The sequence below is a fragment of the Tauraco erythrolophus genome, chromosome 4, assembly GCF_009769465.1.
Source record: "Tauraco erythrolophus isolate bTauEry1 chromosome 4, bTauEry1.pri, whole genome shotgun sequence".
Classification (NCBI taxonomy): domain Eukaryota; kingdom Metazoa; phylum Chordata; class Aves; order Musophagiformes; family Musophagidae; genus Tauraco; species Tauraco erythrolophus.
The window spans coordinates 81637021-82213736 of NC_141468.1; the positions used below are offsets into that span (position 1 = coordinate 81637021).

Here is a 576716-nt window from a genome sequence, read left to right on the forward strand (position 1 = left end):
CGAGCTATGTGCAGAATATACCTGCACCTTCCAGGTTGCCAAGCCGGGTTTTGTGCTCCAGCTCCTCTCAGGCCAGTACCACAGTGGAGAGAGATGCATTGCAGCTTCCTCACTACCCCTCACACACAGAAGGAAGCTGTGGAGCAGCAGTGGCTGTTGCAGCTTGACGAGGAGCAGTGGAGCCAAAGAGCTCCATAAAACCAGCTTCTCAGCAAGGGAGCAAGCTGCACCTCGTCAGCCATAACAAATTCCCTCACTTGAGTAGCACTGACTCGGCAGGAGAAATGATGAGCAATGTCTTCAGGACTGTACATGTGCTAAAATGATCGTCTTTGCTTTTGATGCTTACAGTGAAAATTATAGGAAGGTGAATGTTTTCAGAGTGGATACTAAGATTCTGCTTCACTGATGTTGATATTTTTCCTGGAACACCACTCACTGGGTAAAGTCACGGTGGAGATCTCAGTCTTCCTAAAGCCTAGTCTCCTTTTCTGGCCAGAAAGTTGTTTGAATTAAATGATCACTACTGACAAAATTATCTTTCCTGCTCTTTGTCCCACAGGTACTTCTCTCCCCGTTGGCTGAGAGAGTCTCATCTTGTGGAGAAGACCTTTTCCGGAGAACCCAAAGGACAGCAACACTGAAGAAAATGGACACCGTGCCCAACACCAAAGTCAGCCCCAGGTACATGTACCTGGGAGAGAAATGATTGATCAGAGCCTATTTCAAAGGCAACATACAACTAGAAGGCATCTAGGACACATTCATGTTTTCATGCAGTAAGTCTAAGTAAGAAAGCTCTTCAGGCAAGGTGATGACCCTGGAGATGAGAGTTTGCCAGTTCACCCAAGTCAGGTATTGTGCAATCTGTGGCCAAGAAAGTGTCTCAGCCATTAACTGGCCTCCTCCACCCCAATGTGCTTTAGTAAGAATAACATTAATATTTTTTGTCTGCCTCATAAACAGTACCAGTAATACCAAGATGATTTGATATTATTTTTGCTTTACAGACATAATGACAGCAACAATAATATCATTATGCTTTATTAGTAATGAGTCGCAACTGAACTTTTTGTTCTTTTCTTCAAATTTTCAAAATAAGATGTACCCTCCCCTCTCATGTTTTCTCAGGCGGGGGGGAGGGCAACCTGTTCTCTCATTTTCCTTTTACCATTGTTATTCTGTTCTCATTTCTAGTAATGTCTTTCATGAATGCAGTTCAGATAAATACTCTTCTCTAGCAATAAATTGATAAATACAATACTGCACTTAAGACTCCAGATAAACCAAGCATGCTTTGTGGCACTCTTCTCTTCCTTTTTGTGGTCCAGCTCCAACATGGAACAATGATGAGGTTTAACAACCCTTTTACTTATTTACTTACTCACACACACTCTCACAGAAGAGTTGTTAAAAAACAGGGGAAGCTTTATCATAAAATTGAGGTTTTAACTGATCCTCTTTTCGGGGCGAAAAATCAAGCGACTTAAATATTTCCAGCTGATATTGAAATAAGATAATTCCCTCAAAAAAAGAGACTAAACTGAAAGAGAATGCCGAAACCTGAGTCTTAGTGTTAATATTGCTAGTCAGACTCTTTAATTTGGCATCAAATATTTCACTCAAATTTTCTGGCTGAAATTCTTCTACCAGTGCCACGAGTTAACACACATTAAAGAATGAACGGAGAAGAGTTGTTACCTGAGTGCACTGGAGTCATAGAGTCTGCACGCTCCTCTTCCCCCACATCTTTTGATTGCCCATTTCAGGCAAGTGGTGTCTATGGCCACTCCAAAATACACTGGGGCTGGAATTCCCGCTGGGTGTATTTAACAAATAAATAGAGGCAAGAAGATTACTTTCCAGAGTGATCGGTTCAGATCCAGAGCCTTGTTCATGTAAAACATTAAATAATACATTCCAACAGTGATGACACTTCCACACTGTTTGCTGCTTCAAGAAGTTGTTCCTTGAGTTGCCCAGGCACACACCGCCCTTTCCTCCCTGTGGGGACTCGGGGTGGGGAGGAAACGCGGCTGAACATCAAAAAGCCTGTGGAAGTCAGCGGAAGGAGTGCTGGTTGTGGCTTGGCTTCCTTACTCTGCAGGAATTTTCTGGGAGAAAAAAAAAAGGACCTACTTCTCCTTTCTTGAGAGCTATGGAGCCTGTTCAGCTTGGGATTCAGGGGTGTCTTGTGTGTTGATTGGGGAGGGGTGATAAAGGAGAGATACAATGAGGCTGGGAGCCTGCAGTGGAGCTACAAGTATTCTGCAAGTATCCTGAGATCCTGCTGTGGCAGGGGCAAACCTACTGCAGTGCATATGGGTGATGGAAAGGAAAAGGTGACGTCCTGGGCTCTGTGCAACCTGGGGAGTCAACCATGTTTGCTGGAGAAGAAAGTAAGCCTGGTGGGAAAATCCTGGCTTGTAAGTGTGTGAGAAAGCAGCCAAGAGCTTGGTTTGATGTCATCTGCCTCATCCAGCTCATCTATATCTGCTCTATTTAAATAAGTGACTTGTTTCTATGTAATTATTGCCTTTTCTATGAGGACCTAGAGGATTTTAGGGTTTCCAGTTCATTAGTGTCTCATGGTACCCTTGATTTTAGAGAACACTTATAGGTGGCTCTACCACAAGGCTGCAGTGAACCCTGCCCGCAGACACACCTGTACTTAGATTAATTTCCTAAGAGACTAATGAAAATATGCCTGAAAACTCATCACAATTCTGAGCCATAGCTGTTCTATATGCTCGTTGCTGAATAAGGAGAGACAAGAAGTAATTTTGATGTTAGCTTCATAGTCCGAAGGATCACTTGTCACCTCTATGGATGTTAGCGGTGTATATTTTTATTATACCTAAGACACAGTTATATGATTCATGAAATAAAAAGCTTCTTCCTTTTTCCAACCCTTTTCCATTTAAAAAAAAAAATCATAGAATATTAACTTGACAATTGGACATCATTCTTTCCAACAAAGTTTAATTTTAGGATAAATGGTTAGTGAGGAGTATACTAAAATACACCCAAAAGTACAACCAGACTTACCAAGTACTCTTATTGCCAGGGTATAGACACCAAGTGCAAATGATTTCAGGTGTGGTTTAATGCATCTAAAATTAAAAAAAAAGCGTTAAATAGAAATAAAGAATTGACTGTGGATAATTTGAACACAAATAGAAAGTAAGAGGAAGAAAACATGACTTTTTCCTCCTTTCTGATGCTGACTTTAACAGAATTACAGAAACATGTAAATAATGTGACAAAATCAGAACATTATCTAGGAATTTGTAACATCTATATTCAATATCACATTTCAAGAAGGTGGTGTATTTTCAGATAATACCAGTGCTTAGGAGTCATTAATGCAGGACGAGAAAATTGGTTGTGAAATCATGCATAGTCTTATTCAGTTAAACACTGTCTTAAATTGTGGATCATGACCCAGGCTAGTACAAGGTATTTAGGCACTCAATTTTCATTGCACATAGGATTTTGAGCTGGAAGAACAGTGTTCTGCCCTCCTAGCAGGTACATGTTACACAAGCAAGCCTCAACCTAGAAGTCCTTTTAACCAAATCTGAGAGCATAGAAAGCAAAATGTGAAATATAAAAAACCAATAACTGGATCGTTATTATGTGTTTTGTAGGATTTATGGCCTGCAAAAAGAATCTTCTCTTTCACATGGAAAAAAAATAACTTGCTAGAGCATTTGTACTGTCTTTGCATGGAAACACAAGTTCTTTGAGATCCTGAGTGACAGCCAAACCTCTCAGGGAGATCTGAGACTTCCTTTTCACTACCTAATCATCTGCTATTAGTAGCTTGTGCTTGAACAACAGCTCTCTGAATTGCAGGGTGTTTTCTCCAAAACTTCAGGGCTTTCCCAAGTTCCTTGGCAATTGTAATTAGTCTAATACCACTAAAAAGACATTTCAGCAAATGCCTTGGTCACTAGCTGTAAGCATATTTCAATGATTTCAGTTGTGTAAATCCTTGAAATAAATGTCACTAAATCCTACAGGCTTCTAGGGATTTTGCTGTATTTGTGCTTCATGACGGGTGCAATGATATCTGCTCATCTGAAAACATCAGCTCGTTTAAGGGCTGGAATCTTATCAGAGCTGACTGTATACTGAACAGTTTTAGAAACAGATAATTGGGAAAAATACTTAATGAAGTCTGCAACTTGACCTTGGCACTATTTGTTTTCAAAGAGCATTTGTTTTCTTTCTGCGAACAGAAGCACACTGTCAGTTCAAACAGATATTCAAGGAAAGCCAATCAGTGATGGATTTCAGAAAAGCAAGCATGACCTTAAAGTGGAATTGTGCCCACAGGTCATTTGCAGAGGAAAAAGAAAAAAAAAGATTGACCTTACTGAAACATGTTTTATTTAACTGCACATCAGATGTTGGTGTCTTCAGTCCAGCAGGAAAATGCATAACTTCTCTATTTCAATTAAATGGTTCTCAAAGTAAAATGATTTTTGTTACACGCTGATTTCATGTAACAAAATGTTTGAATATCATTATTGAAAACCTCTCTAACCTTGTCTAAATAAATCTACTAAGTGCCCTGAGAGCAAGTTCTTAGGGATGAGAAGTCCAGGCGACTCTGTGTGATTTAAGCTCGTAAGTGTTCAACTATTAACGTCTTCTCCCAGACACTTCTGAAGTGGACACAAGATGGAAAGCGGGAGGCTGAGCAATGTTTATGAGGCCCTGCATGGTACAATATCTGTACATTTTCTACTATATGTTTTACGGATAAAAAGGGCACATTATGTGGAGGGAAACTGCATCATTGCATAGTCCTATGCCGCCTTTTTTTTTAACAACAAAAAATCCCCCGTGTCAAAAACAACCACAGAGGATAATCTGGCAGAAATCCTGAAAGCTTTGCTACAAGCTCTCAATTCATGAATCATCCTCCTCTTGATTCATGGAGAGTTTCAGTGGTGCATTAGTTCCAGTAAAAATTGTCTAAAATGAAATGTAATAAGATTGTTCTTCTTGAAGTGGTTCCTTGCGAAGAGGGAGAAAGAGAGACACGGTGAGTTTTTGTGGTACTCAATAGTAACCCTACGAGGGGTGTGGGGAAAGCTATGCAGCTTATATGGTCTAAGGCATATACCTCTTTGGTAGTGTTTGGGGAGTGCAGTGAGAAGGATTCTCACTTCAACTGTTTCTGAAAGTGTCTGTGTGAATATTACCTCTGGTTCAAGGATTGTCCTGGAACCATAGCTGAAGTTACATTTATTTATTTAGGTTTTCCATATAGCCTATATTCAACCAGTATTTCCATATAGCCTATATTCACCCTAACACCAGCTTTTTTCATGTGATATGAAGACATTGGCAATGAGACAGGGCCTGTTCCAGAAAATTTCAGGCAAAAAAAAAAGAATTTGGGGGTAAGAAAACACAACAATAATAAAGATTAGTTAAACTTGTATTTACCATAGTTTTGTTTGAGAAGTAGAATGTACCCATCTGGAAATAATTTGGAAAGAGGAAATGAGAAAGAAAGCTTTCCAAGACAGAGCAGAGCAGCACTTAGAATCCAAAAATTTCAAGAAGCTGACAAAAATCCAGATTAATCGCTGGAAGTATTATATTCCTTTTGCACTTTCTAAAATTAGCTTAAAAAGCTTATACTCGGTGATGGACAAATAGTTTCAGCAGTTCAATACATATTGGAACAATCCCTTGGGACAAATATTTAATAAGCCCATGATTGTTACAACAGAAAAAAAAAAAACTCATACTAAATGTACCTTTGTTTTGAAGAGAGAAATCTAGGATAGAACAATTATATGGAATATTCAAATGAACTAGAGGAGAAGAACTGAGTGTATAGAGGGAGTTTGGGTTAGATCACCTCCAGCTGTGTATTGGTAACCATAGCAAGTGAGGAAAACTGGCTACCTATAAGCATACATGTGTATGCACTGGCATGTTCAGAGCTGATTTCCACTTGCATGGAGGCCATTTAACACCATTCTGGTAATGTAGAAGACATTAAGGGAAGTGGAATTTGGTATATATGATAAGCAGGTCTACTATATCATGTTTAAAACCAGAAAGTTATAGCAACAAGAGATAATCATAGGCAAATTGTTGCTTCAGTGCTAGAAAACGCATTGCCAAATTATGAGGATGCCTTTCATAGTAAAAATACCTTTTAAAAGCCACCTTGAATAGCCACATTTCAGGATATTAGGGAGACAGACCCAGTTACACATGTCAAAACACCTTGAAAACATTCAACAATACTAGAAGAAATAATGATTGCTTACCTCAGAAGCAGTATGTATCCTGGTGTGCCACCTACTGACAGAGTATATGAAGTGACAACAGATATTACCAGAAAATACAGAAACATTTTTGGACACTTATTTCCTTTCTGACATGGTCCCACGACAGCTGAGGACCTTCGTGAAGAAGATTCCGAAGTTCCCACGCAGCTGCAGTTAAAAAACATCTGGAAGACAGCAGGCAAAAGTGTGTAATAACTTAAAGAGCGGAGAAGTGGATGCTCAGGAATTGCACATCATGTTTTTCTGGGTAGCTGGAAGTTTAAATCGAAACTGGAAAAGTTTTTGTAAAACGGAAAAGGCCTGTTCATTGAAGGAGAAATTTGAAAAGAAAGTATCTACTGTTGATGAGGGTATTTAGTGGGTTTTTTAAACAGTTTTGGTAGCTAACAGCTAAAAATAATCTCTTTTATATTCCCTGCTAGGGTTTTCTGCTGGAAATAGCACTTGAGAAAGTTTTAAGTGTGGGTAGCAGACTGCAAGAAAACCTGAGGAGTTTAGGACTGGAGAGGATGTGCCTTACCCAGCTTTGATCCACTTGCTCTGACAGAACCGGTTGCATTAGGAAAACTACCACATCACATATGGAAACAAAAGATTCTCTTACGGTGTTTTTCCCGCTGCTGTTGGACGCCTGGCAGCCAGCGAGACACGCGGAAACATAGGTAACTCCGTTTTCCCCACAGATGGGGTCCCAGTCATCCTCGGAACACAGGCAGCCTGAGTTACACGCCGAAAACAGGGTTTGCTTGTAATCAGTAGTCCATTTGGTTCTGGGGAAAAACAGAAATGCAATGATGTTTTCCAGCAGATGTGGAAGAAATCATTACCAAATCATGGGTTGTTCTCTCTGCCAGGTGCAACTGGCCAGGCCTTGTGTCTGTAGCCCATTAAGGTGTTGTCTCTTTACATATCTGCAGCAGCACAAATTCTTTTTTCTCTGCTATCAAAATGTTTCCATGGTATCATACTACCTACTGTGAGATAGTAGCTTTAAGTAGGACAGCTAACAATTTCTATTCACGCTTTTTCTCAGATTTTCTAAGATGCCAATTTCTATTCACGCTTTTTCTCAGATTCTCATCTGAGGCTTGATGCAGTTACAATAAACACAGACAAAAAAAATCTTGATAACTCCAGTGGCAAAGAGCGGAGTGAGTTACTTATGGGAAACTGTCACTTTAGAAGTTAGTGGGGAAATGATCAGAATGAAATTAATGCAAACTGAGGGGCTGACACTTTGCACGACACTACAGCCAACTTCAGCCAGCTGCTGCTGAAGTCACCAGCGAAGCAGCTCCTGGGGCTGCTGTGTAGTGGATGCTCCCAAAAAGTGAGTTTACAGAGTAATAGCATGGGCAAAAGTGACCAAAAAGTGCTAGCCTCAGGTGTATATCATGGTTAGCATCATGGCTAACTCATGGTTAATCCATGAATCCTCAAGTTTTGAGTTCAGTGGCTATTAAGTGCCATGGGTTGCTCAGCAGCACACAAAGGCAAGGAACAAACAATTGAATCTCACCCTTCCTATTGAGCTCCTCACATTTCCAGAAATCTCTAAGCTCAGAGGATGGGTCTCATGGCAATAGCAATTAAAAAGTAATCAGAAAAATAATCTGCACTTGTGGCATAAACCCGTCTGGGCTGAAGGCAGCAATTGCGAAAGGGTTCTGACACAATGCCCGCTGGAATAGATGGAGCCTTTTCCACCACTTTAAATCAAAATTCTGGGAAGCATATTTAGGTCAGTCATTCTCTTTTCAACAATATATACTTTGTGGAATAAAACAAGGAAGGAATTCGGTTTGCAATAGGACTTTATGCTGAAGCATGCCCTTCTCAGTATACCCGTGGTATGACACAGTCAGTCCAGCCACATCCGAGTTCTCACAGCCCATCGCAAATAACGACAGGAGCAAAAGGTAACCAAAGAACGATGATCCCAGAGAGAGTTTTGCGGCCCCTAAAATATCGATTCTGAATTTTTTCATGATCAGTCCCCCTGAAAATATGCCAAAGGCCACAGCAGGAATGTTGATAAGACCTGAAATCAAACAGAAACACTTTCATTAGTGAAAACCCCAGCTCAATGGTCTATCCTTCTCAGTCACAAAAACGGCAGCAGTTGTAAGATGAAGCGACAAAATATGAAAGACCTTCAGTCAGGCATTTAATTTGTCCAGACTTGGATTGTTCCTACAAAGGTGCCGGGACTGCTTTTAAGAACTTGCTTCCAGGGAAATGTTTCTTTGCTAGTTCTTGAAACAGAGTTTATGTATAAAGTTTAGATAATGATCTTTCAATTTCTTAAGATAGGTGGTTTTCTCCACTGTTAGTTCGTCAGTGCTAATTCAAACGCTTTCACTGTCATTTCTCAGAGCTGTTCTGGGCACAGAGAAGTTACCTGGAGTATCGTGCTGCTTAGGGCAGCTGAGACAGCCAGTCTTACTGCACAGTTTGGGTGTTGTCGTTCACCCATATAGCAACAGCAGGAGCAAGCAGGGCCACTCTCCTTCCCTTTGCCACTGACAGGAGGAGCCTCAACTGCCCATTCCTAGAGGGCAAGTTCAGTTTTACCTGGAGCAAGATCTGCCTTTTCTGTTTTGATTTAGTCATGAAATCAATGATCCCCTAGAGAAGTCTCTGAGAGGGATAGAGCCAGCAATATGTCATCGCCTCCGTGCCCAGGAGAGTTAGGGAATTTCTGCAGTTTTGGTTGCTGAAATGCTCCCTTAGGTGAGTGTTGCAACAGCAGAAAGATAGGTATATCCCATGGGCTTTCTTGTATCAGGCTTCAGGCATTGAAGTGGAAGAGCATTGAAACTGGATCATCATTAATCCTTATCTTGGACATCTTTGCTCAAAGCAGTGTCCATAGTGATAGACATGGAGAAGACCGAAAAAATCCTGCTCAGTACCCACTAAAAAGATGTAGAGACCTTGGTAAAAGATACTCGGCAGTCAAGCAAGGTGCCTTTTGCTGGATTTCATTGTTACTGAAAACGATTTTCCCAGTTTCCCAGCACGCTACGTTCCTCCCTCGCACAGGGCTGTGCGTGCAGTTTGCAACTTTTAAGTCAGGCTGACACCCAGCCTTCGGAAGACGAGGAAGTATGAAAGCATATGTGCAGCCGTATGGCAGATGATGTCCCAGAAGTTTGTTCAGGGAACTGGAGGTACTATAAAATGATTTCAAATGACTTGGTATGTAACACCAGTTTACGACATTGGAGTCTAATCTGCCTGCTAGGAAGTGCATTGGGATCCCTTAAAACTTCTGCCTCAAGTCAGTGTTTGATTCACTCAAACACATACGAAAAATCAGTGCTTAGAAGAGATGCTAGTAGGTATGTTTGGTGTTAGAAAAAGCTGTATTCTACCTAGCAAAACCAGGAGTCAGTACCTTGGCTGAGTATATGAGCCCCGTTCAGTTACTGATGAGGTTCAGGAAGCTTCACTGGGACAGCATTTTTCTCTCCGCACGTACGTGAAAATTGTACTTCAGGGGATTCAGAAGCAGCATCCAAAATGTAGCATATGTAAATTAAGAGGTTTTCCTTTTCTCATTTGCTTGTAAGAGGGGACTGGGATTGGAACTGGGAACTGTGTGATGCACCAGAGAGCACCCGCACTCTGCCTGCCCATTCCTACTCACCCTTTTCGTCCATGCTTTTGTCTCATAATTCCAGACAGCTCCAGTGCTTGACACTGGCATTGGACAGGGTTGGGGAGAAAGGTTTAACATTAATAATATTTAAGGTTTAATATTATTTCCTTAAATATTTAAGGAAATACATACAAACACAGCAGGAACCACTTTACTTTCTTGCACATTCCTTGGGTTGTGACTGCTGAAAAATACCCTCTTATGACCTCCAGGTGATTTTTTTTTTTTTAGGTTACAGCGCTTCAAATTGCTCTGACAATTCTGATATCTATCAGAGAGATTGTGATGGATTTTTTTGTTTGTTTGTTTTTTAAAAAGAAGAAGTAGGAAAACAGGTAAGGAAAGGGAAATAGCCATCGTTAGTTTCTCAGCAAGGGTGGATTAGGAGAGAGTGGTGAAGGAGGAAGGTAAAACACCTTATTGCTGGTATGACCACTCAATCAGGATCCTTCCCTAGTCAAGCCATGGCCCGTTCTCTGTTGGAAATGGTCCCTATGTTTTGTGAACTCAGATGGATCTTAATCCTCACTTTGTACATAGTTGAAAGCTTAGCTCCAGAAAAACTTTAAATACAATGAAAAGTACTGTACTGAACGTAGAGATTGTTTTCTGAACTTTCTATGAGCATTGACTGTGCTGGAAGATTTCTCCTTGCTTTTAGGAGTTTCGTGCCAGGAAATTCCAGCCTCTATCTTTAAGGAATTAACATAGCACAATGGATCAATACAGCTTTTCTGCATATATATACACTTCTGTTGCTGCGCAACTAATGCTACTCTCAAACAAGGCAGTTGCCTCTGTATTGGATAGATGTAAACCTCTTTGCTGTCTAATGTTATTGAATCGCTGGACCTCAGGAACTGAACCCAAGCCTGCAGGTTCAGCAGTTGGGCAATGAAGTTCACCATCCTGAAGACATCACCAAAACCAGCCACCTTGGTACCCAAAGGCAGAAGCAACAGCTCTCTTGTGTGCTGTATGGGAGGGCTTGGTAGACTAACTTCACAACAGAGAAAGGCTTTTAGGTAAATTTGGGGCAGAAACACCTACATTTCTTTCACCAGCATTGCACTGAGATATTGTTATGTTTTTAACATGTATATTGTGTGATCACTAATACAACTTTCACTTTTATTTAACACCAGTTTCTTCAGAAAGTAAGAAATCTTTGGCAATACCACAGCTACTTTATGGTCTATCCTTTAGCACTCACTGAGTTGATCTTCATTTTGTTGAAATACATGGGAAGCCAGCAAGGGAGCAGATCTATCTGATAACAAATTTATGTAAAGTATTTTAAAATTAATTCTCAGTTATTCTCTTGTGCTGTATATACTTTATTTTCCAAATTTCCAGTAAAATAGGAAATAAGGTATCAAATCATGTAACCTTTCGCAGTAAGTGTTGCATAGATAAACTCAGAGCTAACACAGAAATGAAATAACTTACCTTCTATGAGCTACTACTTAAAGCCAGACAAGGAAGGAGAACAAATAAATGTATCCTAAAAGAATCCAATTTTCCCTATATGTATGGATATGCCACTCCTAAAATATCTGTTTGTAACATATCAAGAAGCAGGTATAGCATTACCTATAACAAAATTAGTTTTTGAAGATGTTTGCCCATACTGTTGTTCAATATACTTTGGCTTATATGTCACCATGCCAATTAAAGAATTGAACTGAATGATACTTGCACACAAATACAGAATGTAAACCGGATTCCGAAAGAGGTTCTTCAGTGATGGCAAGAAGTCTGCAAGACAAAATGGCAGAAATTATGACCAGGCCAGAGAGTTAACTACTGTATTATTCAACGCTTTGCCACATGTTTGTACCTTCCAAAGAAGGACTGCAGGACATTTCAGAAGGAAATCAAAAAGTCCCATGATGTTCCTAAGAGCTCCCCCGTTTCTGGATGGGGGAATAGTGGAACAAAATGCTAAGCATCAAATTCCCAGAAGAGATAATTTGTTTTATATATATCTTCTTTTAATCATAAACCAGGACTGATTTTGTTTCTGTGTCCTGAACAGCCACAGCGTCTTTTAGCTTAATTTGAGGGCAGAGTGCTCAGCACAGCTGACATTAAGCACAGACCCATTGAGTTACAGATTCAAGTACTGAGGAAAAATGCTTTTGGCAAAATAGGGCCAAGGAAATGCAATTGTGTGAAACAGCTTGCGTCTAAATCCAGATAGCCTCCTAAAATACTACATCTAGTCTGTGCTCATCCTTATTCTCATCAGATATTGTAGGTGTTTTTGAAACAAATTACCTTAACAAAAAAAGTTTAGCAAAACCTGAGATTTTTTTTACCTCCGCTTCTGCAACAGTCACTATCTAAGAATGAAAAATTTTTGCAGAGTTTCATGATATTAGCTGGGCCACTACCGTAATTTTACAAATCTCAGCTGGGGAAATTCTGCATGTGAAAGCAGGTCCAGGGAACAATTAAAAGACCATTTTTGTGCACACTAGTTAGGTTGAGAGTGACACTTGAGGGAAAGTAGTAGTTCTGAGGTCATGAGAATATGGACTCAAAAAGTATAAAGTTTTAAAGCTAATGAGAAAAAAGACTCACTAATCGGGAAAGAAACTCTTGTGACTTGCCTTTTGCCATCTCAGCAATCTTCACTTGTTGTTGATAAGATTTGTGTGGCTCCTTGTTATCCTCGGTGATGAACTTTGACTGCTCGGAAGAGGAACTGGAGTCCTTCCTGCCCTCTGGTTTCGGGAGGTGCTTTGGCAGGAACCAGAAGGGGATGCCAGCCAGAACGCTAATCACACCTGCTATTAAGTAACCCAGCCACCAGGCTCCCACCCACTGCACATCCTTGTGAGTTATTGTTATGCTGTCTGGAGAAAGTCAAAAAAAAAAAAAGGAGAAACAAATAAGCGCTTTACAGGAATGTTTGCTGATAACAAGGAAGGTGATTTTGCAGGGACTTTCTCCAGAGGGGTCACCACCCCCTTTGCCAGGTTTATCTGTGCTGTGTGTCTCTATCGATGTTACAGGAGCAATTATGAGGAGGTAATAAGGACTTGCTGATTCCTGTGATGCAGCAGCCGCCTTCCCCTGACACTGCAGGGTCCCCAGCTGTGCTGCTTGCACCGCTCCAGAGAGCCTGCAAGGCCCAGGACATGGGGTAGTCCAAGAGGCCACGCTTTCGCTCCCAGCTGGGCTGTTGTTCTACATGACAGTGCCAAGGAAAAACAGGCTGGAAGACATTTTCTCAGGAGGAAGGGAGTCAGGAGCCCTGGTATCCATCACAAGACTGCTTTTCTGGGCATTGACAGTGTACTACAAAATGCACGCACACAGTTCTCGGCGGGGTCCTGAGCCTCATTGCTGCCTCCTCCTGGTGCCTGCGGTCTCCCCAGAGCCTCTCCACCAGAGCATCTCCTGGAGTGCACAAGCCACAGATCTTCTGGGGCTGAGGAAGAGTCAGGCCTCCTACTTCCTCAATACCCATCCTTCTCACTAGCCTTTTCTGCGCAGAGCACTGCATTGCTGTCATTCTTTTTATTCCATGAAGTGTCTGCTCTACTCCCACTAGCCCCTTCTGCCTAGAAGATAACTGGATAGTTCTTGGCCTAAAATAGGCATTTTGAAGCTTGATGAATTTTTAAAACTTGAATTTTCTGACTTACCCAGATCTACAAAGCCAATGTCAACATAAAGTTTGGCACACAGGGATCCTAGAAGGAAGCCAAATATTGGTCCTACAATTGCAACTGTCTGTACGCAGCCTGCAAAAGAAAACAGGAGACTATTATGCCTCTGAGTTGAAGAGAGCACTGGCTCTTTCTGTACCTAACAACAAAGATGTGATAGGTAAAAAGTGATACAGTCTTAAAATACCGAGCCAATATTTGCTCCCTGGCACATTAGGTATACGTGTTAGAACATTTTCAAGAAGGGAAAAAAAAAAGCAGTAAAATTTCCCCCACTACATTGACACCTCGACTTTTTTTTTATCATTCAAGTAGAGGATGAAATTCAGCCCCAAAGAAAAACTGTCAGGAAACTTAATGGCCTAAATTCCATAGCAGCACCAATCTATAATTGCTAGAAACCCTTCAGTTGACTATAATTGGAAAGCAAATGTCAATTATTTAAGCTAACTGATCACCTTAAGTTGAGGTGGGCCTTGAACAGGTTGAAAACTTTGGTTTGGTGTCCAGAATTAACATATTTCAATAATCCTTCAGCCAAACTCTCCACGTATTTTTAATTTTTGAAATTGATCTGGAAATCTCTGGAGACTGAGTCTTTTACAGGCACAAAGTGAGTTTTTGCTTTTTGTCAGGCTAGAAGTTTGTCCAGACAAGATGCTGGTGCGGAAGGATTTCTTTAGTAATATCTCAAGTGAACATGCAGAGATCTTCACACAATGAACACAACAAGAAAACAGTGATACCAACTGTTTAGAGCCTCAGCACTGTTGCTTATAATTCTACCTGGGTCTGGGGGGAATGTTTTGAGTGCCTGCTGAAATTCTACTTTAAGTGCTTAAAATAGTACATGTTTTTTATCACTTTCCAGAGAACTGAATGTGCACAGAGGCTCAGCAGTCCCCTCCAGAAGAATTAGGAAGATTAGGATAACAGCAGGAACCTAAGGCCAAATTCTTTCCTCAAATTAAGATAATGGAACTGTGCTGGTATAATTAAAAGGAAACTTGATCCCTTGAGTGTAACATGACTGTTAAATAAACTTTACTATCGGAAATGATGCAAACAAAACAATCAGGGCAAGTTAGTAACACTCATTCCATTATTCAGAATGACTCAGTTTCCTCTGGTGAAAAAAACATTAAGAAAAAATATATTTATTTATTTTACCAATGTATAAGGCAGCATTCTCTTCAACAGCATAATCATCAATATATGTAATTCCCAGAGGCTGGATAGGAGTTTCACCTATTCCACGCAAAAGATTCCCCAGCAAAACATAGATCCACATGGAAGAGCCTGCTTCTTTTTCACATCCTGGGTACATTACAAGAGAGACAACAATAGTGTGTTTTTCATAACATTTTGCCGCTGAATGCACAGGACTTCTGAAACACTTCTAATGTGGGAAAACCAGTGTGAAAACTGTGGAAAATATTTTGTGGGGTGTGGGGATGGCCATTTTAACCCCAACAGCTTGAGGCGGACACATGTTTAGCATGAACTGCTTCAGCCAAAGATATTAGAAGTTGGCCAATTTTAGAAATTTGTTGCCGCTTTCCATTTTAGAAACCTTTTCCACTTCCTTCTAACCAAAATTGGGATCTCCTAATGGAAAGATTTAGCACACATTGACGTTAGTGAGCGCTACCAACCACATCTAATCCACAGGTATGAGGATGCAAACACACTTATATTTTGGGACAGATGAGGTTTGATTTGCACATCCACAGCTTATTCATGGCTGGGCATCAGAGAGGAAGGCTCCTTGCCCATGAGGACTTCAACACAGAAGCAGAGGGGACACAGCTTCATGGTATGCAAAATGGGGTCAGCAGGCAGGGAGAGAAACAAGAAAGGGGTCTGCAGGCTGGGAGACCCAAGCAGCTCTTTTCGCTTGGGCGAGCATCGAAAGGCACATTTTCCAGCAGAGGGAGACCATGACATTCCAAGGTCCCCATGGGAGTTTCTGCAAGCCACAAAGCTGCAGAAAGTTGCTGGAGGAGACAGCAAGGCTGGAGGAAATGCTGCAGCCTGAAAAAAATCTTGGCAGTGTGCAGTGGCAGCTATGTATCTATTTCTACATAGATACACTATGTATCTATTTCTAATAAATTTTCCTCAGCCAGTAGATCTGCTTTTCTGTGAGAAAGATTCTTCTGATTCCCACATTTTTTTTTTTTTTTTGCATTCTAATAAGCTATTGCATGAGAGTTTGGGAAATTTTTGATGCATTTTAGTGTGTTTATCACAATATTTAACAGAGATCATTCTCACCTGTGTTTATTTTTGCTTGAGATTTTTCCAAGGCTGAGAGTGGAGTTTGGCTTTTATCCTGCAGACATGGAGAGATGCTAACAGTTGAATTGATGGTGGAAGGGAATCTTTCATATTGATATCTGTTTATAAACCAAAGTTGTTTTTTACTGTCCCGACTTATAAGAAAAAGTAAACAGATCTGTTAGTATCATGGAAGACAGGCCAATAGCGCTTAAAGGCAAATTTCATCTACATCCAGTGATGCCAATGAAGATTTACAGGGGATGAACAGAACTCAGTTTACACTGCAGTAGTACATGAAAATTGTCCCTTCAGTTTTCTCTGTGTCACAGTGATGCATTTCAGTTTAAGAGGCCCTCTGCTCTGCTATGATACGTGAACCTCTACTAAGAGATTATCAGTGAGTGTATCCTCTGGCTTGTGTTTAATACTCAGATTGTCTTCCTGAGTTGAGTAATCCCTTCATCACTGAAACGTCAACAATTCTTAAACTGAATCAAAACATGGCTGATCAAGACCACAGACTAAGAAAATTATAAAGCCATTACAACTGAGGATAGCATATGCATTAAATTATTTATTTGCTCTGTTGTAATAAGTCTTTTCATAACAAACATTAAATTGAGTAACCACATCCACATGCCTCTCTCAGTGGGCCTCTTCACAATCAGTGCCTAAATATTTCAGTGAGCTAACATTCAGTGTGCATAACTCAGCTGGAAAATACTAATCACTTTGCACTTACCGTCCCATGAAGAACTGGGGCATCGCAATTAGGAATGTTCCAGCTGACATAATTAAGCAGCCTGCTCCAATTATTCTTGGCCTGTGAAGCTTCGCTCCAAAGTAGCTTACAAGAATTATGATTAGGAGGTTTCCTTTGAGAGGACAAAAGGAAAAGTGAGTTTTACAGCTTGTTGGTAAGACATCTCCTAAAATAATGATTCCTAGTGTGCGGTATAGGCAGTGATTTCAGGAGAAGAGGGCTGATTGCATGGGGTTGGTGTTTCTCCCTCTTTCCAAGCATTCTTACAGGAGCCCAATGTCTTCTGTGATAAGAAAGACATAAAATTTTGGATAAGCAGCTGGAAAAGAGGAGGACTGTGCCAGCTGAAGAGAACAAATAACCAAGAAAGCAGGAAAAGAGGGATTCAAACAAAGCTTTATACATTTAGGCTAAGATTTCATCCCCAGAATACCACAGTCCATTGACTACCCATGAGATAAACTCAGTAATTAGAAATTGTAAGAGACAATGCCACACTGGAAGAGGGAAGAGGATGGACTAGACAATGAATGTAGATTACAGTCAGTGGTTTGCACTCTTGCTGCTTAATAAATCATGAAGGGCAAACACTTGTGGGGAAGGTGGATTGTTGACAAAAAGAGAGAGAAAGTGGAAATCTGTGCAAGAAAACTGCCATTCAACAGTCAAAATTTCTACTAGTATTTTTTAGCCAGACATTAAGCTTGTCAAATTACAAAATATTTAGGACTGTGTTGAATTGCTTGTATTAGCAACCCTATCCTATCCAACATAATCATCCTGACAGTCATACTGATTTTCACTAGGTGAATCTTGCGCAGTTTTAATGGTTCAAGGAGATTCATACAATCACTTTTCCCAACAAATTCCATCACTGTTTTTTTCTGAAAACAAAAATGAGTTTCTACAGCACATACCAATTTCAAAACTGCCATCAATAACGCCAACCAAAGAGGAAGGGATATCAAATCTTCTTTCTATTTGTGTGATAGTACTTTTTAGATAACTTCCTGACAGTGCTTTAGCAAAATAAACAAAAGACAATGCACCAAGAAATATCTGTGAAAGAAATTGACAGTGATTAAAATCAGGCAGTACAGAAGGCTTTACTTCATCAATTATTTTTAAACAATTCTCACATTCCTACTTCTTCTTTTCCCAAATAACCACATCAATGTTTTTCCTACTTTTTATGAAACGACAGGTTGTCTATTTGTCCATTTCTTATGAGCAACAATGATATAAACTGAACTTGCTATCAGCCACTGCTGATTTCAGGTAGATGCCAAGTGCTGATGCTTTGAAAGATGGAGACATCTATCACCTTCCTGATCTCTCTAAGGAGAGGGTATCTTACACAATAGCAATAAGGGTAAATGTGAAGTATGGCTTGGTGAGGATGTGAGTAGTTGTTTGGGCATTTTTTAACACAGGCAATTAGTTGGATTTTAGAGCCCTGTTCCAGTAAGCTGTTCCCGCTGAAGCCCAGGGTGGGAGAAGTCTCTGCCTCTTGTTGTGTGGCTCCATGACTCGAACAATGACCTGCCAGGCAATTCTCTTCGAGGCTCATCCTTTCCCCACCAGATCTCTTGCAAGCTCTTGCATTTTCTTTTGAGTGCACACTGCATTTTGCTGGGAGACAACCTTCTCATCCTTCTGTTTTGCAAAGACAATTATTTTCTCTTAGTTATCACTATATCTCTTTTAGTGTGTTAGTCTAAATCAGGCTTTGGAAATGAAACTCCCACCCTCTTCACTGTGTTTCACTACGTACTGCAAATGTGCAGACTGAATCAATCCCTTTTACACAAAATTAGACTACAAGATGTGCTCCAGAAGGGCACTTCAACAGCTAATGGCTCTTCAGTCTCTGGGACAAGACTAGAGCTGGTCTGCAGCAGCTCCCTGCTCTGAAATGTGTACAGTGGGAGTGCAGGGTCTTTAGCACCAACTGTTTCACTCCTAGCTCTATAGCTATTGCCTAAATTTGCCTCCACTGAAGGCAGCCTCACTGAGTTTACGAGCTCCAGGGATACTCACACACTGCAATTCATCGTGGAAACCACAACATTGCTTTCTACCTTCATGCACAGGTTGTGTTGACTGAATATATAGGGATGCTCTTTGTAAAAGGTGTTAAAAAACTCTCCAAACCCTAAACAAGAAATTAAAAACACAGTAATGTTTCGTATAAAGAGAGGTCTAGACCCTTGTCCTCCTTAGGCTTGGTCTCTGAGCAATCACGCTTCCAGTAAGCAGGTGCTCTGAAGCAATGTACTCACCTCCAGTGCAACACTCCTTACAACATCTCATTTGACAAGGCACATTGGTAATAACGCTGGCATCACTGTTGTATGCAAATTCTTGTGTTAAGGTTTTAATATGTCTCTGTGACACATTCAACACACTTTATTTTATCCAGTGCTGGTTATTCCTCCTTCAGAAACACTTGTGGGTAAATAAACAGCATCTAGTTCTTATTTCCCACAGTGAGGGGTCTCAAAAAGCTCTCTAGTAAAAAGATTGCCTTAATATTTTACGTTTTCTGTGTGTTTATGCCCTTGGATTTTAAATAGCAATGTGAAAGCAAACATGGTTTTTCACAAGAAAATCATACAGGTCAAACTAGAACTTCAAACGTCTCTGTCTCTCTTTGGCGCAAGTTTTTCTACTGGGTTTGCAACTGTCCCAGGAGGGAGATGAAGATCACATGCAGCAGTGGAAAAATGCTCCCAATTTAGAGCTGGGACAGAAAGGTGCATGTGATTTCACATTCCTCTGTGGTTTGTCAATGACCGTAAGCAGATATTTCACCACATCTTTCCGGTAATAAAGGCAATTTTAACACATGGGAAGATTGATAACTGGTAAAACCAACCTGTTGAATCTGAATATTGTTTTGGTAACACGTTAGGCAAATGCAGATCTGAAGCAGACTGTTTTGTAACTTAGAAATATCTTTAATACTTCCATACTGACTCATCAAGACATAGTCAGAACTGAAAAAGGCTAAGTTCATCAAAAAAAGAGGTTTTCTAAGTCCCTGCTGGAATAGGTTAATACTGGTTTGGGTTCCACAATTTTTTTGAACAGAAAGAAACTGAGCTGATATATTATTGCTTTTCTATTTTTGGAGCTAATAAGCTGATTCCTGACTGGCTAATCTGTGACTGAAGTTTTATTCAATGAGGGAATTGGATTATTGTTGCAGCAAATGGATGGAGGAGCAATGATAGAATTATTATTATGCTACAAATTTAGTTAATACAACTCATCTGCTATTTCAAAACAAGATCCCATTTCTGGGCCTTTACAGGATCAGATAAAATCAAGGAGAATGCTCAGGAATCAAAATATTTTTATAGCAGTCATCAGACTCAATTAATTCCACAATATCTTAACTGCTTTGCATAGTTTATAGACTTCAGGTCAACTATTGCTGAAGTTAACTGTATTGGGAGCTGGATTAGTATCTGAAAGTAAATATGTGTATGTGTGAGAGAGAGAGAGAAAAACACAACAGAAATGAAGACTGCAAGATGAAAGGAACTGGGAAAGGCCAAAGACTCATTTTCCATATAGAATCATAGAATCATAGAATAGTTAGAGTTGGAAGGGACCTCAAAGATCATCTAGTTCCAATGCCCCTGCTATGGGCAGGGACACTCAAATCATCTCACCTCACTACTGTATGGTGATTTATTGAGACCTCACCCAGGAAGGTGTCATCCAGTGACATTTCCTGGCTTTAGAAAGCAAATAGAGACAGTAGGCAAAGCATCATTGAGGCTTTGAGCAACCTGATGTAGTGGAAGGTGTCCCTGCCCATGGCAAGGGAGTTGGAACTAGATGATCTTTGAGGTCCCTTCCAACCCAAACCATTCTATGATTGTATGATCATGCTGCCTCCTGTACCCCAGCATCCCAGAAAGGGAGGAATGCTCCTCCAAGGTGCAGTGGTCTTACCGTCAGGTAGGTACAGCTACATTATGAGGCTTAAAGCAGGGAGCTTCCATTACCTTGAGGAGATACTTCTTGTGGGTGAGAGAAATGCAGATACAGCGGTAATACTTCTGAAGTTTCGTTTCAAAGTCACCTCATGCAAAGTACTCTCAAATCAGGAATACTACAATAATACTTTAATAATATAGCACTTCAAACATGTGAGCCATAATACAAATATTATTTTTCAGAGCTCAGAAGACTCCCATGGCTACAATCTTATAAAAGCAGTTTGTACTAACAGCTGCCTGTGCTACCTGTCTGCTGACACTCTGTACTTAACTTCAGGAAAATAGGGTGGGCAATAAGGAGGATATAGTGACCTTTCAGGATGATCCTTGAAGATCTCACAGCATGCAAACCTCAACCAACAAGTTATATTTGAACATTGCCAAACACAGATCTGAAGCAGACTTTTTTTGTGATTTAGAAATATCTTTAATAATTTCATACTGAGTCATCAAGACATAATCAGAACTGAAAAAGGCTTAGCTCACCCCCCCAAAAAAAGAGTTTTTCTACATCCCTACTGGAATATTAAAAAACTCATACTCTACCTTTATACCTCCACAACATGACTGTTTTTCCTTGGAAGCAGAAGATTCAGATTTGAATGAAGATCGGTCAACGGGCATTGAGAAAAAATGAGTATTTTCTTTTGATGAAATCTCCATGATGATATCCCCTGCCTCTAGACCAGAAAACATGAAGAACATTTTAAAAGGGCATCCTATTAGCTCAGCCTCAAAGGTCATCACGTGACAGCAACACCCCACTGTACTGTTTTCCCTGCAACAGCAATTATCAAACTTTACAACCAAATCTGACCAGTGTACTGGATGTGTAATTCTGGAAATTTGCAATCAGCCTGCCTATAATAATGAAGATTAAATCATACTCAGCAAACAGTCTTCATCTTCATTCTCCAGCTATCCTCAATGTGATTTCATTGGACATTTGACCAAGCATTACCAGCAGATCAAATGAGGCTTGTTAACATTTTAAACAACATTTCTGGAGCCTATATGTAAGTTCACATTTATAGATGTGACCATGTCTGTAGCGATTTGTCAGAGTTGATCCCTGAATTTCCCGTATATCTGGGACATTAAGTAATTAGATCAAAGGAAATCAAGCCCTGTTAATGAGGGACTTGAATTGCTTTAGATTGAACCATTAGCTCTAATTGTCTGGTGTTAGCTAATGAGTTACACAAGAATAAAGAGGTTTAGCTCCCTTTACCATTTTAGATAGGGCCTTAGAGCTCAGTGGTCAATTGTTACAAGGAAAAATGTGAATTTGCTTCTTTGCAGGTAAATACAAAGAAGTAAAGAAAAACCTAAATACTGCACTTTGAGAACAAAAGATATCAGTAATTCTTAAATCTCTACTTACATACTGCAGTACTTTGTTCTTAAATTCAATCTCTAAATCAGATCTGAAAATATTTATGAAATCAGCTTCTGTGTTCATTTTTAAGCAGCACTATGTTTTATAGAAGTGCTGGCTGAAAATACGAATAGGAGGAGTTGCTATTCTTTTATGTTTGTCTGAAGACACAGAGCTTATATAAATAAAAAATATATATGGTTTTATATATATGAATATATACATATTTTCATGGCTTCCCAAAGGTCTGTGCAGTACATGCTTGTGCTTCCAGAAATGTAAGTGAAAGTAACAAAAGTATATCTAGACGCTGAGAGTTCCTCAAGCAAATACTTGCCTACACTCGGTTCCTATACAGACAAGGCAAAACCAATGTGGCTGTGGTATTAACATTGTCAACTGAGATCTCTCCATCATACCAGATGAAATTAAAGATACTGATTACATATAAGAGAAACACTTGCATTTGGCACTGCCTTGACAGGGACTGTAACGTATTTCCTTGTCTTCACTGACAAGTATACAGATTTTTTAAAACCAACAGTAACAAAAGAAGAATGGTTTGTGCTTACTGCAGAAAACTTATAACCTATTCCTGCTCTGCTGCTGACTTTCTTGTGACCCTGGGAAAAATCACATTGTCCCTCTATGCCCCACTTCTGAACTCGTACAACGAGGAATGACACCATATACCTCACAGCACACACATGAGGATAAATTCGTTGGAACTTGCGAGCATGGGCACGACACTCACATGAGGTACGCTGCCATGTGAGCACATGGAACAGCCTTTAGCTTAAGGTTTGAAATACTCTCTATATTACTGTTACAACAACCTAGGAAAGGAAAGAAAAAATTGACAAAACATCTGAAACACAGCTAAGTCTTTAGCTCTAAGCAAAGCAACAGCCAACATGAGAAGGTCCAGCAGAGGAGCAGGGGACCTGCTCAGTCTTCTCCAGGGCACCTCGTATGCAGGGTTGATAGAAAAATAAGTGCTGCAGAGGTGTGGGGGTGGAATATGACACAGTGATGCCTGGCAGCAACATACACGTTCATGCCACTATGAGTTGGCACAGTTCTCAAATGGACAGTGATACTTTAACAAGACATATTCAGCAGTATAAATTACAGTATAAAAAATATCTATTACAGTGTAAAAATTATTTCAGTATAAAAATTAAATATTGCAGTATAAAAATTATTACCTTTATGACCAGACTCAGTATGGCAAATGGAAATGTGCTAGGAAGGACTGATAATAAGTTTTACAGACTTTAATATATGCCCAGTTGTTCCTATGACATGGTTTTAAGGAGGTCAGTAGTTTTCTAGCCCAGAGCAATCCAGAACCATGTATTTCAGAGCAACAGTTTGGCTGCCCTGACAATGCCTCTGAGGGAAACTCAACACAAGACAGAACAGAATAGCATGTCCAGTGGTACCATGACCCACCGAAATATCAGCTTTAAGGCTTCCTCTTTCATGCAGTAAGCATAAATATGAGAGTTTCCCTGGGCTCACAAACTCACCCTATGCCATTCAAATACTTTTTGTTGCCCCTGGTGTTATACTGGGAGCATTCGTAACACACTGGCAACTGCATTGGGAGGTCAGAGGCAGCTCTGCTTTTATCCAGGCAAATACTTGGCTGATACGGTCTCATACTGACTCGGATATAGTGACAGCTTCAGGTTTTTGACATATCTTAGATACCATGTTTCTCCGGTACCATGAAATAGGAGGACAGCTAGCCCATGTCGGCTATTCCTTCCCAGGTGTGGCAAAACATAATGCTAAGTAGTGACACATTTCATGAAGGTCAGGTTATTGGATCAGTGTGGCTGATGACAACAAAGAACCAGAGCTCAGTCTGCAGCACTCTGCCTGTTTAAGAAAGGTCAGGTTTTTTCTCTATATTCTATCTTGTGCTTTAAAAAGACAAGATAAATGCCGTCACCTCATCACCCACTGGAACACTCTGGGCCAAATTCAACCCTCTTAAGGTCACAGGGCAAAATTCAAGCCTTCTGTATCTAGCAGCCTCCATGCATCTCTCCCTGTATATACATGCGTGTGTGCATGCACACAGTTGAGGTGCATTCTTTCCATGATCTAACACAGGTATGCTTGGATGCATATGCACACGCACAAACTTCTTAAAGCTAGATCTATTGGAAGACAAACTCCTAACCGAAAGGATATTGTTATATGGATAAAGTGCATTCTGTCTACTCACTGTTTAAAAATAAGACCTGAGCAACAATTGCCTTTGTGCAAGATTTAAATTTAGGTTTCTTTGTTGTTTTAAGTATCTTCACCACATAGTACTTGCAATGATCAAAACATATTCAGTGGTTTTATCAGTCATTATTACTAAACCTGCACACAATCTTCTAAAGCACAGGTTTTTGGGCAGCAAAGATATACAGCTCTTATATTGGCAAATAACCGTATAAGGAGAACAAAACCAAGTGTACAAAAGCATAAAGTTAAACATGTGTACACAGACAGTACATTTTCTCTTCCTTCAACCAAATACCATCTAAGCAGTATTTACTAATTACAGGTCACATCTTCTGAAACTTGTAGACCACTCTGAAATCTTCGAAGCTCTCTGAAGACATTTGATAAATGGAATTTCCATGGATTAGGTCTTCTAAAGTCCTTTTGTAACTTTTACCAGAGACTAAGAAAGCAAGCCATTGAAGAAAGCACTGTATAAGGCAGTTTTCTGTCCTAAAAAAGCTGCTCTGCTCCATGATAGTCAAGGAAGAGTGAAACACAAGTGAAAACAGAGTCTAATTCTGTTAATGTATTCTGCACCATCATCTCCAAAACAGATGTACAGAACAGAGGGTTTTTTGGACAGGACTAAAGCAGGAGCCATCAAAACCAGAGATGTTTCAGTCTCTATGAAGTTAAAGGAGGCAAGAACATGGTGTTTTACGACCACACTTAAATCAAACCAAGGAAGTTCCACTGTAAAATTGCCTTTTGTGGGAATACTGAAATAAATAGTGGGCAGAATTTGATCACCAGTCATTCTAACAGGAAGGAAAGACACTGAAATGGGTGCTCTGAACTGAAAGGATCCTTACAAACTTCATCATATCTATGGCAACTGAGTAAGTCCAGGAGGGTCTTACAGCTGCCGGCCATGCTCACACCTTCTCCCTGCCTCTCACTGAGGCTCACAGATGGGGCTCAGATCCCTCCTTGCGTTCCTGGCTCCAGCTGTCTGGGGTGCTGGAGACTTCTTTGGCAGCTTTGCTTTCTATCCCACCAAAAGCACAGTCGATAACTCACCTGTGACACAGCTCGGACGACAGTGACACTCACCCTCCTGAGGGCTGGCATGTGGGGCTGTGCCCCATGGTCAGGTCCGAGGCTGAGCTCGTTGCTGAGCATACACGGGGCAGGCTGAGATGTGGCCAGGCAGCTCCCAAAGAACCCCCCACTCACTCAAACTCCAGGCAATGAAAAAAAAGTCCTTTCCCCCCCCACTGAAAACTCCTCTGCTTTGCAGTAAGCCTCCTTAGACATGCCTTTATTGTGTGTCAGCCCCCAGGCACAGGAGCTGCACTTGCTAGAAGAGGTGGACTTGGGAGATTAGTACAGAAACTGTTTATCAAAGAATGCAGCTAAAGAACATCTCCTCTAAAAGGTGACTCGACAAAGAGAAGAAAAGCCAAATCTTACCTGGCAGCAGAAATCCCCAGAGATGGTGCCTACCAGGTTTCGTAGGTAAGCTCCCTCTATTGCTTATGCATACCCATACCTGCGTGCATACACCCTACTCTCAGCTTAGAAGTGGGAAAAATTGGAGGGGAAACTACCCTGTCCAGGGAAGGAATATCTTCTACTGGAGGCAGAGAAAGTAAAAAGCATAGGGGTGGGGGAACTTGTTTTGTCTCTTGTTTTGCCTCAGCATTTGGTATTTGTCTCTCCCCCCCATCGTCCACCCCACCTCCTCACTTTTTTTCTTATCTCCCTATTAACTCCAAGATACTGGGCACACAGGCACAGCAAACATATCAAGTGCCCTAGCTGGAAATCCTGAAGAGCATCTAAATCCTCCCTGGAGTATTTTTCTTTGTAACTTGCTGTGAGTTTGATAGGGCACAGATGAAGCTTTGTGGAGAAGGAAGAAAACCACCCCTGATTTTCTTAATTGTGCATTCCCAGGAAATGAAACACTTCAAGGGGGAACATACCAGAAAAAAATTTAAAACGGGGTGCGTGGGACAAGATAGGATGTAGGGTGAACAAGTGATTCACAAAGCTTTCCCAACCAGACCCTGGTCCTTCCTGCTGTGCCCAGTATGCCCTGCTCCCCAAAAGCCTCAGGGCAAAGTCCCCATCAACATGATGAAAAAAAAACAGAATGAAAATACCCATTAAAGGAGAGGGCAGAATTGCATGGGAGGGTCAGTCAAGCCCTTTGCCACAATGAAAGGAAGATTTAGCAGACTTCACTCCTGCCCTGTGTTTTTCCTGTCACAAGGTCGTGGCTTCTGAAACAGCAATGTTGATTTGCAAGTTTGTGTAATGGTGAAGAACATGACTAATTCCCAGCGCAGTTATCGAAACTGGAAGAGTTTTGATGTGTAAATCCTGTGTGTCCTGCTAACCTGTGAGATTTCATTATATGAACAGAGAAGGTTTTAACACTATAAATTATTCTTCCTTTCCCCTTCTTGTTCTCGCCCACTCTTTGCAGTGGAGTATGTTCCCACGGCAGCTAAAACCTCACTGACACTCAAAATGGTGCAATGCCAAACACAGTGACTTGGAGCAGGCTTCTGCTTTCCTTAGAGTTAATACAAATTATTATTCGTACCTTCATTATATCTCCATTTTGGGTTCTTAATGCAGCTGGAATTTTCTTACGCTGCACATAATTCACATTTTGTACTTTAATGTGTCTTATATCCTTACTCGGTGGGTTTGGAAACTTAGAAATCTCTTTTTCCCTTTCCAAAGAGATATCGGGGTGCCTAATAGTTCACAGGAATTAGTAATTAGGAGAATTAGTGATTATGAGTTCTTTCAGCCTCTTTGAGAGAACAGCTTTCAGCCTGTTTCCTTCAATTATTAGGAAAACTGAGTTTACACAATATGCGATCTGTACTAGTTTTGTCTGACCTTTAATCTTTGCTGCTGACCTTGTCTCCTTCAATGATTTCTGCCACAGACTCCAGTTTATCTGCCATTGATAGCCTTCACCACACTGTCCCTTCAAATAGATGAGGCTCATGTTCAGAATCAGATTCTTTATATAAATCCCTTTCACATAATTCTCCAAGACTCTATTATGCTAGAAATCATATTGATGAACACCAGGGCATGGTCCTCTATCCTTACAGAAAAACAGCTGAAGAATGGTTTTATGCAGTTTAAGATGAATCCATGCTTTGAAGAATGAGGCCCACAAGATTTAGTGCAATCTTCTCATCTTTCCTGAATTTTTGCTTCATTGTAAAACCTCAGCATCAGCTTTTAGAAAGCTGGGCTTTTCCTGGAATTTCTTCATAGAGTCTTTTCTGACTTCTTTATAGACATAGATAATATCATATCTGGAACTTTATCAAAACCACCCAGGGGGAGGTATATTACTTTATCGAAAGTTTTCTTACACCTTCCAAAAGAGCATCACCATTGCTTTATGAGCTAATTATAGCAGTTCCTCAGAAACAGTTGTATTTATATCCTCCACAATACTTTTCCAGATGCTCAGAGTAAACGAATACAAGATCCTCACTAAAACTCAGTGAGTTCATCTGGCAGAGAAGAAAGTCGCATCCAGGTAGGAATGTATTAGTCTCCCAGGCCTCCCACGCCATGGATGTCGCATGGGAAGGTGATGCAGTAGATCACTTACTACAATTTACTAACAAGAACCAGGACAGGGGGAACAAATCACCACCAATTCTGATACAGGACATGACACTTCTTGTGTGTCAGTTTTCAGTGCCTCCCACAGCAGAGCACTTCCCAAGCACAATGACACAAAACTCATGGGAAGCTTGCTAGACAATCAATCCAACAAGAAAGGTTCTGCTTTCCCATAGTCCTAAAAGAAATTGCTCAGTTATACATACTTATTCTATAATTGAAACAAAGTCTTTAAAGCAGGTACAGGACAAAGAACCAGACTAAAGTGTGTTCCTCAAGGTCTGTTTCTATTTTCTTTGCATTCTGACTTTGTGTTAGTTACAGGAAATTAGAAGCCAGGCCACCTTTATTTCTAAAGCACAGGGTTAAATTAATTACACGTACAAAGCCTGGTATAGCCATAGTGAATAGCTGTGACAAGAGTAATCTTGATGCATAAATGTATCAGTACACTAACGATAGACACAGCAGGTTTGTGGGTCAGTCTTTAAATCATTTAACTGGCTGCTTCTTCTTCAAGCACATTTCATGAGCAAAAGCTAACCTTGTAAAGTCTCAAATAAAACCTCAGTGTTCAGAAGCATGAAACTTTTTCCTTCGTAAGATATTTTCTAAAAACATATTTTAACAGACTTATTCAAATCAGAAGGGCTTGCCTGGAAAGATAAACTTTACACTGAAATCTGAATACAAACATAATAGCTGCAAAGAAACATTTGTTTTTATCTGAGAGAGGGAAAATATTGACTTATTTAAAAAGAAAACAAAAAATATATAAATGGAATTTTGATACAACATATTACCTTAAAATTTGAATTTATGTAATTTCTATGGTCTGTCAGAGAACACGTTCCTGAGCCTGAATTCTCCATTGCAAAGCAAAGCTACATAGAAACTCTTGGTAGAACGAGTCCTCAGCTACTCAGATTGACACTTGGCCAAATGCTCCTTTATTATTTTATTTATGCTAGCACGTAAATACTCCAACCCTGAGCCACTCTGCTGTGCCTGGAGCAACTCACAGAGAAGGAAAGTTGGTTGTGGCAGCAACTGCTTGTGGCCCAGAGTTCTCCTACTGCAATGGTCTCCTAAATCCTAGGAGAGCTCAGCGCAGGAGCTCAGATGCAGCAGAGAAAACTGAGAGATCTGGATAAATAGTAGGTAATATTTACATTTGAAGGAGAGTAATTGAAACTGTTCATATTTGCTTAAGGTCATGAAAGAACTCCATGCAGAGCTCAGGAAAAACTCAACCAGATCCAGGTCTCTTGAATACTTGTCCAGAGAGCAGGAAGCTCAAGGCATCATTCTGGAGTCTGGAAATGCAGCTGCCAGAATAAAGGCAACTTAGAAAGCATGATGCCTTAGAAGCAGCTGTTTCTTTTGAAGAAACATCTCCAAGTATTTAAGTTCTAGTACAATTTAACTTTAATAATTAATAAAAAATTGCTTTTCTGCTTGCTGTGATTCCTAGGCAAATATGTAGCTTGGAGTCAATAACAGATACAGTGAAGACGTTTACAGTTAACTAATAACGACATCCAGTTTCACTGCTTGTATAATTTTAATTGCTTTAGCTGTACTTCTCTATTGCTATGGATACATTATATCTTGATATTAATTTTCCTCTTCTTTTTGTTGCCAGTCCTGAGAAGATACTTGTTAAAAATATAGATGAGTAAGAAAACCACTGTCAGAAAAATAATTGCATCCCCATTCCAAATCAAAGAATCACAAACAATATGCTTCAGCTGTTAGAAGCACTCAAGGATTGCAATGAAAATTTCAGGCTGGAGGATAGTACTTCCTTGCCCAACTAAGGACTTCTAGATCTAGCCTCAAAGAACAGTCTTCTTATCAAAGAATAGGAAAAGCTAATTATTTTTTAAACCCATCTAATGTGTTCTTGGAATATGCTCAGGTCCTTCCAAGAAGTCTCATTAAGCTGAGGGGCTCATCAAATTACTGTTGACATTCAGATTTTTAGCCCATTTTATGAGATCTCAGGAAGAAGAACTTTCAAAAATAGCAGTTGCAGTAAATTTAGCATTTACTGCACCCTGAACATAGAACAATACCATGTATGCTCTCCATGCCTGAGTGCCTCAGGTAACATGTAGGATAATGCTCAATGGCTGTAGATTACCTTGAAAGCATCTGCAGAAGGCAACTGATGAGGTAGAAGAGCTAGGAGATTTTCCTTCTTGAATAATTAGTAAAGAAAAAATCAAGAAATTATGGACCCAGACAGGTTTTGACTAGAATTCTCAGGAGAATTAAGATGTATACTTACATGTGTGATAGTTTGATGTGTGGGGGGTGTTCTGGTGGCAGGAGAGGGGATTTGCTCCCTGTGCCACCAGATCTGAGTCCCATCCCCCTCGGGGGATTGAGTCAAATCAGCGCCTCTGTGAATTGCTCTATTTAAGGTGAGACAAAGGGACGGGAAAAGGTCTTTTGCCCAGGAACGAGGAGAGGGGAGGAGAGCGCTGCCCTCGCTTCTGGCTCCGGGCTGGGCGGCTGCCTGGGCTGGGCCGGCACCACGTGCTCAAGATGGCGCCGGTGAAGCTGCATGGGGAACTCGGGAAGCACCTCGCTCCCGGGGTGCCCACCGGGCCGAGTTCACCCAGAGAGGACTGAGATCTAAGAGAAACGGCCACATCGACACCAGGTCAGTCAAGATGGAGTGGGAGGAGGTGTGCTGGAGCTGAAGTTTCCCTTGCAATCCATGGCGAGATGGCAGGTGGCCCCCCTGCAACCAAGATAGACTCGACGGAGCAGAGACCCACTCGCGGCCCATGGAGAAGCCCACATCGGGGAAAGAGATGCCTGAGCCTAGGAGAGGTCATGGAGCAGGGGATGCACGACCAGGTACTGTTAATAATGTGGCATGGGATGCACAACAAGGTCGTGAGGCATCTAGAGCCCGTGGGACAACCCACACCGAAGTGAGTGACCGCAACTCCCTAAGAATCTGAGACTGTGGTGAAGCCCGCACTGGAGTAATCCGATGGGGAAGGATTGCGTCCTGCAGGTAGGACTCAGCCTGAGAGAAGTTTGTGGATTTTTCTCGTGAGTAGGGGATCCACTGGAGCGAGGGAAAAATGGTGTAAGGACTCCTCGTCCTTTAAGAAAGGAGCGGCGGTAACAACATGGATGAACTGACCTGCACGCCCCCATTCCCCGTCCCCCTGCGCCACCAGGGGGAGGTAGAGCCAGGAATGAAAGGAAAAAAAGGGGTGGGGAGGTGTTGTTTTAAGATCCGGCCTTGTTTTCTCTCTATCCTCTCAAGTAACTGTTTTTTGTTTCCCTTTGTCCTTGTTAAGCAACTGTTAATAAATTGGGTTTTTTTTAGAAAAGTGGAGTTTGTTTTGCCTGGGACCATGGTTGGTGAGTGCTCTCTCTGTTTTTGTCTTGACCCTCAGTCCTTTTATTATAAAACCACGACAATATGCCACCACACTTTGCAAAGATCCCAATGGGCCCTTTGAAACCCAACTCCAAGGGGCTGTAACAGGAGCAATGAGAGATCCAGTGACACAACACTGCTCTTCAGGGCAGGAAGCATTTGTACCCACTGGAGCTTTGGGTAGAATTTTAATTTAGAAGAATGTAATAAAAGAAACTGGAATTTTTCCAGCCACTAGGGATTAATACCATTAATCTTAATAAATTCCCATAGCACTTTCTGTAATGCAGATAAGTTCTTTGAACTAGGTTTAAATCCAAAGATTTTGGCTAGAAACATGGAAAGAGAAGATGTAAAGAATTTAACAGGGGAATTTATTACACAGAAGGTGTTGAATTTGTAGAATAGGATGCTTTGGCAAGCACAGTAATAAACAATTGACATGCACAAAGGATTGTGAGGGGAAGCAAATTACAAGCAAAACAACAAAACTCACTGTAAACGAATCAATCATGCAGATCAAACAGGAACCTTCTGCTCTGTATTTCCTGGCTGTAGACAAGGAGATGTGGCCGCAACCTTTTATCTGTATGAGGCTTCCAAATGATTACAACCACATCTATCCCAGGTTATTTAGCGATTATAACTAGCAGTCTGGATTGGGTGTCATGCAAGCCATCAAAACCTTCGGTAAAACTTTAAACTTGCACGTTTTCTCGCATGGCTCATGAATTAAGGCAAAGTTATTACCAACCTTTGGCTGTGAAGCTGTTCCAAGTAGCTGGTTTTGACAGTTTCCTTCTCAGCATGCCAGGTTTTTGGGATCCCAGTGTGGAGTGGTTAAAAATCTCCCTTGGATTGTGTGAGAAGGCTATCCCAGAGCTACAGACCCCGGCAGTCAGGGTAGCACCTGGAAGTCAGGCACCTGACTGTCAAAGTCATTTGCTGTTCTACACTTACATGAATTGCTGACAATATCCAGGGAGTCCATGGTGGCATGAGAGATAAAGTGGATTTCCACAGGATGTTGGTGAGATAATTGAAGAAACATTAAAAAAAGCATTGTTAAACAGAGTGCTGAGAGTTCTCTGAGATTTCTGGTTTTAGTGAAACATTTTAAGTGGTTTTAGGCAAGTGGATTTGTCTGGGCAATGTAGAGTAATTCAGACACCTGGAAAACGCAAGATCTAATTGAGCTGCTACTGACTGCATGTCATGGCCTCCTTTATGTTTTACCAGAACTCCAGGAGAGGCATGTTCATGTGTGGTCTCATTAGCAGATTGACCACTTCTGCATCGTGTTTTACTGCTCATCTCTTCCCATGGGTACCTCTTGGTGTTTGGAGAGGTCCAGAGAGAGTTCGGTGATTTTCATAAACAAATGCATTCCTTACCTTGGTAGCCTCTACATTTTGAGATGAGGAGTATTGAAGGACAGGAGCTTTTTTTTTTTTTTAACTCCAGTTATATGCTTATCTGTGGGCAGTTATGAATTTCTGGATCAAATAATTCCATGTTATGCAGTTATTAAGTGTTTGGGACAGACCACCTGCAGGCTTATGATCAGTTCCCTTAGAATAGGTATAATCGTATTTTACTTTTGTAGTGGCAATGATCCCAACTAATACCTTCCAAATCACTGCCTGGTGCAAATTTCCTTACATTTTTGCTATTCAAAACTTAAGCGAGAGGACAAAGAAACTGGTGGAGCTTCAAAACTGTCAGCCAGATATGTGGCTGAAGCTTTTCTATATTTTGAAATGTGTTAACTTTTAAATCACAGGAAAAGAGGCTCTGAATACACGGTTGATCCAGAAATTTGCATGCAGCCATTTCAAATGGCTGAAGAGATCTCCAGATCTTTCATGAAAGTAGGTAATAAAACTTCAACAGGGAAAATTTAAGACAGCTGTAAGATACTTTTTTGAAATTATAAACGGTGAACAAAGAAAGTAGCTAGATGTCAATCCTAGCCTGCATAATGGACTAGCAAAAATTTTCACTGAAGAATGACAGCATACTTACCAATGTGATTGCAAGAAAATCTATTTCACTTACTGATGTCCCACTTCAACAGACTTCTGTGATTAGTAAGGAAAACACTGTTAAGGAAACACATCTCTCGCTTTCTGGAAGCATTAGTCACTCTGCATTACTGTAGCTGAATAGTGCCGTGTAATGTAGACCACATTAAATCAGTATGGTCCATGTTAATTGGCTTGAAAAGATGTTAAAATATTGGTCATCATTAAAGAAAGATGTTTATATTGAGGCCTTTACAGATTGGTTGAGTCACACAGTATTTAACACAGGATTTATTAGTGACCCAAAATAAAGTGCAGAATTCTGCTTGTAAAAGTTGCAGGTAAACAGATACCAACAAACGCGAGCATGGGTCACGAACACATACCAAACAGGGTCAGTAGATAAAATGGTAATTCAATATATACCAACTTTACTGGATTTGAATCAGAGTTTGGAGAGGCTACAGGTCATTTGCAGCCTGGCGCTTAAACTGGAAGCTAGGCACTGAAAGTAAATTTTTTTTTCTGTGGAGATCTACTTCAGAGCAGCTAAGGCAGACTGGGGAGAGTTGCTGCAGAAAAAAAAAAGCCAAAGAAAAGCTCTTTTCTGGGGATTTTTCGAAACGTTTTCTAGCCAGGACCAGATCTGCCGCTGTTGGGGGCGGTGCAGGCGTAGGCGGGTTGCGGGGAGAGCCGGGGCGGTGCCAGCACACCCGCGGCTCACTGGGCTATAAATCGCCTCAGGGAGGGCAAGGACTGGTCGCTGCCCACCGAGAAGGAGGTGAGCAAGCCTATTGTTCCTGCCTGACGAGGGGGCAACTGCTGCTGCTTACAGCTCGTTGGACGGGATTTGAAGTGCCTCACCTTATCAGGGAGTCATGGTGGCTTCTCGGAGGAGGAGAATCGTGCTTTCTGCACCCACTTGAAGGGATGTCGGTGTTCAGGTCACAGGCTGTGAGGAAGGTCATAGCTTATCCTTGGTAGCTGGGAGCAATCCTGAGGATGGCTGTGTGAGGTGCGAGCAGGTTGATGACCTGCTAAACCGGGTGGCACAGCTCCAGGATGAAGTGCTGGAGCTCAGGGAGGAGGTGAGTAGGTTAAGAAAAATTAGGGAAAGCAAGAGGGAAATTGACAACTTCCATAATCTGGTTGTGGCAGAGCAGAAAGAAGAAGTGGAGAGGTTAGAGGGGATCAGGGAATGTGAGGAATTAGGGGACAGGGGGCAATGGCTCAATGTCCCTGCTCGGCGTGGCAAGTGCAACTGCCCGGCAATTCCCCCATCCCCCAGGTGTCCTTGCATAACAGGTACAGTGCTCTGCAAGGGGAACTGGATAACAGTGAGGATGATGGTTCTCCCTGCTTGGAGGTGTCACCAAAGCCTAGTCAGACTGCCGCCGGCATTAAAACCTCATCAGTAAGGAATAAAAGACGGGTCATTGTCATTGGTGACTCAGTGCTTGAGGGATCAGAAGGCCCGATATGCAGACTGGATCCCCTGCACAGGGAGGTCTGTTGCCTTCCAGGGGTCAGAGTTAAAGATGTCAGGAAGAAGCTTCCTTCCCTAGTACGGCCCTCAGACTATTACCCCCTTTCGTTGTTTCAGGAAGGCAGTGAGGAATTAGTAAGAACCACTCCAAGGACAATGAAGAAGGACTTCAGAGCCTTGGGGTGCCTGGTCAAGGCATCAGGAGCACAGGTTGTGTTCTCCTCTATCCCTCCAGCTGTGGGCAATGATGAGGGATTAGGCAGGAAGTACCAACAGATTAATACCTGGCTCCGAGCCTGGTGTGTCTGGCAGGGGTTTGGGTTTTTTGACAGTGGCTGGATCTGCAAGAGGCCAGGTCTGTTAGAAAGGCATGATAATAGCCTGTCCCACAGAGGGAGAAGAGTTTTGGGAAGGGAATTGGCAGGGCTCATAGACAGAGCTTTAAACTAGGTATGAAAGGGGGGTGGGGGTGAAATCAGGATCACTGGAAGGGAGCCAGAATGCAGTATGCCAGTGCTTGTGGGGGAGGAATGCACTAACAAGATCGCAGAGTCTTGTGAATTAGCAAGGGATCAAGGTGTCATGCCAGGTTGCAGACAGAGCACAGGAGTTGTTGAGGGGTTGGTTACTGTGGAAACATCGGAGCATCATCAGGGGGCTCCAGGTACTTCATCAGGGACCCAACTCAAATGCCTCTATATGAATGCCCACAGCTTGGGCAATAAACAAGAGGAGCTGGAGATGCTTGTGAGCCTGCAGCGCTATGACCTGATCGGCATCACAGAGACATGGTGGAATGACTCCTGCGATTGGTGTGTTGGACTAGAGGGGTATAAACTGTTCAGGAAGGACAGGCAGGGGAGATGAGGAGGGGGTGTTGCCCTCTATGTCAACGAACAGCTAGAATGCATGGAGCTCCACCTGGCAAGTGATGACGAAAGAACCGAGTGCCTGTGGGCCAGGGTGAAAGGAAGGGTAGGAGACTTTACAGTGGGAGTGTGCTACAGACCACTCAATCAGGAGGACCAAGTGGATGAGGCCCTACATAGGCAGATAGGAGTTGCTGCTCCTTCACAAACCCTGGTCCTCATGGGGGATTTTAACCACCATTTTATCAGTTGGAATAACAACATGGCGGGGAACAAGCAATCCAGGGGATTCCTGGAATGCATTAATGATAACTTCCTTATCCAAGTGATAGAGGAACCAATGAGGAGAGGTGCCATGTTAGACCTCGTTCTCATCAATAGGGAAGGGCTGGTAGGTAATGTTGAACTCGTGGGTAGCCTTGGCTCCAGTGACCATGAGATGGTGGAGTTTGAGATCCTAAGGGCAGCTAAGAGGGGGAAGCTCAGCAAGCTTCAAACCCTCAATTTCAGAAGAGCTGTCTTTTGCCGCTTCAGGAACCTCCTTGGTAGTGTGCCATGGGATAAAGCCCTGGAAGGACTGGGAGCCCAAGATTGCTGGTTGACTTTCAAGGATCATCTCCTCCAAGTTCAAAGGCATTGCATCCCAAAAGGAAGAAATCAGGCAAAACCACCAAGAGACCTATATGGATAACCAAAGAACTCCTGGCTAAAATCAAATACAAAAGGGGATTACACAAAGCATGGAAGCAGGGACTGGTAACCTGGGATGATTACAAGGAAGTTGCTCGTGTACTCAGAGACCAGGTTAGAAAAGCTAAGGCCCTGACAGAGTCAAATCTGGCCAGCGATATTAGAAATAACAGAAAAGGATTTTATAGGCATGTGAGAGAAAAAACAAAAATGAGAGGGAATGTGGGGCCTCTCCGGAAGGATACGAGTGACCTGGTTGCTGAGGACACGGAGAAGGCTGAAATTTTCAACAACTTTTTTGCCTCAGTCTTCACTGGCAACCACTCGAACCACATCACCCAAATCACAGAGGATGTTGGCTGCGTCTGGGAGAGTGAAGAACCACCCAGGGTAGGAGTAGATCAGGTCCGGGAACACCTAGAGAACCTGAAGGTGCACAAGTCCATGGGACCTGATGAGATACATCCACGGGTCCTGAAGGAACCGGTGGCTGAAGTTGCTAGGCCACTAGCCATCATATTTGAGAGGTCCTGGCAGTCTGGTGAGGTTCCTACAGATTGGAAAAGGGCAAATGTAACCCCCATCTTTAAAAAAGGGACAAAGGACAACCTGGGAAACTACAGACCAGTTGTGGGAAAATGACTGAAATTGGAGGGGAATGGGAGAATATTGATCCCTAGAATTCAGCTAATATTAGAGCAGCTCTGACATGAAGCACAGCTGCTGCTCCCAGAACAAACAAGGCCTCAATATCCTTGAGATGGGGAGTAGAGTGATACGAAGGTATCATGCTTATCCCTGTTATCGGGGACAAGAAACAACAAACAAGGCCCACGCAATACCCTTGAAATGGGGAGTAGAGTGGTACAGAGGTATCACGACTGGTATCACACCAGTCAGCCTTACCTCTGCGCCAGGTAAAATCACGGAACAGATTCTCCTGGTAGCTGTACTAAGGCACATAAAATATAACCAAGTGGTTGGTGACAGCCAACATGGCTTCAGTAGGGGCAAGTTGTGCCTGACTAATTTAGTGGCCTTCTACGACAAAGCTACAGCGCTGGCTGACGTGGGTAAAGCAATGGATGTCGTTTTCCTGGACTTGTTGTGCAAGGCGTTTGACACTGTCCCACATGACATCCTTGTCTCTAAAATGGACAGACATGGATTTGACAGATGGACCACTCAGTGGATAAAGAACTGGCTGGATGGTCGCACTCAAAGAGTTGTGGTCAATGGCTCAATGTCTACATGGAGACCAGTGTCAAGCGGTGTCCCTCAGGGGTCTGTTCTGGGTCCAGTGCTGTTCAACATCTTTGTCAGTGACATGGATGATGGCATTGAGTGCACCCTCAGTAGGTCTGCTGATGACATCAAGTTGTGTGGTGCAGTGGACTCACTTGAGGGAAGAGATGCCATCCAGAGGGACCTTGATAGGCTTGAGAATTGGGCCAGTGCAAACTGCATGAGCTTCAACAAGTCAAAATGCAAGGTTCTTCACCTGGGTCGGGCCAATCCTAGGCATAAATACAAACTGGGCACAGAGTGGGTTGAGAGTAGCCCTGAAGAGAAGGATTCGGTGGTGTTTATAGATGAGAAGCTCAACATGAGCCGGCAGTGCGCTCATGCGGCCCAGAAGGCCAACCGCATCCTGGGATGTATCAAGAGAAGCGTGGTCAGCAGGTCAAGAGAGGTGATTCTCCCCCTCTACTTTGCTCTTGTGAGACCCCACCTCGAATACTGCGTCCAGTTCTGGTGTCCCCACCATAAGAGAGACATAGATTTGTTAGAGCGTGTTCAGAGTAGGGCCACAGAGATGATCCAGGGGCTGGAGCACCTCTGCTATGAGGACAGGTTGTGAGAGCTGGGATTGTTCAGCCTTGAAAAGAGAAGACTTCGGGGGGACCTAATAGCTGCCTTCTGATACCTGAAGGGAACTTACAGGAAGGCTGGGGAGGGACTTTTGACAAGAGTGTCCACTGATAGGACAAGGTGAAACGGGTTTAAGTTGAAGGAGAACAGATTTAGATTAGATTTTAGGAAGAAATTCTTCAGTACGAGGGTGGTAAGACTTTGGAATAAATTGCCCAGAGAAGTTGTGGATGCTCCCTCCCTGGAGGTGTTCAAGGCCAGGTTGGATGGAGCCTTGAGTAGCCTGGTCTAGTTGAGAGGCATCCCTGACAGGGAGGTTGGATTAGATGATCTCTGAGGTCCCCTCCAGCCTATGCCATTCTATGATTCTATGATCCAGCAAGATAAAGGAAAAAGAAACACGGCAAACAAGATACCACAGAATTATATTTGTTGTACATTTGTCTTCACATTGCAACATCCACATTGTTCATTTTGTGACAAGTATTTCTAACAATTTTGAATATATATTTACTGTATAATACATTTTCTCAAGAGGCACTTCCAGTAATTCTGGCAAAAAGGAGCTTCATTATAGTGTCTAACTTACAAAACAGTAAAAATAAATAATGTTTATCTAAAAGATCTTTTTTCCTGTACAGAATCTATTTTGTACAAAATATTTATCCGCCTTTAACTAAATCACTTAACAAATACTTGTGAAGAGAATATATTGAGTATTGCTACATGTATCAAGTGCAAGATACTAGTGAAAGGAAAAGAATTATTCTGTTTATGAAAATCACCTAAAAATACAAGGCCTTGCTCCTGAAATGTTTAAAAAGGAGAAGCTTGGTTACAACCATATTGACTCATAATATATAAATATAAATTAATGCATGTAGTACTTCGTGAAAAGAACACTGTGTTAAAAACTGACGCGTACAAATCCTGAACAAGATGGCACTTTTCTGCATTGCCACTTTGGCTGGCAGTTATTTTGTAATATATTGCTTCAAAAGAATTATAAAGGTACACAAAACCCTTTTCAAACAGCCGTATAAAATTATATTTCCCTCTCTTTCTTTCACCTTTTGAAGTGAAAAAAATCAAGGAGGGATTAATTTTGAAGTACATGGGTGATCTGTAGAAACTTGCTACTAGAGCTGAGTCTGAATAAGCCTCATCAAATAATCAAAGGCTCTAGAGAGGGATCTGGGCAGGCTGGATCAATGGGCCGAAGCTACCCATATGAGGTTCAACACGGCCAAATGCCGAGTCCTGCACTTGTGTCACTACATCCCCATGGAACGCTACAGGCTTGGGGAAGAGCAGCTGGAGAGCTGCTTGGCAGAAAAGGACCTGGGGGTATTGCTGGACAACTGTCTGAATATAAGCCAGTAGTGTGCCCAGGTGGCCAAGAAGGCCAACAGCATCCTGGCTTGTATCAGAAATAGTGTGGCCAGCAAGACCGGGGCAGTGATTGTCCCCCTGTACTCAGCACTGGTGAGGCCACACCTCGAATACTGTGTTCAGCTTTGGGCCTCTCACTGCAAGAAAGACATGGAGGTGCTGGAGCGTGTCCAGAGAAGGGCAATGAAGCTGGTGAAGGGTCTTGAGCACAAGTCCTATGAGGAGCAGCTGAAGGAACTGGGATTGTTTTGCCTGGAGAAAAGGAGGCTGAGGGGAGACCTGATTGCTCTTTACAACTACCTGAAAGGAAGCTGGAGCTAGATGGGTGTCGGTCTCTTCTCCCAAGTAACAAGCAATAGGACAAGAGGAAACAGCCTCAAGCTGTGCCAGGGGAGATTTAGATTGGATATTGGGAAAAATTTCTTCACCAAAAGGGTTGTCATTGGAACAGGCTTCCCAGGGAAGTACTTCCCTGGAAGTACTTAACAGACGTGTAGATGTGGCACTTAGGGACACAGTTTAGTGGTGGACTTGGCAGTGCTAGGTTAATGGCTGGACTTGATGATATTAAAGGTCTCTTCCAACTGAAATGATTCTACGGTTCTATTCTATAATTGTGCCTGAGGCACAGTGCCCTAAGGTCCCAGGCCAGGAGCCAAACGTCATACAACAGAATGTAAGGTGACCAAATTCCTCAGTGTTTTGTGAAGTAAAAAAACTTTGGTTGGCCTTTTGTGAATTTAAAAGCACAAATTTTGTATGATTTGGCCCCCAGATTTGATGGGAGATCAAGTGCTTCAATTATATATACACACCCAAAATTTTCCTTCAGAAAGGGTTCTGACCTTGCTGGATTAATTTCTAGATTACTTTCACCAAAATGGGATTTATTTTTTTAAAATCATATCTTGTATGTGACATACAAACTTGCATATTGTTACCCAGATGGCCAAACTGTATTGGAAAACAACTATTTTTGAAAGGTACTACTTCCATTACTGAAGGCAAAGGTTATAAAATATGTTTCTGTTGGAAAATGTCCTAGATGTTCTTCTACCAAAAGCACTAAAAAGAAAAAAAACTGCCACCCATCAGTGAAAATGTTAATCTGTTAAACAAACATAACCTACAGTATGAATCACGTCTTTATAAAAAGTAAAACGTAAATTACTTTCCATCATGCAAATGTATCGATTCCTCTAGAAAAGAAGACTTAACGTTAGAAAAGTAATGACCAAATGGATGCCAACATGGTTGAAATATGAAAAATACCATCAACACCACATGGCAGTTATAAATGCTATCTTTTATCTTTTAGGATACCATCTGCAGTACTGTATTAAAGTTTCAAAACATCTAAAAAGGAAAATTTTGCATTCAAATACAGATTTTCATCCCGTGTCAAAATCAGGCAGGAATTCTGAAAAGGAAAGAGAGCTTTAACAGACTTTCTACCTAAAATAGTGTGTACATGCATGGCAAACCCTTAACTGTTTTCTCTCTGTTCACATTACAAACCTTTTATTTTTTCCTTTTTATGAAGGCATGGGAGCAAAATGACTAGGGTCCAGGGAGAAAAAATAACAACAACAAAACCCCAAAGCTTCAATCTCCTTGAAATAAATATTTTAAAGAAAAGAGAAATTGCTAATTCGCATTAATTAATTGTAAATGTTCACTGTGGTAAAGGAAGACGGTGTGAGCAAACAACAGCAAAGTGGGTATAGAGTTGGATTACGTGACCCTAAACTACTTTTACAACAGCCTTCTGAAATACATTTGTTCGTCACCTCCTACCAGTTCCTCCTCGCCCTGCTGTGCCGTGCCGTGTGCCCGGGACCCCATGCCATTTATGGGCCGACGGCGCAAGTGCAGGTCCCTCTGCGAGCCCAAGGAAATGCAAATGAATGCACGCACACCTTGCCAGGGCCACAGCATGTGCTGCATTTTGCTTATTTGATCTGATTTCTACTGGTTTTGAATCAGGAAAAGAGAATTCAATCGTAAAAGGATACATGGCCCACAGCTGAAGTAAAGTCCTTTTATACTGCTCTTACGCTTCCACACAGACAGAAAACAGAAGTATTTGGGTTTCTTCACCTAATTCACTGCTGGGATACACTCCTTTCCATGCCTGAAGATTTCAGTGGTGCTCCTTCGTGCATACAGATCCCATATGCCATCAACAGCAGAACAAGTGTCATCTGTTGTCCCACTTCCACACATTGGACATATCGCAAGCATGGCTTTGGATGTCAGAAACAACGGGCACACACTAGCCACCTGAAAAGCTCAACTGAATTAAGCATTATCATGTTTTTCCCTCCTCTAGCACCAAGTACAGTTACCTTTAATGAGGGAGAATTAAACTACTTCAGTCAAAAATCCTTCTTGGTTTACTATATATCCTTCAGCTCGACAGATCACAGCCAAGGCCAGTTGGTTACACCTGAACTCATCACCTTTCAGAAGGAATAGTTTTACACGTGCAAGCGCTCAGGGAAATTTTTGCATACACTTCAAGAGACATTGGCAAGCTTTCAAACTGCACAATGCTTATCGTTGTTTCAGTTTTACCAAAGTAGTATTGTTAACTAGTTCGAGCTTTTACCCCCTCTTGTCATTGTGAAAATGGACTATCCAAAAACCCACCTGCCCTCTTCTGCCCACAGGATCCTGAGAAGCTTGTATTGTCCTAAGAATGTGAGCAGGTGCTCATGCAGGCAATATCTACATCCTACCAAGTAGGCGTGATGTATTTTTCATCAAGAAAACACCTGCCTGTCAGGAAAATCCAACTAATGGCCTCTGAATAAATCATAATTAGGATGTAAATGAAAGATAACTCTCACATTGCTCCCTCCAACACTGGGATTCAATAACTACCACAGCAGGGGCTAAAACCTGCTTTGATTTACCTCCAGAGGAATGTTGTTTTGCTAAATGAAAGCGATGAAATTCAAAGAAAGATTTACCATACTAAGTTGCTTTCAAAAGTACTGGTGCTATTTTGCTCCAGTTCCAAGTTTGCCTCCAATAATCAATATTTTTTTGCTAGCTCTTCCAATGATTGCTTAAGACAGCTGCCACCTAATTTCAATTGTTCTCTCATCTGTTCAAAACCACTTAACATGCATTTCCTTCAGGAGGCCTGGATGCTCTTGATTCGCCTAAAAATATGGAAAAAAAAAAAGACTCCCCACCCTAGTTAATGGGAACAGTTATCTTCTCTTTAATGCTGCCACTATTTTGACTAATGCTGCAGCATTGAACAGTAATTAAAACCACAGAAACTCCATGATTACTTCATTCCAGTGGGATTACAACACAAGCACTTCGTTAACACTCGGGACCAATCACAAACCTTTTGCTGCATTATACTTACAGCAAAATTTTCAAAAGCACCTAAGGTTCATTTTGAAAAGTGACAAAATTCTCCAAGATCCCAAGTCTCGCTACAAGCTGGTGGAGATCAGGCTCCTGAGTACCCAAAGTAACAACTACCCCACACCTACTCAGTTCACCGGTCAGCAGCATGGGCACAGCACTGCGCGTGAATATGCCCAGACTGGGGCACAAGCTGGGCAGTAACACTGATTGATGCTCAGTTTGGCAAGATCCTTGGCTTCTCCACACTGCACTCTACTTCCTGGGGCATTTCTGAAGGAGATAAGAAAGATGGGACCAGAATTTCAGAAAAATTTTTGTATCTAAAAAGCAGACAAATTTAGGAGAAGTTTCTAAAGAAAACAAATGCACTTAACGTCCAGTATGGAAAGCATAAAAAGGGAGCTGGATACAGAATTTGCTTAGATGCAAAATGGTACTTTTAGAAGCATCTATCTGAACCTATATAGACCTAACTTCCTTCCAAATTCAGACCATCAGGATATTATGAACTTCTAACAGTAGTACGTTAAAGGTAAAAGTTCCAAATGCATCCATTCAAAAGGTCCTGAACAATCACAATCTTGGATTTTAACTTGATGATGATGCAGAGAGATGTTTGCACGTGATGTCAGGGTAAAAACTGATGAACAACTATCCTTGCATTGTTAACAAATGCATTCTGAAATTACATCTGCCCTGGGAACCATTTATTGCCAGAACGTGACTGTTGTTTGCTGTGACAGCCAGCACCTTGCACGAGGTCACAGGGGAGGCCACTGATGACACACAGCCATTTCCCCAGCTTTCTGTAAAGGATTTCATTCACAGAGGAAGGGAGTACAAAACGCTGCCAAGAGCACAGTAGAATCCCTTTTTCCTAGTAGATTCCTGCAACTCACTTCTGATGCATGGCTTGCAGCATCACATCAAACACCATCTTGCTATTGGAGGAGGCAGCTGATTTTCAGAGGAGTGTCAACATGCTCTGTACATTAGCTCAAATTAAGAAACGACATGTTCCCTCAAGAATTAGAGCATAAATAGTGAACTATGGCCCTTTGAACATAGTGGAAATTATTACTTCTAGACATACGCATTTTTGGCTTATTGGAAACCAAAGTCTTAGACTCCTCCTAAAAGAAAAGGTAGTAAAATAAATAGTTTAGGGTTTTCACATTCTCTACTTCCATGTGTTCCTTTTGCAACACAAGCATAACAAAATAAGTTATATTCCATGGTAAACAGCACATGTCTATCAAGCAAACTGGGAATATGGGGACAAAAGGGTTTATATCTGGTTGCTATGTGATGGGCAGAGTGCTCTCCTCACTGCACTGGGAGCTGCAAGCACTGCACTAAGCCTCCTGTTCAACGGAACTGCAAACTTCTCCTAGACTAGGAGGGACCAGGATCAGCCGCTAAGTGAGAGAAAACAAAATTCCAATCTGAAAAAAAGAGTTCAATCCTTCTCTCCCTGTTTTTAAAGAACTGAAAACTAAAATGTGATTTTTTTTTAACTGCAAAACACTGTTTAAAAGGGGCTTGCTTTTTCTAGTATGTAACAAACCTCTTTGCATACTGTACATACCAGAAACCCATACCAGCATTGTAAACATCCCACCTGAAAGCCGAGCACTTTGCTGACAGAATACAATTCTTTTTAATTTTTTTTTCCCCAAAAATATTTAACAGGCTGTGGTTTATTTGGGGTTTGCAACACCAAAGGACTGCACAAAGTGGAAAACCATCAAGGTCTAGCTTCCAAAAAGTTGCTGCAACTGCAGGTGAAAAAGTTTTGCCTCCTTTGGACCAGAAACTATTAGAAAACCTCCTAAAAAACTACCTGCTTCATTATCTACTAAAAAAAAACAAAGCAAAAAAAAAAAAAAAGGTATTCACATGTTTGATACAAAATCTCTCTGGTGTTTTCTTTCGTGTTATATTTAAGCCAATCTGGGAAATTTCCTGGTCATTGCCTGCCAGAAATGCACTGCAAAGTCTGAAAATCAGATTCATAAGGAGAGGACACCTGCAGAAATTGGATTCTATGTGTAAATATTTAGAGCGCAAAAACCAGCCCCCTCTTAGCAAGTTAACCACCTCCAGCTACTTCACCTTCTTCACTGGTATTCCTTTCAGTTTGGATAAAATCAGCAATCATTCTGATTTTAAGCCTGTCAGCAATTCCTTCACTGAAAAAGACCTGAATTAATCAAACTGCACCCACAAACAGGCTTGTGTACCACTGCAGCAACAATTTGTGACAGCTATATTGGCACTATACAAATAAAGCTTAACAAATTAAAAGCTGACACTGATTTTATCTAATGGCAACCAAAAATGATGACTAGGAAAAAGATAGTTTCAGCATTTCAGCACATTTTCAGTATAATTTTTCTTGGCTCAACCCTGTGTATGCCTGCTTAGAAGAGTATATGGAACTCCACTTGCACAATTTGGCCTTGTTCTCGAATGTCTTTTCATAATTTTACCAACTGAGCACCCACTAACATTTTCTGCAATAACTTCTTTTTTAACTCTTCTAGTGATCTTGCGCTGAAAATGGGGAAAAAAGTGCTTGGAGATGTGATATTTTAAAGTATCTCTGTAAGTTTAATTTTTAAAGGACAGAATGAGGCATATTAAATAAGGTACGCGTATCACTTGTACAAGAAAACCCCAAATAAAGTGATCAATCAAAGTGACTGAAGAGGTGTGAAAACAGTGCAAGCTGGAATTGGTAGAGACTTGCTGAGATCTTGGAGACATCTTTTTTTTTGTCTGCATGGATTCTGCTGTATCCTTTCCCATTAAAACAACAGTGCAATTTGGATCTTTGCTTTTCTGATTTCATTGAGACACACTTACTCATTATTTCTGCTGACAAGAGCATTCAGAGCCATGCTCTAGAGTCATTCTGTCGAAAGGCAAACGCCTTCTCTACTGGGAAGAGTAGGATGGGATGATATCAGGCAACTGCAACCTGTAAGAAACCAAAAGCTTGGGTTTCCAGCAAAAGCTCACTCTAACAGAAATGTAAAGCAAAAAGAAACTCTAAAGTGACAACATACATGCTGATTGGATTTGACAGAGAATGTTTTCCAACATTTTTGGGGAGGTATCAATAGGACCGTGAAACATTGTGAATGAGTAACAATAGCAAAAAGTGATGGATGCCATGTCAGAAATTTAATATATAAAGGACTTCTCCAACAAATTCTTCCTTTCACAAGCATTCTTACTCGCACAAGCAATCCTCTTCTTGGCAAGGGGCTGCAGGATCAAAACATAAAAAGCATACGTAGTCAAATGAGAGATACTGAACTTTACATATATAATTCTTTTTGTGGGAAAAAACCTCTAAATCGTGTGGTACTGGTTGGTGCTGCCAGTCCCAAAGAGCATTAATATTTTAAAGCCTTGATCCTGTAGACCACTGGTTTCTCAGAAAGGTATATACAAATTACTCAAGACTTTATTTGTTGGGTTTGGAAATGGCTACACTGTATAAAAATGTTTTTGTATTTATTTTTTAAAAAATTAGCTTTACAAAAAACCTCTTCCCTTTTTTCTTTTTCTTTTTTTTTCTTAAAGATATCATTATCTACAGAAACCCATAAAAATTTTTCCATATTTACATCTAGATAGCTAATCATTGACAAATATAATATCGTGAAATAAAATATTGAAAGTGAATATCCAACCTTTTAAATAGACATTTTGCTCACAGCATAAACAACAGTGAGAATAAACAGAACAAAAAAAAAAAGATCTGCTCTTCTTACAGGCCCGATCTTTTCCCTTCTCTTAAAAAAAAAGAAAAAAGAAAAAAAGTATATTGGTGGGATCAAACACGCTGCTTCTAAGCAGAATGCCAGCAACGAACTGCTCTCATCCAGCACCTTACACTGAAAAACCAATTCTCCAAAGCTCACGTGAGTGGTTGCTGAGACACCGGAGTGTCCAGCCAACACAGGACTGGCACCTGTCCCCAACCCTGCTCCTAATGCATCACTCATCTTCTATTCTGAGGACAGGCATGGCCCCCACACTCCCCTTCTTTTGCTCTCAAGAGATGGTAGTTTAGCTTCGTTCTTGAATGATATACTTGGCCACTGATGCACAAAGGCATAAGGTTCGGGTAGGATGATGACAGCGTGCCTCTAGTTTCTGAGTCCACGTGCACATTTGCTCTCTGTTCTCTCCTGCCCAAACACACACACTGCCCCATGCAGCCATCCACGCACTCACACGTATACAGAGGGCCTCCTCCTGAGGGGAGCAGATCAGCATGCCACACAGTCCCTTATAACTCCCTTTGAAAAATAAATTTCCTGGCACATCCCTTTCGCCAGCAGTCTGGGAAGCGCCAAGGAGGAGGCGGAGGAGCCCACACAGCTGGATGGGGTCAGGCCAGCAACCCAGGCCACTGCAGCCCCGGCTGAAAGGCTGGTGCCTGCAGCTGGAGTGCCAACTGGGATTTGAAGGGCTATGGGAAATGCAAAGCTCCTCAAAACGGTCTCCGGTTCCCTTGTGGGCACAAATTCTCTAAAATTCAGGCCTTCTGTTTGTTGTCGTGTATCGAGACATGTGCTACAGCTAGTCTAATAAGAACTCAAGCTATGCTATATTACATTACATCCACTTACACTCGCAAACACTCCCTCACACACACACATATATGTTGGCAGGATATATCAGCATTCATATAAAGCTTTGGAACTTTTATCCCTCAGCATTAAGAGCACAAGCTACTTAACTGGTACCTTACTGTTAACTGCAAATGTGCTTTAGAAGCAGCATTTCCTTAGATATCTTTCTTCCGTAAATATCACAGTGACCATGATATATCATTAAATGTATTTTGCTGAAGTGCGCAGCCAATAATCCTGGCTATATATATATATTTATATAATTCCACCCACCCCAAATCTCTTTAAAGAAAGTCTGTAAAAGCCGGTGTTGCAGTGTGAAAGCTTCCTTGAGCATAGGAGTTTAAACAATGTACCTCACCATAAAAAGGAAAGAGAAACAAATTAAACAGCTGTAGGCGCATTATCCCATACTTCTACAGTGTTGTGTCTAAATGCTGTGCTGGCTTGAGAAAGAGTCTGTGCACGAGTCAATCTGTCTTAAAATACTGCTGTAAATATTGTCATTGGTTAGGTTCTACAGTTGTGTTCTCCTCTTCATCCCTCTTGGGCTTCCCTTTCTCCTCCTCCTCTTCCCTGATGGCCTGGATTTGTTCTGAAGATTGGTGCAGTGCGGATTGCTCTGCGCCTTGCTTCTCTGTCCCGGCTAACCTCTCCTCATCCTCAATTACTTTCTTCCACATTTTATGGTTCTGAAGCAGGTGCTGAGTGATCTGACAGTAGATTTTCCTCCTCTTGAACTTCTTCTTTCCTGTAAAATACCATAGGACCTTAATGTACTGTTTTCTGTGAGTGAAGAAGGAAAAGGGACTGAAGGTATAGGAAATAGACAAGGTGTATTAGGACATACAGGAACTGCATCAACAGATTTTTAAAACCACAAACTTAAATAGTCTTAAAATTCAGAAAGCCATGCCTCTCCAGACCTCTGGGAAAGCCGACTGGTTTCCTGCAAAGTTTGACCCTCAGCTTCATCCTATCATAGGCTGCGTGATGTCCCTGACTTGAATGCATTAAACACGTTGCTGAGCTGTTTCTGCTCATTGTTTTGTATCAAGTTATTAAAGACTCTGCTCAACCTGCTCCATAACACACACATTAAAGTCTGTGTCCCCTCCCCTCAATGGATCCCTGCTGATTGCCCCAGGAAAAAAAGCCCTGATTTTGTTTTCTCCACATTTTCCCTCTGATCTGAGTAGTGCTGTAGAAGGATAATGAATGAGCAAGCATCAGTAATCAAAGGAGGGAACCTATTTCTATGTTCCTTTTTCAAAGTCAGAGATTTACCACTCCACCATCGCAGTGGAGATTATCCTAAAGCCTATGCACAAAACTGCTTTGGCAATGGAGTCTGACCACTGAAGAAGTAGTCATATAGCCAAATACTATCAGGGAGCTCGCTTGTTTTTGGTTTTGTGGCATTAGTCCTGTGCTGCTAATCTACAAAATGTTTTCACCGCTGGTAATTCTCATGGCTCCTGACACAGCTGTGCTACAAGCATTTTGCTGTGTGAAGTGTGTTTTTCTTCTGTGTCAATACAGTCTGCCCAATGCAGATTGTTAACTCCTTAACAATACAAAGCTTGAAAATGTTCCCTGGTCATAGTGGCAATGGCAGTCACAGAACTGAAACAATAACCCCTCCAAAGACAACTGCTGGTTTCTTTTCTAAAGAAGGTGACATAGAGGAATGCTTTGTACCAAATAAATTTGAGTGGATTAGTATTTGCAGGTTGCCTAAAGTATGTCTGCGTCAGGATCCAAAACGTTTAGCCCTTGAAGCTTTTGAACTGGAAACAAAGAGCTTTTCACTGGGCACAGACCAAATCCAACTCAATCCTTCATTAGAGAGCCCTTGGTTCCCTGTAGGAAACCTTCAGGTTTAGCACTAATAAGAAGCCCCTACCCTGCCAATGCTGCAGCAGAACATTCTCTCCTGGGTTTCCCGGGTGACTCCGCATCTTGCTGCTCTCTGCAGACACCAGCGAGCACTTGCTGTGGTGTTAAAATTTGCCTGAATCACTAAAGATCGGCCTGTTTAATTCCTATACGTATATCAGAACTTTGCGAGAATTACATGCTCCTGTTTAATAACAAAAACGATTTTAAGCTACCTTAAGGTTTTATAACTCAGCTGCTTTAGAGAATTATCAGGACCTAGGTGAAGTGTTTTCTGCCACAATTGCATTTCCACCTGCCTAAAAGGCATTTTCATAATGAAAAAGACTTCCACCAACATCTACACAACTCTTAGTATCTATGCATCTGACATCTCAACCTTTTATTTTGTTTCATGGAGAAAGTTTAGAACATCCAAAATTGTGTTGATCACAGGTATACATTTCTAATGACCTGTAAGACTCTTATATTGACACAAAAGATGCCACAGATTCCTGACTCAGATCCACACAGTCACAGAAAATCCAGGGAACCGGAAAAAAAAAGTTTGCAACATGTTGGTATGACCGAGAAGATGAGCACCCCACATGTGGTAAGAAGGAAGTAGGAAGAATTTGTTTGGATATTTCAAAACTTCTGATACATTCATTTTTAAGGCTTTGAAAAAGATAAAGAGACTAAAAGCACCAGGTGGAATAGTAAAGTACTGTTATAAAGTAGAATGAGAAAAAGACAACAGAAGACAACTATAAAATGGTCTGTTTTCAATGTGACAAGGGTTAGTAATGGTCCGTACTTTTAATCTGAAAGCAGCATTGTTGGACTTGACTCGTAGTGACACTGAAAATCAGTGAATACAGAAATGAACTGAAAGAAAACTAAGGATTTCAAAGCAAGGTTAGACTCTCCGATGGATAAATGAGAACATCTTTCATCTTTCTTTTTAATACAGCAATATCAGTTTTAGGCTTTGGGGCCCATGTTGGTTACTAATCGCATACACTTTCCCCTGGGTAGGCAATTCCATAAATGCCAATCTGCCACAGAAACACGTGGCTCTGCCTGCTATTGCTGAGCTGATAGACCGTAAGGTGCTAAAATAAACCTCTGTGTGTGTCGTGGTTTTAGGCCAATCCGGCAACTAGACTCCACGCAACCGGTCTCCCACTCCAGTAAAGTGGAGAAGAGAAAAATATAATAAAAGGACTGAGGGTCGAGACAAGAACCGAGGGAGCACCCACTAACCACGGTCTTGGGCAAAACAGGCTCGGCTTTCTTAAAGCAAAACTATTTATTAACAGTTACTTAAAGAATAAAGACAGGCAAAACCAGTTACTTAAAAGGATAAAAAGAAAACAAGGCCAGATCTTAAAATCAACACCTCTCCACCCCTCTTTGCCTTTTCTTCCCGGCTCTACCTCCTCCCCCCCAGCAGCGCAGGGGGGCAGGGAATGGGGGAGTACAGGTCAGTTCATCCCATGTTGTTACTGCCGCTTCTCTTAAAGGAGAAGGAGTCCTTACACCATTGTCCCTTGCTCCAGTGGATCCACTCTCACGAGGAAAATCCACAAACTTCCCCAGCGTGAGTCCTACCCGCAGGATGCAATCCTTCCACAACAGATTGCTCCGGTGCGGGCTTTACCGCGGTCGTGGATTCTTAGGGAGTCGTTGCCACTCGCTCAGGCTGGGTCGTCATACAGACTTTAAATGTGCCTCGACCTGTGCCCATGCTTCGCAACTGTCTCAGGCTCAGGCATCTCCTTTAAACAAAACACCTCTCCATCGACGGGGGTTGTCCCACGGACTTTAGATGCGTACCGTACTCAGGCTCTGGCATCCCTTTTTGACATGAGTTTTCCACGGGCTGCGAGTGAGTCTCTGCTTCTTCTGGGACCACCTTTGGCTGCAGGGGGCCGCTTGCCATCTCGCCACCGCTTGCAAGGGAAAACTTAACTCCTGGATGCTTCGTCCCGTTCCATCTTCACTGACCTGGTGTTGGTGTGGCTGTTTCTCTCAGATCTCAATCCTCTCTGAGTGAACTTGGCCTGGTGGGTGCCCTGGGAGCAGGGCTCTCCCCGAGTTCCCTCAGTGGGTGGCACTGGCCCGGCCCGGGCCACTGCCCGGCCGCGCGCCGGGGAGCAGGGGCCACGCTGCCCCCCCTCCTCACTCCTGGGCAAAGGCACACACCTTTCTGGTTCCTTTTTCCCGATGTAAATAGGGCAATTTGCGGAGGCGCTGATTGGCTCAAGCCCCGAGGGGGATGGGAGTCCGATCTGATGGGCAGCTTCTGCCACCAGAACCTCCCCCCGCCCCGCCCTGCATCAAACCATGACAGCGTGCTATATTACTTCATGTTTGCTGTTCTCAAAAACATTTTTTGTGCACGTGAACCTGCTAAAGTTAAAATATGTGCAAATGTGTGTGTGAACAACAGCAATGATTTCTCAAATACAAACCGTATATCCTTGGATCTCACTAGAGGTAAAAGGTAAATTCCGCACATCAGGAGACATAGATTTTAGTTCCATGTCCTTATGTGACTTATTGCAATCATCAAATCTTTCCACTTCTCAGCTTCCCCAACAGAAAACAGGGATGACACCCAGTAGGGCATGAAAGTGTATGGGAGAGAACAGAAAATGCGAGGCATTTAAGAGGAAAAGCTATGTATCAGAATTTCACTAGAGCACTTAAGGCTGGTGCTTTCTAGAAAGATTAGATATAGAGAAAGGAGAGAAAGATGGCCTGGAGGAAGGAAATAAAAGAACAGTAGTAGGAAATTCAGAGGGAGGAGCAGCACAAATGTCGTGGGTTAGGCCGTTCCAGCAACCGAACCCCACACACAGCCGGTCACTCCCCCTCCCCCACCCCCAGGAATGAGGGAGAGAATTAAAGGAGAAACGGGAAACCCGTCGGTTGAGATAAGAACAATTTAATACAGATAAGTAATACACAGTGTAGATGCTCACCACCCCCTCTTATCCGCAGCCCGTCTCGTCCCGAAGCTGCAATCCCGGACGAATGCGAGGCCCCGAAATAGAGAGGGGCAGAGAGAGAGAGTACTCCGAGAGTGGGAGTACTGGGAGAGAGAGAAAAAAAAAAGGCAATAGAGCAAAAGCCGCAGCAAGCGCAAAAGAGCAAAAACCGCGAAAGAGCCAAAGCGCAAAAGCCGTTCTTTCCGGCTGACCCTCACTTTTATACTGGGCATGATGCTGCATGATATGGAATACTAATTGGCCAGTTTGGTCCTCAATCTTAAGTTCCACCACAAATCACAAGGGGAATCGTGTCCCCCTTGTCCCGGCTATGCTCCCCCCTTATCCTGCCGTGTTTCTGCACTCCGGCACACTGAAAAGTCCTTGGAGTCTCACGTCCAACCACAAACATCAACTTGCTATCAGCATTCTTCTGAGAGCGAGCCTCTGAGTAAAACCAAAACACGGAGCTCTTCTAGCTGCTAAAAAGAAGAGCTAACACTGTCCCAGCTAAAACCAGGACAACGAAATAGAGGAAAAAGTAACGTATGCAAGATTAAACTGGTTCAAGAAAAAGGTCTACAGTTGCAGCCTTTTCTCTTAAAAATCACTTTCAATGAGTTCCTGAGATCTCTTTTCAAGGTACAAAGTTTTCCTCTCAGTATGACAAATGTTGGCACTGTTGCCCTTCTGGAGGAGAGGCAGGAGACTATCAGCTTTAGCCAGAAGGGCCGAGAGACACAGCTCCCAGCACACAACACAGCAATGTTCCCCACTCTTCTCTACATGCTATCTTGAAGAGGTTTGCATTAAAATACTTCCATTGCTAAAAACTCTTTTACTGCATCAGCATCCCAGAACCTCATTCTATTATTCCTCTACATCATGCCAACTCATGAAAATAATGAGTGCTTTCTTCAAAAAATCTTCTCCCAACCATTCTTTCTCCAACTGAAATTGTTGCAGTCTACATCACTGACAAAATAGTCTAAAAACCCTCATGCACAGACAGATGATTGATCACCACAAACCAGAACTGAGGGCAGAAATGAGTAGTAGATATGAACAGCAACGCGTATCAGTCCTGAAAGCATGGAGTGTCTCCATTACCAATGTAACTGGCTACATGTCAGCTTCACCAAGAACAGCATTGAATCACTCTAACTCTGGAGAGGCTTGCATTGAACCTGACCAGCTCTTGGTCTCTATGCTTTTACAACATGGCTGCTTAATTTTTGGTCACAATATGGAACTTGCTCTGTTGAAAAACGTAAGTGTGAGCAACTTACTGGATTCAGAATTTTCACAAGTTTCCATTTCTGCTGTTTCCTCCTCTTCTTGCTCATCAGTGTCTCCTGATTCATCACTGTCTTCTATCCATTTCCCTGGCATCAGCCCCGCTGAGTCATAGGAGTTACATAGTGGTCCCACAATGTGAGTAATGAAAGATTCCTGGAGGTGTGCCAGCTGAGGAGCAGAGCGATCCATGAAAGGACTGATTGGCAAGCCCAGGCTAGCCTCTTCATCACCCTGGAGATGAAAAATATCAGTAATTTCTCTGAAGTAAATGAAACAAAACTATGTCATGAAAAGGAGTAACACACATCAAACCAATTAAAAACAATGAAAAGAAACCTAATTCAACTCTAATGCCACTTCCATAGCATGCCAGCATGACATAACCACAGTCAAATGATTAACTTAAGTTACAGCTCTTTTGTTGTAAGAGGACCTGCTACCTATAGTGCGAATTTAACAAAGATATCAGTTGATGACTGTGCAAAATGTTGCCCCTGTCCTCTACTTTACACTGTGAGTGTGAAAATTTGAAAATTATTCTTTTCTTTCTCCACATTATCTTAAAAAAATCCCATCTGATTTTGTGATTGTTAGTTCACTACAACCTTGTAGTCAGCATCTGCTTGCAGGGAACAAGACCGAACTTCTACAAGCAAGGGCTATCTCATTGAACTAGTTTTCTTCTTAATTTTGTCCTTACTATGCATAACATGGAGAAGTTCTCTTGGTTTTGCGTCATAAGTATTTGTTTCCTGGGACTATTAAAATGATCCCTATGAAAGCAGAGGTTACTCAGAAGCAGTAAATCTTTCCCATAAAGCTTTTTGGAGCTTTTCTTGGAGAGAGAGAGAGAGGGTAGAGGGGAGGTACAGGAAGACTTTTTTTCCTCCCTACTCTAGTGATGTAAAAGAAGGCAAAACTTTCTTGCAGAATGAAGTCTGCTATACTCACTCATCCCTATCAAAGCAAAGCTTTTGGTGATATCAATGAGTTTTCAGCTAAGTAGACATGGCAAAACTGGATGCCACCTCCTCAAGAAAAAAACCCAACATCTAATCCCCCTCATCAAGCCTGATATGCAAATTAATGTTTTAATACAATCCAGAGATCTATATTGGAGAATATAGATTAGAATTTGGAGAGATGTTTTTGGTTTCCATTGCATTACAGACTGCCTGAATTTATCTCCTTGTAATATAAATTCTCCAAAAGTCCTGGATAATGTGTCTAGTCAACACCCTGTTGATATCTAGGAAGGCCAAAGAATGAGAGTCAAATTTTGTAGCATGTATGACAAATGTCTTATTTCCTTGTGTTTCATTTTGTTACTTTTATAATAACCTACCCCAAAATGTTATATTTAATCATCAATCGCAAAATATTAGTGTTAACAAAACACTGAAACCTGCCATCCATTCTTGAAATAGCAAGTAAATTAAGAGAAGCTGGCAGCTCACTCTTCTTTACAGTAACACATCTGAGATTTCCTGGTTGTGAGCTGTCAGTAGTGGGAAGAAAGCTGACTATTGAAGTGTTTACAAGTTATTTTTTCATGTTCTGTTAAAACATGATTTATTACGTGAAAAGTTGCAGTGCGTTTTTTGATTCTTTTTAATATGTCTAATCTATCTTCAAATAAATGTGCTGAGCATGTGGAGGGAAGAAAAGGAAACATACTGTAACAATACGACACAGGATTTTGAATGTTTCTATGCAACACATTTTTAATAAGGAGTTTTTATTTGTAGAGGAGTTAAATTCTCCAAGGGAATTGGTGTTTATTAACGCAAATTCAAGAAAAACATTTCATTATTTTCACAGTATAGGTTGAAGTACATATATATGCTTTTTGATAGCAATTCTAGGGAAATTCAAATTTCTCATAAAATTCTCCTTTTTAGAAATGAGAAAATGAAGACTCTTCCCTTCTCAGAAAAAAACCCGTGATGCTCAAAAGCATGGTCAAGATGGTTTGAAACACCTCTCATAGTATTATTAAAGAAAATCAGATTTTAACCTAGGTTAAATAAATTGGGAATCTAGCTTATCCTCCTTAATGCCAAAAGCAAGTTCTAGGAAGAAAACGTTTTCTGTTTTCAATCCCATCGATAACCTGTCTGCATGGCAACTCATGCCATGCCAAAAAAAAAAACAAAACAGGAAACCCACCAGGACATATTGATTTCTCAATATAATGAATACACATCTTCTATTAAAACAAAAACAACCCCCCAGGATCCTAATATCTTACTGACTACCTGACCTTTTGGAAGTTGCAAGTCAAGAGTTCAAATGCATTTGCCCACAACCCTCCTGATGAAAGGAATGCCACTAACAAAAATAACGTGTGTTATTCTGAAACAAAATTTGCAAAGAGGATAAATCTCAAATGTATATTTTTTAATTACAAGATTATAGGAAAGATAATCTCCAACAGTCCTTTGGAGCAGCTTCCAAGAGCATGAAAACATTAGTAGCACACCCTTCTGACTGATGGAAAAAAACCCAGATTTCTACTGTTGAACAGATAACACAGTATCCTCCCACAAGTATTGCTCCCAAGCTTGATTCAGAGCCCACTGTCCAACACTTCAATGACGTTAACGTGTTGGAGCACTTATTGCTCTCTGACATTAGTTCTATCAGATCAAAGGAGAGTCATATCATATACCTGAACAGCAGGTTTTGTCTGCATGCAGTGGTCACCCACATAAGCTACGATCATCACCAGAATTAAGTAAAGTACAATTTGTTGGGAGAGTTGTAATAAGAATAGACAAATATGAAGAAAAGCATTTCCTGAAAGAAAATTTGGGAGATGAAGGTTGACCACTGTTGTTATAAGACTCATTCCCTTTCTTTAAGAAAAAACTAAAAGAAAAATGGAACCAATTACAAATGTAATGTAAGTTAGGGTCATTGTTCTTTCTTTTCCTTGGGAGCTCTGAAAAAAATGAAGATGCTTCAGGTCAATATCTGAAATTTATCATAGAATCACAGAATCATAGAATGGTTTGGGTTGGAAGGGACCTCAAAGATCAACTAGTTCCAACTCCTCTGCTACGGGCAGGGACGCCTTCCACTAGACCAGGTTGCTCAAAGCCTCATCCAACCTGGCCTTGAACACTTCCAGGGATGGGGCATCCACAACTTCTCTGGGCAATCTGTTCCAGTGCCTTGCCACCCTCAGAAGGAAGAATTTCTTCCTTATATCTAATCTAAGTCTACCCTCTTTCAGTTTAAAGCCATTGCCCTTTGTCTTATCACTACATGCCCTTGTAGAAAGCCCTTCTCCAGCTTTCTTATAAGCCTGTTTTGGGTACTGGAAGGCTGCAATAAGGACTCCCTGGAGCCCTCTCTTCTCCAGGCTGAACAACTCTTAACTTTTTCAGTCTCTTTTTCCATTTCTTTAAATACTCCAGAAGGTAGCAGCAGCAGAAAATCCTAAATCCTGATTTTTTCCAAACTATAAGCACAGTAAATTTAAGAGAAGATGAACAGGCTTTAAAAGGGATTAGCCACTGACTTCAAGTTACCGCACAGCCTCCTCAAGAAGTCTGTAGGGTGTCTGGTTCAGTGATTTTGCCTGCTCGTTTTCTCTCAAAAAAGACAGGATGTGGAGTTTAGTCTAAGCAGCACATTCAAAATATGTTCCCACCCAGGAAACAGAGGAATACTGTGGGAACAGCCCTGTTCCTTGCACTCTGCAGGCCTAAATAGGTTATAATCAGAAAAGGTTCAATTAAGGGCTCCCTTACACCTGGCAGAAGATGACCAGTGCCTGGCTGTATTCCCAGGTCTTTGTAAATCAATCTGTGGCTCTCCTACTTCCTCATGCAACTACCAGCTGAACCTTGCATAATTAGTGCAGTTGTGCTGACAAGCATTCTGAAAGCTGAAAGTGTTGTCTTAAAAAATAAAGTATGAATCAGTATCAACATGTAGGGAGCAGATATGGTTAGTCTGTGATAAACTGGAAGTCAATGTTACACTTGTGCTCAGTACAGAAAGGTTCTGTGTGTGTGAACAGAGATGTGGCCCACAGGGAAGCTAAAATAATCCCTCTGCTCTGTTTAGATCATTCCAATAAGGATGCTGTGTCCAGTTTTGGAGACCACATGTCAATAAAAGTGTGAGACATCTGGAATCACTGCAGAGGAGAGCAATGAGAACCAGCAGATGTCTTGAGAAGACACAGAAGGAAGAACAAAAAGATAGTTTGCACTAAAGAAGACTGAAAAGGAGACATCACAACTGCCAATAGAAGACAAAGAGGAAAGGAACACTTGTTTGCCATGTCCACTGTAAGGATAGTGCCAGGAGTGGAACAGTTAGGCCTGTAGAAACCCCATCATCAGAGGTCTTTGAGGACACCTCAGAAGCTTCAGTGACAAATGGACTTTCACAGATGGCAAAAGGATGGACTAGCATAACTCTAGCTATCTCCTTCACCCTCATTCTCTGTGGTTTTTGGTTTTCACTTACCACCAGCACTAGCATGCTGCAGGGCTGTTTCACACAAGACATGCAACCAGCAGCTACAACTTTGGGCGTGCATTTACCTGTTCATAAAACTCATTGACAATGCCTTCTGTCCACTGCAGATGCAAATCTTTGCATTTGGCAGGTCCATTTATGTCAGCCAGCTTGATGCACATTTGGCAAACGAGCAAGCGGTCGTTCTCATTAGTCCAGTCAATTCCAACATCATCATTCACCTAATAGACAGAAAAAGGAAAACCATGAGAGTAACATCAAGTAAAAGAATGCACCCACATAGGAAATTCTGCCCTGGGATTTCTTACAGTATATTTAGCTATTTAACAAATCATAAGTGTAAGCAGATGAGCTAACCCAAGGTTAGAATTTACAATCAGCTATAGATTAAACTGTAAAACAGAAAATAAGTGAAAAATAATGAATATTAAGGTAAATTATGAGAAATTAACATTTACCATTTGATGTGCCTGTTTGAAAGCATCTTCTAGGAAAACAAACAAATGCAACCTTTTCATGACATTTTCCAAGAAGTTACTACCTAACCTGTATACAAAGATAGATTACCATCAAATACCATGCTGATTTAACTGCAGTGTAAAGACACATGTAACAAGTTTATTTCCCTATTTAATCTATGTATATTTGAAAGTATTCCCTATCTTTTTCCTTTTCTTTATTTCTCCCATACAGCCCACAATAAAATGCAGCATCAACTGCTCTAAAATAAAAGGGTCACCTTCAAAGAATCACAGAAAGGTTCAAGTTGGAAGACAGCTTTGGAGATCATCTAATCCAATCTCCCCGCTCAAGGTAGGGCCAGCTAGAGCAGGCTGCTCAGGATTGTGTCCGGTTGGGCTTAGTGTATTTCCAAGGAGGGACACTCCACAGCCTCTCTGGGCAACCTCTTCCAATGTACAACCCCCATCACAGTAAACACATCCTTTCTTAATTTTAAATGCGGAATCCTGTATTTCAGTTTGTGCCCATTGTTTCTTGTCCTGTCACCGGATACCACTGAGAGGAGTCTGGCTCCATCTGCTTTACTCTCCTCATCAGATACTTATACACATCACTGCATTCCATCAGGCCCCATGGACTTGTGTATGTTCAGTTTGTTTATGTGCTCCCTAACATAACCCCATTCACTGAGGATAAATCCTCACCACTCCAGAATTTTGGTCACATATCAAGGGCCTGGGATTCCTGAAGCCATAAAGATTGAGGTTCAGAAAGCTTAGAGGACTTCGGCCTTTTACATCTCCAAACGGTCAGCAATACCAATCTTTACTGTCATTAGCCAGTTTCCCATCTCAGCCCTTTCTCCGAGAATATCTCCTAGAGTGGGGAGGGGCTGTCTTCTACTGTCCACTTAATTTTTGAAATTCAGATTGTTCCTTGAAACACAGCTTTAATTGTCAAGCTTGCAATAGTTGAAAACGGATAGAAAGTTGTTGTGCTATGACTAGATGAAACTTCCACGTCCCTTGTCAGCAGGTCCCCTGCTGCACACAGCAGTGGGCTCACATAGTGAGGGCTTTGCTTTCCATGTACGTGATCCAACATAACTAATGTCAAAGGACAGCAAGTGCTCCAATGTATTGATATCATCAGAGTGTCAGACAGTGAGCTTCTGACATTACTTCTTGTAAGTACTTTCCAGACTGCAAGCTTCCTGGGGTAGGATGCTTACGTTACACTGACATCTGTACAGAAGGGTCTTTCTGACTGTAGCCTCAGCATACTAAACTACAGTTCAGCAACCCAATCAATAATGTGATCGCTTAGAGCTGGTTTTATCAGTTACAGCACCTCCATCCATATGCAAACATGTCACGTCTGTGCTCTGAGACCACTCTGGTACAAAAAAGGTTTTGCCAACCAAACAGAAACAATCTCTTTTCAAGGCAGTGATTACTTTGGGAAAGCCAGGCTCAGCCACAAACACTGGATAATATTTTCACTTTCTCTTCCATTTTTTATTCCATGCATGACCATTTGATTTTCAAGCAATAAGGAGAGAGAAGGCAGTTAAGAGATGTCCTTACAAATCTATAGTGAGCTGGCAGGATCTGATACATCAGATTGTTCTATTTATCTGCAGTATCTCAGGTATCACCTTGCTTGGTTACAACAGTGGTTACAGCTACTCTGGTCGAGCCTAATAAATTTAACAAATTTAGTTTTCAATATCCACAGTTTACACCTAGTGCTTTGATCAACCCTGTCTTCTTCCACAGTTAAGACAGTTAATCTCTATGACAAAGCCACAGTAATCACTGATTTAGTTTACTTTTTCATTCCTTACTATGAAGTGAAGGTTCCTTCCTTACAGAAGTGAAGGTTTTGGTCCCAACTGTCAAATTCAAAGGATGTATTCAGATGGCCTAAATTCCCCATGCTTTATTGCCATTGTAGCCCTGATGGATGAGAATCTGCCAATAAATCCAATACTTTAAGAAGAAATTAGGCAGGTAAAAATGATCCTAGAATTTAAAATTAAGACCTAAAGAAATCCCTCTGATATTACCAGAGGTTTTGGGACATGAATAGCAGGAGTGCAGGAATTAAGACTTTCACAGTCTTAATTCCTTACAGTCTATAGACTTTTACAGTCCATAATATCCCTAGTCTTAAACCAGTTGCTGAAAAAAACTAAACGTATATAAGAAAAGAAGCTGTACTACTAAATTTAAATAAGTAAAAAATAACAGAAGTGCCAGATTACTATTCAACAGAAAGTTTTAGAGCAGCCAACAGGACAATCAGAAGAAAGAGGAACCAGCAGCCTTTCTAGCTTTTTCCCTGGGATGCTACCAAGCCCACAATCTTTTCTAACCATCCACCAGAAACTCAAATCAATCTTCTTACCTTGGCATTGAATTTGGCAACAAAATCAAAGTGTTTCTTCAGGTCAGTAGCCAAAATTGCCTCAATGACGAGGAAGCGGAAATGCTTGAACTCCACGTGGTCGAGGTTGACCAGGAAGTTGTACTCTGGCCTTGACATGAAAAGGTTCCAGGCAGCAGCGGCGTGGTGGTTCTCCAAGACAGAGCGGTCATTGTACAGTACCGCCTGTGAAAGCAAAGTAGGCAGCTGAAAGCTGAGAAACCTCTTAGCAAAAGAAACACTGCAATGTAGAAATGATAACGACATGGGGATGATGCATAAGGAAGGCTCAAGCTTGGTTGATTTGTTTATGGGTTTGAGAATCTCACAGGTGTGAGATTCCCTGTTTCTCGGAACTAACCTCACTTAACAGGGTTTATTGTCTTTGGTGTTTGTACCTGGCAATTCTGTCCATATTGGACTGATTCCAAACGCAGAAACAAGTAAAATTCCAGTTTGCAACCTGACAACATATGCTCAGCTTGACAGATTTCTCAATGTTAAACCCTAAAACTGGTTAAATCTTTACCCAAATAAGATGCATAACACTTACAGCCATGGCAATTCCATTCAGAAACTAAAGAAAAATCTAGAAAATGGACTTTAGGGGACAACAACCATCCAGGAAATCTCTCCACTTCAGCAGCATTCAGTCTTTTGACAATTTGGTTTATGGAAAGGAAGGCTTTTGAAAATACACTTCTATGTAAAACAGACACAAGTTTTGTAACTTTTTACACAAATATATACACATATGTTCCAATAGCTTTTCACTTAAACTACATTTTTCTGTCATCTAGAGGTGAAAAAATTCAATCTTATCCTTAAGTACAGAACCTATTCTTTACCCCAGAGAAGAGGCTGCTGAAGCAACTCGGCTTTACAGCCCATCTTGCCTAACTGCACAGTAAGCATTTGAGATAGATATACGCTGCTACCCAGGCCCGACTCTTGAGGGCAGATTTTTAATACAGCAACACTTTATCATTACCGGAAGCTGATACTGTTTGTCATCAAAAAGAAGAAAAAAACTAGATGCCAAATACAAGTTACGCAAATTTCAGGTGATATCAGATTTAAAAAAAAACCAAACCAAACATCTAAAACATAATAAGAAGGATTTGAATTTTTCCCATTATTTCACTTTCAAACTAGAGACAATACATTAAGGCTAATCACCTATCTTGCTCTGTTGATTTTTATAACCAGAAAGCACTCATCTCTTAGAAGCAGATTTAAGGTTATCACACATCTTCTACCAATCTATCTACCTGGCCAGAGCACCAACGTTCTCAATCACAGGAAGATGTTGCAAGGATGAGAAGTATTACTATCAGTTTACAGACAGAAACTGATACAGAGCAAGTTCAGGTGACTTGCTGTTGGTGAGAGAGGAAGTCTGGATCCAATTTGGGCAGTAAATCTAGAATTTCTGCATCCCTACCCGACTTCTCACCATTAAGGTACCTTTTTTTCTTTCCTTGTCCACAGAAATATTTTCAGCACAATATGCTGAAGACAGGCAGGTCAGCTATGTAAAGTAAGGAAAGATGATCTCATAATTAAGCCAATGAACAGTGACTCAGAATTGCTGAATTCAACTCCCAGCATTGGCAGCAACTTCTGTATAACCTCAGGTAAGTCTCAGTTCTTCATTTACAAAACTTAGATTATTTTCCACATGCCCCACTGACCCAATAGATGCATAGTGTAAAAATACATTCGTAGAAGACTGCAGCTGCTCATATTCTATAGGAACAATAGAAAATACGTTAACGATCATGCATGAACTCTTGCAAGGTGCACATGGTGGTTTTTTATTGTTGTTGTTGTTTTTTTTTAATCTTTCTGTGCCTTACTGGGTAGAATAATTCTTACCTTATTTCAAAGTTACAGATTCTCTATCAGTCAGCAAAGCATTAGCTTTTCCTTCACTGAGACATTTTATCAGTACCTCTCTTAACAGCTCTACTAATTGAGGATGGTGAGAGTGCGCAAGAAGACTCTTACCATAATCCCATAATGAAGAGATTATTTCTGTCACTTTGATAAGCTGTTTCAAAATATTTAGTAGACTTGTGCTTAATGGAAGCCACGTGCGCCACTGACAAGGAGAAGCTGTTACCAAAGACCTTCCAAACTTAACATCAACTCTGCCTGAGATTTATTTACCTGAGGAGCACTTGTTGCTACCAAAAAGGCATTGGTCCTTCCTGGATGATCATAATCATGCATGGCTGCAGCTACATAAAGAGCCATCAATTCAAGGGCAGGGATGTTGCCAGCTAGGCATCCATAGCTGTCATCTGTAGGTGTGTATGTCTTTGAAAACACATAACCCATATGGCCGTGAGTGATTCCACTGTCAGAATCTGAGCAGAAATAAATAAATTTTAAAAAAAAATCCTTACCACTTTTTCAGTGACTTACTGAAACAGACAGAAGCAAAAAAGCAGGAAGAGAAGGAGCAAATTTACAACACATAACAGAAGAGCAAACACATCCTGATCTCAATGTTTTCTGATACTGTGCACACAATGCAGTGCAATAAGGCACACAGCTGGAAAGGAACAAATTCAGATCCCACCTGGGGATCTCCCAGCCATCCAGCAGAACCTGTTCTCAAACTACGTACTAGCAACAAGCTAGTTACTAGCAACAAGCCATGGATTCATGGCCATGCTGGAGCTTTATGGGTAACTCGATCTTCTCACTCCTTCCTCTAACTGCTCCACCATATAGATTAGTCTATGAGACACTAACAGTCAAAGCAATGGACTAGCATTTATTAATTCAGTTACATGCTTTCCAATTCAAAGGTACAGACTTCAGATCTTTGCTGGTAATCCTCTTAACAGCCCCTTTTTGAAGCAGCTTGAACATGCCTGTCACAGGCAGATACTGCATGAGATGCCTTGCTAATTTAGTCTGCTTGAATGGATCACACGCAGCTGAACAATGTCTTTCAAATAACAAATACTAAAAAGCCCCAAAACTCAACACTTTTCATTCCACCCATTTCAGCTCACCTACAACACCTCCAGCAATCCTTGCTAATAAATTTTTCCAGAAATAAAAACATTTCCTGCCCCACCAAAACATCTTGAACAGTTTCACAAATGATATATATATATGTGCCACACAAACACCACCAAAAAAAAGCAGAGGTGGAAGTGGTTTCTGTGGAACAAACTCCTGTTTTTCCAGCAACTCCCTCAGAATCCCCACAAAATACAGACAGGTCCTCTAGTTGCTACAGCTAAACCTGGAGAAGTTAATATGAAGATGCAAGAACAGCTTCCTGTAAAGAGCAATCATAAAAGAGCAGACAAGTGGTCTTGCAAACTAGTTGCAAAATGGTAACAAGTCGCCTTCTTTGGAGACAGTGAGGAAAGGTAAAGGAACACTTCACGACAGCCAAGCAGTGGCAAGTGCACGGCAATACCTGCATGCCCCAGTGGTTTTGTAATAACAAAATAATGCAGGGTTTGAGGATTTAAAAGTCTACACTACTTCTGGGGCAGCATTGAAAAGCACTACTAATACAGTTTCCTATGAAAAAAAGCTATTGTAAAAATCAAATAGTAACAAACATCTGTTGTTATGTGTGACCACAAAGGCTTGCATTCACACATCATTAAATGTAAAGTATTAAGTTTTGGAGGACCAATTCAATTCTCTTCAAAGTTACACAAACATATCTTAATACCTTCAACATCCAATGTGCTACAGAAGTTAGAAGTCTATACAATAAAAAGTACTGCAAGCAATTCTCAACTGTTGGCCTTTTTACAGCAAATTTCATGACAAAAACTTTAAAAATACAACATATATACTTGCACATTTAAATATACCTGAATCACTTGCTGACCCGTGATCATTAATCACAGTTGGGAGTCCTGGGATGGGCTGAGTAGTAAGGTACCAAACAGCGTGTAGAACATCAGTTGCATGGATTCGGTTGTGGTCTGTGATACAAAGCAAATGATCCCGCTATTAAACATGAAGGATATTTCTGACAGAGGGAATTCAGCACCATCTAGTGGGTACTGCGTGGCAGTCGATCGAGCAGAGAGAAATCAAACATTATCACAAGAATGAAAAACAGCTGTGTTCTGTAAATGCTCAGTTTTTCTTTTATTAAACTTGAAGCACGTCCAATGGTGTGTCTCATACCAGTCAAGAAAGAGAAACCAGCAGAGAAGCAGTGGGATCTGCTACGTAGGAAACTTTGCAAAGAACATGTTAAACAAGGAGCCAGACATGTGCTACCAGTTCCAATCCCTTACTCCAGCGGTTGCCTATTGCTAGTTAAATGCCATGGGGAAAATATGCACAGTTAACCTCTGATTCAAATGAAATCATTGGGAAAATCTCATCCACTTCAGTAACTAGACTTCGCCCAGCTTCTAAATACAAGGCATGTAGCACTTACCTGACTCTACTTGAGCAAATTTAGGTGCCGTGCTAGCAGCTGCACTGCAAAAAATCAAACTCAGGATATATGTACACTGCACAGTTAAACCAGGTTCTTTCCACACTATTCCAGCCAGAGATAAGAGTTCAGGCACTGGATCCTGTAATCTGGCTTACTACAAGCTCTCTTTGCAGAAATGAGAGACAAAAGTCACCCCAAAGCTCAAAGCACCAAATCCTTCAAGGCCAGATAAACTACCCCACAATCAACACAACTGGCTGAAAAAGAATCACACACTAGTTCAGCACAAAGCATCATCTAAATATACACTAGCAAAAAGTAACTATGATGCTGAAAGAAGGGCAATGCTTTGCTGCAGCAGGACTAAAGCTTACATCTGGGTTAAACCACTGAAGGACAAGCATCTCCGCTTGTGATTCAGGCTAATTTTGGGCAGAGCACAGCTATCTTCTACATAGGGGCAATGGATTTAAACTGAATGAGGGCAGATTTAGGTTAGATATAAGAAAGAAATTCTTTACATTGAGGGTGGTGAGGTACTGGAACAGGTTGCCCAGAGAAGTTGTGGATGCCCCATCCCTGGAGGTGTTCAAGGCCAGGTTGGATGAGGCTTTGGGCAACCTGGTGTAGTGGAGGATTTCCCTGCCCATGGCAGGGGGGTTGGAACTAGATGATCTTTGAGGTCCCTTCCAACCCTAACCATTCTATGATTCTATAGTGACTAGCTAAACACAAAGAAATCTGCTAATCTGAATGATAACCTGTGGCTACTTTACTGCTGCTGCAGTTCTGGAAAGATGCATTTCAGAGGACAAAGCACAATAGGACTCCACTGCTGAGTCACGCCCATCTGTAAAACTCACAGTAACTGGCTACACCTCTAGGTAATCAGTCATCTTAATTGGAGACAGCTTAGTAATGCCAATCAGTCATGGATTTCTCATTGGCAAATCAACTGCTGGAACAGGCTTGATGGGAACAGGTGAAGAACTAGATTACATTAAGAAGATAATGGTATCTTAGGATATCATTGATATCCTAATCAATGATATGGATTGAATCAGGATAACACTGGAGATGATATATATCTTTCATTACGAAAAATTGCCAACACACAAGTCCCGAAGCTCTCTCTAGGAATTCACCAGATTCATTAGGGGTGGAAAAACCTCTGTACTCTGGTGGATTGGAAGGGACTGGCAGCAAGACGTGTAAGCAACCTGGTTTTACACCTGCTGCATCCTAAAGATGCAGCGTGCAGCTGAAGGACAGTTCCTCAGCACTGAATTATGGGTGTAACACAAAAAGGTTTCTTATATTCACAATATGCAATCACTCTGCTTACTCACTAAATGCAAACATGATGTCATGTCACTTGGTGCTTTTATTTACCCCTTGCTTTCCTCCCTTGCTCTCCTTTGTCTTCCCTGTGACTTTCCCGTTAAATACTTGTTAGTGACCGCTAGCTGAAATTTTTAACAGCAAAACAGTAAGCAGCACAGGAATGGCTATTTTTGGAAAGAAGAAAGCAAAATAAGGAAGGAGTCGCCTCTCCCCCGCCTTGCGCGAAGTACTGAGAACATGTCTCCTCAGATACTAACCTCCTCATGCAAAACCTAAAGGATGGCCCTGCATAGGGGTCTAGTGCTTTTCTCAGGACTAAAGGCTAGATTAGCCTCTTGTGAAACTTGTACTGATTTAATCCGACAGGGATAGTCACCATTAGTTTTATGTGAAAAACTCATTTTTCAGTTCAGTAACTAGAAGAAAGACGTGGTTATATCCAAACCAGTTGTTTTGGTTTTTACTCATTTATAGAAATGAAAAACTGGAAATGGAGGGCTAGATTCACAAAAAAAGTTCCTGAGACTCTATGAATGTTTTAAACAAAGAGGAATGACTCCAGCAGGACAGACAGACTGTGGGACATCCACCTATAAACCTCTCAGGCTATAATCTGCTGCTTCGAATCTCTGATCGGGTTCAAACACAAGAAAAAATTTGAAATTTTTTGTCTCACTTTCCCAGAATAGAGTACAAACCACCTGGCTGAGAGGAATTTTGAGGTAGATTTCTCTCAAACTCTCCCACTGTAGCTGTTCCAACTGGTATTTAATATTTTGAGAGAGAGACTATGTGACTTACTAAACCAATGTTTCAGACATTTCTCTCAGAGGTGAGAGAAAACAAGGTGTCCTATATCCCTCAACACTAGGGTTATCTGCCAGCTAAAAGGGGTAATAGCTCCCTCTCTCCTCCTGGAAAGAGTCTTTTGCAATTGAAGCAGTTTGGTAAATTTGACTTAAATTAGTAAATACTTTGGGGATGACTGAAAGCAGGTTTTTCAGTGAATAAATGATTCACACAGAAAAGTGTCTGCCAAGCTCTAGTTGCAAAAGAACAGGATGCATTTATCTTCTTGGCATATTTTTTCTGCTTTATAAAGCTCATCTCCTTTGGTAGCATAGCACTGCTACTGTGTAAAAATCCAAATTGCTTTAGGGGGGAAGTGCTTTAATAAACTCTAATTGGGGCACCGGATTGGTGCCCACACTTGCATCATTGGGAAACAGTTCTTTGTACCTATAGTAGTTCCACATGGTTTCAGGCTTGCACTTTGCCATCAATTATTACGAAACAACATGAAACATTAAATGCAATGAAAAAAGACAAGCAGCTGTGGTTCAGCATCAGCCTCTAACTAGAGAGCCATCCATTTGGTTGTGATGTAGCAGAAGGAAAAAAAGTAGTTGTTATAATGAGAGCAGACAGGCTTCGATAACAAAGTGTGTGGAAAACACCCAAAACTTCAAGAAAGCATCGTTATCTCCTGGGAATTTCTACTTACAAGGTATCTCTCTGTATCCACATTCCAAGGCATGAAAGTAGTTCATAAATTCCCTCACTGGTATTTTAAATGTTTCAAACAGCCCCATGTCTTCAAAAAGCCTGTATGATACCTGAAAAAAAACGAAACAACCATGCTGCTAATAGACCAGAAAAACTCTAAAAAACAAATATAAAAATCATTCTGTCGAATCACCCCATGAAAACCGGCTTTCCTGGTAGTATTTTCTCAAGTACATCTGATCCAGCTACAGCTGCAGCTATTTGCATTTCCATAGGGATGTGGCTATGTAGCCAAACAGACAGGCTATTAGTACCAAGTATTAGTCCTTCTCCTTGCTTCATTACACCCTTCCAGACGTTCTTCTCTTCCTTTCAGGCATATGGATCTCCCAGATTTTGCAAGCACCTCAGAAAAATTCACATGTAAAGGAAGATATCCAGAGACCTTTAGTGTATTGGGAAAAATTTCCCCACAAACTTCTCCAAGGAGCATCCATGAGTCAAATCAATTCCCAGAAAAAGTGTGAACAAGTGAAGGAATGACAAAAGGAGAGAACCATTCAGATCCTATGCATTATCTCCTTTCTCTCTCCCTCATTTTGGAAGTGAAATTGCAAAAGTGACTTCTCCAACAGGATTTCAGAGGCAGCAAGCGTCTTAGGAAGCAGAGCTGCTCCAAGTGTTCCTTCATGGAAAGATGACTGTAGACATCCAGGAGAGGATATATCAGATGAGAGAATGTGACGGATGAGTGAGGGGGTATTCAGGAGACACGAGTGCTCAGAAACAGACAGAAGCTGCCACAAAATGGATGCTTTTGAAGACAAGTTTGAACTTGACATGCAGAACAATGAGACATATTAGAATTACTGCCTGACCTGTTCACTTCTTTCACAAATTGGACCCTAAAGCCTTTCAGCTTCTTTATTTATTTACTGCTGTTAGCTAAATTCTGTCCTTCTGATGCCATCTGTCTGGTAATGATCTGCCTAGAGCTAAGCAATTTGAAGCACATTTGGAATGACGAGTGCTGTACTGATAAGAAATTGTTACAAATTATGTTTCGTGTTTACACCTGAATGTAAACCAAACAGCTATCCACACCAGTTTCTTTCCATATATTTTGTATATAAATTGGGACCTGTGAGCTGCACCTAAAGTTTAGTGAACATAAACTTGAATTGTCCTGCCACTGTGGATTTTTACAGTAATAATAATAGAAAAAGATATGAATTTGCAGCATTGTAACAGGCAGTGATGATGCAGAGACAGCTTGAGTGTGATGTCTGACACCATCTAGTATGTCCTTCTAATGACACATGGCTGACAGCTGGGGTTCTGCTGGTGGCTCCAGCTCTAACTTCTGTTCCTACCATAATTGTATAAGTGCCAGTGGCAATGCAGTTAGAAAAATCACTGCTGGTGGTAAGTTCTCTTTCTGGCCACAACTTTTGGCCATAAAGTGAAAAGTTCTTTATAGCGAAGGAGCTAAGGAACTACAGAATGAAAGTGCTCTGGAAGACACAAGTTTAGAATAAAAGGTAGGGCCTGTAGAAGGCAAACCTTTACTCTCTGAAGATCCCCCTACTGAGGCAGAGTGAAGAGGCTGACTTCATGCACAATTTGGATTAGACACTGTATAGAATTCTGCTTATCTATCGGGAATCACAGCTGAAGTAAATCAGCTGGAATCCAAACTTTCACCTACTGACAGATGAAGTATTTCACACTCTAGTCTTGGATCACTAAATGGCAAGCTTCATATTTCCAACAAAATACCTCTGTAAAGAGAGAGGAAGCATAAAGAAATATTATTCTGCAGGACCAAACCTTACTGTACAGGTATCTTAGATAAAGCGTGTCACAAAAGTACGTTTTTCCTCCCTTTGGATTTTGGGGGGCGGGAAATTCAAAAGTAGTTGAAAAGAAGTGAAGTTGACTGTGACGGATATGAATGATAGCTCTTCCCCATGACATGGAGTAAAATGGCACTATTCTCTGTGGTCATTAGAAAGCATAAACTGCCAAGCAAGTCACTTGGAGATTTTTGTAATGTTTTCTTTCTTAGCAAATGAGGAGGAGGAAGGGGTAAGGGCAGGTCAGAAAGAGTGAGAAAGGGCATTGATGTCTTTCAGAAAGTCAACTAACTAAATTCTTTCATCTGAAAAAAAAAGAAAAAATGAGCAGTTTTGTTTATTCATTGCTCTGGATTAACCACTTTTAAACACTTCTGTCTTTCAAAATCCTTCCTTCCTAAACTGCACGCTGCTCCACGAGCTCCCTGGGAGTTACAATCCCATGGGCTGAGCGTGGTGCCCTGGCAGTTGTGGTGTGGTCCCGGCTGCAAGGGACAAGCCCGCAGGAACTCCAACGGCTGCCAGGCGCTTGGCAATGGGTGTTCCACAACGCCTCTTCTGTCCAGCCTCTGTTTTCTGCTTGTCTCTGCAACGATTGCTAATGTTTGAATGAATCATTTATAACTGAGATAATTCTGGCGGTGCTGCCTGAAGAAGAACAAGCACTTCTTCTGCATGATTCCTAATGGAAGCTGTTTTGGAAACGGGGATCATTACTCACACGTAGCTCCTCTCCTGGGTGTTGCAGACACACATAAATGGCTCTTGTTGGAGGACACGTGCAAAGTTGAGATTAGTGGTTCTCTAGTCATTGTTCATAGGCAACCCTTTTGCACTCCTTTTTTTGTCTCTTGTATTTGCTTTCTTCAAAAATGTGTTTCTTTTAAGTTGTTGGTACCCAGTCTCTGGCTCTGACAAACACAACTCCTCTCAAGGGCCGCTGTGATGATCCTGGGAATGTCCCATCAGCCAAGGACTGATTTCCCTCACTCCTTCATATAACGGCTGCAGTTTCTCTCTGCAGAAGCCATGTGTGATGATGAGATGACCAAACATTCCTCTTGGCACCACGCACAGACCAACTCACACAGATTGCAATGATGCCATCTTGCCTTGATGCTGCTCATGTACTGAGAGCACAGGAGCGCCGTCAGCATTTCCTGTCTCAATGGGCTCCGTAATAAAAGCTAGAGAGAGACCTTGACTTTAGCCTATTCTTTCTCCTTTTCTTTGCTTTCCAAAGAAAATTAGTTTCTCTTTCACAGGTTTTAGTTTTATGAGCTGTAAGAAGAGTGTTAAGCGTGACCAAAGACACTATCTAACTCCATAGCCTGTTGTGAAGCATCAACTCAGTTGGAGAGCTTCGCTGTGCCTTTCTGAAATGAGACTGGTATGTAAATTCTTCTCTAAGCCCTGTCATGCATATTTGTTAGTGCCACATTTAGAGTACTTTCCACTGTACTTTGCACAGATGCTTTTATGGCCGCTGACTGGTTTGGGGTCTTTTTATATGTCTAAGTAAATTTAACATTCCAAAAAGAAGAAACAGACATCTCAAGCAGCTTTAAAGATGCTAAGCCAGCATTTGCTTTCTAAACCAAATGCCTCCCTAGAGGCACGTGTCAACTCTGCTTTGTTCCATCTTGTAAATTTAACCTAGCAAGGCAAATATAGTTAATTCAGCTTGTTAATCTACTTACTTTTAATGGATGAGTCCAATTAATGGCAAAATACAGAGAATAAATCATTAAGGCTTTTGTTTTCCTTTGTTTGTAATATCCGAGGATTTATATACAAGAAAAAGACAATACTTTTAGCTGGAGAAGAAGATTTATTTATTTTATGTCTCTCATTTCTGAAAATAATTTTGTTAAGAACATATGAGTAGGTGGGGGAAAGAACTAAAGGAACTATCTTTATTTTATAAACAAGGTTAACTTGCTACATTCTGCTCTTAGGGAGTGGGAGTTATTACAAACAGCTGTTACAGAAAATGTTGAATTTTGATCACAATATTACTTATTAAAGCTTCACTATTTTATTTCACAGGCCTCATTTCGTGGCACTGCAAAATGGATAATGTGTTCAGAATCTGTGCAAAGAGCTAATGTTGGGAAACAGAGTGTGGAGCTTCAGTGCAAACTGAGGTAGGCACAGGGGAATTGTCCTGAGAAGTACAGAATTCCACGAAACTTGGTAAAGCGCTTAAAACCTACAGAGGTACCCAGGTAAAACCAGAACAAATTTTGGCTCATCCAAACTGTTGGTTATGCCATTAAAATAATTCTGTTTTTCCTTATGTTTCATTTTTGATTCTATAATGTGCTTTGCTGTTATAAAATACCCTGACAAATATGATCAAGAAGAGTATTTTAATCACACACTCATTGAATAGTGCAAAAGTGTCTCAATAATCATCACCAAATTTATATCAATATCCACATCCAGCCATGGTTTGCCTGTTTCTCTAAAATTAACCTAGAGAGCTGGCAGGCTGGTTAAACATAGATGTCACTTGCCAAGCTACAGAACGACAAAAGGCAGACCACAGAATAAATTTCAATTCATGCTGTGGTTTTCCTGGTTGATCACTGGATAATTGAATGTAGCTGAATAATAGTCAACCACCAAGGGACCAAGATTTGCTACAGCATTCTCTGGAGCTTGTTGCACTGAGATCTGCCTGACACACTAATCTCTGTATTTGTCGGGGGTGTTAACTGTCCTACATTATACCAATTAACGTAATCTCTTCTGGCCAGCACTCATGACTACGTAAGCCTTGTAAAGTCATACTAGATCAGATTGTTCTTGGGTTTTTTTCTCTTCCATCCCTAAATACAATTACTTGCCTTTCCTGTTTAATAACCTCAATACTTCTGTAAGAAAAAAAAGGCTAATTTGTTTAGCAGAAAGTTTAGCCAAGAAAGTGATTATGAAAGTGACGTTAATACTGCTGAGTAGAGACAGGCTGTGTCAGTACCTGCATTCAACTTAAAAGACAGAACAAAAAAACGATAGTTGAATGAAAGACTAGTAAAAACTCTCACATCCTGATTGATAGGAAACTAGTCTTCCCTACGTAATAATGACATGAATTTGCTATCAGTGCTGACTCTTTATAGGTGAGGGAATATAGCAATGACTATTTTTTCCTCCATTTCCTAAGACCTTGCTTTCTTGCACAGCCTGACTGAAATCTCTGGTATAAAAAAAGACCAAAGTTGTGTATTTCCTGCATCATCTGAATACATTTACTGTTTGGCCCTCTTATGCTGAACCTCATGAGAAGTCCTTTCACAAAGAACTCAGTAAGGGGTGGCAGCACCTCCTGTAGATAGAAGAGAATATTCAGAAATGTTTATGCAAACTCACTGGCAGAGAGCAGCAGGCAAAATAAGTGTTTGTTTTTTTCTTTCACATTTTTAAATTTAAAAATATAGAAATTTAAAAGTAAGGAATGTAATGAGATGCAGTTCATATTGCCAGCTTTGAATTAGGTGGCAGAGATCATAATTCATTGGATGACCAGTTTGTAAAGACAACGAATCTTAACACTACTTTGTCTAAATCCATCAATAATCTAGCCAGTCATCGCAGACAAGACATCCTTCTTACCTGACTGAGGATCCGACCACATTTCCTTCCTATTTTTTCCACCAAATCAAAGATTGGGAAGTTCCAACTATTTAGCTGCTCCATCAAGGGATCCAAGTTGTCCATAACCAGAGGCTCAGGAGCAAGTACAGGCTTGTCCTATGCCAGAAATCAGAATAAAGAGAAATTTTAGTTCTGTGAAGCATCTCATGCAAAAATTTATGCTCTTAAATACTAAGGTCACATTAGCATCATCCGTAAGCTGATGGTACTTGACTCAGCTCAGTGGATATGTCCCCATTTCTACCAGCCCTGCAGCTAGACACTCTCCTTTATAATTTGTTTCACTTGAATGAATAGGAAATCCTGTATAGGAAACATCAGTCTCTGAACTTATCCATGAGACACATTCATTCGTTCATTCATGGAAATCATTTGTTCATTTCCAAAGGCATCTGTCGTCTTCATTGTAAAATGTGCTGCAGTACAGAGGTAAAAGCATTCAGTTTCTGCTTCTGCATCAGGACCCATTTGTTACAACCTAACGTGGCTAATGGAACCCAGTCCAGGTGAAGACTTGTACTTCTCAAACTGAAACCTACCTATTTTTCTAGGTGTGCAAATAAAAGATGAGGTGTGCCCCTCCTTTCACATTTCTCTTTGTATACATCCTTGAATTTCATTATTACTAAGAAACTGTAGATGAGTAAATGCCAAAATATCTCAAGAAAAATGTCTTCTCTCAGCACGCCCAACTGCAGTTCAACAGATTACAATAAATTTTTCAAGAGCTCATGCCAACTTCAATTTAGTAATTCAGTTGTACAACAGGCTGTGGAAAATTTAACTAAACAAGCTTCCCTCTCCATGTCAATCAAGCTTTCAGCTGAATACAGTAGTCATATGAAGATCAGCACTTGTTTGCCATACTGCAATGTTTTATGTTCAAGACATACACCACCAATAATATCACGCAGCACCCTCGGACAAGTGTTAAATTATTTTTAAAAGAGGACCACTGTATATATTAGCCAAGACTGCAAGTCCATTGAGAAGCTGAAGTGGCTGATCAGGAAGACTATATATCATCCTGGTAGTCTGAGAAGACAATTTATCTTACTTCCAATCTATTCCCTTTAAAGGTAATGCTAACACAGAAGCCAGACATTTCAAAATGCCTATTGCCAGATCCATAAACTTATATTTATTCATCAAAATAGATGGTTAGTGTTTCACAAGTGGCCAGTGCTTAGCAGCTCTCACACATTTCAACAGTTCCTTTCAATTCTTGAAAGTCAATCCTCCTACTACAAGGTAGAAGCTTGCTGCAATTGTTGCTTAAAATCATGGCCACAGCCTTTAGAGAGCCCTACGGGTTTTTTTTTGTGGGAGTTTGTGCTTTTTGTTTGGTTTGGTTTCTTGGGTTTTGGTTTGTGTTTCCACCGCCCCCCCCCCAAGTGTCAGTATACACTCAGTCTATTGTGCGAGTGGAACTTAAACAAGCTACCTCAGGAGGTGTTAAGGGATGCAAAATGATGGTCTCAGGTGTGTATGTCCTACAGACAGATCCCTTCCGCATCTTCTCTTTGGAGCAATCTGTCTCATCATCGTTTTGTACTATATCGCTGCTGTCACTGTTGTTTGTCTCATAGTCAGAAGTGGCTTGAGCAGGATCATCTAGAACACAAATCACAAAGCTTGTTGTGTGAATAGCAAGGATTGCATCAAAGTCATCCTGTGACCTTCTGAATAACAGCAACAAGATCTCTGACTCATAATACATATGTGCTGCTTGGCTGGGTCCAAAGTCGGACAATCTGTCCAAAGGCATTAAAAAGCATATACCCTGCAGAGTGTAAAAAACAGGATCAGGGACTGAAGAGTGAGAAAAATTTTGAGGATTGTTATTTGAGCTGACTAGATTAGATGAGGGAAACCATATTTTCGCTATATATGAACTCTATTCTTCATTAGCATTTTGCACATGTACCTACAATAAGGAAAAGAACCTCAAAGATAATTTGAATGGTCTCACCTATGTATGTTCTCCTTTTATGACAGACAGACATATCTGCCCTTTCAGTAGATAATCATTGAATTTTACAGGATGAGGAGTTTTTGACAAACAAAGAATTACCTGTTCTGTTCAGGGTGTGTGTGGTACCATCATTTCTATCTAGTGTCCCACCACCAGCTTCTATTTGGTTATAGGGTCTGCCACAGCTGAAATACATCAAGAAACATGCACAATATAAAGAACTATGCGCATCAGACAGTCTTATGTAAAATGATTTCTTGCTGATGGTGTCAGATTATGTCATACAGAATAAGCTATAGTAGAGGGTGCATTCTCGAGACAAAATTACACGAGTGAGCTGAATTTTTATTGGAAGTCAGGAATGTAAAAAGACAAGAAGACCTTGGATTAACTGGCCACCACCATTACATTTGTGTTGCCAACAGTAAACCTGTACCATGTGATTATTTTTTTTTAATGAATTTTTAATTCTTTACATTTGTCAGGACAAAAGAATCCCCTGGTTTTGTACTACAGCTGCCCTATAAACAAGAATTACAATGATGAAAATGTGCCAGAGTGCCACACAATCTTATATAATTCAATTTGAACACAGTCATAATGTGGCTTTACTCTCCTTTTCTTGCTCAAAATTCAAGTATGTTACACTTAAGGAGGAAAAAGGTATTCTGGAATTACTTCATAGACAACATACCAAGCACATCAGAACCAAGAGGGTGTTTTGGACAGAACATGAGGTGAGTGATCTGTCATCCAGACACTGAGTAATGAAACAAGAAGACAGACTTTGCTTCATCATTCCCAGAACAGAAAGACATTGTGAGAGAGATCACAATATCATGGCCTTTCCAAATGACTGGCTCTTCCCTTCCACTAAAATGCTTTAGTCCTTGTGTGTGATTCTCTTTAAGCCCTAAACATGAATTCAATACCAGCTGGAACATTTCAAATTACAACGTACCAATGTGACTGAGTCTAGGACCTGAAGGAACAATGATATATCACGAAAACATGAGAGAACTTAACAAACCTAGAGCCTCATTTAGCAGCATTATATAAATCTGTCCATGAAACACTGACATTTTTTCCCCTGGTTCAACTCAGTATTTTGTAGCATATCTTATATATGTCAGCCTTTGCAAAGCAACTAGTACAAAATTTGTTTGGTCAAACATTGTACGAGAAACTTTGCACCAATGTAAGTTCATCATATAAAAATGGCTGAAATCCTATGCCAGATGACTTTTGACTGGGTCATCCAAAACATTCTGGAGCTTGGTATGCCCTGCAAACATAATGAATTACTGAAAGAATTCTAAGTAAAGATACAAATCTGTATACAATGATACCTGTAGTGCATAGCCAAGCAAATAACTCTTGTATCACTCAGGTTTATAAACAAGATGAAAAAAAAAATTAATTTCTCTCTCCCACATTACTTGTGGTTTCCATAAGGTCAATGCTAACAAGCCAAAATGTAAATGTGAAAGAGAGCCTCTGATTAGTTGTAATGCTACAAAGCTTTTGCATCATTACCTCTTATTTCCAGAATATATGCAAACTCGCACCGATTTACTATGTATCGCCCACATAATACACTATATTGAAAAAAAATTACTGAGCTATCTAGTAGAACATTTGAAATCTGCTCTATGTCAGAAGGAAACATGCCCATGCAACTTTTGATCAATTGCCTTTATGCATAGGCATTATAATATACTTAATCACAGGATTGTTTAATGTTTTTTCTACAGGCTTCCTGCCTCATCCACTAAGCAGAATTAAACATGATTACCTACAAGTTATTTTAACAGCATTGCCTAGTATACATTCTTCTTCAATACAATTTTCAAACTCCGCTCTCCTACCAAAAAAAAAAAAATATAGTAAAACTGGTGTCTTGATGCCACTGCCCGGGTGGATCTGATTTAAAGCACTGAACCCACCAAGATTTCCTTTCCTTTTTGTTGTTGTTGGGGGAAGGATTGGTTTCGTGGTGGCAGAGGTTTGCTGACCTGGTATTATTTTGTAGCAAGGCAGGTTTTTGGCAGTAAATGTGGGGGTTTGCATACCATGAAGACTGGCAATCTACAAACTGAAAGCTCAAACATTAAAACATTTATTTACTGTGTTTGTTAATTTAACTCTTTCATCTTAGCTATTTAATTTCTACATTTCTTTTTTTTAAATGTTTTTTGTTGTGCTGTTCTTTTAAAAATTGTGCTTACATTACTAAGGGGTGCATTATTTATGTGCTGTTGGTTTGTTGGTTCAGCTTGCATCTGTGGATATGACATCTCTATATACTAATGGCTAGAAATGTGACAGTGCTAATGATTTTTCAGTGAATGTTAAAGGGACAGTGACTATTAGTAATAGTGGATGACAACTGTATTAGCAGTCATTGCACCATAATATTTAAATAATGTGTTTCAAATAATCAACAACAAAGCCTATGCCAGCAATGTAACTATTTGTAATGTTTACACCATCTAAGCATTTGAAAACAAGGAAATTAAGAACCTAAACATGCTATGCCACTGACATAGATCACATAAGACAGAGGATGCATAAAAGCTCTGTCTTTACGTAATCATTTTACCAATGATTACACTGAAATCAAAGTCTACAAACATCAAGAAAATATATTTCATTAGTATCTACAGCAACCTTACACCGATTTTTTTTTTGACATTTTTTATGCAACTGTTCTCTCTAATGGAAGGCTTCCAGCCATAATTGTTACTAGTTGAAGTAACAATATTTCATTGAAGTAGTAATAAAGGCACAGTTTAATAGGACAGTAGCACATTTATGGTATATTTCTTATGTGTAATACAGTGTTCATTTGAAATGAATCAGTGCAAGTCCTAGTTTTGCAATACCTTTGAAAATCTTTGAAAAGCACTTAGTTTCTATTTAGTCACCTAACTACATCTTAAAAGCCTGTCAGGATCCTAGTCTGAACCCCAGTGAGGATGACTCCCTTGAGCAAACTCGCAATCTCAGTTTTGGCTTTCTCACACCCACTTCTGAGCCCTGCACGTAGCATACTGAGACACATCCAAAGTCATGTGACTGAAGTCAGAAGCTAAAAACTATTTCCAAAGATAGTCAAACTTGGTAACGTTTAACCCAGCACATTGCCTCTGCCTAGCCAATCACAAATCACTCACTACTAAGACCAAAAGTAACATCTAATGAGTAAGGTAACCTTGAAACTGCACTAGAACAGGTGTCTAAATACCAGTGTCTCCCACTATTCTGAACTGGACACATATTGCGAACTCCAGAAATCTAACTTAGCAATTGTTAACATAAGATAAGCAGAACAACTTTTTTTCCAAAATGCTGATTTTGCAGAGCAGGTCTATATAATCTAATAATTGGCTACTTTAAAGTGTGAAATTAAACCATATTATTTTAGCTTTCAGCAGTAGAAAGAACTCACCTGTGGCATCCCAATGCTACAAAATCTGATTCTGCCCTAGAGGAGGCATGATCCACCCCTTCTGAGACAGTGCTCAAAAATATGTAATCTTCAGGCATTGTTGGAACACCTTTATCAGAAGGCTACAGGTCAGCAGCTATGAATCCCTAGCAGTCAGATTTTTCTACTAAACATCAGGTGCTTGTTGTGAAAGACTTGGCCTGTGACCTGAAAGTGACTGTTTGTTTTAAAGGCATGGCATGAGAAACAAAAGTCCTTAAAGTGAAATCCAACTTTGGGATCTGCAAGTTACTAACAACCACTTAGATACAGTGAAATATCAATACACAATACTGCTGCAAATCACAAAAACTTGTATGTGGGCTAAAAGAGCTTGTTTGCAAGAACATGAAATGATTCCAATGCATATCAAATTACTATCTTACCTGCTGCAGATGACAGAGGGGCTGATAATAGGTCTGATAGGCTAGGTGCACTCTGAGTAGAAGTTAAGACTTTGTGTGGCTTTAAGCCTTGCTTGGTGTCAGTATCTGTAGACTCTGGAAAGGACACGGAAGATGTTTTTCCGGTAGGACTTGCGGCAGGTGTCCCCTGAATGGTGAATGGCATGGGGAGGTGAGAGGTGAAATGTTTGGTGGGACACCTGGCAAGAGAAGAGAAGAGTCTTGTCAATTAGCAGAAGTGGCAGATGGTTGTATGAGTTCACTGTGCAGACATACTCCTCTTGAGATGCGCACGTACCAGCATAGCTTCCAAATGGAAAGAGAAAACCCTCCTCCACTCTGAGCCAAGCCCACGGCTGTCACAGAGAGATGAAGCTCCATTAATATCAGCTGCTTCTACCTGCTGAAGATTTGGCTCAATATACGAAGCATATTTTCCCTGTGGAGTAGGATGCACTAACTGGCATGCACGAAATGAAAGGTGTGCACTAGTGCCATGACTATTGGTATCAACACGTTCTAGAGACAGAGACACCAAACTCCAAATATGTTTGCAGACCCATTTGCAATTTCTCGTTGCTTCGCTGTCTCCATCTGTAAAGCAGGGACCAGAAAGGCTTACACATATTCCCAGTAAATTTGAATTTCTACATGTGTGAAGACTAGCAATAAACCAAAAAAGCAATGTTAGTAGTCAAACATTATATCAATATAAAATATTGTACTTACGGTGCCATTTCTGCATTCCTCACAGATTTTGGCCTTGATCTTATGCAGCTTGTGTTTATTTTTCAGTATCTGTTGCTCACTATGGGAGACTTGCGACCATTACCTGTACCGCATGGTATTGTACTCCTGAGCTAGTGTATCAGAAACTGCCAATACGCACTCGTGTGAACACTAGCAAGATGTTCTCTCTGTCCCCTATTCTATCTAAGCACCGCTGCCAAGATGAAACGCATCAGCCAGTCCAGTGTCTAACACAAAGTGCCACCTTCTCTTCAAATCCACTATACATTTTCTAGCCTCAAACAAAAAGATCCCATTCACAATAAAGTGCAGAGGAGCAAAGATAATCTATCTTAAAAGGAAATGTATGTAAATTGACTTAACATCCTGAGCTTTATTCTAAAGTTTGTAGGAACTCAGCCCCAGTTCACTTACCATGTTCATCTTTGAAGCCAAAAGATAAAGAGCTTGGGAACTTTATCTGGTTTTACGTTGGGACTGTGCCCACTATCTAAATACATTCCAGACGCTAAAATTATCTCAGAATAAGGTAATAGGCTGATCTAAGTTTATGAAATACTAACCTTGCAGGATATATGTGTACCGTTCCAGTGTTTTTTCCTGATCACAACTTACTATGATATGAAATTAAATATGATTTACTGTTGACAATTCAAGAGCTAAAAATAATCTATGACAGTTACTACACTGACATTTTGAGATATCCAACACCTAAGTTTGATTAGGTTTACTTCAGCAAACATGTGGTATGTATTTCTGTCTTAATTCAATGATTGCAACTATTATGCTAGTCTTGAGATCGGAAACATAGAACCTACAGAGCAATTAAAAAGTTATCAGGCGGCCATGACATATGGAAATTGCTTTAAAATACAGAAAGCCTCTGTTTCACATTTACTAATCCTTTGAGATATCCGCTTTCCATCCAACAAAAATATGTCTTCAAAAGCATTTCACAGTCTGTTAGTTGCACAGGGAATTGAGTAGGATTATTATCTATCTTTGAGCTATATGTTACCAGGTAATCTTCATGCCTGTTAGAGGATACTAACATAATAGTATAATAACATAATATATACTATATGGTGATCTTTTAACAATTTAAAGTAAGTCTTGGGAATTTAGATAGCAATTTTCACAATAACGTTTCTAATCACAGCTGGCTTTCTACTGCTAGTCTGGACTTCTGTCTCTTGAAATATGGGTGGTTTTCTTTTGAAAGAGTAATTTGCCAGGGTAGGTAACCAAAAATAAATACATTTACCAGAAAAATGCAAACATACTTTCAATAATCCAACAATTAACCATTTATCAGCAAAAGTGAGAGAAAACATGTCTTGCTACAGCAATGAATTTTGAACAATCAACATAAGAGAAGATGAACAATACAGGAGAACTCTTTAAAGTACATTCATCTGCTTAGGTCCTCCAGAACTTTTACACACGTGCAGTGTTGAAGAAATAAAACAGTAACTTCAATGTGATGTGAAATTACATATGAAAACACTTACCTCAGAATTTTGCCAAAATAGGTACAGCTAGCAATATTTTAAAATGCTAATGTTTTCATGAATAATTAAAGAGATATTTGTAAATTAACAGATTTACAGATTTACCTAGATCAACTTCTACCAAGAATTATTACATATTGCCAATGGACCTAATATATAAAAGTCTAGTTTATATTAACTAGTGTAAATTGAAGCAATTCTTTAGTTGGAACGCAAAACCAAATTAAAAGTGCATGATTGCAAACACTCTAAACCATCAAAATATCAGTCGTCTGCACAAAACGCTGAACCAAAATTTTTACTCCTGTGATGGAGTGATTTTTACTCCTGTTGCTTGTGATGGAACAGAGCTCTCCCTTCATCACCGGGGAGCTTGTGTCGTTAAGTAACAGAGATGACTAATAACACTTTCTGGAAGCAGAAGAGATGAAATGTAAAAGCAACTGATGCGGTTGGTAAGTCTTGTTTCCATGTCAAAATACTACACCTTTCCCCTCACCTTTCAATTTAATGGAGTCATCTCTGAAAATCACAAGTCCAAGATGGATTTGGTTTGTTCTAAAACAAATTCCTGGAATCTTGGTACTATATTTCCACTATTTTCCAGTTTCAATTTTATTCATTTGCCTGTCTGCCTATTATCTTTTAAGATAATAGTGTGTTACTTAGTCTTCACTGTGGTATAACAAAGTGGCTTCTGTACAAGAGGAGATTAAACAAACTCTTCAGTTTGAACAGGAGATGCGATATGACAGTGCTAGATGTGCAGAATAATTGTGCAGCCATACCTTCAAACTCATCTGTAAGTTTGGGTTCTCTGACATTTCTGATGTCAGGCCTCAGGCACCTAGCAATTTCTACCTGACCTCTAGGTGGCCAATATCTCTGAATAATATTGTCTCAACATTATTTCATGCTTGGAAAAAAAAAAAACGAGCTGATTAAAAATAGGAAGGCCTTATGATCATTTTGAATTAGAAGTTAAAGCATGGGTAAACATTATCCTGCATTTGTACAGGGAAGAGAACCATGGATTAAGATTGATTCATGGCTGTCATACTGCACATTTCATTAAGAAGTTACCTTTTCAAATTCTTTCCCTCAGCCAAAAAAAGGAGTCATTTTTTTAAAGGCCCTAAATGCTGAATAAAAAAATCCCATATTTTTCATCTCTAAAACGCAGTAAGAACTACCTGGACTTTCTCAATAACAATATACAGAGATAGACTTGTGAGTTATAATGGCTGTGTCTTGGATATGTTTGCATAAGACAGGTTAGTTGCTGCCTACGGTTCTGAACGGCATTATGTACGTTGTGTTTCAAGAAATCTGTCAGGCAATATACACAGTTTAACAAATGTTATAGAAAACACTCTGTTCTCAGTCCTATTGTAGTCAAGAGAATTATATGAATATAACTAACAACGCGATTCAGTATCATACTTGCCACATCATGTCGTGACTAACCTTTATAAATCATAAAAGTAAAACCATTTACAATGGCATCACTATGAGCTATAATATTTTAAGCCACTGTTTTGTTTTGTTTGTTTTTTTTTCCTTAATAAAGGAAATAACTGTATTTATGTTCATAGAAAAATAAGAAAAGATACAGATTAGACGGAGACCAAAAGCAGCTGCGCATGCTAATCATAGGGAAGCAGATAAGCAAGCCTGACAGAGCCACAGATGCCCACTCACCTTGTCTGCTCTGCCTTTTGGCATTCAGGTGGTTGGTAGAAGACATGGCGTAGGAGGTGGAGAAGGACCTGCTCTTTGTGATTGTCATCAGAATTGAGCTGTTCCAGGAATCAGTGCTGCAAAATCAGAGCACAAACAAGCATCGTTTGACACAGTACAAACCTAAATGGCAAATCTTAAGTAGTTAGGAGCCACAGCAAGAAGTATGGGTTACTGAGATAGCCCAAAGTCTGATGAGAAAACCAGCATCTATCTGCTGGCTGAACTGCTATTTGTGAGGCACTCAGCATTGTATTCAGCAAAAATATTTACAATGCAGACACTCCAAAACTGGACTTCCTTCAGTGCTCAGGCCTATTCACTTTATTTGTAAAAAGATGTCTTCATTATATTGTTCTGACAGTACAAAGACGCTTAAAAGTTGACAAATAAGTTAAATTTATATTCTCTTTTAACGCCTTTTTACAACACGCAGAAGTTCTCAGTGTAAATGAAAAATCAGTCTCCTTGACTCCTCTGCTGCAACCACCAAGGCAGATACCCAGTAACTCTTCGGGCACTGGAGGAGCTCCTCAGGAGGCTGGAAAAGGCTCAGAAGAGTTCTGCATTGCTGTAGATAATGGTGTGCCTCTTCTCTAGGTGACACACTTCATGCTCTAGCCAACTGAAATGCATGCTGCATCTCAAAAAAAATCCTGTTGAAACACCCTGAAGACATTGGTCATTGATCCAAGAGCAACTCACTGAAGGAAAATGGGGTGCATGCATCTGTGCGTGTGGGGAACAAATGCCGGGTTCCTACAATGGGATGGGCGCATGCTTTTGGCCTTCAGGCTAGAACTTCTGTGTATCAGAAGAGGCCAAATACTTTTGTAGAGCAAGAGAATTGTATTTATCATTGTTTTCCTGAATGACACTCATCAAATGTCAGCTGCTTGCAAGGACACTGCTTGCAAGGCCACAGCTCACTTGCTGCTTGCAAGCTCACTTGCTCTTATCGTGAGGGCTATAACCTCTCTGGACAGATCCACCAGGTCTCTCAGGCTTCACGTTTCTCCTCATAGCCTCACATTCAAGTGACGCAATGACATGAAAGGCACACAACAACCTTTCAAAGCAGTCTAGTGCCAGCTGAACTTGAAAAAAACTTGGGGGAAAAAAAAAAAAGGTGTTCTGAAAGAAAAAAAGCATGTAATGTTGCCTTACTCTACAAACACATTATGTTTTGGAAGAGCAAGCACTACGTACAAAAATATATGCTGGTTGTCTTCATTGGCCCAAATTCCTGTAATTTGTGTAAGAGGAAGAAAGAATCCAGCTGTTTTTTTAATTATTTTTTGTTTCATTTTGTGGTTTTGTTTTTTAATTGACAGGAAGAATATAACACACTGGCCTACTGTAAAGAAAAACAAAATCAAACCAAAACAAAAACACCCAAACCACATCCTTTGATTTCTTAAGGGAGAACCATTGGATATAGGAGTGACTGAGGGAAGGAATGTGGAAGCTCTATTATTTTTGTCAAATCATTTGAAGCTATGAGAGGACCATGTCTTACCAGTTTAGTGATACAAGGATGGAAGAATACAGGGTTACTAATCTTAAACAGACATTTAAAGGAGATTTTTGCAAATACCTGACTAGAAATCTAAAGGTAATGTCTCGGACTGTGAGGAATATATTGCAGATTTCGTAACTGCAGAATCTGCTACAGGGCAATTTCAGTGTCATTCTCCTCTCTTACCCTTCAAGTCATAAAATATTCCTTTCTCTGTGATCTGTGCTGTGCTTGAATTTGGTACAGGGGAAGTGGCAGATAATCCAGATTTATTTTTTTCCCTTCAGTTCAAAATTCTTTCCTTGAAAGCAAACCTGTAGTGGTCTGCCAAAATTTTTAAAGCTAGACTTATAGGATTCATTTTTCCCCTTTCTGGAGTACATTGTTTCTCCTACTGTAAAAGAAGGACTGCAAACAGTAGGCTGGGAGGCTTGACAGAGCTATAATTATACAATTGGCGACATTAAACGTAGGAAGAATTGATAGCCTGCTTAGTTGGCTCATCATGCAGAGTTATATAACCACCATAGAAAAGAACCAACAATAATATTTAATTGCTCTCCTTCTCTCTCTGATTCCCATCTTAGGATGCTTACATACTATGTGAGAGTCTGGGATCAACAGTATAAATCAAATGCACCCTGGGAACCACAGGCCGCTAAGTGAAGAACATTTCCACTTGGTTATAGCTTCTTTATATTTACTTTTACTGAGATACATGGGACTCCTCACAAAGGGAACTTTGGCTAACCACGTATTTTTTGCACCAGACATTCAGCATACTCTGCAGCCTGCCTTGAGCACCTAGGCTCCCTGTATGAGAGAGGGAGGTTTATGCATCTGGAAGAAAGGTCAACCAAAGCAGCGCGCTGGGGCTATGTTCACCCAAGCTATCCAACAGCAAACACCAGGGATGTTGCGCCTTCTCAGGTCCTGCCTTTTTCTCCACTACCAGCACCACATTTGAACTGCAGAAAACCATGTAAGTCTTCTGAAATCATATCCCTAAATTTTCTTCTTGATTTGGTGCCTTTGCTCTTCTCTTCCTCCTCCACCGCAAAGGATGTCCCCATGCTGTTTCCTCATCCACCACCTCCAAGATGATAGCCCTTGCTGAGGTGGAGAGGCGACGTGAAGTTTATTCTCACAGGGTGGCACCATAACTACCAGGCTGCAAGACTGGCTCCCCTCCACCCTTCCTTTGAAGGCTCTGCTGCTTTCTGACTAGAATAGAAGAATATTGATGGAGCCAGAAAGGAGGAAATCCTTCTGAAATAGCTACACAACATACCACCGTTAACATATCATTGGTGGTCAATGTCCCAAGCCCGTCAGTGTCTAAGAGACATTTGGATAATGCTGTTAATAACATGCTTTAACTTGGTCAGCCCTGAATTTGACAGGCAGTTGGACTAGAGGATCGTTGTAGGTCCCTTCCAACTGAAACAGTCTAATCTATGACTATGACCTACCAACTATTCCATTCTAACAGTGCCTGGGACCAAAGCCTCTCTTCTCACAGGCGAGTGCCCTTCCCACAAGACTAACAGCCATTCGGCATCTTTCTTCACTGTCTGCTACTGGATTATCTGCTACAATCCTTGTGGAGGGTTAAATGCAGCTCATGGCAGGATATCTCATAGCATGAAAGTCCCAAAATGGAAGGCACCTAGGTCCGAATGCCCTCAGGCAGAGAAGCAACTTCATTAGGGTAGTCATCTGCAAATGCCCTAAACTAGTCAGCTGCTGGCTGTAAGCAGGTGAGCAGAACAACTTCTCTCCCTCAGTTTCATGGGAGACTCACGTATTTTAGGTTACTGGCTTAGAGATCAGGCTCTGAGAAACAGAGAATGGGTAAGAGTGAGCAGGGAGTACTTAAATGATACAGTCAATCATGAGGGTCTATAGCCAGAAGATTAAAACCCCGTCTCTTCAGAATAGTGAGAACAAATGCGCTTCATGGGTAGCTCTGAAAGACTTTTAGGCAGATGCTTTAGGAAACTGGAACTAAATTTTGGGTCGGGCACAAAATGGAGCAGGTAGGTACCTCAGCCTATGCAAAACCTCTTTGCAGATCAAGTGCTCTGTTTCTACGGTGCACTATATGAACATAACATTAAAGTGTACAGGTCATGATTGAATCCAGAACTTTTTTGCTGGGCAAGACAAACAAACAACGTACAATTCCTCCACAGTTCTTGTCAAAATCCATTTCAAGGCTTTATTAATTATTGCTTTATAGTTGTGAATCTTCCAGTACCAGCATCTGCTTACAAAACACTTGAAAATATGGGGCATCGTAAATTAATAATAAATAAACACACAATAAATAGAAGTGGGCACTCAATCTGCATCCCAACAAAACAGCTGTGTTTATTTGCTTCTTGTGGCAAACTAGGAAAAGACTTTTAACTAGATGAGACAGTTGCGATTAAGGATGGGATTCTGAATCCAGAAGCTAAGTTCTGTGGTCAATGGGAAAGAAGTGCTCCACTGCAGCGCTTAAAATTAAGGAAAACACGGCAACTATCCTGCAGGAAAACTTTACACTGCCCATTTCATTTCAGCTTTGCTTTCAAGCTCTACTAGTAAATCTTTCTTTGTAATTTTACTGCTAGATTATACCTTTCTTTTTTCCCCAATGGTAACAAATCTATTCAGAGACTAAACTTCTCTCCACTAAATCACTTTTTGACCTAACTCAGTATTTTTTCTTTACCGTCTATTCCTGGTATTGCATTTGCATGACTTAGTTCAGGGACTCCTAGGCACTTGTTATATTCTGGAAGTAAGTGCATACACAGGATGCAGGATGTGTACAGTGCTGTATGGTCTTACGATACTCTACTTCTATGGACAGAAAAGCACAAAATTGCGTATTTTAGGAGGGTCCACTTGAAATCAGGGTTTGTGTTCTAGAAGTTAGTATCTAGAAGATGGAGAAGTGTTTTATGAACTGGTTTAATGACATCACTAGGTGTATTCTTAGAAGCAATGTTCGGCAGCTGGGTTACTTGTTAGAATTTTTTCTTGGCTAGGCAATATCCATGGAGGAAACCGCTGCATATCAAGAAGAGTTTAACCAGGTATCTTGCCTTGTTTCCAATTTTATTGTTCAATTCTGCACTTTGGTAGCATAAATAGATTATTATTTTTCCACTTTGCTTCCCAATAATAGGAATAGTTTTGGCATAATCTGACTAAAATTGGTAATGCCAATTCTTTGGCAACCCAATTTAGTGAAACATAAGTAAGTGGTTCTAACAAATTTTGGAGCCAGCATTTTTAAATTAGTGACATCATTACACAGAATGAAGAAATTTGCCCAGAGAGAGACACAAAAGAGAGGAGGTAATTTGTAACCTGGATGAAGATGATTCATGGGGTTTGATGCTGGCACTGCGATCTCTTCTCACTGGAGCTGGCTCCAGTGTAGGTAATCCTGTGGCTGATGTTGTTGTGGTCCAAGTTGAGGACACTCGTCTCAGCAGTCCTGGAGGCAAACTTCTCCGTAAGCGCTAGAGAGAAATCAGTTGCTTAGACTTCATATAGGCTTACAAAAACTTTAAACATGGAAGAAAAACATTTCCATTTGATTAATTCTGCCTGACAATACCTAGTGAGGTACCTTGAATCTGTATTCTCCTAGGTATTGTGGTGTCTACTTTCTATTCAAATCAACACGGCCATTACTTTAAATGTGTGGAGGGTCTGGACCATTCTCCTTATTTCGAGTTTTAAAAAAGGTATATATACACAGTCCCACAGCCACAGATGTTCAACACCTGGAGCTCTCACTAGAGTCAGCCAATATTGATTGTGCTCTTTAAAGATTTTGGTCTTATATGATGTGGCCAAAGGCACTTAAACAAGTCATTAGGGCCACAAAGGTGACTGAGGGATTGGAGAATCTGTCATAAAAGCAAAGGCTGAGAGAGCTGGGATTGCTCAGACTGAAGAAGAGAAGGCTCAGGGGAGAACTTACCAATGTATACAAATACCCTGAAGGGAGGATGTAAAGAATCATAGAATGGTTCGGGTTGGAAGGGACCTTAAAGATCATCTAGTTCCAACCCCCCTGCCACGGGCAGAGAAATCCTCCACTACACCAGGTTGCTCAAAGCCTCATCCAACCTGGCCTTGAACACTTCCAGGGATGGGACATCCACAACTCCTCTGGGCAACCTGTTCCAGTGCCTCACCACCCTCTGAGTGAAAAATTTCTTCCTTATATCTAATCGAAATCTCCCCTCTTTCAGTTTAAAGCCATTGCCCCTTGTCCTATCACTACACGCCCTTGTAAAAAGTCCCTCTCCAGCTTTCTTGTAGGCCCCCTTTAGGTACTGGAAAGCTGCTATAAGATCACCCCGGAGCCTTCTCTTCTCCAGGCTGAACAGTCCCAACTCTCTCAGCCTGTCTTCATAGCAGAGGTGCTCCAGCCCTCAGATCGTCTTCGTGGACCTCCTCTGGACTCGCTCCAGTAGTTCCATGAAGATGGAGCCTGGCTCTTTACAGTGGCAGGACAAGAGGCAATGGGGCACAAATTGAAACACAATAAATTCCATTTAAATATAAGAAAGTATTTTTTACTGTGAGGATGATTGAACACTGTAAAAGGTTGCCCAGAGAGGTTGTGAAGCCTATATCCATAGAGATACTCAAACCCAACTGGACATCTTGCTGCTCTAGGTTGAGCCTAGAGAAACCTGCTCCAGGCTCAACTTGCTTGAGCTGAGGGACTGAATTAGACTATCTCCAGACTGGACTAGACAATCTCTTGCAATATCTCAACTATTCTGTGATTTAAACTGTCATGAATGCTCAGAATCAGAGAGTCAAGGCAAGAAAGACTGTAAGAAAAATAGGGGGGGGAGCTTCAACTTTTTTTCCTGCTATGTCTACCCAATCCAAAGATCATTTACTGAAATAAAACTTTCATGCTCTGAGATATGACATCTCCTGAAAAGCTTAGAGAAAGCAGCACTGTTTACAGCAGGTTTTTCTTAACCACTCTGCATTTTCTTTCACCCTGACTCTTCCTTTTTTCCACTAATAGGACTCATGATTTTTTTTCCAAATTTTTGAAGGCATGCAGTGATAATAAAGGATGATGATAGTCTTTGTGGATTCAGATTTGCTGTTGCAGATGCTACAATTTTCTAAGATGCTTTTCTTGTAGTTTTCGTGAAGTGCTTATAGCTAAGAACTAAAATAAGTATGTCTCTGTGATGGAGAGCTTTGACTTTGCCAGAGGGTTAAGAGATATGAGAGATGGAAGACAGTTGTGGTTCTGAAGCTCAAACTTACAGATAAATAATGTTAACACACTATCTCCCTACCCAAAATGCTCGGTGTCAGATATTTAAGGTAAAGACCCTAAATCTATATTTAGACTCTTATGTAAAGGACGGCAAACTATTAGTTTTATGAACCGTAATACATTTAGGTCAGTGAATTCTTCAGTCAAATTAGTCCTCTGTACCATTAACTCATTTCTTCATCCTTCATTTCTCTTCTCCTCACTAGGTATTGTGCAACAGCAAACTGGTATCTGTTCACTGTGTTTGCTCATGATGGCAGTGTTCTTCCATGTAACTTTTCCCCTCAGAGCCTGGTGTACAGCCATTATAGACATATACACTAAAATAAATTGGAAAATGGGGTTAACCTGTGAACATCCATTTCATATATACAGCTGCTACACAGGCAAATAGGGTAATAATTATCATCACACTAAAACGTATTAAAAAAAAGAATCACAAGTGTTGCAATTCAGATGCAGGGAAACACTGGAATGAATGCTGACTGTGCCGTTCGCATTGTTAAAAGCATTTGCCTGTGCAACATACTCCACCCATATTTAATACTACAAGGGAGACTCCAGGATGAAAATATTTTAGTTTAGTTCCAAAAGCAAAATGTAGGCCTTGCAGGACAGCTAATTAGCAACAAACCTGCAATTCAAACTTCTTCAAAGCTGATGTGTTTTTTCTAGTTGTTCACTTACTAACGTGGGTGGCTAACACTGGTTACTTCCTGTTGGATTCCTCAGCATTCATAAAGCCATCTTAATATATATATTTTTTTCATTCATTCTTCTTTTTCTTCTCAAGACTAGTTCTCATGAGCTCACAATATTTGTCATACTGTGGTGATCTTTTTTGTTGGTTTGGTATGCAACATTTTAAACTTGATCCAAAGCACCTGGAGGTCATCAATGGAGACTTTTTCATTGACTTCTATGGGTTTCACACCTCTAGCTAAGAGAAGGAAGAAGAGACTGAAATTCATACAGAACTTCATATTCCAACCTTCAAAGCGAGCAAAATGGTCCCTCATATTACTACTTTATTCACCACTGCTCATTGACTAGGATAGTCACCCACACGCAGTGGCTCAAATCTTTTGAGTGGGAGAGGAATTTCTCTGTTAGAAGTAATGGGGTAGATTTGTGAGTCTGGATGCTGAAAGGCTTTTGCTTGCTATGCTACCTATTGTTTCCACTCTCTTAAGCTCCAAATACCATCTGCGAGGAAACATGCACACCACCTATGTGAACTATCTTGTGTTGAACATCATCTTTTAAACATGCCTGAGCCAAAGTTAACTTGGCCATGAGTTGAAGAATATGCAGGAATTGTCTTACTATGAAATGAAGAGTCTGCTTAGCCGTTCTTTTACAGTAGAGTATGATTGCTGCATAAGATGTTAATCTGAAGCCAACAAGCAAAAAGCCCAGTAACATCCCTCACTAGTCCAGCACTGTTCCTTTAGGGAGAGCCAAGTTGTAAGATGGTAGACAGGGTCCAGTGCTCACCTTGGGAATAGCTAGCTTCTCTCCTTTCTCCGGACACTCCTCTGAGTCAGAGCAGGTGTAGTTCTCACTAAAGGACACCAAAGGGTTCATCCTCGGCTTGTGGATGGCTTGGAAGGTTAACTGCGTATTAAGCAGGTTGCTCACTGTTCTCAGCGAAGTGCACACGTTGGGGGGCAGCGAAGGATCTGCCAGAAGGTCTGTAATGAGCCCATGTGCTTCCCCCATGACAGCAATATCCACTGTGATACTGGTACCAGAAGACTAAAGAAGACAAAAATAATACATGTAAGACAATAGAAGTGAACAACTTGCTGAGCAGTATCTAAAGTTGTAGTGAACTCTCTCCACAACTTTTGTTAAAGCAGTTACCCACAGAGTGGAAAAATAATAACATGAAATAATTCTTTAAATAAGGAGAATCATGATGAATAGATCGATCATCAGGCATAATGCTCACAGTCCACAAAGAGTTCGGAATTTCATCATATCTGACTTCTCAGCTTTCACCATCTGCAGCTGACTTAGCCCAGCTGAATGAATTGTTCAGGCTCCCTACAGAGACATAGTCAACGGCCAGGGGCTATTTGCATAAATAATTTTGGAGACATAGCTTAGGATGGGAGGAGTCTCTCTTGAGAGATGCCTTTCTACTAAACATAGAGGCATCTAGAACAACTAATGTTCAATGCTTATGCTTAGATGAATAAAATGAATCCTAAGCATGTACTGAGATTTTAAAAATATCTCCATACTGTTAAAATATAGCTTTCTGGTACCGTGGCAACAAAATTCTTCTCCAAGCAATTGCGTATGGGGCAGCTATACCAAAATCGAAATGAAGTAAAAAGTGGATTGTCCAATCTTTATTTTATTGAGACAGAAGTGATGAGAATAGTTACTCTACAGACTTGTACAACCAATTCAGGTGGTTGTTACTTTCTCTTCAGTTTGAAATACATACCTACTTTACATGTATCATTTAGGAAAAATTATTAACTGAAGTGATGCGTAAACAAAAGTAATACTGAGGAGCAGTTCATATCGCTGGCAGATCTTGCACATCCTACTCCATACATGTATAAAATTGATCTGTAAACGACACACTGCAAACCAAGTGTAGCCCAGGCAGACTATCTTCATAAGTGTAGCCCATCCATCATGCACACAGGGAATCTAACACAGCTGGAGCACTGGGCTTCCAGTGCATGCACAGGAGGGTTGATCCATAAATGCATCTTTCAGTCTCTCCAGAACTTCCTGACATTCAGCAGCTCCAACTACTATCTGTCCTGAAATCCAGTCGGGTAATATATTGCCACTAAAAAAAACAGTCTATTGCTAAAAGCAGGAAAGTTGTCGAGTCTGTGAATTGACAGCTATATGATACAACTGCGATCAATGACTGACGATCATTAAAATCTACTAGAAGGACAGTAGTAGTAGTGGATGCACAGTAGTGAGGCTGGACGCACACAGAAGTAATACAACCAGAAAGGCAGGACGCATATGAGCTTCCAATGCAGCAGTGGCATTTCAGCCTCACTGGCTGGTGCACTATAAATCACCATAAATTCTGCGTGGGATTGCTAATTCAAGACATTCCAAGACCAACCATTTTTTCCTTTGGTGTGTTTCTGACACAGAAACTTGATCTTGCTGCTAGTGTTTGGGACTTTTCAGCAGGTGTACGTGCAGTTTGCCAAAAAGACCATTCCAGGAGATTTTGTACTAATTCGTTTTCATGTATTTCTTAGAAAAATGGAAGATACAGAGTTTTCCAAATGGGGAAGTTATGCCTTTGAAAAGAGCATATAGGTTTCTTAGAGTGGCAAGTACATAGCATGAAGAATTAGGCAGACTGCGTAGCAGGAGAGCCCTGGCCAGGAGTGACTCATCAGTGACAGCATTTATGGACCTCACAACACATCAAAGACCACCATAACAGAGCTTGACACTGCTTCATTCTCACAAAAGGCTTTACAAGTGATAGCAAAGTATTTCTGAGGAAAGTAATATATTAGCTAAGCATAACTAGACTATTTGCACTGTTCTCCCAATTGTACAGTGTGGGCATCAGGCTCTGGGCAACAGGTGTTTCACCCCACTGATCCACTCCTCACATCCTACTTCTTGCTGACAGAGGTGACCCGCAGGACCGGAAGACAGGCCTCCTCACTCACCATCCTCTTGTGCAACCAGAAAACCAGCCTCTTCTTCAAGTATTTCTTTTCTTTGTCATGATACCAAATAAAATAAACCATAAACTGTTTGATGTAATGAAGTGCTATTTCATCCTACTGAAAAAAAATTAATGGCTGAAGTTAATTTAACGATTCTTTCATTGCTTAACCTCTCAGGAGTGCATGCAGAAGATTCTGGCAGATGCTAAAGAAAATTCTTAAATTAAAAGACAGGGCTTGGGATGGGAGGAATTAATTATCTATCTTAACCTCAGCCCTGAAAAACAGACCAAAGGGGAGTGAGGGAGAATGCACCATCCAAAGTGCAATAGAAGCCTCATATTTTCAGCAAAACTGCATTATCTACAGTTTGAAAGTCTATTAAGCCTGGAGCCTGGAGTTGTTGACTGCCGATCAGAGACAGAGATTAATACTTCAATGAAGTAAACAAGTCTGACTCAGCGAGCCATAAGCAGAGACCCAGATTTTGTACAGCAGTACTAATATTTTGCAAAGCAGCCAGCATTGTTCTTCCTGATGAGTACCAAGCGGGGAGAGGGAGAGCCCTTCTCTTCTCAACGGTGTATTTCTGCCACGTGGAGTTGTCACGTCTTGGTGACCCCTGCCTTGCCTCTGGGATCCAGCAGATTTGTCCGACTGAAATGTCAGGCTGTGCTGGGTTATGCGAGGAGCTGGTGCTGGGGCCACATGGCCCAGGAAGAGAGACACCACCCAGTAGGTCTGCACCCTCCCTGCCGAGCTGTGCCAGCACCCCACTGCAAAGCACAGAGACAGTCTGTGCTCCAGCCGAGTCAGGTACTCACATGCATAACACGTAGCAACACTGCTGCAGCCCGTGCCCCAGCAGAACACATCAGCAGAAATGAAGCGATTCTTCCTTCAGAAGTGTGTCTTGCACCTGGGAAAGGCTTCAGAGCTTGGCGATAGCACAGATGGCATCATCTCACCCTCTGCAAGATGGGCTCTTCCTACAACAAGGCGACAGGACCTTCTGCACTTTTGACTAAAGTGACTTTGCACCTGCAGAGCAGATGCTTTCGACTGACAGCTTACACGAAACCCATGCAGCCATCCACCCTGCCCACGCGGAGCACACCCGGAGAGGTCAGCTCCATGCCTGTAAGGAGGCAGAGGTGCACACCGAGGCAGGGAGGATGTAGACCCACTGGGTGGTGTTTCTCTTCCTGTGACGAGGCACATACCCTGCCAGCAGAGTCCAGTCAGTCACCAGAAAACATTGCTATCAGTTTGTGCAACATGACATACTGCATCGCACAGTGTTTCAGAGCAAAAAGGCTTTACACAGTATGTCAAAGACATCACTGTATCGTACTGAGCTGCTTTCAGTGGCACTTATACATATCACAGCTACAGTGTTGTTTGAAGTATTCATAATGCTTAGAATCTTTGGAATGAGGGCATATTGGGAAGGGATGCGATCCAGAGGCACCTTGACAGGCTGGAGAGGTGGGCCTGTGAGAACCTCATGAAGGTCAACAAGGCCAAGTGCAAGGTCCTGCATGGGGATCAGGGCAATCCCAAGCACAAATGCAGACTCGGGAAGAATGGATTAAGAGCAGCCCTGAGGAAAAGGACTTGGGAGTGCTGGTTGATGAGCAGCTCAACATGAGCCGGCAATGTGTGCTGGCAGCCCAGAAAGCCAACCGTGTCCTGGGCTGCATCCAAAGCAGCGTGGCCAGCAGGTCGAGGGAGCGGTTTCTACCCCTCTACTCTGCTCTCGTGAGACCCCACCTGGAATACTGCGTTCAGCTCCGGAGTCCTCTGCACAGGAAAGACATGGAGCTGTTGGACTGGGTCCAGAAGAAGGCCAGAAAGATGATCAGAGGACTGGAGCACCTCTTCTATGAAGACAGGCTGAGAGAGTGGGGGTTGTTCCCTGGAGAAGGGAAGGCGCTGGGGAGACCTTATATAAGCCTTCCAGTACTTAAAGGGGCCTACAAGAAAGCTGGAGGGGGACTTTTTACAAGGGCATGTAGTGATAGGACAAGGGATAGTGGCTTTAAACTGAAAGAGGGGAGATTTTGATTAGATGTAAAGAAGAAATTTTTCACTCAGAGGGTGGTGAGGCACTGGAACAGGTCGCCCAGAAAAGTTGTAGATGCACCAATCGTGGAAGTGTTCAAGGCCAGGTTGGATGAGGTTTGAGCAACATGATCTCGGAGAAGGTGTCCTTGCCCACAGCAGGGAGGGTTGGAACTAGATGACCTTTAAGGTCCCTTCCAACCCAAACCATTCTAGGATTCTATGATATGTAAAAGGAGAACAGACCAAGCTTAAATTCCTCTTGAAGAAAGAAGCAGAAGAGGGTAAAAACTGCTCTAATGCACCGATTACAGTACATTATCACCACATCCTAAATTGGTACTGTTTGCATGTTGTAATTTAACGGCACAGAACTTGTGTACAGGAAAACAGTTGCTCTTTTGAGCAGTTTGAATATTTCCTCTATCTCAGGATGAATTTAGAGTACTATCGGAATAGTCTGACTAGATAAAATTACAGGCATCTAAATTATTTTCTAAAAACAGTTAAAAACTGAATGTATGTAAACATTTTAAAGTATTTTATTCTTTAAATTCTCTATCACAAAGCAGTAGAGAACTATGTATCCTTTGCAAACCATTACTCAGAAAGCAAACTAAAATATGTTTCCCTAAAGGATAAGGAAACCTGGAATTTTTTATAAAATGTGTATGGCGATGTGAAACAATATAAAGAGTTATGCAAAACAGTAAATTGCTAAAAATTTTAGATTTATGTAACAGTATATATGCATATATACACACGTGCACACATATATACACATATAGGCTTTTTTTTTAAGGTAAAAGTGCACACAAAATATCCATGCTCAGAGTTTGGTAGTTTGCTACTAACGTGCATAGCCTTTGCATGAACTGATCTGTGTTCTTTCCAAATCACTTTACTCATCGAAACTCAAAAGCTGGATACTTGGGAAGAGAGGCATGAAGATGTCTGCAGTCAACACTAACAAACAACTAACTTGATAAAACAAAACAAAAGAAAACAAAGAGCTAAGCTTAAGTGAATTTAATTCCACACTGGCCAGTACTTATTTACCAATCTACGCTAACAATTGCAAATGCAGTTTCCTCCAATCTATGTGGGAGAAGATTGGCTTGCTGCTTACTTTGTAACTTCATTCCAACTCTGATTTAAGCGATGTCATGCAGTGACTAAAACTCAAGTGCTCTAGAGCTTGAAAATGAGAAAGCAAACAAGCTGGAAACAAAAGCAAAACTAGATCAACTAAACACGCTCCTTGATAACTAAGGTAAGGAACAAAATAAATTCCTCAGAACACTGAAACACAGTTGGTGGTGTGCTTGCTTCCCCTCCTCTGCCTTTTTTTTAAACTGGCATTCAGGTGGGTGTTTTAGGCTGTGGTGCCCCTTGGAATTTCTATCTGGGCCCAAATGCACTTCCTGTATGGTTTTGGGGCTTCTTTTTGTGTACAGAAAAAAAGAAAGGGTTTTCTCCTCAAGAATTCATATGAAAAAAGGTGGCCAGAACACTGGAGGAAGCATTAGAGACTGGGGAAAGATGCACACAGTTCACAGAATCAACTGTACAATCATGTAAGTCCGTGAGGGTTGGGGCTTACTGGGAATTCGCAAGAAAACTTCCAGATACCAAGAAGTGCCCATACTGTTGCAACTGCAGGAACAAATCACAAGTAGCATGTCCCACTGTCATACAGACAATTTTTGTCAGGGCAGGAAACTTATCTTCAAGGAAAACTCTTAAACGCAATATGAAAACAATATTCTGGTAAGTTTTAATGATTACTTAGAATTTTCAGGTGGTTTTGTATTTGCGTAAAATGTCTAGGAAAAAGCTTACTAAATTTGGATATCTTTCTGTAGGCTTTTATATTACATTTCATAAAATTCCATTCATTTTCTTCCTTTAAACTACATTGTACATAAAAATCTGAGAATAGCTTTTTACTCACTAGAGAAAAAAGCAGATAAAGCTACGCAGGAAAAATAAATTTAGGAGAATAGGAATAACTAATTTGTTTATCCATAAGACCTGATAGATAAATTTAGTTTACAAATGGTTCCTGGTTAAGAAACAGTTGACTCACCTGTGAAGCAGATTTGACATCCCTGTACTGAACAGATGCGTTACTGCAAATAAAAGGCTCCTTCCCCACTCCCTTGGTGTTTTGCATATGATTCTTGTAAAACTGAACTCATCCAGCTTAACTGAAAAACACTGCTCTCTCTCCACCTTACAGGAAAGGATGATTAACATAACAACAGAAACCCAGTCAAAACTTAAGCATAATAAAAAAATAGAAGAAAGGGAAAAAAATAGTTATCAAACACAAACCGCAATTCATTTCATGCAACCTCATGTTAGGGAAAAAATAAAATCTTCATTTGCTATGGCTTGTACATGGAAAAGCACTGAAGGCAGAGAGGCTGGCCTCTCACCACACTACACTCAAGAACACTCTGCAAATGAAAGAATAGGGGAGGAAAGGAGGAAAAAAAGAAAAAAAAGCAGCATCCAGCATATCTTCAATCTTCAGACAATTATGAGCCACAATAAATCACAATTTGATATAGTTTCCAAGTCACATCACGAATGCTCAGGCCAAGCTGTCTGGAAACAAAATTAAAAGCAAATATAATTCTCCATTATTTTAATGTCCAGAGAGTGATTTGAAGGATAAACATGAATTGGCTTCTATGGAAATAATGAATCATTTTAAAGGCGCCACAGACTTAACTACTCCACCTTCCACTGAATGACTAAGGAGAAAAGAAAAGTGTGCGTACAATTCTTTGACATTTCACTTTTCTGCATTTAAAGCTGCAGAACTGGAGTTACCCAGACTTCTTATTTTTATTTTACTCTTACTTTGTACTAACACGAGATTTTGGGTTTTCTCTTCTCTGGCGAGCATGCACGACATTTACGAGAATCTTTTCTCCATGTTAATGAGGCCCAGCAATTTCACTGCTCCCTGGCAGTGGACCAGCCTCAAGCCACGTAAGGTGTGTTCTTTGGTAGGACTGAACATAGCACCTTCCCTTTGACTCATTACATTGACCAAAGAAAACCTTTCCTAATCATCAAGGTAACCACGGATTTTGCTGCCGATTCTTTAGAGCACTCGGCGCCACATCACCATAAACCAGAGACAGAAGCACAAAAGATAAGCCCATGATGAGGGAAGACTCTAGATGTTGTGTGACCTGTAATGATTACAGTTCTGACCCTGGTTATACATCATTAGGGACGGCACCACCATAACAAAGCAGACCTTCCTGGTAACAATTACATTGAACTCTGATCTGCAGAGCAGAAAAGTGTCACGACTGCCACATGCAGTGTGTCTGTAGCCTGAGCACTCACCAGCACAATGCCAGAGACCCAGGATCATTGCACAGCCAGAGGAAATTTTTCAAAGTAGCTCTGCAAACACAGGATCTAACGAAATGGGGCTCTCTCACTGTGCTAAACTGTCAGCCATCTACTACTAAGCAAGGCCACTAATTTGGACATTTGGTAATCCCATCATAGTTTGTCATAAAATCTCTACGAAGATAATAATCTCTGATGCTTCCTCCTATCTGCCACATTCGCTTGAAACTGTCAGACAGCATGATCACATAAGCCTACTTTCTTTAGCAAACCAGGATGAGAACAACATCATCCTTAAATGGCTCTAACGTTTAATCTACTCAGAGTAAGCACAAACTTTGCAAATATTGAATTTGGAGCCTTTAAGAAAGAGGCACTGGTTTGAGGAGGAAATGCTCTTTTTTCTTTCTTGTAAGATCTGTGGAACGTATCATCGCTTATAGCAAACTTTGTCTGCGGTTGCAGTTGCCATCACCACATCCTGCACCTCTACCTTAGGTGACACCATTGCCAAAGCCCACAGCTACAGCTGACTAAACTTCTTCCATTACAGGACCTTTCAGTTCGTGATAGCTTTGTCAGCCAAAGAGCTCAGACTGAAACAGCCTGTGCGAGGTATTTGTCTGGGGTGAATTATATATTATTGTTCAGACATCTACAAGAACATAGTCGGAGTGTTCTACCCATGCTAAAAATTCTTAGTAAACTGATACCGTTTAATCTGCAGCAGGCATCGAAGGTGCAGTAAGGCCTTTTGCTTTCCCTGACCTGATATGTCTGGATTTAGTTACATAGCCCCTGGGAAAAACAAAACCAAAGTTAGTCGGGCATGATCTCCGTGGCTTGTCAGAAACCAGCCACCAAACTGCCTGAGGGTGCTGCTGCCCTGAGCGCGCACACCTCCATATGCTGCCCACACCTCCATATGCTGCCCACGTGCACTCTGCTCAACATCCGAAGGGGCGAAGGATCACAGTTAATCTAAACTGCACTGTCAGTCTGCTATGCCGACTTACAGCTCAGTTATTCTTCCCTCTTGTTGAGTGACGATGTCACAGTAATTGTTAGCACTGATAACTCCATGATGATTGCCCATTTCTTCAATGCCCAGGCTTGGGTGAACATCTCGCTGGATCATAGAATCATAGAATGGCATAGGCTGGAAGGGACCTCAGAGATCATCTAATCCAACCTCCCTGTCATGGGCAGGGAGGCCTCTCAACTAGATCAGGCTACTCAAGACCCCGTCCAACTTGGCCTTGAACACCTCCAGGGAGGAGGCATCCACAACTTCTCTGAGCAATTTATTCCAAAGTCTTACCACCCTTGTACTGAAGAATTTCTTCCTAAGATCTAATCTAAATCTGTTCTCTTTAAATTTAAACCCATTTCCCCTTGTCCTATCAGTGGACACTTGTAGAAAAGTCCCTCCTCAGCCTTCCTGTAGGTTCCCTTCAGGTATTGGAAGGCAGCTATTAGGTCCCCCCAAAGTCTTGTCTTTTCAAGGCTGAACAATCCCAGCTCCCGCAACCTGTCCTTGTAGCAGAGGTGCTCCAGCCCCTGGATCATCTCTGTGGCCCTCCTCTGAACATGCTCCAACAAATCTGTGTCTCTCTTATGGTGGGGACACCAGAACTGGACGCAGTGGGGTCTCACAAGAGCAGAGTAAAGGGGAAGAATCACCTCTCTTGACCTACTGACCATGCTTCTCTTGATACATCTCAGGATGCGGCTGGCCGCCTGGGCTGCATGAGCGCACTGCCAGCTCATGTTGAGCTTCTCATCTATAAACACCACCAAATAAATCCTTCTCTTCAGGGCTACTCTCAACCCACTCTGTGCCCAGTTTGTATTTATGCCTAGGATTGGCCCTACCCAGGTGAAGAACCTTGCATTTTGACTTGTTGAAGCTCATGCAGTTTGCACTGGCCCATTTCTCAAGCCTATCAAGGTCCCTCTGGATGGCATCTCTTCCCTCAAGTGAGTCCACAGCACCACACAACTTGGTGTCATCGGCAAACTTACTGAGGGTACACTCAATGGCATCATCCATGTCGCTGACAAAGATGTTGAACAGCACTGGACCCAGAACAGACCCCTGAGGGACACCGCTTGACACTGGTCTCCATGTCATCTCTTTTCTGCGGAGATCCACTTCAGAGCAGGTAAGACTGCGACTGGGGAGAGCTACTGCAGGAAAAAGCCGAAAAAAAAGCTCTTTTCTAGGGCTTTTCTGGAAGCATTTTCTAGCCGGGACCAGATCTGCCGCTGTTGGGGGCGGTGCCGGCGTAGGCGTGTTGCGGGGAGAGCCGGGCGGAGCCAGCACAGCTGTGAGTCACTGGGCTATAAATAGCCTCAGGGAGGGCAACGACTAGTCGCTGCCCACCGCGAAGGAGCTGAGGAAGGCTATTGTTCCTGCCTAAGGAGGGGACAACTGCTGCAGTCTACAGCTCCTTGGACGGGATTTGAGGTACTTCATCTTATCAGGGAGTCATGGTGGCCACTCGGAGGAGGAAAAATGTGCTTTCAGCACCCACTCGAAGGGATGTGGGTGTTCAGGTCACAGGCTGTGAGGAATGTCACAGCTTATCCTTGGTAGCTGGGAGCAACCCTGAGGATGGCTGCGTGAGGTGCGAGCAGGTTGATGACCTGCTAAGCCGGGTGGCACAGCTCCAGGATGAAGTGCTGGAGCTCAGGGAGGAGGTGAGTAGGTTAAGAATAATTAGGGAAAGCGAGAGGGAAATTGACAGCTGCCATAATCTGGTTGTGGCAGAGCAGAAAGAAGTGGAGAGGGTAAAGGGGATCAGGGAATGCGAGGAATTAGGGGACAAGGAGCAATGGCACAAGGTCCCTGCTCGGCGTGGTAAGCGCAATGGAATAGCAATTCCCTTGCCCCCCCAGGTGTCCTTATGCAACAGGTACAGTGCTCTGCAAGGGGAACTAGATGACAGGGAGGGTGATGGCTGTCCCTGCTTGGAGGTGTCTCCAAAGCCGGATCGGACTGCCATCGGTACTAAAACCTCATCAAAAGAAGAAAACATAGACGAGGGCCCACGCAGAGGGTTGCCTAAGGGGAGTCAGTCTGCCTCACGACTTCTGACTGCCCCTGTTAAAAGAAAAGGAGGGTAATTGTCATAGGTGATTCCCTTCTGAAGGGAACAGAGGGGCCAATATGTCGACCAGACCCAACCCACAGGGAAGTCTGCTGCCTCCCTGGGGCCCGCGTCAGGGACGTCACTAGGAAACTCCCTGCTCTGGTACAGCCCTCTGATTATTATCCATTACTGGTAATGCAAGTTGGTAGTGATGAGCTAACAGAGAGAAGTCCAAAGGCCATCAAAAGGGACTTTAGGGCATTGGGGCGATTGGTCGAAGGGTCAGGAGCCCAGGTAGTGTTTTCTTCAATCCCTTTAGTGGCAGGAAAGAACATAGAGAGGAACAGAAAATCAGATTTGATTAACAGATGGCTCAGAGGCTGGTGCCACCGACGGAAATTTGGTTTCTTTGATCATGGGGAGGCTTTCCCTGAACCAGGTCTGATGGTACCGGATGGAACATGCCTTTCTCAGAGGGGAGCCAGGGTCTTAGCTCAAAAGCTAGCAGGGCTCATTGGCAGGGCTTTAAACTAGATTTGAAGGGGGAGGGGGGGAATATCAAGAATGATAAAGATATGCTGGAAGTACCCGTAGAACAGAAGAAGGGAATTCCAGCCGCTCCAGCCAAGAAGTCAGATTCATACCGCTGTCAGCATGGCACCAGTGCCAGCATTGAGGGTCCAGAGGCTGGGGAAGGATCGCAGGTATGTTCAAACGATCTTACACTGCCGTCCAAGAGAACCCCTGTCGCTCCAGCCAGCGAGTCGGCTTTGTCGGAGGCCCAGCTGAAGTGTATGTACACCAACGCACGCAGCATGGGAAATAAACAGGATGAGCTGGAGATGCGTGCACATGAGCAGGGCTACGACCTTATTGGCATCACGGAGACGTGGTGGGACGACTCCTATGACTGGAGTGTCAACATGGAGGGGTATAAGCTTTTTAGAAAGGACAGGAAGGGGAGACGAGGAGGGGGTGTCGCTCTCTATGTCAGCAACCGGCTGGAATGCGTGGAGCTTCGCCTGGGGTCGGAGGAGGAGCTGACAGAGAGCTTATGGGTCAAGATTAGAGGACGGGGACGGATAGGGGATGTTACGGTAGGGGTCTGTTACAGGCCACCTGGCCAGGAGGACAGAGCAGATGAGGTGCTTTATAGCCAGATAGGAGCAGCCTTGCGGTCACAAGCCCTGGTCCTCATGGGGGACTTCAACCACCCTGACATCTGTTGGAGAGACAATACGGCAGGGCACAGGCAGTCCAGGAGGTTCCTGGAATGCGTGGATGACAACTTCCTCCTGCAGGTGATAGAGGAGCCGACAAGGAGGGGTGCCATGCTCGACCTTGTGCTCACCAACAGGGAGGGACTGGTGGGTGAGGTGAAACTTAAGGACAGCCTTGGCTGCAGTGACCACGACACGGTGGAGTTCAAGATCCATGGGGCAGCAAGGAAACCATTCAGCAAACTCTGTACCCTAGACTTTAAGAAGGCGGACTTCGGCCTCTTCAAGGACTTGATGGGCAAAGTGCCGTGGGAGGCGGCCCTGGAGGGACGAGGGGCCCAGGAAAGTTGGTCCACATTCAAGGAGCACCTCCTCCAAGCTCAGCAGAGGTGCATCCCGATAAAGAACAAGTCGGCCAAAAAGACCAGGAGGCCTGCGTGGATGAGCAAGGAGCTCCTGGACCAACTGAAAATGAAGAGGTTAGCCTACAGAGGGTGGAAGCGGAGACAGATAGCCTGGGAGGAATACAGAGAAGCTGTACGAGTGACCAGGGATCAGGTGAGGAAGGCTAAAGCCCTGAAGGAATTGAATTTGGCAAGGGATATAAAAAGCAATAAGAAATGCTTCTATAGGTATGTAGGGGACAAAAGGAAGTCCAAGGAGAATGTAGGCCCCCTCCGGAAGGATACTGGTGCTCTGGTCACCCGCGACATAGAGAAGGCTGAGGTACTCAATGAATTTTTTGCCTCAGTCTTCACTGATAAAGCCTCTTGTCTTACCACCCAAGCTGTGGAAAGAACTAGCAGGGACTGTGAGGATGAACCACCGCCCACTGTACTTGAAGAGCAGGTTCGGGAACATCTGAGGAACTTGAAGGTGCACAAGTCCATGGGACCTGATGAGATCCATCCGCGGGTCCTGAAGGAACTGGCGGATGAAGTTGCCAAGCCACTGGCCATTGTATTTGAGAAGTCGTGGCGGTCTGGCGAGGTCCCCGATGACTGGAAGAGAGGGAACATAACCCCCATTTTTAAAAAGGGGAATAAGGAGGACCCGGGCAACTACAGGCCGGTCAGCCTCACCTCTGTGCCTGGCAAGGTCATGGAGCAGATTCTCCTGGGAACCATGCTAAGGCACATGGAGAGCAAGGAGGTGGTGGGTGACAGCCAACATGGCTTCACCAAAGGCAGATCGTGCCTGACCAACTTGGTGGCCTTTTATGATGGGGTGACAACATCGGTGGACAAGGGTCGACCAACGGATGTCATCTACCTGGACTTGTGCAAAGCTTTTGACACTGTCCCGCACGACATTCTTCTCTCTAAACTAGAGAGGCATGGGTTTGATGGATGGACCACTCGGTGGATAAGGAATTGGCTCAATGGCCGTACTCAGAGAGTAGTGGTCAACGGCTCGATGTCCATGTGGAGACCGGTCACGAGTGGCGTCCCTCAGGGGTCCGTGTTGGGCCCGGCCCTCTTCAACATCTTTGTCGGTGACGTGGACAGTGGCATGGAGTGCACCCTCAGCAAGTTCGCCGATGACACCAAGCTGTGTGGTGCCGTCGACACGCTGGAAGGGAGGGATGCCATCCAGAGGGACCTCGACAGGCTGGAGAGGTGGGCCCGTACCAACCTCATGAAGTTTAACCAGGCCAAGTGCAAGGTCCTACATCTGGGTCATGGCAAGCCCAGGCACAAATACAGACTGGGCGGAGAATGGATCGAGAGCAGCCCTGAGGAGAAGGACTTGGGAGTACTGGTGGACGAGAAGCTCAATATGAGCTGGCAATGTGCTCTTGTGGCCCAGAAGGCCAACCACATCCTGGGCTGCATCAAGAGGAGCGTGGCCAGCAGGTCGAGGGAGGTGATTCTCCCCCTCTACTCTGCCCTCGTGAGACCTCACTTGGAGTATTGCGTCCAGTTCTGGAGTCCCCAACATAAGAAGGACATGGACCAGTTGGAGAGGGTCCAGAGGAGGGCCACGAAGATGATAAGAGGGCTGGAGCACCTTTCCTATGAGGACAGGCTGAAAGAGTTGGGGCTGTTCAGCCTGGAGAAGAGGAGGCTCCGGGGTGACCTTATAGCGGTCTTCCAGTACCTCAAGGGGGCCTACAAGAAAGATGGGGAGAGGCTGTTCAGGAGGGCCAGTTGTGATAGGACAAGGGGTAATGGTTTTAAAATAGAGGGAGGTAGGTTCAGGTTGGATATTAGGAAAAAATTTTTTACCATGAGAGTTGTAGAACACTGGAACAGGTTGCCCAGAGAGGTGGTGGATGCTCCATCCCTGGAGATGTTCAAGGCCCGGTTGGATGAGGCCCTGAGCAACCTGATCTAGTTGGAGATATCCCTGTTCCTTGCAGGGGGGTTGGACTAGATGACCTTTGAAGGTCCCTTCCAGCCCTAACGATTCTATGATTCTATGTAGACATTGAGCCATTGACCACAACTCTTTGAGTGCGACCATCCAGCCAGTTCTTTATTCACCGAGTGGCCCATCTGTCAAATCCGTGTCTGTCCATTTTAGAGACAAGGATGTCATGTGGGACAGTGTCAAATGCCTTGCACAAGTCCAGGAAAATGACATCCGTTGCTTTACCCACGTCAGCCAGCACTGTAGCTTTGTCATAGAAGGCCACTAAATTAGTCAGGCACGACTTGCCCCTAGTGAAGCCATGTTGGCTGTCACCAACCACTTGGTTATTTTTTACGTGCCTTAGTACAGCTACCAGGAGAATCTGTTCCGTGATTTTACCTGGCACAGAGGTAAGGCTGACTGGTCTGTAGTTTCCCGGGTTGTCCTTTGTCCCTTTTTTAAAGATGGGGGTTACATTTGCCCTTTTCCAATCTGTAGGAACCTCACCAGACTGCCAGGACCTCTCAAATATGATGGCTAGTGGCCTAGCAACTTCAGCCACCAGTTCCTTCAGGACCCATGGATGTATCTCATCAGGTCCCATGGACTTGTGCACCTTCAGGTTCTCTAGGTGTTCCCAGACCTGATCTACTCCTACCCTGGGTGGTTCTTCACTCTCCCAGACCCAGCCAACATCCTCTGTGATTTGGGTGATGTGGTTCGAGTGGTTGCCAGTGAAGACTGAGGCAAAAAAGTTGTTGAAAATTTCAGCCTTCTCCGTGTCCTCAGCAACCAGGTCACCTGTATCCTTCCGGAGAGGCCCCACATTCCCTCTTGTTTTTCTTTTTTCTCTCACATACCTATAAAATCCTTTTCTGTTATTTCTAATATCGCTGGCCAGATTTGACTCTGTCAGGGCCTTAGCTTTTCTAACCTGGTCTCTGAGTACACGAGCAACTTCCTTGTAATCATCCCAGGTTACCAGTCCCTGCTTCCATGCTTTGTGTAATCCCCTTTTGTATTTGATTTTAGCCAGGAGTTCTTTGTTCATCCATATAGGTCTCCTGGTGTTTTTGCCTGATTTCTTCCTTTTAGGGATGCAATGCCTTTAAACTTGGAGGAGATGATCCTTGAAAGTCAACCAGCAATCTTGGGTTCCCAGTCCCTCCAGGGCTTTATCCCATGGCACACTACCAAGGAGGCTCCTGAAGCGGCAAAAGACAGCTCTTCTGAAATCGAGGGTTTCAAGCTTGCTGAGCTGAAACTCTGCTGCCCTTAGGATCTCAAACTCCACCATCTCATGGTCACTGCAGCCAAGGCTACCCACGAGTTCAACATTACCTACCAGCCCTTCCCTATTGATGAGAACGAGGTCTAACATGGCACCTCTCCTCATTGGTCCCTCTATCACTTGGATAAGGAAGTTATTGTTAACGCATTCCAGGAATCCCCTGGATTGCTTGTTCCCCGCCATGTTGTTATTCCAACTGATAAAATGGTGGTTAAAATCGCCCATGAGGACCAGGGTTTGTGAAGGAGCAGCAACTCCTATCTGTCTATGTAGGGCCTCTTCCACTTGGTCCTCCTGATTGGGTGGTCTGTAGCACACTCCCACTGTAAAGTCTCCTACCCTTCCTTTCACCCTGGCCCACAGGCACTCGGTTCTTTCGTCATCACTTGCCAGGTGGAGCTCCATGCATTCTAGCCATTCGTTGACACAGAGGGCAACGCCCCCTCCTCGTCTCCCCTGCCTGTCCTTCCCAAACAGTTTAGACTGTGCGATCTTGTTAGTGCATTCCTCCCCCACCAGCACTGGCATACTGCATTCTGGCTCCCTTCCAGTGATCCTGATTTCACGCCCCACCCCCTTTCATACCTAGTTTAAAGCTCTGTCTATGAGCCCTGCCAACTCCCTTCCCAAAACTCTTCTCCCTCTGTGGGACAGGCTATTATCATGCCTTTCTAACAGACCTGGCCTCTTGCAGATCCAGCTGCTGTCAAAAAACCCAAACCCCTGCCAGACACACCAGGCTCGGAGCCAGGTATCAATCTGTTGGTACCTCCTGCCTAATTCCCTCATCTTTGCCCACAGCTGGAGGAATAGAGAACAAAACCTGTGCTCCTGATCCCTTGACCAGGCGCCCCAAGGCTCTGAAGTCCTTCTTCATTGTCCTTGGAGTGGTTCTTACTAATTCCTCACTGCCTACCTGAAATAACAAAAGGGAGTAATAGTCTGAGGGCCGTACTAGGGAAGGAAGCTTCTTCCTGACATCTTTAACTCTGACCCCTGGGAGGCAACAGACCTCCCTGTGCAGGGGATCCAGTCTGCATATCGGGCCTTCTGATCCCTCAAGCACTGAGTCACCAATGACAATGACCCGTCTTTTATTCCTTACTGATGAGGTTTTAATGCCGGCGGCAGTCTGACTAGGCTTTGGTGACACCTCCAAGCAGGGAGAACCATCATCCTCACTGTTATCCAGTTCCCCTTGCAGAGCACTGTACCTGTTATGCAAGGACACCTGGGGGACGGGGGAATTGCCAGGCAGTTGCACTTGCCACGCCGAGCAGGGACATTGAGCCATTGCCCCCTGTCCCCTAATTCCTCACATTCCCTGATCCCCTTTAACCTCTCCACTTCTTCTTTCAGCTCTGCCACAACCAGATTATGGAAGTTGTCAATTTCCCTCTTGCTTTCCCTAATCATTCTTAACCTACTCACCTCCTCCCTGAGCTCCAACACTTCATCCTGGAGCTGTGCCACCCGGTTTAGCAGGTCATCAACCTGCTCGCACCTCACACAGCCATCCTCAGGATTGCTCCCAGTGAAGAGCTATGACCTTCCTCACAGCCTGTGACCTGAACACCAATATCCCTTTGAGTGGGTGCTGAAAGCACAATTCTCCTCCTCCGAGAAGCCACCATGACTCCTGGATAAGGTGAAGCACTTCAAATCCCGTCCAACGAGCTGTAGGCAGCAGCAGTTGCCCCCTCGTTAGGCAGGAACTAGGCAAGTCTGACCTGTGTGGTTGCAAGTACTAGACATAACCCAGCATAACAGAATTCCCTTTCGTTTATATCTGACAGAAAGGACCTCATTAACTAACTCCACTGGTACTGACATAAAGTAGTACCTGATTTTCCACATTTTCTCCTGCCAGTCACAGTAGAGCACAACCATCTCAGCTGCTACTGGAAAACCTCAGAAAACTTAGGGGAAAGGGGCAAAGGGTTGTCACCTAGACTGTGTGCCATGGCTAGTACCACCACCACTCCATGGCACACAAGAACAGTGCGGGGCAAGCTGGAACCAGCCGTACACATGTTCTGCCCTGGGCTCCTGGGGAAATCCCAGTTCAACTGAAGATACTCAAGAGAGTTTTGGTGACCTTCTAGAAAAGGCAACTTGTGAGGAGGATCCAAGGAAAGCAGCTCCTGGAAGGAGCTCCTGGAAGGAGACGAGAACATGGGGTGAACGTTCCAGCTAAGAGCCACCGGTCGCAGTTTGGAAACCTTGTGGAAACTCTGACGCTGATGTTTGATATTCTCGGCGGAGCCTCAGGGACTCAGTCACCCAGTTCCAAGGGACTCTCTGTGTGATTTGGCTGCCTAAAAACCTTAAACTATTATGACTATCCCAGCCTGAAGAACAACTTGACGACTTAGAGCAGATCACAGAGTCAGTCACAGTCAGGGTTTATTATTTAAAAAGTAGACACTGCTCCAACTTAAACTCAGAACTTTAAAAATTATTACTTTTCTTTAAAACACAGCAGATGGGAAAAATTAAATTCTAAATGGGGCTCAAACCTGCTTTGAATAACACAGACTGAGGAAAACAATTCTGTACTTCAGAGACTGTCCTCAATTGTCTTATATTATTGTTCTTCAATTTGTACATCAGATGGTCACAAATTGGTAGCTTGAAGCTGATAGTTGCGTTCATGCAAAGAAAACAGTGACAACTGTCTTCAGTCTCAACTTGAGATGGAGTAACACCAGCTGGGACCCAGCAGGAGTGGGACGCTGGGTGTACACACAACGGAGGATATGCCATCTATTACTACCTGGTGATCTTACCCATTTGAGTTTACAGCTCCAATATCCCAACTGCCTGCTTAGCACGGGAAGCTATTTTAATACTACGGTGAACTAAAAAAGAGCAGCCAAATACACAGCAGGAGTTAAAAAAAGATCCACTGAAAGCAATAATCACCATTCTGCCTCCTGCGTACTAACTAATCCTCCCATGTTTTCAACTTGACAGTCTCAGTAACACTAGAACAAAGCCAAAGGAGCCATATACTGCCATATTTTCTCCCTTTCAAAATATCTCTGACTCTTTCGGGATACCACTTGAGAAGTGACATTGCAATTACCAGCAAGCTGCAGAAATGCTTATGAAAATTATCCCATCTAAAGATTCACGTCAACCTCAGTCCTTCAGTAAGAACTGTTAAACAGTATTAAGCAGAACAGTATTACTAAATATCATTAAAAACATAATGCAAATAAATACTGCCTGTAAATTAAGACAAAAGATTGAGGGGGAGGGGAACAAAGAACTGCTACAGAGAGCGTCAAAAAGTATTTTTAAATACTAAAAGGGAGTTGCTGCCAGGGCAATAAACTGGAAAAAAGCAAACTCTGTGATGTTTTAAGAACTGTTCACTGAGTCTTGAAAACTAGAATAAAAAGCAAACTAGAATCTAGGAAATAATCATGGGTGAAACTGCAGACACAGCATCTTTAACGTTCAGTCTGTTCTTATTGAAATTACGATAGGGATTTGGAAGTGACGGCAGGAGCCAGATGTATATCTTGGGCCATGTTTTGCATATGCTGAAGCAACAGGAGCAGGAAGATCTCATGGAACTCTCTGGTCGACCACGAACACTAATGATATTTAGTGGCCCATTTTTTAGAATACACTTTCACTGAAGCCAAAGGCAAGAATACATATTCTGCACCTTTTGAAAAGGATAAATCCTGTGCTCATAGAAATCAAGCGATCGCCTCACTGCAATCAAATTGGTCAAATTTTAACACTTTTTTCTTCTCCATCAGACCTGGTGATTTGTATTATTTTAGTTCTCCTGATTTAGAGTGCTCACACTAATACCATTTAATAGCCACCTAGTGTTACAGATGCCTCCTCCTCTTTCTCATGACTTTATGTCACTAATGAACTACTCTGTGAAAAGAATTAAATCATTTTTCTTTAAGACTTGACTTTGGATTCTTATACTATGACTCATTCAAGAAAAGCAACTGTAGCCTTAGGGACTTGCAGCCCCCGAATCCTTCATCATCAGCGCTGCAGAGCTGTAATTCCTCTGAAGTATGAGTTAGTTCAACATCTAAAGCCAGGACCTGCAAAAGGCACATTGAGCATGCACTATATGTGAGAATCCCCCACCTCTCCTAGATTACTTGTAGGCAGACATTTCAACAAAGATCAGAACAGAAAGAAGCGGTAATTCAAATACAAGAAAAATAAAACACTATCTTCTACATGTCTTCTATGATATTAAAATGATTTTTTTTCACTTTGCACAGATACTGGTTGACAGACTGGCAAGCCCTGAGGACTGCTTCCAACCTACTTCATCCTTGACCTGCAAGGATCAACTTAAAGACACACTAGGTTAGTTTATAGTATAGGCTTATTTTGCTTTTGCTCTCACAAATGAGAAGAAATATTTGCCTGCTGAGATATAAGGTATACAGCTGATCAGAACAATACTCCTCTAGCCTATAATGTATAAACTGGATGCTAAAAGCTCTAGGACTTTCTAAGTCACCTCACCAATCACTGATTTCTTTCATGAAGCTGGTGACTGATTTGTCCTTTGCACAGTTTTAATCTAAGAAAAGTCCTACTTCCAACTGGTGGCTTTAAGGTTGTAAGCAGCTTGACTTGCATTTTAGAAAAAGAAAAAAAGAAAATGCATACAATATCCCTGATTATGATACACTGGCTGCTTCTCAATTCTAATTAGAGATCGATCCAAGCTGTACTTCTGCATCACGAATCTCTCACCATACTAAACTTTGACCATCTGGCTCAGGGTCTGAACTTTTTAATGAGGGCCAAACACTTCTGTGTTTTTGGAAAGCTTGGATTCAAATTCACATCTAAATTTAACAGCATTGGCTTCTCATTTACAAAAGGCAATAGAACCATAGAGACCAAAAAACAGACACAGATCCTGAAGCACTGGTGCTTACACTGGCAACCCAACTAGACAATGATTTCTATTTCTACAGTGACTTATGTTTTCTGCTTGGATGTAGGTATTAAGAAAATAAAAAAATCAACTGTGGGTTACACGTTTATTTAAAATGTTAAATCCCCTTGTGAAGCTCAACTTGAGTGGTTCATCTGAATCTACTCCAGTAGAGAAATGAGTGATTACGTACTAGTGAGTGCAATACCAGCCCTCACTGCTACTGAGCAGAGTAGGGAGGCTGAATTTGGAGGGACAAGACGACCCACTGAAACTCTGTCACCAGGACTCTTACTGAACTGTCACAAGAGAGACACTGAAATCACATTTAAAATAGAACAAGTGAATGCAGCCTGCTTGAATAACACTTTTTTGTTAGCACACAAACCACCTGCCACAGCATCGGTACTGACGCTCTGGCCTTTTAAAGCAAAAGGTCCAAAGTGCTACCACCTCTGCTGATGATTAAGAACCATGTGTTGTGACAGTGCTCCTATAAAATAACTATGAAGTCCTACATGACAACAGGATCCATGCAAAATAATCAGCACTGTACAATGGGTAAGTCACCTGCTGCACTGACAGTCACTTTTCAGGCAAGTAATACAGTACCTCTGCCTGGATGCATGCACAGGCAGGTATATAAATGACTAAACATTTCATTTCTTCAACAACAAAACGATCAATTACATACTGGGCAAGTTCTGCCAAGAGGATCAACAACGCAGAGTGCCCTACGCTGCCTGGCCAGCTGGCACACCACCTACAACCCTGGCGCCAGCTCCCAAGGGGTGATACCCATCAGCATCAGAAGAGAGGTCCAGCACACAACCCAGTCACCACCAGACATATCAGCACAGAGTCTGAGCTGTCTTTGAAGGCAAGAAAAGCACAGAGAAGTATGCAGACATATGGAAATGTACGGAAGCATGGAGGAGTACAGGAACGTACGGAGAATACGGAAAGGCAGGACTAGAGTTTGGAGAGGAAGAGGAAGATGTACTGACAAGTTGAAATCAAGGAGGAGGACACAATGAGGGCCAATTTCAAAACAGCTGGAAATGGTGCATTAAAACCATACAGAAGTTCACATTTCCTGTCAGATGGGTTAAAAAGCTGCTCTGAATGATGACAATGATGCTATCTGCTGATGACACTTCTCATCATGTGAACTTGCCGTAGAGCTCTGCTACACAGAGAACAGTTGGTGTCCTCACAAACACGAAACAGTGGTTAAAACTAAGCAGCACAGGGATTCTCACTGTATTGACGACTTTAGACAAACACCAAAAATAGAAAAAAGAAAAAAACAGAAAAATTATTGAGTTTGGAATTTCTGGCAACTGAAAGGGCTTGTTTTGGCTTTGCTTCAGCAATTTTAAAGCTTTTTTATTAAAAGATAGGAACAAGAAGTCATGTAAACTTTGCAAAACTTAAACCTTCACTTTGGAAACGCTGAGACAAAGTTCTCAGTTTTTCCAAAAAGGTTATGGCTTCTTGTCCTGCAGAACAGCCTGATGCCCACATTTGCATTTTTTGCTGCATCAGACTCCTGCAGAGGCTTAGTGTATTTCCTGCAGTCAGAGGCTCATTGTTGACTTAAATGTGACTGATCCATAATGGATGAGACGCTGGAGATGTCTTCAATATTCAGGTTTGCTCACACTGGTGACCTAATGCAGAGTATTGAAGTTAAAGGTCTCCCCTCATAGTCAGTTTAACTTTGGGAGGTTAACTCAGAACAACAAAGATAAAAGACCACTTAATTACAAGAAAACGCTTGACTCCACACCACTGACCTTGCTGAAGAGTCAAGCACATCTCTCATTGCAATGTTTTATGTAAACACATTTGTTAAGAAATCGAAGCAGACCACAAGCCAAATTGTTTGCCATACGGTGCTCTGACAAATCAGCTGATGAAGCATATGGATTCAGTCTTCCTATTTCTGTATTATCTCCCTGACTGCTTCAATCTGAGTGTCACAAGTGGCCTCAGATACCCCATTTAGCCTATTAAAGTAAAAAAATATAAATAAATATGTACTGTACTCTGTACGCTCCTCTTCTGCTCTTAACGCATTTGGTGAGGTTTTTGGCAATAACATTAGGAAGCAACCTTCTCTAGAAAGAAGAATTACTTCAGTTAAATTATTTGTTCTTTTAATTACTGCCATTCCTAGTGAAATGCTAACACAGAGCAGAAAATGTATATTGACAAGGCTCACTGTGGAACACGTTGGTGTTTTGCCAGTAACGTGAAGAATGCCTTATCTGAGTACAAATTTATTTGTATTCACTTCCTCTTTTAATGCAAGCTACAGCTGCTGTAGAGAGTAAAGCTGAAATGTTTTATATGATATTACAGCAAAATGAAATATCTGACCAAATTAAACATGCACAACACTTTATCCACTTGCCCTTTTTATCTTCACTACCAGATCAAAGAAATGTATTTGATTTCCTCTCAATAAAATCAAGGTGGCACAAGAAGGCAGTGTGATGAGGTTCCACTTTGCTCTGCTTTTTAGGAAACATCCTTTGATTAGGATAGAATTTCTCTGACATGATACAAATATGCCTTTAAGCCATAACTAACTATATAATGATCCAATTTTATACAGAGTCATAGTAATATACCTTGCACTTAAACATGTTAGTAGTGCCATTTAAACAGGGGGAGGGGAATTAATTGGAAGAAAGAAATTAACATTTAGTTGGCCTTTTCTTAAACAGAGAAGAAAATGCAAATCAAAAGCTGTCTCTAAAGACTAGCTAATCCTTTGTGTATAAAAGAACCATATGAGCCTGTGCCAGCTAAAAACAAACAGATAAGTTACAAATCGGACTTCACATTCAACTCTGAGGCCTGATTTGTGTGGATTTGGGTTGTACTTAGTAACCACATAAAAAAGATAAATTCATGTTCTGACTCTACACATAATTTAGAGGTTTCTACTCTGCTTTAAGGACTTGCTTATGTGATCAGTCTAAATGAGAACCCGTTAAAAGATGCTTTATCGAGTGCATCAAATAAATTACTTTAAATAAAACCTGTCCGTTGGCAGACTTCTAACCACATGCAGTAACTCTTTTTGCTTGTAAAATGATGTTCCTTTAGCCCCGTATAAACAATTCATGAATCCACCTTTAACGTAACACAACCTTTTCTCCCTGCACCAAGCTGACAGCCACGCAAAACCCCACAGGGCTCCAGACCAGTGGGCTGAACTCTGCTTCCTCTCGGGCAGTGGGGAAGTGCTGGTGATGATCCCAATGTTGGCCCTTCATTACCAACCAGAACGTAACGAGAAAGGAGATCAGAGCGCAGATATGCTGCTGGAATGGAGCCATCGCCTCACTTATAAACTGAGCAATGCAGATCGGGAGTTCCCAGCGGGATGCAGCAATGAAGCCCAGAATGTCACTCCTCTTTCTAAGGGTTACTGCCTTCCAGATGGTCTGCTAGTGTCTCACGGGGTCAACGGCGCAGGAAAAGGGGAGAGGGCAGAAGAGGGGGGTTACACAGCACAGCTATGAGGACATCCAGCTGTAGAAGCGAAAATCACAACAGGAAAAGGGGATGAGAGTTTCATAGCGGGGATGCCAGTAAGAAAACTAGGGAACAGCTGGTTTGAATACATATTCAAGGCTGGAGCACAAATACTTTCATAAATGAGCGCACTACCTAGGATACCTAAACCTATGGAACTGCTTAAAGTGAGCGTGTCCTTCAGGAACGGGTATAATATAACGGCAGTGGTACCACTGAGCAGCACTTTTAATAGAGCGCATTACGATCATGCGGTTTTAGATGTGGGAAAGCCTTTCCCAGGGATCACCAGATGGCACTATTCTTCCTTCCAATTGAGACTGTAGCTCTGCTGTGCACATGAAATGCTACCACCAGTTTGGGAGGAAAAGTATCTTCATCCATGTTTTTTATATATTGGACCAGTAGTCTCTCGCTGTTTGCGTTCTTTCCAATGATCTTGAAAATCTTGTACAAACAACAAAGAAATTACTGTATCTGGGGGAGGTGGAGGGAATCTCATAACATTTTGAACTGACCCTCATAGTAAAATATTCCGTAGAAGAAAGATTACAGACATTTCTGTAGGAACACAAAACTCCCTAGCAATACATGCAGTGCTTGACAACTGTAATAAGAAAGCAGAATTTCTTTCAGAGAAATAAGTTAATCATGTACAGATAACATATACATAGAATCATAGAATCATAGAACGGTTAGGGTTGGAAGGTACCTCAAAGATCATCTAGTTCCAACCCCCCTGCCATGGGCAGGGAAACCCTCCACTACACCAGGTTGCCCAAAGCCTCATCCAACCTGGCCTTGAACACTTCCAGGGATGGGGCATCTACAACTTCTCTGGACAACCTGTTCCAGTGCCTCATCACCCTCGGAGTGAAAAATTTCTTCCTTATATCTAATCTAAATCTACCCTCTTTCAGTTTAAATCCATGCTCCTCTTCTTCCCATTTTTTATTTCTGTCTGCTACCAGAGCTGTTGAAGATGCTAAACTCTATTTACAATTGTGCAGTGGTTAGTATGAAAGTATTCCCTAAATTGGTTGGAGATTATTTTACCTTTTTTTTTTTTTTTTTTTTTTTAAATAAAGCTGCTGAGAGTATCCACATACAAACTACAATGGAAGAGGGAAAATGAAATAATATTTCAAAAACATTAATAATGAAACATCAGCATACACATACAAAAAAAAGACCATGTTTACACGTGCATGTTGGTGAAAGCATTCTTTCTCTCAGTTTGCTGACGTGATTTGCAAAAAGATGCAAAGTATTCAGCAACACGTTTGCAATTAGGTACAAGTTACAGAGGCTGTGGAAACAAATCCAGAATTCAGCTAATTTGGGATGGAAGCACAGAAGGGGCACATTCAAACTGAAGTCTCAAAAACCTCTCATCCTACATAGGAAAGAGTGTTATTTCTTTGGTTTTGTTGCTTTTGTTTAATCCACCAAAGGACTCATCTGCACTCAAGACTCTACAAATTGATAAACTGAGGGGCAGATTAATCTGCAGAGTGACTGCTCTAACTTCACGAGGAGTCACGGCAGAACTGAAGTCTGCCTGCTGTGCTCATGAGTCGAATTCCCTCACAAAACAGGATTTTATTTTTTGCTGAGCAACTCTCCCCCCTTTCAGCTCCCTAGAAGTTGACAAGCTGCTTCCTGTTCCATGATCTGTGAATCACGATGTGAACGCCAATCACTACCCCCCAGTGAAATTAAATTAGGTACTGGAGCACAGCGTGAGCAGTAAGTTTCCCTAAGACGCCAGCCCTGAAGAAACTGTACTCTTTCTTCCCCCAGCTGAAGAATGGAGTTATGAAAGCAGGGTCAAGTTGGTTATTACTCTTCGTAGTCTGCAACACCAACCAGTCTGCTCTAAGCCAGCTTAAAATAATTTCTCCACTTCCTAGTCATGAGTGTAATGGTACCACATTTAAAAAGTCCAATAATTCACTATATTTATTTGCATGTTCTTCTGTAACCACTGAACACCATGTGAATTGCAGCAATGCTTAACATACACAGAATACCATGATAAATCACCAGAACTTAGTGCATGTCATACAGCTGGAAAATTGGTAAGACAAGGGTAAGCAATATTAACACATGGCTTACCAAGCAGGAAAGGGGAGTATGTGATGCTGCTTGTTTCATGCCTTTCAATAGCACTTTGTTAAGCCATAAAATATTCACAGTTGGAAAGATCATAGGGTTATGTTGCCCCATATTCTTTTTTCAGACAGATGGCCCTTAGTAACTTGCACACATCTTTGTTCATTGCAGTGTACTCTGAGCAAGGAGGCACCACAGGGGCACATTTGAAAGCTGAAACTGGTGGAAAATAAAATAGTAATGTATTAAAAGTTGCTTTGTGAGCAAAGATGATTGCTCATTCTGGAGCCTGTGGTAATCTCATATAGGTTTAGGGGAGTTTTAGTTTTAAATTGTGATGCAGGAATCAAAACCAGACTACTTAGCCTCCTTTCTGCGACACCACAGAGCCCATGCGCTCCAGCCAAGGTACATTGCGTTTGCTTCAGGGAAAAATAAAAAGTGCTCCTGCTTTCATTCTCAGACAGAAATGCATTTCTCTTCCCTTTGATCTGACAAACTACTCCAAGGACCAGCTTCATAATCTGCAAGAAGCAGAAGGCTTCTACTGCCTTGTGCTCCCCAAAATTAAGTCTGGCTATTCCTTCTCCAGCATCCACGTGTTCCCTCCCCTACAGGTTTTGCAGGTCCATCCAGGATCATTTCTCCAAGGCCTCAGTCCACTGAAAATCTAATCACAAACTTTCTCCCCTGGGTTAGCTGCCAGACAAGGGCTACTGTCAGAGTTACCACATCAGATTGTTCTGGCTTTCAGGTATTGCCATGTCCCCCACCCAGCTGCTGCAGAGATGGCTGAAGCACAGGAAAGTATATTGGTTTAATCTTGTGCATTTGATACTGAGTTCCCAGTCATCTGTTCAGGGGTATAAAGGGGCTACATTCCATTTCATCACATTGATCGTGTCACAGTCCACCTCTAATATTAAAGTCTGAAAGCTTCAAAATCTAAACCCACATAGCTCCTCTTCTCTGCCAATATTTATCACAGGGTTGGACTTGCATGTTTGTTCCTCAAGCTACTGAGTCACCTGGATCTGAGAGACTAGAAGTAACCTTCACAAATCTAAGCCATAGGTCTGATTATTACCCTAAATTCACAAAAGTATTCCTTCGTCATTTTAAAAAGAAACCCACAAAACCTCTGCAAAGCAGAACCGTCTGGAGGCTTTCAATATTCGGTAGCCAAATGAATGTGATGCAAAACCTTCATCTATGCATGTCTCTTGTAGGATTCACTTAAGGTAACAATATCCCACAGAAGGCCCTCTGGGTCTCTGGAAGTTGCAGAGCACTCTTTGCCTATAAAGCGAGCAAAAGCTTTAGACCACTTCTGGGAATGCAAATGAATGGGATCCATGTGACTCCGGTAATAAAAGGCTCCTGTCTCTTTGCAAAGCATTGAAATGCCATCTGGCAATTTTGTTGACGTCAGCAGGCACAGAAAAACAACCATCACCTCCCCCAAAAAAGCAGAAGCCTTGGGCAGGACGGAGAGGAACGCAGCTTTCCACGGTGAGTGCGCACTTCAGGCTGGTGTTACTAAAAACCTGCCGCAGCACTGTCAGCCCAGAGACCCGCAATCCTGCGGGAAGCAGCGCAGGCAAACGCACCGTCTTCTCCTGCTCTTGCCTATGCAGACCTCCCTGGAAAGAGAGGTCTCTCTTGCTCTCCTTAAGCTACTGAAGGTTTCCAAAATAACCACTTAAGTCACAGAATTAGTTTCCAGTTCTCTTAGGGCAGGGGAACAGTTGTGAGCACACAGAGTAAAGTAGAACACTGTGCATCTAATCCCTGACCTGGCAGAAGGCAGGAGTCTGTCCCTGTGGCACTCTCTCCATCAACATGTCCCGCACACAGGGAAGGCAATTGTAACCTCTTGCCTCTATCTTATAATGCTGAGCAGCCACGGGTTCCCTTGCACCCCAGTTTCAGAAACTGCTACCAAGCACTGAGCAATATGCACTATATCCTCTCCGTTATCTTGCCTTGTGACTCTGTCAGGTTGCTAAAAGTTTGTATGTGAGGAGCAAATCTCAGTGTAGACCACAAGGAAAGAGCGAAAACTTCCAGCAATACACCTATAACTTTGCAGAGTACAGAAGATGCATCACTCATTTGGGCTACTCTCATTAGATTTCTTGCACATTGATCTGGAACACAATGAAAGAAGTTCTGTACTATTTTAAGTAAAATTTCAGACAAATATTTCATGATGATAAGAGATAAATGTCCTGTACAAATGATATTAAAGTCCTGCAGGGATAATAATATAAGCTGCAGCTACTAATTTTGTATTATATTTGATAGAAGGCACAATATTGCTGCTATGTGTTAACACGGACACAGACACAGACAAAACCCCCAAATATTCATGTAAAATGCCAACATTTCGAGTCCATAATGTAAGTTGCCTTTTCTATGATGAGTTAAAACAGTAATATCAACACACGTGCATGCAGACTAAGCAGGCACCTTTTTGTATTAAAGTACATTTTGCTGTTAGCAAATACTTTGTTAACAATTCACATCAAAATGCAGAAAATGGCAACAGTATACCACCCTGAAACTAACATTAAAATGATGGATGTGTCCTCCACGCACCACATTTAAACCCTGAAGTGAGTAGCTTTGGAGTTACTTTCTAGTACAGGATGAGAAATTGTATAGTAGCTTGGAGAAAGAAACTCAATCCCCTCAATATTATTTCTATATATGAAGACTCAGAACCAAGCAAGATGAATCACGAAGGGAGGAGGCTGACCTGCCATCTAGGGCCACCTAAGTTACACACTCTAAGTTGTCTCACTGAAGTGGTATAACATAAAGCATATTCCTAAGGCTTTACAGGACCAAGGTCTCACATATGCAAACCTGCCTGAAGTAAGAGTCTTTTTTCTTTCCCCTGCTCTCTCCCCCCTTCACCACATCTCCTCTTACTGAATGAAACCGAGGCATTTTTGCTTACAAAACTGTTCTTTGAATTCCTAATCTCTGCCTCTGTAATTTTTTAACAGCAAGTCAAAGCAGCACTGTGTAAATAACTGCAATGAGACAGCTGTGCCTGGAAACTGGAAAGTTTCCCTCGGTCACATCTTAAGCTTGAAAGCTTATGCTCAATTCAATTAAGAAAATTTATGGGTAATTCCACAGTTTCTCCCCAAATCCTTATGTTCTCAGGCAGCCAACCTAGAAATGAACAAAACCCCTAACAACTGACTACTTTCTGCTAGCACATGGGCAATTACGAGGAAAGTGTGCATTTAATTGAGTTAGTCGTAAATCCTGACATAGGAATGAATCAGAGGATGGAGAAGACATACAGTTACTTCCCTGCTGCCGTTTCAGGTATTATCACTTCTGCTTAACATTTCTTTACTGACTTCCTAAAACATATAAACAACAAACCCATCTTTCCATAATTTTATGAGCATTAAGCCTCCACTTGAAGCTGTAGAAGAATAAACTTAAAGCTACAAAGGTGACAGATGAGACAGAGATTTTCCAAATTCTCCTCGTATCTCTCAGGTCTGCATCACATCACATCTGTTTTAAATATAAACAATTTTCAGACTTCACAACTGAATCCCACTCAGTGATTCTGCTTAGAGAAATCTCCAGTAGAGCTTACATTCAGCAATAAATTAGAAAATTTTGTGCCTTCTTTCCCTGGTCCCAGGCTAATACTTCAATTAACTCATAAGAAATACAACCCCTGTACCTAAATGGTCATCCAGAGTTATCTTCAAAAGCAGTGAGATGCTTCTCCCTCCATTCCAATCTTTCACTCAAAAGAAAGCCAGCCTCCTCGTGTCCGTATGAGAAGTGCATGAGTTTCACCTTCTGAAGCTGTTGCAGATCCTGGAGGTCCTCAGCTAAGACGAGAAACAGTTCTCAGGGAGACCCTCAGAAGCTTCACTCTAACGAACTTTAAGCTCCGAATTAACACAAAATCCAGATGGACAGCCAAAATTCTGGATTCTGAAACGAATCTTGTTTTCAGGGTTTGTGAGGATTATTCAGACACTGATATTCACTGTAATATGCATATGTTAAATGTACCTTGCTCAAAGGGAGCCCGTCACTTCGACAATATTAAGCAGTGCGGGAGGAAACCAGTGCCACTTGCGGTTTCTCCTCTACAAGTATTTGTTTATTCCTTTATGGATAGCATTTCCACCTGCTATTTCTTGTTTTCCAGTTGCACTGTTCTGCTTTTCAAGCACATAATCTTTCTCTCTCTCTAATCAATATTATACCTTCCCCTGCCAGGCACACCTGAAACTTTATTTGGGCCAATTCATCTACTCTTCCAACTGCTCCAACATGCAAAACTACTGGCCTCCCCACGTGAAGTAAATACTCATTTACAATTACAATCACGTTACTCACCACAATAGAGGCCTCGAGCATGTCACTTGGCCCTTTGCTGCCCTGTCAGAGAGGTTGCTCTCTCTTGGAGATCCTTCCATATTTCAGTTCTGAGACTAGAACTGAGCAAGTTAAGACTCACAGGGGCTCAACCTGGGCTGGGAAGTTTCAGTCTGGCCATCACTGGAATAAGTCCAGCACAGCAGGCTGACAGGTGATTGGCTACCCTGAAGGACCTCTGAAAGCTAGGAGGCCTCATGGGTAGTAATTCAGTTGATTTGCTGGTAACAGCATACAAACACAGACCAAATTTTACTTTAATTGCTTTCATTTCTTACGCGGTCTCTGCGCGGGTGGGGTGGTGGGGAGTCAAGCCTTGTTTAACCTGCGTTAGTCTTGTCCTGAATCATACCTTAACTGAAGTTAACGTAAACTGAAAGGCTTTAAAAAATGTTTCTAGACTCCTGAATTTAATACTGAGGTGTTAATACGAAAATTAATATGAACCCAAGGACATCATGCGGTCATGCCATTTGAGATGATTTCTCTCTCCCTATTTGTGTGCCAGCCCCTCGCCAAGAGGTCTGCGTTTCCCAATTCACAGCTGATAGTGCTGTGAACACCTCCGGCAGTGGAAAGAATGTGGCCCTGACACAACCCGGGCGGCCACCACAGCCCCAGAGAGGGAGGGTAAAATACGGAAATCCTGGCCTCACACACTGGCGGCTCAAACGCTTGCCAGGTCCCTGTTTATCGCGCTCATGGAGAGCACCGTGCTTATCGAGTGTGCGCAACGGTCCCACAGAGCCCTCGCTGGCTCCCTCTGAAGGCTGGGCATCCTCATCCGAGGACAGTTTCACAGAGTTTTATAAAGCACAGTCAGAAACTCAACCAAAGGTTTACAATGAAGGTGCTACGCTAGCATTTTTAAAGGCCATTAGTAAGTGAGCCAACTAAACCTTTCCACTAGGCTGAAAGTGCAAAAATGACAATGTCCTGGGAAGAACAAAAATGACAAAGGCTCTGGATAAAATCTTTGTACTAGGATGAACAACAGTAAGAAATAACAGGTCATTTGACCATTTTACTGACATTAATAGCCATGCAAAGTTGTGGATCACTGACAGACTATCACCTTACCCTCTCCAAAAAGATGCCAAAGATGAAAAAATGAGTAACACAGGTTCCAATCCATCAAGTTTTTCAAAGCAGGTGTTTACTTCATTACTGAGTTAATTCATAATGGTATGGCCAAATTTGGTTCTCATGCTAACGTCCTTTAACACCTTTATAGTAGCCTCCAGAACCTAAGCACGGGTATGCACAATCACAACTTTTTCAAAGGAACACACTTTTGACTGCTGGCAGCCTCAATAAGCTAAGCAACTAAAACCTTGCTTTAGCCACCTTTTCACTATCACCACAGTGAGAGAGAACAGATTTCAAGGCAAATGGGAAACCACGGAGAGGCCATGTGCAGATTTCAAACTATAACTGTGCTTACAGTCAAGTTTCTAGCCAGATCGAGGCCACTGCAAGTAAGGGCTCCGTCAGTGCATGCAGTGTTACTTTATGTAGAAACACTCTGTGCTTGTAGCTGCCATTACTGCTTTAACTTTACGATTTTGTCAAGGCAATATTCTTTCTGACAAAGGGTAGCTAATTCACATTTGTGAACTTGCCTTTTTGCTAACCCCTGCGTTCTCTGCTGTGCTAGCCCATCTAGCACATATATCATTGTGAAGAGTTTTAAATTTAACTTACCACTGTGTTGAAGTCTTTAGCGTGGAGCAATGTGACAAATTTTACCAACACTTATTAAAAATAAAAAAAAAGGGAGCAAGCCATAAATAAAATAAAGCACTGGCAAAGCTTGGAATGCAATGAATACATCTGCACTTACAGCAGTAGCCAAACCATAGTGCTTTATCATAGAAAAGTAGCTTGAAATAACTTCTCAGTGTATTTGATATATGATATTGCTTTTTTAAAACCAAGACTAGAGCAGGTTTGGGAACTTCAAAAGAAGCCATTTCCGGTGGGAGGTTTATTTTGTTATGAGCTTGACATACTGTAGCTGTGACACTGAGCAGAGCTGCAACGTCAGGGTTCGGGAAGTTCATCCGCACTCTAACAACAGGAGATCACATGAGCCTGACTGCAAAATATGTGATGGGTGGGGGGGTTCTTCCAAAGTTTAATTTCCCAAGCAGTTTATCTTGCACAGATTGCACCCCCCACCCCCCCCACCCCATACGCCAATCTCAACACAGAACGAGGGCTGAGGCAAATGTTTGAATTTCTTTCTGTCTGGTATATAATAAATCTAATTCATGTAAGGCAGTTTTGGCACTAAGCTATGCATTTGCACATTTCTGTTGGCTTAAGTCACACTTTCTGTTAGGAAAGCTGTTCAGAAAAGGTTTATTTCCTCCACTCTTATAAATTGTTGGCATAAACAACCATTCAAAAATTTAACCTCAGTTATTTGGCACCCTAATGATTTACATTGAAGCCCACAAACTTGGGTTTCTTGTTAAAATCAGTGTGTGAATTTAAGTGTAATAACCTTTGAAATATTTAAATTCAAGCTAAGAGAATAAGAAGGAGGTGGAAGACATCTAACAGCTACACCGCTGACTTTAGTTGCTGCCTCACTGGAGGGTGGCACGGGATAATCCACACAGACGGATCCTGAATGGGCAGGAAGATGAGATGGGGAGATATTGTCCCTCTTTTTCCTCTTCCATTTCTATCTGGGCTCCTCTGCAAAACAGTGTTTCTTGTCTCAGCACTACCTCCTCCTTGGTCTTGGTTGCTTTCTACTTCAGTCATTATTTTTTTTTTAGAGGGGGAAGCTCCACAAATAGAGTAAAGATTTAAAAAAAAAAACAAGCTACACAGTAACTTCAGACAGGAGTGCAGACAGACGGGGCAAAAGATTTGGTATGAAAACCACAGTACTTCAACAGCGGCACAGATTCACCTGAGTCTTGTGTGCTGGGTGCCGCAATATCTCCAGCCCGAAAATGAGGAAATGAATAAAACATGCTTTCAGTCACTGACTCATACACATGCAAGCATACAAACTCTTTGGCATTTCTCCCTCTCTGAAATAATGCAGGGAAAAAAAATCCAAACACTCAACGTAAGGAAAATTATTTTGTGCTTCACAAATTCTGTTATGGTATAGAAGATTTATATACAAGAAAAATATTTGTGCATACAGCTGGAACCGAGCTTTTTGAGAAAAGTACTGAAGCACTGACTAAGTCTTTTGTGTCTTCATTTACCTAAAACTTGATGAGCACATTGACATGCAAAACAGACGCTTTCCAAAAGCGGTTACAACACATCTACCAAGGGAAAAGAAGCAGTGCCAAAAGACATCATACCATTCCTAGTTTGCTACATACTCAGTAACTCTGGTCAGTTAAGAGGTCCTTAAATGATTTTCTTGACATCTTTGCTACGTCATCTGAGACTGGTAAATCAAAGGCAGCTTTCTTTCTTCTCCCACAGCTTCATCCGTGATAAACACTCTGCAGCTGGCTACAGAGGTAGCGCTGGTAATAGTTTATAGGCAGAATTAAATCTGGTTCACTCATCCAGAGGACTTTTTTGTGTCCATGCAAGAGAAAGCAGAAGGAGAAAGCAGACCAGTTGGGTCAGAAGCACTTTTCCAGGAGCCGTCACTCCTCTGACACAAGTGGCACATTTAGCTGGTGCTGAGGCTGAGCTGATATCACAGGAGAGCAGAAAGCGACTCTCCTGGTGCAGTTTTCTGCACAGGGTGTTTAGAGATGTCGAGTTTCCACATCGTACAGTGTCGAACTATTTCATCACAGTGCAAAGACAAGCATTTATGTCCATCAGCACAAGGACGGAGTTTCCACCATGCCGCGGTCCTGGGCTGGAGGCACTGGGGCAGGTTTGCTCACCCGAGCTAACTTGCCCTCACCTCCCCTTGCTCCCTGCTACCCCAGCTGCTCAGGAGCTCACCCAAGGGCTTTGTCCTGGACGTGGCATGACAGAAATGGCCTCATCTCTCTGTAACTTGAGGCCTCTGCACTTAACTCTGCCAAACTGTGCTGCTTTTTTGGTTTTGGCTGTGTCGGGGTGGGTTTTTCTGTTTGTTTTGAGATGAAATTTGCTCTATCTTTTCTGAACTATATCCACGGCACCTGGTGTCTTCCTCACATGAAAACAGTTGTATTTTAGTAATCTTTTTCCAACTGTCTCAGAGACAAAGGGAGAGGAGAATGAAACACAAAAGGCAAGTAAAGAGTTGAGGAGTTACAGATAGTCAAGACCACTGACACTTGTCATAAAACACAGATGCTTGGTGGTTTAACTGCAATATTTTTATGGAGTGATGTAGTACAGGGGTATCCTGTAAAGCTAACTAGGAAACATCTCTTGGTTACTAGAAGCAGGCAAGCCAGGTTAGCTGAGAAATGGGATATATTATTGAGGATATTTGTCTGATTCAGTATAGGCTCAACTGTTCCCAATACCAAAGCTGACTTGCTTGTATCTACACATCAGTGACCTGCCAAAGTCAACAGCCTTCCCAAACCTAACTTTGGTAAGGTAAGAAAGAAACTAAGATGCCACACTAGAAGAACCCTTTAATCTTACCCTTGCTAGTGTGCCACCTCGATTTGAAGACATTTGTTTTGCACCTTCTCCCCTATGTTATTTAGTTATATTCACCATGAAATTTTACACTGTTTGGAAGCCTTTAACAAAAAAATGAACAAACCAAAACTCCACAAACCCACATCCAAAACTCAAGGAGTGACGAGGCACTGTCATCTGTAGGTAGGCTAAGCAAATCAGAGGTGGGAGAGATCAAAATTAAGGCAGAGGAAGATGCAGGAAACCTTCCTACACCCTCCACCACCTCCCTCCAAAACCAACACACTCCACAACAACAGTGGATGTTTAAGCATTCAGAACCTCTGTCAGATCACAAACTCTCTTTGAAAACAGTTAAAAAATATTTCTTTCCAATTTCTGATAAAATAAATTCGGTATGAAAAATTATACTTTATCTTATGATTCAATACCTAATTCTGGCTCACATGGAGTCCAGCAGCATTTAAGCAGCACAAAAGATGGTATCTGCGTAGAAATCTGTTTTGCCTCTTGCTGTAGTCACATGCTCCTTTTGTTCTTTTTAATGTTAATGTAATTGTATTAATTTTATCAGAAAACAGAGGGAGGGAAGGTGATCTAATTTCAGTGGGAATGTCAAAGGAAATTTGTATCTGCTGTGGCAGCAACTAATGATGTGCCTGTATCAAAGAAAAGAAATGTATTCTTTCAGCTGTCCTCCTGCTGGGAAGTGCAAAACAACTTCTGAAAGACCTATGATCCTGTTCTTTACCTTGTGTATTTTGCACAAATGCTACCAAGTATATTATTCATTTTATACTAATCAGGGTAGTAATCAGGAGAATAATTACAGATATATGCTAATCCACAATTAATGAGCAGTCTTGGAAGTACTGTATGCTCCTACATATATCAACAAAACTCCAACACACAGCAACCAAAAAAATTACCCGAACAGGCAAAGAAATGCTCTAGTCTCAAGAAGTATCCTTGGCTGGAAATATAATCAGTTATTCATAACAGTCTAATAGATACAAAATGTCTGGCATATCACCTTCTCTTTTTATACATTGGCAGTATTTTACCAAAATAAAGCTAATAATGTGATACCTCTTTTCCTGTCCATTCCTCAGAAGCCTCCTACTGAAACAGATGAAACCTCCCTCTCAATCGAGTCTGACAGCAAAATAAAAGCCAAAAGTATTGCAATTCTGGCAAGACTCTTTTACATGACCATCAGTCTTCATGAGAGGTAATGCTCGGTATGACCTCTGAAGTGGAGAGGGAAAGGCTTCAACACGAGGTCAGTAGTTACCTGGCCTGGCCAGCCCATCCCTACCTTTGGTTGTCCAGCTGATTCTTAGCAGATTTACAGTAGTGATAGGGATGTATATGGCATGGGAAACATAAATTACTAACTAATTAGATTTAATTAGATTTTCTGCCTGTAGAGTAACTCATTTAGGTTAAGCTATAATTGCAAGCCATCTAAACCTAAAAGATTACATTTACACTAGGAACGCTACCTAGCTGCTCTCCATTAGGACTTAATCACTTAAAAATCACTTAAAAAATCGTTACTCCTCAGAAAACTCCTCAAACTAGGAAAGCCAGAAGTGACTAGCTGGAAAGCCAGAAGACATGGAGCTGCTGACCTATCTGCACTTCTCCACGGGACTGATTATCAGGGAGCAAACAACAAGTAAGAATTTGTTTTACAACCCTACAGTGTGGACATGTTTCATCGTCAGGAAATAATTTCCAGAGCTGAAAATACAGGCTCTGCACAGATGCTGCTTCTGCTTTCTCCATGGCCAGTCCTGGAACCAAACAACCCAGCACAACACGCACCAAAGATGTAATGGTTGTCCAGAGCAGATTTGTCTGATATATCAGATTTAAATAATAAACAACAGAAATAAGATTTTTGTAACAAAGACATGTTTTAAAATACTTTTTGCATTATATTAGATGGCTTTTTTAATGCAGCATGTACCCACATCCTTCCCCCATGCCTACATGTACAGTCTATCCATACAGCTATGGAAAATATATTATTTAAACATTATTCACAAAACGTCCAAATCTGAAGACATTCCAGCTTAATAGCAGAGCAGAAAAAAAGCTGCACCAAACCGCTTGATTCGTCCCACAGTATCTGACAACCCACGCACCTGAGGAAGGGATGCGATCTACTCCCTTTCTTAGATAAAGAAAATATATGTTATGGGCTGTTACAGTCTGAGGTCATCTGACATCACAAGCATAAAGTGCTGTCACTCTTGCTAAGCCTCTACCAGAATGCCTTGGAGAACATCTGCCAAAAGAAGGACTTTGCATCTGACATCACCAGCTCCCAAATGGGCACACACAGCTCAGCGGGAAACACTTCCTAAGGCGAGTTCCCAACTTGTTTTGGGTTACAAGGCACTACAATTATTTGACTGCAGTCATCATCTGTGCCGCTCACCAGCTGGGAACTGAAAGAGTCACCTGCCTTCCCTTTAAACACTAGATAGGGAAAAGAAAGCACATCTTAGCAAAGCATCAAGGTAAGTTCCAGATTGCAAGACTGACACCAAAGTTGTAATAAGAAAAATAACCAATAAAATGTAATTCTTGATTACATTTAAGCAGTAGATTTCCTCTTTAACTGCTCCAATATATCAGGTAATCTAGGGGAGACAGTCAGATGACTGGCAATCTACTCCATCTCCTATGGCTATTTGCCCTGAAGAAGGCTTCTGTTGTTCTGTCCCTTTGGGCAAGATGGAATATTTTTCCTGCCTTTTCCTTCAATTATTTTTTCATATAACTAAATAAAACAGAACTCCAGAGGGGGAAAAGGCCATGAAAACTCAGTTCTTGCTCTCTAGGACACATTCTTCCTGCTCCCTTTTTCTCGAATCAAATTACAAAATGTGAACATGGCAAGCACAACACTACCTTCTTTTGTCATTTTGCCAACTTCATATCCCTTTTCTATTTGGTAATTATCAGACATACATCTCTCTCTCATAATTAAGAGTTCTTGGTTTTGAAACGTCCATGAATGCTATCACTCTGCATCATTCATACATTATACAAATTATTCACTAAATACATTTTGCTCAACCTCTGCCTTGCTCTTTGCTCATCATCCACACACCTAATGGCAAGTTTAACCTGCCAGGTTGGACCACACATTTCTGCTCTTTGACCCTGAAGATCTTAACATGTATGCAGTTGCATGACATTTGCTTCTACCACTACAGTCCTCCAGACAGCAGAGACAGACTCAGTGCCGGAGTGCGCTCATCCTCTTCCCCACTGCCATCACATGCGCCGTTTTTTCCCAGTTGCGGTGCTGTTACCTACATCAGATGGGAAGCTGCTCATCTGGCTGCTGCTGACGAAACTAGTGGCAAAAATTCTGAGGAATCACCTATGACGATGTGTCAGTGGACAGCAGAGATATCATTTTTTTTAATTTCTCAAAGGCCAGGGTCAGTCTTAGGCAAGATCATAATTAATATTCCTACCAGTGAGACTTCAAAGAAGTACAGAGAGCAAATGACACTGAAGACGCTGCCCACACCACAGAGAACTGGGACATCATAACAAAAATTTGAGGAGGGGCGGAGCGATAGAAACAGATACAATTCAGTAACGCGAGTAAAGGCTGTACTCCTGGGGACTAGCAGTAAGAGCTTTCGGTCAGCCCAAATTCAAAGATTCAACATTTAGATGGCCAAGATCATGTTACTATTCAATTCAAGAACAAATATAAGGGATTGATGCGATGTTGCAACAAGAAACATAATACCTGAAAAAAGCAGAGGAAGCCTTTTCGCTAGATGAAGGGAAGTTTTATGCCATTGAACAAGGCACAGATTAGACATGTCTTGGAACACGACTAGAGGAAAAACGTTATGCTCTGAAGTTGAACTAAATGGCTTGTGCTTTACAAGCGGATTAAAAAAATAAGATTTATACTTGATCTACCTTCCTTCCTTTAATCAGATACTTAGGTGGACTCTAATTTCTATCCAGTTCATGCAGAAAGTTGAATTCTACCTAACTGCAACAAATGCAGAAAAGAGCCTTTAGAGGAAGGAAGAAATAAGCCACGGGCAGACTAGAAAAGAATCAAACACTATCTAAGGTAGCAGGCTGAGGGCTGAGAGGGGACATGATTGCTCTTTAAAATACCCTAGAGAGGGGGCTGGTTTATGCCATAGGATAATGTTGGACTGTAACAAATGGGATGGACATAAACATAAGTAGGTAATTAGAAGACTGCTCCTCACCAGTAGAGGAGAATTTGGGAGGGGGGTGGTCAGGGAGAAGTGAAGTAATAGTAAGGTAGAGCTTGGATTAAGTTTATGAAAGGATTACATAGTGCTTTTTTGCTAGCAGGAGGCAGCATTGGAAGAATTGTCCTTGCTCATTAACTCAGATATAAATACCGCCAATTCCCTCTTACTTCTTCCTTCTATAGTGCATCAAACTTGGAGAATGGAAAAAATTTTGTCTCTTGCAGCAGGAAAGATAGTGCAGGAGAAAAGCAGCAAGAATTTTGCATGTGGCCTCAAAAATTAAACCACAGAGTCATGACGGGACAACATGAGGCAAATGATGACATCGAGGTCTCGCAACACGCTGATCCATGTTAAATAATTGAGAAGTCGTCTGACAATGACTGAGCCCAGAAGGCAAACCTGAGCACAGCAATAGAGATGAATTCACTGACATAGGACAGGGCAGTTTTCTGCCAAGTTCCTTTTTGAAAACCGAGTACACAGCAAGTGCTCTGGCATCCTGGCAGCAGTAGAAACCTGTGAACTGGGCCACTATCCCTCCAATACCCTTCCCACCCCCACAGCATACGCCGTGCACAAATGAAGTCTGGATACATTGGTACCAACCATATTCTAGATGCTGGCAAAAAGTAGAAGGCAATGAGTCATTTTCTTGCATTTATGCAAAAATCTCACTTGATGTTAATATAATATCCTCACACAGACATAACAATTAAGTCATCACCTGGATGGCAATTCTCACTGAGCAATATTTCCAGCTGCCAGGAATTTAGAAATCAGGTTACAATCCGCTAAGGCATCCAGAGCACATTATACACAGTGCAGCCTATTTCATCCCCCTAGACACAGTGGCAATCCTACCTCAGATTTTCACAGTTTTCACCACCTACTCCTATTTATAATTGCATATCCCCCTCTCAATACTTTTAAATCGTTCATCCTCATTGATGCATCATGATCTAATAAAATAAATATTCACTGATTAGTGACTTTTTAACGGAGAGAAGGCATATAGAATAAAGTCAAATTACATGAAACAAAGAATGTATTTTTATAAACTGAAGTAGCAATGCCAAATTCACTTTGTCCTCTGGGTGGCAAGCCAAAAAAACGAAAGAAAACTGTAAAAACATAGTCACATTATGAATATTCTCATTAAGATAACAGGTGCTGTAGTATAATAAGGCGATAGGATTTGGCTTATGAAACATAATAGCAACAAAAATGAAAAAATGTTCTGAATAGAAAAAAGCCCAAAATACTACAGATCAGCAGAAACAAAATGAAGTTACAAAGAGTTGAGAGAGTCATCTTTTGTTTTCCTGGTTTAGAGAGTCATGAGGTTATGACACTGTCAAACAACACAGTTTAGATGTAGGATACAACTGAAAGGTATAGATAGGCTCTGATGAATCGTTAGAAGTAATGACAGACGGACAGGAATCATGAGAACAATTCAAAGATTTTGTCCTTAACTGAAAAGGACATTTTTTAAAGATCAAAGCAATGGATGTTGCAGGATTAGGTTTAAATACTAAGAATCCAGACTGCATTTGTGGATGAGTAAAGTTCCATATTAGAAATGTTGCAAAGGAAAAAAGGTTGGGGAAGGCTAAGGCACCTTTGCGTTGGATTCACGGGCCTACAGAGAGCCCAAGACCGATACAAATGACCTGAGAAGAATCTAGAAGGGAATTAGGAGGAAGCTGAGGGCTGATGGTCTGCTATACTGGGCTTCGGATGAGTTAAAACTGAAGTTAAGCGGCATTCAAACTTTTCTTCAGGAAAAAAAATAGGGTATAGGCCTTAATACAGTAAATGAAGCATATTATAGAAGAATATCATCAAATGTAGAGGTGAAGAAAAGTAGTAAGTGTGGACATGCACTATGGTACAGCTGAAAACAGTGTGCCTGGAATGCCAGTAGTACACAACACTTTTCATAAGGACTGGGCAGGCATTACAGCTGAAAGAGAGAAGTAGTCAGGCTGAGGTCCCTGAAGTAGTATCCGGAAATATAACAATCATGCATTATCGAGCTAAAAATTGCAGCTTAACAGAGAGGGACTGCAGCAAATATGCACAAAAGATCTTATGGCAGTGTGAGAAACTTACAGACAACCATAAGTTAAATTCCAATTTCATGGTAAACGACCACAAAAGTCCTTTGATATCATCAGTGCTACTCCACATGCAGGGGATATCGGTGGGACAGGTTCTAACCTAGTTAGCTTCATACTGGGAGTGATATGATCAGGCAAGGTGAGAGAAAAAACAACAGAAAAGTACTCCAAATGAGACCAAGTGACATGATGGAAGGACCATGCCAGTTACAAGAACTAACGTCCATGTATTTATCTCCATAGCAAAGGCAAGCGTGAGATCAAGAGAACACCAAGTTTCTAATTAAGAGAAATAGGACGTGCACTTCCAAACATGACTAGAAGAAGTCTGACCTAGAAATTGTGCTGTGCCTTCATGTGATTGCCACCCTCAAGTGGTTCCCTCTAGAGAACACAAAAGAGATGTTGACAAAGGAAGGGTTCAACTACCCTGCTACAAGGACTTCGAAAAGCCTGACTTGAAGAAATGAACAGAGTGCAGGTTACAGACCCATTATACAATAAATGCCTCCCAAGAATTGAGAGATCAAAGTACAGTTTTTCAGTGAAAGACAGTTGACCATTAGAAACTGGACTGGGATCACCAGATCATTTCTCTGAAGTCAGCTGTTGCTAACACTGTCTTGACATTAAGTAGAGCACTTCCTTTGGCAACAACAGAACGGTGTGTGCCATGTTAAATATCTTGGACTTGTTTCTTTCTGCTCCCATGGTGAGGACTTGCTAAAAATTCCTGGACTTCAGAACTCCAGCAATAATTCCAAAACAAAATGTTGGAAGTACATTTTTTTAAATGTCTGCAGCACAAAAATAGCACATCCCTAGGACCTCGAGCATCTCAGGAATCCACTGCCCAGTTGCATAACTTTCCCAGTTTTTTCTTCCCACTCTAAGACTCTGTGTTGGGGGAGGGGGTGTGGTAGAGAGGGAGCATCACAGTCTTGAAAGAAAGGTGCTCTCTATGCAGTCCCAAAGCCAACAGGATACCCCACGTCAAGAGATTATGAGATTTACTCCAGAAAATGTGTCTGGTACAGGACAAGATACTGATTCATATCCCTCTTAAGGCACTTCCATTACAGTTTCTACTTCTCCTCCTCCTCTCCCATGTTCTACTTGCTCTTCAGCAAGAAACATACACTGCACAGCATGCCCTTTTCTGCTGTAGCCTAAGCATGCTGAGGGAGGTTATCACAACCGAGATGCTGATGTACCACTGCCCATCTGCATTGTGTCCTTTGATGAAAGAGACACTGTGCCTTGTGTTGCTCCTCCGTGAACATCAAGCGTATCCATCATCGATGCTAACATTCATAATAGCTCAAAAAAGAAAGCTAGTCTCTGTTGTAAGACAGGAGGTGGTAGCTACACGCAGAAACCACATGTACATCATTACTTTTTAGCAACTCCTATCTGGACAGAAATGAGTCAAAATCCACAGTGTGATTTTGTCCAGGGCTGTTTCTGAAATGAGAATGCAACTTCATCTAAATCCCAGCAACAATCACCATTCTGAGGATCTGAACTGTCTCAAATGGGCAACGTTGATCCTTTAAGATCCTAATCATGGACTCAGCTATTCCTCACTTTCACATCCCACAGAGTTGTAAGGAATAGAAAGTACTACTGCAGCTTCTCTTGTCAGCTGTTCCCTTTCCTTTTCTGCATCCTAATGAAGAACTTAATGTAAAATCATTATTTGCAGATTGTTCACTCAACTCCAACTGTTAATTTAAAAGAAGCAAGCACATAAACCCCTCGGAGTCCTAAAACACAATCTCTGTATGCAGAGAGTATTATTTTTAGACACCTATGAAAATTGGTCTGTGATAATATGACACACAAAAAGCTTACGGCCCATTCCACATTTCAGCCCATATCCATCACCTAACTATGAAGATTCACGTCCCCTTATCCTTGATGTGAAAACTGAAAATGCCATATGTGTGCAATTTACTGTGAAGCTGAGGACACATGTACGAGAACAGCAGATGAACTTCCTAAACTGCACATGGCAGAAAATTTCAAATTGTTTGTGTGTCAGATACCAGAATAATAATAGACAGTATTAACAAATGACATTTTCTTATTTTTTCTTATTTTCTCTTTTTTAGAGAAGTGAACTCTTGTGCTTCTTCTGGAAAGCACAAGTTCTTCTTGAAGCAAAGTTACTGGAAACAGAAAGAAAGGTAATCTAGGTTTCTACCAAAATACTATCCATGTAGTCTGAAAAGGGATTACATGGTTTAAATCACTACCTCGGTAGCTGGTTTTTAATAAGCTCCAGCTCTGTTTGGAAAGATTTTTTTTCTGGCTCCCCTTCTCCATCTATGGCTTTTTTTCTCTCCTCCCAATTTTGTGTGAGTGTGGGGGGACGTGTAGGGAAAACGAAAAGGCAAACATCTGCTACTGCCACTTGTCTTTCAGCTACTGGATGGGGCTGACAGAACGAGTCTTTACAACTCTACAAGCTCACCTTCTGCTTCTACACATCAATGAGCAGGGTAGGATCACTAACACTGTATCCCTCACTCTATGAGCTGCAAAGAATGAGTAGAAAAAAATTCCATTCCCCTTCTCTGGACTTTTTCCATCCCTTTTACCAGCATCATCCAGAAATGAGGAGGACATCAGTTAATGCATTATGATCTGCAAGTGCCACAGAATGGTATGCTGTGGCACCACGGTCTCAGTAGGACCTTCTTGACATTCCTGCTTACCAGCAATATGTGAATATTAGTAGAGACTGGGAGCACTAATGCACCTTATCACAGCTTTGAGGTGGTAAATTTAGTGAAAAAAAAAACTTCCTGCAGTTTAAGGTAAAAATCAGTGCCTATCTTCATGACAACAGAGGACAGAACCATAGAAAGACTGAGGGTAGCAAGGGACCTCTGGAGAAAAAGGACTGTCATGGTTTAGGCCAATCCGGCAACTTATCTCCACACAGCCGCTCTCTCACTCCTTCCCCAGTGAAGTGGAGAGGAGGAAAAAAAAAAGTGATAAAAGGACTGAGGGTCGAGACCAGAACAGAGGGAGCACCCACTGACCATGGTCCCAGGCAAAACAGACTTGGCTTGGGAACAAAGCAAAACAATTATTAATAGTTACTTGAAAGGATAAAGAGAAACACTAACAGCTACTTGAGAGGATAAAAGAAACAAAGCCAGATCTTAAAACAACACCTTCCCCCCCGTTTCCTTTTCTTCCTGGCTCTAACTCCTACCCCAGGGGTGCAGGGGGACAGGGAATGGAGGAGTGCAGGTCAGTTCATCCCATGTTGTTACTGCTGCTCCTTTCCTTAAAGGAGGAGGAGTCCTTACACCCTTTTTCCCTTGCTCCAGCGTATCCCCTACTCACAAGGAAAATCCACGGACTACTCTAACATGAGTCCTGCCTGTGGGATGCAATCCTCACCTATCGGATTGCTCCAGTGCGGGCTTCTACCTCAGTCTGGGATTCTTAGGGAGTTGTTGCCACTCGCTCCAGCGTGGGTTGTCACATGGACTCTAGATGTGTCTCTACTTTTGTCATGTGTCCCATTCTCCACGACTGTCCTCAGGCTCAGGCATCTCTGCTCCAACGTTGTTGTGGGTTAGGCTACTCGGCAACCAAATCCTACACAGTTGCCCACTCACCCTCCCCCAGCCCCAGGGATGAGGGAGAGAATTAAAGGATAACCGGGAAACCCGTGGGTTGAGATAAGAACAATTTAATACAGATGATTTAATACACAGTGTAGATGCTCACCACCCCCTTGTATGCGAAGCCCGTCTCGTCCCGAAGCTGCAATCCCAGACAAACACGAGGCCCCGGAATAGAGAGGGGAAGAGAGAGAGAGTACTCCGAGAGTGGAGTACTGGGAGAGAGAGGGGGGAAAAAGGCAATAGAGCAACAGCGCAGAAGCGCAAAAGAGCAGAAGCGGCGAAAGAGCCAAAGCACAAAAAGCCCTTCTTTCCGGCTGACCCTCACTTTTATACTGGGCATGACACTGCATGATATGGAATACTAATTGGCCAGTTTGGCCCTCAATCTTAAGTTCCACCACAAATCACAAGGGGAATGGTGTCCCCCTTGTCCCGGCTATGCTCCCCCCTTATCCCGCCATGCTTCTGCACTCTGGCCAGAACACAGCACACTGAAAAGTCCTTGGAGTTTCACTTCCAACTACAAACATCATCAGCTTGCTATCAACATTCTTCTCAGAGTGAGCCTCTGAGTAAAACCAAAACACAAAGCTCTTCTAGCTGTTAAAAAGAAGAGCTAACTCTGTCCCAGCTAAAACCAGGACAAACGTGGACTTCTCCATGGGCTGCGAGTGGGTCTCTGCTCCACCGAGTCCATCCTGGCTGAAGGGGTCCGCTGCCGTCTCGCCACCGGTTGCAGGGGAAACTCAGCTCCAGCACCTCGTCCCGTTCCATCTGCACTGACCTGGTGTCTGTGTGGCCGTTTCTCTCAGATCTCAGTCCTCTCTGGGTGAACTCGGCCCAGCAGGCACACTGGGAGTGGGGCGCTCTCTGAGTTCTCCCAGCATCTCTGCCGCTGCCATCCTCAGCGGGTGGCGCTGGCCCAGCGTGGGCAGCCCCCAGCCAGAAGCCAGGGAGCAGTGGCAGTGCTCTCCTCCCTTCTCTCCTCACTTCTGGGCAAAGCACCTTTTCTGGTTCCTTTGTCCCAACTTAAATCAGGCCATTCGCAGAGGCACTGATTGGCTCAGCCCGAGGGGAATGGGAGTCTGATCTAGTGGCCAGAACCGGGGTCTGACCTGGTTGAGAAACCAGGGAAGTCACAGGGAGCAAATTCCCTCTCCTGCCACCAGAAACCTCTTCACACCAACCCATCACATTCGTCCAGTCCAACTCCCCTGATCAGAGCAGTGTCAGCTAAAGCCAGTTGCTCAAGACTGTATTCAGTTGGGTTTTGAGTATCTCCAAGGATGAAGACACTCTGTAACCTCTCTGGGTAACCTGTACCAGTGTTCGGTCACTCTCCCAGTGAACAAGTTCTTTCTTATTTTTACATGGGAATTCCTGTATTTCAGTTTGTACCCATTGCCTCTTGTCCAGTCACTGGGGACCACTAGAAGAGCCTTGCTCCATCTCCTTTACTTCCTCCCGTCAGGTCTTTACACACATTGACAAGATCCCTCTGAGCCGCCTTCTTTTCCAAGCTAAACAGTTCCAGTGTCCTCAGCCTGTCCTCATATGACAGATGCTCCAGTCCCTTAATCACCTTTGCGGTCCTTTTTTGGACACACTCCAGTATTTCTGTCTCTCTCTTGTACTGGGGAGCACAGACCTGTATCCAGCACTCCAGATGTGTCTCACCAGTGCTGACCTGAGGAGAAGGATCACCTCTCTCAAGCTGTCAGCAATGTTCTGCCCAACACAGTCCAAACACTGCTGGCTTTCTTTGCGACAAGGACGCATTGCTGGCTCATGTTCAACTTAGCATCCACCCAGGACCTTCGAGGTCCTTCTCTGCCAAGTGCTTGCCAGCCACTCAGGCCTCAGCCTATACTGGTGCCTGCAGTTATTTTCTCCCCAGGTGTGGAAGGACTTTATAGCTCCTTCTCTGGAACTTTATAAGATTTCTCTTAGCCCATTTCTCCAGTCTGTTGAGGTCCCTCTGAATGGCAGCACAACCATCTGGTGTAGCAGCCACTCCTTCCAGTTCTGTACCATCTGTTAATTTGCTGAAGGTGCACTCTCTCCATCATTCAGGTCACTAATAAATATACCTTTTTCATGCTAATTTTTTTTTTTTTAACTTTTTTGCAGTTCAGTAGCTGATGCCTCTACCTCTCCTCTAGGGGCTTGTCTATTCACTGTAACAAGTAGCTTATTTAGTCCTGCATAAAGCTCAATAACTCAATAATTATGAACTCTAGATTCAGGTTTGATTAATCTCTGGACTTTCTTTATGGACTGCAAGAATTCATACTGCTCTTGTAACACTCAAGGTTATTCAGGAATTGAAAATTGAGCAATGCAGACCCATTACACAATGAACCTTTGATCTGTAAAATCCAACCCAACATGAAATTTTCTTTTTTATGACTTGACTTCAAGACTTACTCCAGGTCTGGCTTATTCAAAAATCTCAGGAGGCTGCTCCAATAATTCATTTTGAAATTTTGAACACTGATCCATCAGACACAGGAACAAAATATTGCTCACTACTAAAGTCAAGCAGAAAAAGAACATCTGCTGTTGAGAACAGAGCTGATCAGCTGTGAGCTTTTCCACTGGGAAACTCATAAAATGAGCTACTAGAGAGTTCAGCATGTGTTCTTGTAAGGAAGGAACAATAGGAAACACTTTCACTTATTTATTCTTTAAAACTATCCCAGAGTGCAGCAATTATAGCATACATGTCTTCTCCAGTATAGACACAAAGCACAGAGAAAAAAAAAATTAAACCAGTATTAATAAAAATGCTTTTAAACCGAAGTTTCCTCTGCAGAGTGAAATCAGTCAGTTCATTTTGTCCTCCTTACTGAAGACATCTGACACTAATGGCATTGTGGAAACTCTGTAAGAAAGATTAGAGCAGCCTAAATCCTCTAGCAATGCTACTATTAACATACCAGTGGAAGCATCCTGACTGAAGACTAGGCATAATCACTGCTCAGTAAAAACTAAGTACATTAATCATATTCATTCTGTAATTGGGTTCATCTCTGAAAACAAGAGGCCAAAACTTTATAATGATGGTGTTCAACAATGTGTTTGGGAAGGTGACAAATACCTCAAACACAGATACACAATAAGTGATTTTTAAGATGTTACTGAAAATGAAAAGAACACCTTGTGGCACAACTCTCAGCTTCTAATAGCTGTGAGGAACCAAAATTTAGTCTTTTATCCCCAGTGCTACATAATTTTCATGTGAGGTGTTTTTTTCACTACAAGGAAGGTAGCTGTATCGCTCATTATTACACTGGCCATCACTTCCCTTCCTAAGACCCTGTTTTCAGTTGCTTCTGCTTTTGCAAAACTGCAAACATTTGCACTGATGTTTCCCCTTGCAACTGTTAGTCTGCATTCAGAAAATTTTATCGAGCATAGTCATTTCCAGAAGACTAAGGGATACTGTTTTATTCATAATTAACTACTAACCTGAGGTGCACCACTCAGGACTCAGAACATTCTCAGTGCAGTTTTGTTCCAGAGATTGGCATATGGATGGCCACATTTTGGTAATCTGAGGAATTTGCAATCTGAAAACATGTAGATAGCTTTACCCTGTGCTAAAGCAGAGGACCTGAATTTCAGCAGATTAAACTCTCTGAAAGTCTACAAGTTTCTCTATAGGTAACCAGCAACTTTGTCAGATGCCAATACATTTCAACTCCCCCCTCATGCCAATAAGCACTATAACTAATGTCCTAAGTGTTTTTCTTAACACTTTGCAACTGGAAAACGGGAGAAAGAAAAGCGCACATGAGCAAAATCTCTTAACTGATGTTTTTTAACATGAAGACAATAAGCCTGTGAACAACTTCAAAGGAATTTATAAAGAAGCGATTGAGAAATACAAGCTGCAGCCAATAAACTGACATTGTATAAAAAACAGGGATCTGAAAAATAAACAAACAAATGAAAAAAAATGGTGAAAACTGCTGGACCAGAAAGATACCATGTGATGACGAGAGAAATGCAGGCAGATAAAGGGCTATTTTAGCAGTGTGACCACGCCAAAGAGAAGACGATCTACTTGCTCTGCTTCAAATGATGACAGTTCACAATCTCATTGATTGCCGTAATCAATCTACATCTGCACCACAGAAGTGGATATGCACTCTCCAGTCTAAAGCAATGCTCAGGAGAAAAAAAAAAAAGACAGGATCTCAGCTTCTTTCACTGCCTCTGTTTTTCAAAATACTGGGTCAAATGTCATGCTTCCTGACTGCTTATTCTCTCAACATGTTGCCTCAAGGAATCATTTCACCAGGATACCATTTCACATTGCTGTTTGCATTTCAGTGCTGATTCCTTTCACAAACTGCACTGAACAGCAACATGGCTATGGTTCTATAAATTACAACCTTCCTGAACTGGAACTCGTTCACTGCATAAAGTAAAATACAATTTAAATTGAGGTATCATCAGCAAGTTTCTGTTCTGTTCCACGCACTGGACTGCCTGACTAGCAGCAAGACTTCCACTACAAACCTGGGAGGATTAAGAGTAGAGAGATTTTCAAGAAGCAAGGCAGTATTTCTGGAAATCTGTGTTGAGCTTTCACTTAACTATGAAGAACATTGACATGATAGAGCGACTGAGTCTTAAGAAGAGGGCTGTAATTATCAAGCTTCCAATCCACTCCTCCTGTCCCACTGCTAATCATTTCGGGATAGAGCAGCTGACAGAGAAGGTGATCCACAGAGTGGCTGACAACATTTAAAAGGTTTGTCTCCACCTTACAAGTGATGGACATGGGAGGTTTGCCTGCACCATCTGTGTCACAACTGCCTGTGAGACATATCCTATCTTTTGTCCTGCCACCTTCCAGCCTCTTACAGTTCTACATCAATACTAAGTGCAATTTCTCTATCACACTTCAGGCTCTTGTGAATCACTATGGACATTTTATTGCCCTTTGCCAGCATGGAAGAATGTATAGCGCCAAGACTTCCCCCCTAGCTCTTGCTTGGCCAAAACCATGCAAGACAAGAAGTACGTTTCTGGTGCTGATGCTTCTGAAATGAACTAGTCTCTCTTGTACTTTGGGAACATTGGCTCCCTGGCCTAAATGCACATCCTGACAATCCTGACTACCCGCAGAACCTCTCTGGTCATCTCCTGAGCAGTGGTGATGGTAAATCAGCAAGCGAGAGCGGTCTCTCTCAGGTGCCAAGCTCATTATCATCCTGTTCCCATTCTGTACATTCAATAGAGCAGCAGAGCAGAAAGACTGGAAGACAAACAGAAATGGTCCCATGGTCACTGCTACTGCCTGCACTTCAACTCCTCGCTTCAGAGAGAAGGCAGCAGATTGTTTCTTCGAGATAGCTTTCTGCACTACATCATTCAGGTGCTGCATTAGAAAGCAGGGAAGTATTTTACACATCATTTCTTACTCCTAGTCTCAGCCTACTGCACCTTTCCTGCTGTGCAAAACAACTCTCCTCCCCCAGCTCCATATATTCCAACCAACCCACAACCCTCCCATGAGGCCTCTTTCTCACAACATCCCAAACTCCACAAATCTCTGCTCTGCCACTAAAGCTTTGAAAACTTGCCTGCTCAACGAAAGGATAATGTAAGGTTTTATTAACAATTAATAACGGTGGAAAGCAACAAAAACATACTTAATGGGAAACATTTTTTTTTAAACTGTTTTCAGATATAATAAGAGGGATTGGGTGAGATATAAGGATCACTGTTGTGATGTGTCCCAGCAGGAACTCTGCTTCAGGCATGTATTTATTCCCCATAGGTCTAATACAAAGATGGGGGAAGAGATGAATGAAAAGGCTGTAACATCTAGGTGCATGGATTTGGATAAGCTGGAGATACAAGGGTGGCTGGGGGCTTCTGCTCCTGTGGTGCTGTGGTGTCTTGCACTGCTGCTCCTGCAGCCCACCTGACTGACTGCTGGCACACACTTCTTCTAAGTAAATGCAATGACACAAGGTGGTGCATTACCTCTACCTTGGCTTGCACTGCCTCTCCACGGTCCTGTGTGTTTATTATTCTGCTGCCACTGAAGCCTCCTAAAGCGACTGTGTGCTGTGGTGGTGAAGGTGCCATGGAGAGCATGGCTCCCACCGCGCACCATAGCCAGCCTGGGAGACAGGTTGTGCAAAAGGAATAACCAGGCACAACCCACTGGGCTCAGGCACTTGAAAGGAAAAGGAGCTTCTTGGTTCCAGCTGAGCCTGGCTCTATTGCACGCTTTCCTAATCCTTAGGCAATCCGTGAGCCAGGGAGACCTACACAATCCCACACCGACTGCTCTGAGGCCTCCTCACCCATAACCATTGCTTCATCCCCTTCTCTACGAAGAGCTTCACCATCTTTGAACAGGAAGGAGGTACGTACCAGTCCTTGGTGCACTGAAGGTGTTCATCCAGGTCCCTGATACTGTTCTGCTCGTAAGCCGGCCTCTGCCATGGCTCTCCCCTATACAAACATCCATACTGATGCATTCGTGCCTGCTGTCAAGATGCAAGAACTGCTGCCTTGTAGAGGCACGTGCTTCCTCAGCATGAAGTTCCCAGCGAATCTGGCTCTGGCAGAAGACAATCAGCAGTGCCGTACTGCTGTGTCAGGCTGCTGGATGCAGGGGCAGCTGGACAGCAGCAAAGAAAAGTCTGAATTTAATGGACTTCTGAGAGAAAAATAGAGCTCCAGCCTTCTCACAAACATATTAAATATGATGTATCCATCCTCATGGATGTGAAGGGGTTATGAGTGAGGACCATTCAGAAAGGCAAGATGCAACTAGCAAAAAGGTTTGTGGCTGTGTGAGCCACTAATTAAAAAAAAACCTGAAAAAAACCCCAACCCTGAAAACACAGTTTTCAATCCTTACAAAGTGAACCTCTTCCATTTTTTTACAGCAGCTTTAGTACATCAGAATTACTTCATACATGAACACACTAAAATACGGTGGCTGCACAATGTAATGTTATATCAAGCTCTCTCGGAAAATCCCTGGATTTATCATTTCAAAGAGTTATGACTCAAGTCATCTTAGGATCAGTTTATTTGCTGTCTAGCACCCTGCATAGGTTGTAGGCTATGGAAGTTTCTCCTATCTGCCAGATCAGTGGTAAGGAACAGGATATTGCACCGTACAGGCAAACTGCCTTAGGCACAGCTGTGCTGTAAATCACTGGCAGGTAAGACAGGCATCACTTCATGGGATTTACACAAATCCATCAAAATCTGAACTGGTGATTTACTGGTACAGAAAGCACTCCCATTGTTTATACTGCTGTAACCAAACATTTCTAGCTAAAGCAGTATTACTGATGTGTTTGCCTGCACAGAACATTCCTTTGAACAATCTATAGCTATATAAGTCTGTACATCAATTGCTGGGTTATTTGGCTTTTTTATTGTTGTATAAATCTAGTTCCTGTTTTTAAACTCAGTCATCAATGAAACAAATAAAAGTTTACATGATGAGATAATGTGTGAAGATTCTTCCTGTCTTAGGACTGGTATCGAATATAACTTATGCTCAACGTCTATAGCTCATGAAATTTACAGGGAATTTCAGGCAGAGGGAAATACTCAACATCCCTACAGCAAATATTTAACGCCTCGTCACCTTTGGCTCGTTTTGTTACCACAGCTTTTTAAATGCATATCCATTCAGTGAAATAATTCTAAGTTTTAGCTATCAGGAATAAAAAATTAGAATCAGTCCAAGAAACAAGTTCCTCAGGCACATACAACCAAATAAAACCAACAGAGAATTTTCCCCAAACACGTACTGAAACTTCAAGACAGACTTTCAGGCAATCCAAACTGCTGGATGGACAAGAAAGAAAAGCATTCATAAATTCTTTCCTGAAATCTATAAAGGTAGTTCCTTCTGGAATTATTGAGAGATATAAAGACACTCAAAACTCAAGCACTAAGAAATACTGCAGTTTGTTGAATAGAGGCTAATATATAACATATAATTCATCATCATTTTGCTTAAATTTACCCATGCAAAACACTCACAGGAACAGGGTCTTCCACATACAAAAATGTATAGCTGGGTAAGACTTTTCTCATCAGTCAAAATCAAAAGATCTAATTCAGAGTTGACTCTCAAACCCACTTTCCTCACTCTTTCACACATACAAAAAGCTGACAACCAAGCAAAAAAAATCCCATGTCATACCAGGCCCCAGAAACCATGGAGGCTTCTAGGCTGCAGTGTCTGTGAGCATAAATGATGCTCAAAAGATCAAACCCAAAATTATACACACTCCCCTGCAACATACTGTCTACAGACATCGTGACTATTGTTTTTTCTCTATCCCTACTTCTCAGCCGGCTCACGGCTCTACGTTTCATTCGATTAGATGTAAAGTATGTAAGATGAGTAATAAAAATCACTTAATGACTTTTAAAAAATACAAAGGATGTTCAAATAGAGTATCAGACTTCACTGTGGACTTACAGCTTCCATGTCCTTAAAAGTCAAATCTGCTATGTTATTTTAAAAAAGAAACAAGATCAAGCCAAAACTCCCACTTTCAGAATTCCATTTTATTTTCTTCCTTTAGTCTCTAAAAAAGGAGTGTTAAAACAGTAAACCACTTTGGAGAGGTTTCGTCATTTGTTGACATAAATATCTTTCATCTCCTCTGAACAGAGAAATAATCTATAATGTTGCTACTTACCTATCGAACTATAATATCATTTCCTCAGACTTAGCCTGTATCATAGTAAGCTAGTACATCCTTTTAAGGACTAAATAATTAATTTGCACCAAGAGGCAGAGTTACTATTTTTATATGATCGTATGAAAAGAATCAGCCAAAAATGCTCAAGAAGTTGCTTCTTTGTTGTTGTCATCTTGCACTTTAACTGCATTTTCCTATGAAGCACTGTTGAGCAAGGAGGAGAATAAGCAGAGCAGCCTCACTCCACCTGTGCCACCCAGCGTAAGGAGTGGTATGAACAGCTAGAGAAGTATCTGCGTGTTAGAAGCTGAACATGGTCTTCCCTCCCTTAGTTCACTTCCAAACAATCCTTACAGGTTCACACTATGCTCAAGTCAGCTGCATCTACGCGCATCGCTTACTGAGTCTCACTTCTCCAAAGTGGTAGATGGGTCAGGGAAATTTCCTTTTCTGTTTTAAAACCCTCCAGAGGCATTGAGGGCTGATGATGGAAAGGATACACAGCTCAGTGCAGTCAAGCACACCTTACACCTAGGTAAGGAATACTTATTTTTCCCAGATTCCTCATACTGTGACACAGCATGATGCAATGCAACATCAAGGTTAGAGGGATCAAAAGGAAAAAGCTAACACTGGCAAAGTGAACTGGTTAGTAATCTAGATGCAACAACAGGGATCCCTTACTGGTTCATAATAAGCCAAGGATTTGTATTTATGTCAGAGGAAGAAGGAAGCCAAGAGGCTGAAATACAGCTTTCCTTTGAAACAACACTAGTCTCCCTACATCTTAACAGAAACAAAATGACAAATGACTCACTTCATAACAGAGCATTTCTTTACCCCTCTTTTACCAGATTTAAGAATGCCTGATTGAACTGGATCAATTCAATTCAATTTTAATACAACAAAATTGTATTCATCAACAATGCCTTATTGTTTTTATTGTGAACTTTTTATTGTGAATTACCCCCAGTTTAAATGATAGCAAACCAAAGTAGAATAATAATCTAGGTATTTGTTCAGGAAAAAAAATATTTCCAAAGAAGGCTTTTAAATTTGGCATTCAAAGGTGCAGCAATTTGATACAGTGGGAGATCTAAATTAGAAGAAATCCAATGAGAAGGCATTATGTTAAAAAAAGACAACATTTAAAAAATAGAAAAACTTTATCAGAGACTATGGCGTATTATTATCTACTTGAAGTCTTTAAATTAAGACTGGGTATATTTTATTAAAAAGGCATATTTAACCAGAAAACATAGGCCTGATGTGACAAGACGATATTTTTTGACTAGTAATATGTCTGAGATCTCTATCAGAGAGATCTTCTGCGGAATAATTTTCTCCCAAATTGCCTCTTTCCCATTGATAAAGGCATCCTTTCATAGCCAACAGCTTTGTAAACAAAAAACTTGCGTTGGAATGCGTAATGCTACTACCTCCACTTTCAATATTATTTCTAGAATTATTTCTTTTAGTGTCTTTACATCCCAAGTAAGATACTGAAAAAAATTTCACAGAACCCTGGAGCTGCTGGAGCAAGGAGTAGGAAATGTACTAATCGAACTCCCATTCATCACATCTTTGTCCTACTTATGGTGACGATCCTTGCTGCAAACAGCATCTCCCAATTTTTATGTTACATCTAGTCTGTATCATTTACATCTGCTTTACTCTCTTCCTTGTTATCATACTTGAAACGATGCAGTAAGCAAGATGATGCTGAAAAAGCTGAGGTTTTGCCAATGCATTACATCTACCTGTAAGCAATGATTTCATATATACATACATGTAAGATATGAAATGCAACAAAGACATGCACTGAGGAATCCATCAGCAGTAGACCACGCTTTTCCTTACCCACTCAGTTTAGAACACTCCTAAAACCTTTAGAAAAAGTCTCCTTTTTGAGGCAAGGAGAATCTGTTGGTTACTTAAGTCTGCATTAGTGGGCTGTCATGGCACCTTCACATTCACAAGCACATGTTCTTGCAAAATAGGCTTTACCAACATTTGCACAATTCCTCATGGAAACAACAAGTAATGATCAGCTGGTTCTAACTGTATGCAGAGGACTCCAACCACCACCATTAAATCACCATAAATCTCTTTACAGTGGCATTGCAAGGGAAGACAGGGACACAATAGATTCATCAGAGCATAGTACCTGGTCAGTCGCAGGAATCGACTCCCATCTACGCTTCAGCAAGTAGAGAGATTTCCGGCTCATGATTCTGAATCTGCTCTAGAGGTTTCTCCACACTCCAGAAAAAGGCTTCTCCCAAACCAGTGCGAAGACCCTTATTTCTGACTCCTGTGCTTCATTGCTGTAGACGGTAGAACTCCCCGATGTACACAAGTTTTTGCAAGCTGCAGGGTTGAGACTGGTTCCACCCAAGCTTCCCCTGTTTCTCTAAAGCATCCGTCTCCTTATAGTGCCACGACAAAGAGAATCAGGCGAGACAGTAAAAAGCCTAGCTTTCACTGACGAATTACCTCACAAAAGCATGAAGTAGGTAGACAACACCAGATGCACTCAATCTGAAAATAGCTGTTGCTTAGGAACTGGAGGGGTAAAACGCAGCACCTCAGATATATAATTGAGAGTTTTATATTTAAAGAGAATTAAAAACATGGGACCTCTGTGCTTCTCTCCCGATTATCGTCCTTTTATAATGTTGGAGGAACGATTGCTCAGTTCCACTGACTCCTGGGGCTACGCCCACACCTTCAGCAAGCCAAACGAGTCTTGATGACAGAGCAACAAACAACTCCCACGCATTCAAGGTCCCTTGTAAAAACGTGTGCACAAAGCATGCAGTGGGTCCCACCTCAAATATCTTACAAGTATCAAGTATTATGCTTTAGTAGAATAATCAAAATACAGTTTGCACATTTTCTCTGCAGAGGGATAATATGCCAAGGATGAATTTTGCTAGCCACAGTTTCTTGTAGCATGTATTGACATTAGAAATGGGTATGAATATTTTGGCCTCCCATGACTGGGGATGATATGGTTTTACAGACTGCATGCATATATGTGAGAGATTTCTTTAGGTGGGTTAAACATTCCTAAACATTTAGGAATTCCTTTAACTTGGAACTCAATTTTGAAGTTTTGTGCCTAAATCCTAACCTGTATTAATTTTAAAAATTAAGCATGGAACATAATGATAATTCACTTTGCACTTTCTGCATGATTTCGAATCCAGAGAGTGAGTTCTCTGCACGAAGCATTTACAGCAGGAAGTGTTATCTTCAGAGATCAAAAAAAGAAGGAAAAAAAATAGTAGTTGGTAGCCAGGAACTCATTGCTCTTTGTAAGGCAACCTGTAATTCACTCTAATTACAGCAGCCTTAATAGCCTAATTATTCTAAAAGAAAAAAAAAATCCTACAACATATACACATACATATATATGAGTGTAATGTATAAAAAAGCGAGCGTGATGTTGGTGGGAAGTCAGGAGCAAGTAAAGTACTGTAAAGACAGCTTTTTACTTGTCCCATTGACGTTCCAGTGAATTGTAGACGCTTATCAGGAGACAAACACCTGCAAACAGGAATTCCCATAAGCCTAAGCCTCAGTGTACTTCATTTGACATCCATCACTACCTGAAACTTCATCACTTTGCATTTAACTCCCACAGGCAGAAAAGGAACATATTTTCCAAGGGGTCATAAGAAGTACAACATGCACTGTAGTAGTTTCCTTTCTATTTCAACATGTACCATAGAAAACTACTAGTTGTTAAAAAATCTTAACAGAATTTGAGTTTTGTCTAACAAGTCTTGGTAGAATAATTTTATGAGTTTAGATGCAGATTTTAGTTTTGTATCATGGTAAATCAGTGGTTCCACTTCCTTTTCTCACAAGTGACGTTGCTAACATTCAGACTTGCTTTCTAAGGTGGCTTCCTAAGATCTATCCTCTCACTTTCTTCGTTTTATCCCATAAAAATTAGAAGAACATGGAAGACTAATAATTGACTCCCAATAACATATGCCTAAAGCCCTTCCTTCCCTCTTGCTGCTTGCCCGAGCAGCGCAGGCTACCACTGGCCAGGAGAGACCTCTCCTCCCAGGTCTTATTTCTATGCTGGAGGAAAGCCCCACAGACCTAGGGAAATACCATAAGCAACCCTGTGGCAGATCCTGCAGGCAATTGCCAGTCCATCTTCAAACACCTGATGCGTTAGATTTGAAGGAGAAATACACCTAACAGATTACTTATCTTAATTTTTAAGCAAGGTCTTGTTTAACAAAGGGTACATTTATTAGGACATAAATTGTCAACAATGCACCTAAATCACAAAAGATAAAACAGGTGTTTTATATTACACACAAAAATCAGAACCTCCTAAATTTCTCCTAACTTTTCAAGGAACTAGTCAAATTAGGTTTAACACCATTCCCATCAAAGACAGTTCTCAGAGCCATGAAGAGAGAAGAGAGTCTGAAGCTACAGTGGAATAACACAGGCTTATTTTCTTCCACCTCACGAAACTCCTTCCTTGCTTCTTGTGACTGGGCACTAGGACAACACACAGTAATAGGAGAGCTTGGGGTCACTCCCTTCTCCTACCCTGTTCAAGATCCTTTAACATTTCTATGGTACATATTGATTGTTAGATTTGCAAGGTGCTTCCAGATTTATAACAACTGGCTTTCTAGAAGCTTTGCAGAACACCTATACACAGCACAAATGAAATAAAAGAGTAAAAGAGTGCTTATAGGACGAAATTGATTAAAACTATGCACTTTTGACATGGATTTAGCAGGAAACACCTCGCTGCTCTGTCAAGGAAACCTTACATATGCAGATTTTATCCTGTTTCGAAGGAACACACTCTCAGGAGTGAAGTATTTTTTCTCATTTTGTTATAAAAAAAAATTAAAGACATTCTGCCTAAGGAAAAAAATAATCAGCAGGAGTCTTCTACATGAAAATCTGATACAGAGGTTTCTAGAACAATGTTTTTAATAATTCAACAATATCCTTCAGGAAAGGTTCAAACGACTGCAAGCTGACCTGCATAGAATTCCACTGAACTTCTCCCAATTCCCTTTTTTTAAAAAAAAAATGAAATGGTGGCAGAGGATCTAAAACATCACACAAGTAAGAAACAAAACTGTTCTCAGAAAGATAGAGAAAATTTTTTAGATTTATATAGAGTCTTGCATTTGGGTAAGAACAACCCCATGTACCAGCACAAGTTGGGGACTGAACTGTTGGGGAACAGCACACGGGAAAGAGACCTGGGGGTCCTGGTGGACAGCAGGATGACCATGAGCCAGCAATGTGCCCTTGTGGCCAAGAAGGCCAATGGCATCCTGGGGTGTATTAGAAGGGGTGTGGTTAGTAGGTTGAGAGAGGTTCTCCTCCCCCTCTACTCTGCCCTGCTGAGGCCACATCTGGAATATTGTGTCCAGTTCTGGGCCCCTCAGTTCAAGAAGGACAAGGAACTGCTTGAGAGAGTCCAGCGCAGGGCCACAAAGCTCATTAAGGGAGTGGAGCATCTCCCTTATGAGGAAAGGCTGAGGGAGCTGGGTCTCTTTAGCTTGGAGAAGAGGAGACTGAGGGGGGACCTCATTAAAGTTATAAATATGGAAAGGGTGACCGTCATGAGGATGGAGCCAGGCTCTTCTCAATGGCATCCAATGATAGGACAAGGGGAAATGGATATAAGCTGGAACATAGGAGGTTCCGCTTAAACATGAGGAAGAACTTCTTCCAGTAAGGGTAACAGAACACTGGAACAGGCTGCCCAGAGAGGATGTGGAGTCTCCTTCTCTGGAGATGTTCAAACTCGCCTGGACGCGTTTTTGTGTGATCTGATCTAGGTGGTCCTGCTCAGACAGGGGGATGGACTAGATGATCCTTTGAGGTCCCTTCCAATCCCTAACATTCTGTGATTCTGTGATCTTCTCACAATTACCTCCTCCTCAGCCTCTACTGAAACCCAGAGAATTTAATACATATATGTTTAGTAGCAAGTTATCTCATTTTGCCAAGTACAACCTTTCCTAGCAGTACCCAACAAATGGTTTCATTTGCACTCCATATAGATGGTCATTTTCAGCAACTGAGTTAATGTCTATGACACCTCTTCCTTTGAAATTAGGCCATGTTGTGCTCCTTATTCTCAGGAAGGGGGCAAAGAGAGAAACCAGGCACTATATAAATTTCTCTGGAACCCTTCTTGGAAGAAAACATAGCCTCATGAGAACAAATAATTACAAAATTCTTTGGCAACTACTTCATCCTGCGAGTTCACTTTTTCAGAAACCTCAAAAGGGATCTATTAAACAGCCCGAGTCCAATTTCCTGCAGCAAGATACCTTTTTGATAGTCAACTTGATCCATCTTACCTTTTAATTTACAATCTATTTGGACCAGATTGATACCACCTACTTTTCACCTAAATCCCTTTCTCTAATGTTTCTTATTGGCTAGTTGTAAACAAACCTTCAAAAATGTCTAGCTGACAACAATACATCCTTCAAGCATGAAGACACAAAGCCAACAGGATGTATCATGAGGACTTAGACAAGACTTAGACTCTGTCTCTGATGCAACACCAGTACAGCCTTCATATGTGCTCCAGTCAGCAGTCTCTAAATATTTTGCTGCCATAGGCAAAGCATTAGGACTGTAGGGCACGGTTCAGAGCGTAGAAATACTAACCATATTTTCATATGAATACAAAAATTAAATGAAGATTTGCAATAATGCTAGAAAAGTTTAACAAGTCTAAGTCACCTGAAGAGTCCTCCAAATGACTGCCTTCCTCTCAACAGTAGTTTAGCGGAGTCCAATTTACCTTCCACTCTGGATCAGAAGAACACATGATCAACTCACACATCAGATGAGGCGGGAGAGATTATGTACTGACAGGTCTCACCTTACTGGATAGGATTTCCCTGATTTCTGACCTCAGTTTCCACTGAAAACCGGCTTGATTTCTCAGAGGTTTTTTATCTTTTTGAAATGACAGACTGTCACCTGAAAAAAATCAGAGCTGCAACCCATCTTAAACTGTTTAATGAAATACTGAATTTCCTGCAAATTTCAAGATATTTTTTAAATGAGATGCAAAACAGAAGCTTAGAAAATTTCAGAAAAAAATGTAGAATCCTGCAATAATAAGGGCAAAAAAGCAAAACCTAGTAAATTAAAAACAGTAAATCTTGCCCATTAAAATAAGTAGCAGTTTCCTGATTAACATATGATATTTTCTCACTAAAGAGCCAGGTACTCCAGTGATTTTTGCAAGGGGCATTATGAAGGCTAGGCTAGGAACTACCCTACTGAGATTAAGGTTTCAAACATGTATGTAGCTCCACAGCAGTAGAGCCTGTTATTATAGGCTTAGACATAGATGTTCATATTCATATCAAAATCCTTCACCTGAAGGAAAATCAATTTGAAAATACCAGAGCCCTAATAACATATTTATATAATCTCAACATCAGATGGGAAAGACAAGATGGCTTTATACAAGTAGGAAAATTCCTGAACATCAATATTGATAGCAATGTCTCCTTTGAAGCAACTGTAATTCTATAGATAATTTAAAAATGTATCAGCACGATGCCATTAACATTACTAGCAAAACTTCCTTGCAATGATGTGTCAAGGGCAAACCAGTAGCTACACAGGGCTTTCCTGCACCTCCTCACACAGTTCTAACACCACTAATCCCTTATTATTGAATAAGGCGAGAGGGGCCATCCAAGTTTTACAAGTTTATCAGGTTTAAAGAAGAACTACCATAAAACATACACACATTACTTGAAATTGCATTCCTTCGATACTCTGATGGAGACAGCCGAGTAAGAAATGCTTTCTCAATGCATCTAATCCATCTTTCTGCTACCGAAAGAACTTTCTGTTGCATGACTCAGCTCTCTCTGGATCAACTGTTTGGATTACAGCTCAAAAATTATATTAACAAAACTGTCACAGTTTTATGCTTTTTTTTCCATTGATTCAATCCTGCAAATATTAACAAAACGAACAACTTTGCCAATCTCAGATGGAAAACTTGCTTGAATACCTCAAACTTACGAAAAGCCAAAATCAAACAGATAACATTGAGCAACTGACCTGTGAGCCTCTGGATCCTCGTTTGTGATCCCATTCAGAATGCCCCATGAGCTGAAAAACAAAGAAAAGCATAGCTAAGTGAGAAATTGCACTCATTAGCTTTAATTGAAACATTTATGTTTTCATATCCATTACAAATTTTCTTTGAGAAAACAGGTTTGCTTTTACGATTTATTTCACCCAGCTTTTAGTTTCTTAATGAGGGTGAGAAGACTTGGGAGTTGTTACTATAACGTTGCACCTTTACATTCAGAGCCAAAACACATCTAGCATCACAACACTGCTGATGCCAATAAAATTCCCACTGCCAGAGATCAGCTTTAGTCAAATGTTTAATACTGATCCAGCAAAAGGGGAGCTGATATATCAACAGGAGATTACCAAAACCAGGGGACGTTTGATTAAATAGCAATGCACGTTTTATACCAGGCATGAAAGTTAGCAACAGTTTTAATTCTGTCTCACCACTGAGTTATTCTCAACATGATAAAAAAGTAGAGGTACGTCCTCTATAGGAAAACAGCTTGGGGTCATTACATTGCAGAGGAAAGCAAAGAGAGAGGGAGTTTAGAGAGGATAGGTTCTCATGGAAATAAAGACTTGTGATGGCACACAGCTCCTCAAGTTAAAGAGAAGGCAAGCATTAATTATAGCCGAAATTCAGCTCTCAAATCCTCTGTGCAGCCTTACAGAAGATTGTATTGTGAGACAAGATGGTACAGATGGACTCCAGCAAAAAATAATTTGCCTTCTCCCATCTTTCTTCTACTGTACTTCATAGCTGAATGCCAACACAGGCACTCACTCTCTTTATTTAAGCAACATACAATTTTCATGCAGCAGCTCATTCCATGTATGTCACGGTGGGGGACAAAAAAAGAGAATACCCAGGAGGCTTTATCACTGCTTTACGTATCCAAAGATTATGGGCAAACGTGAACTGCTGACAATAAAGCTATCCTCCACCCACCTAAAAACCCCTGGAAAGCACCAGGGAGGGCTCCGGTGGAGTCCGAGCTTTGCAGCACACGAGGCAGCTGCTGTGGCTAATCTGCCTCGGAGCACTCAGCTGGCATGTGTTCCAGCCTGGGAGCTGGCTTTTCTTCTACAGCTACTCAAGAACCTCTTCTGGGTAATGCTTTTTCTTACTCATACAAGCATAACTTAGTGCAAACATAAAATATGTGAATGAAAGTAGGAGGGTTAACACGATGTGTAATGACTTATAGTCACAAACATTTTTCTTGCTCTTTTTTTTCCCAACATTCTTTCCCAAAGGAAATGCCTTCTCCCAGGTCAGAGGTAGGCAACAAGATTACAATCTACGTTATTGCAGAACATGCTTTTGAAACACTCATCCCAGGACAAGAGATTAAAATGACTTCAAAAATGAGGAAAGTAACACACATCTCATAAGAAGTCTTCATCTTCTCCATCAACTGTTCCTACTTATCCTTTCCTTCTTCAAGGGCCCCTTCATTTCTTTAAGTTATTACTTACGATTACCTACCCTCATAACTGGAGAAAAACTGCACATGCAGATAGGCATCAAAGATCAGAAATTTCACACCATTTCTTTACCTGATACAGCCTCAGGACTGACCCTCTTATTTTCCTGTAGTTACTTCCTTTTTCCATATACTGTTGGTGGAAATACTGGCTGTGCCAGGTTTCTCTGTTTCTCCATATGAAAGCTGGTCCCTCAGCAAACAATTGGCATGCAAAAGCTACGAAGAGATGCATCTACCGAAGATTATGTGCTTCACAGAACCTCTGCCAAAAACTCTCATACCTGTGCTTTCTCCCTGGCTTCTGCCACTCTGGACCAAGGAAACCTCCTCAGTTTTAACTCTTCAGCTCCTATGCCTTGTGGTGAAGCGCTTTCTTAATTTACTTGGCTAAAGAAAAATTAATTTATCACGAGTCTAACCACCTGCGATTCCCAGCATGATAAGGGGTATCTTTACCTACAACATCCTACCAGTGAAATTAGCAAAAAAAATAGCCTTTTATTCACAGTAAGAGAAAAGGATTAATGTTACAGGTCTGGCTATAGTTGATGTGGTTCTCCAGGCTCTATAGACATTTGGCAGCGCACACCACACCCTCAAAACCAAGTGTAGCATGAGATCCCACTGCCAGGTTTTTCATGCTCCTACCCTCCCTGAACCACAGTTTACAGAGAAGTGAAGGTTGCATTACTATTGCCACCAGAATAAGCAACGCAGTTAAGAATCAAGCTTGGAGTTATCATTCCCATCAGAGGAGGTACACCAAATGTAGGGATTCTCCAGTCAGACAGTCCCAGGAAACCAGATCGACATGTGCCAAGGGTGGTTACTTGTAATCACTACCAACCCTCAAGCCAAATCAAGTCCTTTTAAACATTCATTCTTCTTCAGGCATGGTTGTCCCCACCCTGTTCCTCAGTTCCTGCCTGGTGCCTCACATCTCCACACAGAGTTTTTCCAGCCCCTCCAGTGCTCTGCTGTGCTTCCGCAGCCCCACAGCCAGCCTCTGCTCTTCTCCCATGCTCCTCCTCCTTCACAGCTTGCAGATGCCTTTTGGCCCAGGTCCGCCATCACTGACCCTATTCTTACCAGGTGTGGGTAACCCTGGGGTGCTCCACAGACTGCATGTTGCAGTAGAAGCTAATGTTACAGTGAAAAACAGTCTGAAGGCTACAACAACTTATCCTTGCTCAATTTCTCAGCATCTAACTATCAAAATCACTTACAGAAGAGAGGCCAAAGGCACCAATGAAGCAACCAGTCATAATGCATTGGAACCAATGGAGTGACCCCTTGCTTATCTGGTACCATTTTATTAGCAAACTGCTAACTTCTCTTAGCACATTACATGATGTGCATTTCATTTAATTCCTCTACAAACGTGCCTTTATAGAATCAGCCGCGTATGTATTTTTGCTGATAGATCCATCACCCCTAGTGTAGAAGAATTTCAACACCATTGTTCTGTCTTCGTATGTCATGTACTATGCCAGGATGCTCTACTGAGGTAACTCCGTGGTTATCATCTGGTAAAAAGGTGAGCACAGGAAGCAAAGGAAGAGTTCTAGGATGGTTAAGAGAGCTTGCCACTTCTAGGCAGTTTTCAAGCATGCTAGTAAAATGAACGTTCCTATGAAGCCAACCTTTTCCTCACATTCTATAACCTACTAAATTTACTTGTCTTTAAAATTTATTTCTTCCTCACAATCTAGAAACAGTTTTCATCTAATGCTAGAATGTTCTTGGCATGTCTGCAATGGTCCAAAGTAACCATGGAGTGAAAAAGGAAAAAATTAAATAAAAAGTATATTGTGTTTACAAAAGGGCCTCAAGCTTTACGACAGAAGACAGAAAATGAAACAAATAAACAGGCACAGCAGTTGTAACACAATCTCTGCCAGGCCAACATCCTACAGAGGGATGATTGCCTCAGCATGACAACCTTAGCTCGACTAGCCACACTGTACTAGATTATTTCTGAACCTGGGAAAGCATTTCTTTGAATGGACAACAGTTAAGTGCTGGAGTACAGTATGCAGGAAAGGAGGAAGTAAGTATGCCTGACCTATCGGGCTACTTGGAAACTACAATTTCCACAAGCTTTATAGAAATCTAAAGATGAAGAAAGCAATATTTAAAAAAAAAAAAATCAATCAAACAACAAACCAACCACAAACACTCAGAAACATAGAGAATGTGCATAAATCCACTTGAGTCTGAGTCAACCTTCTGAAACCAGAAGAAAAAGGTATTATTTAATTGGTGAATGCATGAAAACAGAGATGCAGACGCAAAAATGCATTTGGAAGTAGAGGGGTTTCTGTTTATCACTAACAGAACGGTTTGTTCCAGACCCCACCACCTCCTCTAAAAATTACTATGAATCAATTTGGTCCAGAGTGATGGCAAATAGCCTCACACCATCCAATTACTTTTCTTTATCATTCTTACTGACCAGGCTGCTGAGGCTGAGTGTATCAGCGGCAGAAAAGGAGGGATAAAGCCGAAATCAAACTCCCACACAGCTTCTATGCGTGCAGTCTCTCTCGGAGGAAAATATCTACTTTACATTTATCTAAAACTGTCCTGGAAACCCAATTCTGACAGTTTTAACACTTAAAGATGAAGGCAGCTTTCAGCAGCAAGAACAACTCTTGCATGTTCAAGAAAAAACACGGGCTTCGCTAAAGCCAATTGGCTTGCTCTACCCTTGTAATTGACTCCCAGGTCTCCAGGGAAAACAGCCTCCCCCAGCCCAGCTGAGTGTGAGGACTGTGAACAGAAGAGGAGGCAGGAATGGAGAAGACCCTAATACCAAAATCACAGTCACAGAGAGGAAAAAGTGAAACAGGGCTAGCTCTCTCTAAACACGTAGGGTGATAGCCTGTCCTCTAAAACTCAGGCTTTCACTATAAACACTATCAAGTTTCTAGGGCTTGTGGTTGTAAAATCAAATTTTAATGTAAACCAGATGTTCACTAACGTAATGACACCTGCAAAGGGACAAGGAATGGTATAAGGAACTGTCTGTACTAGATATCTGAGACATCCATGCCAAAGTAGAATAGAGACATTTAAAAATTAGCATCTTCAATTCTCACCTCTCTAAAATGCAGTTATTCTCCTATGCAGTGATTTAATTAAATCCCTAGCCTATGATTACATAATAATATCAACTTTCATTAAAATTCATAAACCATAACTCTAAACCTCCTCAGTATTAGAGAACTGCAGGAAATGTGACCCACACATACCTATAAAAGATCTAAATAAATAAAAAGACAGAAAGTAAAGAATGACAATTCAAACCTTTTAGCTGTTCTAGGCCTTGTTTTTCCCTTAAATAATCTTTCCGGCCTAGGTTTTTGTTTTGACACCCTTGAACCAGCAATACTGCTAACTATGTCATGGCTGAAAAAAAAAACCCCAACTCAACCCACAAAACAATTCACAGAAATAGAAAGGGCATAATCTTATTATAAGGATCTGCCCAATTGGCCAGAAATGGGAAAAAAACCAACACTTAGAATATGAGCAGTCTTATCTATATACTTGGGAAAGGGAAGGGAGTCCTCAGTAGCAGAATGCAACAGCATTTTGAAACCACAGGGTTTTTTTATTTAACCAAATACAACACTCAGCACAGTTTCATTAGAGGGAATGAGCAGATCTTTTCATGGTAAGTACTTAAGAGGACTGATGAAGCAGTTATACTTAGTGTTTAATAAAAGACTTTAAATCAATTCAGGCCCTACTTTATTTAGATTATAGTCTACTACTCTGGAATTTTATTTAGATGTGTATTTACACATATACAACACTTTCACAGTTATAAAAATAATTAGAAGGTGATGACAAAGGCGAGCTAAACCAGCCATAACTCACCAAAGCTAGTAAATGGGTTTCAAACAGACAGAAGCGGGATCATGTAGTCCAAATGCATGTGTCAGGACCTTGCTTCTTCCCTTGGACTTCAAAGATTTCAGACTGCGGCTGGACACCGTGTTTCCACTACAGTCAGCAGAAGAGAGCCATGCTCTCCTCTAGTGAATAAATAAAAGGTGAGCACACAGCAAAGTGCAAGAATGCTAGGAGCAATTACTCCTCTGCCCCATCTGTGATTGGGAGCCAAACACTTAGCATCCAATATTCTCTCTTGAGCTGGCTGCTATAAATGAATAGGATACCCTGAGCTCCCCCAAACAGTTGAGAACCCGTAAAAAATGCCTTTTTGCCACTCCCACAAGGATTTAGAGCATTTAGTAGCAGCAAAAATTAATTACCAATGAGATTCTGAGCAGTTTTGGCTGGGTGGTAGCCTGTAGTTTTGAGTTGCTTATATTTGGGATAGATAGATATAGTAGAGCCAGGTAGGAGCATCCAATCTGGCTGGCACCTAGTTTCAACCTTCACCAAAATAGCAGAGCCTGTATTTAAACATGAGCATAACATCTTCCCTCTTGGAAGAGATTTGTTGAATGGGCATGTTGAGGATGTGGAACAGTGTCTCACTGTTGAGTTCTTCGACACTGCCTCTTACAGCTTGTGCTGAATGGGGCACAGTATGATACATATTCTCTAAGTGAATGGGTATTAGCTATGCTTCAGTCAGGATCATATTTCCACTGGTAAAAAAGAACCGTTTGTCACCAGCATGTAGGCACAAAATGTTCCGGTAAATTTCTTTTTCAGTAACAAAAAAGAACAAATTATTTCCTTGATTACATATTAGAAGAAACACTTATTTTTACAAATATGCAGGAGTCAGGTCATGCAGAAATTGACATGGTTTTTTTGCACATGCTATTTGAGGAGGATACCTTCTATTCGATAGCCTGTTCCCTGCATTTTCATGGTAATCAAGATAAACGAGGTGATTTACTGACTCGACTGGCTGAGGGAGTGCAGTTTTGGTGTGGACACCATCAGCAGGAGAAGCGAAGTGGGCTGTAGCTGCTGAGATTCAGCCCTGCCAGATCCTGATAACGTAATGGGGGAGCAACTGCTTGGCTGCACTGGCCACCACCTCCATCAAATGGCACAGCCGCAGCTTGCCCTGTGGGCATCCAAAGCGTCAGAGACGTCTTCTTTGCTGTGTGGTGAGTGTGATCATACACAGGCACGTGTAGGCTATGACACACAGATAGCAAAGCGCTCCAGTATTTGGAAAAACAATCCCTTTTCCACAACTCCTTGCCAACTCCCAGGGTCAGCTTAAAGCACGAGATGTCAGAGCTGCGCTGTTCAGCCAGATATGTGAGCTGCACGCTCGCCCCATCGCAGCCTCTGGCTGTGCAAGTAGTGGGGAGGAAACTCTCCACCCAAATGCTCCAACACTTTGGAGCCCTGCAAATCATCTGAGACTGGTTGAAAACCAAAAACAACCCCCCCCATCACCAAAATAAGCCAACTAAATGAATAAATTGGGTGGGATGGGGGGGACGTAAGAGCCTTTCTGCTGCTTCCTAAATAAGTGTTTCAAAGGTTGTGGGCTGCTGGACAACAGCTGGAAGCAGAGATAAGATTTTTAAACCAAGGTACAGGCAGAAATGCTTTGAAACTTGGCATTGCTTTGAACTGGAGCAGGGGCAGTGAGGTAGAACGGCAGGTCTGGAGAGGAGCTGCAGTGAATGGCTTCCTGCAGGATGAGCCCCATGTGGGGATGGAGTTAAATCCTCTGAAGCTGGTACCCTGGTGAAACTGGAAGCCCGGGAGGGAGCTGCCTCCTCGATCCCAACAGCCCTCTCACAGCCAGCTGGCGAGGTCAAGCAAGGAACCACTGCACTGCCAGAGGCTACACAAAACAGAGGAAAACATATACATCAGGCAGACCTCCGCTGAGACAGGGAACATGATACTGAGCTGCTGTGGCAGAAGGGAACGGAGAAAATACGGCACTTAGCGAGGTGAGGCTGAGGGGATGCAAACGGGCGCTGCGGCACAGGCGGACAACCCAAAAGGCACCAGCAGTGACTGTCCTTCACGCACAGCGAAGAAACCGACCCAAGCACTTAATCAGGGACTCAGCTCCAAAGGAATAAAGGAATGAGATCATATCTGGCGCTGGGCGAGACGGCAAAAGAGAGACTACATTTTTGAGGACTTTTCTCATGGCAGGAGATGACCTTTTAGAATATTTCCAGACAATAAACTGCATCTGACTCTTCAGGATCCTGGCTGCCTTGCACCAAGGCAGGAGGCATGAAGACATATGGCACGGCAAACTGGCAGTGTTGGGTTCGTGCACAACTGTTATGGTCCCTTGCTCCATGCTACCTGAAACAAGCAGATTTAACTTCAGATAGTGTGAAGGTACTGTACTGTGAAATAAAAAAACATAGGTGGGAAAAAAAAAAGGCAGGGGAATATCCACCTCCATACCCTGTATCTGTATTATATAAATTTTGTCACAATTACTTAAACAGATGACAGTAGTAAAACAAACCTCTACACGTTTCTATTATTTTCAGTCCTACCATCAATTTCTCAGGGCCCTATTAATCTTTCACACAATCAAACAGGATTTTAAACAATGGGCTTTGGAGGCAGAGCTGTAGTGAGTATGGAAAAAGACTGCATTTTTTAAAATTTATTTATTTTTTTAAAGAAAAGCAACTCTTATTCTTCAGCGATCCCCAAGGATGGATGTCACACAAAGAGCTACTTGCAGATGTGGAGCAGATTTCTTTAGCAAAGGCTTCCTAAGTCAATAGTCTTATCTTAATCTGGAGATTTAAAAGATTTCCAGAATAATAAATAAAACAATTAGCTAATCTTAAATAGATTTCTTATCCCCTTAAACTGATCTGGTGGATTAATAATAGGCACGTTGATCTGCTGGACTAGGATTCAACAAGCAAAAGTGTTCACCAAATTTTCCATCTACTGACTTTTCCATTCTGAGCATAATCATGAAAAGCAAAGCCCTAGGAAAAAAAATATCCATACTGGTGAGATAAAAAATGTAGGCACAGATACTCTGATATCCTCCCACTTTAGCCATGGCCATAATTTACAGGACAGTAACCTACAGAAGAAGATGTCTTGGTATGGGAATGCCAGGGCAACATTGCAATATCAAGATTCCTAAATTAACAGCAAGCTGACAAAAGAAACAAATTCAGATTGTTAGAAAGAAGGAAAATGACTGTTTAAATCGTGCTTGCTATTCAAAGTGGACACGTTAAGTTCCTGGATTTCAAAGCTACAACGGTCGAGTCCATTCTGGTGTAATTAAGTTCCTAGAAAAAGTCAGAAAGCTTATTACTTGTTTTCCATTAGGATCATTAACTATGCATTAAGAACCCCAGTCACAATACCAAGCCTGGCACAGGCTTGATAAACTAGTGAGCCACTGCAGCAGACAAAGTCAGCATAGTCTGAAAGCATGTTTAGGTATCTAAAGCCTGTTATTTATTTTTTAGAGGAGTCTAAAGACTTCTACAAAAAAACCTGCCCTGCAATGTATGTTTACAATACTGCTGTCCCTTTAGTGCATAGTTTTTCTCTCACTTTCCTTCTTTTCAGAGATTCCAGGTTTATGTATGGTATTTGCACTTTCTGTTGTTACTCAACACAAGCCTTGAAGATGACGCATGCTCTTTTCAGCTGGGTTATCAGTGCAGAGGAGGGGCTCTGCTTCCAAAGAAATTAGTTCCTTGAAGATACAAGGGATGTCTTCTTGCATAGAAATTAAATCCCCACTGAAAGAGCAGGAAAACTTTTAAGAGATTTTACAGTCAAGCTCTGATTTTAGTTGAATCACTACAATACTAGTACACAAAACATGAAAGGTCATGTGGAAGGCAATTTAGTCTGATTAGTTTAGTAAGTGCATCAACTAACAGCTCACCACTCTCTGGTAGTCTGCATAAAATAGGAATTTCCCAATCCAATTCCCAGTGGCTAAATGTCTACCTCACAGGAAAGAAAACTCCCAAACCAAAAAACAAAACTTTGTCAAATTGACATCCTTACTGGCAGTCTCAGCAGAAAAAAACCCTTAGGACTGAGTAGCATGGAGGTTTCACCAACATTTAACCTTCCGAGTGGTTCCTCCTCTGCAAGAGAGCTGAGCCACGGCGGCGGGCGTAGTGACAAGCCTGATTTTATTTGCGTCCCCGTTGCACTTCCCTTGTGCGCACAGGATGGCGTTTCGTCATAGCTGTTGACCAAAGCCTCTCACCAGAGCAAAGAGTCACTTATAAAAAGGACGGGGTAGAGGGTGAGAGAGTGGACCCCCAAACCCCAACCGCTTGGTCAGAGAATCGAATAAAGGTTGCAGTGCTATTGCCCTCCAAAATTGGAAATTCTGTAGCAACACAATGCAGTAGTTTGAACAAGTCAGATCTCTTCTGCTACCAAATACACTTATTGAAAAGAGAAAAACAAACTTTGTTTTTTTAATATGGCAGCTTAACGTCCACCTGGTGTGAACCACAAAACACAGTGATTACAGGAATCAGCCCCTGGTTGAGGCTAAAATACAGTATGGCAGAAAGCCAGAAACATAATTTCTTACAGTTTCAGCAGCTCATTTTCCTGAAACCCATTAACTTTAATGGCAGCACACTGAGGGATAGCTGAGATTCAGTAATGAAAATTTAAGATACTGAGAATTTGGCCTTCCTCAAGCTAGTGCACAGATCAGGCTGACCCACAGTGCCTCTCTCACCGTGAGAGAAGCATTGCATCCAGTCAGGTGAAGCCTCAGCTTCCAGGGCTGGCCTGGAAAAGAAAAGAGCATCGTTCTGCTAAAGCTCCTTCCAGCCTGACACCCACACAAACAAGCTACTTCTTTCATTAAAACCCCATTCTCCTGGTTTTGAGGTTTCACAATGCAGAAGAATAGTACTAACATTGCAATAGCTAGATCCCAGCTAGCAACTGTCCTAAAATTACACTGTAGAGCCGTGGTGGCTACTAAAAAACCCTCAATGTCAAACTCAAGTACATTCAGTTTAAACACACCCTTGGGGGGATTTTATACTAACTACTTTCTAGTTCAGACTATTCACTTTAAGCTCAACCAGCAATGCTTCATCACTCATCCAGGAAAACTTCTCTCTCTGCCACCCAAATCGCAATCCACATGCCAAATTTAATTATCACTCTGCATTTGTCTATTGCTAGAGGGGGGAAAAAACACGCAAATAGATGAACGTAGCAGTGACCCGAGCAAAAAACGAAATCCTCTGAAACAGAACTAATTAAATCAGTCAGTGATTCTTCTTCAGTACGACACGTTTCACCCACCCCTTCCCCAGGCAGCCTAGTTCCCGCATCTCCTCCAACTGTCCTCAGCAGGGCCTCAGATGGGGCTCATGATGTCTATCCAGCAGCAAACTAGGATCTTTTCTACTCATACCTTGTAACTGCACGGGTTTAAAATAAAAACAATCGTCTCAGAAAAATTCACCACGATAATTTCACGCTGACATTTACATGCAAATTCCGGCCACAGAATATGTGTTCAGCCAGACGCAGTGGCATTTGATTACTACCTCAAATTTATGGGACCAGTAGGCACCAACTTGGTGCTTCGCTGGTTCTTTGAAATGAGCAAAGCTCAGAGTGCTGGCAGAGCGAGGCTTCCTCTTTGGTACCCAGTCAGGCCTTACAGGAAGAGCTGCAGGACTAATACACAGAGAAATTACAGATTTTGTGGATTTTAAATCACTGCCATGAGTCCATAGACCAAATCTTGCGCTAACTGCATTCCTCATCTAGCAAGCATATGTGCCGCACGACCGCAGCATGGGTGACCCTGCTGACTATAAAGGGACATAGTTCAAGGAAGAGAGCTACGCACTCATTTTAGACTTCCCTGTTCTACAAGTTTAAGTGAGACTCCAGCTGAAATGCATGCAAAAATACATTTGGGTCACAAATTTCCCCGTCACTGGAAATGGCATCATGTTTATTGCTGCAGTCATGCTGCCAGACAATGCGTGAAATTCTGTACCAGCTGATAACGGCGTGTCTGTGCAGCGAGAATATCGAAAGCTACAGGTGCAGGACCACCACAGAAACACTGACCGCTCCTCTCTCGGTGCACTTCGCTCTCCATCACTTTCTCTTTATTCAGAACACGTTCAGAGCAAGAGGCAGGAAAAGCAAAAGGCAACTCAAACAGGGCAAGAAATGCAGGGTGACAGGCCCACTTGGGAACAAAAAGACACCGAAGTGGGATCTCTCTTACTAGGAAGTTTGAAGATAAAGTCAATCCCACTTTGCTAAACTCCTTATATGATTTTTAATACGGTCAGTGCTTCCTTAGACAGAAGGCCCATCACGAACAGACACCCGTACTGAAAGGTACTGAATTGTGGATGCCTGCACAGGATCCCTGTCAAGTCAGGTAAAGCTTCAGACGCGGGAGCCCTGACAGTGCCCTCTTCGATAACAGTGCATAGGAACAGAACAACAACACTCAGAGACTCTGAGTAATCTCGAGGTAGGTGCCTACACAGGCAACAGTTTGTCATTCGCACCCATCTGCTGCTCCAAATCACACAGACACACTGTCACATGCGCTTTTCCCCATCTGGAACGCAGAGCTGCTGGGTATAAATGGGCAAAAGCCAGGAAGATGAATACCGGGCTCGTGCTGTATGGGGGGGAATCAGCAGTCAGCTTCATCTCCTCTAACAGGAATAATTTCAGTGGAGATTTGTAGAAGTCAAAGTAAAAACAGATTTTTCACAATGGCTGCAGGTTTTTCCATGGTTTAAAATCCTGACTTTCAAACTAGTATGACTCTTTCTAAAAGCTTGCTTCTGAGATTTTATTTTTAAAGTAATAAAACCACGCGTGTTGTCTTAGAGGGATATCATAAAATACATTCCCCTGCAACATTGTCTGCCAACATTTAATTCCACGTGGTCATGTAAGCCATATTTCCATAGTGTCACAGTGCTGCTAACAGCAAAACCAGAGCCCACAAAAAGTGCAGTCTCCATCGTGGTGTAAAGGGATGCACAGAATAGATGTTACTCAGGGGTGTCGCGGTGCAAACGGATATACCAGGTGGTGTTTTAAAATGAGAAGAAGAAAGGCAGTACTGAGCAGAGGGGAGAGGAGCTCGTTCTGGAAGGGCTGAACTCAAAAAAGCTGACTTGAGAGACGTGCGGCTGCCCTTTCCCCTTTGTTTTAAGACCTCGGTTTTGGTTCAGTTAAACTGAGTCACACGAAAGCTGCTAAAATATTCTTTGGCAGAAGAATCTTCCATTGAAAATATGTTATTTTGACTAATCTGCCTTTCAGAAACAAGCTTCAACAAACTAAAGTAGCATTTCTGTGGTCAAAAAAAAAAAAAGAAAAAACTCGTGTGTCAAAAAGGTCCATCTATTCAAAACAGAAAGTTCTGAAATTTGCTTTCTTTTATACGAGCGACTACTTCCCCCCGCCACCATTGGTCCTTTTTCCCCCAGAATTTTCTTCTTTGCATAATTTATCTTTGCATGCTGCTGAAATATATTTCTAAAATCAACTTTATCAAAAAAAGCAATATTTCTTCTTATGACGAGCTGTTCAGCACTCCCTCAGAAACGAGAGCTTTCCCTTCGATTAATCTCATTATGATATCTTTAGCCCCTTCCTTTTTTTGCTGAAAAAGTAATTTAAGTTCCTTTTTCCTGTGTCCCAAATATTTTTCTGTCTTCTTCTTATGTTCAACTTGTGTAAAAATGCTATTTTGATTCAGCAGAAGTGTTATTTTAGTAGACACTAGTATACATCACTTTACCCTAACCAAGAGAGTTCAGATGGAAAGGTATTTATAGTCCTAGCTACCAAAACAAGAAAAACAAACAAACAAACAAACAAAAAACCCAACCCAAATAAGCACTGCTAAGTGCTAAACAGCTGTGTGGATCTGGACCTATGACTATGAAAACGAGATCTCCAGATCCGTATTGATTACAGATACAATCCTGATCCCCTAGTGCTAACAACATTTGCATCAGTTCGGCATGGCCTGGATGTTGTCCTTTGCTTTTCCTCTTGCACCTGGGAATTGGCCTGATCTTCAGGAGAGACAGTTGAACACAATTAGCCTGAGCCTCTGTAAGACAGCTTTGAGTCTCTCCCTGCTATTACACAGCAGCTGCAAATCAGAAAAATCTTAGTAGTAACCACTTCTAAAGCCCTTATTTCCAGACCACCATACAAACTTGTTAACTCAGACAGGACCTTTGTGAGAAAAACAACCTGATTTATCTCCATTTCACAGATAGAGAACTGAGGCATTTACCCAGCACAGTACTGCAAAACTGGGAATAGAAACTAAATATCTTCAGTTCATGGGATCAGACCATAGGCTTCATTTTGATAAACTATTTATGTCCAAGTTCTTTTTTGGGAGAGTCGAGGGCATACACCAAGGAACAGAATCGTTCTTGTTTGCAGCTGCCAGGCGATCTTATCGCTCTTTCTGAAAATGAACTGTTCAGCCCTCAATATCAGAAAGAGGACAGGCTCCAAATATCAACAACCTTTCTTTCTAAGAAAGCACTAAAGTGAAAGAGGAAAGATAGGAGACGTCAAAGGATCAAGAATAGTGGAAGTTTTTCCCCTGTATCTGTGGCCGAACACCCGGGCATCCTGCAATCCTCTTTACTCAGTTAGAAGGACTTTAGTTAGAGAAGACAACTTGAACGAAGTGAAAAACCAACGACTGTGCCCCAGACCTGAACTGAACATTCCTCAAGCTTTAAAGTCATTGAGTCCACTTCAGCTCCGCACCTGGATGCAGAGATGAAAAGTGAGAGGAAGAGATGAAGAGCTGAAATGCCAGCAGAAAAAGCGTTCTCCTGAAGCTTTTCGATTTTTTCATCAACATGAAGTGATCGAGGCATCTCTGGCATGAAAGTGTTCACCACAAGAGCTCCCTGAATTGGACAGTATTTTTTCTCTTCCACTTTCCGTTTTTTCCATGTCATTCCTTTTTCAGAAAGAGAAATCAAAGATAATTGCAGTTTACCTGGTTTATTAGTATCAAGACCCATATTCCACAAATATGTTGTCAGGAGATAAGTAGTTGCATGCTGAATGCAGGGTGCCTGCGCATGTGTGCCTTTAACATTCTCAATGGGTCCCTTTACCAGGACAAAGCCTCCTTGAAGCAAAACCAGGGCCACCAATAACCTAGGTTCAGGCAAGAACGACAGAAGCTGAGAAACAGATGCTTTATGAGCTTGAGAACTGCAGAAGAAAAAAAAAAAACACCCTACCCTTCTCACACCTAAATATAGAACATAAATAAAAATGTATATATCCTAAATATTTTTCCTAACCTAATACTTTTCTTCCCACACATCCGTTCCGCTCTCCCCAACACATGCAGTGTGGTCCTGGAACCAGCGTTTTCATTTGTTTTCAGGGAAAGACAGTTCATGTGCTGGTTAACGAGAAAGAAAGTTCAAGGTGGACTGAGGAGCTGCCTACGTGCAGCCAGCCTGACGAGAGGGAATTAATTTCTTACCAAGGAGCCACCCAAAAGCAAGTACCAGCGGTGGAGAGAAAATGCCCTACTAAAAGCTTGTCATGCCATACTTTGTCGGTCCTGCGATTAAAAAGTGGGATTCAGCCTCCACATGTGTAACGTTACCAACACCTTCGTAGAATCATAGAATGATTAGGGTTGGAAGGGACCTCAAAGATCACCTAGTTCCAATCCCCCTGCCATGGGCAGGGACACCCTCCACTACACCAGGTTGCCCAAAGCCTCATCCAACCTGGCCTTGAACACTTCCAGGGATGGGGCATCCACAGCTTCTCTGGGCAACCTGTTCCAGTGCCTCACCACCCTCAGTGTGAAGAATTTCTTCCTTATATCTAATCTAAACCTCCCCTCTTTCAGTTTAAAGCCATTGCCCCTTGTCTTATCACTACACGGCCTTGTAAAAAGTCCCTCTCCAGCTTTCCTGTAGGCTCCCTTTAAGTACTGGATCAAGAAATAAGGGGATGGAAATACAGGTAGTGCCGATACATAGGACTCACGATAAGCTGAAAGCATTTGGAACCTCTTAAGACAACAATTCTAAACAGAATCATAGAATGGTTTGGGTTGGAAGGGACCTCAAAGATCATGTAGTTCCAACCCCCCTGCCATGGGGTGGGGTAAATACTGTTATTGTAACTTACAGAAGACACACATGCTAATTTTCTGCAGTTGTACAAATTATATCTGAATTAACAATATTTCTCACAGCATTTCAAGTTTTCTTAGAAATTTCAGTTCCTGGAATCCGAAAGGAGGAAAATAAAATTAAAAAAAAAAAAAAAAAAGAGAGATTTCCTCTAAAGAGAGAAAGGAGGTTTCTAACTACCAGGACTGTGAGGAGAGGGGACTATTAATACAAGGATTGAAAACTGAGGATTCGTGGCTGATCCACAATCTCCAGAATGCAGAGGGCTGCCCCCTTGTTGGTGGGAAAGCTGCCAAAGGGCAAACCTCAGCTCTGCCTGGTATCAAAAGCCAGCACAGTAGATATGGTAAAACATAATAAACCAGCTGCATCATTCCACTCTGCGAGGAGGATGGGCAGGATAGAATAAAATGCCAGAACTAAAGCAAGCAATTGCTAAAAATAACTTTATCTCTCCTTCTTTATCTCAAGGGTCAAATTATCTCAGTTGCTACTTCAGAAGACTAGGCAATGTCAGCATCAGAAAGGTCAGAAAGCATGTGAAAATTTACTCAGTAGCTTATCCACTGCCTAAATATCTGCTATTGCAACAGTACAGATTAGCATGAAAATTCCCACTGTCTTGCTGCACAAATATATGCAAAGTCTTTATTTGAAAAGCATGACAGTTAAAAATGCACTACATGGATACCAATAGCTCTAATGTCATCACATACTAATACATGAGGTCTTCGGTTTACTTTTTGTTTTTTTTTGTTACTATTTTATTCAATGAAATAGACTTCTGATTATTTATTAAAAAGTCCTTTCAGGCTGATATGAAGCCACTCATAGTGGGACAGACTAATTCCTCATATCTACAATGCAAGGAGCATCCGCATATAAGCAAAAAACACGACTAGTTGACCTGACTGTTAAGAATTATAACCAAGTTACTTCAAAAACTGAAATGCTTCACAAACTGAATTCATTAAAGATTTTGTTCTGGATGCAGGTACTGGAAGTGAGAAAGAAGACATTTTTAAGGTGCCAGAACCTCCTGTTTCCACATCTAGGGACAAGAGCATTTCAGTTTTGCTTTACAACAGAGTGCTGAAATTAAAATTTGAAAAAGGAAAAAAAAAAAAAACCCTAACAAAAAAATTGGGGAAGAAAACCTCACTATTGCTTCAAGCTCTAAAGGTTTTACTGACCCAAGTGACTTTTTCTGCTGTTATGGTGAAGAAACTTCATTCACAGAGTATTTCAAATTATTCAGGCTGCTTCTGCTTGGGGAAAAAAAAAAAAAAAAGCTACATTTGGAAACCTTTCCTGAAATGCTTCCACAGTCCTCCTTGAAAATCTGGTTGTTGGGTATCTCTTGATATAGAAAGAGTGGCCAGATTTCCTGACCTTACAGACCAGTCAGTCTTTCTAAGGTCAAGAGGCACAAGATGCACAGGGGAGAGGGAGACAGGAGAGGTTCACAAGCAGGAGACAACAGCAGCTCACCAGGCAGTCTGATGCCCTGCTCGGGGACACCTCCCAAGGCTGTGAGTGCTCAGGCTCTAGGAAATCTCCCGACACTGAAGCCTAGTTTCCTCCTTCCCCCTGCTTCCAGGTCTGGATCACTCCAGAGTAGCCCAGACGTCCCAGGGACCTGGTACACAGGAGCAAGTCGAGCTCCTTGTGAGCTGCTCAAAAGCCACGCTTATGCCACTGCTCGTGCGCAGCCAAACAGCTCCCTGGGTGCAGAATGGTAAAGGAACACTTATAAGGAGCAAAGCCGTAAGGATGAAGGACCCAGCAGACTCCAAAGGATGTAGACGTCAGAGAGCAAAGACAGAATGAGGTCAGAGTGTGATCTACAACCTGGGGAGCACAGCGAGCTATATCTAGAATGAAAACTGGCTGTAATCTTGTCACTTAATGGGAGGCAGAGGGAGAAGAGGGAATATCCTTGGAGCTCACACAGCCACCAAGTAATGTGTGCGTAAAAGCAGGCTAGACCAGGGGTACAAACTCAAACCACTCCGAAGCAGAGCACCAGCACTTCAGCTCGCTAGCTGGCACTGCCCATCATATAGCAACGCCGTGCTGTAAAACGACTTTGGAATTACAGCTGCATGTTCCCCTATTTGTGATCTCCACCTTGCCAGATATCTTCTGGCATCGGCTGCACATCCTCCCGTGCACAGACTCACCTTGCTTGGGGACTCAGGTCTAAAATAGATTCCTTCCCTTTTGTCTTCACAACTGGGAAGGGACAGAATATAACTGTGTTTATTCCTGAAGGAGCCTTTAATTTTCATTACCATCTAGGTTAATTTCCTAGTAGGAGGAGGCTGGAAGCAGGATGTCAACTTTTTTGGAAGAAAGAAGGAAAAAATCCCAACCAAACAACAAACCCAAACCAGAAAAAAACATGGCAAGCAGATGGCTGATCTTGTTCTGCTGTTTGTGGGGGGGTCATAGGTCCAGGATACTATACCAGGGAGGAATTTCATTTTTACAGATATCAGCAGAAAGCCTTTCTAATGCTGCTTATGTACTGACTTTGAGCCAAACACATCCTGCGTACCTCACACGCTTTTGATGTCCTGGCTACTCTGCTGAGTGCCAGCCCACCCTGAGCAGCTGCGCACACCTCGCCTGGCTGGACACCACCATGGCTCCAACACAAACATGGAGACGAGGGCCGCCTTGTAAGGACTTGTCCAACATAAAAACATGGACTCCCTCTCTGATTAAGGTGGGGCGGGGGGATGAAGGATTCAGGCAGGGAGATAGACTCACTAGGGAGGAAACACATTTCCTCTCCAGCTTTTAATAAGAGCATGGAGAGTCTTCTGACTCGCGGACTCTAAATTAACACATATCTTACAGATATCAATCTGCATTTAATCATAATGGAGGGCATCTCTGCATGATTACTAAATAATACTTATGGAAAACCTCAGGCTCAACCACATCTCCATGATCTAACAGGGATAACACTGGGCATGCCAGGCCACAATGAGCCTTTTGCTTTTGCTCTAAAGTCAAGAAAATATGAGGAGGGACAGGGCATACAGCTCACTCTTTTGTCTAGTTGATATACTTAACTGCTCGGCACATCAAAAACTGCTTTTTTTTGTTTGTTTTTTTTTTTTAAAAGACCACGCTGCTACCAAGGGATGCAAAATCCATCCCTAAATTAAGCAAGTGAGCAAGAGATAATGATTAATTGGCCAATGTAGCTGCTCCAATCTTCTTCATCAATCTCCTCTAATTGTCCCCAGGTCCTTGTGGGAACAACACTAAGCAGTAACTTCACTTCAGAGGAGAATAGACCCACGGGACTAGCTGTACCACGGTGGAGTTAATTCATGATTTTTGTCAGATCCTGGCCAAGACGAGAAGAAAAAGCCAGTCCCACTGACAAGATAAAAACTAGTTTGAAGAGAGTACTGGTTCCTCAACTCAATGAGATAAAAATGACTCTGTTAAGAAAAATTCCAAGAAACAATTGCACAGTGACTCAGTTGTACACAGTCGCCTGCTTGGTTCACGAGGTGCGTAAAGCATCGCCCACGCTCCGCACACCCAGCCGTTCTGCCTTGCGCTCCGGGTGCTCCATCGCTTGCGTAGGGTATCCCACCCGCTTCAAGAGAACAAAGATAAAAACCACCCTGCGTGTCACTCATGATGCACCAGGATTTGAAATAACATCCACAACAACTCAGCAATTTCATCAGCAAGCACAGAGGAACAAAGTTGTTTTAATGCAACTTGAAAACTCTTTAGTCCTTTATCGCTATGCAGGCTGTTTCTACCACAGGGCAGATAAAGCTAAAAAAAAATAAAACATGGTAATAAAAAAGTTCTTTTACTGCCAAGGATTTTTCTGAACACAGATATTTTCTGTATGTATTTCAGACAGTTGTAGACTTAACTGCGGGAATCTGAGATATAGAGGAGGTACGAGATAAGAGGTAATTCGTATCTTGAGGAGTCAGGAAAAAAAGTGGAAAGAGTCCAGACTTCTTTTTATGCTTTTGCTGTTTTTTAATTTTGTTAGCATCTCTCCTAAGCTGTAACTACTTATTTTCAGTTTTTACTTCACACAGTGCACTGCCTAACAAGTGCTTGAATGCTAAAACGTTGCACCAAAGTGACTATGTACTGTTGGAGAATTTTTATAGCCCTAGGAGGACGCAGTCAGTACAGCACCAACAGCTCAGCCTTCAGCAGCCAAAGAGTCGCTTTGTCAATGAACGCAGTTGCAAAAAGACAGAAAAACAGCTCACTGCATTTTAGAATACGAATTTCCCAATGTGAGGGCTATTGCTCTTATACTCTGTGTATCCTACGGGGGCTGGGTGGTATTAACTCAGTTCAAGGTAAAACTTTCCTCAAGCCAAAACTCAGTTTGACTGCAAGTTCTCTGGGGCAGAAGAAAGCGTCTTCCTGTCCTGGTTTTGTGCAGTTTCTAGAACAGGGCCAGATACCCAACTGGAAATCCTAAGGACTACTGTCCTGAAAATAACAAAACCCCAAACCAGCAGTCACACTCGACCAAAAATCTGTCTAAATACCACTGTAAATATGGATTTAACTAATTTAATCAGCCTGGAAGACTAATGAAGGTCCAGGATGATCATTTAAAGTACCAGTTATCATAGTAACTGATAGACGAACAGTATGATTGTGCAGCTCTTACACCATAGACTAGATGCCTAGATCTAGGAGAAACTTATTACTGAGTTTGTTAGGCTGCAAGGACACACACTCAAATAGCAACACTCCCTGAAAACAATCATGCTTATACTATCCTGTAATAATAAACTAACATAAGGAAAAGCAAGCAAGCAAACAAGCTTGAATATCAACATGAGAAACAACAACAACAACAACCACCAAAAAAACTCAGGCAATATTGAGACTATTCTGAGAAGGTTCTCAAAAATAAAACTTCCTTCTCATAACAGAAACAATTGGTCCTGACAAACTTACTTCTCTTTATACATGAAACAGATTTGAGTCTAGGCAGTTACAACAGGATAACTCCAGTCGGAGAAATCTAAGGAAAAAATAATATCAATATCAAGTTTCTGCTTCTCAGACTCCTCAATCTAAGGGCCGATTAGGTTTAAAAAAAAAAGTTAAACAACAATATGATGAAAAAAGAGGCCATGCCCTTGGCATATGGTATTATAAACACAGGAAAGTGCCAGTATAAACCTTTATCGGGAGACTGGGTTCTTTGTCAAGCCGTGCCTTTCTTCCAAAACATCCTTGCTGCCATATGTCTGCGTCTCGCCAGCTGCAGACCTAATAAGAGACTTCTTATTCATGCCGCATAATGTTTTACAGGTTTGCCACAGGGGTCACTCACTGTGAGTCATTTACGTCACAACTCCAAGAGCCTCGGAGCTGACGGGAGCCAAGAAGTGTAGGTTGGTGGAGGGGAGAGGAGGGGGGCGAGAGGAAACGGCACATCACGCTCGGAGCTCTGCGATTTCGCCTCCTCACCATGCTGAAAGCTGGGCTTTCTAACTTGCTCTTCTGCTCCGAGGGGCTCTGTGGCATTCCTCCTGTTTTTACACTTAGGAGAAGAGGGGAAATTGAATACACATATTTAGATGAAGACTGCTGAAAGATTTTATTCCCCCTACTCTTGTTCTGTGCCTCATTATTTCCAATAACTCTACAGTTCTAACAGGTCAATCAGGAGTTTTTGCAACCTATTTCGAGTATTTCATGCAGTTATAAAATGCAAATGAAAGACGCCATGCATGTGATGCAGTGGGTAAAGGCATTTATCTGAGCAGAAATGGAGCTAGCTGTCTGATGAAGCCAGTTTTGAAAAAGAAAAACGGTTATCCCACCCTCACGATTTATCACCCCAGTCTGGCTCTCTGTAGCAGTTTTGGGTTTGGTTTTGAATTAGCATTCACTAATTGCAGGGAAAATAGCTTTTCAAATCTGTGTGTTATTATGGTGCTGGAACCACAGAGAAGAGAGAAACACTCGCTACAGTGAAATCTAAAAAGGCAAAGGACCAAATCTGAAGCTGTGACTGGAGTGACCAGCGCTTCTCTTCCATCTGCCTGCAATCGTGGAGGCAAGGAAATATTTGCCTTTCCTCCTCACCCCCTTCCCATAAACAGAGAATGACAGAGGTGGGTGGAAAAACGAGGGCATGGTAGAAATTTGCTCTTTTTGCTGTTGGAATAATTTGCTCATTTAACGGCCAATGAACTGAGCATTGAACAATCGGTCCTGCACACCCGATTCAGAGCCATGTGCTCGGTAGGCAGCAGCAAAGCTGCCATGGAATTGCCCAATAAGTCATGAACAATAAATTGTTCGTTTCCAGTCGAGTCAACATTTCAAGGATTTTTGGTTTTACGTGCAGGTAGCCTGTAGGTGCAAAATGAAAGGGGAGGTGGCACTCTTGAAACATTTCAATTTTTGCTCCGCTTCATTAAGTCAGGGCTTTTGCTTTCCTTTCTGTCTGACTTGGGGGACAGGAAGCTTTTTACTTCAGTATTACCCCATCCTTTTAAAAGGTTTCAAACCCTCTTACAAGTGTGAAGTCCACAGGAAGGTGAGACTTGCTCAGATGCTCACCTTCCTTTTTTCTTTTAAATGCTAGCAAGTCACTAACAAAGCAGGACGTTTTACTTAGTAAGGAAACAGCTGCAATGGAAAATGACTTGGAAAATAGAAGGCAGGTATTTCCATGGAAAGTTTAATAGCTACAACAGTTAGCTTACTAAAATTTTAAACATTTAAATGTTTTTGGTTTTGGTTGTGGGTTTGTGGGTTTTTTTTTCCAGACAAAAGACAGCAGGTTTCTATGTCACCAGGTCCCTGTACAGTCATCATTTGAACATGTGTATCGGAATACAGTGTGCTATAAGAGCTCCAAGTCTTGATGTCACATAGCCATACGAGAACTGCAATTTGTACTTTGGAAATACCAGCCTTCCAAAGTGAGCCCATCACATCAAACAAAACTTAGAGAATCACCAAGGACAGCAGAAGGTGAAAGCAATAACCAAAGATGTGAAAGATTCTGCAAGACTCTTTGAAATCATTTTCTCTGTTCAAAATTATGCATGTCTAAAGGACACAGCACCGGTACTTACAGGCTATAAATGCACCATCTGCGTAAGTCCAACAAAACCCTCTGCATCTCCCCCATCCATAACTTCTGTAGGAGGGGAGAGAGGTGGAAAAGCAAAGTACTCTGGGCAAATCCAGAGAGACATTTATGAATTCAAGAAAGCCTCTCACTAGAGAAATACAGATCTTTCAGGTCAGTAATCCCTAATCAAGGCTGAAAATAGCACTTCAGAGCTATGACACGTTTTATAGCAGCACGTTAGAATTAGTATTGTGAGCACTGAAACTACAGTAGCTCTGCTGAGAGTCCTGTTAATGAGTGTACGGGAAGTGTAGTACTAAAGTCCTGTGGCACATACACATGCACACACTCCTGTCAACTAACCTATAAACATTATGTGCACTAAATCCAAAGTCACGGTCCTAGTCTATTTTTTGCCATTCTTCCCATAAGAGAAACTAAAAATAGGCCCATGAGAACCATGCATGGGACTCTACTCGTCAACTGTTTAACTCTTGCAGAAAAAACTGCCTAGCACTGTTTTTTTAAGAGATTCTTCAAGGACTTTGCATTATATAGATGAAGGATATGGTTTTTATATATATATACACACACACATACACACTGAGCTAATGATAACCCTAAGAAATTGTGGGTGCATACTACTGTCTACTTATATATATATATATATGTATGAAGTTTATATATATATTATTTATCAATATAAAAATAAAGACCTGGGGGCATGACCTCATGCAGCTCTGAGGTCCCTACTCAGGTGCACAGAGGAAGGAAGGAAAAAAAAAAAGGCAAACCAAAAAACTTCAATCTTGAGAATCACTGCTATGTAATCAAGCAAAGTTACATAGTGGGTGTCAAAGAACCTTGCTGATACCCTGGAAAAAGGAAGAGCATGTTAAATTTGAAATAAAGATAAGCCAGTAAGACAAACAAAAATCACCTTGCATATTGCAGCACCTGCGGTCTTGTTACAAGGCCTTTCCACACAGTATGCAAGGCAGCCAATTGCAGGAAGACTAACCCTCAATGGCTGCAAGTGCCAAACAGCCACAGAAGTACGCTAAAACCAGAGAACCTCCACCTTGCCCCTGTGCTCCTCCAGAGAAATGCTACCCTGTTGTTAGGATAGATGTAGGATAGATCGTCTTCCTGTGGCTACGCCTCAGCCATCGGAAAGGGCACGAGCGGTCTGTAGCTGCAGCGAGCCCAGCGGAGCAGATGGCAGCAGAGGCAGATGGCAGCACACGGCTTCTGCCGGGCTGGGAACGCACAGTACCGCGTCTTCCAGTGAGGAAAACAAATGTTGGGAGACACCAAACTGAGGCTGAATTGACTTCCTCCAAGCCTATGATGTTTATTTTCAGGGGCCAACACTTCAAAGGAAAAGAACTGCTAGGATTTTTTTGCCTCAGCCTACCATCGCGAACTCCACTTCATTCATTGACGGCAGTGTTTTGTTGCGTACAGATTGCTGAACTGCTTCTCACAGATTTTTACATACTTTTGAGGAACTAAACAGCCTTATCTCCTTGGTAAAATAGGGGAAGAGAGGGGTAAAAATTCCCTTTGTCTTCTAACTTACTCTGGCAGCTGAGAGTCAGTGCCAGGGAAAAAAGCCTCAGTGTCTCAGCTTGACAGTCCTGCTTCATTCACTGCAAATTACTGCAAAGTGATAATAAGGTCATGCGGAACTGGAGAGAAGGGGGAACGATCCTGGGAAGAAAGCTGCAGTATTGATGAATAGGGACATGGGGGAGTTAGAGATCCATGGCGGAACTCGGCAAGGAGCTGGGATTAGCCAGGTCATGGTGGGAACCGATGGAGTGAAAGAGATGGGGAGCCAGTGTGGTACAGAGGGAGACAACAGGATGGAGTAAGGATGTGTAGACTGGGATCTTCAACAGAACATGCCACCAGTGAACTCCCTAACAGCGAGAATTTGGATTGTGAACTGGCTGAAGGATAGAAGCCAGAGAGTAGTGGTCAATGGGACAGAGTCCAGTTGGAGGCCTGTATCCAGTGGAGTCCCTCAAGGGTTGGTACTGGGACCTGTATTGTTCAACACATTCATCAATGAATTGGATGAGGGAATAGAGTGCATGGTCAGCAAGTTTGCTGATGACACTAAACTGGGAGGAGTGGCTGACACACCAGAAGGCTGTGCTGCCATTCAGAGAGACCTGGACAGGCTGGAGAGTTGGGCGGGGAGAAATTTAATGAAATACAAGAAGGGCAAGTGTAGAGTCTTGCATTTGGGTAAGAACAACCCCATGTACCAGTACAAGTTGGGGACTGAACTGTTGGGGAACAGCACACGGGAAAGGGACCTGGGGGTCCTGGTGGACAGCAGGATGACCATGAGCCAGCAATGTGCCCTTGTGGCCAAGAAGGCCAATGGCATCCTGGGGTGTATTAGAAGGGGTGTGGTTAGTAGGTTGAGAGAGGTTCTCCTCCCCCTCTACTCTGCCCTGCTGAGGCCACATCTGGAATATTGTGTCCAGTTCTGGGCCCCTCAGTTCAAGAAGGACAAGGAACTGCTTGAGAGAGTCCAGCGCAGGGCCACAAAGATGATGAGGGAGTGGAGCACCTCCCTTATGAGGAAAGGCTGAGGGAGCTGGGTCTCTTTAGTTTAGAGAAGAGGAGACTGAGGCGGGACCTCATTAATGCTTATAAATATGGAAAAGGTGACTGCCATGAAGATGGAGCCAGGCTCTCTCACTGGCATCCAACGATAGGACAAGGGGAAATGGATATAAGCTGGAACATAGGAGGTTCCGCTTAAACATGAGGAAGAACTTCTTCCCAGTAAGGGTAACAGAACACTGGAACAGGCTGCCCAGAGAGGTTGTGGAGTCTGCTTCTCTGGAGATGTTCAAAACTCACCTGGACGCGTTCCTGTGTGATCCAATCTAAGTGGTCCTGCTCAGACAGGGGGATTGGACTAGATGATCCTTTGGGGTCCCTTCCAATCCCTAACATTCTGTGATTCTGTGAGAACAGGCCAGGGACCATCAACAAAAATTAGAAATCTAAGATGCATCAAGAGCGGTGAGAATTGGGAGAAATGCGCCAAAGCATCCACTCAAAAGGGCACACACACATTTCAGTCTTGGGCTAAGACACACGACCCTCTTATGGCCAGAAGGCAGTCAGAAGTCCAGTCCCTCTGAATTACTGGTTCACCTGAATAATGAAAAAAAAAAAAAAATAAAAGGTTGCAAAGAAACAAAAATCCACAGGGAGATCTTTAAGTCCAAAGTCCAGTTCTACTTCACTCTTTCTTCTATTGCACAGCATAGAGCTTAATGAAGTGGCCACAAAGTATTTCTCTGCAGAGTCCTGTCTCATTTGGCACACAGAATGGGTGCTGCCTACAAATGCTTTTGAATGAGCAAGCTGCATTTTCTTCAATGTATATACCGCTAATATTTCTTCACTCCAAGCTACAGAAACTCTCATATCTGTTCTTTTTTTTTTTTTTTTTTCCTGGGAGCTTTTAACATTCATCACCACAGTATCTGAAAGCTTCAGAAATACTTATTTGAATAAGACTTCCTTAAGGAAGAGACAGCCAAGACAAAGAGTGTCAGGTCAAATATACCTGCTAATTTTAAAGGTACAGTATGAAAAAAACCCACAAAGTCTATTTCTGAGAATTTCTCATATTATATAAAACTTTCCATATTCAAAACAGTTCCCATTGATCTCTGGAAGCATTCAGTAAATAAGATAAGGAGTCAAGCAGTCATAAAAACAGGAATTCACTTATAAGAATCTGGACTTTAAACCAATTGCCTCGTACTGCACAAAAAGTCAGCACTCTAGGGCATCATTCACCTATCTTAACCCTGAAATTTTTCCTTCTGCAATCTCCTGACTCATTCTCTAAACGCATTCTGGCATCCTCAAAAATGTGATTTAAGAAAACACTGCTTCCCTCCGTAGAGAGCACAGATTTACACCCAGCACGGGTTTGTTCTGTGAAATGAATTATTATTATTATTTAAAAGGCTGAGGACATGAGGGGAGAGGGGAACATGAAGAGGATAATGGGACATAGGCTAGTTAAGCTCTTGCAGGCTACTGCAATTTTAGCCTTCTTATTTCTGAAAACTCAATAAATTCTTTCACAGTGTTTTTTAGTGGAGTTTTATGAGGTATACAGTCAGAAAAGTGAGACCTGTCTTCATTTCTGCTTCAAGTCTCATGAATATTTAAAAGATGCAGCAAGTGAAATCATCCAGTGTGAACGTGCTCAGAAATTGTGTCTCATTAAAGTATAATCAAACATCATTTTAGGCTCAGATTTATTTATTTTTTTCAGTTATATAAGACAGCTTCCATTTACCTGATTCAGTAGAAACATTAGTCTCTATCTGAAAGAAGAAACCAGTCCTTCAATCATAAGCTTGGGTAACTACATGCTGTCTTTAAGAAGAAAGAAAAAAAAAAAAAGAAAAGGTTAAACACCTCTCCTAGATTCTAAATGTACTCTTCTGTATTCTTCATTTAAGACCAATATTGCTTTGCTAACACAGTCTATTTTCCTGAGACCTTGCTCTTTAACACAATAATTTGTAAACTTGAGCTTTCAATAGTGTTCTTCCAGATGGGTTTTGTGGTATGCACTGTTTAGTTACTAATGCTTCTATGTAATTTACTTAATTTTGGAAGAAAGGGGGAAAAAAAGTGAGAAACAATGTTACAATGAAGTCTGGCTAAAGATGAATGGGCACTTTGCATTTTAGACTGCTGCTTTATCAGATGTCTAACTTAACCGAGGATGTTGGTGCTTGTGTTCAGGTCAGGGGAAAGACAAAGGGAATGAACATTTGGTTCAATTGGTACAGCGGCAATTAGCTAAGTTCATATGAACTGTAAAAAGAAGAGAGGTCTCAAAGTCAATTTCCTTTCTAAGCCCTCAGACAATTGACTTTTTCCCCTCATTCACAGAGTTATTTTTTTGTGTTTTTTGTTTCCTCTAGCAAACAAGTCTGTACGGCTGAATGTTTACATATTCTGAGTTCCAAGAAGGAAAGCTGCAAAATATTAAAATAACTAATTACAAAGAGGATCTTTATATTGAAACATAAAACCTTCCTACAACAGCCCTACTGCTTACAGTAGTAGCTCTAGTGACCTGGTCAACATGAAGAAATCTGCTTTATCAAAATATTAACATTTTGATATCCCATATAAGACCTTTTATTCTCCCTGCCACCCCTTACCATAAAAAGCTCCTGGACTCGAGTTTAAATCAGCTTTTGCTTTGTGCTGGGTTTCAAAGATTAGTTGTATATACCTATGCAGACGTTTAGCACAAAACATATGCTTAGTATAAGCATAGTTCAAAAAACCCTAGGCTGCTTCGGAAACACTGATCTTTGGCTATATATGCTCTAGTGCCTAATATTACCTACACATAAAAATTTAAATGCTATGAGAAAATTAAGCTTCTAAAAAATAAAACCAAACAAACCTTGCTCTCGTTTCTCTAAACCGAGATAGTTAAATTAACTCCACATAATTTTGCTGGCTCACTCAAGACTGTAAACACAGAAACATCAGTGCTTCCTACAGAATCAGCCTCTTCCTCAGCAAAAGGGGCTATGGCACCCCACAGATGCTGGCTCTAGCCTACTACTCCCTCTGGTCTCATGCCAGTATCACTCCTGTATGCTCAGCACACAGCTTACTCCTTGACATCACAGGCACAAAAACTCTACCCCGTGGTCACAGATCCTCTGATGCGGGGTGCTATAGCCATTGTGTTCAGGTCTACTGAAGTTGGCAGGTCTCAAAAACTCAGGGGTGGACAAAACTTCAAGTAGTATTGAAAAATAAAGAGGTTGGATTTAAAAATCAGAAACGCATATGAGAAGGACAAGTACCACAACGAAAGTAATAATTGCTTTTTGGACCAGAAGGGGACATGTTTAACATGTTTACTGCAGTAACAACCACGCATATGATCACTTTGTAATCAGAAACATCTGACTAAGGAAAACTTATAAAGTCCAAAACATGATTGCTTTCTCCTTTTCTATGCATAAGGGGGATCCATGTTCAAATTTCAACTTGTCCCCATCCCTTTCTCCCAAAGGAATAAGGAAATGAGGAGAAACGCTAGAGCTGGACAAAGGACAGAGCTCCATGCGAGAAGCCTGGAGAACAGGCAGCACCTTTTCCTGATTTCAGGCGGTCCTTTGGTGGCTCTTCGACACATCCTCTGATGAGCTGACAATCACAAGGAGGAAGGCCACTTGTCTCATCTGAGCTGCAGTTCTTCACAGGGGACAGAGAAAAATGATAATGAGGAGAAGGAGAAAGGTCTGCTTTGGAGCCAAGGAACTGAGGAAAGGCTGGCCATGCCAACCACTCAGCCTTTACTGCTGCATTCAACTCCCCCCTCACAGCTGAAGCCAGGGCAGAAGCCTCCGTTCCTCTTCTTGAAAGGTGAGGAAAGGCAGTGGAGAAACTGAACAGAAATCTGCCCTGCCTGTCCCTCCTCTGTCCCTGCCGGGGTCAAATTCTAGCAAGAAGCACAGAATGAGAACTGTGAATGAGTATCTCACCTTCTCCGACAACGTTATTTAAAGTTCCATCTCGCTTTCCACTTGGCTTTGGACAGCTTGAAGTACTAAAAATAAATTAAGCAGTATCTTTTGACTACTGCCATGGGCTGGATGACGCCACAGAAGTCACATCTGGGTTGCCACGGTCAGCTTGCACATTTTCATGTAAGTTGCAGTAAATTCTACAATGTGAAAAAACCTGTGAATTTGTTCAGGAGAGGCCACCCAAAATTGTTTCCTTATGTGGGGCAATAACAAGACTGCGTAAAAGATACAAAGGGTCTTGACTCCCGATAATTATTAATTTGCTGGAGAAACACGGAAATTATTAAAGGCAGGAAAATCTCTCCATGCTGAAGACACACAGCATTTTATCTTCCTGCATTAGACTCACAGGAGAGGCTGCAGCAGGTACGTGAGTACTGCAGGGCTGCCACTGCAGTAATCTTCTACAGGCTGTTTTAAGATTTTTCCAATGAATTGCTGTGTGCTGGTGAGGGGGAAAAAAATTCAAAAACCACCAAAACCCAGAAAAGAATCCAAAGCAGCCAACCACACATCAGTACCTCTCCTGTGAGGAAAGGTTACACTTTCCAAAGTCAACATTTTTCTTCCCTCTCTGGTTTGGGGGGGGCAAAAGAGAATTTATGAAGAGTTTACAAACCAAACCAAGATAAAGCTGAATGTTTTTTACTTTCATCTAGACAGTGCCAAATATGGGCTATAAAAAGTCCTTCATTTCTTTTGTCTAGGCATGAAGTTGGTTGAGAGTGAGATTTGAAAGATACCACTTCCACATTTTTTTTCATTACATCACTAAATATGACTCTACAAGCAAAGGAGCCCACATGACGCAAGCTAAACCTCTTTGGAGAGGAACACTGTTTCTTTTGGACTTCCTTACAAGTTTCTGAGGCCAATGGCACAATTGAAATTCAACCATTTGAAAATCTAAACACAGCATTTTCTTCCTCAAATGCTCTATCTACCACTAGTCCCCTGAGGAGCAGGAAAAAGGCAGATTCTTCCTATCCCCCTCTCATTTCACATTTTTCATTCCTTTCTCTTCGCCCCACCTCCCCCCCCCAAAGAACAGGAGAAACCTCCTCCTTTCTCTCCTTTTTGTGGGCAGAGATTGGGAAATAGGAACCTGAAGCAGCTTCCCAGCCTGTTCCTAAACATGTAGGCAGCCTGTTCACTTCTCCAGCTCTCTCACTGGCTTCTTTCCATAATGAGCTCAGAAAACACAGAGCCATCCCCAAATATTACAAACACCAGACTGTTCTGCTTCTGCAGATTTCATCAGTGAAAATGATGAAGCAAGACAGGAAAATATCCCACCTTCCCCTATCTTTCATTTATAATTGACCTCTTTGATCCTCTACCTGAAAGGGTCAGAACTTTTCCTTGAGGTAGGCCAGCCTAATGACAGGAAAAACAAAACCTCAATATTCACTTCAAGAAACGTCAGAGGTAAAAGAATGAAGTCCCTGAGAGAAAAGTGAAGGGGAAACTTGGGAGCAGCAAGACTACCAACCTCCTGAAACAGGAAAAACCCATGACCACATTCATTGTCTTTCTTACAAGCAAGCAAATAAATCTGTGAATTTCTAGATTACTCAAGCAGTGCTTTCAAATACTACTTGCTAGGGAAAAAAAGTAACAAATTAAAAAGAACACCAAAAGTAGTACACTTATTTTTTTTAATTATTATTAAATGTAGCTTGATGTTTTTGTCAGAAGGAACAACACCTGGGATCCATGAGAAAAAAGCCTGAGAGTACATAATGGCACCTGAGATACAAGGAACTAGAAAAAAAGAGAGTTATTCTTCCTAGTTTCACAAAGCCTGAGAAACTCAATACATTTGTCTAATACATTTTACCATCTGGGTTACAGCAATAACAAACATCCCAGAGAGACACAGTTATTCCCTTGCCATGTTGGCCTTTCAGAGGTTTGGGGTTACCAGGCATGATGACAAAAGACTAGAAGAGAAGCTGGTACATCACCTGCACAGATCAACACTGAGGACGTACACTCCCAAAGGAATAAACATTGCAGCATTTGGTCACAGCCTGAAGCCAAAGCTCAAATCTGCACAGTTCACACTTTTACAGTCTCACTTCCTGCAAATTTGTTCTTATTTTCCATGAATGCAAAGAAAAATCTTGATCTCCAAATCTAGGGAAGAAGCCCTCAAGCTGAGAATGTCCAGCGTTAAGAAACCAGTATAATTAAAACAGTATGGGTCAACCTCAGTTTGGATTAATTAAACTCTGATTGAGAACCCACTTTAACATACAATTTTTTGAATCATGAATGATTTAGGTCGAAAAGGACCTCTCGAGATCATCTAGTCCAAGCGCCCGCAGGGCTCACATCAATGTTAGATTAACTCTGGGTGTTGTTCCATCCTCAGAGTAGATGTTCCACAGCCTCTCTGGGCATTGTTCTGGTGTTTAAACTCTCCTCATTGTGAAAAATTCTTCTATTTAATCTGACTTTCTCTTGCCCTATTGATTGCCTCTGGACCTTACAATATGCATCCTTGAGAGAAGCCTGGCTCCACCTTCCCCATATACCCTTTGAGGTAGTGTGAAAAGAGCAATGAGATCACAGCCAGCTCCTGAGTTTCTCCTCCCAGCCTTGGTGGCCCCGCCACTCCACTTACTCCTGCTTGGCACAGGAGTAAAGCACGCACATCACCTCACAGGATGCCTTAGGATGCTTGGGGCAAAGGGAAGGATCACTTCCATCAGCTGGCCAGCTACTCTATGGCAAGGGCAGCGGGCTCGTGGTGAGCCCCCATGGCCAGGTGGGTGCAGCGCTGACTCAGGGTCTGGCCTGACTCGTTGCTGACTCATTTCCCTGGAACTATGATTGCCTTTTGAGCTAATCAGTCAAGAGTGCTAATGGACTGCTGAAAAGGGTAATGTTTGCTACTTTTGTCCTCAGTAAGGTATCATGATTCACAGTATTCTGTCTAACACCAGAGTGCTTTGACTGAGTGCAACAGAACTGACTGGTAACTCTATTTGTTAGACAACTGTCAAAGAAGTAATTTTCTTGAAAAGACAAAAAAAAAATCAGTATCTGCCTTAACAATGTCACCTATACAATAAAAAGACCTTCCGTGGAAGAACAGGTAGCCGTAAGGCTGACAGCTGTTCAACAGAGATTGGACTAAGGCCATAGTCCTATGAAAATCTATCCTTTTAAATTAAGGAGTTTCTTAGTGCTACAAAGCAAAAGACAACTAGCACTCCAAAATAAATCTCCTTCCCTCCTACTCCCTGCAATAAAACAAGAAAACCACAGCAACTATTCATCAAACAAAACATCTGGTTTCCGCACAAAGCCCTCAACTCTGCACTCAACAACAGTTTGGGACTTGTCGTACCATGAATCAGGAGGAAATACTTTAATTTCAAAAGCAAATGCAATTATAGTAAAGAAAAAAGGCAAGTGTTCAATCTGCTGGTATCATAGCTCCATCTACCTTTCCAGCTTCCAGAGCACATCCAGCTTGCAGGGCAAACTGTAATGCATTTATGTTTCCAGGTGTCTCTTCTGAGAATAGAGCCACACCGCTTCAGTAGCACGCAAGCAAGCACCTGTTTGTGCTACGTAGAGGACGTGCATCCAAGGCTTCTGCATCCCCCCAAAGAATGCCTCTCTTACAGCAGGTACAGTATAACACTATCTTAATTAAGTCCTTCCCTCCAGCATGCCAAAAATCTTCTGAGGTTCTGCCAAAAATATTTAACTAAGTGCTCCCTTAGAAAGGTGGTAAAGGAAAAATATCTAATGAGGTTAAAGAGAAGGTCTTTCTTTTTCCCTTCTGATAATTATACAGAAAACATCTCAGTCTAACACAGGAAAAATGTCATCATATAAGAAAAGAAGTCCTGCTGTTGTTTTTTTTTTCGTGGCAAAGGCTTGGGCTACAGCCTATTGCTGTTGTCTTTTTCCATACAGTGTTACATGGAGAGAGACTTGTAGGATGAAAACGGCCCACCATTTTCATATTTCCTTGTGTATGTGAAGTTATTATTCTAGGTACTTTCCACTGACAAAATCTACTCCAGTTCCATTTCATGCAGTTTTCTTACTCCTACATTACCTGAGATCAACTATGAGCAATACATTTTTCAAATCCTACCTACCAACAGAAAAAAAACCCCTATCTATCTGGATCGCTCCCTTGCAAAGTCCAAGCCAAGAGACTATCCATGGCTTTCTTGGCGACTACTTTCCAAGCCTCAGTGAGATACAGGCCCTTTATCAGCCAATAAAATAATTCGCCAGTCATCAAATAGAAGACCGTAAGAAGTTAAAATGGTATTTTTCAGACAGATACAAGCCTCTTTGCTCATGCCTCAAGGCAAAGGAAAGACAAATGCAGTTTCTTTTAGTGTAATGTCAAACCCAGGTAAAAAGGAGGCTTAAATTAATATGGTTTTCTTCATACTAAAATGAAACAGGAGCTCTCTGACACTATATGTCTCAGTTGAGGGAGAAATGAGGAACAGTTCAGTGGTGGTACTTTTTAAACTGGTACAACTGAGCAGTGAGCAAACATCACACTATGTCCCAATCTCAAAAAACTCCTGAACACCTTCGGTATCCAATTAGTATTTGGTCTTCTGGACTGGACAGTAAAGAGAAGTGCATGGTGGATACCACTTAGCTGCATGACTGCCATGTAAAGCAACTCCTCAATATGGTAGAATCCACATGTGGAAGGTCAACTCATTTAAGTTTTAGACAGGCACAGTCTGATGGTCAGCTGGATTCTTTCTGCAGAAGACACAGGAAGGTGGACACATGTAAACATGTCCATATTCTTCATCTTATATAGCAAAACATACGACAATCTTAAAAGAAAGAACTGATGATCTACTTAAAGTAAGCAATGGCAACATGGCTATCTCCTGAGCCTAACGTGCCATCGGACCACGCTCGTGTGGATCATAGAATCATAGAATCATAGAATCATTAGGGCTGGAAGGGACCTTCAAAGGGTCATCTAGTCCAACCCCCCTGCAAGGAACAGGGATATCTCCAACTAGATCAGGTTGCTCAGGGCCTCATCCAACCTGGCCTTGAACATCTCCAGGGATGGAGCATCCACCACCTCTCTGGGCAACCTGTTCCAGTGTTCTACAACTCTTATGGTAAAAAAATTTTTTTCCTAATATCAGTCTGAATCTACCTCCCTCTATTTTAAAACATGAAGACCGCTATAAGGTCACCCCGGAGCCTCCTCTTCTCCAGGCTGAACAGCCCCAACTCTTCAGCCTGTCCTCATAAGAAAGGCGCTCCAGCCCTCTTATCATCTTCGTGGCCCTCCTCTGGACCCTCTCCAATTGGTCCATGTCCTTCTTATGTTGGGGACTCCAGAACTGGACGCAATACTCCAAGTGAGGTCTCACGAGGGCAGAGTAGAGGGGGAGAATCACCTCCCTCGACCTGCTGGCCACGCTCCTCTTGATGCAGCCCAGGACGCGGTTGGCCTTCTGGGCCGCAAGAGCACATTGCCGGCTCATACTGAGCTTCTCGTCCACCAGTACTCCCAAGTCCTTCTCCTCAGGGCTGCTCTCGATCCATTCTCCGCCCAGTCTGTATTTGTACCTGGGATTGCCACGACCAGATGTAGGACCTTGCACTTGGCCTGGTTAAACTTCATGAGGTTGGTACGGGCCCACCTCTCCAGCCTGTCGAGGTCCCTCTGGATGGCATCCCTCCCTTCCAGCGTGTCGACGGCACCACACAGCTTGGTGTCATCGGCGAACTTGCTGAGGGTTGCACTCCATGCCACTGTCCACGTCACCGACAAAGATGTTGAAGAGGGCCGGGCCCAACACGGACCCCTGAGGGACGCCACTCGTGACCGGTCTCCACTTGGACATTGAGCCATTGACCACTACTCTCTGAGTGCGGCCATTGAGCCAATTCCTTATCCACCGAGTGGTCCATCCATCAACCCCATGCCTCTCTAGTTTAGAGAGAAGAATGTCGTGCAGGACAGTGTCAAAAGCTTTGCACAAGTCCAGGTAGATGACATCCGTTGGTCGACCCTTGTCCACCGATGCTGTCACCCCATCGTAAAAGGCCACCAAGTTGGTCAGGCACGATCTGCCTTTGGTGAAGCCATGTTGGCTGTCACCACCACCTCCTTGCTCTCCATGTGCCTTAGCATGGTTCCCAGGAGAATCTGCTCCATGACCTGCCAGGCACAGAGGTGAGGCTGACAGGCCTGTAGTGCCCGGGTCCTCCTTGTTCCCCTTTTAAAAATGGGGGTTATGTTCCCTCTCTTCCAGTCATCAGGACCTTGCCAGACCTCCACGACTTCTCAAATACAATGGCCAGTGGCTTGGCAACTTCATCCGCCAGTTCCTTCAGGACCCGCGGATGGATCTCATCAGGTCCCATGGACTTGTGCACCTTCAAGTTCCTCAGATGTTCCCGAACCTGCTCTTCAAGTACAGTGGGCGGTGGTTCATCCTCACAGTCCTGCTAGTTCTTTCCACAGCTTGGGTGGTAAGACAAGAGGCTTTATCAGTGAAGACTGAGGCAAAAAATTCATTGAGTACCTCAGCCTTCTCTATGTCCCGGGTAACCAGAGCACCAGTATCCTTCCGGAGGGGGCCCAACATTCTCTTTGGACTTCCTTTTGTCCCCTACATACCTATAGAAGCATTTCTTATTGCTTTTTAATATCCCTTGCCAATTCAATTCCTTCAGGGCTTTAGCCTTCCTCACTTGATCCCTGGTCACTCGTACAGCTTCTCTGTACGAGGATGTTTATTTCCTTCACATTTTATCCTTAAACTCAAATTCCACTTTACCAGATATTTTTTCCCTTCAGTCTTCTACATAAACCAGTGCTTTCTTATAGGTGAGGTAGCAATAGGACCTGATAATTATTTCTTTCTCCATATTGAACAAAATAAACAGAGCTTCTGAAATCATTCCTTGAAACCTATCAGAACCTCAAATAATTCTTAAAGCTTTTTTTTTGGTGATGTCACTGTAGTTTTTAAATACAATGCTTGACACCACAATAGTACACACACTGTTTTGGTATAGATTTTTTTTTTTTTTTTTTAAATACATCACATGCATCCCGACATCCTAGAATCAACATGGGTGATGGAGTATACTTCCTGCTTCAGGTAAAGCAGAGAGAACATCACTGATATGGTCATCCAAAAATTTATTCTATGGTCAGTCTAAATACCAAGAGGAATTTGCTGTCAGCACAGATGCTCCGTTTTGTCAGGCTAACTTACCAACCAGCTGAAGACAGATGCTGAGACTACCAGAAAGAAATCTGATAGTGGTGAAAGTACTAGCAGAGACAGAGCTCTTCAACAACTTCTTTATTTTGGGGTGTGTCACGGTTTGATTGGGCGGGGGGGGGGGGGGGGGGGGGGCGTGTCTGGTGGCAGGAGACGGGCTTTGCTCCCTGTGACCTCTCTGGTTTTGGAACCGGGTTAGACTTGGTTCTGGCCACCAGATCGGACTCCATCCCCCTCGGGGTTAAGCCATCAGTGCCTCTGTGAATTGCCCTATTTAAGTCGGGACAAAGGAACCGGAAAAGGTGCTTTGCCCAGGAGTGAGAAGGGAGGAGGGCACTACCCCCGCTCCCTGGCTCACGGCCGGGCGGCTGCCTGCGTCGTGCCAGCGCCGCCCACTGAGGGTGGTGGTGGCGGAGCCGGCTGGGGAACTCGGGGAGCATCCCACTCCCGGGGTGCCCACTGGACTGAGTTCACCCGGAGAGGACTGAGATCTGAGAGAAACAGCAGCATCGACACCAGGTCAGTGAGTATGGAGCAGGAGGAGGTGTGCTGGAGCTTGAGTTTCCCCTGCAGCTGGTGGTGAGATGGCAGGTGGCCCCCTGCAACCAGGGACAGCCTCAGTGGAGTAGAGACCCACCTGCAGCCCGGAAGAGAAGATGCCTGAGCCTGAGGACATTCGTATTGGGACACACGACAAGGTAGAGAGGCATCTGGAGTCTGCGTGACGACCCACGCCAGAGCGAGTGGCTACAACTCCCTAAGAATCGGAGGACTGTGGTAAAGCCTGCACTGGGGCAATCTGTGGGGAAGGATTGCACCCTGTGGGCTGGACTCACACTGGAGAAGTTTGTGGATTTTTCCTCGTGAGTAGGGGATCCACTGGAGCAGGGGAACAGGGTGTAAGGACTCCCTCCTTCCTTTAAGAAAGAAGGCAGCAGTAACAGCACGGAATGAACTGACCTGCACTCCCCCAGTCCCTGCCCCTTGCGCCGCTGGGAGGAGGAGGTAGAGCTGGGAGGAAAAGAAAAAAAAGGAGGGGGGGGAGGGGGGCAGGAAAGGAAGGTGTCGGTTTTAAGATCTGGCTTTGTTTCTTTTTATCCTCTCAAGTAACTGGTTTTGTTTCCCCTTTGTCTTTTTAAGTAACCATCAATAAATTGTTTTGCTTCTAAGAAAGCCAAGTCTGTTTTGCCCAGGACCGTGGTTGGGGGTGCTCCCTCTGTTCTTGTCTCAACCCTCAGTCCCTTTACTATATTTTCTCCTCTCCACTTCACTGGAGAAGGAGCGACTGTGTGAGTTTCAGTTTCTGGATCGGCCTAAAAACCTTTACAGGTTTTAGAGGTGCAGGGGGTTAGAGTGGGTGGGAAGTAGGGAGCTAGTTACTCCTCTGGAGAAGGCTCAGATCTGTTTAGTGCATTGTATGGACCACTGATACTTTCTCTTTCCAACAGCATCTAAGAACATCATGTTGATATACTTAACACTGAAGTATTATGTAGTTACTCTACAGTTTATTAAATTATTCAATCTATTGTTTGGCATGGCACATAGCTCGTAAGTGGCCAAGTAAGGGTTTGTTCCAGAACTGACTGAGCTGTTGCAGACACTTAATATGCAGTGGCAGACAGATGTATCTGACAGGCAGCAATAAGGACTCAGCATCTTTGATTTCCAGTACTGACTATCTCCACAAGTACAGCAACTGTTCTAAATGAGATAAGGTCAGAGAAACAAACTTTTCTAGAAGTCTAGCGTATAAGGGAAAGAGAAAAGCTAGAAAATGAGTATTTTTTTAATCTGACTGGATGACATTTTAATACTGCCTGTGGTGCCAATAACTGGAGTATCAAAGATTTGTTGGATGAGTAAGTTGAATTACAGCACAAAGAAAATAAGTGCTTTAATAGAACGGCCCATCAGGATTTTACTGATCTTACTGCACACAGTTGGACGATCAGAGGGCTCAGACTGTGTGTGCACGTTCATGGACATGCATATGGACTAGCAGAGGCTTGAGAACAGAAAAAGCCACTCATACCTATATATGGCTCTGTTATATGGCACTGCAAATAAGTGCAAAAACAAATACAGGAAAATATATGGAAGGACTCATATGGCGACCAAAATAAAAGCACAGACAGACTGGAACATTTCCCACTAAAACAGAATGCATTCCTGGGGTATTCATTTCAACGGAAATATGCTTTTTCTCTTATTGAATTTAATAAGGAGATGTGCCAGTTATTACAAATGCAGAAGAAACAGCTACCCTGAAAGACTGAGCAAGTCAAGAACATTAAATCCTACAAGTCTCAAAAGGTTTGTCACTTTTATTAAAGGCTCAAACACTGTATTAGTAATCAAATCAATTCATAATAACTATTACACTGTACATTAAAGAATGTAAAACCTCTGAAATAGGATATGAACTTGTCAGCTCACACGTATCAGGTCAAATCTACCCCAGGTCAAAAGCAGCCAAAATCATTATCTGTCTGATTAACCATTGGCAGGCTTCTGCAAAACAAGTTAGGTAAGACTATAGCACAGAATTAAAACACTGTGCAAGGCTGCAGGAAGCCAGCTCAGGTACGGGAAGCTGCCTCACCACATCAGCACCGTACAGTATCCAGGCTAATTAGTGGCTACTTGGGGCACAGCTATGCTGCTTCCAAGACCACAGCTGTACTCCTGCATGGCTGTTCGCTGTCTAGACACACGAGGCCATTCAAAGCCAGTGCTGCCTGCCAGCCCTGTGCGGCTCGGAACAGAAAAGTCTCCAGATCAGCAAAAGCCATCGCTGCCCTCATGCTGGCTCTAATCAGGATCCCTCATCTGAGCAAACGTGCCGAGGACAAAGCAGATAGGAACCCAATCTGCGATACTTCCCAAAAATGCCCTCTGCCCAACCAGGCATGGGACAAAGTGATGAAAACGCAGCTGTACAAACTTGCTCCAACTTCCCTGGTCTCATTGCGAGTAGGTCTGTGTACCTATCCATCCAGCTCTCTCGTGATGGGTAGACCTCCAAATAAGACTTACAAAAGGCCTGCTAACTTTCATGCTGAAAATTTAAAGAATGTTTCTGTTCCACTTTTCATTGTACAAGAAACAAAATAGGTTGGTGATACTGTGGCAATACAGGAGTGCCTCAGGCACTTCCAATTAACCTATGTATTGTGATACCCACATGAGAAAAAGAACAGCTCTCTCAATCACTCAATTGGTAAGAAACCGAATGTTGTGGTACGTAACTGGTAGCAGAGCCCTGGTCAGCCTTTGCTCTGGCCAATTTATTATTTGCTGGATTTCAAAGCAAAGAGCAATTTTCTTCCTACTCTCTGTTGGTGAAGCAAATGTGGTAATGAATACAGTGCTGACTGTTTCAACTAATGAGCCCTGAAAACTGCAGAAGTGCAGAACATTTGCTCGCTCTACTGAGCTGTGAAGTAAAGCAACGGATGACAACCTTATGCCTCAGTGTCTTGTGGCATTTTTCTTAATAACAAGGATCAAGAAGACACTCAAAGAAAAAGCACATATTTAGGCCATTAAAAAAATCTCACATCTGATGCTGTTTAAAACCAGTAAAAACTCAACATTATTGCAAACGATGAGTATAGAAAGTCAGGCAGTACTGTGTGTCTCCTGCTCTAATAACAGAAGGCATTTCTAAATTGAAGCCTAAAAATCCATACATATTGTAGCCACATTTTAATGATTGCTTTCTATAAGGAAATTAAAATCATAGCACACCTTTGAATTTTTGTAAGGTATTGAGCTATCATTTTAAACACATATTTATGGCTCCTAGTCTCAATGAAGTTATTCACCTTTGCATTTACAGTTTCAGAATTCTGTCTAAACGAAAACACCTATTTAGCTAATGGTCAATGTAATAGAAATAAAGCAGCAAATAGGGCGTAGAAAAAAAGACAGAGAGAGAGAGAGAGAGAGAGAGAAATAACTAAGGATCCAATAGAAGCTTTGAGAGGGACTAGGGTTTCAGAAGTTTTAATCAGAAATGCTAGTTATCGTCTCATCTCCCAGTATTCCTACAGTATTTTTCTGTCTTTGTTTCTTGAACAGCTGCTTCTAAAACTTCACCTGTTTGTTTTGGGTTGGTTTTGGTTTTTTTTTTTTTTCTTTTTTTAATGGCTTGCATCCCTCTTCCCAATTTTCAGCTCTTCCTTCATCAATTCTAATTAAAATGAAAACACTAAACTGCACTTCTTAACGCAACTGTTATGGCAAACTTCACTCTAAAGCAAACTTCAAAAAGGTCAAGCTACAAATCCTTTGCACTGATGCAATCAAAAAGAAAGACAAAGTAAAGTACACTTATGAATTTGATGAGTTGCATATGTATGTATGAGCGTAATTTTCCCAAACTAGCTTTGATCTGGAGAACGAAATCTCAATATAAAGAATTTTAGGCTTTGGTCATCAAAACATCTATGTGCATAATTGTTGCATGAGACTAAAGTAAGTTACAAATTGCCAGTAAATCTAGAAATGGAAAGCAGCGGGTTCATTTCAAGCACAAGGCTGTCAGGCTGTCACCTTTCTTCTCTCAACCACTCTTCCCTTCCCCATATATTTCTCTAGCAAAACTTAAGATCTATTTATGCATTGAACAGAGAAAAAGCAAACATCATCTGGAATTAAATTCAGCGGTCATGGCTGCCAAAAGTTATGCTGTTAGCTGGGGATCAGAGTATGGTCACTGCTGAATCAAATGAAGACTGGAAGAAATCTCTAAGTTACCTAAGGTCATACCCCTGCCTTGAGTCAGGATTGCTTACGGTGGTGACATTCCTGACAGACACCAGTTACACTTTTTGACAGCACTGGTTCCAGTGCCAGTGCAAGTAATCCTATTCTCTACTAATTTACGCAATAGATGGTTATTTCCTCTTTGTGAGAGCCTTTTAAAGACTCATGTTACTCCTCCAGCTTTTTTTTTCACTCAGCTCAAATTCTGTCAATCTTTCTTCAGAGGTCATGTTTTCTTTATCTCCAGTCATTTTAAGTACCCTCCTCTGGACTTGGGTTCATATCTTTCCTGGAGCGTGGGGCCCAAAATTAGAAATGGCCCAATTTGAAGCCAAAGAATTTCAGAGCCAAGTAGAAAGGTTGTGATTCGTCTTGCTGACACAATAGTTTAGTTTAGGTATTCATTATGGCACTAACCTTTTTCATAACCACATAACATTATTTTTCCAAGCGCAGGCTGTGATCCACAACAAACCCAGATCTTCTTCTAAATAGCTGCTCCAAGCAAGTTTTTCCCCGTCCTCCTCAGGATTGTCTAGCTGCAGTAGTCTGCATTTATCAAACTGAGCTGCAGTTCATTTCCCGCAATGCAACCACAACTTGTCCATATAAATCTTGAAATTTAAACCTGTTCTGCAAGGTAGCGAGAGTCTCTCTTAGCTCTGTGGGGCCTTCATACTTAATGAACATTCCCTGAAGTCCATCATTTAGCTTGCTAGTAAAAATACTAAACACCAACATCAGCTGTTAATTTCTTCCTTTTATTCTTCTAGGTGCTTTCTAGGTACATCTAAAATTTCCTACTTCATCTACCTTCTCCCTCTTCAAAAATAGATTTTAACACTAATCTACAGGTCTGTCTCACATATGCTCTCAAATATGCCTACTAACAACTCCAAGATGTCAGCCACCAACTCTTTACATGTCTTAACACGAAATTCATCAAGATTACCCCAAAACATCTGAATGTTCTCTAACCTTCCTCATATAATGCTGTCGTCTGTGGTCTCATTCACATTGTCTCAGCCATCTTCCATGCAACCAACATTTCCATAAAGACAGCTACTAGACAGTCAAGAACAAATTTCAGAAATATTCGTGTCTATCACCTGCTCTCCCATTCCATGAAGTGGATTAACTCTTACTCTTCCTCTGAACACTTACATATGATGACTTCTTGTTATTTTGTGTCTATCTGGCTAGTTTCTTCTTACATTTTGGCTTAGCTTTTCTAGTTTTGTCCATGGGTACTTCTAGTACATCCTCCCTATTTGTCCTTAGTTTCTTGACTCAGTTTCTATGTCCTATATATGTGTATACACACATACGAACATACACACACAGAAAAAAATCCAACATTTTTACTTTGCTATCATTCCTTTTCACTCGTGTTTCTTTCCCACCTGGACATACTCAGCCCATTAATTCCTATTGTTTGGAGTCAAATTTGAGAAGTTTGTCTTCTAGTTGTGTTCTCCATCTCCTGAAATAAAAGCCGCTTTAACTGCTTGTGTGTCCCCTCATGCGCCTAGGTGTAACAGAGCTGGCATTCATCTAACATGTTCTACATTCTTTTGTTTTGCTGTCACATAAAGATTTTGGGCAAAGACCCTTCCCCTGTACACAGGATCTGAGAACAAGTACATAATGGTTATACAAGGATATAGCCCTACTCTCTGCTTGCTCTTCTTGAGCCAAATAACCACTTCAATATTAATCTTCTGTTAAAATTACTTACTAGGTCAGGTGTCTGTCCCAGGCAACATTTGGAAACCATGGAAACCATCCATGGTTTCTTTTACGGTACTCCCCCTCCTTATATTAATATGCTTATGTGCAAAGCACCTCTTCCAGTTTTTCTCTCCTCCCACTTTTTTTTCCCCGTCTGTTTTATCTTTTTTCCTTTAATAATTGAAATATGCACTTAATTTTTGTCCAACAGGTCAGAACTCATCTGGGAATTTTGATTAAACTGATTCCCTTCTCTTAACTTCATGAGAAAAATGATGCTTTACAAGATCAGTGTGTGCCACTTGCACAGTTATCGTAACAATTACTTCAGAGTTAGAAATGAACTGATAAGTAAGTGCTACAGACAGCGTGCAGTGAAGAAATGAAATCAAGAGGCTAAAGAGAATGAAACAATGAGAGAAGAGAAAGCCATGCCAGAAGAGAAGCCAGACATGCAGACCAACATCCTAACAGTGATGCTCTTGTTTTATTCTCTATAGCAATGATGAGAACCACCAGTATCATCAACAGGATTATAAGCTAAATGTATAATGTGTAACTGCAGCAGTTTGGAACGGGCTGATATAACACCTTTGAGAGTTCATTGTAACATTCAGCTTTTGATGAAGTGAATTTAAGTTAGGAAAGATTATTGAATCTTCTGAATTATCTATGTTCCCATCCTTCTCAATATATCACTAATGGCTGTTCTTCCAATAGCATCTAGTTTATATTACATGGTACTATATCACAGCTTTCAAGAAACAGTGGGTAAAACAGCGTGCAATTTTGAATTACCACATAGATATCAGTGCAGTGTCTATGACCTGAAAAACAATGAGCCAGTAATTCCAGATCAGGAAGGCATCATCATTTCCTGTTAAGTCCACAACATGGATGCAATATACAGCTCTGCTCCTAAGAGATTATCTTTCAAATCGTTCCCTTCCTGCATCATGAGTTAGTCAGCAGTCCCACACCATAAGAATAATTAGCCACAGCTTTTTGTTCTTCAGTGAAGATGTACAGGCTAACAGCTTGATTCTAATTCCCCACTGGAACAAGTAACTAATTACAACCTGCATTAAAAGTTAGCTGCAATAATTTAATAGGGTAATTTTAGAGATCTGACAGACCTCTAAATTATGTGTAAATAGATTGTTATGAATGCTTGAGAAATTAGATTATAAATTTAAAAGCCTCCTACAGAGCAAGATGAAGACCAACTATGCACAAGTCACTTATCACAGCAGTTTCAGAGATCCCCATCACTGAATTTAATAATGCTAACAGTTCCCTATAGCTTCTGGCCCAAATAAATCATTAACTATCCAGACGCAAATTCAACTTTCCTGAATGGAAAAGAGTCACTCATAAAAAAAAAAAAAAAAAAAGATGTATGAAGTGAAAAGAAGCTCTTAAAGTTTCAGACAAGAAAATGGTAATTCCGCATCAGCATCTTTTAAAACTATAGACCTTTATCATCACAGGAGGGACAAGATAAAGAAGCTTTAGGTTTTGTCCTCAAAGGCTGGTGGCCAGCTAACATAATAAATATCCAACAAGTTGGAGTGATTGCACTTGAAGTGCGTTAGTACTATTGCTTAAAAGAAACAAAGGTGCCAACAGTGCCTGTTCTTGGTGACCGATGTATGCCCTCTCCCTGGTCTTGCTGTATGCCCTCTCCCTGGTCTTTGCTTGTGCCTGTTTTTCCCGGAGGGCAGGTTAAAGCCTGTTTCCCAGAACAATGAGATTGGTGGAGGGAAAGGAGAAGCAGATTCCCTTACTCAATATTGTTTTCAGAAATGAAAATGGGAGGGCATTACCTAGAGAATCATCAAGAGCAAATACATAACCTGCCAAATTTCCTGGTTCAGCAGAAACTCTTATTTCAGTTAACAATCACACTACCACACATTGTGATCTTAACAAACACAATGGGAAGATGAATCACTCTAGAATTCAGCCTGAAGATGTAACAAGACTTTTTACTCCTGCAGTCAACGTCCACTGGTGCGAAATGTGAGTTTCAGATCAATTTTGTGTTCCTAAGAGCCTTAAACACCTCTCCTTTCACTTACGTGGCTATGTGACAAAAGCATGGCCAAGGCAAATTTCACCTTTAAATTCAACGGAAAACTTATTTTTCTCAACAGATATGCACAGCATGTCCCATTTCCCACGTTTTATCACAGAAATATTTCTATTTCTTTTCTATCTTCTTTTTCACACTTCTCTGTTGTGCCTGTTCCAACCTACTTTCTCCTTCCTCAGTACTTCAAAAACAATTGTGAATGCCATGGGAAACGCACTTGAGAACTCTTGGGTCTGAGAGGCACAACCACCACAAGCTATCCTTTTAAAGAGCTGAGCACAGAGCATTCCCTGAGCTCTAGGGACTTCCCAGCTGCCCTGCTTGTGGCACTGACGATTCTAATGCCAGTGAAATCAGAATAGGATTCCCCAGCTAAACAACTTAATCCAAGAATGGAAAAATTAACTGAATGGTACAATAAATTAAGTATTATAAAGGGCACTGACATAGCTACTTTATCAATGAATAAGGCTGCTAACATGTCTAAGATAATTATTATATAGCACTTTGACATTAAGAGGCATTCACACATTCAATATCAACTCTTCAAAACAGAACACGCTCTGAAATAAGACTGCTACGTTTGCTTTCACCACATGAGGTAAAGCTTTTTTCCTGTCCTATTTTCAACTTAGACATTTTCTGAAACAGATCTTCCAAAGTTTTCTCAAAGTATAATCTGTAAATAAAACATATTTTCATTTCTAGAACAATCCTACTCCCTTAAGCCCCCGACTGTCAATTTGAAACTTAAATGCTGTATGTTCTAACAGAGTTGGGTAACATAAATGCTAAACAACATAGCTGCTGATGTGAACAAAGGAAAAAAGAATGAAAAATCACTACCAGTTCCTCACAGGTCTTTTTTATAAAACATTGGCAATTCAGGAATGAACAGCGTAAAACTCCTCCCATACTGTAATCCTTTCACGTTCACATGCATGGGGGTAAGAACATTTAAAGTTTCTTTTGTGAAGAGCTACATGGATCAGTGGATGTGGTTTAAAAAGGTAAAACAAACACCTGGTCAAGCAACCTTAGAGAGGTTTTTTTGGTCAATGTAACACTTGAAAAATTAGACAAACATGTTTGAAAAATATTTAACTTCATGGAACATAATTCTCTTGCAAGGTTTGATTAAGGTAACTCATGCCTAAACCAAACTGAATTGACATCAAAGGAGACCATACCACCCATTCACTGATGTGGAGGAATATGGTCAAGTTTCAGTCATCCTTTGGAGACTTTGGGTTTCAGGTGGCAGTGCCTCAGATGGAGGGACACTAGAGATGGCTCTGAATAATCCAACAGAATTGTTTGCCAGGCAGACCCAGAGCTACTTTTTAGGGTCCACATTTGAGCAACAGGCATCGCAGCCCTCCATAAGGTGAAGCCCGAGTTAGTAAACCCTATACATTTGAGCTAAGTCCACTTTGAGCTGCTCCTGCACCCAGCACAGAGCATCATTAAGGTACAGGAGTTCAACCGGTGGGTGAGCAGGAGCAGGCTGCAGGCACTGTTTCACCCACACCTTCTGCACTGCATCTGCCTGGCCCTCATCACCTCCCTGGGCAACTCAACAGGCATGTGCAGGTCAGGCTCTTGCTACCAGCCCCATTTCCCCAGCCTCCCAGTCCTCAGGCTACAGCACCTCCCATCATGCTCAGTGATGAAGAACTGGCTGTCCCCTTCAACCAACATTGGGTACTGGGATGTTTACTGCATGAACTGCATTAAGCAGTTGAGAAAAATAAAATTAAAAAAAAGAGATGATGATGGAACAAAGGCTCTAGATAAGAGACCTCTGTTCTCTCCTGCCCTGTCGCTAGGGGCTGTCACAAGGCACTGATGAAGCAGTGTGCTCCTGGAAAGTGCTTAAAAAACCTCCAGGTACACTCAAAATGGCTTTGGACAGGAAAAATGCAACTTAAGAGGATTCCTGAGCAAGTACAAAGCTAAAAAATCTGTGAGAAAAGGAAGTTGCTGCCGATAGGCTGCCTTTTATCTCTTGTAGGCATGAACTCTTGTTTCTGTTGGGTGAAGTTCTTCCATAAGCTTACACAAGGAGAATAAACTTCAAATAGGAGATAGATAGATAGATAGACAGACAGATAGACAGACAGACAGATAGATAGATAGATACAAAAATAAGATCTTCTGCTTTGACTTTTTTTCCTAGATGTGTTAAATTTAAATAGACACTTTGTTACTAGAAGCCAGTCTAGTTGCTTTATCACTGGTCACAGACTTCCTAGAAGGCCACACCTAGACATACTAAGCTCCACTGGACCTTCTGGCTACTCTTTCTTACACACGCTGACACATTGTACTGCTACCTGTAGTTCTCCTCACACTGCCGCGGAAAAGGAAGAATACAGCACCTGATACACGGCAAATATGCTCATGATATCGTGGAAGTTTCGGAAATGCAGTTTCTTTTGGAACTGTTAAAAAGTTGCATTCTTCAAACTATGTATAAGCAATTACTCTCATTCATCAAAATTATAGCCCCTAAAAACTGTTCAACCTATTATGTGTAGCTCAAAGTCAATTACTATGCATACAATTGAAAATAAGATTTAAGTGTCCTTCAGCCTCTTGAAAGGATTTTTAATAAGTCCCTAGCTTATTTAGATAAAATGGATTTCCAAAAATTCACCTCAGAGCACCACTTGGAAATCACAGTTTTATCAAAAACTCTATGATTAGATTGGCTCAGATTACTTTCTTGAAAAAATATCCTTATTTAATTAAGTGTATAAATCAGACTGAAGGAAAAAGAAAATTTGTTCCCTGAAGATGCAGCCTATGCTATCAACTTTTAGCCAGGAGTTAGCCATACACTATGTCATTTCACTTCATTCAGCTTTCTCAGTCTGTGCTTGTTGCTGAGTTATCAAAACATACTCACCACCTATCACGACTTCCTGTATCTCTCCAACTCCTACGTTCTTTCCAGGACACATGCAGGTGAAGACTCCCATATACATAAGAATCATCCAGACTGTTGCCACTTTCACTTTTTCCACATCAGAGCATCTTTCTGTGCCATGGTCTTGCGTGTTCTGGTTTTAGGATCAGGCCCAGACTCTCCAGGAAACTTCCTTTCTGCATGGTTTCACCTCATACACACAATAGCTAGAGGTGGCAGAGGTTATTCCTTTTAGGCTTTGTAACTCAAGCTAGGATTGTAATTCAAGTAATCCCAGGAGAACATGGGACAGGAAGATGTATCTACCGCCCCAGCATTCTCAGTAGGGCTGGGAAATCAGTGCTGGCCATATCAGTCATTTTCTTTCAGTGAAAGAACCCAGGGAAAATCATACAGCCACATACTGCCACAATTTTTGCTTTTCCATGCTGAAAAGCTATCTCTGTTCTGTTTTGCTGGAATGCAGTTATTCCAGGCTACCTTGCCTCACCTGTATGCGGGCCAATTTACCCACTTTCATCCTAGACTCAGGTAGCAAACCCCAAACAAATTCCATCTAATCAGCTTCCTAAGCTTAAGTTACTTTTTGTGTTCCTTTTAATTATTTGATTTAACTTGTAAAAATACCCTGTGGAATGTTTTTTAATACTGGTCTCCAGAGACAGTTTCCCCTTTGCTGCCTCTTTCTATTTGCACGAAGCAAACCTCAACACTCAGACTCTGCTCCTACCACGTGCTGACCTTGGCATGCTCAAGTGACACGAGTGAAAGGAGAAAGCTTTCCCTTCAGACACGCCAGAAGCCGCCGCATAAAGGATGAAAAAAGGTACTTACCCTGCAACCGGTAGCACTAGACAGATAAGGGCATGGTCAGACTCAACCTGCAATAGTGCAACCGATAAACCTGCTACAGCTACCAGATAATACATGAATCCAGTCTTTCAGCCTCTCGGAAAAATATGCAGGCTCTGCTTGTTGAATTTAACACACTCCAGAAATCATTCAGTCTTCGGTTTCTTTACAGATGCTCGAATACTCACCAGGCTTTGGACAATGACTTGCTACCATTAGGTTATCGGCAAGGACTCCACCCCGGCCTTCTCTCAAGATGACTGCAACATCTCTGCAGTCCAGTAATCTTGAACAAGTTATGTGAGGAATGGAGATTCTCTTTGAGGACCAAAACCATCAAATTAGTATCTCCACAACAGTATCCCTTGACTGAGATTGTCATACAATTCAGTAGATAGAAAAACTCCCTAGAGCAAACCATTGCTAAGCGATATAACCTTTTGTTTTACCAAACTGGAAATTGTCCCATGCCACATCTAATGAAAATACTGTTCACAAGAAAGACTTGGGGCATAATTCTATGATGGGAAATTGTCTTCACTGAATTAAGATACCATATGAAGCTTCTGAGGTAATTCAGGAAATAAATTTTATTTCATCATTGTCTGGATGGCCATCAATATTGATATACAAGGAAACTGTTTTTAAATAAATTTCATTTTGCCTTTTATAATATCCCTACAAAGAATATTCTTGAAAAAGTATTCAAAACAGACAGGTGCCTTAAACTCATCCTCTGTCCCCTCAAACTGACTCTCTAACTCCCTTACAAATCCACTCCTCTCACAGCCCCAGAAAAGGAACTCACCCATTTGACTGCAAAAATCATAAAGAATAAACCCTCAACTCACAGTAAAATAACCACTAAGCTCCTTTGGTCAGGGCTAAATTGTGACTTAAATCAACAACCCTATCAATGAGGTAAAGGAAAAAGCTTAGTTCAGAGGGTCACTGCACAATTATCTCAACAACCAGACTAATGGACATTTCCAGCTCAAGTTCGTTTCTCTTTCTTTCCCAAGACTACAGGGAATTGCTTTAATTTACATGGAGGAAGGAGCCCCCACACTCTACTCACGAGTTTCAGTAATGGATGCGATGCCCACCCCCTCACACCCCCATTCCCAATTCCCTGCTCATTTGCTTGAAGGTGAACCAAAGGGGAAGATGACTGGTTCAGCAATTTGTTAAGTATGAGCTCTAGGACTTAGAAGATTTCCTACAGAACGCTAAGGGAAAGTTTCCATATTCTCAAGCAAGTCTGTGGTCAATTCACAGCTAAGCCTTTATAGCGAGGGCCACATGTTACTGGGCAAGCAGCAAGCAAAAAGCACAGCACTGAAATAGGCTGAGACCTACAAGTATCTCACCAGTAAAGGTGATGGTATTTTCCTGCATTTCCTGAACTCATTCCAGGTATCTTACAATATTACCTGTCTTAAAATTACACTTAGGCTTCAGTGTCTTCTGATGCTGCATCTTCAGACTCTGCTGCAGGCCAACAGCACTTTCAATATGATGGCTTCTGACTTGTCTCAGAAATAAGTTGGGGGAAAAACAAATGGAAAAAGGACTGTCTAGCTCACAAAGCTCCCACTCCTGCTATCATAACAAGCTAAGCCATAGCCATGACAAGTAGCAGGAGGACTGGTGAAAGACTGATATGTGTAGAAAGCTGAAGAACAGAAATAGTATCATGGGTACCCAATCTCAGGTTGTTTCAAAGGACAGTGAAAGAAAGCGATTCATAGAGCGAGGTTTCAAGCATTTGCACATTCCAAGCCAAGCACATAACCACTTACTGGTGCAAGTCTCTTCATTAACATAAACAAAACCATACATCATACACACACATATGGAATAGTTTGTGTGTTTAAGATAATTTTTGGTTTCTCTTTAAGGGAATTCAATCGCAGTTGACACTTTGAAGCTGCTAGTAGGTGACCTTACATAGCATCTGTGTTGCAATGCCTAAACGTGTTGCTAGGGTGAGCTAAGGATAGGAGTTAAGCCTCGGCTCTAAATTTCCTGGCTTTTTTCAGCTCACGTCAGCCCTTATTGCTATTTCCACATAGGGAGAGGAAGGTGCAATTAAGAGAATACTGTTGCTCTACTTGACTGTTTCTTGGCAGTTGGTGGATTTTGCTAAAAGCCTTATCAGAATAAACCTCTCTCCTGCTTCTGTGCAATGCAATGGAAGCATTTTGATCTACAGAAGAAGATATGCTGTAACTGAACTGTTCCCCACTCCAACATTACAGGCAACCCCTCTGCCAGCACTGGCTTGATCCCTCTAACCTGCACCCAGGAAAGGAAAGGAAGACCCAAGTTGACTCTCTCTGAAGTAGCCCTTTACCTCAAGTTCAAGTACTTATTGGGAAACAAAGCAAACTAGCACACTCCAGCCAACAGATGATTCACTCCCAGCTCTACCACTACCTTGTTTTACCTTTCCTGGAAACACAGCCCACCCAATATTTTTTTCTTCTTTCTGTCCTCCTAGAAGCCCAGGTAATACTTATTCAATTGCAGACGCCTGTATTCCCCAACAATAAGACGTGCAAGATGTATTCTGAACAATTTCAAAGTCTACAGATGATGCCTGTTATTCCTAGTAGACAATAAAGAAGGTTAACAATTAATCACTGTCTGCTATCTGCACTTAAAAAGTGGCAATTATTGATAAATGTGTTCCCACTTCAAGCACATTACTGAGAACAGCAGCTGGTGAGAAGTCTGGACTACTACAAAACCTGAAAACATTAACTGGTCAAAGAGCTTTTGAGGCCAGAACACAAATACCAACTTCACTAATTGAAAAGATGACGTCATTGGACTGATTTATGAAAGGCACTGCTGATGTTTAGATTAGGAAAATTTACTTGAGATGGCCAAAGTAAACTTCATGGCCTTTGTTTTGGATACTTCAGTTTATGAAGCTGTCATTTAAAAGAGCCATTAGAAATAAACATGTGGTGATACAACCTATTGAAGTGGTCGGGGCGGTGGGGGGCGAGTGGCTCTGGGATTGTTTTCTTTTCAAACCCACAGACAACTGGCACAGCAGCGTTTCCTCCACGCTCCCGCTCTTGTCTCCTCTCTAAAGTGAAAAGTTTCCAAAACAGCTTTCTGCCTAAAATATCATGAATGATAGCATATGTTGTTTATGATATGGGTCCACTCAGTGATCTAACAACTAAAAAGTAGGGAATATTCTATATTCCCAAGAGAAACAGGCTGAAAATCTTCCCTCCAAGTCACAAATATTCCCTAGGCCACAATTCAGGTAGTTTTCACAGACCTCAAGTTGTGGCTGAAGTGATTTATAGTCAGACTGGTGAATTAAAACATTTGTGATGCTTGGAATTATGATTGGTTTACGGTATTTAATTACAAGTTGTTTCTTTTCTTAGCAATTTTATTTTTTGACTATTTAATATATTTGACATTTACTACTGTATCTCAGCTGGAGACTAGACAGCAAGCATGTTTTAAGGCACTCTACCCCAAAACCTCGGAGCCTTCGTTGTTTCCTTGTGCAACAACAAAACACATGCCCACCCATACACTGCAAAACAGACTGCTTTGAAACAGGGCCAGGAATACAAGCAACCAAGTGGCATCCATCCCCACAAGAAGGAGCAGAAACTAATCCAACATCTGAATGCCAGACAGCAGTGTGCATATATGAAAAGAGAGACTAACACAGTGAACTCTAATTTCTCTGCATTTCCATAGGCTTGCCTCCTCCAAGCTCAGGAGCGGTGCATCCCAACAAAGAGAAAGTCAGGTAGGAACACCAGGAGGCCCACATGGATGAATAAGGAGCTCCTGGACCAACTCGGGCACAAAAAGAAAGCCTATAGGGAGTGGAAGCAAGGACAGGTAGCCTGGGAAGAATACAGAGAGATTGTCTGAGTAACCAGAGATCAGGTTAGGAAAGCCAAAGCCCTGATAGAGTTAAATCTGGCCAGGGACATCAAGGGCAACTAGAAAGGCTTCTATAGATATGTCAGTGATAAAAAGAGATCTAGGGAAAACGTAGGCCCTCTCCGGAAGGAAACGGGGGACCTGGCCACCCAGGATATGGAGAAGGCTGAGGTTCTCAACGACTTCTTTGCCTCAGTCTTCACTGGCAAGGGCTCTAGCGGCATGGCCCAAGTCACGGAAGGCAAAGGCAGGGACTGGGAGAATGAAGAACCGCCCACTGTAGGAGAAGACCAGGTTCGAGACCATCTAAAGAACCTGAAGGTGGACAAGTCCATGGGACCTGATGAGGTGCATCCACGGGTCCTGAGCGAACTGGCAGATGAAGTTGCTAAGCCACTATCCATCATATTTCAGAAGTCATGGCAATCTGTTGAAGTTCCCAGTGACTGGAAAAGGGGAAACATAGCCCCCATCTTTAAAAGGGGAAAAAAGAAGACCCAGGGAACTACAGGTCAGTCAGTCTCACCTCTGTGCCCGGCAAGATCATGGAGCAGATCCTCCTGGCGACTATGCTAAGGCACATAGAAAATAAGGAGGTGATTGGTGACAGCCAACATGGCTTCACTAAGGGCAAATCCTGCCTGACTAATTTAGTGGCCTTCTACGATGAGGTTACAGCATTGATGGATAGGGGAAGAGCAACTGACATCATCTACCTGGACTTATCCAAAGCATTTGATACTGTCCCACACGACATCCTTGTCTCTAAACTGGAACGACATGGTCTTGATGGATGGACCACTTGGTGGATAAGGAATTGGCTGGATGGTCGCTCTCAAAGAGTTGTGGTCAACGGTTCAATGTCCACGTGGAGGCCTGTGACGAGTGGTGTTCTTCAGGGGTCGGTACTGGGACCAGTGCTATTTAACATCTTTGTTGGAGACATGGACAGTGGGATTGAGTGTACCCTCAGCAAGTCTGCAGATGACACCAAGCTGTGTGGTGTTGTGGACACGCTGGAGGGAAGGGATGCCATCCAGAGGGACCTTGACAGGCTGGAGAGGTGGGCCTGTGAGAACTCATGAAGTTCAACAAGGCCGAGTGCAAGGTCCTGCACGTGGGTCGGGGTAATCCCATGCACAAGTACAGGCTGGGCGGAGAATGGATTGAGAGCAGCCCTGAGGAAAAGGACTTGGGAGTGCTGGTGGATGAGAAGCTCAACATGAGCCGGCAATGTGCGCTGGCAGCCCAGAAAGCCAACCGTATCCTGGGCTGTATCAAAAGGAGCATGGCCAGCAGATCGAGGGAGGGGATTCTGCCCCTCTACTCAGCTCTCGTGAGACCCCACCTGGAATACTGTGTTCCGCTCTGGAGTCCTCAACACAAGAAGGACATGGAGCTACTGGAACGAGTTCAGAGGAGGGCCACGAAGATGATCAGAGGGCTGGAGCACCTCTGCTATCAAGATAGGCTGAGAGAGTTGGGGCTGTTCAGCCTGGAGAAGAGGAGGCTCCGGGGTGATCTTATAGCAGCTTTCCAATACCTAAAGGGGGCCTACAGGAAAGCTGGAGAGGGACTTTTTACAAGGGTGTGTAGTGATAGGACAAGGGGCAATGGCTTTAAATTGAAACAGGGCAGATTTAGATTGGATCTAAGGAAGAAATTCTTTACATTGAGGGTGGTGAGGTACTGGAACAGGTTGCCCAGAGAAGCTGTCGATGCCCCATCCCTGGCAGTGTTCAAGGCCAGGTTGGATGACGCTTTGGGCAACCTGGTGTAGTGGAGGATATCCCTGCCCATGGCAGGGGAGTTGGAACTAGATGATCTTTGAGGTCCCTTCCAACCCTAACCATTCTATCATTCTATCTGTTTCAGTCATTTCACAGGACAGCAAAAAGAGAAACTATCTAAATGCTGGTTTGGGAGCCAGAAGCTCTTACATACGGTGGGACACAAGACTCTGTTAGTCATGGCTGGAGTAAAAACAAGAGGAATTAGATGCCTGACAAGTATCTCATGATTAGATTTAACCTGGAATAATCTATTAAGACTGCAATGACGAAATCAAAGCAGTGCTCTGAAAATGGACTGGTTTATGTTACATACCACTCCACTGGCTTCAGGAAAAGTTTCAGGTCTACCGAAATCCTTCCCTGTCTAAAATAATTAGATCCATATTGATTCTAAATGGTCTCTATGGTCAAAAGTTTGTTTTTAAAGTATTAAAAAAGTTTTGCTATTTTGAATTGCCAAAGACATTCACCTGTTCTTGGTGGATGTTCTCTTCAGGCAAAAGGGGAAGGGATATTCGTGTAAGGGAGTTTCCACTTAATTATAAATGCAATCAAAAAGCAAGCAGACCTCAAAATTTCCAGCTTTTATAATTCTTAGTAGAATTTAAACCACCAAACAAGTAATTCCTGGGAATTTTAGTTAAGCATTAATTACTAAAGGGAAAACAGACTTGTCCAGACAGGACTGCTGTGTTTTCTACCCGTTGAACCACAGCAGTGCAGACACTGCCCTGTAAGAAGTAAAAGTAACTCTAGTTGGCTTCAGTGGTTTACACTGAATTTTTAATCAACATATCTATATTAACCAATCAGTAAGCAGCTTGCCAAGTCCTAGTACAGTAAAAGAAATTTCATATACGTTATTCCAAATAGGAATTAAATAAAAGTGAGAAAACTTAAACAAAACCAGACAAAACCAACCAATCCCCCCACACACACACGCTTCCTAAAAGCAAGATCTAAAGGCATACTGAAAGCAATTTCAAATATTAAAAAAAAACCCAGTAACACACACACAAAAAAATCAAAACAAAAAAGGAAAAGCCCTCAGTTGGAAAGAGACAATGTACCCAAGTGTCTGATCAGCTTTTTTCAGTACTAAAACCTGTGTGGCTGTTGACAGTAAATGTTACTGGACACAAGATGATTTTTCAGCTATCGAAAGCACTGGTAATGCTATACCACTGGTAGCTGTTATGCAGTGACATCTCAAAAGCCTCCCTCAGGGCCACAATAAACCGAGAGGTTTGTCAGTTCCAGTACCCAGGAGTAAGTGACAGCCCAGACAACAAATCAGGGTGTAGTTAAATTTTCTCCTTTAAAAATACATATATCAACCAAAACCCCTGTGAGAACGGATGAGATAGAGCCGCCTAGCATTTGGTTCACACTTTCATTTCACACGACTCTTTAAAGCAGAGTCAAAAATCTAAATCTAATCTAGTTTAAACTTCAGTTGGACACAAGTGTGATAAAAAAAAAAAAAAACACAACATAAAAACCACAAACCAAAACCAACCAAAAAAAGGCATCACAAAACCACTGAGCAGCTGTAGCGTTTCCTGCACTCAAATGAATACAGCGGCATCTCAAAGCGCCTAAGCAATGCAGCAAGTTGCTTCCATTAGAAAATTATGAGAAACATTTTTTAAAGACGTGCTGGAGCCAGAAAGCCTGATGTATCACGAAGCGTAGTCACAGGTCAAACCTGGCAGGGTCCCTCTGAAATGAGGAAACCTGGTTCCCCTCGTGTTTGGCTCCCAAGAGCCTGTTGCCTTTGCTGCCGAGGACAATCCAAGTGTTTACTGAAGGTTGTGCCATGGGGCTGTTTAAAACACCACTCGCCTGTGGATCCTCTGCTGTGGGATAAGAAGTGCGCTTCCAGTGCTCCTTCTTCTTCCCTGTCTCCAAACTTCAAACATAATGTATATTTCCCTCCTTTACCTGGCCACCTAGATTTAAGAAACTGATAGAAATCTAAAACCTTTACCATTCTCTCCAGGGCAGCTAAAACTGCCTAACAGATTAAGAGACAAGCTTTTGTTTGCTTCTTGGATGAGGAAAGGGAAAAATAATCAGGCATTTTCATTCAAAGAAAACAGTGCAATGCTATGGCTTTATTTGGAGTAAAATTATCTGTATTATTTACAGAGAAAATTAGGTATTTAAAAATAGTACACAAAACAACTGACATGCATAATTAGAGAAGTTACTTATCTTCTAGAAATTGTAGTGATTTATATAAAACAAGCAACCTCCTTCAACAAGCTCCACCTCCTGATATTTCAGCTTGGTTTTGACAGAAGGTGAGCAGCAGTAGTGTCTTCCCAATTTTCACTTTTGCAAAAAGTCCTTAAGATGAGGATCTAAAGCTCCAGTATTACCTAAAAAAGATTATGCTGAAATACCTTAGCATGCACCTATAAAACGTTTTTGTAGATATTTAATAATTTATCCCTACCAACAGGAAGACAAAGGCCTTTTCCCAGCCTCCTCGGCAAATCGTCAGCAGAGCTACAATGAAAACTTTCACACTCTCCTAATCCTGTGAATATGCGAAAGTCACTGTTAGAATGGGATAGTTAAAAAAAAAAAAAAAAGTCTCTTTCAAAAGAGACATGCATACTCACTCCCATGAAAAAAAATGCCAAACAGCATTCCATTAAACTTTCCAAAAAACCCTCTGGAGTGAGAATAAGGAAAAATTTCAGCTCTGAATTGCCTGCAAGTTCGCAGCTCCTGTTTTCACATACTTCTGACAAAAAAGCTTCATTACATAACGGCGGCGTTGTTCTTGCCATCGGAAATCTTTCAAATGACTTCCACGTTGGATGTGGCAGGTCATGCCCTCACTGGAATAAATGGAGACAGCTCCAGCAAAGCTGTGCTTTAGCTAACGGCAAAGGATAATCGACTTCCGTATCCCTCAAAAGCTTAGGCAGTAACGTCACAGATACGCTACAGTTGTGTCTGCTCCAGTCGAACAAACTTCAGCTATTTCAAAAGATTTTCCTCACTTCCCAGTAAAAAAAAAAACAAAACAACTCTACTTGATTGACTACACTTACCCACTACAACCAATACACTAAATCATGAAGCAATTGGTGTCAACGGACACTGTGGTACAGCTGCACCCATTTCAAAGCACAGCTGCTCTAGAAATAAAAGCACATTCTTTTCATCCAGCCACAAAACTTTCAGAAACATGAGTGACAAATCTGCCTAAGTGGATATTTATTAGCAACACTAAGGGCTCCTCCTTAGATCCCCAGTGTTTTGTTCCAGGCCCAATTCTTCTCTCAGCATAAAATTACTCATTTTGTGACTGTCCCGGCTTCTATGAGCAGCTGCTTTTGCCAGCATTAATAGTAATTATTTGTATTCTAATTCATCATATACTAAGTGTTGACCATACACATGAGCGTGCTGTATAAGGCCCCCAAATGCCAGCTGCTCTTTATAGCTGTTCTTACGCCTGCATGGAGTCCACCTCACCGAGACCTATGGTGCTACAGTCTGAAAGCCCAACTTTACCGTGAGCATCCGGCTTTGTGGCAGAGGAGGAGATTTTACTTTTTCCCATGGCCTCTGTGTCATATCCTGTTTCTCAGAGTCCTCCCATTCCCCTAAGCATGACTTATCTCTCCAGCACTTCTCTTTCGCAGACTCCGAGCTGACTGTCCTGCTGATGGTAGAGCAGCGTGAAGGCCAGCTTTGCGTATAATTAGATAAAGATTTCAAACCATGCTCCACCATTTCCTGGCTTTCGAGTACAGTCATTCTAAGAAATAAAAATTTGAGAATTTAAGGTTCATAAAGGGTTTTCGCTATCGTTAAGACAGAAAGTATTATGCAGAAGTACTATTTATGTTTATTTGTTGTAACAGAATTTAATTCAAATAAACCTTGTAAGTGATGGAACTGAAAAAGTATTTGTTTGCAAGACTACACTCTAAAATGACTAAAATATGTTTCCAGATTTAAAGTTACAGATGCATAAGCACAAGCCAAGACCAAATTCTGCTGTCCTTTACCAAGCAAACTGACCCTAAAGCTACTGCAAGTCTGAGATGGTTTACAAGAGGAAGAAATCGGAGTGTTGACATGTCAGTGTACGGAAACTGTACGGCAATCGCCCCATATAAAGGCACCTACCTATGAGTCTGAGAACAGATGCTGCACCAGTACCAAAGCTGGGGTGAGCTTTGGTGGTTTTGGTTTGGTCAGAATTTTTCTGGTGGTTTCTTCTCTTCCCTGGAAATAATCCAGGGACAGCATATGGAAAGCAGAACAGAGATTACAAAAAGGAAGGATTGTTCCTGAGAAAAATAGTATTCTCAACAGAGCTATGCATGGCTCAGGAAATGGACAACTGACCCCTGCTCGGGAAACATTTTATCAATGAATAGCTTTTCGGTTTTACAATCAACATTATTGCAGAAGGGTGGAGGAGGGCGACACAGATTATGATACCTGCTGTATTATTTCTCAACTTTACACAAGAGATTTAAAATACCACTACCTAATGCTGACCATTAGCACGCAAAAATCTTTTAAGGAGGAACACAGAGCAGGGGTGAGTATCTGTTAAGCAGTTCCATCTGCTGAAGCCAATGTCCAAGCAGCCTCTGTGTAAATCGAAGCCTTTTCCAAATACACACTTTGCCCTGCTAGCCGAAAAATAAATACAAGATGTGCTCATATTTGGCCCCAAATTAAAACCTAGCAATTATTAAGGGTTATAGTGAATATTAGTAAAAATAATTCACACACACGCATACTTTTTTTTTTTCTTTTAAACAATCCCCACCCAAATACCCCTCAGGAACAAAGGCTGGAGCAAAAATTGTAGCAGTGTTTACTCAGAACCATGCAAACAATTGTGTATAATAAGCCTACCAAAATCAGGGGATCAGGCAGTCCCAGAACAGGGGAACCCAAAAGCACTACTGGGTGAAGTCCTGGAAGAGAGAGGATGGGGCAGGGTGGGGGGAGCACAAGTGACTGAAATCAGGGCTCAATATCAAGTCTGAGCTCAATTCTGTTCTCTAGCATGTAGGTACATATCTTCACTTTGTAAAATAGACTACTGTGTTCACACATCAGAGCCGCAGTAGCTTCAGAAGATTCATTAATAAATATGCCGGAAGATGCATGCAAATTTGATGTTGATATAGAGCCCTTGCTGGACTCAAGGGTGAAGTGAACAACTTACTTTCCACTAGAACAGTTATATCAGAACTGCACAGACAGCACACAGAATAATGGCTCCATATTTTCCTATTCAGAACTGATGGAAGAAGGTGTTGGCTACAAACTTAAGACTCATGTTATTGGGCTCAGTTCAAATATTCCCCAAGTTCAGTCCACAGACCTCAAATGGGTCTCATTTTTCTCTTCCTCCTTTTTGAAAGCACAAGGCAGTGAGTCAGACATGCAAACATAAGAACTAGTTAACTTTTCACAGTATTCTTCATACCACAAGAGGTTTCAAAACTGCTTTTCCACCACACATCATTCTCAGCTTTCAGAAATGTACCATTTCCACAGTGCTCCAGATCCAGAGGTAGGAGATGATGCACACTTTTGTAATTGGATGATCTGATGCAGTGCAGGTGTTGAATAAAGAAACAAGTAAGCCTACAGAATGGGCTCTCTCTAGGACACACAAGTCCTTTTACATCCTTAGATCACCATAGCTACTTCTCCAACCACTTTGGGATCTCTTTCAAACACAGAGATCCACTCTAAATGCATTTGCTACCTTTGCAAATTAAATGAACTCCATTTGCCAAATAGAAACCAAACAAACTACAACTGAAACACTGAGCATGGAGACTGGATAGATGGGTAGCATGTTTAATCAGAAACAACTGCTTATCTAATCAATAACTTTTTTCTTCAAAAGAGATCCTGGTTTGTCCTAGGATAAAAATCAGCATATCAGTTCAACAGCAATTTTACAGATACTGCAATACATGCGTATTTCAATGGGATTGTGAGGAACGAGCTCAGAATCTAGTGTTCTTGAACAAAGACAAACACGTGTTTGCCTTGAAGAGGGATCTAGGAGGAATCTAAAAACAGGCAGAACAAGGCAGTTAAGAGGTAAACAGTAAAACATACATTACCCCATCTAATTCTTTGAGTCAGTGAAGAGACACAAGCCATTACTGTCACCGGCACATTATATATAAATTTTTTTGTCACCTTTGTCTATCAACTCTAGGATAAAATTCTTTCTTAAGGACATTCCATGGTTAAAAACAAATTTTTCTACACAACAGCTCCACATAGGTAGAACTGGGTTCAGTCATCCCTAGGCAGCATGAAAAGGCTGTGGACCTTTATCATCAGCCCACTTTATCCAAGCAGTGGTTGCAATCCTCCGAAGGTTTAAAATTCCCAGTTTCAATAAAATTGTATCAACAGCCATTCAAAAACTCTTAATGAAGATGTTCAAGCTCTCTTTGTTACATTTACTTGGGTTGTTGTTGTTTAAATTCAGTCTTCAAGGCTTTGGCACTCCAGGGACTCAGCGGAGTCTGGCATGGGGTCACTCCTGCTGCAAGTGGCTGCCAGAAGCTCTGCTGGCGAGCCAGCCCGGGGAGCACTGTCGTTGTTTGGAGAGAGGCAAACAGCTGAAACCTGCACCGGCCCACTCATGCATTTCAACGACAACCTGGTTAGCTGCCATTTTTTGATGTCTGAACTGAAACTTTTGATGTTTGAACTTGAAGTCAGAACTGACTTTTGGTCAGTCTTTGGTCAGTCAGACATTTGGTCTAATGGTTTTACCAAAACAAAAGCAAAAAGCTGTTAGTCATGTTTGACACCAACAGTCCCACAATCTGAGACCACGTACTCCGTTGTTCCTACTATTTGACATGTTTTCCTTTTGCCCTGAGACATTCTTTCCATTGAATTTGCAACAGAACGAACATAAACCAGACCTTTAAAAAAAAGCAATTACTCTGAAATAATAACAGACAAAGCCATAGTAATTTCTGTTGGCATAAGACAAATTAGTGAAATTTAACACGTAGCCTGATGAGCACCTCCCACCAAAGAATTAACCATACACAGATGAAAAGATAAGGACTAACTATTGCCAGATAAAAATTCTTATTGAAGCTAAAAGAAGTCAAGTTTCAAGGAAAGTTTCAAGCAAACACTAAAATCATCGTAACGCTTGCTGAGTTCCACACTTCAGTAAGTTAGGAATTAGAAACTTGTTTGGTTTATGAAGAGGAATGCATAACATGCTTGACCATGATAGGGAAGAATTGGAACAGATCACGCCATATGTCCTTTCCAGACCTAAGATTTTAAGACGACTAGATACTGAAAGCAAGATGATCCAGATGGTTATTTGTCAGCCTGCTATCCAGCCCTCGTGATTCCTCCTTTCCTTCCCAATTTAGAGTATTTTCTTCCAGCTTCTATTGTTCTTTCAATCTCAAACGAAACATGGTCTCAGGGAACAGTACATTATTTCAGTGCTTTATGGTTCATGTAATTTGTTAGTGAAACAGGATACTTTTAGTGATCGATTAATCTACTTAGCATTCTGAAATGTCCAATTATATGGTTAACATAAGCATGTTAAGAGCTTAAAAGCAGTGCTAAACGAGTAATAAAATTCTCTGGCTTGGTGGCTAAGTTAAAATAAAGAAGGGAAGTGGGGGGAGCAGAAATCACCAAGAAACAGCAAAATTTCAAATTAACCTCGAGAGTAGGTTCACCTCAAAATAAAGTCCTATACGTCACTTTTAGTTAGCACGTTTTTTTATTAATCTTTAAAAAGTGAAACATAATTTAACATCTAAGCACAAATGACAAATTCTGTTCTGAAATAAGGTCTGACAAATTATTTAACTAGCTTAGTTTGATATTTATAGAATTCCTTCTATTGTCATGTTTAATTCTTTGGCTAAAACTATTTGAATCATGTTAGTCCTCTTACCTTTCTTGAATCTTTGCTCCCCATGAAGGAGACATAATGAATGTGCCACTTGGTGGTAATGAGCATTTCTGTGTCACAGAATATAATATGAAACACTGAACTTAGAAGTACAGAAGCAGAATTCAGAAAGCTTCTGAGAACTTGCTACACTGAGCTATGGATCTGTTTTACGGAACAAAGAAATGTATTTTTTTGACAGGGTCACAGAAGGGATGTGCTATTCCACTAACCATACTTTTCTTTGCATAAGTCAGCAAACATTACTAAGATGACACATAAGTCTTAAAGACTTCATTCCCAGAACTATGCACGCACAGTTGATGATGCCAATGTACAAAAACCAGCAGAACATGAAAAGACAGCTCATCTTGTATTCCAAAATGGCTTCACACAAAAGTGCTGCAAGGGAAAACTACAGAGAGGGAAGTTCAAAGGAAAACATGAATCTTTAATTCAAATATTTTACAATAATACAATAACTTAGCTTGCAAGGGACCTTCGGAGGTCATCTGGTCCAGCTCCACCCAAATCACAGCCAACTTAGAAACCTCATGTTTTTCTCATACTTTTCTTTCAAAGAGAAAACAAGAATAAGCACAACTATAATCATTTACAAAAGGATATCAAAAGTCTTTGTTACTTACATAAAAATATAGTATGTAAGTCAACCACATAAAATAGAAAAAGGAATAGAATGCAAACCTTCTGAGGTGCCTTCTAGGCTACCTGCTGTTGATTTAACACTTTCCCTTTACAAAACACCTTTAAAGTCCAAAAGGAGGCATGATATAGAACCTAGACAGGAAGATAAGATGATGGCAGATTAATTAAGGTGCCTCAAAATTACTATTTTCTCCTAATGTATTTTTTTCACTCTACTGAGGTCCAGAACACAGACATTTTACACCATTCTTTGATAACTGATAAAATAAACCAAAAAGGGAGTATCTTTAAATGCTAAGTTCCTCCACGTTGGGAATCTCTGGCAGTCACACTCCTGGCATAGCCAAGACACTGAATGGTTCATTAGTGTTTCAGTTCAGTGTCTCTCACCCAGCTGGTATTAGACATCGAAGAGGATGGTGCAGGAGCTCCCTGACAGGCAGATATGGTACTAGCTCTAGCCTCTGGGAAGGTCTTTTCCTAAGCCCTGAGTGTTGGATGTAGCTCTCAAGAATGCTGTTTTGCACTGCTTTCCAAGACTCTTGCTTTTTTTTCTCCTCTACTTTTTTTTTTAAAAAAAACCTAAACGTTCTTTTTTCTTATTAAACTCAGACCACCGTGGTAGAGAGAGACCAAGAAGCTTAAACGTAACATGGTAAATTTATCTGTGCATCTCAAGGTCAACAAAGGTACAAATAGGCTGAAGTCTGAGATGCATGCACCTGGGCTTTTGTCCGTGCACTGTGCCTGCAAGTCACCCACGGGAAAATCACAGTCCTCCTGTGTGACCTTTAACAGGAATCTCAAGTGGGATCCTTTCATACGAGTTGAGCTGACTAAGCAGCAGGATTAGATTAAGTCAGACAGCCAAGACTCTTCTATAATGAGGAGAGAGAGACAAGAAACTCCGGAAAGTAACGCACATTAATGTAAAACAAGGAGAGAATTGAGAGGAAAAGAAAGTGGAAGAGACTAACAGAAGTTTTCCAAATAGGATTTCAGAAAACACCACACCTGATTTTCCCTGCAGCCTTCTAAACTCTTTAAAAGCAACATGACTAAAACACACATATTTAAGGAACCCTGAGAACAAAGATAATACGGCCCTAAGGAAACAGTAAGGCTAGATCTCAAGAACTGTTCTTTCTGAAAAATCCTCTCTGCCCTATGAGAGACGTATATATATTTTATTGAAAACAAACAATACTCACTGTGTAATTTCATATTCAGTACAACTTGAGAATTATTTCCAGTGTAATTAATTTTAAATACCGGGGAAAAAAAATTGTGCACTTTACACTCTTTCTCCTTTTCAAACATATCTTTACACTTCACTTACAAATGTAGAATGGGAGCATAGTACCTCATTCATTGCTAACAGCGCTATGAATGAAAGGCTCTCCGAACATCTGTTCAATGATATTTAATGCATGGTCTAACAAGCATTGGCATTTCCCGCTCACAGATTTGCAGGAATTACATATGGGCTACAATTCTATTGACAGATCCTTGTTCTTCTGAAAAGACTCTTTGCCCAGTCCTCAAGGCTTTAGTTTAATTCCTTACAGACATTACCATATGCTTGCAACTCTAGCTAGTTATGCTGAGCCAGGTTTGATCATGGCATTGGATACACATTGTCTAAATACCATACAGCATCAAAAGCCACTTCCCAAATTAGCTGTTGCTAGGAGAGAAAGGAACGACAGAGAATCACAGGAACGGAACACGAACCAAAATGAACCAGACTAAGTTTTTCAAAGGAAACAGAAACATTGGGGTTTCTTCACAGAGCTGGCATTTACGAAGTATTATCATAGAGTTTATGTAGTCATGTCTGCATTCTCTTCCCAGCCACAGTCTCTTTAACTCTGCTATGAGTTAAAGCAGCTATCACAGATAAACAGCAAGGAAGCGCTGAAATCACTTTCCTTATTCTTATCACACAACAGAACACAAAACATAACTTGATTTTTTACAGTTCTGTACTTGGAACTGCAAAGCACGTAAGTTAGTTTTGACTTGTAAATGAAAGTACACTCACTCCCTGTTTAACCTTTTAAAATCCAGCAGAGGAAGTTATTTCAAAGTTTTACTTCAGGGTAACGGAAGGACAAGCAATAGAGAAAGCTTTTCAATGCATTTGAGCATACATGGAGACGAACAGAAGATCTGAAATTTGTGCAATATTAGTCACACTAAAGAGGTCCAAGATAATGACAATGCAAGAGCTAACACAACATCTGCATGGAAAGAAACCTGACCCAGCATAAGTAACATCTTTCTTAGTTTGTAAAGCTCCTTATGGACTTCATCCAACATACTTTGCAGATCTGCTCTCTTTCTATTCCCCTGCTACAAACTTTGCACTCATCTCAAGCTGGCTGCCTTCTCTGCTCTCCACATAACCTCAGCACTTCTGCTACACAAGCCAACTCCTCTGCAGTTCTTGCTATCTGGAGTAACCTTCCTGTATATCTACACCTGTACAGCTCTTCTCCTCCCCTGTCCTCCCCCTCTTCAATTAGTCAACTTCATAAATGGTATTACACAGCCTTGCAGTTTTGAAACGCAATTCAAACCAAGAAGAAGAAAAACCCTTCAGTGAAAATAAAGCCATTGGAAACAATGTGGTATTATCCAGCATACACAGCTGTATGTAGAAATGACTGAACAGGAAAAATACAAGGATGAAAGCATGAGTGCATGCAACTTTCAGAATAAGGAAAAGCTGAGAAATGAGCCAGCTGAAAGTCCTTACCAGACGTAGAGGCTGCTGCATTAATCTGCACTGCTCAATGCCTGTTATCCTGTTAAGCCCTGGATATAATTTCCAGAAAACACCCTTAGAAACTTTCGCTAGATAAACACACCATTTAAACATCAGCAAACTATTCTGCATACCTAATACAGGAGATTTTTTGATGGTGACTGGCTGTCTGAACAGCCTGGTACAAGGCCATTCAGCTTTTTGCTCAGAATTGCAAATCTGTGTGTGCCACCCATGTTTACTGCTCACTGACCAAATCTGGTTGGCCACTCAAAAGCAGGTAAACTGTTGAGGACTGCATGGGCAATGAAGAAGCACCCTACCTTTTAAGCAACAGTCACACTATGCTTAGGTCAAGCTTGAAGCACAAGGAGAAACCTTTGCACTTCCCCTCATCCATACGTGAAATTACCCCTCTCAATTAATATCTCTTCCTGCTAACAATTTCTTGCAAGGTAGGACATGTTTTAGCACTGCCTAGCAAAGCCACTCCCAGATCGTGTACCTTCTAAAGAGCAATGATAATTCTTGGTACTTTCAGGAAAATCATGACAGGATCTTTGGGGGTTTTCGGGTTTTTTTGGTGGTTTTTTTTTGGGGGAGTGGGATAATTAAAACAACGGCAGTTACTTTTTAGTTAAATATATAAGGAGAACGCTAAAGTTGCACATTTAAGCAAATCAGAAAGTGACAGCCTGAATTACATTCCTCAGAGGCAGGTTTGTGTCAACATTTCACACCATTCCTCAAATACAGTATTGTTCATTTTTCCTACAGCATCTTGTAGCCCTGTGCATTTATTAAATGAAGAGATCCCGCAGAAATTATCCATAGGGAAGCATATGACAACCACTACTTACACTTAGTCTTCCATATACACTACAAAGCAACAGTGAAATTTTGGGGAGATAATTCTCTTGCACAGACACCTAATGAGCCACTTCGAACCTCTCGCCTCTGTTCATCACAACGCTATAAAGTGGAAATAAAAAACAGTCGTTCTTCAGTCCTTCCTATGGAAGCCAATATTAATGGAGAATATGAAATAACGCACCAAATAACATGACCTGACAGTGGAAAACAAGCTGCAAAAGCAGGGGGCACACAGCCAACTCAGCAAAGACCTGAGGAACCTGGCTGCGATACCACACTGTGCACATGTAGTGATCCTGAACACAGCAAAGAGAAAAGTAATTGAAAATGTTGACAAACGTCGCCCCAGTTCTGCCTACTCGGAACAAATCTGTACTTTCCTGCTGGTGAGATGTTTTTCACTAGACAGCAATACAGATTAATAAAAATGTGCCTTTCAGAAAACATCTAGATTATGAAACACATTAGACAACTAACCTTGGTCAGAACAGTGGATTTTTACAAATCAGCTTTGAATTCACAAAACTCATGTCACCTAATTAAACTGTAGCCTCTGGTTTATTCCAAGCCACCAGGTATGAGAAGAATGGTAGAAACCTTAAATATTTGGTCACTGGGCCCTGCACACTTTATAAGCAGCAGGCATTTCCATAAGCCTATTAACCTCTTGACACAGAGTATCACTTATGGCATGTAAGAAGCCTTTCCAATCTGTGTTTTTAATTTCAAATTAAATTTAAAAACAACAACTAACAAAATGAAAGCGATACAGCAGTCTTTTCCCTTTACACTTGATATTCATGTGGTGATCAGGACACATTGAAGAATGTTTTGCTTTGCAGAGGTTGAGCAACTAGATGCCTTACAAGGAGAGGTAAAACACCAAGCCATTCATACCTAAAACACGAAAATAAACTCCACAGTTGCAACAGTAAAATCTGAAAAATGGAAAAATGCAAACACTTGCTGAATATTTCAAACAAGGAGATGGAAAAAAAAAATCAAACAAATATATACTCTGGAAAGTGAATGGTAACATACAAGAATCAAAATACTTGATTAAATATTTTAACATTATTTGGCCTAATCCAATTGCTATTACCACATTGAAATATGTCTTTTAGACAATCTACAACTTCACCCCAGTTAAAATGAAGTGAACCAAACTCCCTCAGTCAGCGCTACAACGGACACCTCACCAGACCCTCATTGCCCTGTAGCACGAACGCACCACCAAGACCTTGATCTTGCAAGAACCTATAAACATCCTGAAGCCATAAGCTTAAGCACATGTTCTCATGATAGCCTGGAGAACTGAAGCTAACTCAATAAAGCAAATACGCTGTTCTTATAGTTGGCTAGTGAGGAACTGCTTGTGTCATTCCGGTTCATGTGACTTTCCTCTCAAAAAAATTGTTTTGCTCGTGTCCAGATCCAAAGTTTCTGGCAAAAGAGAGAGAAATCATAATCTTCCTAAAACCAAAGTCTTGATGCTGTTACAAAGGCAAGAGCAATTCAGAAGGCAAGGCAAAATACCGGTTAAATGGAGAATATGAACAGGACTGAGTATGCATCAGTCAGGCTTAATCACTATCTAAATCATTAGAAAACTGTAGAAAGGAGTCGCAGGAAAGAAGGTTGTGTTCACAAATAAAGAAGACTGAATATCTCTCTCACTGTTCATATTAGAGACATGAATGTTAACCCCAAAACACGTAGCACCTCATAGAGGAGAATGACTCCTACCAAACAGGATGACTAAAACAGCCCATGACACTGCTACTGTGTGCCTGGTATTTGCTAAGGCACCTCTACATGATCACCATCAGCTCTTGCTGCAAATACTGCCTCAAAGGAAAGAGGAAAAGCAGGCAGCAGGACATACAGTCATGGTTACTACTGAAAATGTGAACAGAATGAAAACTGTATGTAAAATGGAATGGAAAAGTAAAGCCAATAGTATTTCTAATTAGAAAGCAGTTGTTTTTTTTAAAACAACAACAACAAAAAAACAACCACAAAAAAAAAAAACACAACAAAAGAAATACTCCCACACCAAAACCTTTGACATAAACAGTGAAGAGATTCAGCGTTCATTTAAAGGTTTTATCTTCAACCATCTGTGACTTAACTGTTATTATTTTATAGTCATATATCACTTATTGCTACATATTGTGAGGAGTAGGGGAGGAGGGCTGGGGGAAAGACATTTAATGACAGTAAGCATAGTACTTGCTAATTTAAATAACTCCCAGAAATATTCTTATCTACTGAACAAACATTCCAGTGTTTTAATTAAGTCAAGCAGACAGAGATCAAATGAACATGTATAGCAACTTAGGAGCAACTCACAGCAGTGTAAGAGGCACTTTTGTTCCTGAGGCCAAGATGAGCCTTTTTTTCCCTTATTTAATTTAGAATACATGGGGAAAAACATTCTAGAAAATAGTTGCATGGAAGCTCTTTAAGCTACTTTGTTACTTACTCTAAAATTAAATGTTTTCAGCATTTAGTTGAGTAGAAAAATCATTAGAAACACTATTATTTCAAAATAAATCTGCTGCTAGGGAGGCAGAGCATTCAGTAGTACACATTGCAAAGATTTAGCCAGAATTACCAACAATTGATAAAAAGGAAGCGTTAACATCATAGGAATCAACGTCTACTTACATTGCTTCTGTCCATTAGAGCAAGAATCATAGAATCATAGAATGTTTAGGGCTGGAAGGGACCTTCAAAGGTCATCTAGTCCAACCCCCCTGCAAGGAACAGGGATATCTCCAACTAGATCAGGTTGCTCAGGGCCTCATCCAACCGGGCCTTGAACGTCTCCAGGGATGGAGCATCCACCACCTCTCTGGGCAACCTGTTCCAGTGTTCTACAACTCTCATGGTAAAAAATTTTTTCCTAATATCCAACCTGAATCTACCTCCCTCTATTTTAAAACCATTACCCCTTGTCCTATCACAACAGGCCCTCCTGAACAGCCTCTCCCCATCTTTCTTGTAGGCCCCCTTGAGGTACTGGAAGACCGCTGTAAGGTCACCCCGGAGCCTCCTCTTCTCCAGGCTGAACAGCCCCAACCCTTTCAGCCTGTCCTCATAGGAAAGGTGCTCCAGCCCTCTTATCATCTTCGTGGCCCTCCTCTGGACCCTCTCCAACTGGTCCATGTCCTTCTTATGTTGGGGACTCCAGAACTGGACGCAATACTCCAAGTGAGGTCTCACAAGGGCAGAGTAGAGGGGGAGAATCACCTCCCTCGACCTGCTGGCCACGCTCCTCTTGATGCAGCCCAGGACGCGGTTGGCCTTCTGGGCCGCAAGAGCACATTGCCGGCTCATACTGAGCTTCTCGTCCACCAGTACTCCCAAGTCCTTCTCCTCAGGGCTGCTCTCAATCCATTCTCCGCCCAGTCTGTATTTGTGCCTGGGATTGCCACGACCCAGATGTAGGACCTTGCACTTGGCCTGGTTAAACTTCATGAGGTTGGTACGGGCCCACCTCTCCAGCCTGTCGAGGTCCCTCTGGATGGCATCCCTCCCTTCCAGCGTGTCGACAGCACCACACAGCTTGGTGTCATCGGCGAACTTGCTGAGGGTGCACTCCATGCCACTGTCCACGTCACCGACAAAGATGTTGAAGAGGGCCAGGCCCAACACGGACCCCTGAGGGACACCACTCGTGACTGGTCTCCACTTGGACATCGAGCCGTTGACCACTGCTCTCTGAGTGCGGCCATTGAGCCAATTCCTTATCCACCGAGTGGTCCATCCATCAAACCCATGCCTCTCTAGTTTAGAGAGAGGAATGTCGTGCGGGAAGAAGCTGGAGACCAGACTGAGCTGCAGTGGCCTCCCTGACACAGATCTGCACAACCATAAATTTCACAATGCCTTTGAACCTGCCTCATTATTCTTTTGTAAGAAGGAGTCGCGCTGATTTGTTTAGTCAGCATGTTCAACACTAGAATCATGTATGGGTGCAAAACGCAAGGCTCAGATGGGCCATCAAATGGTTCTACCAGTCTGCCTATACAGGAGGTGAGGAAGAGGAAGCAAGCCAATGCCAAAGTTCAGATGATCTTCCTGACTGTGATTTTGTGCTTAACTAAAGACAAAGCAGTTTAGGTATGAGGATACCATGGATTTAAGAACAAGTAAGACTGACAGGTATGCCCACGCAGTTGCTGGACGCTGGGTCACTCGATTAGAATAGGGCAGAGACAGGAGGAATGTCTGTTTCTGAGATGGGAGAAACAAGAACAAGATCTGGGCCTCTTGGACTTCATCCCCAACTATACTTCTGTCTTATAACTATACTTCTGTCTTATAGGCAAGTCACAAACTCTTCTAAAGGTAATTCACAAGTAGATATAGCAGCCCTTGGTTGCTCGAGCATTTATAAACACTTTTGACCTTCTACATGAATTTGCTCTCTGAAAATACTATTTCTATTGATTTTTTTTTTTAAGAGAAAAAGGTTTATCTTTAGAAAGCATACATCATTGGTCACAACATTTCATGACACCTTGAGTCTCGAGTCAAACTGAGACAACAAGCAATGCATTACAGAAGATAAACGTGGATGGGTGGCTGCATCTTACAGCAACTATTTCTCCACGTCATGGAAAAACAAATTAACAGGTATTCTGAAATATGGGCAAAGAGCTGAAGGTGCAAAGAGGTTGCAGTAAGATCATAGCCACACAAGAATGGAGAAATGACCTTAAATGACAGAGTAAAGAAATGACAGAACAAGTCTAAGTATAGAAATATTTTTTTTTAAAAGTAGCCTTCCAAGTGATCTGTTCCTCATAACGTAAAGGAATGGAAAAATTTTCCATCTCAAAAGAATCTAAGAATTTACTTCAGAAATTGACTTCAGCAAGAAACCAGGATAGGATAAAGAATAGTGCTGTCAAATAATGGAAGAAATACACAGTTCTTTACGCTTCAGAGCAGGAAAGAGTTTTGCAAAACCACTCCATTACATCACAAATCTGTTATGGAATACTCCACTTCTTAGATACACGTCTGCTCTCTCACATCAGCGTAATAATTTCAGTTGAAACCAATGCAGACATCCCATAACCAGCAAATTTATGTCTTACAGATATCTTTACCTTATCACCAATCACGTAAATATCTGAGGCCTTTATTTCAAAATAGATTTTAAAATACTTCAACCAGTCAATCAAAAATTTATAGGACAATGCTCACTATATATAGATCAATTTAAAAATCACAGCTCTAGAGAAATTTCACTGTGATTACTTCGAAAGTATCAAAATGCTGTAGAATTGGTTGGCTGTATACATTCAAAGAGGAGGACAAAACCAAGCCAAACCAATTTCAGAATGCATCTGGAAAATGGATACTGGTGACTCATGAAGATACTGCATGTTTATGTTTAAGATTCAGGAATCAAGAATAAGCACCCAAACTCTTTGCATTTAAGTCTAGGCTTAGGTAAAGGATTCAGAAAAGGGAGACAGGACCACAGCAACAAAGAAAACACACACTGATGACAAACAGCTTTCCCTGAGTCTATGATCTCAGGTTAACATCAGCAAGAGCTACTAAATGCTCACTCCCTTAGGTGTTGACTCCCATTTTGTACTGGCCCTTCATTTAGGTTCACCTATTCTTTTTTTAAGCTCCTAAATTCATGTGTTCACATATTGCCCATTCTCAAGAACTCAAGAGAAAAGCAAACATGAATATAATTGTTAAAATTACCCAAAGTTACACATAAAAAGTTTTCAAGCAAGAGACTCAAGCGACCATCTTTTGAAGTTTGAAACCAAACAGATCATGTTATTCCCATTCCTAATAAGTATTTAGAAGTCTAAAATTAACATTATTTTAAAAATAATGTTTAACTGAAAAGACTGGGCAAATCAAACAGGAGAAAAAGCGTATATTAATCTTCACATGTAGAAACTTTACATACTTCATGATGGCTTTTGCCTTTTGACTAGATAACTTCTCATTTCTCTGCAATTCTAACCCTTCATCTCTCAGTCATCCTCATTACAAGCCAGGTTGCTATAGGGAAAAGAAGCTAGTAGATTACATACCTCAATTGGATCCTTGCAATCGAAAAGACAAATCAGTAACCATTTAAGATAAGCATGTAAGTAAGCATGGAGATAACCTTGTGCAGGAAAATTTACAGATAGTCAGCAAGAGGCAGTAGGAAAAGTGTAGAAACATCTCTTGGTAGAAAAAGAGAAAGGAAGTAGAGCTTTTATTGGGTAAGGATAAGAGAAGAGGTGGAAAATGAGGATTTTGAAAACCAAGGGTTAAAATAAGCAGCTTAAAAGAAGCGTAAAGTCAGGAAATAGCTACATGAGAAAACAGTAGCAATGACGCAGCTCCTTCTGTTTGACCACCCAAAAGAGCAAGCTACATGCTGAAGTGTAAGTCATAAAATGACTTTGGGGAGTTCAGCAGATTCTAGTCTCTCACATGCAAAGTAGGAATTTATGATGGGGAACAGATTTAACTGCGGGGACCAAAGAGAAAGCCACAGAAAGTATGATGGTGCTCAATATTTCAATGCTGAAGATATAGACATTAAACAGAAACGGAGCTAGAAAGCTCCTAGGAAGCTGCTTAAAGCACAGCAAGAAGAAATCACTTTAAGGGTCCTTCAGACAAAAATAAAACACCACCTTCAGACAACAGAAATATCCGAGGCACACTAAAGCAAGCCCTCCCTTTGTGGAGGGCCCAGTAAGGTCCATAGAGGTATCTAGAAAGCACGTCACCATTGCTGTGAATCTCATCCTGAATATCTTGCTCACTGTCACACCTAAGTCTTGCCAAGACTGAAAACAAAACAGATTTCCCCAGTCCCAGTTGTGTTCTCCAGAAACTAGAAGTCAACTCATCTGCGTGTTCTCCTTAAAAACCTTCCAGGAAAACAACAGGTTGTTAGTTTACACAGTAGCATTGACACCTCTATCTTCTCCTTCTCCCTCTCCATTCTGTGCCTAGAAGGCTTTTTTTTTTTTTTTTTTTTGTATTTTTCTCTAAAAAAAACAAAAGAATTACCACTTGTATGAGATAGACACAAGAGGAAAAAGGAAGTAAAGGCTTTGCTGGTTTTGTATTTGTTTTCATGAATACACTACCTTTACAAATTAAATTTCACTGCAAGTTTTCAAACCTGCTGTAACATTCTCCATTTACCTCAGCCTTGATAGGGAGGAAGCATGGTCTCTCTCCAGGGGACAGAATGATCCAGTTCCAGCCAAATCAAACCTTCATGAGCCAGAAGGTCCCAATTCACGTGCGAAATTGTATGTAAAGATTTTATAATGTGAACTCCCAGGGTCAGAGCTGAAACTGAAACACTTCATTTGAGAGTCCCGAAGAGGAGATAACACTATTAGACCCACCACCTCCAACACATGCTTATTTCTATTTCTATTTCTGATTGCTTCTATAAATTTTCTTTTACAAACGCACCCCCCAGAACAATCCTAAGCAGAAATGTCTCCTGCTACTACAGTTTTTGCTCATAGTATCTAAAGGCCATCATTGATTCAAATTCCACTAGCTGTTAATTCCCTCTAACATTCATTAAATCAGTCCTAAAACTACAAAGTATCGAAATAAGTGCACTACAGAAGCACACAGCTATGGTTTGAACCAATCCTGTTCAGACCCCCTATCCTCATAATTTTTTTTTTTCCAAGGAGTTAGAAATGCAATATATCTGGCTACCCCAGCATCAACTCAAATACACTAACTCTAACATTTAACCCAAAAGGTAAAAACAGTAACACTCAGGATTAAGAATGGGAAAGGTTGATAGTTTTATGGTTTGATAATATTAATTTCAAACTCATTTATTTCTAGAGACTTGCTCTACGATCTCAGTTTCACTGTTCTCATCATTATATCACACACTTTTCCATATTTCTACAGCAAATCTAGAGCAGCACCCGAAAGCAAACAAGTTTCGGCACACAATCCTCATCCTATCCTGGTTTTTAGGACATACATATTCATTGCAAAGCTTAGTATGCACGTGTAGGGAAGTAACTAGTGTATTAGAGAATACAAAAAAGGACCATTTACTAACCTGAAAGACTTATTTCCAATCCACTCTGCCTTTTTCTCTATTGCACTCATGAAAACTTGGGGTTCGGTTTCTTTCAGACTCCCCAAACACAGAGCTAACTTGCTCGTAATTAGGGAGAACTGGTAGAACTGATATCTTCTTATCCATTACCTGAAGGAAATTATGGAGGGCACTATCAAGTTTGTAGATGACATCGATTTGAGGGGTGGTGGGAGGAGGGAAGGTTGTTCAATACACTTGGGGGGCAGGGGCTGCCATCTGGACCCAGACAGGCCAGAGGAAGGGGCCACCCAGTGACATTCAGCGGGGCTGAAGGCAGAGCCCTGCCCCGGGGAGGACGTGCCCCGGCAGCCACACCAGCTGGGGCTGCCTGCCTGGGGAGCCGCTCTGCTGAAAGGCCCCAGTGCCCCCTGGACAGCCAGCTGGGCATAAGCCTCCTGGACTGTACCAACGGGGACATGGCCAGTACCTCAGAGAAGGGAGAGATCATTCCTTCTGCTCAGCACTTGTTAAGGCCATCCCTGGAAGACTGTGTTCAGTTTAGTTGCTCCCCAGTAGAAGAAAGAGATTGATAAACTGTCACAAGTTCAGCAGAGGGCCACCAAGATGGTCAGGGGCTGGAGCACCTGCCCAGTGAGGAGAGGCTGAGGGAGCTGGACTGGTTCAACCTGGAGAGGAGATAGATTCGGGGGTCCTAACAGCAGCCCGCCTGTATGTACAAGGAGGGTATGGAGAGAATGAAGACAAGTTCTTCACAGTGGAGCATGGCCAGAGGTTGAGACACAACAGACATGAACAGAAACCAAAGAGGTTCAGACTGGACATTTTTTCCATCTCTTCTGGAATTTGGTTCATCAAATATGGCAACTGCCACAAAGAAGAGGAAACAGTGTCCTTTCTGTGAGGAGGGAGCCATAACCAACTCAACTCTCTAGAGAAGAGAGGTGTTCAGGACCTAAACAAACTGTCTGCGCACTGCAAACAGCTTTGAAAAGAGCTGAAAATGCAATATAACTTCCCTGAGAGCTTTTAAGATCACCACCTTAGCTTTGGATCTGACTTTGGACTTCTTCCTACAGTTCCAGTCAACTAAATTAATTCCTGATTTCCAGGAGGAGAGAGCACTGAAGTTGTTTTTATGGAGTGGGAGTGCTTTGGTCTTTGTTTTTACTAAGCTAGCTAGGTACATCAGTAGGTAGTAACTGGGCTTTCCAAATTTAATTCCTCTGTTAGCGTATGTTAACATGAATATGAGGTGAGATGGATCACTCCATGTACCTAGTACTTCTCTCATTTTTCCTCTGATGAACAAGTCAGTTGGCATCAGCCTACTTAGCAAACGCATTCCTTAGTAAGACTAGCACATTACAACTACCAGCTCTCATGAAATCCCAAACGAAAAAGAAGAACTTACTGATTGTTTCTGATTAGAGGGAAGGAAAAAAAAAAATAGGCTAAAAAAGAAAAAAGCAAGTCAGCAACAACAACAACAACAAAATCCTTCATATCAATCCCCAAAGGCAATTTTCAGAGGGATTTGTTCACAAACAGCTACAAGGACAGGAAAAGCAACACCGCCCTGGCTCTCTAACATCCAGGTTGATGTCTGCTAGGAACAGCGCGCAGGCACTTTTCAAAAGCTGCATTGCATAACTGCGTAGGGCTCAGCACTAGACAAAAGGGTGGGACTGGGAGCTCACAGGGAGTATTTGGACATAATTTGAGAAAACAGATTTTCAAATAGGCCTTATTAAACAGGCCTCCAAACTTTATCAGCCCCTAGAGCAGCCATTGTTTTATCCAGTCTAAACCAGAACAACTTACTGATTGCATTTTTTTTTTTTCCCCAAGAAGTAAAGGAATCAGTCTGGCACACTGATTCATGGTGTTACTACACTGGCTTTCTTCAGCCGGAACATTCCTTCGGCATCCCATGAAGGGCTATTAAAATAAGTAAATCACGAGAACCATCTGTCCTCTGCAGAGAGGAGGGAATGGGGAACTGCAGTGGGTTTCCTTCTTGCTGCTCAGTGTTGATCCCTTCCTGCTTGTGAGATCAGCTCATGTTCTCCTGAGAACTGAATGTCTACATCCAATATACAACATTTTGTCTGTTTAAACTTTACGCTGCGTAGGAAGAAGGACTAGACCCGGAGCCACATGCGACAAAAAACAGCATAACAGTATACTGGGAGAAGGGACATCATCTTTCTCTTCCCTTGCCAACAAAACCTTCATCAGTTGTTTTTTTTTTACGTTACACTATCTTCTTCCACTTCAGTTGACATCCTTCCTTTAGGTTAAAAGCCACTATATGCTAATGAATATATATACACACACACATATATAAAAAGAACTCTATAACTGTTCTTATAAGAAGAGAAAAATTGTGTTTTCATGAAAATTCACTCCTTACAACAATGTGTGCTTTCAATTTTTCATTAAAACAATGCTGTACTGAATTTTCATTCACACCGGCAGAATATTTTTCTGCCCTCTGAGCAAAACTCTTTATTCCTCTGCTATCACCAAAGCAGAGGAAGAGCAGGACACAATTAAGCCAACAGAGAGGTGATGTGACATACACCCTTAAATGAAAATAAAAAAGGAAAAAAAAATAGGCACTTTTAAAAGTATCTTTTAAGAACAGTATGTTTTTGGTTTTAGATAGGCATCTAATCCTCTGTGCCTCATCAAGAGGAAACACCACTTGTCATCAAAGGAAGTTATTGTTCCCAGTTAATTAATGACTGTAACACGCCTTGGGATCTTGGAATGTAACATATCATTGCTATTACACAACGCTGAGGTCTTTTCAATCAGTTAAATATTTCTATTAATGTGTATAACCCAAGTGTGTTTCGCTGTTTACTTCGAGTGTATTCTTTCTAAGCAATTTCACAATCTTCCACCAATCCTGTGAAATATGGTTTCCAAAACCTGCCAAAAGCTGTAAAAATATCAACCCTTATTGATCCTCAAATAAGATCTACATCCTACAAATGTTTTAAAAATGCCACTGCTTACTCCAGCCCTTTCTCCTAAACGTGGGATTATTCAACGGGACAAAAGTACACAGCGTTACAGCATTTTGCAAACCGAAAATGCTTTTGTGATCCCCTGTCCTGAACACTGCTCTGGTGAACTTGCAGAGGCGCATCCAGCAATTTCCTTTCCAAGTGCTGCTCCTGCAGCAAGCTCTCCACTTGCACACCTCTCCTTAGTGCAGACAACTCCTCCTGACTTAACAGAGCAACGTGCTGCATGTGAATGCAAGAGTCTTTGCAATCAGGGGACTTAAAGTGGTCCCAGTCATTAAGCCAGGAAACATTAATTCCATTCTGTATCAAAAGACATGCACTGAAGATTCAAGTTTTACTTAAAAACCAAAGAGCAAAATGGAAGACAGCATCTTTTCTGATTTAGAGTGTGGATCCCACAGGAAAAGAATAAGTATTAGATGCTGCAATACTTTTCTAATACACATATAGCCTTTAACTCATCGACCTCTTTTAATTTCACATTTTCTTTGGTAATCGCCCTTCTCTATCTCAGGGTTTGAAAGCGGATTTTATAACTTCCTTTTTAAGAACAAAGGGAGCTTAAACCAAAAGAGAACCATGCCTGTCATTGCTAAGTGGTGCTAGACACAAAAATATTATTTATGGCAGCCGAAAAGATAAAATGAATAAGCACATACACATAGAGTGCGCATCTAAACCATTCAAGTTTGGAGATATGGAAAATCTTCCCAAAGGCTTAAGAAAAAAAAGGAAAACAACATATTCCTATTCACAGATATAGAAAATTTCTGTTGTGCCTTAAGCATTTGCCAAGAACAAATTGAAATTTGATTGCTAGAACCACACAGCAATAAAGAGCACCCCAGTCAGAACCAGCATAAAACCACAAATAAAAAGCAGTCCAGTGTGCCAAAGGCTGCCTGAAACCAGGAGGAGGCTAAAGTTTTTTATTTAGCAAAGATGAAAAAGGAAAAGTTCTGATGTGGTTGTCAGAGGAGCATGTTTCACAGCCACTGAGCTGTGGAAGCACAGAACTGCCCTCCCAGAGCTTCCCAGCCGCACGCAAACAGCCTCAGCTCCTCACAGCAGCACTGGCTTCTGGCTCTAAGGTCAGAACAAAAACTCTAATGTCAAAGAAACGTCGCAGGCAAAAGCCCTGGCAGGAAGAATATGTAAGAGCGGCGCTGCGGAAAAGTTGCTCTCCCCTCCACATCTCATGGTTGCAGAAGACAAAATTGTTAATGAGTTGGATGCGCACTAAAAGTTAAGTTTAGAAATTAATTTAACTCTCCGAAGCAGCAAGATGCTGCATCTCTTCTGGCCCTACAGATGTAGCCAAGTGGAGCCCAACAGCAGTGGGCTTTCAGACCATGAATCTTAACTCTGCTAGATCAGGAAAACCCATAGGTTTTCTGCTGAGCACCAAGACTCACCTTTTGGACCATGTACAACGAAACTTGTAGCTGGTCAACTCGCCTCTTAGCTTAATTTCCAAAGCATAGACCTCACAAAAATTACTTTGCCTATACGTGCCATTGACGATCTATAGGGATCTCTTCATTCAAGCTAGGAAAGTATTCACCAAATCACTCTTGCACTTCTCAACAGGGTCCATGGCCTGAGAAGGCCAACTGTCAAAAAAAAGCAATATTTAATGTTATGATATATTGCTTCTTCAACTATTTTCTTCTAGGAGAAAGAAACAAATCCTGTACAAACAGCAGGATTAGGGCAACAAAAGGTCTCTGCAGCCCTGCTGCGATTCCTCCGGGAAAGAGCACAAAATGGTGAGAGGTATCACCAAGGACCACCTATGCTGCCTGGTTCAATAAGTCATTCCCTTGAAGGTCACCGAGGTTTATGTATTGTTCTGAACAATCACATACATCAAGAGTGCATTTACACAAACTAATTAAAAGTCAATAACACGGTAACCAGGATGAGGTCAAAAAACAGTGTAAGAGACATGTAACACAGTGCTAAGTGTTCCCAAACCTTTACTGTCACTATATAAGAAAGTACATTTTAAATAGATAATCTAAACACGTTTCACTTTCTTGAAAATTGATTTCTTTTAAACGCCCGCCTCAAGACAAAAATTACTGCCAAAATACAAGAAAGCAGGAACAACTTTAAAATATACTTTAAAAAAATCTAGTTGAATTAACTAACCTCTCCAAAGTACCTTCTAGCTATACAATAGAAAATTCTTATGTATAGTCTTCCCTAAGGTGAAATATTACTCACAAGCTTCCTTAGTTATCAGGTATTGATTTAGAAGAAGTCCCATTGTTTGTAGTAAAGTCATAAAATGAAGTACAGTACTTTTGACCATTAGGAAGTTGTATTTTAACCAAGCTAGTAAGTTAAAACAATGGTGTGCTGAAGTCTACTTCCACACAAAGTGCTTTTTTGGAATCTGTTTTAATACAGAATTCTTGCCCCCCCAAAAAAAAGGAGTGTAATGTGATACTATTTTCTCACGTAACACTGGCTGCGACCTAAGAACATGAGTGTGCCACTTCATGGCTACGGATCTGCATCCTCCCAAAAAACAGATCCATTCACTTACTCAAATGTTTTCCTGCTCTGATTTCCTCACAATACTGTTTAAAAGCACAAAACTTTCTTTTTTGATACATTTTTGATGCACTGGGATTATTTTCCATTCCTCAGGACAGGAAAAAAATAGAAGAAAACACAAAGTAGGCACAGAATATTTAAATCTAGTAACTCACGGCCTACCAAAAAAATAAAACAGGTTCTAGCAGAAACGTGCATTTCTTGGCCTTATTTGTTATAACAAAGAACAACATTCTGGTTGATTTAGGATACACTACATAGCAGAATGTTGAGTATTTCTTTCAAACACATCTATCAAGTCACAGCTTAAAACAATTACAGACCCTTGTTCACTGGCGAACTTAAAGCTGGCAGAGTCAGATAAAAAATTCAGCTGCAGTAAATGTCGCGTCAGTCCTAAGCCAAAATAAGCTCAGTTTTGTTTTACTGGGTGCTTTTGTTGGGTTTATTGTTGCTTCTACACCAAATAAAAATACACCTGAATAAAACACAAACATAGGCACTGAGTCAGATTACGGTAGCTCCCTGTTATCCAGGTTTTTCCAGACAAATCAGAACTCACCTCAAAACTTTCAAGCATGTTTCTCTTGACTAAATAAAATTCTACTTCTACTTCTATACAGAAAGAAAGATACCAGAATTAGCATAATTTTAGTTATTAATAAACTGACAGGGTCTATTTAGCAGCTGTTAATGCAATTGACACTGTCTCCCAACAGCGTAATGTAAAAACCTATAGTAGTTTCCAATCACACTAGTTGGGTCTACTGGTTGTCTTCACCTGGAACACTCAAGCCATCATGAAGTAGTAGCTATGAACAGGCTATGTTCACACTCAGAAAAATATTTTCTACTTAGCTATCATAAAAAGGGATTTTTTTTTTCTTTAAGCTATATCTTCCAGAGCAGAACAGAAAGCAAATCTGCTCATGACTAAGAAAATTTAGTAATGAATCTGGATGTGTTTATCTAACTTCAAAGAACAAAAATATTGAAATTTAGAAGCAGGAAGTTCCTCCATCTTCCTCCAAGTTCCTCCAAGACAAACTATCAAGTTTCATAATTTTGAGCAAAATCTTCAGTAATTGACATCGATTAATTCTGTAAAGATTTATTGATATCTTTTTATTATTTCTCCTTAATAATGTATTCCATGATCAAATGCCTATTATAACAAGCAGTTAAAGATTACATATTTGGAACTGTAATATCTTGAGAAGGCATAAAATATTGAAATGCTATGTACATCTGATTAATGGATCTCTTCTGCACTTTCAGGTAATCTGTGCTATCCCTTGGAGCAAGGTATGAAAAAGAATCTGGGTAATATAGATAAGTGTAACAGAAAGCCTTTTTCTTCCTTCATCTGCTACAAAAATATCTCTAAATAGTTAGTCAAAGCAACCAGAGTCAAAGCAAGGTGGCACATGGCAATTGAGGCTTTTTCTGGATGAAGAAAACAAAGCTGCTCTACTCAGGAGTGACAAGGGGAGATTCAAGTCTACATCTTGTTTTCTATCTGTCTTTTCAGGATTCAGCTGCATCTGGCTTACATTTCAGTATCCCAGAAGCTGGACATATTTTAGAGTAAAGCATCATCGTTTGTAGGTCCTGCCTGGAAAGGCAGGCAAAGTCTTCTGCCTGACTGAGGAGAGAAGAGCATGCAGCACAAGTTGAGGGACAGCCATTCAAGCCCTACCCTTTGGTTAGTGATGAAGCCCCTCTTTATATTTTTAGGGAGAAATAACAACCATTTTCTTCCAGTAAGATAGCTGGTTCAGGAGAAGAGATGCCTCGAGAAACAAAACCAGGCTTCTTTTCTTGCAGAAAAATAAACTAGTTTGTTTCCCTTGTCCCATAGGGTTCTCCATATGCAGACAGCACAGTGGAAGCCCCGTAAGAGCCGAGCGACTGGCAGAAGTGGCTGCCAGGACAGGACTTCACAGCTGCTTCCACTTAGGTTTTTGGCTTGGCAGAGGTCAGTCTCTCACCAAACTGCCGCCTGGGAGCCTGCGGCTCTCCCCAGGAGCCCAGCTGAAGCCAATGCGCCCTGGGAAGGGTCACACTAGCTGCAGCAGGAGTACAGGTTCCCACCTTTTGCACCCAATTATAAATGCTCCGTACTATTAATGAACTGGACCAACAAAAGTTCATCTTCCATTGGCCACTCACTTCTAAATACAGTAGTGACATCCAGATGACTCGCTGGGTCTTGCTAAAATAGAAACAAACAGAACAGTTTCCTGCAGCCACTAAGCCAAGTTCCAGAGCAGAAACTGAGTCATCACATGGCAAATCAGTCTTGAATACTTCAATGCTTAAGTGCTCTCTTTAGGACAGTAAATAGGGAGACTAAAAAACCATCTCGTCTCATGTTGCTTAATTCACACTTTCTCGTGCACTTTCTTAGGATCTCTTTTGACTGTTTAGATTTCTTTGGGAGATTCCAAGACTAAGTCTCATCTAATCCTCTGTAAAAAACATGATTCCAAGGAGTGTATACAACAGCCACATGGAAACAGACTTGATTCAGCAACAAGGTAGACCAGTGATTCTAACCATGTTTTTCCACACTGTTCATGGTGCTGTCCTCGTGTTGCTACTTTGCTTTCAAACACTTCACAATACAGCATTTTTACCCTTAATAGCCTGAAATTCCAGGTTCATGAAAGATTAAAAGAATCATGCCGAGTATGATGGTGAGGAAGCAGCAGGCACAAAAATCTAAACATCAGCCTTTATACGATGCTACTTCGACAGGAAAGCAGAATCAGCAGGATATAGGATTTTACATTTGTTGTTTTTTCCATTTCAGTTATAATCAAAAGACTTCAGCCAAAGGAAAAAAAAAAATAACAGGCAGAAATAAAAATGGGACCCCCTAAGGTCCAAACATGAAAGCTACAGGTGCTAAACCCACTATTTATACAGGTTTTATGAATGCCCATGGTCTTCGGTGAGAGAAACAGAGCACACCTCACAACATCCAAAATTTGACCTGCAGCATATTTAATTTAAACGCCATTAGAGTATAAGCAAGCTAGTTCTCATGAATGCCGAGCACATAATAGCCCCCCTGAAAGTCAGTGGGAGGCAGACTGGGGAGGGTGAAGACATGAAGATGAACACACTCACTAGTTTCCCCTTAGCACCATGTGCATCAATGGCACGGCATGTATTTTCTTCCATGAAAAAAAACTCATTTAAGGGACTCCTAACCCTCAGTCCAGTTCTCCCATTGCAGTCTATCAGCTCTCCTTTCCACTCCGCCAACATAAAACTCTTTGTAGAGCCACGATGAAAATTGAACTGCTAAGATGATCTAGATGAAAAATATATCCTTGAAAGAATGTCAGATTCATCTCAACTTCAAGGAATTACATAAAAGCCAAAGCAGAAACAAGCCTTAAACATAAAGGCCACAGGGGAAAGTCAGTGGTCTATCACTGAACACTTTCACATTGCCTGTGTATCAATAGGCAGAGCCTGCTGACATACTATAATGATAAAATGTGCCCGAATGAATACATGTGCTCTATTGAGACTATGTAAATCCAACTCAACTTCAGGCTGGTGGCAAAGATTAAAACAATCAAGGGGGAAAAAATAAAAATAAAAAAAAAAAAAAATCTACCTTTTCAGCAGGATCAGTTCCTGACAGCTTACTGTGCAACAGATTTAATAGCAGTGCTGGTATAAAATGGAGAAAAATGGTGAGGAAGCAGCATTCCTCCATCAACAGCCACTTGAACTTAACAAGATTAACTTAAAGTAACTATGAAACCACAGCCTGTTAAGCACTTTGAAAACCATGGTTTTAGAAACCCAGCTTCTAGGTTTTTTGTTCAAGAGAGTTGTACTGTGATTGGAGGGAGGGAAAAAAAAAAGTCCAAACCAAAAAAACCACTGAACACTACCACAAACTAGTAAGGGAATGAGGCAGTAAGTTATCTTTATTTGGGAAAGAAAGATATTTGTCTCTATTTTGTTACAAACAAAGCCTCACATTTCTGTATAAACACAGTATCAGCTGCAAAGCCGATTCCACTTCCCTTCACTGTTGTGTTTTATCTAATAATTCATGCAGCTTTCAAAATTATTTTCACCCTCCAAAATAAAAGGAAGTCATGCAGCTTCTCCATTGGCTGGAAAAATTAGATCTTGATTAAGTAACAAATAAATTCCTTTTTACAAAAAAAAACAAACTGGCTTGCTCATATTACAATGCAGACATAGTAATTTATAGATGAGTTAAGGTGAATCTCTTCATAATGTGCTCTCCAAACTGCACTGCTTTTTTGTTAATGCACTCAAAGCATTAGGAAAGAGTATACTTGAACTGAACATCTGGAAAATGGATTCTGTGATTGTGAAATCCAGTTTGCAAGCAGAAAAATCCCTCTTCTGGGAGAGAAAAGAAAACGGACAGCCAAAGCGCTTCCAAAGGAGGAAGATGATGGGATTTTTGCCTGCCTTCAAACTCAGCACTGATGAATAAAAACAGTTAAATAATTCATCCTTCCAGTGTACTTCACAGGAAAAACGGTAAAACCCCAGAACCAGAGGTTTCACTCCCACTCAGTGAAAGCCAAGTCATTTGTGTTCCTGACAATAAGGGCTTTTCTAGATGGAGGGAGGTGCATGGAAAGATTGAGAATTAAAATAAGTCCCCAAACTGAACACTGCTACCCTTGGTGTTGGCACTCAAGAGGAGGAACAAAACATCAGCAATCATTTCTATAAGTCAAGAGCTGGGTTTTTTTAGTTTCATAGGAGTGGCTGAATCTGCAGTGTGTTCCAACTTGGTCTGGCACGGAGCAGCTCCATCAACAAAATGCACGGCTCATCTTTTAGCACAGCTAGAACTGCCTGCACACGCAAACTCTCCAAAATGCAGTTCAAACCATGCCTTAATGTGCAAATTGCCCATTCCATCAAAGCCATCTGGAAAACAACTCATATTAGGCAATAAGGTCCAGCCATCTACCTTGGTCATATATTTGGATGTCTGTATTAAACAAGACAGTATCATGCCAATGTAATTCAAAGCCTAAAAAGTTTTATATTAAATAGCTGCAGTGTTGCCAAAAGAAATAATGTTAAAAACTGTAGAGATACAATTAAAAAAAGAATAGAAGCAGCAGCTTCAGAATTGCCAGAAATGCCACCAGTCTTCAGGGCTATGCAAATACAGTAAAAAAAGGAAGACATTTATTTGACCTGTAGATTTACCGAGGAAGAAGGAAAGCCAAGGATCGGATAACTTTCCGATACACCAAAAAGTATCTGCAGAAACTGCTTTCCCACATAAGCCAACATGAATGCTCGGTTTGCAGGCACGAAGTTGTCCAAGTGAAGTAGCTGTGGCACCACAGGAAGAGGGGAAAAAAAAAGGCATCAGCTGTTGCTATGAGAAAAATCACAGGAACTACCCAAGACAGACTGGCTTGTGGCTTGTTTTGGGTTAGCAGAAATCAGAAGAGTACTTTGCACATTGCCTTAGAGTAAGGATTTGCCAGCAAATCACCACAACGGTTTCCTCTTAAGAATAAAGCAGGCGCTCAGATTATAATCCTACATCACTAAAATAGAGAAGTTCTGTTACTGATTTTGATGGTGGTTAGATAAAATACAAACCAAATCCTTTGTATCTGATCTCTTTAGGAGCAAAATCGTAATGGAAGTTAAAAGGTAGCAAGTGCTTCGCAGCATCAAGCTGAAGGAAGCACAGCGCAGTAACTTCTGGCAAATGCTGTCGTTGTAAACAGCGACCATGGAAACGAGCAGGATTTTTTTTTCCTCTAGACCCTGGGGGTGGGAGGAAAAAAAAAAAAAGACATAGACGTTTCTCTGTGTGTACATATATTAGTCTTCGTACGTCATTACAGTGTTTGTGTGTCAAGACCTTGCCTTAGAACAGCTGCTTGTTTAGTTAGGCTAATGTATATTCACATGGATTTCCTGCTAAAAAAGGAAACGAGACATGCACAACGTTTCTTTCTTATCTCCATCAGTTGCCTATAACGGCACATCTCTAAAAGGAGAACTAAAGAAGTTTTCAGCTGACAAATGAGGGGCAGGAAAAGTAAGATGATGCTACTTAATAAACACATAACAAAATGGGAACTGTCTTTTGATGATTTATTTCTGGCCAATATTTTTTTCCAAGTGTATCTGTTAAGAAACCACAACTAAATTACTTTCTCCTGCAGCCAGCATAGGGAGGAGAGGATAAAAAAAAAAAAAAAATTAAAAAATCAACTACTAAAAATCCTGATAGCTAAAAATGGCTTCTTTGGGAAAGCAAGAGTCAATTTCTTGAAAAAATTACAAGGCTACAAGTACTTAACAAGTTATAAATTGCTGTTCAAGTATACTGTGGCATAGGAAAATATTCTGTGCTGAAAAGTAGTGCCTAGATCATGTACCAAAGTGGCACCATGCTACTCAAAGCAACACTTGTCATGTAAAACTGACGCCTTTGAAATCCCACCACTTCAACCTCCTTTCAGCAGATGCAGCAGAACTGCCTGGCCTGGCCCCCACCTGGCTCTAACCCACTGGTTAAAACCAACTCCTGTTTACCTACTTTAAAAGTGTGGGCCACATGATTAAGATTTTCAGCTTTTAGTCTTGGAGCATAGACTTCTGCATCACTGTGCTTTGTACGTAAGTGCTTAAGATATACATAGTGCTCCCACCCTATTTGGGCATCACTAGTTTGGCTAAACAAAAGCATCACAGAATCATTTTGATCGGAAGGGACCACCAAAGGTCATCCAATCCAATCCCCTACTCTAAGGAGAATGAGATGTCAACGTGAAATACAAGAGAAAACATTCATATTGAAACAACTTTATTTTGAAGTACTCAGAAAAGAGGTCTTGAGGTGATTTAATCTCTCACTTGGAGAAATGCCAACAGACTACTAGAAACTTGACTATTTCTGCTGGATATTGAGCAGCGAATGCACAAAGAGGGCCATGAAACCACAAACCTGTTTTTTCAGTCAATGGGGAGATCCACTCGGATATAACTGGTAGATACCCATCAGCAAACCCAGTTCTCAGCTACCAAAATCCCATTAACTGCACTGGAATCACATGAGCACGTTTATAGTCTGACTGTATGAAATGAAATGAAAGTTAGTATCATGATTTCCTCATGAAAATTCACTTTGAAGACAACTCTACCATATACTCATTGTTTTTGTGTAATATCTACCACACTCTTCAGTAAAACTTCCCAAGAACAACCACAGGAAAAATAAAAATTAAAGAGCCCCTGCAAACTCACCATCATCTATGAATCACTCCTAAAAGTAAGAATATTTTTAGATAAATTAGGACATCTTACAATTCTGAATCAAATTTATATTTTCATTATTCTGTACCTCACTGCCATCCTGCAATGCGGCACTGCTTTCAGCTGCAAAAAATTCTGTGTTCTTGAGCACTGTCACAGTGTTTAACAAAAAAGTGTGCGTGTGGGAAACTTTGTGACCTAGAAAGGAGATGTACTGTATGAATGATGCACAGAGCCCAGAGAGTAAGACGTCGTTATTCTATTTATATCTATAGGCAGAGGAAAAATGAGTCCAGTATAAAGACGATATACTTCACGCACTGCAAGAATTTTTATTTATATGAACAAATTAAAAAAAAAAAATCACAAAGACAAGCATTCTTGTGGTACAAAGAATAAATTATCAAATGTTGATAAAATATTGTAGTCTTAGCCAATTTGTTCTCTTGGGCATTTAGTTTGCCAGATGTACAGTTGCCCAACATGAATGAACAATACTTCAAATCTGTGGTTTACAAGTATGCTATCAACTCCATTTAAAAATTGTGTTGAACCGTTTCTAGTAATCTCACCAGGTACTTCAAAATATAGCTTTTTTCCCAGCTTTTCTTCAAGGAACATATATTTTCTTTCCTCTCCTTGTGGCTACATACTGAAATGGGCATGTGAGCCAGAGACACCAGTACGGCTGAGAAGTGTCAGACCAAAACACCACCTGGACAGTTTATGTAATGACTCCCAGAGTTTACAGAAAACAATGCAGATTTCACACCTCTGATTTTATTTCAATTCAGATTAGATAAAGTGCAAGGAGGAACGACAGGAGAACCTATCACTTCCAGGAAGTGCTAAGTGCTTTTCCTGTTATGTTCCACTTATGTCATCTACTCATCAAACAGCATCAATGCTGAGTGGAGGAAAAGCCCCCAGAAATTACTACTTGACATCACTGGAGTCCATTTGTAAGAAGTAGTTGTCTTGATAAAAAGAACCTCTCTCTTCTCCTTGCTCTTCATTTAAGCCTTAATTCATACAACTGCCTCTCCCATTTTCACAACGTTTTGCAAAATCACTGGCAAGCACAAAAGAGTTCAGAGACCCACTCAAACACATTTAACCTACGTACAAAGAGCTAAGGGAGCTATTTCAGCCCTGCCTTCCAAAAAAAAAATAAACCACATGCAAAATCAACTACTAGTTCTGCCTTTTTGAGCCTCTGGATCTAACAGATGTAGCTTACAGACTCCCTCCTATCACATGTTTATACGACAGCCCTAAGAGTACATATTTTAGTCATGGAAAAAACAAAACCATTGATTGCTGTTTCAGTTGTCATCAAAACAACTAGAACCTTGTTTGCTATCATTCTACATTTCCTACATTTCCTTTCCTATTCTCCATCGACTTGCAGCATCCTCTAGAAGACAGGCTCTCAAACTACCTTTCCTAGAGAATTTCCAATTTGCAATAAAATGAGAAGCTGCAGTGGTTTTCACATGCAAGTTTCCTGACAGACACCTGCAACACATTCCCCCTGTATTATTCTTCTAAGCAAAAGGAGCATGTTCTCTTGGCAGGCTACAGCAAGTAGGTCTAAGCTTGGGAGAGAAGAAATGCACCGGTGGCCTACTGAAACATAACTCACCACTCACAAAGTAGTAACACTTGCAGGATAGAGATATTAACAGAGAAAAGACACAACCTTCAAGTGTTTCACTATAATGAAAATGCCAGTAAATCATCGAATCATAGAATGGTTAGGATTCGAAGGGACCTTAAAGATCATCTAGTTCCAACCTCCCTGCCATGGGCAGAGAAATCCTCCACTACACCAGGTTGCCCAAAGCCTCATCTAACCTGGCCTTGAACACTGCCAGGGATGGGGCAGCCACAACTTCTCTGGGCAACCTGTTCCAGTGCCTCACCACCCTCAATGTAAAAAAATTTCTTCCTTATATCTAATCGAAATCTCCCCTCTTTCAGTTTAAATCCATTGCCCCTTGTCCTATCACTACACGCCCTTGTTAAAAGTCCCTCTCCAGCTTTCTTGTAGGCCCCTTTAGGACTGGAAAGCTGCTATAAGATCACCCCGGAGCCTTCTCTTCTGCAGGCTAAACAGCCTCAACTCTCTCAGCCTGTCTTCATAGCAGAGGTGCTCCAGCCCTTGGATCATCTTCGTGGCCCTCCTCTGGACTCACTCCAGTAGCTCCATGGCCTTCTTATGTTGGGGACTCCAGAGCTGAACACAGTATTCTAGGTAGGGTCTCACAACAGCTGAGTAGAGGGGCAGAATCACTTCCCTCGACCTGCTGGCCACACTTCTTTTGATACAGCCCAGGACACGGTTGGCTTTCTGGGCTGCCAGCGCACATTGCCGGCTCATGTTGAGCTTCTCATCCACCAGCACTCCCAAGTCCTTTTCCTCAGGGCTGCTCTCAATCCATTCTCCGCCCAGCCTGTACTTGTGCATGGGATTACCCCGACCCACGTGCAGGACCTTGCACTTGGCCTTGTTGAACTTCATGAGGTTCTCACAGGCCCACCTCTCCAGCCTGTCAAGGTCCCTCTGGATGGCATCCCTTCCCTCCAGCATGTTCACAACACCACACAACGGTGTCATCTGCAAACTTGCTGAGGGTGCACTTGATCCCACTGTCCATGTCTCCAACAAAGATGTTAAATAGCACTGGTCCCAGTACTGACCCCTGAAGAACACCACTCGTCACAGGCCTCCACGCGGACATTGAACCGTTGACCACAACTCTTTGAGTGCAACCATCCAGCCAATTCCTTATCCACTGAGTGGTCCATCCATCAAAACCATGTCTTTCCAGTTTAGAGACAAGGATGTCGTGTGGGACAGTATCAATAGTCTTATTTACCTTTTTTAGTAATCATTAAAAGACCTTCTTAATGCTTGCAAAGGTTCTGTAGCTTCAAATACAAGCAGTTAGTAACTCATCGGATCATAAAATAATTCAGGTTGGAAGGGACCTCAGGAGGACATCTTGTCCAGTCTCCTAACACGTCATTATTATGAACACAGAACAATTCTACAGCAGTGTACTCTAGTCCTAAATCCATTCATATAATCAAAATCAACTTCCTACAATCAAATGAACACAAGACTGACCAAAGGAGTTAAACACCCAATTTCATAAGCTTCCAACAGCAACAAAATCTGTTCAACTATTTTTCTCACCTTTGGTTTGCCCACATTTTTCAGTGGAAGCTCCCGTTTGCCTCACATGCTGGTAGAATCCCAACTAGAGGCTGCCAGCTCTGCACCCAGCCATATGTTGTCTTCAGCATGTTGAAAATGTTTAGTACAGTCAGACCTAGGAGTGCCAACTCATGGCTATGGAAAAATATCAAACAGTTATTGAGGAGAAAATTTAGATAAACTACCAGTTGTTCAATAAGTGATTTAGTCTTCTCTCCTCTTCTTCTCTGAATGTCTCCATCTTCTCCTAGAAAACTGTAGCTTTAGAGCTAGTACACTTTGTACTTTCCCCTCATATTACTAATTACTGTCATTAAGCCATGAGAAACTACCTCAAACTAAGTAATTTTTCTTTCAAAGTCATCAAATTCTTTGGTTGGCGAAAGTGCTTCAGCGAAGAAGAGGTAACTAAGTTGTAATTGTTCTTATCTGTTTTCTATACATACAAAAATAAACCAGACAGCACGTCATTCACGATAGGTTTACTTTAATTCAGGCAATGAAGTTAGCAAGTCCAACTTTTTTTTTTTTTTTTCAATTCATCAGGTTTTAACACCAAATAACTTCTTTTACTGAGCAGAAATTTAGGACTACACGTAAACAGCAGCATGAAAATAGGTCAGATTTTGACAAGTCTATGAGTTACCTCACAGAAAGTCTATGAGGAAATTGGAGATTTTCTGGGAAACTTACCCACATCGTGTTTCCATTACTGAACAAATAATAAAATTATGAAAACAGGAAGGAGGTTTTTCACCGTAGCCTACTGTACTTGTTTCTTTGTCTCTCATTAAATTTCCAATCCTCTGGATACTTCTGAGTCCATTTATTCCTGGAATAAGAAACTCCATACTTGATATTTATTTATTTATATGCACAGTGATACAAATCATATGCTACAAACCAACAGACAATTCCACCATGGAAATCTAAGTTATTTCTTTCCAATGAGCCAACTAGCACACTTTATGGCAAAATAATTTATTTTTCAAGGAAGAATAAGTGGCAAAATCTAAATGTTCAACCTCTCATGTTTTTCAACTGAGAAAGCAAATACGGGTAGGTATGAGGTCACAAATGACAGGAATGCTATTAAGAAAGCATCTGGGAATGAGTAACTTTGGTACCGATTAAGCACACAGGAAGATCCCCTGACCTACCAGAAGGACGTTAGAAAACATCTGGTGCAGCTTCACCCTTTGTGGAACTCCACTGAAGCATGACGAGGAATAAGATCCCTGTCTGCAAACACCAAACTGTTTCACCACTTCCAGGACTGATTTGTTCAAGTTAGGACATGGGGACAAAGCAAGAAGTCCATTTAGGATATGAAAAACAGAGCAGAGACCAATTTCAGAGAGGCAAACAGAGCCAAGTGCTGAGGAGAGGCTTGCAATTTCCTATCCTTTACCTCCACGGGCTCTACCCAAGAGTGGTCACGTTCCACAAAGCCATGCAAGCAGGTGCTCAATGTCAGCAAGGAAACAAACCTCACTGAAATCACTGCAGGTCTTCACTTTTTACTTTTGGGCTCCACGCTCACAGTTAAGAGCTCTTCTGGTTCAAGGCCAAAGTATTCAGTGTTTTACTCCATCATGCCCATAAAAAGGATTATCAATGACCTACTTAAAACATTCCTTTGCAGCGTTTCCATCCTTCCGACTGCTTACCTATCTGTGTTGAAGATAACTTTTTTTACAATGTTTGCAAGTTAATGATTTTCACTAGTGTACAAGGTGTACACTATGTGCTTGGCAGAGATAAAGGCTTGGTGTGTCCCATAAAAGCCTTCCATCAAAGCATTCAAAAAAAAAAAAAAAGGGAAATATGGGAAGTAAAATCAGCGTATTTTTGAGCCCTGCCTTAACACAAGACTTTAAGACCTCAGCAGAAATATAAGGAGGACCAAAAGAAGCTGTTATATTTCTTCTGTACTAGCAATATTAACAAAATTCAGAACAAAAGCAAGCAAGACCAGAACTACAGTATTCCAAGGAAACCTCATTAGACCAAGCTGGGAAGGGAACTCTGTCAGCTGAACATGCCATGATCTCCAGAAGCACAGTATACTTGTGCTTTCGTATGACCTTCACAGAGACTGCCATAGGCTCTACACCTTCAAAAACTCCACCAGTGCCTAAAGACAGAGATGCCAGTATTTACATTTCTTTTGTGATTGTTTCATAACGGAAGACCTTTAATTTACTTCAGATTTTTTAGGCTTCACTCGCATTTACGCACCTTGTTCAGTTTGAATGAAGCAGGATGCATTTTGTTTTAAACCCCTCAATTTCCTGATCTGCTGCCATTTGAAATGACCATTTTGTAGGGACACATACAGGTCTCATGACGATCTGTTCCATTCTTCGAACAACCAACACTCAATGAAACTCAGGTCTGCAACTCCTTGGCCCCAAAATGTAACCTGTTATGAAACTGAAAAAAATCTTATTTTGTTCAACTTTCAGTGCTTGCAAGCCTACAACTTTTAAAATGGCTGAGGTTCTCTCCCAAAAATGCTCATCAGCAGCAAATTCTGAACTAAATCAAGATCTTCCCTTTGACTTGGAGGAGAAAAAAACCAACTCAACCCAAACGAAAACCACTAGCTCCTAGCCCTGTGAGGGACATGTGTGAAGAGAGTTTGAAACACACAAAACCTGAAGTTTTTTATTTTTTGTTTTTTTTAATATCTGTATTTACTTAAATGAAATAAATAACCTCAGGACACTTATTATCACATGATTTTCAAATTCCTCTCCAGAGCTTAAAGATGTGACACTGGCTTAGAGTTTTCTGGCTTTTAACACTGTATCATAGAATCATAGAATGGTTAGGGTTGGAAGGCACCTTAAAGATCATCTAGTTCCAACCCCCCTGCCATGGGCAGAGAAATCCTCCACTACACCAGGTTGCCCAAAGCCTCATCTAACCTGGCCTTGAACACTGCCAGGGATGGGGCAGCCACAACTTCTCTGGGCAACCTGTTCCAGTGCCTCACCACCCTCAATGTAAAAAAATTTCTTCCTTATATCTAATCGAAATCTCCCCTCTTTCAGTTTAAATCCATTGCCCCTTGTCCTATCACTACACACCCTTGTAAAAAGTCCCTCTCCAGCTTTCTTGTAGGCCCCCTTTAGGTACTGGAAAGCTGCTATAAGAACACCCCGGAGCCTTCTCTTCTGCAGGCTAAACAGCCTCAACTCTCTCAGCCTGTCTTCATAGCAGAGGTGCTCCAGCCCTTGGATCATCTTCGTGGCCCTCCTCTGGACTCGCTCCAGTAGCTCCATGGCCTTCTTATGTTGGGGACTCCAGAGCTGAACACAGTATTCTAGGTAAGGTCTCACAACAGCTGAGTAGAGGGGCAGAATCACTTCCCTCGACCTGCTGGCCACACTTCTTTTGATACAGCCCAGGATACGATTTGCTTTCTGGGCTGCCCGCGCACATTGCCGGCTCATGTTGAGCTTCTCATCCACCAGCACTCCCAAGTCCTTTTCCTCAGGGCTGCTCTCAATCCATTCTCCGCCCAGCCTGTACTTGTGCATGGGATTACCCCGACCCACGTGCAGGACCTTGCACTTGGTCTTGTTGAACTTCATGAGGTTCTCACAGGCCCACCTCTCCAGCCTGTCAAGGTCCCTCTGGTTGGCATCCCTTCCCTCCAGCGTGTCCACAACACCGCACAACTTGGTGTCATCTGCAAACTTGCTGAGGGTGCACTCCATCCCACTGTCCATGTCTCCAACAAAGATGTTAATTTAGATTAGATTTGTAGCAGTAGATTTCAGGTCTGATACATACAGGTTGCCTACAACTATTCGTGCCATAAAAGTGACATTAATGTAAGCTGCTCCAGTTAGAAGCTGTAATACCAGTAGAGGGAGCAGTTATTAAGTCTCAGATTCAAGGGCATCCCTTTGAGGAACTTCCATAAACTTTAACTGCAGGGGCAATAAAAAAGAGTGCCAGCTCACGTTAACTGGAATAATAAAACAGTGAGGTGATTTCTCCATAACCCTTATCACAATTTTATCTCAAGTAAATGATTTATAGTACCAGATTCTGTCAGGGCTGCTCCTCTTTCTGCCCCATGTAGCCAGACTATCCTCTTAAGGAGAGATACCTTTTAAAAAGAGGAAGAGACAACCTTCCCTCGATTTGTCAATTGACGTTCTTCAATAGGATACGATAAGATAATGTTGCAAGCAAACATCAACTTTCAAAAGGTCTGTTTTCCCTCCTGATCCTAGACACAAAATAAACGAAGTGCCTGTCGATACACTATCTGTGCCGATTCCCACGATGGTGTAAATATGCCCTTTCAGCACTGTGCCAGGGCTTATTGGGTAACGATCCTCTTCATTTGCACTCAAAAAGAAGTGAGCCTTTGGAGTGTCATCAGCTCTGTGTTTATTTGTCACTCCACCCTCTCTTTTCTATTTTGAAGGTTATAAAGGATGCAACATGCTCCTCTTTTGCTCCATGGGCCAACAGGCTTCTCACTGCTCTCCAGAAGAGTGACAAAGACAGGGGATAAGAGAGAAAACCAGATGATCTCTCATGGCCCATGGGATTTGGCTTCCTGTCTCAAGAGACCAAACTAAACTTCAGCTCCCCTCCACCACTACCTTTCTGTTTCCTGCAGGACCCAGTGGCAGCTTCACCTTCATGCGCTACTGATCTGAAAACATGTAAGACATTCAAGAGGCTAATTCTGCATTTATGAGAAAGTGGCAGAGGTACCATTTTCTCTCTTAGAGATTCAACATGTGCACATCTGCATGAAAAGCACATGGGTTTTTTTCTTCACCTTCTTCAACGTCTGGCCATACTGAGGTCAGAGGCCACAGCCTGCTCATCCTCTCCTGCATCCCTCCAGCACTGCTACAGGCTCTTTGAGAATTGGTTCGTTCAAACAGGGATGGTGGCTTTTCAGGTAGAGAAGGGAAACTAAGCGCAAGCAGTCTGTAAAATACTTCACAAATTTAATCCCAGATTCTGAAAAACTCCAAGGTTTTTTCTTGACATTCAAATGAACTGGGCCACTGACTTCAACCGCAACACTGAACCGGAGATCGCAGCGCACAGGATTGCGCTTCCTCAATTTGTGCAAAGCTCAAAACTCCAGATTATTTTGAAAGGAATGCAGGGTTACCGAAGAATGCTTGCCCTCAGTAGCAGTTACGTAAATTTACCAAGTGTTGATCTTTTCTTGTCTAGGATGAAGCTTGTCATATGATACTGCCACCAAAGCTACTTCTTCAAAGTAAACTGTAATTTGTACCAGCTGTCTAACAGCTTAGCTTGTTCATTTACATTTTTCTTTAATTATCTCTTCCTCTAAGATTCTATAGGCAAAGGAATAAAAAAACCTCAAACAACACCACCACCACCACCACCCTGAATTGCACTTCCCTATCCTCTCCTCCCCAGCCCACTGCACTTTACCATGAGAAAGGAAAGATCTATTTCAAAGCGGGAGGGAGAGGAACAGAGAGGTTAGGAGACATACCCGTGGTTGTGCAGACAGTCATTGCAGAAAGCAGCGTAAGAACCTGGCTCTGAATACTGCCACCCCCACTAATTAAAACATTCAAATGCCTACACTTCTTTTTTCCCCTCTAATGTTCTTCATTATTGACACTATATGTGAAGCTACATTTAACAGTCCTTGTGGGTGGGCACAGGTCATTTTCTGCTTCTGCATATTCTATTTTCCCCAAGAGAGGCTTATGCAATATCCTGATCTTCAAACAATAATGGAGTCATGGAAAATGTGCTCTTGCACGAAAACTTAAGGAAGGGGATGGGAGGAGATGGAGAGTTGTCCCAAAGTTTCAGTTTAAACCAGTTGTACAATAAATAACTTCCTGCACTTTGCCACAAACACACTGAAAGGATGCTCTCTGAAAACAAATATTTTTGGGTCAAGTGTGTATATCCACTATAATGACAACACCACGAGTACTTCCTGCTAACTCAGCAAGAGCCGCATAGGATTCTCCACGATTTCACTGTTTCCAAACTCTGCTTCAGAACCAGGACTCAGTTTTCTACCTCTCATCACACCATTTCAGCCTGGGCAAGTAGTTTTCCCCAACACTAAGACAATGTGCTTCCCTAGGTAAACCTGTCTGCAACCTCCTGGACCTGGTCTGTGCCAGCGGTAAAGCCCAAGCTTTACTCCATGATCATGGTACACATACATCCCTGTTCCACGCAGACGTTCTCATGTGAAATCCAAGCTGAGGTCATCTTAGGTTTTTCCCTTCAGTTCCCTCTCTTTCACAACTGAATCGAGTCCCTTTCTGTCACCCAGCCATCTTTTTCACATAACTTGTAGGAAATAAGTTCCTTTCATCTCTCTGTATCCTCTGAGAAATCTGGCTGCAAATAGCCAATGGGTCAAAAGCTCTTAGAGGACATGGCAAAACACACATTTATACAGCCAGCAAGAAAACAGGATTTGTGTAACTGTAAGAAATTCATACTTCATGATCTTTCATCATAAATTTAATGCATTTTGCCAAAGACAGCCACCACCAAAATTCACTAGCAAGATACTACAATGCACACAAATTCTGCAGAATTTGTATCTATTTTCAGATCATTTAAATAGTTAAGAATAAATACTACGAATTTTCATTTTATTAGATAATGCAAACCATGGTTTGGCTTCTGTATTTCTGCATGGAACCACTCAAAGTATCGCCAGCTGTCACAATCCTACCCCAAATCTCAATATTTCCTATTTTTCTCTAGAAGTTTTGATGCCTACTGCAAGGTAATAATAGAGAAATATCTGCTTTCATTTTCAAGGAAAGTTTCCCATTACAATAGGCTAGGAAAAGTTTGAGAAATGTACCAGAAAAAAAACAAACACGAAACAAAAAAACCCCCCACCAAAACTCCTCCAAAAGGCCAATAAAAACTATATATATACACTGTTTAATATTAATAAGTACATACACCCTAACATGAAGGTCGTTTCTATGTTTTTATAACTTGGGGACAACATGGCTCGTTCAGGTGACTATCACAATAATTCATGACATATTTGGTTGGAAAAGCAGGGCTGTATTTCTTTTCAATCAAAATTTTTTGTGTTTGTTTTGAGACTTGCTGTCCAATTTTTCCAGCTGAGGCAGCTGGAAAACGTGCCTGATCAAACAACCATGCAAAATATATATTGCATATCTGACCTGAATGTATCTGTCGAGTCTTCAAGCCTTCAACAGCTTTACCTATGAGAGACTGACTTACTCTCCTCAATATCCTTTATTACTGCTGAAGGCTTTTCTAGGACTCTTACATAGAGCACCAGTGCAAAAGACCAGTCATGCAGGGGCAGATCAAACGTCTTCCTAGCTCCTGTGGATGGCAGGATGATGCTTTGCTAGAAGACATCAGGCACGTATGACCTCTAATGACCCAAAATAGCTGTGCAAGCCCGGCACCTCAGAGGCCACATTCCCTTTGGACTTTTAACCTTGATCCACAAAGCATGGCAATTTGTTGCTGATCCAGACAGCTCAGTTCAAGACATCACAGTAAAGAAATGTACTATTAAATTACTTTTCCATGCATGGATTATAGGTGCAGGTAGTCCATGCTCAGCTGGAAAAAACAGGGGAGGCTTCTTCCTTACAAGCTTTGTACAGACAGCCTGCGTGAGCATCAGGCAAACGCCAGAGGAGCTGCAGTAAGAGAGTAAGGATGCTGAAATAAAAGCATCGTTCCTTACCTACTGCCATCCACTCTGTGGCCATAGAAGTTCATCACATAGTAAGTCTCGATCTAAACTGAGAGGTTTTTAAACCCACTACTCACTGTTTTTATATTACAGAACTATTACGGGGAAAACAGATATCTAGATTCTCTTCCCCTTCATACTAACTGCTTGTACCAATTACTACCTTATCCTCCTTTGAAATGCAGCATTTAGACTATCTTCTTAAAGGACCAGGTCACCAGCCACCCTGCTTTGGCCCTGCTATACAAGTCAGATGCCTTTTCATGCTGGTTGTTTTTTAAAGAGCCTCCATAAGTAGAAAGTACAACCAACAGTAGCTACAGAACTTGTCAGCATGAAGACTAGAACTATCCCAATGGCACACGGCTTTTGGTAGCCTCACAAAAGTCAACCTCTGCTCTCTTGCTCAGCTCCTGTTCTCCAAAGCCACCACTGATATCCTCTGCAACTTGTCACTCCATTCATTTTTCAGCATTCAACCTCTCTCAGCACTATCATAATGAGAATAGGTACTGGAGACTTTCCTACCAATTCATTAATAATCACAACCCCTTAGTTGTTAAAATGATTTGAAACAGTAAATTAAAAAAACTCCCTCATTTGTTTTTGGCAATTATCTCAGCATCACAGTTTGGTGTTTTTCTGCTGCATGCAGGCCATTTATCTTTTCTGTTCAGTTGGGGGCAAAAAGTAGAAACAGAACAGGGCTCACGTCAGCATTGCCAAAGACGCACAGAACAAAGCCACAGAAGTCCTGGGGCCTGACTGCTTCAGTGCGATGAGATCCAGGCTCCTGAAGCCCTACAAATTGATTCCTCTCAGACGAGATTCAGTGTGCTGGCACTTAGCAGTTCTCTGCCAGGGGTTTAGCACGACTGCTGGGAATAAACCAGAGCCATCCCTGGGCTTAGCCCCAGCTGCCCAGTCCCTCCTGGCCTCTCCCAGCACCTGAGCCTCTCTGGCCATGGGTCCCTGCACATCCGTACTGTCTGCAAACATACCACTCTGCTGGCTTCCCCCTGCAGTCTGCTTTTCCCATTTAAGGGGAATTTCCTACCAATGGGGCCATTAAAACATTAACATTGGCTTAGCCTGATGAAATCCTGATGGCAAAACAGACTAGGTTTGCTGGCAAAGCATGAGAAGATAAACAGACATCAAATAATCAGTGTAAAAACTGTGTTTTTCATTCCGGTTTGATAAAGTCTGCAAACTCAACATATCAAACACTCAGCACAGCAAACATCTGCAACACAACCAGGACGAGGAACACACATGGCTTTTTGCAGAATTTACCTTAGAGCATTGCAATAGAACTCATGACAGAAAGCACTTCAAGACTGGATATAAAAGATGATACATCCAACATGTTGGAAATAAAACCATAATAAAAAGTTAATCTGAGAAGTTTAGTATTCCCTCTACCTTTTTTTTCCCCCCATACAGTCTCCCCACATCTTTCCTCATTCATGCTTATAAACATCACCTTTAAAAACACTATGGTTTTAACATATTTTTTTATCTCCTCCCTTGCTGAAACTGAAGGCTGAGGTAAAGCAGAAAGAAATGATAATTATTAATTCACTGTCCCCCACATAGCAGGATCAATCATCATCTTTGGATAAGAAGACATATTAGAAACAGAGAGAGAGAGAATGTGTTTGTGTGTGTGCATATATATTTACGCGCGCACACACATACATATGGTAACAACTGGTTTTTCGCTGTTAAAACTATTTGCTTTGAGACTGGAACATACTGATCCTGGCAAAATGACGCAACTTATTAGTGGCAAGAAGTGACTCAGTGCCTTGCATTATTTTAGAAAGCCAGATGAGACGATCATTAACTCTGCTACTTCAAATTCACACACATTTCCAAATTCAAACTTTATTATGGGAAAAAGAAAAAAAAAAAAGTAGTACAATGGAAAAAACCTTCAAAATAAACCCGTAAGAAAATACAAAGAACACTACAGAGCTTTCAACTTGTTCTTCATAAAGAGACCACGAATGAGAAAATACAAGTACCTGATCAACTATATATTCTAATTAGCTCTTCTTTAGAAAAAGAGATGACTACATGTCAGAAAGAAAAAGCAGTTTACCAGAAATCTCAAGGTTTTCTCCAGTTATAGCTCTTCTAACAAGCAAGAAAGAGATCAATTTAACCTAACTGCATCTGTATTTCACACATACAGTTATTTCCCTCTGCCAGTGCACCAGTATTTCCCTCTACTGCACCAGTAAGTGTGAAGAAAGATCCTCAGAGGCCTCTCCTCCAGGATGCAGTTGTCTCTGAAATCCACGCTGTGTCACTGGCAGAGCACACACTGTATCAGGCCAAAAAGAACATCCCAATGGCTACCACAGATTCGCAAAAGTAAAGATGGGAAGTTCACTTTATTGTCGATCCTATTTCCCTGTACTTATGAACAGCAATAGTTTTGTCTGGTTAAGCAAATCTTCAGAGGAAGCATTTTAGATGGTTTATGTATATATGTAAAATACTGTAAAGGTTGTGAGATATGGTGGTCACAGTATTAGAGTGAGCTAGAAGAGCAAGCTTCCATTTTGAGCAACATAATTTACAGACACTGAAATATGAATAAGTTATCTCCTCTCTGAGTTCGCGCATCCCCAAAATGGAACTCCCCACACCTACCTGCTTTGAGAACAAGGCTTGTGAAGTGCTAAGAAAGATCAGGTTAGATCTGATGCTCCAAATGTGCCAGTCAAGCCTTCTAGGGCAGGACCCAGGCACCAGAACGTGGGTTTGTTCACACCATTTATGACCGGTCTGTGCAGCGAAATAGGCTATGTTAAATAAAAGCAGTTTTAGCTGTAACAGCTTTGCGTACACAGAGACTTGTAACCATTAATACAGGAGAAAATAAAGTTCCCTCCCTAAATTCTCAAAGTTTGTAGCACAGATTTAGCCTAAGATTCATTAAAACATTTTATGTCTTGTTTACTTAAAAAAAAAAGAAAAAAAGAGAGAAAAAAAAAAGAGGGGGAGGGCTTAACATTTGACCTTTATTAGAGAATACCATAATGTCATACTGAGTCTCTCTGACCTTATGCACACATTTGACGTAGAGACGCAGGCATAACACCCAGAATGACAGGACACTCCTTTCCACATGAACCTTTCTAGCAAAAAGTCAAAAATTCACCTAAGCATTTCTTTGCCAGCTATTTTCAAAACTGCAATTTCTATGTGGATTTTAGAGTCCAGTATAGATGATTTGTGTTTTAAAGCCAGAGCAGACTACATAAGCCTATCATTGCATGTACTGAAGCTTTTGAGTTCATAGTTGCATCAACATTATGTGCAAACTGTGCTACACCAAAGTTGCTAGTAATCCTGTTTGATAACTGTTTATGAAGAGATTGAAACCAAAGTGTACCTAGAGAGCAGGAAAAGTTAAGAGTAGGGGGATGAAGACAGAGATGGAAAAAATCCAAACCCAAAGTTCGGAGGAGAAAAAAAAAACAAAAGAGAAAAAGAGAGAGAGGATTATTGTCTTACTTAAGTCATCTACTGTATGGAAAGGAGATTACAATCAGAAATCTGTCACTCAAAAAATTAGCCTGACTTTCAAAGACATCCTTTAGCAAATATGTGCCATGGAGTAATCAGTGCACACGAAAAGCCCTTTATCACAGGAAGGAGGATTAGACTGAATCAAGGAAACAAAACCAACTCTCCCTCCAAAAAAAACTTAATTAAAATCAGGCAATGTATTGTTTCAGACAATAATATTTTCAATCTGAAGCATCATCAGGTATGAAATATTGAGATTAATTGGAAGACTAGAATTCAGGGATCTTTACATCCATTTTTTCCCAGTTTAAGACAGAAGGTTTTGGAGTAAGCTGACACACTCCCTAGAAGAGACGAGGAGGGTGCTTCATGCCACCTTCAGTATCAGCCTCCAAGTTCAAGGTTGTGTAAACACACGAATTCATTACGCACTGCCAAAACTTGATTTCTCAGTAGCCAGGGCGATGAGGGGTTTACTCTCAAGATCTTCCATCGGCCTTGGCACATCACATCCCCTTCTGCTCCTCGCATCTCCCCAGGCAAGGTCATGGCCTGAGGGCTGCCTGGGCCCTTCAAATGTGCTCAGTGAGCCACACATCCACATGCACACCCCAGAGCAAAATCAAACAGCGGCAGGAAAAGAGCTGAAATGTGTCCGTGTCCACAGGCTCTGAGAGTTGTGGACCATATCCTGTGCATCAGCCATAAATTCTTCACTCCAGCTTTCCTGGACTGCAACCACCACCAAAGCCTTCCAGCACATACCACTTACTCCCAAGAGATTACTAGCTCAAATACAAGATCACACATACGAGAGAAAACATTACGATCACTCAGTACTAAAATAGGAAAGCTTTTCGCCTCATGCTCTCAAGGAACCACTTTGGACCCACACTGTAGCAGAGATGGTTAGCATGCTGCGACCTTCTTCCCATTCACTGTCCACGTCTGCTGTCCAGCCAGGCAGCACAGCTTGTCTTTAGCTCCCCAAATCTGATCTGGGCACTAAGAAGCCACAGACAAGGAATGCAAAAGCACCAATCACTACAGGCAAAGAGAGAAAAACAAACACAAAACAAAAATACCAGGGACACACTTTTGATTGTAGTGTCTCATTCCACAGCTTATCATCAGCCTAATGATTAAAACAAATTTATGGGAAATGCCCCTCTCTCTCATTCTCAATTGCAGCACTGATTCACTGCATAACCCTGGTCAGGTCATTTCACTTCTCCCTTTGTTTTAACCTGCTGTAATGGGAGGATGAAGATCCCTTGAGGTCTGAAGAAGCTTTTTTTAAAGCTAGGAGATGCTTTGAAAGCAACAGAAACAATACAAAGCATAAGTGAACGGTGGTGAATCAGTAAAATATTTCTTTTTAAGAACAAAACATAAGATTTGAAAGTCAGCTTTCTAAGAGGCAGCAAAAGAAGTGGACTCAGATTCTACTACATCATATTACATTGCTGAGATGCTCTGAAAATTAAGTTCACTAAGCATTCAGTTTACATCCCAAGGAAAGCACTGTTTCAAAAAAGTAAAGTTTCACAACTAATGTACGTTTATAAAAGTGTGCAAGTCTTCCATATTCATTAAGGTTTTAATTCTAGCTTCTCTAATATATGTGCATTTTTCGCCATTCGTACTAATTAATTCTTTGTGCTTATTTGCTCAAGCATTCAGCAAATGCAGGTACAGAACATGGGAAGCCCTCGCCTGCATGCCAAATATGCTCTAAAAATCCTAAATGGTTTAGCACAGACAAGTAAATATGCAACACTATGTAATATGAGCTTTTGTATATTTGACCTGGTTTGGAAACAAACACCTCTTTTTCCAGCTGCTTTCTGTTCTTTCCATTTACAGGGACAATGCTTAACCCTCCCAGTTTGTAGCTTCTCTGGTTAAAGAACAAACACCAGTCATACTCTGCTCCAGAAACCTACACGCACCCCCTTTTATTTAGCAATACATTTGAATGGAAGGATGAGCATCAATGGGTGAACTCCTCATCTATGCCACAGTGTCCTCTTGGCATTTCCAAAAACATTAAAGAACAGAGCCATGGTCTTAGTAGCTACTTTATGGATAGCCTTTTGACCACTCACAAAGCAATGGATAAAACGCATCTGTAATCAATATGTTTTATTCTTTGCATTGCTGCCATTTTCTTGTGATTTACAACGCTGGTCATTCAACCGTTGACCACAGGCGTTGCCAGAACATCCAGCATCTGAAATAAAGCATGGAACAGCTCCATTTACTTTAAACTCAACTAAACCTGTTACACTAAACAAGACTGGAAGTAATGGAAAGCCTGTAGAAATGTAGATAACAGCACTTAACTCTATTGTCAATTCAGAGATTACTTCATTCCAAAATTCACAAAATCTGCAGTGTATGCCTGCAATCAACTCCACCCTGCATGTGCAATGACACCACGCTCACCCGAAAGTCTCACTCTGGAACATTTTGCTTACTCAAATGCATATTGCACCAGGACCCCTTCTCTGTAAAGTGTACACACTGCAACCTGACCTCTTGCCATCAGTGGATTTTGCACACTATACTGGTTGATTATACAGTTTTAACAATTCAGTTTCTCAGTCCCAGTTAAGAGGGAAATTTCATTGTCTCAAGTGTTTTCTCGCACCGGCCTCTGCAAACATGTATCTAAAGTACCATCTAGTACTCTTAAAAATGATGACATTCCAACCCCTGCCCCTAACCTATACTTCTAACAGTGAGGCAGCAATCAGTCTGGACAAAAGCCCATCTAACTTGCTAGCACCAATCTCCTTGTCACAAAAAAAAAATATTTTATTTTTTTGCTGTTCACTCCCTTAATGGCTCTCATTAATTGCCAGGGCCCACCTTTCAAGTAAGCAGCTCTGGCGTTTAACAACATACACAATTAGCTGGCCCTGTTACTGTTTATCTCGGAGGCAGGCATGGAAATTTCCAAGTGCACAATGTCTGCCGTACCCATTAGAAGGAAGAGCAAGGGCATTAGTCTTTGTGACATATGGTATTCGGATGCACCCCACTGACACAGAACGTAAATGGCCTCGAGGCACTGATGGTGAACACGTAACTCCTGAAACCATCATGGTCCAACTGTCCACCAATTTATCATTGCATTACAAAAGCCATGTGTATTCACTCACTTCTGTTAACTATCAATTCAAACGGGGCCAGCATGTCACTGCGAGAGGGACGGTCAATAAAACTGCCAGTGCGCTCCAAAGCTTTTTCCATGCTGAGCGCTTTGTTGCACACGGAGTTTCTCATTAGGTGGAAATCACCAGCAGAAATTCTGCGTGCTTGTCTCTCCCTCCCACCCGCAAATGTTCATCCAGGAGCAAACATTAAAAGAACTTTATGGGAGGCAATGAAAAACGAAAGCCAAATTCATGCTTTGTGAGTCCTCTCAAATTTCCTGTAATACTGCAAATGAAGAGAGATGCAAATGCAAGCAGAGGAATGAGTACATAACGCGTTGTCTGCTCCTATGCAGAGCTCATTTTATAATTACGAGAAACTGCACATAAGCTATGTAGCTCTATGAATGAATTTTAAATCAACGCATTTAGGGGAAAAAAAAACAATACACAGAATGACATTTTCTACACTATTGCCCCTTTTGACTGCCTCCCTTATTTTGAGCTTAATATATCTACTGCTTCACTTATTTTGAGCTTAACAGAGACATCCAAGTCAGAAGTGAATGTTTCAGCTGCTGCATTTAAGAAACACGAGAATCTTGCAGTAACGTCCGTCCTAGCACAGCTCATAAAATACAGATCTTGTATTTCTTGTTTATCTTAATCTACACCTTTACAAGATCAGTTTCCTTTCAGCTACATACAAATACAAGTAGAGTGGCTGACATGGGAAAACAGCCTATGTCCAGCTGCAAAATTACTTAAAAGATGCATTTTACAGTGCCCTTAAACCAAAACAATCTCCCTTGTTACTGACTACAACAGACAGTGGAAAAGAGAACTCAAATAATGGAGGAGGAAAAAATTAGAAAGTGAAAGCTGAAGAAGATGCTATGCTTACCAAAGCATACAAATACTCTTTCCCTCTGTAGATGTGTGGAGCCCTATTGGAAGGCCCTCTGCATCTGCTCTCCTAAATATCTTTCATTGAAGTCAACAGAAGTTACTCCAGCAGCTAAGGCCCCTCATGCAGGTGACTGATGGCAACTCCAAGACAAGGTGTGCCTGTATCTCAAGATCTGTTGGCTTAGGTCTTCTTAAGTCACCAAACTTGTGCAGACCAATTGAAGAATGGTTCCCAAGAGCTTCTGTCTGAATTCAATTGGGTATTTTTAATACTAGTTTGTAAGGACAAAAGAGAACTACATTAATACAAATATAGAACAGAATAACATTTTCAAAATCCCCTAAAGCCAATAAAGGGCTGTCACTAGGAGGGAAGAAAACCCCAAACATTTAAGTTGAAACATCTTCCCTCCCATGTTCAGTGTGCAAGATGTAATGCATTAATAATTAAAAAATTAAAGTAGATATGTTTCCTGCCTGTTTCTGTCTTTCCACCCCAAAAACCAGTCTCACATAGGCAGGTAAGAATTCACAAATGCTTCCATAACCAGCTTACCAAGACATTTTGTTAGAGAGGCTGAAGGGCCAAGAATCCTGTTTTAAGTGGTCAAACAGTAAGCATGGGAGAAAAAAAAATAATGGTGGTTACTTCTATGACAGTATTTCAACATTTTACATTACATAAAAAGAATGGAGTAGAACCCTAAGTTCTTGCTCATGAGTTTATCCAAGAGAAAAAAGCAAACAAATAAACAAAACAAAATAAATCATGAAGTTAAATACCAAACATTGACAGTAATGGAAAGACCAAGTTTAACTGGAGTTCACATAACAACAGAGAAAAAGAAAAGCAAAGTTATTTTGAAAACATACACAAACAGATTTAGATTTAGAAAATGGGGCATTTTAGCATTCAAATCCTCCCTGCTTCTATTAGATGGAATCTGAAGAGATGCTGAGTATTTAAAGGCCTGAATTTGGAAAAATACTATGCAAATGCCCAAGATACAAGCACATTAGTAATCATTTGTGCTGGCTAACGCCACTGCTTGAATTTCCAAATGGAAGATATCACAGCCAGGACTAAGACCAATTGCTTTTGTTGTAAGGTGTAAAGACCGTCCCAAATCCCCATTACTATTAGCAACAGGACGCACAACTACGCACTTGGTGATGAAAACATATCAACACAACAGAGGTAACACTTAAAGAATGCAAGATATACGTTGTGCTCAGTTATCGCATACAAACCTGAACAAAAAAGTATCCAACACCTAAATAAAGTAACTCTGCAGACCGATGTGGTTATTTCCAGTACCTCCCTGCTAACTCTCCTTCACTCAGCACCCCAGCCTACTAATATTTTTCAGCCACTAAAACGAGGACTTAACTGCTCTCTTCTTTCCCAGATTTCTTCCTGAGCAGAGGCAGTAGTCTTCCCTTTTCCATGCCCTCTTCTTTGGTACCAAATGTATAAACGTGAAAGTTTATACTAAAGTACCCAAATGTGGGTATCAGTGCTACTTTCCAAAAGTGACATTACAGGGGCACAAACACAGAGAACTGGGACACCTTAAGCCAGGTCTCCTCAGAGACCAACAGCAAAGCTGAAATAAGACAGTAAGAAAATACCTACCAAATAACTGGGAGGCTACAATGAAATCTTCTACAGGATTTTCTTTTCAACTGTTGGCACCTCTACTAGAAGATGGCATCTTACAAGAAGCTTATGTTGCTTAGCAGTGTTCAACGCAGTTGTTCAAACTGCCATGTCATAAAGCTGCACCTGACCACAACTCTACTGCCAAAAATGTAACATTGATGGTAATCATCCCTACATTTGACAGTCTAACGAATACAGATTTCAGTGATGTTGAAAACCAGAACACTTCGTCTTCTTTGGAAGTTACATGAACAATTTTACTGCAGTTCTTATTTACAGACCAGAGTGGGGAACCTGTCACAGGAAGCAAGAAGGAAGGAGGGAAGGTAAGAAAATTCTCCCTTCAGTAAGCCACTGGAATCTATTTAAAATTCTGTAAAATTAACACAGATTTCGTTATACATTTAAAACTCATAATGTCTCAGAAAACAAAATTAGAATGTCTTTTTACATTTGTTTATAGCAAGTCTGATCTGCAAGCATGAGACCATTTCTTCTACAAATCTAAGACCTCACCTTCTCCAAAAGTGACCCAGGGGACTAGATTACAGCATTTTAGTCTGGATGTAGATCAAACATTTTCACAGCTGGTGGACAAATCTTGATTTGTTCAAGGCTTTACTCCTGCATCAAAAAAGGCTTTGAAGCAGCATTTCAAAGTCATTTAGAAGACAAGGTCTTATCTTCAAAAAAAATAGATAAAATCACTTACAAACTCAAAATGTAATTGTGTAGGTTTGCAGAACGAGGATATCTACCCTAAATATTTTTGCACGACTTTTAAAAGAATAAATACTTTTTTTTTGGTTAAAAAAGTATTTATTCTTTTAATATTAACAAAATGGAAAGAGCTTTCTATAAAGCTGAATACAAAGTGAGAGGACTACAAACGCCTTTGGCTAGGCGACTTAAGAAACCACTTATACTTCCTGAGTATTAGTATACCTGATTTTTTTCCCTTAAACATTTCTCAAGGTCTTGCATGAATTTAATCCATTCATTTTACTGAGCTGGACTGAGAAGTTTTAACAATTTCTGCTAATTTTCCGTAGATGAGCTTTGCAGAAGACAAATGTGCCACAGCCCAGCTCCGGCAGCCCAGCCAGGTGCTGATGCATACGGTGCCTGCACAGCCAGAAACCATGGCTCTGCACTTCAGCAGCACTCCAGACACACTGGAAACAGTTTTTAAAAATAATAATAATAAATACAGAGATCTCCCACAAGACAAGCCGTCTATAATTTGCGCAGCCCTAGAGTATCACAGAGACGAAGTTGAAAGCTGCACGTGGACAGCACTACCAGAGAAGAGTGGGATTGTGACTGACACAGCAACAGCCTAGTCTTCATGAAGAAATGGAAAGCACATGTGTCCTTTCAGAACTCCGCATTCAGTCTCATTTAACAATGCCGACTGCAAAAAATACATCTGCAAACGGTTTGCCTGCTGACAAATGGGTACCAAAGCCCTGAAAAATCCTGCAAATACTGGCAAGGTCTTTTTGTGCTAAATAATATGTCTGCAGTGGAGATGAATCCAGTTCAAGGGTGATTAGAAGCAGGAAGTAATAAAGAAATAGAGTCAGCATCAGACTCAATAGATTTAACACCCAATTATCATAACTATAAACAGCAGGAAAAAGTTTTAAAATTTATTGAAATCAGGCTAACAGTGCATGCATCCCATCTAGGTACTTATTTTTCCTTATGAAGTTCCCTAGCATATCAATCAGCTTTAAGGAATGACCAACAAACTTTAATATTGCTTTTGAAGTCCATATTAAAGCATTTTACAGCAGGAACTATTAGGCTTGAAATTGATTTGTCATAATAAGGTTAATGAGTATTCATTACTTTATTAACTTGAAGACAGCAGAACTGACAGGAAACAAACATTAGAAAATATCTTTAATAAATACTCAGTATATACCAGACTTTGAAGCTCGACCTTCTCCTTGCAAAGGGAGGGAATCCTAAAAATGTCTGAACTCCAATCCTAACTTCACTTGCCATTATCATTACAACTGGATCAAGCAGAAAGGAATGTTTCCTTATCAACCACAACTACAGGTGAGTATAAAAATTACATTAAAAGACAAGACTTGTGAAAATATGCTCGTATTGCAACACATTCAGCTGAGCTGCCACCTATCAAAACGACAAACTGCAGAACTCAGAAAGCCTTTTTTGCATCACCCTGAGGAAGAGATAGAGAAGGGATCCCATAGGTAAAAACTTAGGATGCTTTAGGGCTGAAGAATAACTAAAAATGTGGACAGGTCATTTGTGGGCTACCCAATAAGATTCAGATGACTGAAAAGCTCCCGAGTACTTTTGTGGGTCCTGCCCAAAAGGTACCACTATAAAGCATTCATACTCCCCTAGGCTCCAGCCATGAAAACCAAGACATAAATTCAGTTTCCAGCAACGGAGTCAACAAGCCTCTTTATTACCAATAAAATTGTTAGTAGCAAACGTATAAACATATTTCTAAACTATTCCCTATTTTAAGTCAAGCACTGCAAACTAGTTAGATTGATGGTAATTATTCAATCCTGAAGTCTATTTTTTCAGCCTTGGCTGAAAAAATAAAGCAGGAGCTAAAAAAAACAAATAATCTTAAATCCCAGCCTTGCAGTAAATGTGGATTTGTTTTCTATTATAGTGCGTGGGTTTTGCTGATGCAAGTATCACCAGAAGAAAAAGTCTTGACTCAATTGTGTACTTCACTCACAGGCAACTGTAGTATAGACAGGGCTAGCAGCATCAGCTTTAAAGTAGTCCAACGCTTTCCATGATACGGCTCATTTGCAACATTTGATTGTTCATTATTTGGCCTGAGATTACGTATATGGGTGGCTGAATGCTCACTGTGCAAGATGACAGAGAAAGACATTATTGTACCTGTGTGAAAACCAAAATCTTCTTTCTCCAAAGACTTGTTTCAGATGATGAATTTGAGTTTGGAGGGGGCTACGGTATCAGAGACATGTCATTTGCTGTCCCTCTCACAAGCTCCCTCAAATTGGCCAAGTCATAAGACAATGAAAATATAGTACTTCAAAATTACTACTAGAAAGACCCATTAAACACTGCTGCTAAGATCTCACCCACATCTGACTTGCTCCAGAGCATGGAATTAAACTGCTGAGGTGCCCCAAAAGGTTAAAGCTTTTGTGGACAAGGCAGTAAACCTTGGACTACACATTAAAACACTTTGCTTCACCACAGTCAGTTATGGAAAGCACATAAAGGGACAACAGTTTTCTTTATCTGGGAGAAAGCAGTGGGAAAAGCTTAAAGAGAAGGACACAAAAACAAAGACAGGAGAATCACTGCAAGGCAAAAGAGGGATGGATACTGGCATTACAAGATACGACAGAGAAGGTGGTAAAGGACTGAGAACACAGGAGACAAGAAACAAAAGAAATGAGGAGGGAACACAGACGTGGTGGGAAGCTGTGGAGCCATACAGAAGGAGTATGATGGCCAGGGACAGAAAACCAGACTTCTGTCCCCACTTGCTCAGAGTGAGGGAGCAGAAATGAGAGGCAGTGGAGGCTAGCAATGAAATAGGGATGGACAGAGCTCATGTGAGATGCGGGAGCAGAGGAGATCCTGAGCAGAGCCTTAGTTCTGCAGCTCCTCTCCTCCCATGAAGCTGCCTGCTGCCAGGGCTGGGGCACACAGAAAGCAACAGCCAGCAGAAAGGACTTCACTAGCTCACCTTGGCAGAAGTTTGTGTTCACTGTTTAGGCACCTTCAATGCCTGAACAAATCTCTACCTCATTTAATCAAACCTGCAAAATCTACTTTAATAAAACACCTATGAATTCCAGTTTAGACAACACAAGCAAACAAATCTACAAACCTGGGATGGCCACACAAATCAATTCAGAAGTTAGCAGAGAAAGCAATAAATAAGTTGTGATTCAAGACATCGCGACATCTGAACTCTCTCCTCGGCTTGCTGCGTGACCTCAGACAAGTAATGCCACTCGTGCTCTCAGTCCCTCTGTTTGCTTACAACTTCCTCCCACAGAGGACATCTTGAGAGCTATGCATGAAAGAAGAGATCAAGGATAGGATCTCGTTGTTCAGGCTGATAACGAAACACGTGAAAAAAAGAGATTCACAGGAGAAAGTGAATCAAGGTTCTTAATGTTGCAGTCACTAGGTGAAAATTAATCATGTTTAAAATGGAGCTGATGGTGATGTCTTTGATAGTATACAGCCTCCAACTACTGTATATGTCGGAATTCCTTTGAGTGACAGAAAATTTACAGCCCTACATATTTTCCTCTGGGTAGCTGGTTATTTCTCCTGACACTCACACGGTTTTATTTCCCTTTTACACCAAAGAAAAGGTACCTGCATTTCTTCAGTCATTTATAATATTCAGATTCTGCTTTTGAACTTTCCTTTGCCCCAGTTTCTTGTCATCACTGCTTAGTTATCAGCATGGGGAAGCAAGCAAGTAGCTTTCTCTCTTCCCTCAGGCAATACCATTGCTGCGCTTTGATTTGCGTCACAGACAAAAAAGTAGAACAGCTGCAGCCCTTAATTGCAGAAACCACGTACATGAAGCTGTAGCTCAGTTTCACTGTTGCTCTTCCAGCTAGAAAAATTATTAAAGGCCCAGTCCTGCTTGCCCAAAACACGCTTACCGGGCCACATACTAGACCAGCACACAATTTTCAGGGACAGTGCAATATGGTAAAAAATTAAAAATACCAATAGTTTTAAGCAGAATAAAGGCAAGCCTAAGAAAACACCAGGCTGATCACCTGAGCGATTCCCACAAGGATGTTAAGGCAGCAAAACCACCATTGCATGTTCCAGTTCTCCAGCCCTTTCCTCAGAGAGGATGGATGGACACTGGCAATTTATTCTGTTTGCTAAAGCAGGTCACTACAGTGGGAGGGTCAAGTGCCCTGGTTGTTGATTAGGTGTAGGTGGCACATTTACGTTAACGAATACAAGATCCAGGAGTCACACCTGGCATTTGCAGCAAGGGGAGGATCAGAAGGTTTGTTAATACACCCCAAGCTCCTGGGGACATCTTTCTCCAGATGTGAGCCACAACTCTCTTTCACACATACATACCCTTCTTTACACAACCACAGGTGCGTTCCCACAGCAAAACCAAGACTGGTTTCCATTACACAGGTATAGGACTGAGGAGCTTGTCTCGTTGGACATTCCCAAACAGAGAAAGCTGTCACTGTGATCCAGCCCCAGCCAGGAAAACAGTGACTATGGCCAGACCAACACTCATTCGGACTGGAAGACAGACACACAAGTTTAACACCTTAAGCTTCAGCATATAATACTTTTTTCCTAAGGAAACATTTTCTTTCAGGTATATAGCCCCACTGGTTTTGAATGGCTGTGTTTTTTGAGGTTTTCATGAAGACATTGATCTGTTCACATACTGCTCGAGTTACCAGATGGTCCTACGGAGTATTTTAAGATGTAGTTTTTTATTATGAAGTGCATTACAAAGACAATGTTATATTGAGAAGCATCATCATCTAAAGATGATCTTTTGCTTCTAAAGAAAAAAGATCCAATTCTCAAATTGATAATACACTAATACATTAATATTTGAGGGAAAAGGAGTGAGGATAAGGTGGGAGGGGGTTTTTTCTTTAAGCAATACCAGAGACTCATTTGATCAAACCTAAAAGCATGTTTAAAAGTATTTTTCCCTGTAGAAGCCGAAATGAAGTTTAGAAAGCACCCAACACACTAAGAAAGAGAGGACCATCAAGTAGAATCATAAACATCATATTGATTTATTACATTAAGAACAAAGCTTGCAGTACCTCAAGCCTTCAGCAAATCACTAGACACATTCAGATGTAAAATGCGTTCAGACCACTCAAGAGTAAGTTCCACCTGCACTAGCCACGTGCTGGAGACAAAACAGCGGGATAAATCTACTCCTCCATCCATCCTCCACCAGCTGACTCAAGAACAGCAAGGAGCATGATAAATTTTTCACTGTACTGTAATCTGATGCATGTTACTGATGCTTACACAGCCCTGCTTTCATAAGGAAAAAAGCTTAAAATAAAAATGTCCTAACTTAAAAGAGTTCCCTGTTCTAGTTGTATTTACAGTGCTGCAGAAGTGTAAGGTTTGGATTACTAACTCAGATTATTCACCACCAAATTCCCAGGAAAATGCAAGCTGTAAGACGTTTTGCTTGCTCCAACTTCTTGGACAAAAGGTAAATCTCTTCTAGATAACTTTGCAGTCTTGTTTAAAAATGTTTTGATGCTGTAGAAATTTGCATTTTACAAAACCCACACTTACTACCTTAAAAAAAAAAAAATCACCTTTCAACTACTGTTTCATTGACTCAAAGTACAAACATCCACTAATATAAAAATAAGTCACAAAGATATGTTTTTGCTGGAATTTCCATCATTTTCTCTACATTACTTGTTTGTACTGGGTGAACGTGCTGCAGGTTCTTGTCTTCACTGTCTTGTTTTCAGCGAGTCCAGCCCTTTTTTGGGGAGAGCTCAATTCTGCCATTGGTGCGTGACGGTCAGTCAGAAATACTGTGTTTTCCATATTCAAGGTACGTTTAAACACACCAAATAGCTTTGGCTTAAATCACAGATCTGTCCGTTTTTCTGAGTACTCATTTTTGTGCCTCACAATCAAGCTATTTCCTCTAAGGGGTTACAATGACTTCTGCCCATGAACATGCTTTGTTCCTGAATTTCCTTCCAGAAAACAGGAAGCAACAGCCTGACAGCAGAAAGGGAAAGAGGACAGAAGAAACCTCTGTATTGGAGCTGTTCTCACAGATTTGCTGCCAGGTCTAGAATGTACTTTTGGGCTCACAGTTGCTGAGTTATTCTAATCAAGTTTGTCATGGGAAATTTTGACAGAGGACATGGAGGATAACAACGTTTTCCATCTACAGTGAAACGTTCTGAAAGACAAGATGGCTGGTGTTCATTTCCTCCTTTTGGTAAATATGCATATAGCCTGCCTTTTGGTTTTGATATTTATATCGGATGATATTTAAAGCATTTTCAGAGGCAACCACTGGCTAGACCAAACATTCTTCTCCTGAAATAGTAGCTCTATTTTACAGTCCTGAAGCATCCCTACTTTCTCTGTCTACCCTCCAAATGCAATTTAGTTCTGCTGATCTGCTTGATCAGAGCTCTTCCCCACAACTTCAGGGACGCTCGCAATTCTACACAGCCCATCTCAGCTTTTGGCTACCAAAGCAGTATTTCAGTGAGTAGTATCACCTAGACGCTTCACATTCTGGTCTTATCTGGACAGAAGAGAAAACAATATGATGGCATCTCTACTCATCACAGATTTATGGACAAGAGAGGTGGTCCTGGACCAATGGGATCACATGCAGAAAAACAGGCCTGTTCTCAAACACAACTAGCAAGAAGAGATGCATAACAGGACAAGTTCATTCCTCCACGGACAGTGAAAATCTTATACCAAGGATGAACTTGACTATGAAGAGCGCTGGCTGAATTCCATGTCTATCTTTCAGATGAGTACCTAATGTACCTTGATTTCATTCAAGTTTAGCAAAAGCATCACAGAAGAACAAGGCGTGCGTGCTGGAAAGGCACCAAATGGTGACATGTTTGTACTGCTGTTTGGCTAGAACAATACAGCATTTATCAAAAGTTAAACATTTACTCAAAACAGGGTTTCTGAATACTTTCTGTCACAGTGTAAATTGCTGTAATTCAACATGAAGTTCCATACAGAGGAGCACACACAATGGAAGAGGGAAAAAAATCTTGTTAACTTGACCCAACCCTTTTCTTTCTATTTTTTTTTTTTTGTGAGCATGGGGAGAGTGGGATAGGACTATTCCATGTTCATCTTCAAGAAGATAATAAATTACAACTGAATCTTTTCTTCTTAAATTTCACGTTGATCTAACTTAGTTAAGGAGAAAAAAAAAAAACAACACACAAAACAAAGATGGTGGTGCAAAAAAGAAAGTAATTGGCTCAGGCTTTGTTAACCCCGTGGCCTTGTTCCAGTTTCGACTTTTGTGTCTAGCTGCCTAAACACAACAGAAGAGCCAGAAAAAAATGACAGTCAAAACACTTGTTTGTACAGCATGTATCAGTACAGTTTCAATCAAATTATCCTGCTCCTGGATGACAAGGAATTTGCCCTAGGGCAGCATACTGACTTGGGTACCAACAGCTTAAGGTCCTGGGATAAAAATCCCTCTGCTCCCACTTCTCAGTTTAGAAGGGCAACAGCCTGCCCCATGAGGGGTCATCAGGCAGCTCTGCCACACAAAATCTTACCAGCTTTTTTCTAGCATGTCAACTTTTAAGACTGGTATTGCTTTCACAACCTATTGTCAGTTGAGTGATGTTGATTTTCGAGATCACTATGCTAAGCACTCCTGGAATTTAGGCTTAGCTTTACTTGAGCCAATTCCTGAGACACATGCTCCCAGACTCCAGAGGCAAGGAGTTGGCCTGAAGTCTCTGGAAAAAAAAAAGGCTACAACTAGCATACTCCTCCTTACCACCACTCCTCCAATGTTTATGTATTTATATACAAAACCAATACACATGGACAAGTCATCAGACTTCTCCAGTGAGAGAAATGACATGAAAGCCTCCCCCACTCACCAAACAGTACAACTTGGTAGAAGGACAACCGTAACTGAGATGAGCATACAGCTGAAGGGCTTCTCCAAATGTACTACCTGTCCTGTCCTACTGCCAATAAGTGTGTTTCTACCTTTGAATCATAGAATCATAGAATGGTTAGAGTTGGAAGGCACCTCAAAGATCATCTAGTTCCAACCCCCCTGCCAAGGGCAGGGACACCCTCCACTACACCAGGTTGCTCAAAGCCTCATCTAACCTGGTCTTGAACACTTCCAGGGATGGGGCAGCCACAACTTCTCTGGGCAACCTGTTCCAGTGCCTCACCACTCTCTGAGCGAAAAATTTCTTCCTTGTATCTAATCTAAATCTCCCCTCTTTCAGTTTAAAGCCATTGCCGCTTGTCCTATCACAACATGTCCTTGTCAAAAAGCGTCTCTCCAGCTTTCCTCTAGGCCCCCTTTAAGTACTGGAAGGCTGCTATAAGATCACCCCGGAGCCTTCTCTTCTCCAGGCTGAACAGCCCCAACTCTCTCAGCCTGTCTTCATAGGAGAGGTGTTCATCTGAATTGTCATCTGATGAAGACTAGAATTAATTACTCCATCCACAGAACTCAGACAGCACAGAAACGCATTTAAACAGGCGCCACGGAGGCATTTACGTAATTACCTAACACGCAAGGTCACAACGTGCTGTACTAAATCTTCCACGTATTGTAAACAGGCAATTTCTGCAGGACAAAAGCATGGCCAACATTGTTTTGCTCACCTATTATAGTGGCCTCATCAAGAATAGCATTACAAGAATGGGATATGTCATAATACAAATTTCATCCTCCCCGGCGTAACTGCAGCCATGGTGGTGGCCCTGCTTTTCATTACATCCAACAGATCTACGATGGTTTTAGTCAAAGTTTCTGTCACAATTAGCTGCTTTCAGAAAATGTTAAAAAATTTACACCCCCGTATCCTTTGCGGTACGCTTCAGGACATCAGGCTTTCACTGCCCTTCAGCAGGACATTCCTCCTCACAAGCCATCAGCTCTCCATCCCTCAAACCTTCTCACAGCGAGCACCGTGGTTTCATTTACACAGGGCTCATGTTTCTGCTGTCTGCCCACCATATTGGTGGTATGGTTTGGAAAAGCACAGAACAAAGCAGAGCTTGTCTCTCTCCACCAGCCAATATGAAGCTCGTACTGGCACCCAGCAGGCAGTCTCTACATCAATAACTAGCCAGTAGTCTGTGAAGGCTAAAAACAGCAAAAGATCTTCTCGTTTCTAAGAAAGAATTTAAACAGAGTTGAGATTATATCAAGAGCTGGAAAAAGGCCTATTGAAAAAGAAGGAAGGGGGAAAAAAAAGAAAAAAAGACCCCATAGACTACATGTGCGATAAAACTAAGGCAGCACAAAAATCTGACATGCAGGAACCAAAGATTTATTCATCCCCCTTCTGTGAAGCTCCTTGACTTACAGCGACTCTAGAAGCCTCTCCTAATTCCAGGTATTGACTGGCTGTGCTGGCACCACCCCTTGAAGCAGACGATAAATTTACTGGTGCCTGTATTTCTGGGTTGGTTGCTGCACATACTGCTACAGGCAGCCCCGATGTTCAGAGAGCAACAACCAGTTCCCGGCGGTGCTGCTACAGCTGCTGGAGCAGCGAGGCTGTTCAGGCTGCCCTCAGGACCCACGCTCTGTGGTCCAGGTTTGCAGAGCTTAATAAACGTGCTGTCTGATTGACTGTTTGCTCTTCACTGATGCAGTTGCATCATAGACCTGCTAATGGCATCACAGTGGAAGTTTTGTCACAGTCATACTTTCCTGCTACAGCAAGCAGGAAGAAAAGACAGCTACTGGGAAGAAACCATAATTAAAAAGCAAATACGTTTGTGTGAAATGACTTAACACAGGCAAAAACTATGTAAGAGGAGGAGGCAGAACTTCAATATGGTCAAAAGCTTTTCCAGAAATCGAAATTCTTTATTGGGAGCTCGGGGGAGGCACTCAGACAATTATTATCTCCTATTCCATTTGAGACTGTGCAAGCAGCTAGGACTGAAGACACTGCTTTCAGCCAGTAAAGTCAGTTGCTTCATGATAGGAGATACTGCAGTGATAACAGGTGAGTTGGATGGCATTAGTGTAAAATAAAAATCTTTGAACAGACTAAAAGGAAATTTCCAAAACTAGACCTTATGTCAATGAAAAACAAGAACACCACAGGGTGCTCCATCACTCCCTCAGCTTGGAGTCTACCTTATTTTCCAGTAAGGAGAGCCATAAAACAGTAAAAAAAAAAAAACAAATCAGATCACACAGAATGGAGCATTTCTGAATAGGTGCTACCAATCTGAAGATGAGTCCCAGTCAGATGTTTAGTAAACAGCTGCTGGGATAAAAATCGTATGTAACACAAACCAACCAGAATACACACATTGATCTTGCCATCTGAATGGGATTCATAGTCTACTACTGCATTACACAGCTCCTTTATCAGTTATCCAAGATGGAAAAAGGAGGTGTGACAGCAGACTGGAAAGAGTTAATTGTTAAAAAAAAAAGGCAGATAAGTATTAAAAGAAGCAATCAATTGGAGAACTGAAACAAATCTTGTAATTTTCAGATTAAAATAAATTAACATGCTCTGAAAATTAAAAGCATCCCAGATTAAAATTCAGTCAGCCACGCCATTAGTACATTCCTCTCAGAACGAGTGGTCTGAGGAATTTATACATTTGGCATCGTATAAAATGTGCTATTCCTGGCAGGACTTCGAAACAGGGGAAGTGAAAGGGCCAGCAAGACAGGCAGAGCAAGAGGGCCAGCCTCAAACGAGGTGGGGGAAGGAGCCGTAGGGTGGCCCTGCCAGATTTTAATCACAGGCTGGCTGTTGTCTTTCACTGCTAAGACTAAGTAAAAGCACGTTACACCGAAACGCAGTATTCACCTCTCCAAGTCAGCCCCCTTGCTGCTCACTTGCTCTTTTCTCCTATATAAGTAGCTGATCAGCTTTCAGTTACTTTTAACGTGCTCATTAAGGACCCCTCGACATGATCCTCAGGAGTACAGGTGCTAATAAACTACCTGCACCATGCAGCCCCCTACTCCATGTCCTGGTTGCAATTGCCATTTCAGCTGTTTGCTATTGGGCTAACTGGGTCCACACTTGGTTCAGGTTTCTGAGCACCACTATGGGCTATTTGCTGGCATGAAATATTTTAGGTCCCAAACCCAGAGCATCAAAGAGGGCTAACATGATGCGCTAATCACCCTGCCCCTTGATTAACCTACAGTTCTGATACATGTTGCCATTTCTAGGAAATTCATAGCAAGTTTAGTCATGTAATATTTCCGGGTGACAACATATAGACTTTTTTTGTTTGTTTCATTAAAAAGTCCAAAAGCCATGAGTAGGCAGAGATATCCCTTTTATGAGGTTTAACATGGAGCAATTCTGAACTACAAAATACTAAATCTTTTCCTTTTTTCATGCTAAGGCAACACTTCTGGAAAAAAAACAAACCAACCAAAACATCAAAATTCTTTTCCCACAAGGAAAAGCAGCTTTATGCTCAAGATTATCTTCCACTGACTAAGCAGCTGGTTATCCTCAGGGGGATGGAAAGACTTGGGAGGTGTCTGTCACACACACCAGCAAAAAGGTAGAGGTCAAAGAAACTGAAAGACACGAATAGAAACTCTCGAACTACCAGGAGGGACTGGACAGAAAAACTCTTGTGAATGACCATGTTTTCCCACAACAGCAGCATCTACATAGGAAACACAAAGTATTTCTTGGTTGGGTTTGATTTTTTTTATGTTCTAAGCATTCACTGCAAGCATACTGCTCCTTCTAATTTTTAGGAAGAACTCCCGCATCTTAGAAAACAAGGCAACTCACGTCAAGTATACAAAAGAAGTCTTTTACTGAATTCCCGGGTGAAAGGAAAGAAAGACGACAAAGTTACTGGCATCTGTTCAAACAAGCTACATGGCAGGGGATTTTAAATGTACAGCCTCCATCACACAACTCAAATAATTCAGTTCACTGCCACAGATCAATCTTCATCAACCCAAGTGCTTAAGTCAGCCTTCATGAGTTACTGTTAGACATTGATCTGTGCCTCTACAACAGAAGGTCATTATAGCTGTCACTCATTAAGGACTGGAGAAGTGAGAGTTTGAGTGCACAGGAATCATTCATTCCATCAAAAGAGGGAGAAATGCTATACTGTGCTTGGGAAGAGGTTTGTTCTGCTTCTCTACAATGAACCAAACTGTTGCCCAAGATAACACGGGCCTAAAGACTTCTTACTTTTCAGCGTGTTATGCCTAAGGTGCTCGTTCATATCTATTCCAAAACATGTCCAAGAGACCGGAACCACCTCATGGCCATGGATCCTGCCAGTCCTGGGCTCCAGGAGGGAGGGAGAAGAGCTGTGGGTCATGAAATTAACAGAAACTCAGCTGCAGAAGTGTGATCATCAGAAGATATTTTGGAATCAGTTCTCCAGCTGCTCCCAACATAGACAGAAAAAAAAAAAAACACAAACCAAAAACAGAAACAAACAAAACAAAATAACTGCCTTAGAAGACAAACAAGGGAACCAGCACCATTGCAGCAAGAAACTGTTCTCCAGTTTCCTTCCACATCCCAACCACGTTAGCTCTGCTGACCCTTTGGCGCACCTGGCATCATGTCCCACCCCACTCCCTCAGCTCCCTGGCGGTCGTAAGAACAAGCCTGATTTGCAGAAGATAGAACAGATGTAGAAAGAAAAGTTCCTTTAGGTTTAGACACTAGGGAATCTATGTACTTTTCTATTCCTAAAAGCAAGGAAAGGCAAATGCAACATGATGAATCAGAGGTGCAACACTGATGTGAAAGCAAAGACACTAAGACGAAAGGAAGGGAACGATAACAATCAAAGAAAGAATTTCTCCAAATTTCACACATCCTAATGTTGCCCACTTCCTTTGTGCTCCCTTAGTTGAATTTTTGTCTGTCTGAATAAGCACGTGTAATGGGAACTCAGCTCATGACCTTGCTCCCATTACCATATCTTGCACTTAACTGAAATGTGTAATCCCTTGGAAGTCCAGACGTTAACCCTTTTGGGTGGGGTGACTATTATTACAAGCTTCGTACTTTTCCTAAAGCTCCAGCTGCTGGACTCATAAGATTCCATGAGAATCCAAGGGTCTCAGTTGCAGGATTTTTGTTTATTTTAAAATATATCTCAAGTTCTCATGCTTGTGGAGGGAAAAAAATAAAATAAATTTTAAAAAAAGCTTGAAAACATGCCTTGCAAGTTCTTTAAAGGCTCAGAAACCAAAGAGCAGCAAAAAATGCTTTCTGTTTTAAAAAAAGTCTCATGATTCTTTTAAGTGAGTTTCCTAACTGCTGACTTCTTGGTGGATTTTATTCTACAGCATTTTCTCTCTAATAGCAATTTTTTGCAGAACCAAACTATTCCTGATGAAAGTGATAGATTATAGGGTCCATTCTTTCTGTAGCTTTACAGAAGGTGATCATTCATTTGAAGACTTCAAGGTCATTTCTCTTCCATGCATATAACGAGATGTAAAATTATTTCACCAGTTAGTTTAGACCATGGTGCAGGAGATGGAGACAGACACGGACCTGCTATCCCAAGATATAGATAAAATATGAAAAAGGTAACAAACCATTTACATAGCTTCAGAACAAAGGAACCAGGCCACAGTTCATCTTCAAGGTTTGTATCTACTGCCTAATCCAACACCAACAACAAACAAATGCCTAAGCAGGCACGGAACTAAACTACTTTACTCTCCATAGGCATCTCTGCAGGAATTCTCTAGAATGCCTTATCTGCAATACCAACACCATTAATTTCAACGAAAAAGCCCAACACATTGCCTTAAAAACTGCTTCATTGCTTTCTAATGGTGATTTCAAATTATTTTCTGACTATGCTTTAAGTTTCATCACCTGGTTCATGGGGTTTATTTGGTTTTGAAAATGCCCTTTAGAATTAGAATATTGGCTTAATGATGCAATGTGTTTTGTGTGGTAGCACTAGATGACAATACAAGCATGGCAACACGCACCATGCTAGCAAGACAACCAGCTGCACCCCCTCCACTAGAAGAGTAAAATTAGTTGTCAGAACTCATTTTCTTCCTAGTTGTTATGAGAAAAGTTGAGATACACTTTGTCCAGCTCTAAAGTGTTTATGTTTGCATTGAGAAAAAGAAAACAACATTTTTCTTCTAAAGTTTGCAGCTTCAGGAGTCTCAAGTTACAGGATTGAAGCCCAATAAGCCACACAGGATCACTGATATAAAAGATGAGTGCAAGACCGAGGCAGAATGAAGTGCAAGCAAGAGAGCGTGCATGCGCAGGTAGGGATCATTATATTAAGCCATGCATAAGCACAGCTTGGTGAAATTAATCTTTCAGTTAAACTGACATTACTGAAACAGATATTACATGCAGTTTATTAAAAAATACCTTCTAATGATGCTCGCTGAGTAAAGCGTTCGACACCTATATAACGGTAATGGAAACATTTACCAAAATTCACTCAGACCACCGTGCTAGCTAAACAGGTTAACTAACAGAAGGCTGCACTGCCATCTCGCCAACATGCTGCAATCCCAGAAAGCCTGATTGGCTGAAATGGATCTACTCAGTTCACAGAGCTGCTTCAAAAAAAGATCCAGTCGTTTTCAAATGCAATTCTAGGTTTCTTGTGGCATCAAATGCTACTGACCACAGCTGGAAAAGTGATACAGAATGGGATAGAGTTCTGGCTTCTAACAGTACAAACCCTCTTATGAGAAATTATTAAAAAAATACCTTCTCCATTTCACCCGCAAGAACACTTAATGACTCACCCCAAAAATTTATTGTCAACATAGATCTTAGGCTGAATGCTAAAGCCAGCGATTAAGCCCAGCCTTTTCTGCATAGCTTGCAATACCACAGCATAATGCAAGAACTAGTATAGAAAACAAGAAGCACCTAATCTTGAAGCATCCTCATTTATTTTTTTTTTTTATTTTATTTTAACATGTCTAAGGAATTAATGATCAATTGCTTTCATCTTCAGGGTAGTGACTTCTCAGACCAAAGGAAGCAAGGAAGGAATTGTTCTGTTTGCCATTCAGAACATTTACCAAACAGCTCATACGTAGAGCTTGTCATGGTGATTCATTTTATTGCATCCAAGCCCCTCATACTGCCCCAGTAGATGGTCAAACTACAAATGAGTCATGAAACCCTTGAATGTGGTATTGCACAGGGAAAGCTGAATTCTCTACCAAAGGAGTTTCGGGGGGAGAGGGGGGAAGGGAGGAAAAAAAAGTAGGCCCCCATTACTTGGGGGTCTGGAAAAAGAAAAAGAATACATGACTAAATAATGTGCAAGTAAACAAAGTTCTTGTCGTGTTGAGCACAGCTGTTGTACAGCATTTACAAAGTGTCTAGTTTACATAGTTAGGGCCATTTCCCAAAGGAAAGAAAAGCACTGTATTGCACAATATGGGAATATGCACACATGGGGAATATGCATTGACTTATTAGCAGTGAGAAAAAACAATAAATCAAATCAGCATTCTACAACAATTCTAAGCAAACAACCAACCTGACACTGTCAGAGGGTTTGCACAGACATGGTTACACTGGAGTCAGGATTCTTACAATGTCAACATTCAACTTACCATGTCAGACATCTACCTATGCACAACAAATTTCACCTCTTTGAAGCAGTTAAGTGGATTAGAGAACAGACTATTTTAAACTGCAAACACTGAGTAAATCATTGCCCTTGCACAACTCTAAAATAGAGAACAAGCTGTTCCGCTTTGCTCTGGACTTCTCACCGATGTTCAGCATGTACATTGACTTTGTGTATGTGTCATCTGTTGACCCATCCATTCCTGCACAGAGATGTGAAGACAATAAGTTAAGTAACAATTATGCTGACATTAAAAGATGCCCAACAAAGCAAATATGTAGGAAAGGCTGGAAGCACAGCATACTGATGGAGCAGAGCCATAACACGGCCACAGGGTTTTTCAGTTTGAACTACGCTAAGTCAGAGAGCACAATTTTCCATTGAACTCGGAGCAATGCATAGGTCGTACAGCTCTCTCTTTTCTCAGGGCAACAATAAACAACCAAAACAGCAGCAAACTAAGCGGGAAGTCATCTTTTCCTGCAAGCATGACAGCACAGGATATTGGCATCCGTGTTCCACCTCTGAAGATGGGTATATACAAACACGTAGCTAAGGGCACACCCTTTCAAGACCCAAGGCTACATCTTCTCAACTGGATGCAGTGCAGTACAGAGCTAGTTCAAATACCCAAAACAATATAGCTGAAGAGCAAGCCAGGGTTCATTTGGTCAGTCAGAGAAAAGTCAGATTGCTTCTGGTAAGGGAACCAGCTCAGATTTACCCACGTCTCAGTGTGTACATATATTTCTATGGCACTATATAAGTACCAGAAACAATTATCTTACTCCTGTGTCCAGCTCCTTCGGATTTATTCACACCCATCTGTTGCAAGACCAGGTTTTCCACCTAAGGTTTACAGCCGATCCCAGTGTGACAACTTCATTCTGAAAATGAAAAATTCCTGCTTTTCAGTTCAAGAAAGTAAACCATTAGTCAGAGCAATGTCCTGGCGGTAAGAAACCACTGATTGAGTTTTTACTCCACCCAATTCAAAGGTCAGAGAGTAGTTTTCCATCCCACATTACTCTGTACCAGGCAGACCAGGAAGCTGAACCAAGTCTTCCACATCTCAAGCCAGTCCCTTAACTGCCTACCACACATCTGCACACTCACGTGCACACACTTTCTCTCTGAATTTCTTTAGAACTCTCTCTTCCAAACATATTTCCCCAAAAAAACGTCCTCAAAACTGATGAGTCTTGCAAAAGACTCTGGCTTCAAAAAGAAAAAACATTTCAACAAAATTTCAAATCCAAGTTTTCTGAGTAATGCTAGTATCGTCAGCAATTGCCAAGATAACAAAACCAAAGTGCACTGGCAGAGCAAAACTAATAATACGAGACCATGAGCTAATTAGGATGGGAAACAGACTTCTGTGGTATTAAGTTTGTATTGCTCAACGCTTGTGAGGTTTCAGGTGGTGTTAGGTGGATCTGTAGTCTTCACTGTTATCCTGCCATGTGTCTAGAGCACATGCTATGCACTCACCAAAGTTGCTCTAATATTTTCAGGAGCACAAAGACGAGTTAATCAAAATTAGACATAAAATAAATTTTAACATAGCTTATTTTTTAAACCGCCAGTAGGAAAAGCATTCTGGTTTAGAAAGTCATTTTACTCCCATTGACTGTGGAGAGGGAAAAAGGAAAGAGAAAGGAAGAAAAAAAAGAATCAGAAGCGACATTCCTACTCCTTTGCCTCTTTGAATGAATCCATTATGAGGCTGAAAAGGAGATTTAATCAAATCAGTTCCACTTACCAACCAAACCCTACCTGTTTCTTTGCCAGAGACACCATTCCTTCTCATTCCCAAAGGGGTGTTGGGAGGAGGGAGAGCAGAGGAGCAAAACTGGATTTTAGGAGCAGGAAAGTAGAGAGGGTGCTTTTACTTTCTGTTACTCAATGAAAAAAACAGTGGGGAAAAAAATCGGCAGCGGTATCAAGGCATTCGTTAGTGCCAAGGCACCGCCGCTACAACTCTTCTCATGAGGATGCAGGATACCACATGCAGAACTCTTGGATACTAAAAATAAATAAATATTCTAAAAGGACTTCTGCTGAATTGTACTCTCACAGTAAAAGCTGGACCAGGTCCAAGAAGAACCATGAAACTGAGGCTTTCTGTGTATTGCAGCCATTAAAATATGCAGTAAATTAAATGACTGCAAGGAAACCCTGTACTGTGGTAGCTCCTGCTAAACCTCATAACCATCTTTTTCTCCTCAACTGTTGTACGAGGAGAAAAAAAAACACCTATTACCCACTGGAAATTAAGAATCAACTTTTTTAAACAGATGAGTCAGCAGATGCAAACTTCAGCAAAGCTGCTGACATCACCACACACATACAGAGACCACCTAGGAATTACTGCAAGCATGCTGCCCTCTGAAAACACAAGGAATATAGCAGCACGATCTCCATGACAGTAGGCGGTGGCTTACTGTGATTATACAGGGTAACAGAGCCTCTGGTTACCTCAAACATTTCCAGTACTACGGATTTTGTTCTTCAAAAGCTTTCATGTAGCATCAGCTCCCACCTAGTTGCTTTTGACAACATGCTTGGTCTTGCTGCCATACCCTGAGGAGACAAAAGCGGGCCCTGGCCCTGGCTGAGGCTCTGCAGCAGCTGCTGAGAGCAAAGGGGAACTCACATGTCCAGAGGCACAAGCCACCGCAGCCCAGCTGGCCACCGGGGCTCCGAGTCGGCAACAGCCTCCACGCAACGCTTCGAGGTGGTCATGTAGCACCAGGGATCAGCAGCCGGGGAGCCTTAACTGTGCAGTTGTATCACCCTCCATTTGGATTTTGGCACTGAACTAAAACAGCACTGCAGTCAGCCGGTTGGATGAGGAAAAGGAAAACACAATGCTCCCAACATGCTCACTGCAGATAATATTGAAAACGTGCAACTGCGTCATTCCCCGCATCGCAGAAGAAAAATACCATTATTAAAATAATTTGCTGACACAACACCTATGGTGTAAATTGGGCTTGACCGGAGGCCACATGTGTGCCGCGCTGTGCCAGACCCCCGGCACGGCCCGGAGCACCGCCGCACCATGACATGGACCCCCGCAACCTGGCTCTGCCCCAAGTTTCACTTCTGCAGGAGAAGAGGGAAATCCAAGGGCACCATCTCTGAACCTCTGTGGGCTGCCCAAGCTTCACAAAGCTCAACAGTTGCCCGGTCCAATAATAAATCCCGCTGCCATCTCTGCCCTGACATCACAACGTAGGCTCACATTCACTACTGGACACAGACCATGCCACAGCAGGATGCCAATTCTCACGAACAAAAGATCCAGCTAGTGAAACAGAAAAATAAATCTCAGCTGCTAATAGGAGAGAAGTGAATTTTCAGCCTAAATAGCTGCAACATTTCTTAGGAATTTTTTTGCTAAGGTTGGAATAGTTCAGAGCTAGAAGAGTCCTGTTAAGCCAAGAACAGTAAGTTAAATCCACAGCCACAGCCACACTGAAATAGGCATCTGGCTTAGTAATACAAGACTCTGCATTTTGCATTCTACCTAAATGTCAGGATAGAAGAAAATCTCACCACTGCAATGCCTACAGCCTTAACGAGCTCCTCTGTTGGTAAAAACTTAATACCCCCTTACAGGCAGTGAAAACAATGTAATATGAACAACAATATGGATAAACTCAGATGATGCCTTGACACGCTTTTCTTTACTTTTTCTATTTCTTTAAACAAAGAGGAGAAAAAGGAGATGAAGGAACTGTTCACTATCTGTTTTGTAGATTACGGTGACACTGACAAATGAACAGTCAGTTTGCCAAACTTTCAAAGAATTAACTTTGTAAAAGGAAACAGAGATCCTGAAGGTATTACAGCTTGTCTCTGACTTTGTAATGCAAAATACTGTGCTTAAGCATTAAAATCAGAAAGCCAATCTGACTTTAAAACAGATCAGTCTACATTTTACTGTAAGCAGTAAACAGAAGAAAGGGAATTTATTTTTTTTTAAGCATAGTATAATAGACAAATAGCAATTTTTCTCACTTGCCATTGAAATTACTATCTGCCTTTTGATATTAGTGCCTTTTACAACAAATACACTATCAATCACTTTCCTAATAAGCATTTAGTGCCTCCCCAGTAATTTTGTAGCCAGTTTGTATTTGAAGTGGCAGTGCAATACATGCATTAACTGCCTGAGATAAAAGTTCATCCCTGACCAAACAGAGCACAAATTAGAGTTTGACTATGTAACTACATAAGAAAAAGAAATCATCAGAAGATTCAGCATAGGTAATTATACATTCTTAACAAATGTTTAAAACAATTTCAAGTCCCATGGCATTTTAGGTTAGGACACTGATCTTCACAGTTATATGGGCATCTGCAAACAGAATGAAAACGAATGACGAGAAGAAAGCACTCAGCTACTCCAGCAGGGCTGTGTTGAAAGACCTATGCTGTATTTACATCCAAGTCACAGTAACAGATGCTGTTGGTCCTTTCAACTTTTCAAATACATGAGTATGAGCTTTCACAAGATCTCCAGTAAACTGATGTAGCCAAAATTAAGAACATTAGTTTCAATTTTTACTAATATATAAAACCCTAGACCCCTTTTCCTGATGCACTTTTGCATCCTGTCCTGCCAGGGGACAAAAAAGGGTAAGGAAACACAAAGTTAGCTAACGTGACTTCAAACAGAGAGCCTCTGTTCAGATGTAAAAACCAGGGAGTGTTTTTAAAATGTTGCAGGCTACCAGGACAGCTGATGGGAGAAACAGCAAGATTCACACTGAATGTCAGTGTCACTTCTGAGCTGTCACACCGCGTACCATGGAGATAAATATTGCACATGTGAAATAATTGTCAGTTACTTCAGTTTGTCAAACATTTCAATGGAACACTGTCATCTCAGTGGCAGACAAGCAAAATAACTGTGTTTATGCAAGTCTACATTCATCCAAAACACACCTCATGAAATCCCAGGCTCTCGAGAGGGGGTGGAGGGAGGACAGATAGAAAGCACCCTTCATTCGCCCTTTCCACACAGTGGAAGTTCATGACAAAGCCCTTAATGCCACCTTTTGTGCCCATTTGTGCAGCATACCTGCTGCAGGTTCATGAAGAATGGGTGTCCTGTGACTGTGCGATGCTCCCCACAAGGAGAAAAGACATCAGTGAGCCCTTCCCCTGATAGTTAATGAAATAAATGGCTTAAATTTCATCATGTTACATCAGCCACTGCAAACCAGCACATGACGTTCATAGATTTCATAGATTTCTTGGTTGGAAAAGACCTTAGAGATCATCCAGTCCAACCATCCCTAATCTCCCATTAAACCATATCCTTAAGTAGTTCATCCACCCTTTTCTTAAACACATCCAGGGATAGGGACTCAACCACCTCCCTGGGCAGCCTGTAATTCTCACGAACAAAAGATCCAGCTAGTGAAACAGAAAAATAAATCTCAGCTGCTAATAGGAGAGAAGTGAATTTTCAGCATAAATAGCTGCAACATTTCTTAGGAATTTTTTTGCTAAGGTTGGAATAGTTCATCCAGCCATCCATCATGATGGATGACGTTCATCCATCACCCTCATCTGTTTTATCAGCTACTTTATCTGTACGATCAAGATTATGTACCCTTAGAGAGAAAAACACATATGGGCCTTATACGTTTCTCCTAAAGGTACAAGTCTTCTTTTCAGGTAGTTAAATCATGACAAACCTCATAAAGATGCAGTTTCCCTGGTGTAAAAGATGCTTACCATGAATACACTTACCTTGCACAACAGCAGCTTAATCACCACTGATATTATTGCATCTACATTAATTAAATGCTTTGGTAAGAGCAGAGTTATTTATCTATAAAGGGAGAACTAAAGTAGTAAGACATATGTGTGTAGTCATTAGCTAAGCTCCTTCTCTTCTTCCAAACCTCTCCCCTGATCATTTAATTTTCTTTCAACCTTTTCTGTTTACCATTACCTCTCCCCTCAAAATACTCATTTTCCTTTAAAAGGTTTAAGATAAGAAAGAAACATTTTCATGTTTTACATGATGTGCCCAGACCTGGTTACTGCTCTGCTTCCATCCACTGGCAGTGTTCAACACAAAAATTAAGGTTACAAACCCTGGCAATCAGGAGGTTCAGTTTTTCAAAGAGCAAGTGCCCAGATAAGTACCACCTGCCTGGATCATTTCACACACAAGAATGTTAAGTATTGGCCAGTCTTGCACAGATCCTAAACTGCCAAAACAAAGTTATCTGAATTTAACTAGCTATTCTGCAAAAAATTGCTAACTTGGTAAAATCGCATAACTAATTTTGTTTGGGAAGCAATTAAACTGTGAAGCTAATAAACTATGACTTGGGTACTTCTGGAGTAATTTCAATTCCTGAAGCCTGAGCCAAACCTGCAGGCCTTTTATGAGACTAACTTTGAATAGGATTCACCATACTGTCAGAGACCATATAAATAATGAGAAAGCTGTTCCCCCTACACACCCTAAGTGCAGTTCAAAAATCAGATGGTGCACAGTAGTCACAGAACTAGTCCAGAAACCCTTCTTGCTTATCATCTTTTGCTGCTGTGCAGTGGCCACACCAGTATCTAAGGCTGTGCCAAAAAGCAAAGAAACGGCCTAAGTTTATGTAGTACTACCCTGCAAGCAACTTTCCCAAGACTTTGCAAACTCTAAGTGATTGCCTAAGTCTAGAAAACTGAGAAAACTGGAAGAACCTATTAAGGAAAGAGGAGACCAAGAAGAGACATGGCAACAGCCTTCATGTACATTAAAAAGATGGAACAAACAGCCTTGCGTGCCCCCTCGAAGCTTGCAGGCTGGGAGATCCTGGTTGATCATGCAGAGATCCTGGGTGGAGGAGGAGCGCTGAAGTGCTAGAACAGGTTCCTCAAATGATGCTCATTGCTGGACCTTCCGCTGCGTCACTGAGATAACCATCGGTTATGAACACGCTGGGTAGAGTCAGTCCTACCACCGGGAAGAGAAAAGACTAAACGAGCTTTCAGAAGTCCCTTCCAAGCCAATTTTCTATGATGAGGAAAACAGCCTGTTTTACTAAAGACTTCAATATAAGCTTTTATCAGCTCACGTCTCACAGAAGTGCTAATTAATGCTAACAGGGGCGGCGAAATGCTCTGCGACTCCCTTGGAAAGTCTACGCCTGGATTTCCTGATTTAAGTAGGGGCAAGTCACCTACCTGCTCTATGTCAGAATTTATCCATTTCTAAAAGGAAAACAATGCCATTTCCTCTCTACACCATCTGCTTGCAGTACACTGCACAGTCCTCAAGACAGGGACTTGTGCTATGAGTAGCACAAACCCTGACAGATGTTGTCTGGATGTGAGCTGGTACCTCCAGAGTTTTTCTGGTTATATCAGTACCTTGACATTTAACACAGTGAGTACCATGACTGCGTAGGTTAAGAAAGAACTGATAAATATGGTGTGCCGCAGAAACCGAGGGGGAAATCTGAGGTTGAAAGCAATGAAATCAGTCAAATGAAGAATTTTGGAAGGGCTCTCCTGCCCTGGAAAAGCTAAGAGATTTGCAACACGACCACAAATGGCCAAGAGCTGCCTCCTCCCAATACTTAACTTCTAAGCCACTAGCACTATTAAAAAGCAAATATTTTTGTGAACTAGAACAGGGAAAACAAAATTACTGATTTTAAAAAGTAAGCTAGTCTCTGTGTTTCTGGAGGCCTGATTTTCATTAATGTAATATTTCTGTTAACAGCCTTGTCTACGTAAGGCATCTGTAGAAAGTTTTTATTGTTTTAACTTAATAGTGAAAATCTAATACAGGTTCTATTTGAATTTTCCTATTAAACTGACGTCAATGGCAGTCTGAGAATCAGATTGTTGCAATCCAGACTACGAAACAAACATTCAAGTCAGATGCTATAAATGTAGCCATTGCACACTGGTAAGTGTGTTTTAACATTTTTAATCAGGTCTCTGAGTAGAGCCAAGTTACACTTGGCATTTGAAAGGAGGGGAAAAATTATAAAAATGTAGACATTTTTACTTGGAAAGTCAATTATAATTTATTTCCAGAAAGATTGAAACAAAAATAGAATACACACACACAGAATTGCACTTGCGCAAGTGTATGTACAAATACTGGAAAATGGTCAAGTCACTAGAGCTTGACGTCTTAGTCAGCACTTGCCACACAACAGAGTAAAGGTGAGACTTCATCTTCCCTGCAAGGTTATCTCCCCAGGAAAGTATGTGTGGCACAGGGAACCCAAAAAGGAGGGCAGAATGAGCAGGTCCCACAGCAGTGTTAGAGCAGCAGAAGCGGTACAGACTGCATAGTGGTACAGAAGTAAGAAAAGGAAGGAATGTGTGTAGAGAGAGGAGATTTTGGTTGGCGATCAGAAGAGTTGCTCAAGAACAAGATCACAGGAAATTTGAAAATTCCATCTGGGATTTCCATCAAAGGGATAATGGGGTCTTACACCTCATCAAAACCCTTACGTGCTTTGAAAGAAGCTCACTCTCCTCAAAGCTTCGGGTTTTTATAAAGAGACCAGCAGAAAAACAGATAAACAAATCGTGAAGTGTTAAGAGATCTGTGCTGGAAAAGAGATGGCTGGGACAGTCTTCCTGGCCTCTCCTGTTTCAGTCTCCGGAAATCTGCTGGTATTGGCACTGGTTGCCTGCAGTGGTCCCTGCACAAGGATGCTGCAGAGCCTCCCATCAAAGCTGGTGTGCCAGGGTGTACCAAAAAAGCACAGCATTCCAGTACGTGCTGATCGCTTCTCTTGCCAGAAGCCATGATAAGATCAAAGAGAGCTTAGAAGAGTAAACAAAAAGTCCACACAGGTAATTGCAAATAATACATGGCTGTATTATTTGCAATTGTTTACTGCTACCAAAGAGGGCCTGAACCCTACTCAGATACCAAAACCTTTCAGGCATGTGTGAAAGAAGGATGAATCAGAGTAGAAAACCCATAGTTTTGTTATTTTTTCTGTAAAGGTGGATTACATGGTCGCATTTTCACCTCAGACAGAAAGGAAAGGCACTGGAACTTTGTGCTACTTATGAAATTACTTTGAATATTACCTGAATCACAGATTCTTTTATTAACTAGAAAACCAGTTGGGCAAAAGTTTTCTCCTCTTCCAACAGAGAGATATTTCTAGGGCCTTCAATAATGAGGTTTGAAACAAGTTTTTTAAATTAAAACAGACTAAACTACTTTTAGAAAAGAAGATAAATTACAGTTCAGAGAACTTTAGGCTGTTCCTTATTTGATGCTAAAGAGGTTTTAAGTTACACAGGGATGTTAGAAAACTGATTTCTGTTCTCAGAAATATTTTCAGGACTCTTGGCAATACTAAATAGCTTGGGCTTGGACATCAGATCAAGGAGAGACAGCACTGAAGGGAAAGAAGCCCCGTCACCTACATTACATGTTAGGCTAAGATCAAGGAATGGCAATGCCAGTGCAGGCACAGGATACCGGCTGCAGACCTGATCTCTCTCTGGAAATTAGGGACGTGCAGTAATGCTGCACTGGAAAATGGAGCGATGCCAATACTGCAGTAGAGGATGAAGATGCTGAAGTCCCCAATCCATCTGTCTCCCTTATAAATCCACATCTGCAAAATGCAAAGCCCCAACATTCAGAAAGAACTATTTACTCAATGCAAAAATAAAAACATTCAACTTCCTTCCCAGTAACAACGTGCTGAGACGCTGTAGGTGCTGAACTGGTTACCCATCACAGCACACGGGAACGCAGCCTTGTTATGATTGCGCCTACGGACATTTGCTTTGCGCAGAGCACTAGGTTTCCTGTGCAAGGCTGGAAAGATCCCGAGCATGATTTATGGTATATTGTTACCACTGTCTAGACATGACTAGCTAGCTCAGGAACCGATAACAGCAAGCCCATGACAATACAAGCTCAACAGAGGCTAACACATCCTGCCAACCTCACAGTCGGCGTACTTCTCTGGGACAAAACCTCTCTTGCATACAACCACCTCAGGAGACTAGTCTCCTACTCCTGACCTGCTCGGTGCAAGGAAAATGCAAACTGAACTTTCAGAAGCTGAGACGCAGCTTCCACAAACTTCACTAGATCAGCTACGGGGATTTTACAGCCCCTTCATGCTCAGCTGCAATGGGCAAGGGCTGTTGAAGTTATGGCTCCAGCTAACAAACCCAGTCCAGGCTGGAGCTCATTCTGCAGTCATCTCATCCGTACACCGGGAAAATGCTGGGTGCCTGCTTCAGGGTCTTGGAAAGGATCAGGTGGCTTACTTTTGCCATACCAGTAAACGTCATTGCCTAGCCAAGACACAGCTTACTTTGGCAGAAGACTCTGCAGGAGGATTAGCAACAGCCCCAAGAGGACTTTCGTGCTTGGAATGAGTGCAGCTACACCTGGGCTTCTGTTGACAGAATTATGCTGGTAAGAGTGGAGCGGGGGGAAACGGCTTCCTGACCAACCCAAATACGCCAGCAAAATCAGTAAGCATAGGGTCAGGCTCCAGAAAAACACAGACTGCAATTCCTGGCACCCGCCGTTATAGTGGAAATTTCAATCACAATAACCTGCAGTAATTAAATGGACCACGGAAGGACTTTTGCCCTCAGGGAAGGGATAAAAAAGAATAATATTTCCTTCAACAAGCTGGAGCACATCCAGCATCGGCACAACTGAGCAGGACTGGGCGTAGCAGTATCAACATCTCACGCGACAGTCACTGGCAAGGAAACCAGATACAGAAGTGTGGGAAATCTGCGTGCTTTTTATTTTCCCTTCAGTCACATAGCTTTTCCTTGATAGCCGAAGCTCCTAGTCCAAGGTAAAGAAAACGAGTAAGCACAGCTGATTTGGTAGTCAGTTGGTCTGCACTGCTGCATGGAGCATGAAGCTCAACGGCAAATGTGGAGTGTTCCTGGGGGACCACTCGTCCATCCTTCCTTCCTTCCTGCAGCAAGCTTGTTTAAAATTTCACTTCTTCAACGGCAGGTCCTGGAGCAAGTCTGGCCAGCCAGGACAGCCCTCAGAGGAAATAAAGGATGGAAAATGGAAGGCCTAAATAAGGAGAAGCAGCTAGGAGGCTCCAAGAAGGATCTTGTCAAGATACTAACACTCAAAGCTTTCTTCTCTGCCGTTATTATTTCTTCATTTTGCTGACAGCAAAGATGCTAACAGCCAGATCTCTAAAGCGTACCAGAGATGCTCTGATGGAACCAAATGAGCCCCTCAAAGCGAAACCTTGACAGCCCAGCTGAGCAGCTGCTCAGAGAGCTGCTGGCACGCAGCACCAGAGCTGGAGCCCAGACCCAGAGTCTGGAGCCTGGCTCAACACCTGGATGCATGCGGAGGAGAGCACAGGAACACTGCGGCAACAAGGTGTCTTCCTTTTCATACTTTTGCCTTCTCAAGTATGGACAGAGAACAAAGCAATTTCAGGAACAATGCATAGACATGTAAAAGCTCAGTATTTTAAAATTCATCTTCATTTTGTGAAGATGAAAAGGGCTTCATCGTTCAATCAAGCATGGCATTCGTTTTTCAGCCGGGCCCACTTATTATTCAACATGCAAGCTCCTATAGCTGACAGGATGCATCCTTTTCCTATTCCATCATTACACCAGCATTTATGGAAACTGAATTTAAAAAGACAAACAGTTATCAATTCTCCTTACAATAACATCCATCCTCTTTTCAGTCATTCACTTGCAGCCTTGTTTAAAGACATGTATGATTATAAATGTGATTTACTTATTTCTGGTTGACTTAGTAAATCTTCCCCAAATTAAATGTTAGCCACGCATACATTCCCTAAAACTTATTGCTTAGTAACATCAAAAATAATAAACTCTACAGTATTTTTATGAGTCAACTCATCTACACTCCTGCTTACTAAATAGCACCAAACTTCCCCCTTGGATGAGTTGGCACTAGCATTACTATGGCTAACTCTGGCCATACTCATGTATTAAGCAGTTCTAATTCTACTTGAATTTTTAACACATCTAATGCATTTGCAAGCTTTTAAGGGGAAAAAAAAATCCCTGCATTTTTAAACTCTTTTTTTTTTTTTTTTTTTTTTGCCAGCCATGGTTCTTTCTTCTGGACAGTAAATTTGTAATTAAAGTTTTCACCCATGTTAGACTGACTCTCTAAAAAAAAAAAAAAGTAAATAAATATCAAGCCACAGTTACATTTTGCAGGTGGAAACCAAAATAAAGGATTACAAAGGGAGTCACGAACATCATGATTCAGAGTTATACACGGACCTCCTGATTGGCCAAAACATGCATGAAAACACGGTAGTCTTCTACTCCAAACAAAACCAAAACCATGGGCCTGCCCCAGAGCCAGCACCTCCAGCATTGCCACTGTGGGTTCACAAACACGCTCTGCAATTCCCTACCCAGAAATTCCTGAATTTAGATTACCAGGCATTAGGGAATCCTGGAACAGATTAATGCACCACCCCAAACGTGAATTCGGCAAAAGGGTGATGTCCAACAGCCCAGCAAGCAACAAAATACAGCCACTGATATTTCACAGGAGATACAAAACAGAGCAGATCTGCATGGGGGAGGATGCTCTAGGAACAGGCGAGTGTTTTGCCCAGCATTATTCTTGCATGCAAGCTCCCACGCGCAGAGCCACTAGCCACCCTGAACTAATATCCACATCCTCTCTTTCTCTTAGTAACAGGTGAGAACAGAATGCTTTTAAACCAGTAAGAATTACGAGAGCTAATGAAATCTTCCACTACACTGCAGTGCACATAGAATTGGTATCTTGTCGTCAAGTATGTAAGATACTGAAAAATAAAGCAGTCTGTATTAGCAGGGGCATAGGGGAACACCTGCATTTTCTTTGCTGTTACACTTATCTATTACTATGATTCAATACCTTAATGGTTTCCTGTTTCTCAAGTACATGACAAGTCAAATTTACAGGTCAGAGAGTAAAGGAAGAGAGGTAAAACCAGAAAGACATTTATTTACAACTTGGAATTTCATGAACCCTATTTATTCCTAACACAGCTATTCACATTTGGTCAGCTACTGTACGTGTGTGGGAAACTGCTCTGAAAACAGTCATTTGGCAAAGGCAGTAAAAACGCACAGCCAGGACATTTGCTGAATAGAAACATGCGTAAGCTGCATGAGGGGGGTTAACACAAAGCCAGGAGGGGCAATTTTCTAAATAGCAGTAGTAGCAGCAGCAGCATAAAACTGACGCAAGCAATCTAGGCAATCAATAGCACATTCTCTCTCTTCTCTAGGAGCTTGCAACGTACCTTTCTTCTGTAGAGCAGAGATGAAAATGATGGCAGAGCTCTAAGGAGCAAAAAGCTATTCTGTCGCTTTTCTCTTCTTCTTCCCCTTAAAGTACGTTAAACAGTCGGACAGCACAGGACCTTTCACAGCGCTAAGCTCACAGAAGATGTGTATGAACAACAGGCTTTCGTGTATCTGAGGCTGCTAAGAAACAGCTGAAATTCAGAATGGAGATAAGGGCATAAGATCGCTACAGCAGGCCTGACTCTGAACAAGGGCTTTTCTTCATGTAGGACAACCTGTAGCAGCGGGGTCAAGGGGGGCAAGAGAAAAAGAGAGGGGGGGAGAGAAACACCTACAAAGCAACTTAGGAAAGCAGGTTGAACCAAAGAGCTTTTGCCATTCTTTCCTTGGGAAAAGCTGCTCAGGAGCTCAGTCTGAGAGCTTACAGATGTCACAGCCATCAGTGACATGTAGATACACAAGCTGGGATTTTCGAAAACCTCCTCCAGTGCTAGTGCATATTTTCTTCCTCCTTCTGCTTACAGACTTCTCCTGGGACAGTTCCGGAAACGCACCAACTATTCTTCTAGTTCACTTGCAAATATCTCTATGCTTTCATCTTTACTTCAGAAGCACAACGGCAATAAATATAAATTTATTTATCAGCTGAAAAGCTGATTGCGACACACAGACAAAGTTCCAGGACTGAACTTAGTTCCTATGGCCTCAGGACAGGGTTGGTGGCACATACAAACCTCCCCTGCCCACCTCCTCCAGGAGAAAAGAAGCGAGCAACAGTTTCCATCCATCTGGAAAGGGAACATCACTGTGCCAACACCAACACGGACCTCCAGAAACTCAAACCTGCAGCACCAAAGGGAACATTAAAAACAACCTGAAAAAAGTATCAGTGAGCACAAGTCCTACTGAACTACAAAGCTAAACATAACCAACTGCAAACGTGTGCTTGACGGGGACGTAAACACTGTTCCCATTTACAATACCTCTGTCACTCCAGCTGCTAGACTTGCATGGTTTGAACCATGCAGGACCATCAGCTCCAACCAACTTAGCTCTCAGAAACAAGAAACAAAATTTCTATTTTCCCTGGTATTTTGATCTTTCTCAAGAAAGATTTTACAGGTGTGAGAACTGTAGAGAATGAGAACCTCATATTATGAAGCTGGGACTAGAAATAAACACTTAGGGCTTTTAACTGAAAACCTGTATCATATGAATCAAAATACCAGCAGGAAGAGCAGAAGAAAAGAACATGCGGTGGCCCGTGATTTCAAATCCATCTGCCCATCCCAATTTATTTAAGTTCCTAAATTTTTAGGCAGTGCTCAATTCCCATCCTATGACATTCAAGGTGCTTTGAATAGGACAATGAAAGAATTAAAGTGTTCAACTATCATTGCAGGAAAAAAAAAGATTCAGAAGCACAGCATAATTAAATTAACTCACTGTTTTTCAAAAGACTTTTTCCTTTAATTGAAAACAGTTCAGAAATCACACACAGAGAGATTCACAAAAAAAAACCCCAAATCTCAAATCTGCATTGATACACAGGTGGCCAGGAAGACAAAAACGAAATACCGCAACAAACAAATGCTTACAATAGGTTAATCACTGTACTGACCCAGGACATCCTTGGGCAGAGCAGCGCAAAGTGAAGCCCCGTGCTGGCTGGTGTGAACGGCTGCAGCTCTGACAGCACAGCACCAGGGAGCTACTACACCAAAGGAGTAGAGAGGAGGGACACAGGTAACCAGTATCACAAACAGAGATGGTTTCTAAGGCAAATAATATGAAAAAGAACTCATCTGACCTCGGAGAAGGAGGGAATTGAACACACCTATGAAGTTAAAGCTGAATCAGTATAACAATCTCTGACTCCTGTTGAGCAGGAAGGCTCCTGCTGCTGTTCTCAGGGAAGGGAGTGGGAAAGGAAGCCCACCATAAAGGGCACCAACGGCAGAGACTGCCATCAGCGGGCACTGCTGTCACCCCCACTTGACTTGGGTCACCCATAGACAGACAATGCCACCGGGAGATGAGCGGCCACAGAAGAGGGAGATGATTCCCCTTCACAACGTACGAGCCCCGATTCCCCCAGACGCCGGTATCGCAGGCATGCTTATCTCTAGGTTAGAGACCGGAGGCAATAATCACATTAGGAAGTTTGACTTTGCCCCATTATATCACTGTTTATTTACACTACATTTAAAAAAAAAAAAATCAGATTAGGATACCATCTCTTAAAACATGTATATGCTCACCATCAGGTACAAGGTGATCTTGATCTTCTTGGAGCCTCTAGATATCACTGTAACACCAGGAACAATTAAAAAAGATGTTTGACTCCTGATCCAAATAGAGTTTATTCACCAGAGAACATAGTAACTCAAATCAAGTACAAAAAAATATTATATTCTTAATTGCAAGCATACACTTCCAAGCTTCAAAACCAAAATGAACCCACAAATCCTCCTCCCATTCAAGTACGTTTCCATGCTAGCCTCTTCCAGTTACAGAATGAAATCTGCTACTTTCTAAAGCAAACCACCAACCTGCTTCAAAATTCGTGCTACTTAATGCTTTCATGTAAGGACCTACAAACTTCCCATGAGGAGGTAACAAAAATGAACATGTTTGATTTGCAGTCAATGCTTTCAAACACCCAGACAAAGCAGTCAAGGAAATTCCACAGGGATGAGAAGCTAGTTGTACAATTTGGAGATGCCCAAGTGTTGTTCTGGAGTTTTCTGTTTCCCACCGGACAAATCCATCCTCTCATTATAGCACAGCTTGTGCAAAGCGCTCAACTTCAGTCTGTTCTGCCTCTCAAAGTGCTTGACTGTCACCACGCAAAGAATTACTGTTGTAACTTGCAATCAAACTAAAGGAAAGAGGAAAAGATGGCACACAAATATCAAAGTATTCAAGTACGGAAGAGCGTTATATTCTGGATGCACATCAATGCAATTGAATATTAATACATGTTAAGTATAAAATATATGTCCACACATCATGTATACATGTATATCTAAAACCAGAAATATTTCCAGCTTTCTATGTTTCTACAGGTTGCCTAAATCCTCTACACTGAAAAAAGAAGTACCACAAAGCTCTCCACAAAGAAGAAAAAACAAACAAGAACAGAAATCCCAACAAACACGAGTTCCAGCAAACGTCTGTAAGGAGAAAAACTGTCCAAGAAATGGGCAATCAGAAACCAGTAAGGAGGGCAGGACACGCACTCGTGCTCTCTGCAGGAAGTCTAACCATCCTGAACATCGCTTTTGCAAAGACCAAAATCAGCTTGCAGTCAGATACCACTTCTGGATACATGTTTGAGATGTCATGTAAGGGACTTACACAAAACAAATCTTATGAGGAAAAATGAACCTGAAGGCTACAGGATTATTTTGATGTCGACGTACGCAACAGCTTCCAGAAAGCTGTAAAGGCAGAAACAATGCTGCACTCATGATCTCTTCAAGCAATTTGCTGCTGCAGTCAAAACATGCAATCAATAAACAGAACTTACCAAAGGATTCAAAAGCTTTCACATACGCATTTAATTCAGAATTTTTTTCAGTAAGAATCATAAAGGATACACATCCCGTTCTGTTAACATTGATAGTATTTCATTACACTCAATGCTATAGAAACATCTTCATTTTGAGTAGCAGACCATCACAATTTAAGTTCTTATTACTGACAAAGTTTCTTAAGATAAAAAGATTGTAAGTCCCTTAAAGCCAGTTAATGCCTGTTTTAATAGAAAAAGTAACTTTTTCCAGCTGAGAAGCAACCCTAAACTCCTAGAGGCCTAAACTCCCACAGCCAGATTTGACTTGCGAGTATTTTCAGGATTAAAAAATTGGTTTGAGCTCAGGGTGTACTGTCAGACCACAATAAAAGGAAAATGAATACAATATGCTGGAAATACAACACTAGTCACATTAAAAAAACCACTTTCTGACAGCATTAATTATGACACTGTGCCTCCCACTCTTATCATGCACAGCCCTCTCACAGCAGCTCTACAGACCTCCACCCTCAGCCATCCCAGTTATGAAACAACACAACAACAACAAGCCTTCTGCAGGACAGAAAAAGAGAGCTACTGCTAGTCCAAGTTCTCAGAAAGCACTTGCTTTCACAACTCCTTTTCATTTGTTTTTCAGTTCCCTCTGTTTCATTGAAACCTCCGCATCTGTCTTTGTGGAAAAAGGTGAAGGCAGGCAGGAAGGAAGGGACAAACACTAGCCAACCAAGGACACGCCACTAGTTTCATGTTTAGGAAAAAAAACTTGATTTAATATATTTCCATTTGAAAAGTTTTTTTAAAGGGAGGAGGGGAGCAGAGAAGACATTAAAAAAAAAGTGTTTAAAAAATTCTTGGGATACTGTATCAGCTACTCAAGGCTCCAACGTGACCTTTGCCAGAACATCCTTAGGCTCATGACCTGAAAGGATGAAAGTCATTCTTTCTTTTGTGCTGCAAAGCCACAAATGAGGAACTCGTACCAAGCCACACTACTTACATGACAATTTTCCGGACCACAGTTGAAAAGCAGTCGGTGAGCAATGCACCAGCCTTATCCATGCACCTCCAGCCTGGGTACGCGGTTGTGGGTCTGAGTGCCAGGAAGGGCTCTGTGATCCTGACTAGGGAGTGGTGGCAACTGAGGTGGGGAAAGAGGGAGAAAAGCCACTGTGACGAATAAAAAGGCAATACTTCACAATGGGACTGGTACAAGCTGGGAATGAAGTTACAGTCAGAGTCTCCTTTACCTGGAGCTCTCTTACCAATATAACCCTACACAACCCCTTGCCTTAGCGAGACGCCGCTGTAACCTATTCATCTTTGGAGTGGTTGGACCTACCACTTTGGGACCTGCCTACACAGATTGGTCTGTACACAGACGTAAGGCAGAGCTGTCCTGCAGGAAGCAGCAGCAAAGGCCTCCCCAGCAACAAACTGAGCATGAACAACTGGGTCCCCGTTTTTTTACAGTGGTAAAACGAGCATTTACTGTCATGGCAGCAGACCAGGCAAAACAACAGCAGCCACGTGCTCAAAAACAGAATGACAGATTTACTGCCCATCACATGCAGAAGGCAACATGTATGACTGCTCCTCAATCACAAAGCGGTTTGAGAAACAACACGTGTGCTATACGTAGGTAGTCCTACCTGTGAGAAACGAAGTACAGGAAAATGCAAAGCTGCAGAATCAATGACCAGTAAAAGCTGGGCAGTGACTGCCTGTGTGTTGCTGTTTTGGCGCCCACAGACTATTATCTATGGCTTCTGTCATTTTCCTTGGGGCTGTCAAACAACAATGGCACAGTAACCACCTTTAAAACACGGAGGATTTAAGTCTCACATACAGACATTTCAAACATGAGTTTTGAGATAGACTTTTTTTATTCCTACAAAATTTTGATCAAATTTTCCACTGGATCAAGTCCATTCATTTTCCTTGATAGTAAACACATCCTAATTGCACAATAAATCACTGTCCTACACAGTAACACTCCCTATTAACAGAATCCACATATGTGGCAGTCCTTTAAAAACACTCGCTTTAAAGAGACAGCCCCCAGGCACACACACGCCCAAACAAAACATCCAAATTATAAAATCAATAAGTGAAGTTAGGAATTGGCATTGTTCAAGGAAGCAATATATGTACCAGAATATTTATTCCAACTGTGCTAAAGAGATTAAATAATTATATAACTGGGTGCCTGAGATCATTGCAGTTTGTTACAAAAATATCCAATGCATCAGGTGCCTAGAAACAACCTGCTACCCTGAGAATGATGCACATGTTGCTGATTCATTTTCTGGCAGTCGCAATGTCTACTCCTGTTAAAATGTCCACTTTCGGGACTCTGCATGACCATCTTGCAATGCTTAGTTTTGCTAAAGTGTCTTCTGCTCTTTCCTCTTTGATTTTAAAAATACAGTTGCTCTCCTATCATCAGTAAATGTGTCAGTGTCGCAGTTCAGCCCAGCCGGCAGCTCAGCCACCGCTCAGCCGCTCGCTCCTCCCCTCAGTGAGGTGAGAGGAGAAAAATGTAATAAAAGGGCTGAGGGTGAGACAGGAACAGAGGGAGCACCCACCGACCGTGGTCCCAGGCAAAAACAGACTCGGCTTGGGGATAAAACAATTCATTAACAGTTTCTTGAGAGGACAGAGAGAAAACAAGGCCAGATCTTAAAAACGACACCACCCTCCCCCCTTCCCACCTTTCCTTTCTTCCCGGCTCTACCTCCTCTTCAGCAGTGCAGGGGGACAGGGGAATGGGGGAGTGCAGGTCAGTTCATCCCATGTTGTTACTGCTGCTCCTTTTCTTAAAGGAGGAGGAGTCCTAACACCCTTTTCCCTTGCTCCGGTGGATCCCCTACTCACAAGGAAAATCCACAGACTTCTCCAACATGAGTCCTACCCGCAGGATGCAATCCTTCCCCATCGGATTGCTCCAATGCGGGCTTTACCACAGTCTCAGATTCTTAGGGAGTTGTTGCCACTCGCTTCAGCATGAGTCGTCCCATGGACTCTAGATGCGTCTCTGCCTTGTCGTGCGTCCCATGCTCCAGACCGTCCTCTGGCTCAGGCATCTCTGCTCCAACGTGGCTTCTCCACGGGCTGCGAGTGGGTCTCTGCCCCACCGAGTCCATGCTGGCTGCAGGGGGCCGCTGTCATCTCACCACAGTTTGCAGGGGAAACTCAGCTCCGGCACCTCGTCCCGTTCTATCTCCAATGACCCGGTGTCGGTGTGGCAGTTTCTCTCAGATCTCAGTCCTCTCTGGGTGAACTCAGCCCAGCAGCACCCCCCAGCGGGGTGCTCCCCGAGTTCCCCCGGCGGCTCCGCCGCTGCCATCCTCAGTGGGTGGCACCGGCCCGGTGCGGGCAGCTCCCAACCTGAGGGCTGGGGGGAAAGGGGCAGCCCCCACCTCCCCCCTCTCCTCACTCCAGGTCCGCAGCATGAAGCGCCCCCGGCTCCTTTGTCCTGACTTAAATAGGGCCATTCCTAGAGGTGCTGATGGCTCTACCCCAGCCTGAGGGGATGGGGGTTCCGACTTGGCCAGAGACTGGTCTGAGCCAGTCTGCGAGCTCACGAAGGTACAGGGGGTGAATCCCCTTTCCCGCCATCAGAACCCCTCCACACAAATCCAGCACAGTCTGTAATTACATTCATTTCTTACACCTCTTCCTATTTCATTGTAGTGATCGGTCCATTTTGTGATTACAGAGTTTGACATATTCATGGTGTTACTCAACAGTCAAGACAGATTTTCAGAAGGTGCAGATACTGAAATTACACAAAAGCCCCTTTTCAAATTAGTAAATTAGTCTCTTATTTTTAGATTTTAAATACCAGATGAAAAGACCAGCAGTAATGAATCTCTGTTGGGAGTAAAGAAAGTAGCAACTTCTTGCTGTCTCCCAGCAGAAGAAAAAAAGCTGCTGCTTGATTTTTGCATCTCAAAGAAACTGAATTAAATAAATACTGTCCAAATTGCTATACCCACACACTACACATCACTTGTTTTTTGAGAAACATGGTACCAGGAAATTGCTTGAAAAGCCTAGAAGTTTATCACATAAAAGAACAGCTACAGAGAGGGGGAAGTTGCTTAGGCTTTAAGTATTCATGAAAATTTTAGTCTATATAAAATTGGTAAAGGTCCTAATTGTTTCTGTCACGGTTATCTGGGAAAGAAACAGTATCTAGCATGAACTGAAATGAAAGACTACCAAAAATAAGGTTAAAAGAGTAAAAGGCTGAATAAGCCCTAAGAACCAGTGTAGCTGTGCTTGATTTCAGACCTATTATCACACAAGTCATCACGGTCATTTCACCAGTTTCTTGCACTTTGTTTTTATACCACTGCACAGAGCAAAAAGCAAAATGTTGCATCAAACAGGCTACAGTAAAGAACTGAAAAAACTTAACCTCTGTCTCTGATACTCAGCTCTGCCTGTAAAAACTGCTTCCCATAAAATTTTATGCATCAGTCTTCTGATGGCTGAAAGCTTAGAAAAAAATAAAGCAAACCCTGGAATTTAACATGAAGGGAAGATGTACGGCACATTACTGCTTTTCAGCAAACAAAATCAGACCTGCTAAGCCACCTAAGGCAACAGTGCCCATCATTAAGAAAAAAAGAAGAAAGGAAAAAACAAACAATCTCAGTTTACAGAACTGAAGGGGGATGAGGGGGGAAGCATCCACATCTTAACCAAAAATCATTACGTGACCATAATTGTATCAGTAGAAGCAGAAGTCAGCTTCACGGACTCCTGTCCTGAACCTTCTACAGCACCTTCTCACATTTCGGCTCTTGAGATGGCCAAAGGACCCTTTGAACATGCGGATGCGTGTCACTTTGCCACTGTCGTGCAAACTGACCAATTCCTCAGTCGCTGGGATTCAGTGAGTGAAGTGTGGACAGGGCTTCTCCAGTCCCCACGGCACCCTTCACTTCACCAGGGAGTGACAGCAGAACTACCAGCACGGCAGATAATACAGTCATTAACAGTTTACAGAATTACAAGGCTCACAGAATAGCCTTCTTTATGAAGTTAAACCCTTGTATTGACCCACTGCACTGGGTTTATGCGGTGGGGTTTTGGTAGTGGGGCAGGGACCAGAGAGATAACCCCTGTAAGTAGCTGCGAGAAGCTTCCCTGGCTCTAAGTCGGACCCATCTCTGGCCAAGGCTGAGCTAATCAGTGACTCTGGAAACAAACATATCTAAGAAGGGACAAAGATGTGCCATGCAGGACTTGTAGCTGAGAGAGAAAGAGGTGAGGGGGCCTGGCCCCTGGCTGCCCACACTGGGCCACCACCACTTGACCAGAGACAGCCACAGCAGCACGGCTTAGAGCGCTCCAAAGCGCCTCACCCCCAGGTCACCCACTGGGCAGAGTCCATCCTGCTGAGACTGACGAGGTTCGTCAGGCCAGTGGGGCGTGGCGTGGCTGCAGCAGAGAGAGGACCGAGATCTGAGAGAATCAGCTCTGCAAACATCAAGGCCAGTGAAGATGGAGGGGGAGGAGGTGTGCCAGAGCTGACATTCCCCTGCAGCCCGTGGTGAGACAGCAGACGGCCCCTCTGCCACCTGTAAAGACTTTCCCCCACTACGGCTACTCCTAGATGTCTCCTCTTCCTTTTCCTACATTTCAATTCTGTAAAAATCAAATAACGCTCTTATAAAGTGTTTTTGAAATAAATCATTTGTATCAAGCAGAATAAAGTTTTACTAGCATTTTCCCCAACACAAACATTCCAAATAAATTTCAGTTTTGGTCAAAAAGCTATTCAGGGTTACTTTGATTAAGTATCACTTTCATAAATATAGAGGTGATCTAAAACATCTGGAACATCAAATACTTCTTTGTATGTAATGTTTTGAGTAGAAGTCCATTAATTTCTTGAAATTTCATGTGCTTCAAAGTTAACTGAGGTGACTGAACTAAGTGTTACCTCTGAACAGCTGAAGCACAGCTAACTGCTTGTGCGCAGAGCCCTGCTTCTACTCACACCAGCGGAATCCCCTGAGCATCCCCACGCCAGGCCTTTGGAAGCAATCTGAACACCACCAGCTCAGGGACACAGTTCAGGAAACAGCAATACAAGCCGCACCGTAACAGCCCCGAGCAGAACTGCAGCACCATCCCCTTAAGCAACCACAAAAGAATTTCCTTCACGTAGGAAAACACAATACTGTGTCGTGGGTTAGGCTGAACCTCCCCACACAGCCGGTCACTCCCCCTCCCCCACCCCCAGGAATGAGAGAATCAAAAGATAAACGGGAAACCCGTGGGTTGAGATAAGAACAATTTAATACAGATGATTTCATACACAGTGTAGATGCTCACCACCCCCTCGTATGCGAAGCCCGTCTCGTCCCGAAGCTGCAATCCCAGACGAACGCGAGGCCCCGAAACAGAGAGGGGCAGAGAGAGAGAGAGATAGTACTCTGAGAGTGGGAGTACTGGGAGAGAGAGAAAAAGAAAAACAATAGAGCAAAAGTGCAGCAAGCGAAAGAGCCAAAGCGCAAAAGCCCTTCTTTCCGGCTGACCCTCACTTTTATACTGGGCATGACGCTGCATGATATGGAATACTAATTGGCCAGTTTGGCCCTCAATCTTAAATTCCACCACAAATCACAAGGGGAATCGTGTCCCCCTTGTCCCAGCTATGCTCCCCCCTTATCCCGCCGTGTTTCTGCACTCCGGCATACTGAAAAGTCCTTGGAGTATCAAACATCAGCTTGCTATCAGCATTCTTCTCAGAGTGAGCCTCTGAGTAAAAACAAAACACGGAGCTCTTCTAGCTGTTAAAAACTCTGTCCCAGCTAAAACTAGGACAGACTGCCAGCAGGATAATCCACTACCGTAAAAGAAAGAAGTTATGTGCCTGACCTGATAAGGTGAGACAAGTGATAGGGCACTTTAGGGTTTTAAATCTAAAGCAGAAAACGAAACATCATGGAACAGATACTTGTACATCAGCAGTGAAATCAACAGCTTTATGCTCAGCAAGTACAGCAAAGAGTTGCAATTCGATTTCAACTGGCGGCTCCTGCAGCCCCAAGAAAGCCATCAGTATCAAGTGGGTCACAGTTGACCCTTAATCTCCACCAAAGCATTCAGCAGCATCTTCAGCGGCAGGAGAGAGGATGAGTGTTCACTAGTCAAACAACATAATTCAGACCTCTATGCTAGTAAAAAGAAAAAATGGGCTTGGAGAAAAAAAAGGACAGATTTAAATGTCAACTGCAAGGTTACTGCCAGGCCTCCAAGCTACTTTAATACACTTACCTACGGTAATAAAGACAAAAAGTGGTGGCTTTGCTGCTGTTTAACAACAAACAGAGGAAGTTTTAGCCACAAAGCGAGTGAAGTAGGATAAAGCAGAGGGGCATCACACCAACAGTATCCTCTGAAAGGCGTTGCCTGCAGGCAGCACATGAAGCAGGCTTCCTCCTGCTGTGGATGCACTGCGTGTGTGTGCCAGCCACAAATGCCGATACACTCGAGGTGCTGATGCAAGCTGGTTTCATCTCAGCGAGCTCGTCCAGCAGAACTTGCATCTCCTACAGGTTACAAATATCTGAGTGCAAGAGGAGAGAAGAGTCACAATTCTGGTCGTTCTTTGCAAGAATGCGTGGCATTGCAAAAGGAAGACAGACTTCTTTCAATCTTCCTGTAAAAATACATCCTCAAATCCCTCCTAGTCTTAGAGCCAGTTTCTTGAAGAAGTTTATTCACCACACATCTTTCTCGTATGGATGGCAGCCTACCAGGGGAGGTAACTGTAATTTGTATCTATCTGTATAAACAGCTGAATATCAAAAGACACTTAATTCTAGGACAAACTAGTCCCTTAGTCAATAAAATACTCTTCTATGCCTTAACTGCAGTTTGCCCACTTATACCTCAGAAAGAGGAACAAGCAGGAGTTACTGACATCATGCTGGAAACCTCATCTGGCTGAAGTTTCACTACAGCCTTTAGAAGCATCAGTACTTTTGGGGTTGATTCCTTCGCTCTAGCATCCAGTACATAATCAGGAATGGATCTAGCGGTCTCGGGTGAGGCTGGCACAAGGTGGGGTTTCCAGGTCTCTCTAAAGCCGTGTACCATGCAAGGCAGCACCATGGTAGAGATCTCTATACTTTGTCCTGAGTGAGCTGGCCGACGAGCACCATGCCTAGGCTAAATCTCTTCTGCTCTCTTTTAGTTCACTAAAGTTCTGTAAAGCAATGGCACTATCCAGAGGTATTTTCTTTTGTAATTTCCAGCAATTACAAACTCCCTGTGAGATCAGAGACCCAGATGTCAGATATTATCATGTGTACATCCCCTCTGACATCCTCCCTCAAAGCCTCTTACACCAGCGTTAACTTAAGATCAAAGTGGATAAAGCAAAGGATGGGGAAAACAACATGTTAATTCCATTTATGACGGAAGTCACAGATACTTCAACGCAAACTGCCAAAACCAGCTGAGCAACAGGCAAGAACTGATGTCAAGTCTGTGTACCAAACTGAAGTTTAGCCCCAACACCATGCAGGATGATGAATAAAAGCAACCTATCTATGCCATTCTCCAAACCTATTCCATCTCTGCCTGGAATTTCCTGACCTGTTTCCACAAAAAGAGTAACATCCTTTACCTTCATGCTGACTCCCACATCTACACAGGCAAATTACTGAGCTCTTTTCCCTCCCTGTCCTCCTTCCACCCAACCTCGGTAATCAACATGCTCCAAAAAGACTTTCACAGTGATGTCACTAGGATTCTGCCCACATTGAGATAACATGGCTCAACAGCCGAGCAAAGCAGTCTGTTGGCATACGCAGGGTCTGCTGTATCCAGGGAATAAGGGTTAGGGGCCCAATAGTCCCATGCCCCCTAGCAGTGTGGTTTTAATTATCAGGGAAGAACCCAAAGAAATGTCTTGGGCTCCCCATGAGACTAAATCACCTGTGACACAGCAGAAAAGGCCCCTTTAACCACAGACGCCTGCAAAAACCTTCGACTCTTTAAATGCTGGAGTCAAAGCTGCATTTCAACACTAAAGAAATGTTGTCCCTCACTCTTTCCCCTCTTTCCACAATTTAGCCTTTTGCAATATATGGAGAAGATAAACCGTTTCAAAATATGAATCTCATCAATTAAATGTTAAGATCACCGGAGAAAAACATATAAAGCCACAGCCTGAAGTCTTCTGCTTAGTCCATTCTTTTCCAATCTACATGCTCAGTACAGGCTAGAAAGGAGCTCCAGGTTACGCTTCTTGCAAATGCTTTTCTTACTTGTATTATCAGCCACTGTCATTACCTACAGTTTCATTCAGAAACAGCATTTGAATAGTTTTTCAAAGGGGAAACTCTTTTTAATCAAGTCAGGTCATGGATGATGTTAACCAGATTTGTTTTTATTTCTAGTCACTCTTCAAATTATTAATATCATTTCCTGAAGATAAATGGTGTGTTTGTGGTTTGTGATTAACATTGAAAGGGAAGGGCTTATTAGCACAAGGCATTCATAGTCTTTTTGCCAACAACAAATAGGAAACTTCTCTTTGCAGCAGAAAGTAGAGTATCCACTTCTATTCCTCCCCCCGCCTTTTATTCCTTTACACCTAATGAAGGCCTTTGGCTGCATTTCCTTAGTTCTCATTTTTGACAGACAACTGAAGCGGGAACATTATTACACAGAGTTCGGAAAAAATCCTTCCTAATAGCAAAGATAAAAATAATTAAGTAAGTGTAAGAGAGGTTTAGGGACTTGCACAGTCCTAAACGAAGTGTCGCACTTACGCAGCTGAAGCTCGACAAGATGAATCTGCAATGTTTTAAGAGCCAGATTCAACCCCTTGGACTACCAGGCGTTTTCCAGGTGACTTCGCTTAAACCACTTATCTCCACTTCTCTGGCCACATATGGTGTCTGACTATTCTTCTCCCATACCATTGCTAGGAGTCCAGATGTTTAAGAGTTGGAAACAGTTCTGATGTACAGAGAGAGGGTAAAGTTATTCTTTTCGCCTCCTTTGACCAGCTGTACAAAAGTCAGTGCTCTACCCAAACAGCTGTGGCAAACTCAGCAGGGATTGACCAAAACAGACTGACACGCACCTCCTCCACCACCGCTACATGGAGCACACCAGGCTCCAAACGTACCAAGTTTGCCCAGCCTTACAGCTCTCAGTGGAGGCAATATCAGGAGAAGGCTGGCAGAGCGCACTGAAAAAGCGACTATAGATCCTGCCATCCAGGCATACAAACGCCCAAAGCAGCACACACATGTGTCTCCTTCAGCTTCAGTAGATCTCACAGCTAAATGACAAATCAAATCCTTTCTCCACTCTCCAGCTGCACTTTATAGATGCAGTTTTATACACCACGTCAAAATCAGTTAAGAAGCATTTGACAAGAGAAAAGAAAAACATCTAAAGCAAATAATAAAAAAACCCAACGTCAACAGAAAGGGAGGAGGGGAGAAACAGTAACTTAAAAGTGACCCTCAGTGGGGGGCAGGGGGAGAAGTCTGTGTAATTTTCTTTGGATATAGTTGGGCAGGAAATCGTTGAGGTGCGTTAAAATACCTTTCTTGTACATGCCTTACAAAGAATTTCCTCTGATTACAAGAATAATATTTGTTTTCGTGTCAATCTTGATAAATCACAGCTGTGGTGCTTTATTTCCTCTCTCCTCATTTTCATCTATTAATAGGCCTGCATGTACCCACACATCAATTAAAAATATACATATATACCTATTCTATATATAAACACTCCCATTTTGCAATCAAATTCCCTACGTAACATCATCCTGGTCCTGAAATGTGTCATTTGCACTTGTACTGCTGAGCTCACAGCATGACCCTGCTCTCCCTCTTTTGAGCCCAGGATCCCAAGGACATCTTAGACTGCACAGAGCCCCATGGACCAGGAAGAGGTAGAGGTGTCGAGGAGGTAACTCAATTAGCAGCCCTGCACCCACTGCAGGCTCACGAGTGGAAGTGTCAGAACAAAAGAAGCATAAGCCTGTTTGGTTGTTTTTTTTCCTTTTGCTTCCCCGGTTCAGGGGAAAGAAGGTGGGACATCTGAAGAAGCTTTAGTATAAGTCAATTTTGCAATTTCAAAGCTATAGAAGTCTCTGGAAGTACATTTAATGAGGTATTTTAAGCCACCAATATGGTCAGCATCACTTCCAGACGACATTCTCCAGTATTACCACTGCTGAATTTTGAAGTTCAGCATAGGAGGGGGTTTATTCTTCAAGTTCGACATACCAAAACTCACATTTTTTAGATCATTTGACTTACATGAATTATGGAGAATTATGAAAATCTTAGTTCTTGCCACAGGTTATCTCCCCCAGGGGTCACCTATGCACTTAAAATGTAACTCTCAACTAGTTCTCAGGCCCAAACTCAACACGCTTCCCAGACTCCAAGGAGAAACTGGAGACCAGACTGCACTGTCATAGCCCACTGAGTTTCATCAACCGATCAAGTCCAGAAACTCTTTCCAATTTGAAGTTTTTCTTAAAGCCTCTGACAGGCACAACAGCTGCTTTATTTCTATGCTGAGCAGCATTAACAAGAGTTATTTGCTTTCTTTATGAGGATTTAGCACAAACGTAAAAGAGGACTTTTATTACAGGTCCCACTAACCAGTTAGTTCTTAACAAAGCAGGTAGACACAGTTTTGAAAACAAGACTCCCTTCACAGAAAGTTACCTGGAGGCATCTGACCTATTCCTACCGACAGTCAATGCATTCAGAGGAATCCCTCAGGAAAGATTATCTCCTGGAGTTGATTAGGCAATTTTACAGCTGGCATGCTGAGATTTTAACAGCCTTCAAGAAACATCCAGTTAATTCAGACTTCAAAAAGGAAAAAGAAAAAAAAAAAACAATCACCACCACCACCACAAACTGACAATGAGCATACTAAAACCCAAGCAGACAAGAGCCACTGGGCTGGGTGGTGGGGTGTAATGCGCAGAACATGCTGTACCCTACATGCACCCATCCCCAGTCCCGTCCTCCTGCGGGAGCTCTCCCCCAAGCCCAACGCTGCTAACTCAGGTGAGCAAGGGTCAGGAGGTCTGGCCCTCCAGCGCTCTGTCACGTCCTTCAAATTGCTGTCTCTTATCTGGCTGCTAAACCACCCTACACGCAAAGCCTAACAACTCCCAGCCACTTCATCTCACACTACACAGCACTCTTCGCAGCCATAAAAACATTAAGCTAACAAGTGGACTTGATAAATCAACTTGTAGCTTGGCCGACACAAAGAGCAACTGGGAGCCTACACAGGACTTGAAGAATATCATTTAAGGGGAAGAAAAACAAGTCTGCCACCAATAACAACTTGATAAAGCAAACCAAATGGAAACAGCATAGCAACTCCTCAACCAGAGAAGGGCAACCACAGAAGAGACACCAGAAATCTGATCTGTTCCTCAGTAATCCTGTCTAAGGGCAGGCACCTAGACTGCAAGCTCCTGGCTCCAGAGTAACATTAACATTGCACATTGGGCACCAAGTGGAACATTAACAGGGCTTACTGGTTGGGCTCTGCATCCCAACAGTGAGAGGAACTGGCAGTGCACGAGGCTGCTGGCCAGCAGCTGGAGAGACAGGATGTAGGCAGCAGAGGTGCGGGGTGGGGGAAAACACTGGCAGCAACAACGTTTGCCTAAGAAAAAGCAGGTATCTAGACCCACTTGGATAAACATCTAAAAGGCTATTCTAAAAGAACCTCTCATGTGCACACCTGAAATTTCCCTAGATAGCTTGTTGCAGTGCTTTACTACATTATCGTTAGAAAAGTTTTCCCTAATATCCAACCAAGCCTTCTTTTCCTACAAAGTAAATACGATGAAAAGAAATCAGCTACCAGCAGACATGAAGCACACTATTATTTTCTGGTATCTTCTGACATATCAGAAAAGATATGGGTTTTGTTCACAGTCATTTCCGCCCTCTAGTCCTCTCAAAGAATGTTGTTTGTATATACAAAGCAGGGAGGAGCTGTAAAGTACGAGAAGAATTCAGAGGGAACTCTGAACTTCCAGGCTTCATCCAGCAGAGACCGGATGCAATGCATTTGGCCTCCATGGCAAACAAGGGAAGATTGAGAACCACACTTCCCTTCAAACTGAATTTTATCCAAATACCTCTGCACACTCATCTTGCACCAGCTGAAGCTAGCTGGTCTCAGGTAAATCACACAGCTGAAGCAAGGAAGTTCAGATTGGACAGAAGAAGAATGCAGCACTAACTCACCTCACTTGATTTAGTACTTTAATTGCCTGAAGTATGGCCAACAAGACATAGTCTACCCAACAGAAAGAGCTCTCAGGCTTTCCCTCAGTCTCAGCTTCTTAGAAACCTATAGAGATACACAGCAACCCTTTAACTCAGAAAACAGCAGCTCACAGAAGCTCACTATTAAAAGAGAGCTAACAATTTCAGTACCCATTTTCTTACTATGTCTCCGGCCCAGCCAGAAATAACACTAGCTTCTACAGCTTTCCGCTGTAGTTAATAGGAAAGCTAACACAGGATTCATCCATCAGCATATTCATTCCTGTGAGGTACCAAACACCTCTATTGCCCACCCAGTTCAGCACAAGTTGAATACATGATACATCTCATAATGTCAGACCAGAACTCTACAAGGTTTTCTAAAAGTAAGAAGAACAATACAAATGCTAAGCAAGATTATCACACGGGATACCAGTTTGCCAGTTGATCAATCAAACACCAAAGGAATAAAATATTTCAACACTGGCATCTGATTGGAAACATCTGACTGACAAAGCCACTTAATAAAACCTACTAGCATGAGGAAGCATGTTTTCTTGAAGCATTAATGCTCTCCAAAATGATGCAAAAGTGCAAGAAGTAGAGGATGGGTGGAGACGGTAGTTCTGAAATCTTCACAAGAGTTAATAAGAAGAACTATGTCATCTCAGGAACCTGAGGAGCACAGCCCTGGGACTTCAAATCTAAGATAGCACCTCCACTTCCTGGTCAGTAAGCCATTTGCAGGGTATCAATCCCACCTACAACTGTTCAATGCAAGATGCTTCCCACTGCTACCAGATGAGGGAAAGGGACCAAAGACTAGTGCTTGGGAGCTGTCTCTCCAGGTCCATAGGCAACAGTTCACGGTGAAGATTTTCACCTTGGTGATCATCAGAAGATACAAATTATGTTTGCACTCAGATAGAGATTCTTTCCTATTTTCTTCTTCATTTTGTTGTTGCTTTGTTCTTCTGAAATGGTTACAATCTCAGTGGCAGTGATAACAGCAGGCCAAAAACTATACACATTCAAAAGCAGAAGTAAACAAATAAAGAATAAGATCTTGCTCATAAGCCAGCCCTAAAAGCTAATTCATTGCTTCCTATTTCAAATCACTACGTGCTCACATCAGAAGTGAGCTTGGCATATTATACTTGCCGGGAAAATAATACGCACGTGGAGAAAGTACAAGACACTCACTGGTACATGGACGAGTTAAAGAGCTAAAACACAATGTCTCAACTAACTACATGCCTAGGTCACAACAGTAACAGTTTAAGGGAAAACAGAAATTGTTTCAATTACACATTCAACAGGAACAGAGAAGAAACAGTGTTCTGAATATTAGAAATCCTTTCCAGGACAAAAAGCTCTGCCCACATGCAAAGAACACACGCAGGTATTTCATTTATAAAGTAATTTTTCCTGTGCATACTACATATTATAGCAAAAGCAAAAAGCAGAAAACCCTACTGCAGCTGCACAGACAAGAGCGTGTGTCCTAGCACGCACTGAGCATCACGGCACCTCTCCCAAGGCCGACACCAAAACTTCTCTGAAGACCCTTTCATCAGACTGCTGGCAAGTCTTGCCCAACAGGCGCTGAGCGAGCTCTCCTGCTGTAGCAGGTGCATTTCAATATTTACCACTCCCTGGGCTGAACGGAATTAAGACTGAAGGAGGTGTGTTGTTTTTTTTTTTTCCAGCAGTATGATAGAGGGACTTCTGCTGCCAACAGCAAACGTGAAATAAAAGTGCTGGGTGTGCCAAGCAGGGCACTGCTCTTGGGAGCCTTGACAGCAATGGCAGGGAATCCCAGAGACTCTCAGAGCTACAGGTTGGATGAAATTAATATATACACAGGATAGAACACACACACAATGCTCAATTAGTTGCTAACTTTCTGCTTCCAGAAAGCTGAATCAAAAAAAGACCCCCCCACCAGAACCACCTACCATAAAATCCATTACAAACAGCCAGACCTCTGTTACAAAGTTCAGACACTAAAAGTCTGGGTAAATTTAAGATCCAAGTACCAGAAAACTGAACTATGATTTCACATCTCTGATATAATTACTTTCCAGCCATGACACACCATAGCTGAAAAATATTTGCCCTTCTTTGTCAACTGCTTTGACTAGGAGCACCGTTTAACATCTAGGGACATTTGGTGGCAGTGAAAGATCTCACAGCAAGGCTACCATTAAAACTTTGCTGAGAAACAAGGCAAAACATCTGGTTTACATTGTCTTTGAAACAATTAACTGATTTGTGCATTACCAAAGTGAAAATTAATTTTATTCTACTGTGAGAAAGTTTGGGAAAAGTGGAAGTATTTAGCAATCTTTAAAAAAAAAAAAAAAAAAAAAAAAAAAAGGAGGGGGAGGGGGGAGAAGTCAAGATTAGGCCAGACAAAGAGCCAGTTCCCACAAAAGGCATGATGGAGCTGTGCCAAATGCTTCTAAGAACAGAGCATTTTTTGGTTGTTTATTTGGAGCCAAATTTCTTATGCCTTCATTCTGTCTTTTATGGATATTAATAAGATTTCCACATAAATCTGTCTCTACTTAGTCATCTTCACCACTGTCAGACTTCAGAATCCTCCATGAGGAAGGATTGCCAACACAAATGTTTATGATGTCACATGAGCCACACTATCACTCAGAACAAACAGTCCCAAAAGGTGAAAGGCCGCTACAGTCTATGGAAAGCTAAGGATTTAAAACATATATATATATATATCTCATTAGAATTAAGAGACTCCGCAAAGAGAGGGAGAGGGAAACAATAGTGGTAATCAATTAAATGCATTTCTTAATCTGGTGTTAAATGGAAAACCAACAAGCACCTTTTTCCAATTAATACACATTCTTAAGACAGACTTCATACACTAACTGGAAAATTTACCTGTGCTTATCTGAAACTGCTTTTCTTTGATTCTTCTTCTATTTATTTTACAAGCCCTTCACGTCATATCACATATTGTGACCAGAGCATATCTGCCATTGGTGCATGGAAATTTCCTCCAAGGCACCAATGAATTTTTGCACTCAAGCTTTTGCTTTTAGAGCCAGATAACTCTATAACTCTATCATCCCTTAAAATCTGAGATGGCATCTCCATAGATTCACACTCATGGATGGATTTTTCTGGCTCAACAAACATCCACCCCCCAAAACAAACAAACAAAACCAACCAACCAAATCACCAGATGTTCTTGAATCTGGTTGAAGAAAGAAGTGAGATGAGCTAAGGAAAACGTGTAACACCAATGTTTCCTGTGGGTCAGTCACAGACATCCTGAAACAAATCTAACGCACCTTTTTCACACGTGGAAGCACAACCAAGTGTCCAAAGCCCACCATTAACTTCTTTGGCCCATCTTCCATAAGAGAGGAAAGGGGGTTCAGATTTCCCAGACTAGAAGATAGGGAATGATGTGAGAATAATCAACTTGTTGATGTAAAAAGGAACATTTGACCATTCATTGTATCTCAGAAGAGTGGCACTAAGGAAGCTGTTAACTCAAAGCATGCGGGCATCAATATAATGAAATTTCTCTTAAGTTTGCTTTTTATTAAATAAACACTTGGGGGAAAAAAAATACATACATCTAAGAAGTTATATAAAATTTCATTAAAAACATCTGAGATTGCAAATTCAAGCATTCAAAAGATAGTGTACGACATAATTATGCTTACAAACACTGATTCACTGTTTTAGATAGCAATCCATTAAGATCACAGGCAAGATAAAAAGCAACTTTCTGGGCTATCAAGTTTCTGTCTAAAGTTCTCATCTCCTTAACCTGCTATTATGAATGATTAAGACAATCTGATCGTTACTTTTATCTCAGTTCTAAACCAAATAAAAGACCCAGAGGCCCCTACGCCAAGTTCTCATGAGTACATTGAACGACTGTAAAGGAAGCTGTTTTGTCAACACTCCCACTAGCTGAGGATTTTTTGGGCTGGGTTTTCTAAGTAGCTTTTGCAATACACTGACTTCAGTTTTAAAATCAACGTTTTCCTCAGCATCATGCTTCCACTTTCATTTGAGAAAAGATAATATATAAAGCAAATCAGAACATGAAATAAGGACATATATTTTTAGCTGCAAATTCTCTTCCATTAAGGAGTTGTACTAATTCATGGTCAAGAATTTTATCATTTTTGATCACAGATCAGTTGCAGTTCCCGATAGAATAATAAAATCTAAAGATCTACACACAATAGCATGTCCAGACACAAACACAGAATTTAAAATTCTGGGTTTCCAAAAAGTCTGCTCTAGTGGCAGATCACAGCCCAAGTCAGGAAATCTTAAGATTAATCATAAAGATCTTCTCTCTCGTCTATGTATAACACAAAAGGAAAAGAAAATTCTAGATCTAAGGACGACAACAGCTAAAATATTGGAATGAAAAACACTGAATATATGCCTCAGTCACTGGTATCCACAAGTATATACCATCCATCAATCCTGAATAAGAACATCACACATTTTAGGACTAGATTTATACACCACACACAGTAGAAGAGAAAGCTGAAATAAAGATTAGCTAGATTTAAGAGGAAGGAGATAGACTATCTATCTTTACTACTTCACTCAAAAATGTTCAAAAATTCTTCAAAAAACACTTGAGTTTGCCATCTCTCTCACCACATTACATGTATCCAGAGAGCTAGGTTTAGATGTCCTAAATTTCAGTTAAGCCCTAGTGCCTAGTGTTTCCTATTAGCTGGCTCTGGCTCCAAAGGTGCCTTGCCAAGAGGAAACAACAGGCTTGGATTCTCAAGCGGAATTTAAGCTGGGATATGTGCTTTAGTGCTGTCACCCCAATCCATCTAATTGTCACACTAGTATCCCATGCTCCTTTATTACATCGCTTAACACAAACACAGCAAGCTTTGGAAGAATTTAGCATTCCGTATCCTGCAACCCAGGAGTCAGTTTTCAGTGTCAGTATGGCAAACTATTTCTCTTTGCCACTTAACAGATTCTCAGTACAATCTCTGTCATGAGGCACGTAGAGAGCCAGTGCTGGCCAAAACAATCAAATTGTGTACACCTACTGGTATACCTGCCTGTTTCTGGGCAGTACTAAATGGGTTTGCTTCTCCACAAGTCAGGAAAGAGGAATGCTCCACAACTCTGAGCAAAGTCTTTTACTGGAAAGGGTAGGGCTCCCCTTCCACCCGTACCCCCCTTTTAACTTCTCAATCTCTGGTGGAGAGTTCCTCACAAGCACACGGGAAGTACAGCATTTTAAATCCTTTAGTACAAAATGTTTATTCATTTGCAGTTTTGTATAATCAGTAGACAATTAGGCCTGCATTTAAGAATGGCACTTGCATACAAATTAAGTTGGTCTTAAAAAAGGAAGGCGGTAATGGCATATGAATTATGTTGCAACATTTCACCTCACACAGAATTCAGAATCAATAGAAATGCAGCCAATTTCAGGAAACTGTTGTAATAAATATATTTTCAGACCTGTCTTAATAAATAACAAATAGCAACTAGTCTTGAGAATAGGTACATCACAGCAATAGTCTATCCATTACATATAACAGACCACGTTTTACCAGCTAAAGCTCATCATGCTTATTTGTAAAAATTCGAATCACCTATTTATTTCACCTGGTCTTATCACACTTCCAACCAGGCAGAGCTCCAAGCTGCACAAATCCTGATTCATGCTCATGTGAACAACACTGGCTTAGGCTGCACAGGGACCTTATCAGCTCCATCAGTCGAGCCAGTCCTGAGCTCCACATCACAGCTAAAGCTAGCGGCAAGTCAGTCTAGGCACCCGAGATACCATGTAAAGCACCTATACAGCTTTGTGTCTCTACAACAGAGTTGTAGCACCAAGTTCCAGTTCGAATATTGGAACAGCATGCATTAGAAAGTCACAAGTATTTATTTGTTCATCAAAATCACTATACAACTATTTAAAAATAAAAGAAGAAAGTTTTTGCAAAACTTGGCACACACATTTGCAAGTCAAGAGAGAAAAAGAAAGATTGAAACCATAACGATGAGACAGTCAAGCAACGGTTACTGAGGCAGGCATATTAAGAGATATGCCTGCCTGCGGAGACATCAGGAAATATTATTAAATATCCAGAAAGAAGAGAGTGATGCATAACTCAGGCTGAAGACTGTGCTGTCACAGTCAAATGGAGAATTCCATCCCTCTAGGCTACACAATACTAATTTGAGTGTGTATATATGTACACACACAGATATATATACATATATAATGATATATGTACGTGTGTGTGTACACATCTATAAAAACATGCTACAAGGTCTCAGGTCACATTTTGAGCAGCACAATCAACATTAGCTTTGAATTACCTACTTTAAAATAAGAAAAAGAAGAGTTAGCTGTTCTTTTCGGGGGGGAGGGCGGGGGGGAGCTATCTGCAGATTTGTGTATGGGAACACACCCTCCTCCAGCACTAATGATTCAACTGAAAGGACCAGCCTTGTCACCCTGGGAGGACTGAGCACTCATTGAAGTCAGCAGAGGCAGGGAGGAGATTATCAGTAATCACTACAAAAAGAATGTTAGAAAATGGCATTTTTACCAAACATTGACTTGCGGAATATAAATTTTAAACCATCACTGAACGATCTCCAGGAGAAGTTAAAGATATTCATTGCCTCAGAAGAGTAAGATGCAAAGCTACGTCTCGGCACAGGTATTCCTGTAACAATCCCACTTACAGACTTCAACTAAAACTCCAGCCACATGTAAAATATCTTATCAACTATTTTGCAATTATAAATGCACACAAAAACACTTAAGCTCCTTACCGACACAAAATTCAGTGAACAGACCTTGTCAAGAGTAACCTGTGATTAGCATCACCAGTAAAACTGTAGAGAAATGCACCCGAGAACTCTACCAGCATCCAACACTTTTTTTACCACTCACCAAACAAGTGTCGGGAAGGATTTCAGCATCACCAATACAGAAATAGCCCTGTCTGCACTGGGAGGTGTGGTGGAAATGAAGCAGCATAGTCTACTCTGCAAGGAAAACCAAGTTGCATCTGTTAGCTGGTGAGATCTAACAGGCTACAACAAGAAAAAGAAAATAGGAATCTCATAATAAAGCACTTGAAACTGCAATAACAGGGGCAAGGGGAGAACAGCACACAAGACAAGGTTGTGCAGTCCTTTCTATTCTACGCTTCTGCACAGAGGTCTGCGCCTTTCTACAACTGTCAGTTCAATTGAGATTTAATACATGAACATAGACAAGGTTTCACAAGTTTTACTCTGAGGGCAACAAAAAGCTTGGATGAGCATATCTAGATTATTGCTCATAGAAGTGGAGAAAATATTGCTTGGATGTAACTTCCCAATCCATACATCACCCTTTCCGATTGCCTTCATCCATTGCTGGTCAGACAGCAAACTTAAACGCTCCTGAGGGTGCCTTTGCAGACTGCCATCTGAGCAGCTTCATTGCCATCACAGGGCAGACAACCCAGCACTCCAGCCTCTTCAGCTGCTCCACATTCCCATTTTAAGGTAAATCTGTGATGTACATTTTCAATAAGGATCAAGATAATAGGTAACAAAACATATTACTGTTCTGCCTATGGTCCATGACATTAAACACAAACATACATCAGTTTACTTTTGCTATACAGGTTTAAATAAGTGCAAGAGACTAGCAGAATTATCTGTACTTCAGGGTGAGGAATAACTTTGGTTACTGCTGCTGCTGTGTCTGCAACTCCAGCATACAGAAATGTTAGCATGGGTATCATCAACCTGCTGGGAGGGCAACAATTAAAAAAATAGTTAACCTTCAGCATTCACTCAGTTCTTTCCCCTTCTGGAATTCATTTCCCAAACATGCTTATGGACAAATTTAGTCAAACATCAGTCAGACAGATGCTGTTCAGAAGAAGTTATGTTCAGTTTTGAAGCTGAGTAATTATTGCTCCCCTACATCATCATCATTTACATGAAGAAAACCAGTTTGTAAGCTTATTCAAAGAAACAAGAAGCTTTAAAAGAAAAACAAATCTAACTTCCATCGGTGACTTGATCCTCAAAACACAGCAAATGGTACATCTTTCCATCACACTTCATCACAGTCATTTTTCACAGAGCTTTTGATGAGGCTGAGACATTTGTAAGAGGACCAACCAGTCCAAGAGGAATGGTTGCTCTTAAACTGTCACCAGGGTCTGTCTCAGGAGTTCAGCAACCACCAGAAAAGCATCCTGAGTATGTCTGAAGAGCATCGCTCCTGCAGTTAAACACACACAAATCCCGTTTAAAAAAATTAACGATGCAGAAGATAATTTTATTTTTAAATTCAAACCAAAGCATAAATTCTTACCACAAAACGAAGCCAACTTAAGTTGCAAATAAGTCACTTGAACCCAGTATATTTCACTGGTGGGTTAGGGGCATTAAACAAGGTGGCCTAAGCTATAATCTGAGCTATTTCTGATATGTGAAGGTTTCATGTTTTTCCAGCTTTGTGCAGGGGGAGAGGGAAAGCCTTTAGCTATATTGATGCTCATAAGTACCTTCTCCCTAATTGTTCTCAGTAGCTAATTGTAGTAAAAATACACATACAGTCATGCAGTGATAGGTCCTAGTCAGAGGACACTTTAGGCAAAGCAGTAAGTTCACTAAAGCACACCACGAGAGTAACAAACTGGGAAATTTCTTCCTAACTAGTATCAGATAAAAAAAAAATAAAGCCATTTCTTCTAATCCTCAACCTGCTTGGCATAAGAAACTGCTAAACTTCAATAAACAATAAATACAAATGACTACGGATTTTAGAAATAGCTTCACTTATACCTTACAACACACACATTCCATGATTAAGTATTTCTATGTCACACATCCAGACCTCTTCCTAGTAGTTTAAAACTAAAAGGTTGGGTTTGTTGTTGTTTTTTTTTTTTTGGTGGGGGGAAGGTCTGGTTTTGTCTTTTTTTTTCAAATTCCCTTCTATTCTTGCGCTGTTTGGAAAACAGTACTCCTCAGTCAGATCTACTCTTACATATCTTTCCAGTCTCTTCTTAGATGATGATCAGAGGCTTGGGTTATTTGTGGACCCCAACCATCCATTGTGGCTGACCAAAACTCAATACAGCACTCTATGGCAGGACTTCACTAATCTAATTTCACTAGAACACTTCACACACACACAGACAGACTTTCTCGGTGACCAGCACTGCCAGCTGACAAAGTCTTCTCCCTGACAGTTTCTAAAACTAACAGTGTAATTTCACCAGCCAAGCTCTTATAACCAATATCTTTCCTGTGCTGTATGTTTTACCTTCTGTTCCACAACCCTTAAGATGGCATTAGGAAACCATCCAGCTGCCTCCTATGTCCAACGGTAACGAAGGACCGTTTGTCTCACCAGCACATTTCACTATTGCACTCTCCACGTGGCGCTTCCCATTTTATTTACAAATAGTTATACGTGTGAACGGAGTCGTGAGGTGCCACAATACACAAAGCAATGGTGATTTAGTCCGTTTTTCCGGATTCTCAACAGACCCGGGGGCAGCCGCTTCTTTGCATCACGATCTCCAATTCTGCTCATAATTGGCTTTTTGAAGGCCAAAGCCTCCGACCACTCTTTTTCCAATTATTTGTTTGTCAGCAAAGAGCTCCAGATTAGAGGAGCACAGTCGTGTCTTAGGGCCGGTTTGCTGATCCGGCGCTACCTCCCGGTGCTGGCCCAGGCGGACGGCTAAAGGGAGCAGGTTTGGGGTGAGGGTGTTCCCACCCCCCCGCCAAAGGGCAGCAAAGGGGTTCGGGGGGGCGAGAAACGCCACCGTGATCGCTGCTCATCGGCAAGAAAACGTTTTTAAAAAAAACCCAAAACAAAACACACACCCAGAAGGCTCAGTTAAGTACCACGGACAGATTTGGGTTATTAACGGTTTTAACGGCTCCCGCGGGCGCGCAGAACAGGGGCTCTCGCGCCCTCTAGGGGGCCGCCCTGGCCCCGCCGCCCACTCCCCTTCCCGGGGGCTGCGCTCACCCACCCCGGCTTCGGCACGGGAGGGGGGGAAGGGGGGGGCGCGGAGAAGCGCCACTGCGTCGTAATCATAACACCGCCGCCGATGATGATGATAACGATAATAGGCTTGTAACAACGACACACACCCCCCTCGGAGAAGAAAAGCAGCTCAAGCTCTTCGTTAAAAAGAAAAGGCAAAGCCTGACGGAGGGGCAGAGCGGTCCTTCCTCTCACAATCTCATTTCATCACCAAAGACAGAGGAAAACACTGACGCTCCCCACAAGTTTCAACTCGGACAGACGTCGCATTTCGTTATCTAATATTTTTTTCTTTTTCTATTTCTCAAATCATTACCCCGATGCAGAACTCCCGATGCTACCACTGTACTTGCAGCAGGGCTTAGATCAAGCCACGTTGAAAAAAAACAAACCAAACCCCAAAACCTGAAAAACTACATAGTCCAAAGGAGAGGCATTTATCTCTGAGTAACACTCTGAGTAGCACAGAAGACACTTTAAGGAAATCGTTTCATCGAGAAACTTCTTCAAAACCAGCAGAGAATTAAAAACGCACACAAAGAAAAACTCAGTTTCCACTTTGTTATCTGAATCTTTACATTTATTTCTGTATCTGTCAAGTGGTATCCTATAAGCTGTACATCTCCCATTAGACTATCCAAGTAAATCACAGCAACTGACTCAAAACTTTAATTGCAGCAGCATTCTTTTTGTTCTCAGACCACGTAGGCCGCAGTCAGCTCTCCCCCACTTCAAGCCCTGCGGTTTGCAGGCACCAGAATCCAGCAACCTTTCCAGTTCCAGGGCATGATTTTTATTTTTTTATATATATTACTTTTTAAAGAAAGAAGCCCAAGCAATATTCCTTCAATTTGCAAAACACAGCTATGTCTCAGTCTCTTGCAAAGATGACTTGGAACGCAAGCACTGTAACAGCAGATCAGGACAAATTCATACAAATGTTGCAGTTAACATCCAAAACATCATGTGTCACTGTTTTTCCCCTCCAACCCCCAACAAGCTTCTCAAAACACATTTCATACACAGGGTCACTGTTCTGGCTGTTTATTTAATTAACATGACAACCCAGTGTACACAGGATTTCTTTCAGTTCCCCAGCTTTGCATTTTCACACTTCAGGCAGAAAGAGCAGAAAGTCACTACTGTATTTTACTTTTTTGCCAATACGCCATAATATAGGTTTCTCAATTTAACTGATTGACAAAAATAGATTCTAAACCAATCGTGAGAGCTTCAGCAGCAGTTTTTACATTTTTGTGAGGTCGAAGGAAAATAAAAAAAAAAAAAAAGAAAAAATCTAAGTAGAACAGGTTTGCGTAAATGAAGCCATGCAAAAGAAAATAAAGTATTACGCCTGGAATCCCTGGGTGATTTTTTCTGGAGCCTTACTTAAATATTTTGCAGGGTTGCGTTTCAGCAAGTCACCAGATGACATAACTCCTCGGTTTCTGGTGACCTAAATGGTAATGCCAGCAAGTCTTATCAGAGTAATTACAGCTCAATAATGCTTATTAGCAGGAGGTATACAGTACATAACACTGCATGCCTTCATAAAGTTCAGTATCTAGGTTTAATCTGCCTTCTCCTCCCTAAAATTTTAGATCTCTGTATGTTGCATTCTGATCTCTCCTATTTTCAGGACAGAGGACAGGATACATAATGTTAAAAATTGGTTATAAGATAAGGGTGCATCCGTCCTTTTTTTAAGACAGAACGATAGAGAGCTAGGAAAGGGGGGAAGCAACATATTCCTGGCACTTACAAAGCTCTCACTGTCAAACAACGAGAAGAGATAAAGTTCTAATTTTCCCATGAAGAAAAATCCCAACAAATATATTTATTTTTGCCCTCTGTTTCTTTGATCTTATCACTGAAGAGGTATCTTTGACCATGTGAACTGTTACCGTATTGTCTTCTCAACTCTGCAGACAGGCAGGGATAATGACGGTTCCGGCTCACAACTTTCCCAGGCTACAGACTGGGAACAGGCAGAGTCATCATGCAGAACCCCACAAAAAATGGTCAAATGGAGCAAAAACCCCTCCTCTGCCACTGCAGGAAGACAGAGAAGTCTGGCACCAAAGTTACCTATCTGAAAAAAAACCCAACTTTTTAGAGAAACAGGGAAAGACAGCACAAAACAGCTACCAAATCTCAAACCAATTAAAAGTAAGTGCAGACCCTCAGGTGTCCCTCTGCAAGTTTCTACTTTTCCAGCTGGCCCAGAAGCAAGAAAAAAGCAAAGAGAAAGAAGAGATGAAAATGGGTAGAAACTCTCTCTGCCCCAGGAGCCAGAGGACACGGAGGGAAGTTTGCACATGGAGCTGCTGGCCTTGCAGCTGGAAACATCCAAGCTGCAGGCAAAACTCCTCCGTCCTGGTGCTGCCCACCAGCAGCGCGGAGGATCGCGGCTTTCCAGCCGGGCAAGGCTCGGCACCTCCCTACTGCCTTCTCATACAAGGTTGTGTCACTCACTGGTTTGGGAATGAGAAAGTACTTCAGAGTACCCTGATGTATGCTGTACCTGTGACAGTCTTCCGACTACGAAAAAAAAAAGTCTAAAGAGGCTAAGCGAATTGAACTACTTGCAGCAGCTGCTCTAGCTCATTTAACACACACTTGTAATAAATCCAAGTTAGCTGAAAGCTTCCCATTCCACCCAAACAAAACAAACAACATGCAAAGCTTAAAAGCGAAATCGGGAGTCTTCGGCACGGTTTAAAATTGTCCAGCTACTATCTCCTGTGGAGTATTTCACCCGCTAAGGCAAAATTATCCCTTGGACTGTTGTGTGTCAAGACTAACACACATAGATCAGAGGCATAAGCTCCAGAACACACACATCATATTCTATTTTAATGGAAAACACCAAGACACAGAACACATTTCTGTCCCCTCCACCCCACCACCTCCTTGCCATGCTTTTAGGAAAAACTAAAATGCTTGCAAAAACATGAAGAAGAAACTCCAAAAGCCATCATCCTGGAGGTACTCACATGTTTATCAGAAAAAAAAAAAAAAAAAAAGAAAAGCCTTTGTTCATTCATTCACTGTCTTATCCATCCATTCACAATTTTTCTCTGCAGCCTCTTTCAAATCTGGGTGAGTGAGCCCTCAAGGAGCGGAGCATCCTCAGCCAGCATTGATGGAATCACAGGGAGACAACACTTAGCTAGGAGCAGGATCAGGCTGTTATCAAGCACACATTTCTCAATGAGATCTGCACACGCACCAGACTGGAAGCTTTTAATCCAAAGAATTGGCCAAAGTTGAGAAAGAGAGTGAATGTACACAAAAATCAAGCACAAAAACCAAAATTAAATGAAAAACTAGTAAAGAGCACTTTTAGCAACAAAAGAAGGTTATATCTTGGTGTGGTTTGATTTTGGATGGTGGGTTTTTTTAATGAAACAGTTTTTCTTTTTAAATTCTTTTGGAAAGTGATTAGCAACTAAGATGAGACATTTCAACAGAAGGAATAATTTAGCAACATATGCATTTCCAGCTACTCCTACTAGCAGCTTAAACAGAAGCATACTTTTAATTTAATTTTAAATATGCTAATACCTCCATCTGTGATGTGAGTTTGCAATTCCTGGTACTGTCCTTTATATCACGAGGCCACATAGATTCGATTCTGTATTCTAGGAAGGAAAAATTCAGATACCAACTGAGACGTGTGTGACTAAAAAAATAAATAAATTCAGAAACTCCGAATTTTGTAGAATCTCCTATCACAAACAGATAGGGAAGGGATCACACTCTGGAAAAATAAAAGCTTAATTAAACGCTCAGCAATAGGAAAGATACACGAGAGGCAGTGAGAAACATCTCTAAAACTTCACCTAATGTTATTCACCAAACGAAAGCATGTATTTATTTCAAAGCAATAAAGTAGATCCATTTCCTGATGAAAATTATTGGCAGCTCACAGATGTATTAACAAGCTATCTTTCGGACCAGAAACATTCAGGGCATGTTTTTTTAAAAAGAGGGGGTGAGGGAAGGCCTGGTTTTGTTTATAAAGCCCTCATCTCTATTTTTAACATGTTACATTTAAAAACTGTCCAAAAGAGAAACGTTTACCTATGGTTTCTTTAAGTCTACGGGGAGCTGATTTTTGATACAAACACAAACTTTGTTCACTGTAAGAGTCCCACTTCTCCCATCATTTCTTCAAGGTCCTTACAGAGCTTTGTTTCACCTCTTCCTTTTTTCTATCTCGCTAACGTTTATTTAAGAGGACAGCTTTTAGGGAGGGAAGGTCACATACACACAGCCACACCGTGCTAAAAAAAACAACAAAACACCATACCGAAAAAAAAAAAACCCACCACAAAAAGTCTCCTCGCACTCAAAAGCATTCATCCATTTCTAATCACACAGTGACGCAGGCAATACCAGATCTCACTATTGATTAATAGTGAGGGAGGACAAAAGAAAGAGAAATTTTCCAAAATCCTGCAGCGGGTGAACTGAACAGTCACCAGTTAACTCCAGTCCAGCTCCGCAGCCTGGAAGTGGGAACCGCTCGGGGCAAAGCTGACCGCCGTCCCCAAGTAACAGACTACTGGAGGGGGGAGAAATCTACCTGTTACCCATCACCAGTTTGACATCCTAGTGTATATATAGATGGCTCGAGTTCCCTCTATAAGAGCAGAGAAGGACCCAATTACAAACTAGTGAGCCCTATTTCCGAATTATTACACTTAGAGATGTTAACTGAAAAGCTGTTTTTATTTGGAGTGCGAGAGTGAGTGAAAATATGTTTAAAATCTTAAAACTTATTAATGTAAGAAACCATCAGAAATGCCTAGCATCATCAAGTAAGTATAAACAGTTTTAATTTCTTGCCTTAGATATTTTATTTACAAATTTTTCTTACACCCTTCTCTCAGTTCCTATTAAAGTCAGAACTGGGTCACCTTTCTACTTTTTCACACTGTATTTGCTGGGACACTGTGGTAAATATTTATTTTATTTAAACATAAGTATAAAAGTTAAATAAATAAGCACATTTGTTGTAAAATAAGCCTCAAATATATAAGGTTGTCAGGCCCTTTTCCAGCAAATATCATAACCAACTATAAAGGCATGTAATCAAACCATTTCCAGAAACAAACTAGCCACCCACACCATATGGTTAGGTGCCATCACTTGGAAAATACTCAGCTGCTTATCCAGCAAGCAACCTGTAAGAAAACCTTTGGTGTACGGAACACGCGCCAGTTGACCACAGCGCACAGAGTCACTTTCAATAGTAGTTGAAAAAGAAAGCTTAACGCTGTTTGCCACTTATTTTCCCCCAGGTTTCCCTTTCCAGCACCCAGAGAGGGTTGCACTGACTTTCAATACACTAAGTTACACTCGACTCGTCGAACAATTCTCTTGTAGGGCAATCTTAAATCTCAAAAAAAAAAAAAAAGAGAAAACGTTTCGAGCACAGAACTAAGCCGACCTTATGTCCGTGGCACGACTCTATACAGCTGTGCAGTAAAGCTAATGGTGTTTTCTTGTTTCATTCTCAATTTTTTTGAGGTGTGCGTTTAAAAGAACACATCACCGGTGACAGAGTGAGTTTTCGCTCATCCAATCAAATCATCACCTCTTAAAAGAAACAAAGTTGAGATAAATCGCGTTGTGCCTCGTATCGGTTCCCACAACCGGAGAGGAGCAGGAGCTATTGATTACACACGCACAGGAACAGCCTTGGAGAGGCAAAGTGCAAAGATGAGCAGCGCTCGGTGCGGGCCGGCCTCAGAGGACGCGCTATCGCCCTGATAAGGGACTTCTTCCACCGAGGACAAGCTGCTCGGCTCACACACATCTCCCCCTCCCCCCCCTTCAAGCTTAAAGGGAGTTTAACGGGGCTTTACGGGAAACTACAGGTTTGAAAAAGCAAGGCTTGTAAGTGATGCTGGGAAACCTGAGGGCAGGTTCCTACCAGCTCCCAGAGCCAAGCGGGTACCGTCCGCCTCAACTTTCTGCCAGGCTTAAGAAAAGCAAGCGCCGGTGACGGCTGTGAAATAATAGAAAACCCGAGCTCTTTCCCCACCGCCCGCAGCCGGGGCAAGTCAGGCTGGGTCCGGAGAACCCCACGTCCCCCCGGCCCCAGCCTCGTCCCGGGACGGCCGCCCGGGGCTCTCCGCGCCGCGGGACGCCGGGGAAAGCCAGCACCGCGCCCGGCCTCTCCACCGGGAAGCGGCCGGGAGGGCGCAGCTCCCCCGCCGGCGGGACCCCCACCCGCTACCCCGCCGCCAGCGAAGTTTGCGACCCGTCCGTCCTCCCCAGCCCCTGCCCTACCTGCTCCCGGGGGATGCAGGGCAGAGAGGTCCGCCGGTGGGTCTTGCTGCTGCCGCCGCCGCCCGACATCTCGGGGGAGATCATGGAGCTGGACCGCCGCCGCCGCCTGAGCACTGGGGCTTCGTCCGCGGCCGGGGGGGCGGCGGGAGGCTCCGCCAGCGGGGCGGCCCGCCGGGGGGGCCAGAGCCGGTCGGCGTAGCCGGCTAGGAGGATGCCCAGCAGCCCCAGCAGGTAGGCCAGGTAGGGCCGCCAGGACGCCGGGACCCTCTCCAAGGCGACAAGGGACGTGGTCCTGGCCGCGCTAGTCACGGCGAGCATGAGGACGCCCTGCCTCAGCTTCAGCACCAGCCATGTCACGGAGGCCAGGCAGCTCAGCACCACCCCCGTCGCGGCGAGGGAGAGCAAGTGACCCTCCCCCGCCGCCAGCGCCGTCTGCGCCACCGCTTCCCCCCCGCAGCAAGCGACCAGCAGCAGCGCCGCCGTCCGCGGCCGCACGCCGCCGCGCAGCAGGTAGCGGCCCGCGCCGAAGAAGGCGCCGGCCAGGCCCAGGGGCACGGCGCCGGGGGGCAGCCAGCCCCAGCGCCGCGGCCCCGCGCCGCCCTCCGCCGCCAGCTCCCGGCCGCGCTCCCCCCGCACCAGCCTCACCACCAGGGCCAGCAGCACGGAGAGGGAGCCGGCGCACAGCGCCGAGGAAAGTTTCCGGCGGCGCCAGCTCTCCCGCGGCGGCGGCAGCGCGGCCCGGGAGGCCGGCCCCTGCTCCGCCGCCGCCCCGCCGCCGCCCCGCGAGGTGCCGGGCTGCCGGCCCGCTGGCGGGCAGCGCCCGCTGCAGCCCGGGCTGCGCGCCTCGCCGCCGGCCATGGCCTCGACGGGCCTCCCTGCGCACCCCCGGGGCTTATTCCCAGCCGGCCAGGGACCGGGAGCGTCGTCGTCCCCCCCCCACACTCCGCGGCGGCGGTCAGCGGCGCACGGCCGAGGGGGAGCGGCGGGGGCGGCGGGCCGGGGGCGCTCCCCTCCGCAGCGCCGGCATTTCCTGCGAAGCGCGGTGCTCGCCCCCCGCTCGCCTTCTCCCCGAGAACCCAGCGCCGCGCATGAAGGGCTGGGGAGCGCCTCGCCCCCTCCGCGACCACCTCGGGCTCGGAGGGGAGTAGTAAATTAAAATCGGTTTTAGAAGCGGAAGAGAGGGGGAGACGCGAAGAAATCCTGAACAGTGTAAGGAACGGGGGGGCGGGGGGGGGAGGTGGATGTACCACCTCAGAAGCGCCGCTTAATTTCTAGGCCATCGTTTCCCTCCCGGGCGGGGAGGGAGGGGGCGCCCGGCCCGCGGTTATCCCGGCCGTGCCCCGTGGTCGCGGGGAAGGAGCCTCCCGGTCGCTGCGGACCGCGAGGGAAGGAGAAATAACCGAAAAAAAAAAGGCCAGAAAAAATGGCAAATAAAAGGCCAACGGAGCCCGGGGCAGAAGTTGCGAAGTCCCGCCGGGAGGGACGGACTCGAAGGGAAGCTGCTGGGGAAGAGAGAGGAGAAAAGCTTTTCCCCCCTGAACGCTGCCGGGGGAGTCCTTGAGTTTTGCACGGAAAAACTCAAGTGATGCGAGGGGGCCGCCTCAGCCGGGAGAGAGGCGGAAAGCCCAAAAGCAAACCCGAACGGAGCACCGCACCGAACAGGAGCAGCGGAACGGGGTGCGGGGGGATGTCGGAGGCGATAACGAAGCAGGAGGCTGCCGAGGAAGGGGGAGTTGCCACTTTCAAAACGGCCGGACTGACTCTGGACAAGGGCTGCGCCGGCCCTGCCCGCCCCCGGCGCGGCAGAGGCCCCCGGCTCCGCACCGGGGGCGGGGGGGCGGCACCGCGGCTCCGCCCGGGGCCAGGGCGCGCCCCGTGTCCCCGCCGCTGCCGCCCCGCAGGAGCTGGCGGTGCCACCCGGGCGGCGGAGCTCGCTGCCACCGAGAGCTGGCGGCAGCGGAATAGAGCCGCCTATCAGGGCGGGGGGCAATTATGAGGCCGTAAAAAAGTCAGAAAGATGGATGCTTATGAATTACTTTTAACTATTTTTGTTGGTGTTTCAATGGAAAGCCCGAACTGGAATCCCAAAGCCAGCGGGCTACGATTCTCCGAAGTGTTAGGAATCTCTAGGCTGTTGCTCCATCCCAAATCCAATGTTTCCTCCCCTAATGCCACATCACTCTCACGCCAGAGGGCTCCTCCGCCGGGGATCTGCAGCGTGCTGGACCCCTGAAATGGCTCTTGGCACGAGTGGAATCAGGTGTAAACTAAAAGCCCGTGCAAGATCGGGGCCTTATCCTTAAAGCCCTGGCTCCCACCGAAGGGCGTGGAATAATGTATTTAGCACATAATAGTACAAACCACAGAAAAATACAGTCACCAGCTGTGAAGTTACAGAACGTTAAAAGTCAGGAAATGAAGTGATTAGAAACCAGAATTTCCCGGCCCTCTTCCCCCTAGCAGATCCACAAATCACTGATTTGAGACAGGTTTATAGCCTTTACGTATTTATTGGTGTATCTATCTGGATATCACGCCTATTATCCAGGATCTGAGTATCTGAAATGGTAGCATTAGTGAAGCGTATTTTGAATTTTTACTAGAAATGGATCGTAAAAACTGAGTATGTTTTTAAATAATAGTTTTCCAGCCTATTATGAAATATGGATTTATTAGTCATTTTTATGTTTGAAGCTTGGTTTGAAAACAACCTAGATATTGTTAGCAAAGTTTGGCTCTGAGGAATGGAAAGCCTCTGGTTTTTTTAAAGGTTAAGGGTCCAGATTAAGAACAGCTGGAAAGGTTTACAGTTTGTTCTGGTGAGACAGCAATCAGCAGGTTGCCAAATACACCTAGAAAAACATAGCTGGGTTCCATTTACCCCAAGCATCAATATCCTAGAGGCAGAATCAGGGCCCAGATAGTAATAATCGTATGACTCCTAACTCCTCTTCAGCTTTTTATAGACAGGATGCATCTCTTGAGTATTTTTTAGTCTCGATGCATCAAAATGTAGTACAAATACGTTGGTATTTCAGTACTGGATGACAACATATGCAACAGTTGCAGATCAGATAGACCAGACCTTTCACCTAATCCTTCCTATCAAGTAGCATTCACTTACATCTTAATTTATCTCCACTTTGTTACTTTACAGTTAGATTTACTGATATCAGAAATGTTGACACTTTAAATATAGTCAAAAAACAAAACAAGCAGAACTAGAGGAATAAACACTCCCTACCTTATTTTGCTGCACACCCCCTTTAAATGTATATTACTTACATAGATCAAAGCAGATAATGGTCTATATTCTTTTAATTCCTTAAGCTAAAACATTAGTTTTTTACTTTAGACTAAAAGCGGCAGCATTTTTTTTGGTTGGACAGATTCTAGGTTAGTGTAAATAAACTTATATCCTTTGTAATCACTGCCATAATAATTGAGCCTAATAGCAAGGGTTTTTTTTCAAGAGTGTTTCATTAAATGCTTGAAACGCATTTCTGAGCTCAGCCTGCCTGGATCTCTGAGGTTACTGTGAGCCCAGTAACCTCAGAGATTTGGAGCTGGCAAAGTGGGGTTTAGAGGTGTTAGGCTTCACTGAGGATCAGGGCTGAAGCCATCAGTTGCTGAGCTTGCTTAAAGCTGGCAACTCTAAGCCAGAGACAGCGTCTTTCCAGTCTCACATGAAATGGACTAGACCTCCTCAAGCCATCTGCTACTTTCTGTGCTGAAGTTCACAGAAGAAAGTAAAATTTTGATTATTTTTTCCTGGTATCTCAATTCCCACCTCAGGGAGCTTTTAGATAACATGATGAAAGTCAAGGCTTGCCAAAACAATTTCAACAACTAGCACGAATGTGATAATCTCTAGATTTCCTAGAAGCACGACTCAGACTCTTACCAATTCATTCTTCTGAGCACTGGGGTTGTATACTGAGCAGTACATGGTGCTTTCTGCCACGTAGGAGTTGATAAATTACTTCTTCATGTTTCTGAATTAAGCAACGTAATTGTCTCTTATTCATCTACTGATTATCTAAGAGTGTTTTAAGCATTTCAGCTGTGAAGATCTTTAACAAAAAGGCAGCAGTCATGTGATTTACAGAAGTAGATACTGGAATACATGTCCCTTCAGAAGATATTCCAGAGGCGATGGATGAGGACTCTTCTTTGAGAGATTATACTGTAAGCATGGACTCTGACATGGAAGAACCATCTAAAATTCTCCAGGATTATGACATGCGAGTTAGCAATCACAGAGATCAATTAAGTCCCTGCCCCAGCTCAGTAAGTACTAAATCACAGGCAGGCAGCAATGCTTCTTCAAGTTCTGGGGTTAAAATGACTAGCTTTGCAGAGCAGAAATTCAGGAAGCTGAATCACACAGATAGTAGAAGCAGTGGAAGCAGTTCTCAGAAAACCACACCAGAAGGTTCTGAGGTGAACATCCCTCATGTGGTTGCTTGGACTAAAAATTTTACCCCTGTACTCAGCTCTCGTGAGACCCCACCTGGAATACTATGTTCAGCTCTGGAATCCCCAACACAAGAAGGACATGGAGCTACTGGAACGAGTCCAGAGGAGGGCCACGAAGATGATCAGAGGGCTGGAGCCCCTCTGCTATGAAGACAGGCTGAGAGAGTTGGGGCTGTTCAGCCTGGAGAAGAGAAGGCTCCGGGGTGATCTTTTAGCAGCCTTCCAGTACCTAAAGGGGTCTACAGGAAAGCTGGAGAGGGACTTTTTACAAGGGTGTGTAGTGATAGGACAAGGGGCAATGGATTTAAACTGAAAGAGGGCAGATTTAGGTTAGATATAAGAAAGAAATTCTTTACATTGAGGGTGGTGAGGTACTGGAACAGGTTGCCCAGAGAAGTTGTGGATGTCCCATCCCTGGAAGTGTTCAAGGCCAGGTTGGATGAGGCTTTGGGCAACCTGGTGTAGTGGAGGATATCTCTGCCCATGGCAGGGGGGTTGGAACTAGATGATCTTTGAGGTGCCTTCCAACCCTAACCATTCTATGATTCTATGATTTTGGCATCTCCATCAAAATCAATACCAGGTGGGACGAAGTGGTAGGTGATGAGTGAAACAAAGTGAGTTTCACAGAAAATAAGAAATACTGATCATTTAGGAGACTTTCCATGCAGAGACGCACAAAAAGAAGCAGGGGAGAATGCTGATGTTAGTTCATTCATCAGGATAGGGATTCCACCAGACTAGGCTATCTACAGATGATAGGTACCTCTTAAGTAGTATGTTGGACATATAGTTACAGTCACCTGAAAAATCCTGTTTTCCTTCTCTAGTAAAGAGAAATTCTGGGAAAACAGAATCTACCCCTGCAAATAGTGAACAGATCAAGACTTCACTGAAGTTCTGGGGACATAGGCTTTTCAGCATTTGCAGAATCAGGCTCCTTTTGCTGAATAGGCATCTATAGTAACCCAAAGAAAGAGAGAGTCATTACACATGATAAGGTAATTGTATAAATGTGCTAGAGCAATATCAGCCATTCACCAAAGAAACAGCCACTTGCAGAAGATCGCGCTGTAGTGAAAACCTAGCGATACCCTTCTATTTTCTATTTGGAGAGCAGTCTCCCATAGTACTGGTAGAGATTTCTTAGAGACTGCAAAGGAGACAAACCTGACAAGTTTCATGGTTACAGACAGATCTGCAAGAAAATAAAGGTGAGCGACCAGTTAGTTAAGAAAGTCACAATAGGTTTACCTGAAAAAAAGCAGTTTGCTCTGGACAACAAAGAGCAGGGGATGTAAGGAGGTTTTGGACAGCTGATGGTTCTCCAAGATGCAATTTTCTGTCTCAGAGTCACTTCTTAGTCTGTGCTATATCACAGGCTCTGCTGTCATTTCTTGATCAAGCAACCTATCTTTTCTCCAAAGTTAAATGGTAAATTAGTTGAGACAATGAAATACCTTTTATTCCTTACTATGTCCAGCAGCTCATACTCTTATCTAATCCACTCAAGGGATTTTTCACAAAACATCCTTGCAGAACATGTGATTGTCCATCTAAATAGGGAAACAATGGCTTCCCTGACCATTAAAGAAAGGCGGAAAAAATTCATAGCAGAACTGCTTAGCCCAGCTATACAGATCAGACAACCACCATTTGTTTGGTTTGTCCACACTTCCCTATGGTCTTCCCTCATACCACTGCTGGTTTGTGGTCACTGTAAGTGAATCACAGCTGGCCTGGGAAACCACAGTAAACATGTACAGGGCCATGTCCCATAACAGGTTATGTGCACTGTCCTCCCAAAAGTAATTCAATGAAATGAAAGTCCCAAATCATGCAGAAATGCTGTGATCAAGCTGAAGTGAGAAGAGGCTCTTCTGGGGGTAAAGAAGGAATAGAGAAAACCAAGTAAATTCCATACCATGTCGTACTGGAAAGTGCCATGATGGGAAAGACAAATAGAGATGATCTCCATGACTTGTTTGTCCAGTTTTACCTGTATCACTCTTGGTCTATACTGGAGGTGAATATTCATACGTTTCGATAATTTTTCTCTCTTCTTTCTTCCTTGTAATTAAACTTTTCTTCTTATGAAGGTAAGAACTTGCACACGTGTGTGGATAATTCGATATGAATTTTTATAACTCCACTGGATATTAGTTTACTGAATAAAATTAAGTTTACCTAAGTTGTGAGTGCAGGCATACTCACAACACCCACACTGCATCTGCTTCATGTAATTCACATTTTCAAAGTTTTCTTCATAATGGGATGACTGAGGTTTGTAATGAACAAAAATGAAGTCCTATATTGTGGAGAGCATCCATTTGATGACAAATACCTTCATAAAATTTATTCATTTACGAAAATTTTTGTTGCCTTTCATCGTGGTGTGCATAGAAAGAAGTATAATTACTGTATTAGGAAAACAATTAACAATATTCATGCATTGTAAAGAGTGGACTGTGATTCAGATTTTGCTGAAGTAGAGAAGTGAGCTTTTTCAGTCTCTGAAAGTCTATTACACTTTCATTAGAGGCATTTAAGAAAGTACAGACTTATGCTTCAAAATAAGTATTGTTCAGAAATGAATGGATTACTTTTAGCTTGCTAGAATGGTCATACTGTAATGAAAGAGTAAAATTCTGATTTTGGGAAGGGTATCTTTTGTATATTACTTTTTGGCTATGTATGTTTTGTCAATACACATCTATGTGTATTGTGGAATACCTTGCTCAAGTGGATTCTCAGTGAAGGTAATGCAACCTTCTTAGAAGGTTGGGATAATGTGTGGAGAGATTTCTTCCCTATTTTAAATGCAAACCTCCACCTAGCTTTAACTGCAGGGAAGTCACAGGATGTTCATCACTGACACAAAATTTTAACAGCTATTAAAAATACCGTGTATTCAATGATGCTCTTGAAGGGAAACTAGTTTTCCAAAAGTGATACCATTTTATCGCAACTGAGAGCTCACATTTTGCATAGGTTTTTACTGCAATATTGATCATGATGCTAGTCTACTGAAAATTAATCACCTGTGGATTTGCCTATGCATGTAAACAATACGTAATAACATCCTCTCCTGGAACAAGGCGTGTTTACTGTTGATATACAAACAAGTCATAGAACAAGCAGACCTATGGGGAAATGAGGCATACTGAGGTAGGCAAAAATGTTTCCAAAAATCTCTTGCCTTGTGACGGCCCTGAGTGCAGCCCCCCAGGGTTTGGCAGAAAGAGGTTCATTCCCGCTGACGTGAACTGAACCTCGTCCAGACAGGCTGGGTCTCTAAGATGCTGCTGTTGAGTATTGCCTGTTTCAGTAAAGGGAACACAAGTATTTTTAGCAGTGTCTTGTTATTTTTGAAAGAAATATTATATAGTGACATGATCACAAGCAGTCTTTTTTTTCCCCTTCCTTTTTTTTAATATGGTAATTGGAATTAGTAATATTAGAATGATTGTCCCAGAAATTTGGTTTGCTAATTTTTGCTAACATTAGATCATAGAATCATAGAATCATAGAATGGCATAGGCTGGAAGGGACCTCAGAGATCATCTAATCCAACCTCCCTGTCATGGGCAGGGACGCCTCTCAACTAGATCAGGCCACTCAAGGCTCCGTCCAACCTGGCCTTGAGCACCTCCAGGGAGGGGGCATCCACAACTTCTCTGGGCAATTTATTCCAAAGTCTTACCACCCTCGTACTGAAGAATTTCTTCCTAAGATCTAATCTAAATCTGTTCTCTTTCAACTTAAACCCATTTCCCCTTGTCCTATCAGTGGACACTCTTGTCAAAAGTCCCTCCCCAGCCTTCCTGTAAGTTCCCTTCAGGTATCGGAAGGCAGCTATTAGGTCTCCCCAGAGTGTTCTCTTTTCAAGGCTGAACAATCCCAGCTCCCGCAACCTGTCCTCATAGCAGAGGTGCTCCAGTCCCTGGATCATCTTTGTGGCCCTCCTCTGAACACGCTCCAACAAATCTATGTCTCTCTTATGGTGGGGACACCAGAACTGGACGCAGTATTCGAGGTGGGGTCTCACAAGAGCAGAGCAGAGGGGGAGAATCACCTCTCTTGACCTGCTGACCACGCTTCTCTTGATACATCCCAGGATGCGGTTGGCCTTCTGGGCCGCATGAGCGCACTGCCGGCTCATGTTGAGCTTCTCATCTATAAACACCACCAAATCCTTCTCTTCAGGGCTACTCTCAACCACTCTGTGCCCAGTTTGTATTTATGCCTAGGATTGGCCCGACCCAGGTTAAGGACCTTGCATTTTGACTTGTTGAAGCTCATGCAGTTTGCACTGGCCCATTTCTCAAGCCTATCAAGGTCCCTCTGGATGGCATTTCTTCCCTCAAGTGAGTCCACGGCACCACACAGCTTGGTGTCATCGGCAAACTTACTGAGGGTGCACTCAATGGCATCATCCATGTCGCTGACAAAGATGTTGAACAGCACTGGACCCAGAACAGACCCCTGAGGGATACCGCTTGACACTGGTCTCCATGCAGACATTGAGCCATTGACCACAACTCTTTGAGTGCGACCATCCAGCCAGTTCTTTATCCACTGAGTGGTCCATCTGTCAAATCTGTGTCTCTCCATTTTAGAGACAAGGATGTCTTGTGAGACAGTGTCAAACGCCTTGCACAAGTCCAGGAAAACGACATCCGTTGCTTTACCCACGTCAGCCAGTGCTGTAGCTTTATCGTAGAAGGCCACTAAATTAGTCAGGCATTATAGCATCCAGTCATTATTAGCCAGCTGGATTGAGTTGAATATAATGAACTACTAATTAACTCAAGGTACTGACCCTGCCTACAAGAGGCAGGTCATTTCCTCCTGGCTGTGGAAGATGCAACAGCGTCCTTGGTGCCGCAGCCCAGGCTGTTGAGCAACAAGGCATGACTTGCCCCTAGTGAAGCCATGTTGGCTGTCACCACCCACTTGGTTATTTTTTATGTGCTTTAGTACAGCTACCAGGAGAATCTGTTCTATGATTTTACCTGGCACAGAGGTAAGGCTGACTGGTCTGTAGTTTCTCGGGTTGTCCTTGGTCCCTTTTTTAAAGATGGGGGTTATGTTCGCCCTTTTCCAATCTGTAGGAACCTCACCAGACTGCCAGGACCTCTCAAATATGATGGCTAATGGCCTAGCAACTTCAGCTGCCAGTTCCTTCAGGACCTGTGGGTGTATCTCATCAGGTCCCATGGACTTATGCACCTTCAGGCTCTCTAGGTGTTCCCAGACCTGATCTACTCCTACCCTGGGTGGTTCTTCACTCTCCCAGACCCAGCCAACATCCTCTGTGATTTGGGTGGTGTGATTCGAGTGGTTGCCAGTGAAGACTGAGGCAAAAAAGTTGTTGAAAATTTCAGCCTTCTCCGTGTCCTCAGCAACCAGGTCACCCGTATCCTTCCGGAGGGGCCCCACATTGTCTCTCATTTTTCTTTTTTCTCTCACATACCTATAAAATCCTTTTCTGTTATTTCTAATATCGCTGGCCAGATTTGACTCTGTCAGGGCCTTAGCTTTTCTAACCTGGTCTCTGAGTACACGAGCAACTTCCTTGTAATCATCCCAGGTTACCAGTCCCTGCTTCCATGCTTCGTGTATTCCCCTTTTGTATTTGATTTTAGCCAGGAGTTCTTTGTTTATCCATATAGGTCTCCTGGTGTTTTTGCCTGATTTCTTCCTTTTAGGGATGCAATGCCTTTGAACTTGGAGGAGATGATCCTTGAAAGTCAACCAGCAATCTTGGGCTCCCAGTCCTTCCAGGGCTTTATCCCATGGCACATGACCAAGGAGGTTCCTGAAGCGGCAAAAGACAGCTCTTCTGAAATTGAGAGTTTCAAGCTTGCTGAGCTTCCCCCTCTTAGCTGCCCTTAGGATCTCAAACTCCACCATCTCATGGTCACTACAGCCAAGGCTACCCATGAGTTCAACATTACCTACCAGCCCTTCCCTATTGACGAGAATGAGGTCTAACATGGCACCTCTCCTCATTGGTTCCTCTATCACTTGGATAAGGAAGTTATCATTAATGCATTCCAGGAATCCCCTGGATTGCTTGTTCCCCGCTGTGTTGTTTTTCCAACTGATATTAGGGTGGTTAAAATCGCCCATGAGGACCAGGGTTTGTGAACGAGCAGCAACTCCTATCTGCCTACATAGGGCCTCATCCACTTGGTCCTCCTGATTGGGTGGTCTGTAGCACACTCCCACTGTAAAGTCTCCTACCCTTCCTTTCACCCTGGCCCACAGGCACTCGGTTCTTTCGTCATCACTTGCCAGGTGGAGCTCCATGCATTCTAGCCGTAATTCTAGATAATTATGCCATAAACTTCTCTCTCTCTCATACATGCAGGTTCAGGAAAAAATAACTGAAGAAATGCTGTATGATACAGTTTTAAAGCTGCCTGAAGTACTGATTTTGAAGGCAAATATTCAACTCTTTTTAAAAGTAAAAATTACAAGTACTTTGGCTGTTTGGTTCAAATCTGAACAGGACCCTCTGTTTATGTTATGCTTCAAATGGTGTTTAGTTTCCTGATAGGTTAACCTTAACTCCCCCACTATTGCTTTTTTTTTTTAATTAACATGCAGGTACACCTAAATATGCATGATTTTAAGTTAACAGACTGTTCATTCAACAAATTTAAGTGGATACATAAATGTTTGAAGGATGGGGCCCTACTCCCATAGGCTTTCATTTTACTGTAGTATCCATCTACTTGGTCTGTAAAGACTAAGTATTCTCCTGGACTTTCTCTTAACCTATTTTTTTCTGATGTATAAAAATACTCTGCATAAGGTACAAGAAAGTCACGAGTTCATCAAACAGGAATTTCAATGCTGAGACATAACCTGTTTGTGACATCCCTGGGAGAGGACCCTGAAAAGTCATGTGATATTTACTAACATGCGGTACTGTCTTTGGTGCTGGTTCCATTTTATCTTGTGTCCCAAAGCTCATCCTACCAAAACTATTAGCAAACAGCTATTATTTTTAAATAGTTCTCTATGTACACTGGGTTGTTTTGGGTTTTTTTTCCTGGTTTTGTGACTTGTAAACATGTACACAACCTCTTAACAAGGCACTCTAGGAAATGGGACAGATATTTTCAAAGCATCTTTTCCTAGTAAGACAAACAAAATTCATTTCTGCTTAAGTAGCAGAGAAACAGAATGTAGGCTGAAAGTAAGCTTTAGCTAGTGTATTCAAAGCAAAATGATCAAATCTCTTAGAGTAGAGGGATGCTAAGAATGAATACTTGTCCTACTGATTAGCCAAAAAAGTAACTAATTTCATTGAAATAATACTCACTTGACATGTAATGCACACGAAGTTACAGACTCATTAATGACTTACTAATGACAGCCTCCCTCTGAGTCACGTTAGGAAGCTGCTTTTAGAGTGGAAAAAACTGTAACAGCAAAGTCTTAAAATAACATGCAAGAAGCACAAGATCTTAGATTGATCAGGGATCAAATTGTTGCAGTTAGATAGGTATCTAAAGATGTGAATAAGTAAGATTTTCAAAGAAGTTTTCTCTTAAGGTGCCTGCATCCAAAAATTCTTCAGCTGCCCCTACAGTTCTCTGCTTCCAATGTTAAACCAGGTGCCTAATGTTTCACTTCTGGGCATGTCTAGGAGTCTTTCAGTGTCAGCAGAGCTGAGTTCTCCATGTGTAATTCATGCTTGGCAGGATCCACAGGCACAGTTCCTCCACCTGTATTGCCTGAGGATCTGTATCCCAGAGGCTTGTGGTAGGCACATGTGGTGGGTTCCCAAAATGCTGGGTAACAAATTCCTCCCATTCTTCAGAGTGCCTTAGATTCCTGGCTACGGAATATCTCATTAATCTTGCAAACTTTGTTGATGAATCTGTTTCACTTTACATAAATAAATACAAAATATCTGTGGTAAAAAGAGAGAAGCAAAGAGTACGATTCTGCAGCCTTGTGGCAGAAACATTCACTGAGGGGCAGAGACACCTGGATCCCAGCCCCTGTTCCAGAGGCTGGTTTATATAAGATTTATAATATAAATGTTGAATAGAAGATAAAAATGCATTTAAAAGACATAAAGCAACCATTGGAGCAGGGACAGGTGTGTCTATGCCCTCATGAATATCCCTACTTTTTATGGTTGCCAGCTTCTTTGCCTATATGAGCTGCGCACCCAAACCTTCATATGGCTGGAAGCCACAATATACATCCGTGACCCATATGCTGGAAAGCAGAGGGAAGCAGGAGCTCTCAGTGGGAGTTGATTGTGGCTCTTCAGGAATTCCATCAGCTCATTAACCAAGTCAGACTGCGTTAGCCATGTAGTTGGGTCCTAAATCAATGTAATAATATCACCTTCCATAGCCTGGGCTGCCAGACTCCAACCCACAAACAGAAATTCAGATTACTCCACAACGCACTCTGACTCACAGCATTCACAGAGCTCATCACACGACCAAGATGCCCCTAGGAACTGTCCTTGACTTGCTCAATGAGCTGCATGTGGTTCAGGGCTGTGTGAGCCTGTTCTCAAGAGGGAGAGATCACTATTATTTTCTCTTTATTTAGGAAAGAACTTCTAGCCACACATCAATGATTAAGGCAACAATTTTTTTGACTAGTATATCGTATGCATGTCAGTGTTTTAAAACAAAGAACTCTGTCTTTTGAAACAAAGAACCCTTAATTATTTCTTGTAAGTTGGCCCGTTTCATGTCAGGGTAGGAGGGGCGTGAATGGCCACCTCCACAGCTTTTACTAGTGATTAAGGCAGGATACGTGAAGGTGCGAGAGAGGTTTAGGGTCAGAAAAGGAAATTAAACCTGGTGTTTTGTGCCTTTTGTTCTGTGACTCTTCAATGTAAAATCCATGAGCCAACCTCGAAGAAGGGACGAGAAGCCAAGGCTTGCGTTTCCCCTTTTCCCTACTCCCAGGTGTGTTCCTTCTTCACTGGGCTGCTGGAGGATCATCCTTTCTCGCTCACTGTCTCTCAGGCTTTGTGTATCCCTCATGTTCTAGCTCCCTCTTGGGGATTTGGTCCCAAGTGACTAACTGAGAAATGAATATATAAAAAATATCTGTAAAATAGTGCCGGCCTTTGAGTTTAAGTCTCACTGAAAGCTGCATCCTGTAATGACAGTTAGACTCATGAGCCTTTACAGGCTCCTTTTGAGAACATGGTCCTAAATCCTGAAATCTAGACATTTTTAATCAGTTCCTTTTAAGCACAAAGAGGATATAACTAAATCTAAGATGATCTAAACACATCCATTTTAATATCAGCTTGTTTTGTATGTTTAAATACTATCTCCCCTACCACCACCAAAAGGAGCAAGTGACATTTTCCGTTTCGAAAGCTATATACTCCTGTGTAATATCAGAATATGTATAGGTGTTATGTAATGTACATGTACAGATACTACTGCTGCAAGATCTCCCACCTGTCATGAGATTATTTTGATGGGAAATGGAGAAACTCAAATCTGCTCAAGTGGCTTGCAGGCTCACACAGTACAGAGTAAGATCTAGGCGTGATACAAGTGGGTTTAGCCGAGTAAAATCAAGGGAACCGCATATTCCCATCTCACATCTGAAGTGACTCACATAGCCATTCGTATCAGTACAAGAACACAAACATTTTTAACGAAGACTTTGCGGAGCTTAATGGAATTAATTTCCTAGTCACACTGACTCCTTCAATTTGTATCCAGGTCCAATACAGGAACCATATGGAGAGAGGCACAAAAAGATAAGCAGGCGTTGCATACCATTACTCACCATCTGTTTAGGTAAGGCGTGCTGAGCCGAACAAGGAACGGGTCACGGCTTCGATGACATTCGCAGGTCAGAGCCCGTCTGAGAGCCAGTGTGGACTACAACAGCATCTGGCTGCCAGGGAACACATGGGAAGATTTTCCTGGGGTTACTGTGCAAGATGAGCATAACAAGTGGTCGCCTGGTGAGGAAGGAGCAGCGGATGAAGATAGATAAGTGCCTGAGAAGCAAAAGCTTGTGTTGAGAGAAGGGATACAAAGTGAATGAGTGACATAGGGGTGGACAGTAAAGGCATGAGTGATATGGCAGTGTCAGATGCTGACACGCAGATTTGGATTGCAATACAAAGCCCTACATTTACTAAGAGTTGGAGATTTTGCCATAGGTTTCATAACCTTAGAATGTAATATTATTCCAGCTGGCATTTTATCAGTGAGACCCTTTCTCAGCATAAGTTATAAAAATGTAAATGTATGTTAAATCATACGGCATGCGTTTATGGAAGATTTATGGATGAACTTATCCACTGTAGAGCTGTGTTCTTGGACAACCTGCCCTGTGCTTCCCTGCACCTGCAGAGAGCTGGGAACGGGAGGATAATTATGAGCATTGAGAGTCTAAGCCAGATGTTCCAGGCATGGAGGAATTTCATCTTTGGTTGGCTGGCCTCTAAAGGCAGGAAAACAGAGAAAGGAAGTGTCCATGTTTGAGCTGGCATGTGCCACGCGAATCCTTGCTGAGTCAGCGCCCGGGCTCTGCCGCTGGCAGCCGGCCACCGTTGTGCTCTTTGCCTGGGCTTCTTACCACGGAGCAGGCGAGCGCAAAGCCAACTACAGAATGTCCGGGGAAGGCTGAAGTGTTAAAGGAAATATGGTTCTGACACAGAAGCACATGCAAACGAAGGGAGCACAAGCCTTGTACAATATCCTGACTGAACAGGATATCCACTGTGCATTGCTTAAAAAGATGAGGTGTCACTTCTGTGCTTGAATCATTTAGACTTACACATTTTAGATTTTTATTAGAAGTATGTAAGTAAATATTCAGCAGGTATGCTTACGTGTTATATCTGTGTTTTGTTACCAAGATGATTCATATTTTTCTTTTTAAGCAAAATAAAAGTTAGTATCTGTCTAAGAAATGAACGACTTTAGACATATGTTTTTCCCAGTGTTGGAAACGTTCATTTTCACTTCCTCTCAGTATATTAAGCAATACCAGTAAGGCAGTCCTGCTTAACAATTTAGAGCAAGAATTTTCACCTCAGGACTGCAGCCTTGATTCTTAAAATTATATATTGTAGGTTGAGGAACAGAATATATTCTAAATCATGCATTTCAAACAGCCATTTCCAACTCTTTTTTTTTTCATTAATTCATGCAAAACTGTCAACATACCAGTGGACTGCAGTGCTTGATTTCAGAGAGGTCTGAAGGAGGAAGGAAAGCATTATGGCAAATGCATTCTTGAAAGCAGGAATATCTCAACTGCATTGCACAGAGAGGATTTTAAGATTAAAATAACAAATGCTTAGAATGAATGGAAGTGATGCAGCAGTGACAGGCACAGAAATAAGACTGTTACAAAGTTCATGTCTTGTTGGAATGTGTTCTGACAGAATTCATACTTTTTCATTCTAATATGAAAAGTATGGACTTCTATATTTTCTATTCTCAAATGATGAAACATGACTAAGTGATCACAGTCCAAGTTCTGTGATATGTAACTATCCAGCCTTTGGGTGGAGAAAGACCCTCCTATACCAATTTGGGCAACCTCTTGGATCTCAGCTGTGGGATACCCGATGCTGGAGCTGTGTCCAGAGTCTCCGCAACACCATATGCCTATCTATATATCCCTTCACTTCTCAGGTATATCCCCCACTCCAGGCATTTGAAGGAAGGCTTAGAGGATGGCCTTACAAGCTGACGTCACTTGTGTCTCTAACAGATTCTTCCTCTGCTTGATGAGGAGGTTGATAAGCCACTTTACACAAATTGAGCCACTTACTGGGGGCAGCTGCTGTCGTCAACAGCTGAACTGCAGATCCTCCAGCAAGGCTGCGATGCCCAGAAGGGCAGCTGAAGGCACATAAAAATGTCGATGAGAGACAGTCCCTTAAAACACCTTTAACATCATTGTTTACAGGCTTAATTTAACCAAATGAACAAAGGAGTATCTATCAGTACTGTTGTTAGGAGTTGCAGTGGGCTAGTTTTTGTGGAGAAGTCTTTGTTTGTTGTTGTACTCGTAAGTAAAACAGAGTAAAATTAAAAGTTTCAGGGAGATGGAAAAGACCAACGTAGGGCATTTCTTTGCTTCAGGATTAAGGGGGTAAAAAGCCTGAATGATTAAGAGAAAGCTTCTGTGAAACAAGGAAAGAACCAAGATTAATTAGCACTGCTTGAATAAATATTTTTGAAACAAATTTAGGGATATTCTACCCTTACATAAAAACCTGAAAATTACTGAGATATCATTCCTTAAGCCTGCTTTGTTATAAGTTCATCATCTCTCCAGAAGTTCTCAGTAAGACATAGATACTGGCATTACTGAGTTTGATCTTCTTTCTTTCAGTTGCACACACACTAGAGTCCTGCAGGTAAACAGTTTTACCCTACCTGTAGCTGGTTCTCAAGAGTCCAGGATTTGAATAATTTCCCATTTCTAAACAACGAGCATTGTGAACAGTTAATTAGAAGATGTAACGTTTTATCTCCTACCTGGCATCTGTTTGTGGAGCAGAATAGGTGTCCAGCTGAAGTCCTTGTATGTTGACTGAACATGGGAGTTGGGTTGTAACTGCAACTGCTCTGCCTGTGTAGCAGCAGGTAGGACAGAAGCAGCAGCAGCAGGAGGCAGGAGCGATGTTCCCATGCTTGCCCAGTCAGCAGGAGAGATACTTACATCCAGTGCACTGCATGATGGATTTTTTCAGACTGCAGATTTCAGTGTGTAACTAAACTGAGTGCAAAATGACAGGTCCAAATTTGGGATTTAGTCTGTTACATTATTTAAACTTTACAATAATTAATACGTATATTAAACTTTGAGCTTAAGCATTCATCTTTGCATCTTATTTTTCTCTAGCTAATCATGAATCTTTGTATTAACTGAAACGTAGCAATGAAACTTGTCAAGAACCTGTACATCTAAAACCATAAAAGGCACACCTTGCTTTTGCCTCTCAGATTTTACAGATAAAAATTCTTGAAACAGAAACAGATTCTTGAAAGAAAACAAAGCACATCTTAAGCTTTCATACTTTTTGAACATAACTGTGCTGGTGCAAGACACAAGAACATCAACCGTGCTAGACCTTGTGGAATTTTTCACAGTGTATCATTTTAGGAAGTGAAAATGATATATATCATGGAAAAAAATCATGTTTTATCTATTACTTTAGAAGAAAAACAAAACAGGTTGCACTTCGAGTCAAAGAATAAATTAGACACATTTCATTTTAAAATGAAATCTGCTTTACACAACTATACATTGAATCAAACAAATTCAGGTTGCTCTTAGGCAAAGTGAAAAAACTGTGAGGTTGCTCAACAAAGGCCAATTCCATAATGAATATTTGGATTTACATTGGAACCAGACCTAGGCCTTTCAGTTTCCCTTTTTCCTTTTCTCTACGTTTAGTTGCTTTGAACTGTGATGTTTTTATGATGGTAACATGATTCTGTGTTCCTCCTAGAGGACTTATTGAAATGTCATTCATATTTGATTACAGTATTTTAGCAATACAACAATACCACAATAATTACAGAAGAACTTATTCTTTAAGACAGGGCCTCATGTAGGAAGAAAGTAACATTTTTCAGTGATATTGCTAAAAAGAAGTGCACTGCAGTATTCTACAGGTCCAAAAGAGATGAGTGAATCTTGGAGTAGAGTTCAGCCCTTCCTGCCCATGCACTGGATTTAAGCCTAAAGCCGTACAAAACTGTGAATTCTGAGATGGTTCTGATTTCATCCTGTAGTCAGCAACTGGCTCTGAAACATAATCAAAATTTGCTCAAGTCTATCAGAGATGTTTTAAGACAATCTCTTAAATTAATCCGATCCATTTTGATTTCATAATGAAATCTTAATCCAAACAAGTTTCATACATGGCTAACACTGATCTAAACACAACTGATAAAGAAAAAAATAGATATTTCAGTCTCAAAATTGGTAGAATAGTTACCAGCAAAGAAAGAAACATGCAGCAGTGATGGGTCAGGAAGCTATGAACTAGTCACATTAGGTATGGTTTAGCAAGCTGAATTTGGCATCTACTGCCATATCTCGTTGTACAGTATGCTCAAAATAAAGGCAAAGGAGAACTTTGAAAATATTACTGTGGATTGTAGGCCAGCTTAAGTGCAATGTGATGCCTGAGCAAACAAAATGTATGCTTACACCCATACTCTGGATATCATTGTCATATTAACTTGTGGAACAACGGAGGAGACTTTGCTAGAGCATTGAGAAATTAAACACTGTTTCTCACTTAGTGAGTTTGTTTTACTAAATGAGAGTAGTTAAAATATCCCTTAAGTAACAGTAATCCATTTACATTCCTAAGCATGGTTGCAGGTATGTGTAATGGGACACAGGCTGTTAAGGCAGATATTGCAGGAGGTGCGAATTCAAAGTTTATATCACCAAAATCTGTAATACAAAAGATGAAAGTCTTTGAAAGAATCACACTTGTAACATTAGTGAATTAATATGCTGACTGAGACTTGTTTCTGACAGATCCGGCACATTACATTCAAATGCACTGGCACGGCGGGGTCTATCAGGAGTCTAAAAGTCTCAGAATGTTCAGAGTGACATTTGGGATAACAGGGATGAATTCCAGCCAGGTCTTTCATATGCCCATTCGCTGCTCTATATTTTTGGCTCCAAGTGTGTGCTAACATCAAATTCCCAGACTTTCTCAGTGCCCAAGAAAATATTGTTAAACCCAAATTCGGAATGTTCGTAAAAGACAGGCGCAGCACGTTAGTGTACACGTCTGAGGTCACACAAACGCAGTCAGACAGCAGGCTGTGAACCAAGGATGGCGTGCAGAGGCTTATGCAGCTTTGAGGCGTCCTATGTCACGAACAGCAAGATTGCATCTATCCATGACATGTCATGAGATATTCACAAAGGATAACTTTATCCTGGTGAGATTAATCTCCTGTGAATCTTTCAACAAGCTTAGGGAGGGGGAGACAGAGGTTCTTCTAGGTGGCAGTTTAGTCACTAGATCAAACTCCTGCTCTGAATGGCCCTTTAGGGGAACCTCTCTCCCTGCCTTTACCATGGAGAAAACCTACAACGCTGAGCTTGGCTCAGTCAACAAAAACTAGCAAAAAGCTAGGCTACAACTGGCTTTTCAAATTCCCCTTTCCTTCTCCATCCCTACTTGAAGCTGATGTGGCCCATGTTATTTTTGGTTCATGGACGATAAAACTGTAATGGAGCAGAGCACACAGGAGTTATGGAAGTACAGTTTTTGAAATCAAGGCTGAAAATTATGCTTTCCTCAAGAGGGGCTCTAGGGACAGGGACAATCCATCTCACTACTACATTTTCCAAAAGGGGATTCAGCCAAGAAGATGTACAAATGTCCAAGATGCCTTCTGCTATCTAAGTCTCATTACCTTTCATGAAAAAGATACCGCTGCCTTCCTTTATGATGAACACCTAGCTGTAATTTTAAGCATCCGGAGAAGTTAACTTATTTAACTCATTTCAGTCCAGTTACAGTTACAGGCATTCTTTTTCCACAGAATATGTTTTCACTCTGTTCTTCAGAACATAAACCCTGGAAAGATAAAGGTAAAAGAATATATGCTTATTTTTGTAAAGAAAAAAACCACTCAGTTCTGGGGTCAAAGGCTTTTAATTAAAAAAGACAGAATGAGTTCTACCTCAGAGAGTGCTTTATGGTGCCCTAACAGTACCTCCATGGATGATGCCAGCATCATGAGAGAAAGTGCAGAACTTCTCAAGGGGTTGTTGGTTTTGTTTTGTTGTTTTTTTTTTTTCTATTTCCTTCTTTCTCTTTGCTACAGGCTTGGTTAATTGTTTGTCTGACCTAGTGCCTTAAAACATAAAGTGGGATTTACAGCAATTCGTCAAATTAAGCTGAAATCCCAGGGAGTGAAATGAAGGAGGGAAACAAATGGAAAAAAAAAAAAGAGGAAATAAATAATGCAATTCACCTGTTGCGGTGAACCTGATGAGGACGGACACATACAGGTTCCCAGCCAATGCTTCTTAGATATCATCATTTAGGGACTGAAATTTAGAAATCTCTGGTGTTCAGTTACACCTATGATGGTATCCTAGGTCTTTATTTTCTTCCAAATGCAAATGCAAAAAAGAAAACTCTGTGAAAATGAAAATGAACAAATAGAGTTCCAGGCTCTAAACCAGCACTACTTTCAGAAAATACTGAAGTATCACTACCAAAGAATAAAAATAAAATAAAATAACTAGAATAAACCCCAAACAAATGAAAACAAAACAAAACAACAAAACCCAACAGCCCAAGAAGCTCTGTCTTGGCTGGGAAAGAATTTCCCCTCGCTAAACCACCAAATTGGAATTTACTGTCAGAGTGAAAGTTGTCTTTCAATATTAAAAAAAAACAAACCCACAACAGAAAAAACACCCATATGTTTAATGCCAATGTTAACAAAGTCATGCTCAGCCTACTTCAAAAGAAAGCCTATCTAAAAGAGTTTAGAGAACAAGTCCACTTGTAAGTTGAAATACTGATCAGGATGGAGAAGGATGGTATAATAGGCTTATGTAGCCTCTTTTGCTTTTTGAGTTGTCAGGAACACATCTCCATTAAATATTCAGAAGGACCTGAATATGTTTTCCTGTGTTATTCTGATAACGTACAGAATGTGTGTGTACATGGGAGGGTGAGGGAGAGGGCACTTTTCTTCTAAAGACATGAAAATCCATTCAGGATATAAAAGTAGTTCTTACATCACTGCACATCATGAAATATTTCAGAGTTTCCTTATGATGCTAGGCTGTAGCAACACAAAAGGAAAACAAGGCATTGCTGCATCCTACGTACATGGTCCCAGGTACAGTTACTCGTTCCATACAAATTTCTACATTTGGGCTACACCTGCAAAGGAATATTCAAAATTGAGATGAATCAACTGAGGATATGAAGTCAGTTACTCTCTTTCAGATAAACCTTTAGATGATATAATTATAGCTGAACAAAACCACCAGTTTCTCCTGCACTTTTCATGAAGAAAAGGTTTCTGAGCACAATATTTGGAGCATACATCTCCAACAGATTATTTCATCAGGCTACTTAGAAACCTTACTTTATTAAAGAAAGGAAGGGAATTTTCGTCCAGTGTCTAAATTCTTTTCCTCAAATTAAGATAAGAGTTACAAGCCTGAAGAGGAAGAGTTGCCTTATTCAGGGCAAATACATCCATTAGGAGAATAATAACTTTAAAAAAAAAAAAGGCTGCATCTTGCCTTCATCAAGCTGGCATGGACTGCAGCACCGTGTCACGTATGATCTGTCTGCTTATAAAACCTGCCTTTATCATTCATTGAGCAATGAATAATAGAAATATATTGCTATTGAAATATAACATTGTACCATTATTTATTTTTCATATTCGATAATGAACCGACTAAAAATATACACATACAAATTCATGTTAATGGTAATAATAAAAATGAGCTTAAACACAACAGCAATATAAAACTGTATCTTCACCTTATAACACTTTGAACATTGACATTAATTATTTTGAAAATTAGTGTTGAAAATGAAATGGTGGAGAGAAGAGGGAGGGAAGATATCACTCCTGGCAACTTAAAATAAAACAAGCTTTTCAGACACATGGCCACTGTTGCCATTTTACCTCTTAATATTTTATATAAAACAGATGCTTTTTCAGATACTGGCCAAAAACCTGTCTAGCATAAACCAAAAATCATATAGGCTATTCAATTTTTAACATATTCTTTCAATATTTTGTTCTCTGTTTTGCAAATACATGTACAGAACTTCTGCAGATGGGCAGGCTTACTGAACTGCATACTTGGCTGGATGAAGATAAAAATATTTACATACCTATATATACATAGATGTATGTATGTATATACACACATAAACACATGTATATAGATGCCTTGGTAGATTATATATGGAAACTCATTCCAGCTCCAATTTTGGTAGACATAAACTGGGCCCTCAGTGAAAATGGAGCGGCAAGGATATTTAGGCTTTCATAAACCAAACCAAAGCACACTGGTGGTTTGCATTATCCAAATTTCTGGTTTAAACCCCAGCTTTTTTAGGATGAACGAGCTAATGAATCTATGACTTGTGTGATCAGGTTTAGCTATACAATATTCTCACATTATTAAGGGCACATTATTAAGGTTTACTTTCACAGTTGGTGCTATTTGTTTGACTTAAAAATTAGCATAACTTTCATTAAAGTTTCTGAGTATTTGGAGGATGTGAATAGATTTAGAATTTTGTTGCTGCTTCAAGAAGGTGAAGAAGTTGGACTGTTGTTTTCTTCTAAATTTGAACAGAATTCTCCTGCTAAGTTAAAAACTGTTTCATTTTGTATGTGTTTTAAATTAACTAGTTTCTTTAATAGTTCTTTTAAGGGGAAATCCAAGCTGAATCCTGACTATGAAAATTTAATTTCTGGGAAGTTCTTTACGACCATTCTGAGGTTCATCTTTCAGATTAAGAAAGAATATTTTAATTAAACTCTTTTCCCATGCCCACCATTCATAAGAACTCTGTATGGCACTAAGGGATATTTCTAGAAAAAAAACAGAAGTTGAGTTTGAAACAGTTTATGATTAATGTTTAAGCCTACAATACAGAAGGGAGGGACTTTCTTAATTATAAAAGTCTTGTAAAATTATGATGTTTGTGATTATTCCCAGAGAGTGAACAAATATTGAAATTAAAAGCAAGTAAGTACAGAATAGTTACCAGAGCTAGGAAAGTGGTAGAGTTATTTCTGGTATGTTTTAGAAAGAAAAAATACATACAATTATAATGTAAATAGAGATCTCTGCTAAAAAAAGACTCCACCAAAGCGCTCAGGCCTACTGAAGTTACTTAAGTCTTCTCTCTCTAGACAGGCAGTTATAGAGTGAGAATATACTTAGCTAATATGACAATTAAGCACATGCAAAATTGATTTTTCTGGGAAGAGACAGCATTAATAGTGTCCTTAAACTGACACATATTTTGAAGTGTTACACATAATTGGAACCTTACAAAAGAATATTAGGAAGTATAGGAAAAAAACCTCAACAAAAGAGCTGAACAAAGGGAAAGAGGAACTGTGAACCAAATTTACATATATTTAGTGAAATAATAAGGATACTTCACATTTTTAGAACATTGTTTCTGCTACTCTCTCTGGAGAGAGTACAGGTTTTTCAGTTAGGAGTAAAAGACTATTTGAAGCTGTCTCTTGCAACATAATTTATTGAAAAGCACTAATAAACAGTTAAAGGTCATTAAAGGAGAACATATATACTGAATAGAGCAAGTGGCATAAGAAGAAACAATTTTGTTGGCTCATGTATAATATAATCTTAAACCACTGGAGGTAGAGCTGCTATTGTCTGTATAATGTCCCATCACTTTATGGAAATATATTCTACAGATTTCAGAGAGACTTATTTTATAGACTTATAGAATCATTTAGGTTGGAAAACAACTTTAAGATCATCAAGTCCAACCATAAACTTAACACTACCAAGTCCACCGCCAAACCAAGTCCCTAAGCAGCAGATCTACACATATAGAATCATATATCCTTTATGTATAAAGCTACGATAAGGATCATCTCCTAAAAATAGCTTCTAGTTTCTATTTCTTCTAACTGTTACTTGTCAGATTCTAGTTCACACTTACAAAATACCATTTATTGAGAAGGTTCAAAAGCATTCTAAACTTCCAGGATTTAGGCATCTCTGACGAAGAACATGATTTGGAAAAGTTTTCCTGAATCTCATTAGGGTTTCTCAATTAGGCATGTGATATTCTTAATGAAGCCAATCAAAGTCTCGTTCATCTGCCCTGTGGCCCAGTTTTTTTCATCCTGCTCCCAGTTAGCAGCATAGAATTATGAAAACGTGCGTCTCCAATGGTGAATAGAGCTAGCCTATAATTACTATTAAACAAACTAACAGAACAATACAAAATATGGCAGTCAAAGACCAAATTCACTGCTGCATGTAATTATTAGATTACTATTTCAAACGTTAACCCTTGTCTAAATAAAGCTTTAATTTTACTTTTCCTTGGACAGCCACGTCATGGGCATAAGCCCTGAAAGCCATCCATTTTGAGAAATAAAGTCAATTTCTAGCCTCTTTACAGGTTTCCCACCATTCTCCAAGTGGCAAAGTCAGCATTCATTACCGCTTTCAAGGAGAGAAGCTTTTAACAGATGTATAACCAGTTACTCTGATCTTATTTACTGGCAATAGAGATAAGTAGCACAAATTTTGCTCCAAGTTACACTCTTGTATTTCTTGTGCTTAGTCCCTTGTTTGGCAATCACAGAATGCATTATTAGAGAACTGAGCAGAAGATATCTAAAATTAGACAATAAATTGTAGCCATTCATATATTTATATTATATATATATTGCTAATAAAATAGCATGGACTTTACACAAACTATCAAAAGAGAATTTTGTAATTTAGCCTAGAAGACTAGGCTAATTACTATAAATCCACTATAAAATGCCAAGAAGCTTCCAATCATTTAGAAAGAGTTCTTAACTCACACTTTGGGGTTAGCATATCCCAGCTGTAATTTACCATTGAAGTGATATACAAATGCCAGTAATTCCAGGATTAGACACAGTCCCTGAAAAAGAACAACAGGGAATACAATTTATTATTGCATTTGATAGCCAAAGTTAGAAAGGTTTAACAAAAAGAAAAATAAATACTGGCAGTTATAACTTCTTTAAATTAGGAATATTCCCTGTGGTTGGACTGTCCCCATGAAACTTAGTAATTGCTCACCTTACATGACTATTATAATCTTCTTGCTGATGGAAAACCATTGGGACATCTAATTCAACTAAATTACAACAACACTCAAGAAAACTTAATGGATGTGGTGATGAATATGTTATAAGGCTCTTTTGCAGCCTCATGAAGCCCATACTGTTAGTCAACAAATTATATATATTTGATAACACAATTTCCTTGGTAAAAAAGGACAAGCATGATGGCATTCTCCAAGTGACTACCCAAAAATGAACCAAGGATAGGGAAGGACGGGAAATGGCACTGTGATATGATTTTGATTTCAAAATCTCCATGGAATGAACAATAGTAAACATGACCATATTTGATTAGGGAATGAACTAGAAGACCAGAACTCTTTCAGGAATTTAGTCCAATCAACTACATGATAGATAACCTAAGAAATAACAGCAGAAGGCAGCAACGTTATTACATTATTAAACTTATTTCAGGAAGTATATCTAAGCACAGAAAAAGCCACTGCGCCTCTTACTCTAGTGCAGTCAAAGAATTAGGGTCAATTCTTCATTTAGTAGTAACAGTAATGGTAGTACAAAATTACTATAGGAAAAATATACTTCAGAGAGATGTATATATACACACATATAAAAATGTCTTACTTTAGAACAACCTTTGTAAGATAACTGAGTGTATTGAAGGTGAGTGATATCACACAAAAAGTGGAAGACAAGGTAGGGAGTGTCATGGTTCTTGTTTTCAAACACTTTTGGTTTATGATTTGATTTCCCTGCTGGCTGAGAAGTCAGAAGCTTGGGTTTTCTTGGCTTCTCTTAAAAATAATCTTACTTTCTATGGCTATATATTTCCTTTACCTTTCATGTGCCTCTAAAATGTTTATTTCAACAGGTGAGATACATTCCAGCTCGCAGGCGTCCCGACGCAGATCCTACCAGCGCTCGATGTGAAGGCCGTAATAATACACAGGTCACACATGACCTTCCCAGAACAAGATCAAATGGCAGAAATAATTTTCACAATGCCTGGAAGGAAAATATCTGTTAAAAGTGACTTTATATAGCTCTGTCAGAAAGTACTTCATCTGTCAGCAGTGCAGGTTGGATGCAGCAATTCTATACAATACAAGTTTTTTCAAAAATACAAATGGTTTTGTTGGAGCCATCAATGACAGAAGGAGAAAGCTGTAGAGCAAAACAAGTGAACAACCGTCCTTCCTAAAGCTAACCGTCAGAGACACAGGGCTGAAGGGGACAGGCGGAGATGTGCAGCACAGGGAGGAGAGAAGAGGCAGAAGAAGAGCAGCATGGAGCAGCCATCTCTGGTGGAGATTAGACCACAGGAAAGTTGAGACCCAGTGGTAGAAAGTTCCCTTGTGAACTTTAAGAATAAGCAATTGTCATTGGGAGGTGTTATTTTTCTTATAATTTGCTTCTAGAAACAGTATCCAAATCCACATACCCAGACTAGTAGATACTTTTTTCTTGGCTTTTTGTCCAGACACGTTATTATATTTTGGTTATTTGGACTAGAGCTTCCCAAATATACATAATTTTCAAATCTGGAGTTTTATTTCAAGCATAACTTCGTTATATTTAAAATTTAGTTTAACCAGTTGGAAATCGAAACTCCTATAACCTATATTTTTCATAACAACCTTTGTTACTTGGATTCTAAGAGGAGCAGTTAAAAGAATGATTTCCGCAGGAAAAAGTTGCCATATCATATTGCTGCCAATTGCCGAACAGACTGCACCTGCTTCCGATACCCACTGAGTTTTGGCCATCCTCAAAGCAAATAGGCAACGGGTCTGATTTGCTAGAGTAGTTTCCATGCCTGTGAAATCTCACCAGGTTTCAGTTAATCTCAGCAACCCTCCCTCTCTATCCCCCCAGCAGTCAAATCCCCATGTTTTAGCTTTCTGCAATGAATCCAGTGCAAATACTCACAAATACCTAATTACTGGAATTACAAAGCTCTGATGCCTGTTGCAATTCAACTTCTGTCATTATTCAGCAGGAAGATTTGTGATTTTTTTGTCGTTTTGGTCGTAATTACTTAGTCCTGCAGAAAGACAGCTGCGTGCTGGCACTTAGACCCTTCGTCGGTCCAGCTCCTTGCTGATACTAGCATACAACATGTCAGGGTTGTGGTACAAAGTGAAGTCGCCTCATTAGCATCTCTTGACTGGAAAGGGATAAAACTTAAAATGAATCCATCTGTTTTCAGTGCTGCTTTGTTTATACTTTCTAATGCTGGGTTTTGGCAGGCCCAGGCCCTATTTATTCATCACTGTTGTCACTTATCCATTCATCCAGCCACAGAATTTTGAATAGGAGTGTTCACTTACTAAGGCAAAATTTTCTCTGCATATTTGTTTGTCTTTTTGGATAGAAGTGCCAATTATTTATCTGAAAGTGAAATCCTGAACAGCAGTCATGTGAAAGAGGAGAGACTGGGAGGGAAAGGGAATAAGGTATGTTTGATGGCACTCAAACTGTAGTTTCTGTCAACAGATCCCATTTTTTTCGGTATAATGATCTTTCTTCACTGTACTGAGAATGTCTCCTTTATGCTGGGAAAGAGCAAGACATCTTGGCACCTGTTTGCAATTTGCATGTTTGACAGTGTTTTTTATTCTTAGACATATGCAAACCTCTCCTATGATCTCCAGAAAGGAATCCCTTTGAGACCCAAATCAAGGAAAAGAGAATTATTACAAGGTGGATGGACACACATAAAATAGTGGGAAAAACCACTGTCAGCTGCTTAGAAAGGAGCTGTGTGTTATAAAAGGGCAAGCAAAGGGATAGTAAATGCAATATGTACATTGTGTAATCTCTCCACAAAGACACAGAATTGTAGTAGTGGGGAGCAATTGCTGAAAAAAGGATTTCCAGAGGTTACCAAGAAATGGTTGTGCCCATTCAGGGCTTCAGAAACTTCTCAGTGCACAGATGACGGTTTCAATCATAGTCATTAGAGCTAGAGTGTACAGAAAATATGCCTTAATTATCTACTAAAAGTCTAAAGAGATAATGGGATTGCTGAAATGACAGCTAAAAGTTCTTAATTCACCAATTGCGTGATGAACTTTTTTTCTCCCTGAAAATCCTTGTCATACAAAGGTCGGAAGAGACAAACTAATGAGGAAAGATTAAAATAATAAAAAAAAAGAATCTGTAGCCTTTAGAAGTCTAGGTCCTAATGAGATGTTGTTTGATTTAAAGCCTGAGACGTCTAAACCTAAATATTTGTTTATTTAGATATACCTGACACTTCTTTTCAGCTTGCAGGAATTAACCTGTTTCTGTGAGTATTTTAATAACTGTAATCCAAAACTTCACAAGAGCTGTAGTCCACAGTTCTTTAATTTCTTCATGTCATTAACCCCCTTAAAACTGAATCCCTGCTCACCACAATTGATCTACTGTTCTTATATGCAATGTAGTTAGGCAAGAATCACTCAGAGGTGAATATCATTCATAATAAATTATATCATGCTCAGCAGAAGAAATGTTGTATATATGATATTTCATATCATACATAATTTGGGGACTGAGAGATTTTGACTGGCAAGAAAGAACACTATTTTTAAGTAAACTTTTATTTGTATAACCTCTACTCAGATCAGAGATGACCGCAATGCATCTGTGAAACTACATAGCATTGATGTAGTTGCACTGATTCAGAAATTGAGTCTTTTATTATGCCTTACTCAATAGTGGTAGCTGGATCTTCTAGTAACTAATCAAGGTGTAATGAATGCATTCATGTTTGAAAAATCACAAGCAGTGGAAGTCACTGCAAAAGTGAGGTGCTGTGAATAGAAATCAACTTTAAAGTAATAGGATAAAGGTCAGCATGAGTTCATTCAACTAAAAAAATAGCATAGTGAATAATCTTTCACTTGCAGAATGGCACATGTAGGCATTATATAATACATACATTTTTTTCAATTTTAGTTTTATTCAGGTGAGAAATTGCAGAATTGAAACTTAAAGAATTGTAAGTAAAAATCACATCTACATGAGAAACTCCAACTATTTTATCTATTGTAATTCAATTCTGAGGAAAATATTTTCAATATCATCACAGCACTTCAGAGATCACAAACATGTTATCCGAGTTGTTGGAATCCTCATGTTTAAATGAAGTTGCTCCGGTGTCTCAGAAGCCACAGCATCTAAGCAAGAAGAAAATTGCATTACATTTATGCTAACTTTGACTTTGTTGGGACATTACAGTATTTGGACCAATTTCCCACTGTGTGGGATAACCCCCTTAAGCCTTCCCATCAGCAAAACAGACAGGGCTGGTGGAAAGGAGAATAAAGAATTGATCTTGATCATATTTCCTCAAACATTTGAAGCAGATTACTCCTGATAGCTGACAAATGCTTCCCTCCATGCTGGAGAGACTCCAACTCTCTCACTTATTCTTTGAAACCTGTGATAATGTCTAGTTTTGTCTTTTTAGAAAACAGTTTACATAATAAAAAAAAATCAGTTCCTCTAAGCTCTCTCGGTCTTTTTCTCAAAGTAAAATTTCTGATTTATTCAACTAGGAGTTCTAGAGGGCCATTCAATTTTATGTTACAAAGCCTGTTTTCAAAGTAGCATCTATAGCTGCCTTCAGCATTCTAGCTGTATTGAACTATAGTGCAATATTAAAACTGCAAGATGAAGAACTCAGACAAAAATGTAAAAAAAAACAAACTGAAAGAAATTAAGTGCTGCTCCTCAGATTTTGTCTAAGCCAGTTGAGAGGTCTCACATATTCCATTGTAAACCTTAGCAATTAAAAACACGTAGACAATAGTCTCTCTAGCCTGAGACATTGGTTAAAATTCACAGATTCGGGAGATCCTTTACATTAAAGGGAGAATTTGAGGGTTATGATACACTTGGCAAAATGCACCCAGCTTTTTCTCCTGGCTTTCTACTTTAAACACAAAGAGTTTGCAGGTGATAACTGGGCTCTTTGTTTACAACGGGGCAGTCCATAAAGCTCTGGTGTGACCTACATGCAGACTAATGCTTTTGGCAGTAGATCCATCCGCTCAACACTTTTTGCTACATTAAGGGCTTTTGGTTATCCCTTCAGTTGAAGTTCTAAATGTACTTTGCCAGTTAGTTGGCTTGAATGCAAGGTCCAGTTCCCTTTGCATCTAGTTTGTCTGTCGTCAACCATTTCTCCTTCAGTATAACACTGCTGCATGTAGGCAGTCTGGCTCAGTTCAGTTACTGTTTGTTTAACAAGCATTTAAAACATCTGTATTTTCACAGCAGTACCTAGTAAAATAGTATATGACATAGATGGGTTTAGGGCTCAGCAGTATTTTATTAATGAACACATTCATTAAGTTTAATCTTCCACTGTTAAACTAATACAAAAGAGCCGTTTATTATTGAGTCAACGAAGAGCTATGATGAACAATTAGACTTAGAAATTACCTGGCTTTCCATTCACTACCCCTTTAAAGCAGCAAATTTCACATTGAAAAAGATAACCCATGCGCTCACTAGATCTGTGCAATTGTTATGGAGACTTTCCAACATTTAGATTCTCAGTCATTAATAGCATAGCTGGAACATATTATAGGATTTAAATCTAATAGTTCAATTTTTAATTATTTTTTTTTGTGCAGATAGATGTAGCTTGGGCACAGTACCTGGAAACTGTGAATCTGTTTTAGCTTCTCTCTGTAGTCTCAGCACTTAATAGTTGGTCTAGCCCATTTTCCTACATGTTAGACAAAGATAGTTTCACTCAGTGCACAGGAGACTGTGAAGCGATGTCACTTCATATTTCAATGTCTTGGGAGATATCTGTAGATTGGTGTTTTCAGTTGGTGAGCCATCTTATTCATGTCCCTGTCAATGGAGAACTTGGGATCAGCCTTTATTCCTGGAAGAGATAAGGTGATATTAAAGATTACAGTTTTCATCATTCAACTAACATTGGCTCTCCCCACAGCAAATCCTTTCATTAGCTTAGAACCGTGGTAGTTCTGAAGTTTGAAGCTCTGCCTGTTTTACTTAAATCCCAAGTAGACACTTTGTGGGTCAGATATAGCGCTTTTTTTTTTTTTTTTCCACGAGAGAATGCACATTTTTCTTTCAATCTCTTAGAAACTTTAAGGGAAACCTAATTTCTGGCTATACCACTTCTCAAATGTAAATTACATTTCAGATCTTACTGACTCCCACCTCTGTGCTCTGAGACTTCTCTTTGCAGCCACTACCTTTCTTAAATGATTTTATTCAGTCATTTAAATTTAAATCAAGGAAAAAACATAGTTTCTATGCCTTGGAGGCTAACATTTGTTTCCGACACTGATGGGCCTAAACTTTCCCTTTAAAATTATACCTATAGATAATCTTGTAAAGGAGCACTGGCTCTTTCTTCCTGCCAATAGAAGCATTGTTTTGACTGTACACAAACCAAACTGGAAGATCACTCGTTCAGACAGACAGGCCAAACAGGCCCTGCTTGCAAACATGTCTTTTTATTTTGAAGGAAGGAAGTAGTGCACTGGACTCTATATTAAGTTTCTGCATACTAATATGTCCTCACCATCACTCACCCACATACTTTTTGCACAATCAGTTCGTGTTTCAGCATACATCCTACAAAATCACAGATATGTCTGCGTAAGCTAATTTTTAAATGGAATGAGATAAAAAGGTTGAGAAGCAGTGTCAGAAAAGCAGTCTTCATGTCATGCAGGATTTCTAGCTCTACTTCAAGCCTCAGGAGGTCTCCTTGGGGGAGAGAGACAGGAACCAGGGTTGATGTTGCTTGACACGTACAAGACTAATAATATTAAGAGTATGTTGAAGTTATGCATAATATCCATAAGGTTTTCTGTGTTAAGAGAGACTTATTAAGCATTTGCTGAAAACATAGATCAGAAGGGCATGTTTGAAGGGGTCCTTCTACAGAAGAGGCAGATCAGTAGACTTAAAGCTTTCCCTTCTGTGGAGAATGACAGAGAAAGACAATTCCTGGAGATAAAACCAAAGTCTTGGACAATTTCTAGTACAACATAGATCAGGTGTTCCCATGCATAAAGGCCTACACATCAGAGAGCTGCAGAAGTGCGATTGCTCCATGAGAAGAGACAAGAGGGAAGCCAAGGACCACCCATGCTCATGGGTGCAGTTCCACAGGGCCAGGAATGTGATACAGGCAGGTCTCATTAACAGCTCCAGACAAGGCAAGGTAACAAGTCAGGTCTGGGGTCCACCCAGGAGACAGAAATACCTGTCACATAAGTCTGAAGTGTATTCCTGAGTCACAGCCAGAGACAGGCTGCCTGCAGCATAGGCTTAGGGTCTATCCAGGGACCCTGAGCAGTAAATCAGAGCAGCAAGAGGCAGGGTCAGGCCCAGGCACCCCTGCAACATAGCACAGCCTCAGCTGAAATAGGGCTTCTGGGACCATGGGCAGGGTGTTGGTCCCGGGTGAGACTGATCAGGGTCATTATCATAGGATGATAGAATGGTTTGAGTTGGAAAGGAACTTTAAAGATGATACAGTCCATCACCCCTGCCATGGGCAGTGACATCTTTCACTACATCGGATTGCTAAAAGCTCTGTCCGACCTGACCTTGAACACTTCCAGGGATGGGGCATCCACAACTTATCTGGAAAACATGTTCCAGTGTCCCACCACCCTCATAGTTGAGAGTTTCTTACTTAAATCTAACCTGAATCTACTCCCTTTTAGTTTAAAACCATTCCCCCTTGTCCTATCACCACAAGCCCTGGTAAAAAGTCTCCATGTTTCTTATAAGCCTCCTTTAAGCACTGAAAGTCTTCCCAGAGGCTTCTCTCCTCCAGGCTGAGCAACTGCAACTCTCTTGCCCTTTCTTCATAGGAGAGACATTTCAGCCCTCTGATCATTTTCATGGACTTCCTCTGGACACGCTCTAACAGGTCCTTGTCTTTCTTGCACTGGGGACCCCAGAGCTGGATGCAGTACTCCAGGTGGGGTCTCACAAGAACGGAGCAGCCCAGGGTAAGATTGGCTTTTAAGGCTGCATCTGCACATTGCCAGCTCATATCTAATTTTTTCATCTACCAGTATCGCCAGTTCATTCTCTGTGGGGCTGCGCTCAATACATCCAAGATCCAGTCTGTACTGATACTGGTGATTGCCCTGACTCAGGTGCAGGACTTTGCACTTGGCCTTGTTGAACTTCTTAAGGTTCACATTGACTCTTTTCTCAAGCCTATCAAGGTCCCTCTGCATGGCATCCTTTCCCTCAAGTGTATCAACTGCACCACTCATTAGGGCCTATTAGTGCCCTCAAGTCCTGATACTGTGTAAAACATTATGTATGCATCACCCATAGTATTGCCTTGTTGACTACAGTATTTTATAGACGGGGATCTGAGACCCAGCGCATGGGGTTTATATCCAAATAAGGGCTCTGGCAACTAAAGTATGCCTATTCAGGCATACTTTGGGCACCAGTTGCAAGACTGTTGTTTTCACAGTGCCTGCTGTAACCTTCAAGGTAGCAGGTCAAACATTTTATATCAAATAACTATTACCAGCCTTCAAATACTCTCACTTCACCACTCTGCTTGTTTCTGATCTCTCTATTTACCCTTCTTATCAACACCAAAATGGACTCAAGAGATATTCTTTCCTTAGCAGTCTCTAGTTCCAGCTCAGGTAATACCTATCCTCAAGGTATTGATCCCTATGAATCTTGTGCTGTACAAACTAAGTCCCCATGTGCAGTGTAAGAAGCCAAGTAGCCTAACTCAAAGCTCTAGGTTCTCTTCTGGAGCAGGGCTCCTTTGTAGGTGTAGCTGGAAGTGATATACTTGGACCATGCACATACAGCCTCTGAGAGGGCAAAGCCCAACAATTCAAACACCCTACCTTATGGATTATAAATAATCAGTCTGTGATAACTCACAGATCCATTGCTTCTGGAGAAGGGGTTCTGCAAGTTGTCCTCCAAATGCCATTGGAGCACTAAACGTTCATTTATCCATTAATGCATTAAGAAAATATGCATTTATGAAAATATTTGCTCCATCATGCTGTGTCTTCTGCACCCCTTACCAGCACTGAAATGATCTTAACCTTATGCTTACCTTAAAGGCGTGCAAACTTCACAGGTTTGGCGCAGTTATTCTGAGACTAAATTTAGCTGCTCAGGTCTAGAATTTTAATCTGTGTAACCTGCTCCAGCATCACTGGTCTATTCTGGTTTTCTCATCTGATTTGAATTCTAGACTAAATGCCAGTGACATTTTTGGTTTTTACATGAGCTCAATCAGTTATAGCTGTTCTCTGGATTCTTTTCTTTTCTGGGTGTGGATTCTGACCCTATTTGATACAGAACTACAACTTTATCATGTGAGATAAGTCTTCCTCAGTTAGGTTATGTGGTAAGTCTCACTTTGAAGTCACTGGAACTAATTGTGTGTGTAAAGTAAGCATGATACCATATGCATAATCCAAAGGTACTTAATGTGCAGTAAGCTGTCCTACTTTTGGTAGAATTGTCCTACTTTTCAATAAGGCATTTTGCTTTCTTCCTCTATAATAGATTGGCCAAATAGCCTACTTTTTGGCATTACATCTTACTTTTCTTTCCTTGGGGAAAGATAATGAAGATAAAGCATACAGGGAATGTGCAGAACATTTTTCCAGGCTATTGCGTAGTGTTCCTCCTGTATTTGTAATTTTTTCTGTTCTATCAACATTCATCTCAGCACTAGAAAATATGACATGAAGAGCAGACTTTGCTTCAGTCATGCCTTGCATTTAAATAAACTGATCAAAGCTCGTTATAGAAATTTAGCAAGACAAATTAAGCTCAGGACAGGTACAGATATATGTAAGCTTCACTCGTTACTGCAGCAAGAAAGGTTAAAGGATTTTTTGTGGTCATATTAGTCTGTCATAGAAATGAAAGTCTCTGATCAAAATTACTATGCCTCTAGTTCATGATTTTTTTTTGTTTTAAGAGCTAGAATGACACAGTGCAATGTTTGCTATGATGTCCGCTGGGGTTTTGTACGTATATTTTAAGGGAAGACTTTTGTAACTAATACAGTAAAAAGAAATAAATCAGGCCATAAATAGGAAAAAATTGTTAGCTAATCACAGTTAACCACAAACGTAGTTAAACCATCAGGAATGTTTTTCTATTCCAAAGTATGCACATATCATGAACTAATTATATAAATGACTCAAATTACTAGTAGTTGTGATGAAAATAATGTGTTGACAAAGTCAACCTGGTCATAAGATGAGTGCTGAACATTTCTGTAACTTCTTCCTGGTACTCCACCTCTGTTCCTTTAATTCTGTATTCCTAAAGTTTAGCTTTAGGAATTTCCTAAAGTTATGTTTCCAAAAATAACCGTCTTTTTTTAACACATCCTCAAGATTGATTGTAAAAATCTCTTGAGCCTGGGTTTTTGTTTCCAAGTGCCCAGAGAAAGTGGCCCCAAATGACCCTTTAGCTGTGCAAGACAGACCTTTCATCATTCGTTCCGCTTATACACATGCACATTCCTCCTCCCCACTCCCTCACACCAGGAAATGGTCCTCACTAGGGTTGTTCTTCCACTCCTGCCTGGGACACATACTGGTGCCCCTCTTACCGTTCAGCTGTAGATAACGTCTGAACTACTGTATGTGATGACAAGTTCTGTGCAGACAGAGGACAAAGCCTTTGTGTTGAATTTGCTGGAATGTGTGGTAAAATTAACACAAAATTTTTGCCCATGCTTACAGCAACCATTTTTCCTGAAATTGTATCAGTTATGCAACCTATTGAATTCAAAAGATTTGAACAAAACTAAGGGCCAATTTGATATTTCTCAGCTGCAGTGTGAAAGAAAATTCCCTGTCTTGTTTCTCATCTATATCTGGATCACGAATTTTCATCATTCCTCTTTCACTCTGAAGTTTGAGAGAGTTCTCTTTGCTGACTATTATGGAGAAAAGGAGAATATGTATGTGAGGACATACACACTGATGTAGGAAACTCAAATATGTGTCTTTTAGTAGAATTGTGGATGCTGAAGCTAAGGGCTTAGTCATCATTCACTGAAATAATGACCTCTCCTCCCAGAATTTAGGCTAGTGTCTTTTCACATGACAAAAATTGCTACAAACAGGGGAAGAAAGGGCTCTAGGGTATTATAACATGATGCAGAGAAGCAAAATGAACAGTTTGCCCAATTCCGACACTAACCTCTGCCAAAACCACACTGCTGTGACTATAATTTTCTTCAATCTGTATAACAGATTTATGAAGACAAATGAAGATACTGAAATGTTCAATAATCAAAGCAACGAAAAAAACAATGACAGCTTGGAAAAATCCAGCTGGGAGGATGTTCCCTTTCTAATTTCTCTGCATATAAATTTACCAAGTGCCAACCTTAGTTTTTTTCCCCCTTGTTGGTATTACCAAGTTACTTCCAATGCTTGAAAAAGGTGCCAGCTTGATATACGTTGTTTCTAAAGTTCATTTATTGTCCATTTCTTGGAAATGAACAATAGCCAGGGTCAGAGTTTTCCCATCCTAGATCAGCACTATATCACAATTGTGGGCAAGAAGGATCTGTTTAAGAGATAAATGTCTGAATTCTCTGCTCCTTGCAGAGCCTTATTATGAGCAGGAACTTTAATTAGCTTGTTTGTTCATTGGCTTATTTGTAGGAAATGCTGCTTATTACAAAATTATTTATACCCAGGCACATTTGCAACAAAACAGGTTAACAAACCTGTTTCACAAAGATCCAGAGCCATCATGAGAAAATGAAAAGTCCAGCTACCAAAGAATTGGGCTGGATGTGAATCATTGACCTGTAGCACACTCTTCATGGCTTTGTATCATATTCCAAATTCCCTCAGGTAGCCAACTTTCTGACATGATTTCTAAGCAACCTCACTGAAGTAGTTGCTGCTTTGGAGACTTCTGTTGGGATGTTTCACTGAAAGTATATCAAGCAAGCTACAAATTCGCATCCATGAGCTACATCCTTTATCCTTGATAACTACTAAATTTTGCACACTTACTGGAAGAATAGAGTGGCCTTTTGCCCTTTGTTTTGCTCTCCAGGGCCATGGTAAAATTACAGGCAGGAACATTCTTCCTAGCAGAATCATTTCCTCAGTTGTCTTAATTAAATTGTACTCACACCAGTTGCTGAGAGCTCATCAACCAGTTCGATGTAGCAGCTAGCTGAAGTGTTCATATCAACTCATTGAAATCCCAATTTCACAGCAGGGTTTTATGTAGAAATTCAGCTCAGAGTTCAGAAGAAGGCTGCACACACAGATGGCACTCAATTATTCACGTAGGAATGCTCAACCTATTTCTCTAACAAAGATTAACGTATGTTCTAATAATACACAGTTACTATTAATTAGCCTTTAGCCCTCACTGTATTATTGGTGAATCCCATTAAAGACAAAGCATGTGACCAGATACAAATTAACATACTAGTGCCCTCTACTGCACATGTTCACAGAGAAGGACTACTGCAGTCAGGAATAGGGGAGCTGAAGGCCAGCTTTTTCATTTATGTCTGCAGACAGGACGTTGTTTACCAACCTGAATCTGTCTGATTCAACCCAAACCACCTCCATTATGAGTTCAGCCTCACATTTCACAGGCCCATCTCAGCCAGAAACAATTGTGCCTGCGAAATGAGGGATGGGAGCTATCCGCAGCAAACACACGCGGGGACCAGATGTGTGATGGGCAGCCATTGAACTGCCTTTCACCCTAAAAGGATGCTGCTCCAAAAAAAATCCCTGCATTTAAGGGTTCTTGGCATGAATGGGCACCTCCTAGCTCTTCTGATGACCGGTCAGAGGAGAGGCTTCACAAGCCCCTTCACAACCCTACTCACATTCTACAGAAACAATGTGGTTTCCCTTAATTGACTGGGAATCCCCAGCGGTTGATGGTCTGATGCCAGGCAGTAGTATGGTGGGTGCTGTGGGTGCTCCAGGGTTGCTGGGTGCATTAATAGACCCTATTGTACCCTGGTACATTTGGGCTTCCCAGTGGATCCATCAGCCTCTGAAACCCTGTACTTGTACCCTCTGGTATTCTCTCCCAAACCCTATCATGTCAGGGGACACCTCACAGCCTTAGCCAGAAACTCTAAAATGGTTACATACCCCATCTCCTGTGCTATCTGCATATACGGCAGAGTCACCATGGTATTATCACCAGAAAAGCATCTGCAGCAACACTGTCTCTGTGACGCAGGAGGTCTCACTGCTGCTACACCCCCTTGCACTTAGCAGAGCCCCTGCCATGCATTTGTCTTGACAGCCACTATCAAAAAATTGCTACGCAAGAAGAAAGACACGATAAATGAGCCATTCTGATTCACAAAAGTGACAAATAGGCTTGCCAAATGCTTTCAAGCCACTAGGCTTTTTTTTCCTGTTTTGTCAGTAATCTGAGAAATGAGGTGAGTCATTCAGGCAGCTTGCAAAAATTGACCAGCACCTTGCAATTTTGGCACCATGTTTGAAAGAATTTATCTAGGAATGGATAACTGAATGAAACCAGAATAAATGTAGGTGGAAGTAGCTCTTTTACAGACAGACTCCCTTCCCTGGTCTCACAGAAGACGTGCACGTTCAGGCCTCCAAACAGAAATACAGCTGCATTGTCTGCTCCCTTCCCATAGATGTAGGAGTGCCCCAAAAGCTCACCATCTAAAGCTCAGAAGTGAACACTACAGATGATAACCACAAAACTAGAAGTTTTGCAGCAGCTGTTGTTTTTCCTTGCACCTCCCAAACTTGGCTTCTTGCTCAGTGGTTAAGCTCCTGCTTCTCTACTAGGAACATTTTGATGGCTGAACAGGAACTCTGCAGCTGATCACTGACATCCGACTTAACTCATGCCATACCTGATCTCAGCTTCCTTTTGGGTTTGGATAAGTTCTAACTCAGGCTTTCTTGTGGTCCTTTACAGACCTGCGACATATTTGGCAACATTAGGATTGTTCCTGATTTTTTTCCCCTAGTTTTATCTTTGCTGATGGCTTCCTGTACTCTTCAGGTGTTTCTTCTTCTTTGCTTCCTAGCAAAGGCTCCTGCATAGCATATGTGCAGTTAAGCTACAGAGATGTACTGTGTGATCTTTGCATGTTACAAATTTGAAGGACCTCCTGAGGGTGTCAAAGATTAATTGCTACTGCAGAATTTACTAGAAAGTATTGTTACAGAGGTGTGTATCTCTTGCTATTCAAACGCTTTTAAGCCAGAAGAAACATTTCAAGAGTCCATTATCAAAAAGCAAAGGAGGGTACAGGGCACACAAAGCTCTTGGAGCAGAGTTGCTTCCAGAGAGCAGGCTACGATTTTCACTGAAATTTTGAAAAAATGTGTGTGTGTGCTCTATCTGCATATTGTCTGACTTTTTCTAACCACCTGTTGGTAGTCTGGTCATAGTATATACTCAGACTTTGTAACTTTTTCTTCTCCTTCAGCAGGAAACCAGGTTTTAAAACCTATAACGATTTTTGGGAAGAGACTTCAGATTTATAAAAACACTCTAAAATCTTCAGATGAATAAATCAAGCACCTTATAAAAGCCTCAGTGACTCTTGCAGCCTGGTGTCACTCACTTAGCAGGGTTCTGTCTTTTGCGATCATGAAGTGACGAAAGCTCTTTGTAAGCTTCATTTTTCCAGAAGGCCTAGAGCCAGATGCCACAGCCCACAAAGTGGTCAGGCTTGGCAAAGGAGATGCTCTGGTGCAGCACATCTCTTGGACAGCCCCTATCTAGAAGTGCTCCAAGGGAGGCCTGGCAGCAGTTTCAAACCACTCCCCCAGGGAGACCTAGAGAAAAATCGCAATGGTACTTCTGCTTGGAATTTCCCTGTTAATGTGATGGGGACCGGTTTGCACCCTTTGTGGAAGCTCTCTCTGAACCTGAACTGGCTAAGGTGAACAAGTCCTTTATTTTACTTCATTCCCCTATCAAATGATAATATTAATTGTTGACCTGCAAGTCGTGCATTTATCAGCTAGGTCTTCAGGGAGAGAACTTGCTATTTTTATTACATTTCTATTCAGCAGGCAATACTGTCCTCTTACTTCAGGGATACTATCTGTGGTTGAAAGACAAGGTCTGTAACTGCGTTTAAGCACCTAACTCCCCTTAATGTTGCTATCTAACTGCCCTTCAAGAACTGGTCCCTGGGAATGCTGCCATTTAAAGCATCAGGGTACTACTAACCAAGGATTCCTTTCTGCTATACTTACTCCTGCCTCTCTAATTTTCTCATGCCCTAAGTTTCTATTTGACGTGGACCAGGCTTGTAGATCATATGCAATCACAGTAAGCTATGTGGGCTAGATCTATTGTTATATATCTCTATAGATCCAGTTAACTAGTGATGCAAACAATAAAAAGACAGCAATTAAAGGGTTGGCATCTGCAAATGTTATCAAATCATGCAGCAATTGATAATTGCAGTCATTTTTAACATAATTTTTCCGCTACATCAAAATGGCTGTAGTATGTCTCCACAGATATCACACTTCCAATAATAATCGCTTTATAGAGGCTTTTAGCTATTTTTTACCTGGTTTTCCTGCATAAGAGTCACTAAAATCTGTGCTTATTTCTTGAAAGTATTTTATCTCGCTGACAAAAATAAAGTAAAATATAATAAAAATAAACCAAGAATACACTGATGCAACACTCTAACTGTGTAAACTATACTTCTTTTGAAAGTGTGACTACAGCAAGGAGAGAAAAGAGATCATGATTCAATTTGGCATGTAAAGAGTACATATTTATAACTTTGAAAACAGTTGCGTAAGTTAAATAAGACTCAAGATAACACAGTAAAAATGCACCCAAAATAACCACTAATCCATCATTTTGAATATGTATTTAAGTAGACAAGGTAGATAATGTGATACTTCTTATTGGAACAAGAATATTTTTAGAATGTCCAAATTTGAGGGCCTATAAGTTCCTCTTCTGGATGTATTATTATATGAAGATTAGATTAAGTCTTCTTGGTTTGATAAAAGATATCTGTACTGTCTTATATTGACAACTCCTTCTCTTGGACCAATACAGCTACAAATATCTTTTGCATACTGACAGATACTCAAATTTTCCATTATTTTGACTAAAACTCACAGTATTTAAATCACCTATTTGAAAAAACAGTGGTGAAGTATATCTAAAAGGAGATTTCACACGAAAATTCAAGGCTGTCAGTCAGTTCCACAGCTAGCAACACAGCCCACTAAAATCCAAGAGAAACAAATGTCTGATTTTTCTTTATCAAAACTATAGACTACAACCGAACCCATTTTCTGAAACTTTGTCCCTCATTTCTCTGTTTAAAATTAAACTCCATCTTTATTGACCAATAAATCCAGAAAAAGGCCAGGATGGATGTATGGAAGAAATGTAGCAAAAATTTTGGCATGTTATGAGCGCATCTTTGCCACACTACAATTTTAGTTTACACACATAAAGCCCTGGAATTTGGAGACTGCTGATCTACTAATTAGACTACTTGGTAGACTACCATCTCCTACTAGCAGGTCTAGGTGTGTGAACGCGGTATCTTTGATACTCCTCGAAAGCTTCACTGTGGATTTCACTTCCTTCCCAAGCCCAGGTCTCCGGGCTTAAAAATGTGTTTGAATTCCCATACACTGAAGATTTACCTGTCTATCTAATGAAGTTAGCTCACAGGTTTTATTCTACAGGATAGAAAATTGCTGTAAAAGTTCAGTCCAGCTAACTACAAATCTGCTAATGTTATGAGTGGATGAAGTAGGCCATAAGTAGTTGGCAGAACATTGATTTCAATAATAATCAGGCTGGATAATCCATGAGCTAAATCATCAGTAGGAATTACGAACTTTATGGCTTTTGCTAGAAGATGACAGTGAGAGGAGAGGCTTTAGTGCTGCAGGTTATGGGCATATTTTAGCTCAGCTTCATTCATGCTAGGTTGACTTGTACTATGTAGTTGTATCTCCTTGTACAAACACCTAACAGCTGTATAGGGTTATATTAAATATTTCAACAAAATCACGCTATGAGGCTGCATTCAATTCTTCAAGAAGACAAAAAACTTCAACTCCAGCTCTGTTAAGGTGCCTGCTTTTCTAGAGTTGCCTGAAGTCTAGCCACGTGGCAACAGGGAATTTTTCCTTCTAAGTGTGCTCTTATGAAAAATGCACAGTATGGTGTTGAAAAGTTTGACAGTACAAACACATCAGGACTCTTTCCTCACCACTCAAACCACAGAGTAGTTTAGCTATGTAAAAAGGCCAGACACATTATGATAATGGGGTCCTAAAAGGAACGTGGCCAAACCACACTTGATTTTGATTCAGCTAAGCTAATCAAGAACTTCCTCGGTATCCTTCATGGCATGATATAAAAGACAGCAAAATCTGAACTGAGGAACGAGAGAGAAAAGTTCTTACATAAAACTATAGTCCAGAGATGTTTGGGACGATGTTTAGACACCATGTAAAAAGAAAGGAATTTCTTCTAAAATTTCTTTAAATTAACCTTATAAATCTGTTTTTCAGTTGAACTTAAAGGGAACCCAAGATGAACTTTTATGCGTAGACATATTCATGCAATGTTTGCCCTTTCTTGGGTAGATGGGGCACTTTTAGCAGCTCTGGATGGATCTTGATTAAGAATTGGCAGTGTGTTCAAATGCAGTAACTACGATAATGATGCCAAGGAGGAGGAGAAGGATGGTGTTTCCCCAAGCTGTGAATAGCAGTAATTCTTTAGTGTCATGACAAATAAGATGTTTTTACAGAATCTTTGTACTCTCAAAATCAGAACAATAGCAGCAACCAAGCCAATAGGGAAGACATGAATGGAAACATTTAACTGTAACCTTTACTCATTTCAAAATATTCTGACAACAATTATGTTCTGTAAGGAGTGGGAAAGTTTTGTCATTGTCATGTTTTAGCTCCAGGGGATGGATTAGAGCCTTAACCTTTGGGCTGGGAGAACACCAAGCCTCCTTCCTGGTACTGGGAGTCCATCTCTCGGTAAAGTCAACTAAAATTCTCATTCTTAAAGAGGGAATGGGAGAGGTAACATGCCTGCAGGCTCAAGGAAACCAGTTAATGTTACTGTGCAAAGATCACTGCAACTGTGGATGAAAAGGGTTGGGAATTAAGTTTATTTGGGTTTTCCTATGCTTTATTTCCTTTATTTGTGTTCTTGTAACACATAACACTCTAGGGTAAAAAAGAACAAATTCCACCCCGGGGCCATACACTGAAGCTAAGTTGGACCTGTTGAAACCACTACATCGGGCTTCTGCCATATAGGGTTGTAGGGTAATCCTATGACTTGTTCTTATGTGGACCAACACACTGAGGGCATTGAGATGCACTGCCATTAAAATTAATGCATAAGGGGAACATCACCATTCAGGAGGTTGACTGCAGTGCTTTCTCAGGAGAGGAGTGCCTCTGGGAGGAGCAGACCTCTTCCATGTGCTTAAGCTGAGAGATCTCCTCTGCTGTGTGTCCCATGCCTGGCTAGGTCTGCCACCCTCTTTTTTGTAGTTATGGTCTCTTCAGCTATCTGGACAGTCACTACTGATCAAGTTTTCGATCACAACCCCATTTTTAGCAGCCAGTAGGAAAGCAGCAATCATCCAGGAACTAGAGGAATAGCAGTACTGCCAGTGTCTTTTACTCATATAACTGAGACCATAAATCACAGTTTCAGGTTGCACATTGGACTAGATGATCCTTTGAGGACCCTTCCAATCCCTGACATTCTGTGACTCTGTGAAATGTGATATGGCCACCATCTTTTGTAGAGCTAGATCTGTAGCAAAATCCCTACATTTTTAGGAGACTGAAAAGGATAGAGCAAGAAGACTTCCAGTTTTTCCTCCCTCTCAGGGTCTAATGAAATGGTCAAATATGATGAGTCATTCAGTAAGAACTTCATACCAAAATTCTTTTAACTTTCAATGAAGTTTCCACTATAATGGAAAAGTCTTCAGTGCTTTGGACCATTGTTTTACTAGATCTAAAGCACTTCAAAAATGGCTGAAAGAACATATGAAATTTATGGACAGGATGTAGTCTCTAGCTTGCTTTTATTTATTTTCTTTAAAGAAGAATTTTTTTTTTTTCCAATTTTAAGTCTACTGGTCTGCTTTTATCATCCTGTATCTTTACAAAAAAAAAAAAAAAGTGTGTGATTTTCTAACTTGCTTCTCTTCTATTGTTTGCTTCCAGCAGTTTCACTGACAGTACATTCCTGTGTTTACTGTCCTTACGGGAAGCTGCTCTTTCTCTCAAGTCGCAGCTTCTTAGCTTCTCAGTCGTTATCGCTTTCACATTCATCACTAGTGTTGAGAAAAGACACCAACGCACTCAAAAATAAAAGGGAATTGCCTCTCTCTCCTTTTTATTAGTTCTTTGGGCTTCAGCTGGACTTTCTCAGCTGCTACTGTCACTGAGGTGAAGTGAACAAATAAAAGGCATAGGAATGAGAATTTCAGAACATGAAAAAAAAAAACAGAAAACCAAACCACTTTTAAACTTCCTTCAGATTTCATAACCCTTTCTTAGAAACTGACTTCAAACACAGTGTTAATTTTATTGCACAGCTCTCTGCTTCCCTATAACGATCAAGTTATACTGAGTTTGGACTTTTACTGCCAAGAGGGTATTGTTTTGCAATCCAATATTTCGGTCATTTGTACTGACCTTGCACGTCATGATCAGTAGGAACACTGGTTCATTTCACTTTTGCATATATTTCAAGTCACAGACTCTTATCAAATATATAATGCTTACTGACACAGAGCCTTTTATTACAAGCTGTCCAAGTGAACCAGCTTTCAAAGGTTGCTTCACTGCTCCTCAAATTCATGATCACACTAAAGCAAAGGATTGTAAACTAGATTAACTGAAAGTCAGTCGCTTAAAAAGTATTCTTTCCACATACATCTCTGCAAGTAAAATAAAATGCAGATTTACTCATTTCAAGCTGCAGCTTCTTTGAGAAGACAAATAATTAGTAAATATGTGATACCTACTACTAATACATTATGAAGATCAGGTCTAATTTATTAATTAATTGCACCTACGGTATTGCAGAGTTAATACTCTTCAGCATAAAATGTCATGAAACATTGACATTGAATGCTCAACGATGCTCAAAAGTACATTAGTGGAGTGCTGTCAGTGGAACTACTTCATTGGAAAAGGGTGCAGGATTTGCATAGCAAGTTTCTTGAGTAAAAATACAGGATGCCTTGTCTGTGCTTTCCTGCCCGGAGCACAAGAAATATCTCAATAAAAACTTCATGTTGCTGTGATCCCACACACCGTGGAGAGCTGCTAGTTTAACTCACTCATCTGCTGAGTTAACTAATTTATGATATCCCTAGATCCAGTGTCTGAACGTGCTTTCCAGGATTTCCACGTGCCATCATCTGGGAGTGCCCAAGATGCTGACCCATCATCCTTCATTCAGCCTCGTGACTCCCATCTCGCGTATTTGCGTTTCTGGTGATAACATGAATCTTCAGGTGGACTTTGACCTTTTGACCTCTCTCTTGAGCAAGAGTACAGGATCCAATTCTTCCACTAGTTACATCCAAACAATTTCATTGATATCAGAAAGGCTTACTCTAGAATTTATGGGAAGAGACTGCTAAATTTGACCCTTAAATTAATCAGCATCGTAGAACAATTCAAACAAAAAAAAACCCAACAATGTCAAACAGAGTTGGATAGTAAGATGCTAACAGTTATCACCAGAAGGAAAAGATGGTTTTATCCTGAAAGGCAAATGAATCCACCTGACAACAGATAAAGAACTGTTCACAGGTCTTCATCACCATGACACTGAAAAGTATATCAGAGTATTAGCCTGGCATTCTCTATAGGAAGAACTGGCAGCAGTAAGCAGTAGCAGATCTACATTATAACCAATAGCTCAGGCTGGCATGATCACGTTTTGCTAAACGTGTTTGCAAAGTACAGTAGAAGTTAATATTCAGTGAAAGTTCAATAGCCAGTCTTGATTCAACATGTTAATCCGCAGCAGGAGATTTTCCTGTTATTTTGCAAATATGCACACTGACAAAACGCAAGACAGCTCATGTCAGCCATGTGCTATTGCACATTTTAATCGAGGCCACCGTTGTACAGCAGATGCTGCAGGGACTGAACTTGTGCTGCTCCCTTCAAGTAATTTGCCATTAACAGTTATCAATCCCATATAAGCGTTATAGTCAGAGTACTGAAACCTCCCTACACTCGCATCAACGTGCTGCTGCATGAGCCTGGTTTGCAGCATCACAGCGCCATAGTGTGAATCCAGTGATGTCCACAAGTGCCGATGCGTGGAGTTGCAGCACACAGCTGATGCAGCGCATCTACCAGTCCAAGCAAGTATCACTGCAAGAGGTATCCTCAGGTTTTGAGGGCCAAATGGATGCTCTGAATTTCCAAAGCTGGGAACAATGAGAGCTGCAGGTTGTGTTACTACAGCTGAACGAGCTCAACTCCAGCTAGAATTACAACAATGTTAATTCATTCTGAGTGAAGTTACAACAGAAAGAAAAAGCTCCAGAGTACATAAAATGTGTTCATTGGCATTTTTATAGCACATCGGATGTGCAAATAACTGTCTCCAGCAGACAAGAGGCTAGTGCAGGTCCCACAGACTCAGCTAGAGGGAAGCTCCTTCCTTAATCTGTGCCCCAAGGAAGCTCTCACTTCAGCTCTGCTGAAGTTAATCTATAAAAGAAGTAAAAGTATTCTTAATCTAGAGAGTACTACCGCTTCTTGCTACAAGAAATTATATAGTTTTCATTATCCTGGAAAATAATTTGCCAATCTTGGGAAAGAGTGAGAATTCATGGCCTTTAGCACTCTTTCCAATAGAACTCAATTTTTCAAAGCACTTCCATAGAGCTCCCCACAATCAACAAACACAGCCATGGTGCAATGCCAAGATCTCCTTCTGTTAACACAAAAGAGCCACAATGAGATCTGTTAAGAGTTACGGGCAAGCCACAGATTTGCTCTTTAGTTTTAGACTTAAATGAAACTGTAAGGAGGGACACAGATTTGAAATTTGGCCAGTTCAACAGCAAGGGCACCAGGTCGTTCAATACGATTAACCCTAAATGGCAGACGACACTTGAGGTCATAAATTTCTTAAACTTTTTGCTATATCTCAACAGGTCCAGTTTATGTCTGGCTGTATATTTTTTCCACTTAAAGAATGAAGCAGTTCTAGATGCCCTTCACTTGTGTCTTGCTTACCTGAATTCCCAGCAGTCCTGCCTTTCAGACTTTAACACTTGCTCTCTCTGCAGAGATTGACTCAATTCTAGGAAAAATGTCAAGGTTCTTAAAAGAATACTAAAAAATCCCAAATCCAAGACCTCAAAAATGTTTCTGATAGTTCACAGAATCACAGAATGTTAGGGATTGGAAGGGACCTCAAAGGATCATCTAGTCCAATCCCCCTGCCAGAGCAGGACCACCTAGATCAGATCACACAAGAACGCGTCCAGGCAGGTTTTGAACATCTCCAGAGAAGGAGACTCCACAACCTCTCTGGGCAGCCTGTTCCAGTGTTCTGTTACCCTTACTGGGAAGAAGTTCTTCCTCATGTTTAAGCAGAACCTCCTATGTTCCAGCTTATATCCATTTCCCCATGTCTTGTCATTGGATGCCAGTGCGAAGATCCTGGCTCCATCCTCATGACGGTCACCCTTTCCATATTTATAAACATTAATGAGGTCCCTCCTCAGTCTCCTCTTCTCCAAGCTAAAGAGACCCAGCTCCCTCAGCCTTTCCTCAGAAGGGAGATGCTCCACTCCCTTAATGAGCTTTGTGGCCCTGCGCTGGACTCTCTCAAGCAGTTCCTTGTCCTTCTTGAACTGAGGGGCCCAGAACTGGACACAATATTCCAGATGTGGCCTCACCAGGGCAGAGTAAAGGGGGAGGAGAACCTCTCTTGACCTACTAACCACAACCCTTCTAATACACCCCAGGATGCCATTGGCCTTCTTGGCCACAAGGGCACATTGCTGGCTCATGGTCATCCTGCTGTCCACCAGGACCCCCAGGTCCCTTTCCCCTGTGCTGCTCCCCAACAGTTCAGTCCCCAACTTGTACTAGTACATGGGATTGTTCTTACCGAGATGCAAGACTCTACACTTGCCCTTCTTGTATTTCAATAAATTTCTCCCCGCCCAACTCTCCAGCCTGTCCAGGTCTCTCTGAATGGCAGCACAGCCTTCTGGTGTGTCAGCCACTCCTCCCAGTTTAGTGTCATCAGCAAATTTGCTGACCATGCACTCTATTCTCTTATCCAAATCATCGATGAATATGTTGAACAATACAGGCCCCAGTACCAACCCTTGAGGGACTCCACTGGATACAGGCCTCCAACTGGACTCTGTCCCATTGACCACTACTCTCTGGCTTCTATCCTTCAGCCAGTTCACAATCCACCTCACTACTTGATCATCCAGACCACACTTCCTCAGTTTAGCTGTGAGGATGCTGTGGGAGACTGTGTCAAATGCTTTACTGAAGTCAAGATAGACCACATCCACTGCTCTACCATCAACCACCCACTGGGTGATGTCCTCATAAAAGGCCATCAGGTTTGTCAAGCACGACTTCCCCTTAGTGAAGCCATGTTGACTGTCCCTAATGACCCTCTTGTCCTTGATATGCCTAGAGACAGCACCAAGGATAATTTGTTCCATTATCTTTCCAGGGATGGAGGCGAGGCTGACCGGTCTATAGTTATCTGGGTCTTCCTTCTTGCCCTTTTTGAAGACCAGAGTAACATTTGCTTTCCTGCAGTCCTCAGGCACCTCTCCCATTCCCCACAATTTAGCAAAGATGATGGTGAGTGGCCTGGCAATGACATCCGCCAGCTCCCTCAGCACCCGCAGGGGCATCCCATCAGGACCCATGGATTTATGGGTTCTGTCATCAAATAACGTATGACCCTTTAGTACACAAATACCTTTCCTGCAGTTGTTTTTTTAAAAAGATAATCTTATTTCCCCTTACAGAATTCATTTTCCATTACTTTAACTTAACTCTCAAATTACTTGTGCAAGAATGATTATATCTAATTATGTACAGTCGTGATTTAGCTCAGCCGCCGGCTGAGCTACCACGCTGCCGCTCGCTCAACTCCTCCCTCTGGTGGGATGGGAGGAGAAAAATCAGAACGAGAGGGGCGAGACCAGTAGGTTGGGATAAGGATGATTTAATAGGACAATATCAGGAAAAGGAAAAAAACAGGGTAAACAACTATGAATGTATAAACGCGAAAACAATACGAACCGACCGCACGCGAAACGCGACGCACCACCCGCTCCCGATCACCGAAGCGAACCCCTCCCCCGCTGCTCCCCCAATATATACCCTGAGCATGACGCCACATGGTATAGAATAGCCATTGGCCAGGCTGGGTCAGCTGCCTGAACCTGTCCCTTTCAGCTTCCCGTGAAAAAGAAAAAAAAAAGAAAAAAAAAAAAATTAACCCTTTCCTGGCCCAACCCAGAACATATACAAACTGAAAAAATATTTTACTTTCCAATGTAGATGATAAAGTTTGAATTACCATGTAAGTCCGTGTTACCTACAAACAGCGATGAGTTCAGCTGACTCTTCTAGTGGTTTTCCAAAGCTTCCATGGCAATATAGCTCAGCAGCAATAATATTTGCAGAGCATTTGCCTCAGCTATGAAAAATAAATCTATGCAGAACATGCTTGGTTTTATCTGCTTCTAAAAATTCCAAAACTTAGACCATGTATGTGGAATCCGGGTATGCTATACTATAAGTGAAGATCAGCTCTGGAGTTAAAACCTTTGCAACTCAGTCCCCAGTTCTGGAAGGGGTAATGTCATGACTTTGGATATGAAATAATACTAACTCTTGGTAAACCAAATTGTCTTGCGTGACAATAGCTTGCTACTCGTTACCATAAAATCTCATTTTATCAGCAATTTGCAGCTAATCTCTCACAATATCCCATACAGGGTGGGATGTAAGCAAACAACATAAAAAGTTTCTTCCCTTCTACAAAGATTCACCTAGTAGAGCCACAAGTGAGAAAGGACTCAATTCAGGCCTAATGTGAAATATTGCATCTGCTTGTGTCAATTCTGAAAATACTCAGGAATAGAATAAAATTTAATCACTGCTATTCTGTCCTATTGTATAGAGAGTGATTGGTGGTACAGCTACTTAACAGAGAAGTCTGCATTAAATGAACAGCCATATAAATGGTTCAAATTATCTTAATTAGAATAAAGCAAAATGCATAGACCAACTCATCATACTTGCTGTTGTAATTTATGATTAATCCATGACTACATCACAAAGCTTTGTGCTCTAGACATTTAGTACAGAGAGGTAAGAAGCATGCGCAACTCTGATTTCCTTGGAAGCAGTGGATATTCAGATATAGGCCAAGAAGTTTAAAATGAAAAGAGTAATCAGTCTGTTATTGTGGGAGCAATTGCAAGACTGGAAATGGAATTACACAACTTGTATTTACTTGTAATCCCTGAAATCTGTCATCACCTAGAAGGAAGTGATTTGACAGGATGTTATTCTGCATTGGTTGAGAATCTCAGTCTATGACATAAATGTTGTTCTTTTTCTTTGTGACAGTACCTTCATTTCTTTTTTTTTTTTTTTTCTTCATAAGCAGTGGATTTCAGGATCTAACTGTAAGAGAGAGAGACATGCCCCAACTGTCTTCCAACACATGGGGGATTGTCAGCAAAACTCATAGCAAAATACAGCCCGTATGAAAAAGTAAAAACCCAGAATAAGTTTGTAGTAATAATAGATCCCCAGTACTACAACCAGTACCTTGCAGAGATTTCAGGATTGTTTGTAAAAGATAAAACATTGCAACATGTACTTCTTTGCTACACAGTTAAGGGACATTTTATCATGAGTATGATACTTTGCATCTAGATTTCCAGGTACTGTAACACAGCTGGGTAAAAAATAGTGTTATACACTTTTTACAGGTGAGACAACTGAGACAGCAAACGCCTGGCTCAAAGTCTCACAGCAGATCAGTGACAGAGCCTGAAACTTTTTTCATATCTCTTGATTTTCAGAGATGCCACACTGAATTTGACACTTCAAGAAAATAAGACAAGTTCCTGAAAATGAATTTGGAAAGCTCAGCATCTGTTAACATAATTAGTTAATTGAAGAATGGCCACATCAAAGTTTCCCAAAGTTGCCTTGAACACTTTTCTTACAGCAGCTATGTTCAAGGAAAGTCCCAGAATCTCTCTACTAAACAGAACATGAAGAAAAAAGAAAGACTGTGATAGCCCCTGGGAACGGTAGCAAACAAGAAAGCAAAATACAGCAGCTGCAGCAAATCGACAGCCTACAGTGTTAGGAGTTGAAACCATATTTTTCTGATAGTTTCAGAGGAGATGGTGAGTCATGGCAACTTCTTTCATTGATTCTCCAAATGAATAGTTTTCCAAGCCTTCAATCATACTGTACGGGAACATGCTTCATATCCTGTCTTTGCTGGAGGAACGCCTGTCTTTGTGGGTGCTCAATTTTTGTGGGTATCTCAATTTTAAACAGCAGTGAAATCTCTCATTTAAACAAAGCTCTCAGTAGAAATTCAAGCCTATGTGAGGATCTGAGCTTGAATTTAGCTATTTACTTAGCGAAAAATCCAATAAACTTGTTTCACTGCTGTTTTAATCCAGGTTAACTATGCCTTCATTCATCTGTAGGACAAATACATTACCGATATCAAGGTAAGTGAACAGTCATTGGTACCACGATATAAATCCACAAGATCAACTCTGTAACATTTTGAGTTACATGCTAGTAATATCAAGATAGAACCAGGCCCCATTACTACTGATGCATTTTTCATTTTGCTTTTAATATCTGTGCCTGAGGCCTGTTTGAGCTAGTTCATAAGCTTGTTTCTGAAGAAAAACTTCATCTCAATGGCTGCTCTATTTGGTAATTCCATCTGCACCTTGGCGAAAAAAAAAGTACTAAATACTGAAGCCTGTAGATAGTACAATCTATAGATTATATCCCTGAATTATTCACAGTATCCACTAGGGCCATTTTCCCAGACTTCTTATAAAACCAGAGCAAAGTTGTCTCATCTGGGTGAAAAATCAGCCCCTGATAGTTTCATCTTTACTAATGTCAAGTTTACAGAGGCCATTATTTAAAAGAAAGGGATCACTTATAGGGGTGGAGTAAGAAGCCAAGTACAACTAAAACTTCTGTTATAGTACGTGATCCACTATGGTTTGGGGAAAGTTGCATAAAATCAATTTAATTTTAAAGAGAAAAATTGTATTTATTATTTTTTAAAATATATTTATGTTGTGCTGGAAGGCCAGCAGCAAGTCACAGAAAACTCATTTTTAATAACCACAGTATACCCAGGAATTTCAGTTATGCTGACTGCATTGTTATGAGCAGACTGGTAATGTAGCCTATTATTAAGATTGCAGAGTACTTCCAATTTATATGATCTTGTTTGAAGCCAAGGAAAGTCATAAAGAACTGAAGCCACTGAGACTAAAGTTCTCCATGCTTAGGGTGTGCCTTAGGCTGAAATTGTTTGGACATTTTCAGCCAAAATGGTTTGGTCATCTCTAAGCACAAAGTTAGAGAAATATCTGTTGTTACTTGACTCCCTCCACTCCTCATCTGTGTAAAAAAAAAAAAAAAAAAAAAAAATCAGGTGACACTTTCTCAGGTCACACACGTTTCAGAGTTTGGAAGCATTCATAAAATTTCGAAATGCTAAGATCAACATTTGCAAGGAAGCAGTCATGTCAGGAGGACACACTTATTTCATTCCCTTGAACTGAGCTCTAATTCAACTATGGTAAAAGCACTTGAAGAACCTGTTTGCACACACTCAGCAGAATTTTCTTCGATTTTTCAGTGAAAACTCCCCCAAAGATGTTTGTACTGAATGCATGACCAGCATTTCCCACTGCTGGAGGATCAATACCTGAATGGCAAGTGCAAAGTTTGCTCCCTGTGCTCTCTGTTCCCCCGTCTTCCAGCCCTGTGACCAAGTAGCCATTTAATTGAATGCTACATAGAAAAGAGATTTCAGGTCAGGAAAAGAGAGGATTGGGCAAGGACCAGAGACAGCAAGGACAAAGGGGAGAAAAGACACCAGGGCTGGCTGAGGAGACCATGCTTTCTATGTGATGGAGCAGAGCACCGAGGAGAAAGAATTTCTGGTGTTTCAGTAACCCCTCAGTCTGAGAGCTGGAGAAGAAACAAAGTAGAATTTGCTTCTGAAACACTGAACTGTTTGTGCTTTCTGAAACAGCCTCTGCTTTCTGAAATAAAATATTGCTGAGCCTTGGATGGACAAAAAATGCAGTTGTTGGATGCTGAGGGAAAAGGTGGGGGGGAGATGTGTCAGCTTGGATTTGAATGAAAAAGTTCCTGAAGCTCAAGAAAATATTCACATATTTGGAACATTCTTTTTTGGCTAGGTCTGGCATTAAAACAAAGTTCCACAGGAAGAAAAGATAGGTGAAAGCTAACCAAAACCTGGATTTTATGCCTGTGTCTGTCAAAGACTGAGTAATCATTACAAATATAAATTTTAGCAGTAGTCATTAATACTGTGCTTTGGTTTTATGGATGTCAAATGTACAATTCTGCAGAACTCCTAGCTGCAACTCACATGAGGAGCTAGGAACTGGAATGATCAAATCCTGATACAACAGCCAGGAACCTGAAAAAATGCAGGTTTCCTATATTAAAAATTAGCGTATAATTTCAACTGAAGTCTGCCTTGGGCTTCATTTTTTTTTTAGTATAAGATGGGAACCATATCAGCCCCTCACCTCATGTGTTTGGTGTGAAGCTAGAAGAACACCTATGCAGTGCTCAAACATTCAGTGATGGGCACTGCCAAAAAAGCAAAAGGAGAAGTAATTAATTATCTCTTCAGACAGGGTTTTAGTAACGGAGTACAAAAGGCCTTCTGCCAAACAGTGAAGTTGATACAAGTTTATTAAATGAGCACCATTGATCTTGTGCACCAAATGAAGCAGGGGTCCTGTCAGAAAGATAGCATAGGGTCATAATTAAAAGTGGTCTTACATATGGCAAAAAGACTGAATTAAAACTGTAGGCAGGAGTGTGTAGGCATGGATTCTTCATTTTGCAGGTTTAATAAGGTTGTTTTTTTAAAACCTCACTTATGATTAGTGTTTTAAAATCTACAATGAAGGAATGGGTAGTTTCTCCATACACAGATTACAGCCTTTTTCACTGGACTTAGCTCTTCTTTTAATTGACTATGCAGAGTCAAAGCTAGGTCATGCTGTAATAATGAGCACAGGCTTGCCTAGAGTGCATATTCCCAATTGTACACAACCTACTTACATCTATTATAGATCACTCCAAAACGCCTGACTCTACACTGATACTTCAACAAGGTCCGTAGTCATCTCCTCCCATTTTGGTAAGGCACAGTGTATAGCAGTGACGCCAACTTCCACAGTTTTCTTAACAAAAGATATGAAATTGATTTCTGTTTATTAATGGAGCCTTTCCACCTCTTTTGAAGGTAATTTTTTTCAGAGATTAAAAGCATGAGTGACCGAGGGATGTTTACATGATTCCCAAAAGGATGTTGAATTTTGTCACAAATCCTAATGGACTACTTTAAGGTTTTCTAGGTTAAAAAAAACCCCAAACCTCTTCTAGAGTACAGAGTATTCACAGGAATTACTTTACCTGTGTTGTAAATATATCCACCTCTAGATCTTAATAAAGCAGCTGTTTAACATTTCATATAAACATCACAGTGAGAAACAGGGCTGGAAGAAAAGGAAATGACTCTAACTGCAGACAATTGGAAAGACAGAACATATTTAACCAAGATGGATTTTTCCCTGTACCACAGGGAAAACTGTACAGACTGTCACACCTAAACCAAACCAAAACAAACAAACAAACAAACAAACAAAAAGCAGTGAAATGCTTACATTTCCAGAAACAGACAAGATTTTAGATTTTTCCTATAGCCCTAAACACCGCAACTCTAGCAAGAAAGTTTTCTAAGGCACAAATTCAGTATGAGCTTTAGAAAAGCCTCTATTACAAATGTAAGAGGGAAATAACTTGTATTTTTGCTTTGACAGATTCGTTAGATTTGATCCAAGAAAGTGAGTAATTGAACATATTCCCTACTGTTAGAGAAAGCCAGGATTTTAACCTGGACCTTAACTAGAATCATAGAATGGTTAGAGTTGGAAGGGACCTCAAAGATCATCTAGTTCCAATCCCCCTGCCATGGGCAGGGACACCCTTCACTACACCAGGTTGCCCAAAGCCTCATCCAACCTGGCCTTGAACACTTCCAGGGATGGGGCATCCACAGCTTCTCTGGGTAACCTGTTCCACTGCCTCACCACCCTCTGAGTGAAAAATTTCTTCCTTAGATCTAATCTAAATCTCCCCTGTTTCAGTTTAAAGCCATTGCCCCTTGTCCTATCACTACACGCCCTTGTAAAATGTCCCTCTCCAGCTTTCCTGTAGGCCCCCCTACTGGAAGGCTGCTATAAGATCATCCCGGAGCCTTCTCCAGGCTGAACAGCCCCAACTCTCTCAGCCTGTCTTCATAGCAGAGGTGCTCCAGCCCTCAGATCATCTTCATGGCCCTCCTCTGGACCCGCTCCAGCAGCTCCGTGTCCTTCTCATGTTGGGGACTCCAGAGCTGAACACAGTATTCCAGGTGGGGTCTCATGCGAGCAGAGCAGAGGGGCAGAATCACCTCCCTCGACCTGCTGGCCACACTTCTTTTGGTGCAGCCCAGGACACGGTTGGCTTTCTGGGCTGCCAGCGCACATTGCTGGCTCATGTTGAGCTTCTCATCCACCAGCACTCCCAAGTCCTTTTCCTCAGGGCTGCTCTCAATCCATTCTCTGCCCAGCCTGTACTTGTGCTTGGGATTACCCCGACCCACGTGCAGGACCTTGCACTTGGCCTTGTTGAACTTCATGAGGTTCTCCCAGGCCCACCTCTCCAGCCTGTCAAGGTCCCTCTGGATGGCATCCCTTCCCTCCAGCGTGTCCACACCACCACACAACTTGGTGTCATCTGCAAACTTGCTGAGGGTGCACTCGATCCCACTGTCCATGTCACTAACAACTAGACTTCAATGAATCCATTTTTACACTGTTCATCTCTCTCTAAACTAGACATAGGGATGGATTCTGAATTCTCCTGTTTTAAAAGCAAACTCCCTCCACCAAAAAGTCCTCTACAAAACAGGAAAATAAGTAGAAACCCAAACAAATAAATCTGACGATACTCACTTTCTTCTTACAGTAAAAACAATAGCTTTTTTAAACATTGTCTCATTTCAATCAGATTATTAGAAACTAAATTAAGCTAAATAAATATCTGAAGGTTTGGAAGACATTCATAAACCAAAGGTGGAGCTCACTAACTGTTCAACATAGAAGGGGCATGAAGTCACTACATAACCATAGGAAGAGTCACGTTTGCAGCTACTGAGCTTACCATGGGCTCTATGGACCTGTAATTTCTACAGGAGTATTCTGGCATTATGTATTAGGTAATTTGATAGAGCTTTCACAAAACACAGCAATGTATCTTTTCTGCTTAATAGAAGATGATACATCTGTTCAGTTTATTAATTCAGGCCAATATCTTTCCAGCCTTATATATGAAGAATGTAGTTTTCAACATTTTTTTCTTAATCTAAAAGGAAGAAAGGCAAAATGCTGGTCCTTAGTCTTTGTGGGAGATCAGAGCAGCAAGAGGAGGAACTTGTTCATAAATTTTTAAAATCTCTGGTTTTCAAATACTTTCCAGCTTTCAGGTGCTTTGTTGAAATACTCATAGAAGTCTTTCATTCATGCCTGAGGTTGTTTTTTTTTTTCTTTTAAAAAAAGACAAAAAAAGACAGAATATTCCACACTTGACAGAAAAAAACAAACCTTGGATTTTTCTCAGTTTGCTTTTCTGTGCAAAACAAATCAAGCTAAAGTAATAAGCAACTTTTAAAATTATTCTGTATAGTCAGAGCTGAATGCAATAGGTTTGGATTTTGCTACATCAAATCAAATGAAGGATTGACCTGTTTGAAAATATAGCTTCCAGCTTAGGCCAAAGTAAGGCAACCCAGAGACTGCTACATGAATGATGGTAAAGAAAACATGAATTTACAGAATAATTGTCCTGTAAATCACAATATTTCTTCATCCTGGATTTCATAATTGGTTTCAGTTCGGGTAATCTGGTTTCAACAGCACATTATGAAGGAGTACTGCATGATCACCTGTCTGTTCTACAGAAATAACATTCTGTTTACCAAAATTTTAAATTCTGTCACCTTCCATGAACCTGATCTTAATAATAAAAGAATGGGTAAATGGAAGCTGCAGGCTACCAGCTCCTGAGTAGCAATCATTTCACATACGTCATCTTAAGAGCTGAGCATTTCTGTTTTCTTTATCCTAAAGTACTTCTGGAATAATCTATGACTGAGACAACAACACAAGCATTCACCGAAACTGCCCAGGATGCAAACTGCAACAATGAAGTTGGTGAAGTAAGAGACTATGGGACAAGAAACCTCTTACTACTGATTTATACTGGTTCAATACTTACTGTTTCCTTATTTACACTTATGCTGAGATAAGGTAAATTATTTCCAAAATAATGAAAAAAACAGATCAAGAAGTGGCCTCTAGCACAAGAACTGGTCAGACATATCAGCAGATGGAGTATGGGGTTTTTTGTAGAGTTCAAGTTGCTCAGAAATATTTAAGTTTAATATAACTCTCAGTGTAATAACTTGTTTCACAAGCAATGAATGGAAATTTTTCTAAGGTCAGCTACAATTAATTTTGCCACCTTTTATTTTATATAAACTTGTCAATCTATTTATTTCAACATGCACTGCACACCTGAGATTTCATTAAACAAGGTCAAAGATGACATTTGTGATGCTTTCAACTTAAATATTTTGTTCTAATAATATTTTAACATGCAAATGTAACTGTTTAGATTCCACACATAGTAAGAAAGAAAATTACATATGTATGTTATGCTGTTCTGATTGATTTTAATATCTTCAGTTTCTACTTCCTAGAATCATTTAAAAAAAAAATCAATAGAAAAGTATCCATAATACAGAATTGACTGCGGAGAAAGCAATTTTTGAACTATTCGAAATTATCTAGTCACCTGAACAGAATTTTGTACTTTCATATTTTCTGTTTTTTCTTGCTGTTAACATAGTCTGACATGTTTTTCGTATGAGGCAAATCTGGAGAGAAAAATAATGGTTTGGAGCTTGGTTTCAAGAGAGGAGAGTACATTTTATAAATGTGAGGAAGATTATATACTATACAGGAAGCTAAAGAACATAGTTTCAGATGCCTTCATAATGTTATATCTTGATAGTAAAGCAGTAATCATACTATCATCCTCACTTCAAGAGCTTGTTACTTTCTAAGCTATAGTTCTTCAAAGGGTAATAGACATGTCTATGTGAATGAAATTTGCAAGACTAAGTCTTTGGTCCTCCCAAACTTGATAACACTTACAACTGTGGATGACTTTGCACGTGGAATTAGTCCTTTTTATCTCATCTGAGCTCTCTCAATAGACTGCACAGGAAAAAGTCCAACGGGGTCATCCTTGAAGTTATTCAAATAGGCAAGTCTATTCAGGATCAATGCATTCATTTGCAATCTGGGAAATGCCATAAGTTGACCTTCCATATAAACTTTTGAGGAGCTTCAATATTCCTTTGTTTATTCAATTAATCTAGTAAAGTATAGAATCTCTATTTTTTATGCAAGAGTAATTCCTGCTCCATAGTCCCAGATGTTTTCCTGGATGTAATTTCAACATTGTGTATCTTATTTGATGCCTTTGATTAAATTTGTAATGCATTTAAAATATCAGTGTGTCCAATCAAGTGTAAAGAGAGTTGTGAAAATGAAGTGACTCATGCAATGGGAATTAAATCTTACACTGCCTTGTCACCTATTCCTTTAGGGATGGATTTCATTTACAACTTAAGCTTCTGTCACACACCAACGATGCAAACAGACTAGAAAACATGTTGTACATTCATTAAATATGGGTTCGGAATGCAGAAAGATTTCATAGATTTTTTCATAGATGGATTTCATAGATTTTTTTCTAGGTTGGAAAAGACCTTAGAGATCATCCAGTCCAGCCGTCCCTAATCTCCCATTAAACCATATCCCTAAGTAGTTCATCCACCCTTTTCTTAAACACAGCCAGGGATGGGGACTCAACCACCTCCCTGGGCAGCCTATTCCAGTGGCTGACAACCCTTTCAGAGAAGAAATACTTTCTAACATCCAACCTGAATCTCCCCTGACTAAGCTTATACCCATTTCCTCTTGTCCTATCACCCATCATTAATGTAAAGAGCCCTTCCCCCACCTCCCCACCATCAAAGCTTATGATATATATTTTTAAACAAACATCTTAAGTTTTGTGGTTGAGCCATAACTACTCCTTCCTTCTTGAAAAGCCAGAAAATGCATAAAACTAGTACTTTGCTTCAAGGATTTTGATTTTGTAGAAATACCATGATTAAAACTTGCAAAGCTCCCTTAAAAAGAGAACTATTTTGGCAGTAGACTAAACAAGGTCTATCAGAAGCTCCTCTTTCCAAAGCATCTTCATACCAACACTCAAGCAAACTTTAAAAAAGAAACAGCCTTTGTTAAATTGAGGGCTGGGCAAAATACAGTGGAACAAACCTTAAGCTTCTGTAAATTAACAGCAAGAGAACAAGGTTGATGTCAGTGAAACAGCATTAGAGTGTACTGGCTGAAGATGTAATTCAGTTTCTAAGGAAAACAAACTAGAATGACATGGACAGCAATGGCAAGAAAAGTTTCCCACAGCATTTCTGTGCTTTATTTCCATTTGCCTTCCTTCTCCATCAGTGTCTCTGATTCAATTGAAAGAAGTTCTTGCATTTAATTTTGTTTCTTAATATGGTGTGCTTGCATTGTCCACTGAAGAATTGGAAGAGTTAGGGCAAGATAAACCCTGTGTTTATCTTGTTTGTGTGGATCCAAAATTCAGCCTGAGGATGGCAGGGGTGCATGTATGCGTGCTTTAGACGGTAGAGCAACATCGTGGGTGTCCCTTCATCAGCTGTGCACACCTCTAGGGTTATTCAGTTCCTTTGTACTGGTATATCAGGAAGAAGCCACTTACAAGACGTGCCTGATGAGTAGCCTTCTCTATAAAACAAGAGCCGCCTGCAAAGTTTCAGCCCAAGTTCTGAAAATGCCTGTAGTACTGTGCTTCCTCACTGACTCCAAAGGGACCGTTCTGAGGGTGGCAGCTTCCCTTCTGAGACTGCTAAGGCTGACATAGTGGATTTTGTGGTCAGGCCATCTGGTCACTAGAATGACATTAGCTACCCTCTTCATGCAGTCAGTCAGGAAGCATGAATCTCTCTCTTGCTTTAGGGAGAAGAGAGGGGAGAATAAGGAACAGGGATGAAAGACCAGCTGGTTGATTAACTTCAATGAACACTGATGTATACAAGCTGTCCCTGGCTCCATCTCTTCTCAGGTTTATTTACATATGCTATCTTCATCATAGGTAGTATAATGGAAAGTAACACAATGCTGATAATAACAAAAGACCAGAAAATAAACAATCAAACATTTACACACCATCTATTTGCAATGCCATGTTAGGAAGGTGGAGCCACTAAATGACTTTTGCAGTGATCTTTCGTGCTGCTTGTAGTGTTAATTAGTAACAGGAACGATGCTGAATTACTAAAACCTCATCACACATTTTATGTATTTTTCTAGGCTGATGGGAACTGAGTTACACAAATAATCTTCATATCTGAGTTCCTTCAAGGAACAGCCATTTTGATAATACTGAAAGAGCTTACACTAGCTTCCGTTTCATAACCATTCTGGATTGCAAAATTAATTTTGTGCAGTTTTATTCATTTGAATAATAGACTAAGTAAAAATTTAACGCACTTTCCAGAGTTGTGACAATTCTAGATTTCAGTTAGGTTGAACTATGTATTCTGTCCTGAAATAAAGGTCGTCACAAAGAGGCAGCATTGGGCAGAACAGAGAAGCTAGAATCCCAAAATAATTATGCTGACAGTAATTTTCTGTTTTCCTTTGTTGTGACTGTATTTCCTTGATCACAAGATTTTCGTCTTCTAAAACCAAAATTCTCTTCATCTTAATCAGGTCACAAGTATGTGTTTACAACCTCAGAGTCTGTTGTCTCAGAAATGTTTATGTGGACCATTGTCTTTTTTTTTTTTTTTTAAAGTCTTTGTGCAACAAACCTGTTATGAAAAAGCACAGGGGTAGAAGTGTGCAAATATTTACTAAAAATACACAACGAGTGGAAAATCTCTTTCTTTGGCAGACTTAAATCGAGAACACAGACTATTGCTACAAGATTCATGAGAAATTTTAGGAGCAACTATCCCACTCTTGAAAAATTAGCACACTTAAGTAACAATTTTGTAGGTGGCTTTACATTAGCATCTAGTATGTACTCCTGTACTAAGTAGTGCTTTTCTCCCCTGCCTTATCTCTGGAGACCTAAAAGTAGAGAAACAGGGAGGTCAGGTGACTACACAGGCCCCAACTGCCGTAGTGTGAACATCCTGGTCCATGTTCTCTCCACCCAATGCTAGCAGCTGTCATATGACAAGCCCCAGAAGAAAAGTCAGCAAAAACTTTATCAACCCTCAAGATATTCTTTCTATCTGTGCATTTCTGCACAGCTTCTGATCACGTTTTTTCATTGTTTTACTAGCTTTCAGGATTTATTGCGATATGCATGATGTTTGTTTTATCTTCAGGCCTGAACAGCTGGAATCAAGAGGACCAGTGTTTCATATTTTTGGTTTTTAAGAAGGATCCATTTCTCCCAATCATAACACAGAACATTGGAATGACTCGGAAACAGGAAAGAAAAAAAGGATATTATTTTTTCGGGCCAGTTTCACAATTTGAACAGGAAGGGAGGGAGGAAGTCAGTCCTCAGCTTAAGATTTTTTTAATCTAAGGGCAAGAAACACATTTCCGCTACTGTTCAGAAGAAACACAGTTGGTCTTGCTATGAGTAAAGCTTTGCAGAGAAAGATACTGATTTCAAGAGGATGAAAATTCTTTCTCTAGAACTACTGGAAATTTGAGAAGTGAAGATACACATATATGATATTTATGTGCATCACAGAAGTGAGTTTAGATCTGAATGTTGGAACGCTTTATGGAACTTTAAGATAATTCTTGTTTATGAAAACCAGATTTACATGTGCAATTTTGCACATTTCATTGGATTAATCATCACTTCAGATATGTGTAAGTGAAAATTAAGGAAGCATTAGAAACCATGGCTGTTGTCAAAAAGAATCTGCATTTTTTCTTTGACTGCAGTATATTTTTGTTATTTATCCAGATGTAATTTCTTCAATGGCTTCTGGGTTAGAGAAATAGCAAATTCATCTTCTGAGGGTTATAGCTCATTTCCTCAGAAAATATGTGGCATATACTTCCACTATTTCACATACCAAGAGGATGCATTCAGAACAAGATGATGATGGAAGAACCATGTAGGGAAAAATCTTAACCTGGGGAATTTAGAGGTCAAAAGGGAATAATCCATGAAATTCTCTTGGGCCAACCTCTTTGATGGTGTAAGAAAGGGAAAGCATGTCCACCAATTACAGCAGGATTGCATGAAGTTATACTGGGGAAAAAAAAATAGCCTAACCAAAACAAGCCACTAATAAATAAATACAGTTAGCACACTGGCTTCTGAGAACGGCTGCTGAAACAGAGAGCACTGTGCCCTTTCTCATGTCCTAATCAGACAAAAATACATACCTCTGTTTTGCACTACAACTACCCATATCTAAACGTGAAAATAGAAGGGGAAGGGTGAAATAGATTAAAAAGTATGAAATAGATTAAAAAGTATGAAATAGATTAAAAAGTATGTGTCAAGAGAGGTCTGGGGTATTAATGTGTAGAGGTTTATTTACAGTAATTTTCTGTTTCATACTAGGTGTGGTAATGCCCTCATGGTCAGTCCTCAAAAGGGCCAGAAACACACCAATATTTACAAGAAGCTAGCAAAGGAGAGTAGTACTGATTATAGACTATTAAGTGTAAACAAAGATCAATTTACTCCATTTCTTTCCAGAAGACGTCAATAACAAATCCTCAATCAGGGAAAGAGACGTTCTCTCTGTCTCCTCACTGCAGGTAATTCAAAGGAGAGCAGGGGAAATGGCATCTCATCCACTTTTTACTTCCAAACTGAGCCCCGTGTTTTAAGCTTGACACAGGGACTTCACTACCTGAGATTTTGAGCTCTGGCAGCAAATTTCAAGGAGGGCTCAGCGGTCTCAGAAGACCACCGAACTTCCTCACTGTGCTGCACATCCTTCTGAAAGTGCACAGAGGCCAACCTCATGCTGCCTTCTCTCCACCAGTCTCTATGGTACCCGCTTTTCGGTCCTTTTATTTTTGTCTCTTAAAAAAAAGAGAACTTCTATGTTAAAACGTTATTCGTGTGCCCCATATTCATGTGTCCCTTCAGGCAAATCTTTTCCTAGCTTGTTCAGAAAAAGCACTCTGGAAAATTTGTGACACAATCAGCAGAGCCCATGCCCTTTCGTTTAGCCTAGCTAGATTGCAAAGTTCTGCTAATTTAAACAGCAAAGCCTCTTGGTCACAACCCCTTTCCTTGTCCTAAAATAAGTTTTCAGAAGCCAGCTTCGTGCCTGACTTTTCTGGTAAAAGAAAAAGAGGTTCAAAAACCTCCTGCAAATAGCTCCATTCACTCAAAACAGAGAATCTACCTTGAAACAAGCGTTCTTCAGGTACTAATAACTAATAACAGATTAAACTGGAGAGTAAGAGAGCCACAGGAAGGAGCTCTCACTTCTGGCTGTAACCCTACAATGAAAACAACTCCTCAAAAAAGACAGGCCCCTGCACCTATTTCTTCAGTACTGAGAACTTTGTGAACTTCTGTCATAGCTAAACAAAATCTGGTATAAACGTTCCAAAGTAGCCCAGGGAAAAAGAGTGGTCCTTCTTATCTTTTGTTACATACTGAGAGATATTAAGTTAATATTTAACAGATATGAACATCACAACCTGAGATTTCTTGGAGCACAACAGTGCAAAGCTAAGCAATTATTTCTAATGCTACTTATTTTCTTGAAGCAGCTAGTTTAACTGTTGATATTAATTACCTCTGGCCCACAGCAGCTTCTTCCTTGTGCTGAGGGATGTATAAACATAGCTTCTTGTCTGACTTGAAAGACTCCAGGCAACCTAAAGCTTAAAGAGACCTTCTGGATGTGTTGAACATTCCTCCCAATAGATCTATGGCCAGTTACACCCTAAACTTCCCTGTTCCACAGAGGTCATTCATTCATTCTCAAAAAACAGGTCATGAACATGTTTAGAAGTAGACTAAGTTCAAGAGGAGGATCAGGAATTAATTTTGACAGATGTATTTATCAGTGTACAAAGACGAACAACTAACAGAGCATTTTCAAATAAGTGGAGTATATAAATTCACATTTTTCTCCTTAATGAAAAAACTCATTTAAGAAAGCTCAGCATATTTAGAGAAAAGTAATTATAATCCTGTTCCGGATAGCGCTGGATATTTTGGACTAGGAAAGTTTAAAGAAGTTGAACATAAAATGTACCAAGCAGGTGGTTTTTATTAAGATTGCTGATGTCATGCATTACTTGGAAGCCAAACAAAGCATGCAGGGAACATTGTGAAATGAAGGTGATGAGAGGGTCACACACTCCATAGCTTCTGTAAGCTGAGCTTGCAGCGTGCCATAGAGGTTTCTTGCCTTCCTCCCAAGTCTCTCCTCCACACTTCCCATCTGTCCAAATCAACCTCTGTTACAAAGCCTCCTTCTCCCTTTCCAGAGGTACTGTGTCTTCTTTGTCTTGTCTACTGTCCCAGTTAATATGCAAAATTTCTCCCCATTTTCTTGCACTGTCCCATTCCACAGAAATAAGTCCTCCCTCATGCAGCACTGCACCTCCTCATCTCTAGCATAGCAGGATCCTCCGGGTGTACCTTACAGAAACTCCTGAAGTTGCAGAACCCCCCTCCAGTTACCGGCCTTGAACTTGCCCCAGTATTCCTTCTTTCTTGGCAGCTGAATCTCCAACTCTTTCTGGCCCACAAGGGCCAGCGGAATTTGCTTTTGTGCAACCCATTTTTCTCCAACAACAGCAGTCTCTTTCCTTGGCTCTATATACTCCTGTTTGCTCTTTCTGTCCCTGCCGGTGTTTGAGCTGTTGTCTCTACTAAGATATTCTAACTCCACAAACTACTCTTCCACACTTCGCAGTTTCTCCCATTTTCCCTTCCATCTCCCACCACTAACATTTTTGTAGGAGGCAGTCCATCGTAATAATACCATTTTAAACAACTGTGAGAAGGAGATGGCATTTCTACTCTGCTGCACAGGAAGCATTAAATGGGTCTTTGACTTAAAAAGACTGAAATGGTGGCTGTACTTGAAAGAAAGCAGAGGCTCCACGTGTCTCATATTTTCTCTTATTGCTTTTCTGTGAAATCAACAAGGTTTTGCCAATCGGAACCTGTAACTTCCACTAAAGTTTTGAAAACAATCGGATGTGATGTTCAGAAGTTACTTTTACAGACACACAGAGAAATGCCATTGGGTTGAGTCTGTGGCTTCTTGAGCTAAGCCAAAAACCAGAACAGAGGTCCTCCTGAAATAATTTCACTCCAGCTGCAAAGTAAAATAGCGTCCTGCTCAGTTCCAAAACTCAGACAGTGAGGTTTCTGAAAGAGCACTTACGTAAGACTTGAAGAAAAAAAAAAGTGGCTTCTATCCTATGATCAAAGCCAACAATTAAGCCCCATTGAATTTGGGCTTGCAACCGGTTTACTGGATCCAATTGCAGGTCTTCATATTTACTAGGCTTTATATTTACAGTTCTGGATAAGTCAGACCCAGATCCAATCACCTACAAAGCCTGAAGGTGAGAGTTAGGTTTAGGGTTCTTTACCATCTCATTGCGTACATGAAGACCAACTGCAAACTTGAAATCACACACACATCTCAATACAGAAATTCTGGGGTTTCAGTCTCAGACCATATCTGTTTTCTTATTTTAATTAATAGCAAAGAAGTTAATTAATTAACATTATTTCTTTTTCTAGATAACAGAAAAGGAAATTATGACATGATTTAGAATTTTGTTTTTGAACTGGCAAACACAAAGACAAAAAATACACTGGAGCTGTGCACTTCAAAGACACTTTGTTCCACACAGATTTCTCCAGTCTGTTCTTTATAAAGCAAAGACTGTCTGTCAGAAGTGATGTAGAGCTGTTCTTTGAAAAACAAAGACCGTTCATGGGACCCCTCATCCTGTACTACTGAACTCATTGATACCTATGCTTATACTTTGCGTTGGCTATATTGACTATGCTCCATCACAAAAAAGAGACTGCTGCATAGCTGACTGTTAAGGATAGTTCCAGTTTTAAAGCTGTACTCCAGGAAGCATTTTAAAGCATAATTTCATTTGCACATTTTTATTTACAATTATTTATTTCTCTCCCTCAGGTTCAAGAGAAGACATGCAAATGTTTACCCTGTGCTCTGGGCACATTTGTTATTCCTGTAAACCAACAGCAGCAAATACCCCCCTCAAATCCTGCTGATGATAACTTAAGTGAAAAAAGGCCCATGAGACCAGGAGAAATTTTCCGAAGTCCACAGATGCTCATAGGCCCTCTCAAATCAAGGAAGTTCCAACAAAAACTGATATGCAGACAGTTAGTCAGTTATCAAATTATATAGGAGCTTTGAGAGCAAGACCAACATCTCAGAATCCATTGAAAATCTCTGAATTAGCAGATTTAATGACATAATGATCAGGAAACACTGCAGCTAATAGCTAACTATCTGCTCTTAAATATATTTAAGACATAGTCCCAAGCAGAATGATCTACAACAGTCAGACTCTCAGATGAGAGAGGCATGATTAGAGGGTGGGGATCTGGCAGTCGAAACTGAAGGCCACATACCAACTGCAGTCAGATTCAAATAAAAGAAAGCTGTCGTGGCCCCTTCTTGATCATTATCTCACAAGGATAGCTGCAGACCTGGTTGTATTTCCAAGCTACAAACATGTGCAAGGAAACACTCCTGATCACAGAGACAGAAATTCAATTTTATTCTAATTTTCAGCCTATGAAGAGTAGGCAGATATTCCCTGAGAGACTGGGATGTAACTATCAAGAGAAAAAGCAAACCATGAATTCAATTGCAGACAAAAGATATGTCAATCACTTACTCTTCAGTAACCTTCTTACTGGCTTTAGAGCCATCTCAGTGTGTAAACACGCGAAGGAGGACAAAGTGAATCCTCTATAAAGGACCTGATCAGAGCACACGTAAGCAATAAGACTTAGAAAAAACTAATCCTCTTGAGCACTATTCTCGAGAATCCCCTTTACAAGGCAAAAAGAATGAAAGCACTTCACATTGGCTATGTATTCTTCCCAGTCCCAAGAGAGAAATTAATGTCCTCTTGAGGTCAGAGGTGAGACAAATGACAACTCTAATAATACCATCAAGATTTTAAAAGCACGTATTTAAAGGTCAAACTCACTATCCGTATGGCACCTGGACTGCTATCCAGATTACCTGGGCCAAGAAGTGCGAGTAGCTCAGCTAAAACGTGCTCACAAGCTTGAACAGTAAGGAAATCCTGGGATAAAATGGCACCTGGCTTGACTGTCAACGTCCTGCAACCGTTTCATGAGCAACAGCTGTACCTGTGCTCCTTGAAGCAAAGTTGAGTTTCCTAAAAGGAGGAGGAAGAAATGGCTGCTGATCAGTATATCAAGTTTCTCCTTTTCTGCTGTTATCAGAGGGTGTGTACCTGTGGAGACAGAGCTTGGATCAAGTCCCAGGTCAGCAGCTCGTAATTTAGTCAAAGCCACCTTTGTCTATCTTGTACTAAGCACTGCTTATTGGTCAAAATTAACTTTAAAAAATCATAGAATCATAGAATGGTTCGGGTTGGAAGGACCTCAAAGATTGTCTAGTTCCAACCTCCCTGCCATGGGCAGGGACACCCTCCACTACACTACATCAGTATGCCTTCTGCCATCTTCTTAAAAAGAATAAGATGTTAAAGAATTGGAAGGGAAGGGGTGAAAGGGAAAGCAAAACAACTTCTCCCCTGAAAACACATCAAACGATCACACATGCAGTCTTTTCACTTTTTTATCTTGTAATTGATTTAATTCTCTTTCATGTGACCTGTATTTCTTCATCTTTCCCAATTAACTGCTGAAGTTACATCAGCATAAAAAGTAGCTGCTCCTTAGATATGTGAAAGTCAATGCAATGGGATGGGATGGCAATGCCTAAAACTATTTTATAAAACTGATTATCATTTATTATGTTCTGAAATTACTTTCCTTACAATTTATCTCTTTGAAGATGTTTAGCTTTCAGGCAGCACAGCTTACTTAGCTGTCTGTGTGTTTTATCTTTTGTATGCATGTTTTATCTTTTATATATTTATATTCTGATAAACACTATATAAATATTATAAATTACTCTGATGATGCATCTTGCAACTGGGCTTCATCCGCATGTTGTGCTGAAATCTGTAAGACAGTCACTGAAAGATGAGTTACTGTCTACAGCAGATACATACTTGGGCTTCACAAATATAACTAAGGTGTTCCTTATGACACAGGCACATTTATTTCTGTTTACCTCATGGCTGAAAGTCTCATTTAATATTAACCCTTGTTTGGATCCTACTAGTTAGAGCTTGAGAGTTTTGGTGTTGTTTTTTTTGTCAAAGACAGAGGTCTGTTCTCACTGAAATTAAGCTTAGCCAGCCAAGCCTTGTAGTTCATATTAAAAACCAAGATAAATCTGCACTTATTTTACAAAAGAAAGAAAAATAGTAGAACACCTAAGCACCTTCCCATTCCATTGAAATTTGCCAGCAGGTTGTCAGCCTGATCTTGGGTTTGTCATGCATGAAGTTCATGGCAGCTAAAATTCATAAAAGATATCTTTCTTCTGCTACTGGAATGGTACCAGCTAGCTACCTAGGACATGTTACTGGACCTCTCATTTACCAGAAACAGAACTCCTTTTTGAGGTGAATGCCACTTTACTAGCCAGACAGAAATGTTCTCCTGAGTAGCCCCTGTAATAAAAAATGTTGCATCCTCAAAATCGAAATTTTCTGCAGTGAAAGTCATTTTTTAAAAGTAATTTTTCAGGAAAACCAAAATTAAACTTATTTTTTTAATCAAAAAATGAGCAATGTTGTTTTTTTCAGTTGACCTGAAATGTTTTCTTTGCTTACATTTTCTTTCTGATGCACCACAGCACTTTCAAACCTGGCATTTGTGTCTAGCTACCTTCTGCTATGGTACTGAGAGCTGACATCTACCAGAATTCAATCTAGATGCAAGGCACGTTAACCAGACTCAGGGCATGGAGTATATCTGGAGAGATGAAGGCCAGATAACAACTATGATAAATCCCCATTGTGATTTTATTTATTCTCCTACGGTTCATATGGAGTTGCTCAACCTTTAGGATGACTGAGTGAGTTTCCTTCATACTATAGGAACAATAAAAAAAATGTGTTTTCATTATAAAAGTTTATCTCTGATATCTTTATTATTCAAAGGAACGGGGACACTTATGCATCTATCAGCAAAAGATGCCCAAGGATTTTTGGAGTTATTTCAGGAAGTATTTTTTTTTTCCCCAAACAGCATTTGAATATCTTAAAAATGCTGGCTGTGTAATTAATTTATTTACAGGGTATGTTACATAAGTGTGTGAGGTTCTTGAAAGCTAGATTCCACCGAGGGAAACACATTTTTATGAAGAAAGTGCTAATCTGCTGTTTTAAATTTTCATAAACAAGCATTCGAAAAATCCATAGTATTAAATAAATGCTGTATAAAAAACATCTGTCCTTAAACAGATAAAATTCCGTCTGTCAGTAACATCACTTCTATTTCTCAAAATTTTGCCATGACTGTGCAAAGGGTAAAGTGTGGCAGTAGACAACAGCACAAGAGTACAGTTTATTAAGACTTTAGCAGGGTCTCTACCTCTCTTAGAAACTGAGCCCTGTACTTCCACTAATAACAGTCTTGGGGTGTGCTCTCAAAGGAAAAACAAAAAACAAAAAAACCACCAAAAACCCACCTCATAAACCAAAACCAAAAAAAAAACCCACAAACCAGCAAAAAAGCACAGCAAACTGAGCTGAAGCATAAAAAAGTCACTTTTAATATTCCTCATTTCTTCTGGAAGCACCTTAGTGTCCTTTGCCTGAGGAACTCTGCTTTTATATTTTCCAAGGCTGGGTGGAAAAACGTCAGATTTTCTAGGTCAGATATTATGTGTTTTCTTATCCAGGGATATCCCACTCAAAAATTAGCTAGTTCTTCTTTTGACATCGGGATGCTGGTGTCCTGAATCTCTGCCAGCAAACTCAGATGAAATCAGCAGCCATTCCTTATTCTTAATGGTTTTACTATGTAAATATCTCTGTTTGATTTGGATTGCTTAATATGCACAAGGCTCATAAAAGTTGTAGTGCATATCAGAATTATTGCATGTGTTATTTCATGGCACTGTTGCCACCTCACTTTCAATTTATTTAAGCTGCTTAGCAACAATAATAATAATCTCTCCAGCAGATGATAACTCCAATAGGCAATGCATACTCAACTGACCTGGCTGGTGGCTGTACCAGACTTATTGTAGTACTCTACTTCTGTCTTCTCCATCAAACAGATGCTTCAAGCAGCTTTTGTAAAAAGTCACACCACTTAAAGAGGTTGTTGTCATGTTTCAAAAAGCGTGCCCTTTAATGTGCTTAGTATAGTTTCATAGTGTCATCTTGGGGTGCATCTTATCACTGGTTCTTTTATGTCTGAACTTTGTGTCCTTTCTAAAAATCTGTGATGGATTCTAAGTGAATAATCAAGCTTTGTTGCAGAAAACGAACAAAAGAATAGAGAAACTCATCCCACTGAGCAACTCTCCTCTCCACTTTCCTTGGGGTTAGGCAAAAATGCCTTTCAATTCAGTTTAGAAGGAAAACCTTTAGTTACTGAATTCAGCCCTTACCTAAAAATCTCTAAGTTATACAATTTGTCTTTTTCTACTCCTTTGGGGACAGAGTGCAATTCGAAGTTCTGTTTAAGACTGAAAGCTAGGAAACAGGACCTCTGATATCTGTCGTCAGCAATATGTGCTATTTCATTCCCAAGAGGGCTTGCATACTTGGACATATCTTTAAAAGAAGCTATTTACCCTGTTACAGGCATCATCAGACAAACTACTCTCAGTGCTACCTCTTTGGGTACCAGGCTCTTGATAAGCCAGAGCTGCTCAAATGCTATGATTTTGATAGTAGGAGGATTACCCTGCTGGAGTAGTTGGCAGAAAAAAAATTATTAAGAAGAACCAGCCAACAAAAGCCTGCTGCAAAAGCAGTCAAACTGCCAGGGAGTTCTTTTACTCTCCCATGGATTTGGCACATGTGTATGTACATGTGCTAGCTATTCTTGACCAAGTTTTGGAAATGCAACCAAAGCAAACATTCCAACTGCCTAGACATGGTATCTGCTCTGTGTTGGCACCAGTGCCACTGACAGCGCCACCATGCGATGCAGTCCAATCAGTTCATGCTTTGAGAGGAAGGATTGGTACAGTCCCATTAAATTAAGTTTCCGTGTTATATCCTTCTAAATTGGGAAAAAAACAACCCATACAAATTTGCTTCCTTTTGGAGCACTCTGGAAGGCAGGACTTCCATCTCAATATCTTCAGGTTTTAAAAACAGAAAACTAAACTGTATTCTCAAGTCCTCAAACAAATAGACCTTTCAGCACAAGAGAAAGCTGTATTTTTCTAAATCGTCCATCTTTGCCTAACATCTCTAAGCATTCAGTTCACCATCACTGTAGTTAATACTGTCCCATACCTTGTACACCTTGCCCAATATCTTTGCTGCTGCTAAAGCTGTAAATGTGCTATCATATTTTGCTTGAGTAATATTTTTGTAATGAATTATTTTAAGATTCTGGATAAGTTATTCCAACAATTACTACCATAATATTCACTGAATTTTACTTCGAGTATATCTTCTTGTAGACAATTACGCATCTGTGAATACATAACCAGAGCCCTTTGTCGTATGTCCTGATTTAGCAGCTCAGTTCTGTACTTGAATTCCTTCATTGGGATTTTGGACCTCACTGATCTTTCCTATTCCAGATTATTTCTAGATTTGTGGAGTTTGGGTTTGATTATTTGTTTTAATAACAAATAACATAGAAAACAGCATCATCTGAAGGTCTCACAAAAGTACAGCAGTTCCCAAGAACATACTGCAGAGCAGCTCAGTCTACCCATGAGCTCTGCAGGCCTTCAGCTGAGCTGAGACCGATGGTGTGAGCAGAGACATTTGACTTGCCTGAGGTAGTAATTATTCACATTAACAGACTAGGTCTTAACTCTACCTGGTGTTTCAGACATATTCTATCAGTCTGTTACAATTTAATTTTAATAAATTTAATAAATAGCTTTATGGTATCAGTAGTCCAAAGCATGTAATAGAACAATTAAGTGGCTAAGGATTAAACTTTAATAGGAAGGAGCTGAACTGCAGTGCCTTGTGTTTAATCACTTTGGTAACAAGTCCTTAGTGAAAAAACCCACAGGCAGATTTGTTGTTACTCCATGAAATTTGAATTAAGAAAATAAAACCAGAGAGAACTTACAATAAAAATACTATTCATAAAAAAAGCAAACTTACAAGAATCCTGACTTTTATTTTCCTTCCAAACAGGACGCATTTTTCTGTGAAACATTATTGCCTGAAAATAATACTAATTTAGCAAGCTAATTAATCAACACACTGTAGTCGAATATCTCTCAGTGGAAATCTTACTAGAAATAGTCCATCACATTATTTCTCACCAACTCTGATACCTTCAAATATTTTTTCTGGCTTCCTTCCCTCTCTACGTGATCACTTCATTGTCTTGAGCATCAACTGGTTATTCCCTTTCATTATTTTCCCAGATTTTCCCAGAATATCCATATTCTACACTGTACATCATACCATGCTGCAGTGCTATAAACCTGAGCTGGAAGCCTTCCATTTGCAGAGAAATTACTCATCTGCTAAACAGGTGAGAACATCCATCTGTTCCACACCATGCTTCTGTTGCTGTTTACCAACATCTTGAGATGGTAACAAAACACTTTGATCTCATATTTACTTGGTCCAATCATCATGAAAAATACATGGTCAAATATATCATCCTAAACAATAAAATCTGATATCTAACTATCTCGGGTGATAGCATAACATAAAATTACCTGAGACTTCCAAGTCCTGGCACCTGCTTAACTGTAACACTGTAATTGCTGTCACCATTAGAGAAAACCTTTGTTAAAAATGGAATATTTTACTGGCAGTAGTAGTTACCCGGTCATTTTTACCTCTAAGCTGTAGTGCACATAGGAAATGTTTGGTTTTTAAGAGTTCTCAGTGATGTAAGGATATAAACACCTTGGTTTTAAAACTCAGTTATGTAAACCGTATTCTTTTAAGATCAAAAAAACAAAAGGACAGATGTTATATAAAAATGAATAAATGAAAGGCACACTGTGCCTTATAGGTGTCAGATGATAGGAAAGATGCACAAATCCTGGAGTACAGGGGGTTAAATCACCATATGCTATCAACTTGAACAACAGGCTGTTTAACATGTCCTCTTTGACTCAAACGAGAAAAAGAAATATAAGTAAAATGTAGCAAATGCTACTGTGAAACAAACTCATTACATCTATCTGTGAAATACTGCTCTTCTCTGGAAAGCAACTGTGTAGGGATTGATTTTTAAAGGGATTATAAAACCATAAGGCTAAGCAAAATATAACCATTCTCAGCACTCCACTAGGGATTACTGCTGCCCCCAAGTTGACGCTGACCATGTTCCACAGTAAATGTACAAAGCCACACTGTATTTCTAATCCCCGAGCAAATTTTCCAGTAGATATTCCAAATCCTTTTCCACAGGATTTTGAAAAGTTACTGTAATTCCCCATCCTGGGAAAAAAAAATACTCTTGGTTGCAAGTTATACTCTTGGAACTTGGCAATCGCATCTAAGTCAAATGAAATCAGAGTCTTTTTGAGTAACTTACTCATCAGTTAGTCATTTGAATTCGGAATATATGTAACCTACTATTGAGTACTGACTAGTGATAATCAAATGAAACTAACGTGGAGTATCTTCAACACACAAGAATCTGACTGGCCACTCTATTTCGCTCCCTAGTATTCTTCCTAATCAAGGAGCTGGAGAGAAACATTGAAGTGCTCTGATACTTAGTTGTACAAGACTATAAACTGGTGCAATCAATAAGAAACATTTACTAAGACAATGTTTCTTTAATCAGAGTGGAGATAAAACTACTGCTGACTCTATCAGAAACTTTTGCTTACACAAGAGGCTTTGTTTAGTCCTCTTCAGCCTCACACAGCCATTCACAGCACTGTAACAAAAGACATGTGCTATATAATTCTAGTAAGTTTTCAGTACTATCAGTAGTTCTATGGTATTGCCTCTGTTCTCCAGTAAAGAGCAGGTCTGTGTCATGTTGAACACTACAGATATATGGAATAAGGTGCTGCTAGCTGAAAGTTGACAATTTAAAAAAACATTGTATCATGGTAGCTCATACTTGGCTGAACTTTGAAAGCCACGTTCCTTATGCTTGAAGTAAGGGCCCTGTGATCCAGGCCTTGGTTCTTCCCTCACCAATGGAGATGGCAAAGAAAACCAGAGGAACATAAAAGAGGGACGGAAGGACCATAAAGTCCTGCAGATGTTGTTCTGTCCTTTACTGACACAACAGATTCTCATCCCAAATTTGCTCTTAACTCCGAGGAGAGAGCTGTGGGCAAAGGAAAGGAACCAACAAGGGTCAGGCTGATTAAATGAGTGACCAATACTAAAATATGCCTCTTTTCTGTCAGCATATATGGACTTCATAGGTTTTCAAAGCTGTGTCCGCTGTCATACACATGACTACCCATGAAAAAAGGAAAGACAGGATGATTTTCAGCCTACCACTTTTAAAGGAAGCAAAAAAAACCCCTAAGACTATTTAAGAATAGTTGATAACATGTTTTTACATTTATATCAATGTGTACATGTTTTCCTTCAGTGACCAGGTTTGTTGGTTTTGGCTGCACTCTTTGACCATTAATTTTTGGCAATGATTTAGTAAGGGTGGTTATTTTAAAATTTGAACTTCAAGCAGTTAAATCACTGAGGCAGGCAGAGAAACAAATGTATTGCAAGTTGAAGAACATTATGAGAGTAGTGCGTATTGTTTACAGCTGCTACAGTAGTTGTTAGTGCATGGAACTTTGTTTACAACTCCTGCAATTTCTGATGAATTCACAGGAATCTCATTCTAAATAAAGGCTGAAAAGCAATAATCACGGATTTTAAATAAGTCTAATTAAGGTATTCTGGTGTATGGAAGGAGCAAAGACTTTAAATGGAATAACAGTTTATCAGGCTAAGTGCTGTATGAATCTACAGGAAGACAAGACATGATATATGTTTCAGCGAGTGCGTATATGAGAACTATACATCCCATCTCTAAAAACAACTCTAAAACCACCTTTTCTTTTGAAAACATCTTATATTTTGTATTGTTTGAATGCACACATTGAAACATGGTTACAAACATCTTCCTTCTGGAAGACATCAAACAGTTTTTCCACAGGCAGAATTTGACTTGTGTCTCTGGAATCGGTGCACTATAAGAAAATGTTTGCAGTATAAACACTTCCATGACATTTATAGCTGAGACTCTGAAATTGTTTAAATCAGTTCAGAAAGCTACTGTGAAATAACATAGCAATTCTTTTACATACAGACACATAAAAGTAGGTTAAAATAATTGTTGAGATTCTGTAAAAAAAAAAAAAAAAAAGAAGAAAAAAGACACTCAAAAAGACTCTGAAAATAAAGATATTGAGACTTCACCAGCTGAAATTAGAGGGATGGTCTAGCTCAAAACTTCTGAGCTTTCTTGAGAAACCTCTGGGGAATGTAGTTGCCAAGGTCAAAGGCTGAACAAGGAAAATAAGGGCCTGTTACTGAAAGGAGTAAGTGGTTCAGTGACAGAGGACAGATAAGAGGTACTCATTGCCTTCTCTGTTCCACTCTCTACCAACAGAGTCTTCCAGGTCTCTACAGGAATGGTTCAAGGAGGAAAGGAAATACCAGCAGTGGGTGGCAGGCTGAGTCAGGGAGAACTCTACTCATATCAGTTTTCGTCTGAGGGTGTTGAGAAAGCTGGCCAGTGTCATAGTGAGGTCTGTCTCTATTGCCTTTGAAAGGTTGTGGAGATCAGGGGAGGTTCTGGTGACTACAGTAAAGCAAATGTTGTACCCATCTTCAAAAAAAGAATGGTCCTTTGGGGTCCATTGAAAGAGTGTTTCAGAGAACTATAGGCTTGTCAGCTTCACTTCAGTCCCTGAAAAAATTATGGAGTAAGTCCTTTCAGCAACCACTTTTGAACATATGAAAGAGAGGAAAGTGGGAATAGTCAGCATGGATTTACCAAGGGTAACTCATACTTGACCAGCCTGCTTGACCTCCGATGAGGTGGACAACCACATGAGTGGATTTGTAGACAAGGGAATTGCAATGGGTGTCTCTGATCCATGCTCAGGTCGAGAGGACTTTCCTACCCACCTGCTTTCATGGTGGCTAAGTCACCAGTGTCAAAAAGGTGGTCCAGGCAGGGTACTATCTAGCACCCAGGGCCTGTCCCACCACCTTGGGCAGGAGCAGGCCCGCAGGGAACACTGGGGGCAAACCTGGACCCAGGCATGAGACACAACCCTGGGGTGGGCCTGGCTCGGGACCCCATGGCCAGGCAGGGTTGTGGGGAGCTGGAGATTTGCTGACTGACTGACTCTTTCCTGCTGAACCTCCTTCTCAAATAACAGGCAGCGCACATACAAATGTTCCAACTATCAGAAACACAGAGAGCCCTCAGAGTGACAAAAGAAACCAGAGGTGAAAAAACACAAACTAAACAGGGTATAGAAGCCTGTGGCACTGATAGTTCCCATCTAGGAGGGTGGTGAGGTCACAGTGCTGGTACTGGGGTGGTGAAGGATGCTCCCCAGTTTGAATGGCCGCTTACTGGAGCAATATGCAGTAACTACCGGGCTTTTAACCTGGCTCCATGAGTGAAGTAGTTCAGCTTGTGTTACGTTTCTACATTTCTGTCAAAACACCATAAAATCACCTTGCTCCTTTGACAAAATGTAAATTGTTGCCCGTACCTTACCTCAGCCGGTGAGAATGCCGCAGGGAGGCTGAGATCTCTTCCTTGTCAGCCAGCTACGTCACCTCGGGAGATGAGAAAGGAGTAGGAGCTTAGAGTTTGAAGCATTAAAAGAAGGGGCTCATTCACTGATGGCCAGGAACCGGTGTGTGGGAGCTACTCAGCAAGCACTCAGACTGTCAGCAGGATGTATATTACATGGAGAACTGACATTACATAATGTTAAGGATGCAAAGTCAAACACTGAAGAGTTAGGAAACTCACTGAAGCAGGTATAATTGCCTTGAAGCAAGTTTGTCCTGGTGTAATCCTAGAAATACACATATAAAGGAAGTGCCATCAGGAAACAAAGGAAAACTAATCCCACGCTGTTTTTCAATAGCTTATCATCTTTGATATGTGAGGGGAAAAGTACTGTTTTCTAGTTGGAAGCATAAATTAACGTCAGTGAAGAATATGAATGGGTACACATGCAGGCAGTTGCACTTAAAAATTTCTATTGCTTCAACAAATTAAAGTGGGTTTAAGTGGTTCTTTGCTATGCAAGTGGACAGTGTTTTTCAGGTAATTTTATATTAAAAGAAGAAACAGAAAATATATTTCAATTATATCCATATTGTGTTTACCTATAACATAGATGTGGAACACATAGCATTCTAACATCAGTATTATACACTTTCTAAACTCTCTATCACCTTGTTTCCTACTAATAGAGCTGTAGAAGAATATCTGTTGAAAGCTACTTGCTTAAACTAAATAACAAATATTCCCTTTTTAGAATATCCACTAAAGCAATGTATTTTGTGAAGGCATAATTTTCATTTTGTGAGCATTTATTTTTTTTTCAATTTTGATACAGTTTCTCATAGTGTTCTGGTGGAGAAACTGGTAACTGCTGGCCTGATAGGCACACCCTCCTTTGGGTTAAAAACTGGCTGGATGGCCGGGCCCAAAGAGTGGTGGTAAATGGGGCTAAATCCGGCTGGAGGCCTGTCACCAGTGGGGTTCCCCAGGGCTCAGTGCTGGGTCCAGTTCTGTTTAACATCTTTATCAATGACCTGGATGAGGGGATTGAATGTACCCTCAGTAAATTTGCGGACGACACCAAGCTGGGAGGCTGTGTCGATCTGCTCGAGGGTAGGGAGGCCCTTCAGAGGGATTTGAACAGACTGGATCGTTGGGCTGAGGCCAATGGCATGAGCTTTAATAAGGCCAAGTGCAGGGTCCTTCACTTGGGGTATAAAAACCCCAAGCATCGCTATAGGCTCGGGGAGGAGTGGCTGGAGAGCTGCCTGGCGGAGAAGGACCTGGGGGTGTTGGTTGACTACCGGCTTGATATGAGCCAGCAGTGTGCCCAGGTGGCCAAAAAGGCCAATGGGATACTGGCATGTATCAAGAATAGTGTGACCAGCAGGAGCAGGGAAGTGATCCTGCCCCTGTACTCGGCACTGGTGAGGCCGCACCTGGAATATTGTGTCCAGTTTTGGGCCCCTCGCTTTAAGAGAGATATTGAGCTCCTGGAGCGAGTCCAAAGAAGGGCAACTAAACTGGTCAAGGGGCTGGAAAATAAAACTTATGAGGAGCGGCTGAGGGAGTTGGGGCTGTTTAGCCTGGAGAAGAGGAGGCTGAGGGGAGACCTGATTACGGCCTATAAATACTTGAGAAAAGATGGTGGGGAGTTAGGGGAAGGGCTCTTTACATTAGTGATGGGTGATAGAACAAGAGGAAATGGGCATAAGCTTAGTCAGGGGAGATTCAGGTTGGATGTTAGGAAGTATTTCTTCTCTGAAAGGGTTGTCAGCCACTGGAATAAGCTGCCCAGGGAGGTGGTTGAGTCCCCATCCCTGGATGTGTTTAAGAATAGGGTGGATGAGCTACTTGAGGATATGGTTTAATGGGGATTAGGGATGGTTGGACTCGATGATCTCTAAGGTCTTTTCCAACCTAGAAATCTATGAATCTATGAATCTATGAATTTGATTTTTAGAGAGCTGTTCAAATAGGTTTTGATTTAATTTTCTTTCCCAGTGATTTTATAGGCAATGTTCTATTTCATAGTCAACATTCAGAAAAAAACTCTCCAGTTGAGAGAGAGAGGGGCAGAGAGAAACAGTTCTGTCCAAAGGCTAAACCATGGAAAAACACTATAGAAAATCCGTATCAACCACAATCTTCAGTGGGGTACATCTGTACGAATATATATGTCTCTATTTGAGTCACTCATCTAGACTTCTCAATTGAAAGTGTTTCAAAGGTGTGATTCATTTTATCTTTAAGTAAATACTTAAAATGGATCAAATGACCAGTCCTAGTACCAAGTGCTTTCTTCTCCTCTGTTTCCTGTAAAAAGACTCAGAACACATGCTCGAAAGTAAATACTTCCCATAACTTCTAGTCCTACGCTGCTCCAGGCATAGCATTTTTATGATCGAACCAAAACTTTTCAGGTTTAAAAATAAAAATTAACTGGATTTACCTCCAAGGTTTAGAAACACTTCTGCCAGAGATTTACCTGTCTGGTATGATGAAACCAAATGTTCTGTCTCTGCTTCACTATCTTCTGGAATGGGGTCAGTTTGCTTCCTCAGGACCATGGAAATCCCTTCCTATATCTTCCAACTCTGGGATCTCAGCTTGCTAATGAAGATCTTATTTGTGGGAACTGCACTTTTGTCCACAGTGTGGGAAAGCTGAAAAGCAGAAAAATCTAGGCAGAGTTTAATGCTTACTTAGGTAGATAGATACTGTTTCAAAAACAGACCTGAGTCATGAATTTAGGATCTAAGTTTTGTGAGAGTTTCTGGGCATTCAAACTGGGGATTTTAGTCTATGATCTTTGCAAGATCCTCTCTCAGAAATAATACTCTGGTTGCTGTGCCTCAGCCCTGAGGCTGCAGGAGTCAGTGAATGCTTTCTTTTCCTTCTTCGCCACCGGGAAACTCTTGACATTGGGGCTTGTTCATGCTGTAGGCTGAATGCTTGCCCACATTCCCCTTCTTACCTCACTGCAAAGGGATAGGGCATCCAAAATTTCTGGTTATCTTTCTTGGTCCTTCTGAACATTCCCTGGGCACTGTTGGAGAGACTTGTCCAGGTCTCCAGGTCTTCTTGAGCTATCAGGTACAACCACGCTCTGCAAGATGGCAGACAGCAAACTATTACTACCTCTTTACTTGCCCAAATGAACATCCCTATCAGCATCTTTTAAAAACTGCAGCAATCCTAGAAGGATCCTCTCTGTCCTTTGTCTCATATCTGAGGGTAGATTTTCCCTGTGGCTTACAAGGCTAAAGACAGAAATGAACACATGCACATCCAACACAGAGAAGACACAGACTTATCATCCCACTCTTTTTCAGCAAGTAACAACGTCTGTCTCCACTTACTTACCCTTAAAATTATCAAAAGCACATGATGTTCAACCCAGCACTTGAAGAGCACAACTGATTTATTGTGCCATCTCTGAGCCAGCTCAAAAACGTAGGAGCAACAGTCCGAAGACACCACTCAGATTTTTTAATAGATTGAGCTCCATTAGCATTGCTAAATTTTGGTCTCGTTTACATAATTAATGCACTCTCCCTAGAGTGAAATCCAAAGTCCAGTACTATAATAAACCCACAATGTACTTACAGAAATTCCATTTGGAAGCTATCAAAGCACTTTACACTGAGAGAATATTGCTCTTATTCAGCAGTTGAAAAAATGAAAATAAGAGAAAACTAAGTAATCCTTAAAGCAGTACTGCAAGTGAGGGCTATAATGGACCTAACATCTACTGACTTGAGTATCTTAGTCTACTGTTAAATGTGTACTTAGATTCACATTTTAGTCCTGAAAAAAATAACATCAGTACTTGACCTGATTTTGCTGTCATGCATAAGATGCTGGCTGGAAATCAAACATTTATATAGATGTAGGCTGTCACACATGGATGTAAACAGTCTAATTCTGGAGATGAGACACTACTGTGTGATGAAGATCTCCCTTTCAGGCACTGTGGGAATGAGATGACACTTGGCATTTCTAAGCACTAGAGGACCAGACCCAAAACCCAGAATCTCTCCCTTTTTTAGGTTTATTAGGGCAGTAGTGTGGCATAAGCATAGAGTAGATAGACCTGGATCCCAAATATCTCATGAAAGAGAAAAAAAAAATCACTGTTTTTGTACTCAGTTCTTAATGCGCTGTGTGAAAGTGCCCTACATTTCTAGCTAGCTGGGTTCACCACACATTTTCTTCCTGAAGATGGGGCCAAAAAGCCTCCAAAATGTAGCACAACAAAAATCAATTTGAATTGGGCTGATCTTCTTCAGTTTTATGTATTTTTACATTTTTAAAAACTCCACTGAGCTACCCAACAGAACATGCTCACTTTGCAACACATTGCATTGAGACTACACAATCTATCATGTTCACACTTGCGTGATCTCACTCTTAGTGTCAGGATAGGGAAGACTTCAAATGCCAAAAGTTCACAGGAGGCAGATCATTGCAGGCAGGAAGGCAAAGACAGAAGAGTGCAAGGCTGTGTCAAATTAAAAAGACATAGCTTATTTTGAGTTTTTACTCAGAAGCATCTTGTTACAGTCATGGGAAGAGAACGTTCCCCTGGGGACAGCAATGTTCTCTTCTTTCACTGCAATAATAGGATTGTTTTGGGTTAAGTATCAGGTAAAATATTATAGTAAGAGATGAACAGAAAGATCTGCTCAGGAAAAACAGTGAAAACAGTGAAGATATCCAAGTGAGAAATGGAGACAATATAAGCAGGGAGAGAAAGCTCTAAATGAGGCATCTAGATCTGTGGTAAGAAACCTCAGTAAGTACCAGGATTTTCAGAGGTGCTGACCATCTGTGCCTTGCTGTTCATGAACTTAACAGGACTTCCAATTCCATCGCCTGTGGGCCAATGATTCTTGAGGGTGTGAGATATTCACACATCTCTTGCACTGACTGTCTGCACCTGCTGGAGGCAAGCCAGTCCTGTGCTGAAGTAGGGCAGCAAAGTTAATGCAATCACGGCTAGCAGCTAACAAGCATCCTGGCCTGGACAGTAACGTATCAGCTTCACTAAATGCCTCCTGAGCCAGCATGTGCCCTGATATCTCAAGTTGTGAATAAAAAGGATGTATGACTACTTGCTTACATCCAGCTAAATATGCCTCCAGGTATGTAGTTTTTATGGAGACCTCAGGCCTGGTGCCTTTTCCAACAGGGACATCCTGTGGTGCATGTACCTTGAATTCCCAAATCTTTCTCAGCCTTCTAGACACTTAAGTGTATTCCCTTGGAGACAACTATGCCTTGTACCACAGGTGTAAACCTTTGGTTTCTAGTTAGATTTTTTAAGGGACGCTATGACAGAAAAACAAAGAGCACAAGCCTTCCTGAGGAATTTCTTAGCCACAGATGGTTCACACTCAAAAATGACAAGAGATCTGCAGATCCAAGAGAGCTACCAAAGTCCTGAACTTGTTCTTTGCCAGCCATGACTTTTACTATAGTCGCCAAGTTTGATTAGCAAACCCTTTTTTCCTCACAAAACTCTTTCCCCCCCGTCACATTTAACAAGACTGAGGCTCCCCAGAGAAGCTCTCAAAATACAACAACTGACATAAAAACTTACAGTCATCACATGCAAGAAACACTAAGGAGTATCCACTCCCAGGTTGAATGACTGTGCAAAAGCTGCAGTATTCGCAGGCGACGGCACTGTCCCCAGGAATTCGAGGAAGACACCTTTCAGTGCTCCTTCAGAGAGACAGCATGAGCTGTGCCTTGGAGCTCCCAGGGAAGCTGTCCACCACAACCAAAGTTTAAGCAGATTTTGAGAGCTCTTATATGTATGTAATGGCGCCTTTTATTACCCTTCCCTTTCAAAGGAAGTGTGAAATCAGCAGGTGCTTGCTGGGTCTACATTGAGGGATCATCACAAGGAATTGGAAAGGGTCAACACGCTTGAAAATACTGCTATCGCTCTCTGTACATTTTGCCTAGCAGGAGACATGCAAAGGTCTGAACTTGAACAAGTGCTCTGAAATTCAATATTGCTCAACACCAGCCACAGGTCTATAGATGAATATCTTTACTGATCATGAAACTTCATTCCTGGTAGCAAAAGTATGTAATGCCCTCTGTAAAGCATGACACTTTTACATTATGTAAAATTCCAGTATTTACAGTATTCCAATGCAGCATGGGGTTGTATAAATGATTCCTTGTTTTGCTAAGGATATTATTACACTGTATACACAGAACAGTAGGGCTGAAACTAGTTCAAAACTACTGTGTACGGCTTTCTTTTTTCCTTTCTGACTTAAAAAGCTCTGTAAATTTTACTTTTGTTGATCAAAAAAATGCCTGCAAATGATTATCTATCCTTCTTAGAAGGATAATTAATTACTTTTTTAATTTCCTTGAGAAAAAATGTTGTCTCTTGTTTCTTTGCTTGTTTTGGGATTTGTTCTCTTGAAATGATCTAAGGCATAATATTTGTTCAGGTTAGTTGTGGAGTAATGGAGTCCAAGCTGCTAACCAAAATAAAAAGCAAAGAGATTGTCTAGTTTACAGCCTGAAATGAGCAGAGGAAAGTATTTTCTTTTTGATTTGTCCAGAGGGCTTTTTGTGAAGGAGACAGTGTGAGAGGCAGAATGATTGTTGTTGTTTTTTATTAAGACAGTGCATTTCTTAGACATTTTTTTCAACTTGCAACATTATTCTTTACAACATCTCATTATTTGTAGTTTCAAGGCCAAAGCCCAGAGGAAAAGCAGCTTGAAAGCTACCCTGTGGAGCATTTTCATATTGTAAGCTTCCTTCATAGCAAAGATATTTAACACCTCTTACATTGCGTCAATCCACGACAAAAAATGCAGTTTTTTTTCAGCAAAATAGCTAGTGTGCTAGAACATATGGGATTCAGGACTTTGTATTTCATTTGATGGTGAACATGGTCAGTTTTGCTGATTTCATCTAGGTATTTATTGGACATTGAGTGCCATGCCTGCACACTTAAGGTTTTACAGTAGGATGGCTGTCATAGGTCAGCAAACTGACGGTCATAATTGCTTGAAGCACTGGATGATGGAGTTTAGGGACATGTTCTTTCCCATGCAAACATATGTCTGGGATATATTGGCCTCCAAGTTTATGTGCCACTTTTTCCTGAGTTCTGATGTTGATACTGACAATTAAAAAAAAAAAAAATTAAAAAAAAGATTAAAAAAAAAGTTATTCATTATCCCATTAAGCTCAGAAATGTAAAAGAAGGGCAATAAACATGTGAAAAGGGGGCTTCTGACAGGAACTGGCTTTCAAGAATGACTTGTCACTCTTCTAAAATATTTTATTAAAAATACATTCTCCCAGTTACTGTGGGTTAACTGCACAAGGCAGCACTGTATGAAGCAGTTCTATTTTATTTTCCTTTTTCTTCTAAGAGAAGCAAATTGTAGAAGAGGAGGCAATATATCCTTACACACCTTACTTCCCTTAAATCTCCATACCATTATTGTTACAAAACTGTTAGATATATTGTTTTAAGTGAAACACTGGTATGTTAAAATATTAAATGAAGTTATTACGAATTTTTGGAATGTGACACTGAAACTTTCACATGACAACCAGACAGCTCTTCCTCAAAAACGGAATGAGAAATATTGTGGCGTTCCAGACTCTTGGAATGGAAAACAAAGAATGGACTCAGAATCACTAGGAAATAATGAAGCAAGAAAGAAATTTTAGAGAGAAACTCCTGGCTTCTGAAAAATCATTTGGGGGCAAAAAGTATGAGATTACAAAACTTGGATCAGCTTTTCTGTAAAAGATGGGTTAGGGGCAGATTGCACTGAAACAAAAGAAATTTTTCTGAAAGACTTTAGTATTTCAACTGCACATAATCTCAAAAAATCCAATGGATTAGGTAATGGTATAAACAAAGTCTGGTAAATAACACTTAAGTAAACATCTTGAGGATTTTTTTCATATTAAGCCATGGTGCATGAAACACCTTAACTCTGTTAGGCTGTGAATCAAATCCACCACATCATCACTGCAGAGAATTCTTTTTCAAGAATTCAGAAGGGATTCATTGTGAGAGCAAGTTCTGGAGTAGTGTAGAAAGAGTGTAGAAAGAGGCAGTGTTCACCCTATGTATATATGTGTACACATCTATAGCTATAGAACTGCTGAAAAAGGTGTTTTTTCATTTAATTTCTAAAAGTGCAAATTTTATCTTATTTTCCATTCCAATCAGATTAGAGCAGTAGAAAATTCCATTCAGTACAGCAAACGCAAACCTTTGCCTTCTGATACAGCAGACCAGTTTATGTTCACAGCTTTTGTTTAAGCAGTTCTTTGAAAGTATTCAGTCAGTAAACCATCGCCTCTGTAAAAGGGGGTCTCCAGGTTCTCAGGGCAGTAGACAGTACATGAATCCTTTCATTTAATATCCACCCCCTATCCCCTCTTTCCTTTTTTTTTTTTCCTGGGCAAATTAAGTAAATCTACCCAGGCAATGCCATGAACTATCATCTGACATCTCAGTTAAGCTATGCATTATCTGCAAGGTACTTGGTCATTGAGTATGTGCAGAGAAAAAGAATAATGAAAATCTGTCTTTGTAGATACAACAAGGTATGACTAATTGGCAGCAGTGCTTTGGAAATTACGATATAGCTTCGGCAGCTAGTTCCCCACCATTGTGTGTGGAAAGCCCTCCTTTAGATTCTTTCACCTCTACTAAACTGGTCTTTCACCATATTTTTCAACTGGGTCATCAGTTCACTGTTTGTTTTATCAATGACATTTTAAATTTTGATCTTTTCTTATTACTCCTGACCGCTAAAATTAGATATTTTGCATTAAACCTCCTCATTTTACCACAAACCAGGTATAGCAGGCACGACCATTGTAAAAGATACGCTACTATTACGGTGTTTTCACCTACCCTAAACCTGCTTGAGAGGATATTAGAGTAGATAGCATACATTTAAAGCTTTGTGGACTTTTTTAACTCTGAGTTTGAAAAAACACGAGTGATGGCCCCATCTCATCTTGCACAGGCAGCCTAATGCAGCTTGACAATATACTCCTGTTTCAGATGGTGTTACGAATTCCTTAAATCTGACAATTTTATTACATTGTTCTATTTCCCCTTCTCCTCCTGGATGGAAATTCACCATAGCATGAATGAAGGTTTCTCTTCTTCCCACATCAACACCTCTTAAGAGTAGAGGCTTCGACCTCAGCCATCTTCCTCAGTTAACTCAGACATCAGATACATTTCTACATGATGTGTTTCTAGAGGTTGACGGAGAGGGAGCCAGGACTCACTTTGAAACATTGCCTATATGCCTTCTGTACTTCCTTCTGTCTCTTCATTGAGCACTGAGCAGTATATGCACATATCAAACATTTACTATTTCCTGCAACTTGCATCCCAAAAACATCAGAAGGGCAAATATAAAGCAGACAGAGATCACTACCCATTACCATATATAGTTCTTCTACCACAGGACCTTCATGCTTAGCCTATTAGAAAGACTAACAATGTTCACTTGAGCAGCTGTTCAACACTGTTTCACTCTTCTATATGACACATGTTGAACAATGCGCTCTACAAATGTGTGTTCATTAATCTGGTATGCCTAATGACACCCTCCCACTCCACACAGCCTCCTTCAACTTCATCTAAGCCCCTTTTAATTTTCATCTTTTATGTTGCAACTACAATATAGTTGACAACCGTAACAGTAGGTGTCCAAGGCCAAGTCCATTACAGTCTATTGAGTTTTTCCATTGACTAGACTTTGGACTGTATGCTTCAATTCTCTGTACTTTACAATTAAGAAGTTAATTAAATAATTCTAAACACAAATAAAAGCTGTATCCAGGCAACATATGAATTGACATTAGTTAGTACGTCCCACACATTACTTGTAAAATGTGCTCTTTATTTGTCTACTACAAGGCAATTAGTTAGCATGTCTGAGAATGCCAGATGATAGTTCAGTAATCTGAGACTGAGACCATGAGAAAGGAAATTGGTGGCTAACCAAATAACCGTCATCATGTGTTTTAATACACAATGATAAAGTTGTATTTAGGTCTCACAACAGAAATAATCCTGTTGAGCTTTACAACACATGTAAACCCAGAACTTAAGGGACAGTAAGTGTATGGCCTGAAATACAATTTCAGTTTACTCTTAAAAGAGAGAGTTGGAGCTAATGCCACATTATGGTATGTTCCGCAGAAAAAGTCAACATGGAGAAGAAAAGAATTTGACCTTATAGGATATCTGTCTTCCTGGTTCTCTAGGGTTTCTGATGCTCATTGCTCTGGTATGTGACTTCAGCTGGAAAAAAAAAATACCCCGTTTTGAAGATCATAAAAGCTTTGATGGACTACACACGAGTAATTCCAGGTTCTTATTACAGCCAGGGTTTATTACAAAGAAAGAAGAAAAAATACAAGAACGCCTCACTGTCCTCTGTCATTCTTCATGAGGAGACATCTTTCTATACTATTTCCTGCAAAAGAAAGTATGAGATATGCCTTGTTTTTAGCGTCATTGAACAATTATAGAATGATGACAATGAAAACAGTAAAGCATCCAGTTTGAAATGCAAACATGGAAATTTGCTGTCACATCAGAAGAAAATCTTAAGTAATTAATGTCTTAAGAACTATGGCTCCAAACAAAATAGCCTTATTCCTTCATCACTGCCACATAGTTGCAACACACTGACAGCCACCTTCACAATTATTCACAAAAAAACCACAAATGCTCCTTGCTAATACAATGGTGGGACTTACAGGGAAAAAAAACAAAAACAAAAACAAAAGCAGGTAGCATACAAAGACAATCTAAAGCACTATAAATCATCTCCCAAAGGAGTCCAACAAGTTAGAAGATGCAGAGGAGTAGCTGAAAAGTGGACAACAGCCAGCAAAGAAACAGAAGATAAGAAGTGATATTTCAGCAAATAATACTAGACAGCCAAAACAGAATAATTATGTCCAGAGCTGATGTGAAAGAGCTGTTTTAAAAATGCTAGTTTGTGTAAAAGGAAAAGATGAAATGAAGTCGTTTCCCTGTGGCTCTACTCTAAGTAAATGTTGCACACAATACTAAGATTTTTTTTTTTAGTGCCTTCAAATGTATGTTTAATATTTCACACATCTAAGAATACAGAATTGTCTGTTAACTTTTTAATATTTCTTTATTGAATATTTTTAATATTCACTCAAAACACTTCAATCTCTATTGCACAAAGGATGAGTTAATAATAGTTTCTAGGATGGAAAAGAATCTTGTGTCAGACTTCTCAGCTGATAGACACTGCAGATAGTGAGAACAGCCTCTTAGCACAGAGTTACCCCCAGGTGCTATGCAAACTGAACATTGAAATTTTGCTACTCAGCATTTTAAGTACAGTTGACAGGATCTGAAATTCTTAACAAAAGTATTGCTGCCAGTACTTAAAAAATAATCATAATTCTCATGCACACTCACATATTGCAATGAAACCATTTTAGTATACACATTAAATTGAGGGCAAAGAAACCACATTAAAAGTAATAAACATGATGAATAATCCATAGCTACCAAAGTAGTAAAACTACTGGAATATTTGAAATCTATGAATATGAGAAAAACACAGCAGAAACTGAAAGGACAATGAACAGTTCTCTACAAGTCAACTAGAACCTCCTCTAAATAAAAGATTGCAGCTGCAGGAATTTTCTTTTTTTTTTCTTTTTTTTTTTTTAAATCTGTTTAGTGAAAGAAAAAGAGATGATAATCACTGTTTTAGCTGACATTATTCCACATGTTGACCTATGAAACACGTCAAGTAATCCGATACACCTCAAGTTACAGCTTACTTATTCCACCAGGAGGACAAACATATTGCCTTGTAAAGGTCCCTCAGCAGATTCGTTTTTGCAGGCCCATAACAGTCCTGAGATACATCTTCAGTAAACCTTTACTGGCTCCAGACCAGAAACCTGCACTGTCAACTTACAGCAGTGCTGAACCCAATTAAATGCACTCTGATGAGATGAATACAAAACCACACCACAAGCTTTCTGAGGAAAAAAAAAAAAAACAAACCATGTTTTGCTTACATAGGGTCATCTCAAAGCATAAGAAAATTATAATCTATCTGTTCTTAGCCAGATGACTATGTTGTTGTTGGCCTTATCTGGCCTAGCCAATAGTCAGGAAGCAAGACTCATTCCTCTGTTTAGGCAAATAAAGATTTAAGTCATGACTGATGCACATTCAAGGTGGTCCTGCTGTAGCCCTCTGGTTTAGTGTGGTATGTGCCTGCTGGCTCCAGTCTTAGACATGAAACCAAGCTGCAATCTCAGGATCCAAATGTGAGACCATTTGAACCCACCTTACTCTTTTCAAGCTTTCTGCCAAATTATTTCAATCAACAAAGGTCAGTTTGGCTATAGAATTTTCTTGCTAAGACATTTTAATTCCTTAATTCATGTCTTTTCACATTACACTTTTCCATCTCTCTAGTTATGCCTGAGGAGGTGGAATTAAGTGCACTGAATTAACCTTGAAGTTAACATCAAGTTCTTATGTTCTTAAAAAGATCTGCTACATGCTCCCAGTATTGAACAAGCACTTCTTTGCATTTTGAGAGTTGTAGAAAATTTGAAGAAATAACTCCATGAGCCAAGCTGCACTAAAATCAGTTTTCACAACGACTTACAGTTCTTCCCATATCAACAGGCATTTAAGTGACAAGGGCTTAGGTAGGAAATGTGGCACATTATTCATACAGGTAGCCAATCGGCCCAAGTGTTATTAAGACATCTAGAACTGGTTAGTTTGTTCGCATTTTATTCATGTACTAAATCAAAACTTCTGTTTCATGTTACCTTGCTGCTGTTTCTCTTAATGAATAATGAACCTACAAATGTATTTCTAGTTGTAGGTTTGTTTGTTTTTATTTAAAAAACAAAATTAAAAAAAAGGTCCTCAGTGTGATTTTTTGTAGCAAGTTGTATTTTTCCCACACTGGAACAATGAATCAGATTCTGTGTTTGTTTTACAGACATAAGCTTTATATTAAAAAAAACCAGTTTTTTTTTACCTGTTGCTCACCAGCCTAGGCTGCGGCTCCAAGGATGTGGTTGCATCTTCCGCAGCCAGGAGGAAATGGCCTGCCTTTTGTAGGCGGGGTCTAAACCTTAATTAGGCAATTCAATCAATTCAAGCCAGCTGGGTGATAGCCATAATTCCCCCTTTTTGTTTTACAATTTTTTGTTTTAAATGTTTTCAAGAAGGCTTTACGGTGAGCAGAGACCCAGTCCATTCATTCCAACTCCAGCACGCTTTCCTCCCATGAATATCACGTCAGGGCTTGAGGCTTTACCTTCTTTACTGAAGGACGCTCGCTCCGGCTCTGGCTCCAGCTCTTTGGGCTCGGGCGAAGGAGATATGGTCCTCAGGGTCTCTCAGATGTATTATGTTGGGGTCACCAGATGTTGCTCACCAGCCTAGGCTGCGGCTCCAAGGATGTAGTTGCATCTTCCGCAGCCAGGAGGAAATGGCCTGCCTTTGGTAGGCGGGGTCTAAACCTTAATTAGGCAATTCAATCAATTCAAGCCAGCTGGGTGATAGCCATATTTACCCATTGAGAATCCAAACACAGCTTGCTGTAAATACTTAAAACAGTGTCAATCACTAACCAGGAATTGAACAAGAAGGGAATTTTTTTGTTTGCATGTTTAAGGGAGGCTTAGGTGATGCCCCACAGGTACAACCAGAGCTTCTGATCAGGCACATAAAAGGGATTTCATTTGTCCCTGGTCAGCATAAAAGGTGGCCCTTGTACTCCAACTTTCCTAAAGTCCAGCACAGAACTGGTTGGAAGCTTCTGTAAGGCACAATCTCAATCCTTTTCTTACTGTGACTTGGTGTTGCAGTAACAAACTGATGGGAGTCTTCCATCCGTCCTCTTGCAATGCCAGGAAACAGCCGGTCTGTGATCACTTCTTTGCCCACGAGTCAGGTAGGAACTTGGGAGCTACAGTCACCCAGTTCCAGCCTATGACATTTCTCAAGTCTGCAGCTGCTTGTGTCCATGGTCATAACTCGTCACAAAGGAATTAGTGACAACTTGCACTTGCCTAGCTTTTCTGTATAGTTTTTCTCTACTTCTGTTTTCTCAGGTAGTCATTTGTTCTCCAGTAAATATTTAGTTACAGGATATTGTCTTACTAAATTTCTGCTTTTTTTGGTATTAATAGATTTTGTATTTTGTATCTGTTTTCTTTGTTGCATTGAATTTTAAAACTAAAGTTGTTCGAAATTCAGCCACTTTGGGAAAGAGTTGCTCTTCCTGGTTTATTTTGGGAGTTTAGTTTCACCACAGAGCAAAGTCCTGGACATGGAAAGAGTGGCTCAGTTTCTGCAGCATGCTAAATGTTAACCTCACAATCTTAGTTTCACGCTAATAGAAAACAAGAATAAATCTGCTAAACCTGTCAGTTTTACAATCTGGAAATGTTAATGGTTGATACGGAACATAGAGCATTTTATTGGAAATGAATTACACTTGAGGAATGTAAGACATCTCTGATCCTGGGAAAAAAAACCTTCTTAGAATGGAGGCAATGGACTTTCAAATGAGCGGAATAACAAATACTTTAAAAAAAAAAAAGATAAAGAGGTAAATAAAAAGGAAATTTTCCTATTATCGTAATTTTGAACCACTTCTTGGTTCAAAGCCAGTAGACAATTTGTCCTTGATCTCAATGTGAGCAGGATCAGCTCTCCTGTGTTGGAGTTTGTGAGGTGGCATGCCTCCTCCTCCTTGAATGGTTTTATGACCATATTTCTGTGTTTATTTTCTACCTTTTCAGATCCCTGTTCTGGATTTTGACTGGTGAAGATAACTCATTCTGTTAAGACAACCTCGCTTTGGTTAATTGCCCTGTAAACTATAAGAAGAACTAAAACAACCTCCAAGCACGCACACTCCTTTGCTGACAGTTCCTCTAAATGATGCTCATGGGTTGTGTGTCGTAACCAACCTGCGCCTATAGGATTGCTGCCCCAAACAATCTGCACTCTCAGCATTTAGAGTCTGACCCAGGACACCCTGAAAGTAATTCTTACCACTCCACCAGGTTTCCACCATCACAGACAGACAAATTTAGTGTTGGGAAAGTTTTCAAACACCAGCAATTTTAGATCCTATAGAGTATTTTGAAAAATGCTTTGGGCACGAGGGAGCTCTTGTCTTGCTGGAAAGCATCAGGGCATGAACTCATAGGTCACTGCAAAAGCATTTTATTCACTTTATGAACTCACCTACGTAAACCACAGGTAATTCAGCTTGGTCACCAGTATAGTAAATCCATTCTTTCTACCACTGTCTTTTCCTTGATGACATTACTACCCACACTGCTGCCACGTCAACAAGACAAAATATCCCCTTACAGTGTAATTACTTGTGATAATAATTATTCCACTCTAACAAGGCTCTCTTTACTTTTGCCCACAGCTTGTGTTTGTGCCCAGAGACATTCACTGCCCATCAGTGGGAAAGTCACTGATGCGTAGTGCAGGGTGGCCTGGGTTAGAGCTCTGTATTCCCTTGGAATCAAACAAAGCCAAAAATTAAACTCTGCTATTTCTGCAGAAGTTCACAGGAGTACACACACTATTGCAGGCTCCTTGGCAGGGCAGCAGGCTGTCTTCTTCAGTCCCATAGGTTCCTGGGAACATTATTTTTTTTAAGAGGTGGTAGAGCCTTAGTCCTTCATTCCAAGGCTGTGACTGGGGCTCCCAGAGCAGATGTGCCTGGCCTTCATATGGCTGTGCAGATTAAAATTCAAGAAACGTTTCCAACCATTAGAGGACATGATCGGATGAAGTACAAGCACAGGCTTTTTGCTCGGACCATCTCTCAGAGATGTGCATGTAAAGGTAGGGTGCATGTGGGGGAAAGCAAGGGGGTGAAGGGAACAAGCACATGCACTGAAGTGGTATATGAGGAAACATCGCCAAGGTCAGCAGGGCAAACGTCCCTAGTGTGCTAAAAACACTCAGTGCTGTGCTCCCATCCTGACCCCTTTGGCTACATGCTCTGTCTATTACAGTAAACAGAACAAGGGCAGGACACAGACTGAGTGCTGGGCCACAATCCTGTACCTCCTCATTCTTGGCATGTTCCCTGGCATGGTTATGTCTCATTCGAAGGCTTACTGTCCTGGTCAGTGCTTGGCTTTAGTTCAGGGGATAGCTCATGAGAGGCACGGCTCATGAGCCTGGAGGTAGCCACCTTATTTGAGGGAGTCGGAGACAGGGGGCATGGGGAAGGACAAGAGCTTAAGTTCACAGACACAACCCACACTGTGTTGTGCCACTTGACCAGGGAGTCATACCTGGCCCTTTTATTAAATGGTACAGATGTAGCCATCACTAAAGTTAAGAGACATACCAGATCTCGTACATTGTTCTGGCTAAGTACACGCAATTAAAACAAGCAGATAATAAAACAGTGTATATCCATACAGGTCATAATTAGAGAAATATCACTGGGGTGTAGTTTTCAACCCTTAAACTGAAACAACCTGCCAGCAAGCGCTATGTGATGTGTCTACCTTCTGCCTCTCTTGGCTCCAAGGTAGTTCAGTTGCTCCTAAGATATTTTGAACCTCCACCCCTGACACCAGAGTTTAAAAATAAAGGGTGGGAAAGCCTTTTCAGAGAGGACTTCCCTTTTTTCTAGTGTCTAGTTAAGGCCTGCCTGTCGGAGAAGTTTCCTGGCTGCTACATGGGAAGCACCTGTGCCTTGTTGAGACAGGTGCTGTGAGTCATGTTGGCCAGCTGGAGACCACGTGACCTATGGGAGGCTTAAAGGTGGAGCACTCCCCTCAGGGAGGGGGGTAGTTCTCTCCTGGGGATTGGAGAGGTAGGAGCCCCTGGAGAGCGGTGTATTGGAGCTCTTGGTTGAATAGCCTTCTAATTGAGAGAGTAGTAATTTGAGGCTCTCTGTTGGATAGCCTTTGATTGGGTCCATTGGGATTGTAGACCCTTAAGAGTTGAGATAAAGAGCCTTCTGATATATGAGGGGAATCACAACGGCCTTTTGGGTTGTGATTCCTGAAGATGAGATACCAGTGGTCCGCGACAATTGGTGACCCCGATGTGATTCGGTGAAACGTGAACCGTCTGGATGGCAGGGTGAAGTGCGGTAGATATAAGATACAGAACCCAGTGAAGCTTGAGAGCGGCAGGAGCTGCGGATTGACCAGTTTTGACTTAGATACCTGGAACAAGGTGAGCTGCTGGGAATGGACATGGGTCAGAATTTTGTCAAGGAGAATCAGACCTTTGTGGTCCTTGAATCTGCGATAATGGCTGCGGGGGCCAATATAAGAAGTGAGGATCTATATAATTTACTTAACTGGGTGGCGGAGCGTGAAGACCTAGCGAGTCTCAATACGTTCTTTAGCCTTGAGCTATGGAAGAAGTTAGGGGATAAGTTGCTTTGTGAAGCAGTATTTGAGAATGAGGACTTGACCAAAACCGACCTGTTGCGTACATGGGGGGCCCTGGATAATATAATTCAAGAAGGGATGGCAGTAGAAGAGAAAGATGAATCAACAGGTTATGTATCAATGGGCAAAGGTTTTGAAGGAGATGATGAACTGTCTGAGGGAGGACTGGCCTCGGACAGCAAGGACAGTGAATTGGGTCTATCTTCACTGTTCAAGGAGGTCAAGAAAGTTGCGGGGACTGTGCAGGGACTCTGCCCCACCCTGCAGGAGGTGTTAAAATGTCCCCCACCCTTTGCCCCAACAGCCCCCCCTTGCCCCTTTATTATGCCTACAGCTCTGTCATTTGAGCAATTGGCCCCACCCCTGGCAAATTCATATCCCGTAGTATCTGGTTATCTGGCCCAGGTACGTTTGGAGCAGCCAATAATACTACAGCAAGTTATGACACTATTACAAGGAGTATCCCAGCAGTTAGCAGCTGTAGTGGAGATGTTGCAGCAGGCCATGACCCACCCTGCAGCAAGAGAGATTATAGGAAAGACCTCTGAAGCAAGTGATAGTTCTGCTGGGAAGTTGCCACCTGCACCTAGAACGAGGAGAAAGTCTCCAGAATCTGCCTGTTTATTAGAATCAGACCCCTTGGGAGCGACTACAGTAACAGTTCAACCTTGTGACCCAGTCCGTTTCTGGGACGAGGTAAAAATGAAAGCAATAGAGGCTGGGGACTGGGACCTGGCTGAAGCACTGGGGGCACCGGTCAATAAAGAATCGTCTATAACAGAAATGGGGGGAGGGCCTAGTGCGTTCCCCGTGGTACTAGCCCCCCCGGGTTCCTTACATGTTAAGAAGCCGAAGTGTTATAGATGTGGAAACCTGGGACATATAAAATCGGAATGCCCAGGACGGAAGGGTCAAAGGCGGATAATAAATGCCGGAAAAGTTAATGGCCCAGTTGCTCGTCATAAATGTGGAAAACAGAGATGTTACAGGTGCGGAAAGATGGGCCATTTTGCTAAGCAATGTGAATCAAGGGTCTACACTAACGGCTGGCCGAGAAATAAAAGAATGAGAAAGCGTATGCAGATGCATGATGGTCCAGACAAAACTTTTGCGGGAGCATTACGGCAGCCGCAGGTTAACCAACAGGAGAAGCAGCCAGAACGGCCAGGGTGGATGTATCCGCCGCTGTCATGGTACGACAAAAAATGAGAACGATTCCCCCATGGCTTTGTCCCAAGGTATTTGACAAACGTAGACAGAAAGTGGAATCGGAATGTTAGAAACCCCTAAAGTCTATTAGCTGTTTTTTCAAAAAAGAAAGGGGGAATTGTTGGAGAAGTTTCCTGGCTGCTACATGGGAAGCACCTGTGCCTTGTTGAGACAGGTGCTGTGAGTCATGTTGGCCAGCTGGAGACCACGTGACCTATGGGAGGCTTAAAGGTGGAGCACTCCCCTCAGGGAGGGGGGTAGTTCTCTCCTGGGGATTGGAGAGGTAGGAGCCCCTGGAGAGCGGTGTATTGGAGCTCTTGGTTGAATAGCCTTCTGATTGAGAGAGCAGTAAGTTGAGGCTCTCTGTTGGATAGCCTTTGATTGGGTCCATTGGGATTGTAGACCCTTAAGAGTTGAGATAAAGAGCCTTCTGATATATGAGGGGAATCACAACGGCCTTTTGGGTTGTGATTCCTGAAGACGAGATACCAGCGGTCCGGGACACCTGCCCTCCAGTGCCTATGATGCACTCTTTATTGTGGAGTCATAGGGCATCTCAGCAAAGGCACCAGAAAAGAAACAGGTTCTTTATGCAAGCATGTGCAAATAGCCTATGTGACAAGAAAATGACAGAGGGATTATCTTCCAGCCTTCTTTTTTCCCCATAGATCATATTGATTTGCGCACTGTACATGTTCTTAACATGCAGGGCTTTGGAAGCCTTGCAAAAGGATTTACTGTGAAATTTATACCTTTATTTAGAGGATTACTCACAGGTGGCAAATTAGCTGAAATCTCACCGTGCTGTTGTACACTGCTATTCAGAACAGCAATCTTGGCATAAATTTTGCTTTGGATTTTGCAGAGATCTTTTTCTTTCACACGTTTGTTTTCACAAGGAGCCATATTCCAACTTGCTGACTCAAAACACACTTCTTACTCATTGCTTTCCTTGCAAAAGCATTGTTCAGCTGGCAAATTAATAAGGCTGTGCTGAAAAACAATATCACACTGAAGCTGCCTATAGATTCTTCTAAAAAGAATTCAGGCTTTGAAATAAATGTTTTATTTATAGAATGTCCCTTGGAAATCAGGCCAGGAAGTTGCAGCTGCTGAAAAGTTAGATGTTCTGTTTAATTTTTAAACAAAATTCTAAACAATGTATTCTAGTATAAAGAGGCTTTTATGAATCATGAGTCATTTTCTGTTGATGGAAACATGATTGGTATCTCACATAACTTATTACTTCCCTGTACTGCCCCCACACTTTCCTACTGAAAGTATCTAACAATCTATCTTTGCTATTTATAACACACCTAAATAGTCTGATAACCAAAGAGAAAAGAGACTGTTTGAAGTTACCATTCAAAAGGTCTTTCTAACGCTGCCTACTTCCTCATAGCCTACCACATTCCATAGCCTTGTACTACTAATAAAAGTTAAGTAGTACTGAGTCAAAGCATGCACACCATTTCCCAAATTTTGGATCCTTTGCCTATATGTTGTATTTTCAAAACACAAAATATGTTATTTCAATCCTATAAATGACTTTTTACACTGAAATATCTCAGTAGTTATTTTTTTCTATTGAGCCCTTGCACCAAATTTACAAACAGCTATCTGTTCTTCTTTCCTTCACACTATTGCCTCTCTTCTAGATGCCTTCTACCTCAAGATTGTAGATTTCTCATACTCTTGATAAATACAATTCATAAGAAGAACCATTTCATACATATTGGACTAAGAATGAGCTAAAAATTCCCTAAGTGTCTACATAAACACAGCAGACTAAGAAAACTATATGAATTAGAATAAACCAGGTGATATGCTGCTGCTCTCCAGATTGTCATCATTGTGACAGTATCTAGGTTAAAAGTGAAATTTTAATACATTAAAAATAAACCAGGTAACAATATGGTAAGAATTCACTTTTACAATTGCAAGGCATAAGTGCTTGGGTTGGCAAGCCCACTATGACATCACCTTAAGACCACTGCCTCAGTTATGATCTAGATCTTGCTTGTGTATGGTGAGTATAGCAGTTAAGTGAAAAAAGGATCATATGCTTATCTCTATTGATACAGCCTATCTTTTTGGCTGCTTGCATAAGTAGTAATTAATCATTTCACCAGAGAGAAACTAGCCCTGTGTCCTAATGAAAATAATGCTCATTTATTACCTGCAACATTGAAAGTAGGAACTAGTTTTAAATATATACCTTCTAAAAAAAGATTTTTCCTTAAGAAGCTTACTTCCAAAAGTAGTGGCAATTTTGATAGATATAGCCTCTTCCTCTGGCTGACCCAGACCTACAGTCTGTTCCAAATATTTCCTTTGCAAACCTTTAGGAATCCAGAGAACCCCCTTTGAGGTCCACCGTCCTAATAGGAAGCACTTAATAAAGCAGTACAAAGACTTTGGAAATAACAGCATCAGACAAAAAGAAAAGAAAGAGAAAAAAAGAGAAAAAAATAGAGGATGCCTTATTTTCACATCTCTATGCAGAAGGGAGGGATGAGGTACTCACAGATGACACTTATCTTGGGCTTCCCCTTTACCTTCACCTCTCCCTCCAAGCATATGCAAACACACAGAGCCTACTGTATTAAAATATCACAGCCATACACTATTATACCAAAATGAAATGGTCTGCCTTCAGAGTACCAGTCCTCCTAGATCAAATTACAGAGAAAAAAGCCTCTGATCCTTTAGCTGAAATAATCTTGACTCAGTTACAGCAAGCAACGCACCCACAAACAGGAGGAAAAGTCACAAACACAGAGCGTAAGAAGGAGAGCTGAGGCTCCGAGACCTTGGTGGCAGACCAGCTGCCCTCCACTGGGCGGAGACCCTGGGTCTGCTGCAATGGGCCATGTGCAGCAGCAGGTATCACTGACACCACCTTTCCTGACGGCTGGAGCGGTTTCGGGTGCCACAAAGAGAAACACTTAAAAAATTGTGCCGGTGGAGGTACTTAAATACCCAAAGCCTTGTAGACCAGTAGAGATGGTCTTGCTTGCAACGGGTAGCAGGTCTTGCATCATACAGACAACCCAGGCCTCAGGGCTTCTCAGACTTTGTCTGGACTTGGCTTACCTAGAGCTTTGCTTTCACTTGTTTGCTTGTAACAGAAATTCAGCAACTGTTAGCCTAGTTCGTTTCATTTGCTTAGCATTGTACAGTTGTGTGACATAATTCTTAATATTATATGTATTTTTTGTAACTAATAGTAGCAAGAAACAGTTATTTGTGAATAACGAGGCATAAATCACCCCAGAACAAAGACTTCTCCTGGAGAAACACAGGCACAGCATGATGACAGGAAGAGTAGTGTAGAGGAGTTTCAGGCACAGGGTCCTAGGAGCAAGGGTACAAAATGATTCCAGGGCTACAAACCACTCTCCTACAGTGGAAGAATTGAGTAACAAGTATTTTAGGGGGTAAAAAAGAGCAAGTACTGAATATATAGAGAATCATAGAATCGTCTAGTTGGAAGAGACCTTCAAGATCATCGAGTCCAACCATTCACCCTGCACTGTCAGGGTCCCTAAACCATGTTGCTCAACACCAAATCTACACGTTTTTTAAATGCCTCCAGGGATGGAGACTCCACCACCTCCCTGGGCAGCCTGTTCCAATACTTCACAACCCTCTCTGTAAAGAAATTCTTCCTGATATCTAACCTAAATTTCCCCTGGCGCAACTTGAGGCCATTCCCTCTCGTCCTGTCATTCATAACGTGGGAGAAGAGACCGACCCCCACCTCCCTACAACTTCCTTTCAGGTAATTGTAGACAGCGATAAGGTCCCCCCCTGAGCCTCCTCTTCTCCAGACTAAACAGTCCCAGCTCCCTCAGCCACTCCTCATAGGACAAGTTCTCTAAACCCTTCACTAGTTTCGTTGCCCTTCTCTGAACCCGCTCCAGCACCTCAACGTCCTTCTTGAAGTGAGGGGCCCAAAACTGGACACAGTACTCAAAGTGTGGCCTCACCAGTGCTGAGTACAGGGGGACAATCGCTTCCCTGCTCCTGCTGGCCACACTGTTTTTGATACATGCCAAGATTCCGTTGACTTTCTTGGCTGCTTGGGCACACTGCTGGCTCATGTTCAATCGGCTGTCGGCCAGCAGTAATATAGTAAATATAGTAAATTTGAATGCAACATGGAACTGCAGATCAATGAAGAAAAAGCAGGGTGTAGAGCATATTGACAAACATAAAAATGACATATAGAAACTGAAACAATGAGGAAGAAACAACCTACATCCTCGTTCTCCTGGTAAAGGGATGCTGATCAGTTACCAAGCCCTGTGCCCTTGCCACACTGAAGCCTTTAACCCCAGGACTCAGAAGGGCAGTGGAAGGATAAGTGCAATGGATAGAATGGATTTTTGCACAGGTAGTTATATGCTGCATTATTGTCTATGTTAGATTTTCCTGTTGTTTCTTACTGTTAGTCTGCTTACTAATAAAAACAATGAGTTTGAGAGGGAATTAAATGCCCAGTTTTCTTGCTATATTTCTTTCTATTGCAAGCACTAAAAAGTTTGCAAACAGTTCAGCAATAAAATAAAATAATCCACCTCCTGCCAGAAGAAATATCACTACTTAATTAACAAGCCAGTGGAAAAACCCTGTTTTATTTCATAATTTTGTATAATCAAAGTGAAGTGTCTAAAAGCTGACACAAAAGTTAGACACGGACTTCGCAGTTTCCAGACAAAAGCCTTTTAATGTCATGTAGAGACTGCAAATATCCTCCAAAAGGCTAAACAAAAACATTCAAAATATTTACACAATACAAACAGAAACAGTCAAAAAGTAGATGGATACAAGTTACAGACTCTCCAAATATCTTTTTTCATTATTGAGATACACAAAAAAATATTGGGATTACTAACCTGTTGCTAGAAAGTTAAAATGATAATATACTGAATAAAGATGGTGCTTTATCAAATAGCAATTTCTGTGAAGATGGTGAATATCTAGTGAATTAAACCCAAAATGTGTATTTTTTCTTTCCTAAACGGACAGCCCAGTGTACATCTGTAGCTATTTAACTTAAACCAGGGCATGTCAGTTGGATGGATGGAGGGCACTGACAATATGCAAAGGAGCAAAGACTTCAATCATTTCCTTCCGTCACTTTTGGTAAAAGTAATTTAATGGATAAATGCAACGCACCATATCTCATGGTTATTTTCCCCATTGTGTGGGATGATGAACCTGTCACAAGGCAAGACTGAACACATTTTAAGGCATCTGCTTTGGGATTTCTCAGAGACAATGGTATATCAGGATTTATCACTACCGTGCTCCTAATTCCTTCGTTTCTCTTACATAGGAGCATCTAACAGCTGTGTGCATTTTCTGAGTGTTACTCTCCAAATTTTGGCCAGATTCTGCCCTTATTTTTGTATCTCTGCTGAAGACAAAGTCTCATTAAAAACCAGGCTTAGCATGATCCTGGACCCATTATGTCAGTGTTTCCATTTCTTTCATTTCTAAGAAATACTTTAATTAGAGACTTGCAATTTTGATATTATAAAGCCAGGGCAGGAAATTGCCACTAATGTTTATTTGTTTTAGGCTTGCTGCTGCTTGCCAGAGATGCTGATGGGTGTAGCACTCCTACTGAAAAAAAAAAACAAAAACAAACCACACCATAAAGGCAACTATCATGCTTTTGGTCAAGGGGCTATTTCCTTTATGAGAAGTGTGCAAAGTACACTGCCATTTGGTTGCACTCACTTGCTTCCTTACCGTCCCTTCATGTTGATAACTGTTTCACGACAATCAAGTGCATTGAATTTTGGTTTCAAACGGTAGGTAATTTTCAATTCTTATGCAGGTAAAACTCCCCAGCCACTTCTTTTTCATTCATACTAATGTAAATCTGTAACAACCGCCCTAGAACAAGTGCAATTCCTCTGCTGTTCAGGCAGATGTGAGAGTCCACAGATCCCTGAAGTTTAATTGGCTCATGTCATGACATGGCTCAGTTAATGATGCCTCTCCTACATGCAGGGTATGCTTTTTTTTTTTTTAACCCAGGATTTGTACCTCTTGTCAAGCAATGAAGTGTACTTACTGGCAAAAGAGAAATCAAAATAAAAAGGAATACTCCTTCCTTTGTAAGTTGTAGCGACAGGAAACCACACAATCTTTGAAAGGCATCTTTAATATATCAGGTAGAAGGCACACATGCACGTAGACAGGTATTACTGAACTACTTTTCATGTCTGTTTTGGTGAGATTTTGAAGTAATTTAATTGTGCAATGTTCTTGAATTCCTGCACAAGGCAGGAACTATGTAAGTGTAAAATAACAGTTACACAATACTAACAATTAAATTATGCACATGAAAAATTAAGAATATGAAGAGAATTCTTTAAGTACCTTGACAATCTCTGTCTTTGTAGACAGTCTCTTATAACTCAATAGAAACTGAGATCCTGCTGGACCTTATCTTTTCTAGTGATTTATAGACTATAGGATAGTATTTTTCCCAAGAATCTACCAGTTTTGGATCCTCTATACTGGGAAGATCAATGGAAATTAATTTTTAAAACTTTGTGATGTATTAGCTTCGTGCATGTAAAGCAGGGGAAGGTTAAGCTTGACTGAACTATTTTTGTTTTCTAAATAGATAAAAACATTACCTCAGGTGCAGACTGACCTTTGAATGCTATTGGATATAATCAAACTACTTTCAGTCACTGAATATATGGCCAGCAACCTCAAGTATCATTTCAGAAGTGCAGATTTGGTGCTGTAATTAAAATCGAAACTCATCTGACAGCTCTCAAGTTCATATCAAATTGCTAAAGAAATTTGAACTATGATTTTATTAGATCTCATGAATATCTTACTAAAAGTTTGAGCACCAAAACTAAACCCGACCAAACAACCTATGTAAGTAAGAGAACTAATTTAATTGTCTTTTGAATGGTTTGCCTGAAGTTTGCAGAATAAATATTCAGTCACTGGAAACTTGGGGACCACTTTGGTGTTGAAAATTTCTTAAGTATCTCAGTAGACTTTGTTTTCAGTGAAAACAACGCAGCCCAGAGTAACTGTAATGACCTGGGCCGAGACCTACCCTTGTAATAATCTGGTCTAAAGAGCTTAATTGTTATTTCTTGGAGTTTTGTCCTTTTTTTCTTAAATCAAGAAAGGAACTTACACTTCAGCCTCCTCTAACCATTGGACTATACCTTCCACTGTGTTATCCCTTGAGGTCTTTTCCTTCCTTCTCCACTCATTCTTCTCTGTTGCTGGCTGTTCATTCTCTTGTTATCAGTTTGAAGGCTAGATGTCCATGCAAGAAAAAGTAAAAAAATCAAATTTTCTAAAGTAAACCAATGCAATAACAACAGATTAAGTCATTGCTGGACCTGATCAACAGCTGCATCATGCAAAATCAGTTAACCAATATATTTCAACTCTTGTTCTTCAGAATAATAAAAGTAAATCCAGTGTCTTTATAGCAATTAAAGATTATTTAAGTACTTAATTTGCAATGGAAAATAATTTAGTCCACTATGTGATGAGGCTACATCATTGATGGATAGGGGAAGAGCAACTGACATAGTCTACCTGGACTTATCTAAAGCATTTCATACTGTCCCACATGACATTCTTGTCTCTAAACTGGAAAGACATGGTTTTGATGGATGGACCACTCGATGGATAAGGAATTGGCTGGATGGTCACTCTCAAAGAGTTGTGGTCAACGGTTCAATGTTCATGTGAAGGCCTGTGACGAGTGGTGTTCTTCAGGGGTCAGTACTGGGACCAGTGCTATTGAACATCTTTGTTGGTGACATGGACAGTGGAATTGAGTGCACCCCCAGCAAGTTTGCAGATGACACCAAGCTGTGTGGTGTTGTGGACACGCTGGAGGGAAGGGATGCCATCCAGAGGGACCTTGACAGGCTGGAGAGATGGACCTGTGAGAACCTCATGAAGTTCAACAAGGCCAAGTGCAAGGTCCTGCACGTGGGTTGGGGCAATCCCAAGCACATGTACAGGTTGGGCAGAGAATGGATTGAGAGCAGCCCTGAGGAAAAGGTCTTGGGAGTGCTGGTGAATGAGAAGCTCAACATGAGCCAGCAATGTGCACTGGCAGCCCAGAAAGCCAACCGTGTCCTGGGCTGCATCAAAAGAAGTGTGGCCAGCAGGTCGAGGGAGGTGATTCTGCCCCTCTACTCTGCTCTCGTGAGACCCCACCTGGAATACTGTGTTCAGCTCTGGAATCCCCAACACAAGAAGGCCATGGAGCTACTGGAGTGAGTCCAGAGGAGGGCCACGAAGATGATCAAAGGTCTGGAGCGCCTCTGCTATGAAGACAGGCTGAGAGAATTGGGGCTGTTCAGCCTGGAGAAGAGAAGGCTCCGGGGTGACCTTATAGCAGCCTTCCAGTACTTAAAGGGTGCCTACAGAAAAGCTGGAGAGGGGCTTTGGACAAGGGCGTGTAGTGATAGGACAAGGGGCAATGGATTTAAACTGAAAGAGGGTAGATTTCAATTAGATCTAAGGAAGAAGTTGTTCACTGTAACGGTGGTGAGGCAGTGGAACAGGTTGCTCAGAGAAGTTGTGGCTGCCCCATCCCTGGAAGTGTTCAAGGCCAGGTTGGATGAGGCTTTCGGCAACCTGGTGTAGCGGAGGGTTTTCATGTCCATGGCAGGGGGGTTGGAGTTGGATGATCTTTGAGGTCCCTTCGAACCCAAACCATTCTGTGATTCTATCTACATTACAGTAAAGACAGTTTAATGTTTCAGTGAAAGTGTCTGTTGCACCTCTGCAGAAGGCAGTCTCAGAGATATGGTTGTCACTATTTATACTGTTCCAAGTGTCTTCACACTGACTTTTTGTCAGCACCTTATGATACTAAATTTACTACAATAACCTTGTGTTTTCACCAATGTGTAAGCAAGAGCAAAAACCCATTACTGACCACTGTATTGAAAATCTGCAGTGTGCTTTTATCAGCATGATTATTGTTGCGCCTTCCAGGTTTCAAGAATATTTTTTATTACTGTTCCTCATTGCTGGGTCTACTCTTGCTAAATTCCAGCTCCAACTTCACCTAACATCTACTTCCCCTTCTCCAGCTTCACCAAGCTTCCATAGTCAGTATAGTATTCTCCATTTTCTACATTTTTTTGCCTTCCCACATCTTTTCTTCCACCTAGTTTAGCCAGACAAACCCTCCTCCTCCAGGGGAATGGAATTCTATACCTGTGCTTCCAGCTGTTCCAACTTCACCCTCTCCAGCTGTCTGATTCAATGCTTCAGACAATCCTTTACTTCCTCAGGTTCACCAGTTTCCTTCAAGAAAGTGTTGAAGGAATGTGTTATTTCACCATTCCCATCTTTCTTCTCCCTTCTTGTATATTTTTATTCATCTGTATTTTAAGTTCATTCATTATTATAAAGGACAGAAGCTTCTGAAATAAATGAAACCTATAATCTTTATGTAAATCACAAGGTTTTTGGAGCAGACTTTGAAAATACAGTTGAACCAGTGATATATATTAGAAGTAGTAACATTAGGAAGACAAAGTATGATTCAGAGTCCTGCAATGGATTGGAAGCCATTAGAGGCACCCTGGAGACTATAGTATTGGAAGATTCCCATTTGTCAGTGTATTTTAGGAGATACGACACGAGTCTTCTTATAAATCATTCCGATAGTCTTAAAGAAAAAGTTTATTGAATCTAGTGAAATATTTTGCATAAAATAGTGTTCTTACAGCCTACAACTTTATAAAAAGGAGGTGACAGGTCTGCAACGAAAAAAAGTTGAAAGTACAAAGGAGCTTAAGAAATTCAGAGAAACATCCACAGTAAAGCAAAAACGTTTTAGCTGATGATTTGTGAGGGAAATATACTTGATTAAGAATTCTGTGCATTAGGAACATGCTCCATTGTAGAGCGATTGAGAGATACCCTAGACAAGAGCTAGCTTGCCATAGCATTAACTTAGTTTTTGGGAGACACACTATTCAGTGGAAAAACAGAAATACATGGATGTTAAAAGTGTCAAAATGTCATATGTTAATTGGTCTATATAAATTTCACAATCTTAGCGTTAGTTCTGATTGTTTTTTCTTTCTCCACTTAATGAGAACCACAAAGTAATACAGGTGGGAAGAGATGCCTAGAGGCCACCTAATCCAACCTTCTGCTCAAAGTTGCAGGAGGTTCATCAGGGGCCTGTTTAGTTGTGTTTTGAATATCTCCAAGGATGGAGAGTCCATAACCTCTCTAGGTCCCTGTTGCAGTGTTTAACCACCCCCATGGCTGAGGGTTTTTTTATATCAAATTGGAGCTTCCCATGTTCTCACATTTTTTGTGCCCATTAGCTCTCATCCTTCCACCACACACCTCTGAAAAGAGCCTGACTCCCTCTTCTCTTCTCTTCATTATCCTATTGGATGGCTGTAGGCACTGATAAAATCCCCCTTTAGCCTACTCCTCTTATGGCTGAACAAATCCATCTCTCAGCTGCTCATCATACGTTAGGTGCCTCCAAACCCCAACCATCCTGGTTGCCATTCTCTGGACTCTGTCCAGTATATCAATGTCTGTCTTGTACTGGGGAGCCTCAAACTGAATCTGACACTCCAGACATGGTTTCACAGTCCCAGACAAAAGGAAGGAAACGTTTCATTTTGGCCACACTCTTGCTAACACAGCCCGCTATGCTTTTGGCCACCGTTGCTGCAAAGGCACACTGCTGACTCATGTTCAACTTGTTGTCCATTAGGATTCCCAGGCCATTTTCTGCAAATTTGCTTTCTAGCCAGTCAGGGCCCCAGTCCATTATTCCACCCCAGGTACAGTACTCTGCGCTTGCTTTTGCTGGACTTCATGTGGACCCCATCTGCCTCTTTCTCCAGCTTAGGTCTCTGTGAATACCAGCCTGTCCTCGGTTGTGCCCCCAGTAGCTCAGTGTCAACTTCACAAACTACCTGGGAGTGCACTCTGTTCTATCATCCAAGTCATTCATAAAGATGTTATAAAATGTTGATGCCCATATCAATCCTGAGTGATGTCACTGATGGCTGGCTGTCCACTGGCCCTCAGAACACTGACAGTCATGATCCTTTGAGCCCAATGGTCCAGCCAATTTTCCACTCAGCTTATCATTCACTTACCCAGTCCATATCTCACCAATTTGGCCATAAGTACACTACTATAGAAGACCATGCTAGATAAAATCATTACCTGTTCTTGGTCTCTTACACTTGCCATTTTTGGCAAGCCTTTTGAATATTAACCCTGGCAGAGCTCTGATCTCAGGACAAGAATCTGTTACCTCTGAAGCAAACTATCATAGAATCATAGAATGATTTGGGTTGAAAGGGACCTTAAAGATCATCTAGTTTCAACTACCCTGTCATGGGCAGGGACACATTCCACTACAGCAGGTTGCTCAAAGCCTCATCCAGCCTGGCCTTGAACAATTCCAGGGATGAGGCATCCACAGCTTCTCTGGGCAACATATTCCAGTGCCTCATCACCCTCAAAGGGAAGAATTTCTTCCTTAAATCTAATCTAAATCTCCTGTCTTTCAGTTTAAAGCCATTGCCCCTTGTTCTATCACTATACACCCTTGTAAAAAGTCCCTCTCCAGCTTTCTTGTAGCCTCTTTAGGTACCGGAGGGCTGCTAGAAGGTCTCCCTGAAATCTTCTCTTCTCCAGGCTGAACAACCCCAAGTCTCAGCCTGTCTTCATAGGAGATGTATTCCAGCCCTCTGATCATCTTTGCGGCCCTTCTCTGGACATACTCCAACAGGTAAAATGGTAAAATTCATGAGAGAAATGCCATGTCAAGTATTTCAGTCACCTTGTGGTGATCCAGCTTCAAAGAGCCGTGGGCAGAAATCCTTCTGAGCTTTTGTAGCTGCAAAAATAGCATGTTGAAATACCACTGGCCAGAGATCAGCAGTACACCAATGCAGTCTTAAAATTCAGCAGTGACACAGCTACTATCTCTAATTCTCCTTCTCACAAAATCCTCTACTAAATGGTGAAGGAAAGCTAATGTGCATTCGCTCCCTAACTCAAGTGACTTGTGTAGACCCTACTGGTTTATTTCTGCAGAGGACTAAAAGTTTGCTAGTGATTTCAACAGACCACTATTTTGACCTCTTTCTATATCAATACACAAATTCTTGAGAAAACTTTTGTATTTGGGCTCCTTGAATAATGTAAATTTCATAAAACTTATTTTCATCGTGTACTACTCAGATGAACTTCATGCTGAAATATTGTATAAACTATGTGTGCCTATCTTTGAAAATTATAATTAAATCCTAATGTCAATATGATTTATTTTTAAAACATCTCTCAAACACCGTATTAGGAAAGAATATAATTCTACAATATACAGTGGAGAAAAAAAAAATAGATCCTTAAAAGCCGTAGACTACAGGCACACTATTTTACATGAAAGGTAGCACTAGATTCAATAAACTTCTCTGAGTCAAGACTACTGAAGTGATTTACAAACATGAAAGTGACATAATCTGCACCTATTCTTTGTACGTCATCCAAAAAGCACCCAGAACTTCATCTCTGACTTTCCAGCAAGTTTACAGGCACTCATTAGAGCACAGCCATGAAAACAGATTCTTCATTTTACGTCAGCAGTATTCACAATGCTTGAGAATATTGGCTCTGACAGCATTCCCGTTTTATGTATACACTCCATTAATTTCTGCACTGTCTTTGATCTACCAACTAGCCTTAACATTTAAAGGTAAGATAAAGTAAACCATACTTTTACCCCTTTAAGTATCTAGCTAACCTTTAACTTTTATTAAAATGAAGTTTTCAAAAGTCTTGCCTTAAGTTTGTGTAAAGTAAATATACTCTTTACAAACATTTAGACCTTGGCCACTCGAAGGGTTGCAGACAGACCGTTGTCTGCCATGAGTCAAGTGTGAACAGCTTGCCCTGCAGAACCCAAGCTATGGAGGCAGACCCTTCCACAAGAGATTTTTTCCTAAGAAAATACAAAGCTGATCCCTAGCGTTTTCTCAAATCCTGTACAGCAGTTAGTGGCTGTGCACTCATATTGATGGTTGTGCAAAGGCAGTTCAGAGCTGAAAACCAGAAATACCATAGGCAGAAAGGCCGTTTATGGTATTGAAGAAGGCGGCACAAAACATCAATGTAATATGGGGAAGTCTCAAGAAGGTGCCTGATGAAAGTCTAAAAGGAGGTGAGATAAAGGGGGCCAGGATGCCGGGAGGCTCTTTAGAGTATGAAGCAGACAACTTCCTTCAGACAAGGTGGAAGAGGATTTGGAAGACTTAGGATATACAATGCTGAGCACACAGGCACACAAATTGTGGAAATTTCAGATGTCCACATCCTCTCCCTGTTTCCACCTACCGTGCAAGAAGAGCACCTTTATGGGTAGAAAGTCTCATGAAGCACCTTAGAACCTCCATATCTGCTACACTGCTGCTTGCTTTGCTAGTGGAGTGACTTCATACATGCATCTTTGTTTTATATCTTCTTTAAAATTCCTAATCATGCAGTCCTGATGAGGACGGACCAGGTGCCTCTGTCTTATCCTCCACCCGCTGCCATCTGCTGTCTTTTCCCCCAGTGAGTGTTGCTGCTACCTTTGCCTCACTTGACATCTACCTATTCCTAAAAGCAGATGAAAGTGCTGAATGAGGATTATCAATGTCCATTGCCATGATTAAAAGTAGAGAGACTAGATAGAAAGTCTGTGGTGTCTCATACTGGGAGCAGCAATTAGCAACATAGAGTAGGAAGTTTGGGCATATTGCACATAAATGATAAATGTTGCTATTTTATTTGTCACGTGTTCATATTTAGGCAAATCGTATTATATCCTTCAGTGAAGCACGTGTCACAAGTGGCGTCCCTCAGGGGTCCGTGTTGGGCCCGGCCCTCTTCAACATCTTTGTCGGTGACGTGGACAGTGGCATGGAGTGCACCCTCAGCAAGTTCGCCGATGACACCAAGCTGTGTGGTGCCGTCGACACGCTGGAAGGGAGGGATGCCATCCAGAGGGACCTTGACAGGCTGGAGAGGTGGGCCCGTACCAACCTCATGGAGTTTAACCAGGCCAAATGCAAGGTCCTGCATCTGGGTCGTGGCAATCCCAGGCATAAATACAGACTGGGTGGTGATTGGATCGAGAGCAGCCCTGAGGAGAAGGACTTGGGAGTACTGGTGGACGAGAAGCTCGATATGAGCCGGCAATGTGCTCTTGCGGCCCAGAAGGCCAACCGCGTCCTGGGCTGCATCAAGAGGAGCGTGGCCAGCAGGTCGAGGGAGGTGATTCTCCCCCTCTACTCTGCCCTCGTGAGACCTCACTTGGAGTACTGCGTCCAGTTCTGGAGTCCCCAACATAAGAAGGACATGGACCAGTTGGAGAGGGTCCAGAGAAGGGCCACGAAGATGATAAGAGGGCTGGAGCACCTTTCCTATGAGGACAGGCTGAAAGAGTTGGGGCTGTTCAGCCTGGAGAAGAGGAGGCTCCGGGGTGACCTTATAGCGGTCTTCCAGTACCTCAAGGGGGCCTACAGGAAAGATGGGGAGAGGCTGTTCAGGAGGGCCAGTTATGATAGGACAAGGGGTAATGGTTTTAAAATAGAGGGAGGTAGGTTCAGGTTGGATATTAGGAAAAAATTTTTTACTATGAGAGTGGTAGAACACTGGAACAGGTTGCCCAGAGAGGTGGTGGATGCTCCATCCCTGGAGACGTTCAAGGCCAGGTTGGACAAGGCCCTGAGCAACCTGATCTAGTTGGAGATGTCCCTGTTCCTTGCAGGGGGGTTGGACTAGATGACCTTTGAAGGTCCCTTCCAGCCCTAACCATTCTATGATTCTATGATTCTATGATGATTATTTTAATAAACCACTTCTTTGCCTTCACTGCGAGCATTTTAAAGCAATTAACAATACTAAGGACAGTACTATTGGTGGCACAATTTTCCTTTGGGGAGGCTCTGTTAATCTGGATGATAATTTGGTAGCTGTGTTTGTTTTTTCACTAGATTTTGTGCCAAATAGGCTACATGACTGCAGAGCAAGCCTTTGCTTAATTAACAGAAGGTAGCTTAGTTAATCCAGCGTCTTTTATTAGGCAAACAATTTAGGAGAGGGATACACAAACGTAAAGCTTGAAGCATAGATTGTTTATCCAAAGGCGTCTGCTATTGTAAACTGTATGTAAGGCCGTATGAAGCATGTTGTCACTGCTGGCCGTCAGCAGAGTTTCTGAAGATTTGTACTGGCATATCTTATTAAAGAACCTGGTCTTGTCATTAATTGCACAGGAATTTTTCTTCAGCCAAGCCTAACAACCTCTGTCACCTAACAAATGACTTTTTAGAAAAAATGGACACAAATGTTGATCGATTGTCCCCTTTACTGACTCTCAGTGTAATTTCTGATAATGAGTAAGCCAGAAGCTTCTCATAAACTTTCTTAGCATGACTCTCTATGAAGCCTTTTTATAAATGCATTAGGGATGTATTTTTTTATCCGGGAGCCCACCCCTAAGCTCAAGAAGAGACCTGAAGTAGAGAACAGAACATTCCTTAACTGAAGGGGAGGTGGAGGGGTGGAAATCAAGGATACACTCAAGCACAGCTCTTCATCTGCTGGCTTGTTTGTGTTTCTATTCCTCTTGACAAAAAACCCACAACAACAACAACAAAAAACAACCAAAAAACCCACAAGAACACCCTCAAAAGAAAAAATTAAATAATCAAAACCACACTAAAATATCATTCAATTTGCCAGGAACCGGCTAAATTCTATTATTAAAGTTTCATTCAAAGATCTTTGTCAATATCATCTTTTACTTTAAAGCTCTTAAAACAGTCTGCAGAGCTTTAAAAACAGACCACTCACAAGTATCGTGCTCCTCCTGGACAGGAGCACAAGCAGCTACTCTAAAAATCACCAAAGGTGCAGAGAAGTTTACAAAGAAATTAAAAAAAAAAAAAAAATAAATAAAAAAAAAAAACAACACACCAAAAAGAGAGAGAGATTGGAAGACCTAATTAGTTCTAGCTTCTAAATAAGAAAGACAGGGCTTAGTACTAACACTGTGGTACCATAAGAAAAACTAAGAAGGTGCTAAGAACAGTCTAATCCACTGCAGTATGTTGCATGTCTCTGCGGGTATGATTTAGCAGCTTTTACTGGAGACTACAGGAACATGCTGTACCCAGACTCCACACACTGTGGGCTGCGTAACTCTGTTATCACCTCCTGTCTTTCATTAAACCACTATGGTTGTAGGTGCAACTTCATTACAGTGAAAGCAGAAACTCCCAACCCTGTGACAGATACAGCTCTCTAACCCATGGGAAAGAAGGCTGTTTTACTGCACAGAAGGAAACCAGAATAGTTACAGCCACTCACTCCCCCAAAAAACCCCAACAAAACATTTTAGGGTATAATGTTAGTAGTCCCCCCAAATGTCAACAACACAGAGCAAACAGTGCAGTCTCACCAGGAGGCAGAAGTCAGAAAGGTTTGACAGAGTCAAAGAGGTTTGGAAATTACTTCAAAAACAAAAAAATATTTTAACTTTGTCATCTATGATATAAAAATCAGTGTCTTTACAGGCAGGAAAATTTGCCTCAAGTCTTAAATTACTGCCTCAAAGAATTCGAGTTAGTTTGATGTGTGATAAAACCTTAGTAAAAATATAACTGCCCATAGCTGCTTTCCCCCACCCTCCACTCCTGAAGGCAAACCAGCACATTCACAATTGCAACTCTCCTATTTCCAGGGCATGCAGGATATTTCTCTCTTTGAGGTGTTAACAAGCCTCTATTGATAGTGCTTACATCTAATGCAGAAGCTAACCTCAGCTTTATACAAGACAACATCAATTTATTTTGCACATCTGTCATGTACATTCCGAATCATCCATGGATGGTTTTGAATGTATTATGTTTTCTTTTGCTAGTCCTACTAAGTCAAACCTTAGTGAAAGCAAGCTAAGCTTTGTTTCTTTTGATGCTTTTTTTTTTTTTTTTTTTTTAATGCTAAGTTTAATCACTTGATGCCTATTTGAAAGCCATAAAGTAGCAGAGGTGCAACCAAGAGCAAATCTGGTAGCAAGGGCAAGGCATCATAACCAATAAACACATGAAAAAGCATTACTCAGCACTACTAGCCGATTATGCAGGCCTGGGAAGAAGGGTGTGATGGTTTTGAGCTGTAAACAGAATGGTTTTAATGCTTTAAAGGCTGTCTAAACACAGCTAACAGATCTCTAGATTGCCTTCTCACTTTCCACTCTTAAGATGCTGTTGCAACAGAGGTTTGGTAGCAGACAGATGTTTGTTGGTTTTGAAGTGCTCTTTATTGAATATTTTGCTCTGCTTTTACTTTGAGCTTCCCTTGCGTTTGCCATGTTTCCTGCTGTTCCTTCTCACTCCTTCGAACCATAAACTTGCAAGACTACAGACCATCATCTCTCATGTAACACTCCCAGCAGCCACTAAAAATCAGTCGTATATATATAGAAGCATACCTGCGCAAAAAATTTTTTTCAGCACAGAGCCAGAAGTCTTCTGACTTGATATAAATAACCCCGATAACAACAAAAACATCCTCTCACTCTAATAAACCATTGATTCACAAAGTTCTAGCGCCTGCAGTTCAGCAAAGAAAATGCAGATGTGCTTGGGAAAGCAGCAGCCTATGTCCAGTGCTAAGGATTCTTTGCTCTGAATGTCATCTCCTAACATTTGCTTCTCTTGGAAAATGACAGACCACTGAATTGCACATTGTAAGGCAAACTGGTAACAGGGAGAACACTGAATATGATTTTTTTAACTATTAGTGTATTAGACCTAGCTCCTCAGAGCTTATGTGGACAAAGCTGCAATTAATAGGTCTTTGGCTGAGTGAAAAATGCGTGCCTTTCCTCTGCCTATGCCTGAATAAACTGAGGTCACAATATAAAGCCTTCGTGACGTTCCCATTGATGCCAATTCATTTATCAGGGAAGACAGAAAGGGATCTGACCCAGGAGTAATATTTACTCCAGTCACAAAGGCTCTGTGCTTATCATCAATTCATCATTTACTTTTCTACTTCCCCTCTACTGAGACCTGAAGAAGCTTGCTCGCTTTTTTCACCTACTGTTTGGCACAGAACCTGTTTGAAGAGAGCTGGACTGTAAATGCCACGATCACAAATCTAGCGTCTAGCTGGCACTAGGGAGAGAAGAGGTTCTATTTATAGCTCTTCTGGGCAGTGTTAGCCAGTCAACACGCTGCTGCTTTGACCATCTTTGGGACGCCCTTCATGGCATGTATCTTTTACTTTGTGATAAGCTATTGACAAGGCCTTAAGGTTTGTCAGGATCTTTGTCTCATCCCCTCCCTTCTCCTTTATAGTATAGTGGAATTGCCTGAATGCATTAATGAACAAAAGGCATTAGAAGCAGCTGCATTTTCCTTATGGAAATCAGACAGGTTTCAAGCAAAGAGGAAAGCATGTGCTGAAGTTGGTAAGCACTGAAATACTGAAACCTAGAAAATTTTCTTGGACACTGCAAGCCTTTAAAATGTCCTTTTAAATTTGTTTGTTTGTTTTTAAATATTTTTGTTTGTTTGTTTGTTTTCTCTAACACTTGTCCAGCTGTATTAAAAGATTTTTTTCTTTCTTCTCAGGCATTGAGGTAAAAAGCAGCTTAAGTAGCTTACAGGGAAGCTCTAATGAACTTGTAGACATTTAAGCAGAAATTTCTGGATGTCATTTCTGACAGGGAGCAGAAAGTTATGTCGAGTTCTTATTTGCATCAAAACTATTCCACAGATCTTGAATAAATACAGTGAGCAACATCTCACAGTGTGACATGGAACAGAGAGATGGACGTGCACATGTGATCATGATATTCATGTCATTGAAAGTGTACCTCTTTTCATAGAATCATAGAATGGTTAGGGCTGGAAGGGACCTTCAAAGGTCATCTAGTCCAACCCCCCTGCAAGGAACAGGGATATCTCCAACTAGATCAGGTTGCTCAGGGCCTCATCCAACCTGGCCTTGAACATCTCCAGGGATGGAGCATCCACCACCTCTCTGGGCAACCTGTTCCAGTGTTCTACAACTCTCATGGTAAAAAATTTTTTCCTAATATCCAACCTGAATCTACCTCCCTCTATTTTAAAACCATTACCCCTTGTCCTATCACAACAGGCCCTCCTGAACAGCCTCTCCCCATCTTTCCTGTAGGCCCCCTTGAGGTACTGGAAGACCGCTATAAGGTCACCCCGGAGCCTCCTCTTCTCCAGGCTGAAAAGCCCCAACTCTTTCAGCCTGTCCTCATAGGAAAGGTGCTCCAGCCCTCTTATCATCTTCGTGGCCCTCCTCTGGACCCTCTCCAACTGGTCCATGTCCTTCTTATGTTGGGGACTCCAGAACTGGACACAGTACTCCAGGTGAGGTCTCACAAGGGCAGAGTAGAGGGGAAGAATCACCTCTCTCGACCTGCTGGCCACGCTCCTCTTGATGCAGCCCAGGATGCGGTTGGCCTTCTGGGCCGCAAGAGCACATTGCCGGCTCATATTGAGCTTCTCGTCCACCAGTACTCCCAAGTCCTTCTCCTCAGGGCTGCTCTCGATCCATTCACCACTGCGGAATTTTGTTACTTTAAATATCTCCTTGAAAATATGAAGTGCATGAATTGCATCCACAGTGATACTCGGAGCACTGAGAGTCACAAGAAATATGAGTATGGTTCTTTGGATAAGAACTCCTCAGTCAAAGTACTTCTAACTTGACTACTGTCATGTCGTGTATGCCATACAGCCTGTTCCTGGGGTGGTCAAATACCAACAACCATTAGGATTAGACACTCAGTTACTGCAAAACACAAGAAGTCCTCAGAAACCCAAGAATTGCTAATTCAAGCCAGAAAGTGATTCATCTAGTGTGTATTACAGTGTACACGAACATGTCCAACTTACAGATATTTGCTTTTAAATACGCATTTCTATGGAGAATGTATAGAAACTTTTAAATTGTACCTTAAAACGTTAATTCTGTGTTGATGGTCGAATAAATGCTTCTTGCCAAGACACCCTTTTAAAAGCAGCTGTTGAAATCAAGTGGTTCTTTCCTGCCTATTTTTAAGATTTAAGTAAACAATGTTTTATCAACAAAGTAGCCTCATTTGGGAGTTTTAAACTGTGCTGCAACAAACTGAAGACAAAGATCTCAAATGTTTTAAGGCGAGTTTCAGTGCAAGTGAAAAAGTAGCACGTAGTGAAGTAGGATGTCCAGCTCTCACTCTATGTTAACTCTAAGTTAAATGCTGTTTACACAGGCAGCGTGCTAATCATAAATCCTTGTTAAACTTTGGCTAATAATTATACTTTGTACTTATTCACAGCCTTTCAATCTGATCATCTCAGAGCCCTCTAAACACAAATTCATTTTCACAACATCATAGGAGTAGCTAAACAATTACTAAAGATACCAGATCTCTGGGGTAGAAGTGGATCCTCCAGCTCTACAGCAGGTCAATACTCAACATCCTTACCTAGAGGTAAGGGAAGATTCAATAACTCTGCAGTAGACTGTAAGAATCTGGTAGTTTCAGCTGTATTGGAGTTTTTATGTTAAAGTTAGTGTAGTGAAAATGAAGCTATACTTTCCCTTTGTTATATTCATAACAAAAAAAAATAATTCTTGTAACTAAAAGGTCAGACTTAAACCAGTGACACAAAAGCATCCCACACAGCAAACCACAGACCAGAAAAAGTTTGAAGCACAAACATTAGGAAGGCCAGTTATCTATCTTAATCTGATAAAGTGTTTCTGGCAACAAATTAAAACAGTTGTTTCATATTTGTAGGCAGTTTTTCATGGCTTGTTCTTGCGTTTTAAGGTACTGGCTCAAGATTTCAGGTTTATAACAGGAAATGTATTTAACTGTTTTTTCTTTTAGTATTTGCTTAAAAAAACAATAATGATGATGCAGTGACTACAGCAAAAGATAACTTATGCCTTCATTGGAATTAGTGAAAAAATGCCTCAAGGTGATTATCTGGCCTAAAACATAAAGTATGTGCTATGAGAATAGCAACATGACAGTTCTCCAAGTAACCGGTATTGCTAGCAGATGGCACTGGCCCAGATTCATTAAAGAGCAATAATGTGAGAGACCAGACTCCAGATTGAGAGTTCCTTTCTAAAAACAGTATATGGAAACAACCAACTTCTCCAAATAGTCATATACATATTAATATAGGCACCAACTACCTACTAATTGAACCATTGTCAATGTTGAAGGTCATATCTAGTTTCATGTTGTCATGGCCAGAGTTTTATTAAAGAGACATGGAAAATAACCACAGAAGTAGGAGATGCAATGGAAAACGGAATTATTCTCTAACAGTCAGATGAGCACTGCTTCCTTTGCTTTCCTTTACCAGGGCAAACTGCAGATACCAAGATCCTTAGTTGCAATGAGGGTTACAGAAGCAAGTTTAAGCTCCTTTTGTGTTCCTGATGTTAAGATCAGTTTATGTTGGTCTTGTTCCTCATATTTAATAGAAAAATCAGTTTTAAACTTTTGCGTACTACCAAGAGCCTAGAAGCCCTGGTCCAACACAGAAGGAATACTTGAGCAATATGGGACTGGCCCCAGTCTTCTACCAGCATTTACACGGGTACCATGAAGCAAGCTGATGTTAGAAAAATCAACAAGTCTTTGTAAACAAAATGCACATGTGAACTGAAGACTGAAAAGTACAATACCAACTGATAATATCATATCTTCATGATACCTTCAGGAATTCTACTATAGTTTTCAATCCATACATTTTCTTCCAACTTTCTCTTTGTCACTTCACTTTAGCCTTTAGTGTATCTACTTGCCTTATTTCCCTTTCTTCTATTCCCTGCTGGGTTCACTTCAGCGCTTCCCTTCCCACATCTTCTTTATTGTTTGTTTTCCTAATCAAATGATCTCCTTCCATTTTTACTGAGCACTACCTACTTAAAATTTAAACAAATTAAATAAACCAAATCAAAAAACCTGCTGTCCTCATGCAATGTTTATTCTGCTTGTTTATTATAATTCATTGCTCTGCTCTCTGGCATACTTAAACTGTGAAGTCTTCAGCTGTTGACTGTCTTAGTCTGTTTATACAGCATCTATTGAAACAAAATCATAATCCTAAATGGCATCAAGGTCTTACCGTAATAAAGATAACCACCAACAATAAGACTAATTAATAGCACCAACAAGTCAACTATGAGCAAGAGGTCTGAGCATAGAAACAAACATGCAGATGGAAACAAAACCAAAGAAAAGTAACACAATCACTAACAGTAATTAATACAAAGTATGTTGTAAACAGCAACAACCCTAAATAAAAAAAAAGAGAAGAAAAATCAACAAAACCTCCTATTATTAAAGTTATTAAAGTAAGTTCCTTTCTGAGAAACTTCCCATCTAAAGCATTATAAATTATGCCTGGTTTAAGCTGAAGTTCCAAGAAGTTTGAATCAGTTTTACATCTTCCAGCAGCTAATGAAGACTGGGTATGCGTAGACAAAACATTCTGCTGTTATCTCAGTAGACAGAAAAAACAAACAGAATATTTTATAGCTTAAAGTAATTCCTCCACAAAACATTTTTAGTACCATGTGACCGTGCTAGGAAAATATGCCAAGTTGCTTTGTCATTTTGGTTTGAAATATAGAGATGGTTCTTCTGCCATTTATCAAAACACTAAAGTCATGTTTCATTGGATGTACAAGCAGCTGGGTATATACATGGTTAAATGCTGCTGAATATGCAGTGATTTTAGAAAAGGCACCTTAATGCATAAGAAAACACTCCATTTGTATGTCATCAGAGTTTTAACCAAACGTGAGTAGAGCGTTCAAAGATGAGGCCTGACCATAAAGGCAGAGACAAGGGTTTTACACTTAAACTGTAGATTCTGGCTGGGTAAAATAGTAATTCTACATTCTGGCTGGGTAAAATAGTAATTCTACATTCTGGGAGTAATGCCTGGTACAGGTCATCAGGCAAGGCAGGGCTCAGGGGCATTGCAGTACTGATGGCAACGTACAGGCTTCCACCAGGCAGCCTGCCCTGCAGCACACACCACATCTGGGGTGCAGTGCCTCTGCATTCCCTTCGTCCAGGTCTATAACACATCAGATCCAGTCTCAGTCTCCCTTTACAATGTTATTTCCTTGTGTGCACTCTTCTATTCCTACAGAAAGTCACCAACTTAATCGAAACGGATCAAACACAGGGGCACAGAAGTAATTGCGAGACAGAACTTACTAGTGTAGATGTCTACTGCACTACTGCACCACATTTGTAGGACTCCAGCCAGTTTTCCTGCACAGTACAGCACAACATAGACAGCACTAGTTCTGGAATCTCCTTACTAAACTTTGCTGCATAATATGTGGTGATACTTCAGCTTGCTGAGCCCAGCATTAATCATAGAATGGTTTGGGTTGGAAGGGACCTTAAAGATCATCCAATTCCAACCCTCCCTGCTATGGGCAGGGACACCTTCCACTACACCACGTTGCTCAAAGCCTCATCCAGCCTGGCCCTGAACACTTCCAGGGATGGGGCAGCCACAACTTCTTCTCTGGGCAACCTGTTCCACTGCCTCACCACCCTCAGAGTGAAGAATTTCTTCCTTGTATCTAATCTAAATCTCCCCTATTTCCATCTAAAGCCATTGCCCCTTGTCCTATCACTAAATGCCCTTGTAAAAAGCCCCTCTCCAGCTTTCTTGTATGTCCCCTTTAGGTACTGGAAGGCTACTACAAGATGTCCGTGGAGCCTTCTCTTCTGCATGCTGAACAACCCCAACTCTCTCAGCCTCTCCTCAGGTGTTAAGCATTCTCTTTATCCAGTGAGGATATGGCTGCTTTATTTTATTCTGGAAATTACAGATAAGAAGCATCCAATAATTTTCTTTCCAAGTCAAATTAACATAGGATATGATGTTATCACTTAGAGCCATATCAAAGCAAATAAGAGAGAAGGGCTGGTAAGTCCACAGTAAGACATTAATACCAAGCCAGTAAACAACTGAATCAGAAACACAATTTCCAGAGAATCAAGAGAAATCAAAGAGCAGGGGGTGGTGTGGGCGGGAAATCTCTGTTTTGTCTTTAAACATCAGATAATTTCCTTTGCAGACTTTTCTAATTGCATTTACTTTCTGAAAGACAATCTTTTTCTCCCTTTCCAGGAGTATCCATTCTTCATAATATCCAGCATATTTCTTCTGTCCTCTACTACTGATTGAGCAGATCCTCCCACTCTAATTTATCTAAGTCCATGCTGAGATAATACAGAGACTTCTATCTGTATACTGTAGATAGAGAAGTGAGAAACAGGGATTTTAGATGGTTTGCTTGTTGTCACAGAAAGAATCTGCGTGAAACAGGGAACTGAACACATGTTTACAAGTCCTAACCCTGATCAACGTGACAGCCTTAGTTGTGACCCCAGGACAACACCCTTTACTTATCCCATCCAAGTAAAGAGCAGGCATGTAAGCCCTGCTGAAAGATCTCCAAATGGGTTGGTCTTTCTGTGATGGTTTGATGTGGGGGGTTCTGGTGGCAGAACTCCACACAGCCGTTCTCTCACTCCTTCCCCAGTGAAGAGGAGAGGAGAAAAAAATAATAAAAGGACTGAGGGTCGAGACAAAAACAGAGAAGGAGCACCCACCAACCATGGTCCCAGGCAAAACAGACTCGGCTTTCTCAAAGCAAAGCAATTTATTAATGGTTACTTAAAAGGACAAAGGGAAACAAAACCAGTTACTTGAGGATAAAAAGAAACAAAGCCAGATCTTAAAAACAGCGCCTTCCCCCCCTCATCTCCCTTTCCTTTTCTTTCCGGCTGTACCTCCTCCCCCAGCAGTGCAGGGGACAGGGAATGGGGGAGTGCAGGTCAGTTCATCCCATGTTGTTACTGCTGCTCCTTTTCTTAAAGGACGAGGAGTCTTTACACCCTTTTCCCTTGCTCCAGTGGATCCCCTACCCACAAGGAAAAATCCACAGACTTCTCCAAAGTGAGTCCTACCCACAGGATGCAATCATTCCCCATCGGATTGCTCCAGTGCGGGCTTTAACAGAGTCTCGGATTCTTAGGGAGCTGTTGCCACTCGCTCCAACGTGGGTCATCACACGGACTCTAGATGCGTCTCTACCTTGTCATGCATCCCATGCTCCACGACCATCCTCTGGCTCAGGCATCTCTGCTCCAACGTGGCTTCTCCACGGGCTGCGAGTGGGTCTCTGCCCCACCGAGTCCATTCTGGCTGCAGGGGGCCGCTGCTGTCTCTCCACCGGTTGCAGGGGAAACTCAGCTCTGGCATCTCGTCCCGTTCCATCTGCACTGACCCGGTGTCGGTGTGGCCATTTGTCTCAGATCTCAGGGTGAACTCGGCCCAGCGGGCACCCCAGGAGCAGGGCACTCTCTGAGTTCCCCTGGCAGCTCTGCCGCAGCCATCCTCAGCGGGTGGCGCCGGCCTGGCGCAGGCAGCCCCTGGCCTGGAGCCAGGGAGTGGGGGCAGTGCCCTCCTCCCCTTACCCCCGGGCAAAGCACCTTTTCGGGTTCCTTTGTCCCAACTTAAATAGGGCAATTCGCAGAGGCGCCGATTGGCTCATCCCCGAGGGAGATGGGATTCCGATCTGGTGTCCAGAACCGGGTCTAACCTGGTTCCAAAACCAGGGAAGTCACAGGGAGCAAATCCCCTCTCCTGTCACCAGAACCCCACCCACATCAAACCATCACTTTCACTAAAAGATGCCTGCACTATCTGCAGTGGCCATCCTCCTGCCACCTTCTCCACTGTCTCCTTGGAGTCCTCCACAGCAGCGTCTTACTTCCTGAAGCCATGGACCTCATTGGCTTCATGCTTACTTCTTTTCCTGTGAATCTCATAGAACATGTCACTCAACTTTGTTTCATGCAGCCCCTGATGTTTCCTCCATAGCTCCAATTCTGCTGTATGCTGGATTGGTTTTTCTTAGGGTATAAAATGGTACTTATGTGATTGCTCTCTCCAGATATCTGGGTAACCCAGTAAGGTGATTAATCATTAGGACACACCATGGCTGAGGTACAAGTAGAATAGCAATTCTTATAAGTAAATGTGGGGATATCACCCATTACCTTTCCAGCAAGTACTTTGGATGAGCCTCTATGGAACAAGGTCTGTAAACACTCCATGTCTCAACTTTTATTCACACTGAAGTCTTTATACCACTTACTTCCAGAGTAGACTTGATAGCCCTAGACAGCTATTCAAGGACATTTTGAGCAGCAGAGGCCTCCAGTATTTTTGGCCTCAGTATTTTAAAGTGTAGGACATAAACAAGGCAGCCAAAATGGCCTGTGGATTTAATAATTTTGCAATTTTATCTTCTGCTGCAAATATGATTTAATTGTCTTGGTGATTTCATCTATCCCTTGATGTCACAAGTGCTTTCAAATTTTTTAATCTACTTGTTCAGCTCTGCCTGCAATGTATCGTGCAGTCAGCTAATAAGATCATTGTCAGTGCAAGCCAAAGGTAGAAACCTTTCTGGTAAATCCGTGCAAGGCAAAATCATGGCTTCTGGGATATGGCTGTGCTAGTCTAGTCCAACACCTGTCTCTCAGAGCATAGGAAGCATTTTTCAAAATACTTATAGCTGGCTTTACAGTTTCACAATAGTCAAAGATATATGACTGTATGCTAAATCAAGTGCAAAGCGTAACATTCCCCAGGGAAGGTTACATACCTGGTTAGGGAACAGAGCTGTAATTTTTCCATCTCCAGCGGCTGATGGTTGAGGAAGGTTCCTTCATGCCATTTGACATGTATGCAGCAGATGCAATCACAATTGTATAGGACAACAGGGAGAAGCACACCCTGTAAAAACATCAACTATTGTCTTTATAAATAAAATACCTGTGCCTTCCTCAGCACCATCTGCTGGACACCAGCAGGTGCTGGAGACCATCACAGAAAAGCTCTACTTTTCTGCAAGTTTTTAAACCATCCTCTGAAATGAAACAAATCTCTCTCAGAAGGTAGAGTCCCTTATTAAATATTGGTTAAAAATTTGGTTTTTTGGTTGGTTGAAAGGTTTTTTTGGGTGTGAGGTTTTTGTGGGTTTTGTTTTGGTTTGGTTTTTTGTGTGTGTTTGTATTTTTTTTTGTTTGGTTGGTTTTTTGGTGTTGTTTTGTTTGTGTTTATTTCTTTTACAAAAAAAAACCCACAAAAACAAAAACCCAACTACAACACCTTAGCAATATCTAACCAACTTCCTTCACCATTCCTGTTGGTTCTATAGGCCTTTTCTCCAGAAGAGTTGAATACATGGCATTCAGACCTGTTGTAACTGAACATACTCTCCTGAGATGGTAAACCTCCACTACACATTATTATCCCAGAGAGTTTCCTGGAAGTAGTAGCTGAAAATATATACAAAAAAGGAGGAGGGCAGAGATGTTGCACACAGAGCTCTTGCATGGTGTCAACCCTCCATTTCACAGTTTGAAAGGGGTAAAGGAGAAGGATAAGGGAAAGGGTAAACATTAAACAGGGCTTATGACAAGAAGGCAGCACTGTGCTCATCTAATCTAACTTTCTGAATAACACAGACCAGTAATCTAGACATTTCAGTAAGGGCCATGCCCAAAAAAGTGTTTGCACCAAGGATTTTTTCCCCAAATTATCTGGAGACAAAAGAGCAAGCGTTAAAGGAGTATTTAGGCTAGAAGTGTTTATACTGTAACTGAAGTTGCCTTCACATTTCTTGCTGCAACTGTTTCACAGATGGCAAGGCATCTTTAAAGAGAGCTGAGGATCATAAAGAGTAGAGCATAGCAAGAGACATTCTCTCTGTCTACAGAAGCGCTCTGGGATGCAGTGTGCCAATTACAGCTTGATCGGGGGTTTTCTAATGAAATGATTTCTTTTATCAAAAACTGTTGATATATGAAGAGCAAAACTTTTCATGGAACAGTACCAAGCATAAAGCAAGTTGCATCAAGAAAAATTGAATTTCCAGTTAAAAAAAAAAGACAGGATGAGAGACACAGAGAAGAATATTAGCAGAAAAGTTCAGTGCTTAAGGTACTTCCATAGCAAGAGCAAGTTGCAGGTTTCCTTTTCCTGGTCAAAAGTGAATGTACCCACAGAAGTTACTTTAATGCCAATGTACCAAGTGACCTAACTTACTGGTAGGCTTACTGGTGGGCTGCTCTGTTTCTCTTACTGCAGGTCTTTATTCTGTGTTGTTTACTGGGCCTCAGCGTGAAATGCTCCCACAGTCCAGTTGCCACAGAATACTCATTTGCCTTGGACATCGGCTCCAATGAATAGTAAACTCTCTCTCTAATGTATATTTCTTTATATAAAATGGAACTATTTTTAAAAAGATTTTTTAAATAATGCCAGAGAAGCCAATAGTACAGTTGACCTTGACGCTTAGCCTGAACAAGGCAGACTCAGGTTCAAGTCTTTATTCTTGATCTCCTTTTTGTTTCTCCTCCCTCCTTTTCTCCCCCTCCACACTTTTTTAAAAAAAAAAAAAACAAAAAACAAAAACAAAAAAACAAACCAACTTGACATAAAATAAATAAATAAATGTAATGGGCTTCATTTTATCCCAGTATGGAACCGCATTCTCACCCCTCTACCTCTCCCTACTTCAATCAAGCAGTAAATTGTTTTTCTGCCAAGCCTTGCTTTCTGTAGTTTTGTTTGCACTTGTTCCACTTGCTCCAAGTTATTAAGTAGCATCCACAAGAAAAACTTTTGACAGAAATTCTAATACAAGGCTCAAAATTTTGAGTGCAGAAAGTTTGACACTTAGACTTTCAGCTGCAAATTGAAAACTCAGGCTTGAATTTTGCACATCCCTTCTAAGCCCAAGTCTATGCTTACTCAATCCTATGTCCAATTTATTTTAGAAGTCTGGAAAACTTTCTCTTCTAATAATCCTTCTTGTGTCAGGCAGAAAAGGAAACTTTCCAAGTATGATTTTTTAGAAAAAAATCCCAACCAAACAAAAACACACAAAAAACCCCACAAACCAAAAACACCTACCACAAGCAAAGCAAATAAAAACGAAACAAAAAAGCCCCACAAAAAAACCACAAAAGCCAAAACAAAACTACCCACCCATCCTCATCTCTAATTCATGTTTTGAATAAAGCAAATTAAATTATTTAGAGCTGGGATTTCAAGACAATCACTTCTGTATTGGAAACTGTGTGAGTTCAACCAAAAGGCATTTCTTTTTCCTTGGTTGCTTATCTTTTTCCAAATGATGGATTTGCAAAAAGGGCAGCTACAATGGTTGCTAGATTGGTTTTGTGCCTTTAACTGATTCCCATCTAACTTCCGCAGGTTTAATTATGATTAACTACATGATTTATGCCTTCTTGAAGTACATAACTCTCTCCTGACAGTTTCACGATCAGCTGCTGCGTCAAGGAGGAACCTCATCTGTTGGCTTATTGTAAGATAAACCCCAAATAGTCTAAAGGTCTCATTTTAAATAGGGGAGCCAACTTGTAGGCAGTAATTGAGGGGGGGAAGTCACATGGTTTCCTAAGGTTGTTGAATATTTCAACATAAAGTTTTATGGGAAAAGGACTTTGATAAGAAAAATTATGAGGCGGTAGACTTGAGCATGGTTTTGTTTTGTTACCAGTGCAATTAAAAGGCAATTCTTGAAATGCAATGATTTTGAAAGTGTGGATGAAAAGTGTCACACGTTATTGTGCAGTACGTTGTGTTAGATAGGGAGCACATGAACGTTAACTGAATTACCTGACTCTGAAAAGATAGTCTCATAGGATCCAGAACATAATGCTGCATTAAAAGAAAAGATGCAAAAAGGCACCAACATCTTGTGACTAGGGCTGGAAATCGAGATGTGGCCTCAGCTGCTCTTTTGGTCCATGTCTCCTATAAAGGGTAAGTTAGTTGAACCCAAATTCAGCAAAGCAAGAATGTCTAAGCCTAAAGCTCAAGCAATGTGCAAGACACCCAAGTTGATACAGGGGTGCAGTGCCTGTTGTGCTTATATTGAAAGACGACACTTCAGAAGTGGTCCAGCAGAACTGGTTTGACATACAGAAATTTGCTGGTATCCAAAACCTAAATGTGTTCATGTGTCTCCTCCTCTTGAGCTGCTGTTCTCCTCTCAAACTGCTGCTTTTATTGTTCCTAAGCTTATCTAGCTTTGCTTTAAAAGACCTGTCTCAGTTAGGAGCTCCAAAGACGTTGACAAGCTAGGAAGAAAGGAACCCACAAAAGCAGCATATTTTAAAGATACAAAGCAATGGGGAGAAACACATCTGAAACAACGCTGTCAGCAATGCAGGTGTGCTGGGATCGGCAGAGGAGGGTGACGCCCTGCCTAACAGTCCGACAGCGTGTGGGAATGGCACTGACAACACAAGTCATGCAGAGGTGTGGTGGAGGAGGAAGTCTAACCCACTGCAGCACTCAGCTGACGGGGTAGGGATGAGATTTAATGAACTGGCTGAGACAAATAACAATCAGACTCCTCCAAGACTGGAGATGCACAGTGACTGCAGTGACGTTAAGTCTGGGCTGCTGCCCTGCCTTGACCCCATGCCAGCCCCAATTTATTCCTTATTCCTCCAATAGTGCTCGTGCCATCCCACAGCAAAACAGAGAAGATACTGTGCAGAAAGTTAGTTTTGTTGCTGAAATCATTTTCATCTGAAATCATCAGTGCCGTGACGTTGTTCACCACTCAGATGATATAATCAACACAAAGGAGGATCTGTGGCTAGGGATGAGGAAAACCCATCCCTTTTATTGACAGGCCCCAGGGATGTGGTTTTAAAGTAAATACGAAACTGCACTCCAAGGGGGGAAAAAAAATCAAAAAGGTATCTTTTAATAACTAGGTGGTCTGGAAAAGCTTTCCTGCACAGCTTTTGTTTCCAAGGACTAAGCCACCTGCCTTGTGCAAGATGATCACAGGTTCTCAGCCACATGAGACCAGGGTGGACAGGAGGACACCAGAGAACCTCCAGAAGACAGCAACTTCACTGTGTGCTCATTTGTCTCTTGCCAGAGAGCATGAGCCTGTCACTGCTTTGAAGGAGTGCAAGGAAACCCATCCAACAGAGTTTCTAGCAAGGAAATAAGACACGCTGTGAGCACAGCTATTTCACCTGCTCACTGGAATAGAGTCAAGTCTGAACGTGCATGATTAGCTGGAGGCTGAGTAAGCTGTGTGGGTCTGGCTGGGGTTACTGTATTTGAGGAAGGATTATGCAGCACTGAGAAACAAACTGATTCTATGCACACAGCTTTTATAGACTTGTTCTGTTTTCTCCAGATTATAAAGTTGGTTTGCAGACTGGGTTATTGACATCAGCACATCACATACATTCAACCTTGAATCTTTCCCGACAAAGCTTTTATGCACCTGCGAGCTAGTAACACACGTAAAGGCACTAAGAAACAATGGTGAAAGAGGCTCTTGTTGCCAACATGAGAACAGATGAAAACACAGCCCCTGAGGAGAGGTTGAGTGACCAAAGCACTTGAATTTGAGAGCAACCTTTGAGATTAACTGCAGTCTTCAAACATACAAAAAGTAACCACAGAAAAAAAAAAAGTAGTGTTTTTTTTCTTTTGTAACTGGGCAAGTAACAAGCTTTAATTGCTGGGAAAGGCAGTTAAAAACTGATACAAGGATAAAACTTTCTAATAGCAAGGACAGTGAAGCATGGGACCAGTTTACCAAAAAAGACTAAGGATTCTTCTTTAATAATAGGTTAGACAATTCTGTCATGGATGATTTAGACTATCCGGAAGAAAAAGCAAGGAGTAGGATTTCTAAGATTCTGAGGTAGTCATTGATATATTTGAATAAAGGTCTTTAAAACTGAAGCATGGACAGCATCACAGTGCAGCTGGTATCCTGGCACAGAGCACAGTCAACTTCAGCTAGTGATGTGGGCTTTTTTCATTGCGGCTTCAGGCACTCTGTAGCTCTGCCTCCTTTCTGCTATAGTGAAACAGAGTTCACTATCAGGCCTTAAAAAGTAGAAGAGAGATTGATTAACTGCAGGCACAAGCTACGAGGTTCAATTTCACTAGACAAATTGGTAAATGATATTCTGTGCCCAGAAGAGAATCTAGTTGACCATATTACTTGTCTCATCTAGCTTACAGTCTATTGTTACTCAATAACTTACTCCTAGACATATGAAAACTACAAATATATGGAAGAAAAAGATGGAACTAGTCTTGCACTAATTACTCTGTATATTAAACAGTAGTTAATATCACACTTTCATAACTGCTTTAGGTCCAGACTTCATGCTTTAAAAAACCCCACACGTAAACCAAAATTCAACTTTATTGTTACTTTATTATAACTTTATTGGTTTTGTGTTATGCATATTTTCCATATGTTTATTTAAAAAAAAAAAAAAGAGATCCAACAACAAAACCCCACTCTTCAACATCGTTAAGACTTATATTGCTTTTTCCTAGTTCATACCAGATTAACCTTTTAAAAGCAAAGAATGAGTGGCTTTACTTTGGTCAAGATGCTGATTGTCTGTAACATAACATGAAGCTTTGAACATATTGAAGTCTGAAAGGAATAGTTTCCTCAATTCCTTGGCTATTGAGAAGCATTTAGAAAAAAAAAATTACAAGATCTATCCAGCAAATGCCAAATGTATTTAACAAAGCAACTTCTCCTGAAGCATGTGAACATTGAGAGGAGACCAAAAAAAAAAGGCAAGCTGTTTGTGAGTCCTGTGCTTTCTCTACCTGTTGATGAAGCCGGATCTCAAGCAAACCCTCATTGTTGCACATTATTTCTCATCTCATCCACCTGCTGCATTTTTCACAAAGCAAAAAAAAAACCACCCTAATGAAAACCCCATAAAACATCCACAGATTATGCTGGTCAGAACGAATTATTGCCATTTTTTCTACTATGTTGATATCCCCTCAAAAACCAAACAGGACACTATTTTGATGTTTATTATGGGAATGGTGCTGCTACAAGGTTTCCATACATTTCCCTTCTGGCTCCAAAACAACTTTCCTGGAATCAGCACAGTAGAGACACAAGACTGATATTCCTATTTCACAGGCATCAACTGCCACATCTAAAATCAGATGATTAAATACTTCAACATAGGCAAAGAAAAATTTGAGAAAGTTTTTCGTTCTTTTAACTAATGTATGGGGTGTTGGTTTTTTTTGTTTGTTTGTTTTTTAAAAAAAGAAATAAGTAACAATGTTGAGAACAGACATTCATCTCAAAGTGGATGGGGCATTATTGTGAGTTAAGCAAAAAATATTGATATGGATAATGTTTTCCAAATGTCGAAGCAAATGCAAAAGACAATATCTTGTAAAGAATTCACAGTGTTATGGACAGGCTGAGTAACTTCGGCACATTTTTGAGAACAAGGTTTAACATGACTGAGATTAGGATATATGCAAAGAAATTAGGATATATGCAAAGAAATATTTTTGAGAGTGAATCTGTTCTGTCAGGGCAAAGCAGCGGATATTTATTTTCAATAGAGTTTAGAAATTTTTACTCTTATATGATCTCAAAATGCAAATTAGTCTCTACGATCACCAGAAAACTAGAGAAAAATGTCCAACTCTACAGAGCAAAAAGTATACCAAAAATAGAATTATTTGAAAAAGTGAGCAACAACCACTAATTAAATTCAATGGACTAGTGATAGATGAGGTCTCTGTGCCTAAAACATTCAAATTATTTCAAATTCACTCAGTTTACTTTAGTAATTTGATAATGAAGACAAATTACCTTTCTTACAACTGTCTCTGACAGATGACTATTCTTTACTGGAAGTAGAGACATTGCAGGCAGCCAGGTACATCATAGACACAATGCTGCCATGGTCAGGCACTGTCAGGAGCCCAATTATTCTGATGAAGAGCAAGTGAGCCACAAACAATATTATTTCCCCCTCTGCAAACATATAGATTTTATACCACTTATTTTTAAAAATAATTATCCAATTAAAAATGAAGTCTTTTCTATATTTTAAGTAAGTTCTGGAGACTCAAAATTTGTAGTTATTGTGGCCAACATTTCCTAGTGCAAAAGTATTTGTAAATGAAGTGTTTAAAAATATATTTGGCTATACTGAAATTATTTTAATTGTGAAAATAATTATATATTTTATAGTTTAGATTGCATATGGTTCTTTTTAAATTTATTTTGGTTACATTGACTCACAGATTGGTAAATTCATGTTGCTTGTTAAAATATTTAATTATCAGAAATTATAATTGGTGATATACAGTGTAAACAACCAAAATTAAGATTTTAATTTGGTTATTTCTGCTGAAAAAAAACCCCAACAATTAATGATGTAAAATTCCTTCCTGACAATTTGCTTCCAGATCATGGAATAACAGAACAGGGAGCAGCAGAATCTTATGCTGTAGTAAGAAATGGTAGTACATACCCTTCTATAGTAAGCAACCAGTTGTGAGTAAAATTCATAGTACTGTGTTTGGATAAGAGGAAGAAAAGGTTTTTAGTTTATTCTTCCCAGTATTCTGAATCACCATCACCCTTCAAAAGGAGCATGTTGTAGTATATTATTATACCAGAAATAATTATAATAATTTACAATAATTTATAATAATAGTCTGGCACTGGATTCCATAGATGTTGGTGAGCAATGACCTACTGTTTAATTTTAGCTTGGTTATTTTGAGGCAAAGATGTCTGAAAATGAAAGGTAAAGAGTCCTCATACGTTATCCAGGCAAAGAGAACTGTAATGAGCAGCTGCAGAAACCTAGTTAGGTTTCACTGTTTTTTTGGAAATGAGTGAACATGTTAGTTCTGCTGCCCTAGAACTAAATGTAATCAGTAAAGTCTGGAAATTAAGTAAGAAAGAACAAATCATAGGTTAAGGGCTGTATCTTCAGTTAAAGAATACTATAAAGAGAATTAAATAGAGAGAGGTGCCTGAGGACTGTAGGAAAGCAAATGTCACTTTGGTCTTCAAAAAGGGCAAGAAGGAAGACCCGGGTAACTATAGACTGGTCAGCCTCACCTCCATCCCTGGAAAGATAATGGAACAACTTATCCTTGGTGCTGTCTCTAGGCATATTAAGGATAAGAGGGTCATTAGGGGCAGTCAACATGGCTTCACTAAGGGGAAGTCGTGCTTGACAAACCTGATGGCCTTTTATGAGGACATCACCCAGTAGGTGGATGATGGTAAAGCAGTGGATGTGGTCTATCTTGACTTCAGTAAAGCATTTGACACAGTCTCCCACAGCATCCTCACAGCTAAACTGAGGAAGTGTGGTCTGGATGATCAGGTAGTGAGGTGGATTGTGAACTGGTTGAAGGATAGAAGCCAGAGAGTAGTGGTCAATGGCACAGAGTCCAGTTGGAGGCCTGTATCCAGTGGAGTCCCTCAAGGGTCGGTACTGGGGCCTGTATTGTTCAACATATTCATCAATGACTTGGATGAGGGAATAGAGTGCATGGTCAGCAAGTTTGCTGATGACACTAAACTAGGAAGAGTGACTGACACACCTGAAGGCTGTGCTGCCATTCAGAGAAACGTGGACAGGCTGGAGAGTTGGGCGGGGAGAAATTTATTGAAATACAAGAAGGGCAGGTGTAGAGTCTTGCATCTCGGTAAGAACAACCCCATGTACCAGTACAAGTTGGGGACTGAACTGTTGGGGAGCAGCACAGGGGAAAGGGACCTGGGGGTCCTGGTGGACAGCAGGATGACCATGAGCCAGCAATGTGCCCTTGTGGCCAAGAAGGCCAATGGCATCCTGGGGTGTATTAGAAGGGGTGTGGTTAGTAGGTCGAGAGAGGTTCTCCTCCCCATCTACTCTGCCCTGGTGAGGCCACATCTGGAATATTGTGTCCAGTTCTGGGCCCCTCAGTTCAAGAAGGACAAGGAACTGCTTGAGAGAGTCCAGCGCAGGGCAACAAAGCTCATTAAGGGAGTGGAGCATCTCCCTTATGAGGAAAGGCTGAGGGAGCTGGGTCTCTTTAGCTTGGAGAAGAGGAGACTGAGGGGGGACCTCATTAATGTTTATAAATATGTAAAGGATGACTGTCATGAGGATGGAGCCAGGCTCTTCTCACTGGCATCCAACGATAGGACAAGGGGAAATGGATATAAGCTGGAACATAGGAGGTTCCGCTTAAACATGAGGAAGAACTTCTTCCCAGTAAGGGTAACAGAACACTGGAATAGGCTGCCCAGCGAGGTTGTGGAGTCTCCTTCTCTGGAGATGTTCCCAACCCGCCTGGACGCGTTCTTGTGTGATCTGATCTAGGTGGTCCTGCTCTGGCAGGGGGATTGGACTAGATGATCCTTTGAGGTCCCTTCCAATCCCTAACATTCTGTGATTCTGTGATAGTATGAAAAATGAAGTTGTTCATAAAAATTCACCCGCATAATTTAAGATGATATGAATGTAACTGTTAAATGTACATCGTTTTGAGAGTTCTTCCATGTGGATTCAACTGGTTTTAGTATTTTAAGAAGCTACAGTTAAATCTTGTAAAAGGAGAACATTTCTAAAAGAAAATAATCTGAAAAGCAAGCAGCTCTTTACTTTGATCATGAATATAAAGCCCTGAAGAAAAAAATTGAATAGGGAATTTAAAAAAGCAAAAAATTCCCCCAAAACAATGGGATATTTCATCTGAAGATTGGCCACTCAAAAAAAAAAAAAAATCTGATACTCAGTATTAAAAGGAAAGTATATTCAGAATATGTTCAATAAGCCAGTCTCTGCTAAAAAAGTTGCAAGAACTTCTTGAAGATAGAGGAAAAGCTATAAGTGATTATATCAATCACAATGTCAGTGTTACAGTTGCTCATCTACATTAGATTCAAATACACTCCCCTAAGACTGAGTAATATCTTCGTGCCCTGATATTTCATGCAAAACCTGAAAAACAACCTTAACTACCATAAATTGAACTCTTAAACTAGATGTCTGTAATATGCATACAGGTAAAGCAGTGAAGGCAAAAATGAAAAATCCATAATAAATAATATACTACCTTGGTTCATCTTAACTGATTTAATAGATCACATAATAAAATTATGCTCCAACAGACCCCTTCCTCTAATGTTAATACTAATCCTGGAGCACACAATGAAATGTTACCAAAGAAGGGGGGAAAAAAAGAAGACGAAAAACAAGCAAGAAAAAAGAAAATGCTCTTGTTTCTTGTTGTCAACTCCATTTTCTACTTATATTACAGTGGACCAGAAGAGATCCCAACTCTGAAACACATAACCAAATCCTGATGAACTTTAGGAATACTTGGATTTGTGTTTCCCCCATTTTTCCGTAATATGCTAAATTAAAAGCTTGCAGCCACTACCACTAGACTGTGGAACCTATTACATTCTGATACGAACTCATATTTAATTCACCATTATGAAGACCATAGCTTTCAGAAACATGCAATTATCCCAATATTAAGAAAATAAATAAAATCAAGTCTGTGTTTAAGCTACATACCAGGAAATTGTTAGGGGCTTGCCCACTATTAGTTTGATTTTGCCTCCACCCAGGAACATACTTGATAGCCCTAGTGCATGGACCATATTTAATCACACCTTTTCACACAAGCACAATTACAAGCTAATCATTTCACATATTGCTTCACTGGTGAGATACCAAGTCAGTTATGAATGCCAAGCTTCCAAGAAGAAAGGGGTTTCGCACTTCGTCTGTCAGTAGCCTGAATTTTCTTTATTCCTTGTTTGGAAAGTAATTGCAAAGTTCTAGTTCTAGTTCCTATTCTATCCAAAGAATTTCATTCTCCCCTAGCTAAAAAATACATCCTGCTCATTCCAGTGGCTTGGTGCTCTCACCTCCAGCAGAGAAGTGGGAGAAGGATGTGACAGGCATAGCCACTGCTTTGCAGGTTGCAGACCATGGCACTTCAGATTAGAGCATTAGCATAAAATTGGAAATTAGAGACCTGAGAAGCAACTTGTCTTGTTACTGCACAGTGACAATTAGAGCTACTTCAAAGTTACAGGTAGGGCTTGTTGTTACCTGCTGCTGTCAGTAAATGGCTGGGTCATCACCACCCTCCAGCAATCATTGTCCCTGTGCTTCACACAGCCCTAGTGACCAGAGCTGGCATTAACACATGGGTACCCAAAGAGTAATACACAAAAATGGCAACAGCTGACTGGAGAAGAGGTAGTGAGAACCTGTGTTGGGAGGCAGAAGGAAGGATACTTATTTCTGAAATTCTCAAAACAGGCACGTTTTACAAAGCCTTGAGTGTTTTCACTTTTTCCTTTTTGCAAGCGTAGCTGAAAATGCTTTGAAGATTATTTTCCTCTTAAATATTCTAAAAGTCATTTTCGAAGAAAGGCATAGTGATCATTCTTAATGTTTACAATGCGCATGCTTATATCAAAAATATAGGAAGATGAAAATAGAATCTCCTAAAAATGCTGGTAATGTCAATGTATTTGCATAGGAAATTTTGCTTAAAACCTGATATTTCTGTTCAATGATATTAAACTAACGTAGTGTCTCACTAACGTAGTGAAAACTAATGTGTTTTTTTCTGGGTCATCAGTTCATATTTGATTCATTTTAGGTTGTCTGTCTGTAGTGTATTGTTATTTATTCAAGCTAGATTGTTTAATTTAGAACTTTTTTTCAGTTAAGTACAATTTAAAACTACTTATTCACCTCATTAACCACAAGAAGAAATTGATATGACAAAGAAAACTAGCCCAACAGCCCCATAAAGTGGATCCAATTTACAAACACAGCAACAATCTTTAATTCGGCAATTAAATAAAAGTTAAGAAACTTGAAAGCCTGGTTTTCTTTTATTAAGAGTGAAGCATGAAACTTTGACTTTCAAATGACTGTTTTTGCATTCCACCAATATTGACAACTCTTATTAACTGCAGAGTGGTATGACTTCAGGAACATGCAACAGCATTTGCTTAGTCTTTCATTTGTGAATTGTGCTTTCTTTTTTAAATATATATACACAGACACACATATATAGAAACCTTCAGAGACATTTGTGTAAGAGGCAGTTTTCCTGCACCCAACATTCAGATGAATAAGCTGAGAAAAGGAGGAATGTGTGTGCTTGAGGAGCAGCAGTAGCACAACACTGAGTTCTGACTCTTCTGCTGGACCCACCTCTGTATCTCGACAGGTTGGGTGTATTGTCACTGATGTTCAGTTGGCATATGTTTGTAGAAGCACCAAGTTAGTGTTGCAGTATTGGAAACATATGCAAATTTATGTACTTGACCTGTGTATTTCAGTAGCCAGAAGTTTTTTTTAAAAACTTCTTGTATTTATTTGTACGCATTACAAAATTTTCTTTTCTATTGACACAGTAGGATATGCAACAGGTAACCCATTTACAGATTAGTCCAATGACAATAAATTCAATATTTTCGCTTAAGCTATGGAAAGTTCATTGTATGCTCTGCATATCCAAACTATGGGTGTAAAAACATCAAAATACTAATTTTAAGTCTAGTTCTGTCCAGCTGAAATTTAAATATTTACTTGAAGAAAACAAAAAAGGACATAGCTATCAATAATAATCATAATACACCTGTAAGCTTCCTTATCATAAATGGCAGAAAGTGGTTTACAATTTGATGGGTAACTGTCAAGAATAAAGTCCTATTTGTCATTTTAAAATCGGAGACAGTAAAGACTCTTCCCAGTACACAGAGCCCAAGAAAGTAAATCATAATTTATATTGGTAATGGATATACTGATTTTTTTTAAATTAGAAAAGAACAACAGTTTCTATTAGTGGAGTAAATGTTTCAATATTTCATTATTAAAAAGACACTAACGTCACACAAAAGCAAACAAACTCAATACACCCGAGTGATGTTTTACAATCTAAGGACACCTCTCTTCTGATCACTAAACTTCTCTTGGTTTTCGCTATGCTAAGCTTTGTTCCATCTAGAAGTTCTGATGTACCAGCTCCAAGCTTGCCTTACTACCTTCTGTATCTCTCTGCAGCTTTCTACGTCCAGAGCCTCAGTAGCACATTGCCCAGTGTTTCTCACTCCCTTCCTGCTTTGCTGGAGAGGACACACCCAACCCACAGGACCAGCACTCTTAGAGCCTATTCAAATCTCAAAGTACCATAAAGTTAAACGAGAAATGGACTAGAAATTCAGATCCATAAGGGGTTTTGAATGCTCTCTAGATTCAAGAGTTTTAAAGCTAAGATTGATATAGATGCAAGAGTTCGCTTAGAATCAGGAAACAACCAACCAACCAACAAACAACCCACAAGTTCTTTTTTAGAAAACATTGCGCCGAGCCAGTTTAGTTAAAACCAAATCCCCTTTCTCTCACTCAGTAGCAGAATTTCTATGAGATGTACTATACACAAAGTTTTTCAGATAAAAAGAAGTTTTTTCTTATTAAATATTTACCCAAACTTTCATCTCACTTGGCTGAAGTAATTGGACGGGTGAGGGTGGGGTGGTTGAATTCAAACTCAGTATTATAGGGAAAGAAAAGGAAGTATACTAAAAATCATTTAATAGAACAGGACTGTAAGATAAGAGTTATGGTCCCTATTCCCCTGATATGGAATAAAATGAAAAATTAACTTGTAGTTTATGGCACCTGAAAGGGTATAACTGACATCTATACCTTTGACTCTGTTTTAGGATGTTCACTTTAACTTTGGACTTTTTTTTGAACCTTTAGCAAAAATTAAGTAAAATTTTATGTTCAAAGAAATTTGGAAGCAGAAAATCAAATTTTAAAAATTATTTGCATCAGGTACAAGATCCCGGTCTTGATTTTTAACATGCTTCATGGCATATCTCTACCTCACCCATCATTATGAACTATGTAAAGTTATTAGCTCCTATCTTGGTTTCACTAGTAGATATACCATGACTGCTCACTTGTCAAACTTGCCTGCTTACACTACTGGAAAATCTCCTGTGGTATCTGTATGTCATGAGAGCTATCCTCCTGCAGAGGAGATCATCAGCCACACAAATCAGATTACCTATCAGGCACTTGACATGAATGGAAGCATGTGTCATACTGTAGGGTACTGCCATGGTTTAACCCCAGCCGGCAACTAAGCAGCACACAGGCACTCACTCCTCCAGGGTGGGAGCGGGGAGAGAATTGTAAGAGTAAAAACGAGAAAACTTGTTGCTTGAGATAAAAAGAGTTTAACAGGTAAAGCAAGAGCCATGTACACCAACAAAGCAAAACAAGGAACTCGTGCTGCTTCCCATCAGCAAGCAGCCATCTCCAGGGAAGCAGGGCTCCGTCACACAAACAGTTACTTGGGAAGACACATGCTGTCAACTCTGAACATCCCCCTGCTTCCTTCTTCTTCCTCCAGCTTTGTATGCTGAGCATGATGTCATATGGTGTGGAATATCCCTTTGGTCATTAGGGGCCAGCTGTCTTGGTTATATCCCCTCTCGACTTCTTGTGCACTCCCAGCCTACTCACTGGTGGGATGGTCAAAGAAGCAGAAAAGGCTTTGACTCTGTGTAAGCACTGCTCAGCAACAACAAAAACATTCCTGTTTAGTAGTGCTGTTTCCATCACCAATCCAGAACATACTACCTACTATGAAGAAAATTAACTCTGTCCCAGCCAAAACCAGCACAGGTATTCTCATTTTGCCAAATACTTGTCATATCCACTTTTTACCTTTTGTCCTACACTTAGCTTGTGAAGTCTTCTAGGCTGGGACCATTTTTTTTGCCTGTGTGAGAACTCACCCAATAGCACTTCAGCTTCTAGATTTTGCTTAGTTCATTTTACTTGTTATAAGCAACTTTAGATGAAGCTAATACAACTGTAGCAAAATCATAAAGCAAGCTCACCTCAGAACATAGAACAGATCCCAAGAAAATAGATAACAGAAAAGCAACTTTTCCGGGAACCACTTTGTGTCCAGAATATTGCCTCAAAATGAAGAGGTATTTCAACAGATCAGCAATTAGGGGAAAAGCACATAGAAACTTTCACCTACATGGACCAAAACAACATACATAAGCACACAGCCTCATGACTTCTCCGAAGAGATACCTAAAGAAGATATATGAAGCAAAGCATAAGAAAGGAGGACCAAGATGACTTACCACAAATTAACCTTTTCTTCTTCCTCCTGAAGAATAGCAACATGACTGAAGGGTGACCAGAAACTTCTGTGAGCATTGCTTTCTTGAGATTACTTTGAACAGGAAACACCCTTGTTAGCACAGCACAGCCAATGCAAATCAACTCTGATGTCTCTGAAGGACATGTTCTTAATGACTAGATTTAGCTAAAGCCACATGACTCAGTTGCAAAGATTTCAGTAATTCTTAGTTTGTTCATCTGCTTGAGACTAACAGTCTTCTCCTGCCTACTCTAACTCACTCATCGAGGGATTTCCCCCCACCATGTTCATATTAACAATAAGCAATTGTGGACATATTGCAGCAACTCCTGCTTACTCTTAAAGCTGCAGAAGCCAAAATACTTGGGATATTTCGATCTGAGTTTACAGTCATTAAATGACAATGTCAAGATTACACTCAAAACAGTCAAAGCTTGCAAAGCCTTTAGGAGTTTCCTATGGCTGTTTTCTCAAGTTTTCTTTTTATGTGGCTTGGATCACCTCCTGACCAGTTATCAAGTTGTATTATCAGCTGCTAATCTGTAAAACCTCGAGACTTCGATGTAACTCAGAGTTTCATCCGGGCAGTACATTTTGATCCATCTCCCCCCAGGCTAAGTGAAGGTTCAGATCTGTACTTACAGAATTAACTTTTTCTCTACCAAACATTTGGGTTAGTAAGGTAATACTGCAAATGTGCTTTCATGTACACTTAACACACAAAGCAGAAGGCCCCTCCTAATTATTGAGTTTTGTCTTTTAAAGGAGAGGGATCAAAACACCTTCCAAGAATGCTTTTTGTCCAAGCTGTCTTCTACCATAAAAGAACTAAGGTTTCTGCTAACACAATGATGCTGTTGCTATCATCAAGACAACATTGTTGTCACTAAGTATGAAAAAAGACCATCATTTCTGATGTAAGAGAAGTAGTCTCAGTACTGCATTTAGAAAAAAAAATAGAATAAATATAAGAATAGCCACATTGGTTCAGACTAAATGTCCATCTAAACTTAGATCCTGCAGCAAACAGCAGCCATAAGCAGCTGAAGAAAGAATAAGGAAAGACTGTATGATACTTGCACTAAGTATCCTCCTACCTCTGACTGCCTCAGCTCAGGTTATTCCCTGAAGCTGATGTGATTTAATTAAGTCTTCTAAATACTTACTCAGGCTTCTTTTGATGCACAAATGTCTCACACCGGCATCCTTTTTCAAGGAGTTCCACAGGTGTGCTCTCTATTTCCTGAGGAACCACCCCATATTGTTTTGACCTGGTTTCCTATTAGGTTCACTCAATTGGAAGGGATGGTAAACAACCTATATCTATCAACTGTCTTTGATACCGCAATCAAAGTCTAGGCCATCTCTTTGAAATCGTGTCTTTTTCAAGGTGGAGCAATCTAAATTACTTGGTCATTCTTCATGCAGATGCTGTGTTATCAGTCACTCCTGCTGTCTTTCTTGAACCTGCTCCAGTTCTATGATGCCCCTTTTGATGTGAAGGAAAGGAAATGTATTCACTACTCAAAAGTGTGGATGAACCATGCATTTACATGTTGGCACAGTGATGTCTTCCATTTCTATAACAACAAGAAGTGAGAGGAAAAGCAAAGGCTTGAAGAATTAAATGAGCATATGAAGCAGGAATAGAGGTAGAAATAGAGCCACAGATCCCAGCTTCCAGGCTAGTACTATAAGCACTACAGTAAACAAAGCAAGCCCCCCACTTTGTTTCTAGTGTTTTCATAATTCTTGAATACACTCATGCAATAATGACTTTTTCTTGGAAAGAGAGAGGGAAGGAAGAAAGCTTTTTTTGCAAGAGAAGCTTAAATGCTTGGATTGCCTCAGATGAGTCATTCAGATAAACATGACTTTTTTTGTTTTTATTGAACTGCATTATTTTGGAGTAAGGTGTTTTTGTTAAACAGGACTCTGAGCGTGTGGGAAATTCACCTGTCTACTGAAAAATCAAATCATGTTGTGTCAGCTTGGTCAACATGGCTCTGTTTCAACAAGCCATGAATTCTCCTTACTTAATAGGGAGTCTTTGCCACCTTAAGGAAGTCCCATCAGTAAAGAAAGTACACACACAGACAACAAAAGGTCCCAGTAGTCAGGTTTAATAAGTCAAAATGGAAAAAAAAGCCATCCACCATCTTCCCTCTTATTGCTGGTTTCTAAATCTACTCTAGACTACTGGAGGTAATTTACTCCTGTTTACAATAAAACAACAGCTTATCAAAAACATTTGATGATATACACATGGACTAGTGACTTTCTAATTGAGCTAAATCAACATGTAGATGTTTACAGAAGGACCAGGGAAAGGAGTTTCTTGTGGTCTTGGATTCCTGAGGCATCTGTTTGAACCTATTGGGCTGAATGATAAGTGTATTGAACAACTTCTACCTAAAGATTGGTGAAACAGTTGGACAAAGCCCTTTCATCCAGTCCATTATTTCCTGGCGCACGCTGAACACCTCACGATGAGTAACATACATGTATTTATGGGATCAGCAATCAGCTGAGTATTCCAGGAAAATATACCACAGAGCTGTGTTAATAAACATTATTATGTCAACTCAATTTGAAGTTTCACAGAGGCTGTAGAGAATTAACAAAATATCTATCTATTGTCTGGAAGCAAGGAACAAATAAACACCAGTCACTAACACTGTGCAAGTGCAAAATATATGCAGCTCCAGTTCAGGCTAGTGAAGGAGACTAGAATTAATATATTACCACGTCTGTGATTCCCAAACAATGGGTTATGTTTATTTACAACAGACAGTTTTAAATCAAAATTCAAGCCAAGCACACTGTCATATGGAATTGAAATAGATTTAGAAAAAACTAGCTGTCAGCAGTATTTAAAATTCTGCCAACAGTCAAGAGAAAAAGTAGGACCAGCAAGCATGCAAGTTACTAGAGGTCCATTTAAAGAACAATCCTGGCTCTAGAAGCACTTTTAAGAAATAGAAGAGGAAAAAATATTACAGAAAGAGAAGTGTTTAAAGATAAGACAAATGAAAACAGAAGGCTAAATTTTTGTCCTCATTCACAGGAGATCCATGGTAGATCCAAGAATGGAAGCTAAATTTTTTCTTTTTCCTGCAGGCTTTTGCTCTAAGGAGATACCATTCTTAAAGACATAGTTTTATGAATTGCCCCAAATTTTACTATCCAATACATCCTATAGAAGCGGTTTATTAACTGAAACACCTTGAAAGCTCACATACTCTTGTGATTTCCAGTAAGTCTCAGTACATTTCTTGCATTTAAATATACAATAATCCTTACATAGTAAAATAGTAGGGACTTCAGCTTACCATATTTAATGAAACACACACACACACGTTCCACACTAAAATTCTTGTCATAAGTAAAATAGGAAGTACCTATGTCATTGAAGTTCACTGAATGCTATTTCCCATTACTTACAACATTACTAAACTGACCATTCTGGTTGAAAGTTTCCAGGCTTGTTTTCTGCCTCAGACTGACTTTTTGTTTTAGTTAAATGGAAGGGAAGATGTAAGATTTCACCTAAAATGGTTCAATCATTGCTAAAAACTAGAGCAGAAGAAAATGAAACTACTTATTCTTTTTTAAGAACAGTTTACTCACGTTTTTCCAAGAAAGAGAGAATGTTCTTACACTTGTGAGCAGCAATTCTGACACTAAAAGAGAACAGCTCTTTGCATTGGTCTTTTATTCATCCTCTGAAAACTCACCAAATGTGGTCAGGTTATAGCAATTGGAAAATTCAATTAACACAAGCTCAAAAGAGATTTGTTTTATTTTACCAAATCAGCTTCTTAAAGACTCGCTTTCCACTAGATATTTTCCAAGTACGGGCACACAAATGTACTGTTGCTGATGGACTAAGCTTTATTCACCTCACCTGAAAGCTCTGGATCATTGGGAAGCACTTTGTTGCACCTCAGAGCCTGATTTGATGGCTGAGTTAAACCTAATACGAATAGAGAGGAATGAAAATGGAGACAAAGGGATGAAATCAGGGATTGAGATTAAAGAGAAAAACACCTGGATATTAGGATGTAAATTTAGAAACTAATCAGACTGAGAGTACCTCCATAGAGGGACTCTGAGACAAGAAGACTGGGAGTAGTAGTTGTGGGAGAAAATGAAATGAGTTTAAGATGGATGAAGGGAAGTTGGAATTTACTAGGTAAATAAACTAAGATAAATTAGTAATTCCCATATATGGTCATTCATGGTTCAGTACATATTAATTCAAAGGGTAACAGGTACAGATAAAGTCCTTCAGAATGAGCAAGGAAATAGGGAAGGAAATAAGAATAATAGTAAGAAATTAGGTGTTTTTTTTAAAAAAAAACACAACAAAATCTTGAATTGTTTAGGCTAGCAAAAAGTTATTTTAAGGGATATGTCTGTAAATAATTTGCTATTAAGGGCTATTAAAGCTATAGGACAAATTGAAATGTGAGTGTACATACCAGCAACAAATAAATATAGGCTATAAATTATTCAGTACTAGCTGTTGTAAAGAAGAAATCCTGGAAGAGCCTTTCAAGTGTAGTAGATAGGATAAAAACCAGTGTATGGTTAATATGAGGTTTTGATAACTGGAGATTGGCATAAGTGACTCTGAAAGGCATACCATTTTCTAGGAGAAAAAAAAAATGAAGCATATCAGAATGCTCAGGAATAATACTGAAAAGCAGCAGTAGAGAGAACAGTTAGAGATGGAGTGGTTAATGACTTTGTCTAACTTGCATAGCAGAGACTCAATTATATGTTACTAGTTGCAGTTTGGAAAAGTGTATTTACTTTGTGAAGCCAGAGAACAGTGACAGGAACGAGTGAAGAGCAAGGCGGATGCTCATAACATTTGGAGAAAGGACTGTGGCACGCAGAGATGGAGCTTTTTTTAAGCAGATACTCTGACAAGAGAAAGTCTGGATTTCTGTGCTGGGTTATGCCAGCTGTAGAGCGGAACATCATGTTCTCCTACAGAATTAAAACATGAAAGCAAAATAGAAGGAAAAACAACATAGTAATTATACCTGATGCTAGAGAGACACGCAACAGATTGAGAATTTTTCTGGGACATTTCTAGGGGAAAGGCAAGAAAGTGACATCTACCTCAGACCCAGGCAACTCTGCTAAAGAGCAAAATGGCAACAGCAGTTGCTGAAACACTCAACTGAAACAGGATCTGTCCGCTGCTCTTAAACTCCCAACTCTAGCATTGAATTAAAGTACAATGGAAATAAAAATGTAAAGTAGCAGAGGTATATATTAAAGTATAAATCTTCCAAATGTCTCGGAAGTCAAGCATTCCTTTCTTGAGATAAAGGTTCATTTTTTAAATTTTTCTATGAATAAACAGCATCCTCTAGAGAGGTTAATACTTTTTCTTGATGTTAAAGTTCTTTAATAAATATAGTTTAATCATTCCAGTTCCATTTTTGACATTGTACACCTAGTCTTACTCCACTGCCTGAGCAACTCTTAGGGTGTATCTTTGCATATATATGTGCGTATATATAGACATGTATGTATACGTATTTGTTTTACCACTAAGAACTGGGAATGACTCCAATTTGAAACAAATGAAATTGTTTTTGTTCCAGAACTATGACAGGAAATATCTTAAGCCTAGCGGCTATTTATTTAGGTAGCAGCTTTATCTGCTGAATGAATGGAGGAAATGGGAGTGGTTAATAAGTGAGTAACTGTGAACTCTGTCCTGAAATCCACAAATGAATACCCTTCCAGCTTTCCATTATCACAAAGCCCAAGAGCATATCTCAGCTTAACTCTTTTTGTCTTTCAGAGTATTCACATTTACTCCGGTTCAATGAACTCAAGAGCATGCACCACCACACCATGTTTTACCCCAGTCCTTTGTGCTGTGTCATTTATTAATACCAGAAAGCTGGAAATGGAGTTGATATTTTGTGGTACATAAAAACACAGAGTTGTCTCCTCTATCAAGCACTTAACAGGATCATCATTTCACTTACAGAAGGACCCCAGCGATCAAGACACTGTCAATGCAAAACAGGACAGACTGTCGATGCAAACTTTGAAGAGGCAGCCAGGGTTGTTGCATGAGAAGTTGAAGAAAACATGAAACTGTGAAACAACGTGGGAAAAGCAGACAATGAGCAATGAACTTAGAGGAGTCTAAGGAGTACAGAAGGTAGGTGGCAGGGACAGCAGAGATGCAGGCAAAGAAATAACTGTGAAGAGCCTTCAGGATGGGGACAAGGAATTCCAGTTTACTGAAAGAACATAGATGCAACCAGTGAAGGGCTGCAAGTGGGCTGTGGAAAGGAGTCAGTGAGAAAAGACTGGTGAAATATAATCCTTCTGCCAAGAATACTTGGCAGGAGGAAGAGTCAGATTTACATATCTATGTTTCTTTTTTAAATTACAGCACTGTTGGTTCAAAACCCCACCTAGCCTACAAGAAATAGTAAAGACCTTTCCTTGAGTGTACAAACAGAGCTCAGCAGCTCTGCATGTATACCCACAATGGTATTAAGGGGAAAGGATCACAGCATTGTTTTGGAAAAATACATCTATGGATCAGCTCTATGTTTATACAAACATTAAGTACAACTTTCTCTCTTTTCAGCAGTCATCTGTTACCCAAGAACTCTTGCTAGCTAGCCTGGTGGTCTTGTCCAAAGTCAATCATTCCTTCCGTGGTCCTTGATACTGCCTTCCTTCTCCCCTGCACTTCCATCACGGTTGAATGACAAGTGCTAGCTTAGCCCTTCATTTGGGCATGAATGCCTGACTGCAACTCCTAACAACATTGCTTTCTGATCCAGATTTGAGCTGCTAGATGGCACTCTTGATGTCATTTCCCAAACACTGTGACACCAGCCAGCTACCCCTTGCTCCCCTGGTTCAGTCCTAGTGCAATGCCACCTGCCCCAGCTATTGTCCCAACTGGATGATGGGTGTTGCCAGTACAAAGATATGTTGCACATAGCTGCTTTTTCTAACACACCAAGAGGCAATAGACAGGCTTATTGCATGACTAACATGCTGTAAACACAACACGTCCTGCCTGTGTTGTGTGGCAGTGGCGGCTTTTTGGGTCCAGGTGACCACCAGGAGGCTATAATCTAGAATGCCCCAAACGATGCTTCTCCTTCTGTTCTTGGTTTTTACTACACAGGAGCACCCTGGCTGGCTTCTCTGGTCCTAAAAAGGAGACAAGTGTCTTCTTGCGTATTCTCTCTGAGGGAACTTGCTCTGAGTCTTTCTCAGCACAGTCCTGGAAAGATTCATTTGTTCCTCCTTTGTTTCATTTTTAGAAGCCTTTCTCAGGAGGAATTTTTGCAACAAAGATTCTTTTTCTTCTGGTAGAGGTAGGCTGTCTTGTAACACAAATTAAAGTCTAGGCTGCACAATATTTTTTAAAACCACTAGAAATCAAAAACAAACAAACAAAATGCCATGTGCCTCACTGTCAGCACAAGTAAAAGTCCCACAGTCTCACAGTTATGCCATCAGATTCATGTGCAGTATGACATCCAGAAGGAAAAAAAAAAAATAACCCAACAATACCTTTCTTAATCCCCACAAATCCTAAAGTACTGTTCTAATCCTGTACTGGGGCTGGACTCCCAAATGATTTGAGAGTTAGAAATGAGGAGAAAGGCCATCATGATGGTTCATAAATGAGAAGAGCTGTATTCTGTCTTTGCTGCATACACTTTTTATATTTATATTTAGGCAAGCAGGGAGAAATGTTATAGTTTGCATCCTGTCTAATCAGGAACCTCTTTCTACAGGTACAGCAAGTACTTACTCAGATTGTGTAGGGCCTGAAAGCCTCCTTTCTTTCTTATTCTTACACTTTTAATCATTAGCAATCAGCATCAGTAAGTCATTAGTAATCCAGAAAATATTCATACTCATTTAGTGATAGGACAAGGGGCAATGGATTTAAACTGAAAGAGGGGAGATTTAGATTAGATATAAGGAAGAAATTTTTTACATTGAGGGTGGTGAGGCACTGGAACAGGTTGCCCAGAGAAGTTGTAGATGCCCCATCCCTGGAAGTGTTCAAGGTCAGGTTAGATGAGGCTTTGGGCAACCTGGTGTAGTGGAGGGTGTCCCTGCCCATGGCAGGGGGGTTGGAGTTGGATGATCTTTGAGGTCCCTTCCAACCCAAACCATTCTATGATTCTATGATTCTATGATTTTTGCCAAGTGTTTGGTTGGGATTAGATGGTATCTTGAGCTTTTTTGTATACTCATTTTTTTGATTTGGAGGATTGTGTCCCATGACCCATCCTAGCTCTACACCACTATTACTAATGCACAGGGGGCTGCTCTGAATAGTGTATTCAATGGATCGTCATGGATCCTGCATGAAAATCAGCTTGAGAGTCATACAGCAGGCAGAAGATGTTTGGATCTGATTACAACTCGTGGGTGGCCAATTTTCTAGGGAAAGCCAAGTCTAAATCCCAGAAGTGAGCAAGATCAGGCTTTAGGGAATTTCACATTTAGCCATTGCACGGTCTCCCAGAATCCATCAGAGAGGATGCTGAGCTTCGCCTGAGTTCTTCCCTTTTGCTCTAGAAATATTTCTCAGCATTTAAACACCAGATATAAATTTAACCAGCAGAAGCACAGGCAAAGAGAACCTGCAAGTGTAGCTACAGAGACCTCCAGTGTGAAAGCTGAATTTACGATCAGTAATAACGAAGGGTTGCCTAATAAACAGCTTATGGAAGAGATGAAACAGAGGCAGCCCAGAACTACTCTGACTATTGGCAAGTTCACAGCACACTAAATGTTAAGTCAAAGGAAACACAACAATGTTATCTAAAACACACAAAGGGCATGAACTGATATGGATAATGGCAAATAGACTATACAAATAATCTTAAGAAGATGTTATTAAAGGCCAACACTTCTACACAGCCAATGAAAAGTGAGATACAGTGTTGTTTGCCATTCCCTTTCAATTGGACTATAATGGAAACTGCTTATTTCCCCACTCCTTCCCTTCACATCAATAGCAGAGGTTTCACCAGGGCAAAGTAGCTTACAAATGATGCTAGTAGAATCAGTGAATTCCTCATTGCTTAGCTGAACCCATACATCTGAGTGCTAACAAGCACTACCTGCCCCACAACCCAACATGTGGGGCAAGAGAAAATGAGCAGCAAGCTGCCCAACACTTCACTCCAGGCTGCTAGAAGAAGCAGCAGTTCCCATTTTGTGGTGAGTATTTTTGTGTGCCTTACCTTCCCTAAACATGTTGAAAAGAAATAGTCTGATACTAACATCTTATTTCTCCTCACTCTTGTCTTCTCGCTGTTAGAGAAAATTCTTAACATCTCCCCCCCACCATTTCTCCCCAGGGAGAAATGTATGCACTGTAGGAGTCAGGTAGGCTTTGGACCCCAGTATGCTAGATACTGTAAAAAAGAAAGAAAGAAAGAGAGAAAGAAAGAGAGAAGAAAGAAAGAAAGAAAGAAAGAAAGAAAGAAAGAAAGAAAGAAAGAAAGAGAGAGAGAAAGAAAGAAAGAAAGAGAGAGAAAGAGAGAAAGAAAGAAAGAAAGAAAGAAAGAAAGAAAGAAAGAAAGAAAGAAAGAAAGAAAGAAAGAAAGAAAGAAAGAAAGAAAGAAAGAAAGAAAGAAAGAAAGAAAGAAAGAAAGAAAGAAAGAAAGAAAGAAAGAAAGAAAGAAAGAAAGAAAGAAAGAAAGAAGAAAGAAAGAAAAGAAAGAAAAGAAAGAAAAGAAAGAAAGAAAAAGAAATTAAAGACTTTGGGGAGTTTTATAAAATGGCTCCAACAGCCATAGGAAGAGAAGAGATTTAATCCTTTGCCACCACCTCTGGTAAACAGCAATGAAGCAAGACTGTTTGCCACTTTTCCTGGTCTTTTATGTCCTTTGTATGAAATTTAGTTCTCCAGGTTTCAGGTCACATTTACATAAGATATAAAACCCTGGCATCAATTACCATTTCATAAGTGACTCTCAGTACCATTGACTGGACAAAAATGGATGTACAAGTCCTAAGAGAAAAGAGAAGGTTTCCAGGAACTGGAAATAATTCTTATTCAAAGTCTAATATAGAAGCCTAGGTCTGCTGATTGTCATTCATCCTCTAGAGCAAATATAATGAACATTACTCTTTTCTTACAGCGACACAAACAAGTATGAATTGACTCACATTAGCAGAGCTACTTCTAGTATAAGATTCAAATCAAATCAAGTCTGTGCTCTTGAGGTATAATAAAGTTCTTTTTTTTTAGACTGAGACATAGCTACAGCATATCAATTGTCATGTGAGATGTGTGACTTTTACATAAATGCAGTTCTCTCTCCCGTTTTGTGACTGGCATACAGCAACAGTATAGCTAACATCAGGATATTAATTTCCTCTTCTCTCACCCAGAAGTCAACTGCTATAGGAAAAAAAGAAATTCTACATCTCAGAAGGCCGTGCAGAGAAGATAAAGAGTGGGGTTTTGCTGTTAGTTTGGTGTTAGGTGTTTGTTGTTTCTTTTTTTTAAAAAAAAAACCTAGAACAAAATGCAATTGTTGTTCTGTTAATGGATTTTTTATAAATAAACTGCTGCTGATGTTGCTGGCACCTTGCTTCTGTTGTTGAGATGAGTCCTTCCAGCTTCCAACTGTGCTGGTGTTTTCTCTTGGGAAGGGATATGGTCTACAAGAGTTCCATTAGCCTAAAAGAGAAACATCTGCTTGGAGAATGGAGCAATCTGTTGGCTGAGCTTAGCAGCTGGTCAACTCTGCCCTATCTTGCGTGCGTCATGGAGACAAAAATGAATTAACATGTACTGTTTTTTAGCAGATTGTTAAATAGAGATATGATTCAGATTAAAAAGATGATTATGTTGGCCATTTTCCTTTAATACAGCATTGAGTTACAAGAGTATGTTTTCCAGAAAGACAATACTGTTGAAATATGAAGAAGGAACAGACAAGTTGTTATTTCCTTTTTTTTTTACTAGACATGGAATTCCTAGTGACTGCATCCAAAAACAGGCTAGAAAATTACCAGAGTGGGACTACTTGAATGTTGTTTTGGCTCTAGAATGTGCTAGTGGCCACTAGTTGTAGCACAGAAGAATAACATTGTCAGTAAATCAAGAAAACTCTGTTCATGTAATTTCGAATTGCCTCCACATCATGAGGTGCTTAATAAGTTCTGTTCCATATAAAAAAAAACAAACTATGGCATGGTCTCTACTCTCTCTGAAACATTAGTCAGTCTTAAATGTCTTTTTCAAGGAGATTCTTTCTGACTTAATGGTATAGGTAGCCCTTAAAGTACTAGCTACATCAATCCACAATGTTTAATTCCACAATTTATTATTCACGAATGTCTTATTTGATTTTATAAAAGTGAAACTCTCTAAAAAAACAGCTTTGTAAAAAAAAGGCCTTAATTAACTTCTCTGTTACACTGCTTTAACTTCAGTTATGCCAGTGTGTACAACCCAGACTGGCAAATTCAATGTTCCCTGCTTAACTTAGGTTGTTTTAATGTAAGTAACTGGCAAACCTTAACAATTCTGGTTATGTCAGTGGTACATTGACAAGTTAGGTTGTTTTAACGAGGATAAAAAAGGGTGCAGAGACAAAAAATATCCTGTATCTGCAAGTTTGCTCTGTACTGGTTATGTGTGGCTTATGCTGCAACCCATACAGAGGCATATTTGTTTCGCTACATATGTATGCTTTTATAAGGTGTTTTGGGATCCATTGGTATGGAAAAAATATATTACTACCTGCATGGCCTTTTTCCAAAACCTACAGGAGAAAGAAATTACTTTTGGAGAGCAACTGTGAATTTCCATACACTGCCATCGAAATCCTGATTTTTTTTATAGAGAGCTCCGAAGATTTTCACACTGCTTCCTCCCTATGGACATAACAGCAGCATGTTATCTCAGGCCTGTCACGCACAACTTTCACACCCAAATCAGTGTTCCCTAATTCTGTATCACATGACACAAAGAATGTAGTACTAAAACCAAGTTCCCTCTTCTTTTCGCCCTGTAAACATTACAGGCCCACTAAGAACAACAACAGAAGGATAATAAACTAGGAATGCAAACACATGCACGTTTTACAGAAGAAAGTTTTATATGCAGAAAATGCAATCAAAATAACCTGTTCTAAAAAGACACTTTGTGAGTCAATCCAGTAGAGACAAGAAAAGCTCTCTGATCAGTGGTGGAAGGAAAGACCAGCACTTGGATTCATATTTTTCTTGTTGCTAGCGGTTTCAGGAAGAAAAAGTATAGCTTTAACATTGTTTTTAAGGTTAATTAGTCTACTGGAATTTTCTTAAATATGACTTCTAGCAGATTGAGAATCGTAACACCCTCACCATCTGCTCTAAACTCAATCCTCAGATGGCTTACTGCCAAACCCTCAAACAGCTATCAGTTTGTTTGTCAGACTACAAGATATGCTTTATAGTTTTTAATTTCAGAACTTCAGTTAAAGCTGTTTTGGATTATATTTCAGGTTCCAGCGCATTCACTTAGCCTTGTCAACATTACATTATATATGTTTTAGACTCAATCCTCTCATTTGATTCTATCTCTCCTTAAAGTATTTTTTCTTTCTTTTATTTTGTCAAGGCTACAGATGGTTCCAATTAATATCTGCTTTAGTTTATCTTAATAAAGCCAGTACACTGCTGTTGAGGAGTTTGTTAACAAACCTAACCTAAAAACTGTGAGGCCCTAGTCCATCCTCTACCACTCTTGAAGCTTCAAACTATGCCATAGTGGTATTGGATGATAACTACCCTTGCATTTGCCCTAAATTTGTGGATTACTCAAGGCACAAACTTCAGGAGACAGGACATGTCTGTTCTTTTACCTGTATCAGAAGAGTGGTATTAATTCTGAAAAGGATAACTGTAAGATAAGAATAAAAAAAGAAGAAGAAAAAAAAAAAAAAGAAAGAAAGAACCCCAGTAAAACTAGTGTATTTTAATAAAAAAAATATGATTTTTGCTAGCATTATCTTGGTTCAAGGAGACATTTTGTACTATCCAGCTGGAAGAAGCAACTGCTGTTCTGTAACAAGGGTAACCCTGAAAACACTGAAAACATTTGGAAGCAAATTTCCATTGAGTAATGTGGTATTTGCATTCAGGTTTTGGTTGCCTTTATTCTTCTCTTCTTGTACAACTCAATCCAACCCATCCAATCCAGTGGATGTCAGAGAAAATACTCTCATAGACCACAGTAAAAAATGGTTTACTCCTCTAGGGACTCCAGCAATAATGGGCTAATAGTTTTTGCTCAGTATGCATGTAAGCAAACTCTGGCTGACAATCTAGATGTTGTCCAAACAAAAAGCGAGTGAAGGATTCTGTCAAATTCAGTTTGGCTTTATTCTTTTAATTATTTGTTTTTAAACTCTTGAGAATCATGAACAGGATGTCAAAAGCTACTTTGTAAAAACCTCAACAAGATGCCGAGATTTGGCTCAGATATAACAGCTTTCATTCCTATCATCAGGCTTTCTATTTGTACTTTCAACTGTGTTTTTCTAGGCTGGATAAAGCATTATTATCCCCATTTTATGCAGAAGAAATCTGAGGTGGAGTGCTATGAAGACATTTGCCCAAGTCCTCATAGAAAACCATCTTCAAGACTGAGAACACAGGTGGTAAAACTCAACTTTTCTCCAAGAAATATTTCTCTGCTGTTAATAAAATTTTGAAAATTGGCATCATGCACCATTCTTGATCTCATTTCCTGTTGGAAAAACACAGGAAAATCATGCTACTAGCAAAAGTTCTTGGAAAATTAATAAAACCATAAATCAAATAAACTCCTGAAAAACAAACAGAGAAAAATCCTAGGAAGATTAAAGAAGCATGAGTGTGCAGAAAAAAAAATGTTCTGAGAACAGTGGGTACTTTTCGGTTTTGCGACAAATTGTTTATAACCAGGAATGGAACTGCTGTTGAATATCGTAGAGTGTTATTATTGGATGCTGGATGCTGTGCTCAGGCTCATTGGATGGCATGCTCTGGTTAGCAGATCTATACAGCAGACAGAAAGCGTCGGTGCAGCGTGGATGCCAGCAAACATGAGTGTGAGTAGAGTGCAAAGTTCTTCAAGAACTCCTAGAGGCATGTTCTACCCACTCTGGAGTGCAAATCATCTTTGGTGAAGCACTTAGACACAAGCAAGCTTGGGAATACTATTGCATTCCAGAGTCACCTTGGCTGCAGAGTAGGCACACAGAGTGAGAGGGGCACAGAAATCAGCATGATGACAATGACTTGGAACATTTGAGAAGCAGGTCTGTCTTGGAGGGTGTTCTGAAGTGTTCTGTGAAAACATAAGGCACACTTCACTTGGGTTAACGTTAGGAGTGTGGGTGGCTTTCCCCACTGCATTTTTTCACAGCTGGTGTTGGATTAAGCTGTTAGTTTATAAACATCACAATTAGACAATAACCATCACCAAAGAGAATCAACTTTCATTTCTATAAGGGTAGGGTCTGACACCTAGAAATCCTGCACATAAATGGAATGTAAAATCATCTATGTCCTATTAAGTACAAAACTATTTCTTGCCAAAATGCTTAAGCTTCTTTAAAAAAAAAAAAAAAAAAAAAAGATCATTTTTAAAAGGTGCATTCAGACATAAATATTTAAATTATTATGTTAGTATCCAAAGGACTGAATATACTTGAAGCTCAGACAGCTTACTTCAATGCTATGTTTGTAATTGTGATACCTTAAATTTTATACATTTTTGCAATACCGTAGGATTTCTGCACTAAAACTGCTTTAAAAATAAAGAGATATAACTTTTCATCTTAAACTAAATATCACAAATTCCATTGGTGCATAAATATTATAAAAATGCATACTGCACCAACACAAGTAGGTAGGATACTCCCAAAACAACATCATAAAATAACGAAAAGTCAAAGGATAAATGTAAAATTTGGACTATATAGTGATACTGACAATGCTCATTGCAGATTCCTCACTCTAATATTGATTACCATTTTGATCTCATAAGTAGTTTCAGGAATTCAATGCATTTTAATTAATTATGGGGCAAAATATATTTGCGTGAGTCACAGTGGCAGTATTTTGCCCCAAGGACGTCAGGCGGTGGAAAGATTGCAGTTGACTTTAATGGGCTTTGGACTGCGTCCATAGTACGTGAGGCATATGCAGCAACATCAGCCAACTTCAGTTGACTTTGTAAAGACTCTTTGTCTTTGGAAGAGTTGTGGACCTAGATCTAAAAAATAATTCTGATTAACGTAAAAGACGAAGACCTTGCTGAAATGCGAGCCAACGTAAGACATGTACAAAAAGAACACCAAGTGGTTTTTAAGTCTTCAGCTACCCTATGTGTGTGGAGACCTGCAAGTTTCCCAAGTGATAACTGTCATCAAGCAGCACAATAAAAATGTTCTACTCTAGCAATTCTGTGTGACGCATGAACCCTCTCTTTTAACAAGTGTTCCCAGAAGATCAAGTCATTCTTTTGATGTTTATTGATAGGCGGTCCAGCTTCCATATGAAAATATGGTTGTTAGGATTAATACGTTTACTCCGCCATAAATCTCCAGATTATAGGTGAGAGAATGAAACGGTAAACAAATACTGAAAAGGTCAAAAGCCCAAACAGTTGAAACATATATATCAATTACCTCTGGATTCACATTGTCAACATTTTAGAGTAACAGTAACTATGTTGCTGCTGTTAATGTTTAGCACGAAAATGGAGTTTCAGTTTTCCTGTGTTGTAGCAACAGTTCTGTGAGAATTCACCTCCAGAATTGGCACTCCAGGTGTTTTTAATTTCTTTAGTTTTGTTACTGCTTACTTCTTAAAACATGCAACGACTGTGTCAAAAGTATGGTTATGTATTGCTCTGAGGTCCAGGGATTTATTTTTTTTTTCCTAGAGAACAGTAACATTTACAAAGTATTAAATTAAACAAATCAGATGCTAGTATATGACAAAAATACAAAAACGCAATAGGCACTCAATGAACAAAACACGCACAATAGATTTCCTTGAAAGGAAAATGATCCTAGGATCAGTTCCAGGTCAATGTAAATCTTTGTAAGCAGGCAATCAAAAGCTGGGTCAGGTACTTTATGAGGAAATTAATGTCTTACTGTATCACACCATGGATTTTATTTGGGAGAGGGATCACATCCCAGAAAGGTACTCTGGACAGAATTCTTCAGTTTCTTTCCTATTTTGCCTCAGCACAATATTGGTCAAATCTTCATGCAACCAGCACTCATTCTGCTGTTTAAAAAAAAAACATAATAGAGCAGAAAAGTGGAGCTTCTCTTTGTCATTCAGTTATATCATGGCTCTGTCATAGACAAATCTATATTTTACAGTCACAAACTTCATGGTTAAAACATATATTTTGGTGTCTTTCTACGTAAGAGGTAACAAAGCAATCCAGAAACCTGAGCTGAAAGCAAGCAATTAATAAGTTGCCTCTCTCTGGCTGACAGCTGTTTATCCAGGTGCTTAGTGTGCCACGGCTGAGCACCCCACAAAGATTAATGTAGTCTTTCAACACCTCTGCTCAGGAGTAGGCTCATTTTCTAAGTGCAGAAGCAATCCGAGGAAAAGCAAATTGCTCACACTCAGTCAAGAAAGCTTGTCAGAGGTGAAAATTGAGCACAGGTCTCCCAGCCCCAAATGGGATGCCTTCATGATCCTCTCTTGATGGCTCTTTCTCCCAAACACACCCCTCTCCTCATCCCAACATGAAGGATTCTGCAACATTCAACAAAAAGCAAAGTAAAAATAAACAGCTACCCAAAACAAACTGGGGAAATCTTTCTGCCTTGTCCCTAACCAGGAAGTTCTGAGGCAGGATTAATGCCACCACATACTAATGCATGGTTGTAGTGGATTTTTCTTCTCAGTGCTGAGTCCTACCACCTTTGATTTTGTGCCTCGTAAACCAGTTTTTCTATTTAAGGATACCTCCTCCTTCCTCAACTTCTACCCCCACCTCCCCTTCAAAAGTACAGAAAATCCAAAATGAACCATGTGTTTCAAGTGCTATTGAAATAGACATTAATTCAATTAAACCCAAGAAGTAACAGAGGAAGGCTAAAGAGTCCTAAGAAAACAAGATGATTAGTGAACCCATACCTTCACTTGTCCTTGAGCATTCTCAGAATTGCCAACTCAAATCTTGAACTTCACAGAGAGCTAACAGGCAGAAGGAATTCAAACTGGTCATGTAATGGGACACATGAAGCAACAGCCAAGATGATCAAACCCTGCTTTCATTAAGGCCAATGTCCATTTCAGTGTTTGTAATAGTAGAGAAACAGCCCTCTGAAAGAGCTGTAATTCTCATAGTGTGATTATGTTTCTCCTAAAAGACACAAGAAGACATCCTGAACAATCAAAACCTAGACTGAGGTTAGAAAAAATGATGATGATAAGAGAAGAACATTCCGTGTGAGTCAGTCTCAACACACACTTTCCAGAGCTGGACTTTTCAGGTAAACATAAAGACTGCAGTAGCTGTGCTAACTCTGCACTACCAGAGGTCTCTTGAAGTCCAACTAGCAGTTGCACAGCCTTGGGAGCTGCACACCTCTCCCACGTGAAGCCCTACAACTGATCTATGATCCTTGCTTGACTAACAGAGAGAGATGAAGAAATTAAGCGCGTCTCTAAAATAATACAGGCAAATTGCCCTCTGACAGTTGTGGCTTTTTTTTCATCTCTTGACAAAGTTGGAAGCATGGACAACCAGCTTAAACTGAGGTCTAGCTTGCAGATGGCCAAAGTTAGGAACGATGAAGCTAGTTCATAGCCTCTATATTTTGGAACTGCAGAAGAGACATTAGAAAACTTAGAAAAATGACCATTAGATTCAAACTCCCAAGGCTTAGCAGCAATTTGGTAAGGGCTGTAGTGCAGGATTTGGGCTGGTTGAGAGCACTGTGAAGGCGGGTGGAATGAAATAACATGGTGATGTTCATGTCACTGGATATTTTATAGACATAACTAAGATAAATTGAGACTTGGTAAAATCTTTCGTTTTTCTTCTGTCAGCTAAAAATGATACAACGAGGACACGTTACTGGAACTAACCTCCCATAAATCATTTAAGAAGGAATGGGCTCTTTTGTAGCCTGTCAGAATAATAACACCATGTGTTCAAAGGTGAAAGGAAAAATGAGGGTTCATTAATAGTTACTTTATTTTGATAAAGACCTCAATTCACCTTATCCAGTACGCATTTCTATAAATGTTTGTTGGTACATCTTATCAGATAACATTTCATTCTGTTAGCATCTTAGGTGCTAAAACCGTTTAGTCTTACAGAATGCGAATGACAAACAACTTAGCAGATAAAGTGTACCTGTAACTATTTTAGATTAATTAATTGTAAATCTTCATTTTTCCCTGTGTTAGCTTGAAAACAAGTACTCCATATAATACATCACTATCAGAATAGGTTATCTAGTTCTCAGATTCCTCTTTTCTCAGGAGATTTTTACTTTGTGAGAATACAGAACAAATTGTCTGCCATTCTCTATTACTATTTTAAAATTAAAATTAATTAATGTTTTCTTAGAAGTCTAAAATTGATAGACCTGAAATTCAATTTTAGAGTCAGTTTTGGCCTGGTGATAACAACTATGTTCACTGGGAACCACTGTGCAATAACTTTTTCAGAGATGATTCTTAGGTTTTTAACACCACCAAGTTGTTTTTGTTGAATTTTAAAATCTCACAATACAAAAATAACAAGTTCTTAATTCTGCCCATCATTTCAAAGCAACAGAAAGAGAATATATTGTGCCTTACTGCACTTGTAATCATGCCTTTCAAAGCTTTTACCAATTTGTCTGCTGAAAATGATGCATTCATTTTTAAAATTTTGCAGGTTTTTGATACCAGAAATAAACAGACGAAAAATAATAAAAATAAAGAGAAGCAGAAGATTTTTTATGCTAAAGGATATTATTCTAAGCATTCTATGATTCTTATGTTGATAATTTATGTCTCACATCAGCTCCTTGGTACCTCTTCTCTTTACTTGGGCTTTGGTACTTTGATAAATGCAAGTATAACTATGAATGAAACTGCAGGAAAATGCTCAAGAGTTAGATGTTATCATTTAGCTGTCATTTGGGCAACTAATTCAATACTTCTATAAAGCCCAAGTTTACAATTCTTTATACCATAGACTAACAAAGGGAACAGTTTTATTGTTCCATCTCACCTTAAGCTCAAAAACTGTCACCAAGTGGCAGGAGGATGAAGATGAGAATTTAGGAGCCTCTTTAAAAATACGAGATTGGAATGGGTCTGCTGGCCTATCGCATTCTCTTGCTGCAACTGTAGGCAAATGCGTATATAATCCCTTTCACAAACAGAAGTTTATGAATTCCTGTGTCAACTAAATCAGGATTTGTGCTTTATCAGATTATTTTTGCTATTGCTATTGGAAAGTTGTTCCATTACATTAATCTTCTCATTGCTACACATAGACTTCCAATTTCTGGTTAAATTATATTTATGGGCCATGTATATTCATTTGTTCCTGCTTACATCAGTGAAAGCAAGAGAGAAATGAATGCCCATCACCAACTAGCTAACACTCTGGTAGTTATGCTTCATCAGGCCAGGAACATGAGTACAAGTTATCACATTTTATGTAGACACTGTAGCCTCTTAGCTAGCAACTTTTCCAAGGCAAGGATCCCCAGCCTCCAGCCCCAGTTCTAGTCCCACCGCATTCTGCCTTGGACTCAAAGAACCTGTGTTGTTGAAAGTTTTATTGAAGACGGAATAGTTCAAAAAAAAAAAAAAAAAATTGCTGTTCTGATGAAGTGCCACTTTCCAACACACATATAAATCATTTCAATGAATAATTCCTGACCGCATTTATTACATAACTACATTTTTAAAGATACCTCAGAGAAAAGTGAAACAATCCAGTTATGTTTTCTGAGAGATCTCCTAGCTTCCTGATTTTACTGTGGTTATATTCCCAAGTAGTACGCAGCATTCTGTGGGCTATGATTTGCTGAGCAACTGAAAGCATTTTTGTTTATGGTGTTATTTTTAGCCAAATCCATATGAGCAAATTCAAACATTGCTGCCATCTTTTGATTGAAGTAGACTTAGCTCCCTAAGGGCAGGGTAACGTTGGAACCATAACTGACAAATACATGCATTAGGCAAATGAAGATGATTTATGCAAATGAAAGAGTGCATCTCTCTTTAATAAGGAAGAGCAAGAAGATGGTAAAGACCCTATTAACTTTATACACTAGCTTTAACCATATACTGGGTTGGGTCTAGTGCTGAATTTTCCTCACATCGAGTAAAAATATTAGAATATCATGGAGCTACTCCCACCTGGGAGACTGGATTGGGTACCTGGAGAGAAAAAATCTGCCTCTTTTCGCTCACAGTTACTTTTCTCAAGAGCATGAGTGATGTGTGGGAAGAACTGTGACCCTGTGAAGTTAGGGCTACATCCCAAAAGCATAGTCCAATCCCGAAAGGCCTGGTGAGCTACTGGAGAAGTGATGATTAATTTCACGGAAGTTTGTAAGTCTTCAAGGGCTGAAGATTATTTCCTCATTGCTAAAGGTCAGCTTTCTCACAAGCTGTTCACAATGAGCTGCAGTCAGTGCTGTGACAAGTGTAGCTCAAGTGCGTTACAAGAGCAAACAGAAGTAGATAGTGTGAACACTGCACCGAGGCAACGAGCAACTTTCAACTGAACAGTCACAAAGGTCTTATGCAGTAATTGCCCTTTAAACAAGCTTACAGCATGATCAGGGAATGTCAAATTTGGGAGGAAGTTTATTTTTGCAAGCTGTTGAATGTGATAGGGTGTTTTTCTTTAAATCATAAATCTGCTGACTTTTGCAGAAGCTTTTGGAAACTATGAAACGTGCAATTGTTTCAGTGAGGGGTTTGCTGAAAAATGCCTGATCGTTATCTTTAAATTATTATTTAAACTAAACAAGAGAGGCTGAATAGCTGTTGGATAGACATTTTGCAGGGAAATACCTGGTTGTATCTGCATCATCCATCTACGCTTCCCAGCTCTCCTCAAAGCCCAAAAAACAAACAAAAAAAAAGCAGCTCTGGGCCTCAGTGAGCTACTTGGATAACAGAAAGGGATTTAAATGCAGTACAAAAGATGCTGTGAGGAATCTCTGAAAGTAAGGAGTTAAAATAAGCACCTTACCTGGTCCAAAACCCATGCAGTGAATGACAGCTTTGGCTCATCACTAGACAAGTAATTCAATGCTTCTCTCTGACTCCCAGCATCACTTAAATGGTGAAAGGGAAAGAAGATCTAAAGGGCATGTGAGACTTTTTCTCTTTTTTTTTTTTTTTTCCCCTGCATATTACAGGATTTCTATTCAGTGTTGCTGCTGGATTTATTTTTTTTTCCTTAGGGATAAAATTCATCTCAGCAGAAAGAGTCAGTGGACAAAAATAATACAGCCTTTCAAATCTGCGTAAGTCCAAAGGGTTAAATTTTATCTTCACCTTCAATTATTCTTATTATCAATCAATCTAAAGAAATAACAATCACTGACCTACCCTTATCTGACATTAGCATATACCAAGCTTAATGTGCTTTATAAGCACGAGCTTTGGCTCACAGCTGTTGGGGAACAGGCAAGCTGGTTTTATGCTCCTTTTACTGACAGAGAAGCTAAAGCAAAAGGGAAATTGTGCACCTACTGATAGCCACCCAAAACTCCAAAGAAACATTGTCAAAGATCTCAGAAGGGAAGGACAGCTGGAAAGGAGAAGGACAATAAAGGTAAGAGAGCGGGTTTTGATCCACCTGCCCGAAAGTGTGCTAAGGACTTGGAGATAAACAGAACAATAGGCATGTCAAAATAGATTATTTCTTTTTTTTTTTTTTTTTTCAGAGAGCAGTCAGGTCAGGAAACCACGCTCTGTTCTTTTCTGAAAAAAAACCAACCACAATCATCATACTCTATTCTGATTACTTCAACTCTATTCTGATTACTTCAAGTTCTGAAACTTGAATTTCATTTCAGTTTCCCCTTTTCTACACAGATGAAGATGATACTTAGCTGTATTGTAAATTCATCATAACATATGAGAAAACTCATTAGGCTAAGCGTGCCTATGGCAGTTTCTATAGGAAACAGCACGCAAGGGACCATGTAACTATTGTCATATCTGATCACCTTCAAGCCTCCTGCCCAACCACAGCAGGGTCGTACGAGGAGGATGGCAGTATCGGTCCAGGACAAGAACTGAGTGGACGCCTCAGGATTTGTAGTGATAGGCTTTTGCTTGTTTTGTCATCACACGTGTATCATTCAGTTACATCCAAATAAGGGTGGAAAAGACCCTTCGTAAGACAACTAATCTGTTATTTCTCGGACATCTCTTATTGTCATTTATAAACTGAAATAAATAATTATTTCTCATTTTTTCTAATGTTATTCCCAATTGGCTTTTTCTGAACTTTGGTATAAACTCTATTATTTTCAGTGTCGGCTAGCAATGAATTCATATTAAATGCATATTCAATAAATCATTTTATAATGTGACCAAAACAATATATTGGAGTTAGTCAAACTGGTTCCTATGAAGTGACCTAAAACTTTGTCCAGGAGTTATAACTTCTATAAATTGGCAGTGGTAGGAGTCAGCTGAAAAATATGAAACAATTGAATGCTTTTACTAAAAACATTTAACACTATATTTTTCATTTCTTTTAAACAATTATGGCTATAAATTTCCTGCAGGAGACATGATTTCCCACACAGTACAGAAATTACCCCTGGGACTTCATTTTACTCCAGACAAAGCACAAATTCTTTTGCAGTGTATGTGAATATCTGTGTGTGTGAGTGCTGTTCATAATGCAATAGATTATTTAGCCTTATTATTTTGCAGTTTATAAATAATAGACGGAAGTTCTCATTGCTTCACTACAACGACAGCTTTCTGAAGTAGAGGAGTAAACCTACTTACAATGTGAAGTAGGAGCCAGTGTTCCATTAATTACTTTTGTCAGACCAGGACCAGGCATATCTGGGAGGATGGAGGGAGAGGGAGGAAGTACTATATTATATGTGTCTTAATAATAAAATAAAACAAATATAAATGGTTAAGAGATTATGGCTGAGACAACAGCTCGATTCAGTAGAATGGTTGTAAGTGGATTTCAGTATTGATGTCACAGGTGGAAGATGTAAGCCATCATAAAGAAATAAACAGCAAGTTGTTCAGTTTTTACTGCCTCTCACTCACTGTCACCTATGGAAAAGCTCCTTATTAAAAGATGATATTATTTTGCTAAAGCCAGAGACTGGGTCGCAGGGTTGTTTCTGGCTCTGTCACAGGGTTAATCGGTGACTTCAGTGTATTTATTGTAACTCCACTAGTAAAATGGTGACATCAGCATTTTGTCCCTCGTTCTCTTTTTTGTTTAGATCTCCAGCTCTTCCCAGGAACGTCTGCTATAGAAAGGGCCTTCTGTTAACATACCTAGAATTTTTTTTTTCTTTTTTTTTGGCTGAGAGAAGTTGGGAATAGACAGAGTTAGGATGAAACTCCTTGCAAATATAGAGAATTTTTCCTCTTTTATTGCTCACCATCAGAAGACAAAAAAAATGTGCAAAAATCTGTGTGAATGCTGCTGCTGATAAAATAACATTGATAATAAAAAAGGATGAGTTTCCCAGGGAGGAATTACTAAAATTAAAATGATGTGCCAATTCTAATATCTTTTCAGCAGAAAAAATATTCAAATGAAATATTAGTTTCTTATGGCTTAGTATCCCTATTTGGCTTTTCTAAAGAAAACAGTAGTTTGAACTTCGTAATTTTGATTCCTTTTGTATCACCACTATTTTAAATAATACAATGCTGCATTTAAACAATTAATCACAATGAAAGCTGAAAATTTTCAGATTTTTTGTCACTTTGGGAATTTCTAAAATTTTGCGTTTCCCATCAGAAATTCTGTTTACTAACCAAGGTTTTGCCTAACTTTTTGGTCCTTGGGGACCATACAATTGGAAAACTCCAGAAAACCATAATGGACCAACAGAAAAGTGAGAGATGACTGACACTGATTATTTCTGTTAAAGGCCTAGCATGGAAATTTCAAAACAGTATAAGAATACCCTTCATTGTCAAGGTTCGTGGTAAAGAGAACAAACATGGTGCTTGCAAAACAAAAGCTTGAAAACCCTGCAAATTGTACATTAACATTACCATTACTATTTTTTCACATTGCTATGACCACTGTGTTATCATCTACCCAAGTCAGATAAAAACTTTCCCAGGACATTGCCGCAACAAAGAATTACAGAAATGATGAAGGCACAGTCATAAATGCAGACATGGAACAGCATGATGCTCCTTTCCTATTGGCTATTGGAACCAACTGTTGAAATAGATGTAATGTAAACTGCAGCTCTGTCACACATACTTTCAAGATGTGATGTCCTGGTCAAAGAAGGATACAGATTTGTTTATCTTAAAAAAGAGACAAGAATACTGACCTTGAAGATCAGATCAAGTATAAAGTGGCCTAAAATAACAAACAAAATATATGTCATATCTACAAGATTCATTTCTCAAGTTTATACATGAAATTCATGAGCAATTCTGGAGAGGTTGATCCTACAAAATGCCTAGAAATTGAGAATAGATGCCAAGAAACTGCTAGAGGAATTTTGGATGCTCAGCATCTTCCAGAATTGCTCTGATGGAAAAAAAAAAAAAAATCAGACTGCCCCATTAGATTAAATCCAAGGGCTTAATACTAATGGCTGTATGCTGCTCTATCTTAATTTTAATGGACTTATTTCTGGAGCAAGAAAGATTTACCCTCAGTTGAGGAGGGCGAGGCTAGGAAACACTTAAACTGAGCATACACAAGTCCGTGGATCCTGATGAAATGCAGCCATGAGAGCTGAGGGAGCTGGCTGATGTTGTTGCTTGATGTTGCAGTGATTGGAAGAGATTCTTGAGAAATGGAAGAAATCAAATGCCATCTATATCTTCAACAAATACAAGAAAGAGGATCCAAGGAACTACAAGCTGGTCAGCCTCATCTCCATCTCTGTGAAGGTGATGGAGCAAATAATCCTGGAAGTCATTTCCAGATACACGAAGAACTTAAATGTTATCACAAGAAGTCAGTAGGGATTTACAAAGGGAAATCATGCATGACCAACCCGATAGACTAGTACAATGAGGTGACTAGCTTGGTGGATGACAGGAAATCAATGGATGGTGTTTATTTCAACTTTAGTAAGGTTTTTGATGCTCTCTCCCATAACAGACCCATGGACAAACTGATGAAGTACAGGTTAGATAAGCGGCAGTGATGCGGATTGAAAACTGGCTCAACATCTATGCCCAGAAGAGTGTAATCAGCCACAGAAAGTCCAGATGGAAACCAGTCATCAGTGGTGCATCTCAGGGGTCGATATGATGTCCCTGCCGCTTAATCTCGTCTTTAATGATCTGGACAATGGGACAGAGTACACCTGCAGTGAGTTTTCATATGATATAAAAAGTAAATGAGTGAGCTATACATGAGATGGTTGTATTGCTGTTCAGAGGGACCTGGATAGACTGAAGAAACAGGCCAACCAGAATCTCATGAAGTTCAACACAGAGAAGTGCCAAGTCCTGCACCTAGTGAGGAATAGCCCTAAGCAACAGTACATGGAATGAAGAAGATCATAGAATCATACAATCAAGTCAGACTGCTTCTCAGCGGTGCCCAAGGACAGGAAGAGTGGCAATGGGCACAAAGGAAAACACATGAAATTCTATTTTAATACAAGAAAACACCTCTTTTACTGTGAGGTTGATCAAATACTGGAATATGCTGGCCATAGTGTCTATCCTTGGAGGCAGTGAAAACCTGACTGAGCATGGTCCTGGGCAACATACTCTAGGTGACCCTGCTTGAGTAACGGATTTGGGCAAGATGATCTGAAGAGGTCTTTTCCAACCTTAATGATTCTGTGGTTCCATGATCCCAGAGTAGCTTGAACATAAATAAATAAAATAAATCCAGCCTCAAAACCCAACCAATCAACCTATCTACAACAAATATCCAGATAGTAGGGGAGAGTAACAAAATCCATGACAATACTTTTTTGTTTCGAAATTCTTAGACCCAGGTAAGTAATGTCTAATTATTTCATGTAAATACTTGCTTGATTTTTCTCCCCCACCCGCCCTCCCCCCAGCCAGCTCAGTGATCCTCCTATATTCAGCTTCTAAGTAAAATTGTGCATCTGAATTTCATTAGTGCAAATTTTAATCTCAAGCTTAAATACTAATGGAAAACAAATTTTAAATCTTGCTTCCACAAGCAGTTTCTGTAGAAACAGAGGATCAGAATTAGGTTCGCATAGTCTGGGAAATACAAGTTTTACAGATTGTGACCAGTCATAATCCATAAACACAGCTTGAATTCCAGCCCTTCAAGATTAAAAATGCTGACATGGAGAAAATAAAATTCATCCAAAGTAGACAAGGCTTTCTATGCCTTTAGGAAAGAACTCCATAGGAGCTGCTTTGTGTATTACTTACACCTTATAAAGCTGCAGATGCATTAACTAATTAATATCTGCTGCTGCCATGCTAGGCACAAAGAAAATATTCTTATGGATACTATTGTGCATTTTTCATACCTACAAAAGTAAAGTGACTAACCGTGGCTATGCATAATACAACAGCAAAGCTGCACTAGGCACTCAGGAACACCTAGTGTCTGGTCTAGTAAGACACATTATATCTTTTGAACTTAATGAATAAATCCACATTGTGATCACTGATTAATAAAGACTGGATTGCAATATCCATATCTGTATTGTTCTCAACTTCTTAACCATAATCAAAGTTCAAAGACCTTTCCAAACATCTGCATTCACTACAAAGTATATTTTGAATTAGGCAAAATTTATCCTCATAAAGAGAAAATTCCTGTTTTCAATATTTATGAGGCACTTAGACAGTGATAAGATTTGTGCTAACATGCTGCACAGGAGTGTATTTGGTCCTTCGTGAACTCAAGGGTGTGTGTTATATATCAGAAGCCCCAAGTCTGTGGTGGATTCAATAAAAGGCCTTACAGCTTTCAAAATCAGTGACAACATAAAGAGAGTTACATGTATTTTTTTAAACAACATGTATAACTTACAGAAAAATTACATTTGATCACATTGCAGAAAAAATATAGAGAAGATAAATGATGTTTTTTTTCACTGGAAATTCCTTGGTACTATTATGAATAGTATGACAAAGAGACAAGCATATGAAAATGTACATGGCAAGTTATTGAGACTTTTAGATCAAGGAGTGCAAGCTCTGTATCAGTCACTCCATAGTATCACTTCAAGTGATACTGAAATCCACTGTATGTTGCATATCTGCTTCACATTTCACAGACTATGAAAATTCAGGGTGCAGAAACTGTGCCACAATGAGAGAAGAGAACAGTGTTGAGGGATTTCACGTTCATTTCATGTTGATTTGATTTACACAGGCAATATAAACCCAAATGCACTGCTCACCAGTTCACAAAGGAAATAAGCACTAAACTTGAATCACTGCCTTGTCAAAGATAGAAAAAAGATTAAAGTTTTGGAATGGAACTAGTAGTTTTTCAAACATCTTATTTGTTTGCATTAGGTGATTCATTAGCTAACATCAGCAATCCCAAAGTGTTGTACTACATGAGGGATTTTGAAGCAACAATGCCATTCCAAGCAGTGACTATGCAGAAAGATATACACCTTCTATCTTCATAGAAGATTTTCTATAATCAGACCATAACACTCTGTAGAATTCTGGGTAGAAAATGTGAACTTGTAGCACTGAGTCAGAATAATTAGCACAGAAATTCTTACTAAGACCAGTCTGGCAAACTGAGTGGTTGTCAATACACTTGTCCCATTCATTCCCAAATAACATAGAGTCTGCCTAGTGATATAATAGTCTAAAAAGATCAAGTTTTAAAATGTATCCTCTAATTCACTTGCCACATTTTTCATTTAAAAAAAGGAAAGGGAGAAAGTGGATATGATTGCTTGCTCTATTTTGTGTAACTGAGTATTCAGGCTGATGTATTACACAGCACAAAGAATCAGGAATTGGTTACAGTGATTTATCTTTACACCGAAAGTAGTAGTTAATCAGTACCATTTATCTTGTTGAAGAGAACAATTGTACACTTAATTCTAAACCAACACAAACCTCTATTGTGTTCAGCTATAACAAAGTGTATGAAAAACACATCACAAAGTTCAGGCAAAGACGTCAGTGGGACCACGGAGCTGCTATGTGAAATAGTTCTGAAATTCAGGGAGGCTGGGAGCAGAAAGCAGAACCTCATACTGCAGACATAGGCATGTACTGAAGGCATGCTCTTTCCTGAGAACTTATTATAGTCCAACTTTTAGTGGGCATAGCAGTACAGCTGGTCAGAACTGATATAAAGCTCAAAGAAATGTGAAATATAGTATAGAATTGTGATTAATATATTTCCCATGGTCAGGGCAATATTTTGAATACACATGTTGCTTCAAAAAGGAAACAAACGATACTTCAGGAAATGTCTTATGATGTTTTGCTGGTAAGTGTGTGAAAGGGCACTGTTAAGAATCCTTTACTCACAGTGCCATTTCATCTTGCAGAATTGCAAGAATTAGAATTACCTGGGTCAGATACTATGTGTCCCATTACTAAATTTTTTCAAACCTTGAGTTCAGTTTTACCTGCTTTATTAAGTAGATCACTTTTACTTAATTTTTAATCTACTTAGACTTTTAGTCTGAAAAATGCCAGTGTTTCTCTAGTAATGATGCTTAACAACATCTCTTAGAAGAGGGTAGATCAGTTTCCCAAATCTACAGAACTGTAAGCTTAAACGAAGTAAAGACAGGGCCGTATAACTAACAAGAAACAGGAGCCAACTCCTGCAGAGATCAAAATGGACCCCAAGAACCAGACCTCTCAGTCTGGGTTCTAACACAATTACATTCAACTCTAGCAGTCTGCAGGCTATTTCTAAGGAATACAAAATAGTAATTAAAAAATACTTTTCCAGTTGGTCTAAATTCTACAGGTCTCTACCTCCACCATCAATCTAAATTTTAAAAGTTGACAGGTTGAAGAAGGTTGAAAAACAGCTTCTTTTTCACCTTGAAACTTACCACACTTTTTTCATTTTAGATCATTGATATTCATCTTCACAGAAAAGCTGAAGTCATTCTGTTCACTATTTGAGTTTAACTTCCAGGTTTTGCAAAAAAAGTTTTCTTTTTAGGAACAGACATGAAGCCACAGATAAAACTGAGGTAGCTAAAGACCTTCGATGCACAGAAAGGTACATCCTTCAGAATAACTAAGGTTATTGACCAGGAGAGAGATGAATACACTTTCAGACTGAATCCTGGTCAGCTAGTGAAAAACGTACTCGCTACACAAGGTGACTTGTGGTTGGAGGGACCTGGACTGAAGGATGCCCTATGTTTGTTTTCTCAGATGAGCAGAGATAAGATCAGCTGCTTACTGGGAAAGAGGGAGGGAAGGGTTGCAGTTCATTACCAACTATGATCACCATTCTTGAAGGCTTGTGCCTATTGAAGCTTGCAGGTGGGTGCACAAGCTGCACAAGTGTACTCATAAGCAGGGAATACTTTTACAATACTAAGCTAAGAAGCCTTAAACTTTGCTCATTTACTCCTGCTTCGATATTGCATAGGTCTATAAAAATGTAACACACATCCTGTTTAAGGTCCCTTTCAACCACCAAAATGGGATCGAGAAGACTAGGGGAAGAATCGGGCTCCAAGTATTAGCTTGGATTTCAGTAAAAATTTAACTTATTGGAAATATATTACCCTGTAATGAAAGTTGTGAATAGTTCATGGGAACACTCTCAAACTGGGGTCAAACCAGCTGTTTCCAGTATCGATAACAATGTAGCCCTGGCAGCGTCGAGTCAAGTTTCTTCAGCAGGTTATGCAGGCTCTAGATTATCAGTCCCGAGGTATTTAGTTTAAAGCCGGGTAAGTCTAAAGGAGATGCCTTTACATCTGACTACAGTGCAGTCACACTTAACAGTATAGAGGAGAAATGTAACCTGTACAATTCAGCGTGTTCAAAGAAACTCAAAATCCTAAGGAGCTGTACAATGGGGTCTTTCACGGTGGAAAGCCAGATGTTCTCACAGTGTAGGAGCTTGTAAAAAAAGCATGCAGGTTAAAGATCAGAAGAAAATCCCTACCCATGTTAACCTCAATGATAAATCCTCTAGCTCAAAGCCCCACTGAAATCATGAATAAATTAGATTGTTAAATTGAAATTACTGTTGGACATGGTGGTCAATTATTCCTCAGATACCCAGGGGATTAAAGTTTTCCAGTGAAATTGCTATTTCTACAAAAGAGATGTTATAAATGTGCGTTATAGAGTTTAAATCCTATTGAAATTGATGCCAAGAAAAACAGTTGTGCCTGACTGACACTGGAGATAATTTGGCACGTTACCGAAAAGTTTTACTGCACACCCCAATTTATTGCTGTGTATACAAAGCTACTCCTTAAGCCAAAAGCTATGTCAAACTATAACAAGTTTATATTTTATGCAGAAGAAGAAAAGGTGAGAAGAAAACAGAACATTTTTGGGTATTAAATCGTATGATGAGGAACTATTTTCTACCACTGCACAACCATTGGAATGCTTATGTGGTAGAGAACTTTTTGGTTTGGTAAGTTTTAAAGCCTGTAGGTCATCTGGAAACTGCTTCCAGCTCAGGAAGTTTTTGAGCATGTGGTTAGACCACAAAGTGATCTAAAACACTTTAAGAAAATGTGGTTTCTTTTTCCTTCTAAATGTCTTTATGTCACATTTGTCAACAAACACATCACTTCACTGATGCCATGTGATCCTACAGCAAACTGCCTTTAGGAGTTGAAATTGTGCCTGCCAAGCTCATCTAAGACTCTCACAAAACAAGTACTCTTCTTGATCGCCAATACATCCCATATTATGAAGATGCATAAGCTTCGTTACCACAGTGCTCTGAAACAATGTTATTAATCTGATGGTTCATAATGCAAAGAAGGCAGGGCACTGTTTCATAAAGCTCAAAATCAGTGGAAGACTCCTTAACTCTTCCACTAGCAGTGAGACAACCAGAATTATTTAATGACTACAAGGACAAGCAGAATATTTGGTACTGCAGCCAGTGAGACAGGACTTTTTTTTATCCCTTGATCGAATCATCTGAATTGCTCTAGGAAAGACTGCTAGTGAGTAAAGCACTATAAAGAGCAGAAAACAAGAAAGCCTTTCCTATGTTCTCAAAACAACTTGGACTTCAGATGCCTTCTATGGTGAAAATCCATTTTGCTAACCTCAGCTATTCCAAAATTATGAGCAGGGCTTCAAAAAATTATGGGATTGAAAAAATGGTAAGACTGTAAGAAAAACATCATTGAATACTGAGGTCATGGAAGTTGGCATTACTAGTGTTGATGTACTGCTTTCAGTCTGAGGGAGAACGGGCGCAGTGAAGGAGTACATGTCCCTGTTGGCCTGATCACCATCTGGTTCAGCTTCTGAGATGAATTCTTCTTCCTGATTAGCTCCTCTAATTTGAAAAAAACATTCAAAACAAATCGTAATCGAACCATAACATTAAAACTAGTGATGTTATACTTCTAAGCATAAATAAAATTTATTTCCAATAACAGATAAGTAGAATGTTAATTTGTGTTTGCATATCTATTTATATCTATGAGGAGTTACACTAACTATTATTTCTCATAATGACTCAAATTAATGATAGACTCACATTATAAAATGCACCTAATCCCCTTCATAATAGAAATTTGATTAGGATGATATAAGTTACTGAACTACACTATCCATACAGTCTAAACATAGAGTATTAAAATTTTGCTTTTTTGAAACAAAGAGACAATAAAACACCAACAATTCCCAGAAACAGAAAGTACAGGCACTGAGTACACAAATGTATTTTACATCTAACCAGCTGTATAATAACACGGTGGATTCCAGATGCTGCAGAAAAGCAAGGCAAGAGCTTAACTATGCAACTTATTTGAAACAGATATGTATTATTTAAATTTATGTCTATAATAACAATGTGATGGACAGGGTATGAGTTTCAGACTAAGTTTACTACATACACCAGAAACTGTAGTCCTGTCAGTAAGTTGCCTCACTGGTCAAAAATGAAAGGTACTCTAATATTTACTGTGAGAAAGTAAGACTTTCCCAGATAGCTTACTAGAAAAAAAAAAAAAAACCCCACCACCTTATTTCTTCCAAAATGTATCAATTACAATGAGTCCTGAAGGAGGAGCTGAACTCCTGCATTCACTCAGGACACTCTGAGAACTTACACAGAGTGATCTTCACATTGGAGCTATGTAAACAAAATAAAATCCATAAACCACTTCAGACCTGACACAGCTATATGCCACAGCAAAAGGTATGAGGAAAGTTGGTCAAAGATTCATTCACATTGAAAGCCTAAGCTAGGAGTGATAAGGCAGGGAATAGTAAACAGGGAAACACGGAGAGTGGGTATGGGGAGGAGCAAACATCATACCTGTGAGAAGGAAAGGCTCCAGATTTTCTCAAGGTGACAAAACTCAGAGAGAAACACTTTTTCTCTGCCATCTGCTCTGGCTACAGAATGAAAGGAAGTTACAGAAAGACCAGGCTTTTTTAGTGTTTTACATTTACATTAAGTTATTTGTGCTGCGATGTCTTCACCTGTAGAGTGCCCTAATGCCCTGCTTCTTGCAAAGTCCAGCAGCTTTATCAGGCAGTGAGAAAGGAAAGGGAAAGAGAAAAAGAGATTTTGTGCTACATCTCCACACAGAGTCTATTGCTTTGCTTTTTTAGTAATTCAGAAGAAAAGCATACAGCTAGGGGAAATACTGTTAAGTCTGTCTTACCCCTTTGTTTCATGCAAGTATAAAAATGAGAGGTCTATTCTCCTTTAGTCTATCCTATTATACTAAATAATATCATAGAATCATAGAATCATAGAATCATAGAATCACAGAATCATAGAATCATAGAATCATAGAATGGTTTGGGTTGGAAGGGACCTCAAAGACCATCTAGTTCCAGCCCCCCTGCTATGGGCAGGGACACCCTCCACTACACCAGGTTGCTCAAAGCCTCATCCAACCTGGCCTTGAACAGTTGCAGGGATGGGGCATCTATAACTTCTCTGGGCAACAATAAATCTAATAACACTTCTCATTTAGGACTCTCCCAGTGGAACAACATGCTTTTAGCTGTGCTCCCAAGTAGGTACCTGTAGAGTTATCATTTCCTCAAGTGCAGCTCACAGATGATCTCAAACTAGCTTCAACCTCCCGCATCACTTTTGGCATTTGGACAGCTACAGATGTCATCACTCCCAGCCTCCCACTTGCTCCTCTGCCAGAGATTACCATAATCCTCCCAACCAGGAGGAGGCTGAATGGGACACGCGTTGAACTACTGGATTCCAGGGCTTATTAACTGAAAATCACAAATTATGTTGATAAGTCAAAAGCAAATTGCAGACAATTTGTGTCCTTCTGTGTTCCTTCCCAACAGCTGTTCAAGCTATGGGCTATCGATAAAAAAGAAAAAAAAGGAAGACATGTAGGACTGAAAATGTAGAGAACTATAAAAAACACATTCAAATGAAATATAAAAATTAAAAACATATGGAAATACCAGTGATTACTCATCATAGCTGCATTTTCTAGTTTACAGGGTTTGCTACGAAGTCTCTAGGTAGTTGCAGAAATCACCTTTGAAAGGTATAATTTATAGCCTGCGCATATAAGCCAAAGTATGTACATGTGTGTTTATGTATATATTTATAAGGTAATGTTGGTTAAAAACTTAAGTCAAACTTGATACAAAAAAATATAGAAAATCTTCCATAATCCAAGACTCAATGATTCTTCCATTTTTTACGATTGTCATTTTAGCTAAGAAACTCATATCATCTTTTCTTGTCTTAATTAATTAGACAGGTTCATTAGCTCCCGCGCTTTGTTCCAATAAGTACTCTGTACGTAATTTTTAAAAAGAAAACATTTTGAAGGCAACGCCTTTCTAGACCTAAACCTGCCTGCAGACTCTCTCTGAAGGTGTCACAGGCAATTCTCTGCCACAAGATCTGAAACCTCGTTCACAGTGGTTATCACATCAAGAGGACTACATGTATATGTTAGTTTATACACAAGCTTAAGCCTTTTGTAGAATGTGAAAATCCAACATTAAACCTTCCATGAGAAGTGAAGAAAAAAGACGTTGTCAGATGAGAATGATCAAGTAGATGAATTAGCTAAAATTATCAGTGCAGTCTGTTAAATATCCCACTAGCCTAGTTTAAGCACTTATTCATGCTGCCTTTCTTCAGAAAAAAACTCTTTCCAGAAATGGTTAATTTTGAGGCTATGGATAAAGTCTTCAATGGAGAGGAAAATGTTTGCATATCATGCTTCACTTTTACTGGAATTCTAGACATGAAATATAAGACCTGCTTTAATGCAGCCAGTGCACAGACACTAACCTTACAGAGAATGATTAAGCTGGCAGTTTAAGAATATAGTATCGGCTTTGACAGCTTTCTTCATGTTGTGGCATTCAGTTTAGTTCCATATATATGTAATTTTTGGGAGCTTTATTGTTGCAGAATTGGATCTAGAATATAAAGCACTGGTGGCTTTTATGAGCCTGTCTGGATTATCCAAACAAAAAAATCCCTGTAGTAAGCAAGTTTAAGGCACTACTACTCATGAATTCACTACTAATGAATAGGCCAGCATATATTTGTAACACAGCCCTGTGCTGAATGGACTTGTGCGTGTTTTAATGTGTTACCACTGGCTAAATTCTGAGGAAAGTTGGAGCGATTGAGACATGTGCTTTAGATCAAGATGATGTGCATTTTCTTCTCACATCTACAGTAGCTTGTTCTGGCCACAGTATTGTGTTTAGAATCCAGAGGAGCAGGAAACCAAGGTGGCCAAAAATCTAACCATATCTAGAGACTGTATCTCGCAGTCATTTTGTCTTTTTTTTTCCATATGCTTAAATTCTAACTGAGCAATAACTGATGAAAATGTTCTTTTTGGATGCCGCAGTCAAAGGATCTCAAATGAAAACTTATGTCCACACACTAGATGTCCCATTCATCTATCTCTTTCAAATGCCAGATCGTGTCTTGGTCTTTGGATTTCTTTCAACAGTAAAGCTCCAGCAAATCAACTAAGTTAAAATCCCATTATTGTATGTTTTGTAGGGTTTATACAATTACACAAGGACATATTTCTAGCATCTACAAAAGTACTGTTTGTTATACACCCACTACGTTCAGCTCTGGAGTCCCCAACACAAGCAAGACATGGAGCTGCTGGAATGAGTCCAGAGGAGGGCCACGAAGATGATCCAAGGGCTGGAGCACCTCTGTTATGGAGACAGGCTGAGAGAGTTGGGGCTGTTCAGCCTGGAGAAGAGAAGGGTCTGGGGTGATCTTATTGCAGCCTTCCAGTACTTAAAGGGGGCCTACAGGAAAGCTGGAGAGGGACTTTTTACAAGGGCATGTAGCAATAAGACAAGGGGTAATGGCTTTAAACTGAAAGAGGGGAGATTTAGATTAGATCTAAGGAAGAAATTTTTCACTGTAAGGGTGGTGAGGCACTGGAACAGGTTGCCTAGAGAAGTTGTAGATGCCCCATCCCTGGAAGTGTTCAAGGCCAAGTTGGATGAGGCTTTGAGCAACCTGGTGTAGTGGAGGGTGTCCCTGCCCATAGCAGGGAGGTTGGAACTAGATGATCTTAGAGGTCCCTTCCAACCCAAACCATTCTATGATTCTATGGTTCTACGATTCTATGAAATTAGATACCTACGAAATACTGACCCCCAACTTAAACACCTAATATTTTGTTACAGAAAAAACAGTGTTTCTGCCTTCCTGAGCATCTCATTGTTTCTTTCCTTCCTTTCTCTGCTCTCTCTTCTCCTTCCCTAAAATGCTACCTCATACATTTGGGTCTGGACTACCAAACGTGTGCATGCACACACATTTTCATTGTTTATAAAGGAATTATTTTCTATATATGAACAGGCCTGAGAATATTAAGTGTCTTTCACAACTGACCCTGTGTGCTGACTGTTGTGGGTTTAGAACATGGTCACCAGCCAAACTCAGAAATCGTATTGTAATTTTATGAGGCAAATCCTTTTTTCTTCTTGCCTGCAGCTGACATGTTCGCCTGAGCTACAGAAAATGCTGTATGTAGGTAAACTTGAGAAGAAAACAGATCAAGTGCTAATGTTTTTTAAAGGAACAGGAAAGAAGCCCTCTGTCAGGATATACACGAAAAAAATAAAAATTTGAACATATGAAAAAAATCTTAGTCTGTTTTTGTTCAGATTTCCCTGATTCTAATCCTATAGCAAAATATGCGAACTCTGCTTTATTTTCCTTTGATCTGGGCCAAACCTATTTCAAGAACACACTTAACTCAGACCATGTAGACTCCAGGCTCACAGTCAGATTAATCTGAATGGTCTATCCTGATTCCAGCCCACCATAGCGGTCTTTGGAGATGAATGAACATCAAGAAACAGTCTGCTGACTGAGGGCTGGAATTCAGGAGCGTGACACAGCAGTACCACTTTCTCGATACAGCTAAGCTATGAACTGACCTGTCTGGGACAGATATTACCTCTGCAGAAAAGAATTCTCTCTTCATTCACTTCTCCATTCACTGTGACATCTCTTTTCTCTAGGGGAACCAGTTACTACTGCCAAACCAGATCCTGTGAGCAGACTAAGCATGGCTTTGCCATGACGAAGAGCAGCACAGTTTTGACAATCCACATCCTCAGTGATGAGGGGAAGTGAGCCAGAAGGAACTGCCAAGGTAGACGTTGCCAGCCTGCTGATAGCTGCACACCAGGCACTATCCTGGGGTGCAGTGATGGGACCTCTCAGGAGTTAACATCATCTTTCACTTGTGAAAGTCTCCTCCAGATCACCCTCGTCATTGCTCAAGAAATATACGTCTGTGGTCTTGATTGTAAGAAGATGTGGTCATGCAGCTCGGAGGGTGTGGAAAGCTGGCCACACCTGTGCGGATCCTATGAAGATGTGTCAAAAGCCATTTGTCCCAGAAACGGGCAAGGAGTTTCCTGAACAAGCTGCTAGTGAACTAGCTTGGGTGTGGTTAGCAGCCCAGTTGCAACATTACACAACTTAACATCAGTTCATTTATCCTTTTAAGTCAATTCTTTTGTAGTTTCATTTCATCATTAACCGGTTTTGATTGCAAATCTCCTTGAAGACTCATTTTCCTCTGAAAGTAAGATGCGATACACATCTGACAAGCAGCTTATGCTTGCACAACCATAGAAGTAAGCTCCCATGATAGGGATGTAAGTCAGGCTGAATGTCTTAGATGAGGGGGTAGGAGAGAGGATACACATCTTAGTAAGCTATACACTGAACATTAAGCACTGTATAAATTAGTCTACATGGTCACTCTATCTGTCTGTGCCATTATCTGTCATGTTAATTATTGAGGGAAGGCAGGGAATGTATATGAAAGATGTCAGCAAAATCTATTTTTTGCCTGCTACCAAGTGGGAGTAGAGCTTGAGAAAAACTTCAGGCGATACAAACACAGCTCCCTGGACAGACTGCTCAAGGTTGCTAGGGAAATTAACTGAAAACAACACAGACATAGGCTTGCTAAACTTGCCTTTGTTTGGTGATTAGGTTATTTTAAATCTCTCAGGAGATTCCATTCCACTTAACTGTAGTGCGATAAGACACGTTCAATGATACTCTGAGAGCAGTTGTGTCTGGAATAGCGGGTAACACTCTTCCCTTTCCGTCCTGGTTAGAGATTTGTGCTGCCTGTGAACTTCATTATGAAGCCACGTTCTGTAGGCAGCAAAGAACAAGGCTGAGACACAGTGAGTTTCTCTGAACAACAAAAGGAGGTGAGTTCTGGCACCGCTGAGAATTACACAGCTGATTTTGCTGAAAGCCAGGTATGAAGAGAAGCAACTTTCCAGATGGTTATGACAGAGGAAAAAGAAATATTCATGGCCATCACTAGTCCATCCTTACATGAACTTTCTAGCAGCTCAGCTATCTCTGATTACAGGTGACACAGTCCAAACAGCTGCAGAGGGATTGACCCTGCTCTTCTGGAAAAGAATCATAGCTCTCAAGCTGTGAGGTAATGCCCCACTGCTGCCACCACTCCTGACGGTTACAAACTGGAAGCTATTTCCCTGTGATGGATTTTCTGGAGACCAAACTGGCTCTGTTCATATTCCTCGAACCTGCATCACTGCAAGCTGACCTCTAGATCCATTACAGACTGCAGCTTCTGTCACTGGTGGCAATCAATGCTGCAGAAAAGCTGGTTTAGGGGAAAACTTTGTTTGATGCATTTTATAAGTGAATGTGCTGAATGCAGAGGACAGCAGCTCTAGTCAGTCAGGTAATACAGCTACCTTCCATGCCCCTTCTCACTCCTTTCAAAATCAGACTTTTATTTGCAATGGACTTTTCCACAACTGTAGCATAGAGGAAGGGTAGTGAAATGACACATGTAATTACTGTTATCTGGATGCAAAACTCTGTTACAGAAGACAGAATAGATCCACAACTAAGGAAGGGGAGGAATTAAAGTAGTTCTGTTTCCCTTTGTCTCTATGAAAGTGTATATCAGACCTCAATCTAGGCTAGAAGAGCAATTTCAGGTGCTTAACATGTTTCCGACACTGAACCTGACACTGAAAGGGACTCCAGGGCTATATGAAAGTACTGGCGAAGATAATGTTAAAAGACATCCATGATACGAACTGGCTCGTAGTCAGTAAGAAATGAAAGCATGCCCACTAGATACCTTGCCTGAGACATCACTATGTAGGGGGAAAGTGGTTGATGATGAAGGCGAAACAAACAGGAGAAAATGTCTGCCTAGCAATTCTGGCCCTCCTGGAAGTAGAAATTAATATACCAGTGTCGTGGTTTTTGGACTGAGGGTCGAGACAAGAACCGAAAAGAGAGCACCCACCAAACATGGTCTCGGGCAAAACATGACTCAGGCTTTCTTAATAAAACCAAAACAATTTATTAACAGTTACTTAACAAGAAACATAAGGGAACGAAACCGGTTACTTGAGAGGAGAAAAGAGAAAACAAGGCCCGATCTTAAAACAATACCTCCCCACCCCCTATTTTCCTTTCGTTCCTGGCTCTGCCTTCCCCCCAGCGGCGCAGGGAGACAGGGAATGGGGGAGTACAGGTCAGTTCATCCATGTTGTTCACTGCCGCTCCTTTCTTAAAGGAGGAGGAGTCTTTACACCATTTTTCCCTTGCTTCGGTGGATCCCCTACTCACAAAGAAAAAGTCCCCAAACTTTTCCAAAGTAAGTCCTGCCCGCAGGATTGCAATCCTTCCCCATGGATCGCACCAGTTCGGGCTTTACCAGTCTCGGCCTCATAGGGAGCTGCTGCCACTCGCGTCGGCGTGGGTCGTCCCACGGTCTCCAGATGCCTCCACGACCTCGTCGTGCATTCCATGCCCCATTATCAACAGTACCTGGTCGCGCATCCCCTGCTCCACGACCTCTCCTGGGCTCAGGCATCTCCTTCCCGACGTGGGTTTCTCCACGGGCCACGAGTGGGTCGCTGCTCCGCCGAGTACACCCTGGCTGCAGGGGGGCTGCCCGCCATCTCACACCAATTTGCAAGGGAAGCCTCAGCTCCAGTACACCTCCTGCTGCTCCATCTTGGCTGACCCGGTCATTGTGGTTGTTTTCTCTTAGATATTAATCCTCTCTGCGGGAGCTCGGCCCGGCGGGCACCCCGGGAGCGGGGCGCTTACCGAGTCCCCCATGCGGCTCCCCAGCGCCATCTTGAGCACATGGCGCCGGCCTGGGCCCGGGCAGCCGCCCGGCCGGGAGCCGGGAGCGAGGGCAGCGCCCTCCTGCTCTCTCCTCGCTCCTGAGCAAAAAGCCCTTTCCTGCCCCTTTGTCCCACCTTAAATAGGGCAATTCGCAGAGGCGCCGATTTGGCTCAACCCCCCGGGGGGGGGGATGGGACTCAGATCTGGTGGCACAGGGAGCAAATCCCCTCCCCTGCCACCAGAACACCCCCCACACACATCAAACTATCACAACCAGTGAATCATACCTCTGCCAAGGGGACCTCTATTGACAGGCCCGTTGCAGACAGAGTGAAAAGTACACCAAGTTAAACAGGAAAATTGACCAGAACAAAGAATCCAAAAGCCAACACCGCTGCCTTCAGGTCATCGACTAAATACAACCTCAAGGAATCACAAAAGCAAAGGCACAAGCAGCAGTGGTTTAAGTATATCTCACATGGGTGAGATACAGGACAGCAGTGGTGACAAAACCAAAGAGAAGTACAAAGCAGTGAAAGATAGCCAACATAACCCAGCCTGAACCACTACCAGGCAAATAAGAAAAAGCCTCAGCCATCTGTTGATGTACCACAAGAAAATCATGAGGTGAAACGCCCAAATACCCAACAGAACAGAGGTAGCAGCTACCAGATAAAAACAAGATGTTAGTCTTACAGTGTTCCCAGCAAATCTGCTTACACTGTAAGTTCATTTGTTTAAAAGAAATCTATATTAATTAATCCTACATCCCTCAGTATGCTTAGTTACAGAGGATGCCTCCAGCCGTCAGTGTCTAGTAGCCTAGGTTAACTACAAGCATTTCCAAACAGAGGCCATGGAAGACAATCTAATCCATATGCACCCTTAACTAATTCATATTTTCTTTCCACCCTGCTGAACATTCAACATGTACTGAATTTAAGCTCTGCAATAAATCAAGGCAATTAAAAATAGTTAACAGTTGTGTTTACATGAGAACAACAATTTTGAGATAATTATTCTGAAAGTTGGAAGTGGAACCAAGCAATCTGTCTAATTAGTTTTAAACTTACTCCTGCTTTTTGGAGTCCGATTGGAAAGGATTTGAAGGATTTGAATTTCAGAAAGTGTTGCTCAAATACTTAAGCTTTAACATCAGTCTGAAAGTTCAATGTGTGTCACAAACCACTGTAATAATAATGATGACGATAATAAAACTTTGATAGCAGCCATCTGCTGATTCCAGACAGTTGAATCATTTCCAGTGCTCCCCGAGAGCCAGCCCTGACATGGATTTTTATACACTATATCACACACAGTATATGCAGGGTCTACAGTCAAGACCTTTCTGTAATGACGTCAAAGAGGTTGTGCAGCCAGCTTTTAAAATTGCTGCAGGCTTTTCCTGATGACATTAGAGTATAACAAACGAGGAAAGGAAGATATGTATATCAATGTTACAATAACAAGCAAGGACAGCACAGTTCGCTCTGGAGGCAGCACTTGGGTTATCCTCCATAAAGCTGCTCTCCAAAGTTTGCGTCAGTGGAGGGGGTGGGGTGTGAATTCCATGACGAAGGGACATAACTCAGTTGGAGGACTTTTTAGTGTGAAGTCTGGGAAAAAAAGTAAAGAAAAAGGCATTGGAATTGTTAAGATAGAACTTAAATAAGAAACTGTAAAGAGAAGAGACTTTAGCAAGATGTTCCTGTTGTCTACTTGCAGAGATAAGAATCAAGTATACTGTTAAGAGCAGTCTATAAGACACAGCTAAGAAGTTTCTGCAAAAGCACACCAAAAATTTCAAAACAAAATAATTGAACAAAAATTCAAAGAGCACTCATAGGCTGCTGGCAGAGATGCACAACGAGTCAGTTTGTTTCAGCCCTGATGATAACCTACATACAGCAATGTCTATGGGTGACCATATTATCTATTTGAGCTGGAGCTTTGCTGGTACATGAGAAGGATACAGTAGCCAGCTTTTTCCCTAGCACCCCTGGGATCCTAAAAGCTGCATCTCTTCTTCTCTGATGCACCTGACAGCCCTCTGTAAGCAGGGAAGCTCACATTACATATTTATATAAACAGATGCAAGAAGGCCCGTTTCTTAGCAGAGGGCAGAGAAACAGCAGAGTGTGAGCCCAGTTGCAGGTTTTATAGGAGTTAGTTTAAACCAGGACAGTTTTTAGGGGACTTTGATAGACAATTTTGTATTTTTGAAGTCCCAGTTAATAAGTGGTTGACAGACTTGTGACAATAAGCATATATGTATGCTGTGACAGGTGAAAAAAAAAACAGGCAAACATACTGGCTCTTTGTCAGCACTTGTGAAACAAGGTGTAGATGAGTTCCTACTGCAGGCAGGTGCTCCATTTGTCACATGAAACATAATTCATGGAATGTTGCCATTTACACTCATTAAGCACTCATATTCACATAAATGAGACTACTAGTATTTGTACGAAATATGTTAATAAACTGTGTTAGTTCTCTACTTCTAAAATATCCTGAGATTTAGCTGTTCATGCTAATATCATAATGGGAACATTCAGAGTTTCTTTATGCTCTTATTTATTTTTTCCTTTATATTTTCACTCGGCTTAGAGGTACTTGCAGTACTCCAGATGTATCTCTCAGAATAGGTATACAGTTTAGCATAATTAATCTTATTTATAATTAACAAAATTTAAAAGCTAAAGCTATATCTTTACTTTTATGTTATTTTCTGGAAAACTTTAAAAAGACCACCAGTGAAAAACACCATTTAAGAGTCATGTTTGGTAAGATTTTCAATCCCTGCTTCTAACTATATCTAACTGCATCATAAAATCATGCATTTAAAAGTATTTTTACTTACTATGTGTTGTTAGGCTTGAAAGGAGCATTCTGGGGATGTTTAAAGGTTCTGGGTCTTTAGCTCCAAGAAATGAAGAACAGAGGCACTACCATTTTTGAAGGTATCAGGTGTCTCTAGGTACTGTATTTCAGTGTATGATACAGTAAGACAGAAGTTTCAGAGAGACAGGAAACTGAATACTTCCCTGAGATGGATTTAAGAGGAGGGGATGAGGAAATATCTGTCTTTTGAAGAAATCATAACAGTGCAGACTGGTAGAGTGCCATGTGAGCTGCCAGCTCCTGGGGGACAGGGGCTGCAGGGGATCCCTGGGCCTGGAGGACAGACAGGGGCACTGGGGCAGATGGTGCTGAAATGGAGTCCTGGGTGGTGGGCAGGGTAGGGGGAACCCTGGGGAGTGCGTTGGGACAGTCAAGCCTTGACACAAATACTTTAATTCTCTGTCGTAGCTTTGATTTACACTGAAAGAGAGTAGATTTCGATTAGATCTAAGGAAAAAATTATTCACTCTGAGGGTGGTAAGGCACTGGAACAGGTTGACCAGAGAACTTGTGGCTGCCCCATCCCTGCAAGTGTTCAAGGCCAGGTTGGATGAGGCTTTGAGCAACCTGGTGTAGTGGAGGGTGTCCCTGCCCATGGCAGGGGGGGTTGGAAATAGATGATCTTTGAGGTCTCTCCAGCCCAAACCATTATTCTATGATTTTATGGAAGCCAGACTAGACACCAGTTCCACTGCAGAGAGATTATTCTGCCAAAGGATAAAACCCGTACTAAATAAAGCATGCATCCTCACAGCCCTGTGCAAGGGTTAACAAATACCTCACCCAAGTCAGACTGCAGTACAGCGTGCTAAACGTTGTGAAACTTAGACAGACTGCTCACCTGCCGTTTCTGCAGTTCTTCCCTACTGGTGTCTCCAGCACTCTTGCGTGTTTCCCCTGTAGGCTTTTCAATTTTACTTCTTTATGGCGCCAAATAATCACAGCTAGATTTGCTACTTTTACTCAAGTGTTGTGATCACCTCTGATTTGCTGCATGATAACAACTACGTTACCCAATGGGAAGGTAAAAAGACCTGTAAAAACCAGAAAAGAAATAAATAAACCCAAAGGCATAACTTTCACAAGATCAAACTTCTGCAAGTGTTTTCCTGTCTCCTTCTAGTTTAGTAATTACCAGCTGGTCTTCATCTATAAACTCATCTCATTTGAACACTTAGCCATGCTGATGGCAGCGTCTTCTGGTAGAAGACAAGTAGTAAAATGTCTTCCTTGCCTTGTGTTTTGTCTCTGTTTGCCTGGTTTTATTCATATGATGTGCTAAGACAAGCAACTCAGGGAAGCCTTAAGTCCAAAGTCTGTAATTTTTTGTAAAGTAGTAAACTTAGATTGATTTCTGTTATAAACTAGAGCAATGGCAATTTTTATGGTAAGCAATGATCCTGATGGAAAATATTTTTTAAAACCAGGTAAAGATATAGAAAAAGACAAACACAAACTAGATTTGAATTTATTTTAGTTCTGGTGAAAGATTATGCCAACATAAGAATTACCACAGCTCTGTGGGAAAATGAAGAACAGCTGAGGATAGACAAACATAATGTACATTTCATACCACCGCTACATCAGGCTTGGGGACAGAATCACAGCCGGGCAGAACACGGACCAGAAAGTCTCCTGTTAAAGGATTTGTTCTGAACCTCTTCTAGCCCTTCACTGAATTCGATAAAAGTGTCAGAAAGGATGAGCAAATGCTTCCATGATGATACTTCTACCAATTCCCTTAAAAAAAGACTCACTTGATATTGGTCTCCAAGGACAGAGATAACCCAGCAATTGCAGTGCAACGGACTTAGCCAAATACTTGGCTGCTGGACTCAACACTTTACTGTCAAGTTTCCCAGATCTTCACACAGTGTATCTGAAGCTTTTGCTATCTCAACTGCCAAATCTTTTTTCTCAAAGAAAAGAGGGAAAGAAACTGAAGGAATTGTGAATTCTGAACAGAGAAAACATCAGAGCAGGAATATAAACACAGAAAGTGAATGGTGTTTCTGTTGACCTAAGAAACAGCAAAAAACCACTATCACAAGTTTCAATTATTTATTGTAACCTAATGTATTGATGTTGCATTCCTATTCCCAGCTTGTTCACATGAAATATCCTAGTTTCATTGCACGATAACCAAAGTCTGTCTCGTGAGATGTAACAGACTGGAAACAGAGGGTGTATATTGTCTCTGAAAGTCATTGATTTAAGAGATATTAAATCAGATTTTTTTAAAAATAAATTTCAGATGAAAAAATAATCTGATGTAAAAAATGCAGTACAGAATTCAACTCATGCAAACAAAACAAAGCTTCTTAAAGATTAATTGCTCTGAAGTAACCTTGTTTTAGTGGGCTGAAGAATCCCACAAAGGGGAAAGACACCAAGATCACCTAATATACTACTGCAAAACTTTCTCCAACCTGTAGAGCCATATCATATTGTTCCATTAATTGGACATAAATTTTTTCATAGTAGAATGCATGAGTTGTTCATTTTACCAGGAGGCTCTTCTGTTCATTGCCATTTTATGGACCATTTCCAAAAGTAAGACAAAAAGTCTTTGTGTGCCTAAAGGTACCAGAATCATACTTTCCTTCTTTTATGATTTACCTTGATATTTCTAAAATACTTTATCAATCCAATCCATTCAGTAGCACCATTTAGGCTTTAAAAGTCTTCGTGAAGTATAACTGTTGAGCTTTATATGTGAATAACCTCAAATGTAAGCCTGTGTGTCGTGGTTTAGCCCAGCCAGCAGCTAAGCTACCATGTAGCTGCTCCATCACTCCTCCCCCTCCGTGAGGCAGAGAGGAAAAAAATGTAGCAAAAGGGTTGAGGGTTGAGACAAGATCAGGGAGGGACCACCCACCGACCACGGCCCCGGGGCAAAACCGGACTCAGCTTGGGGACAAATCAATTTAATTCGTTAACAGTTACCTGAGATGATAACAAGAAACAAAGACAGATCTTAAAAACACCTTCCCCCACCCTTCCCTTCTTTCTAGCTCTACCTCCTCCCTTTACAGCAGCACAGGGGGACGGGGAATGGGGGTTGCAGTTCAGTTTGTCACACAACGTTTCTGCCACTGCTTCCTCTGCAGGGACAGGACTCCTTACACTCTTACGCTGCTTCAGTGTGGGGCCCCTCCTCATGGGAAACAGTCCGCAAACTTCTCCAACGTAAGCTCTTCCCACAGGATGCAATCCTTACCCATTCAGTGCAGGCTTTTCCCATGGAGTCACGGCTTCTTGGGGCACAGCCACCTGCTCCAGTGTGGAGTCCTTTCTCACAGACTGCAGATGCGTCCCTGCTTCACCGTCAGTCTCCAGCAGCGTAGGGGGTCTTTCCCATGGAGACAATCCTCTAAGAACTCCCTTAGGTGCAGGTATCTCTGCTCTACCGTGGGTTTCTTCTTGGGTTACAGGTGAATCTGTGTTCCATCATTTCTTTCATGGCTGCAGGGGGGTTGCCTGCCATCTCACCATGGGCTGCAGGGGAATCTCAGCTCTAGCACTTCTCTTCCCGCTCCATCTTCACTGACTTGGTGTCTGTATGGCTGTTTCTCTCAGATCTCAGTCCCCTCTCCTCTGCAGCCATGCCAGGCCTGACTGGACCAACGAACCTCAGCAGTCTCAGCAGGACAATCTCCACTCAGCAGATGCCTTGGGAGCGGGGCATTTCAGAGCGCTCCAAGCTGCGAATCTGCAGCCCCCTCCAGTCAAGTGGTGGTGGCCCACAGAGGGCAGTCACCTGCCCAGGAGGTTGGGGGACCAGCCCCCCCACCTCCCACCTCTCTTCACTGCAGATCCTGTCTGGCTTGGGTTCCTTTGTCCCCATCTTAAACATGGCAATCGCAGAGGCGCTGATCAGCTTGGCCCTGGTCAGAGGGGACGGGGGGTTTGACCTGGTCAGAGATTGGTCCGACCAGTTTTGGAGCCTAGGAATCTTCTCACATCTCCTTACAGCACCTATTTCTGCAGCCCCTCACTTGCTACCAAAGCCCCACCCCATAAACCCAGCACACTATGTTAATTCTATCTGACAGTCTCAGTCTTAGTCATCTAGGACCCTTCAATGCCTAAGAAAATGTAAGAAGCTTGTCTAGGGAAGAATTCATTTAAAAGTGAGATCAATGTCTGAGAAAGGATGAATGATCCTCAGGAGGGTCTCCCGGCTACAGTGTGATTTTAGGCATCAAGCATAAACTAGACAACTTTAGCTCCTAGGCAGCTGGATCTAGACGAAATGAATTACATCTACAGGATGGTTGGGGCACAGAGGGAAAAATGCTACAACATCTAATTTTAGGCACCTAACCTGAGGTAGTCATAGTGTCAGTGGAGACTTCCACAAGCTTAGTTCTCAGAATTAGGACTGAAGGCTCAACTGCCTATGCAAATGTCACAAAATTCAGACAGCATCTTACACAACTCTGACAATATAGTGTCTCTTAATTAAGAGTTCTCTCTCCGCCATCAAAATCCAGAACAGGTCAAATGCTAACACCTTCCAGAGGAGGCTTCTTGCCAAGATACAGTGTTTCACAATATCAGTTCCCAAAAGGCTCAGCTGAACACCTATCTGACTTCTAGGATGCACAGGGATATTTTCAGCTGAGGTATTAAAAAGAAAATAAGGAGTGAATGCCAAAAAAGGGTTCCTTTCCTAGTTTCAAAATTTTGAACAAAACTACAAAAAAGTGGCATTATCACCATCACCACCATCACCATAAGCAGCTGTAGAATGATGAATTGAAAAATATTTCCAGAACAGGTTATCTTGAGAACTGCCAATATACTGGAGGAGGTGGCGATTCAGAATGACAAGCTGCAACACTGAAGGTCAGAGAAAACAGGACAATATTTCACAGAGGTAACTGCATGACTCTCATCTTGTGTTGAAAAAGTGAACAGGAGGGAGGAAACACTAGCCGAGTTCTGCAGAGAAGACACAGAGGCTGTCCTTGCCATTCAAGCTGCATGTCAACAGGGCCATACTGCTTTAAAAAAGGTGTGCAATGTAACAAGATGTGTGACCAGAGCAAAAGCACAATGACAATCTATCTTTTCAGGCTATTTAGGTTCAGTAGTGGTTGTCCAGTGCTGAGCACCACACTTGAAGAAAGAAGTGGGGCATGTGAAGAAGCTCTGGACAGAACACCGCATTTAAACATAAGGGAAGAAAACGTAACACTTGAGATAAGGCTGAAGAAAAAGGGGTTGCTCCACCTAAAATAAAATAAAAAAAAATAAAAATATAAAAAAAAAAAAAACACAAAAAACTGAGAAAAGACGACAAAAATCTTCAGTTATAGAAAAAGCTGTAAAAAGGAAGAGGATTACTTTTTTCATGGCTCTGGTTGCTAGGTTTGAATGACAGTGAAAAAAGAGAAAAAAATATTGGGAAAAATCGTAAAGTAGCATATAACACTATTCGGAGAGTTCCTGTCTGTGGAGGTCTTGAAAGAACAAGTTAGACAATCTTGACAAGAGATGAGAAAAAGGGATGAGACAGTCTCTTTCAGTCTATCAGGTCATTTAGATCCCTCTGCTTTTATGATTTTATATCTAATAGGAGTCTCTGAACTATAAGTAGCAAGGGTGGTGGTGTAAGGTCAGCACAATGTTTTTCCCCACCCTCTCACTAAGCTGGGCAGAGAGACAAAACAGTTTTCTTATACAGCCTCCTTTAGACATTAGTTTGGAGCTGGCAGCATTGGCTGACCAAATGAAACTGCAGCTCCCAGGGCTCATTGATTAGCGACATTTTCCAGCATTATGGTACTGGAATATATCATATACCATGAGAATAATTCATTTTCTCTTATCAAAGTCAATCTGTAACTCATCTTTATCTCTTCCCCAGCTATATATAAATAGCTGGTTCTAGAAGTGCTTAAAAAAAAACATTGAACATATTGCCCCATGTTATGATAAAATCCAGATGCATATCAGCTCCTTCTCAACACCTTTGCTCCTGGGGAAAGAAGAGAGGACCAGAATGGATATACAGCATGCTCCAGCCAGCTCTGAATGATCACTGCATCAGGATCTCAGGGCATGCCATGAAGCACTTCTGAGCTTCAGTGAGGATATACGGCCACCTTGGTGTAATACATCAGATGGATGGCAGCTTTGTCATTGAGAGTGATGTTCCTGAACTCCTACTCTTCTTATCAGCTGCAGTGAGTCAGTGGCAAAAATGCGCATGCATTCTTTGAATTTTTCTTACGAAAAACTTACCTGAGGTACACACAGACTTACCTATTTTGGGGGATTATTTTTACATTTTATGATTTTTCATATCATTTTGTTTACAAGTTAACACAAGTATTTACCAAAAATTAGACAAAAAGGAGAAAAAATATTGTATTACACACTATTAGCAAGACAGTTGTAGAATATATGTTTTACTGTGGACATGTACTGTTACATGGAAATATCCTTCATTGTAGGAAACCTTGTATCACATGCATCAAAATGAAAAAGGGTAAAAAGCTAGTTTTAAATCTAATTTCATTTTATTCTGTAAAGACGAGGGTTCTCTCTTGGTGAACTTTCTAACTTTATTACTCCTTTCTTGCTTTCATGTGGTCCAAATTCTGTAGCCTTTATAGAAGAAAACTCACTAATTTATAATTAGAAGCAAAAACATTTATTACTTGGCCCCATGTTTGCAAAGGCAATAGAGATCTTCTAATGTTTTCTGAGGATTGAAGAGAAGGCTTTGGGGATATCTTACAGCAGTCTTCCAGTACCTAAAGGGGGCCTACAGGAAAGCTGGAGAGGGACTTTTTACAAGAGTGTGTAGTGATAGGACAAGGGGCAATGGCTTTAAGCTGAAAGAGGGGAGATTTAGATTAGATCTAAGGAAGACATTCTTCAGTATGACGGTGATGAAACTCTGGAAGAGTTTGCCCAGAGAAGCTGTGGATGTCTCATCCCTGGAAGTGTTCAAAGCCAGGTTGGGTGAGGCTTTGAGCAATCTGATCTAGTGGAAGGTGTCCCTACCTGGGGCAGAGGGGTTAGAACTAGATGATATTTAAGGTCCCTTCCAACTCAAACTGTTCTATGATTCTGTGATTCATAGGCATGGTATGGTGAGGCTTCATAAAACAGACTTCCACTATGGCATTACTCAGATGAACAGATTAATTATTAATTCTTAAAACACTTCATTGATGAAGTTTTGTTAAAAGAAAAATATGATTAAGAGATTTGTTATCTGTATACTGTGTTTCCTGAAAGGCTACACAGTGACTTTTTTTTTCTCCCATCATAAGATATTACTAATATGAAATATCCTTTTTTAAAAGCACGTAATTCAATTAGAAATAATTTTAAGCAGTTGTATTCTCTGGTTTTGATTAAGATGCACTGATGCAATAAAGATAAATTATCCATTTCTGGGGCTGAATGGTCAAGAACAAAACTGAGTGGACTTTCCTTCTACAGAGGCAATATTAATTGTTGGCAGCTAATGGCAGAATTATAGGTTAATTTTCTATTTTATAAAACTACATTGAATAAATTGAACCATATGCACTGTGTCATAATGGGAAATATCAATAAACTCTTAGAGAAATTTCATTTATGTGCTGAAGGTTGTTGTAAGACCTCATGTTATTCAGCTTAGATACAGCTGCACAGCATTTGGTAGTTTTGCCTGGTTTGAGAATGTTATGTCAGGGAAGAGAACATTTTTCATTAACGTTTTATAGACTGTTTTTACTTTAAATGTTCTATGTCAAAACTAAATTAGCAAGCTAAGTTCAGAGGAAGAAGATTAGTTCCTTCAAGGAACTGAGGTTAACACTGAGGAAGCCACAGAAGTCAGTACAGGGCCAGTGACAACTGATAGAGGATTCTCAGAGCCACCAAAATCTTCTTCTTACTAGCCCAGATCCCAGAAGTATCACATGTCAACCTTCCTCCCTCCCCCAGCTTCTAGTAAGAGCCTGAACCTAAGGGCTCGAGTAGGTCTGGTGAACAAAATACACCAGCAAAGGAGCTAGTATCAGTCCCACCAAAGTAGCAATGTGTCTATACAGACGCTAGAAGGCCTGTGTAATTCCTTCTTTTTGTCATCAAATGTTAACTCAACAGCAAAATATAAAAAGTCTGTCATCTTAGTCTCACGTTACATGCTTTTCTGCTTTTCACACTTCCTTGTCACCCAGGTTCTGACTGCCCCGGAAACCTCATATTTCTCTTTCCAGATATCTTTCTCAATACCTTTCTCTTTCTGTTGATCTCATCCTCTGTAAAACCTACCGAAGGCACTAAATTATAAATTAAATAATAATTGAATTAATGCAATGTTTTCACATCATTACTCTGTTTGTTTTATGTTCTCTCTCTTTCCCTATTGTGCTTGAGAAGCATGACGCAAACCAAGGCCGTCAACAGCAAATGAATATGACCTTTGGAGTATCACCAACATAATATTAAAAACCCCAGGAAAGAGGCCCTCCTGTATCTCAGGTTGCTGCTGTAGCAGTAGAGAGAAGAAAGAACAACATTCATTAGTTCATTAACATTTTCTACATCAAGAGAAAACACACCTGTGCATACCATCACAGCATCACAAATGTCCTCTTGTCCTATGATCTCCCCTTGCTCATATACCAAACAAATTTCCTCTATAGATAATATAGTCATCTGTCAGTGTGCACTCACTTCTGCTGTGATCTTTCTATATATAGATTTACATGTTGGAAGTGTTTCTTCCATCTAAGTAAAGACTTCAATGAGCTTGAACAAGATTGTATCGATATGTGTCAAAGGAACTTAATTTGGTCCAGCTTTGCAGATTCTTGTAGTTCTGAGTTGGTTCACTCTTCAAATACAAATGAATTAAAATGATAAGAGACAACTTCACAGCTTGATTTTACCTGCATCACAATTTTCAGACAGAAAAGGGTTGAGAGGACTGTTGTCTGGCTTGACCTGTCCCAAGTTTAGCTCATCTGGGCTGACTCCAGTAGTTGTACAAGAGCAACTATGCTGACTAATCAGGAGTGAGACCATTATAATTCTTTTTAAACATCTCTGACTGAGTCATTTGATCAGACTGTTTCACTGGAAAAGTCATGATGCAGTAGTAACAGTTCAAATCAGGTTACTTTTGGGAAAGCCCCTGAACTTACCAGAATTGAAGGCAGTTCTGATGTCAAATACAGCATATTCAGTAATTGTGATGTGTGAATAGTTGAGAAACAGCAGAGGCTGTTGAAATGAATGTTCACGGTGATGATAAAAATGAGTTCAAGCTATTTTGTATAGAAATCTGTAACACTCAGAAAATTCTTTCAAAAGAAGAGGCCAGTGAATTTGAATTTTGATCATATCCCAAGGAAACAGTGTGGTTATTGGTGGCTGACACATTCAACTGTGACCACGATAGCACTGATTCCAGAGCATCACATACAACTTCTGGTCAATGATTTTAGGTGCACTATATGTGAATTTGCTACAGATAAAGTAGCTAAAATCAAAGAAATCTGTTGATTTCCTGCAAAATAAAAGGTTTTGTTCATAAGTGGACAAATCAGATTTCTGGGTTAAAAATTATTTCAACTCCATTCAGTTACTCTGTTGGCCAACCTCTTCCTCCCCTACCAGTCAAAGTCTCATGCCAAGCTCTGGACAGTTTGTTGGCAGTCATTTTCATGACATGGTTGGCTTGAAAAGGCATGGGAGGAATTCCAGCACTGAGAATTCAGCTGCAGGTGGAAGAATACAATCTGTCATATGCAATGGCAGTCATCGCCACACATTGGCATTTATAATCTATTTTTCTGGCTCACGAAAAGGTGTGTTATCATAAACACTTAGGGTAACACTCAATTACTGCATACAAGCAACTCTATCACTGCATGCACAGCAATATGACTGAAGCTGATGGCTTGTCTTTGAAGTAAACCCTCAGAAGTGACAAGCCCTGAATCAATTTGTATTTTGTTCAGTTGGTGTCAGCATTCCTCAAGAGAAAGAAAAAGGTGCTTCAATTCTACCTCTTAATGACTGGCTGAGAATGGCACAAAAAATACATAGTTAGTAAGCAACAGCTTCTATTGATTGTAATGGATGACTGTGGAGTTGGACTGCAGTTGCTTGATATTTCTGAATACCTCTAAATACTGGCAAATCCCTCTCTAAGAATCTCCCTTTCTAATCAGCAGCAAGTCATTTTAATGATTGCCAACTTTTATGAAATGAAGTTATTCTGGTAGTGATTAGAGCAAGAGAGGGGAAGGCTCACTTCCCTTACCCTGCTTCCACTCTACACTCTTCCACAACCTGGTATGTGTTTGACCACCTTCTTGCAAGAGCGCGCTGCTGATTCATGTCCAGCTTGTTGTCCACTAGGACTCATAGGTCTTTTTTTTGCAAAGCTGCATTCCAGTCACTTGGCCTCCAACCTGTACAGTTGCATGCAGTTTTTCCGTCTAGATGAACGTCTTATATTTGCCTTTGTTGAATTTACCTTCAGATGCATCACTACCATTTATTTTGTTGCCACAGCACAAGAAAAAAAACATTGATTAATGCAGTTGCATATTCTTCCTTCTTAACTCAGAAGACCTGATTCCTCAAATTCACCTAGAGCTTTTTAAGTCACCCAGCAAGTTTAGGCTCAGTTGCATCTACAATCACTGTTAAAGGATGCTATGATGCTTATAATTCACTCATAATTAACTCCTGAATTTCTTCATACGTAAAAATTCCATTTTGGAGATACCTGATTTGGGAAGCTCTTCAAAAAGGGGTCATCATCTGGCATCACTGATGTCAATTGTCACCCAATAGTACACAAGGCAAGGTGCAGCAGTACTGGAAAGAGTCTTACTTCAGCAAATAGTGGATACAGGAATGGTTCAGATGCTTTGTTCACACAGCGCTTGTGATCCCCACAAATTAAGCTTATTAAACGTTTCTGTCAGTGAAGAGAGTTCTCTCTGTGTGAGCAGTTAAAGAACTCCCTGTTCAGCAAGAATCTCCAGGTCTTCACTATTCTTCAGGTACAGAGATGGGATATTGCTGGCCTTTACAGCGATCATATGCAGGTGGAATAACTCTAGCAGAAAACCTTGGTAAGACTGCTGATGAGTGCCTTGGACTTCAGTTCCCAGAAGCATACACAAATTCCTATCCATAGGCTTTTGTATTAAACTACTGAAATAATGAAAGGCAACTTTCACAGAAGGTGCTGTCAAAACTTTCATATCTGGTTACAATGTCAATAGTCTGATGACTAACTGTAGTGTCCAAGACTGTGTAATCAAAGTGTTGCCATAGGAGGGTAGTGGAGGAACATATCTTCACTGACAACGGCCATCCCAGAGTATTGTCTTCTATTTGCATCTGTGTAAAAACACTCACTAGTTCCAACACTTGAGAGCCTCCAAGCCCTTGCTCTAGGTATTGGAACATTCTAAAGGTTCTCCACTTCCTTGTCATGGGAATTAGCTGTTGATTTGATACCTGCAGACAAGAATTTTTGTCATGGTCCTTTTCCTTCTCCCTGTTGGCACTTGACTGGCAATCTGACAGACTTGTTTTATGGTGGTGTTTTTGTTTTGTTTTGTTTTGTTTTTATTTTTCCAGATATAGAAGTCAGCATCTTTAAATCTATATAATGAATTATGATGGTCATCTTGTGTGTCCTACACCATGATGTTGGTAAGCTCATAATGTTCTGGTATGTTGGCAGATGAAGATCATGTTTCCCATTTTGAAATTCATGTTTCTTCAGCATAAGTCATTTTAGTACATATTCAGACTGACTCAGTGGTTAGGTCCTTTTGTCTGCAATCATAAATATCAGAGGTTAATTTAGCAAAGAGATGACACTGAAATGCTCTGTCTTGATCTTAGCTTCAAAATACATAAGTCAAAATGTTTAGCAACAAAGCATAGCTCAGGAATAAAGGCAATAATGCTTCCTAATTTTCATTTGTGAAATTGAAACCTCTGGACAACAAAAATGGTGTAGGCAATAAAGGAGCCTTCAGCAAGATTATGATTTTGGTCTTCAGCACAGCAGGCCTACAGTGACAGTATAATGGCAAACATCTTGGCTATACAACTACTTTTGTCTAGGATTGCCTGTCTTGTTTGTTCGAAGAGTGTCCTCGTGATTAAGATTCCCACAATACTGTTTGACTCGAGTCACACTCCTCAGCATGTCCCCGTCAATACCATATCAGGTTCTAGATGAACTGCCATTCAGATCTCCTATAAAGGCTTTTTCCCAGAAACCCTACCAGCTGTACTCAAGATAATGGCCTCTATTTCTAGAGCTCATCCACAGGCTTCCCACAACCTGGAAACCAGGTATTGAGTGTGTGCAGCTAGCAGCAAATGAGCTTAACTGTCATCACCAGCAATGTTACCAACAGCACAGAGACAGGGCCCTCCTGTAACTCCACGACTACTGCTGACATGCAGAGAGAGAGTGAGAGGACCTGGGTCTGGTCTGCTTTCTCCACAGAGTGAGGTAAAGCATCCTGGGGCATAGGACTGCCTTCCGAGGAAGCCGACCCAGTACCAAGGCCAGGGTGCCCTTTTGTGCGCACTGAAGTCTCTTCAAGCCTTTGACTCCTCTGTATTGAGGCTACAGGTTTGCTGGGCTTCTCATAGGAAGAGCAGTACTTCTGTTTCATGTCTATTTCACTGGAGTGAAAACCAACAAAACTAAATAATTGTTCTGCAAAGCAGAAAAAAAAATTCTTTCCAGAAGAGCAAAGTGCTAGTTTGGGTCAAACCTTAATGACTCCGGGTTTGTGGCAACTCACCAACGAAGCCCAGAAACCCAGTTGATGCAGGACTTGGTGGCACACTTAAGGCCACACAGCCTAGAAACCAAAGCCACTTGGTAGATAAAGGTCTAAAACTAGAAATCAGCCTTCCTTGTGAAGGTTTGTCAAAATGCAAGACCACAGTGAGGAAATGACTTTCCAGATTGCTTTCTGCCATCGTCTCTGGGACTCTGTCCTCGATTAGTCTCTAAATGCTAGCAGAAGTTTTTAGTGTAGAAAAATAAATACTTGAGTTTATATCTAGATAAATAGAAATATCTAAAACTTTTTTTTTTCTTGTTTTAGAGGAGTGAGAAGGACAGTTTTATGTTATTTTGGAAACAGCAAGAAGGTAAATCAGGATCTTATCTGGACTGTTGACAACTGACCATAATGCTTACTGTGCTTAATATTTAACTTAAAAACTTAAGAACTTAAAAAGGGAAGTGTTCGAAAAATAATGCTAAACTATTACTGAAGTAAAATTGAGTTAACAATGAACAACCTTCAAGCCTTACTAGCATCTCAGTACTTAAAAAGTCTTTTAGGTGAAAAGAACTTTAATTGCACCATGAAACAAAATGCACAGAAATTTGCTGCCACAGTAAGTCATTTTTATCTTTAAATGAAAACGCTGAGATCTAGAAATGACCCAAAAAAGAAACTTTGTTATCTCCGATATGGAAAGTAATCCAAAAGAAGATTCTTGGTACTGTTTAGAACCATAATTAAAATAAGCACAATAAATGGGTCATGAGAGATATCACAGTGGTTTTCATTGAAATGCACCCTGCTCTGAAACAAAATCACAATGGCAGTCTAAAGTACAACTCACAAGAACTAATTCCTGACTGCTAAAGAGTTACCAGATTTACAGCAGCTAAAATTTTATTTCACCTGTTTGCCATGGACTATGACCTTAGTTCTTTCATGACAATCTCTTATCCTTCATTGCATATAGTGATAACCATCTCCCCTCCCATGAAACATGGACCCTGTCTTCCTAGGTTCATGAAACAGAGGCCACGGGATAGGCAGCAGTCGGAGCACAAGGCAAAACCCCATGTTCTTTGCCTAGTCTGGGTCATATATTTCTTGATTCATTGTGAATTATAGTGCTCAAACACCTCATCAATACATAAGAAATAAAAATAATAAAGTTGTTACAATAGGCCAAAACCAGAACTCCAAACAGAAATTCCTCTAGCTTATTCAGACTCCAGTCCCTGAATCATAAACCACATTCATAGTTTTGGCCTTGGCCCCTATAGAAACGGCATGGAGGACCCTCTTCCAGTGAGGTTCAGCTTTTGCCAAAATCTTTAAGGAACAGTCTGTCACTTTCCTGAGACTGAAATGAGTGATGAACTTCCTCAAAAGAGCAGCTGACCCATATTGTTCAAGATGAGGATTCTCCCAGGAGATGAGCATAAGGGATGGCACTCCCAATGAGAAATCTCATCAAGAAGTTTGCCAAGTTCTTTGACTCATATAAATCAGAATCTGAGCCCTGGCCCTGACTTGGCCATGAAATCCAGATTCTCACCCATGTTTAATCCAGATCTCAATGCTGCCCCCTGAATCTACCTTTACACAAAACATTCATCGTAAAGAGAAGGATTTGGGGGTGTTTATAGATGAGAAGCTCAACATGAGTCAGCAGTGCGCTCATGCGGCCCAGAAGGCCAACCGCATCCTGGGATGTATCAAGAGAAACGCGGTCAGCAGGTCAAGAGAGGTGATTCTCCCCCTCTACTCTGCTCTTGTGAGACCCCACCTCGAATACTGCGTCCAGTTCTGGTGTCCCCACCATAAGAGAGACACAGATTTGTTGGAGCATGTTCAGAGGAGGGCCACAGAGATGATCCAGGGACTGGAGCACCTCTGCTATGAGGACAGGTTGTGGGAGCTGGGATTGTTCAGCCTTGAAAAGAGAAGACTTTGGGGGGACCTAACAGCTGCCTTCCAATACCTGAAGGGAACCTACAGGAAGGCTGGGGAGGGACTTTTGACAAGAGTGTCCACTGATAGGACAAGGGGAAATGGGTTTAAGTTGAAGGAGAACAGATTTAGATGAGATCTTAGGAAGAAATTCTTCAGTACGAGGGTGGTAAGACTTTGGAATAAATTGCCCAAAGAAGTTGTGGATGCCCCCTCCCTGGAGGTGTTCAAGGCCAGGTTGGACGGAGCCTTGAGTAGCCTGATCTAGTTGAGAGGCATCCCTGCCCATGACAGGGAGGGTGGATTAGATATCTCTAAGGTACCTTCCAGCCTATGCCATTCTACGATTCTATGATCATTTCTGGTGAAGATTGTGGGAACATAAGCTGTGCTGTTTCTTTCTCTTGTATGTAAGGTAACAAATAAGGAGGATAGGAAGAAGAGTGAGAAATGTGTTCTGGTTATAAATAGAAATCCTTAATTGCTTAACCTGCTTCAATTAATCCATTGCACAATTACAGTTGTCAGTTCTTCACTATGAAGAATCCTTCTTAACTGCTACTCCAGAACTATGATTTAAACAACGCAGCATTGAGAATTTCCACGCACAGCAAAACACCGCCAATTATAATCAACACTGGCAAATTCTAATTTGACATTAGATATAATTAACTACATCAGAAATTACCCTATAATAATATTCAAAAGGAAGTAATGGCATCTTCAGTAACTCATGCTCAGTACTACATGCAGTCATGAAGTTCCTGTTGTCTCAATGATTAAGTACCTGACACAAAAGTCCAAGTCCAGCACCCAGAACACAGAGGCCCAGGAATTTCCGGGTAGCCCAGGTATCTGTGGTATTAAATTCTTGCAAGCAAAGACTCTTCTTTTATCATCTCCTGCTGCTGCAGAGCATGAGAGGATTCAGAAGAGGGAGCTGAATCCTAGGGGCAGACTGAGGAGAGCCTCTGGCACAAAATAGACCTTTCATTCTGGTCTTCTAAGTGCCTGATATGGGAGAGAAAGATTAATTCAAGTATGCTCTTCAAGTGCTCACAGTCTTTCAGCTTAACATCAGGAACTGGTTTTTCTTTTTAATTTTGAAAATTCTCCAATTTTAAGGCCATCTTCTATCTCACTTTGCTTCTGACAGAATGGTTTAATCTCTTGTCTCTCTGCCTGAGGAATGGTCACTCAAAGGTAGCTTGTTATAGCAGCTTAATGAATGACAGCTTCTCAGCCTAGCTTGGTAAATGATTCAATTGATTTTGGGGGACAAATAGTCTCTCCTGTATCCAGGTCTTCTCCTTGTTGTAATCTTAGCTGTCCTTGCTCTATCAACAGTGGGTCAGAGGTCTCATTTTAGTTGAAAAAATATGACATGAAATAGGAACTGTTAAATCAGCTTACTAAGCTTTGAAAGCCTAGATAACCCTAATCAAAGCTAATGGATATTTTTGTAGTTTATGGGACATCCTGGGCAAAAGCAGAACAAGATGAACAATTACATTAGACCAGGCAAAGATAGTGAAGAAGAAGGGATATAAGTGGCAATACTGAAATATGATATGCCAAATTTCACAATTGTGATTGGTTCAAAGTGTTGAGTGTGACAGAGAAAATCATTCCCATGTGGGAAGCCTGGTGACAGTGCAAAGACACAGAGAAAGTTTTCTGAATGTCATAAAATACAATGTAGTTCTTGACATGTTGCACTTTTGTGTATCGTTTGTAATAGTGTTTCTTCACACTCTCATTCCGTGGATTGAAAAAATTTATCAGAAACCTTCAGAATGAAATCCTGGCCCCAATGAGGCTAATTAAAGTTTAGCCATTCAGTTTAAGAGAGCCAAAGTTTGTATTTATAATCTTCTCGTTTTCTGTTATCTTGCATTCTTTTTCAAACTTTTCTTTTCCATTTAGAAAGCACTCTTAGGATAAAAAAGCAAACATCCAGTGGATATAGGAACCTGTCAAGGAACGAGCTTCTTTTTCTAAAAGCAATCCAGACCACTAAATTTTTCTCTAATTAGTATTTCTCAGAAAGTTACTGATTAGCCGCCTGGCTGTTTCCAACACTTCAGTCTGAGGCAGTCCAGTAACTACAAAATCAACTTTTCACATTTTTAAAAGCTAATGGCTCACAGCTTCTAGCTTTTATGCAGGCAAAGCTGACCAGAAATAAACTGGACAAGAAACGCGTAGGGAAAGCAAAGACAAGTTGCACAAGGAACCACTTCAGAAACCACAGATGAGAAAAAATAAGATAAAATTTTAAATTGTTGTAAAACTGTGCCCATCACTTCTTGAAGAAGGCCTGTTTTTTTACTGGCAGTCCTAATCCTTCCAAGGTTAAAATACTGTCAGATAGTACCATACGTATACGTGCTTATGATATCTTCAGTGTTACTACTGCAGATAAAAGATAATATGGAATCCAAAAAGCATTTTGAACTCAGTATAATTCACTGGTAAGTAGACAGGCATTTCTGTCAGAACAAATGTAGTAAAATAAAACACTGACAGAGCCTTTAAAAAAAAACAGATGACATCACATCACTCCTATAATATGAAATCTCTACATTAATTTTACTCACAGTATTATTATTTTACATCAGGGCTGAGGAAAAAATGCATCACAAACCTGCCCATTTTCTGGTCCAAATGTAGGGCCCTTTTCCCTGATCCTGCCTTCGTTAATAAATACATAGCAACATGCATATTTAAAATAACAAATTAACAGGACACTTCACTGCACATACTTACATCCCTGGGGAGAAGAGTAGAGAACAAACAACATGTGACAGATGTTAATCACATAGCTTAATGCACTATTGGAAGTGGGTCAGCAACAGCAAAGAAGAGCACCCCATTGGAACCGTAGCAGGATGGAACAGAATTAGAATAAATTAGAAAGACTTATAATAGAATTTAAATATGAATAATGAAATTGTTTTTGTTCTGTTATATGAGAAAGTTAGTTTTGAACATGGATATTCTGTGAAAGGTAGCCTCTCTTATCTAGCCAGCTAACATCAGAATCAATATTTAGCTTTGGAGATAGGAATTAACTAGGCATATTATACATGGAGATGCGGTTAAGATCAATCAAACAGGAAACTGAATAAGAGCTTTACTGATGTTCTTATTGCATTTTTCATACAAATGCCTTTTGTATGGTTATTTTCATAAAAATGTAGACCAAAACCAGGCAGAATCTTTTCACAAGATAAGCAAGACCTTAACAAATATACATCTAGATTTTTTATATGATGATTTACATTTAGTTTGCTTCTTACAGTTCAGTATCTGTGCCAACTACAGTATTATGAAATGAAATGAAGTTGCAAGAGCTCAGAACTCACCCTAATGATTTTTGTTTTTTAATTGAGAAAAAGGGGTGATATAGTTAGTAAATCATTGAATTAAGATTCCAGAGACAAGGACTCATTCTTACTCACTACAAAAGACATCATAAGCAACACTGAAACCCTTAGCGAAGGTATTAACAACAATGGGTGACAGGGACGATTAGAAGGATGATGTTTTTATGTCAAGTTTTTTCTGATCATAGTAGAATTCTAGCCAGCATATTTTATGCTTACCAATCTCATCTCTACCATTGCAGCTACAACCTTTGAGATAACCGTGACTTTTGTTTGAACCTTCCATTCACTAGAATTTTAATTTCAGTTAGCAATCTTGATTCAGAGATACTTTTTGTGTTTCCTTTTTGCAGTAAAGGTAAAGTTTAAATTGCTTATAAAATTGTAGGTAATACATTTTCTTTCCTTTTATTGATTTTTATTGTCTCTAAAACAGAAGTTAACTGAGCAAAAACTGCTTCTATATATTAAACTAACGCCTAGAATAACACGGTCATGATTTTGACTAGAGCCTCAGATGACTGTAACAGAAATAAGAAACAACAATAGTAACTCCTTTGGAAGAGCCCTTCTTTTTGTAATCTGTCCTAAAGAGAAGGGATAATGCAATTTAGAATGACATTTTATCCTACATTTCTGTAGAAATAGAAAAAAAAATCTGCAAGATTGACAGAACCACTGGCCTTCTAAACCAATTTTGATTTGACTGCAATTTCTCACAGTGTCTACAGCACTAACATTACAAGGCAGAGGTAAGTAAAATCATGCAAAATTTGACCATAAAGAAATCAGAACAGTTCCAAACATCTTTAAATAAATAGCAAAAAAGCGACAAACAGGTCTAATTGCAAGATGACAGTAGAAAATAGCAACCTAAATTCTCAATTCAATAATAAAATACAAAAAGACAAGTGCATAACTTTAGAAATTAAGACTGCATTTTAGAAATCCTTTTATTTGGATAATCAATCAACTGGAGACTTTTAAAAAAGAAACAATTCTTCCATCATATAGCCTCCCTTTAATTTGTATGTATACAAACCTCAGTGATTGAAGAATAAGACAAAGAATGCAGGTAATAGTAGAGCTTATTCTATTGTTGATTCCTGTTTCAGTTAAAAGTATGACTATTTGAAATCACATACCTAAATCTTTTCTCAGGCAGTAATTTCTGTAGCAACAGGCCATGTGCCGTTGTTTTCCTCTACACACTTAAAATATCATGATTTAGGAATAATCTGACACTCATACTGAAAATATCAGTAACATAAAATTGAGACACTCAAAGCATCATACGGCCATTTAAGGCCAAGAGGCCTCCTTCTTCTGTACACCTCTGAGAAGAGTCTGGCCATATCTTCTCTATCACCCTGCTATGTTTATGTTGATGAAGTGGGCAACAAGATTGCCCTAATTTTCTCTTCTCCAAACTGAATAAACTCCGTTACCTGAGCTGCCCTTTATGCACAGCCCCCTAACCATCTAAGTGGTAGACTTGCTCCAGTTTTTCAAGATGTCTTTTACATGGCAGGTTTCTAAGCCGAACATGGTGCCTCAGATGTGGCTGCATACGTTTCAAGCAGAGGGCTGTAAGCACTTCCCAACATAATATCCAAGTAGCCCTTCTAAGGAGACTTTAAATCTGAAGACATTCACACAAGGGTTTAATTTTCCTCAAGGCTAAAATGCGTTCAAGTAGGATTATCCACAAGTGTTATTTCAGCTTTGCCCCTGAAATACTTTTAAAATCTGTCCTTCAGGACAACTGGGCACAGCTCCCCGTCTTCCCACAAGAAAAGATCTCTGAAAGGATGAGACAACTTAGGGATTTTTATCCCAGAATTCTTTGTGCAATTGAACGTTTTCAGTCTACATGGTGCAGACCTCACCGAAGTGCAATACTGCAAAGTATGTGCAGGCTTCAGACCATGTGGACCAGGAGCTCACCAATCGGAGAAGACAAAGAGTCAAAAAGCAGGAGTTTTCCAACAGCCACTTCAGGGCAGCAGCTGTTTCCCTCTGCCATATTTGAAGTGCCAGCCTGCTAAAGGTAGGGAATACAGTAAATAAGGAACAGGAAACAGCACTGCTTATGTTGGCCACATAGCAAGTCAGTCTATGTTTTGCTGGAATGGTTTTGAAAGATAGAGCAACAAAAGAAGGCAGGGAGGGAGAGCGGGAGGGAGAACAGGAGGGAAAAAATGGTACCGGTTCATCTTCCAAAATTACCAAGCTGTTTCAGATGACTTTTCATTGACAAGGCAGCTGCTGGTCTTCCCCGCTCTAAACTGATTTCAGTTTTAAGCCCAAACAGAGGTGAGTGTGGCAGGATCTCCTGCATAGACTGCCATGGCTGTGCCATAAGGGCACTTGCTCAGCTAGCAGAGCTCCTGCAGGAGGGTGGACTATCAAAAAGCCCCAGATCATTTGCTACGTCTCTTAATTGTTAAATAAAACCTTTAAGGATGTCATGTACATAACAGCTTCCTGGTTTGACTGCATGCATTCTGACAGATATTGATGAAGAAAACTTCATTTTGAAGGTGAGTCCCTGACCTCTCCTGTCATGACTCAGTTAAGTTTTCACTACATACCTGTTTATATCATTTAAATCTTCAGTGTCTTTTATTTTGTATCAGAGTTTTGGAGTAGATTGAAACTACTCATATTTGTGTCCGTAACCCTTGAGAAAAATGTCAAAACAAAATGTGCTGGAATTCAAGAGGGATTATAAATGCACAGTGGGATGAGATAGGGACTATCTTGAGCTTTAACTATCAAATGTCAAAAGTTTTTTTCTAGTGGGTTTGAAATATGCTACTTCTCCATTTTTTTAGTCCAAGACTGAGGTGAGGAAGGTGTTAGAGTGTCTGAACAGCTCAGGTTGTTTAATTGCAGTACTCTATGGAGTTCATAAAGAGAGAGAATGCACCCACTAGCAATAAGCCTGAACCCAAAACCTCAGATGCTAACAGGCCAAATTCTGGAGGGCAGGTATGAAATTTAAAACAAATTTTGTATCCAAGCATAGCACTGACACTGTGGACTTCAAAAAGAAGGATTTTTAATGTTTCACATGCCAAGTCCCTTATCTGCCAGTATCAGATGGGATGCAAGCTGCCAAATGCCAATCTTAGCAGTGGTGGATTATTAAATTACTACAGTTCAAAACTTAAAATGTTATTTCTCTCCTGAGGTTGTCTCAAAATTGATTGTAAAAGCATGTAGTTTTGCTTGAGCACATTCAAATCTCTTCTGTTCCCAAAACAGCAAAATTTGTAGAAACAGTGAAAATACGTTCTTATTGAATTTGCCAATTCATAAGAACCCATGAGAACCACACGTTCTCATTTTACATATTAACAGGCAATATTTGTGCCATATCTTCAGCATTTCCCTTTTGCCTCAAAATATCATGTAAATTTACCTGCCTCCTAACGATTAATCCCCTCTGAGCTAACTTTGTTAGGTGGTGTGAGCAATTCTCCTGCCATTCTTTTATCACCTGATCCTCTTTCTTATTACATATGAAAATATTTGTTCTTAATAATTGTTTTACAATTCCCTTTCTATAAGAAAAGATCAAGAGAATTGCCTGCAGCTCAAGTAGATAAAACTGCTGTAGCTTTATAAACAAAGTAACTCAAGTACTGAAAATGTAAATACTTGGTAGAAAAAAAAAATCAGTAATGCCTGCACATTAATGGTTATCCAGAGTTTTCCAAAGGAGGAACCATTAAATAAAAATATTATGCTTTATAAAGATGTTTTCAAATTAAAAGAAAAAAGTTCTCACAATATGTGGCTGGAGTGCCATGACATCAATGAATGCAACACAAACCTACCTAGAGAGCCTACAGATGAAGGCACTAGTCCAGGTTTATAAAAGCAGCTTAGTTAGCCATCTAACTTGTCATAAGCCCTTCTCTATAGCCTCTAAGCTTTCATCTTTCTTCTTAGTACCTCTGTAGCTTAGTACCTCTGGTAGTCTAAGGCAAGAGAATTTTGGAAAGAAAGATATGAGCAGGGAAATTCTCCACCATTCTACATATTTGCCTGACATGAAAGGAACAATAGATCAGCTGTATTCTGAGGTTGTCTAGTTTCCATTGCCAGAAGCTTCCACAAGTGTTCTTCAGAAATCAAAACACCATGGAAACATAGGGAAGTGTTCAGGAAAAGCAGATAACTGTTCTTCAGAAATCAAAACACCATGGAAACATAGAGAAGTGTTCAGGAAAAGCGGATCCCATCAGACCAATGATCGGTACCAACCCCCATCAGACTGCTTTATCTTGATTTTGTTTTCTCCAAAAAGATTGAGTATTTTTGCTCTTTCCTCCACTGTATGCTCTGCAGACAGAAGCTCCTCTACAGCATCCAAAGCACTTCACAATATATCACTTTAGAGCTGTAAAGTCTGGTTAGGAGTACAAATTCTCATAACCTCGCTTACATGACAACACCCAGTGGCTTCTGTAGGACTGCTAACATAAGCAAATTGAACATGCTCTTGGGTCACAGCACACTTTTATCTCTATAAGAGATTACTTCCTGAGCAGTCTTTTCTGTACCTGTTAGATGCTCTTTGCTTACTCATATTGTGTGTTAATTCATACAAAGCCCTTTCAAGTCACTGAGTCAAATTCTGCAGAAGAAATTAAAGGCTACCAGCAAGAGTCTGCAAAGACTTCAAAAAGTCAAGAAGACTAAATTTTGTATGGCCTTTCCTCCATCAAACTCCTCATGTGTCCTTTCGGGAAAGATAACAGTAGTTCCAAGTCCTGAAACTGCACCTTGGTGAAATGTCTGGAAGTCTCTGGAAATCCTGAAGAGAGCAGTGTCTGCCTAAGGATGGTGTGGTAGCAACTGGAGAGCATGGGCTTACCTGTGATACCCTGGAATTTCTTTTGAATCCTAATCTGCAGAGTAGCATCCTTAGTCAGTTTCCATAGCTGAGTCTAATCTTTGCTCAGCTGGAAACCAGCATCATTTTACTGTTTTCTAAAAGGTATTGAATCCAGATCTGGGCTCTTAGGGCTTCAGAAGAGCTACTAGTGAAATATACAGAGGGCTTATCGAACAAAATAATGCATAATTTGGCTTTACATTTTTGATGAACTCAGTAAGAAAAAATTATACAATACCAATTTAAACTGTACTGTTGGACCAACTTTGCTGCTGATCTTTTACTGTTTCTTCTGTGGGAAAACTTTATTGACAACCTCCATGAAGAAACTGAATAACAGAGATAAGAATCACATACTGAAAGGCAAATGTCTAGACTTTCGCCCCAATTTGTTTTATTTTAATATAGTTATTTCATAATTGCTTGCAAGTATCTTTTGAGTTCTCACAGCTCTAAAATTTACATCATCCTAGTTAACTAGCATTCACAAGATACATAATTCTCATAAAAACTCATAACAATAAGAAAAAAAATAATTCTGGAGCAAAAAAGTCTAATGATTTGGAGACACTATCTGATACTATTGATCAATATCACTGTGTTGATACACTAGTATTCAACAAATGTGCAAATATTGCACAGTCAGGAAATAGCAGGTTTATTTTTATAGCCATGATAGCGTCTGTAAGGAGACCCAAAGCTCTTCGCTCGCACACTCACAAGGGAACTCCATTGCATGAATCCCAAGTGGACAAAAGTAGTGATGCAGATCAAAGTGTCCTTCCTCTCCTTTTAAGATATAAGATAATTGTTGCCCTCCGTCTTCTCTACTTGCTGGTATGAAATGTGCTAGGTGCTTTTCAACTCATCCAGAAGTACTTTGAATGCTGAAGTTGGAGTCTGTGCACCTTAGACACTCTTAAAAGAGTTGGATGTTTGAGACTTTTTGAGTAAATCCCTCTATGGATTTGCTTCTCAGTGACAAACAAAGTGAACAGAAGAGAAGACTGCAAATAAACAATTTGAACATTTTGGAACCAACAATGGCTATGTCTGTTTAGTACGGCCTTTTGAAGACAAGAGAGTTTCTCCACATTGGGCTTTTGATCAAATTCTGTAATCATTATGCGTAAAGTAAAACCATTTAACCTGTTATTTTAGACTAATGCTGGAAGGTTCCAGGTTTCGCCCATGTCTGTTTAAGACATAATTTATTGAGATGGAAGCCATCAAGGGTGAAAAGGGTGTAATTAATTTTAGAAAAAGTCTAATAAAGTTACAAACACATGTTTAGCCAAGCTCAGATGGCCTAATGGTAATAAAATAAAATAAAAGTGTTCTGTGATTGAAAAGCTCTGCTATAATTTTAAGAACACCAAAGTGGGGAAATATGAGATGTATCTCTCACAGCTTCAGGAACTTGGTTATATTACACACGTGATGACACTGTGCCTTGGACAGTGGAGCACAGCTCCCACTGAAGCCTACTGCGCTACATTTTCCATCTCTGTGTGTGATAGGTCAGATTCTTGACCGATATAAATCAACTAAATCCACTAAAGTCAGTGACAAGCTGGACTGAATTACACCAACTGAATATTTGGTCTGATCTCTTTCCTGTCTTGCAGTAATTGTATGGCCGACTTATAATGGCTCTTGGAAACCAATTGCCTTTGTGCCTTTAGCTTCTAGGCACACCACAATAAGAGGGTCACATTGTTCCTCCGCCCATGCAGGTAATGGGGCAAAATGTCTTCTTGAAAAGGAAATAGACATTATTTGTGGCCTAGGTCTCTCCTCTCAGAGACAACGGAAGGTCCTGTTCACCCACCACAGTGGTAGAGGCTGTGCTAACACTCTCTACATCTAAAGAGGACTAGAAATTATATCTCGCCCTCTGTCTGATGCTCCTAGATTTCGGTGACTAACTCCAGACTGTACATCCAGTCTGCAAGCCCTGCCTACATTTCTACTAGCACTTTGTAAAGGAAAATAAAGATAACCCAGATCTGGTAGTTCCTACTGTGGTAAACTTGATAGGATAAGGAGCTCCTCATCAAAGAGCAAAGGCACTAGAGGACTAAGTAAATAAACATACGATATACTACATACTCTACAACTCTCTTTTCCAGTATTCAGACAAACAAATGGTTGCAAGAAAAGTGAAGCCATCTCTGCCTTTTACAGTTTGCAGCTCCATAAATACAGTGCAGAGGCATTTGTAATGCGCAAGTTGTTTTGGATAATGAATCATTAATCAACAAAGCAAACATAGCATTATTATAAGAATGTTGGAAATGTTTTTGTTTGTGTTCAGCATCCTTTGGGAACTTCTTGTACTTTGCTTAAGATTGCATCTCAGGAGGATTTTTCCCCCCTTCAAACAAAATTGGAAAAAAAACAGTCATTTATTTTGAAAACTACGAATCTCTAAACTTGAAAGACATGGTTTTGATGGATGGACACTCGGTGGATAAGGAATTGGCTAGATGGTCTCACTCAAAGAGTTGTGGTCAATGGTTCAATGTCCAAGTGGAGGCCAATGACGAGTGGTGTTCCTCAGGAGTCAGTACTGTGGCCAGTGCTATTTAACATCTTTGTTGGTGACATGGACGGTGGGATCAAGTGTACCCTCAGCAAGTTTACAGATGACACAAAGTTGTGTGGTGGTGTGGACACGCTGGAGGGAAGGGATGCCATCCAGAGGGACCTTGACAGGCTGGAGAGGTGGGCCTGTGAGAACCTCATGAAGTTCAACAAGGCCAAGTGCAAGGTCCTGCACGTGGGTCGGGGCAATCCCAAGCACAAGCACAGGCTGGGCAGAGAACGGATTGAGAGCAGCCCTGAGGAAAAGGACTTGGGAGTGATGGTGAATGAGAAGCTCAACATGAGCCGGCAATGTGCACTGGCAGCCTGGAAAGCAAATCGTATCCTGGGCTGCATCAAAAGCAGTGTGGGCAGCAGGTCGAGGGAGGTGATTCTGCCCCTTTACTCAGCTGTTGTGAGACCCGACCTGGAATACTGTATTCAGCTCTGGAGTCCCCAGCACAAGAAGGACACAGAGCTACTGGAGCAGGTCCAGAGGAGGGCCATGAAGATGATCAGAGGGCTGGAGCACCTCTGCTATGAAGACAGGCTGAGAGAGTTGGGGTTGTTCAGCCTGGAGAAGAGAAGGCTCCGGGGTGATCTTATAACAGCCTTCCAGTACTTAAAGGGGGTCTACAGGAAAGCTGGAGAGGGACTTTTTAAAAGGGCATGTAGTGATAGGACAAGGGGCAATGGCTTTAAACTGAAAGAAGGCAGATTTAAATTGGATATAAGGAAGAAGTTTTTTGCTCAGAGGATGGTGAGGCACTGGAACAGGTTGCCCAGAGAAGTTGTAGATGCCCCATCCCTGGAAGTGTTCAAGGTCAGGTTGGATGACGCTTTGGGCAACCTGGTGTAGTGGAGGGTGTCCCTGCCCATGGCAGGGGGGTTGGAACTGGATGATCTTTGAGGTCCCTTCCAACCCAAACCATTCTATGATTCTATGAATACTTTACAATATAGCTACCAGAAAGGAGAATTCTGTCCCTTTTCCTTCTTTCCTGTTTCTTTCATAGAAAAAGCCAACAGCAGTATCATCATCAAAAATATAATTGTGATTAATTACATATGCCTTGGGATGAGTCATTACCATTTATGATATTTGATGGGAGCTGATGCCCATTGACGTCATACGGTGAAGGTGAGAGGACTGCACTGTAAATGTGAACACCCAAAGACTGCTAACTTGGCACTGACTACACCTTCAAGGTAGTAATTTCTTGCAACTTTAATCAGTTTTTACACAGAAGAAACAGACTTGTTCATCATCAGTCATCTTTATGTGGTCTACTACTACCAAAGTAACTTCACATGTGTAACAAAATTATTTGTAAGAAAAAATATTCACGATGTAACCAAGATCTGCCCCATCAAGAGCATGATGACGTTCTACAGAGGCACCTTTCTTTGGCCGAGTTCATCCTGTTCCTTCTCCCCAGCAGTCCTCAAAGGTTCTTTTCCTGCTACCCGAGGTATGTGTTTGCGTTATGTGGTGTGGTACACTAAAGCGTATCACTAGCTATCTCTATTCTTGACACAACCCTTGTCTCTTGGTGGAAAAAAAAAGCTTCTGAGCTACGACATTAAAGGTTATATAGGGAGGTAAAGAAAAACAGAATGGAAATTAAGTCCCGCAATCTCCCTCAGAACTTGTTATCCATTTTTAAGTAAGAAGAGAGAGGAGAGAGAAAGGGAAGGATTGCTTTGGTTTTGTGTACACTGCCTAATAAATCTTTCTCTTTCAGCTTACAGAGCAACATTCTTTACAACTTTGATGCAGCACCCAGCTCAAAGTCCTAGTTAAGACCTAGGGAAAAGTCTTAACCATTTCAGTAGGGCTGCAGCCTCCTCTTCCAGTGAGGACCAACTCTAACCTTGTCTGCTCTTTCCTATGCCAGGAAGAGCCAGTCAATTTTACCACTGAACTGAAGTTGCTGGCAAGACAATTAAACCCACGAGACCCTTCCAAATGTACACAAATAGGGCTCTGAATGCACATTCAGTTCACTTAGCAGATCTGCAAAATTCCACCGTGAGACAGAGCTGCATGTGAACAGCAACATTTTTTTCACATTAGCCATAGGTGACAATCAAGTCAGAATGACCCAAATATGATTGAACTGTCAAAATTGTCCAGTGCACAGGAGCCAGAGAGAAGGATGGAGAATGCTGCGGAGGGCGTCAGGGGATGGGTGATGTAGGGCATTTGCTTCGGTGGTGCATAGGGCTAGTGGGAAAGCTTGCACCAGTGAGAACACTGCAAGAAAAGCACAGTGGTAATCCTGGATATTTATCTGAAATTATCCAGTGCCTCTGAATTGAAATTTCTGTGTAAAAAACACCTTGACTATCTGTGCCAAGAAAAAATCTGTTTTGAAATGCTGTAGTTTCTAAGAATGAAAATTCTGGGGTTTAACCTATATTGAGCTGTATGCAAAGCATGTTTTAAGAAGAAAAACAAGATAGAAAAATTTCAGGAGCTGCCATAAAGTCTTGCCAAGATATTAAAATGTACTGAAACTGTGAATTATCAGTTTTCCTTTGTGTTTCATTTTGCCATGTCTCTGACCTCGATCTTTACAGGTAAACATACGGTTTCATGTTTAACGGAGGACGATCTCTCCTACCAAAGAAGATCACAACACTGTCATCTTCTAGAAATATTTGACTATTTTTTTTCTTAAATCCCCAAGCAGTTAAGATAATTCATATAATTCAAAATTAATATTTCTACTAATTCCAAGGCAGTGGTAGTTCCTTTGAAATCAAAAAGTACTATCTAAATATTTAATACTTAATAACGTCTAAGTGTAAAGGGAAGATCACAGCTTTATTTTTTATACTATGAAATCAAAATTACTGCAAAATATGTTTCCTTTTTTTTATGGCAATGTGACAAGTATATTAAAATATCCACCTGAAGTTGTTCGTATCCACTTACAAACCATGTTTTTAACATGATAGACTAGTCAGATTAGTGATTTAAAAATATATGTCAACATTTCCTTTGATGTAAGATTTTGAGTGTTTACTTTTTTAAGATACATTGAACTGTTTTGATCTAAAGCACTGTACTTTCAGAAGGAGTGGGATGGTTTGCAAAACACAATTTTAGAAACAATTTTCAGCTTTACAAAAATCTAATTGTAATACCTACAATGAAAAGAAAATCCTCTCCGTTCTTACAAATCATTATGTTGTTATTTCTCTTCTTGTGAAACTTCTAAGTTAAAATTTGTATCTCCATGCTGAAGTTTTAAATTTCATTACCAGTCCAGGTAAAAAATCTATCACTTCGAAAAATATTTCATTTTCCACATGGAAATGTCACAAGTGAGCTTGAAAACTTAAAGCAAAGTTAAACCAAAATTGGATTTAAGAAAATAATATCTGTAACTCTGAAACCAGAAAATCATATACTAACTTTCAATTTAGAAAAAATGCATTACAATTTTGCTGTTCTTAAGAAAAAGTATGCTTCTGAGTTAGGCTAACTCTTATTCTGAATAGAAGTGAGCAAAAACTAGAATCATGCTGATTTTCATAAAACCTCAGTATTTGGGATTATATTCTGGAAAAATTAAAGGAATATACTGTGTTGCATAAGCATGGGTGTTATTTTACATGAAGTCTCCTGAAATCTGGTAGTTGTGCAGACTTTCAAAACATCTTTAATAAAACTACAGGGAACAACCTTGAGAGCACAGGGTAATTATATATAACTTACTATATAATCTCCCAAATCTTCACATTATAGGTCATCAGCCAAAGTGTGTATACTATATGTCATCTCATTTAAATAAACACAGTATTTTTCGTAAACAAAGGACATGCTACTTCACAGTTTTCCACTTTGAAGAGATGTCTTGAACAGAATTCAAGATTTTTTTAATTTTATTGATCTTTTATTTTCTTGTAAATACTTGCACATTGTGGGCAAATACTCATGCAATCAGCTGTATTGTTATAGTCTGGTCTTTTACCATAGGTCAAAATCTATAGGCCTGCTGCGTTGCTTAAAATTTGCTTAGTTGCTTAGGTTTTAAAGAGATTGTATCTAAACTGGTATCTGAAACCATATTAATTTTAACATCACAGTGAAGGCAAAGCAAACACTAATGTGTGATGTATTTCTGGATTTTGGAAAGAGCTGAGTACATGGTATCTGAAGAGAAAAGCAGAACTAACATGATTTTTCCACATAAGCACTTGTAACTGAAGCACTTTAAAAGTGCAGGTATCTTCTCCCTGTGTTTCTTCTGCTGTACAGGTATGAAATATTTCAGATATGAAATATTTGTCTCATCCTTTAGTGATATCTGGTTCATCAGCAGATAAAAGAATACTACCAGATAATGTTTGTTCAATTTTCATAGAGTAAACTTCGCAACTGGGAATAAAACAAGAAATTCAAATCTTTAACACATCATTGAAGTAGAAGCAAAAATATGGAAATAACAGTTGTGTATCACTATATCTGTTAAAGCATGTTTAGCCCAAAATACTGCTGTCACTCTCATAACCTCCTTTCTTTTCTCTGATGTTTCTGATAGACACAACAGAAGGGTTGCACAGAGGTTTAAAAGCAGTCTATATGGAAAAAGCATAATCTGAAAAACATACTAGAGTTTCTACTTCAGCGCTAACAACAGACAAATTTCATTTGTACTCACATGAAGCTTGTAAGCAGCACTATCTGCTCCCCTGGATAAACCACCAACACACAGCACTGCTAGCAGGAGATCTGCACAAGGAACAGATGCAGAAAGCTTCTTTAATGACAACAAAAGTTGAAAATTGGTCATTATTGATGCTTTGCATTCAGTATCACTATAGTAGAAACCAAATAGCTAATGTCCATGATTTTGAGTGGGTTTAGACTTCAGAAAATAATTAAAGGGTAGTTCATGGAGATGAGTTAAAGGACTGTTCATGGAGATGCACTGGCAGTAATTATCCTTTGCCGAAAGGTTAATATATGTTTGCCTTTCTCTTTGGTTGTTTTTTTGGATCGTGGGTTTTTTTGTTTGTTTTGTGAGTGTTTTTTTTTTAAAGAGTCTAAATTTTCCATAAAAATTTACCTAAACAGGATTAGCAGCTATACTACTCCTATACGGAAAGCAATTACAGAAGGATCTTCATTATTTCTTCTTGTGTAAAAAAATTGAAAGTTCAAGTTTTTGCAAGAATCTTTCAATAAGAAGTTCCTTAACAGGGATTACCATCCATCTCTTGCTTAAGGACACTTTAACACACATTTCAAAGAAAAATCTGATACATTGAATCTCTGCAGGGAACAAGGGTCATCTACTCAGACACTATCTGGAGCCCAAGTTTGAGTGCCTCTGTTCACCAGCATATACCACTGCCGTGGAGCCATTCTATCAAAAAGTCTCATCTGACTTACCTTTCATGGGTATAGTCCTTGAGATTGTTAAAGGAGGAATTATTTACTTCCCTTCAAATCCATCACAAGCCAGGAAAGAGTTAATTGAATGTTTTCCTTCCCTAGAAAAAAAATGATCTGGGGTTACTTTGAGTTCAGAAACATATAAGTCCAGTAGATTGGACTCCAAAAATAGTAGGTAGCTGCAGCTGGCCTGCTTCTTCTTCTCAATTTGTCCCTGAACCAGAAAACTTATAACCAGTAACAATAATATGGTATGCAACTTTTTCTGAACAGGCACTGAGCACAGCATGACTATGCTGTGTTAAGCATTCACCAGAAAATTGCCTTCAAAACACAGGGTAAACAGTGCATAAGCTTCATCACTAGGACCTACCAGCTCAGAAGCACCTGTGATCTTGCAGATGTTTGAGCAGATTAGTAGTGCTGGGCAAGATGAATTTTACAGGAACTCAGAAGCTTCTCTAAATCTGGTGAGACTGTGAAGATTGAGTCTTCTCTCTCCTGACTTTTAAAGAAAGTCTGACCTAAGAAGATGCTCTCCAACTGCCATGTTATTAGAAAACTTTTAGGCCTCGATCTGCGAAGATATACGAGACATTACTTTGCTTCTTGTACGAAAATTGGAAGAGCCGGGAAGAAAGATGTGCGGATTCTGTTGCTCAGTCAGTTCACAGTAAATAAAATTTCTGCCCCGGAATTGGCATTCAACACTTCCAGGAACATAACAATACAAAACAATGACAAAGTCATTTGAATTATTTTACAACAGTAAAAATAATTATGGAAAGTACCAGATTGGTTAACATTTGGCAGCACTAAACTAATGTTATTGTTTTAATTAGTTTCCTTTTCAGTTAATGAGTTGACTTCAGAAAGCTGTTACTCTATTTTGATAGACAAAAATGCTTGTTTTCTGCAAGAGCAGCATAACATAAAAAAAACTTTCTCTTTTTTTTCCCCCCCTAAAAAAAAATGGTTTTGTTCATCTAGCTGTAAACCAGCATATTAGTTTAAAAATAACTTAGGAAACTATGTCTTTCTGAATTGTGATTTTGCCAACACAAAGAAATAGCTCATATGTTTATCTATCATTACAGCCTGGTTATGGGAACTAGAAAAAGGAATGCAATGATAGGAACATTAACCTTTAACAATGGTTGAGCTATACCCCATTCTTGTTCCAAGACTCCAGTTTACAACAGTTTAAAACATCTTTTCTGATAGCAGTGTTTATAGAATTAGCTTGAGATGACATCTTCTTCTTTTCTACTTCTCAGGGCCCTACTAAGGCGGGGAAAGAATGCCTCTGCATAGGGAAAACTAGACAGGAGCAATCTCCGTGACTATCAGGGAAATGAGTCCACCAGACATTTTGTCAAGATTTCCATTGAGCAAATCAGCATTCCTTGCCATCACCTTTCTAAACCCAAACACTCACTGCAAGAGCACTTGGATCTGCACTGTTGGACTCTTTGGGGCAGATAGGAGCTTAGATGTTTTTCCATCCCACTTCCCACCACGCTTTCCCCATTTGGACCTTGCCCTTAACAGTTTTTGCATATATCTCACTTCTTTTCCATGTGCTAATAAGAATCATTACCAAGCTCTGATTAGCCACCTTCATACTGCATGCATACTGCCTACACACTACATACACATTGCCACACATGGCAACATGAAGAACTCTGCAAAAATTCTCTTTTGGAAACACACAAGAGAGTGTACATTAAGAGAAATGCAAACAATATATTTTATTTTGCTTGACCTTCAAAAGAGGGTATAAATTGATCTATTGTTTGAGTTTAATTTTCTCAAGTATTGAAGCGCTCAGTAGTAGGTTCAGGTTTTGGAACTGTGTTCAAACCATTGGAACATGAAAAAGGTACCTCTGTAAAATTTAAATCTGAAATAATTCAGAAGAATTTTTTAAGTAAAGCAGTTCACCATGATTGATATGAATTTTAAAAAAACTTTTGATCTCTTTGAATCAGATATTGTGGGGGGGAAGGAATTTCACAGGTGTAGCTAAGGTTTGGGAAAGTAACTTTAAAAAGGTAATAAGTGAAAAAGACACAGCTATTTTGAGGACTTTTTTTTTTCAAGTTAGGTCTCAGTACTCGTATATGCCAGTCCATTTTTATGCGTAAAAATATGTGAGAATCAGGCTGTGAGTCACTCGAAATTTTTCTTCCTCTCCAAGACTATTGGGCAGCAGCAAAACTTTCTGTAAATTGCAACACTCATTGTTGTGGTAGCAGTATATCATTTCCAAAAGGCTAAGTCGTACCCATGGCAGGAGAAAAAAGCCCTACTTATTGCAAAGTGAAATGAAGTAAGTTATATAAAGTTAAATAAAAGGAATTAGAGCAGTTAAGCCAATTAAAATAATTCTTTACACGTACGATGATTTACGTTCAAGAAAAATAAAGCAAGCACATTTGAATACATGTAAAGCTTTCACATTTAGACAAGACTTGTGACTGTATTTATGTATGTATGCACATTTGAGGTTAATTGTGAAACTTTTTTAACACTCCTCAGTCATAGGATTTAGCTGGAAAAACCTGACTCACTTGTGTTCAAAGTTAGATAGGATCCAGCTATCTAACATTTGAGTCAACAAAATCAAATGCTGATCTTCAAACCAGCCTTGCAACATTGCCTGCAAAAAATCTCTTTTTTTTTTCCTAGTTTTATCTGGATAGTGAAGACAGACCTTCTTCTTTATTGAGTTACTAATGTGAAGTGCAACAAAAGAGAGAAGATATGACATCTACTGTTACATTTTGGTTCAGAGCAGTGGTGCAGTTTTGAATTCAGTTCTCCAGTCATCCCCACTTGCTGGGTATTAATGCAATTCAGAGAGTGATTTCACTACACATGGACTAAATTCCTGCAGGAGGAAACTGAGCTGGATACTTTGTTCCATACGTGCACCAAATGTACGCCAACTCCTACTGGGGACAAAGGGCCTGGAGGACATGGACGCTGTGGACAGCTTCAAACCACAGGGATCCTGGGGACTTGTATTACAGGGGACAAGACTAAATCCAGACCAAAGCCATCCCTCCGTCCACGCATGGCTAGTGCTGATAGGGCAGCATCAGCACCATCAGCGCTCTGCTTCTATTGCACCTGACAACTTTCCAGTATCGGCAGGCAGACTGGACAGCCTGACAGATACCAGGACTCAGATAAAGCTACCACAAGAGCTAACACAATATGTGCTGAGAGGTGCTTTGGGAGTGTCATACATAGAGTGGAAGATAATAACGCTCTCAGCTTCTAATAACTTCTGCACCCAATATTAAGTAGAAATTCCAATTTTGCATTTTAAAGATTTATTCTGAAGGTGATCTTTGTGCTTGGTGTAATTCCTGGTTATTTTGCTGACCTTAGTTCGGTTACATGCCTTCCCTTTAAGCATTTAGTTTTGTATTAGTTAAAAAACAGCATTTGCTCAGTGCAGCTTCTGAAAGAGCATTTTTATATTGCCCTGTGTTCTCTAGTTTTTTGAAACCATCTAAGGACCTCTTCTCTAGTCCATCAGCTCTTGCTTGGCCATTCCAATGGTTTTGCACAACAAGAGGAGCGTCATCCACTAACTGATTTGGCAGAGGAAGGACCATCACCAACTGACTTACCCACTCAGAAAGCTGAGCTGCTTTCTATGGAAAATTTTAAGATGTTCTCATTTCTTACAAAAAAAAAATGTATACAACACAGTACCAAAATGCTGGAGACTTTACATCCCAGGATCAAGTCTCTAACAGAAGGGGGTTGATTACCTTGATTAGAGACAGTAATTGAGTTTTATGGACACATACCACTGGTAACTGTAGACTCATGTTCCAGTTTACAAAATGGTGTTATAAAAAAACAAAACATGGTTTCCATATATAACACGGTACTTGATATTCTAGGACTAATTGACTGTACTCAAGGTTCCTAATTTGGTGCAGGGATAAATGTTTGCAAATCCAGAGAAAAATACACGATATCTTGGATTTGGTCATTAATTTTTGTGACTTTTGTACTAAATTAGCTACCCAAGAAATGTCAAGATGAAACACAAGTTCCCTTTAAATGCCACCATGCTTTCACCAGTAATAACTCAAATATGTTGCATTTAGAATCATAAATTATAAAATCCTGTTCTACTTCTACACACACCAAGGTCTCTGGTCCTTCTTGGATTCAGCTGGCATGGCTTGAAATTTATCATAGAAAGCCAGCCTTTGAAAGAAATCATGTCTCAACTATTTCTTCATTTTTTGGCATCAAGGGTCATGTTCTTTGGAACTGTATCACATTTAATAAGGGACATCTGACTACCTCCTGATATTTTACCTGATATTTGTATATTAGGATACATATTTTATCTGGATTTAAGGTGTGTCTACACTCCTAATATGACTTTAAATATAATTTCACATAGTTCCATATTTATAACCTGTCAAGGAATTCAAGATGAAATTTGCTCAGTGACCAAGATGATTTCTGTCTGTCAGCCTTTAAACACATCTTAAGATAAAAACAGACTATAATTATTAGATGTAATAGCAATAATTATTAACAGAGAGTAAAATGTTATTACGTGTGAAGTTTCTCCTTCATGTGAATTTGTTTGAACAAATTTTAAAAGGAAAAACCTCATCACTTTAATATCATGCATGTTTCTTCTTGGCAACAGGCTGATACAGAACAGCCACCTAAGACAGATGTTAATCATTTGGTTTAAGCATGCTGGAAGGTACTGTGGTATTAACACAGCTTGAAACTGTACAAAACAAAGCAGACTGCACGTTAGAATCTTTCCTGCTGATTGGTTTTGGCCATAAATATGCTTTAAGTCTTGTGAAAGAGAAGAAAATCTGCTATACTCTTCAACTGTGGCAGTGATACTTTTTGAGCATAGTTCTGATTCTAAATCTATTTTATAGCAACTTCTGCTTTTAATTTTCAATAGTTTTATGTATCATTAATGAAATAATGAGATCTCTCTATTGCATAAAATTATAGCTATAATTCATATATGTAGATATTAAATCCAACTGAACAGAGTTAAATTGTTTCAGAAAATGTTAGTTTTAAGGATCAAGACCTTTGGATTTATCATTGTATTTTAACCTTAATAAACTCAGTCAAGTAATACAGTTCTGGTAGTCAGCAGCACTATGAAAGTTTATACAAGCTGAAGATCTGAAGATCTTGCATAATTTTTTTTTTTTTTTTTTCACCCATCAGTAGCATTCCAGTCTACATTTTCAGCTGTAAATTTTGCCCCTGGAACATACCAGTTGACTCACAAGGCAAAATACACTCTTAAATACATAATGAATAATGAAATAACTCAAGAGTCTCTCTTTTGTTGGTTCCTGTATCCACCTTTTTCTTGATGGCTGGACTTTTTCAGTGGAATGTGTCCTGCTGTGAAATACAAACTAATGATACCTAGTTCTCCCTGTGTTCATCATAGGGTGCAAAACTTAAACTTATTCAGGTCTGTTAGTAGTAGCAAAACTGGAAATTCATTTGGTGGTATATGATTATTTTCTAACTAGGTGAGATGAAAATAACTTTGCTGTTGTTTGAAATCTATATTTAAAGATTTTAAACAAATAGTACTGTGTTGATTTTAAGGCTAGAAGGAACAGTGGCAATCAGCTAAAAACATTATTTTCTAACTAGGTGAGATGAAAATAACTTTGCTGTTGTTTGAAATCTATATTTAAAGATTTTAAACAAATAGTACTGTGTTGATTTTAAGGCTAGAAGGAACAGTGGCAATCAGCTAAAAACATTCTTAATAGATCACAAAATATATTTTATCAAACCATAACATAGGTTTGACAAAGTGTTTAGCAGTATCTTGGATTTAATCACACTTTATACCATTATGCAGCATGCTTGTACTCAAAGACGTTGAAGACCACACTAACTTCTTGTCCAACGCTTCACCTTGACAATACTTGCTTAGTAAACTCCATGGGAATACTCATATTGACTTTGAAAAGATGCTTAAGTAAGAGAGGTTGAGAGGTCATAATTCAGTCAAAGAGTTTGCTTAATGACTGGGGGTGAAACATGCCTTTAGAGCTTGATCCCTCACTGCCACTGGAAAGGCTCCCTCCGTTGTCAAGGGGAGCAGACTCAGGCCCACAAAGCACAATCTGGTGATTAGCACTGTATGGAGCAGTGCCTCTATAGGGTTGTGCCAGGAGGAAGGTCCTGGACATTTCTAGGCAGTTCTCAGAAAAAAGCGATTTGCTATTCTTCCTCAAAGAGTTACAGTATACTCTTTGCTGAGACTTTTAACTTTTGGGGAAAGAGGCTTACAATTTTTCAAAATACAGATAATTTTTAGAAAGTGAAAAAAAGAGTAAATAGATTTATTGTAAAAACTAACCGAGATTTAAAAAGAAACAACAAAACAAACCATGTATGAGACAACATCAGGAAAAAGCCTGTGCAGACCAGTTTTCTCTTTGAAAAAGCTGTTAATTTAACCCACCATCTGGCTTGGGTTGTGAATTAGCGGTCCCAGTCGAGTTCTTGAAAACAAAGCCACAAGCACAATGGGCTGGATTCTGCCCCAGTTAAGTCAACTGCAGAGTTGCCTGAGATTAAACAGGAGCGGGATGAGACCTAACAGACATGGTTTAAGACATTTTCTGACAGCTACCACAAAAAAAGGTAAAGAATTAATAGATTTTTGAGACTTTTGTGTCTGCCTGACAACCCAACAGCTTTGCAGCTTTGAGCAGCAAGGCAGACCCTTCCCACCACCATGTCATGAGCACCGTTCCACTGGCAGAAAAGAGGCCTTTAAGATGACATCAGCTTGCTCACAACAGATCCATTCCAATACTGTCCCCACCATACCCAGGAAGAAAACAAATTGCAGCCAAAGGTAGAGCTGAGGAAGACAACTAAGCTTGGCCCTACCATCAAGTTCCAAAGTGGCAGCTTCATATAGCCAGATGGCCTTCTAGAAAGTTCAAAGAACAAGCACCAAACTGTTGAGATCCTTGTGGGTCAGTGAAGATGAACATAAGTTAGAAACAGAAGTGTCAACCATGTTATGCACTAATGGTGTTTACAATTATAGGTATTGAACTCAAATTATTTAGTAGGGCTATTCTATATTTTCACCAATCCTGTCATTTACCTCCGCAGTACTTGGGCCGCTATGATTTTTATCACAGAAATTTTCTTTCTGAACAATCAGTCCAGGCATGCTCATATAATAAAGGAAACACTTACAGGAGACTTCCTCAGTTTCACCACAGTTCTCTAGAATTAACACACATCTGTGAACATTGCTCATACAAGATCATATATGGGCTTAAGACTAGAAGGAGTTTTGGTGTTCCACAGCTTACCTATTTCATCGCCAGACGAGCATGCCTATCCAGTACCTACCATAATATTCAAGCGTCCTGAGTGGACACATTCATGCTAATTTCAGTTGAGGTCAGAATCAGGAAATGCAGAGATGTATGAAAAACTATAGAGGAAGGAAATTTTTATGAGAGGTTTGTTATGAAGACTGATACATAGTTCTGTTCAAGTTTTAAATGCAAAACCAAGTCAAGTCTTTTTCTTCTTGAAATAATTTTTCCAGTAATTAGTAGATCATGTTATCATTTAGGGTAGTCTGACAGTGAAATCAGAGTTACTTTTAGTTTGGCCAGTGTTTAATTTGTCCTCATTTTGAGATGAGTCAGCCCCTTCTCACCCCTATGGTGAAGGAAAGCCGTGCAGAAAGAAAGTAACCCAGTTCCAAGCATAAATAAACAACCAACCTGAGTTCCTCCTTGCATAGATCTAAATAAAGGATGTTATGATATTACAAGATGCTGCTGTGTGAGCCAGGAAAAACCTGAAATAGTAAAGAGACGTACCATCCATTACACAAGCAGGCAAGCAAATGGAAACTTCCTCGTGATAAATCTTTCCCCAGTGAAACTCTAAGAACAAACCCAGTCTCACAGCTCGTGCCAGTCCTGGTGACAGCTGCTTGGACAAGGCTCCTGTTGTCCTAGTAAAGTCAAAGCCAACTTTATGAATTTGGTTTGTAATACATTGAGCTAGTCTGTTAGTTCCCATCCAATCAGAGTGCTACCTCATCACATAGCCCATGACGCAGTCTCACCTATCCTAGAAGATGGTTTCCAAAGTGAAGTGTCCAGTTATTTTATGAGAACAGACATATAATCTGTCTGATGACCTGAGGTGGAGTGGGGAGAAAACAGTTTTTAATCAGTTGAAATATATTTCTGTTTCGTTTTGTTGTTTGCAGTAGATTTGTTTCTCCCAGTTTGACCTCAAAGCTTCAACTACCAGTCACTGTACCTGGAAAACCAACACGTCAAATTGCTTTTTCTGTGGTCTCGCACAGGATATGGGGTGACAGAGAAGAGAGTGACTCTCCTGCCTCAGATGTTGCACAAAGAGATCAGGTGACTACTGACTAAGTGATATTTCACATGGCACCACTCACTGAAATTGTCAACACGACCAGGAGGCTAACACTCGTCAAGCAAAATAATTTTTTTTCTAAACATGCGAGTCTCATAAGCAACAGATTAATACTAGGTCTGCTCTTTTCACTTCCTCACTCAATTGCTGCTCAGCTCCTTTGAAATGTCACTCAAAAAGCACGTACCATTCATGAGGGCTCAAGGTTTGCAGACTGTCCTGTGTTTTTCTTCTTCAGAAATATCCATCTTAGCCAGGTAAATCAAGCAGACTCAAAGTAAAATGCTTCCACTGAACATAATACAGTCCTCATTAACACTTTATACTTCAGCATTATCTACCAGGGAGAATAGCAGGATCATGTAAAATTATATATATTTTTAATTGAAAGTGCATCAAAACAGATTTTTTTACTACCTTCAAGACCTTCCTCGTTACAGTCCAAGAATGGTTATGTTGGTTTATGCCTTACCTTCTGGGAGATAAAGGCAGAAAATGAACGATGGTCAAGCAAAACTCAACCTTCTAAATCTGTCTATATCTCTAGACTTTGAAAGCACAGAAAAAAGACTGGTCATAGGCTCTGAGCCAAGTTTAACCATTTGAATACAAACTTTTGAAAACTTTCTGACATGACCAAAATAAAAATAAAAAAAAAAAAGTAGAGCATATTTAAAAGCTTTACCAGGCAAAATAGTATTTATGTCTTGAGTTACATTAAAACGATTTGATGAGTAGTTTCAGTGAACTGGTCAGTGCAACCACAAAGTTAGTAAATCAGAAGGCTTAGCAGGATTGCCTCACCACATTAAACAAACACCAAACAGGACGATCTTAGGTAGTATATGCACCTACCAGATTACTCAAGATCTATGAGACTGATGGATTTGGCATCATTTCGTCTTGATATTTGCATTATGGTGCTTATCCAGAAAAGCAGCTGAAAGAACGTTCCTTTCAATGGCGCAGTTTTCACAATATTTGTGGTATGAGGACAGTTGGCTATTTCCACACTGCTTTGCTAAAGAAACATTGATCTCTTTTAGGCTCCTCAATGTGGTTGTCCTGATGTTATAACACTTGCCGAGAGAACATGCTTGAAAGACAAGTTTCTGGATTTGTTAACTGTAGGCTCCCACATAACACTGCACTGCACACTCTAGATGTTTGCTTACTTGATTGACCACTGCTAAGGAAGTAGCAAGCACTCCTCCCAGTCACTTGTTATGCAACATACTCACACATCTAATGGCAAAACCCCTACAACTGTTTGGAGTCTAGAGCTACCTATAACAATTTCCAGCACAGAGCGTTAAACTTTAGTTTCTTCCCATTATAAATACAAAAAAGTCACTTGCAGAACTGAAGTCTAGATCCATGTGTATCTTGCAAACAACCCAAACACCACAAAGTTCGGGAATGTTTAGACTGAATCTTTGCACAGGATGTTCTCAGAGAAAGTGGCCATTGCTCAAAATTATGGAAATATAGATTTCATCGAATAAACTGGTTTTCCCATTAGTGTATTCAACACACAGCAAAGGCCTGAAGTAACAAAACAAAAGCTTAATAAAGAGCATAAACAAAAATAACAGGAATTCCTCTAGGCTGAAAGTTAGAATAGAGCCAAAACTATTGAAATGTCCGGAACCCAGACAGCGCCTAACTAGTTCACAAGTTCATTCAGGGTAGGGAAGGGGGGAAATGTGGTCAGACACTTCTGTCATTTTGAAGAATATCTGTGGGACTTTGACAATTAAGATGAATGTTCTCATTCAAATGCACCACCAGTTATTTAACTTACTTCCCCTGAATGTCTGGACTTCAGCTGCCTGAAAGACTGAAGTATTTTGTCCCACAAGCATTTCTGGTGCACTGATTTATTTGTATTCTGCCCTGTCCCCTTCTCAGAGAGAGATTCCTGTTTTGAGCATCCACATCTATAAGCAAAATGGGTTGTCAGAGCATGCTTTCTTCAAAGTACTTATCATAGAATGGTTAGGGTTGGAAGGGACCTCAAAGTTCATCCAGTTCCAATCCCCCTGCCATGGACAGGGACACCCTCCACTACACCAGGTTGCTCAAAGCCTCATCCAACCTGGCCTTGAACACTTCCAGGGATGGGGCATCCACAACCTCTCTGGGAAACCTGTTCCAGTGCCTCACCACCCTCACAGTGAAAAATTTCTTCCTTAGATCTAATCTAAATCTCCCCTCTTTCAGTTTAAAGCCATTGCCCCTTGTCTTATCACTACATGCCCTTGTAAAAAGTCCCTCTCCAGCTTTCCTGTAGGCCCCCTTTAAGTACTGAAAGGCTGCTATAAGATCACCCCGGAGCCTTCTCTTCTCCAGGCTGAACAGCCTCAACTCTCTCAGCCTCTCTTCATAGTAGAGGTGCTCCAGCCCTTGGATCATCATGTAATTCTCCTCCATGACACCAGGTTGGTTTACATTTTTCATAAGGGTGTTGACACTCTTTGGGGAAGTTCTGAACTGTGGCCTTTACTGAACAGTGACCTAAGAAAAACTTCCACTAAACTGTCTCTCCTCTTTGCTTTTAGCTGTTAAACTGCACTCAAGATATGTAAAAAGAACCTGAGTGTTTTCCTAACATTAATGTGTAATTCACTGTCTTTCATTGGCATGAAGACACTGGAATATAGAAAGGAAACAGGCTGTATCCTACACTTTCTATCAAATGATGTCTTACTATGATAACACTGAGAAGTACCTAACTTTTAGTGATATAAAATGTTTCTGTTCTAACCTAGTACCAGCTTTACTACTGCAATAGAAGGTTCTGGGCAATGGCAATTCAAATCTGTTTTGCAATACAGACTCCCTTCTCCTGGGAAGGACTGTCCTGCTTTGATCTAGATTCAGGGCTCATTTTTAAGTCTCAGTCACATCCTCAGACCAGTGATTTCACATGGAAAGAAAGATTGTCAGGAAAAGTTATACCATTAACCCACAATGCACTTTTGCAGAGAGCTTTACACAGTCAATGACGGGGCAGAAAACAAGCTCCCTAGCTTACCATAGCCATGAAGTTAGGCTTGGCACTGTAGAGCATAGACTCTGTTTTTAATCTTCACAGAGGAAAGCCAACACAATCTTTCACATGGGCTTAATGTTGTGAGAGTCCTCTTTTTATAAATGCCCAGAGTCACTTCAGGGTTGCTGCTAAATAAAGCAGGCAGCAAGAATGTAAACTACTGCCTGATGTTTTGTTTTGCTGCATATAGCCACCAGGAAAAGTGAAATATTTCTGAATCCCCAGAGTATAAGTGGGAAAGAGTCTGCAGTATAGCTCTGTCTTATTTTGGCTATGCAATGAAAAAGAAACATTAACCATTCTCAGACTGCACATCAGTGCTTCCCAGCCATTAGCTATGTGACCTGACATCAATATCATCTCTGAACACATTATGATGTACACAGTTTTCCAGGGAACTGAGAGAATGGCAAAAGCTCAGCTGAGGTATCACTCCATTTGCTGAGCAAAGCCAATATTTGTTAAAATTCCTGCCTGAACTTTAGGAAGAAATATTACAGCCAAACACTTTCCAGCTTCAATTGCCTTCAGACTCTTTTATGTGCCCAGCTCTTTCTGCCTCAGGAGCTGTGTTAGACAGTTAAGAGAAAGTAGGAGGGATAAGAAATTCCCCTCTTTCCAAACCACGTATTAGCTACAGCAATCCTGGAGCTGCAGTGGCTATTACAACCCTATGGTGCTGTTTCCAAATAGCAGCCCATTTTCCAGTTCCAGTGGTCTCCTTGGACTTCGGTTTCATTACTTCCAGTTTTGTCTCCAACAGACAGCAACTCAAACCCTCCTCTCATTTCCAGTCACATTAATCTGCAGTTACTTCATAGATCTCCATGACATTCTAACAAACTCTTACCATGTTGACCAAGAAGAAGAAGTTCCCTCTTGCAAGTGATATGAAAACATAAGTTATAGAGAAACAGAGCATTAATTCCAGATCCTGTTCAGACCAATGGGAGTTCCGTCACTGGTTTCAATAAAAACACGATTTGGTCTCCATGTACTAAATAAGCTCAGTGCAAGTCAGTATATATACATTTGGAGAACAAAACAACTTCTGCTTCAAGCTACTGCTATGCAAATCCTCTTATTTTAATGTGATCACACACTGCCTCATTCATTCTCAGGAGATCTCCCATATAATATTTTAAAAAAAAAAAAATTCAGTGCTTAGTGGTACCTTGTGTTCATGACCAGAATACAATAATATTTTCACCTGTTTCAGTATTGAATTCATCTACTGTATTTGATGCAAAGAAGGAAAAAGTATTTTAAATAGCCATCTTCTCACATCCTCTTTTCAGTTGTAAGTACTTGCAAATCTAAATGGAATCAGCAATGTATTTAACATACTTCTGTGCTGTATTGTTGATGATAACGCTGTCAGCAAAATAACATAAGATCTTTATGCCAACTTATACGCAGGAACTAAAAGAATTTCAATGGCATTAAGTTAATAGTTCAGCAGTTTTTACATAGAAAAATATATTCTCTTCAAAGAGTCATTTACTGGAGACATTGACTCTCTCTCTTGGCCAAAACTGCCAAAATTGTTAGCTTTACACTCCCCACAATGTTCAGTCCCAGTCTGAAGCTAGAAATTCATCTGGGATCTGAAGTTGAACATAAACTATTCACATAAAACAGCTTTCTTCAACTGTGCTAAGAAAATTATTAATATTAATGAATAAGATCATTTGACTAGCAATACTTCACTAGTCACAAATTGATTATCTTGTTTCTCCAGAACAGCTCTTGTTCTATTTGACAGCTGATCTTTCCCTGAAAGGAAATGGACCTTGAAGAAACAGGACAAATTTAATTGTGCCATTTAGTGACTCCTGGAAAAATCTTTATGGCAAATTGTTAACAATACTGAGTTCCCAGTCTTGACAGGTGCCCACAGCAGTTTTAAACAATCTATTAGATACACAAAAATTTATTTGAAGATGTTTTAAATTTAAGGGTAGTAGATAACAACAAAACATGTTTTTCTTTTGTATTCTATTGATGCTACCATTTACACTGTGATCTGCATTGTGTTACTTAGACCATGATCAGCATGACTAGATCATTCCCCTTGACACAACAGGCAACACTTGATGCATTTATTTTAGAGAAAGGCAGACCAATATCTGTAGTGAGGGCAAAATGATTACAATGAAAAGTGGAAAATTAAGTCATCTACTGCATTCAAAATTTAGTTCAATTTACTAAGGGAAAAATTCGAATGTGATCACATAAAATCCTAGTTCTTTGTTGTATCTTTTGTCTCTACATATCTACTCAAATTTCAGAATATTTCACTAATACCTCTCGGGGGATGAGGAGACACTATGGTACAAAGAGTCTAATGCCATGCTTGTAGAGCCTCAGTTTGCTGATTGTTTTGGGATCTGAATCTCACTAGGCTCAAGATACCAACTTCTAATTTAAGTCCAAGTATTTCACACAAGCATCTTAATACTTATTCTATGTATACAGTAGTAGATATAGAATGCAAAGAGACAATATTAAGTAAGCTCTGATCCGAGCATAAGAAGGTACAAACATATTGAAAAGGTCTAGTAGGTTTTGATATTTTCAAGAATGGGAAATATCAATGAATGAGAGAAAAGACTTTATTTGAAATTTCTTAATGGAGATAATGCAAGTTATATGTGAATTCAGTCCAATTTTATCAAAATCTGAGTGTTTATGTGTTGAAGGGGAATTCTGAGAAGAGAAAACATCGAAATGCTAGGAAGCAACTGTGAATTTATTAGATCAATATGCTGTCAAAGCTGATTCAGTCAAAAAAAAAGTTCACTGCATGTTACAGTAACTCTGTAGATAAAGGGACAAGCTTTGAAATGTAGTTTTCTGCTTTTCTGAGCAAAAATGCTGGTTCAGCTTCTGTTTAATGATGATTAATACCTACCATATATTTGGCAGACTAATCTTCATCATTTTTCCTCCAGCAGTTTACAATCATCTCCCTCAAGGATGTGTGTGTCAACACATTACCTAATAACAATCTGATAGCTGAATCTGCTGTTAAATAAGAAAATATCTATAACATATAAAGTGTCCACTTTTTGAATGTTTATGCATCTTTAAGTGTTATAGGGGGCTGATTTCCAAAAACGTTCAGAAAAAGGAGAAGCTAAAGAATGCTGTGTGATGAGTAGAAATAAAATGGACACAAAGTAGTGAAAAATGGAATTAAACAATGTGGGACATTTGTCTTCATAAGCGGATCCTTCCAAGAAATGGAGGGAGAAGGGGGTGGGGATCAGTGAGGACATCGGAAAGTACAGCTTCCAAATGGTCTTGGATGCTTCTCAAGGGAAATAAGAAGCTGCAAATAGATGTGAGGACAAATGGCAATGAGTCTACAAGACTTTTTTCCCCTCAGGAAATGATGGAATATTATTCATGGGCAGTGAACCAGCAGACCAGTTCTTACTACAGCTAGTTCTAATCAACTTAGCTATAGAGTTGGGAGTGTAAATGCGGAGATGTCAGAAAAAATAAAGATGATTGCCACAATAGGCAATTGCAAGTCATTCACAATTCCTGAATATCCAGTGGTGGTATTATAATTGGAAATTAATTTATGATACACACTTAAGCCTATCAGCAATTAACATTTCTTTTTTGAATGTTCCTAATTTGAAGCACCACAACAGGGCAGAAGGAGCTTCGTGCCAGTTGTATACACACAAATAAAAAATTGCCAAGAGGACAACGTTATGGGAGAAGCTCTCACTTTTTCTGGGAAACCAACATGAGTGAAATGCCTGTACGCTAATGCACACAGTGTGGGGAACAAACAGCATTAGAGGTCTGTGTGCAGTTGCAGAGCTGCAAACTTACTGAGACCACAGAGAGGTGGTGGGATAGCACACGACTGTAGTGTTGCAATCAATGCATACAGGTTTTTTAAGAAGGATAAACTAGGAAGATAATGAGAAGAGTTCCTCTTATACAAGAGAGCAGTGAGAATGCAGGCAGCTGTGCCTTGGGATGAATGATGAGCTGAGAGTGTGTGCATGAGTATTGGAGGGCAGACCAACATGGACAATGTTGTGATGGATGCCTACCATGGACTGCCTGATCAGGAAGAAGAGATTTTTTCCAGACAACTGGAAAAAGCCTCATATTCACAGGCTCTGGTCCTCATGGGGAACTTGAACCACCTTGACATCTGCTGGAGGAACAACACAGCAGGGCACAAGCAAAACAGCATGTTTTAGAATGCATTGGTGATAACTTCCTGGCACATAGGATCAAGGAATCAACAAGGGAAGATGCTCTACTGGATCTCATAACTTACAAAGAAGGAAGAACTGGTCAGGGATGTGAAGGTCAGGGGCAGCCTTGCTGCAGTAACCACAAGATGGTGGAGTTCAGGATCCTGTAGGAAGGAAATAAGGCAAAAAGCAGGAGCACAGTCCTCAAACTTCAGAGAAACATACTATTTTCTTCAGGGATCTGCTTGGAAGGATCCCGTGGGAGACAGTCCTGGAGAGAAGAGGGGTCTGGGAGAACATGGATGAACATGGAGTTCTTGAGTAGCCTCTAACACGAAAAAGATATGTACAAGAGCTGGAAGCAGGGACAGGTGAATCAGGAGGAATAAAGAGATAGTGTCTGAACGTACAGGGATGGGGTGAGGAAAGCCAAACCCCACCTGGATTTCACTGTGATGAAGGATGAAAAGGGAAACAAGAAGGGTTTCTACATGTATATCAGCAGCAAAAGGAAGACTAGGGAAAATAATGGCCTGCTGTAGACTGATTCAGGGATCTGGTGATAGGAAATATGGAAAAAGCTGAGGACTTCAATTCCTTCTCTGCCTCAAGCTTTGCTGGAAAGAGCCGGCTTCAGAAATCCCAGGCCCCTGAGATGCACAGGAAAGCCTGGAGCGAGGAAGTCTTACCCTCAGTGGATGAAGATTAGGTTAGATAACATTGAAACAAACTGGACATACACAAGTACATGAGTGCTCATAAGGCCACATATGCAGGGCTGTGTCCAGTTCTGGGCTCCTCAGGGAAACATGGTCTTACTGGATTGAGTCCATCAAAGGGCCATGAAGCTGGTGAACAAGTTGGAGCATCTGTCATATGAAGAGACTGAGAGAGCTGGAACTGTTCGGCCTGGAGAAAAGAAGGCACAGGAAGATCTTAACAATATAGGAGGATCTTACCCAATGGGACATAGTAAAGAAGATGAGAGTCAGACTCTTGTCACACAGGAAAATGCAATTAAACATTAAAAAAAAAAAAAAAAAAAGATTTTACTGTAAGAGTAATCAAACACTGGAACAGGTTGCCAAAAGAGGTTATCAACTCTCTGTCCATGGAGATACTCAAAACTCAACTGGATCCCTAAGCAACCTGCCGTAGCTGACCGTACTTTGAGAAGCATGGGTGGACTGCGTGACCTCCAGAAGTGCCTTCTTTTCAGCTATAACAATCCCAATCCTCCTGAGAAAAACATTGAAGTAAACCAAAATTGAAATCAGAAGAGAAACTCCATTAAATCCCCTTCCAAAGAATAACTCTTTAGATAAAAATCTTAGTTCGCTACCCCATATTCACCAATATTATATAAAATGCTAGCTAGATATTATGTGCGTACTAGTTTTACTGAGCTAGTTTGCCAGTAAAAAGTTTACTGTTTGGAAAACTACTTAGAAATGCATTTTAACAGTTACTGCTTTCAGAAACACAAAGGTACTGATCCACCTACCTATAAAATGTAATATTAGGAAAGGCTCAGAGAGTTTGAAAATTCATTTCTTTGTCCTGAAATGGCTTAGGAAGTTAAAAACTTTAAAATATTTCTTCAGAACAAACACCAAGACTTAAAAGCTTCTTGCAGAAACTTAGAGCACCTCATATTGGAATAGATTCAGGTGGTTAGGACATTTGTCTAAATGGTAACTTCTCCCATTTGAGGTTAAAGCAAGAATGTAATAAAAAAAGTGACTGTACCACAGTACTTTGGTGTTTCTCCCTCTTTCCAGAACTGGGAGATGCCCAGGAATATAAATATATGAGTTGCTGTGAAATAAATTATTCAAACTTTCTAGAATCTGCAGAATGGTTTGCTTGGAGTCCTCTGAGAAAAGGAATTGTTTCGGCTATTGGTTATCTATTTGTACATATCATCAGATAAGAGTGGGTAAAATACAGAGGGGAAAAAAAAAACAGTGAAAATCTATAGAAATTACATTATGTTATGAGTTATTCTATTATGTTCATCACTGTGGTATTTGTCTGGAGTGGAAAAAGGAAAACAAAACAAAACAAAACAAAACAAATCCAACAGAGACCTCAGCAAAGAGAAAGAAGGTAGTGGCAGAACTTCTAATGAGAATAAAGGTTGCAGCATGGGTGGTTTAGCCATGCATCTTCCATTATTATTCATGGAAAATTCTATTGCAAAATCTTTTAGCTTTCACTTAAAACCTTCATTACTGCATAATGTCATACATATAATCATTTTCATTTACCAGTTTATACTTTGTGAAGCATCTAGTCCTAATAAATTGCAAAGGTATTTATTTCTCTAGGCATGAGAATAGATTGGAAGTTAAACCATTATTGAATTTATATGTCAAGGAAAAAGTTCAGAAGTTTATTTTTATTAAAATACAAATTTCTCTAAGTGTTGTAATGTACAAACATCATCTGTCCTCACTCAGTTGCTGTAAATTAAATGAAACATGCAGCATACTCAGAAGAATTGTTCTGTTCAACATGATAATCTTATATTCAACAGTATCTTTCTTTAGAGAATCTCAAAATCCTTTACAAATCTGACTTACTGCTCTGCGAGCTAAACATTGGGTCAGTTCACCCACTAATGAATTTGTGACCAGTGAGGGGTGACAGTCATTTAACAGCACCTGGTAAATTTCTCAAATCAAGAATAGTCTTGGTTAGATCTTGCCAAAAGCATCAGACACAATATGATTATTCTTGTGAAACACCTTGGAGTTTTCCTAACATTCAAGGTGAAGTTTTGCTGCAGAATAAAACTCAGTTCTACCTACAGCCTAGTGCAGAGCCAGGTAAATCATTCAACTGAGCTTTGAGAGCTCTCACTAAAGTAGATCACTAATCTCAGCTCATCCAAAGTAGGTATCTAGGTCTCAGTTAAGTTGTCCAAGCACAGATGCCTACTGCCACCCAAGACTTCCAGGTGGGGCTGGCAAATGTGTCACAGGACCTGTGTGAGACACAGGCTCTCCTGAAGGAGTAGCTGGAGGCCAGGTATCATACTGCTGGGACAGACACATTGGCACTGGTGCCTGTGTATGAAACAAGGCTCTAGTGACTTGTCAACTGATTAGCGCTCTAGACTTTTCTGATGGCGCTTCCTAGACCTGTATTGACTAAAACAGAAACACAAGCTCCTAGGTCTCATGCAGCTACCTTATTAGGGCACCCAAATTTGTCTTGGACAAACTGAGACCCATCTTCTCATCTATGTAAAAATTTTAGAGAAGTGGTTTTCTGCCTGTCTTACTGTGCAGAGATATAAATATTACTATATCAAATTATAACAGTTTTTCAGGTCTTCCAGTGTCAATTGGAACAGTGTTTGTGCAAGGCATAGAAATTAATATAGCAAAAATTGAGTTACATTTCCTAAAGTACAGTACCAGAGAAACTGCTAGTGAGCCTTCACTGAAACTGCAAATGAATATTCGTGAGATCAGAAAACTAGTAGACTGGGAATAAGAACAGTACCAAGAAGTCTTTTTTTTTTGTGAAGTAATACAAAAATGAGTGCAGCGATATTTGTGTAAATCTAAAACCCAAACAAATTCCCAGGTGATTGATCTCGCAGTGTCATTTCCATTTTCACAAAATGGTTAAAATTGGTGACTACATGGGACTGAGTCAGGAATTAGGGGACCTAGTGTAGGCTGTGGGACATACAAGTCCCCTAGAGGTTTCCATACTAAAGGGAGAAGGGACTGATAGCACCATACATGAAGACGTGCTACCATGGGAGAAGTAGGGTTTGTCTCTTGGATTTCACACTCAGCATGCAAGGAAATGGGAGAAAAAATTGTTGCTCCCTCTGCAGATAGGATCTGCACTTCACCAAGAGATGGAGGAGGTGATGTTTTCCTATTCAACAACTTCTCCCTCAGTGGAGTTTTCTTAAGGAAAGTGCCAAATTCTCCCAAAAAGTAGAGGGTTCAGCCTGCAACAACAGACAAATTGCTTCTCAAGCCTCCTGAGATCAGCTCTTGGGCCCCTCTCCTGAAAGATTTCATGGCAAGTTGCTGTGAGATTTGTGGAAAGCAAGGAGAGCCTTGCTGAATGCCTCCTTGCTTCGTAACTTAAGCCAGAAGGGAGAACAGAGCTGATTATTAATTGCATGATGTGTTGAAAACACTGAGAAAACATTTTTAAACCTCTTCCATAACTACCATTTGCAGACTTACAGGGAGAAAACTCTGCTTTCGCACAGCAGGTCATATTTTAGGTGGAGGAGTTTCCTAGGCTCTGAATGAGGCAGGCAAACAGCAAGGAACTATGAGGCTGTGCATATGCCTTATACCTGCTGTGTTTTTTTCCCCTTCAGAAAAAGGTGCATATATTTTGACATGCTGAGGAATTCTAAGGAGTTTGAGAGAAAGGAAAGGCACAGTAGTTCATGTCCCAAAATCTTTTCCTTTCCCAGTATTCAGGGGAGGGGGCTGTAGACAAGAACTGCATTGATTCAATGAAATATTTATGCATATTACTTAGCTTTAGCCTTGGTTACAGAGGCTTGTTGATGTTGCTCATCAACACTGAGCAGAATGAACATGTTGTTTATCAGAAAACATTATTCTTCCTGTTACATGCACTCAGAGAGCTGCAGAACAACCATTAAATCTTCCTCAGAACACATGCACTGGATCAAGCTTTCCTAACCACAGCAGGAGATCGATTTGTGCTCTTAAAAAACAAGTTACCTTCCTTATCTTAGCTCAAATACCTTGCAGCATTATGAATGATCTTAATTACACAGCTCTCTTTACACACAGGTTCATGAATATGAAATACTCTGATTAAAGTAATGCTGAATTCTATACACATTCATCTCTGGAGGTAGCTCCATGTGAGTTAATGGACTTGCAACAGGGATCAGCTCTGCCTGCTGTGCCAAAGCACTGTCTCACATAACATGTATAACCAACAATTAGAGGATGAAGTGGCATGGTAAAAAGGAGATTTAGCTTTCTGAGGTGAAACAGGGTGAGCGTCATGTTACAACTACAAAAAGCCGTACATGAGTTAGCTAGAGGGAAAGCAGTTACACTGAAATAAAATAACCCTGCTCCCATTAAGGCCGAAGCCCCAGCTATTTTATGTTTCCTCCTTAACCCACTCGGCAATTATTGTGCACATCTAGCCAAAGCCAGCCATGACATTCCCAGTCACAGAGCGGAGCATGCCAGGACCCTATCCAGCACGAAATGAGGACTCTTCTGTGCAGTGAGTCAGAGCCTGCTTTGGCTACATCTGCCGCTTCCATCGTCCCAGAACAACCCTTTAGCTGCTGGTGTCATCCCGGCCCTGCCTAATGCTGAATCAAGTGAGAAAGAACAGAGTGGCTGTGGCAGATCACCACCTTTGGCCAAAAGGTAACATTGTCAGAGTGAAGATGATTGATCTTTTAATAGGTGATAAGTATAAGAACCATTTCTCTGCCAGCAAGCTTCCAGGGGATAGCTGTAATGGGGTAAAGCAGGATTTGATGTGAGCTAGAGACAGCTAAGGAGTTCATGTGAAAAAGGAAGGGAAAAGTCCAAGTTATCACATTTGGTGGAGGCAGCTTCACAGTCAACAAGAGTCAGAATCTTTCTTAGTCACAGCAACCAAAGTAGTGTCACAAAGTTTCTGGTAGGACAACAAAAATAGCCTTACAGAGTGTGGTGAGAAGCAAGCCTAACCAGGAACACAATATTCTTTTACTGAGTGACAGAGAGACTAAAGGCAGATGTCCGAAGATCAAGTGTTAGATCTTCCAGCAAATCTGGCAGCTTTTCCAAGTAGATTGTTATGACTTTTGATTTTGGCAGCCAATTTTATCTGATTATTATAGTAAGTCAGAGACCTCCCAAGTGCAAAAGCTGAGCAAGAGATCAGATATGAAGTATTTTTTTCTCCAACCTAAGCTTCAATACTAATCAGTTTTACATGTTCTACTTTCAAGTGCCAAAAATTGTTAACACACCAGTAAGTCAGGGCTCCAACACCAATCTCAGATCTCTGTATTGAGACGGGGAGTTTCTTACGTGAAAAAATGAACCCCTGGAAACTATGGATCAGGAAGCCTTCCCATCTAAGAAGAAACTTTTTCAAACATCACTTCTATGGAAGAATTGTATTACAGTAGTCTTTTATGTTATGTTATTTATGTTATTGATAACAACTACTTAACATCATCTTAATGGAAAATAAATTGAGATATGATACTCTGTATCTCAAAGAGGAAATACAGAGACAAAAGCATAAAGCATTTCACATTTTTGTCATGTATCTGAATATTATCTGGCCAGAGAAAGAAGAATTCTCATCTTGCTCTTCATGGTATGTGCACACCTTTAAAATTCTGAGGAAGTGATGAACCATATCTAAAAAAAGTGTTATTTTGAGGGACACTGAATTTTTGGTAAGACAATCTGTTTCAGATAAGAGCAGAGCAAATTGTTAGGAATTAATGTTTGCCTACTCCTCTAGCATACAGCATCATGAGAATTGTGTCTTAATTTAACCAAAAGTTTTATCTATTTGAGGAAGAGGGAGGGGGAGAAAGATTATATTATGCATGCCTCAAAAACCTGAAGCTGCCACGCTTAATAAATCACAGTATTTCTGAAACTGACTACTATTGTTCTGAACATATCCTCATTCTCCTTTCTGTGAAGAGAAATGTACTTGTACTTTGTATTTTCATAGCTGAGAGTATGCCCTGGGGGCACGTACAACTTTCCTATTTATTTATTTACATTTTAACACCAAAAAAAGTTTATAATCTTATGACAGAACAATGACCTGTCATAACGCTCCTGGGAAAGGCTTAGCTTTAGATCTTACAAAGGGATTGCATTTTCACTGGCCTTGGGATCCACTGTTTGCTTACAAAAGGAAGAAAATAAAACCTGATTCCAAAGGTTAAAAAAAATGAAACAAAATAAAACTAAATAAAATAAGATATGAACATGCTTAGGGCACTCAAAATCCCATGACATCCTCCTGGTTTTCTGAACACTGCTGCTTTAACAAAGATAGGATGGTGATAGATGCATTTACTTTTTGCTGCCACTTAATAGAGCTGGGCACTGTGCCACATTGATCACAGGTACTGATCCAAGAAGCAGCTCACCATTGACATGTGAAAGTCCAGGAACATTTTCCATGGGGAAATCCTCAAACAGTAAATCCTCAAGGAGCATACATCTACCACAGGAGCAAGCAGAGACGCATAAGAAAGACAAAGAGAAGGGCAAGAATTTGCGAGAAGGAAAGGAGAACACAGAGTTTGGATACAAGTCCAGAGTCTGTCCAGATGTGTAGAACTGACGGTGGACTGTGCTCTACAGCTAGTTTTCATTCCCACAATGAATGAATAAATCAGCTTCAGCACTCAAGCAACTCATCCTTCCTCCTCCCAGGACTCTTTTCACAGTTGTAATGCTTCTGTGTTCACTGTGCTTCATTAGCTTTACTTTCCTTTTCTCTTCTCTAGTCTCTCATCTCATCTAGTGCCAAACTCTTTCCTGTGTCTCCATATCTACTGGCGTAATGGAGTAGCTTGTATCCATCTTCTGACTTATCGTTCAGCTACTATATGTCTCATTGCTGTGTACAGAGCTCTAGATACCACTGACAAACAAAGAACATGAAGCAGAAACTTGAGCTCTGTGGAGGACTGTTTGTTTTGGCTGTCGCTGTAGTTTTTATTAATAAATGCCTCCTGGTAGACTAGACTCTATTTATCATGACATATGTTATCTAGCTTATGTTCTTATACAGTATTTATCACAAAATTTAAGTTGTGCACAAAACTATTTCTCCCTCTCTTCCCAGGCAGTGAGAAGGGTGGTTATGTTATTTTAATGAATATAGTTATCTTATGTTATTATTGAGACACTTTGGTTAAAGAAGGGATCTTTGTATTTTATTTTGAAAATGTGAAATTTGTGGTTGCTGTGGTCCTTTCTCGTTGGAGAAAGATTTCTGATCCATCTGCATATTAATAATTCTCCAACATCTTTTTTGCTCAGATGTCCCAATTATGGATTTTTACCAGACCTCTTTAGCTACTTCTCTTTCTAGCCTTGCCTATCTGATTGGTTTGACTCTTGCTTTCACACACCACATGCTGTAATCAAGAGGGTTGCTAGACTAGTCCAGCCAAGAGAGGAAACGTCCATTTCCACACTTGCCAGCACCTCTTCCAATATTGCGACTGAACTCTAACTCTTGAAAAATCCTGTTTAGGATTACAAGGAAATCTTGAGGGAAAACATGCATCTAATCTAATTTGAGGGCATGCAAAATTCAGGCTAGCTTCAGAAAGGGGAGCCAAATATTGTGGTAGTTCTCCAAATGAAATCTCTGCTTCTAAAAAACCAGGGTGCATCTCTTAGATGGGGTCTGATCTCTTAGAAGGGCAAATAAATTTCTGGGGCACCAAAGTCAGGTTGTATCAAGTAGACAACTGAACTGATCAATACAGATTTCTGCACAACTTTACCTCTACTGGCTAAAACGGGTGAAAAGTGCAAACACATCCTATAATTATCTAATGTTAGTATTCCAACAAAAATGAAGCAAGAATGCACTTTTTCTAGTCTCAGAAAGACCTGCATTTATAGAATAGCAAGGCCTAGATTTGACTAGAATGGGTAAAGTTTGTAGATGCTACATATAGAGTGTATGATATCCTTTCTTAACCTGAAGCTGTGTACCATACAATAATGGTCTGATTTGGGTTGGAAGGGACCTTAAAGATCATCTAGTTCCAACCTCCCTGCCTCCCTGCCATAGGCAATGACACTTTCCACTACACCAGGTTGCTCAAAGCCTCATCCAACCTGGCCTTGAACACTTCCAGGGATGGGGCATACACAACTTCTCTGGGCAACCTGTTCCAGTGCCTCACCACCCACAGAGCAAAGAATTTCTTCCTTATATCAAACCTAAATCTGTATCTATGTTCTTTTCCCTTTTCAAGAGAGCTTTAGTAAAAGTACTGTGCAAAATAGTGTCTTGAGTAAGTTCTATTATGCTGAGCCAGCTTGATAATTTTAGTGTTTACTGTCTCGCTTCACAGGTCCTTGCATTCACGGTGATTTATACGAAGTGTTCTGTTTTGTATCTCTCACAAACTGTTTTAATACTGCACGAGGTAAACAGAATGTCATCAGATTTCCAGTCCTTCCTGGGTAATTTTCCCCAGTTATGTAAATGTTTATCTTAATTCTACTTCTTCCTTTGCACTTTTTAAAAATATTTTTGCTCCTTCTCTGCGCTGAGCCAGTGTGATAACCGCTATGCAGAATCGAGACAAAAGAATTCCAGGGCTAAATGCCAAGGAGCAAGACTGCAAGTACCCGGACAACAGTATAGTCTTAGATTACCAGTTATCCAAGAAGGCATAAAGCAGTATAGAGATCCTGTTTAGCCTCATTAGCCAAAATCTCCAAATACACCTAGGAGAAAGCTTCAGTGAGGTAATTCAGCAGTCTAGCTCCTTGTGTTTACATAGTAAAAATAGTTGCTCCTGTAAACGTGTTCACATATGTGCCAGTGCCAGACATGTACATAGCAGTAGAAATTTAAATCAAGACTTGATTCTCCTGATTATTTTTCCCACCAGCTAACCTGTGTTTTATTTGGCAAACAAGCTTCTGGGGAAAGGGAACAGCATACAAAGTGCTGGCAACAACATTCTGTTTGATATGCTTAAGTTAATTAATAGAAAACAGCTCATGTCAACAATGTTTACATTTTTCATGCTTTCTCTCTTTAACCACTTGAACTGAACTACATAAAAAGCACTTTAGAATCTACTATGTGTATAAAAAAAATCAGTACTCTTCCAAATAAGTTTAAGTTTGTCAGTGTACAAAGTTGTTGATAGGTTAGGGATCATTTCCATAGCCAAATAGTGACTCTAACTCAGCAGAAGACACTGAAACTTCAGTACAAGCTTCCTTACAAACTTCTTTCTTTCCAGCTCACAAAAAATGTAAGATACGGGTCCAGATAACTACAGAAATTCACAGATATCAGTGGGTGGAATTTGGAAGATAACCATCTTATTTCAGCAGACATTGAAAAAAAAAAAACAAACCACTAAATAAAGAACTGACACATTAACCTTTCTGCTTGGAAAACCAAAATTCTACTTGTTCCTACTATATGTGATCCTCGTATCATCCCTTTGTTTGGACACTCGTCTGCTACCAGTTTCAAATTTGGTTAGCAAAATGCACTTAGTTAAATAGGCATGCATTTTAGTAGCACAGACAAATTCCTCAATTTCTCACACCTATGTTAAGTTTCTAAATACAGACACGTAAGCCAGAAGCCTACTCTGATTTGAAAGGATTTGATGGTTTGTTTCTTCAAACAGTCATGAACAACTTATCTCTCTCCTATGACTGTATAAGGAGCATAAAGAAAAAAAAATCAATTCCTAAGCTAATCTTCTACACAGGTAAGATGTTTTAAATTAATTTTTTGAATACCAAACGCATTTAATAATCCAAAAGTCAGAGTAGGTACCATAGCACTCCATACTGGCCCATCAGTCAGCAGCTGCGAGAAGTAACACAGCGCTGTATTTACTGAGTTTGGAATCAGGGACTTTCTGTATATGACTTATGCTAACTGGAAGCAAATGAACTGCTCAGCCTGGATGAACTTAACATCCCTGTAGTTTAGTTTACACAGAGGTAAACCAGAAATAACAGCAGTCAGGCAGTGCCAAGTCAGACTGCAAGGCTTTGTGGGCCAGCACAATACACAGACACCCGCAGCTGGGAGGTAACGCACGGTGCCACATCCCTCACTCAGGACCGCGTTGTGCCTGGACCAACAAGTGCTTCTCCATGACAAGTGCTCTTCAGTAACACAGTCGTGCACAAAGAGACGTAGCTATAAACCATAATTAAAGAGGACACTTCCCTCTGTAGCTTCCCTGCACTTCAAGCATTTTTGTACTCCTAGTTAGTTTTGTTTTTATCTTCTACTCCTAACAACAATAGAAAATGGAAAACGGGGTATGTAGTTAATCTTCCCAGGTAACATGACTGGCTGAAGCAGAAGCCAAAGATTATTCATGATCTCCTCCATAAGGCCAAGAAGAGGTTTTCCAAAAATGCAGGACTGAAGCTAATCTATATTTTGTTTCCTCCAGCTACAAGACGACTGCCATGGTTTTGTTATAATACAGGCTTTGGCCAGGGAAGAAATGGCAAGAAGAACTGGCAAGGGTGAGGACAGAGACACAGAAGGAAACAGATTTAATTTCACAGTAGATCATTTCCACAAATTGTAGAAACAGTAAAGAAAACATGAACAGTATTTCCACTAAGCATGATATGGAACTTTTTGGACCATCTCTTAGAGGGAAAAATATCCAAAACATCTTTAGGGCTGAGCTGAACAAGTTCACTGAAAGTTAATGAGACTCACTTTCCTAAGCCCCCTGAGCACTTAAGAAAAAAAAAAATCTTACAATATACATGTTTTTGGCTTGTTGCCAAAAGGAACCAGCTGCCTCTAAAGACTAAAAAATACACAAAAAAAGGTAACTTAGTTTTCACTCTCAGCCTGACTACTTCTCCTGTACCTGGCACAGTCACTCACTTCCAGGAAAAGTAGGTTTAAACCCTTCCTAGTTTATCCAGTACCACTCCGATCTCAAGTATTCACGGGCACAAAGGTAGGTTAAAAGTGCTTGAAAAGAACAGAGTTGACAGCTGGGTCTGGCAGCAGAACTTGCTTTTCCTTTCTTCCCACAGAAGAATTTACAGCCTTTCCGGCTCATGTAAGGATAGACACATGTGCATCTTCTGTAGTTCCCCAGTGCAGAGTCATTCCAGCTATGTGAAGTCAATACAGAATGGTCCTGTCTCACCCCTGCTGGCAATCCAAACTCTTCTGCTGCTGGAGAGAAGGAAAGAGGATGCAAAAGATATCATATCAGACAGGTGAATTATTAAAAAAAAAAAAATTGAGAACAGCAATACTTGGAAATTTCTGAAGTTTCTAAGGAATAGGACTGAACCTTCTGATTCAGGTTAAACCTCCTGATTTAGAAGTTTACTGTCTTCTCAAAGGGAAAGTGCATTGCAATATATTGTACATGAAAGAAAAATTGATGCATTTTACCTGAGTTTATGTGCATAAAAAACATACATGAACATCACTGTGAGCGTGCGTTTTTCTCCCTAAGAAGTCCAATTTCCAGATCAAACATGCCTTGGATTATCCTCGGAAACAAAGGACCAGGAAGAATTTCTCTCTCAATGTTCCTGCAATACAAAGTACAAATGATGCTTGAGGAAACATTCATTCATTGATGAGACTAGTCAGAAACAGAATAAAAAGCAGTTTTTCACTATTGCTTTCCCCCAACAAAATCAGTAGGATTAGCAGCTGCATTCCAATTTCACATGAACAAAATTTAGTAATTCCATTTATTCATAGGAACCTCTTTTTGCTCAAAATCAGTGCAATGCTGAAAAGGTCCAGCCTAGTGTGGGATTTAAAAGGGTGGGACAGAGAACAAAAATGTTTATCTGGAACCTTACCACTTCTTCTTCCACCCTTGCTTAAGTGGCTGACCCTTAGGCAATGTTTCAAGGCCAAGAAGTTTATCCCTTAAATGGAGTGACTTGATGCATTTGTGGAGCGGGTGCTTTCATGACAATTGTTAGCAAGTGGCCTGTATGAAACTATTGTTCTTTCATGCATACAAAGAAAAGCAGTGTAAATAAACTAAAACCAAATTAAGATACCTTAATACAGATAGGTATTTTACTTGATTTCAAAATAGCAGGTTTTAGAACTGAAATGGCTGAAATTATTTTCTTCATAGTTTGTGTTTTAAATAAACCACGTGCTTTCTTTCACTAAAAAGCCTAATCACTTGTTATTCATAATGCTTTTGACAAAGTGAAGTTGTTAATTTTACTTTGAGTTATAGTACGGGTTGGGAGGAGGGAAATAAAGACTCTCCACTGAATTTTAGCCTGTGGGGAGTGTGAAACTCTGGCTAGATTTAATGGAAATGCTAGGAAAAATTATGTATCAAAACCACATTATTTTACCTCTTTCCAGCCTAAAATAAACCTTTTGCCCCTGGGCTCCTCACTTTTCACACTCCTGATATGGGCAGCCTATTTAAAAGCAGCTCCTCAGCTTGTGGTATGCATGCTAACTCTTTCTGGTGGCATAAATCATCTGCGTGGGTGCACGCAGGAGGGAGGAAGGGCACCACTAGTGCAGCTGGCTTCCCCCAGCAGCGTGGGACCTTTGCAATAGCTTGGTACCTCTCCTTCTTCAGTTCCCAGTGTGAGAGAGGTTGAGGGAACATGGCCAGAGCGTTGCTCTAGTTCAGCTATTCTTGGCCATCACATCAGCCTCTTGGGGCCATAGGAAGTGTAATGTAATGCTGTTCTAAATTTATGTCCCAGGCTGGACCAAGATTAGGGGAAGTTTTTAGGTCTCCCACTGTGTTTTCAGCTCTGTTTCCTGGGGCAGGAGAAAGGGAAGGAGAAAAGGGAAATACTGACTAGAAAGTTAAATTGATTTAACCTGAAAAAGGCAGAAAACGTGGATCTCCCCAGCAGCACGTATAAAAACTGATTTTTAATAGAATGCCTTTGTTTTTAATGAGAGTTTAAGCATTGTCTCTTTAATCCTTCTCTACAAGACACTTCTGTCCCACCTTGCTACTCCTGCTTCTGAATTAATCCATTCATAAGAACCAAGAGGAGATGCAACTCTGGAAACTCACAGAGGATGAGTTACAGTGACAGCAGCCAAAAGGAATTTTGCGTGTTGAACAAGATCAGCTCAAATATATATTGATTAAATGAATCTTTATCTCCCCGCAGGTCTAAGTACAAAAACACTAAATTCAAGGTGAAGCAACTATCTGTCAACAACATGCTACCTGAAAGGGTTAATTATGAGAAAATGTTACCTATGACCAACCAACAGACATTTATTCCCTCAACATTTATGCTACCTAAGTCAACAGTAATAGGTTCAAGATAAGATAAGAGCTGAACAATCCCTGTGGAAAGAGTGTTAAACACTGGGGATTTTCCAATAAATTGTTCCTGACCAGGATCTGGAACCTGAGCATTCACGACTTACTTGGACAAGGTGATAGGTGCCAGGCTTTATACAGCACTAGGGAGAATCCAGGGATGTATGTTTAATAACAAAATCAAGTTTGAAATTTATTGCAACTTTAATATTGAAGAATTAAAAAAAAAATAAACTACTTTAAAACAGCAAAGACTTTATGGGAATGCAATACGGATTGGAACAAACAGGCCTAAATCAACACTGGTTTGGAATTCTAGTAAGGACTAAAACTATAGGAGGTAATTCAGGAACAGATGCATCAAATTAATTCCAGTAATACTGGAGTGTTAAAAATGGCAACAGAAGCCAGCTTTGTTCAATTGAATGGAAAAATAATCATCCATTCTCTCCCTTTCCACCCCCAAGGAGCTGGATTTTCCCGGCACAGCCATTCATTGGTGGTAGCAGATGCACCAAAATATCTGGCACCAAGAAACTGAAGACAAATAGAAAACATACAGGGGGAAAAGAAAACCAGTAAATAAAGATTAAAAAAAAAAAAACACCACAGTGTACATAACACAGAGAGGTGAAGCTGTATTTCATGTTTTACACTGATGTCTTAAAACAAATAACACACTTGAAATAGTGAAGTAATTGTCAGTATAGCGTAGATAAAACATAGCAAAGGTTAGGAATAGGGCATCTCTGAGGCTAGAAGTAATTTAACTTACCTTAAAAACATCGTGTTTTAGTCTCCATGTATTCCCAGCCCCCAAAATTTATTTTGCAGATGTAACTCCTTACCACGATCAGATTCCCTAAGCCACACTCAGTTCTCAAGGGCAGACCGTGCTTTGAAGCACCCAATCATCCCATCTACTGGGGATCTATACAGCCCATATACTTGGCTGGATGAAAGTTAGGATTTGGGTAATGTGGAGATGGAGATTGGTAATGACTGGAGTTTTCAACAGAGGCTTTCATCCAAGGGTCTCCAGTTCCTGTCACATTTACTAGTAAGCTACGCTGAAACTGCTCCTCAGGATATTCATTCACACCATAGCAGCAAGTGTGTGGAGATGCACAACAAAACTATGAAGCAGCTAAAGAGGAATGGAAGAGAACTGTGTCCCAGAGCCTTGTGTGGAAAGTGCACCAGTTACTCATAATAATTTCTAGTCACAACTGGAAGTGGATAAGCAAGTCACAATTTGTTCAGCAAATTTATCACTTTTCTCAAGAATTGTCTGCAAACAGACTGTGACTTTTATTAATTTGTCTCCAGTTGGCAAGGGTACACCAAATATTTTATGTGAACGAATTCTGGCCAATGGATTGCTCACAGACTTATGTCTGTTCTAATTGCTTCAATATTCCTGCTTTGACATTCAAGCTGAGGAGGCTTAGATCAAGCTCTAGTTACAGCAGATACAGTTTCATTCCTAAAGTAATGAGAAATTTACCTTTTAGACAGAAGATAGCCATAGAACTCTTCCCCTCATTTAAAACAAAGCACAGCAAATAGGAAACAGATCTCTGGCACTGACAGAAAGGCAAGGAGGAAATAGAGAAAATATTGATTAATGACATTTATTTGCGCTGCGGATGGCGATCAAAGGGGAGCGAATGCAATGTGTAGCACTCACCATTGCTTTTAAAACCAAAATTCTTTTGATGTGCAGCACAGTATCCAGCCATTATGGGAATTAAAAGAAACAGCAATGAGAACATTATTAATAAAGATTTACGTTGAACAGCTTCAGGCACTAAGCATGCAGTACTATGGTTTTTGCCTTTTAAATGACCAGCTGGTGAATAATTATGATAAATAACATTTAACTATTGTTCAGTTTAGTAAACGATGCCTCATGATGCTAACAGCAGTATGGTTTCCATACAGACCAGTCTGCATTATTTGCAGAGTCAATAATCATTTAAGCACAAAGAAAAAGACCTCCAGGACAAAGAAAAGGCTCCCTAAGAGCAGAGGGGCTGTGGGGACTGGCCCCAGCAGTACCAGGGAAGATACATTGCACTCAGCAAAGAAGCAGAAAGGTCACACTGCTACATGTGAGGGGAGGATTTGCAGCTTTGCACCCTCTTTTCTCAACTCCTCCTTGTACATCACTGCTGGCCTCTCCTTTCTCTCTGCATATGAAGGTCTGACCGGAGGCTGGATTCCTCCATGGAGGCTGCTTAGCCCACCAAAACCAGCTCCAGTCCCCAGTGGTGTCACTTAACCCGTCCCATTGCAGCTGATGCTGACAAGAGCTCAGCACACTCAGCTTGGAAAGGGCCACCCCTCTGGTTTTCCCACACTTTGTGGTTCTGGGAACGTTTTCTTCGCAGGCAGAGTGAACTCGAGGCTTCTTACCAGCTCAGACAGCACTGAATTTTTCCAAGACCCAATCTGGGCAAGGCCATTCCTGCCAGGAGAAGGAGCAACAAGACAAAGGGAGGTCTTCAGAGAGTGAGGCTGGCAGCAGCTATTGCCACCTGTGAAGAGAGCACAAGGCAGCAGCTTTGGCAAGGAGCTCCCACCCGCACTCGCAGCCTCCCCATGATGCTGCTGAAGGAATTGGGGAGCTCTGACAACCCACTATCTTGCCAAAATCTTGGGCTGATCCCACTAGCAGCCCCTGTCCATAAGCTGGTCATGCATCCTCTCACCATAAGACCTTATGGAGCAGCATAAGAGACACTGCCACCATGACAAATGCCTGTATGGATGAGATCTTTTATGGTGAGAGGTCAGTTACATAAAATGCATATAACTACTTTGGAAGATGCTATGGATCAATATAATCTACTTTTTTTTTTAAAAGCTCCCTGCCAAGAAACAGGACAAGATGCACAAGACTGATACATATTTTACAGCCTTCTGTAAAATTTGAGATTTTTGAAGAATGTGAAAGGTTAAGAGGAAATCGAGTTTAAAAAATTCCACATAAGAACGGCTTTATGTTTTGAAAAGACCTTTCTAAAAAGCAGGAGCTTCACATGTAAAGTGAATATTGTAAGATAAAAGTTTAAGATTGACAGGCATTTTGCCACCTTAAAAATTACTTGATACCACCTTAAGTTTTGCCTCCTCTACTGTTAATCACAGATAATTCTTTACCTACAGGAAAAGAAGGTCCTTTTACACTACCCCTCTATTGATGCGAAACATCAAACTGCATCCTGAAAAAAAAAAGAAAGGATTTTGAAGAGATCCCATCCTACTTGTCTGACAGTGTTGTACCTTTGCCACCTGTAATTCTTTTATCACCAAAACAACCAAAACAAAGGAATTGGAAAAAAAAAAACAACAAAGCAAATAATAGGAAATCTTGTAACCCAACTCACTTTTAATTCTTTTCTTTTTTTTTCACAGCTCATTGGACAGATTGGTTTGGTCAATATTGGCACAACAGTAGTGCACTGTGTTAGCTCTAGTGCTTACTTGCAGTGCTGAGTCTATGAAGATCATAAGTGGAAGAGAACTAATAATGGACTAAATAAAATGCATTATAACACATTGCACTGTGCAGAATGGAGAGAGAGAGAGAGAAAGAGAGACCATCCAAAGGCTATGACAACAGTTCATTGACTGAAAAAAGCTATCAGATTGCCCATTTCACCCAAAGTAATATCTTGAATATATTAAGCAAGGCTGCATAAATCCTTTTTGGTTCAGTGTTTGAATCAAAAATGCTTCTCTGAAAAAACATTTCATGATAAAACTGTAGAAAACACTTAAAATATCTTACTAGGGGGAGGGAAAAAAAAAAAAAAGAGAGAAATCTGTTTTGTGTCAAATGAAACATTCCCTACGGTTGAATAAGAAATCTTTTCTTTTAAGACCAAGAAAAACAAAGCAAATAAAGAGTTACATGTGAAGTTCTCGTGATTGCTTCCCTTTCACACAAGAACAGAGGAATGACAGGACATGCCCAGGATACTGGAGACTGAGGTTTACATCCCTGTTTTCCTAATCAGATGTGAATGTTATCTTCTCACATTCTCATCTAAGCATAGAGTACTACTGCATGGATGCTTTTCTTTCTCCTAATAATGTTGTTTTGTTTTGCTTAAATAATTGAATTTTCATCAGGGAAAGAGAATATACCACACATGTCATGTATTTGTCTTCCTGTTGCACGTAAGTTCTGCCATTGACTCATTCAGTGAACGTTCAATACTGAAGTGGAATATCTCTAGCAGGGTGACCCACTGCATAAAACTCTGGGATACATCACTAAAGTCAGAAACCCCATGGGTAAAAGGTGGAACTGAGGCAAGTTCTCCCTCCACTGTCTACTTCTGTCTCCAAGTTAGTGGTAAGAGAGAAACTGTTGCCACCTAAGGCTCCGTTCCCTGTCATAAACAGTGTGGATTAATTTTTCTCCATGATTTAACTATTTCTTGTCCTATCCCTTAGCTGGGGTATTAATTAACACAGCTCTAAAAGCAACAGCAAACAGATTCTGCCATCAACCATTCTAACAGAAGTCCATTAGTCACTTCAGAGAAGTTAACACTAATTTGCCACGGAGCCATCAGAGGCAGGTAGTGACCCACAGCACCACACGGAAAGTGTTTTTTCTCACAAAGGTCTGGTGCACGCATGAGCAGAGTACCCTGAATCCCCACGGCAATCAAGAGACTTTATTTCCCTTCTTTGAAAAGCATCACCATCTTGCAGCATGCCTCTCACGCTGCTCCCTCAGAGATGACTTTTATAACACGTGAGATCCTCAGCAGCCTGGGCAACCAGAAAAAGTCCCAGATCATGTCACTGTTTTTGAGAGAGCCTGGGGACGCAGCAGGAAATTACACACACATTAGCTGAAGTTGATTTTAAAACAAAGCAAGCTATTTGAACAGCTTGATTAATGATGGCCAACCAGGCTTCAGGAAAAGGAGTTAATGTCTTCCTAACTGGCTGGAATTCTCCCAGGAGATATTGGCCAGGGTACACATGATGGGGGTGGAAGATAGTGTAGATAGCATTTCCTGAGACACTTAGAAAACATTTAACAAACGTTAGGGGAGATTAATGTTCCTGGTGTAACAAATGTCTTGAACAGTGGGGACAAGAGACAGAAGTTATGTTTCCATCGACTGAACGTTGGCTAAAGAACAGAAGAGAGAGTCACCGTAAGGCAGATTATCACTGGATGACAAGAGCCAGGGTTGCCGATTGCAGCGCAGCGGGTTGCCTCACTGAAACTGCCTTCGAAACAGCTGATAGCCGTTACTGCCAAAGTTGTGGAAAAGGTCCATGTGTCGATCCTTGATTATTTTAGTCCAGGAACACTTTATCATTCCTAAAGTATCTGTGGAGTATTCCTCCATGCCACCCTCCCCGCCCCGGACAGAAACAAACGAGAAAACTGTTTAAGTGCAAGATATAGGGGTTAGTACAGAAAAAGCAAAAATACCAGTCTGCAAATAGGATAGGCTTGGATGGGGGAAGAGACAGGCAAAAGAGGTAACAGTCTAACTGGCCTGCTCAAAATTATCATTCAATGGACAAGTGCTAAATTGAAAGAGCTGCCGGAAGTGGGACTAACTTACTTAAATATGATGGATTACCCTTGTGATAGAAGTAGCCTACTGCTTATCGAAGGCATATGGGTTTACGTTTGCCAAGAAACACTTCTTGCTGCTGTCCCAGGTATTGTTGCCATCTGCCCCTGGCCTGAGTCTTGGAGGCTGATGGAGTGTCGCTCACCAGCCTGGGCTGCAGCACCAGGGACACTGTTACATCTTCCGCAGCCAGGAGGAAATGGCCTCTCTCTTGTGGGCAGGATAGGTACCTTGAGTTGAGTAGTTAATTAGTAGTTCATTATCTCAACTCAGTCCAGCTGGATAAGAATGATTGGTGCCATAATTCCCCCTTTTTGTTTTACCGTTTTTTGTTTTCACAAAGGCTTTATGGGTGAGCAGAGACCCGGCCCATTCATCCAACTCCAGCACGCTTCCCTCCCGCGAATACCGCGTCGGGGCTTGCTCGAGGACCGAAGGACTCTCGCTCGAGCTCCCGGCTCCGGCTCTGGCTCCGGCTCTTTTGCAGCCAGGGCTCTCGGCTTGGCGAGGGAGTCGGGGCTTCCCAGGGTCTCATGGATGTATCGCGTCGGGGTCACCAGTTGTCGCTCACCAGCCTGGGCTGCGGCACCAGGGACACTGTTACATCTTCCGCAGCCAGGAGGAAATGGCCTGCCTCTTGTGGGCAGGATAGGTACCTTGAGTTGAGTAGTTAATTAGTAGTTCATTATCTCAACTCAGTCCAGCTGGATAAGAATGATTGGTGCCATAATGGAGAATCCCTAACCCTGGAGAATCCCAAAGTATGTATAGAGAGGTATGAACTTTCTCAGCTTGAAACCTCTTAAGCAGCAAATTTGCTGGAGCATGGAGCAGGACAGCTGAGCCCTGACATGTTATCCCCAGGCAACTGCTACCACTCAACTGGGTTGAGGACAAAGGCCAGGAACAGCTTTACAGCACTTTCTTGGTCACCATCATCCAGCTACACTGTCAGCTACACTGACCAGCTATTTACTGTGATGATTGAGTAAAATATATTTTTTAAATACTAAATGAGGGCCCATGGCGTGTTCTTCCTCCAGTTCAGTTCTCTGTTGATACTGTATTTTCCCTCCACTTGACAATGATATCACAATCTATGCATTTTGTCTTGCTGATGGAAGCCTGATTAAACAGACACAGATAAATGTTTCTTCTCTCTATTAGTTCATCTTACTTCAGGCCTCATTAGGTGGGATTTCTCCTTTTACTTCAGAACCTCAGTCCAATATTCACCCTTCAGTAACTACCTTTATCATTCTAGCCTCAGCTAATTCCCTGCTTATTAGGATCTATCTTTTTCGCTTTTTGCACCATTTAATCAACGCAAGAACCTGAATAATTTGACATTTCAAGTTTGTCTCTGGCATTCAAAGATGTGAAACTTAATCACTTAGTATAACCTATTGTGATAGTAGAAATAGGATGACTTAACTGAAACTAACACAACCACTTTGTGTGCAATACTTGCCATGTTTTATGACATCAAAGACCACTGCTACTTTGTTCAACAGCTTCCTTGGCCTTTGAATCACCCCCTCCTGGAATGAAAGAAGAAACAACATGATCTTTACAACTACAAACAGCAAATGAAAGGTACAAACTGTAGTTTCTTTGAGGCACTATGAAGTTTTAGTTTGTTTGTGTAGCTGTACAATATAATTAGAAGCCTGCATGCGCCTCATAATGTGTTACTGTTAGAAAAAAGTCAAGAATTGCAAAAGAGCTACACCACAGAAATAAATAAAGCAAAGGTTCACGTTATTCCAGTGGTCACTGCATGGTAAACAGAATTTTTCAGTTTACCAGACACTTTCGGTCTGTCTCATAAATATATCATTGTAATAACAAACGAGTGGCTTTTCTATTCCTAATATGCTTTAAAAAAAACACTCCTTTCTGAAACAAAGGTGTTCCTAAATGATGCTAATGGCATACTTTTTTTGAGCTCCCATATTCACTCATCCTGCATTTATCTTTCCACATTTCTTATTGTATAGAAATAATTACCATCTCACTCAGCACAAGAGTTGTAATTTTGTTGAAGTTCCAGAAAAAGACAGCAGCCCTTTCACAACTTCTTACATTTCTAAAACTATTTATCTTAACTCAGTTCCAGCCACCCTTGAAAAGTTCATTTTGCCATATAAGATGTACAAAAGATTTTAAGATGTACAAAAGACTTTTAGGGAATGTCTACAGGCATTTAAGGCTTGATTCACAACAAGTTGAAACTGGGTGGCTGACTTCATAATCCATCAATTCAATATTCTATGCATAAAACTGTTACATTCTAATACCTGCAAAAAATATGGCTATCAGAGCTCAGCAGATAAACACTGAAGTATTATCTAACTACAAATACTTTTTTTTTCAAATGTCACTGTTTCTAAGCATTTCCCAACTTTTTAAACTCAAGGTTACCTTTCATTACAAAGTTTTCTTATTCTAGTATTTTTACTTTTTTTTTTTTTTTTCATTTTGGATGTATCACTTTATATTTGTTCAAGTCGCCAAATTATTAAATTACTTACTAGTAATAACCGTAACAAATCGCCAGTCTAAATATGGTGTGAGCAAAGCAAAAATTTTTTTACCAACTACAAGACTGTGCATTTCCTGGCTGACAAGACCAGTGCTGCAAACGTTCTGCTAGGGTAGCTAATTCTCATTGCCAAATCTGGGGAAAAAAAAGATGATAAAAAGTTGGGTTCTTTTCAGATAATGTGAAGTTAAAGTGACTTC

General features: G+C 40.9%; 2 protein-coding genes across 3 annotated transcripts; both read right to left on the reverse strand.

Moving 5' to 3' along the window:
- Nucleotides 1–471: 471 nt before the first annotated feature.
- LOC104373298 (solute carrier organic anion transporter family member 1C1) lies at nt 472–25834 on the reverse strand. 2 transcript variants are annotated; one of them, XM_009979171.2, is made up of 15 exons: nt 25807–25834; nt 21273–21406; nt 17631–17772; nt 16693–16825; nt 15945–16066; nt 14838–14984; nt 13644–13742; nt 12603–12848; nt 11581–11745; nt 8169–8364; nt 6928–7093; nt 6303–6487; nt 3049–3113; nt 1702–1819; nt 472–694 (listed from the first exon to the last, which is right to left on the reverse strand). In XM_009979171.2, the coding sequence occupies exons 2-15, from the start codon at nt 21387–21389 to the stop codon at nt 472–474; spliced, it is 2124 nt and encodes a 707-aa protein (XP_009977473.2). In that variant the 5' UTR covers nt 21390–21406; nt 25807–25834. The 2 variants fall into 2 exon arrangements, with proteins under 2 accessions (XP_009977473.2, XP_009977474.2); XM_009979172.2 differs by lacking the exons at nt 14838–14984; nt 25807–25834 and having other exon boundaries at nt 21273–21341.
- Nucleotides 25835–48289: 22455 nt separating this feature from the next.
- PDE3A (phosphodiesterase 3A) lies at nt 48290–326470 on the reverse strand. Its single transcript, XM_086610771.1, is given in 18 exon segments — nt 48290–48537; nt 53950–54190; nt 58522–58677; nt 61328–61531; nt 63518–63717; nt 65200–65313; nt 68632–68743; nt 74108–74245; nt 75594–75763; nt 76224–76309; nt 80001–80034; nt 80037–80171; nt 80174–80218; nt 83981–84096; nt 88902–89056; nt 92356–92616; nt 154421–154471; nt 325613–326470. Coding segments are annotated over 18 exon segments (3324 nt in total).
- Between the last annotated feature and the right edge of the window lie 250246 nt (nt 326471–576716).

Bases quoted from the DNA above. Each gene is read 5' to 3' on its own strand.
- LOC104373298 (XM_009979171.2), bottom strand. From the start codon at position 21,389: ATGGAGATTTCATCAAAAGAAAATACTCATTTTTTCTCAATGCCCGTT. The intron at 13,743-14,837 runs GTAAAATAAATA...TTTCTTTTGCAG, and splicing joins GAATGCTGCCTTATACATTG to GCTGCGTACAGACAGTTGCA. The intron at 11,746-12,602 runs GCAAGTCACAAG...TTTGTCTTGCAG, and splicing joins GATTGCTGAGATGGCAAAAG to ACTTCTTGCCATCACTGAAG.